Here is a 545,662-nt window from a genome sequence, read left to right as displayed (position 1 = left end):
TGGAAAATTATTTAACCTTTGCGAACTTCATTTTCACCCAATGTAAAGTGAAGATGACAGGATCTACCTGTTCATGTACTTGTGAAAATTAGGTAAAATAAAGCATGTAATTCACTTGTCATATGATATCAATGATTTCTATGTGCTCCTCAAAGTATAATTTTAATATTTAAATCATAGTCTATTCTTAAACATAGCATAATGAGTAGGCAGTATTGTTCACATTTGTATCCTTATCAAACACTTAACTGTGTTTTACAATACTATCAATTTATAAATAAAGACAATAGTAATATACTAATATTCACTTTGAAAATCCCTTGTACAATATGCAAAAATCCTAGGTTCAAATTATCATCATCTTCTTCCTCATCCTCACCATTTGCTGAGAACTCTACTAGTGCTTGGTATTATACTGGTCACTGAAATTCAGTGTTTCTATTACTCTTTACAATAATCATGAGTGTTAGTTTGCCCCTACCCCTTCTGCTTAAGGACAATTAGAGGCTTAGAAAAGTTCCAGAGAGGTTATGTCACACAGCTGGGACTTTAACTAATTATGTCCGAGTCCAAAGCCCATGCTGTTTCCAAATGCTGCAACACAATATTTAAAATAGAAACAAATCTCTTGGTGATGATCTCTTACCGTTAAGTGAAAGTTTAGCTTTATTTATCTTTATTTTTCTATTATTCAGTTAACCTATTTGATGAATTACTGACCCACAGAATGACACAGGTCTTAGAGTTGTTCTAGTTTACTATAATCAGTCTAGAGAAGAGTCTGGAGACCAGGGATGTTGGGAGTTTCTCCAGGATACAGTATAAGTTGTAAGCCTAGGATTTACTCCAGTCTTCTGAGGCCCCATGTTGGCAGGAAAGAGAGATGGGGAGTGACAGTAGTTCATAGGATTAGCCAACTTAAGAAAGTAACCTCAGGACATAGCATTCATGCATTTACTTTTACATCAATGCTCAGTGAACATTCTCTTTCTCTCCTCAGTCCCCTCAGTAAATTACTTCTCTTATGATGCTGTTTGGCTCTAGCATCTCAATACTAAGGTGAAAATCTACAGTGTGGAGTGTCTTCCTTTCTAACTTGCCATGGACTAAGTTCTCAGAAGTGATGCTCATGCAACCAAGCTGCTCCCCCTAGAGTGGCATTGTCCCCAGGGTAGCCTGGAGGAGCTGCTGCTAATGCATCAGTGACAGCAGGAGATCCTCCAAGTTACCACTGTCCTGGTCCAGGCACACCAGAGTCACCTCAGGGGGGAACAGGGTTTCCTCCTCTTGTAGTCATTCTCTTCCAAGAAATCAACAGCTTTCTCTGCACTGAGGGGAAAGGAGAGGAAAAGGAAACATAGTTGTCACAGCCTATTGTTCCAGAATGAGGTGAAGATGCCTCCTATGTTCTCAGTGTTCCTGGCTGGCAAAGCCCTGTTTTAATAACCCAGAATTTTTCATAGGCAAAGGTCACATGGCAGCTTTGAACCCTGAAACCTAGAAGAGGAGCAAATGGAATATAATGGCCACACTTTCACCCAAATTCTGGGTGAAAGCTTGATTCTGGGACTAATCAAGGTTCTAGGACTAATTAAGATTCTGATGGAAGTTCTGCCTCTGCCTCCCTCAGTTGGTAACAGCTCACCTAATATACAACAGTGTTGTCCTCCAACAACACCAGCTAATGGGAGCAGGCAGCTTCTTCTGAGTCCAGCCCTGGGAGATGCTGAGACAAGTCTTCTGTGGATGTACATCATTTTCTTGGTCACATCTGCTCCAAGACACCTTCAATTGCATTCCATCTGCCATTATATCCTCACCTTTCTGTTTCTAAGTATCCTTGTTTCACTGCATCAATGATGAAAAACTCCAAACATATAGTCCTGAGGCCCCTGTGATAGTTTTCCTACAAGACTGTGGTCACTGCGCAGGATGTACCCAGTGAGCAGAGAGCACAGGCTCTCAAACCTCATTAGGAGCTGAAAGGACCAGAGTTAGGAAGTAAAGGCAGGGCTGGTGCTCAAAGGACAGCTATTGCTCACTGTTGAGAATAAGGGTTATTGGCATAATCCTTATGTTTATATTTCCATTGTTTCTGGTAATATGGGCCCAGATTTCCAGTGTTTCCAGGATAGAAGAAAATTTCAAGATTTGAAAGTCAGCCAGGGTTTTTTAAAGAAATTATATGACAATTTCCCATGGGTTCCTAAAATTCCAATTTGCATGTTGCTAATGATTCCGAGTAGAAGTCCAGACTACAACTTTCTATATGTGACATGTACATTGAAGCCAGAGCATAAAGGGTAAGAGAACATTTCTGTCAAGAAAAAAAGCTGGATTATATTTAGACTTTCATCAGGCTTTTGGAAATGATGGTTTCCAAGGAAGGAGATGGGGAGGGGGAAAGCCACCTTCCTCTTAACTATTCTTCAAGCCTCTACCAACATTTTAATTTTTTTCATAGGATATATTTGTCTGAAGAATATTTTGGTTGTTCCTGCCTCCAAGCTCTTTGGAAAAGGGAAACATACGCTTCTTCCTCTTCAGGGGAAAAAAGGAACACTAGGTAGTTTGCGTGATATCTCTAACCTGGCCTGCCTCTCTATAAAAGAATCTGTAAAGTGGATCCCTTGATTACTTCTAGAGCAGAACAAGAAGGGAGAGATAAGAGCTCCATGGTGGAAAAGCTGTTGCCATGGCAACCACTGGCTTGGAAGGCTGCTTCTCTCCCTGGGTACCCCAGCTGGGCTGCTGCAGCAGGACTGACTTATTTTTGGTGGCCTCTGGTTTCCCATCAAAAGCCAAGAAAGAAGACTAAACTCCCAAAGTGCATTTGCAGGAAACACTGGGGTATATGGTAGCTATCTGGAAATCTGTTCTGCCTAAATTGTCCCTTACCTATCTTGATCAAATCAAGTCAAAGCAAATGTCATAGAAATTTTCATGCATGTTCACTGAATCCCATCTTCCCAGAAATGAACAAAATTATTTTTGTAACATTTGTCTATCTAAACATTGTTTTCAATCCAGGTCAAACCAAACCTTGTCCTCATTGTCATATTTTCAGTTAGAAGGTGGGGGATATAAAGAATAATAGGAGATGAATTATAGAAGCTGGAACAACTTGAGACTCTACAAAGTATAGAAATGTTTTAAATTTTCCTTGGTCTATGTTTTTCTTTTCTGGATGGTGTCTTCACAGTCCTCCAACAATCACTAGTTTTACACTTTTAATGATACTTGGAGTTTCAACTTATCTTTAAATTTTTCAGTATTCCTTGTGGTTTGAGGATTTAATTGGCAATTAGAGCAAATAAAGGGATAGTTTGTAAAACTGTATTTGTGATTATCTAAACATGGAAGAATAAATCAAACATCATTGTGTGGATTTATTCTCTGCAAAATATTATATTTACCATTCTGTCTGAGCCAGTTTTCAAAAAAAATTAGACTGCACTAATATTCAGAATCTAGATAAGAATTTTTTTGTTGTTTAAAATGTACCTGGTTAATATGATCTGATCATAGAACAGTTTTAATTTCTAGCATTATATCCCTGAGTAAGAAGGCTATGTAAGGACTAAGGACAGATAAATCCTACTGTCTATGATATTGTCAGAGAGGAACTAGGGGATGATGTGTTGAACAGGAAATGGGGTGGGCAAAAGCACTGTCAATAGACTGAACCCCAGTCTGAGTGTGATCTTGTTGTAATACCAAACTGTCTCTTCACAGAATATCCATTAAAATAAGCCAACAATCCCAATGGGGACCAAAAACACACCAGTTCTGATCCAGAGGGCTCATTAATATCAAAACTAGTAACATCCATCCATATAAGAATAACCATATTAATGTAGGTATTTTCCAACTTGGGGCTAGGAGGGGAAGCTGACAGTATAGGGCAATTATCATATCTAGATTTATTTTCTTTTTCATTCATGCATGGAAAAAATCTTTTTAAACAAATTTTCACTTTAGAATAAGTAAAGCTGAATAATGTGGGTGAGACAAGAAGAAGTGGAAAAAGCTATCTGTAAATCTCACAAATAAAGCAATTTTGTAAGATTCTGGATCCTTCAGTTTCTATTCATAGGGTTCTCATGCTTATCTCTGATGTGTGAACATTCCAGCTGTTAGAGTATCAGTGGTTCTAAGTGGTGTTTCTAACACCAAGATTCCTAAGCATCTTTATCTCAGGACCGTCCCAGCATGGAATGGTAAATGTTGCTTTGCAAGACAAAGGTTTTACATATAGTATAGAAGAACACTCCAAATCAAATTCCTTTGAAATGGGGACAAAGATCACATTTAAAAGTTCACATATCTCCTGATAACACCCTCACAGCTTACTACATGACATACAATTTTACAGTTGTGGGAGGGGAATCTACTATGAGAAGATGAAAGATGTGCAATGGAGAGAGAAATGTAATTTATATAATCCCCTTTTAGGAAACATGATCCTTTTGTCTGGACTTGAGACATCACTTCACCCATTAGCACTGTACTTGTCAATGTCATGAAGTCAGTTTGTAAGAGTCCTAAGATTCAAGAAACCACATTCATCTTCTTTCCACACATGTAACTCTAGGGATCTCAGAGAGATCAGAGCTGTTTGTACAGTTGTGGGGGTGATGCTACCCATAACAGTCCTCTTATTCAGCACTCGTCACTGCTTAGAAGCAAATACTTGCAAAGAATTATCAGGAACCAGAGGAGATACACTGGATTTTTTCCAACCTCTTAATATGACTGGACTGCTCAACTTTGGGTGGAAGTAGCTATCTGCATCTCCCTTACTTGGGGGGTCAGGCTAACCACAAGGCAGGGATGGAAAGGGCTAGTGCAGGCATAGAGGGGGAGCGTGTGTCAGACTTATTGAGAGGCACACCCTTATCTCAATGTAACACCTTACAGAGGTTCAGCCTCATCAAATGACTCCACCTGGGCCTCAGGTGCCATGACCAGTGGTGGACACTAGCTCAAGCTGGAGCAGATTATCTTCCCCAGGAGTCAGAGTGCTCTGAAGGCACATACCTCTGGGAAGCTAGGGTCTGCCAAGTGCATGGGGATGTGGTAAAAGTCAAAAGACAAGAATCAAAAAACCAGCTGTGCAGAGACGCAGGGTGCAAGATTTTGTTAATGTAAAGAGGAAGGGGAGAAGCTACCTTGGTCTAGTTTTAGTTCCTGGTTACATCCATATCTGAAGCTTTAACTGCTCTTCCTGTCTGTGCAACACCATGAGAAATATCCCTGGATATTAATCACAAACTCCCCAATTTCTACAACCCATTTGCTACAAGTAGTGCCTGAAATGTTTTAGCACCCTTCCCCATCTTTCACTCAGCTATCTCCAAGCCATTCTCCAGGTCCCAGCTTAACAGCACTTCCTGCAGGAAACCCTCCGGGACTACTCCTCAAACCTTGGCTCCACTTTTTATGGGTTTAAAAGGTAGCACTCCGCACCTCATCATAGTTAGGAAATGTGATTACTTTCCTGTTAGACTGTAAACACCAAAGCGTAAAAATCACTTTGATCCTACTGCTTAGCACACAGGTCAGGTACATGCTTAGTAACATTACTAAATGAATGAAAACCAAGAAACTGGTGAAGGTATGTAGGAGGAGTGAGAAGGATCAACACTGATAAACACCGCTCTGATAAAAATGAAGCTGCTTTGACCCTACCTTTCTGACCTCTTTCAAGTTTCTGGTTCCTCCTTCTTCCATCTCCACAACAGGCCCAAGCTGGCCATGAAAATCATCATGTTATACTTTGGGGCCAACACATTCAGGAACCCAGGCTGGAGGAAGCATGTTTCCAGGTAACTCGCTGTAACAGAGGAAAGTCTATACTAGTTTAGGAAAAAAGAATAATGACAGGTTTTGAGGTCTAGACAAATCTCAGTTCTGCTCTACATTTACTGGCTGTGAACCCTGGACAAGTTACCTGAGACCTGGTTTCCTTATCTGTAAAGTGAAAAAAATAATACCTGAAAGATGAGGATGAAAATGACTTTGAAACCACAGCACCTAAGGCAAGCATGCAACTAATGTTAGCCAGCTGGTCATGGTGAAGTCCACGCAGACCTCACACCTACACCCCACCCCCAGCTCCTACCAGCCACGGATGGGTTCAGAGCCCAGAGCCTACCCATCTGAGAGACGTGTTGGAGAATATCCAGTGTATGGGAGCCCTGAGAAGTGAAAGAGAAAAAAAGAAGCAAAAAGGAAGAAAGAGCATCTTAGGATCAGGTAGGTGGGTGGGCAGAGCAGGCTGGAGGCGTGATGGGGTAGCTCAAGATGTTTTTTGGGGAATCACTTGTTTTTTACTTAGTAGGTGCATTACTGTGAGCAAGGTGAGGAATAAACTATACATAGTTCCTGGAGAACTCAATTGGGATGCTTTTCATAAGAATATTTTATTAATACTTGAGAATTGAGAACATACAAATTAAATTCACCAGAAAGGCATATAAATTATAGCTAACCACCAGGAGCACATTATTAGAGATGTTACTAATATCAAAATGAATTTTGTTTGCATTTTACTTGCCCTCAAAACTGTTCAGAAACTCTAGATTTTCTGTTGCTCATGTAAGATAGTCTCCTCACATCTTTGAGCTCCAAAAACCAAACAAAAGAATTCTTTATAAAAAGTCAAATTAATAGTTAAACCAGCACAACTAGGAATCTGGCCTGGAGCCTCTGTAGAAGACTTATAGCACTGCTGGTCCTGCCTTTCAAACAGGTGGTACCAACACCCAGTAAAGCCCCAGGGAGGGATGGGGGAAGTGCTAGAGCTGAGAGGAATAAGGACAAGTTCATGGAGGAGATGTATCTCAGAGGGAGGCAGGACCTGACTAGGGCCCAGCCTTTCTTGGGGATGAGCTGGAGGGAGACACCACTGGCATCTTAGCAGGATGCTCCTCCGGTGCAGGGACTGAATGTGCTGAGCACACATTGTAGGCAGGTCATTTGGCACGTCCACCTCCACCACATACACACTGAAGGACAATAACATCTCCAGTCAATGTAACAACAACAAGCAAAACAAAACCCACACACATTTCAAAATGCCCCTGGAGCCTGGATGAAAATCACATCCACTGAGCACCCCTAAATAAGTAGAAAGAAGAGACAAGAACAGCAGGTAGAAAGTCAAAGAGAGACAAAGGGAAACACAAAATTTTATGAGGGCCCAGCAGAAAAAGGGCATCCTTCAGTGACTTTCCCTGCCAAATCAAGTCCCAACTCCTTAGAAAACAAAGCCCTTCAGAACTCGACCCCACCTATCCCAGCTGCCTCCACTCCAGCTTTCTCCCCAAAGACACTCACCTCCACCCTCCCTTCCCAGACAACTCCTGGTTTTCCTGACCAGAGATGCCATGTTTAGACTTCTGGGCCTCGGCATGTGCATTCTCCTCTCCCTGGAGTGCACTTCTCAGGGCAAACTCCCAGTCATACATCAACACCCAGGACGAAGGTTTGTGAAGCCAGACACACATAGCGCCACGCAGGTGCACAGCAATCAGACCTATGCCAGATAAGAGATGCTGTGGGCAGTACTGTCTTTCCATTACCTTCTAGGACCTTATTTCTTTTAGGCCTGACCTAATTTAATTCCTCTTATGGCTCTTAACCTGCTGAGTTCATTTGAATCTTCCCAACTGTGTACTGTGAAGCACTCTGTTCACGAAGAGAATGAAAATATTCAAGTATTTTTTAAAAAGAATTTTCACTAGTCTTTGTACCTAGCTAGCATATGAAGTAAAACATTCCCTATATTTCTAAAATTACGACCAAATTTAAATGTTTCTGAAACAAATTTGCTTGTAAGAGTAAAATATGCTAAAATTCCAAAATTATTAATAACACTAATTAAGGAAAACAGGGCCTAATGAAAAGAGCTCTGACAACTGAAACAGGATCTCACTCTACAATCTCCAATCTCTTTAGTTGTGTGATCTTAGGAACTGGCTTCATCTCAAAATACTTTCTCATTTGAGAAAGAGAGATAGCACTGCCCTCCCCTCTCTGCAGGGAGCTGTTCAGGCAACAGGAGACAAGGTATCTAGCACAGTACCTGACACGATGTGTTCATAAATAGTCTGCTTCCTTCCTTCAACACAAAAGACACACTCACATGAAGGTTTAGGTATAAGGGAGTCCACACCTCCACAAGTCTCCATCAGCACAAAATATCACAACAGTTAGTTGTAAAAAAAAAAAAAAAAAAAAAAACAACAACAACAACACCGTCACCCCCAACCCACGAACATTTCTGAGGGATCTGGAGCCAGACAAGGGAGCCTGCATGTGGTTGTGCAAGAACTCCATCAGGGCTGCATACACACTGACCACTAGAGCATTAACAGGAAAAGTACACAGTCATTGTGCTAAAACCTCAGGATACCTTTATGTTAGAGCTCATGCAGGTTAAAAGGAGGGAAAAGTCAAATTAGGCCCAACTCCAATAGACTCCTTAAATAAATCAAGACAGCGATGCTGACTTACCCTTCCTGAAAGGCGAACAGTACCATGCCTAAACCATTTAAAATACTTCAGGATTGAAGCATTCCACACCAGCACTGGTGCCACTACATAACTTAGGAAGCCTGCACAGGGGACCACCACGGGCACCACGGAAGGTGCTGAACCAATGCAATTCGCGGAAAACGCAGGCGAGGGGGCGGAAACCGGACGATGATTTCTGGGTTGTGCACACCCGCACCTGCGAACCGCTTTCCAGACCACGGCCGCCTCCTCAAGCATTTGAAGTATTTCGCGGCTTCACTATGGGGACGGCAAGGGAAAGCGGCGAGGCGAGCACCCTGGGGCTGGAGGCCGTTCCCGTCCGAGGTCCCGGGGTCCCCGGTGCCGGCGTCCCCGGTCCCGGCCTCCGCCCCCCGAGCCCCTCCCCCACTCCGCGCGCCCAGCGAGAGCCGCCCGGGAAGCGCCGCGAGTAACGCCCCAGCCCGAGCGGCCCGGCCCCGCACGAGACCCCCGGCGCACGGAAGGCGGGGCAGCCCGGCTGCGGTCCGGCCTGGCTCGGGGTCGGGATCGCGGGTCGGGGCCGACGTTGCGTCTGAGGCGGCCTAGACCGGGGGGAAGCGGGGCGAGCGCGGGGAGCACGCGGGGCGCGGACACTCACCACATCACGCCCGAGGGCCGCGCCCGCCGCCGCCGCCCAATACTTCGCGGCCGCCGCTCGGCCCACGCTGCGCCTCCCGGAGGGACCGCGCGGCCGCAGCCGCTGCAGCCGCTGCAGCCGCCGCCTCGGGAGAGCTGCGGAGCGGCGGAACCGCCTGACGCTCGGACCAACTGCCAGCAGCCGCTCGCCTGCCTGAGGAGCTGACGGAAATGTGGCGGAGGGAGGGGCCCGGCCTACGAGGGCTCGGAGAGGGCCCTGGCAGCGAGCGCGCCGATTGGTTCCTGTGGTCCGGGGGCGGGGCTGCGCACTTAGTATAGACATGTGTGTGAACTGATGTCCTCATAATTTGTATTCATTTTTTTTCAATTAGGAATAATTTTGCTGTGAACATTTGTATACCAGTTTTGGGGAGATCTATATTTTCATTTCTCACAGCTGTATGCCTGAGATTGTCATGGCTGCGTTATAAGGAAACTCTATGGTTAGCCTTTTTAGAAACTGCCTTTATCCAAAGTGCCTGCACCATTTACATATTTCCACTAGTAGACTATGAGGGTTCCAATTTATCTCTAAATTATAGCCTACACCTGTTATCATCTGTCTTTTGATGACAGTCATCCTCGTAGTTCTGAAGTGGCATCTCCTTGTGGTTTTGGATTCTGCTTCCCTGATACTGAGATTCTTTCATATGCTTTTTGGCCATTTGTATATCTTCTTTGGAGCAATGTGTATTAGCAATTATGTATTCTAGGTGAAAGACTTCAGAAATATGATTTCTAAAAAATATTCTCTCATTCTGTGGGGTGTCCATTACTTTCTTGAGAATATCATTTGAAGCAGAAAAATCATTTAATTTTGGTAAAGTTGATTTCTTTTTTCTGTTGTTGCTTATGTTTTAGTGTCATATCTAAAGCTATGTTGACTCCCAAGTTCCCATTTTGGGTCTTTTTACCTTCTAGCCTGGCACTCCCTCTTCCCTTCTCCAACCCCCTTGTCTTCTTGAATCAAAACTAACCATACTTTACTTTCATTGATCCATCCTAGCTCCAAAGTGGAAACACCTGATAAGGCTTTAAGTGTCAGCCTTTCCTACAGAATTTGCATGTTAATGGCAATTACTGGCCTAATGCTGAAAGGATAAACCTGAGCAGGTGGAACGAGCCTATCAGTCAGCAGGTGGGAGAGGATTTGGGCAAGGAAGGGGCAGGCCCAGGCTGCGGGGGGGGGGGGGGAGGACAGGGGGGAATAGCACTCCCACCTCCCTCTTTCATTCCCCTTCATTGACCTTGAGGTTCTGCATCTGTAATGGGATAATACAACCCAATCTGGCAAGGTGGTGATGACACTTTACTCATGTCATTTATGAGCAAGTTCTTGGTACTAAGTAGTTGTCGGTTAATTATGACTTTCCATCTTGCCCTGGCTGATAATTGAAATGGCCACATCCTTAGCATGAGGTTGAAACTCCTTTAAATCAGTCTTCTTAGCCTTCCTACTTGCTCTAGGATGTCCTGGTCCTGTCATGAGACAGAGAGCTTCATCTTCAAGATCTAAAGTTGTATGGAAAGAATATCCAGGTGTTGGTTGTGAGGTAAGAGCCTTGTCAAAGCCGGCCACGATGATGGAGGGGAAGTTCCCTGTGTGGGGTGCTGTGGCACAGGAAGGGCAACACTTTGGAGCTAGGCCCCTCTGAATAAGATCCCCTGTCCATTGCTTGCTGGCCCCTGAAGACCTTAATTAGCCCGTCTGAGACCCAGGATTCTCACTTGCAGAATGGGCTCAGAAAGAAACCCTGCTTCACAGGGTCTCTGTGAGGCTTAAAAGAAATGACAGTTCAGAAGGGTTTTGCATAGAATTTGTGCTCAATAAATGCATCCACTTCTCCTTGTCAAACATACAAGTGTGAAGCGCTATTGTTTTAAGAATTCTTCTCAATACTTTTGGCTTCTGGCCTTGGCAATTCAAGATGGCAGCCTGTGCCCCAGCTGGACTTGTTACTGTCATTGTGTTTTCCTTCCTGCCCATCAGAAGAAACTAGTGCAAACTTCCACATCCCTGACAGCTGGCAGGGAGGGGAGGGTCAGATGAGGACCATCTGCTCCTTGTTCTCCTGCAGAAGGGCACTGGCCAGCCATGTTCAGCCTCTCCCCGTCAGGTCCCTTGGGCTTAGATCTCACATCCTGATGCTTTCAGAGGGGGATGTGGCAGGAAAGGTGGATCCTGCACCACTGTCACTTGTGCCCAGCACTTATCAGGTTTCACGGGTGAAACTGGAGAGGAGCCTGGGCCCTGCTCTCATGCCTGAGCTCATGTCCTAAGCTCAGTGACTTTAGACAAATTGCCTAACCCCCTGGGTCTCAGTTCACTCATCTTTAAAACAGAAGTCACAGAGATGAAAGTAACTCCCACATACAACTTTTTTTTTATAAAGACTGAGTTATGCAGGCAAAGTGCTTCATCTGGTGCCCAGAACATGGTCAATAGTTAATAAATATTAGCTGTGTTCTTGTGTTACTCATATTATCACCCTTGATCCCCACAAGCTGCCCAGGGTTTACGCAAGCCATATATGATGTATTCCTTTTCAAGAAAAGTAAACCGAGGCTGCAAGATTCATGGTCAGGGAGCCCACAGGAATGAGTGGCCGAGCCTGGATCCCTGTAAGAGACTGCACGACAAAAGTGTCCACTCCACTACTTGATCGTGCCCAAACACTGTTCCACAGGCCTGCCTGCACAGGAAAATGCAGATGCCTGGGCTACTCCTTAGATCTACTGAGGAACCAGAGCCTGGAAATCTGTCTTTGTAAAGTGCCTCTCAAGGAATCCCAATGCCTAGCTGCTGTTGGGGTCGCCGTCTTCATCCCTGAGCACAATGCTCATGGGTCAGTGCAGGGCAGGGGGACAGGACAGGCGCTCCTGAAATAACAAACAGCTTCACAGCCAGCAGCCCAGGTGGACAGTGCTGCCTGCACAATAAGTAGGAGCTTACCGAGTTGTCGGGAAGGGAGATGGTCACTGTAATGCACACCAATTTTCTTCCAGGTCGATGACTTCTTTCTAGATTAAATAATTTCATTGCATCCTGTGGCTTTGTAGAGAAAGCTTATTTGCATTGAATGGAACATTCTTTGTCAAGATATTATATTTGCCCTGGACATGGCTAATTGAAAGGAGGTTGCCGAAACAAATATGGCCACTAGCAAAGGGCCCCTGGGGACACAGGTGATCCAAAAATGGCACTGTACCCGCCCTGCACAGCCATTCCTCCTGTAAAGGTAGAGGCGCGTCTCCCCAGAGGGAAACAGCATTCATCCGACACTTGCTCTGACTTTGATCTGACCTACTTACTGATAGGCCTGGACCCTTGGGCGCTTCTAGAAACACAGGGGCCCAAAGTCAGAGGGTGGCTCTGATTTTGAAGAGCTACACTTACCACAAAGTAACCCCATGTCCCAGGATGCTAAGGAAACACAATATGGCTCATTATTATCCTTCTTCCATCACCCAGGGTTAGGAGATGATTCTCCAAAGACACACCCTCGGGAAAGTTATCAGGTGTAAAGGGCCTGGCAGCTCAGGAAGGTGCCTATGTATGATGACCTGCTGTGGGGACAGCTCCAGGAGAGTCCCTGTTTCAAATATATTTGCAAACCTACCCTATTTTCCCTCATTCAGCAATGCGAGCATGTCTCCTCGGCCATGTGCTGGGCCTGACACCTTTAATATGCTCAAAACCTCGGTGAGGACTCCGCTCCCACATGACTGAGCATAGGCTATAAAATAATACAAGGAAGGCTGTTGTAGGCAAAGGATCAGGTAATGAAAGTCATAACCTGTCCCACTCCCATGGATCCTATCATCACTGTTCTTTATTCTGACCCTGATGCTCCTTAAGGATACACAGGATTTTAGCAGAGCTCCCCAGGGGAAAGCAGAATCAGTGCTCGGAAGATACAAGACAGTGTGGACCCACCTTGGCTGTGCTGAGCAGATTTTTCCTTTGAAGTGACTCCCACTGAGGCCTACTGCCCTCCTTGAATTGCCTCCTAAGGATTGAGGGACAACCCCACTGTCCTGTGAGCAGACCACTTGCTCCCAAAGATCTACATCACACACACACTAAAGACAACATAATTTAAATATACCTGCAGCATTACACTTACTGTTAAAGTGTTTTAATTAAATAGATACTTAGAGATGGTTGAAGGGAGAGAAAAAGGGTCAGAGGTAGACACAGATGGGGGCTGGGCACAGAATGATATACTTGTATATATGTCACAAGGGCAGGGTCACAGGGAGTGCCGATGGAGGTCCTGAGCTGGGCCCTGGGTCCACAGAAGACAAAAGAGAGGAGGTCGATGCCTCACAGGACCTGCAAGGAGAGAGTGGGAACGTGCTGGGGTCACTTGTGCGCATCCCCACCCTGTGTGTCTGGTGCAAAGAAGCGAGTCTATCCAAACAAAGACACACATGGCCTTTTGCTGTTCACGTTAACAATAAAATGTCAACACAGTTTTGAAATGTATCGCAAGTATCTTTGTCTGATTGAATCTAAAATGATGTTGAATTTGAAAAACATGAGATGACCCTCTATTACCAGTCATTTTTTCACTTACCATGTGCAATGATCGTATCCACTGAAAATGTTAGAAAACATGAACTTCAGAGCTGTGTCCTGTTCCTTCTGATCCCTTGTCCTTAAGGGACCTGCTTCTATTGCTCCTGCTGCCAGCTTCCTCCACAACCATGTCTTCTTCATCTCTGAAAGCAGAGCCCAGTCCTGTCTTCCCCAGGCAGTTTCTAAATCTAGGATCCCTTCCTGTACTTTCTGAGCACAAGCCCTGACCATATTCCAAGGATATCAGGCACTTCCCAGCATGGCTTCTCTCCTTTTGTGGATTCAGAACTTCTCCCAGACCAGGAAGCTCCTCAAACAGTTGTTAGTCTGCTCTCTGCTAAGGGCTTGACATACAGTAAATTCTCAATCAGCATTTGGACATTATTCACCTAAAGAAGTTATGCACTGTTTCTGATGTCATCCTAAAATTAGAATTAAATCCCAGCAAAGAATCAGGATGTCTTGAAGCAAAAGGGCTGGTTTGTTCTTTCCAAGATCTGCAAACCAGGAACACACAGTTTTTACCTGTAATGCACAGTATGAACCCGGGGGGTTGATGGGTTGAAGGACTGCTAAAAGCCAAACCACAGAATGCATAGGTGGTCGACTTGCAAGTGGCTTGGATGGCCTGTGCAGCCTGACTACAAATCCTTGCAGCTGAACTGCAAGTTTCCTATGACTGGCTGATGCTGGAGCATCTCCTTAGAGGTTTGTCCAGGAGGGGCCCTTAGCAGAATCAGAAGTCTGACAAGTGTTGTATGTGGTTTTCTAAGAACTTGGAAGTATGTAAGTGAAACCCGAACCATCACGAACTACAGAGTATCTCAAGCTTCCAAAACCTTGAAGTGGACAAGGGGTGCCGGGGATTGTGTACTGAGGCTTTTTCTCAAGGTGAACTTGGTTTTGCCTTCAGACTTGGGTGTGATCATTTCTGGCCATGTCCTACAAAGTGACACTGAGCCTGTGCTCCTAAGCATCAAGGTTGAGCCTCAGCCCAGGCAGGCATTCCCCTGGGTCCTCTGATCTCACCTTTGTCTGCTCCCAGGTGAATCAGGGACTTTTATCTTTCCCCCTTCAGAAAGACCTCAGAATCTCCTCCGTGTGAGGACCTATGTTGTGTGAATGGGGGCATCCATCTTCAGGTGGAGAAGATAGAGGTAGCTGAGAGTGGCCTCACTCAGTCACTTCAAAACACAGGATCCCCTGACTTTATTCTGATGGACATCATCGGTGCCCCCACCCCATATTTCTGGATTTGGGGGAAAAGCAAAGGTCCCTCCCCTGCAGAAGGTGAATGCATGGAGGCCAGTCCTGTGGACTGGAGAAGGCTGGGGCAGTGGGTCACTGCTGGGGGACCCTGAGGGATGGAAAGGCCTCTAAGCACCTCCCAGGATGCCTGGCCCGAGGCTCGGAACTTCCTGCAGTTTCCCTGGCACCTGATATGTTTTGCAAAGGATATTTCTGCTCATCTGAGCTCAAGTGGGTGCCGCTGTGGCAAATAAATTTCCCCTGCAGGGAACATATCTAAGAGCGTCCTTGTCCTTAATGCAATGTACTACCTTGATTTTAAGTTTTAGGTGTGTAAAATTTAAACGAATAAACAATGATGATCATTATCATCATCCATTACTGAACAAGACACAATAGGTCCCAAGAAATGTGTTATCACCTCTGAGAAGAATCAGAAATTGTAAATTCACAGACACCTCAGGAACAGTGGGCGTCCCAGCCCTGAAGGCGACGGGAGGCAGCAGAGCCGGACTGATACTTACAGTGCGTCCCTCTGCTCTGGCTCTGGCTCTGGCTCTGGCTCTGGTGCTGTCGCAGGCAGGAGAGCTGGAGCTGGCTCTCCACCCAGAGGGGTTTCCCCAGTGGGTTCTGGAGCTGGTGCTGTACCTCCAAGAAGGGAAACTCTCATCAATAGGACTGCTTTCCCACGTGTCTCCCAAAGCCAGGGGAGCCCTCACTGCTACTCAATCAAATCTCACTCCAGATTTCCACCCCCAGGGAGTCTTCCCAGACTCTGCTCTATGGGGTCCAGTGCTGTCCCCTCACCACCCACCCCATCACCCACCCTGCATCCTCCTCATCATCACTGTCTGCCTCTGGGAGTTCCAATTGCTCCAGCTGTGCCAGGAGAAGGTGGGCCTGACACTCCAGGTCTGAGCTAGGCATGCTGAGCTCTACATAAGCGACAACCATCTTCAGGCATGGGAATTCTGGAGGCTTGTGGAAATCGTCTGGGTACTGTAACATCCAGGTGCCCAGGATGGAGGCCATGGCCCTGGGGGTAGTCAGGGGGACACCAGAGTCAGAGCCTTGGCCTTTCCTACCACGTTGGGCTCCCAGGGTAGCCCTGCAGGGACCTGGGCCTTTTTGCCTTTGGCTCCTGCCCATCCAGAGGTCGGCTCTGCTCCATGTGCCATCTCAGCTGGCAGTGTGGGCAGAGGCGGGCTTGGACACAGAGGAGGGGCTGCTACAAGCCTTCTGAAGGGACAGCCCTGGCTCATTGGCGTGACCACCTGTCCACCACTTCAGGGACACCTGTCACACTGCTATGACCCTCTCCCTGCCCCTCCCCACTGGATGGCACGTCTGTGAGGACAGGCAGGCTGTGTGCTCTGGCCACTGCCCTCTAAGGGACACGGGAGCTGCTCTATGAGTGCCTGAGCCCGGAGGGAACAGACAGGCTGTGTCGGCCATCCAGGCTGCCCACGGGCCTCCTCACTCCTCAGACTTTAGCTCCTGCACCTGCTGGCTGCAGAATCCTCCAGGGACCCTGCCTGGGTCTCCTTCTGTCCCTGCCACTCAGCATCATCAGGATGAGCTGAGCTGTCCCCTGAGGCTCCCTGGGTCCCCTGAGCACCAGCTAAGTCCCCACCATTGAGGCTCCACTAGATGGTGGGCAGGATGCTCTCCACCCCTTGTGTTCTGTGTCTCCCAAAGGGCGTGTGGGCAGGGATGGGATGGATAGGGGATGCTTGTGGCTTTTCTCCACTTTTGACTCTGTCCTCTGACCTCCCAGATGCCCCTCACAGCACCACAGCTCTCTGGGTCTCGTCTCTTCTTTGCCAGGGGAAGCCCTAGGACTTCTGCTCTCAATCCAGACTCGCAGGATATGCGGGATCCAGGATTCTGCCCACCTCTGCCCAACCAGAGAGCCCAGAGCTTCACACACTATTTGGGGAAGGAGTCCTTCCCGCTTCAATCCAAGAGACTCACTGTTTCAGCTGGTTCAGGGGTCCCCCGTCCTCTTCCGTAACAGGGAGGATGCATCCATATCTAGAGGAGAGCAGGAAGGCATCACATGGACTGTCCCGAGCACACTAGCTGGATGTGCTGTCTAGTGTGACAGCGTGAGTCCCGGGAGAATGGAAGCCCTGGAGGGCAGGGCTGATGTCTGCTCGATGCATTAAATGATGGTTGTTCCTAGAAAAGCCCCTGTCCCTGGGGGCCCTTCCTATACATTTGAGGAATGAGTGAGTGAGCCCACCTGGCCCCATAGCGCACATCTGAGTGGGCCTGGGACCCCACTTATCCCTCCCAGGGATCCCTGCTCTCACTCTCCCAAGACAGGGACAGCTAATGGTATCACAGATCCCCTTTGAAATGGGAAAACAGTTGCGCCCAAAGCCGAAGTCCCAGTGACACAGGAGGCAGACGCTAGCCCTTGGGCAGGAGGACAATGACAAATACGCACAACCACAGCCCCGCCAGTTGCCCTTCCCATGAGCTAGGTCACCGGAGAGCACCTTCCATGAAGGTCTCCCTCTGTTCCTACCCTCCTAGGGCCTGATCCTCTCTTGACCCCAGTGTGCAGGGGGGACCCTGAGGCTCAGAGAGGAAGAGGAACAATGCCTCATGGCACTGCTGGTAGGTGGCCAGGTCCCCAATGTCCCATGAAGACACAGTGCTCACCTTCGGAACACATGGTCCAGCACCTAATGGGCGGTGGCAAATGTTCGATAATTGCCCAGAAATATGTTCACATAGGAGGGGTGGCTGCCCAGGATGGCAGGCACCAGCTTTGCCACCAGCTTCTCCAGCCTGTGTCACCGTAGGCTCCAAGCCCTGCAGGCCTCATCCCTGCTCCCTGATGGTCCAGCTCCCCCCTGGGGTGGAAAGAGGAGAGACATGAATGAGAGGCAGCACCGGGGACCCCCAGGCACTTGGGGCTGGAGATTAGACCGAATCCTCAAGCCTCAAGCTCTTGTGACTGAGGTGGAACAGGGGAGCCCTGAGCAGATCCATGGTTCTCGGCACCAGTACCAGGGATGAAGGGCGGTGATGAAATGCTTCAGTGTCTCGAATCCCTGTGTCGGCACCGCAGTGCCGGCCCCTCCCTGCCTGCACCACTTCATCCCCGTGACTGCTGTCACAACATCCCGTTCAAGGGATGAGAACACAGCGGCTGAGCCTGGGGTGGGAGGGCTCAGGGTCTTCAGGTGAATGTGGACACATGGGGATGGAGAAGAAACAGGACAACATGTAGAAAAATGCAGAAATACCCTTGACTTTACGTATACTGAAGTTCTGTCCGAGTCTCTTTCTGAGATTCGGACCCATATGTGGGCACTGACTTTGCGTCTGGCCAAGTCAGGGCCTGGGTTGTGACGGCAGATGGGGGAGACGGGGCATCAGATCCCTTTGCCAGCAGCTCTCTTAAGAGGCAGCCCAGGGGAGAAGAGGGGCAGCAGCAGGGCCCGGGGCTTCCTGGGTGTGGAGTCTCCTCGCTCGCACTCACCCTGAGCGCGTCCTGGGCTCTGCTGCTCTCGTGGGGCACCTGCGCCTCCTGGAGGGAGGTGGAGTGGGGATCTCCGTGGACCAGGTCCTGACCCGTCCCATGTGTGGAGTCCTGTAAATACAGTGCCCAGAGGCCAGGCAGGAGCCTCAGAGCCCTTTCTGCTTCTCTGACCCATTAGACATCTCCAGTCCTGACACACACCCACCACCGTCTGCACAGGCCTCCTTCAGGGGCAGAAAAGCTGACAAAGTGGGAGCCTTGTATTCCCAATGACACAGAGAAGATGCCCCTCAGGATTCCTCTTTCCCCTTATCAGCCCTGTCCTTGGGTGCGGCCATGACAGGACCCCCAGGTCACCAAGTGTTCAACAAGCCATTCCTGCCCAGAGGGGGCACCTCCTCTCAAGTCCCCCTATAGCGACATGGAGATTAGGGAAAGTGGGCCTGCCCAGGGAGGGCCCCTATGGAAGGCCAGTTCCAGACTGGCCTTCTCCAGGCCACCCAGCGTTACCTTCAGTGACCTCCTCAAAATAGGCCACAGGCGCCTGGGTGGAGGGTTCCACAGACGCCTGCAGCCACTGAAGAACCTCGCAGTCCTGGGTTTCCTGGCGGAGAAGCCCCGGGAGACCGGGAAACAAGAGGAGAACATCCTGCGTCTTCAACTGTCTCCAGCCAAGTGCGCTTGCTCTGGAGCCGTTGTTAGAATGTGGGTGCCTGGTAACCAGGTTCCATTTCGGTTGGGGTCTGTTAAGGATGTGATGTCACTTCGTGGGGTCCACTTCCTGGAACCCCCTCCTCAGACAACACCTCCACACACAGCCCTCTGGGCTGCTTGCCTGCTCACGCCCTTCTCCATGCAAACCCGCACCTTGCACAGTTAGAGCAGCCCCGCCGTCTCTATAGCTGCCGGGGGAGGTTCTGCAGGCAGCTTTGAGGAGACGCCCTGGCTTCCAGAATCCACTCCTCATCCTTACCTGTTCTCCATCCTGGGGAAATCCTGGTGTGTGTCCAGGCCAGTGTGTCTCCTCAGCTGCACAGTGGGAATGATTCTAGAAAGTACTTCTAGGGATGTCCTCAGGTGCAAGTGGAATAAGGCCTAAAAAATTGGAGAGTGATGTCACCTGTAGGTGTTGCCTGAGACCCAAGTTATCTTCCTCTGACTTCCTCCTCCATGTCTGTTCCTCTTCTGATCCCATCTCATAATCCTTATTTAATGTACTGTGGTGCACGTTTGTCTGTGTTTGTCTTTGTGTGTGTGTGTGTGTCTAAGCCAGTACTCATACTTTGTGTGACCCGCAGAACACTGCTCCAAAATGGGAGGGATGGGCAAGAGCACCCTGAATACTCAGGGTTTCTAATTCCCAAATCAAACCAAATGAGTGGTCTGAGGCTCTGGATATGAGTTCAGAGCTCACAACTGACGGCCATGCAGTTAGCAGGGCTGAAACTGGAGCAAAGACAGTCTGGTTCCACTCTCCACACTCATTGCCACAGTGCTGTGGGCAGGGAAACTGTCCACTTCTCTGGTCACACAGTCTGCCATCTTATCTTCGGTTGAACATGCACTAACCCAGGGACACACTGGCAGATGGTGGCTGTCATCACTAGACAGAATTGATAATCTCATTTGCTACTTCCTTTATGTCCCTGTCATTATATACTTCTCCCCAAGACTGAGGCTGGCTGTAAGGTTTTATCCAGGCCTAATCCTAGTAGAACCAAAGGTGAGGTCACCAGGAACAAGAGGCTCTTTACTCAGCTGGAGTATCTCAGCGTGCTTGTAACCCCCTGAGAAGCAGTCTGTAACAGTGACTTCATTATAAAGTGGTCTCAGTTTTGCAGTTTGTTTAGATGCCTTGTATTATTTATATCATGTAGTATTTATCCTTGTCTGTCTGACTGACTTCTGTTAGTATGGCTGTCTCTAGGTTTCCTAGACATACACCCAAATGTTCACAGCAGCACTATGTACAATAGCCAAGACAGAGAATGAACCTAAATATTCACTGACAGATGAATGGAGAAGGAAGACATCGTATATGCACACAATGAAATACTACTCAGCCATAAAAAAGAACGAAGTAATGTCATTTCCAGGAACATGGTTGGACATGGCGTTTATCATACTAAGTAAAGTAAGTCAGACAGAGAAAGACAAATACATCACTGGTATGTGGAATCTAAAAAAATGATACACATGGATTTATTTATAAAACAGAAACAGACTCACACGCATAGAAAACAAACTATGGTTACCAGGATGAAAGTGTTGTTGAGGGTTAAATTAGGAGTGTGGGATTAGCAGGTATGCACAACTATACACAAAACAGATAAACAACAAGGACCACTTTATAGTACAGGAAACTATATCCAGTAACTATTAACAAACTATAAGGACAAGAATATGAAAAACATTATATATACATGTATAACTGAATCACTGTGCTATACAGCAGGCACTAACACAACACTGTAAACCTGATACACTTCAATAAGCCATGGGGATGGAGAGGGTGCAAGGATCCCAGAGCACACACAGCTGCCCAGCCCTGATGGGGGTGGGGGCTGAAGAATGATAATGGGAGGCCTCCAGGCAGAAAGACTCCTGAAGGGAATGAATGGGGAATCCTATGATGGGATTGATGGCTCAGCTGGTCAGGACCATGCTGCCAAGTGACATGGAGAATGGACCAGAACAGGTGAGGAGGGAAGCTGGTGCCTCCTTGGGAGGCTGGTGCAGGGACACACAGGAGGGAGGGAGTGTGAATGAGGCTGGGCCCAGGCCCTGAGGTGGGGGAGAAGGGGAAGTATCAGAGGGGGCAGATCGAGGAGAGGTGATACTAAGGACCTGGTGATCAGTTACCCAGAAGTGGAGGGAGACAAAAGGGAGACAATCCCCAGATTTCTGGCAGAGGAAACTGGGTGGATGGTGCTGCCGTTCCCCATACACAACACACAGAAAAAGTGGGTTGAGGGAAGGATGATGGCTTTCCTTTTGGACATGATGCTAACATGTCTGTAGGGCTCTGACTCTGAGTCCAGCTGCCTCGTGTCACTGTTAACTTTTAGAAATGCAATTTCTCAGGCCCTACCCCAGACCTCCTAGATCAGGAACACTCTGGGTGGGTAGGGTGAGCAATCTGGGTGTTAACAAAATCTCCAGCCCTCCCAGGAAGGGTGTGCTGGTCAGTGTTTAACAACTAATACCTGGGGAGAGGGGAGGAGCCCTGATTTTAGTATCTGCCAATTCAGTGGTGGGAACCATCCCACCACAGTTGACTTCTAGCCATTCATCTGACTTCACACCGAGTTGAGAAGAGATACAGCAATTGTCACCCACAGGCAGCATGATCTAGCTCCAGGTGGTTGTGCTGTGAACCTGGGGCCCCAGGACCACTGCTGGGGGCCAACTGCATGAACATATCTACTAGGCAGTTAGATGTGTGGGTGTAAAGCCCAAGAGGGAGGACCTGGGGTGCAGAAAGTGTTTGGGAGACATCAGCAGAGATACTAACTCTGACCAGGTCAACACAGGGACACAAACATAAGGAGTGAGCCTTGCTTCCTGCCTTGAAAGAGTGTGCAGTCACTCAGACAGAAAGACAAAGAACTAACCATTGCAGAGAGAATGGCAGAAGTGCTGAGGGGGTGAGCCCCTCAACCTGGGAAGTTTCCTGGAGGCGGTGGCAGGACATGGGTTTTCAAACACAGGAAGGGAATTAGGCAGCTAGAGAAGAGGGAGGCCAGTGTCCCAGGCAGAAGGGAAGGCAGAGGGGAGGAAAGAACCATCAACGTCCAGGGGCTGCATGTGGGTGAGCACGGCTGATGGGAAGGTTATGCACTGTCATGACAGAGGGGGAGGCCAGGGAAATCAGGTCCAGGATGGAACTGGTCTCAAGAATGCAGAAATTAAACTTTATTTTCAAACCTATGAGCAATTGGTAAAGAATTGAAAGGAGTGGGGGCCTATGATCAAAACTGAAAGGTCATGCATCCTCCTTAATCATCATGCTCTATTTGCTATGACATAACTTCTGCTCTTCAAACCTATCAAGCTATTTGTCACCTCCAGGCCTCTTTGCACTTTTTTCTGCCTGAGAACTTCTTACACTAGCTCACCTCTGGGTTGACTTTGACAAAGTTCTGCCCAAGTGTCACCTCCTCCGAAGGGCCCTCTGGGGCCATGACATGAGTTAGAACATGGCCCCTCAGTTCTCTCCATCACAGGGCCTCCTCCAGTTCCTTGTGAGGAATGGCATGAACCACAAGCTACAAGGATCTTAGTGGTTTCTGTGACTGAGTTTAAAATGTGTGCATTTCGACTACAATGTCAAAAGGAAAAACCAACTTGATTTCCCACAAATGAAAAAAAATTTAATTGTATTTAATGTCATTGAACTTTGCTCTCAAGGCCCTATTCTAATGTTCTCCCAGCTCAGGATACTTGATCCAACTTAGTAGGTATTTTTCAGAACTGTTTAAATGTTCTCTGCCCAGTTTAGAGTTTGACATCAGTTTTAACAAAAACCCTCAGTTGCTCAAGGTGTCTTCATATTCCTCTTTCCTTGTCTTCCCTTCCAATGGGCCCCTTAGGCAAAGGGGAAGCTCACACACCAGAACACTTGGAAGGGGGACTGGAGAGGGGAGAGGCCTGATGTGCTGCTTCTGGATGCCAGCCTGTAACCTCTGACAGCCTCAGCTGCAGTGAGGAGGGGTAGGGCTTCCAAAATTAAACACAGAATTACCAATTGGTCCAGCAATTCCACTTGTACAGCTAAATTTCCAAAAGAATTGTAACCAGGGTCCATGTTCACAGTAGCATTATTCTCAACAGCCTAAAGGGGGCAAGCAGCACGTGTCCATCTGCCAATGAATGGGGGAATCATGTGTGGTGAAGTTATATAGTGGAATATTATTCTACCTTGAAAAGGAAGTCAGTTCTAAACTTAGGGTTAGCATCAGGTAATGTTGGTGGGAAGGTACAAGCTGGGTATTTAAATTTGCTCCTCTTAGGGAGTGATGGAAATGTTAGCTTTCTTGATTGTGGTGATGGTGTCATTGCTGTATACAACTGTCAAAATTCATCAAATTGTACATATGAAATAAGCATCATTTACTGTTCAGGAATCTACCACAATAAAGGTGTTAAAAAAAAAGAAAAAATTAACCTAATGGGAATGTAAAAAGGAAAAATAGGAATTAAGTTCTGATACCTCCTACAACATGGATGAATCTTGAAGAAGTTACACTAAGCAAATATGCCAGACTTTGGAAAGGAAAAATATTGCAAGATTCTGTTGCTTATGGATGTAACTGGTGTCCCAGTTTCTTGTCCTGTCCCAGAAAGAATTCAGAGGCAAGACACTGTGGTTAAAAAAGTCAAGTGAGAATTTATTAAAGGATGGAGAGTACACTCCCAGGGGGAGAGTGGACAGGCTAAGGTGAGGGGCTGCCCAGAGTTTCTTTGGCAAGTTGGTTACATAGGGTGTAAAAATAAATGGTTTGTGTATTATTTAGGAAGGGAAGGATCTGGGGTTATATTCCTTGATTTTTTAATCCCAACTCCACCTCCCCAAATGGAGGAGAGATTTTTGTCCTTATTTAGTCTGGATGGGAAGTGTCATGGTGTTAGCCAGTGGTGAGTTCTTCTAATCTGCAAGTCTAATTTTATTGAAATGAGGGCATAATGTGCAAAAGGTTACATTCGGACACTGGAAATTCCTGCCTTTTCCCACCTTTCTTTGTTGCTTATCACCCCTAAAGTTGTGACCACTTATCAGCCCAGAGGTTCCTGCTTTTCTTTCTCTGCCCAGGGACCGCTGGTGCTTATATGATGTATGGTTTCCTGCATTTGGCCTGTGGCCCTCCTTTCTGCCCAAATCTGCCATTAGTTCTGTGTCTTTCTCTGCTTTTATCCAGCTATCTGCCTGCTTTAACATCACTGCAGGACTTCTCACCAGCCTGCGCATTGGCATGGAAGGAGCAGGTGGCGAGAGCCCCCAGGACTCCCAGCTAGACCTGTGAGCACTGTGCTGGAGGGGGTGGCACAGCCCTTGCCATGTGCCCAGGGTGGGGATTAGGAGGGGCTTCTGGTGCTTTTAACACCCAAGTATTTTCCAGAGAAGTGTTTTTTCCCCACAGCCCTGTCCAGGGCATGAGTTTGGGGCCACACACGGGTTGGGATGGGAGGTGAGGGGCTGACCGCAGGTAGTGTTGCTCAAGATGGGCCGGTAGCCCCACCATCCACATTCCACAGTGGGACCAGGGCAGGCTTTGTGTGCATCTTAATAAACTGTATGGACAGCAGCCCCTTACCCATGTCCATAATTGCCCTGACCCACGGGCAAGCCACAACCAGGCAGGCCCTGTGTAGCTGGGGATCCCCCACCCGACTGATATGAGCCTGGTGCCCAGAACAGAGTTCCTGGATGTAGGCGGGCCTGGGTGATCTGCCCTTGTCTGGCCAGATGGGGAATCTTATGCCTGCAGATTTTAGCTGGAAAACCTCAGTGAGATAAGCTCCAAGCAGTGGCAGAGAGAAGCCTTGAACCCCCCTGACCTACCCCCATTTCTGTGGTCTCCTCACTCAGCCTCAAGGTCTTGCCCTCCCCCAGGGCTGTCCTCACCAAAAGGAGTTCAGCTCCATCTTTCCTGTTACCTTTTTGTTCCTGGGAATTTGCCTATTAAGTGTGACTCTCATGGATTTTGCAAATAAAGTAGGCTGTCAGGAACGAAGCTGTTGTCACAGGGCCCAGAATTAGAGAAATGGTTAAACTGCACCAAACTACCTCAAAGAAAGGGGTGGGACTTCCTGAGGACAAGACTGATGGGGACTGGGAGGGCTGTGGGTCTAGGAGTTCAGGTTGGGGATGGGGTCTGGGAGAAAATAGCATTTGCTCCCTTCATGTGTCTGTGTCACACTCTGGTAATTCTCACATTATTTCATACTATTTCTTACTTTTTCACTTGTTATGATAATTTGTTATCAGTGATCCCTGATGTTACCATTATAAAAAGATTGCAAGTTGCTGAATGCTCATATGATGGTTAGCCTTTTTTAGAAATAGAGTTTTTTTTTAATTAAGGCAAGTACTTTTTTTAGACATAAAACTGTGGCACACTTTATAGACTATGGTGTAAATATAACTTCTTATATGACTAGAAAACCAAAAAATTTGTGACTCACTTTACTGCAATATTTACTTTATTGCAGTGGTCCAAAACCAAGCCCACAGTGACTCTGAGGTGTGCCTGTAACAGTCTTGTTATTTAGCCCTCTAAGTCCTGTAGACTGACTTTGCCATTTTCAGATTGACATAGCTGTTGGTGGTCACTGAATCTGCATATACTATTTACATTCAAACTTGCTAATTTCCAACAACAAAACCAGCTGTTGGATGGTGATTAGGGCAGCACTGAATCAACCAATCTGGGAAGAAACCAGACTTCAAAGTCATCAAAAGTCCTTTTTGTCTTTTAAGTTCTCAATTTTGTGATGCAGTTTTTAGATTTCTTCTTTTTTCTTTTTTTTTTCTTAGTTCTTAGATTACTGGTACTGTTTTAGGCTTGTTATAAATTTAACAGCAATGTAAAACAGTATTTAAAATGCACATATTTGAATTGTACAACTTGATACAATTTAACAAATATACCTGTGTAACCATCACAATGCAGTGACTTGAAAATAATTATTTTTGTTTTCTTTTACCCAATTTTGTCAGGTGGGAGGGTAAGTCTGGCCAATGCTACCCAATCCAGAAAGGGTACAATTGTCCTGGTATCACTTAATATTTCTATCTGTTGGTTATACACAAAAATATGATTTTTATATAGTCAGTTTGCTAAATTCATTTATTTCTAATATCTCTTCCATAGAATTTTTTGACTTTTTGATGAATACAATGATATCACTTGAAAATGAGTTTTATTTCAATCTTAAAAGTTTTTACACCTTTTCTAAAAATTTTTTGGCCTTACTGATCTGACCAAGCTACAGTTTTCAGTCCAATGTTGAATAGCAGTGGCAGTAACAAGCCTTCTTGTCTCATTATTAGTATCAGGAAGAAACAGTCCAGTATTTATCTTAGTATGATTTTTATTTTGTTAGTTTTGTTTTTAATGAAGTTTCCTTTCATTCCTACTTTAGTTTTTTTTTTTCCAATCATGAAGGTGTGCGAAGTTTTTTCAAATGTTTTCTGCATCTACTGAGATACTAACAAGGCTTCACTTGTCTTTTTCTACTAATGTGTTAGCTACGTCAATTAACTTAAATGTTTACATATTTACTTTGAAATGACTTCAGACTTTAAGTCACAGGCGGTGTACAGAAAACTCACATTTCCCCAACTGTGCACTGCATTTCCTCCAGGTCCCTCACACACTTGATTGCACTCCTACTGCTACACTCAGTCACACACCTTCCTCTTTCTCTAAAGCATTTGAAAACAACCTGCAGACATGAGACTCTATTTCTGCTAAATATTGGAGTGTGTATTTTCCACAAACAAAAACACGTGCTTACTGAACCAAGTCAGGAAAGAGACACTATCGTTGAACCCACACACTCTGAATTAGGCCAAATGTTCTATTCTTCCTTTTTGTTTTCTTGTTAAGTATCTTCATTGTCCTTCAATCTGGAAGTCTTTTCCTTGCATGTTCTTGCCAATTTAAACATAGACTTTCCATTCTGTGGAAGATCCTTTCAAGTGAATTCATCTAATGTTTCCTCGTGAGCACACTCTGGCCATGTGTCCTTAGCAGGAATACAGCACGAGTGATGCTGGCTCTTCTCAGTGCATCTCATCAGGGGTACAACACACTGATGTGCTCTGCTACTGGTGAAGTGGACTTTGATCATCTGATTATGTTGTTGTCACCATTTTCACCTTTGTGCTGTAGTATTTTGTGGGGAAATATTTGGAGATTATGCCAACATCCTGTCCATCAAACCTCTACCCACATACTCTAGCCTGTGTCATCAATTACATACTGAATCAACAACCAGTATGATGGTTACCAGATAGTGTTTTTCTATTGCCATTGTTCCTCCTACATTTATTAGCTGGCATTGTATAAAGCTTTCATTTGTTTATGGATTCACATATTTATATCAGTACAAATTATTGGATTTCGGTTTTGTCTCTTGCATTATGACGCTGTTCATTTGTTTTGATGTTCAAATCGTCTCAGACTTGGCCATTGGAAGCTGCACAAGATGGTTCTTTTGTCCTTTTAACATGTCTCCATAATTCTTTGACATTTTATTATCTAATAGCTAAGATGATTCAGGATCATCTTGTATTTCTTCCCATCTCTGACTTTCAATAAGCCATCACTTCAGGGACCTGGTCTTTTATTGGTGGGAGGATAGTATTTAAAATTAACCCCCTGGCACCTGGTGTGCTCAACACTACTGGGGTGTCACTGTGTTTAGGCCCTCTCAGCACCCAGATCCAAAATACACCCACAAGCACTACTCGATTCATGTACTTAAAATCTGAATTACATTTCAATCCAACACCTTAGGTGGTTTTCTAGCTTTGCCCTTCTGTGTTTACAGATACTGTCTCCAACAGTGAGAAAGCTGGCTCTCACCACCTTCAGTACATTTATTTATCTGCCCAGTGTTACCAGGATCTCAGCCCTGCTGATCATGTCTTCCACCTGCCCTCAGCACTTTTGATACAAGGGGACACATCACCTCAACACCTTTCTCATCCCCCATGTCAGGGCTATTATGACTCCCATTCTAGCACAGGCAAGCAGGAGAGAAATGTACAAATTGCAAGGGAGAAGGCAGAATCTGAGAGGAAGGGGAATAGAAGGCCAAATCAAGTGATTTTAAATATTAAATTCATCCTTTGATTCCTCTAATAAATATCATTTATTCAAGATATGTTATCCACTGATAAGGCTGGAATTTTTTTTTTCATTTCAGGATTTTGCATCTAAATTCATAAGATAGTGGAATGTGCATTTACTTTCCTGAAATATCTTATAGGTTTTGGTATCAATGTTGTATTAGCCTCATAAAAGGAACAGGAAAACCTCCCTCATTCTTTCTCTGGAAGAGCTTATAAAAACTTGGTACTGTTTCTTTAAATATTTGGAATAACTGGAGTGAAATTATCTGTTCCTATGAGTTTTATTTCTGGGAGATATTTTAAATATGAATCAGGAATTGTTTGCAACTTTGATAAGGTATAGTCTACCCCTGGTATGACCCTGCGCTGTCACTGAGAGCATGCTGTGCTCACCAAGGGCCCATCCTGCTGGCAGTTCCTGAATTCTATTCATTTTTCCCTCAGTAATGGAAGGAAAAATAATTGTGTTTTTCAGCTTAGGTATTCAGATTCCTGCCCTGTGTCAGTCTTCTGAAAATCCTGAGAAACTGGCCATGGGTTTGAAGTCTCCCATGTTTCAAAAATTTTCACTCCAGCCTTGACTGCCAGAGTTCTTCTGGGCTCTGGTTTCTAGTCTCCCTGCACCCTACATCTCCCCTGCCCTGCCACCAATTCATAACCCTCTGCCTGAGCCAAACTCAATATTCAGGCTCCTCCCTGTAGCCAGAACTGGCAAGTGCACCCAGGTAAAACAGCTACATTTTCCCATTTACTTTCTGTCTTTCACGCCCCTCCTGAATTTTAGCATACTAGCCCTCTCTGTTTTTGTAACAACAGGTTGCATTTAAATATACTTTTTGTGAACTGCTTTTCTAGTTGTCCTTAGTGAGAGCAGTGGTCTGTGAAAGCTACTATAGCCTATTGAGTAGTAGAATCTATTCGTGCTTTTTAAAGCTCCGTACTTGACAATGTATATGTTTGTACGTGAATGTTTTGCTTTTAAAAATTCATTGTATCTCATGTGAGAAGTGTTAAGTATGTGGAGAAATAATGTTGGGTGCAATAAGTCACTCACAGCAGGATGACAGCTGGCCAAACTGGTAAGACACTGGCAGGGCAGAAACCACCTACGTTCTATACTCACCCACTTCCGCTACAGCTAGTAAGCTGCATTCAAGGCAATGTACCTTGCCCCTTCGATCCACCACTTCCAGACAAGCCACTCAAAATTAGTCTGCCCCAGAATTATTTTTAAAATCCTGCTGGCAGGCTCCTGTCCTATGTATGTCACCAAGACCAGGATCGCTCTCTCTACCTGGACATCAGAATGTCTTCTTGTTCGTGGGTCCCCTGCAAAAACCTTTCCTTATTTCGCATATGCCTGAGCAATAAATCTTTGAATTGTTTACAACCGCCAGCTCCAGGTCACATCTAATACCTTAAGTTGAATGGAACAGTACACCAGGCAATGGTCCAGATTGTATTATAACAAAGCAAAGTGCTAAAATGGAAACATTCTCCACATTTCCTAAATTGCTAGACACTGCAATTGAACATCTCTGATGTATGATAAACTTAGGTTTAACTTAAAGCTTCCACTCACTTAAAAGTATTTTTCTAGTAACTACTATCTTATATCCACTGAGATGCTACTGAAAATATTTCACACAAGTCCAATAAAATATCACCTCTTAGTAAATGTTTTCCTATAATTTCCTATAGCTTGTGCATTTCCTCTAGCCTGTGTGTAGTCTTCTCAGCAAATCCTTATAGAGGTTTCTACCCTACGTGATTTCTCTGATGTTTAGTAAGGTGTGGCTTTGGGCAAAAGGTGCCCTGTATTCCTTCAACACTAGGTTTTCTCCACTCAGTTGTCTCATATACAGTATGGTCCAAATTTCAGTAGAAAATGTTCCTATGTCCAGATGTGATTTTCTCCCCTATATAAGTTCTCTGTTCTGTATTGTAAGAACTGATTTTAGATCAAAGATGTTCTCAAAATTATTATATAAATAGATTTTCCTGTCCATTTTGGGTTCTATAAACACTGGACTTCACATGGAGTGATTTCCTTCATTTATTATGTTTATAGAGTTTCTCTTTAAATGTGTTCTCTGATGTGCAATGAGTTTTGACTTCACACAGAATGATTTTCCAAATTCATTACATTCATAGGATTTCTATCTTACGTGAGTTCTCTCATGAACCATTAGGGCTGAATTCTGATGAAAGTTTTGCCCACATTCATTACATCCAAAAGGTTTCTCTCCTGTGTGTCTCCTATGATGTTCGGTGAAACCTGAGATGTAGCAGAAACATTTTCCACATTATACATTTATAGGGCTTATCAGCTGTATGAGGTCTCAAATATTTAGTGAGAGTTGACTTTTCAGAGAAGGATTTCCCACATTTGTTATATTCATAAGGCTTTTCCCTTGTGTGAGCTCTCTGATGTTTAATGAGGTCTGATTTTCTGAGAAAGGTTTTCCCACATTCACAGCATTCATAGGGCTTCTTCCTTGTATGTGTTTTCTGATGTACAGTAAGGACTGATTTAAATGAGAATGATTTCCCACATTCACAGCATTCGTATGGTTTCTCTCCAGTGTGTGTTCTATGATTTTGGGTGAGAGCTCTTAATCTTTCTGAGATTGCTTCCTGAACCAGGAACAACAGCCACCTTAGGGAATGTGGCAAAGAAATGAATGCTTACACAAATTCCATTGACTCCCCTACATTTCCCAAACCCTTTGCAGCTAGGCAGGGTCATGTGACCAGTGCTAGCCAATAAAAGCGTGAGCAGAAATGGCATACAAAGCAGTGAAAAAAACATGTATCGTGATCCCACCTCTCTCTTCTGTGATCCATGGGATTGAGAAGACCACATATTTTTTTCAAATGATGGAGTTTACAAGATGGTGAAACCTCTTTCAGCCTGAGTCTCTGAGTGACTTTGTGAGGCACAGCATTCACTTCTTCAGGTCCCCACCTCAATCCCATCATGGACCCTTAATGAATAGATAGTTAGCATGAGAAATAATTTGGGCAATATGGTAGCATGGAGATTTTTGAGTTCTTAAGGGATTTCTTTTGAGAGATTTCCAGGTTATTTCCTTCATCCTCAGTATATCATACCCACCCTCCCTAACAGCCAAGGTCATGGTGAGGGAGTCACAGATCTCCCTGCAGGTGGCTATCTGAATCCTGCCCTTGTCTGGCCTGTTCTGGAGGGCAGACCTGATTCAATTTCTCCAGGATCGTGAGAGGCTGCCCAGGACCTGGCACATCATACGGCTCAGTGAAGGCTACTGAATAAATGACCCATCCATCTAGCTACACTGACAAAGGGAGGGAGACCAAGCAGCTGGCACACCTGGCAGCAAGGAGACTCCGATGCAGGGAAGGATTTTGTACACCCCAAGGCATTGGATTAAACACTAACTTCTGTCATCCTGAACCTGTTTACCGAGGAGCAGCCCTCTGGGCTCTGCCCATCCATCCACACATGTTCCAGCAGGGGGAGGAGCCCCAGTGGCCCCAGGATTATACTTCCCCCCTCTTACGGTCTACCATGTGTCCACACTCTCTCTCCTGGTGATCTCCAGGTCTTTTTGCTTCTAGATTTATTCTTCATCCAGACCTCTCCTCTGAGCTCCCGACACCTACGTCTGTCCAGCCAACAACACACTGGGTGTCTAGCAGATCTCAAAATTAACAAGGCCCAAACTCTGGACCTGCCCTCAAAACCTGCCCCCATAGCCTCTCTGTCTCAGTGATGACAGCAGCATTCTCCTGACACTCAAGCTAGAACCTCCAGTCATTCCCAACCCCTTCTTCTCAGCCCACATCCAGGAAATCCTGCCAGCAACGCCTTTGAAACTCATCCAGATTATGGACCCTTCCCAACACCTCATGGCTACCCACCTACAGGCATCAGTATCTCTTGCCTGGAGTCCCTGCAAGAGCCTCCTCCCTGGCCACCCTGCTCCCAACCCGGCTCCCAATTGTCTATACTCATCACGCTGGCAGGAACCTGCTAGAGTACAAATCGGATTGTGTCCTTCCCTTTTCCAGAGCCCCACAGTAGCTGCATCTCACTCAAGGTAAAAGCTGAGATCCTCACAACAGCCTTTGATCCAGCCCCCATCACTCAGGTGACCATGTCCTGCTGCTGCTCCTTGCTGAATCTGCTGCAGCCCCACTGGCCTCTCTGCTGTTCTTCAAACATGCTTGCCTCATTCCTGCCCCTGGGCCTTTGCACCTGCCATCACCTCTGCCTGGAATGCTTTTCCCTACAATAGGCCCATGCTCATCCTTCAACTTCTTCAAGTCTTCTTGTTCAAATGTCCCTGGCCACTCAACTTCAAATAGCAAATCCTACCCCCTCCCCAGCCCCCAGCACATCTTCTCCCCTTTCCTGGCTTTATTTTTCTCCAGAGCACTTATCATGTCAGGTATTAAGTTATTTACAGGCATACCTCAGAGATACTGCAGGTTCTGTTCCAGGCCACCACAATAAAGCAAATATTGAAATAAAGTAAGTCACATGAATTTTTTGATTTCCCAGTGCATATAAAAATTATGTTTACACTATACTGGAGTCTATTAGGTGTTCAATAGAATTATGTTTAAAAAACAATGGGGGGCAGTATATAGCTCAGTGGTCATGCATGTGCTTAGCATACACAAGGCCCTGGGTTCAATCCCCAGTACCTCCACTAAAAAATAAATCAATAAATAAGCCTAATTACCTACCCCCACCAAAACACCCCAAATTCACCAAGCCACATTCTGAAGATTTATTCACCATATGTGCAACACCTCAATTTAATAGTCATTGAATGAATGAAATTTAAAAAAATGTACATACCTAAATTAAAAAATGCTGTACTGCTAAAAAAATGTTAACCATCATCTGAGCCTTCAGCAAGTCATAATCTTTTTTCAATAGTCACAGATTACCATAAAACATAATAGTATCAAAAATGTTATAAATATTGTGAGAATTACCAAAATGTGACAGAAACCCAAAGTGGGCAATTGCTGCTGGAAAAATGGTGCCAACAGACTGGCTGGAGGCAGGGTTGCCACAAACCTTCTGTTTGGAAAAACATAACACCTGTGAGGCTCAATAAAGCAAAGCACAGTAAAAGTGAGGCTATGCCTGTACTAACTTTTTGTTAATTATCTGACTGCCTCAATCTACTGTATTTCCATAACCTAGAATTGGGCCGCGCATAGACAGGTTCTCAAAATACTGGTTAGATGAAAGAATTCCAGATATTTATTGAGCACCCATTTTGCACCAGGCACTGTCTTGGCCATTGCTGAATTCCCAGACAGTGCCTTATGGTGCTCATAGACTCACGGAGGAGCAAACATTGAAGGACTGGAGTGGGTGACATGACAAGTTAACACACAGGGGTGGCATCAAGGAGGCCCTGCCCTAGACTGAGGTGGAGGTCAGGGAGGGCTTCCTGGAAGAAGAGGCATGAGGATGAATTTAGCTCTCACTGGCTGAGAAGGGCATGGGGGGGCCTGCAGACTCAGGGACTGAGCAAAGAGGGGCTTCAGGAAGCTTCATTTCTGTTACCAGCACCTGCACCCCCTAAGGCTGTAAGGCCACCCACCTCTATCTCATCGAGGGTCTGGGGCGGCACCCAGAGGGGGCGAGGGTGCTTCCTCCTTGTGTGGGGCAGCGAGGGTGGAGCTGGGCAGCCATCCTACCGTCCTTCCTCCAGGAGATCTTGGGGAAGGGGATGCCCTGGCATTCTCAGGACAGCCTGGCAGGGTGCCCCTCAGTCACAGTCAGGGTGCAGGGCTCCCGTGAGGGGAACACTGGAGGGACTGAGTAAAAGCAGAGAGGAGATGAGGGGGCAGGAAGCTTTCGGCTGGAATGAGAACAGGACCCCACGGGATAAGGTGAGGTGGAGGAGGGATGTATTCCGGGACCCATCCAAGACAGCATTGCACCCCCACCCAGGGCTTGAGAGCCAGCCTGACGGGGGCAGGGGAGGGACCCCTCCCAGCCCAGGAGACCCTCACCCCTGACATTTAGGTTGTAGTGTTTCTCCGAGTGGCCTGCCTATTTCAGTGCCTTACAGGTGTAGCAGCCTGCATCCCACACCTCTGCTCTGTCCACCTGGCCAATAGCAGAACAACCCATCAGCGGGGGCTGCCCAGAGATGGGGTTACCCCTGGACATGTCACTTGACCTCACTGAGTCCCATCCTCCCACTTGGGACCTGGGGGCAATGACAGCACCTGCTGTGGCACTTATACTGGGAAGGTTCTGGAAGCCAGTGCCTTGGAGGCCTGACACAGCTTGGGCACAAATGGTGGCCCTGCCAGCCTCACCCCACTTCACATCCACAGCCAAGCCCTGTTCCAAGGAGGAGACAGAGGGAGCCCTGTCATCAGGAGTCAAATCCTGACCTGGGGGAGATGGAGCTAGGCTGTGGCTTTGAAGAATGAAAGGAAGAGGAAACCATACGGTGGTGCTCAGAGTTGGCAATGGTCATATCACAAGGTGTAGAGGGGTGGGAGAAGTAGGAACAGGGTGGAGTGGAGAGTTCTTCCCAACAGCTTGGAGAGGTACCTCCCCTTCCCCAGCTGACATGGATGAGCTGTTCTCTGGGGTAGGTGAGGACATCACAGGCCACACACCTCCAGCAAGGCCTTGTCTGCCGACCAGTGGACTCCCGGCTGAGGTTCCAGGGGGTGGCCGTCCTTCCGTCAGCTCAGCACAGGAGAGGGCACAGTGTGCCTCTGGAATTCCATGGCCACAGACTCGTGGCCATGATGGACATGTTCAGCTATTCTCCAAGGATGCTTGGGGGCACTGCAGGAGGGGGCAGGAGAGGGGCTGTGTCAGGCACGTGAGTGGGGCTGGCAGGACAGGGCCACGACCTGGGTCAGGTCCGCCCCTTCCAGCAGCCAGGAGCCAACGCCAGAGGATGGGACGTCATCACTAGGATGGGGGCCACCCCCTGAGCTGCAGCCCTCTTGTCGTCCCCTCAACGACCTTCAGAGGAGGCCCCCAAACCTGAATAGGATGGTGGATTATAACAACATCAGTGTCCCAAATACGACTGTGTACTTTAGTTGTATCTGATGTTACCACTGATGAAAGGGGACCTAGGATCTCTCTATTTCATTTCTTAACAACTGTATGTGAATTTACAATATCTTAAATTTTTTTAATTAATATATTTTTTTAAGTTTTTAAAAATCACATGTCAAAATCACCTTCTTCCCTGTGGCAAAATCAACCAGTACAGTGTCGGAGTTAAGAAGGCAGTGTCTGGAGTCAGTGCTCCTGGGTTGAAGCCCTGCAAGCTATCCTTGGTCACACTGTGAGGCCCTGGAGACCTTACTCAGCCTCTCTAGGCCTCAGTTTCCTCTTCTGTCAAATGGGGCCTAGCTTGTGGGGCCACATGAGATTAAACACAATGATGCAGGTGAGTGCCCAGCACAGAATATCTATTATCTTGACTCCAGCAAAGGGAAAGAACTAGATCCAGAAACTACCTCACCCCTCCTGCCCAAGGCTCTGCATTTGCCAGAATTCTCACGTTTTCCTCCACAGTTCCCCAGAAAATCCCCGACAAGGAAATTTTTCAATAATAGCAACTATAACTGGGTGTTTCATGAGCTCAGTGAATCCCATGACACCCTGTGAGGTGGGTGCTATCTTATCCCCATGTTATGGATGAGGAAATGGAGGCTCAGAGAAACAAAGCAACCCGCCCAAGGTCACGGAGCTAGAAAGTTGCGAGGCAGGATTTGAATTCAGGTCTGCGGCACTAGAGAGCCAGTGTTCCTAACCACCACCCCATACTGCCTTTCCCCAAACAGATGGTTACCCCCATTTGACCCAGGACAGTGAGATCGCCCAGCCCCCTGACTCTTGGCCTGGTGCTCCTCCTGCTACGTCCTGCTCCCTGATACAGAGCTTCTGGCAGAGCTGGGTGACGCACCTGCCTACCTGCCTACCTGCCCACCTGTCCATGATGAGGGGGTTCACACCCTAAGACAGGCTTCCGGGGATCCAACTGACCCCCACATGAAGGCAGCCACAGTCTCAGGCCAGACATACCACATCCAGCTGCACCCTCCCCCTTTGGATGTGGCTGGGGATGCCCTAGATCCATGTTCTTAAGTTGCTGGCCTGGACCTGGCATCCTCCAGGGCCTGACACTCACTGTGGACATTTAGGATGATGTCCCGGTGATCCTCGCCCACTGCACTCATGGCCATGCAGGAGTAGCTGCCTGAGTCTGAGGCCTGGCCACTGGCCAGCATGAGAACCCGACCCCAGGGAAGACCTGTGCCCCAGAAGGAAGCCCACATGAGGTCATGCACCTTCACAAGCTGGCCCTGCTGGACAGCACAACTGGGCAGCCTGCCTCAGACCCCCAGAGTCCCCCACAATGCAGGGGAGCTGGGAGCTGTACCCAGACCTCAGGACCTTTGCCACTGATGGCCAATTGCATTGGATCTCAGAATGAGTTCCCAGGAGCAGGGCTGTGGCTGGGGACCTTTTGAAACCAGGCTTGTCTCCGAGTGTAAGAGGCACAACAGATTTCAAAGACTTTGTACAAAAAGAAGAATGTGACATGTCTAGTTGATAATTTTCTTTAATGATCATGTGATGAAATCATGCTTTTTGGGTATATTGTGTTAACTAAAATGTATGATTAAAACTGGTTTTGCCTGTTTCTTTCTATGCATCTTAGCACAACTACCAGGAAATTTACAATTCCACGTTTGGCTCATGTTTGTGGCAAGCGTTGTGTTTCTGGAGACCATCTGACTCTAGACTCTGTTTAGCAGCTCCAGCCAGCCAACCCTCCTGGGCCATCACTGCTTCCCTCACATCTCGGCGCTCCTAGAACCTGACCTCTGCTCCCAGCACCTGCTTGGGCACCAGGGAGGTGAGCCAGGACCACCCAGCCCTACTGACCTGGAGGCTGGAGATTCCTGCAGTGGACACAGGGTTTCCATCCTTCAGCCACATCAGCATGGGGCTGCGGACTCTGGTGGCATTGCAGGTCAGCCGAACCGGGGTGTGGAGCAGCAGGGGGCATGGCAGGCTGGGCGGTAGCGTGATGCACAGAGCCACTGCAAAGCCAGGGTGAAACAGGGCACAGGCTGAGCTCCCCAGGGGTGAAGCAGGGAGGGCCCCTGGCTGGGCACCACCACAGGAGCACACAGCCACACCCAAGAGCATAGGGCACGCCACTCCACAGTTCTCGTTTCATCCTTCTAATTCCATAAGGCTTCCACAGATGGAAAACTAAGGCTCAGAGAGTGCAATTCACCTGCCCAAGGTTGACCAGATAGGAGCTGGCAGAAGCAGCACTTGATCTTGGGCCTCTGGTCAGCATGAGGTCATTACCATGGGAACGGTGCAGGGTAACAAGGGTTAGGGATCCCCGGGCAGGTTTTGCTTCCCACCTCAGAGGTATCAGCCAACAGGTGCCCAGTCTTGGGCAGAAAATGGCCAGAAGATTCAGTTGCATCTGGGAGGCCTGAGCCATGATGCTCAGGGCCCAGCCTCGTGTCCAGCTACCCTCTTCTCTTAGGATACAGACCCGATTTCTCCAGCTGCATCTGGACACCAGCACACCTGGTCCCTCCTCTCACGGTCTGTAAGCTCCAGGCGCCTGGCTTCCTTTCAGTTTCTCAAATACTCTACAGCCTCAGGGCTTGGCAGGCGGTCTCCATTTAGCTATCCAGCTCTCACAGATGCCACCCGGGACTCCCCAGGCCAGGTCAGTGCCCCAGTTCCAGGCACTCACCTTTCCTAGGTCTTATCACTGCAGTCATGAAACAGCACTTGGGTAAGTGTCCAGTTACTGTATCCTTGACTAGACTGACAGCTCCCAGGTCTGTCTGGTTCAGGGCTGCAGCCCCAGGGTCGGCCCAGGACACGTACGGGCACAACTCGTCTTCCTGGGCTTCACTCTACTGCACTTTGCAGATGTTGAGTTGTTTTTTTTTTTTTTTTACAAACTGAAGGTTTGTGGCAACCCTGCGCTGAGCAAGTCTGTTGGTGCCATTTTTCTAACAGCATTTGCTTACTTCTGATCTCCGTGTCACATTGTGGTAATTCTCACAATATTTCAGACTTTTTCATTATTGTTATATTTGTCATGGTGACCTGTGATCAGTGGTCTCTGCTCTTACTACCACAACTCACCAAAGGCTCAGATGATGGTTAGCATTTTTTAGCAATAAAATATTTTAAATTAAGGTATGTACTTTTTTTTTTTTAGACATAATGCTACAGCACACTTACTAGACTACAGTACAATGTAAGTATAACTTTCGTATGCACTGGGAAACCAAAAAAATTCATGTAACTTTCTTAATTGTACTATTTGCTTTATTGTGGTGGTCTGGAACTGAACAAGCAATGTCTCCAGGGTCCACCTGTGCTTAATAAATGTGGTTGGATGGAAGATGGATAGAGGGAGGAATGAATGTTTGAATAGATGGATGGTTGGGTAGGTGGACAACTGGATGGTTAGATGGGTGGCTGGATGGATAGGCAGGGGATTGGATGGATGGTTGGATCAATGGATGGGCAGGTAGGTGTTTCCATGCATAGATGGAAGAATGGATAGAAGGATGGGTGGATATATGATGGATGGAAGGAAGGAAAGATAAATGAAAGAAGGATGGATGAATGGATGATGGATGATGGGTGGAAGAAAGAAAGGATGGATGACAGATGGATGAATAGACTAATGGAAAAATCGATGGTAGACAACTTTTCAGACAAGGCTCCTTTTAGTTATAGGGCAGGTCACCATTGACCCGTAGGCCATACTGCAGTTCTGGGCTGCCTGCCACATTGGATACCACACAGCGGTAGCTCCCAGCATCAGAAAATAGGGCTTGCTCAATACGGAGAGCTCTTCCATCAGCTGACACCATCACTTCCTTCTGGGCAGAGACAGGCTGGCGGCCCTTGAACCAGGAGATATCTGGAGAAGAGAGGATTGATGCTAGGGACCCTGCCAGCCCTTCAGACTGTGCTGGTGTCATGGGCATCTGAGAGAGACTTCCAGGGTGGCCACATGGTGTGCCACTATTTCAAGCACTGGAGGAAGCCAGTGTTCTCCAGGAAGTGGGGCGGGGGCAAAATCGGCAGTGTTGTCTGAGATGGAACCCAAGGCAGAGGGGGATGCAGCCTGGGGTAGCCAGAAGCAAGGAGAGTCAAAGCCAACCCCACCCCCTCATTTCCTCCCCCTGCCAGGAGACCACTCTTGAGCACCAGCTTTAGAGGAGGACACAGTGCACCCAAGACAGCAGCCTCAGAAGTATGGACCAATTGTATCTTCACCTCCTTACATCCTGCCAGGACTCGTCCCAGAATAGGGTTCCCCCACGGGAGAGGGCAAGTACCTCCATGGCTCAATGCCCCAGACAAAGCAGGGTAGACGTGGTTCACTTGGGCGACAGGAAATGGATCCTCTTCTTGGGCTCATTCTGTCTGCTGAACACTCACCCCATCTCCCAGCCCTTTCCTCAACTGCTGGTCCAGAGCAGAGGCCCAGACAGATGGCAACTCAGACAGAGCTTCTGGTTCTCACCAGCCCCGGGGAAGCCCTAAGAAGCTGCAAAGTCAGTAGAAACCTGCAGGTTTGTTCCAGGCACCAGTGCAAAGTGGGGACTGGCACTTAATGGGCACTGGATAAACAGCTGGTGAGAAGGAAGAGAGGAACAAGGGGGTGGGCCCACTAGTTCCATCCTGTTTGGGGCACAGCCAGAGCGGTGCCTGGGGCACTGGTGGGCCTCTTTAGACAGGGAACTGGGGCTGGCTGGAGGCGGCTTGCAGCCCAGAGGAGGGGTCTTACCAGGAGAAGGCATGCCTGAATCCAGACACTCCAAGTTTATGGAGGCATTCCCAGCACTGCCTTGTTGACCGGGTCCAGCTCGATGTTGGGGAACACTGGGGAGACAAGGAAAGCCCTGGCTTGGTGGGTGCAGGCTCTGGGTGGCTCATCTCAGCCGTCCCCGATGCCCCTCCCTCACCTTCCCAAAGGGGCTGGACAAGTTTCCAAAATGGCTCAGGTCCACTGACCAGGAAACCTCGCTCCTGAACCAAGTGCAAGGCACTGGGAGGCAACCTGCTTGGCAGCCATACTACAGGGATGGCCCTGGTGCCCGACCCCCAGGAACTGACATCAGCACAGCAGGGAGGTGGATCCCAGGCAGCCATGAAGAGTGACAAGAACGGGGATCTGCTCAGACACACAAGGACGTAAATGAATACCCCATACGAACAAAGCAAGCAAAGGTAAGTATGAATGAGACCAAGGCTGTCTACTGAAAACCCATCCTGCAGGAAACAACCAGAAAGGGCCACAGAGTAAATGACTTTCTACTTCTAAAGTTAAGGACATGACATTGATTTTAGAACCCCAAACCCTCCCAAACCCCTGACGGCAGCCCTGCGAGCCCTCAGTCACCCACCATCCCAGACCCAGGCTCTGCCTTTGCCCGTGTCCTCACCCAACACCTTGAGCACCACGTCCCTCTTGGTCTCCCCAGCCAGGTTAGTGGCGACACAAGTGTAGATGCCTTTGTCCCTCAGGTCCACCTTCTCAATCCTGGCGGGGAGGAGGGCACAGAGGAGGAGGGCCAAGTGTGTGCCAAGAATGTGGGTCGGGCCAGGGGCCTGGAACCCAAGGGTTGTCAGAGCTACACTGGGACGTGGCGAGTGGCCAGGCTGCTGCTGACCCCAGGGCAGGAGAAGTGAGTCTTGGGCAAAGGCTTTGCTCTGGGGTGGAGCTCTGAGCCATGCATTCAGATTCCAGGGGATCCCTCTGACCTTGGGGTTACTCCCCTCCCCTTACTTTCTCCCTCTGACAGCTGAAACACCAGGGACCTCAACTAGGCTAAGGATTCCCTTCTTTCCTCAGACTCAGCACCCCAGTGAGCATTTCTGGGAGGAGTGGACTCTGTTCATCCTGCCCCCAGGCTGCCAGGGCCCTGGTCAGGCTCTATAGGGTCTCTAAAAAGCATCCCCTCCACCTATGCCAGGTTGGCCTGCCAGCTCTGGAGCCCTTGCACGTACCTGCAGGTTCCCCCCTGAGGCCACCAGGGCCACCCCATCCTCCCACCAGCAGAGGTTTGGGGTAGCCACTCCAGTCGTTGCACATCGGAGAGTCACAGGCTGCAGGAAAGGGGCTGTGATGTTCTCACCCCCATGATGACCACTTATGGGAGCTCTGGGCAGAGGAAGATGTAGGGAGGGCCTAGTGAGGGTCAGGAGGGGTGCAGTGGGCACCCAGAAACCTCCTCAATGCCTGGGGAGTGAGGGAGTGACCTTCCAGGACTGTCCTCTAGCCTCTCTCCACTCAGCTCTCCAGACACCTGGCCTTGGGGGAAGAGCACCAGACTGGGAGCCAGTAGAGCAAGTCTTTCCCTTTAAAATTCTCCTATCCATCATCCATCCATCATCCATCATCCATCATCCAACCATCATCTATCCATCATCTATCATCCAATTATCATCCATCCATCATCCATCCATCCATCATCCATCCAGACATCCGTATGGGAATTAAGTTTCTACTCTGTGCCCCACACTGTACTAGGCACAGGAACACATCAGAGAAAGCTCTGAACCACCCTCACAGCTCCCAAACTGGGCCACAGATATGAACAACCAAATAAGCAATCCCAATACAGTGGGTGGGGGCCTATGGCCATGAGAGGCTGGGCAGTGCAGATTATAACCATGGTAGAATTAAGGAGGGCTTCCTGGAGGAAGGGATGTTTTAGGACAGACCTGAAAGATAGGGAGGGGCTAAGCAGGCAAAGAGGAAGAGGCAGAGGGAACAGCATTTGCAGGCTTAAATAAAGGTAAGAAGCTAGTGTATGTGAAGAGTTGAATGAAGTTCAGTGTGCTCAGCATAGAGCAAGTGCCGGCGAACAGAGGGTGGAGGTGGGGGAAGCTGAGGAGGGGATTGAGGGTCTTTGGACCGGGTGGATGACAAGTGTGGTGAGCAGCTAAGACCACCCTCTCACTCCTATGTCTCTTTGGGAAGCTGGAAGCCCAGCCCAGAGAAGACTGGCTCCATGAACTTCCCACATCCCCCAGGCCTGACAAAGGCACAGAAGACCATGCCCTCTGCCTTCACCCCTCCAGCATCTCCAGCTACCACTGCCCCAGAACCCCAGGCCCCTCTCACCGTGCACAGACAACTCCACCTCGGCCGCAGCAGTGCCCACCTCGTTGGTAGCCTGGCAGGCAAAGAAGCCTGCGTGGTCCAGCTCCACATGGTCGATGTGCAGTGTGGTCCCTTGCGAGGCCACCTGCACACCAGCCAGCTCCTCGGCTGGGCAGCCATTCTGAAGCCACCTAAAGTGTGTGGGGAGGGAGACAGGTCAGCTTGAGACCAGGGAAGGCAGGGGCAACAAGACAAGCCAGGGGGCCTGGCAGCATCTCTCCTGCTCTCATGTCTCTGGCTCCGTGACCTCTTTCTTTGCTCCTGGGAAAAGGAGCATTTCCCATCCCCATCCACCCCACAAGTATGCCCTCTCTACTCACACCTAAGGCCCCCAGTTCTAGCCTCCATCGCCCAACACACACTGGATAGCAGGCACTGGGAACCTGAGGTCTGGCAGGGAAGTTCCAGGGGCTGTCCCATGAGGGTGGTCACTTGGCCCAAGCCTTCAGCCACCAGGAGCTGCAGGCAGGTGCCACCACTGGGTGTTTGGAGCTGGGAAAATTCCAGTCCCAGTGCCACCAGAGCAAGGCCAAGCCCCACATCACCCTCCAAGTCCCCCATAAATGGGCCCTCCTCCAGGAGGCCTTCCACGACTACCAAGGTCGGGTGAGTGGTCCCCAACCTCCCCACAGGCTTGGTCTGTTTATTCAGCTTCTGTCTTCCCACCAGACCAAGGCTCAGGAGTCCCACCTGCTTCTCCCCTGCCTTAGCTCAGAGCCAGTGGCTGGGAAGTGTCTGTGGAGTGGAAGAAGCAGGAGAAGGACCCGCCCACCTGCCCCCGGAACCCATGCCCACCACCCAGCTTTGGGCCTCAGGGAGTTCTCCATAAAGGTCCATCCCGCTGATCCAGAGCATCGTGTGGAAGGCAGAGCCATGTCCTTTATCCTGGGTGACCTGACCTAACATCCTGGGCAGGAGCAGGGACCCTTGAACCCGAGAGCCAACCCTGCCCCCTCCAAGCCCCAAGGGGCCCCCAGCCCAGGTCTCAGTGTCCTCATCTGTCTCATGCAACTCAGGGAGCACTGGTCACTTCTCCCCCACCTTCCATCCCCTCCACACACAGCCCAGGTAACTCGGGTGGGACAGGCCTGTGCTCACCTTGCACCACCACCGAGTCCTGCAGCACAGTCCCCCCAACCCGGCGGGGCTGCTGGCCATGCAGCTGTACAGACATCTGGGTGTGCCTCCCCCTCGGCTCTCTAGGCTCAGCACATCGCCGTCCTACTTCACCCACGTCCCGTTGCTTTCTGCCACGGGAAGCCCCTCATGGTGCCAGGAGAAGGTGGGGGTGGGCGGCCTCTGGTCACACACTCCAGCGCCAAGGACCTCCCGGCCACAGCCTTCACCACATGAGGCCCTCCGCCAGCACCCTCGATGGTGGGTGGGACTAGGAAAGAGGCACAGGGGCTGCTCAGGGACCAGAAGCCTGATGAAGCCCCTCTTTGACCTCCTCCCATGTGAAATGCCTCCTTCCTCCCTCCGCTAGCTGAAACCCCTGTTCAGATAACATCCCCTCCGGGGAGCCTCTCCCAGACCCCTGGCTGGAAGCCATCTCTCCCTCCTCTGCCCCTTGGTGGTATCCACCCCCCACCCCCAACTCACTGTTGCATCTTTTCTCCATGACTTCCTACCCCAGCGAGCTCTTTGTGAGCATAACAATGCTTGTCTCTGTGTGTCTCCAGCATGTGCACACAGTAGGTCTCGATATCCGCTGAACTGAAAGTGGTGGGTTCTCCTGAGCCCCAGACCAGAGCCTCTGCTCCTAAAGGCCCCTTTCTGACCTGAGGAAGCGGGCGGACCCTGGCCCAGGTGACCCAGCCCATGTGGGCTCCTAACTCAGCCAGCAGTGGTCCAGGGGGTAGCCAGAGGGAGGCTTCTCTCTCCCCCTTGGGGAGGGCCCCCAAGTTGCTGAGCCCACAGAGCCATCATGGGGAGATGAGGGAACAGGGTGGGCTTCTCAACTGTTTGGGTCACAAGCCCTGCTGAAAACGTAATGAAAACACACATATGCATTTTTCACTCCGTTTCCTGGAGGACTTCAGATCCCCGAAGAAGAATCCCTGAGCAGGCAGCTGGGCTCATCCTCAGAGGTTGCCCTTGACTCCCCACATCCCAACTGCCCTTTGGGGTCTCCAGGGCTCCAGCACCCAAGCCCTTTACATCTTGTATCTTGGGGACCAGACCTCCAGAGATGACTCTTCACAAGAGCCCACGATGACCCCACCAGCCTGCATTCTGCCCTCTCAGGCTTCACCTGCTTGGACCCATCCCTGCCCACACACAGCCCTTCCTCTGAGTTCTTCGCCTGTCCTGAGAGCCAAGCCCCTCAAGGCAGGCCAGCCCCGAGGGTAGCAGCACACGATTCACAGTCAGACCCTCTAGGTATGAACTAGGTCCCCTCACCTCCTAGCAGGGTGACCTGCCCCAGAGCCCACCAGGCTCACCCACAAGTGGGGAGACACGGGCCCTGGTCCCTGTAACCCGTGATTCTGTGTGAAGAGCTTTAGGAGGTCTGACCACAGGAAGTGATTAAGAGCAGTTGGTTATTAATGATCATGGGGGCTGTTTCATGAAGAGCCCTGAGGGGAGACCTGGATTCCTGACTTGCTCTGCCCAGGCCCCGAAACAGGCCCCCCAGTTCCTGGCCTGCTCCTCGCCTGTCTGATGTGAGACGAGCTGAGATGACCCTTTTCCCTGGGTAACTCCTCAATCGCCTTATCCTGGGCCCCTGGCCGCTCCCCTCACCCATCTTTGGAGACAGTTGGAGGCCGCTATGGTCCCGAGTCCTTCCTACCACCCCAGCTGACTGACCACTGCCCCTGGCAGCTCACTGTAAACCTCCAGCCTGGTGGCCTTCTCCATGTCCCCCAAAGGGTTGCTGACCTTGCAGGTGTAGATGCCCGTGTCTGAGCCCTGGGCCCTCTCCAGCTGCAGCTGCCGGCCACCCCTGGTGGAAACGACCCCAGCACCGGAAGGCAGGGGTTCCTCGTCCTTGAACCAGGTGATGTTGGGAGTAAGTATGCCTCGGGCCTCACAGAGGAACTGCATGGGTGGCCCTCCATGATGGCCATCTCACTTGTCTCGTTGGAACCCCAGATGGTGGGAGGTGCTGAGGACAATGGTGAGGGATGTGGTCACAAGGAGCCTGGCCCACACTGAGGCTGCTGGTGTCCCATTCCTCAAGGCTACATGCACATGCCCCTGGGCCACAAGCACCATACACATCACAGGCTTCTACTGCAGGGGTGGGGAAGGTGTGGGGGATGGCGCAGGGGGTGGGGTCTGGGGACAGATGGGAGAGGCCAGCTTGGGTGACAAGGGAAGCAAGCTCAGCCATTGCAAGAGGCGCATAAGCTAGGGGAGGGGCCTCAGGTCAGGCTCTGGACCCCACTTTGCCTCTAACTTGCTGTCTGACCAGCATAGGTCACTTCCCCTCTCCTGAGTTCAGTTTCCCCATCTGTCAAATGAGGGACTGAACTGGATCGGGGTTCCCACGAGTGGTACCCAAGACAATCCTCGGGGCACACAGGCCTGCATCTTGTAACAGAGCAGCTACACCCTCCCCAAATCTCCTTCCTGCCCGATTACAACAAAGGAAAGGTATTTAGTGTGTTTGGTGCCACTGTGTTCCTAAATGTTCTAGCACCTTCTACTCTGCCCTTTCTACCACATGCAGGCAGCTCACGTCTGAGCATTTCCAACATCCCTCTTTGGTCGCATTTGTTTCCCCAGCTTCCTCCCCTGAAGGCCAAATGGCCCTGGTTCCTACTTCCCTGTGAGATATTAAACATCCTTTTAAATGAATGTGTTTCAGTGTAACGAAAAGTGACTTGATTTAAAGAAACAATCAACCTGAGTGGAATCAGGAATAGCAAAACTTGTGAAGCTCGGATGGGATTTGGGAAACGGGCCAGATTCTCTCTGCCTTTCACCCCCTCCACCCACCTCTCCCCTACAAACCCCTGCTTTACTGGACTGGGGTCTCACTCCTCATAGTTCCCATTTCTCCCCTCACCACCCTCCATGCAGTGGTCAGCCCATGGCAGGGGCTGGGAGGAGGCCAGGCTCACAGTGGATTCTGAGCTGCAAATCCTTCACCTATTGGCTTGCTGGGCTGAAGGTCACACACTGGTACCGCCTTTCATCCCCCAGATGACTGCTGGTGATTCTGAGAATCTGGCCATCCTCCTGGAGCTGGACGTGAGGGTACCCTGGGAGAACAGGTCTGCAAAGATGGTGGAGAAGACTGCCATAAAAGCCAAGATGCTGGCAGGGGCAGGCTGCACGGAGGGGAGCCTGCAGCTTGGGAAAAGGAAGACTGAAAGATTCATAGCCACTGAAAGATGCCAACAGCCCATGCGCCCATCAACGGATAAACCGATAAACAAAATGGGGTCAATCCCTACAATGGAATATTATACAGTCATTAAAAGGGATGAAATACCAAAACCTGCTACAATGTGGATGAACTCTGGAAACTGTGCTAAGCCAGACACAAAAGGCCACATACTGTATGACCGCTTGAAATGTATGTGAAATAGGGAAATCTATAGAGACAGAAAGCAGATTTGTGGTTGCCAGGGGCTTGGGGAGGGGAAGAACAGAGGAGTGATGGCTAATGGGTACAGGGTCTCTATTTGAGGTGATGAAATGTTCTGGAACCAGACAGAAGTGATGGTTGTGTAGTACTATGGATGTGGTAAATACACTGAACTGTGCCCTTTGGGATGGTGTATATCATATTAATACCTTAAATACCTTAAAATAAAAAATACCTTTAAAAAGTTATAAAAATAAGAGGAAGATGGGCTGAGTGATGAGAAAACGCTGCCTGGCGAAAGCAGGGTCTCACCTGGGTGATCTCAGATGGGAGTGCCTCACGCTGCCCTCTGCCTGGGCCCTGGGTGGCTCGTGCACAAGCCCCCACCCTGCAGAGTTCCACCTCTCCAGAGACCCCTCCATCCAGTCCCAGCGTGGGCTCCACCCCGACGCTACCCACTGCTGGTGGGGGAAACAACTCACTGCCCGTCCTTGGCCCAAACCACCTGGGGCGTGGGGACCCCGTGGTCCAGCACTCCAGCTCCGCCCCTGCACCAGCCAGGCCCAGCACCTCCTGGGTGGCCCCAGCTCCAAGCACGGAAGGTGGGACGGTGGGAGAGAAGGGGTAGGGAGTGAAAATGCTCAAACCCTACAGGCCCTGCCTGCTGCAGGGCTTTTGCATGTACAGGTCCCCTGCCTGGTGAGCCTTTCCTCCGCCCACTCAGCCCTCCTGGGAAGCTCCCCCAAGCTCCTGGCTGGAGGGGCCCCTGCTCTGTGCATCCTCAGAGGCCTGCGCTACTCTTCCATAGCACAGAACACAACAGTAATTACTTAGCTAATGGTGTTACTGTCTCATGTCTGTCCCCATGCCTCTGTGACCACAGGCCCGGGTCTGCCATGGGCCCCTCTGTGCCTCCGGCTCCCAGTAGGCAGTCTCCCCTCTCCCCTGACCCACCTAGAAGGGTAGTGCCTTGGGAGCTGCAGGGGCTTAGACCTCATTCACTGAGCACAAGGAGATCGACGTCCTTCTGGGCGGTCCCGGCCTGGTTCTTGGCCCATCAGGAGTAGATGCCCGCATCGCCTTCCTGGATCCTGGGAAAGTGGAGTGCCTGGGCCCCATCCAGAAGGCGGTGGCTGCCCACCTCGGGGATCTGGGCAGAAGAGGTCATAGGGAGCTGATGAGCGGGGTCTGGCCATCCCCCAGCACCAGCAATGAGGAAACTGAGGCCCAGGGATCTGATTGGTTTCTGGAACCCAGGCCTTCTGATTCCCAAAATAATGTTGTGTCCTCTCCACCATGCAGCCCCCCGGGCTTCATCATGGGACCACAGTCCCCCATGGCCCTGAGCCCCAGTGCATCCCCAAAGACACCTATCACCTGTCAGTCTTCCTGCCACACACAGCACAAACAAGAACCGATCCAGAAGGCCTGAACCCTGTCCAAGTCCCACCCACAGCCCATCCACCCCAGGGAACAACCACCAGCTGCCCATCCTCGAGCTACACAATCTCAGGGACCAGAAACCCGTTTGCATCACACTCCAGCATCAGGGACTGCCCAGTGGTGAATTCATATGTTAGCCTGGCGCCTGTCCTCCAGGATGTTGGGGGGCACTTGGGAGCAGGAGAAGCAGAGAAACTGCACCTTCCTCAGGACAGCTGCAGCCACCAGGACCCTGTTGGGATGAGGCAACCCCAACTGCCGCCCTTCCCCAGATTCTGAGTCCCAGGATGCCTGCCCCAGCCCCTGATCTGCCCATCAGGAGCCTGTGGCCCCGGGAATGGCCTCAGCAGCCTAGACAGGGGAACTTGACCTGGTTGTGACCAGGAACTGTGCCCCTCTCTGTCTCTGACATTCCATTTTGTAAGATGTGGAAGTCCCCAGATCCAGCTGGTTCTACACCCAAACTGTTGTCATGGTCAACTGGGAGGGTTCCCCAGATTGGAATCTCAGAAAGTGGGGTCTAGGTAGATCTTTGAAACAAACTTCTCAGGCAAGTCATTACATGGCAAGCCACCCAATTAGGAACCATTAAAACTGCTTCTCACCCCTTCCATGAGCCCACGTTAAGGGGAAGTGGTCCGCTCCTTTGGGACACAGCACAGGGGATGGGCAGAATATGAGCCTCAGGTGGCTTCAGAGGCTTTAATGGGAGATGGGTTTCGGGACCCTCCACTGTCATCAGCACTCATTCTTTTTATTTGGTGGGGGGAGGTAATTAGGTTTCTTTCTTTATTTTAATGGAGGTACTGGGGATTGAACCCATAAGTGCTAAGCACATGCTCTACCACTAAGCTCTACCCTTCCCCACCCCATCAGTGCTCATTCTAAAATGAATTCATTACTAGACCATCAAAAGTCCATTTAAGGAGTTCCAGGTTCTCCTTCACTGTCTCCGTGGGGGTCTCTCTGGGGAAGGGGATGCCCATGCAACCTGCCACTCTCCCCACACCATCAGGCTCTCCCAGACAGGCACTGGGGGCAGGGACCCGCAGCTCTCCCTGCAGTGAGCCTTCAGGCCGAGGAGCCGGGAATGCCACACCTAGACATTCCAGGGTACCACTGGGAGGTGTGTACAGGCTGTCCCCTGGCTCTAGGGTCCCTGCTCACCATGGACCACCAGCTTGGCTCCCCTGGATGCAGAGCCTGCCTCACTGGTGGCCTGGCACTCATAGTCTCTGCCGTCGGTGGGAGAGACAGAGGCCAGGAACAGAGAGCCTTCATCCAGCACCGCCAGACCCGGCCGGCCACGCAGGGGCTCTGAGGACGGGCCCTTCCGCCACATGACCTGCGGCTTGGGTGTCCCTGGCGGGGCACAGAGTCATCAGCACAAACACCTTGTCTGCTTCCCTCTCCACTCGCACACTGCCCCCTTCCTTGTACAAATGTCACTGACCCTACGGTGGGGAGGGGGGTCCCAGGCACCTTCTTGCCCCCCAGGCTGGAGGAGCGGCTCTCAGAGCTTCAGGTGCCCACACACCAGCCACCTTCCCACCCAGCACTGCATGTCCACACAGCCTCCCAGAGCCCTGGGGGGTCACAGGCATGGGGCCAGGGACTTTCCTGGTTCCCTTCTCAGGGGCCCCATCTCATCTGGAATTGCCCCCACCAGCACTCCCAATCCCCTCACCAGCCCTGGGCCTTCTTTTTTTTATCCGTCACCACCAACTTTCTAACATACATAAGATGTACTTCTTCATTTTTTTTTTTGGTCTATTGTCTAGCTCCCCAACAAGGGCAGGGCTTTTGCTTTGCTCCCTGCTGCACGCCCAGCTGCAAGCCCAGCGCCTGGCATACAGTAGGTGCCACATGAATGTACAAACCTGCCATGCTCAGCACCCATACTGTCCCATCTAATCAACGCATAGACACGACGTCTGGCACCGCTGACGACAGATGCCCGGCCCCACCGTGAGCACCACAGTCCTCCTGGAGCCCCTTCTCCGACACTCCTCATGTTGGACTGTCCAGCATCTGGCTCTGCCACCAGACCGTCAGCTCATCTGGCCTAGCGCACAGTGGGTACACAACGAACAGCTGCCCCACTGGGCCTGAGCACACAGTAGGTTCTCAGATCGGTGCTGAAGAAATGACCCAGGCTTCCAAGCGGCACACATGCCCATGAGGCCTGGTGCCTAGTGGCCACAGTAGGGCTCGGGGTCCCGGAAGCCCCAGCTCTGCAGACTTGCTGAGTGACCTCAGGACAAGGGCCGCCCTTACCCACAGCTTCACCTTCTAGGCCCATACCTGCCTTCCTACCCCCACTGGCACCAAGCAGGAGGGGAGCCTGCAGCTCCTCCATCACCCCATCGACGTCCACTGCCACCATGAGTCAGCGGGACCCTCAATCACTGCCAGTACCAATGACCATTAACAACACCCCCCTTTATCTGCCGTCTCCCCTGGCAGCAAAGTGCTCTTTGTAAACACACACTCTCTCTTTGCCTCACTTGCTCTTTTATCTGTTCAGCCACAGAGGGGGAAAGGCGGTGGGGGGAAGGGGTGGGCCACCCCATTGTGGGCGGGGCAAGATTACAATGCAGCACATCCAAGGCATCCTGGGCATGGTCTCGTTCAGGAGGGCCCCTGCCCCACCCACCATGTGGACTGCTCCGCCCTAAGTGCTGGGGAAGCTGCATGGTGGCTGTGAGGGGAAGGGAGGCCTGTGGCCACCAGAGCTCTGGGATCTCTAGGCTTCTTAGTCCTCCGTATCTGTTTTCCCATAGACTCCTCTGCCATTTCCTCTGTGCCTGCCCAGGATGCCCGCCCAAGTGTTCCACTGCCAGGGACCTGCTCCCCACCACGGGGACACGCAGGTGGTGAACACACACACACACACCCCACAAACACACTCATGCCCCTCCCAGCTCCTCAGCTTCTCTAGAGGGCCCAGCCCATCCTCCCATCACCAAGGATCAGGACTGCTGGCCTACAGGGGCACTGAGTTTTGAATGCTGGGACTTTTATTTTTAAATCAATTTAAAACATCTATCCCCTAAAGGAGCTGTAACACAGAACTGCCCCAAAGCTCTGAGATGGGAAGACTCCAGGGGACTGAGGGCTATCCCTGGAAATCACTCACCTCACCACCCCACTCCCATTTTACAGGGGCCAAGAGAGGAGCAATGATTGCCCCCAATAACCAGCAAGTTGGTGGCCAGGCTCCTGACCTCTGTCCCGCCCCACAAGGAGGAGGTGTGTGGTGCCATGCCCTGCAGGTACCAGGGCTCCCACATCCAGGCCCTGGGCTCTGGTCTTTCTCCTTTTGCACTCACAGCCCTCCGAGCCCAAGGTCACACAGTTGGTGGTTGCCAGCGCCCAACACTGCCCCCCAGGCAGCCAGCAACTTGAAAGGGAAAAGGCCAGGGGCAGCCTGGGGTGTAGGCGCTGGCTGGGATGAGGCAGTGTTATCAGAGGACTTGGGTTATGCTGACCTGGCTGAAGTCTGGCCCAGAAGACAGGCCCCTGGCTGACCAGACATGACGTCAGAGTTGTAGGCAGCCATGGGGCAAGCAGGGCAGGAGGCCCAGGCCGGTGGTCTCACCTCCCACCTCCCATCTCCCAAGTGCCTTGCTTGCTGTTACCAGAGACTGGCACAAGGTGGCGCACTGGTCAAAGGCGGGACAACTGCCCCTCCAGGTGGGCAGCTCTGCATAAGGGAGCCCACCTGGCTCCTACCTCAGTGTCTTACTCCCACCTGCCTCTCCCTCAGTCTGCTCTAGGGACTTCCCTGGGCCCCGTGGCATGAGGAAGTGCAGCTGAGACTAGAACCAGCTCTCCTGACTCCTGCCAGTCTTTTCTGTAAGTGGCCACTTGCCCCTTAGACACCCAGACACCTGCCCTGCTAGAAAGCGCCACCCGTGCGGTGGTGGTGGTGGTGGGAGGGGGGCACAGCGCATCCTCTCACCAGTCATAGAAGAGCCCAACTCGGGTAGGCAGTGGGATCTGCCGGGAGGTTTTACAGAAAGGTAGAATCATCCGGTTAACCCACTTTCCTGAGCCCCTACTACGTGCCAGGCATGATGTCGGGACCTAAAACTCCTGTTGTCCACTGGGCCCTCACAGCAGTCCTGTGTGGAGAGATGGGTGTGACCCACTGTACAGCTGGGAAAACTGAGGCTCAGAAAACAGATGGGAACCGCCCCGAGGTACACAGCCTGGGAGGATCGAAGCAGGTTTCAGTGCTGGGCAGTAGACCGAGGGGTGGCTCTCTCAGCCCCACACTGTGCTGAAGCCTCAAAAGGCTGGTTTGCCCAGGACCATGTGAATCATCCTCTGTGAGAAAGTCTGGGGCTTGAGGACAGGCCGGGGCCACCAGGCATTGATCCTAGGACACTTGGGCCTTCCTCTGCCCCCTCTCCAGGCGCAGAGGGGCCCAGGGCTTAATGGGCACTCAGGGCTGAGGTCAAAGCACACCATCCTTTGTGAGTCACCTTCTGGCTGTGTGACCTCGGGCAAGCTGCTTAACCCCTCTGGGCTTAAATTGCCCCTAATGAAAAAAACACCAATGTTAATGCTAATACCCATCCTATAGGGTTATTGATGGGAAGTACCTGGTGTGGCCCTGGATGAGAGTGAGGAACCCTCACACCCATACACACTGCCCCTAGTGTGTGACCCAAGGTGCTGGAATGTGGGTGGATCTCCTGCCCCACCCAGCCTCCCCGGGGCCCAACCTCACCTCTGGCAGGACACGGAGGCTGCCATTCTCTGCTGCTACCATCTCCAGCAGCCTGCTGGTCTCATCAGCCTCCCAGTGTGGCGGCTCTGGCAGGAGGTGATATGGCCACTCTCACATCCCCGAGCCCCAAGCTTGAAGCTCCCCCCAGAAGCCCAGGGCCAGTGGACAGGGCATTCTCCTCTAGAACCCCAGCTGCGCCAGCTCACCTCCTGCATAGTGGCCCATGGAGCAGCCACCAGGGCCACGCACGACCCCCACGGGCTAGGGGGGCTGAGCTTGGGCATCGTCCTTCCATGCACTCCCCTCATGAGTTTCAAAGTCCTAAAGGTGAAAACGCTAGCACCACAGATCCAGAACTTCCTGTGCACCAGGCACTTTACACACATGCTCTCACTGACCCCGCACATACCACTGGACACATTTTGTAGGGTCAGAGAGTGTAAACGACTGGCCTGTGGTTGTCCAGCTGGAAAGTGGGAGAAGCTGGACATGGGCCCAGGCACCTGCAGCCCATACCAAGGACGGAGTCCGCCAGGGGCTGGCGAAAGCTGCCTGACACCAGACGGCCCCCCAGGGGTTGAGGGCTGGGGGCTGGGAGGAGGGAAGGTGTCCAGCAGCTCAGAAACCCAGTCTGCTATTGAGGGGAGGTGGAGAGGGGTATAGGAGACTCACCCAGCACCCTGAGCTCCAGCTCCCAGGCGTCCACCCCAGCACTGCCGGAGGCCTCACAGTGGTATGTCCTGGCATCAGAGGTTTGGATGGCTGGGAAGTGGATGGAGCCCTAGGGCCCCCCGTCCCACAGGTCCACCCCATCCTTGGTCCAAGTCAGCCACACAGTTCAGGTCTAGAGCATCTCCCTCCAGCACTTTCAGGACCTGCGGGCCCAGCTGCACCTGGGGGGGCACTGACTTTTCCACAGGAAGGGCTGTCAATGCAGAGGGCCGGGGTGGGGGTCCCAGAGCCCAGACCCATGGGGAAGGCCAGGTCTGCCACAGGGCTCCCTCGACCCCTGGATGTCACCAACAGGCAGAAATCATCCCGGGGGAAAATCCAAGGCTGACTATTCCTTGTTTTGTCAGAAAAAGACAGTGGGGGCCCCCCAGGTGAATTTCCCCAAGAGTGAGTAATTTCAGCCTTTTGCGTGAACACACGGGCTCTCATCAAAGAGTTGCTCCTCCGTGCTCAGCCCCAGCCCCACCCCCAGCCCGCTTATACCATTTGAGAACCACCAGCTGGGAACCACCCAGCTCAGTGTTGGATGGGGACACTGAGGCCCAGAGGGCAGCGGGACTGACTCAGCATGGGGGGTGGGGGTGGGGGGCAGCATGCAAAGAAGGGGAGGTTCAAATCCCAGCCCTGCCCCTCACCCAAGCCTCAGTTTCCCCTCCTCACAAAGCCACGCCTGGATAAAGGGAGATGTAGCAGTAGAGTCACCAGCACGGGGTCTGGCCCACAGTAGTGCCAAAAATGTTGCGGCTAGACTCACTCTTTCCCTTCCCTAGGGTGGAAGGAGGATGGGTTTTGTTTCTTCTGCATTTGTGTTTTCTGGTCACTTTCGCATTGTGCATTTCATTTGGTGCTTCCTATCGGGAGGGTGATGCCACGCCCATTTTGCAGATGAAGAAACTGAGGCTCAGAAAGGTTGTCGCTTGACCAACGTCACCCACTCGGTCAGCTGATAGGAGCCGGAGCAGCCCAAAGCCTGGGTCTGTGTGACCAGGAGTGCAGGTGGCTTCCCGTGGGGCCAGACTGAGGGAGTCTGGAAGTAGTCTCAGAGACAGGGACAAGTGTCCTGGGCCCTGGGAGGAAGCTGGCTCTTTACCTCCCCAGCTTCAGAGGAGGAGCCCAAAGACCACCCATGGAAACCTGGCCCCTAGACAGAGGTCGGCTCCCCCACCCCATGCCCCAAGCCTCACTGTCCAAGAGCACAAGGGTGTACACACCCTGCCCACCACTCTGCTACCAACGCTTGCTGAAAACGAAAACAGTTTCCACTGTACTGAGTGCCTGATTCCATTGATACCCTTCGGACAGCTATGGCATAGGCATTATTGCCCCCACTTTACAGAAGAGGAAACCAAAGCTCACAGATGCCAAGCAGCTGGCCTAAAGCCACACAGCCAGTTGGTGGCAGAGTCAGCATTCAGACCCAGCTCTGCTGACTCAGGCCCTGGTCATCACCAGCCGCCCTGCTTCCTTTTCTCCCATATGCTTATGCAAACCCACAGCAAAGCTGTGAGCCCCTCCATCTCTGAATCTTCTCTGTAAAATGGGGAGTGAGCTTAGATCAGGGGTCAGCTTTTTGTATAAAGGGCCAGATAGTAAAATATTTCAGGCTTTGCAGGCCAGATGGTCTGTCTCAGCTACTCAACCCTGCCATCACGGCAGCCACAGACAACACATAATTGAACACGTGTGGTAGCACTCCGATAGAACTCATATTTATGGACACTGAAACTTGAATTTCATGTAATTTTCACACATTACAAAATATTGTTTGTCTTTTCTTCCTGAAACATTTAAAAATGAAGACATCATTCTCCACTGAAAACAGCGGGTAGGCCAGAGGTGGCTAAGGGCGGGGCCAGCTGACCCCTGTCTTAGGTGATTCCTCGGGGCTGGTGGAGGATAAGCCCCCACCTCTGTGGCGGAGTGACCCCACTGGCTGCTTCTGTGCACGAGATCTGGACACATAGCTGAACGCCCACTCCTGGGCCCACCCTAAGCTGAGACCAGAACCCCCTTTGTGGGTACTCCTCTCGACCTCCAAGTCCCCACAGACACTAGGCCCTGCCCTCTGTTCTCAGGGGGCCTCTGAACAGTCTCTCCAGGCCCAACCAAGGGGTACAGGAGAGGGAGAGAAGAGGGGTGAGGAGGAGGAGAGACAGAGCTTGAGAAAGACAGGAAACAGGGTTGCCAGAGGAAACACTGGAGGGCCAGGAAGAGGTGACAGCCTGGCATGGAGATGGGGAGGGGCACTGAGAGGCCAAAAAGGAGCAGGGGTGCATGAAGGGTGCCACCAGCTCAGGCCCTACCTTGTACCCTGAGGGTGTAGTTCTGAATGGCAGATCCCGCAGGGTTCCTGGCTGTGCATTCATAGAGGCCACTGTCACTGACCTGGGCCTGGGCCAGACGCAGGGAGCCCGATGGGAGGAAGTGATGCCTGTGGGAATGAGGGGCACTGGTGAGACCCCAACCAACCCCACCTCTGCTGGAAAGGTCTCAAAACCCAACTTGAACCAGCCGCCTCCACCAGGAAGCCTGCTGGGAGTGTGGCAGTCTCCACCACCCAGCATTCACTCCTCCGCCTGCCCTGCCTCCACTTCCCCAGACCACCAGGCCAAGGCCAGGTCCATTCCAACTGGTGTAACAGATGAAGAGCACTGGACTAGGAGTCCACTGGGTTGGGTCTGACCTTGAATCCTTCTGAGCCAGGTAAAGCAAGTCACTTCACCTCTTGGAACCCCCATTTCCTCATCTGTAAAATGGACACACACAGAGGGCCTGTGACTGGGGCTGGTGAACAGATTCCACAGGGGCTCAGCCCAGGGCCTGGCACTTGGTGACCAGAAACTCCCCCTCCTCTAATGCACATGCCTGCGGCTCCTCCACCTTGCTCTGAGAGGGGGCAAGAGTTCTTGTTTGAAGACCCCTCCCACAGCTTCCATGGTGAAGCTGCAGCCCAGAGGCCTTCTACATTAATGTGCCAGGGCCGGGCAGACTCGGAATCCAGTGCTCTTAGGTGTCCTGTTGTCAGCGCTGTGTTGGGCCCTCAGGAAGAAGCAGTCCATCACTGCCCTCCTCAATCCAGCCCACCCTGTTGAAGTCACCTGAACATCCCACAGAGATCTGGGACCCCCAACCAGGCTCCTGCAGCTGGGCTGGACCCTAGGGAACCCTGCAGACAAGATGTCACCACCCCATATGTGCTGGCTCTGTGTAGCCCTGCCCCCCTTGAACTGGGAGGCAGTTGTGGCCACTCGCCCCAGCTGACCCTAAGCACAAGCAACCAGCATGGAGGTGGGGGAACCCGAGAGCCCCTCAGCCTGTGCTCATCCGGGTATAGCTGGGCTCCAGTCCTGCCCTGACCCCCTTCTCTGCTGAGTCTCAGGTTCCTCCTCCACAAACGGGGTTGACAGGAGCCCCCATCTCCCGAGCAGCTGCAAGCAAAGTGCTGGGCATGAGCTCCTCAGACAGGTCAACGTTGCCGGCCATTTACTCTCTGTGCAACCACAGGCAACTAGCTTTGCCCTGCTGGTCCTGTCTCCCCATCTGCCAAGAGGGGTCATAATCCCCCTGCTCAGCAACCCCCCCCTCCAGTTTGCCCTGAGCACCCAGCAGGCACCTGGAGCAAGTTCTCTGAGGACAGTTGTACATGATACACTGGGTACTGGTCTCTAGAGCCCAGGCACTGGGCTGAACCAACTGGGTCTGACCCTGTTCTGCCATGTGCTTGCTGTGTGAGTTTGGGCAAGTCACTTAACCTCTCTGTGCCTCAGTTTTCTCCTCTTCAGAAAAAGAGACTACTGTGGTACTTATCCTTCATAAGGTTGTCCAGCGAACCAAAAGACCTAATTCACAGCATGGTGCCTGGAACAGAGAGGTACTTAACAGAGGTCAGCTGTTACCATGGTGATGACACTGCATCCATAACAATATGCAGTGCAGTTTTGCATTAAAACACCTATGTAAGTGGCATCATGTGTATGTATGTGGGTCTAACCCATTCATTTTTCACTGTTGTATAGTAGTCTTTTGTGTATCATACTACCATTTATTAATTTGCTCCCTTTTTGGTGAACATTTAAACATTTAGAGTTTTTTCTTTCCTCCCTCCCTCCCTCTTTTCATTCATTTGTTCGTTCTTTCTATTACCACCAGAGCTCTCTGCACACTGATGTATGTGCCCCACACACACCGGAGCAGGACTCCTTGCCACAGGCTCACGCACCGTCAGCGCTCACAGGTAGAGACTCCATCGTTCCCCCTTGCAGGGCAGGGCTTTATCAGAACCTTCCAGCTGTATGTGAAACATGCAAACTCCCAGGCCCCACCAGAGACTCTGATTTGGGGGGAGACTGGAACTGGGGTTCTACCAAGGCCCCAGCTGGCTCTGGCACAGGTGGTCAAGGGACCACCCCATGGGAACACTACCCCAGGTCACAGGGAAGAGCCCCTGTCCTGAGAAGCAGCCCAGCGAGCAGATGGAAGCAGGGCTTTGACAGCAAGTAGCCTCTGCATGCCGCCATTTGGCCTCTTGCAGGCTGCTCTTAGGCCAAGGACTCCATCTCCCTAAACCTCAGTGTCCTCATCTGGGGTCACAGGAGATGGTACACATGCAGTGCCATGATGCGCACAAAGCCCACCGTGCCTGGGACATACTAAGTGCTCAATAAACAGCCCTGCTGTTAGTAAAATTCCTGCCCCACTCAACGTGTCTGTGTGCTCGCCCCCAAAGTCCCCAACCAGCTAGGCAGCCCTAAGTAGTTTCCTTAACCTGTCAAAGTGGAAGAAAAAGGGGGAAGATGTTTATTTGTCCCAGTGACAAGTAAACATTTCCCCTGCTTGGCTCCACTCTGCCAGCCTGGCTTTACTCATCCACAGTTTTTTTTTTTTTTAAGTTAAATAATGTTGACATCCACCAAATACGAGCCAAATCAGCTTGAGTCTGAAACATACACATTCAATCACACTCAGGGGAAGGGAAACAGTTCCTTCCTTCGGTGACTTTGCTTCAAACCTTGTCTAGCCCAGCAGGGACACGTGGGTCAGCTGAAAGATGTCTAGGCTGGGCACCAGAGTTGGGGATCTGAGATCCAGTTTGGCTATATGCTGTGCAACTCCAGGCAGGGCAGTCGGTGTCTCTGAACCCCAGTTTCTTCATATTTGAAAAGGCAGCTCTGGACACCTTGATCTCAGAGTTTGCTGTCTAGTTTTTCTAAGAACTTTAGAGACCACAGAACCCCTTGCTCCCTCCCTCACCTAGCCCTTAAAAGGATAGGAAGGGGAAGCTTCTGGGGGAAAAAAAATGAGAGAAACTTCCAAAAGTAGAAACAATTCTCAACAATAAAATTAGGCATCTTGTCTTTCTCGTGATGAGCCACACGTCATTTCCTAGAAAGGAAATGCTGCTCACTACACCCAAAGGAGGAAATGGAAAGGGAGACCCATCTTACAGATGGACAAGCTGAGGCCTGCAGAGCCCTCACCACACCGGCTTGTGACCACCTGTCACCTGTGGGCCCGAAGAAGACACATCCCCTTCTGTCTTATTTGCCTTTGCGTCCCCAGAACCTAGCCCAGACCTGGCACAGAGCAAATCCCACTCGGATGAGATGTCGGGAAAAAATAAAGCAGCCGCCATGGGCCCATGGGGCCAGTGGGACAGGACCTGGAGTCCTGGGTGTTCCAGGACAGCCCTTCTGTCTCCTATGCCCCACTCTCTCTCCACAGCCCAAGACTCCTCGAGGTTTGGGGGTTGCAGAAGTGGGAGGGGAGGCGAAGGGAGGGCAGGAGAGGTGTGAGGAAGTGGGGAAGGCACTCCTGCCATGTGAGTGTGGTGTCATTAGCAGCAGCCTCCAGCATCGTGAGAGCAGCCAGATGGTCTGTGTGGCACCCAAATGAAAAGACAGAGAAGTTTGAGGGAAATTTCCTGTTCATGACATCCACTGGGCTCGAGCCTTCACTGTAAGTTCATGCAGCCATGCAGATGGTGGGGGGTGCTGGGGGAGATTCGGGAGTGGTCCACTTACTCCTCTGGGTCCCCCGGGTCCCGTTAGCTCCAAGGGGGACATACCTTCCCAGAGAGGCCAAAAGCCGTCTGATAGAAAGTGCAAATCCTCAGGCTGTACCTTCGCTGCCACCCAGCTTGTGCTCACCTCTCAAGCTGCTCTGTGGCTCAGGGAAGCCACCCCTGTTGCCCCAGGTGGATCCCTGCTCTCAGTTTCATGCTCCTGGAGCCACTGGGACATTTGTCACATCTGTAATCACCTGTCACCGTCTGATGGTTCCATGAGGGGCGGAGCCTGGTGTGCCCAGGTTCCTGCCATGTCCCCAGCCCTTAGCACAGGCACTGCCCCCATAGAAGCCTTCCCTGATGAATCCAGGCAGGTTAAAGTTCCCCTGCTCTGAGTTCCATGGAGCCCAGTTCAGCTAAATGCTCCTTCATTCATTCATTCACTCATTCACTCATTCACTCATTTGACAAAGAGCCACGGGGTTCAAGGTGGCCCGGCTGCCGCTGGGGTGGAGGAAATGCTCCCTGTCCTCAGTCTGCTTAGAGTCTGGGTGGTGTGTCTGCACCCAGTCCCTCCTGCTGTGTCCCGTGCTCATCCTGTTTTCCCCATTTCTAAAGAGCACATCCAACCTCCCTGGGCGAGCAGAGCCTTCTGGGAGGAGGGTCAGTGGCTGTTGAATGAACAGCGCCCCCTGCAGCACCAAGCCCACCAGAAACTGATTCTCACCCACAGCACGTGGTCAGGACAGACGCCCACCACAGGTCAATGTGTGCTGGGTGTGTGTCTGCTGGGCTGGGGTGGGGTCTGAGCCTGAGGCAAGGATTCCTCCCCTCCCCGCCACCAGCACCAGTCAGCCTGGAGGGCATCTCCATCCACCAGTGGCCTCTCTGACCCTCACCTCCTTGCTGGGGCCTCACCCACATCATAGCCCCTTGTAAGGAAGACCCAAACAGGAGCCCCAAGCTGGAGAAATTTAGGGAAAGGGTCCTAGTACTAACCAAAGGGCCAAGCACAACGTATGGCAGGGAGGGAGGACGCACCACCTGGGAGCTCGTGTAACGTAAATCCAGGGATGCTAACAGCGATGGCTGTCAATGCTTGAGCGCTTCCTGTGTCCCACGGCACAGCTAAGCCCTTTCGCATATTCTCACTTGAAACTCCAAACAGCCAAACCTGCAAGGCAGGCAGGTCCTACTATCATCACCCTCTTCTGCAGATGAGAAAATTGAGACAGAGGGAGATGAAATCCTGTCGTCCATGGCCATCCCATGGTCAGGGCAGAACTGGGACTCTGCAGCCAAGCTCCCCACCACTTTGGTGACATCGATGTTCGGCTCAGAAATTTATCGCACTTGAATGTTCCCCAGAAAGAGAGCTACTGGCCATAGGCTGGAAAGACCTGACCTCAGAGCCACCAAGCCAGGAATCAGCATGAGCCGTGAGGACCCACAGAGGTAAAGACCCCATGCGGGGCCCCTGGGTGGTCCCTGCCATACTGCTGGCTCCCGGGGATGGGGCAGCTATTCTCCTGGATCATCATAACCCAGCTGCAGCCCCTACCCCTCCACTGGGCCAGGAGAAGGAGTGGGTGTGCTGACTGCCCTGCCCCACCCTCAGGATGCTCCATCCTCTCACTGTCCTCTCCCCTCCCCTGAATGGTTTGACCCCGTGTGGGACCCTGGCTGGCTGCCCTTGGGAGCCAGAGCTGAAGCCAGGAGCACTCGCAGCTGTCCCAGCTACATATCAGAACCACAAACAAACACTGTTGCCTAGAAACCACCTCGCCTCAGCATCCCTGGGCTGAATCATGGCACCAGAGCCACTAGGCACTCTCCGGCCATCATTGCCTGTCCAACCCTTTCATTTCTCAGATGGGAAGACTGAGGCCCAGAGAGGGGAAGGGCCTTGCTCAAGTTCATGCAGGGAGTTGAGGGTGAGGCTGGGATGGGACCCCAGGTCTTCTGCCACCTGATGTCACTCACACCTGGAGCTAGAACCTTCTCTCTCTCAGGCTGCTTTGGCACAGTCCTGAGCACATGAGATCCTCAGTAAATCCTGCTGACTCCAATTCTGAATTCACAACTCGGATGGTCCTTTTACAAACAACAGTCCCACAGGGTAAGAAGCACCCAGTGACCATTCCCACCCTTGGACACAACCGTTTCCTTTCAGGGCTATAACCCCAAGGAAATGACCCAGAAGATAAAGAGAAGTATTTGAGCAAAGATGTTCCAACAGCTCTATTTATTACCGTCAAACACTAGTAACGGAGCTTCTGCCCCAAACAGAGGAAGATCTTAGCAACCATGAGAGCTAAATGCCCTGGAATGTTCTTTTACCCTTGAAATGAAAATCTATGTCATGGGCCAGGATGAATCTAGAAAATGGGTAAATGGAGGAAAAAATCAGTGCTGAGGGCAGAATAGAAGATGCCCTAAGTTTAACTGTACAGAAGCACCTGCATGAGCACACTGGAAGGGGTGTGGACACAGGCAGATGGTTGAGAGTTTCATGGGGATTGAAGCTCCTACTGTTTTCTTTCCATTAGGACTTTCTGACTCAGGAGAGCAAGGCTCCCTGAGTTCAGCATATTCTCTACAATCTCCAGAGAGAGTGGGGTCCAGACTGACCCTGGCCCAGAAGCCTGATATCTGTGTGTCTACATGTTGTCATGTTTGCATCTCAGATGTGTCTGTGCGCATGTCCACGTGTTTGTGACTGTGTCTGTGCACCTGTCCACCTGTATTCATGTCGACATGGTCTGTGTGTGTATGTTAAGGCCCAGCCCCAGGAGTCGGAAGGTCAGGATCCCAGGTCCCCACACACCATGGCTTCTGTTTCCCCTTCAGTGCTCAGGGCATGATGTCGTTCACCCCAACCACCTCCAGGATGGCCAGCAGGAGAAGATGGCCACCCTTCATCCAAACAGAGATGGAAGAAGCCTCAGAGGCTCAGGATAATGTCAGCACAGGATCAAAAAAAACAGATTCCGGGCAACCAAGGAGTAGGTTCAGGCTTCCGTCCCCAAGGACAGAGGAGGGGTCCACTGCAGAAGAGGGTGCAGCTCAACCAGGCAGAAGGAGCACTGAATCCAGAGGGAGTGGAAGAGATGGAGGAGGAAGCCAGGGAGGAGGCACAGACAGACTGCAAGGCCATGCCACCAGCACCACCACTGCTCAATGTGTGTTTTCCATGGGTTTTTAAACTCTGTATTTTCTTGCTGAATGGCTGTGGGACTAAGAGGAGCTGTGTGTCTGGGAGAAAACTGAGCTTTGTTCTGTGTGGGGAAGTGGTCAGAGTGCCACAGGGAGGCCCAAAGAACCACAGGGACCCAGAACCTGCAAATGAAGTTCAAATACAATCAAAAGTTATTGAGCAACAAATGACTGGATAAAGACGTGGTCTGTATATACAATGGAATATTAGTCAGCTGTAAAAAAAGAGAATGAAATAATGCCATGTGCAGCAACATGGATGGACCTAGAGATGATCATATTAAGTGAAGTTAATCAGAGAAAGACAAATATCATATGATGTCACTTATATGTGGAATCTAAAGATACAAATTTTATTTACAAATGAGAAATAGACTCATGGACATAGAAAACAAACTACAGTTACCAAAGGGGAAGGGGAGGAGAGGGATAAATTAGGGGTTTGGGGTTAACAGACACACACTACTATATATAAAATAGATAAACAAGGACCAACTGTATAGAACAGGGAACTATATTCAATTTCTTGTAATAAGTTATAATGGAAAAGAATCTGAAAATATATGTATGTATATGCATAACTGAATCATTTTGCTGTACATCTGAAACTAACATTATAAATCAACTACAATTCAATAAGAAATACAATTTTTAAAATATTAAATTTTTTTAAAAGCTGATGAGGTTATTCACAATCACCAACAAGTGGAAACAACCCCAACGTCCACCAACTGGTGAATAAACAGACAAAGGTGGTCTATGTACACAATGGAATATTATTCAGCCACAAAAAGAATGAAGTCCTGACACCTGCTTCAACAAGCATGAACCACAAAAACATGGTAAATGAATGGATCCAGGCACAAAAAGCCACAGAGTATATGATTCCATTTATATGAAATGTCCAGAATAGATGAATCCAAAGAAAGCAGAGGAGTGTTTGCCAGGGGCTGGGCTGGGGTGGGGTAGAGGAATGGGGAGTGATTGCAAATGAGTATGGGTTCTTTTCTTTTCTTTTACTTTTTTTTTTTTTAGGGGAGGATGCTGGAAATGTTTTAGAATCGATTGTAGTGATGGCTGCACAACTGAATTTACCAAAAAACATAGAATTGTACAGCATGTGAATTCCATCTCACAAAAGCTCTTATATTTGAAAAAGTAGGTAAGAATTAAGTGAGATAGACATGATGATGATAATTTTTTAAAAGCTGGAAATGATTCTTTAGTTCATAGCAGCAGCAGGAAAATGATACCAGAAGGAGTGATTTTCCAGCATCGCACATCCATCGCTGTATCTCAAGGGCAGTATTTAAAGTGTCCACGTTACAGATTGAGAAACAGGCCAAGAGCAACTGGTGGCCACCTGAGACCACACGACTAACACAGAACCAGCTGGGATCCACACTCAGATCTGATGAACTCCGGGGTCTGAGCCCTTCACCCCAGCCCGCTCAACCCCAGGCATATTTCCCTCTCCTTTTAGATAAACTCCCAGAATCTCGTAAATCTCAAGAGAAAGCCATAAGCCAGCAAGAAGTGGAGAGGGCAAGGGAGAGAAACAGAACAAAACTCCAGGGTTGCAAAAGCAGCCCTCACAAATTTGTGGTTCCGGGCTGATCTATTAACTCATCACAACAAGGAGAGGTGAACAAATGGGAAGTGTGGTTCCCCATTTCAGTAACAAGTCAAAAATAAACACGTACATGCTGGTGGCTGCCTACCAAGGAACTAGGACCAGGCTTTCTGGGAAGAGATGCAAGTTCCCTAGCCCCCAACCAGGACATGGAACTGCAGAGACGCCAAAAGGCTTGGGGGCGGGGGCACCACAGCCCCAGGCCAGGTGCATTCAGGTGCGCAGCTTCAAGGACTGAGAGCACTCACTCACCAAACAGATGTTCTGAGAGGCACAGCCCCAAATGTGGGGATCAGGGGTGGGGGGGTTGGACCACAGGCTACTCTGAGAACTTCTCCATCCGGAACTTCTCAAAGATCTCGCCAGAACTACCACCTCTCCCCCTCCCCCTTCAAAGGTCAAAGGCCCCAAGAATTTTGAGGCCTCCTTGTCTGGAATCAACCCACCCCACACCCTTTTCTGGGGGTGGGGGATATGCCCTGGCTTTGTAGGACACCCAAGCCAGCCTTCTCCCTCTCTACCTACTCCCAGGATCCTTGAAAGCCCAGCCACCAGACACCTGATCTGTGGATCAGGTGAGGATTCAGGACCCTGTTCTGACCATAAAGTTACTCATTTCTAACTGAGTGACCATGAGCAGCTCACCCCCTCCCTCCACCTCGCTGAGTCTCAGTTCTGCTCGAATAACAAGGGCTGCTGCGCAGATAGAAGGAGGTCCTGTATGCAGCACCCTGCGGCCAACGTGTTAAGCACAACGCGTGTTATTTCAGAGGGCCTCACCCCTCTGAAGGGCATCCATGCTCCCTTAGTAGCTCTTGCATCCCCCTGGGAGTGTCCACAGGATCCCACACACCAGCTGGGTCACTGGTCACCTTGAGGCCAGTTTCCTCAAACCCCAAGCTCTGTCCATCCTCAGACCCAAGGCCATGTGATTTGGGTTACCTGTCGGTGACGGGCGACACAGGGCGGGAGTCCTTGGTCCAGGTGACCAATGGGGGTGGGGTACCCTGGGCCTCACAGTCCAGGGTCACCTCGTCACTGGCCTTGGCCCTGACCCTCAGAGGCCTGTCTGTGTCATGTGACCCATTCACACAGATCCTGGACCCGACTGTTGGAGGAAGCATCAGGGACTGTGAACAGAGTAGGGAACCAGGATGGGGCACAGAGGGGACCAGCATGGCTCCCACAAGTGGCTGAGGTGGTACTGCCTCCTGGGAGATACAGTAGGTTGGCGGGCTCTGTTATAACTGTTATAACGGGGGAGTGTAAGTTTTGGGGTGGGCTCAGATCGGATGGTTCTCCCAGTCTCCCCCTACCTGTCCACGACCATCCTCCCTCTTGGAAGCTTGTCTTGCTTTGATGACCCTGGACTGGTTCTCCTGCCCCAGAGTCTCCACTCCTCTAGCTTCTTTCTGTCTGGTTTCCCTTCCCCGGGGACATTCTGGCAGGTTCTGTCCTCCCTTCTCATCCTCAGTCATTTCAAATATTCTCAGGAATAAATGGGATCAATCACAAGATGATGCCCAATATATACACGTGTCTCCGTCCTGAGAGCGCAGCCACGCCCCCGGGCCACGGGAGCCAATCCGCGAGCGTGCTTCCCGGCCCCGCCCGGCGCCCTTCTCGGCCGCGCCCCTCCCTCCGCCCGCCCAACAGTCAGTTCTTCAGGCAGGCAGGTTGCAGTCGGTAGAGCGGCCGGCGGCTCTTCGGGTCTCCAGAGCGGTTCTCACCCTGCTCCCTCCGGCAGCGGCGGCGGTGTTGCGGTCCCTCCTGGAGGCCCGGCGTGGGCAGAGGGGCGGCAGCGGAGCTTCGTGCCCAGCTTGGCGCCGGCGACCTGAGAGCCAACCTGGCGGCGGCGGCGGCGGCGGCGGCGGCGGCGACGACAGCCAGCGCGGCCCCAAGATGGTCTACAGGCAGGTGTTCGCCGCGGGGCCGCGCTACAGCTACCCGCTACGTCGGCGAAGACTCCCACGGCGTGGTGTGGTGAGTGTCCTCGCCGCGCGTGCCGGCCGCGTCCTCCCGCGCAGCACCCCGCCCGTCCTCGGCGCAAGCAGCTGCGGCGTCGGCCCCGGACCGAGGCCCCAACCCCGAGCCCGGCCCGGACCTCTGCCAGGGGTGTTGCTCGCGCGTTTCGCGGGCCGGCCTTCGCTCGGCGCGGGGAGTAGGGGAGTGGCGATGCGGGGGCTGGGGTGTAGTGGCGCAGGAGGTGGGGTGGAGGCCAGGGCCCTGGCACCCAGGGACCCCCAGGACGGGAATGGGGCTCCCACTCCTGCGTGCCGGCCTCACAGCCTTTCTGAAGCCGTGAATTCCTTCAGATGCTCGCCGCAGTGGCCTTGGTCTGGAAAGCGGTTGGCAGTGGCCTGTGTGCACAATCCTGAAATCATGATCTTGTTTGCCCCTGTCACCTGAGTGTTCCGCGTACGGCTTCGGTTCAGCACCTTCCCTGGTGCCAGTGGGAATTGCCCATCACGTCCTTGGGCCCTTAGAAGAAATTAATGTTTAAATGTGTACTGAAAAAAAGGCCTTAGTTTCATGACATGTCAGTTGAAAGGTTTTTTTTTTTTAATCTGATGAGAATTTTTCCTAGCCTGGAGATGATTTAGATCAGGTAACTTTTTATCATGGTTGTCGATTTACGTGACTTACGTCTGTAGTAGGTTAAATGTCAAGTCCTCTTAGTGCAATTTTTTTTTCCTTTCTTAAGTAAGATCCAAGTACAAATACTGGAATATTAGAATCATGGATCCAGATGATAGTTTTTAATCTTCAGGTTGATGATATTTAATATAAATTTAAACTATATTGTGCTTTATTAGTATTTAGTAAATGTTGGTTAACATTGGTGGGTTTATAAATGATTTCTTGATTGAAATATTAATAATATTTGGATAACTGATATATTTACTTATTTGTTTAAAAATTTTTGAAGTGAGATATAGTCAGTTACAGTGAGTCATTTTCTAGTGTACATCATAATGTCTGTCATACATATATATACTTATACACATTTTTCATTTCATATTCTTTTTCATTAAAGGTTACTATAAGATATTGAATATAGTTCCCTATGCTATAGAGAAGAAATTTGAATTTTATCTTTTTTTAATTTTATCTTCCTGATTTCTTGATCGAAATAATATTTGACTCACTGATATTTTTTTTATGGTGTCTTCATGCTGGACTTTATTTATTCAGAAGATATTTAGTAGAATTTTACCATGTTCAAGTAAACATGTGGGACAGAAAAATGAATAATTAAAGGCATTAGCTTGAGAAAAGAGATGTTCAAGTGTCCAATTTCACATTTTTCATAAAATTATAGTTAACAACTATAGAAAAGATATTAATAATGTGTTCTGTGAGGAAGATGTCATTGTTTACAACTAAAAAAGCCTTCATAGGGGAGCTATCATTTTCCCTGGATCTCAGAATACTTACAGAACCCTAATGCAACATAACAAGAATGGATATTGAGGTAAAAATAGTATGAATAAAGGCAGGAAGCTGGGACTTTATGGATACAGACAAGAGGATTCAAAAGATAAACTGTTGAAGACTGTGCAGTTTAGTATCCATTGTTTAAATGTTCTTTTTTAACCTAATCACATGTGATAACCAAAATGTTAAACTGCTATTATCCAGAATACTAGTTACTTTAAAATTATATAATAAATTCACAAAGGATTGGTGCTCTTTTTTGGGGGAGTTATCTGAAAACAATGCTTATTTTTGTTGTTTTAGTAACTAGAGAATGAAAGTGACCACCATTTGAGTCGGGGTGGTTGGCAAGTAGAAAGCCCCTACTCTCATCACAAACACTGTGGTGAGCATGATGGTCAACTCCTCAGAATTACTGTCATCACTTTACCAAGTAATAGCAGCAACCTAGTTTTAATGACTGGCTCAGCCTCAAAAAGAACCTCATTGGTTAAAGGGATAGTCTTTCTCCATGACGATACATTCAGGAAGGGAATGTGAACAAATCACTGCAAAGGAAAATGGGAGACATGGCATGCTGAAGTGTTCTAGAGGAGTTCTGCTCACTGCCAGGGAATGTCCCAGGAAGCTACTTTTTCTCAACTGTTGGACCTTAGCAGGGAATTTTGTAGGGTCAGCTGCTATCAACCATCATGTTTTACTCAGATTGTAACCAACAACACTTTAGACTTGAGTCAACAATTTAGGCTTCAGTGGAGAGAGAACGAACTGGCCTTGACCACAAAAGTGAACTGCTAACTGAACCTACTTAAACTTGCCATACTTCAGGCTTCAAGCTATATGAGCAACTTATTTTTAGGGGGCAGAGTCCCCTCACTGATATAGCTAATCAGAGGTGAGCTTTCTGCTTCTTGTATTTGAAATTGTCCTTACTGGAATAGCCATTAAAATAAGAATGTCAATATTATTTATAATTCTAAACAAACAAGCAAACAAAAACTCTAGATATAAAAAGAATGAAAGGATAAGTGAATGTCAAAGTCCCAGTTAGCTCCAGGGAAGTTGAGATTAAAATGCAACTTATGCCTACCAGAAGCAGGTGGTTGAAGGCTTCATTTTTATCAATAAATTTTTTAACATTTTTTGTTGATTTGTAATCATTTTACAGTTTGTGTCAAATTCCAGTGTAGAGCACAATTTTTCAGTGATACATGAACGTATATATATTCATTGTCATATTTTTTTCTCTGTGAGCTCCCATAAGATATTATGTCTGTTTCCCTGTGCTATACAATATAATCTTGTTTATCTGTTCTACAATTTTGAAATCCCGTCTATCCCTTCCCACCCTCTGCCCCCTTCGCAAGTTTGTATTCTATGTCTAAGACTCTATTTCTGTTTTGTATTTATGCTTTGTTTTTGTTTTTGTTTTAGATTCCACATATGAGCGATCTCATGTGGCATTTTTTTTCTCTTTCTGGCTCACTTCACTTAGAATGACATTCTCCAGGAGCATCCATGTTGCTGCAGATGGCGTTATGTTGTCGGTTTCTATGGCTGAGTAGTATTCCATTGTATAAATATACCACTTCTTCTTTATCCAGTCATCTGTTGATGGACATTTAGGCTGTTTCCATGTCTTGGCTATTGTAAATAATGCTGCTATGAACATTCGGGTGCGGGTGTCATCCTGAAGTAGGGTTCCTTCTGGATATATGCCCAGGAGCGGGATTCCTGGGTCATATGGTAAGTCTATTCCTAGTCTTTTGAGGAATCTCCATACTGTTTTCCATAGTGGCTACACCAAACTGCATTCCCACCAGCAATGAAGGAGGGTTCCCCTTTCTCCACAGCCTCTCCAGCATTTGTCATTTGTGGATTTTTGAATGATGGCCATTCTGACTGGTGTGAGGTGATACCTCATTATAGTTTTGATTTGCATTACTCTGATAATTAGTGATATTGAGCATTTTTTCATGTGTCTATTGATCATTTTTATGTCTTCCTTGGAGAATTGCTTGTTTAGGTCTTCTGCCCATTTTTGCATTGGGTTGTTTGTTTCTTACTAAGTCGTATGAGCTGCTTATATATTCTGAAGATCAAGCCTTTGTCAGTTTCATTTGCAAAAATGTTTTTTCCCATTCCGTAGGTTGTCTTCTTGTCTTACTTATGGTTTCTTTTGCTGTGCAGAAGCTTGTAAGTTTCATTTGGTCCCATTTGTTTATTCTTGCTTTTATTTCTTCTAGGAGAAAATTTTTGAGATGTATGTCAGATAATGTTTTGCCTATATTTTCCTCTAGGAGGTTTATTGTATTTTGTATTATGTTTAAGTCTTTGATCCATCTTGAGTTGATTTTTGTGTATGGTGTAAGGGAGTGTTCTAGCTTCATTGTTTTACATGCTGCTGTCCAGTTTTCCCAGCACCATTTGCTGAAGAGACTGTCTTTATTCCATTGTATATTTTTGCCTCCTTTGTCGAAGATGAGTTGACCAAAAGTTTGTGGGTTCATTCCTGGGCTCTCTATTCTGTTCCATTGGTCTATATGTCTGTTTTTGTACCAATACCATGCTGTCTTGATGACTGTAGCTCTATAGTATTGTGTGAAGTCTGGGAGAGTTATTCCTCTAGCCTGTTTCTTTCTCTTCAGCAATGCTTTGTCAATTCTAGGTCTTTGATGGTTCCATATAAATTTTATTATGATTTGTTCTAGTTCTGTGAAATATGTCCTGGGTAATTTGATAGAGATTGCATTAAATCTGTAGATTGCCTTGGGCAGTGTGACCATTTTAACAATATTGATTCTTTCAATCCAAGAGCATACGATATCTTTCCATTTTTTAAAGTCTTTAATGTCCTTCATAATTGGTTTATAGTTTTCTGTGTATAATTCTTTCACCTCCTTGGTTAGATTTATTCCCAGATATTTTATTCCTTTGGGTGCTATTTTAAAGAGGATTGTTTCTTTACTGTCTTTTTCTGTTGATTCATCATTAGTGTAAAGAAATGCAACAGATTTTTGAACATTAATCTTGTAACCTGCTACCTTGCTGAATTCTTCGATCAGCTCTAGTAGTTTTTGTGTGGACTTTTTAGGGTTTTCTATATATAGTAACATGTCATTGGCATATAGTGACACTTTTACCTCTTCTTTTCCAATTTGGATCCCTTTTATTTCTCTCTCTTGCCTGATTGCTATGGCTAGGTCTTCCAAGACTATGTTGAATAGGAGTGGTGATAGTGGGCATCCTTGTCTTGACCCAGATTTTAGTGGGAAGCTTTTGAGTTTTTCACCATTGAGTACTATGCTGGCTGCAGGTTTGTAATATATAGCTTTTATTATGTTGAGATATGTTCCCTCCATACCCACTTTGGTGAGAGTTTTTATCATAAATGGGTGTTGAATTTTATCAAATGCTTTTTCTGCATCTATTGAGATGACCATGTGGTTTTTGTCCCTTCTCTTGTTGATGTGATGTATTACATTGATGATTTGTGTATGTTGAACCATTCTTATGTCCCTGGGATGAACCGCACTTGGTCATGATGTCTAATCTTTTTTATGTGTTGTTGGATTCTATTTGCTAATATTTTGGTGAGGATTTTGGCGTCTGTGTTCATCAGTGATATTGGCCTGTGATTCTCTTTTGTGGTAGTGTCTTTGCCTGGTTTTGGTATCAGGATGATGGTGGCTTCATAGGATGAGTTTGGGAGTATTCCCTCCTTTTCAATCATCTGGAAGACCTTGAGAAGGACTGGTATGAGTTCTTCTTTGTATGTTTGCTAGAATTCGCCGGTGAAGCCATCCGGTCCTGGAATTTTATTTGTAGGGAGGTTTTGTATTGCTAATTCGATTTCATTTCTAGTGATCAGTTTGTTCATCAGTTTCTTCTTGATTAAGTCTTGGTGGACAGTATGTTTCCAGAAACTTGTCCATCTCCTCTAGGTTATCCATTTTGGTTCCATATAGTTTTTTCATAATATTCTCCTATGATATTCTGTTTTTCTATTTTATTTGTTGTAATTTCTCCATTATCCTTTCTTATTTTGCTAATTTGTGCTCTCTCTTTTTTCATCTTTGTAAGTTTGGCCAGAGGTTTGTTGATTTTATTTACTTTTTTAAAGAACCAGCTTTTGGTTTGATTGATTTTTTTCTGTGGTCTTTTTAACCTGTATTTTATTTATTTCCTCCATAATCTTTATAATTTCCTTCCTTCTGCTGCCTTTTGGGGTTTTTTTTTTCTCTTCTTTTTCTAGTTCATTCAGCTGGTGGTTTGAATTGTTATTTGAGATTGTTCTTCTGTTCTGAGGAAGGACTGTATTGCTATAACCTTCCCTCTTACCACTGCCTTTGCTGTGTCCCATAAATTTTGTGTGGTTGTGCTTTCATTTTCATTTGTCTCAAGGTATTTTTTAATTTCAGCTTTGATTTCCTCATTGACTCATTGGTTTTTTTAATAACATACTGTTTAATCTCCATGCTTTCCTTTCTTTCTCCTTTGTTTCTCTGTTGTTGATTTCTAGTTTCATGGCATTGTGGTCAGTAAAGATGCTTGAGATAATTTCTATCTTCTTAAAATTGCTGAGGTTTCTTTTGTGCCCAAGTACATGATCAATCCTGGAAAATATTCCATGTGCACTTGAGAAGAATGTATATCCTATTTTTGGGGGGTGTAGTACTCTGAAAATATCCACCAAATCTAATTTTTCTATTGTATTATTTAATTTCTCTGTTGCCTTATTTATTTTCTGTGTGGAAGACCTATCTAGTGATGTTAATGTGGTGTTAAAATCTCCAACTATGATTGTATTCCCATCAGTGTCCCCCCTTATCTCTGTTAGTAATTGTTTTATGTACTTAGGCTCCTATATTGGGTGCATATATATTAACGAGTGTAATATCCTCATCTTGTATCACTCCTTTAATCATTATAAAATGTCCTTCTTTATCTTTCTTTGTGGCCTTTGTTTTAAAGTCTGTTTTGTCTGAAATCAGTACTGCAACACCTGCTTTTTTGGCTTTTCCATTTGCATGGAATATCCTTTTCCATCCTTTCACTCTCAATCTGTATGTGTCCTTCTCCCTAAAGTGGGTCTCTTGTATGCAGCATATTGAAGGTTCTTGCTTTAATATTCGGTCTGCGACTCTATGTCTTTTCATTGGAGCATTTAGTACATTTACATTTACAGTAATTAATGATAGATGTGTGTTTATTGACATTTTGAACTTATCTTTGCAGTTGATTTGATATTTCCTCTTTGTTCCTTTCTTCTTCCTTTTGTGGTTTGGTAATTTTCCTTTGTGTTATCATGGATTTTATTTAATTTTTGTGACTCCTTTGTAAGTTTTTGGCTTGCGGTTACCCTTTTTTGTAAGTCTATTAGCCCATTACTATAACTGTTTTTATTAAACTGATAGTAACATGATCTCAAACCCATCCTACCGAGAACAAAAAATTTAAAAAAGAAAGAAAAAAAATATTCTATATTTCCGTGCCTCCCTCTCCCACTCTTAATGATTTGTATGTCTTCTTTTATAATTTCGTGTTTATTTTATTTGTAATTCATGAGTTATCACCTTTCCAGTTGTGGGTTTCTCATTTCTGTAGCATACTGCTGCTTTTCTAATTGGACTAGACCTTTCAATATTTCTTTTAGCATGGGTTTAGTGTTGCTAAACTCATGTAGCTTTTTCTTGTCTGTGAAATTCTTTCTCTCTCCTTCTATCCTAAAGGATAGCCTTGCTAGATAAAGTTTCCTAGGCTGCATCTTTTTTTCATTCAGGATTTTGAATATATCTTGCCACACACTTCTGGCCTGTAGTGTTTGTGTAGAGAAATCAGCTGAGAGCCTTATGGGGGAGTTCCCTTGTAACTCACTCTTTGCTTTTCTCTTGCTGCCTTTAGAATCATTTCTTTATCCTTGACTCTGGCCATCTTGATTATGATATGTCTTGGTGTGGGTCTATTTGGGTTCTTCCTGTTTGGGACCCTCTGAGCCTCCTGTACTTGCATATCTGATTCCTTCTTTAAGTTTGAAAGTTTTCAGTCATGATTTCTTCAAAAACCTTTTCAATCCCCTTTGATCTTTCTTCCCCTTCTGGGACCCCTAGTATGCAAAGATTAGCACACTTTGTATTATCCCATAGGTCTATTATGCTATTTTCATTTGTTTTTATTTGTTTATCTTGTAGCTCTTGTGATTGAGTGCTTTCTATTGTCCTGTCTTCTAGGTCACTAATTCGTTTCTCTGCATTATCTATTTGGCTTTGCACAGCCTTTATATCATTCCTCATCTCAGCCAATGAGTTTAACAGTTCTACTTGGTTCTTCTTTATAGTTTCAGTTTCATTGTTGACATATTTAATATCTCTAAACAGTATCTCTTTTGGTTCCTTCAGTTATTTGATCACTCCTTTTTTGAAATCTTGATCTAGTAGGCTATCGATGTCTATTTCATTGATCATTCTTTCAGAGGATTTCTCTTGTTCTTTTAATTGGGAATGGTTTCTCTGCTTCTTCATCTTGCTCATACCTCTCTGTCACTGTAGTTTATGAAATATCAGTTATCTGTTGTGGTCCTTAAGGAGTTTATCTATCTAATGCCTATGCAGGAAAAAAACTTAGAAAAGAAGAAAAAAGAGTGAGAGAGAGAGAATTTTAAAAGAAGAGAGGAAAAAAAGGTTTGAAACCAATGTATAATGAACAATAGAAGAGTAAGTTGAAGCAGAATTTTTAAAAATAATAATAATAAAAATATTTTTAAAAATTTTTAAAGGGATTAAAACTGGGGTATATATAATTGTTTAAGAAGTAAAAATTAAAAGGGTAATAGAAAATAGAACAGGTAAAACAGATTTAAAAAGAAGGGGAGTCAGTGTTCTCTTGGAGGCTGTGTGCCTTTAATGTGAAGTCTTTCTGTCTTTGTCCTGTTTTGGAAGCTCAGCTTGCTGTTTCCAGAGGCCCTCCATTGGCACCCTCATCTGTGCTGCTCCCAGTGCCTGTTGGCAAGCAGATTGCGCCTCCTCCCAACACGGGGTCAGGTACAGCTCTCCTTTGCTGTGGGTTGGCGGGTCACTGCCCCTCCCCATGCCTCAGTCAGATGTTACAGACTGGCCAGGTAGGAGGGCAGGTAGCACCCCCTCCCAGCACTGTGGTCAGGGGCTGTGTTCCTGCTCAAAAGGTGGGGGCCACCCGCCTTCTCCCAGCGCCTGTCACTCCACTGCTAGGTGCCACTGTGCGCTCCGCCTCGGGTCGGCGTTCTGCAGGTGGGCTCGAGGAAGACCGAGGAACAGCCCTGTCCCTGCTCTAGGCCAAAACCCAGCTCTTTGTTTGTCTTGGCGGAGCAAGTTCTCTGAGGGACCAGGACGGAAGGATCCTATCTGCCTCAGGTGTAGACAAGTCTCCGTCTGGCCTTTGAGGCTGCTAAGCCCTTACGTGCAGATGCAGGTTTTGCCCCCACCCCCGCCTGGGTGCTGAGCACCAGAGAATATGGCAGCTGATCCTGAGCCCTGCCTCTCTTCCCCTGAAAACTTTCCACGGGTTTTCAGAGATGGGGGTATGCACTCTTCTCCCCCAGGGCACATCAGCCATGTTGTTTTATGGAGGGCCCAGGTTGTTCAGCCCTGTGCACCCACAGCCATGGCGGCAGCCCCCTGCAGCCCACCAGGGCTGCCTCTGTGCAGCCGTCCCAGTCCTCAGCCTGGCTCTGGCTGCCTGGCCCTGCCCCCAGATGCCGGGCCGCGTCTCGGGCTGGGTGTTGTGGGGACCCTCTGTGCCTGTTTAACTTAGTTCTGTCGGTCAAGGGCTGCTCTGTACAGATCCAAGCCTCGGAGGTTCCCCCTCTGTCCCACTGGCCTCTCGGTTGGAGAGGGGAGACCCAGCAATTGAGCACCAGTCCTCCTTTCCGCTCCCTCTTCATGGGACCCGTCCCGCTGTTTTGCCTTTTGTTCTTTCTTCCTTTTCTCCTACCAGATTTTTGTTGTGTCTATCTTTTGAAGAAGACAATGTTCTGTCAGAGTTCCACAGGTGCTCTGGTTGGCTGAGTGGGTCTGTGGATGTGAGTCTTGGTGTGTTTGTGGGAGAGGGTGAGCTACGAGCATCCTTCTACTCCGCCATCTTGGCCTCTGTCTGCTTGTTACAACTTGTGTGGTAAATTAATTCAACATATTGATCTATAGTTGAAATACATGTACACTTTGGTTTATCAGTCTCAACCCTTGAGCCTCTATATGGTAGAAATAACAGTACCAGTATGTATTTTATTGAACTAGCAAATGATCAACTACTGGAAATAATGGATTTTCTCTGAAATAAGCCAATGTTAAAAAAAAAATTCTTCAGTTCAAGACTTTTCGGATACCAATTTAAATAAGTTTAGGTTAACTGAAAAAGGCAGTTAGTGTGTTAAAAAAAATGCTATGGTGTTTTAGCTTGATGGTAGAGCACATGCTTAGCATGCATTAGGTCCTGGGTTCAATCCCAGTACCTCCATTGAAAAAGAAATGATAGGTAAACAAACAAACAAACCTAATTACACAACCCCCCAAAATACTATAGGCTGGTAGCATGCAGTGTTTTGTTTTGTTTTGTTTTTTCCAAGTAAAAATCTCTAGAGTTGTTGCTTCAGAATTCTTGTTGTGCGTCAATAATCATTAATGGTGCTTCTGATTTTCAGACTGGACATTTAGCTATGGACACGTTACTGTCCCTTAATTCCAAATGAGCAGGAGACTTGTTCAAAGAAGAACTCTGGCTCTTGGGTGGTCTGGATCATATTGTAAAGGTATGATATATATGCATAAAACAGTTTAATATATTATTTAAAGCCTAAAGAAAATTCACATACTTCAATGAATAATTGCATCAGTTTAAAAAGATCTCTTCTTTTTAGTAGCATCTTGAAAATCTTTTAAGGATAAAGCCATTAACAATTTGATATGGGGCTGTTATGGAAATGAAAAAAAAATAAATTACAGTCTCATATTTTAACATCTCACAGAATGAAACAGAATAAATAGTATTCAGAGAAGTTATAACATATTCATAGCATGTGTACGGATGGCTTTTATATATTAGTTAAGGGGGTAGCTGTTGAAGTGATGAGACATGCTAATGTATATCCATTTCTTTTCTCCTAATGAAAGATGTGTGGACCATTTAAGTAGAGATGAAAATGAACAGAAACTAGTGGCCTCATTACGGGGAGCAGAGAGATGCTTATGAGTTTAAGAAACTATAAGTATGAACAAATATTGGGGGAAATTAGTTAATCTTAAATATGACTCTGTGTGTGAGACTGTCATAGTTTTATATTAAACATCCCTAGAGTTTTACTTTTGCTAATCCAAGTTGAAATTGTAATGCATTCTTTGAGCAACCAATGTTAAAGAACATGTTAAATGAGCAGTGTAGTTTTTTAAGTTTGTTGTGCCATATGAAATCATGCATGTCATTTGTTCATATTGCCAAATGTTATAGTTCTTTCCTTAATGTGGAATTCTGCTTAAATATGTTAACTTGTTTGTAGAAGATAATAGTTAAATGCAGTCAGGGTTTTGTTTAATTTTTTAATTAATAAGAACTTCCTTGATGTAACTACTGTTTCAGTCACATTGTTTATGATCACAGCTTATAATAATATTTGGTTTTGAAGAATACTACTGAACTGTATTCCATAAGTATATTTGTGTTTTGACTTTTCTGAATGACTGAAGCAAGTTTAGAGTAGATTAGAATTTATGCTGGCAGTGAGTTTCAAGACACGTAGACTGTGTGTTGGCCAGATTGGATTAGCAAGGGATTTTTTATTGAACCATCTATGAGAAAATGATCTAGTGTAAATGAAAAGTTTCTGGCATAGATGAGATGGAAATTATTCCTTGGCTCTTCTAGAGTGCTTCAAGTACATTTGGTAAATATATAATTTTTAAAAATTCTAGATGAATCTACTCTAAGAACTTTAAATAATAGTTTGTTTATTAAATTAATAATTCTTCTTTTCTGACCTGTAAAGTGCTTGGTAATTCATTACCAGGAATGTATAGCACAGAATATATTAATTATGAACAAACAGTTATAACAGTGATGTTTTAATTTTGTAGTAAAGCAATAGCTGTATTATTTTCAATTAAGGACACATGGGTTGTTATTCCCTTAGAGACAAGGGCTGATAATCCTTCCTCATCTTTATGTCTTTTTGAGCACTGTGTGTTATGTGTGAATGAATGAATGAATGTTACAGATTGCCACAAAATTTCAAAATTTTTCCTTTTAGATAATGGTGCATAATCCAGAGAATCATAGCTACTCGATAGCATATAAAGATTCACAACTTACTGTTTCATCAGCTAAGTAAGTTTTTCTGAAATGTCATGCTTTTATTTTCCTTTCAAATTTATGTACAGTGTTGTGTTTTTAGTGTACAGTGTTGTGATTCAGTTATAGATAGATATCAATACAGAGATTGTTTTTCATCACAGATTATTACAAGCTAGTGAATATAGTTCCCTGTGCTATACAGTAGGACCTTGTTGTTTATTGATTTTGTTTATAGTAGTTTGTATCTGCTGATCCCAAACTCCTAATTTATGCCTCCCATTTCCCCTTCCCCCTTTGGTAACTATATGCTGCCAAAGACATAAGTTTCTATGTCTGTTAGTTTCTGTGAGTAATTATTGTTTTGTAATAGGCTCATGTCATCTTTTTAGGTTCCCCATATAAGTGGTATCATTGTATTTGTCTTTATTCTTCTGGTTTACTTCCCTTAATATGATAATCTCTAGGTCTAGCCATGTGGCTGCAAATAGCATTATTTCATCCTCCTCAGTGCATGTAAAGTTTCCAAGTCTGTCTCCAGCCCTGGTTCTAGCTCATTATAGCAGCTTCTTCCTAACAACTCCATCCCAGTTGTTGATATTGCTGCCCTGGTTCTCTGGCCTCTAGCCTGTCCAGTACAATCCCAGTACCACAGGGGTTAAACTTCCATGGACTCTGTTTTGTAAAAAGCATCCCAAACTCCAAACCTGTGTGATTCCTTATTGTCTTTGGATGTATGTCCAACATCTTTAGTATAGTATCAAATACCCACTTCAGCCTGACTCAAGTTTATCTGTTTTTTAGCCTCTTATTTTAAAGAATTTCAAATGGAGATAAAAGTAGACAGCAGCATCATAACGCCTGTTGTACATGTCATTCAGCTTGAATAACCAGCAGTCATGGCCAGTCATGTTTCCATGTATTATCCATCCATTCCCTTTCTATATTATTTTGAAACAAATTATAGATTTCAAATCATTTAATCCATAAATACTTGAGTATATATTCTTTAAAAGAGGACTCTTAAAATATAAGCACAATACCATTCTCATATCTTATAAATTATTAATTGCTTAATATTATCATATGTGCAGTCATTCAAATTTCCAATAGTCTCAAATTTCTAGTAGTCTCTAGTTACTAATAGATTTGCTTTTAATCTGTAGGTTTCCTTGTCATCTCTTTTTGTCTTATATTTGTAAATTATATCACACTTAGTACCCTTAAGGCATATTCTGGTTTTTCTGTAACCAAGTTTACCCTCCCTTTCCAAAGTGTATTTTTGCAAGTTAAAATCTATTTCTTAATGTGAAAATGTCTTTTGTATACTCATGACTCTTGACACATGCCTTCTAAAATGAGGTGGTTAGGAACCTTTGTGATTAGGACCTTCGTGTCAGATGTCTTAGGAGTGGCAGTAGAGGTCAGCATTGGATGTTTGTGAACGACCACTCATGTGGTGTTTTGAAAATTTCAGCAGAACCCTGATAAGTGCAGGGCTAGCATATTGAACAATTAAATATTCTCCTGATGTTCCCACCTCACCTCCCAGCAGATTTATTATCTCAGTGCTCCTTAAATCCTGTGCATTAACAGTAACAGCATGGTAATTCTGGTGAACATCCCCAAACTTCTAAAGAAGAAATTATTTCATATTAAACACAAGGAACCACTTCTTAACCAGAGAATATGTTTTAAGGAGCAGCCAAAGAGCAATGAGATAGAGTACAGTTTTCTTTAGGGGTTCTGTGTGGTGTATAATACATGAAGACTCAGCCAACAGAGTCAGCTTAATTCATCTCTCAGAGACATTTTTAAATTAATGGACATGGCAATTTAAAGAGAGGTTTCAGAAATGCTAGACCCACTTAAAGATGATATTTCCTTGTTGTTTTAGGTATCATCTTGAGAATCCTTGGATATAGATGGTACCCTCGTATGACTGCCAGGAGACATGTCAGTTCAATGACCCCATGTTAAAAAAATATGATACAGGAGGTTGGGTATAGCTCAGTGTAGAACACACACTTAGCATGCACAAGGTCCTGGGTTCAATCCCCAGTACCTCCATAAAAATATATGATTTGTTCTAATGTTTATGAAGTATTTAATATATATCTATATAAGGTCATTATGCAATATTAATATAAATAATATTCTTTACCTAAGCTGAGAGTGTACATTTGAAATGAAAAAAACATCTACTCTTCTGGTTTCCCATCATGGTGCAGGATCAAGGTGACAAGGAGAACCCCATGTGGGAACGTCGTGTCCATAAGCTCTGCCTCAGCCTCTGCCTGGGATAGGGTGGGGCCAGGCTGCCCTGGGCAGCCGGGGTGCTGGAGCCACTCACAGGCCAGACCCCTGTGTTCTCCAAAGCTAGAGACACGATCAGATCTTTGGCATCAGGAGAAATGAGAAGATTGTTGTCCTCTTCATGTCCAGGGGGCCAAGGTGGAAGAAATCCTAGAGAAAGGTCTGAAGGTGTGAGTATGAGTTAAGGAAAAATAACTTCTCAGATACGGGAAACTTTGGTTTTGGGATCCAAGAACACATCGATCTGGGGATCAAATATGACCCAAGCATTAGTATCTGTGGCCTGGACTTCTACGTGGTGCTGGGTAGGCCAGGTTTTAACATTGCAGACAAGAAGCATGAAACAGGCTGCATTGGGGCCAAACACGGAATCAGCAAAGAGGAGACCATGTGCTGGTTCCAGCCGAAGTATGATGGGATCATCCTTCCTGGCAAATACTTTCCAGTTTCCATCCAAAAAGCCAATAAAAAGTTATCAGCGAAATTAAAAAAAAAAAAGAAAGAAAAAAACATCTAAATGAAATTCAGAAGTGCCCAGTGTTAGCTTTTAAAGGTTTAACATTTTAAACATCTGCATTGAGTTTATAATTTTAACTTTGGTTAGAAAAATATTTTAGTATCAAGTTTTCCCAAAATAAAGCAAAATCTTAGCATGGTGTGATTACCAGACATGTTTGGTACACAACTGAATAGGTCATACATTATAAATTCTTTAATAGAAAAAAATTAATTTGACAGCATTTATGACAAATTTAAAACAGTAAGTTCCAAGTAGGTAGAAATTCTTAGTGTAACTGTGTGTGTAGCATAATAGTCTATATTTTTTTTCTCTTAAGAGCATTACAACATTGTGAAGAATTAAGCAATGTAAACGTGCTGAGAACAGTATATGCTTACCTGACAGCCTCTGCCTCACCAGAATATCACTACTCATGTGGGCAAAGCAGTAGAAGATGGCATGAGGGCCACCATTGGGGTTTTGCTCAAGTTTACTAATGATAATGGTAAGTCATGTTTTCTACATTTACTCTCACTGAAAGATTGTATTATATGTAAAAGTAAGTTAATCCCCTTGTTTCTTCTTTTCTTAATGTAGTCATTTTTAAATTGCCATCATGTAATTTACTCATGTATAGATTTAACTGCATTTAGCAGTTGATATTTTAAAAACCAGCCTGGTAGCTTGGCTCAGAAATACTATTGTCAATTAGTGTATCTCAATACAGGAATAGCTATACATTTTTATTTTTAATATTTGTGTTAATACATATTAGTTGTTAGTGTCATAAAAATGATAACAACTTTCATCCTCTTTCCATTCCCTATTTCAGAATGGGGCAGCACCACAACAGAAGGACAGGATGGCATGATGGCACAGCCATGAACTGTGTGCTCAGGGGCAAAGATTTGATATTTGAAGAGCTGATGAGTTCAAATGACTATTTCAGAAATGAGCGCTTGATCTATTAAGATGATAAAAACTTCATCTTAGTTTTAGATTAAAGAATCAGTTGCTCAATATATTGTGGGTTTTAATCGATTCATTTTTGAGCATACCTCTTAGAGCACACAAGAGTGCCATGAAGGGCCATGTGTAAAAATAAAGAGTATAAGAACTAAAAGTGGTGAAATCATTCTTTGGGAAGACCATTCTTTATAATTATAAAATGGTTATTAACCATTTTGAAGATGATAGCACACTGATTAGTTTTCTAGCTGTCAATAAAAGTTGTATATTGTATTCACTTGTTTTAATTCTCACCTGTGGTAACAGGCATATTTTACCTTTTGTAGGCTTTAGGACTACTGGTAAATCTAGTTGAGTATAATGCTGAGAATTGGCACTGTCTCATCAACATGGAAACATCATGTTCTTTTGATTCTTCCTTCTGTAGTGGAGAGGGAGATGGTAGTTTCAGGATGGCTGGACAAGTCCATGCAGTTCAGGCTGTAGTACAGGTAAGCAGCAACTTAAAAGCAAACTAACACCTTCAGGTTTTACATCTGTCCAGTTTCTTTATCAGTTGTTACCTTCTCTCCCTCCTTCCTTCCCTCCCCTCCTCTTTCTCTTCCTCTGACTCTCTCACCTGGTCAGTGAGAGGTACGCTGGGGAAGAATGTGTGCCATTACTTATTCTGCTGACTCTTTTCAACTGCTGCAATTACTCCTTAGACATTGTTAGCAAAAAGCAGAAACAAGGCCTCATTGTATATGAATCAAAAGTAGATTATTAACAACAAATTACAAATCAAGTTTTAGCTTTATCCCATCTGGTTCAAGTCCTCCAGCATTACTTGCTGGTCTGATCTGTGCCCAGGACTGTGTGTACCTAAATATTGGGGCATACCTTTCAAAGTATGTATGTCTTTGGAGTAATTTCCTGGCTTAGGAATTGTGTCACAGTATGTATATTTAAAATTGATGTCCCCAACTTGCCCCACCCCAGTCACATAATCCCTCTTCAGTGGATTTATACTCCCCTGTAAAACTGTATGTGGGTTTTTTCTTCTTGACAGTGCTGGGTGATACTATTGTTTACTTTTGCCAGTATAATACTTTCTGCCAGTTCCTAGCTACCTTTGTCATTTCCTTAAGTGACAGTTTGAACATGTTCAAATTTTTTTTTTCCATTTTTTCCAAAGCCTTTGCTAACCTGTTAATCCTTTTGGCCTTTCTGAAACTAGAAATGCTAGATCTGTGTCTTCAGGTAATAATCTGCAACAACTTGACGTTTTCATGAGTCATAACTAGGAGCCTGAATTTCCTCTTCAAACATTTGAATCTCAGGACTTCATTATTCTGTATACTTTTCCATGATATAAAGTATACATTGTAATAATTATTGGGCATACCAAATAACTTTTGCTTATGTGTGCTTTATCTATTGATAAATTAGAAGTCAAGACAAAAAATTCAGGTACTCATTCTATTAGCCATTGGTGTATAAACATAATCACGTGACATGTAGATTCTGGAAAACTCCCACTGTATAGTTATGAGAGAATGAAAGGAGTCAGTTAACTTTTCAGTGTACTTATGAATGTAATTTTGAGCTCACAGACTCCCTGAAAGGATATGGGGGGACCTCTAGGGAATCTGGAACCAATTTTAAGAAATACTGCTTCATAGAAAGCTGAAAGTTTAGTTTCCTGAGGGTGTTAAATTTTATATATCATACTTGTATATATTTAGCAAATTTTTGAGATCTCTTTGGCCTGTGGGTTTCAGGTGGCTGTCATTAGTAACTTGGGGTTTTCCCCAGTCGTATCAGTGAGTACGTGAAATGCTTTCTGTACATTTGGCACAGCAGCAGCTCATGGAAATAAAGTGAGTGAAGGCAGGAGTTTTAGTTGGTTCCCTTTTAGAGTTTTTGATGTTTTCTTCCATTGACAATTGTACTTCCATTGTTAAGTATTCTAGCTGAGATCCAGTTCTAGATCCTTCTCTGAGAACTAGCTTTTTACTTTTACCGGTTCTTGTTTATCTCTTTATCCCTTTAAATTCCTTTTAAAGAAGCCACATTGCTTTCCCCAAATATGATGTTTTACTCAGTGTACTTTCTTCCTTCCACTTAATTTATCCTGGATGCTAGGATTTAAAAAATTGTTTAATTCTTTTAACTTTTCACTTGTATTTTTTGCTTGAATTTCCTCTCAGTATTATCCAAATTAAGAAAAATGTTTTGATTCTCAGTCTTATAAACAGAATGCCTGCATCATTAGTAGATACACTTAATTTGCTTGATTGAATTTCAGCAGCTTTTATACTTTTTTTTTTGGCCTTCAGTTGGATGAAGACCAAGGACTTTAATTGATATTTACCCTTGTTTATCAGACAGCATGCTTCTTAGGATTAGTGATGTTTAAAAGCAAATTGAACCTTAAATTTGCATATATACATGCAGCTGGTTGGTGATGCCTCTCAGTGATCTTCAAATATCATTTTTATCAGCTATTCCTTGAGTGAGAGAGAGCAGCCCAGTTGGCAGAAAGTAAAACAGATGAGTTGATCAAATATGCTCCCACCACTCAGCATGATAAGAGTGGAGAGAGGCAAGAAACAAGTGGAGAAATATGGTGGGCATCAACTGAGAAGATGGATGGTACAGAAGAGAAACAGAAGGAGGAGAAAGATGATGAAGAACTTGACCTCGACAGGTGTGTTTATTTTGATGTATTCAAATTACCTATGTGTTCTTTTTCCTCCAAAACATTTTAATTCATATATTGTTACAATCTTGCTATTTTTATGTCCTCTCTAGTTCAGTGCAGACAAGCTTTGATATTTTAGTGCTTGTGGGAGTTCTTCACAGGCTTCCTAGCAGTGAGGAAGATATGTGTCCAATGCAGGCAAGGTCTGCTTTCCTTTCCTGGTCCTTTCTTTAGTTCTCTGTAAGGAGAAGCAGCTGAATAATATGACCCCTAAAGGTTTTTATAGTTCTGAAACTTGGGGATTCTTTTATTGGCCTCACTTTATAAACTGAGAGCTATTGTCATAAATTACAGTAATAGTTCTCAAAGACTTTTGCCCATATTTTTAACTGGGTTGTCATTTTTTGATTGAGTTGTAGAATTCTATATATTCAAGAGACTTGACTCTTACCGAGTACGTGATTTGCAGATAAATTCTGTGAGTTGTCTTCATTTTTTTGACGGTGTCTTTTGAAACACAAAAGCTTTAAGTTTGATGAAGTCCAACTTACCTATTTTTTATTTTGTCACTTGTGGTTTTGTTGTTGTGCCTAAGAAACCATTTCCTAACCCAAGGTCACAAAGATTTAGTTCTGTGTTTTCTCCTAAGGGATTTATGGTTTGGTTCTTATATTAAGGTCCTCTTCCATTTGTGTTATTTTTTGTTGACGTGTGTTTATATTCTATTTTCCTAGCGTCATTTATTGATGTTTAGCAGTTTTGAAGGAAAGATGACTAACAGAGATGTTGGTTTCTTGGATGATTTTGTGTGTCTCTGTGTGTGTGTGTGTGTTTTAATGTACTGTTACAGTTTTTGGTTTAAATATTTTCAGCTGTTCAGCATGCTGGCACATGGAGGATTGCATTGTGGCCTCATACACAGCACTACTTCTTGGCTGTCTCTGCCAAGAGAGTCCACTAATAGTTCAGTGTTGTTTTATGTGTCTTAAAAAGATTCCATTGTGACAGCTTCATATTATTACCTAATTAACTTATGATTTTTTCTTACCCCCTCACATTTGGTGAAATTTAGAAGATACATGTCAAAGTAAGAATATATTGGGTTTAATGAGGAAACTCCCAGGCTAATGGAGGAATGGATTTACTGTGCCATTGGTTGAAGTCAAAGAGAACGTCATCTACAACCTGTGCCCAACTGGCTTCAGGTGCAAAAATCCAGCCTCAGTGAGAGCATCAAAGACTCAATTTCTGTCTTTACACTCTGCTGTCCCCTGCATGTCATCTTGTCTTTTGCTAGCTGTCTTCACGGCCCTGTGCTGACTCTAGCTACGTGACTTGTCTACTTAACTAATGTCCAGTGGAAGAAGGTGGCCTCTTCTCGTATGTTTATTTGTAAGAGCAATGGTTTCTTTCCCCTAGGACCCCTGCACACCCACTGCAAAAAGTAGGCTTCCCCTCACCTTGGCCAAGATTGGCTCACTTGCTTTTGTTTGATCTACCCACTGGCCAGGGAAATGGGATTACTACGTGAGATTTAGATCATCATGATTTAACTGTGAGAAATATGTGAGTGTCTAGACATTTGGGCTGAATCAGCACAGAAGTGGACAGGTTCTGGCTATTGGGATGGTCTCCTTTAAAAAGGGGAACACATGAATATTTTTTAACAGACAAGCTCAGTAGAAGGGCCAGATTTTAAAATAAAAGGGAGGGTTCTTCCCACTTAACTGCCAGGGGCATTCAGGTTGCAAGAAACAGTGGAGGGAGGTCTATTGTATAGTGGGGTGGTTAGTTTTTCTTCTCTGAGGCTGGAGGACTAGAAGTAAAAACCATGATCTGAAGGGCATCTATAAACCTACTCACATTTCTTCATTTTTGCCATTGACTTTTCTGCATTGCCTTGCTTTCCCCCGTATCAATTTGTCTAGAGTCCTGTGTATTTTTCTGAATCTTTCTTGCCCATCTCTTCCATATTTATATTGTAGTCAAGTATATTGTACACTGTAGTCAAATGCACACTTGCCCACTTTGCTGTGGCCCTTGTTGGCACCAGCACTTTCAGGATCAAGGCCAGAGTTTTTATTATGACTTTGGAGGCCCTGCAAGATCTTTATTCCCCTTCCAGTATATAATCTTTTCAGCTCAGCCCTTTTTCTTATTTCCTTTAAATCCAGAGATTTTTAAGGGAAAATGAGAAACACATGCCAAGCAAATGGAAAGAAGAAGATGTTCATTCAGTAGCACCCCCCCCCAAAAAACCCTGATGGGCATGCTATTTAAAGATTTTTAGATATTGTGTTGTGCACACACCCAAATTTCAGTCATGGTCTTTCTTAAATAATGGTTCTTAAAATTAATTGAGTTATTATCAAATGTGATTTATTTTGGGCCGTCTTTCCTATGTTAATAAATTCCTATTCATCTATGTCTCTCTTGTCTCTAAAGAGATCATAAGGTCCTTAGGTTGTGCGAAGTGATGTGAATTCATAGAAAGTAAGATGTCTTGTTGCCTTGGGGATGATTATGACTAACCTCAAAAAGCTAGCTGATAGAACAAAATGTAAAGGAGATTGGTTTACCTGAGGCTTAAATGGGAAAGAAACAGAACAGCAGGTGATTCTGTACAGTAAGTGCTGCTCTGTGGTGAGGGCAGCCTGCCTGGAAGCCTGGCAGACAACAGTGTCATTTCCCATCAGCCCCCACACACCTGATGTCCTGCAGGGCTCAGTCTCCTCTCTGCCCTTCCTGTCCTTGCTCCTCTCATGACTCCCCGTCCTGAAGTCCTGCATGCCTCCGCCACCAGTAGCTTCCTTAAGAGCACATCTGATCCCATAACTCCTCTCACCAGTCTTTCTTGACTTACCACCATTTAGGGAATGGTGACTTTACGGCTGCAAGACCCCAAACTTAAAATTACATTCTCCAAATTTTAACTCTGCCAGACCCCTTTGGCACTTTCTAAATTTCCCAAATAGGCCACGCTGTTTCCCACCTTTTCTGTTTGTACCTGCTGCAGGCTGCTTAGAAATAAATGCTGTGACTCCCTCTCCCGCACAGCAGCCACTCACGATGTTGGGTCTGCGGCGTGGGGACAGAGGATGGGCTTGCCTTATTGAGAGGCTTTCACTCAGAACCCCGGATCTGGTCCCTTATCCTGTGTGATGGGCGTGCGCTTCTCCACTGAGCAGCCCGCACGGACCCCTCGGCCCCTCTCTCCCCACTGCTGTGGTCTCAGCCCCTTCCCTAGAAATTGGTCAAAGACATTCTTAGATCTGGCTTTCCTTTCCCTCTGCAGTGACTGTAGCTATTGCCCTTACAGCATATTCTCCACTTTTCAGTATATTTTAGAAACACAGACATTTAAAGATTGACAGATCTCTCAGTATTTTAGCTGCAAGGCTTGTTAACTCAGTAGGAGTAACTTGTGCTCTGCCTCCCATCTGGGGGCCTGTGGTGGTTTTGGTGGGAAGGGTCACTTAGAATGTGGGGGATTAATACCGTATACCTTAGCACATGGTTATGTTAGCAATGCATTTGTTAGATATTTTCTGAAATTCTATTCATATCATCATTTTGCTTATTTATAATTCCAAAAATTCCTTGACAGGAATAAAGAAGAGGAAGAGAGGGAGCTGGCTGCACATTTCCTAAGAGGGGCAACATGTACTCTTTCGTCTACTGCACCATCAACAAAAATCAAGTCAGAAACTTCCCTGTTCCTCCTCCTCTTCTGGCAATGCATTTTCTTTTGTGTTTTTAATTACAGGTGAGCATCCTTAGAAGACCTTTTCCTTTTATTCTTTATGAACTTTTAAGTCATTTTTAAAATATGTTGAAATAGAACAGGTTTTAGACAGGCCAAGTATTTTCCTTGTAACAGTAAGTTTATACATAGTCTGGCTGCTTCTTGCTAATTAATGAAAGGAAACATCTTAAGAAAAACTGGAATCTCTACATGAAGCAATCTAGATAAAAACAAAGTTGTTAAGAGAGAAATGGAAATAAATTTTAGAAATCTAATTGTTTATGAACCTTTTAAAGTCAGAAAAATGGATGATAGATTGAAAAAAGCTTTGAAGACGTGCTTGAAAACAGGGTCCACGAGGGGAAGCTGAGCTCTGAGAAGAATGACAGCTCCCTTGGTGGTGTGGCACCATCAGGGACCAAGCCATCCTCCAGGTTTTCCTCCTGTATAGCTGTGATCACAGCCCTCAGTGCTAAAAAGGCCACTTCCAACTCCTCTAAAGAACCAGTGACCAATTCCTGGGAGTCCTGTTACTCAAAGAAGTAAATGACAGCCCTAAAGCCACTGAAAAGTCTCCTGAATCCCAGAATCTCATTAAAGGGATGAAAAAAGCATCCCTTAAGCAGCCAGATAGTTTCTAGAGCATCTCCAGTGAGAACAGTAGTGAAGGATCGCCCTTCTCTCCCACAGGGTCAATGACAGCAATCCCCAAAGTCCACACCAAAACCATCAAGACATCTTCTGGGGAAATCAAGAGGACGGTGATGAGGGTGTTGCCTGGAGTCAATCTTGATGCTGGAAAAAAGCCTTCAGAGCAGACAGGGTCCATGGTGGTTTCTGTGATGTCACTTCTGTCGTCTCCAGCCTCAGCCACAGTCCTTTCCTTCCGGCCTCATGACACCTGTGCAGTCAGTGGTCATCACCAACGCTGTTGCCCCTGCTGAGCTGATGCCCAAAGAGGTCACGATCAAGCCTGTGGTGACCGCCTTCCTCCTGGTGTCAGCTGTGAAGATGGCTGGCTCACAAGTCATTGATGTGAAGCTCACCAACAACACAATGGTCAAAGACGTGGCCATATCTGCTGCCTCCATTCAGAGCACCAGCAGCATGATCATTGAACAGCAAATGCCATCCATCAGCAAGCCATTGTGGTGCCGGGCTCCAGCCTGGCCAATGCGAAACTTGTGCCAAAGACTCTGCACCTTGCCAACTTAAACTTCTGCCTCAGGGCTCCCAGACCACCTATGAGCTCTGCCAAGTGTGCACCACACCTCAGCAGCAAATAAAGCAGGCAATAATCAATGTCGTGGCCTCGCAGTCACCCTAAAAGGTGTCACGGGTCCAGGCGGTGTCCTCCCTGCAGAGTTCTGTGGTGGAAGCTTTCACCAAGATGCTGCACAGCATCAGCCCAGTACCAGCTTACAACCCCAAGCTCAGTCCTCCTGCCAACATGTACATCACATTATAAACCCGTGGGTACAAGTGCTTGGGGTACGGGGACTCCTTTGCCCTGAAAAGAGCCTGAGCCAACACTAAGACAGATGCAGTGTGTGCATTGAACTAACATGCAACCACTGTAGTAGGAACCTCATTATTGACAACAAGTGCAGCCTCTTGTCCCATGCCCATGGGCACAAGAAGAAGGGAGTGGTGATGCAAGGCTCCCACTTGATGGTGAAGCCAGTCCCAGGAGATCAAATGATCATTTCTTCATCAAGCAGTATCCTGTTTCATCTCCCACTCTCCTGAGCTCCGTGGGGCCGACGTACACACTGTAACATAAATTCAGTCTGGCATAACTGGAACAGTCACATCAGCCCCTTCGAGCACAGCCATCCTTCCAGCTATGCCTCGGGATGAAGACCCATCCAAGCTCTGTAGCATAGTCTGAAATGTTTGCAGTGTAATGAAGTTTTCCAGGATGAGACATGGCTGGCTTCCCACGTCCAGCAGGCTGCAGACATGAGTGGACAAAAGACTTGCACTGTCTGCCAGATGCTGCTTCCTAACCAGTGCAGCTCCACCTCCCACCAGAGAATCCATCAGCACAAATCTCCCTGCGCCTGCCCCGAGTGCAGGGCCATCTGCAGCTTGGTGCACTTCCAGACCCACGTCACCAAGAACTGTCTACACTACATGTGAGAGTTGGTTTTCGATGTTCATATTGCAATGTTGTCTCCTCTGACATGGCCACGCTGAAGTCTCACACTCAAGTTTCTCACTATGAAGTCTTCTACAAGTGTCCTGTCTCTCCAGTGGCATTTAAGTCTGCCCCAAGTGCACATTCTCATGTGTAGACACAGCACCCCGGCATCAGGATCAGAGAGCCAAGAATAATATATAAGTGTTCCATGTGCGACACTGTATTCACCCTGCAAACCCTGCTGTATGGCCACTTTGACCAGCACATTGAAAACCAGAAGGTGCCTGTTTTCAAGTGTCCAGACTGTTCTCTTTTATATGCACAGAAGCAACTCATGATGGACCATATCAAGTCTATGCGTGGAACACTGAAAAGCATGGAAGGGCCTCCAAACTTGGGTATAGACTTGCCTTTGAGCATTAAGCCTAGAACTCAAAATTCAGCAAATCAAAACAGACACCAGATCCATGAATGGGAAAGGGAAATTGCAAAAGAAATCCCCATCACCTGTGAAGAAGTCAATGGAAACAAAAAAAGTGGCCAGTCCTGGGTGAATGTGTTGGGGGTGTGACCACCTGTTCACACAGAGAGATGTTTACATTTCCCACGAGAGGAAGGAGCATGGGAAGCAAATGAAGAATCACCCGTCTCCAGAGTGAAAAATCTCTCAGCTCATCCCTCAGCCTCTGCCATCACAACTGAATCAAACACAAAGGCATCAGGAAAGTTTACACCTGCTTCCACTGCTGAGACTCCAGGAGTGCCTTCATGAAACGACTGATGCTGGAGAAACACATCCAACTCAAAACGGTATTAAGGATCCTGATTTGAAAGAAAAGACAGAAGCCACCAATGAGGAGGAAATGGAAATAAAAGAAGATGCCAAGGTTAAAAGCTCTAAGCAGAAGTTGGAAGAACCCATTCTAGAGTTCAGACCTCCCAGAGGTGGCATCACCCGACCCCTGAAGAAGCTGAAGACAAACACCCATTATGACAGTCATGCAGAGCTGCGTTTCTCCATGTGGTTCTTGATTTGTTAACTTAGTCCCAGCAAGGAACTTTACGACCATAGGATCTAATATTCTGATACTGGATCCCTGAGGGACTCAGAGGTGTCCTCTGAGACCTAAGGGACAATCAAGGGGGCCAAAGTGAGAACAGAAGCAAGAGCAGAAGGTGAGATGTGACCTGGGAGACACCTGGGATCAGGTGGGTCCTGGCTGAGGGGCGCTATGGGTAGGTCATAGGGGTGATGGCCCAGGCGGGTGAAGAAGGTGCATATTTATGATGATCTGTCAGGACAGCTCCAGGAGAGCCCCCATTTCAAATACATTTGCAAACCTGTCATACCATCCCTCCCAAATGTGCTCATTTAGCAATACGAGCGCATCTTCTTGGCCAAGTGCTGGGCTAGAGACCTGAAATATACTTGAAACCAAGGCATAGACTCTGCTCCCAGGTGGCTGAGTGTTCATTAAAACACAACACAGGGAAAGCTGTTGTATGTAGAGGCCCAGGTAATTGAAATAACCTGTCCTTCTCCGACAGTTCCTATAAACACTGTTCTTTATTCTGACCCTGATGCTCATTCAGGATACACAGGGTTTTAGCAGAGCGCCCCAGGGGAAAGCAGACTCAGTGCTGTGAGGATGGGAGACAGCGTGGACCCACCTTGGCTGTGCTGAGCAGGAGATCTTTCCTGGTGAGTGACTCCCACTGAGACCTACTGCCCCCTTTCAATTCTCTCCTAGGGATTCAGGGACAATCCCACTGTCCTGTGAGCAGATCACTTGCAGTCAATGATCCATATCACACACACACAAGACAACCTAATTTAATATATCTCTACAATATTACACAGATTGTCAAAGTGTTTTATTGAGATCGATATGTACAGATGGCTGGAGGAGAGAGGAAGGGACAGAGGTCGACACAGGAGGGGGCTGGACACAGAATGAGACATGTCTATGTATCCCAAGGGACAACTTCCACGCAGTGGCTCACCTTCTATGTGTGAATTGGTGTGTATCTACGTTAGATCCCAAACGAGATGGAAGAAGAAAAGCAAATCTCTATACCTTAAGCAAAGCCTCAGTTTCTAAAACATGTTCTGAGGGAGGCTAGACTGGTAAGGACCACTTTGGAATGGAGCAGCATGTTTCTCAGAAGCAGTGACACACCTCTCTCTGGTGGCTGTATGAGGAATGGCATGGGGGCTGCTGGCTCCATGGATGTCAGACAAACAGGCAACATTCACACACACACAACATCCATCTTGCTGTTAGGAGAACGCCAATTCCATAAGATCAAAGTCTTGTCTGTGCCTTCTAGTGCAAGTCCTCATCTTGATCGTGACATGACCGGTCACTTCCCAAGGGCAGGGTCTCAGGGAGTGTTGATGGAGCCCCTGAGCTGGGCCCCGTCCACAGCAGAGAACAGACAGGAGGTCGATGCCTCACAGGACCTGCAGGGAGAGAATGGGAACTTGCTGGAGTCACTTGTCCACATACCAGGCCTGTGTGTCTGGTGCAGAGAAGTGAGTCTATCCAAACAAAGACACACATGGCCCTTTGCTGTTCACATTAACAATAAAATGTCAATGCAGTTTTGAAATGTATCACACAGCATCTGTGTCTCATTTCATCGAAAATGATGTCAAAGTTGAAAAAAATGAGATGACCCTGTATTAGCTGTCACTTTTTCACTTTCCAGGTGTAATGATCGTCTCCACTGAAAATGTTAGAAAACTTGGCTTTCAGGGCTGTGTCATGTTCCTTCTGATCCCTTGCCCTTAAAGGACCTGCTTCCATTGCTCCTGCTGCCAGCTTCCTCCACAACCATGTCTTCTTCATCTCTGAAAGCGGAGCCCAGTCCTGTCCTCCCCAGGCAGCTTCTAGATCTAGGATCCCTCCCTGAACTTCCCGAGCATGAGCCCTGTCCACTTTCCTAGGATGGCAGGCACTTCTCAGCATGTCTTCTCTCCTTCTGTGGATTCAGAGCTTCTCCCAGACCAGGAAGCTCCTCAATCAGTTCTCAGTCTGCTCTCTGCTCAGTGCTTGACAGACAGTAAATACTCAATCAAGATTGGGACGTCCTTAATCTACAGAAGTTTTGCACTGTTTCTGATGCCACCCTAAAATTAGAATCAAATCCCAGAAAAGAATCAGGGTGTCTTGAAGCAAAAGGGCTAGTTTGTTGTTTGCCAGGTCTGCAAAGCAGAAACACACAGTTTTTACCTGCAATGGACAGTATGGACCCCGGGGCTTGATGGGTTGAAGAATTTCTCAAAGCCAAACCACAGAATGCATAGGTGGATGACTTGCAAGGGGATTGGACAGCCTGTGCAGCCTGACTACAGATCCTCACAGCTGAACCGCAAGTTTCCCATGACTGGCTGACATTGGAGCATCTCCTTCGAGGTCTTACCAGGTGGGGCCCGTAGCAGAATCAGAAGTCTGACAGGTGTTTTATGTGGTTTTCCACGAACTTGGAAGTATGTGAGTGAACCCCAGGTCCATCACGAACTACACAGTATCTCAAGCTTCCAAAACCTTGAAGTGGACAAGGGGTGTCGGGGATTGTGTAATGAAGGCGTTTTGTTGAGGTGAATTTGGTTTTGCCTTCACACTTGGGTGTGATGATTTCTGGCCAAGCCCTACAAACCGACACTGAGCCTGTGCTAGTAAGCATGAATATCAAGCCTCAGCCCAGGTGGCCCTTCCCCTGGGTCCTCTCATCTCTCCTTTGTCTGCTCCCAGTTGAATCAGGGGCTTCTGTCTTCCCCGCTCCAGGAACAGCTCAGAATCTCCTCCCTGTGAGGACTTATATTGTGTGCATGGGGGCATCCATCTTCAGGCAGAGAAGAGAGGTTGCTGACTGTGGCCTCACTCAGTCATCTCCGATCACGGGATCACTGGACTTTACTCTGATGGACATCGTTGGGGCCCCCCTACCACGTATTTCTGGTTCTGGGGGAAAGGCAGCGGTCCTTCACCTGCAGAAGCTGAATGCAAGAATGCCAGTCCTGGGAACTGGACATGGGCGGGGCAGTGGGTCACTGCTTGGGCAGCCTGAGGGACGGGAGGACCTGTGAGCACCTCCCAGGACACCTGGCCTGAGGCTCGGAGCTTCCTGCAGCTTCTCCAGCATCTATATGTTTTGGAAAGACTCTTTCTGTGCACCTGAGCTCAAGTGGGTGCTACTGTTGCAAATCAAAATACCCCTGCATGGAACATATCCAGGAGTGTGCCTTAACGCAATGTCCGACCTTATTTTTAATTTTTAAACGTGTAAAATTTAAACAAAAGACGATGATCATTCTCTTCATCCATTACTCAGCCAGACACAACAGGTACCAAGTAATATGTTACCACCTCTGAGAAGAATCAGGAATTGTAAATCACAGACACCTCAGGAACGGCGGGCATCCCGGCCCTGAAGGCGATGGCAGGCAGTAGAGCTGGATTGACACTGACAGTGTGTCCCTCTGCTCTGGCTATGGCTTTGGCGCTATCACAGGCGGGAGAGCTGGAGCTGGCTCTCCATCCAGAGGGGTTTCCCCAGTGGGTTCTGGAGCTGGTGCTGAAGCTACAAAAGGGAAACTCTCATCAATAGGACTGCTTTTCCACGTGTCTCCCAAAGCCAGGGGAGCCCTCACTGCTACTCAATCAAATCTCACTCCAGGATTCCACCCCCAGGGAGTCTTTCCAGCCTCTGCTCTGTGGGGTCCAGTGCCTTCCCCTCACCACCCACCCCATCACCCACCCTGCATCCTCCTCACCATCACTGTCTGCCTCTGGGAGTTCCAGTTGCTCCAGATGTACCAGGAGGAGGTGGGCCTGCTGCTCCAGGTCTGAGCCAGGCATGCTGAGCTCTATGTAAGCGACAACGGTCTTAAGGCCTGGAAATTCTGGAGGCTGGTAGAAATCATCTGGGTACTGGAGCAGCCAGGTGCCCAGGATGGAGGACATGGCCCTGGGGTCATCGGGGACACCAGAGTCAGAGGCTTGGCCTTTCCTACCATGTTGCGCTCCCAGGGTAGGCCTGCAGGGACCTGGGCCTTTTTGCCTTTGGCTCCTGCCCATCCAGAGGCCGGCTCTGCTCCATGTCCCATCTCACCTGGCAGTGTGGGCAGAGGCGGGCTTGGACACAGAGGAGGGGCTGCTACAAGCCTTCTGAAGGGACAGCCCTGGCTCAATGGCGTGACCACCTGTCCACCGCTTCAGGGACACCTGTCACACTGCTATGTCCCTCTCCCTGACCCTCCCCACTGGATGGCACGTCTGTGAGGACAGGCAGGCTGTGTGCTCTGGCCACTGCCCTCTAAGGGACACGGGAGCTGCTCTATGAGTGCCTGAGCCAGGAGGGAACAGACAGGCTGTGTCGGCCACCTAGGCTGCCCATGGGCCTCCTCACACTTCAGCCTTCACCTCCTGCACCTGCTGGCTGCAGAATCGTCCAGGGACCCTGCCTGGGTCTCCTTCTGCCCCTGCCACTCAGCATCATCAGGATGCGCTCAGCTGTCCCGAGGCTCCCTGGGTCCCCTGAGCACCAGCTAAGTCCCCACCATTGAGGCTCCACTAGATGGTGGGCAGGATGCTCTCCACCCCTTGTGTTCTGTGTCTCCCAAAGGGCGTGTGGGCAGGGATGGGACGGATAGGGGATGCTTGTGGGTTTTCTTCACTTTTGACTCTGTCCTCTGACCTCCCAGATGCCCCTCACAGCGCCACAGTCCCATCCACAGCTCTCTGGGTCTCGTTCCTCTTTTCCAGGGGAAGCCCTAGGACTTCTGCTCTCAAGCCACACACACAAGATATGTGGGATCCAGGATTCCCCCCACCTCTGCCCAACCAGAGAGCCCAGAGCTTCACACACTATTTGGGGAAGGAGTCCCTCCCCCTCCAATCCAAGAGACTCACTGTTTCAGCTGGTGCAGTGGTCCCCCATCCTCTTCAGTATAAGGGAGGATGCATCCGTATCTAGAGGAAACCAGGAAGGCGTCACATGGACTGTCCTGAGCACACTAGCTGGATGCGCTGTCTAGTGTGACAGTGTGAGTCCCGGGAGAATGGAAGCCTTGGAGGGCAGGGCTGATGTCTGCTCTATGCATTAAATGATGGTTGTTCCTAGAAAAGCCCCTGTCCCTGGGGGCCCTTCCTATACATTTGAGGAATGAGTGAGTGAGCCCACCTGTCCCCACAGTGCACATCTAAGTGGGCCTGGGACCCCACTTGTCCCTCCCAGGGATTCCTGCTCTCACTCTCCCAGGACAGGGACAGCTAATGGCATCACAAATCCCCTTTGAAATGGGAAAACAGTTCCACCCAAGACCAAAGTCCCAGTGACACAGGAGGCAGACGCTTCCTCTTTGGCAGGAGGACAAGGACAAATTTGCACAACCACAGCCCCACCAACTGCCCTTTCCATGAGCCAGGTCCCCAGAAAGCACTTTTCATGAATGGCCTCTCTCTGTTCCTACCCTCCTAGGGCCTGAACATCTCTTGACTCCAGTGTGCAGGGGAGCAAACTGAGGCTTAAATAGGTAGAGGAACAATGCCTCATGGCACTGCTGGTAGGTGGCCGAGTCACCAAAGTCCCATGAAGACACAGTGCTCACCTTCGGAAGAGATGGTCCAGCACCTGCTGGGCGGTGGCAGAAGTTCGATAACTGCCCAGAAACATGTTCACATAGGAGAGGTGTCCACTCAGGACAGCAGGCACCAGCTTTGCCACCAGTTTCTCCAGCCTGTGTCGCTGGAGGCTCCACAACCTGTAGGTCTCATCCCTACTCCCTGATGGTCCAGCTCCCCCCTGGGGTGGAAGGAAGAGAGACATGAGTCAGATGCAGCACTAGGGACCCCCCAGAGGCTCGGCACTGGAGACCAGACTGAATCCTTAAGCCTCAAGCTCTTGTGCCTGAGGTGGAACAGGGGAGCCCTGAGCAGATTCAAGGTTCTCGGCATCACCAGTACAGGGGGCGAAGGGCGATGATGAAATGCATTAGTGTCTCAGATCCCTGTGTCAGCACCGCAGTGCCGACCCCTCCCTGCATGCACCACTTCATCCCTGTGACTGCTGTCACAACATCCCATTGTAGGGATGAGAACACAGCGGCTGAGCCTTGGATGGGAGGGCTCAGGATCTTCAGGTCAATGTGGACACGTGGGGATGGAGGAGAAACAGGGCAATGTGTAGAGAAATGCAGAAAAACTCTGGACTTAACATGAACTGAAGTTTTATCAAAGCCTCTGAGATTCGGACTCATATGTGGTTATTGACTTGCATCTGGCCAAGGCAGGCCCTGGTCTGTGAGGGCAGATGGAGATGGGGAATCAGATTCCTTGGCCAGCAGGTATCTAGGAGGCAGCCTGTGGGAGGAGTGGGGCAGCTGTGAGGCCTGGGGCTTCCTGGGTCTGGAGTCTCCTCATTCACACTCACCCTCAGCCCATTCTGGGCTCTGCTGTTGTCATTGGGCACCTGTGCCTCCTGCAGGGAGGTGGAGCGGGGGACTCCATGGACCAGGTCCTCTCCCATCTCCTATGTGGAATCCTGCAAACACAGTGCCCAGTGGCCAAGGAGAGACTTCAGAGCCCTTTCTGTTTCTCTTGGTGGTTCTCCGACCCATAAGACATCTCCAGTCCTGACACACATACACTACTGACTGCACAGACCTCCTTCAGGAACAAAAAAGCTGACAAAGTGGGGGACTTGTATTCTCATTGACACAGAGAAGATGCCCCTCAGGAGTCCTCTTTCCCCCTTATCAGCCCTGTCCTTGGGTGTGGCCATGACAACACCACCAGGTTACTGAGTATTCAACAAGCCATTCCTGCCCAGCGGGGACACCTCCCCTCAAGTCCCCCTTTAGTGACATGGAGATGAGGGAATGTGGGCCTGCCCAGCGAGGGCCCCCAATGGAGGCTGGTCCCAGACTGGCCTTCTGCAGGCCACCCTGCGTTACCTTAGGTGACCTCCTCAAAATAGGCCAGAGGCATCTGGGTTGAGGGTTCCGCAGACGCCTACAGCCACTGAAGAACCTTGCAGTCCAGGGTTTCCTGGCAGAGAAGCCCCGGGAGACCAGGAAACAAGAGGAGAACATCCTGTGTCTTCAGCTGTCTCCAGCCAAGTGAGCTGGCTCTGGGGCCATCACTGGAATGTGGGTGCTTGGTAACCAGGTTCCATTTCTGTTGTGGTCTGTTGAGGATGTGATGTCACTTCCTGGGGTCACTTCCTGGACCCCACTCCTCAGAAAACACCTGCACACACAGCCCTCTGGGCTGCTGCCTGCTCACCCCCTTCTCCACACAAACCTGCATCTTCCACAGTTATAGCAGCCTTGCCCTCTCCACAGCTCCCAGGGTGGGTCTGTGTGCAGCTGTAAGGAGATTATCTGGCATCCAGACTCAACTCCTCATTCTTACCTGTTCTCCATCCTGGATAAGTCCTGGTGTCTGTCCAGGCCGGTGTGTCTCCCCAGCTGCACAGTGGGAATGAGTCTTGCAGGGACTTCTAGGGATGGCCTCGGGTGTAAGTGGAATAACGCCTAGAAAATTGGGAGTGATGTCACGTGTGGGCAATGCCTGCAACCCAGTTGATCTTCCTCTGACTTTCCTCCTCCATGTCTGTTCCTCTTCTGATCCCACCCCATCATCCTTATTCAACGTACAGTGGTTCACATGTGTCTATGTGTGTGTCTTTGTGTGCATGTGTATGTGCATGTGTGTGTGTGAGAAAGCCAATGCTCACAGTCTGTGTGGCCGGAAGAAAGCTACCCCCACACAGGAGAGATGGTCAAGAGTGTCCGGAGGTCTGAGGGTTTCTAATTTCCAGAGCAAACTCGAGAGGGCCTGAGGCCTGGCTAGGAGGTCAGAGCTGCCTCTATGTTCCTGTACTCTAACTCCTCTCCCCAAGTTCCAACCCCAGTATAACTGTCACCTTCCCCTGAAACAATAGGGTTTTTATCCATTGGGGTAAGTAGATCCTCATTCTCAGTCAAGATTCCTAGGTAATCAGTTCCTCCCAATGATTTCATGAGGAAAATGTAGCAGATTTATTCTAATCTCATATGTGTCTAATGTTCAATTGGCCCCGAACTGACTTCTGGAGCTCACTTCCCATCCCTCCCACATCCATGCAGCAGCTCCATCTCCCAGTGGGCTAAAACCAGAACCTGCGCTCTGTCTGTTCCCTCTTTCTTCCTCATCCCACATGGAGTCAGCTCCTCCCATGTCCCTGGGTTCCAAGTCCAGATGCATTCATATCCTCTCTGTATCTCCCTCCCCCTCCATGTCCAGGCCACCACTGACATTGTCCTGGATTCATGCTCTTTGCTTCCCTTTCTCACTCCCTCTGATTGAAGGGACAAATGTTTAAAAGACAAATGCTGTTCCTGTCACTCTGCTAACACACAGGAAATCTCTCAGAGGCACTTTGGGGAAAAGCACCAATTGTAGCCAGGTCCTCCAAAGCATCCTCAGGAGGTAGCGCCTTCATCCTTTGGGTTTACATGGTGGTAAATTGCTGTTATACCCAGACAGAGTAAATCAATCAAAATTTAATTTGCCACATAAAAGAAAAGGTTTACAAGCAAGAAAAACTCTGCCCATGAACAGAGTGATCTGATTCATTAGGGCTTATGCCGAGCTGGAGACCTGGGTCTGGGGAAGGAGTTATCTGCCAGATGAGCTAGGGCTCAAGGCAGATGCAGGTCCCCTGCTCCCTGCCTCCTGGGAAAGTGGTGGTTCAGCTCTGAGAGGCTGCAGGCCAGGCTATACCTGACGAAGGATGGGATGAGGTGGGAAGGGCTGAGCCTCTCACATTCATTTCACAGAGTGTCTGGGCTCTCCACTTTGTAGCTCGTAGCTCCATGGGAAGGGTGGCACTTGGGTATCCCACCACCGATGTGGAGCAGATGTGAGTCTGGGGTCCAGTGAGACCTGGGGCCGCACCTCATTTGTGGACAGCTGTGGCCCCATCCCTAATGAGGGCAGAAGACATATGACTGGCACAGAGTGTGGTGTGCAGAGTCAGGGTGGGTAAGCCTCCTGAGAGCTCTCTGGTGGCCAAGGGACAAGTGGCTTGACCTCAATTTTGACTCTCTATTGTGAATCAGTGGCCCTCTGGCTAACTGATGCCCACTGAAGACACAATGGTTGACATGTCTCTGGCTGCCCAGGGCCATCTTAGGCTCCTGCTCTGTAGAGACATGTCTGAAAACTAGTGAGACTGGCTTCAGCATTCTCCCACCAAGACCATTCTGGCAAGTTCCATCCTGGCCCCTTTACAAACTTCTCCTTCACATCTTGCTCCCCTCCCCTCTGTGTTTGTTTACATGCTTCTGCCTCCATGCTTTTACTTCTGCTGTTCTCTCAGTTTGGGATGTGCACTTTCTTTCTTTAGTCAGCTCATGGCCTCATCCCAGCCTGTGTGGAGCCCACTGCAGGGACCTACTGAACACATGGCAGTGGCGGGAAGATCTCTGGGCAGTTGTGGGAAGGACTGGAGGCCTCTGTGGTGCTCCACGTCCTGGGTGTAGAGCCTGGACAATGACTGATCAGGGTGTGGAGGCCTGAGTTCTGCTCTGGGAAAAGATAGCCTGAGGTTTGGTTCCCTTCTACTTGCCCTTCCTGGGGGAATTGGGAGCTCCCTCAGTGCAAAATGGCCAGAGTTGCAGGGCCCACGGGCCAGGGAGAGAAAGGAGAAGCCTCCTCAGGCCTTGTATTGGGGAAGCAGGGATCCCAGCATGCAACCTGGGAAGGGCCTGGGCCAGCTTTTGGGCTCCGGAGAGACTGATCAGGGCAGAGGTCTTCAAACTTTAGCCTCTCAGCAGCAGAACCCTTTCCTTGCACACAGCGGACTTGGAGCACTGAAGTTCAAGCCTGAGGGAAGTGGGGTGGGGCTAGAGCCCTGGAAGCCAGGACCTCCTCTGAAGGACTGTGTACCCAGGCTGGGGGACACACACACCTGGAGGACCACTGCTCTAGGAGGAAGTTGGGACACAGGCTGCCCCAGGAGGCCTGGGACTGAGATGACAGCTCAGGGTTCTTCCTGGTAATGGAACCCTCATTTTTGCTCACCTTTGGTAATTGGTAATGCCTCTTTGCAAATTCCAGCTTGTCTTTTCTGCTTTTCCGAAGAACATATGGAAAGGATGGACCTTGCTGGACTCCATGGGGCCAAGGGGAGCCCTGGATGTCAGCATGAGAGCCACAGGTGGGCTTGAGCTGGTGTTTGTTCCTGCCAACTACCATGTCAGGGGTATCTGGGTCCAGGGACCAGATCCCTGAGGTTCTAAAATTTTTTTGTGGAGGAAGCAATTTCTCACACAGGTAACATTTCTGATTATTGTAGTTTACCACCCTGCACACTCTGAATGGGCCCCAGTTTCCTGAGCATAGAATGGGGATAAAGAGGGGCCCTTGCCCTGCAGAAAGGAGGTGCTCCTGTCTAGGAGGATACATTGTGTGTGATTTCCTTCCTCCTCATTTTCCTGTGTTGTGTGGCTCCAACAAATGGAAGCCTCCTCACCTGTTCCCCAGTCCAAACTCATTCTGCTAGGCACATGACAGGCCAATAAATTGGGAGATGAGCTTTTGGGGCAAGAAATAGCGACTTTAATCAGAAGGCCAGCAGACAGGGAGGAATGGTCGACTAATGTCTTGGAGAACCATCCTGCTATAGTCAGAATACAGGTTCCTTTTAAGCAAACAAAACAAAACAAAAAAAAAACGAAAGGAAAAAAAAGGAGGGGGTGTTGTTGGTTTTTGCAAACTTCATGCTGCAGGCATTGTTTGTTCCTGCAGCCATCCATGTGGGCCAGTTCATGGTGTCCCTGCAAACTTCTAAGAAAACAAAGGTTATTTTGCAACTTGCCATCCCCACATAAGTGCACAAGTGCTAACATCCTTAAAGGTCAGAGCCCTGAGAATAGGCTCTCCTGTCTATTTTAGCCTAAAGGCAACATTGTTTCACAAAAGCTGCAGAGCCAGCAAGACTGAGCCTAGAAAGCAGGGCACAGTGGTTACAACAAAAAGAAAGATCCAACATAGAGTCAGATCCATTCTCTGTTCCATTGGCAATGAATTAGAAAGAGTACCTGGGGAGGCGGGTTGTGGCCAGGGGGTTGGAGCCTACAGTGGGTCCTGCCTTGGTGGCTGCTGCAAGGCAAGTGCAGGGAGGGAACCTTCAGTTTCACTTGCCCAACCCCCAAGGTGGAGAAAATTGAAGGCTAAATGAATAGAAGCCTTGAAAAATGGAATGAGGGCTGCAAAAGATTGCTGGCCTGGGAAATTGAAAAGTAACAACCCATGAGGCTAACCAGAGTAAAAGTAAAGTAAAAAGTACAGTCATATAAAAGAAGATGAAATCAAATAAACATGCTGAGAAGTAGTAAAAATGAGATGAAAGAGGCTGAGAAGAAGGGGTACAGAAGGCAAAGAAGAGATGGACAATTAATGTACAACGGAAGACCAAAGGCAGTGACTGAAGGAAAGCATGAAATAAGGAATAAATACGTGGTTTTTATTTTTATTTTTAAAGAAAAACCCACTGGGTTAAGAGAGGAAAACAGCAGTGGGATTCTCTGAGCTCACATTCTGGCAGATGCGGGTTCTTTGGAGCCACTGGGTAGAGCCCAGCTTGGAACTGAAGATACAGGGCATAGAGCTTGGCTCTTTTTAAGATACTAACCCCTCCCTGGGGGAGGTTGATGCCAGTACTGGGATTGGCTTCCTCCTTGTGTTCTCAGGAGCCCTGGTCTGATGTGCCAAAGCCTGCAGAGAAACCCCCAAGCTGGGTCTTACTCCCTCTTGCAAGTGGCAGCCTTCATGCAGGCCTGGGCTGAATTAGCTTAGAAATCCTGGGTACAGAGCTGCATGCTGAGGAGGGAGGGAGGAAGGCAGTCTTTCATGGTACAGTATCTCATCTGGTTTTGGAGCTTGCTTAAAGGAGTGTGTTTGATGGTATATTTTCAAGGTTTGGGGCTGGGCAATGGGGGTTCTACGTTAAGCAGACATCACCCCAGGGAATATGCAAGTCCAGTTATTGGCTGGGATGAGAAGTGAGATGACAGAGAAAGGAGAGGTCTGCTTTACGGGATGACAAAACTCTAAGTGATGATGACTGGTTTCCAAGCGGACCACCATGTTTTCTTTGTCTTGCCAGTTCATCTGCAGGTTTGGTGGCAAACTACAGGCTTGCAGCAGTGTTCCAGTTAAGATTCCTAATGGGCTCAGGTTATCTCTTTGCACATCCTTTCCCGAGTGCAAAATGGGTATACCGTCTTCTAGTAAGATGCAGGTGATGAGCACAGTGCCTACATATGGTAAATATTGAATAAATATAGCTAGAATTGGTATATCTGAAGATCTTTTTAGAAAAAATAATCACCTGTTTTGGCTAAACTCTTCAAATGAAGGATTTATTGACCCACTTTAATTTCTGTGACTACATCTTTGTGTAGTGAAGAGCAAACCAAGAGGATTGAATTCTGGGTCTACTGGCAACTCACCAGGTGCCTTGGGCAAGTTACTCCTCTGAGCCTGGGTGGATAAGCTGCATGTCTGGGGACAAGAAGGTTCTGATGCAGTCATCATCCACATCGGTGAGTGTTACTCCTCTGAGCCTGGGTGGATAAGCTGCATGTCTGGGGACAAGAAGGTTCTGATGCAGTCATCATCCACATCGGTGAGTGTGGTGGGCGGCAGGACTAAGGCTGAGCAGGGCCCCAGCAGTGCAGGGGCGCGTGTTTCCAAACTTGGTTGTTCCCTGGGCTGAGGGACTGGCAGGTAGTGCTCCTAAGAAGGGTGTGAGATGCTCAGCGGCTGAGGTCGACGATCACCAGCGGACACCGTGAACCCCCAAAAGCAGCCTGAGTCCTACCCTTCTTCAACTTCACATCCCTGGCCAATGGGGGGCCCTGCGGGGGAGATGTGCATGGGCAGCGCCTTGCTCCCAAGGGCTCCTGCTGCTCCCGGGGTTTCCAGTACCCTGGCAGGGCCTTGTAGCCTCAGTGGACACTTAGGGCTAGAGGCACATCTATACCCTGGCTCGGCCTCAGGCAGGGTAGTGCTAGCCTTTACTGTCAGCTCAGAGCAGCAGGAGTCAGGGAGCAGACAGGGCCCTGGTCTCACCAAGTTGTCAGGGCAGGATCAAAGGGGCCCAACGTGAACTGTGGGTGAATGTGGGTGGGTGGGTGTTGTCAGCGTGTGTCGCTGGGTACGTGCCTGGCACCATGTTGATGTCACTGTAAGAGAGCATTGTGGTGTGTGGGGCCATCCTAGCTTGTGTTGGTGCATGCATGACTGTCTCTCAGCCTGTTAGATTCGACAGAGTGTCTGCCTGTTTCCCTGGATATCTGTGTATGTCTCAGTATATGTGTGGGACTGTGTGGGTATCTGTGGTGATGGCAGCCCAACCCTGGACAGTCCCAGAGTTTCCCGTGGCCCAAGTGTTGCGAGCTGGCAGATGGTCTAGGGGGTGAGAGCCAGAGGAGGAGCCTGGGCAGTGGTGTGTTGGGGGTGTGTGTGCAAGATGAGCAGGATGAGACCAATGGAGGGAGAACCAGGAGAGGAAAGGAGAGGAGACAGAGGAGAGGAGGAAGGGGCCCGTGGATGGGGAGTGTGTGGGAGCTGGTAGCAGCATGGGGAAATCCCAGCAAGTTGGGTGGGTTTAGGGGACTGACAGTGGTTGTTTTTGGGGAGCTCCTTGGCAGTAGCCTTTATGGAAGTTGGGAAAGACCAGGGAGCCCATAGAAACTGGGCGTTGGGAGGTGTGAGAAGGCAGGAATGATGGGACAGGCCAGGCAAGGGGTGTGAGGGGGGTGAGGGACTAGGCCTGGGCTTGGCGCACTGCAATCCCCAGGCAGAGACCTGGCCAAGCCTGCTTCCCAGTGGTGGGTAGTGGTGTCAGTGGGCCTTGGGTCCTGAGGTCAGCATTGCAGCTCTGGGTATAGCATGGAAGGGGAACTCCCTCCTCCTGCCCAGCTTCCAGCTCAGGGGATCATTGTGCCCAGCCCTGGGACTGTGATGACCCTCAGGGCCCGTAGAGGAGGGAGGACTCAGAATTGTCCAGGCTGCAGAGCCAGGGCTTGGCGTGTCTGACTGCTCTCAGGTGCAAGTACACACAGTTGGCCAAGGCAAGAATGCAAAGTTCCATCTGGAGGCCACCCTGGAGGAGCTGTTCATGGTTTAAGAATGACTCCTTCTGAGCTCCTCAGCCAGCTGTGTCAGAAGGCATGGAGTTTAGGAACATTCTCCAATTCCCCCTTCCAGAGACCCCCTAATGTACTTGGAAGAAGTAAAAGCCAGGAGGGATGGAGAACAGGAGGCAGAGCCTAGGCAGCCAGACTGGCACTGAGCTGCCTGTCATCAGTCATCAAAAGCCCCTGCATAACGAAGCCCCCTGGCACAGGAAAGCCACTGCGGACCTGCTTGCTCTGCTCTAGGCCAGCAGGGCAGAAGGAAGCCATTAATCCATTTTTGGAATTGGGGCCGGGGCCATTGCCCTGCGGGGAAATTTTCTGGCTCCTGCGATGGCAGTCCTTGGCAATGTCAGGGCCTTTAGGTGCTGCCTGAGGTCATGGCAGCTTGACACAGTCCATTATGTGGGGCATGGTTGCTACATGAGGTGGCTTGTTTGTGAGACACTAGTGTGACCTGGTGGCAGCACGTGCCATGATCATGTGTGACTCATGTCAACTGTGTTGGGATACGGGGGCAGGTCTGTTTCTGTACTGGTGGAGCAAGGAGAGCCTTAAACTATCCTATCTGGCTGGAACTCCAGCCCAGAATTCCCATCACCTAGCAACCTGCAGTTCTGCCAGCACCATGACCTGAAGGTCAAGAGTCGGGGTGGGGTGGGGAGGGAGAGCCCTACTCTAGGCCTAGTCTTGACCCCTACTCTCCTCCAGGTGCCATCTTCCAGGAGAATGTGGCCAAGGATGAAAGGGCATTTCCAGCTGGTTGCACCAGACCTGAGCCTCAGCGATGACATCCTGCAGAGCTAGAAGATCACCTACTCCATCAAGGTCATTGAGGTCAGCAATCCTTTCCAGGCCCTGCAGGAAGGTGAGTGGCTGGCCACTGTGCCCAGAGCTAATAGGGATGTGGCCTGCGAGGTGTCAAAGCTCTGGAGACCAGTGGGGTTGTTCCCAGCTGGGCTGGGCAGGGGCCCCTATGCCCCTGGGAAGTCTTGGTACTCTGAATGGTGTGCACTCCCTCCCTGGCCCACCATAGCCATGGCACAGAGAGGGCTCTGCCCTGCGGGGCCATACTCTGGGACCTAGTCTGAGCTCCAGGCCCAAAGCTCTGAGACCTGAACTTGGCACTGGGCTGGGCTCCCGGGGCTTGTCACCATGGTGCCCATCTTTGGAGACCAGTGCCAGGTGCTGAGGGGCTCTGACTTGGCTCAGCCCCAGGATCCTGGCTGCCTTCCCTGTCATGGCTGCAGACATCAGGTGCTTCTCCCTGTCAGTCCTGGGTGGTTCCAGGGCCCCTGCCCTCACTTACCTATCCCTCCCACCTGGGCTCTTACTCAGGGGGTTGGCCCCCCAGGGCCTCTGTGCCCACACGTGTGGGATGAGATCCCTGCAGCTCCCAGGGCCATTACACTGGGATACACTGGCCTGAGGCCCTCTTCACCCCTCAGCCCTTTAAATGTTTAAAGACAGCCACTGTGCCCCACGGAGTTTTTCAGGCTTCACATCCTGCAGCCTGAATATATCTCACCTGCTTCTCTTTTGGGTTTGTCATTTTGTACTTGCCCCTCTAAAGGCACGGCATGCCTGATGTCTCTTGACAAGGGACTTAATTTGCTGACCTCAGCTTCCCTGCCTATAAAATGGGGACAGTGGTACCTCTCTTAATAGGTTGTCTCCAGTATGAAATGAGGTAATGACAGCGGAGAACTTAGCTGGTGCCTGGCACTAAAGAGGCGCTCAGGAAACAGGAGCCACAGTTACTGTCCTCAGGATGTCTGACCAGTGCAGGGGGAGAGGCACAGTCACTGCTGGTCCTGGATGCTCTGCTGACACTAATGAAGCCCTAGTTAGTACTCCCGCTATGGGTCTGGGTGAGGCTCAGGTCCTCGAGCCCAGGGCTTTTGCCCAAGAAAGGGTGATACATCAGAGAATCTCTCCCGGAGCCTGTGCAGGTGACTGATTCCAGTGAGTGACTTCACACCTGCTGCTGTAAAGTCCAGCCTGCTCAGAGCTTGTGAGCCTTCCAGCCTTCCAGAGGATTTCCTCTCCTACCCAGCCCTGAGCCAGCCCACAGGGTGTCTGTGTCTCTCTTACTCACCTCCAAAATGCTCAGCAGGCTGGGCCTGGGCCAGTCCCGCTGCTCAGCTCCCCAGTTTGCTCTGCGGCTCCACATGGGATCACTGGCCAGTACGCAGGGGACACGGGATCTTGTGTGGAGGGAATCACTGATGTACCACGAACGACTGCATTTCGGCCCCAGACTCTATCCTGTGTTCTGTTTCTACCCATGTACACTCTTTATATATGGACTTTACAGAATCACAGCACACGGGGGTCTCCTGGGGGCCTGGACCCCAGACTTTCCATTCCTCCTTCCTTCACTGTAGAAGCCTTGTGGGCAGTCACCTGGGTGGCCCTGGGAGCCAGCCCAGGAACCTCACTGAGGGGAGGAATGCGGTGTGCTTGGCAACTGTGGTCTAGTACAGGCTCCTGGGGATGGCCTGTTGAAAAGCAGAGGCATCTCAATCCCCAGTGTCTATGGACCCCTGTGCCCAAGGCTGTGTGAGCATGGTCTCGGACAGCCCTGGGGAGCATGGGGGATTATCCAGAGAGCAGAAGGAAGCAGGGGTTGCTTCAGAAATGTGAAGGAGCCTCAGAAGCTAAGCAGGGTCAGGCCTGGTTAGTACTTGGATGGGAGAAACATGTAGGATTGTTAGCCGAGCCAGCATTCTCCTTGTTCCTTGCCTGCCCTCCCACTATGCACGTGACCCTCCCCCTGTCTCAGGGCTTTATCCAGTTCTCACCGCCTCCCCCGCCATGTCCTCAGCCTCAGCCTGGATCCCTGTGGTCACTTACTGTTCCCTGCCTCTGCTCTCCCTTCCAGGCCTCTGTCCATGCAGCAGCCAGAGTTACCTAAAAGATTAATTCAGTCACCTCCCTTGCCTATTGAAACCCTTCAATGGCTCCTGGTAGTAGTAAAATCCACACCCCTTCTTAGAGCCTGCAAGCCCCCAAGTACCCCAACAAGAGCTGAGCTCACCACTTCACTGCCGTCACTCCTCCTGATGTCTCTGCTTCAGCCACCTTGACTTTCTTCCTGTATCTCCATCAGGTGAAGCTGACTCCAACCCCGGGACCTTTGCACATGCTATCCACCCCCATCTGGAAGGATCTTCACATGACAGGCTCCTCGTCAGTCTCAGCTATTCTTCAGATCTCACCTCCTCAGAGAGGCTCCCCTTGGCTCCAGGAAGGGCTCCTCTCATTCCCTGACAAAGCCTTCCTCTCCTTCTTTGCCAGCTTCCCCACCTGCAATTATGTTACTAGTTTATTTGTGAGGAGAATCACGTCTGTGAGGGCGGGGACTCATTCGTCTCATTCACTGCTCAGTTCCTAGAGCCAAGCCTGGTGAGCTGCTGTTCATGGGTGCCCATTAAAAGCCCCTGGATGGATAACAGGACAGATGGACACATGGAAGCTCTGTTCTCTGAGACCCCCCTCAAGCTTGGGGACTTGCCTTTATGCTCAGAGCCACTCGGAGTCCAATGGCATGTGGGGCTTGTTGCATTTATAGCAGCCCCATCCTGCCACCTTGTGCCGGCCTTTCCATCCTGATCAGCTTCTGGATTTGAAGGTCTCTGCTAGCAAGAAATGATAGAAGCTGATGGCACAGCCTCTCCCTGGCAGTGGCCACTTTCACTGGGGAGGCTATGGCCCAGCACAAAGGCTACAGTCACATTGGGGGGGGGGCGGTTCTCATGCTCTCGGGCTGGAGCGGGTAATAGACTTGGGGGACCCATTTCTGGATGGTGTTTCCCCACCTGAGCTGTTCTGTCAGGGGCTCAGGGACATTGGCCTGTCCATCCCCTCTGAGATGTGCCTGTGGGGGTGGGAGTGGGTGGTGAGGGAAGGGCGGTTCCCCAGGGGAAGTAGATGCTCACCCTGGACTCCGGGTTCTGGCCTTGGGGTCTGTGTGTGCTGATTGATGCCTGGGTATTGGGTGTGAGCAAGGACTTGGTTTCCATTCTTTATTTTTTAATTGAACTATAGTTGATGTACAATGTAGTGTTGGTTTACTTTGTACAGCACAGTGATGCAGTTACGCACATATAGACATTCTTTTTCATTCTAGGTAATTACAGGTTAGTGAGTAGAGCTCCCTGTGCTCTACATCAGGGCCTTGTTGTTTATCTGTTCTGTACAAAGTCATTTGTACCTGCTCATCCCACACTCCCAATTTATCCCTCCCCTCTGCTTTTCCCTTGGGTAGCTGTAAGTTTGTTTTCTGTGTCTGTGAGTCTTTTCCTGTTTCGTAAAGCCGTTCATTTGCATCTGGGTTTCCATTCTTGTCTCCCACCTGGGAATCCTCTGGTGGGCTTGGAAGCCCCCCATCCTGGCCTCAGTCTCCACATGTGTGAAATGGGGATGATGATTTGGGGAGGGGAAGCGGGAGGGAGAGAGAGGAACAACTGGAGATGTGGGTCCATTGAGACTGGCTTCTCAGCTTGGAGTCGTGGGCACTGCTGAACCACCCACCCCTGCACCACAGCAGGAGCTGGTGAGTGGAGCCCATTTGCAAGGATGTAGCTGCCAGCCCCTCCACTTTGGCCTCTGAGGAAGCAGGGATTAGAACCCTCCTGGTGAGCCAGGGCTGAAGGGGCTTTGAAGCTCTGCAGTTGTTAATGATGCAATCCTCATCAGAAGCATCCCAGGGAGCACAATTTGGGGTCTGGCTGTGTCAGGTTGCTTAGTTCCTGGAATTTCATTAAAGGGAGAACAGCGGGTGTGTGATGAGTATCAGCGCATGCTGAGCAGTGCTGGTGAGCGCCCCATGGGAGCTCCTAGATGGCAGGGTGCAGCTGGTCAGGGACTGCATGCCAGGTCTGCTCCAGCCTTGCCTTTGGGTCATTCTTCAGGAAGCCCTCCCTGGCTGCTCTGTTCCCTGAGGGGGCTCGGGTCTTCTCTTTGTGGCCATGCCATCCTGGTCATCTCCCCACATGTCTTAGGGGTCACCTGTGGGGTCTGGGAGCGCAGGCACTATTTGTTCTGCCTCTCACGTCTCCCAGCAATGTTGGGCCAGAGCAAGTGTTTGCTGAGTGGCTGTGTGACTGTACCTGTGGTATGTACATGTGTGGGCCTGCAAACACACAGGAGCACTTGCCTGTGTGTTCAGGTGAGCTCACAGACATGGCACCTGCAGATGGGCTGAGACTCTGTTGGTGGGTGAGTCCAAGGATCATCTGCTTAGAGAGCCGCATCCTGTCAGGACCCCACCAAGACGGTGACAGGGAGACTGAATCATGGTGCCTTAGTGTGTGGAGAGTTTCTGCCTGACGTGTCTGAGAGGAAGCTGTTGCCCCCATGTGTGCTTGTGGGACTGCTAAGTTGGACCACCTGAGAACACCAACCCCCAGCCTCACATCAGGGAATCCCGCCGAGGGTCTGAAATCTCCGTCTGTGTTAGTTATGTTAGTCATATGGGTGTCAGGAACACCTGTGCCAGCCTAAGCAAATAGGGATATTTATCAAGCCATATAATGGAAAAGGCCTCAGATTGTGTAACTTCAGGCATGGCTGGATCCAGAGGCCCAAATGGTACCCTCGGGACGTTGCCTCCTTTTCCTCACCCTGTCCCTGCCTTCCCAGGGGTGGGCCTCCCTCCCAGGCAGCCCTATCCGTTCAGAGCCCCCAGAGGCTCCCAAGGTCCCAGGATCGCTGCTCATGGGCCTGGCATGGAGACAGTCTCCTCCGGATCAGTCCTGGTGCCAGTGCAGTGGGATGTCCTGGGGCCGCCCCAGCTGCTGGGGTGAGAGTGAAAGGGGCAAAGCGGACATGGGTGGGGTCACCTGAAGAAGAGAAAGGAGGCTGGGTCCACACAACACCAGCATGCCCTCCACTTTCTCTTTGCTGCCCCCCAGAAGTGAGAGCGGCCGCTCAGCGTGGGGCTTCTCTGCCCATCCCCAAGGTACTCTGGGGATCGGGGTTGGGCTGGAAGCTGTGCGGCCACAGTTGGGGACCAGACCTTCCTACACAGTGGGCTCCAGGAAACTTCAGACCTCAAGGACTTGAAAGCTCTCTGGGGCAGGCAGGGTTAGGAGGGAAAAAACCAGGCTTTGAGCTCGGTGCTGTGCCCGTGGGGGCAGGGAGGAGACCCAATGCGGGCTGGGCGGTGTGGGAAGGCTTTCTTGGGGAGGGACACATGCTGGCCCAAAGGTCAGGTGCCTTTAAGTAAAGGAAGCGAGTGTTTCAGGCATGTAGGAAAGAGTGAGCAGAGCTGTGGGTGACACCTGTGGCAGTGAGGGAAGTGGTGGGGACCAGCCTGATGGGGTGGTGGGTGGGAAAAGGGGACGGTCCTGGGAACTCAGCCCCTCCCCCATGGGTGTCCTCAGGGGCCCCCGTGGATGTGGTGTGACCGGAACCTCGCTTCACACCCCTAAGTCCTGAAGGGAGGAGGACCTCATGGCCAGGAGGTGGGGTGCACTGCTCTGTGGCGTCCTGCAGGTCCTGGGGTGTCTGCGGTCCTTCCCCTCACTGTGTGTGATGTCAACGTCCTGTTTACAGGAGGGAGTGAGGCTGTGGGTCTTGGCCTTACACACCACACCCCCACTTTATATGTAGCCACAACCCATAACCTTGGCCCCAGACTCAGCCTTTTCCACCTGGGAGGGTCTTTCCTATCCCCACACCCTGTTCTGGGCAGGGCTCTCTGCTCCCTTCTTCTGGATGGCTCATTTGTGGTCACCCCTGAGAGCTCACCCAGGTTCTGAGGGAGGAGGAGAAGTTCCAGGTTGGCAGCGAGAGACCTGGCTTTGTCCCACACCCCAGGCCAGCTGTGCTCATCCTTCTGTCTGATGGGGACAGGGCCCCAGGCTACCATGGTCCCTGGGGGACTGGACTGACCATGGCAGAATTAGGAGTGCAGGAGGGAGCTGTCTTATCGACAAGGGCTCCCACATCCTCCTGGGCAGTTTTTGTCCTGCTCTGAATGATTAATTGAATACAAATCCTCCACACCATGAGGCAGGGCTTTCTCAGGCTCTGCCTAATCTCATTAGGAAGTCTCCTGACAGTCTCAGTAGGTGGCTGGCTGATCTGAGAGGTTTATCTCTGCCATGGGGTGGTCAGGCCCCCGGAGTCTGGACTTGGGATCAGGCCCCTACCCTGCTGCCCTCCAGACACAGGCTTAGGCAGAGATGAGGCTGCAGAGCTCTGCCAGCCACCAGCAGTCCTTACTCAATCAATTACATTTTTCTGGACTTAATTACTTTAAAATTATTAACTTCAGCTGGAGAAAGAAGGCAGTAGGGGTCAAGGAATAATGGGAGCCTCCTTACGGGCGTGAGGCTGGGCAGGGCTGATAGGATGGTTTCTAACCAGGCCAAGACTGCTCTCTGGGAAAGCTCTGGCAGGCCACCCATCCTGCCTGCCGGGTGTGGCAGGACAGACAAGTAGGCTAAGAGTATGATCCGTGCTACAGGAGAATGAAGCCAGCCCAGGGGCCCTGGGTGCAGATGGGGTGCCTAACCTAGCATGAGCTTGGGAGCAAGCACAGAGGGCATCCAGGAAGAAGTGACTCCTGAGCTGATTCTTGAGTGGGCAATGGTGGTTGGTCAGGTGAAGAAAGGGAGGCTGGCACTCCAGGTGTTAGAACAGCTTGAGCAAAAGCTCAGAGGTATGGAAGTGCAGGCTCTGTAACCTGCCCAGTGTTGCAGGGCATAGATGGAGGAGGAGGATGCTGGCAGCCTGGCAGGTCTGCAGGAATCTTGGCACCTGTTTTCTGTGTTTCTGGCCCCTGGGGCAGGCACTGGGAGCAGGCTGTAGACCCTAGAGGAGACATCTGGGCCCGGCGCTATATACTTCGGTCTAGGGGAAAGACTCATGGGGGTGGGAAAACTCAAAAGGACAGTCAGCTCCCTTCACTCCCTTCCCCCTGTGGGGCTCCGTGTTCTGGGATCAGGGGCTGAGGATGGGGACTTCTCCGTGAGGGTGGAGTGCACCCTGCTTGAAGGTTTCAAGATTTCTGCATGATGTGGCCCATCCCTATAGCCTAGCTCCTGCCTTCCATTCCCACCACTACCTGGTCCCCCATGGGGAGGGGCAGAGGAGGGATAGGCTGCCAGGCTATTCTCGGGGTACTGCCCGGCTCCCATTCTGGTGGGGGGACCAAAGCCCAAAGCTGCAATTTCCTGCTGGTGGGTGTGGTAGCCCTGCTACTGTCTTTGCAAGCTGGGCTGTTCTCAGAGTCACTTTATTACATGTGCTGTTAAGATGTTGATAAGTTAAGGATCCTTGCATTTCACAGCTGCTAAAGCCAGAGGCCCTCTGCCCAACCCAAACCAGAACCCAAGACCCAGGCGGATGTGCACTTTGGAACATGGTCTAAAGGAACAGGAAACTTGAACCAGGGAAGCAGGGAAAGCCAGTGCAAGCTGGACACTGCCCCACTTGGGGCTTATTCTCACTGGGCCATCCAAGAAGCCGTGTAGACTTCCTGCCTCTTGTCCTGTCCTCCTGGCGAAGGGGGTGTTTAACCACCAGCCCATCTCCAGATCAGAGTGGCCTGCAGACATTCCCTCCCCAGCTGTTTTAGGCTTGCACAGCTGCTTTAGCCAGATAGGCTCCCGTGGGTGCCTCGTGTGGTGCCAGCAGGGGGCCCTCTGGCAGGGCAGGTGATGTTGCTTTGGTACACCTGTGTGCAGCTTATCATCATAGCAACAAGTCTAAAGGTGGAGTGAGAGGATGTGAGATGGGCCACAAAATTTTCCTAGAGACTCATATTTTGCCAGACTTCTTAAAATGGCCTAATGGTGAAGTTTTAGGCATCAGGACAGAGACCTCCCTGATGTTTAGAAATCATATTTTGTAAACATACTTTGGTCCCCAAAGGGGCTGGTGTAGGAAAGACTGGTACCCTGATCTACTCCCCATGCCTGATGGCATCGCTAGACCTGGATGGCCTCAGAGGCAGTAGCTAGCTCTTGCTTGTCCCTGTTCCTCTCCCAACCTCTGGCCCAGCATGGGGCACATGAAGTTTCCTGGTCAATTCTGATTTGTGGAGGTAGGGTGGGGCAGTGGGGAGTCCCTGAATGGACCTTGACACTAGACAATAACCTAGCTGGCCTTGAATCCCTCCCATGCCTCTCGTTGGCTGTGTGATTCAGAGGAGTACTTCCACTTACATTTCGAAGCCTCAGTTTCCTCATCTATAAAAATGAGAACACTTACATCTACCTTGAAGAATTGTCTATAAAGTTCAAAGGAATGTTATATATATCGGGCATGCATATAGTAGGTGCCCATTTATTCACTGCCCGCATGTCCACCAAGGGGTGACTCTGTGCCACCCCTGTGCTGGACATGTGTGAGCACAGCAGACCCAGCCCCCATCCTCAGGGATCTCAGACAGGTGTCATTGCCCAGGCTGTGCCCCGGGGATCCCGATTTCACAGGCCAGGGCAGGGCCCAGGCACGGGTATTCTGTAAGAGCTTCCTGGGTGGCACTAATGTGCTGTGGGACCTGCTAGTCATCACCGGCCCTTAATGATGGAGAGGGATTCTGAGGCTGGGCCCAACCTCCCGGATGCCTTCCTGCCTCCCAGGAGGTAGACAATGGGGGTGCTTATCACCATAGATCTCCTTCACTACAGCTCTCCCTGGGCTTCTCCAGTCCAGACTGTGTTCAGAAATGTACACCTCTGCCCCACCAAGGACGTGTCCCTGGCTGGGCCATGAACTGTCATTTGGTCCATCCCCCTGTCTCAGGCCCCTTGGTTTTCCCTCCCCAGACACTGGGCTCTGGATTTCAGAGATAGGACAAGGAGAGGCAGGCATCACTAACTCTGGGACTGAGGTCTCCAGAAAGGACCTTCCCGTCTTGGCTGACTTGGGGACCAACTCCTTTCCCAGTTCGGGGGCCTCAACCACCAGATGCTCTGTATGCCCAGCAGCTCGGAGCTGAAGGTGGCTCACATTCTTTGTAAGGACTATTTCTCTGCAAGGAGTATTTCGTCTCATCTTATCAGTAACGTGAAGCAGTGAAGTGGTGGTATGTGTGCGTTCTAATTTATAATTTTACAGTAATTTAAAAAGCTCAAGATACTGGTTTTCTTTCCATTACTGAGATGATGCCAGGCAGTAAAGCCTCCTGTCTTCCTATAATTGGATTTAAGTTGTTTTAATCATACAACCCATATTCTCCCAGTAATGTACCCTCTCTGTGAGTTAATGGGCTTTGAAATCTCCCTTTGTTCCATCTGCTGTAGATACAGATTTTTTTTGGTAAAATGATTTATTTTATATATAGAAACACAGTAAATTAGCTATGAGGTAGCTTCAGATGAGTATTGTGAAGTTCTGTTATGTCAGAAGAAGGCAAATAAATGTCTACAGAAAACCCAGCCCAGATTCCTAGATGGAATTCTCAGCATCTGTGTCTCCAGAACAAGGTTTTAAGAGCACAAGTGATGCTCAGAGCTATCAGCGCTGCTCTGGCTGCAGCAGAGAGAACATATAAGTTTCTCTTCAGTCAGGCTGTTAGAAAAGGAATATTCATTCATTCATTCATTCATTCATGCATTAATTTCCTTATTGCCCACTGTGGGCTTGGCCCTGAACTAGAGGATACACAGCAAGGGAAGCTATGATCTTTATCCTTAAAGAGCTGATGCTTTCCAGAGAAACAAGCATTTCTGTATATGATGCTCAAATAAGAGCTTTTCAGTGCTTCTCTGGATCGGGGTGCTGGGCAAGGCCCACAGCTCCCAGGCCCCTCTTTTATCGACAGTCTCGGAATGCTGAGGAGGTGCACCTGTGTCTGACTCAGGCTGTCCCTGGCAGGGCAGCAGTATGGCTCTCTAAGGCTTCCTGGAGGGTGGCCTGGGTCAGGCCAAATGTGTTCTTCAGATCCAGGCCATCCCTCAGCCCTGCCCTCCACACTCTGTCCTGGGGGCCTGGTCCCGTATCAAGACCTCCCTTGGGTATCTACAAGAATCGAGTCTCAGCTCTGCCCACCTCTGAACGGGGCAGGGGTGCCGCCCCACTCAGGCCAGTGGAGTTGCTAGAAAGGACTCCTGTGTCCTGATGGCAATTGGCTAAGGATGTGTGTGTGTATGTGTGTGTGCGTGCGTGTGTCTATGTCTGCACTGGAGGCCGTGGGAGTCAGCCCCCTTGGTCCCCGTGGCCTGATGCTCAGGTGTTACTAGGATCAGCCGGAAGTACCGTGTGGTCTTTGTGCATCTCTGCCCTCTCTGTTCCTGATGCTGGCTGCGGTGGGCAGTGTGTGCAGTGGTGCCTCTGCCACAGTCTTGAGGAGATGTGCCCTCCCGCCAGAGAGCAGTGAGACCCTTCCCTTCTCCAGCTCTTTCTTTTTGTCCCTGCTCCTGGAGTCCATGGGCACTATGTTTGGAGCCCCGCCAGCTAAGGGTCTCTAACAGTGGTGTGGGGGAAAGACCAGAATCCCCTCAAGGGTCCAGGAGTAGGTGGGGTGCACAGGTTCGAGAGGGCCAGCTGCCCCTCGCCCACACCAGCCCCTCCACTGAAACAGCCCAGAGTGATTCTTCTCTACCAGGCTCCTTCAGCACAGAACCTCAGGCTCAGGAGCCCTTCCCACCCCACGCTAGGTCTTCTAGAATTAGCGCCCTTAAATCTAGACCCCTTCACCAGGCTCACAAACAGCAGGTTAGCATCCTAGGCTAGAAATTTCCATGGCAAAGCCTCAGGGTCCAACCTTCGACATCAGCTCCTCAGAATAAGAGCTGCAGACTCAGAACTCTCTAGCCTGGAGCCCCAGTTTGGAAGCCACCCAGCCCGGACCCACCAGGCTAAGGTCCCCTATTACAAAATCCCAGAACCATCCCTTTGAAGCCAGACCCAGCTCATAACCTCAGTCCCAGTGCCCCCTCTTCAGGCAGGCAGGAGTGGGAAGAGGGGCACTGCCCCACTGCTGGGGGTTCCACCTCCGCAGATGTAAATGCAGAACCCACAGGAGAGACCATGTGTTGTGGGATGCGACTGACGTTTTGTGACACGCGGCCTCTCGCAGCGTGTCTGGTGTTTACAGCTGGCGAGGAGTCCTGTAGTTCTGGAAACTGTAAGAAGGGAGATGCTCGGGCTGACAGAGGACTGGGGGCTGGGAACCCTGCAGGGGAGAACTGCTCACCATCACCGGCTGCAGAACTGCACCCTTTAAGCTCCTTCAGTGAAATATTACCCTGAGCAGGGGAAACGTGTTGGTGGGAGGGCGCAGCATGAGTGCCCACAGCCCAGGCTTTGGGAGGGGTTGCGGCTGACATGGACCATCAGACACAGGGTTCACTGGCCTTCTGGCTTGTTTATGAGGCAGTGGAGGCCTGGGGGACCTGCCAGCCTGAAGTACAGGGATCTCAGTGTCAGCAGTACGATTTCTCTCTCTCTCCCCAGAGCACTGTGCTCCATTTTCTTTTGTGTTTGAAGAGCTTATATTGAAAGATGGACCTCTGGGGTATTAGGCACAATCCTGGTAGGAGGTGATGTCTTAAGTGAGGCCTGAAGGAGAAGGAGGATTTTGCCAGGGAAGGGAAGAGAAGGGGAAGAGCATGAGCAAAAGCTGAGAGGCAAAAAGAGGGGTGCCCTGGGGTCAGTGAGGGCAGTGTGAGAGGGGGGAGTGGGAGTTTCCAGTGCCTGAGGAGCCTGAGGATGTGGGAGCCCTCAGAGAGTTTACAGGATTGACAGAGCTGGACTGGATCTGTCTGTTGTAGGGACTGGATGGGAGGGTCCCAGAGCTGAGGGGAGCTTGGGGTCTACCTATGGTCCTCAGTTACCAGGGGCCTGAACTAGATGGGGAGAGCTTGGCTTTTCCCTTCCACCATGGGCATCCTCCATGCATTCCTCCAGGGCCGCCTCCTCCAGGAAGCCTCCAGTCCTCACCTCAGCAGCTCTGCTTTTCTGCCCCTGCAAGCTCTGGCTGTCCTGAATGCTCCAGCTGTCAGGGAGTTCTCGGCCACTCTTTTGCACCCTCCCTCTTTCCCTCCTATCTTTCCTCCCTCCTTCCCTTCCTAATTTTTATTCTTATCAAAATTGTACATGCGGGGAGTGGAAAGACTTGGCAGCTTTCATGGGTTGGAAAACCTGCAGCTCCCCTTTCCTGCGATCTTCCCCCCAGTGGCAGTCCCTGCCCCCTCTTAGTGGATGTTGGCTCTTTACCTGCACACTTCCCCAGAGCACCTCGGAGTGCACCTCTTGACTTTCTAGGTGTAGAGGGCTCACTTTGGGGATGGGTACTGTCGGGCTTCTCCCCCTCTGCCCATACTTTCCCCCTTCCCCTTCTGCCAGCATCGTTAGGGCAGATCAGCACTGCCTGGGAAGATTTACCACATTAGCCCTTAGTGTTGAACCTCATACATTCTCCTTTTCCAGCATAGCAGACTTCTCTTTAATCAATATCACCCTACAGGAGGGTGTATGACTTGTGAAAAGTGACACAAGGTCACTCGGACGCCGAGTTCTTTGTGTTCTTATTCCACCAATGCATTTGGGCATAGACTCCCTAACTTGTCAGAATGTGCAGAAGCAATAGCCTGTTTGAACCAAATATCCACATTTTCTGGAAGTGGCTCTGAGGCTGCTGCCAAGGGTCAAGGCCTCACTCAGAGACTGGTGGGCCCTAGTTCAAGTCTGGGGATGGAAGGACCCAACTGGCCCCTCAGAGTGGGGTTCAGTTGATGGGTCCATGGAGCTAAAGATAAGCCACTTCTAGGGCAGGGTCCAGCTGGAATGTTAAGTGTCTGGAGACAGCAGGCATGAAGGATACGGTGGCAGGAGGTGAGGGCAGACCTGGTACCCAGTGAATGATTCCTATCTCTGGATTGATTCACACCAAGGTGGCAGTGAGGCATGAGGCTTGAGAATGGTGGTTCTTCCCCTCCCCGCTCTGATCAAAGCACACATCTGGAGGCCAGGCCAGCACCTCGGACAGCGCCAGGCGGTGCCATTGTCCTGACACTTCTGCGGGAGGATGATCTGGCTCCACAGTCTGGACTGCAGTGAGCGACCTGCCCTCTCTCTGGAACTTTTCTCCCAACTCTGGGACTTTTATTATTTATTACATGTTACGTGACCTCAGGACTCTGGATCTGTGTCGGGTGGGGGTTGTTTTCCAGCCTGGGAAATTGTCCATTCCCCTAACATCTAGACTAGAGTTTGACCAAATGACTGGCCACATGGCGTAGCCAAGTTGGCACATAATATTAACCACCACAGTTGGGGACAGCGTCATCCAGGGGCTTAGAAAATATAGGCTCCTCTAGCCTATATTTTCATCCAAGAAACTCAGCCCTGAGAGTACCCTACACCCTGACCATGAAAAGAAGGTGACTTTTTCTATCTTCTTCATTGCTTTGGCTGTTGGCTTCTGGAAGCCAGACTCACGGCAAGAGCATGACGGGGAGAATTGAGGGAATTGAGCCGAGACATAGGGAGTGTAACCATCTTGGAGACCCTGTGGTTTCTGAACCAGGTCACCACAACTTTATATTTGGGAGTTTTCAGATAGCTCCTCTGTTTCTGCCAGGGGTTTGGATGGCTCCTTGAAGCAGATAAGAGAGATCCAAATGTGATCAGGAACTATTTTAAATCAGTGAGAGAAGTATCTTTGGGAAAGAAACAATGGAGAGAGACCTCTGCATTGGCCTTGGCTCAGAGAGCCCTGGACCAGCCACCAGGGCCCATTAACACTCACAGTTCCTGAGGGAGCCACGGCCAGAGCAGGGGTCGGCTGGGGCCTGGGGCTTTAGCAGGAGGGGGCTCCAAACTGGACCAGCTTGGATAGGGGACTCTTCCATTCTAGTTTTGGAGAAGAGGCTGAAAGCTCAGTTTGCTTAAAGATTTGCCTAAGGTGTCTCGGTGGGATGATCCCTGAAGGCAACTTCTCTTCTCTGCATTTACATGTGAGGTGGAATCGGCATTTTCCATGGCTGGGAGACATCAGAGGATGGGGCATTTCTAGATATAGTGAGGTAAATGTTGGGGCATTGATCAGCATCTTAATGTCGGTGGAAGATTTGGGCTGGAACACGGGAGCATGCATTAGAAAGTCAAAACACTCATTTGTAACCTTGGCTTCCAACCATCTTGTTGCGAGGTCTTTGGAAAGAGGGCTGTGACAACTCTTGAGCCTCAGATTCCTCAGCTATAAATGGGGACAGTGTTGCTTACTTTATAGGGCTGTTGGGAAGATTGGAGACAAAGTATAGAAAGTGCTCAATGGGAGTCTCAGCTCTTCTGTCTCACAGGATCCAAGATACTGTGTGATCCTCCTTTCTGAAGGCCCTAGGGGAGGACCTCACTGGAGTTCCCAGTTCCCATTGTTTCTGGGAGCTGATACCTGGGACTAATGGAGACCCCACCCCTTCTCTCTGCACAAAGAGTCTGATTGAGGGGCTTCTCTGTGCAGAAGTGCTCCCAGCTGTGGTGGCACTTCCCTCTCTGTTTCCATTCCCACAGCCTTTGGGGTCTCTGCTGCAGATGTTAGATACTCTGTTACTTCCCAGGGCAAGAGGGAATGAAGGGTGGGGAGTGAGGTCTGAGAGTCAAGGTTATAAACTAACTATAAACAGCTCTTTCTTTTGAGTTTTACACAATCAAAAAGCCAGGATCAATCCTTAGCCATGTCACTTCCAGTTACTTTAAGAGAAATAAAAACAGGCTTATGTGGCACATCTCAAGGAAGGTATAGGTCTTGCTTCCTTGCTTGCTTCTCAGCACCCCCATACCCCTGACTAGTGACAGGCTTTTGAAGAGGGCTTCTTCCAGGAAATGGTGTATCAGTGAGGGTTCTCCTGATGATCAGAACAAATAGGCATGCATATTTCTTTCTCTATCTCCCCATCCACCCATCCATCCATATTGATTGAATGATAGATTTTAAGGAACTGACTCACATGACTGTGGGTGCTGCTATGTCCAAAATCTGCAGAGCAGGATAGCAGGTGAGGGACCCAAAGGAGAGTTAATGTTGCAGTCTTGGGTCTGAAGGTAATCTGGAGGTGGAATTTGTTCTTTATGGGACCTTGGTCTTTTCTCTTAAGATCTTCAACTGATTAGATGATGCCCACCCAATTATGGAGAATATTTGGCTTTACTCAAAGTCTACTGATTTAAATGTTAATCACATCTCAAAAATACCTTTGCAGTAACACCTAGACTAGTGTATTTGACACAACAACTGGCTACCATAGCCCAGCCACATTGACATATAAATTAACCATCACAGATGAGGGCAATGCCTTCCAGTGGCTTTAAAAAATGCTCCTGTAGACCATATTTAAATCTATGAGCAGGTAGGACCCTTTCTGAGACCTCAGAAGCAGAGCTGGGGATAGGAAGGGCCAGATTTCATAGGGAGCCAAATGTGGCAGCTGAGGATGGGACACATGGAGCATTTATTCAACTGCAGGAATGGGTGAGGAATCCTTTCTGCTAATATTTTCCTCCTCTTAATCAGGTCCCCACTTGTGCCCTCACTGTGTCTTCATGCATCTTACACATACAGCTTCTGGGCTCCCTAGGAAGTTCATATGATGTGACAAGAGGCAGAGAGCATTTTGAAGCTGGCTATTGAAGAGACAGGTTGGGTAGGTCATACAGAGAAGTGCAGTGGAGTGAGCTGGGGAGTGGGTCCTTGAGACCCTCTCAGTGCCTCCTCTGAGTGAGGTAAGAGCAGAGGTTCACCACCAGGGTCAGGGGCCCCAACAACCTGCCAAGGAAGAGTTGTGGAGAGCACCTGCCATTGCATCTTCTCCTGGCACAGCCGATAATTGCCCTGCATGAGCATCCAGTTGGAGGGGGATGAAATATAGGAGATAGGAAAGGGTAGTGTAATGAGGAGTAATGATCTGAAACTAAAAAGGGAAAGTTTGCTGGGTCTTTAAAAGGTCAGCATCTGTGAGGTCAGTTATCCTGGAGATAACTTGTAGAGGCAGGTCTAGGAGGGAGTGTTGAGAAAGGCACCAGCATGGGTGGGAACAGCTCAGGATGAGCCTCACCCCTGCTTCTGCCAGGATCCAGGTGCCCAGAAGAGAGTTCAAGTGCAGCTTCTCAAATAGATCCCTGTGGAACCAGGTGGGCTGCCAGTGTGTTGGAGAAAACTGGGGCTGTCACCAAAGTCCAGATGCCAGTCCTTCCCAAGCTGTATGATGTGGGTTAATGTGCTATTCCTTAGGCAGCTCAGTTCCCTCATCTGTGAAGCTGGGCAAGTAAGACCAAACTCATGGGTGATGTTAAGATGAACGGAGAAAACAAGTATCAATTACTCTGGTGCCTAGTAAGTGGCAGGTGTGCAAGAAATGTAGGCTTTCCTCCTGTCTGTCCCTCCTCCATTCACTGCCTACCTGCTGAGCCTAATTTCTCCAAGTGGGGAACTCACCTGCGCTGCCTCCTACCTGAGGACTACTCTCCTTTATGCTTAGAAAATCTCTTTAATAAATTCTTTTATTTCTCATTTTCATTATACAAATTTTTCATACATACAGAAAAGTAGTAGAATAGTGTAATGGACACCCACATCTCCATCACCTGGATTTCATAGTTGTTGACATTTTGCTATATGTCTGCTTCATAGAATATTTTTTTCTTGTGGAAATATTTTGAAGAAAGTTAGAGACATGACATTTCACTCCTCAATACTTAAGTATGTATCCCTAAAAACTTCAGGACATTTTTCTATGTAATCACAACACCATTATCATCTCTAGCAGAATAATAATTTCTTACCATAATCCAACAGTCCATATTCAAATGTCCCCAGTTGTCCCCAAAGTATCTCTTACAGCTGATATGTTCAAGTCAGGGTTCAGTCAAGACTACATCTTACCATTCATTGTTATTCCTCCCAAATTTCTTCTTATTTAGACTGGCGTTTGTCAGATTTTCATGTGTGCATACGAATCACCTGGAGTTCTTGCTAAAATACAGTTTCTGACCTGGGGGCTGGAGAGGGGCCTGAACTTCTACATTTCTAACAAACTCTTAAGTGATGCTGCTGCTGGAATCCATGGAATACACTCTGAGTAGCAAGTGTCTAGAACAATCCTGTTTCTTTCCCATGACATTGATTTGATTTGATGTAGACCATGGGCCAGTTGGCCTGTAGAAGTTGTCCCCAGCTAGTTGTAGCTGATTGCTTCCTCATGGTGTCATTTAACTTGTTCATCTGCTCCCTGTATTTCCTATAAATATTGCCTATTCTCTGTGGTGAGAATACATCATTGGAGGTGCAGCATTCTTCATGTTGCATCATAGCAAAAGGCACACATGGTGTGATTCATGGTTGGGCATAAAAGGTCCTTGACCACTTGGGATTGTAGGTGGGTGCCATTAGATGTGAGTGTACACATTTGGGGAGGTGAGAAAAGGATTCATTAATTGCATCAGATTCTCAAAGAGATGTTGGAAGTTTGCATTCATGTAAGACAACCCTTGGGAGTGCTTCCCAAAACCTTGAAGGAGATCAGAGCTGCCCATTTCCTCTTTTGTCCCCGTCTCCTCACCTACAGAAGTGCCCCTGCAGGGTGAAGATCATCACCTTTTGCTGCAGATGTGGCTCCCAAGCAGGTGTGTTTTCCCCTTTGGAGTGAGTCCCAGGGAAGAACTTGGTCCCAGGCACTGCTATTTGTGTCTGTGATCTGCCTGGAAGGACCCTAGCTGGGCGTGGTCCACACCAGATACCAGGGTGAGAAGAGAAGTGCAAGGTCAAAGATAGGAAGCTGTGCAGATTGAGAAGGGGCTTTCAACAGAGAAACAAGTGCTGGGCTAGGAGCCAGGGATGGTGGGAAGTGGAGTCAGGGTAGCCAGGGGTCCTGACCAAGAATGGCCAGGGGGCACCATGACCCCTGAGCCCCAGCACATGGTTTTTGGAGTTCAGGGGCAAGTGGCAGGTGAGGCTGACCATGTAGCCCAAGAGAGTCCTTTGTCTGAGCTTTAATGTAATAGACAAAAGTGCTATTACACTGGGATGGAAATAATAGAACCACATCCCATGGTTCTATTTTCATTATCTGTATTCCCTTCTAGTCCCTGGTCCATGGGCATATTTTTAACCACAGCACAAGTACAGTTTTGGTTACAGCTTTCTTCATTATACTGTAAACATTTTTCACTGTAGCTACAAGACTCCCATAATTATCATTTCAATGGCTGCATAAATTGGCCATTAAGTTGATGTTCTTTAATTTGCTAAAACATCCCCCTTTGCTCAGAGGCTTAGGTTGTTTAGATTGTTTTCAGTTTCTGGTTATTATAAATCATGTAATGTTGACCATCTTCTTCTTTTCTCAGGGAAAAAAGTGAGATTCTTGGATCAAAGAGTGTGGGCACTTGCATGGTACTTGCAATTGTAATGCCAAACCTTTTTCAAAAAGGATCATTTCCCATCACCGTGGGAGAAGATGGAATGGCTTATGACTCAGGAAGTGTTATGTGTGACAGTTACAAACCTCTGTTTTCCTGTGTTGCTATTTTCACAGACTTTCCATTTGACTAAAAGAGGGATGGAACATTTCTCTTCATGTATTTACTAAAGGTACCTCTTCATTTGTGGATTTCCTGTTCAAGCCCATTTTTCTATTGGCAACTTGAAGTTTTCAGAATGATTTTTGTGAACTCCTTATATTACAGAGTTATGAACACTCTGCCTGACACATTGCTACAAGTATTTTTCCTAGACTATTTTTATTTTAGTGATCTTGTTCCTTTTCTGCAAAGCTTTTGTACTGTTTTATTGTTGAATATGTTGGGTATTTTTAAAATTGTACTCATAAAGTACAAAACTTAAGAAGTTATTGCTTGCTCCAAAGAACAGATAAATATTTCCTGCTAAATTTTTCTTTCATTTCACTTCTCTGTTTGATTTTCTAATCTCTCCAGAGTTTATTTTTTGTGTGTGAGGTTAAGTGTGTTTCTGAATTAATTCCTTTTCCTTAAAAATGATCCATTATCATAGCATAATTTATCAATCAAGAATTTTTTTCTCCATGGTTTGGTCAACCCTACTTTGTACTAAAATTAAATTCTTAGTGCAACTAGGTCTGGATTTTTTTAATTCAAATTCATTTCTCTATTTGTGCCAGTTCTATAGTATTTTAAATTCTCATTGCTTTATATTTTCATATCTGGTTTTCTCTCATTTTTCCCTCTACAGAAATTGATTTAATCTTCTCATCTATTTATTTTTGAAATTATTTTAGAATAATTTTATTTAATTCCTCAAAGTAATCCTTTTGAGGTTTTGATTGGGATCAAATTAAATTTATAAATTAACTTTTGGGAAAATTGACATCTTAATAACGTAACGTCTTCTCATCTGGGAACTGTTATTTTATTTTATTATTGTTTTATTTGAATAACTCCCAGTAAAGTTTGGGAATTTTCTTTAGTCAGTCATGCATATCTCTAGTTAAATGTACTCCTAAGTAGTTGTTATGGTCTTCTATGCCTCTGTGAACGGGATCTCCTTTTTAACTTTATTTTATACATTTGCCTGGCTAGAATATAGTGATAGAATAAATAATTGAAAGAAACTATGCTTTTAATTTACTGTATAACCAGGATGGCAATGACGATTGCAGAATTCATAAAGAAAACCAGAGCATAACCTGTCATCTCACCCTCTGAACAAGCAAATGGTTCGCATTTTTCTGTGGCTTCCTCTAGAACTTATCCACAAACAGACGCAGTGGTGATCTATCTGGCATCACATGGCTTCTCTTATGTTACATCATAAGCATTTTTCCCCTTCTTGCTGCACAGTTTTGCTGATGATCTCTGTTACTGGCAAGCCGGCAGGGGTGGGTGGGTGGGGTTGGTTCTCAGACTTCCCAAGGAGCATATGGGGGTGAGGAAGACCACTGTGGCTGCTGTCCATGGTGTGGAAGGTGCTGTGATGGACAGAGTTGGTGAAGCAGGCAGAACAAGGGAGGCTGCTTTGTTCCCAGCAGGGTTTGCCAGTGCTAGACTGATCCCAGGTTTATAAACCTCCACAGATGGTTTATGAACAGCCACAGTGAACAGGAGGAGCAAGGAATCAGAAGCACCATCTGCAGGAGAGATGCAGAGATGAGTTTTGAATCAACTGATTGAAATTGCCCTCTACAGTCTGGATGAACAGGATACTTTGCAGATTTCTTTGGCTTTGGTTTCAGGTGGGCACAGTGTCCATCTCATGGGTGTGTCTTCCTCCCTCATCATTCCTCCTCTTAAACATTTATTGAGTGCCTAGAGAATGTGGTTAGGTGTGGGAGAGACAGACGAACAAGACAAGCTTAGATTTAAGCTACAGTATCACTGGGCGGAACCCCAACCTGCTGCTGCCGCTGCTAGAGAAAAGTGAAGAACCACGCCAACCAGTCTCACTTTAAACCTATGACATAAGAGGACACTTAGTCCTGCTAGCTCCTTCATATTGCATTTCTCCTGTCCATTCACTCCCCCATTTCCTTTCCCTCTCCTCTCTTTTCAGATGTCTAGCACCTCTCCTCTGTGCTGCCCACCTGCCACTAGCAGACTTGCTTTCTCTATATTTCATTGAGAAATAGAAGCCAATGGAAGAGAACTCTTCCTTGCTCACCAGCAGCGTGCCCACCAGTCGGTGCCCCAGGTGATGCTCTGGGTCCCACCTCATGTTTCTACACCTGACCTGAAGCACTCCTCCCATTGGACAGTATGCTTGGTCCCTCCTACTCACTCAAGGCCACTGTCCCAGCAGGTGTCCCTTCTCTGCTTTGTCGTTGCTTTTCCTTTTCTGCTGATCATTCCCACCTGTGTATGAATAGTCTGTGCTGTGTCCTCCTGCCTTAAAAAGCCCTTGGCTTGGCCTCTCTCCCTCTTCTTTACTGCCCCACTTCCCTGACCTTTTACTGCATCATTTGTACAATTTTTTTCTCTGTTACAAAAAGCACTTGATAAAACAGTAGCAGCAGCTACCTTTAATTAATTGATCAGTTACTTGGGGCTCGAGTCCTGCTCTGGACTTTTCCTTGTTATGTCTTGCTTCGAGGCAGGCACCTAATTTTCAGTTAGGCATGAATTCACGAACACCCTGGCCCACTCCTTCAGGAATACCTTGGAGCATTTGGTGACCCTGTGCAATCTGAGCTTCTTGTATGACACGCCTGCTTCTGTCAGGCTGTGTTGGGTCTCCCCTCCACTCTCCCCGGAGCTCCTTCCCCAGCAGGCCTCCTGCACCCAAGGCATACCCGCTACATCCATGCCTCCAGGCCTGTCTCGTGCATCTTTCTGCATTTCACCTTCTCATCATTGAGGGTCCTATTCTGTGGAACTTTCCAGTCCCCAGAATAGTCCCTGTTCTGCTCCTTAGTCCCCTGCTGCACCGGCAGGAGTCAGTGTCCTATGTCATGTGTCTGCCTCCCTCACCAGCCTGGGGCTCTCCCAAGAGCAGGGAGCATGACCTACGGAACACAGTCAAACTCAGCAGACACACATGACTGTGTCTGTGACCAAAGGGCCCTGATTTTTCCCCTCTGGTCCTCCATGTGGGCACTGATGGCTTCTCAGTGACCAGGAAGTGTAGGTAACACTGATGGAGCACTTGTGGGGTGCCGGGCCCTGAGCAGAGAGCTTGGTCGATTGTGTCATTTAGCGTAGGTACCGCTGTCATCCCTACTTCACAGATGTGGATAAAAGAGCTTATAAGTCAGGTGACTCTCTCTTGGTCATGCATCTGGTGCCTGGCAGAACAGTGATTTTATCCTGTGTCTACCTGATCCAATTCCAGGATCTTCACCATATGCCAGGCTGCTAGGAAGCATTCCCTCCCTGCCCTGTGTGGAGGCCAATCCTGCTGCACATTCCCACTCAGCTTCCTGTGGCCTCACTTGTGACAGGGAACCGGGGCCTTGTGGGGCCTTGGTGGTTTCTCCAAATCGGCAAAAATGCTGGGGTGGGAAAGATAACCTGGGCCAGGTATCTTTTCCCTGATGGCAGAGTCTTGGTGACTGCCTCAGTCTCCATCCCTTGCCCATCCAGAGATGGGGTGCACAGGCTGCTCCCCAAGGCATTTTCCCTAGGTCCTTAATGAGGCCCAAGCTCCCAGAGTCACTGCCCACTGGTTCAGACTCTCTGCCATGCTTGTTTCCTCATCTGTAAAATGGGGACATTAAATATCTATTCCTTGGTTTGTAGTGAAGATTAAGATTGAGGCTATATAGTAGTTAGTATCTACAAATCCTGAGCTTCCAATTTACCCCCACCCCTTTCTGCCCTAATAACTGTAAGTTTGTTTTCTATATCTGTGTGTCTGTGTCTGTTTTGTAAATAAGTTCATTTATGCCCTTTTAAAAAAATTAGATTCAACATATAAGTGATACCATTTAGTATTTTTCTTTCTCTTTCTGGTGTACTTCACTTAGTATGATGATCTCCAGGTCCATCCATGTTGCTGCAAATGGCATTATTGTATTCTTTTTTATGGCCAAGTAGTATTCCATTGTATATGTATACCACTAATTCTTTATCTAGTCCTTCAATTCTTCATTATCCTGTAATGGCCTATAATGAAAAAGTATAAAAAAGAAATATATATATATATATGAATCACTGTGCTGTACATGAGAAATTAACAGAACATTGTAAACTGACTATACTTCAATTAAAAATATATATAAAAAACTTTGAGCCTATATACATATACCTGTGCCTCTTTGTACGTCTACCTCTATCTGTATCTTAATATATGTCTAACCTGTACTTACAGCTACATCTATCTCTCTATCTCTCTATCTAATCTCTATGTGCACCAACACCTATACCCACACCTGGCTGTCTCAGAGCAGCACTGACCTGCTGTGAGTACTACACCCGTGTTAGCTGACTTGTGATTGTTATTACTGGAGCCAAGTGCTGGGGTGCAGAGTTGAGTCTCTCTGAGGGTCCAGAAGCATGCCTGCCCTCTGCTGCCTGCCCCACGCTGCCCACCCCACTCTCCTTGCCCTGCACGGCCCCCAGGCCTGGCTTGAAGATCATGAGGCACCCGTTTCTTGTTTTGCTGACCTATTCACCAGGGGCTCAGAGCCTGGGCATTTAAATAGCTTGTTTATTAGAAGCTGCTTCCTTGGTTTCTGTGTCTGACGTCTCCCTGGCTGCATCTCATTTGCAGGTCATTAAGAATGTCACATTTGGTTTAGACGAGCATGTCACCACAGGGCTTTTCCTTGAGCATCACATGCAGGGTGATCTTGAAGGCGCCATCCAGGACCTCCCCCACTGGCAGCCTGAGACCGAGTGGGAGATGGTGTCTGGCCCACTCGTCGTCCTGAAGGCAGCAGCGCCCTGGCTCTGGGGACGCAAGGCCCCAGCAGGCTACTGAGTCTGACGGTGCCTGGGGGTGGTGTTTGCAGGAACATCCTGGACCCTCAACTGGCCCGGGAGGGGCTGAGGCAAAGATCTCTGACCCCCAGGAGAGCCTGCTTCTTGTCTGTCCTGAAAGTGGCTCACCATAGAGGGAGAAGGGTTCACAGGTGGAGTGTGAGGCCAGTGGAGCCATGTGGGGTTGGGTGCAGTCAACAACCCCTCTATGATTGTCCCTGTTGTGTATCATGACACTGAGGCCTGAGAATGACAAGGCTGTCCCAGGCTACCCTGCAGGTTGGGTAGAGCCAGACTTGAGTGACCACAGGTCCACTTCATTTCTCTGGTCCTCAGTGCCCACTCAGCGCTTCCCTGCCATCTAACTCCACCCTCCTCTGCTGTGATTTTGCCCTTTGCTCAGACTCCAACCTGGGGTGTTGGCACCTGACAGCCAGTGGTGTCTAGCCTCCCGAATAGCATCCACCTCTTTGCAGGGAGCTCACTTGGCCTGCCACATTTTTCACCTGCAAGACCATGCTGTGGCATAGCCTGGAGGGCCCATGTTTGTCACTCAGGTGTGCTCCAGATGACCCAACTGTGTGTGCTTGACGGCCCTCTTAGCTCCTGCCCTGGGAGCTGGCAGAGGCAGGGCTGGTTCATCCCCACAGTGGATAGGATGGCCCCAGCTCAGCAGTGGTAGAATTGGGTGCTGTTACATGAGCCAGTGCTCTTGGTTTGTTCAGAGAGGAGTGTGTGTAGTCTCCCTGGCTGAGAGACTGGGCCTCCCCATTTCTGTGTGCTTCTGTGAAGCTGAACCTATTTGGAAAGTGGCTGAGCTGCTGGAGGGATCTCCATCTGTAATTGGGAATGTGGTGGTGATTAGAGAGGGGCAGGCTGTGTGTGTGCAGGTGTGTGTGAGGGCAGGTGTGCATCTGTGAGGGCAGGAGTGTGTGTGTGCGTGTGTGCATGTGTGAGTGTGTGTATTACGTGGGACAGCTACACAGGTATAGAGTGTTCTACGAAGACCCTGAGCCCAGGTCCCCTCTGCTAAAATTGGCCCAGCTCTGCTGAGCTAGGCAGGGAGCTCAACTCCGTGGGTACCTGACACCTGTGGTGAGCTGAGTGGGCCAAAAGACCCAGGCCTGGCCTTGAGAGTCTGAGTCTTCCCCTTCTCCTCTCCCCAGCCTTTGCAAACACCACAACGGAAGGGCCAGCAGAGGGCCTGGGCCAGCCCAGAGGTTTCTGAACACAACCTGGAGAACGTCTTCCTGGGGGAGGGAAGGCTTCCTGGAGGAGATGGTACCAAAACAAAGCCTTGGAAGATAAGCTGGAGGAGTTGGTCAGGCACACAGGAGATGGGGGAGTGCATTCTAGGCCAAGAAGGTGGCATGGACAGGCACACAGATGCCCTGGGAAGGGGGTGCTGGTGTCTTAAAGGAAGTGCAAGCAGCTCAGTATTGGGTGGGGAATGGGAGGAGGTGAGGGTGGGTGGGTAGGCAGGGGCTGGACTCTGACCCTGAGAGTCCTTCATGCCACTGCAGCCAAATGGGCTGCTGCTGAGTGGTTTTAGATGGGAGAGTGACATAAACAGACTTAATTTCTAGGAGGATCCCTCTGGCTGGGGGTAGAGAGCGGGCTGGAGGCCGGGTGGATATGAATCAGGGTGAGAGACGGTGGCTGATCTGGGGCCATGGCCTTGGGGGTTTCAGAGGTCCCAGAGGGGAGACTCCAAGGAGGGCTTGGGGACTGCTGAGATAAGGAGAGGAACGCAGGGGCCTAGGTACCTGTATGGGGGCATGCCTGGGGCTAGGAGCTCAACGCCCACCGCAGCTCCCCAGGAAGAGCCCTCTGTGCCCACCTGCAGGCACCCGCCCCAGCCCAACCTGAATGGTCTTGCTGCTGCTCATGGTGACTCTTTAATTATGCACAAACCTCCTTCAGCTACGGTGTTTTTCTCCTCTGCGGATGGGGATTCCAGAGCTTGCTGACGATTCCACTCTTCCATCTGCTCCCTGAGATGGGCCATGGGCCCCTGAGAGGGTGGGCCCAGGCAGCACCTAGACCCCATGGAAGGGCTGTGCTCTGAGGGCCCTCTGGCTCTGATGTCCCTGATGGGTGATGACAAGAAAGGCTCACATAAAATAACAATAAAGGCTTGGCTCCTGTCCGCAATTATCCCCATTTTACAGATGAGGCAGCCAAAGCCCAGGGAGGCCCAGTGACTTGCCCAAGTCACCTAAAGAGAGAGGAGGACCCCAAGCCTCCTGCCCCAGCCTCCAGAGGCTGGGATGGGGCTGTGAGGGCTCTGCTCGAACGTGTACTAAGTGCTAGGGTCTGTGTGGGCTTCTTAAACCCCCCTTCCCATTCCAACAGTTAAAGTCTGTGGCCCTGTCTTTTGATTTCTAAGTCAGTATAGGGATCTGACAAGAACCATTTCCCAAAGAGGAAGTGCCCCTGCCCCCAGTTGAGGTCCGAGTGCCCTGGGAGCTGAGAGGAAATGTGACCCCCCGACTGGCAGAGGCAGGGAGGGCCTCTTGGAGGAAGGGAGGTATTTTCAGCTGGTCTCGTCTAGGGGAGGATTTGGGTGTACATCAGAAAAGGGGTGCTTAAGGCTGAGGAGGGAGCAAGAGGGCAAGGCAAGGAGGAATAGGGGTGGGAGAAAACACCTGGAAATTTTCTGCACTGACAAAGGAGATCTTGGAGGATGTATGGGGAGCAGTGAATCGGGTTAGCTGGTGAAAAGGGTCAGGAAGGAGGGTCATCGATAATAATGGTGGAAAGGTAGGTAGGGGGCCAGGCAATGACCTTGAAAGCTGGGCCAGAGTCTGGACTTGGTTTCCTAGTGGGGGGTGGGGGGACATGATCAGAGCTTTTGTAAAATAAATGAAGAGGGCAGAGCCACTCAGCCCTGGATACAATGCAGGTAACTGTGAGTTAGAGAGGCCGGCCTTGCCCTTTGGTTTTCACAAGGATTCAACTGTTTAGTCTCTTTGCAACCAATCCCATTGCTGTTCTGAGTTTGCTGGCTACATGGAGGAGTTGTTGCATTTGGCCTTGACTCTGCTTCTGAAATGGAAGAGCAAGGAATCACTGAAGGAGCAGCAGGTAGAGGCGGGAGAAGGATGAAGAGGAGGAGGGGCAGGAGCAGATTGTTGGGGTAGAACTTTTGTCAGATTTGATTCTAAGTACTTTGTAGTTTTAATGCTATACTGAATCATAAGATTTAAAGAAATATCATCTTGTGAATGCTCACTGCTAGTATATAGAAATATAATTGACTTTTGTGTCTTTATATTTAAGGTGGATTTCTTGTAGACAGAGTACAGTTGGGTCATGTTTTTGGTTCACTCTGAAAACCTCTGTCTTTCAATGGGTGCATTTGGACTCCTGACAAAGTGATTATGGATACAACTGGATTAATATCTACAGTATTTATTACTGTTTTCTATTTGTTGCCCTTGTTCTTTTTTTATCTTATACTTTTTTCTGCCTTTTTTGGTTTTAATCAAACAGTTTATATGATTCCATTTTCTCTTCTTAGCATCAGCTATATTTTTAATTTAATTTTACTTTTTTAACTTTTTTCAGTGGTTGCCCAGGCATTTACAATATACATTTACAGCTAATCCAAGTCCACCTTTAATTAAGTCTGTACCACTCGATGGTAGTGAGTGCCTTTTAATAACAAAATAATACCAATTCCTTCCTTCCATTCCTTATATTATTGTCATTCAACTTATGTAAGCATGCATAAGTGTACACGTGAACACATACACAAGATATATGCCTACATAATTGAATGCATTGTTGATAATTATTTTTAATTCTTATTTTTTATTGAAGTGTAGTTGATTTTATGTTAATTTTATGTGTACAGCAAAGCGATTCATATATTTATATATATTTGTAGATTCCTTTCCATTACAGCTCATTACAAGAAATTGAATATACTCCCCTGTGCTATATAGTAGGTCTTTGTCATTTATCTATTTTATATGTAGTAATGTGTATCTGTTAATCCCAAACTGATATTATTATTTTTTTATTTTTTTGTTTGTATCTGGAAGATGACATCAGTTTTATTATGAAAGCAGTTGCTTTATTATAAATCCCATGTAACATGCTTGAATTCTATGTCTTTTCTCTTTAACACAGTTTAAAGTTTCTTGTGGTTTGGTCAGCATATACACTTTTCATTTGATATACAAGCCAATGTGGGGAATTAAAAAACAAAATCACAAACTAGTTCAGAGAGCTAAATTGAGTCCAGGGTTATGGCAAAGTCTCACCCCAAATTTCAATTTGTAATCTTAGCATGTATCTCATGCAGTCTGGGGCACATCAAACTAAATCTATGGGCGCCAGAAGCCTTGTTACAGTTGAAAGCATATTAACTAAAATATCTACGTTTTTAGTGTTCATGATAAATGCAGTTATGACCTTATTATACTTTTGACATTCTTTTAAGAAAGCACATTAAACTTTAATATAGAAATATTTAGGTTACACTTAAGTTGTGCTCAAGTAATAATAAAACATTTGTTGTTTTTGCCCTCATGCATCACCTCCTGAGGAACGGCCCATCTCCTGCACGCTTGGAGCGACCTTTGGCTACGTGGCTGGCCTTGTCATTTCGCCACTCTGGATGTACTGGAATAGAAAGGAACTTACATACAAGAACAATTAATTGGAGCAAAGGGAGAAGATATTTCTTTGTGCAGATTTCATAAAGACTGTGCAGAAATGTACATGGTCTAAGCCAGGCAGTTCCACTTAACAGCACTGTTTTTTTATGTCACTACAACATGATGTGATTGTAGCTTTTGAAACTATGAACCCCCTGAGAGATTCTATCATCTAATCGAAATAAAGTATTTATAATAGATTGTGGCTTCAGATGCTGTTTGCTGCTTCTTGGACTTTTAAGAAACATTCTTAATGAACTTTATAGAATTCTGAGGACAGGGTTTGTTTTTCTTTCAAGTTTTAAACTGCTTCATTATTCAAAAACGATCTGGGTATAGCTGTAACATTTCTTATGCTTTCTGAGAGAAGTGGACAGTTTCCTTGGCCACTGAAGATGTTTCTCACGTAATCAAACAACAGTTTATACATCTTGATCCTATTCTTTTTTTTTTTTTTAACTGTGTTTCTTTGGAGTTAAAATGGCTCCTACAGCTCATCAGAACAGTCTTCAATGCCTTCTGGGTTAAAGCTGAACATTCCACAGAGCAGCACGCACCTCTCTTTTGCTGGTTTCTGTCCTTGTTCCACATATGTAAGTATCTCTTTCATATCATTCAGTCTTGCTGAAGTTTTGGGGTCATCTCGGAGATCAATCTAGGTTCCTATTAATAAAAAGGGTGCATGTGGTGCGTATTCCTTTAAGTTCTGGTACCCACTCCTCTTTCACATTTTGAAATGAGGCTGGATTCACCACAGAGAAGCATATAAGGAAGACATCAGTCATTGGACAAGATAAAGGCCTCAGATGATCATAGTCTTCCTGTCTGACTGTGTCACAGAGTCCCAGGAGGTACTGCTTGCCCCCTATGGTGACGCTGACTGCATAGTGGTCAAGAAGTGGGAAGGTGCCATTGGCATAGCTCTTGAGTAGGCACTCAGTCTTGCTCACTGCCCCATCGCGGAGCACCACGGACTTGAGCATCAGCACACCGGCCCCGGTAGCCACGCTGCGGCCGGCAGGCCTCCGGGCATGGTCCCCCTAGAGTCAGCCCCAGCCCGCCTCAGGGGTCGGCCGCCGCCGCCGCCGCCGCCGCCGCCTCTCCGCGCAGCAGGGCCGCCCCTCCCATCCCGGCCCCATGCAGCGGCTCCCCCAGCCCGAGGGGCAGGGAAGGCGGGCGCGGGGCACTGCCGCCGCCTCGGTTACTACCCGGATCCCCGCCCGGGTCCTGGTCGCCTCGCCCGCAGGCTGCCTGCGCCGCTCGGCGCCCGCGCCCTTTCCCCAGCCGGGCCTCCCCAGGAGGATCCGCGGGATCATAAAACTGGTCGCCCCGGCGGAGACGGTAACTTTGGGGAGGGGGCGGCGGGGAGGGGCCGGGCCAGGCGGCTCTCCCCACCCTGCGCGCGCCCGGGCCCCCTACAGGCTTTGCCCCGGAGGACGGCAGGCCGAGGAACTTCCTGGTATTATCTTGAACAAACTGTTCTCTGTTAGATGAAATAAAAGAAAGAAAAATAAAAGTTTTTGTTATTTTTACCGTCACTTACTTCTTTGACGCTCTCCCTTACTTTATGTAGATCTCAGTTTCTCATGTTTTATCTCTAAAGAATTTCTTTGAACATTTCTTGCAAGGCAGGTCTACTGGTAACAAAGTCCTTCAGTAATTGTTTCTCTGAGAAAGGGTACAGAAGTCTAGTTTTTTTCCCCTCAATATTTTAAATACTTAACTATACTCTCTTATTGCTTTCATGGTTTCTGTGGAGAAGCCAAATGTAATTTTTATCTTTGTTCTTCTGTAGGTAAGTTGTTTTCTCGCTCTCTGGCTTCTTCTGTGCTTTTTTTCCTTATTTCTAATTTTATGAGTTTGAAAAGTGTATGCATAGTTATAGTGTTTTGTTTGATTTCCTTTTTGGCATTTATTCTACTTGGTGTTTTCTTAGATTCTTGGATCAACATGTAGCATGGTGTCTGACATTAGTATGCAGAAGTTCTCAGTGGCTATTATTTCAAATGTTCTTTTCTGTTTCTTTCCTTCCTTCCTTTCTTTTCTTCCTTTTTTTTTCTGTATTCTCATTACATGAATGTTGTACCTTTTGTAGTTATTCCACAGTTCTTGCTTATTCTGTTTTTCTTTTTATTCTTTGTTCTCTTTTTCATTTTCAAGGGTTCTATTTGATAGATCCTCTAGCTCAGAGATTCTTTCATAAGCCATGTCCAGTCTACTAATAAGCTCATCAAAAGCATCCTTCATTTCTGTTACCTTGCTTTTTAATTTGTAGCATTTCTTTTTACTTCTTTCTCAGCACTTCCATCTCTCTGTATACACTGCCCATCTATTCTGACAAGCTGTCTACCATATCCATTAGCACCTTTAGCATATTAATCTTAGCTTTTAATAATTCCTGGTCTGATGATGCCATATCCCTTCCATGTCTGGTTCTGATGCTTGCTCTGTCTCTCCCGATTGTTTTCTGCTTTTTGGTATACCTGGTTATTTTCCCCTCTATAGCTGAGCATGATGCACGTGGCAAAAGGAACTGCTATAAATAAGCACTTAGGAATGTGGTGAAGTTTGTTGGGGGAGGGAAGTATTTTATAGTCCTGGGATTTGGTCTTAATCTGTTAATGAGGTTGTGTTCTGTGGCCTGTCAGCTTAACAAGTGTTTCTCAACTGTTCTCCCTCTTTCTTGGGACAGGACTGGTAGAGTGGGCTGGAGCTGGTTATTTCCCTTGCCCGGGCTGGTTATGCTCTGATAATACCCCAGCTGGTCAGGCTCTGGGTACTAGTTTCCTCTGAGAACTTGCTGAGAAGGACAGAGTGTTGGGGTACATTTCAAAATGGTTCCTTTGCCCCTCTCCCTACCAGAAGCCCTAGTGTGTTTTTCTCTGATATTTACTCTGGGAATCTGGTTGAACTTCTGGAGGCAAATCTCACAGGATTGTGGGATCCTTCCTATGACTGGATCCCCTGTAGTTTTGAACTCTGAGTTGCCACACTGAGCCTCCAGCAGTTCCTCGACTGCAGTTCAGCTCTTGCTACCCACCACTGGTTCCTGCAGCTGTTCCCACTCCTGAGTCTTTGCTCCAGGAAGCCACAGCGACCTGTGCTCACCTGTCTCTCCAGGCTTGGGGGCAGCCCTTTTCCCTGTGAACTTCTTTCTCAGATAGATCCAAGAAGAACTGTTGATTTTTCAGTCTGTTATGCTTTTCACTGGGTTTGGGGAGGGGACAGAGGGATAAATTCCAACCTTCTTACACACAGAAAAGGAAAGTGGAAGTCTGCTTTTCCTTTTAATTCTTTTTTTTTTTGTTTTTTAAAAAATTGAAGTATCATCGGTTTTCAATGTGTCAATTTCTGATATACATTATAATGTTTTAGTCATACATATACATACATATACATACATGCATTTGTTTTCATATTCTTTTTCATTATAGATTACTATAAGATATTGAATACAGTTCCCTATACTACACAGAAGAAACCTGTTGTTAATTTATTTTATATACAGCAGTTAATATTTGCAAATGATGAACTCTCAGTTTATCCCCTCTCACCCTCTTCCCCCCACCCCCCTGGTAAGTGTAAGTTTGTTTACTATGTCTGTGAGTCTGTTTCTGTTTTATAGATAAGTTCATTAGTGTTTTCTTTTTTCTCTTTTTTGGATTCCACATATGAGTGATATAATATGATATTTTTATGTTTCCTTCTGTCTTACTTCACCCAGTATGACATTCTCTGGGTTAATCCATGTTGCTTCAAATGGCATTATTTTATTCTTTTTCATGGCTGAGTAGTATTCCATTGTATAAATATACCACTGATTCTTTCTCCAGCCATCTGTAGATGGACATTAAGATTTAAAACAAATTCTTAAATAGACTCTGAGATAATTAAATTCACTCTTTTATAAATATATAATACCCATTTCTGTTTCTTACAACAGTTTTAACTTAAAGTCTATTTTTTCCTGGTATTGGAATAGCCATCCCAGTTTTCTTTCAGTTACCATGTGCATGGAATAACTGTTTTCAGCCTTTCACTTCCAATCTACTTATATCTTTGGATTTAAAGTGAGTTTTTAACAGCATATAGTTGAATTGTTTCTAAATATCCATTCTTCCAGTTTCTGCCTTTGACTAGAGAGTTCAACTTACTTATATTTAAAGTGATTATCGATAAGGGTTGACTTATTCTACAATTTTGCTATTTGTTTTCTGTATGCCTAATAGCTTTTGTGTCCCCCGTTTCTTGTGTTGCTGCCTTTTTTGGTGTATGTTTGAGTTTTGGGTAGTAAGCCATGTGATTCCTCTTCCATTTCCTTTTGTGTATATTTCTTAGATGTAGTTACCATGAGGGTTACATTTAATCTCTTAAATCTATAGAAATGCAGTTTCAATTGATGCTAACTTAAGTTCAGTAGCAATTTAAGAGCACAGTTTTGCTCCTATACAGCTCCTTCCCCCTTTATATCATTGTCAAAAATCACCTCTTTACACATTGTATGCTGTTAACAGAGATTTATAATTTTAACAATGCTTTTGTTTTTTAAATCATTTAGGGAATGAAGAATGGAAATACAATACTAATGGTTTATGTATTTGCCCATGTAGTTACCATTACTGGAGAACATGGTTTCTTCATGCAGCTTTGAATCACTGTCTCCTGTCCTTTCATTTCAACTTGAAGGTCTCCTTTTAGCATTTCTTATAGGGAAGATCTAGTGGTAACAAAGTCACTTATCTTTTGCTTATCTAGTCCTGTCTTAATTTCACTTTCATTTTTTATTGTGGAGATACACACACACACACAAACACACATATACACATACATATGTATATACAAAATTTTATCATTTTAACCATATTTAAATGTAAAGTTTACTGGCATTAAGCACATTCACCTTCTTGTGTAATCACACAGTCACCCTCCATCTCCAGAACTTTTTTATCTTCCCAAACTGAAACTCTCCCCATTGAGCAATAACTCCTTGTTCCCCTTCTTCCCCTTCCCCTGGTAACAACCATTCTACTTTCTGCTTCTTTGAATTGAACTGTTCCACACACCTTACATAAGTAGAATCATACAGTATTTGTCCCTTGATGCTGATTTATTTAAATTTATCATAATCTCTCTCATTTTTTTAAAGGACAGTTTTGCTGAATATAGAATTCTTAGTTGACAGCGTTTCCCCTCCTAGCCCTGTAAACACGCCATCCCCACTGCTTTCTGGTCTCTTTGTTTCTGATGAGAAATGGGTTGTTCATCTTACTGAGTGTTATGGGTTGAATTGTCACCCCTGTCACTTCAAAAGTCATGTTAAAGTCCTAGCCCACAGTGTCCCAGAATGGTCCGTATTTGGAATTAGGATCATTGCACATGTAATTAGTTAAGATGAGATCATTAGGGTGGGCCTTAATTCAATATGACTACTGTTCTTATAAAAAGGAGAAATTTGAACACAGAGCTAGGCAGACACATGTAGAGGGAAGAGTGAAGAAGGGGCCCAGGGAAAAGACAGCCATGTGCAAGCTTAGGAGGGAGCCCTGAGACAGATCCTTCCCTCACAGCCTTGAGACGGGACCAACCTGCCAATACCTCGATTTCAGACTTCGTTCTCCATACCTGTGAGACAATGAATGTCTGTGGTTTAAGCAGCCCAGTGTGTGGGACTGTGATAATAGCACCTACAGTAAATCAATACATTGCTGATCCCTTGGACTTGGTTAGTTGCTTCCCTCTTACTGACTGTAGGAGTCTCTCTTTGCCTTCCAATGGTTTGATTATAATGGGTCACTTTGAGTTTATCCTACTTGGACTTCACTGAGCACCTTGGGACTGTAAATTCATGTATTTCATCAAATTTGGGAAGTCTTTGATCATTATTTCTTCAGATATTCTTTCTTCCCTCTTATCTGTCTTTCTTTCCTCCTTCTGGGATACTCATAATGAGTACGGTTGTGTCCCACAGATCACTGACTTGGTTAACATAGGCTGCTGTAACAAAATATCATAGTCTGGGTGACTTACACAACAAGATGTTTTCTCACGGTTCTGGAGCTTGGGAAAGTCAAAGGTCAAGTTTCCAGCAGATTTGCTTCCTGGTGAGGACCCTCTTCCTATAAGTTTCAGGCAGCTGCCTTCTCACTCTGTTCTCACATGGTGGAGAGACAGAGAAAGCTAGTTTCCTGATGTCTCTTCTTATAAAGACATTAATTCTGTTGGATCAGGGCTCCACATGTATAACCTAATTTAACCTTAACTGATCTCCTTACTCCAAACACAGCCACACTGGGGTGGGGTGAGGATTCAGCATATGAATTTGGTTGGGGGGACATAATTCAGTCTGTAGCAGTCACTTAGGAGGTTGTTATTCATTCATACAGTTTTGAGTTATTGTCTAGTGTCCTTTCATTTCACCTTGAAAGACTCCCTTTAGTGTTTCTTATAAGGAAGGTTTATTGGTAACAAACTCGCTAAACTTTTGTTTACCTAAGAATGTCTTAATTTTACTTTTATTTATTTTTTATTGTGGTGATGTACCATGTTGAAGAGGAAGTGGGGCAAGGGAAGGTAAAAATGTTACAGTGCCTTCCCAGTGTTTTCAAGTTGCCCTCTTCTTGATCAAGTGTTCTCTTGGTTGCTGTAAACGTTTGACTGTTTTGCAGAGTTGGTTCCGCTTGTGGCTATTACTCTTATTGTTTTGTTTCTGTAGAAAGGTGAGAATGTAGAGCGTCTATTCTGCCATTTTGTTCTGCCTTCATTTTTTGAAAGATATTTTCACTGGGTATAAAAATCTAGGTTAATAGTTTTTCTCTCTCAGTTCCTTAAAGATTTGCTCAATTGTCTTCTCTTTCCCATTCCCATTGTTTCTGATAGGAAATTTGCTGTCATCTTATCCTTGTTCCTTTGTACATAACATACCTTATTTCTCTGGATGTTTTAAGATTTTCTCTTTATCCTGGTTTTGAACATTTTGATTATGATGTGCCTTGTTATAGTTTTCTTCTTCATTTTTCTTGTGCTTGGGATTTCCTAAGATTCTTGTATCTGTGGGATTATAGTTTTTATGAAATTTGGAAAAATTTTCATGAATTATTACTTACCCCTCTTCTTTCCTCTTCTTCCCTCTTCTCTTTTCTGCTACTCTTGGACTCCAACTGCACATACGTTAGATTCCTTGAAGTTGTCCCTCAAATTAATAATATTCTTTTCTTTCTTTCCCTTTCTTTTTTCTTTCTCTCTTGTTTCTTTCCCTCCCTCCCTCCCTTTCTCCCTCCCTTCCTTCCTTCTTTCTCTCTCTCCTTCCTTCCTTCTTTCTTTCTTTCTTCCCTTCTTTCTTTCTTTCTTTCTTTCTTTCTTTCTTTCTTTCTTTCTTTCTTTCTTTCTTTCTTTCTTTCTTTCTTTCTCTCTCTCTCTCTCTCTCTCTCTCTCCTTCTCTTCTTCTATATTTCATTTTGGGTACTTCTTTTTGCCATGTCTTCAAGTTCACTAATCTTTTTTCTGCTCTATCTAACCCAACATTAATATAAATCATTTTATTTTTATCTCATAGATTGTAGGTTTTTGCTCTAGAAGTCTAATTTTCATCTTATTTTAATTGTTTTGTGTCTCTTCTTAACTTTTGAACATATGGCATGTAGAGTAATGACTGCTTTAATATACTTGTCTGCTAATTCTGACATCTGTGCCAGTTCTGGTTTGGCTGTGGTTGATTAATTTTGTCTTCATATGGTTTACATTTTTCTGCTTCTTTATATACATCATGCATTTTGTTGGATTACATGCATTGTGATGGGTATTTTATATTCCTGGAAATATCCTTGAGCTTTATTCTGGGGTGCAGGTAGGTTACTTGGAAACAGTTTTATCCTTCTGAGTCTTGCCTTTACCTTTTGTTAGGCAGGACCAAAGCCATTGCTGCTGAGGCAAAACCTTTGTGTGTAATCCACCCAGTGTCTTGTGAACCAGGTTTTCTAGTCTGATTGGAAATAGTCACTGTTCTTCACCCTCTATAAATGTCAAACGCTGTTCTCTCAAATCTTTTTGGATGGTTCTTTTCCTGGTTTGGGGAAAGATTTACTCTAGTAAATATTCAAGTGGGATCTTATGAAAATTATCAGATTTCTCTGCCTGTGCACACCTCTCTCCTTTCTGTTACTCTGTCCTATGAACTCTGGCTCCCTTTGGCTCCTTGAACTCTCAGATTCAAATGCTTACCTCAAGGCATCTGCTGGACTCTTCCTGTGTGCCTGACCCCAATTTCACCCTGAACATTGTCTTAGGACAGGACAATGAGGCAATCATAGGGCCCACCTTATTTTATTTTAGTCTTTTGGGGATCACTGTCCTTTGTTGCCTCATGTTCGGTGTCCCAAAAGCCATTTTTTTCCCATATTTTACCCCCTTTTTTTGTTTGTTTCAGAAGGCAGTAAATCCAGTTCCTATACTTACTACATCAGAATCAGAAATCTTAATGTTATCATTTTAAATATTGATAATTTTCTTTTATTTAATGATGGAGGGAATGGAAGGATAAAGCTATGAAGAATGGTGAAGAAGAGACAATTGTTGGAATGAGGTGGGAAGAAATGATTTAATTATTTAATCTGCTATTGATTGATACTCTTTGCCAGACTCCTGTGTGTATTGGGTGGAATAATTTATAGACCTTGCCTTCAGGAAAAATGCCCATGATCTGATGGTGTGGTGGAATAGTTTAGAGTTTTTTTTAATCAGGAGATACAGTTGCTGAGACAAAGCAGATGTTTCATGTTTCCAACTATGAAGAATTAAAGTCATTTAAAACATTTTCCATTGAATGCAATTATAAATGCTTTACCAGAAAGAACTACAAATCAGGGTAGATTTGTTCAGCCCTTAAGGGAAATGATGGTTCATTGTGTGAGGAGGTTGTAGGAAGGAGCATGAGATCTGGGGTCCGAAAACACACATATGAGCCCCCTGGGCCCTCTGCCCTCAGGGCGTATTTGTGCCTGCATGTGAGTAAAATGGGATGAAGGCAGGCATGTTGGCAGGTTTTCATGGGGTTCACATGTAGAGTACCCAGCATGGTGCCTAGCATCTAGCAGGTTATTAGCAAATGTGGTCCCCACTACTTTGTGCAGAATGAGCCTTGCATTGTCTTTGCACAGCCCGACTCTCTGATGGGCACTTCCTCATGATTCCAAAGTCCACACATGTGCCAGTTAGACTCTCCCCAGAAAGGAACTGAGGGGGCTTTGGTTTATGCACTGCATTCTGAGAGGTGCAGTTTCTGGCTCTTATTAGACCCCTTGTTCATTGGGAGTCACCCTCTGTTATAACCCTAAGAAAGACGAGTCTGAAGGCTTAGAGGAATAGCAGGAAGCAAAAAGGAGGTGCCGCTATCTCTAAGACATTGCTTCCAACCTGCCTCAAAAGTGTCTTCTGCTGGGGAATTGAGACTAAAGGACAGAGAAAGCAGCCCAACATGGGGCCTGAGGACAGGGCCGCCTGAGGCCAGGGAGGAAGAGAAGGACTGAGGACCAGGAGAGGCATGAGGACAGGGACAGGAGGACTCCTAACCAACAAGGGGTCAATGGAGACCAGGGTTCAGGTATCCCAGAGGAGCCAGGATTGGGAGTTCTCAGAACACTGCCATTCATCTGTGTGTGTGTGTGTGTGTGTGTGTGTGTGTGTGTGTGTGTGTGTGTAGGGGTTGACAGGCATATCTCAGAGCATTGGCTTGGTGACCTCAGTGAGCCCAGCACACCATCAACCTGGGGCCTCTCTGTGCTCCGTGTGAGTAACAGGTAGCATTATCTCAGATACAGCCTATCCTAAGGGGGCTGGCTGGTACCTGAGCTGACCCATGCCACAGCTTAGGGCTCAGGCTGGCTCATCCTGCTCCCTACCCACCCCACCCCCACTGCCCAGGTATTTTCAAATTAATCAAAGGAGCTGGCAACGAGGAGCAATGGAGGACTCCTAAAGTGCTAGGAAATTTCCATTCACTTTTCTTAACATTTTAAGAATGCCCGGGGTAGACATTGTTGAACCCATTTTATGTAAGGAGACCGAGGTTCACAGAGGTGAAGGGACTTGTCCAATGTCCTGGATACGTCTTAACTTGGATTTGAATTCGAATCTCTCTGCCTCCAAACCTCAATCTTTCTAACATACCCCACAGTTTCTCTTCCTTTTTCAGATTTAGTCATGTGGTCCTCACAGGCCTCTAAAACACAGCTGGAGTAGGTGTACTTAGAAAGCCAGCCAGGGAATGTCAGTGACATCCTGCAGAGTCCTGACACCTGCGCTTTCCTGAGCAGGTATGGGGAGCAACCGTTCCTTCTCTCCTTGCCAGAATAGGCTAGCCTTTGTGACCATAACAAACAGCCCTCAAATCTCGGTGATTCATTTCTTGTTCAGACCACATGTTCATCATGGGCTGGCCTTGGGGTGCTGCTGGCCAGTTGTCATCTTCCTCACTCCAGGAACCAGGCTGAGCAGCAACCACTTCCCATAATGCTGTTGGCAGTATCGGTAGAGAAGCAAGAACCAGCTCTGAAACTTTTGCCTGGACTGAATACATAACACAACTGCTTGCATTTCATTGGCCGGACAGCAACGGTCCACAGTGGATGCTCTGTGATGTCCCATGAAGGATGACTTTTGGAGTCCCCGTGGTGCTCCCTGTGCCTGAGCTGAGCTGGGGGTGCTCAGGGGAGAAGGGCCCTGCTCCCTGTCTCCAGGAGCTCACTGTCTAGTGGAGGCAGTCATAATCCCAAGGAAGTGAGAGTGAGAAGGACTGTGTGTGACATGGGTGCATGCAGGGCTGTGGGGTTCATGGGAGCGGTGATGTGTTCCGCCTAGGGAGAACTGCAGAGGGGGCAACATCTGAACCCTCAGCTCAAAGATGAGAAATCCCCAGCATTATGCAGGGAAGGAAGGGGCTTCTGCAGTCTGAGGGACAGGGTGTGCATGGAGACCAAGAGCATGGTGCTGACTGAAGCCAGTGGTCTGTGTGCTTAGAGCCCAGGGGTGTAAAGGAGTGTGGTGGAAAGGGGAAGAGGCTGGAGAGGTAGGGGGAGCAGGAGTGAGGCTTTCCTGGTTTGGCTGTCTCCTGCTGAGCTGTGGTTGTGGAGTTCTGGCCAGTGGGTATGCTGGACACTGGGTTCCCCTCCCCACATGCATCAACCCAGCCTGGGTTGCTCCAGGCTGCACAGTGGGTCTCAACCCTGCTCCCCTGCCAGCAGCCTCTGTTGTTCACCCTGGGGGGATGAATCAGCTCCATTTTTCAAGAACAAAAGCTCCTGGGTTGCCAGGGAGATGCAGGGGCTGCTGCTTGCACTTCCTGGTGCTGTGGTTCGGTGTCAGGAAGAGGTGGGCACAGAGCTTTGGGGTCCTGTCCTGAGCAGGGTGGGGCTGCATCGTGTAGCCGCTCCCCAAGTCCTCCTGGTTGAATGGGGCTCTCTGTGGGTCAGAGCTGAGCAGAGGCTCTAGAGTAGGACAGCCTTGTGTTTGAACATGGCTCAGCTGGTTGATGCGCATTTAAGGACCAGATGTGGTGGTTTGGGGGTTGTTGATGGCACACAGGAGTGTCACGTGTGTGTGTTCTCCATGGTAGGGTTTGGGGGAGCAGGAGGGGTGTGCTTCGGGAGCTTTCTGATGAGGTCATAGGTGCTGTGCATTGCGGGGTTGATGGCGGGTCCTGGGGTCACAGGTGTGCTGGGGAGGAAGTGGTGTGGGATGTTTGGAGATTATTGATAGTGTGGTGAGGGATGGGGATCAGTGAGGGTAGGGTGGGTACTGTTGGCCCCGGGGGTCATCAGTGACTGTCCCTGAGCTCTGAAGTGTCTGTTTCTTGTCTGAGCACCCAGTGGACAGCTTGGGCCTGAGCCAAGGTTTACCTGGACAGAGAGGCATTTCTGGGGGCTGGCTCTGGGGGCCAAGTGGAGAGGCTGAGCCAGGGCTGCAACGAAGCAGGGGCCTGGGAGGCTGGGCTGTTGCTCAGCCACTCTGCAGATCTGCAGGGTCATTACTTGCCATTGTCACCCGGGAAAGTAACAGAATGAAAATTAACTGTCGGAGAAGATTGATGTGTTTGATGTCTAACCAGGAGCAGCCTTTTATTGCTGCAAAATGTTGATTTCCTCTCTCTGCCAAAGGCAGGTAAGTCTTAGTGGCACTGAAGGAATACAGACCCCCGGTCAGAACCTTACAGAAAGCACGGCCTGTGGGGCCCACCTCTCCTCCCTCCAGCCTCCAAGGCTGCAGGGGCACGACCCCGTGTCTGATCTCACTCACAGGCGAGAGCAGGCCCTGGGCAGCCAGCCACATGGCAGGGCTGGTGGAGAGCCCTGGGGCTCTGAATTCAGACACAGCAGGGTTTAAATCCAGGCTTGGCCACTTAGACGTTCTGTGCCCTGGGCAAGCCTCAGTGTCCTCATCTGTAGAATAGGAGGATGTATGTAACCCAGTCTTAGACTCCGAAGCGCTCGGCACAGCGCCTGGCACAGGTTATTTGGGGGATGGCCTGGATCTCACTGAAATGATCAGAGACTGATGTGATCGCACACAAAGCACTTTCTCAGGAGGAGTATCAGTTGAGAGTGAGCATGAGATTGAGGGCAGGATGCAGGTCAAAAGAGAGGGAGCCATCCAGGAAGCAGAGAAGGAGGCCAGTGAGGACAGTTCTTTAAGCTGAGACTGTCCAAGGCCGAGTGTCAGGAGCTCACACTTAACAGGGGCTGGGCAGAGTGAGCCATTCAGCCTGAAGGCCATGCAGGAGGCATCAGCAACCCCAGTCGGTGCCCCTTGTGTGGCCAGGGAGCGTCTCCTTGCCCACGGTACTTTATTTGCTTAAATGTAGGCAGGAAGGCAATGGCTGGGCAATGCATCTCCCAGGCCTTGTTGGCAGATGGCAGTGTTCAGGGGGCTTCCTGGGGGTTAGGAAACAGCCATCCTTCCCTGGGAGCTTCTGGCTGGCAAAGGGTGCAGTTGATCGCAGGTCGAAGGGGCTTCCTTGTGTGTGAGGCCGAGGAGGAAGGGGCAGTAGTGATGTGGTGAGCAAGCGTGTGGGAGGTCTCTGTGTTGAGCATCTGTCTGCCCACATGCCTGCCTCTCTGTTGCTCTGAAGGAGGCAGGGGCTGGGCCTGCAGCTGCCTGGGCAGAGCGGCTCCTGTGTGGGACACAGCTCTCCTGTCTGGTTACAGACCCACCGCTTCATTCCCCACCCACCTTGACAGTCAGCGTGGGGCATCGGGCCAGGCTCTCCTGAGCGAGAAGATTGTGGAAGTCTCATTGTCCAGGCAGAGCAGCGAGCCCTCTGGGAGGTGGTCAGGGAATGGCCCTGGCAGGGGACAGCCCCTAGAGGGGTGTGGTGAGCTCAGGCTGGGTTTGAGCTGAGCAATGATGCATCCAAGGAGCCTGCATCCAAAGCTGCGTGGTGGTGGTGGGCGTAGCAAGGAGGTGCCACCCTGCCCTGGACTGGTCTCTAGCCTGTGAGGCAGAGTGCAGACTCCAGCCCTGGGGGATGGGGGTACAGGATTCCTAGGGGCCAACAAGATATAGGGAGGAAAGGCAGGCAGTTTCGGCAAGTTTCCATGCCAAGGAGATGCAGCTGAGACCCAGAGGGTAAAAGAAAATAACAAATGAAGAACAAATGAGCAAGAAGTTGCTATCCTGCAGAGTGGAGGAAATTAAAGTTTGAGGCACCCCAGGTTTGGCCTGCCAGTGGGATGGTGCTGCAGCTGCTGGGATGGGAGAGGAGGGTGCCCAGCTGGGATCATCTGTGGGCCACCCTGGCCTGGCATTAGGTAGAGAGACTGGTAAGAACCTTGCTGAAAATGAGGGGACTGGGCATCCTGAGGTCTCATGCTGCACACAGAAAAACTTGACCTGGGGGCGGGGCAAAAGCCTGGATTCTGTTCCCAGCTCTGCGATGAACTTGCTGGGGGCCCTGGACAAGTCCCTTCCTCCCTTTGGCTTTTAATTTGCTCCTTTGTAAAATGCAAACCATGTATTTTTTAAAAAAGGGCTTTCTAACTTTTTCAAGCAGTGGGACCCTTAGTTCAAATGAAATGTTCTAGGACCCCTTCTATCCTTAACTGAGTGAAGCAGGTGGAGTGGGTGGGGTGGGGGATCTGGGCAGTGCTCTGCCCACATGCGCCCTTATTGCAGGACACAATTAGGACCCAGTGGTTTAGCCTATTTCCAACACCCTGCTTACAAACACTTGCCCTAGGTTTCTAAAATTATGTAGACTTTAAACCAACTTTTACTGAGCACTTGATACATGCCAGGCACTATTCTAAGCACTTTACAAATATTAACTCATCTAATTCTCACAACAACCTTAGGAAGGAGGTGGGGAAACTGAGGCACAGAGAGGTGAAGTGACATCTCAAAGTCACACCGCTAGTGAGTGGCCCAGCCAGGATTACAGCCCAGGCAGCGGGGGCTCACATTTGAATTTTCCCACTGTTCCTTGCGGCCCGTAGATGATAGCAGAAAGAGGTGGCTTATTCTGCTAAGAGAAAGGCCACCCAGCAGGTAACTCGGGGACTGCGGCTGCACGCTGTGACCCCAGACAGATAGTCTCTGGAGAATAGGGGGCCTGGATCTGGATGAGCTGGGAGAGCCTGGGTCCTGGCTGCTGCGCTCTCCATTTCCCAGCTGGGACCGCTGAAGCCCCAGGGTGTCAAAGACGAGTTTATAATGGCAGCAACGCACACGTTGGCACCTAGGAAATTGAATGCGAGAGTTTCTCCGCCAGGCACACACTCTAACCACCAAATTTATTTAAGCAGATAAAATGCAGGGGGTGTAATGTCAGATTAATGGATAAATAACCGTTCTGGTTTTTGGCAGGATGGTGGGGAGCGGCAGTGAGAAGCCTCATTATGTGCTGCTCTGCCTTGAAGAACAAGGCTCGCGCTGCAACCCCAGCACACGGGCCCGCGAACAGAATGTTAAATTGTTGGAAATGGCTCCCCTTCACTCGCAGAACAAAGATGTTTTCTCCAGAATAAATTGACTCCCTCTCTGCACCCTGAGTCCTGGTTTCCACAAATGCAGCCTATGGTCCCGCTCAGCTCACCGCGGGAGGAGGGAGGCGTGGGCCTGTGAACGGGCGACTGGGAACGGGGCGCTTGGGGCGCTTCCTGCTGGGCTTATGGCACAAGCCCTGGGGGATTTCTGGCTCCTGGGCTCTCTTTCGCCAGGTCTCTGTGGCTTTGGGGGAAAGGAGCCAACCTGCAGTTGTGTGGACAGTGTAGGAATTTGGAGGAATGGGGTAGGAACTAGGGCTGGTAGAGAGGCAGCGTCTATTGTGGTTATGAGTGTGTTTGATGTCCCTGGGGTCTGCGTTTTACTCACCAGCTGTGCAGTCTTTAGGCGAGTTATTTAACCTCTCTGAGCTCAGTTGTTATCAGAGAAATGGGGATAATAGCCCCTCCTACATGAGATAACACACAATGAATGTAGGACCTTGGACAGCGCCAGCAAACTTCTGCGGGGTGGAGCCTCGGGTGCAGCTCTGTCAAGGCTCTGCCTTCTCTTTTTGCAAACTTGATGCCCAGGGAAGAGGGGTGGGGAGTGGGGACCCAGGAGGCTGCTAAGCTGCTGGGCCTTGACCCTGTGGATGAGTCAGGGCCCAGGCTGAAGGACCCAAGCTCCTCAAGGTGTCTAGCAGTACAAGGCCCTCTCTGGCTCCCCAAGATCTGCCCAATGCCTGGCAGACCCCTGCTTGGGTGGGACCAGAATCTCAGGGGAAATTTGGCTTTGACGTGGGGCAGAGTTAAAGACAGAGATTTTGAGCTGCTGCCCTGGCTGCCCTAGGCTCTGTAGGAACAGGGCTCAGAGAGGCTGCTCGGGGAAGAGGAACTGCTTTCTGCTCCAGAAGAGCCCTTTTCTCCCTCGCTTTCCTTCTTCTAGAGGCTACATGAGGCAGTGGAAAAGACATAGGCTTTGAGGTCAGACTCACTGCTCTCACCCCCCAGCTGTGTTACTCTGGGCACATTGTTTCCTCTCTGAGCCTCAGTTCTGTCACCCGCAGACACTGGAATAATACTTGCAGAGGTCTGGAAGACTGACGATGGAGTGCGAAGCTCCTGAAACAGTGCCTGGCACACAGCAGTAATGTTCTATAGCAAATATTTATAAAGCGCCTACTCTGTGCCTGGCCCTGGGCTGGTCTCCAGAGATGCAGTGGTGAGCAAGGCAGCTGTGTTGTGGCCTCTAGGGGCTGCACTGGGGAGCAGGGCTGACCTGATGCTGGTGGCTGCCTGGTTGCATGCATGTCCCTGCGTGCTACCTGTGTGCACTGGGCCTTCAAGGGTAAGTGACCTGGGAGTCTATTGCCTCTGACAGGATCTGGCCTTTAGGGCAGTGGGCTACCTCTATCTTGCTCTGCCTTCCCCTTACTCCTCACCTGCTCCATCTGAGCTTCTGTTTCATCCAGCCTAGAGGCTGGAAAAGGAAAGTTCAGAAAGTGCCCTGGCCTGGGCTGGGTCAGATGAAGCCTGTTTTGGGTCTTTGGGGCACAGGTCCCTGCTGGTTGATGGAGCAGCTCCCAGCAGGTGCCTTCGGGCACTCTTCAGGCTCTAGGGTCCCAAGTGGGCAGAGCAGACGAAGTCCCTGTCCTCGTGGAGGTTTCTGTCTTCTGAGAAGTGACAGTTACCATGCATTTTCCCAATGTCAGGTTCAGTGCAGACACTTTTCACATCTAATTCTCAGCATGGAATGGGTGGTCTGTGGCCAGCTTTGACCCTGACCCGCTTCCCAGGCTGGCAGGTCCTTTGTGGGCTCCCTCCCTCCTAAAGTCCTGCAAGGCCCGCCAAGGGAGCGCTCTGGCCTCAGCTAGGATGGATCTGAACTTGACTCGGTCCTGTTATGTGGTGAGTCATATAAGCTGTCTGAGCCAGTTTCCTCATCCAGAAAATTGGGATGTTGCTTGCATCACCTCCTGCGGTGTGAGGAGGGAGCCACTAAATACAGAGCTGTTGTGGGGCTTGTCTGACCTGGCTGGGTGTTTTGTTCACTGGGAAGTGGGCTTGGAGGTCCCAGGCTGTGTCCCAGGGTGGTAGCCACATCCTCTGCAGCCCCGGCCCCTCCCTGCCTTTCTTCTGGTTTTGGAAACCTGTTTGGGGTGGGCCAGGCTCCCTAGGGAGCGCTCCATCTCCCACCCGCTGGGTCTTTGTTTAGCTCCAAATTAAAGCCAAAGCAGAAAACACAAAACATTTCCTGCTTGGAGAGTGAAGGAACCCTCTGTCTTGTCAGCTCCAGAGGCACCAGTGAGCGTGGGCAGGTAATTGTGGAGTCTGGCTGCGGGGTCTCCTCTGGGAGGCTCGCTTTCCATCACTGTCTGTGTCTGTTATCATGGTCATCACATTCCCAGGCAGACACTGGGGAAGCGGGGCTAATGGGGGTTTTCAGTTTTCTGGAGATTAGCTCGCACCTCCACTCACTCGCTTATTCTACTGGCCCAGCTCCTTATAGCCCTCCTTGCCCTTACCTTGAGCCTTCTGTGATGTCAGCTGGTATTTGTGTAGTTCATTTCAGTGTGTCTATCTGTGTCCCCACTGAGACCATGAACTCCCGAAGCCCTGGCTGGAGTCCAGGCAGACGTGCACTACAGGAACCATTAAATAAACTCAAATGAGGAAGGCAGTGGGTCACTTTGGTGGAGTACAGGCATCAGAGGCAGACCTGGCTTCTAAATCTAGCTCTGTCACTTGCTGTGTGACCATGGGAAAATTACCTAACTTCTCTGAGCCTCACTTTCCTCATCTCTAAGGGTGATGGTGGTACTCGTTGGTTGTAAGGTTTCTATAAGGATTATCACAAAATAATACCCACAGTGTGTAGCTTAATGCCTGGCACATAGTCAGTGCTTCAAAATGTTGCCTCCGAAGTGGCAAGAAGCTATGTGGGCAGTGCCTGAATTTCCCTGGTGAAGACAGATGAGAGAACAAAGCCTAGGAAAGGAAGGGTGAATGTTGCCCAGGCCACTCCACATAGTTCCCGTGGGTGGGAGCAGACTCGTGACTCTCTTAGAAACAGGTGGGAACTGACTCACACTAACCAAACTCATGAGAGACTGAGTTTTGGCTGAATACATGCCAGGCCAGCATATTAATTCACGGGGAGAAACCACTGCCTGGGCTCTCACATGCTCCTCCAATGAGAAATCCCAGTCCGGGAGTTCAATTTCAGCCAGCTTCTCTGTGAGCTGAGTGATTGGGAGCTTCCCACATCCATCGCTACAGGGGTGACCTTACTGGGTGGGCTTAAGGAGACTTCTTGATCACTGTTTGGAGCCTGCTCTGGAAAGAGGTCAGGGCTTGACCTCTCGCTGGCCTCCTCTGCTCTCTGTGCTTCCTTACTGGCCTCTGATTTCCATTCTCTCCTTCGTCTTGCCTTTGCCTCCCTTTCTCTCTTCTCATCCCCTCCCCTATAGGTGCCCCCACCCACAGATGTACACCATTAGGGAAGCAGCTCCAGCTGGACTCCACGCTTGATGAAGTGAGTTTGAAAAAAATTTACTGTATTTTCTGATTTGAAACTTTCAGATTTCTTCCCTGATGTCAGTAGTGCCCCTGGTTTTCTTCTAAATGAGTATTTTGTGTTTATATACTTTTCTATATAATTATAGATTTATATGATTTCATATTCTTTAATGATTCAAAAACATTTCATCTACTGCACACAGATACTTTGCAGACACAGATGAGGAAGGATGGGCACTAGACCATCCTCAGCAAACATGGGCAGATGCAGATTTATGACAGAGAGGAGGGAAAAAGACTGCGGAGGTCCTGGAGTAGCCAGAACTGTCTTTATACTTTTGGGGTAAACTGCTGAGATGACAGCTTGCAAAGAGGTCAGCTTGGGCATCTGCCCTGGGCAGGGCTGGCCTCATCAAGGAAGTGAATCCACATTCTTACGTGTTCTCTTACGTCTTTGCGGGTGTAGCTGTGGGGTACCCGTGACAGACTCCCCTTGTCTGGTCTGGCACCTGTCAGCACTCCCCTGCAGGAGGCCACAACGGCACCGTTTCCTCATCGGAGTATCTCACTCTCTTTTTCTTTGAAATCGAACCATTACTCAGTCATGAAACTTAGCATTACTTTCTGTGCACAGACTTGTCCTTAGAGTGTGTCTTTTTGATTTCTACTCTCAGTTCTTTGTTCAGTTCCAGGAACTCTTCTGCTGGGCTTCTGAAGATAGAGATGATCTGCTGTTTCTCGTGTCTTCTTTGGGGATAAGAGCCCCTGCAATGGGCTTCTTCCAGCATTTCCTCCTATATACTTGTCATCTTCCCCACTCATTTACTCTGTATCCTGGATATGCGTGGTAGACTGTCCTGTTGTTCAAAATCTCCTCTATGGGAGGATTTATTGGCTGCTCTGATGATGTCATTCCTGGTCACGTGACTTGCTTGGCCCAATGAGATAGGGGTGGGCATGACATAAGCCTCTTCTGAAGGGAAGCTTTAGGGGCCATCACGTGATTCTGGCATGTTTGTTGTTCTCTCTGCCGTGAGAGAGGAGAGTCGCTCCCTCAGCCGGGATCAAGAGAGCTGCAGCCAACCTGCAATACACATGCAGTGTGAGGGGAAAATAACCTTTTGTTGATTTAAGCCTCTGAGATTTTGGGGTCACTTGTTCTGACAGCACATCAACTTAAACTGACTAATACAATACTAACACCAATGTTTCTCAAGTGTGTTTTTTGTTTCACTGGTACAATTTTTTTGGTAGTGCCAATTCTGTTTTTCACTGCTTCCAACAGTGGTTTTATTAGAATCACAGACATTAATTCTATTCTGAACCCTAGTTTTCAGTTGATGTAACATGTATATTTGTTTCTCTCTTCGAACACAACTGGTAGCATTTTTGGGAAAATCTTCTTGTGCTCTATGTATGAATCTATTTTAGGGTTGGCCATGACTCTGCTTTTTTTTTTTTTTTTACTTGGATTGAAGAGATTTTATTTTTTTTTTTAAAACTATTTACTCATCTTTACCTTTTTCTGTTGTTCCTTCCTGTTTTGCTGAGGAACCAGTAGACTCCTTGGGGTAGGAAGCTGCATTGTCAGGCTGGAGGGGGACACCCACCCCAGGACCTCGGTTGGCAGTTAAAGTGTGTGATTTGAGGCTGGGCCTGTTTTTCACTCACGGCTTTTGGTCTCCCAGTGATGCTCTTTCTCAGTGATTGCAGACGGTTTTAATTGGATCAGAGGGAGAAAGCCCTTGGCACTGCTCCCCCGCCCTTTGTTTTCCTGGAGATAATCCCTTTAGCTGCCTGGAGCCGGCTCTTATGCCACCTTCTCACCTGGCCTGCCTCTTCCCAGGGTCCCTCTGGTCCCCTCAGCCATGCCCCCTGGTGAGCGTCTGTGTCCTCTACACCTGGCCTGGTTGTCCCCTTCCAGGCCTTCCCCATAGCACCACTGTCCCTACTGAATTACAGCCCAGGGTGGAACTCAGCTCTCAGTTGATGTCTGGCCCGTTCCCTCCTTATCCTGGGTGTCCCACTGTTAATTCACCCAGCGATGGCCGCATCAGTCTGTTGACTCAAATTCAGCTTAAAGGTGGCTGAACCCAAATCTTTCTTTCACAAGCTTCTCACTGTGTCTTCACCTCTTTTTATGCCTTTGGCCTTCAAAACCTCCAGGCCTCGATCTGTGTCTGTTTGGCTGAATATGGTCCATTGCTCCTTATAACTGAGACCATTTTGGTGCCCAAACACTTCTGTTTGATATTGTAATGATCTCTTCAGAGAGATCAGTAGCAAACAATGTCCTCTGCCACATCATTCATAAAAATGTTGAACAGACAAGTCTTAGGACTGAGCCCTCAGGCACATCACTAGAGACCCTTTGCTGGTTGTTATGAACCATCCTACTTTGGATCTGGTTAGTTTCATCTCTGAATCCACCTAATGGTACTGGCATCTGGCCCACCTCAGTGGACTGTGGAATGCTTCGCTGAAATCCAACCCTACGTCAAAGGCTAAAGGTGTAGACTCTCCAGGTGAGGTCAGTGTTGGGCAAGAAACAGATCTAACATTCCCAAGGGTCATTGGGCAGAGGTGAATGAAGAGGAGCCAGCCAGGGATAAGGAAGCACTCAGGGACTGGCGGTTGCAGGGAGCTGCCCCATCTCTGGGCCTGAAGGGGTGGGGGCAGGGCAGTGTGTGACTGAGCCTGAGAGAAGGAGGCCACAGGGAGAGAGGGGCTGCCCAGGGGGAGCTATGTCCCAGATGGTGGAACACAGGTGCTGCAAATCCCGCTCCACCTCAGCCCTCTGATCGCCTGCTCATGCCTCCCAGCAGCTAAAGCTGAGTAGAAGCCAGGAACCAAGGAAGCCCAGGAGTGGAGTCCCCGGAGGCCAGGCTCACAGGGCACACAGCAGGTGGATCGGGAGGTGCGTGCAGAATAAGCAGCTCACCAGGTCAGGCGGTGCCCGTGTGCGCCTCCACAGCAGTGCAACTAAGCTCCATCTGGTGCAACACACAGTTACTTATAAACATCCCGGACAATCTCGTGAGTCACATGTTTGTTTGGGGGCTGATCCCCCGCAATGGAGAGAGGGCTTCTCTGCCTGTCATCACTTGTGGACTCTCTTGCCAACAAGGTGAATTTAATTGCAGTTGCGGAGATGTGTTGACATTTACATCATTTGGCAAATTAAATGCCTGTGGGAGCTAGCTGGACTGTTCTGAGCCCCTGCTTGGGCCAGACACGGTGGCCTCAGGCTGCCGAGACGGGGAAGAAGAGCAGGCAGAGCCCCCCGGAGTGGGAGGGGCTGGATGGGAGATCATGGAGTTGTCCCTCTGCCCAGGACTGTTCTGAGCAAGACATACAGACATGGTTCACATCCACACATCTGTGGGGCTGGGAGAACCATGTCTGCTTCTGGACAATTTCTGGAGCTGGACAGTTTCTGTTCCATGCCTACTTTCGAAGGAAAGGCAAGGGCGGGTTGTGATCTGAACGATCCTGGTTTCCTCTCTGGGAGCTTTAGTTACTGGCTGTCCTGTACATCCTAGGGGAGATGATAGAGTGGTTAGGGGTGTATAGAATGTAAGGAGCTGAAATGGAGTATGTGTTGGGTGGGCAGAGGAGGTGAGGGCCGTGGGACGCCCCTCAAGTTGTCTGCCAACCTGCCAACGCAGCCCAGCACAGGTGAGCAGACGTGGGCAGCCTCTCCAGCTGCCGTGTCCAGGGCCTCTGCCCAACAGGACCAAATTGAACTCCTATAGGCATGGTGCTGAGGATACCCCAGGACTCCTGGGGGCAATGCAGGACCCCTCTGAGGCCCAAGGCTGGCACTGGTGAAGAAAGCTGGTGACAGCAGGAGAAGGAGGGCCTCCTGAGCCAAGAGTGCTCAAGCCTATCCAGGTGTGCACACGGGTGCAAGGGAGCTCAGCCAAGGCACCCCAGGGTGCAGAGGCCAGGGCAGGTGTCCCTGAAGGAGCTGATGTGTTTGTGTGGGATTAACCTAAGCTGTGAAGCGAGTAGATAATTTGTACTAATCATTAATTTTAAAGTATAAATGCAGTATAATTATACGGCAGAGCTTTTGAAATAGGAAGGCAAGAGAAGACAGATTCTTACCATACAGCCTAACCCCACCAGCTTACATTTGGGCTTATTTCCTTCCAGGCCTTTCTCAGGTAATTGCAATTTCTCAGGGAGCAGAGGGCAGGGGTCACAGGGGGGTGACACTTATGTGAGTGGAGGGCCCACGGAGCAGGAGAGAAGCTGGCTACCAAGGACAGGCCTGGCCTTGGGCGTTGGGGGCCAGGCTCAAGCAGAACTTGTCCACAGTGGGTTCCCTCACGTGGCCCACCCTGGGAGCTGGTCCTTATCTGCATCCTTGAGGATCCCTCCTCCCCACCCCCCCATCAATGCAGATGGCTGTCGATGAGGCAATGAGCCACAGCTAAGCATGTACAACCAGCGTGGGTCCCTCTGCAGCCCAGGCATTCCTGGCTGGGGTGGTGCAGCAGGTGTGGGTCTGGCCAGTGGTTCCCTGGGCAGTTTTGTGGCCTAGGTGGGGCCTGTCGGACATCAGACAGGTGGTGGCCAGTCTCAGGTGCTGGGTGGCTCTGCCGGCAGCACAGCTGGGGCCTCATTGGGCCCTGTCTTCCCTTCCCAAGAAGCACACAGCCCAGAACATGGCTCTCAGCTGCAGCTGCATGTTAGAGTCACCTGGGAACTTGTCAAATCAGTGACCCCCGGGTCCTCCATGCTGGGGGTGCAACCTGGCTGTCAGGGTTTTTGCAAGCTCCCAAAGGTGATTCTAAAGAACAGCCATTGTGGTTCTCAGATTTCATGTGCATCAGAATCATCTGGAAATCTTGCTAAAAACACAAATTACAGGGCCCCACTTCAAAAGTTTTGTTTCATCAGATTTGGGTCGGGCTAAGAATTTACAAGCAGTTGAACTTTGACAAGTTTCCAGGAAATACTGAAGCTGTTGATCTGGGGACCATACTTTGAGAACTGCTGGCTTAGAGGAAGGTGACTGCTGGAAGTCCTGGTATTTCTGGGTGGTGAGGGTAGGTATCACCCCTCCTGGGTGGTGAGGGCAGGTGTTGGCTGCCATGGAGAGGTGGTGAGAGAAGATGTTTGTCAAAGATGGGGAGGGAAGAGGTTGGCTGTCACAGGTGGTGAGGGAAGTAAGCAGGAAATGTGTTTGCCGTGACACGCAGGGAGGTGGTGCAGGAAGGTGTTGGCTGACACAGGGAGCAGAGGAGGGTGCTGGCTGGTATCAGGTGAGGAAAGCTGTAGGTAGCTGTAGGTATAGGAGGCAAAGAGCAGTGCTGGCTGTGACAGGGGGTGAAGGAAGGTGTCAGCATTAGTGAATGATGGATGAGGAAAGCTGGTGGCTTTCTGTAGAGCTGGCGAGGGCGGCACTGCTGTTGTGGGTAGAGAGGGAAGGTATTGGGTCACCAGGTGGTGAGGAAGGTGCTGGTGTCACACATGTGACACGAGGGAACTGCTGTCAGTTACAGGTGGAGAGGAAGGTGCTGGCCTAGAAGGCAGTGGACCTCCGAGGCCTCCAGTAGGAAGGGTGCATTTGGAGGGAGAGTTGTGACAGTTGGGTGGGAGATGGCAGTGAGTGTGGGGCTCTGTGGTGCTTTGCACAATAGTCCGCTGCCCGTAAATAATGCATCGTCCACCAAAGGCTGGCCCCAGGAAGCATAACTTCCTGGCACACATGCAGGGGGCACATTTCAATGCAGAAACCACATGAAGAGCACGTCCTTAGCTCTGTCTTTTATCATCATTTTCCAATCGAGAATCACAGCAGCCTGGGTCCTGGGGCTCCAGCCTGGTGTCTTTGGGGGAAACAATTTTCCCAGGAGCAGGCGGCAAAGATGCCAGATTTGGAGCCCGGTCTTTGGAGATGGCAACACGCAGATGAACCATTCTTGGGGGAAAAGACAGAGCTGTCAGCCGGGCTGAGTCTGATGGCTCTTGTTTCTATAGCTACAGTAAATGTAATCACCAAAGAGTAACCCTTTGCGGATTCCCTCGTAACCTCAGATAGTTAATGACATTTACTGGGTCTAGCAATCTGGGACAAAATGCTCATTTTGAATTTAACATGAGTAATGCCATTTTCCGTCTTAGTCAAGTACTTTGTGTCATAAAAGAGTTATCTGCACAGAGCCCCCAGCCCTTTCAGTAAGCACATCACAAACACCATCACCACTTATTTTCAGGATGAAAGATGTGGTAAAGCCCAGAGAAGCAGTTATCCTTCACATTTACGATGCTTCTCGGAGACTCAGCAAACTCGATGTGAGATCATCACGGAGGTGATTCTGACCGCGCACGGATATCTCACACGTAGCTGGAGGCCCCCCAGCTCTGGAGATGGTGATGTTATCTCAGGCAGCACAAATTGTTTACATACATCCTTCCACCACCCAGCCACATGTCAGACGGTGTCACTTGGCTACCAGCACAGATGACGGATGCTGCGTGTCTTTGGTCCAGGAAAATGGAAGTCACTGACTGCAGCTTGTTAGTGGGGAGACGTGTTTCCTCTCTGTTCCTGGAGACATTAAGCATTTGCACACCAAATTGGAGTTGGTGCCAAAACACATGTGCGTTTGTTCATCCATTTTTTCATGCCGCATCAATAATCCTGTGTGTGCAGTGTGGTGGGGGCTCTGATGGAGGGGTCCCAGGAGTGCTGGGGCCAGAGCTAACATGAGATGAGGGAGACACCTGGAGTGCCTGGCAGAGGGCTGGGGTCCAGGCAGGTCCTTGGGGAAGGTGTCATTCAACCAGGGGCTGAGTGGATGTGAAGGAGCTGGGCTGCCGGGGGCTGATGGAAGACACTCCAGACTGAGCAGGCTAGTGGTGCTTTTCTTGGCCAAGTCTAAGGTCTCTGGCTGGAAGGAAGACCGACATCTCCCTGCCTGCCCTTGGGCTCATCACTACTTTAGAGGCCAGTGGGATGGAGGGAAGAGCCCCAGTGGGCCTGGGCTCTACACCCGACTCTGCCCCTCAGTAGCAGGGTCACTTCAGGTCAGGCCAGAGTCTCAGTGTCCCCAGGGATAAAGTACAGACACTCAGATCTACCTCCTGGAGCGGTAGTGACGATGACATGGAACAGCACACCGAGATGCAGGTGCCACTTCAGGTCTTGTTCAAGGTACCTCATTTAGGCAGTGGGAGCACCCATCAGGATGTGCACCGGGGAAGTTTGTGCTCTCAGAGCTTCCAGGACAGACCTTGGCCTAGCTGGACCTAGAGAAGCCTCAGCAGGTGCCTGGCCTTGAGCCGCCTCCCAGCTGCGGAGGTGTGTGGAAGACTTGAGTCCGTGCCAGGTGTCTGTGCTACCTTGATCCCTGGTGATACCTTGAGGGACCACGGCAGCTGCTGGGTGACTGAGGCCTGTTTCACTCTAGCTGCTGCCCCGTCCTGGCTCTGACTCTTGCAGGCAATGATTGGCAGACAAATTCCAAATTGCACCTTTGGGGAAGGTGCTCCTGGCTCCTGGATTGAGCAGATTTAGGTGACAGTGCCCACCCCTGACTCCAGACCTGCAGGCCAATCCATCTGGGGCCTGACATGCTGGGGAGCTGAGCAGAAGGATGCAAATCTAGGATTTTCTAAGGACAACTGGGTGGTGGCCCTGCAAGGCTTGGAGGTACCCGCTCCTGGCAAAGGTTAGGGGCCTGTGAGCTGCAGGTGTGGGGACTGGCTGCAGCCATGAAGCTGTGTAATTTGGTGTAATTTTGTCCTATTGTATATAAAAGTTTCTAAGGATTCTTGTTTTAATTCAAGTATAGTTGATTGACATTATGTTAGCTTCAGGCGTACAGCACAGTAACTCAATATTTTTATAGATTATATTCTATTTGAAGTTATTATAAAATATTGGCTATCTTCCCTATGCTGTACAGTATGTCCTTATGACTTATTTCATGCATAGTAGTTTGTGCCTCCTAATCCTTCACCCCTATATTGACCTCCCCTTCTCTCTCTTCATTGGCAACCACTCGTTTGTTCTCTATATCTGTAAAGTACACACGATTTTTAAACAATCCTTGGACAAGCCTGCTGAGTGTCCTGAGGGGGAGCTGAGAGGCAGCACATTTGCATAAGGAGCTGGATCTGTAGAGAAAGTCGGAGGCTCGGTGCCCCCGCGCTGCTCACTGAGAGCATTTCCCTTTGCCCACAAGACACCCCAATGCCAAGGGCTCCCCACACCACTCTTCTTCGGGAAGGCTGTGCACTGAGAACGTAACCGTGGAAACAAAGGGGCTGCTCAAGCAGCAGGAGGGAAAGCTTAATGCTGGAGGGATGCTGGAGAGGTCACCTCGTCCACCCCTGTGCCTCTGCCCTGCATGCCCTCAACAGAGAGAAATGCACCATATTTGCAGCTTGGTGGAGCTTTGTCTGCCGTGGAGGGAATCTTGGCCCTGGGAGAGAGTGTCCGTATTGGCTCCTGCCCTTGCATCTTCTTCATGTGGTATTCTTGTTGGACCTCTTCATCCATCCATTCAGGCCATCATTCATTCATCCATTTTTGCATTTATTCATTCATTCATTCATTCATCCATGCATCCTTTCGTGCAGTCATTCATTCATCCGTATGTTCATGCATTCATTCATCAAACACTGATGAGGCTCTCTGTGAGCCCCATCTGGTAACTGGGGATTGGAAGGATCTAGTATGGGAAGACAGACATACAAGCAAACATGCATAAGAGGACCTGGAGGCCTGGTGATTGGGTGGCAATTGGAGACTTTCTCAAGGAGCACATGCTTGGGTTGAGTCTGGAATTAAAGGCCGATTTATCACTGCAAAGCGGTGGTTGAGGTGAAGGAGTTCCAGGCAGAGGGGACCGCCTGGGCTAATGCCTTGGGTTCTGGAACAGCTTTCTCCTCTCCTTGTGGGGAGGAGGAGGAGGTGGGTGGAGAAATGTAGGTGAGTCGGGATCAGTGGGGGACAGATGGAGGTAGAGGGCAGTGGGAGGAGAGGCAGGGTGGTTGGCAAGATCCTCAACAAAGGTGTTAGCTATTGACCTTTTGGCCTGAGGGCTAAGCAGGGGGCACAGTCAGATCAGTGTTCAGTTACTTCTGTCTGATGTCAGAGACTGGAGAGGGTGGGAGGCATAGGGATGGGGGAGGATCTGACTCAAGGCCAGAGGAGGGGGCCTTAAAGGTCAGGCCTGCGGTGACCCCAGCTGGCCTGTAGTGGCCTAATGCTGGGCCCTCTCCTGCCTTCCAGTCCCATCCCCAGTGCACAGGTCCTACTGTCAGGCAGGGGCCCCCTGGGGACTCCCCTCCCCACCTCCTAAGGAATAGGGGAGGCCTTAGTAGGGGACCCTCTCTTCATCTGGTGACATCGTGGTAGTCAGAAGAGGAAGGTATTTGGGGACAGGAGGGTTTTCTGGGGGCCCTGTGTCAGGCCTTAGGCCCCTTGAGGTCTCGGCCCCTCCTGCAGAGCTGGGCAGGTGTCAGGGAGACCAGAGCCTTCCCCTGAGGAGGTGAGGGTGGGTGTGACTTCATTTCCTCGTTCCTGCAAACTGCCTCGGCCTGCGAGCTGATGGGATTGCTCTGCCTCCTTCAGTCCTGACAGCAGCTGGAGAGTGGGGACTGTCACACCCGGAGACAATCCGATTGAGATGCTGATTTATCCCAGGTTATAGGACCCGCAAAGAAGGTAAAGATTTCTTCCAAGTCTGCTAATTCCAAACAAAGCCCATGGGTGTTTTTGGGTGATTCCTGTAATATTGTTGTTTTAGCCCAGGCAGCATCCCCTCCCCTGCTGCCCTCCTCCCAGTTTGGTTCCGCAGATCTGCCTGAATATGGCCGCCTGTCTGAGGTGAGGCAACCTCCGGCCTCCTGGAGGGGGTGGGGGTGAAGGTGGGGGAAGGTGACTTTGGCAGAAGCCACCTCATTAGACAGCGCCTTTGCAGCTGAAGCTACTCCTTCTGTGCCGCCTCTATGCTTTGCTCATGGGTTTTGGGGAAGGAGTTTAATAAGCAAGGATGGGGATTCTGTTCATTCTTGGGGAAGTGGGAGACTGTGTGAGGGGTGGGAAGCCCCCTCTATTTGTGGTCCCTGGGTCCAAATATTCATTACTCAGGTTCTAGAAATGGGGTCCAAATTGAGGCCTGAGTCTCCTCAGACTCCTGTTCTGCTCAAAGGAGGAGGTCCAGCTCTGCCCAGCTCTGCCACCTGCTCCCTGGCCAAGCTAGCACTGACCTCACCTGGGCTCTGGGCCAATGCCTGTCCACTGCCCAGCCAAGCCGCGGCCTCTGGGGCAGGACTTGTTGATTGATCACCCATCTCTGCAGAGCTTGTGGTTGGCTGTCAGAGTGGTCAGAACCACATCCCAGACTTGCCCAGAGGGCCTTGTGACCAACAGACACAGCTACCAACTCATGCTCGGTGTTCAGAGGGCCTGGCATCGGGCCCACATTGGTCCTTTCAGACTCTGCCCGGCCCCCTCGAGGGGGGAGTTTGGCCCCATCCCAATTCTCCAGCTTATGGCTTGGTGCTCCTGGGGCCTCCTGGGGCCCAGCCTGTGTTGGTCTCTGCTCTGCCTGATGCCACTTATCCGTTCGCTCTCTGTCCCCTCCCCTTCTCCACCTCAGACTCCAGCTCCTGTGTCTCCCATCATGATCCTCCCACTTTGGAGAGACCCTCAGGGACCAGGCCTGACTGTCCAGGCCCCTTATGGATGGGCCTCTTTTCCTGGCCTGGTGCCCTTGGAGACAGTGTCCAGCCAACCCTTTGGATTTGGGGGCTGGTTGGAGTCTCTTTTTGGTAATTAGTTTGAGTTTATCTGTTCATCCCTCTGTCTGCTTGTCCATCTCTCTATTCTTACATCCTTCCACCCACTCATCCATCTGTCTATCTCTCCATCCATCCATCCATCCATCCATCCAGTCATCCACACAAGTATTTATTGATCCCCACAGGGTTCCAGGCACAGTGCCAGGCACCAGGGACTCTAAAGTAGTTGGGGCCTGTCTACATTGAAGAGGTGAGCCCTTTCCTTGTCTGTGCAGAGGGGCCATCAGTTACCCTCGGGGGCTGTTGAGAGGCCTTATTTAGTGACCCAAGGTTGTCACGGGCTTGATCAGAACTGCTGTCCCAGGGTTCTGAACAGGTGGGCTCATCACACTGGTTACTACTGGAGGCCGTGTGAGCTGGGCATGGAGTGTGGGGCACAGCTCTGGAGAGGTGGTCCCGGTGAGGACACCAAAGCCTGGAATAAGCTTTTGGGTGGTGTCAGGAGGACAAGTGGGTGCTCTGTGCAAGGTGCATGGGGTGGACAGGAGCTCTGGGCAGTGGTGACCCAGCACCCCTGGGAGGAGGGACAGGCCTGGGGGAGGCAGGGGCAGTGGGCTGGTGTGAAGGGCGCTGGGTGGCTGGTGCTGTGGGGGATGTCAGCTAGGGGGACCCTGGGCTCTGAGGCCTTGTGTGGCTGGGAGGACTCAGGTTCCTCCCAGGGTCACACTCCACCATCCTGTGAGCTGGGCCACAGGTGGCCACATTTGACGCACTGTAAGCCAGCAAGGGTCATGGTCAGGAGCGCCCCTCTTGTTCCTTCTGGGGGTGGCTGCAGCTCAGACAGGCCAGGGCTTCTCTCAGTTTCCAAACACACCATCCCTGTCACCAGACAGGCCCCAGGAGAGCAAGGGGACGTAGTCACATCAGGCCTTTAGGAAGCCCAGTTGGTCCAGGAAGCTTCCCTGGGGTCTTTGGCTTTGCCTGAGTGGCCCTGGTCAGAGAGGGTCAGGAAGCATCAGGGCCAGTGAGGAGAGGTGAGGGTAGAGCATCTTCTGACCCTCAGGCTGACCCTGAGCCAAAGCCAGAGAGACGAGGGGTGGGATGGTTCTAGCCAGTCCCGATCTCCAGTGGTGTGCCTTAAGCATCTGATACATGTTAGCTGTGAGTAATAGAGTAAAGCTGATGATAACAGGAGTCATGATAGTGTAATAATGACCCTCGGGAATAGTTGACCATCTGAGGGGAGGGATGGGTGCTGGGATGTGAGCACCTGGGTCGGTAGCATCTTGACCTCCCAGGACAGTCATCCATGTCCTGGGCCCCCTTGCCTGAGGGTTGTCTGTGCCAGCTCCACTGCTGGCAGGTGGATAACATCTCCTGCTCCCTCCCTGGGTGGAGTCAGTCCCGAGAGCCTGGGAGAGGAGCTTCCAGGTGTTGGGAGCTGAACACAAGCCCGTTGGTCAGCCAGGAACCCCTGGCTCTTTGCCAGGCCAGGTTCCTAGTGCCTAAGGTGCCTGCCGTTGCCTTGCGAAGAGAAAGGGAACAATGAAAATGCTGAATCCATGAGACAGGGGACTAATTACCTTGGGTAGCATCAAGCTTCCAATTTTGGGCACGGGTACTCCCTGTAATTTGGGGTGTTTAAATATTTATCTGAAACTGAGGGGAAAAAATCTTTTGGGCTGCAAGGCTATTCTGGTAGCAGTGCACTGCGAAATTCATTAAACCATAGTTAATTAGGGGATGAAAGATACATATATAGGTCATTAGTTCAACCCACATAATTTACATCTCTGAGGATATTCTAGTACTAGCTCAGCTCAGGCTCTCAGAAATGCTGTCTTGAAACACAGCCTCTCACTATGGCTGCCTCTGGGATGGTGGGACTAGGGAGGGGGCCATGGCTGCCCTCTGTCTGTCTGTCCGTCCAAGAGAGGGAGGAGGTGCCGTGGGCCTCGCTGCCCCTCCTGTTTCCCACCGGAGCAGGTGTTGGCCTGGCTGGCAGTGCCTCTGCTGCCAGGGATGATAAACGAAGCAGCGCAGCCACCTCACAAGCCACACTGCTTAGCATAATGGTGTGATGTCTGAGCAGATTATAAGCTGTATCGAATCTGGTTCTGAGATCGGGGACATTATTCCCAATTTAATCTGTGGCAGTCAGGAATCAGGGCTGCAGCGTCCAATCCCTGTGTCTCTTCAACAGACTAATAGTGTTTGTTCTGGGGCCTGCCTGGGCCTCTGAGGGGCTGGGGGCTCCCTTGGCCTTGCTGAGCCCCGAGCCCAGCCTTGGACATGCAGCTGATCCCTGCATGGAGGAGAAGAGTCTGCTCTTCCCTGAGACCCCTCCTACAAGTCTGAGGCTACGATGGGATTACTGACATTGCGGAGGGTTCCCATTTAGTCAGCCATCTCTGGTGGGGAGCTGGGAGAAGGTGGTGTTGGTAGAAAGTGAGGTTGGTTCAGAAAAATGTCCTGTCTTGGTGGCACCACCCAGTGCTCACCCTGATTATGTCTGCAAGTTGGGAATAGAGACATGGAGAGAAAGGGAGGAGCCGTGAGTATGTCTGTGCTCATGTGCAGAGGGATGGCCGTGAGGGAAGGTGTGGCCCCTGTTCCACCCTGGCATCTGCCCGCGTTGTGCCAGGGGCCATGAGTGAAAGGAGAGTGATGGTCATCAGACTTGAGGGTGGGAATCCCGCATCAGCTAGCCAATGGCTGTGTATTTTTGGTAGGTAACTCTCACCTACAAGCCTTGGATTCCACATCTGCAAACTGGTAGCAATATCCTTAATTCAGAGGCTACATTTGAGAATTAAGGGAGATAATGCATTCAAAGCTCTTTCTCCATAGCCTAGCATAGAGCAACTGCTCAACAGTGTTAGCTCTTTTCATCATTATTTTGTGTTACCTGACCTCTCTGAGCCTCAGGTCCGTCATCTGCTAAATGAGGTTAACGCTACCTGGCTCACAGGGTGGTGTGCAGAGCTGAGCACCCACCGATGCCTGGCACACAGGACCCAGCAGGCCTGGTGGCCTGGGGGCCATGTGGATGGAAGTGGAACGGTGGGTGAAGGCCAGCAGTGTTTGGTTCCCCAGCCTGTGGTGGGGCTCTGGAGTGACTGAACCCCTAAAGGGTCCACCTGAGGACACCTGACTCCATCTCAGCCTCCCCCAGTGGAGACCTGCCCCACTGAGCTGTGGTCTTTCAAGCCAGACCTCCTCTTCTTCCTTGGGGGTGGTGCCTGTTCCTGACAGCACTACATCTGTGCTGGGTCTTTTGCTACAGACCACAAGCTCCACCATAGCAGCGCTGGCACCAAGAGTGACAGGTGACATGCACTGTGCTTGTGCCCTGTGATGGGCACTGTTCCTGGGACTGACATCCTCACCTTCACCCTGGGAAGTGGGCACCCATAAGACCTCTGTTTTACAGTTGAGGTCCAAGGAGCTTGAGCCTGGCCCCAGGCCATGCCAGTGGTGGGGAGAGCATGTGCAGGACTGGGTGAAAGGCCGTGTCCAGCTGTCCATTGACTATCAGGGTCAGATCCCCACCCTGCCACTTATCACTGTGACTATGGGCAAGTCATCTGTGCCTGAGCTTGCTTATCTGTGACCTGGGGTGTCATCATTTGGAGAGGATGGGGTGAGTTCACCCAGGTAAAACACCCACATCAGGCTCACGGAGAGCTCTGGTTATTGGTGGGGGTAGGGGATGGGCAAGTTTGTTCCTGGCGAAGGCCTCTCAGAAGAGGGGGCCTGGAGCTGGTGCTGAGGTCTTGGGGCAGCATGGGCTGCCTCCATCACTGAGGAGCCTCCCAGGCACCAGCCCTGCTCTCTGTCAGCTGTCTTCCCCATACGTACCTGTGGAAGTGATCCAAGGAGGACTGAACCAGGGCCTGCAGTGGGAGGCTTCCCACGAGGCGTCCCTCCTCTGACAGGCGGGCAGGCAGCTCCAGGACTGCCCTTCTCCCCCCACCCCCCACTCCCTCCTGGAAGTGGAAGTGTGCTGGGCCTCTGCTTGGCTGACCAGCAGCCTGGCTCCCTGGGGCCCTCAGGGACCATGTTGGGGTGGGGAGGAAGTCTCCTGTCCCTTTATGCCCTTCTCGGTGTCATGTGGGTTCTTGCCTCAAACACTCCCTCTGTGACCCACAAACTAACTGCAATTCCCTGGCCCGCCACTGTATTCCTGGCTCCGGGGCCTTGCACACGCTCTTCCTTCTGCCTGGATTTCTGATTCTGTTCTTTACTTGGTGAATAGAGCTCAGCTTTCAGAGCTCAGATCTTGCTTTTAGAAACCCCCAGCCCCCGCCAGGCAGGGTCATTGCCTACATCAGACTCCAGCGTGTATCCAGAACCTGGCACAGGGCTTGGCACATAGTAGATGCTCAACAAAGATTTGTGCAATTGAATTAGTGCACACTGTTCACTGAGTCACTTCTCTGTTGGCTCCATGTGAGCCCCTGAGGCAGATTCCCTTCCTTGAGGGTGGGGGCTGCCTGATCCCCCTGTCCAGGGATCTAGCATGGGCATCAGCACATGAGAAGCACTTCCTGAAGATCTCTGCAACCCAGCAAGGGACCACCCCCCAGGCTCTGGCCAGACTGGGCCACGTGTCCTCAAGCTCCTGGAAGGACATCTGCCTGCTGGTGCTGGCTTCCCCAGGGCAGTGGCCAGGGGTTGGAACCAGCAAGACTTTGAGTAGGAACTTGCATTTAAACACTCACAACTAATTAATTATATTGTGGACTTGAGACTCATTCCCGTTACTCACTGATGAGAAAATTAAAGACCTACTGATACTGTGATAATCAATTGAAAAAAAACTGGAAATAACTATGCAAGCTCTCTCTGGGGTTAAGTTGGTGCTGTTAACTCCCCAATAGTTAGATTGTAATGAAGAGCCCTGAGGAAGGGGACTGAGGGCTAGCCAAGGCCTGGGGACCCTGGTTGTCCATCAAGGATCCCCCCTTGCAGGCTGGTGATGGTAGTTTTTCTGGTCCTGTTGCCTGGACTTCAGCATCAGACTGTCTCCTCACGTGGATCTGTAAGATATGGTATCCACTCAGGCTGCAGGAATTCAGGGACCCGAGGGGCCTGACTTCGCCTGGCAAGTGGTGTTTGGAGGTGCTCAGTGGAAGGAAGGACACCTTCCATGCCTTTCCACGTGGTGCGATGCTGCTTTGCACCTGGCCCTCCTGCCGCTCTGTGCTTTGGGCTCCCGGAGGCTGGTCTGGGGCTCTCATCTTCTTGCTTCTGAAGCATGAAGGCCTGGGGAGGGGCACAGGTGAGCCACAGCTTGGTGGCGGGCTTGATGCTGTGGCTGGGATGTCGGAACACTCTGGTTGCTGCCCTGATGTGTCCTGCCAGGTGGGGAACCCCGGGCCAGCATGACCCTGGAGCTGGAGGGAGCCACGATTACCTCCTTGACTTCTAGGCCCATGTGCAACCCCCTTAAAGGCCTCACTGATGACCTCAGAACCCCAAGAAATCTTTGGGAGCCATACCTTGCTACCTCAGGTGGTGCCTTTAGGTGTTCTTTACGCCCAGGCAAGAGACCTGAGGACACATTTGGGGTCTTCATCTCCAGAGGGCCCTTTTGCCTGTGTCCAGACTCACTGACCAGCTACAAAAAGAAAGAAACTGATTCACAAAGAATAATTGTGATCTGAGGACAAACCCCAGACCCAGAGTCCAAGGCAGAGTCAGGACTTGAACTTCCCAGATGAGCCAGGTAGTCCAGATGTCAGTGAGTAACAGCTCACATTTGTCCAGCCCTCACTCTGAGCTGGGCACTGTGTAAGCACCTTAACTGCACCAGCTCACTTCATCATTAATAGGGCAACCCTTCGAGATGGGTTCATGCTATCCTTGTTTTACAGACAAGAAAATTATGGCTCAGAGAATTAAAGGGACTTGTTCCAGGCCATATGGCTGGTGAGTAGGGGGTTGGCCAGGTCTGATTCCCAAAGCCCAGGTGTCACAGCTCTGCTCACAGCCTCACGGTCTTCATGGTAAAGCTGTGGGGAGCGAACACTGCAGGTAGACTCTTTTCTTGATGCATAAGAACTTACTGAAGCATTGTTAGTAACAGCAGACATTGCCAACAACTTAAATGTCCCTCCCTTAGCAGATTGGTTACATATATTAGGATACATACATTTAATGGAAAATTGTGGTTCTTCATGTATTAAGAGGCCATAGTTCCAACACACGGTACTCTTAGCTCACGAAAGCAAAGCGAGAACAGTGACATGAGTATTGCTCTGTGTAAAAGCAAGCTCAGCCGTGTGTATTTGAGTACACACACACAGACCTAAGGAAGCGCTGTGCTAGGGAGGGAGGCACAATGACTTGAGACAAGGATGGAGATATATTTTTCACTGCAGATTTCTAAATACCTCTTAAGTTTTGTGTCAAGTGCAAAGAAAGAAGTAAATAAAAAAGGAAATGTGAGTTTTCATCCTTTCCTACTTACTGCCCATGCTGACTTCTCTGAGCTTCTGCTTCCTCATCTAAGGAACAGGGATGGTCTTTTCTGAGCTGCAGAGTAAAACCCTGCAGAGTTCCTGGCACATGGCAAGTAGTCTCTATGATAATAACAAATCACACTAGGCCAGGGAGGAGGCTGGGCAAGGGAGCGAGGGAGGGGCACGCGGGGCGCGGACACTCACCACATCATGCCGGAGGAGTCCTCGCCCGTGAGGTTGCTGGAGCGCGGCCCCGCGGCGACCAGCTCGGGGCCCGCGCCTGCCGCCGCCGCAGCCGCCGCCGCCGCGCGCGCTGAGCTCAATGTTTCGCGGCCGCCGCTCGGCCCGCGCTGGGCCTCTCGGAGGGACCGCGCGGCCGCAGCCGCTGCAGCCGCCGCCTCGGGAGAGCTGCTGAGCGGCGGAACCGCCCGCCGCTCGGACCAACTGCCAGCAGCCGCTCGCCTGCCTGGCCAACGGAGGGCGGGTGGCGGAGGGAGCGGCCCGGCCTAGGAGGGCTCCGGGGCGGGGCCGGGCAGCGAGCGCGCCGATTGGCTCCTGTGGCCCAGGGGCGGGGCTGCGCCCTTAGGATAGACACGTGTGTGAACTGGTGTCCACATAATTTGTATTCATTTTTTTCTGTTAGGAATAATTTTGCTGTGAACATGTGTATACCAGTTTTGTGAGGATCTATATTTTCATTTCTCACAGCTATCTGCCTGAGATTGTCACGGCTGGGTTATAAGGAAACTCTATGGCCCTTTTAGAAACTGCCCGTTTCCCAAGTGGCTGCACGATTTTATATATTTCCACTAGTAGACTATGAGGGTTTCAGGTTATCTCTAAGTTATAGTCAACACCTGTTACCATCTTTCTTTTGATGACAGTCATTCTCATGGTTGTAAAGTGGCATCTCCTTGTGGTTTTGGATTGTGCTTCCCTGATATTGAGCTTCTCTCATATGCTTTTTAGCCATTTGTATTGTCTTCTTTGGAGCAACATGTATTAGCAATTATATATTCTAGATAAAAGACTTTTCAGAAATATGATTTGTAAAAAATATTCTCTCATTCTGTGCGGTGTCCATTACTTTCTTGAGAATGTCCTTTGAAGCAGAAAAATCATTTAATTTTGGTAAAGTTTATTTCTTTTTTCTGTTCTTGCTTGTGTTTTCGTGTCATAGCTAAAGCTATGTTGACTCCCAAGTTCACATTTTGGCTCTTTTTACCTTCTAGCCTGGTACTGCCTATTCCCCTCTCCAACCTGCTTGCCTTCCTGAATCAAAACTAACCATACCTTAATTGATCCATCCTAGCTCCAAAGTGGAAACACATGATAAGGGTTTAGGCATCAGCCTTTCCTACAGAATTTGTGTGTTAATGGCAATTACTGGCCTAATGCTGAAAGGATAAACCTGAGCAGGTGGAACTAACCTATCAGTCCACAGGTGGGAGAGGATTTGGGCAAGGAAGGGGCAGGCCCAGGCTTCGGGGAGAGGACAGGGGGGAATAGCACTCCCGCCTCCCACTTTCCCTTCCCCTTCATTGACCTTGAGGTTCTGCATCCGTAATGCGATAATACACCCCAATCTGGCAAGGTGGTGATGACACTTTACTCATGTCATTTATGAGCAACTTCTTGATACTAAGTAGTGGTCGGTTAATTGTGACTTTTCATCTTGGTGTGGCTGATAACTGAAGTGGGCACCCCCTTAGCATGAGATTGAACCCCCTTTTAACTCAGTCTTCTTAGCCTTTCCACATGCTCTAGGATGCCCTGGTTCTGTCATGAGAGAGCTTCATCTTCAAGATCTAAAGTTGTATGAAAAGTGTATCCAGGAGTTGGTTGTGAGGTAAGAGCCTTGTCAAAGCTGGCCACCATGATGGAGGGGAAGTGCCCTGTGTGGGTCGCTGTGGCACAGGAAGGGCAACAGTTTGGAGCTAGGCCCTTCTGAGTAAGATGCACTGTCCCCTGCTTGCTGGCACCTGAAGACCTTAATTAGCACTTCTAAGACCCAGGATTCTCTCTTGTAGAATGGGCTCAGAAAGAAACCCTGCTTCACTGTGAGGCATAAAAGAAATGACAGTTCAGAAAGGTTTTGCATAGAGTTTGTGTTCAATAAATGCATCCTCTTCTCCTTGTCAAACATACAAGTGTGAAGGGCTATTGTTTTAAGAATTCTTCTCAATACTTTTGGCTTCTGGCCTTGGCAATTCAAGACGGCAGCCTGTGCCCCAGCTGGACTTGTTACTGTCATTGTGTTTTCCTTCCTGCCCATCAGAAGAAACTAGTTCAAACTTCCACACCCCTGACAGCAGTCAGGGAGGGGAGGGTCAGATGAGGACCATCTGCTCCTTGTTCTCCTGCAGAAGGGCACTGGCCAGCCATGTTTAGTGTTCAAGTCTCCCCCTGTCAGGTCTTTCGGGCTTAGATCTCACATCCTGATGCTTTCAGAGGGGGCGGGGTAGAAAAGCTGGATCCCGCAGCAGTGTCACTTGAGCCCAGCACTTACCAGGTTTCACAGGTGAAACTGGAGAGGAGCCTGGGCCCTGCTCTCATGCCTGAGCTCATGTCCCAAGCTCAGTGACTTTAGACAAATTGCCTAAGCTCCCTGTGTCTCAGCTCACTCATCTTTAAAACAGAAGTCACAGAGATGAAAGTAACTCCCTCATACAATTTTTTTTTATGAAGACTGAGTTATGCAGGCAAAGTGCTTCATCTGGTGCCCAGAACATGGTCAATAGTTAATAAATGTTAGCTGTTTTCTTATGTTACTCATATCATCATCCTTGATCCATGCAAGCTGCCCAGGGCTTAAGCAGGCCATATGTGATGTATTCCTTTTCTAGAAAAGTAAACTGAGGCTGCAAGTTTCATGGCCAGGGAGCCCACAGGAACGAGTGGCCGAGCCTGGATCCCTGCAAGATACTGCATGACAACAGTGTCCACACCACTACTTGATCATGCCCAAACACTGTTTCACAGGCCTGCCTGCATGGGAAAATGCAGATGCCTGGGCTACTCCTCAGATCTACTGAGGAGCCAGAGCCTGGAAATCTGTCTTTGTAAAGTGCCTCTCAAGGAATCCCAATGCCTAGCTGCTGTTGGGGTCGCCATCTTCATCCCCGAGCACAATGCTCATGGGTCAGTGCAGGGCAGGGGGACAGGACAGGCACTCCTGAAATAACAAACAGCTTCACAGCCAGCAGCCCAGGTGGACAGTGCTGCCTGCACAATAAGTAGGAGCTTACCGAGTTGTCGGGGAGGGAGATGGTCACTTTAATGCACACCAATTTTCCTCCAGGTCAATGACTTCTTTCTAGATTAAATAATTTCATTGCATCCTGTGGCTTTGTAGAGAAAGTCTATTTGCATTGAATTGGAACATTCTTTGTCAAGATATTATATTTGCCCTGGACACGGCTAATTGCAAGGAGGTAGCCAAAACAAATGTGGCCCCTTGCAAGGGGCCCCTGGGGACACAGGTGATCCAAAAATGGCACTGTACCTGCCCTCCACAGGCATTGCTCCTGTAAAGGTGGAGGCGAATCTCCCCAGAGGGAAATGGCATTCACCCCACACTTGCTCTGACTTTGATCTGACCTACTTATAGAGAGGCCTGGACCCTTGGGCGCTTCTAGAAACACAAGGGCCCAAAGTCAGAGGGTGGCTCTGATTTTGAAGAGCTACACTTACCACAAAGTAACCTCGTGTACCAGAATGCTAAGGAAACACATTATGGCTCATTATTATCCTTCTTCCATCACCCACAGCTAGGAGATGATTCTCCAAAGACACACCCTCAGGAAAGTCATCAGGTGTAGAGGGTCTGGCAGCTGAGGAAGGTGCCTATGTATGATGACCTGCTGTGGGGACAGATTCAGGAGAGTCCCTGTTTCAAATACATTTTCAGACCTGCCCTATTTTCCCTCATTCAGCAAAGCGAGCATGTCTTCTTGGCGATCTGCTTGGCATGACACCTTTAATACGCTCAAAACCTCGGCGAGGACTCCGCTCCCACGTGGCTGAGCATAGGTTATAATATAGCACAGGAAAGGCTGTTGTAGGCAAAGGATCAGGTAATGAAAGTCATAACCTGTCCCACTCCCATGGATCCTATCATCACTGTTCTTTATTCTGACCCTGATGCTCCTTAAGGATACACAGGATTTTAGCAGAGCTCCCCAGGGGAAAGCAGAATCAGTGCTCTGAAGATACAAGACAGTGTGGACCCACCTTGGCTGTGCTGAGCAGAGTTTTCCTTTGAAGTGACTCCCATTGAGGCCTACTGCCCTCCTTGAATTTCCTCCTAAGGATTGAGGGACAACCCCACTGTCCTGTGAGCAGAACACTTGCTCCCAAAGATCTACATCACACACACACTAAAGACAACATAATTTAAATATACCTACAACATTACACTTACCGTTAAAGTGTTTTAATTAAGTAGATACTTAGAGATGGTTGAAGGGAGAGAAAAAGGGTCAGAGGTAGACACAGATGGGGGCTGGACACAGAATTATATACTTGTATATATGTCACAAGGGCAGGGTCACAGGGAGTGTTGATGGAGGTCCTGAGCTGGGCCCTGGGTCCACAGCAGACAAGAGAGAGGAGATTGATGCCTCACAGGACCTGCAGGGAGAGAGTGGGAATGTGCTGGGGTCACTTGTCCACATCCCCACCCTGTGTGTCTGGTGCAGAGAAGTGAGTCTATCCAAACAAAGACACACATGGCCCTTTGCTGTTCACATTAACAATAAAATGTCAACACAGTTTTGAAATGTATCGCAAGTATCTTTGTCTAATTGAATCTAAAATGATGTTGAATTTGAAAAAAATGAGATGACCCTCTATTACCAGTCATTTTTTCACTTATCATGTGTAATGATCGTATCCACTGAAAATGCTAGAAAACATGACTTTCAAAAATGAATCATGTTCCTTGTCATCCCTTGTCCTTAAAGGACTTGCTTCTATTGCTCCTGCTGCCAGCTTCCTCCACAGCCATGTCTTCTTCATCTCTGAAAGCGGAGCCCTGTCCTGTCTTCCCCAGGCAGCTTCTAAATCTAGGACCCCTCCCTGTACTTTCCAAGCACGAGCCCTGCCCACTTTCCTAGGATGGCAGGCACTTCCCAGCATGTCTTCTCTCCTTTTGTGGATTCAGAGCTTCTCCCAGACCAGGAAGCTCCTCAATCAGTTGTCAGCCTGCTCTATGCTCAGGGCTTGACATACAGTAAATAGTCAAACAAGATTTGGACATCATTCACCTAAAGAAGTTATGCACTGTTTCTGATGTCATCCTAAAATTAGAATTAAATCCCAGAAAAGAATCAGGATGTCTTGAAGTAAAAGGGCTGGTTTGTTGTTTACAAGGTCTGCAAACCAGGAACACACAGTTTTCACCTGTAATGGACAGTATGAACCCCGGGGGTTGATGGGTTGAAGGATTGCTCAAAGCCAAACCACAGAATGCATAGGTGGGCGACTTGCAAGGGGATTGGACGGCCTGTGCAGCCTGACTACTGATCCTCACAGCTGAACCGCAAGCTTTCCATGACTGACTGACACTGGAACATCTCCTTAGAGATTTGACCAGGTGGGGCCCTTAGCAGAATCAAAGACAGGTGTTGTATGTGGTTTTCTAACAACTTGGAAGTATGTGAGTGAACCCCGGACCATCACGAACTACACAGTATCTCAAGCTTCCAAAACCTTGAAGTGGACATGGGGGGTCGTGGATTGTGTACTGAAGGCTTTTTCTCAAGGTGAATTTGGTTTTGCCTTCAGACTTGGGTGTGATCATTTCTGGCCACGTCCTACAAAGCGACACTGAGCCTGTGCTCTTAAGCATCAAGGTTGAGCCTCAGCTCAGGCAGGCATTCCCCTGGGTCCACTGATCTCTCCTTTGTCTGCTCCCAGTCGAATAAGGACTTTTATATTTCCCCCTTCAGGTAGAGCTCAGAATCTCCTCCATGTGAGGACATATGTTGCATGCATGGGGGCATCTATTTCAGGCAGAGAAAACAGAGGTCACTGAGCGTGGTCTCACTGAGTCACCTCAAAACACTGGATCCCCAGAATTTATTCTGATGGACATCATCGGTGACACCACCCCATATTTCTGGATTTGGGGGAAAGGCAGAGGTCCCTCCCCTGCAGAAGCTGAATGCATGGAAGCCGTTCCTGTAGACTGGAGAAGGGCGGGGCGGTGGGTCACTGCTGGGGGACACTGAGGGACAGGAAGGCATCTAAGCACCTCCCAGGATGCCTGGCCTGGGGACCGAAACTTCCTGCAGTTTCCCTGGCACGTGATACATTTTGCAAAGCATGTTTCTGTTCATCTGACCTCAAGTGGGTGCCACTGTTGCAAATAAATATCCCCTGAAGGGAACATATCAAAGAGCGTCCTAATCTTTAACGCAATATCCTGCCTTGATTTAAAGTTTTAGGTGTGTGAAACATAAACGAAAAAACAATGATAAACAATGTCTTCATCCATTACTGAGCCAGACACAACAGATAACAAGGAATATGTTATCACCTCAGAGAATAATCAGGAATTCTATTCACACACATGTCAGGAACAGTGGGCGTTCAGTCACTGAAAGCAGGGGAGGCAGCCAAGCCAGACTGATACTTACAGCACGTTCCTCTGCTCTGGCTCTGGCTCTGGCTCCGGCGCTGTCGCAGGCAGGAGAGCTGGAGCTGGCTCTCCACCCAGAGGGGTTTCCCCAGCGGGTTCTGGAGCTGGTGCTGTAGATCCAAGAAGGGAAACTCTCATCAATAGGACTGCTTTCCCACGTGTCTCCCAAAGCCAGGAGAGCCCTCACTGCTACACAATCAAATCTCACTTCAGGATTCCACTCCCAGGGAGTCTTCCCAGACTCTGCTCTGTGGGGTCCAGTGCCTTCCCCACCCCACCCACCAGATCCCCCACCCTGCATCTTCCTAACCATCACTGTCTGCCTCTGGGAGTTCGAGTTGCTCCAGCTGTGCCAGGAGGAGGTGGGACTGACGCTCCAGGTCTGAGCCAGGGATGCTGAGCTCGATGTAAGCAACAACAGTCTTCAGGCAGGGGAATTCTGGAGGCTGGTGGAAATAGTCTGGGTAATGGAACATCCAGCTGCCCAGGATGGAGGCCATGGTCCTGGGGGTAGTCAGGGGGACACCAGAGTCAGAGCCATGGCCGTTCCTAACACGTTGGGCTCCCAGGTTAGCCCTGCAGGGACCTGGGCCTTTTTGCCTTTGGCTCCTGCCCATCCAGAGGCCGGCTCTGCTCCATGTCCCATCTCAGCTGGCAGTGTGGGCAGAGGCGGGCTTGGACACAGAGGAGGGGCTGCTACAAGCCTTCTGAAGGGACAGCCCTGGCTCAATGGCGTGACCACCTGTCCACGACTTCAGGGACACTTGTCACACTGCTATGTCCCTCTCCCTGCCCCTCCCCACTGGATGGCACGTCTGTGAGGACAGGCAGGCTGTGTGCTCTGGCCACTGCCCACTAAGGGACACGGGAACTGCTCTATGAGTGCCTGAGCCAGGAGGGAACAGACAGGCTGTGTCGGCCATCCAGGCTGCCCACGGGCCTCCACACTTCTCAGACTATACCTCCTGCACCTGCTGGCTGCAGAATCCTCCAGGGACCCTGCCTGGGTCTCCTCATGCCCCTGCCACTCAGCATCATCAGGATGGGCTCAGCTGTCCCCTGAGGCTCCCTGGGTCCCCTGAGCACCAGCTGAGTCCCCACCATTGAGGCTCCCCTAGATGGTGGGCAGGATGCTCTCCACCCCTCGTGTTCTGTGTCTCCCAAAGGGCGTGTGGGCATGGATGGGATGGATAGGGGATGCTTGTGGGTTTTCTCCACTTTTGACTCTGTCCTCTGACCTCCCAGATGCCCCTCACAGTGCCACAGTCCCATCCACAGCTCTCTGGGTCTCGTCTCTTCTATGCCAGGGGAAGCCCTAGGACTTCTGCTCTCAAGCCAGACTCGCAGGATATGCGGGATCCAGGATTCCGCCCACCTCTGCCCAACCAGAGAGCCCAGAGTTTCACACACTATTTGGGGAAGGAGTCCTTCCCGCTTCAATCCAAGAAACTCACTCTTTCAGCTGGTGCAGGGGTCCCTCATCATCTTCCGTAACAGGGAGGACGCATCCGTATCTAGAGGAGAGCAGGAAGGCGTCACATGCACTGTCCCGAGCACACTAGCTGGATGTGCTGTCTAGTGTGACAGTGTGACACCCGAGAGAATGGAAGCCCTGGAGGGCAGGGCTGATGTCTGCTCGATGCATTAAATGATGGTTGTTCCTAGAAAAGCCCCTGTCCCTGGGGGCCCTTCCTATACATTTGAGGAATGAGTGAGAGAGCCCACCTGGCCCCACGGCGCACATCTGAGTGGGCCTGGGACCCCACTTGTCCCTCCCAGGGATCCCTGCTCTCACTATCCCAGGACAGGGACAGCTAATGGCGTCACAGATCCCCTTTGAAATGGGAAAACAATTGCGCCCAAGGCCGAAGTCCCAGTGACACAGGAGGCAGACGCTAGCCCTTGGGCAGGAGGACAATGACAAATTTGCACAACCACAGCCCCATCAGCTGCCCTCTCCGTGAGCCAGGTCCCCGGAGAGCACCTTCCATGAAGGTCTCCGTCTGTTGCTACCCTCCTAGGGCCTGATCCACTCTTGACCCTAGTGTTCAGGGGGGACCCTGAGGCTCAGAGAGGTAGAGGAACAATGCCTCATGGCTCTGATGGTAGGTGGCCAGGTCCCCAATGTCCCATGAAGACACAGTGCTCACCTTCGGAACAGATGGTCCAGCACCTGCTGGGCAGTGGCAAAAGTTCGATAACTGCCCAGAAATGTGTTCATATAGGATGGCTGGCCACCCAGGACGGCAGGCACCAGTTTTGCCACCAGCTTCTCCAGCCTGTGTCGCCGGAGGCTCCAAGCCCTATAGGCCTCATCACTGCTCCCTGATGGTCCAGCTCACCCCTGGGGTGGAAAGAGGAGAGACATGAATCAGAGGCAGCACCGGGGACCCCCAGGCACTTCGGGCTGGAAATTAGACCGAATGCTCAAGCCTCAAGCTGTTGTGCCTGAGGTGGAACAGGGGAGCCCTGAGCAGATCCAAGGTTCTCGGCATCATCAGTACCAGGGGTGAAGGGCGATGATGAAATGCATCAGTGTCTCGGATCCCTGTGTCGGCACCGCAGTGCCGGCCCCTCCCTGCCTGCACCACTTCATCCCCGTGACTGCTGTCACAACACCCCGTTCAAGGGATGAGAACACAGCAGCTGAGCCTGGGCTGGGAGGGCTCAGGGTCTTCAGGTGAATGTGGACACTTGGGGATGGAGAAGAAACAGGACAACGTGTAGAAAAATGCAGAAATACCCTTGACTTTACGTATACTGAAGTTCTGTCCGAGTCTCTTTCTGAGATTCGGACTCATACGTGGGCACTGACTTTGCGTCTGGCCAAGGCAGGTCCTGGGTTGTGACGGCAGATGGGGGAGACGGGGCATCAGATCCCTTTGCCAGCAGCTCTCTTAAGAGGCAGCCCAGGGGAGAAGTGGGGCAGCAGCGGGGCCCGGGGCTTCCTGGGTGTGGAGTCTCCTTGCTCACACTCACCCTGAGCGCGTCCTGGGCTCTGCTGCTGTCGTGGGGCACCTGCGCCTCCTGCAGGGAGGTGGAGCGGGGATCTCCGTGGACCAGGTCCTGTCCCGTCCCGTGTGTGGAGTCCTGTAAATACAGTGCCCAGAGGCCAGGCAGGAGCCTCAGAGCCCTGTCTGCTTCTCCGACCCATAAGACATCTGCAGTCGTGACACACATCCACCACTGTCTGCACAGACCTCCTTCAGGGGCAGAAAAGCTGACAGAGTGGGAGCCTTGTATTCCCACTGACACAGAGAAGATGCCCCCCAGGGGTCCTCTATTCCCCTTATCAGCCCTGTCCTTGGGTGCGGCCATGACAGGACCCCCAGGTCACCAAGTGTTCAACAAGCCATTCCTGCCCAGAGGGGACACCTCCTCTCAAGTCCCCCTTCAGCGACATGGAGATGAGGGAAAGCGGGCCTGCCCAGGGAGGGCCCCCAATGGAGGCCGGTCCCAGACTGGCCTTCTCCAGGCCACCCAGCGTTACCTTAGGTGACCTCCTCAAAATAGGCCACAGGCGCCTGGGTGGAGGGTTCCACAGACGCCTGCAGCCACCGAAGAACCTCGCAGTCCAGGGTTTCCTGGCGGAGAAGCCCCGGGAGACCGGGAAACAAGAGGAGAACATCCTGTGTCTTCAACTGTCTCCAGCCAAGTGCACTGGCTCTGGAGCCGTCGTTAGAATGTGGGTGCCTGGTAACCAGGTTCCATTTCGGTTGGGGTCTGTTAAGGATGTGATGTCACTTCCTGGGGTCCACTTCCTGGAACCCCCTCCTCAGACAACACCTCCACACACAGCCCTCTGGGCTGCTGCCTGCTCACGCCCTTCTCCACGCGAACCCGCACCTTGCACAGTTAGAGCAGCCCCGCCGTCTCTATAGCTGCCGGGGAGGGTCTGCATGCAGCTTTGAGGAGACGCCCTGGCTTCCAGAATCCACTCCTCATCCTTACCTGTTCTCCATCCTGGGGAAGTCCTGGTGTGTGTCCAGGCCAGTGTGTCTCCCTAGCTGCACAGTGGGAATGATTCTAGAAAGTACTTCTAGGGATGTCCTCAGGTGCAAGTGGAATAAGGCCTAAAAATTTGGAGAGTCATGTCACCTGTAGGTGTTGCCTGCGACCCAACTTATCTTCCTCTGACTTCCTCCTCCGTGTCTGTTCCTCTTATGATGGGACGCGATAATTCTTATTCAATGTCATTGTACACGGGTGTCAATGTGAGTGTCTTTGTGTGTGTGTGTGTGTGTGTGTGTGTGTGTATGTGTGTGTAAACCAGTGCTCACACTCTGTGTCGCCAGCAGGAAACTGTCCCCACACAGGAGAAATGGGCAATAGCATCCTGAGGTCTGATGGTTTCGGTTTTCAAAGCAAACCGAGTGAGAAAGTCTGAGGCCCTTGCTGGAAGTTTAGAGCTCATGAGTCAAGGTCACGCAGGTAGCAGGGCTGGAACTGGGATTAGAGACAGCCTGTGTCCACTGTGCACACTCAGTAGCACAGTCCTGGGAGCAGGAAAACTGTCCACTTGTCTGATTACACAGTCTGGCAGGCTGAACTTCTCCAGCTGGATATGCAGTGACCCAGGGACAGATGGGCAGATGGTGGCTCACATCAGTAGAGTGACGTGACCATCTCATAGGCTGCTTCCACGCATTCAGGGAGCTTCCGTCCAGGTAGGAGGAAGGCCAGCGAGTAAACTGAATGACAAGGAAGGATGTGATCAGGAAGTAATAATTGTTCTGATGGACTACAATGGGGACGTGAGAGAGAGCAAGGCCACGGGCAGCATGGCATGGAGGAAATGGCAGTAGGGGCCTCATGACCCGGGGGCCCAAGATTCTCAACTCGGCATCAGAGATAGCAAGGTCAGGGCGAGAGGGGGTGCCCACCCACAGGGAGCTGGCCTCTACCTCTAGCTCCGTGTGGCGGTCTGGCCTAGCTGCTTACCAAGGTCACGTCCTCCTGTTCGTGGGCACAGATGCGGCTGGACTCCATTTCCCGGCCTCCCTCGCAGTCGGGCATGCTCAGCTGTTGAGGTCTGACGGTGGCATGTGAACTTCAGCACAGCCCATGAAAATCTCCCACACGTTCTCCTTCACGTCCTTGAGACCTGAGAAGCCATATGTCGAAATGATAGATTCAGTGGATAAAATGAACCTGGATCCCTGAACTCTGGCTAGGAGAAGAGCTACCCACCAAGGAAGATAAACCCCTTTTGGACATTACGCAAGTGAAGAAAAGCCCGGGATTGTATTAAGCCACTGAGATAGTGGGGGTTCCATGTTCAGGCAGCTCACACGAGACTGATTCACGGAAGTCACTGTGTCATTGTCACGGCTGCTCATTTGGCCCGTTCTCAGCCTTATCATATTACCACTTACCTTTGTACTTTCAGGGCACTTTTCCTTCCTATAGGTCCCACTCCCTCAACTGGGATGGCAACAGGGCAGTCAGAGTTTTGCCCTTGTAAGGTGAGTGCTCTCTCTGGTCTCTGCTCCTTAGAGTGGATTCTGCCTTCACTGCTGTAGCATGTCAATGGGTGCTCTTAGGGCCCTTGAAGCCATTTGTACTTTTAGGTGCTTTCTCTTTCAGCTCGCTTAGACGACTTGCTTTCTAGACTAGCACGAATACAGTCCTTATCTCAGTCCTTCCCCGAATTGTGATCATGTCTGAACTAGCGGGGCCCGGCTGAGTAGGACAGAACTGCCCAGACGCTGCTGTAGCTGCTTATTTCCATGTCCGACTGTACGCTTTTTCAGGAGAAGGAGTATTTCTTGGGCACCAGGCACAGTATCAGGCACACAGGAGGCGTTCAACGAATGCTCGCTGAAGGAACGAGTAGGGTCACTCCATGTGCTCAAACACACCGGGATGCTATGGAAAGAATCCGCAGCTTTTTCTTTCCCCCTCCCCTTTTTGGTATTTTATTTAAAAAGGTTGATTTATATAGACAGGTATTTGGGCAATTAATTAATCTTTCTTTATCATTTTGTCAATTTCCCGTGGAGAGCACAATGTTTCAGTGATGCGTGAACATACATATAATCTTTGGAACAATGTCTTTGGCTGTGAGCTACCACAAGATCTCGTATGTATTTCCCTGTGCTATGCAGTATAATGTTGTTCATCTATTCTGCATCTGCCTGTCAGTATCTGCACATTTCCAACTCCCAGTCTGTCCAGTCCCACGCCCCTGTCCCTTGGCAACCACAAGTTTGTTTTCTATTTCTATGAGTGTGTCTGTTTTGTATTTATGTTCTTTTCTGTTTTTCCTTTTTTTCTTTCTTCCAAACCATCTTTAAAGCAACAGCCTAGGGATGGCTGCTTCCAAGATGTCGAAGGCGTGGCCTGGGCCTTGCTCGGAATTGGGGCAGAGGGGGTTGCGGGGTGGTGTGGGGAGGGGCGTGGAGGGGCGGTATGGGCTGTGCGGGGAGGGCCAGAACAGGAGGGGAGAAGACTGCGGAGCAGGGGCAGGGGAAGGGCTGGGCCAGGAGCAGAGAGCCCGGTTGGGGCTGTCTAGGCTGGGCAGAGTGAGCTGGAGTGTGGGGCGGCCTCGGCCTGGCGGGGAGAGATGGGGCGGGGAGAGCCGTGGCGGGGAGAGCCGTGGCGGGGGTCGTTCTCGGCCGCGCCGGGAAAGCCGGGGTTGGGGCAGGGCGCGATCTCGGCTGCGGGTGGACAGTCTCCTCCGGAGGCGGGGTCTGCCGCGCCGGGCGAGCAGGGGCATGGGGCGAGGGGCGATCTCGGCTGCGGTCCGACAGTCTGGTCCGGAGGTGGCCTCTGCCGCGCGGGGAGAGCCGGGGCGGGGGTCGGTCTCCGCTGCGCAGATCATGGCGGGTGGGGCCTGCGGGCGGGATCCTGTGGGCAGAGCTGAGCTGCCTGCCGAGACTGTTGAGAGGCGCGGGACTCCCGGATGCTTGGCCTGAGGTGGCGGCTGGGGGCTCGGTGCCTGCCTGGAGGCCGCAGGGAGAAGGCGGGCCTGGGGCTGGGGCTGGGGCTGGGGCTGGCGTCCCTCCAGCTCCGAGAAGGGACCCGCGCCCGAGCACTACCAGCTAGTCTTCACCTGCAATGTATGTGGGACTGGGTCCTCCAAGCATATCTCCAAGCTTGCCTATCACCAGGGTGTGGTCATTGTGACCTGTCCTGCCTGCCAGACCCACCACACCATCCCCGACAACCTGGGGTGCTTCTCGGACCTGGATGGGAAGAGGAATATTAAAGAAATCCTGGCAGCCAGAAGGGAGAAGGTATGACAAGTGGCTGGCAAGGGGGTCCAGGAGCTTGTTTTAGAGGCTGCGGGGTCCCCCAAGCCACCAGTGCCGTGGCAGGTGCTGAGGACCAGGATCCCACCCAACCTGGCAAGAAGGAGGCCAGCTGACTCAACTTCTGCCTTCAAGAAGGATACTCTGGCCCTGGGCCGCTCTGGACGTGCCTATTTTTTTGTTGTTGTTTTTGTTATCAGTAGCTATCAGTTGCAGATGTGGGGCGTGGGGGTCTCCTGCTCTCCCTGGTTCTGGAGTCAAAACGACTCCCGAGAACCCTCTGTGGGCTGCAGCTGGGGCCTTCTGCAGCTACAGGCCATGTCCCAGTGGGAAGGGGCTGGACATGGAGTCTGAGTCCTTCCTGGCTGCGGCTGTGTGGCCTTGGGCAGGTCACTGTGCCCCTGTGAGCCTCTGTCTTCCTGTCTCCAGATGAGAATGCGCAGAGCGCCACCTTGTCAGGAGGACAGGCAGAAAGACAAGACTCAGGACAGACATGGGGTGGCTCAGTCCTGTCCCAAATGTCAAGGCGCCCATCTTGCTGGCTCTCAGGGATTCCAGGAAAGGACGGCCAGTTAGCCAGTGTACTTCCTGGGTGCAGGATCAGCACCCCCACACCCCTCTGCAGATCTTGTCCCTCTGGCCAGACACAAGGAGCCCCCACAGATCCTTCTGTGGCACCTGCTGTCCCCTGGACAGCACTGGTGGACAAGTGCCAACCTCAGCCCTGACTTTTGGCCACTGGCCAAGCGGTCAGGAAACCAGGCCACTCGCCGTCTCCACTGACAGGCCAGGCAGCCGTGGTGACAAAGGGAGTGGGTGCGAGGGGTGCTGTCTGACGGTTGGTGGGCCGCGTGCCGCGTGCCCTGCATTTGTCTCCCAGCCTTGTTTGACTGTTTCTCAGGAAGTTCCTGTGTTTATGAGAGCGTGTTTATTTCCAGAAGCCTTCTGGGCAGTGTGAGCGTCAGCATTAAACAGCAGCCACCATCTTACAGGATCCCGGCAGGATGCGCGCTCCCAGTTGCCGACCCCGACGGCCCTGGCCTCAGCATGGTTCTCCAGGCACTGGCAGTCTGTGCTCTGACTCGGTTACCCCCGTCCTTCCCGTGGCGAACAAGCCTGCATTATTCCAGCCCAGAGCCCCCCGTTCCATTTGTGAAGTCCAACCTGAAGGCTGAGCCAGCAGCCCCACCACGGCCTGCTCTCCCACAGAGGCCCCAGGCGACCCACTGGCCTTGAAATGCCTGAGCTGCAGGGCTGGGTAGTGGTGTGGCTGCCTAGCTGAGCCCAGACGCTTAGGACCAGAATTTGGGGAGGTCCTGGGAGCTGGCTGGACTCTGAGAGTGCAGAGCTGGGCCTCGGGGGGCCACTGAGACCAATCCCACCCTCCACGGATGCGAAAACGGAGGCCTGTGGTTTGGACATGTATGCTAGCCGTTTTTTATTGTCTGTTTTCTGACACTTTGACACCTGGGTCCCACTGAGCCTGGAGGGGCTGCCCCTCCCAGGGCTAGTCAGTTCCTAGAGACAGTAGAAGATGCCAGTGAGCACACCCAGGGCGGGGACAGACAAGTAGGGGCAGCCCCTCCACCCAGAGATGCTTGAGTCCTCCCACCTGCTAGTCCTGCCTCCCTGTTGATCCCCATGGAAACCACAGGAGAGGCTCTTGCCCACTTTTCCCCTCCCCTGCCTCCTGACCCGCGAGGGCCCTGCTGATGCCCCTCCAAGGGCAGTGCCCCATCTGCACGGATGCTTCTCAGACCAGCCAGGGCCCGGCGGTCCAAGTGAGCCTACTTTGTGCGAGGCCAGGCTGCCACTGACTTCAAGACTTCAGAATGACATCTCAGATGCGAAGGGACACATCACAGGAATGTCCATCTAGTTTTCCTTCTAAGCCATGACTCAGGAGTAAAAGCAAAATATCATTGTGTTCAGATCCAAGAGACTCAGAGAGTTTGCCGCTGTCAGGCTGTCACTGAGAGTGAGAACGGGTGGATTGAAAAAAGAAGCGAATGAATCCCAGAAGGATCGAGTGGAGAGTGAGACACGGGGTGGGGGGAATGGGTGAGTGCAGGTCTGTCTGACAGTCATGACTGTGTAAATCAAGCATCAGGGGTTACTAAGAACAATTATCATGACTAATGAGAAGGCAAAACCCTCTGTGGTTCAGTGTTGTGTCCTGGCCATCACCAGCCACCCTACCAGGGTGCAGGAAGCCTGAGCTGAGGTAGAAAGGGCAGAAAAAAATCTATAAACTAGTCATTCGTACCCATCTGTGTAAGAAGAACTGCACACCATGAGCAAGTGGGATTGATTCCTGGAATGCAGGATGGCTTCACCTTAGAAAAATGCATGACTGTACTCCATTCCATTAACAGTGTGAGGAGAAAACACAGGACCATCTCAACGAATGCCGAGAAAGAAATGGGTGAGTTCACCACCATCTTCTGAATTTCCTGGAAACATGAGAAATTTCAAGAGTCATATTGAAATTCAAGGGTCACAAGGTTATTTTTTTTTCAATTACCCTAGCCCAACTGGATAATAACAATTTTTAGAAGTATCACAGCATTATATACTGCGTTATAGCACAATATCACTTCACTCCGTTCCTCATGTAATGCGTCAGGTCTTTTAGAGCCTCATCAGAGAAATAGCTAAATTTAGTAGGGATGCTCATTGCAAGAAAAACATGCTTCTTTTATGCCATCGATTTAACATGGATTGTTGCAGAGAAACCGCCCCCCCCCCCCTGCATTATGACAGTCATGCAGAGCGGTATTTCTCCATGTGGTGACTGATTCATAAATTCAGTCCCATCGTGAAACTTCAGGTCCGTAGGATCTAATATTCTGACTTTGGATCCCTGAGGGAGTCAGAGGTGTCCCCTGAGACCTAGAGTGCAGAGCCACACAGTAGGAGAGTCAAGGGGGCCAAAATGAGAACAGAAGTGAGAGCAGATGCTGAGATGTGATGTGGGAGAGCCCTGGGATCATGTGGGTCCTGGCTGAGGGGCTCTGTGGGAAGGTCTTCAGGAGTAAAGGGCCTGGCAGGGGAGGAAGGTGCCTAGGTTTGATGACTTCCTGTCAGGAAAGCTCCAGGAGAGTCCCCATTTCAAATACATTCCCCTAACCTGTCCTATCTTCCCTCCCAACTCTATTCACTCAGCAGTACACGTCCATCTTCTTGGCCAAGTGCTGGGCGAGAGACCTGTAATATGCTCAAGTCCAAGGTGTAGACTCTGCTCCCAGGTTGCTGAGCGTTCCTTATAATACAATCCAGGGAAAGCCGTTGTAGGTAGAGGAGCAGGTAATTGAAATCAAAACCTGTCCCTCTCCCACAGTTCTTATCATCACTGTTCTTTCTTCTGACACTTTAGGATACACGGGATTGTAGCAAAGCGCCCCAGGCGAAAGCAGACTCAGTGCTCTGGGGATAGAAGTCGATGAGGACCCACCTTGGCTGTGCTGAGCAGGAGACCTTCCCCGGTGAGTGACTCCCACTGAGACCTACTGCCCCGCTTCAATTGTCTCCTAGGGATTCAGGGACAACCCCACTGTCCTGTGAGCAGACCGCTTTCTACCCAAATCTACATCACACGCACACAAGGCAACATGAATTAAAATATCTCTTGTACATTGCACTGATTGTCAAAGTCTTTTATTTAAATAGATATTTACAAACGCAGACGGTTGGAGGGAGAGAGGAAGGGACAGAGGTGGACACAGATGGGGGCTGGACACAGAAGAACACACGTCTGTGTATCCCAAGTGACAACTTCCACTCAGTGGCTCAATTGCTGTTTGTGAATGAAGGTGTATTGAGATTAGACCTGAAACGAGATTGAAGGAAAAAACCAAACCTCTATAGCTTAAAGGAATCCTCACTTTCTAAAACATGTTCTGAGGAGGGCTAAATTGGGAAGGACCACTTTGGAATGGAACAGTGTTTCTCAGAAGCAGTGACATCCCTCCCTCTGGTGGCCGTATGGGGAATGGCATGTGAACCGCTGGCTCCATGGATGTCGGACAAACAGGCAACATTCACACAAACACAAAATCAGTCTCACTGCTGGGAAAAAACAAATCCTCTAAGATCAAAATTTGGGGTTGCCTTCTAAGTCCTTGTCTTGATCATGACATGGGCGGCCACTTACCAAGGGTGGGGTCTCAGGGAGTGTTGGCGGAGGCCCTGAGCTGGGCCCTGGGCCCACAGCAGACAAGAGAGAGGAGGCCGCTGCCTCACAGGACCTGCAGGGAGAGGGTGGGAATGTGCTGGGGCCACTTGGCCACATCCCCGCCCTGTGTGTCTGGTGCAGAGAAGTGAGTCTATCCAAACAGAGACATGTAGGGCACTTTGATGTTTCTATTAACAATAAAACACAGACACAACAAGCCGCAAGGAATATGTTATCACCTCTAAGGATAATCCGGAATTCTAAATCACAGACACCTCAAGGACAGTGGGCGTCCCGGCCCTGAAGGCGACGGGTGGCAGCCGAGCTGGACTGATACTTACAGCGCGTCCCTCTGCTCTGGATCTGGCTCTGGCTCTGGCTCTGGCTCTGGCGCTGTCGCAGGCGGGAGAGCTGGAGCTGGCTCTCCACCCAGAGGGGTTTCCCCAGCGGGTCCTGGAGCTGGTGCTGTAGCTCCAAGAAGGGAAACTCTCATCAATAGGACTGCTTTCCCACGGGTCTCCCAAAGCCAGGGGAGCCCTCACTGCTACTCAGTCAAATCTCACTCCAGGATTCCACCCCCAGGGAGTCTTCCCAGACTCTGCTCTGTGGGGTCCAGTGCCTTCCCCTCCCCACCCACCAGATCCCCCACCCTGCATCCTCCTCACCATCACTGTCTGCCTCTGGGAGTTCCAGTTGCTCCAGCTGTGCCAGGAGGAGGTGGGCCTGCCGCTCCAGGTCTGAGCCAGGCATGCTGAGCTCGACGTAAGCAACAACGGTCTTCAAGCATGGGAATTCTGGAGGCTGGTGGAAATCGTCTGGGTACTGGAACATCCAGGTGCCCAGGATGGAGGCCATGGCCCTGGGGGTAGTCAGGGGGACACCAGAGTCAGAGCCTTGGCCGTTCCTACCACGTTGGGCTCCCAGGTTAGCCCTGCAGGGACCTGGGCCTTTTTGCCTTTGGCTCCTGCCCATCCAGAGGCCGGCTCTGCTCCATGTCCCATCTCAGCTGGCAGTGTGGGCAGAGGCGGGCTTGGACACAGAGGAGGGGCTGCTACAAGCCTTCTGAAGGGACAGCCCTGGCTCAATGGCGTGACCACCTGTCCACCGCTTCAGGGACACCTGTCACACTGCTATGTCCCTCTCCCTGCCCCTCCCCACTGGATGGCACGTCTGTGAGGACAGGCAGGCTGTGTGCTCTGGCCACTGCCCTCTAAGGGACACAGGAACTGCTCTATGAGTGCCTGAGCCAGGAGGGAACAGACAGGCTGTGTCGGCCATCCAGGCTGCCCACGGGCCTCCTCACTCCTCAGACTTTAGCTCCTGCACCTGCTGGCTGCAGAATCCTCCAGGGACCCTGCCTGGGTCTCCTCATGCCCCTGCCACTCAGCATCATCAGGATGGGCTCAGCTGTCCCCTGAGGCTCCCTGGGTCCCCTGAGCACCAGCTGAGTCCCCACCATTGAGGCTCCCCTAGATGGTGGGCAGGATGCTCTCCACCCCTCGTGTTCTGTGTCTCCCAAAGGGCGTGTGGGCAGGGATGGGATGGATAGGGGATGCTTGTGGGTTTTCTTCACTTTTGACTCTGTCCTCTGACCTCCCAGGTGCCCCTCACAGCGCCACAGTCCCATCCACAGCTCTCTGGGTCTCGTCTCTTCTTTGCCAGGGGAAGCCCTAGGACTTCTGCTCTCAAGCCAGACTCGCAGGATATGCGGGATCCAGGATTCCGCCCACCTCTGCCCAACCAGAGAGCCCAGAGCTTCACACACTATTTGGGGAAGGAATCCTTCCCGCTTCAATCCAAGAGACTCACTCTTTCAGCTGGTGCAGGGGTCCCCCGTCCTCTTCTGTAACAGGGAGGACGCATCCGTATCTAGAGGAGAGCAGGAAGGCGTCACATGCACTGTCCCGAGCACACTAGCTGGATGTGCTGTCTAGTGTGACAGTGTGACACCCGAGAGAATGGAAGCCCTGGAGGGCAGGGCTGATGTCTGCTCGATGCATTAAATGATGGTTGTTCCTAGAAAAGCCCCTGTCCCTGGGGGCCCTTCCTATACATTTGAGGAATGAGTGAGTGAGCCCACCTGGCCCCACGGCGCACATCTGAGTGGGCCTGGGACCCCACTTGTCCCTCCCAGGGATCCCTGCTCTCACTCTCCCAGGACAGGGACAGCTAATGGCATCACAGATCCCCTTTGAAATGGGAAAACAGTTGCGCCCAAGGCCGAAGTCCCAGTGACACAGGAGGCAGACGCTAGCCCTTGGGCAGGAGGACAATGACAAATTCGCACAACCACAGCCCCGCCAGCTGCCCTTTCCGTGAGCCAGGTCCCTGGAGAGCACCTTCCATGAAGGTCTCCCTCTGTTCCTACCCTCCTAGGGCCTGATCCTCTCTTGACCCCAGTGTTCAGGGGGGACCCTGAGGCTCAGAGAGGTAGAGGAACAATGCCTCATGGCACTGCTGGTAGGTGGCCAGGTCCCCAATGTCCCATGAAGACACAGTGCTCACCTTCGGAACAGATGGTCCAGCACCTGCTGGGCGGTGGCAAAAGTTCGATAACTGCCCAGAAATGTGTTCACATAGGATGGCTGGCCGCCCAGGACGGCAGGCACCAGCTTTGCCACCAGCTTCTCCAGCCTGTGTCGCCGGAGGCTCCAAGCCCTGTAGGCCTCATCCCTGCTCCCTGATGGTCCAGCTCCCCCCTGGGGTGGAAAGAGGAGAGACATGAATCAGAGGCAGCACCGGGGACCCCCAGGCACTTCGGGCTGGAAATTAGACCGAATGCTCAAGCCTCAAGCTGTTGTGCCTGAGGTGGAACAGGGGAGCCCTGAGCAGATCCAAGGTTCTCGGCATCATCAGTACCAGGGGTGAAGGGCGATGATGAAATGCATCAGTGTCTCGGATCCCTGTGTCGGCACCGCAGTGCCGGCCCCTCCCTGCCTGCACCACTTCATCCCCGTGACTGCTGTCACAACACCCCGTTCAAGGGATGAGAACACAGCAGCTGAGCCTGGGCTGGGAGGGCTCAGGGTCTTCAGGTGAATGTGGACACTTGGGGATGGAGAAGAAACAGGACAACGTGTAGAAAAATGCAGAAATACCCTTGACTTTACGTATACTGAAGTTCTGTCCGAGTCTCTTTCTGAGATTCGGACTCATACGTGGGCACTGACTTTGCGTCTGGCCAAGGCAGGTCCTGGGTTGTGACGGCAGATGGGGGAGACGGGGCATCAGATCCCTTTGCCAGCAGCTCTCTTAAGAGGCAGCCCAGGGGAGAAGTGGGGCAGCAGCGGGGCCCGGGGCTTCCTGGGTGTGGAGTCTCCTCGCTCACACTCACCCTGAGCGCGTCCTGGGCTCTGCTGCTGTCGTGGGGCACCTGCGCCTCCTGCAGGGAGGTGGAGCGGGGATCTCCGTGGACCAGGTCCTGTCCCGTCCCGTGTGTGGAGTCCTGTAAATACAGTGCCCAGAGGCCAGGCAGGAGCCTCAGAGCCCTGTCTGCTTCTCCGACCCATAAGACATCTGCAGTCGTGACACACATCCACCACTGTCTGCACAGACCTCCTTCAGGGGCAGAAAAGCTGACAGAGTGGGAGCCTTGTATTCCCACTGACACAGAGAAGATGCCCCCCAGGGGTCCTCTTTCCCCCTTATCAGCCCTGTCCTTGGGTGCGGCCATGACAGGACCCCCAGGTCACCAAGTGTTCAACAAGCCATTCCTGCCCAGAGGGGACACCTCCTCTCAAGTCCCCCTTCAGCGACATGGAGATGAGGGAAAGCGGGCCTGCCCAGGGAGGGCCCCCAATGGAGGCCGGTCCCAGACTGGCCTTCTCCAGGCCACCCAGCGTTACCTTAGGTGACCTCCTCAAAATAGGCCACAGGCGCCTGGGTGGAGGGTTCCACAGACGCCTGCAGCCACCGAAGAACCTCGCAGTCCAGGGTTTCCTGGCGGAGAAGCCCCGGGAGACCGGGAAACAAGAGGAGAACATCCTGTGTCTTCAACTGTCTCCAGCCAAGTGCACTGGCTCTGGAGCCGTCCTTAGAATGTGGGTGCCTGGTAACCAGGTTCCATTTCGGTTGGGGTCTGTTAAGGATGTGATGTCACTTCCTGGGGTCCACTTCCTGGAACCCCCTCCTCAGACAACACCTCCACACACAGCCCTCTGGGCTGCTGCCTGCTCACGCCCTTCTCCACGCGAACCCGCACCTTGCACAGTTAGAGCAGCCCCGCCGTCTCTATAGCTGCCGGGGAGGGTCTGCATGCAGCTTTGAGGAGACGCCCTGGCTTCCAGAATCCACTCCTCATCCTTACCTGTTCTCCATCCTGGGGAAGTCCTGGTGTGTGTCCAGGCCAGTGTGTCTCCCTAGCTGCACAGTGGGAATGATTCTAGAAAGTACTTCTAGGGATGTCCTCAGGTGCAAGTGGAATAAGGCCTAAAAAATTGGAGAGTCATGTCACCTGTAGGTGTTGCCTGCGACCCAACTTATCTTCCTCTGACTTCCTCCTCCGTGTCTGTTCCTCTTATGATGGGACGCGATAATTCTTATTCAATGTCATTGTACACGGGTGTCAATGTGAGTGTCTTTGTGTGTGTGTGTGTGTGTGTGTGTGTGTATGTGTGTGTAAACCAGTGCTCACACTCTGTGTCGCCAGTAGGAAACAGTCCCCACACAGGAGAAATGGGCAATAGCATCCTGAGGTCTGAGGGTTTCGGTTCTCTAAGGCAAACCGAGTGAGAAAGCCTGAGGCCCTTGCTGGAAGGTTAGAGCTCATGAGTCAAGGTCACGCAGGTAGCAGGGCTGGAACTGGGATTAGAGACAGCCTGTGTCCACTGTGCACACTCAGTAGCACAGTCCTGGGAGCAGGAAAACTGTCCACTTGTCTGATTACACAGTCTGGCAGGCTGAACTTCTCCAGCTGGATATGCAGTGACCCAGGGACAGATGGGCAGATGGTGGCTCACATCAGTAGAGTGACGTGACCATCTCATAGGCTGCTTCCACGCATTCAGGGAGCTTCCGTCCAGGTAGGAGGAAGGCCAGCGAGTAAACTGAATGACAAGGAAGGATGTGATCAGGAAGTAATAATTGTTCTGATGGACTACAATGGGGACGTGAGAGAGAGCAAGGCCACGGGCAGCATGGCATGGAGGAAATGGCAGTAGGGGCCTCATGACCCGGGGGCCCAAGATTCTCAACTCGGCATCAGAGATAGCAAGGTCAGGGCGAGAGGGGGTGCCCACCCACAGGGAGCTGGCCTCTACCTCTAGCTCCGTGTGGTGGTCTGGCCTAGCTGCTTACCAAGGTCACTTCCTCCTGTTCGTGGGCACAGATGCGGCTGGACTCCATTTCCCGGCCTCCCTCGCAGTCGGGCATGCTCAGCTGTTGAGGTCTGACGGTGGCATGTGAACTTCAGCACAGCCCATGAAAATCTCCCACACGTTCTCCTTCACGTCCTTGAGACCTGAGAAGCCATATGTCGAAATGATAGATTCAGTGGATAAAATGAACCTGGATCCCTGAACTCTGGCTAGGAGAAGAGCTACCCACCAAGGAAGATAAACCCCTTTTGGACATTACGCAAGTGAAGAAAAGCCCGGGATTGTATTAAGCCACTGAGATAGTGGGGGTTCCATGTTCAGGCAGCTCACACGAGACTGATTCACGGAAGTCACTGTGTCATTGTCACGGCTGCTCATTTGGCCCGTTCTCAGCCTTATCATATTACCACTTACCTTTGTACTTTCAGGGCACTTTTCCTTCCTATAGGTCCCACTCCCTCAACTGGGATGGCAACAGGGCAGTCAGAGTTTTGCCCTTGTAAGGTGAGTGCTCTCTCTGGTCTCTGCTCCTTAGAGTGGATTCTGCCTTCACTGCTGTAGCATGTCAATGGGTGCTCTTAGGGCCCTTGAAGCCATTTGTACTTTTAGGTGCTTTCTCTTTCAGCTCGCTTAGACGACTTGCTTTCTAGACTAGCACGAATACAGTCCTTATCTCAGTCCTTCCCCGAATTGTGATCATGTCTGAACTAGCGGGGCCCGGCTGAGTAGGACAGAACTGCCCAGACGCTGCTGTAGCTGCTTATTTCCATGTCCGACTGTACGCTTTTTCAGGAGAAGGAGTATTTCTTGGGCACCAGGCACAGTATCAGGCACACAGGAGGCGTTCAACGAATGCTCGCTGAAGGAACGAGTAGGGTCACTCCATGTGCTCAAACACACCGGGATGCTATGGAAAGAATCCGCAGCTTTTTCTTTCCCCCTCCCCTTTTTGGTATTTTATTTAAAAAGGTTGATTTATATAGACAGGTATTTGGGCAATTAATTAATCTTTCTTTATCATTTGGTCAATTTTCCGTGGAGAGCACAATGTTTCAGTGATACATGAACATACATATATTCTTTGGAAAATGTCTTTGGCTGTGAGCTACCACAAGATCTCGTATGTATTTCCCTGTGCTATACAGTATAATCTTGTTCATCTATTCTGCATCTGCCTGTCAGTATCTGCACATTTCCAACTCCCAGGTTGTCCCGTCCCACGCCCCTCCCCCTTGGCAGCCACAAGTTTGTTTTCTATTTCTATGAGTGTGTCTGTTTTGTATTTATGCTGTTTTCTGTTTTTCCTTTTTTTTTTTTTTTTCCATCCAAACCATCTTTAAAGCGACAGCCTAGGGAAGCCTGCTCCCAAGATGTCGAAGGCGTGGCCTGGGCCGCGCGCGGAATTGGGGCGGGGCGGGGAGGGGCGGTATGAGCTGTGCCTGGAGGGCCAGAACAGGAGGGGAGAAATCTGCAGTGGAGGGGCAGGGGAAGGGGTGGGCCAGGAGCGGGGAGCCCGGTTGGGGCGGTCTAGGCTGGGCTGGGTGAGCCAGGGCGGCGGGCGGAGGCGGCTGCTGCGCAGGGAGCCTGGGGCTGGGTTCGTTCTCGGCCATGCCAGGCGAGCCTGGGCTTGGGGCGGGGGGCGATCTCGGCTGCAGCCGGACAGCTGGTGTGGGGGGCGGCCTTGGCCGCGCGGGGAGAGCCGGGACGCGGGGAGAGCCGGGGCCGGGGTCGTTCTCGGCCGCGCCGGGAGAGCCTGGGCATGGGGCGGGGGGCGATCACGGCTGCGGTCCGACAGTCTGGTCCGGAGGTGGCCTCTGCCGCGCGGGGAGAGCCGGGGCGGGGGTCGGTCTCCGCTGCGCAGATCATGGCGCGTGGGGCCTGCGGGCGGGCGGGATCCTGTGGACAGCGCTGAGACGCCTGCCGAGACTGTTGAGAGGCGCGGGACTCCCGGATGCTTGGCCTGAGGTGGCGGCTGGGGGCTCGGTGCCTGCCTGGAGGCCGCAGGGTGAAGGCGGGCCTGGGGCTGGGGCTGGGGCTGGCGTCCCTCCAGCTCTGAGAAGGGACCCGCGCCCGCGCACTACCAGCTAGGCATCACCTGCAATGTCTCTGGGACTAGGTCCTCCAAGCGTATCTCCAAGCTTGCCTATCACCAGGGTGTGGTCATTGTGACCTGTCCTGGCTGCCAGACACACCACACCATCCCCGACAACCTAGGGTGGTTCTCGGACCTGGATGGGAAGAGGAATATTAAAGAAATGCTGGCAGCCAGAAGGGAGAAGGTATGCCAAGTGGCTGGCAAGGGGGTCCAGGAGCTTGTTTTAGAGGCTGCGGGGTCCCCCAAACCCACCAGTGCTGTGGCAGGGGCTGAGGACCAGGATCCCACCCTACCTGGCAAGAAGGAAGCCAGCTGACCCACCTTCTGCCTTCAAGAAGGATACTCTGGCCCTGGGCCGCTCTGGACGTGACTGTTTTTGTTGTTGTTGTTGTTGTTGTTGTTGTTGTTGTTGTTGTTGTTGTTATCAATAGCTATCAGTTGCAGATGTGGGGCCTGGGAGTCTCCTGCTCTCCCTGGCTCTGGAGTCAAAATGACTCCCGAGAACCCTCTGTGGGCTGCAGCTGGGGCCTTCTGCAGCTGCAGGCCATGTCCCAGTGGGAAGGGGCTGGACATGGGAGTCTGAGCCCCTCCTGGCTGCGGCTGTGTGGCCTTGGGCAGGTCACTTTGCCCCTGTGAGCCTCTGTCTTCCTGTCTCCAGATGAAAATGCTCAGAGCGCCACCTTGTCAGGAGGACAGGCAGAAAGACAAGACTCAGAAGAGACATGGGGTGGCTCAGTCCTGTCCCAAATGTCAAGGCGCCCATCTTGCTGGCTCTCAGGGATTCCAGGAAAGGACGGCCAGTTAGCCAGTGAACTTTCTGGGTGCAGGATCAGCACCCCCACACCCCTCTGCAGATCTTGTCTCTCTGGCCAGACACAAGGAGGCCCCGCAGATCCTTCTGTGGCACCTGCTGTCCCCTGGACAGCACTGGTGAACAAGTGCCAACCTCAGCCCTGACTTTTGGCCACTGGCCAAGCGGTCAGGAAACCAGGCCACTCGCTGTCTCCACTGACAGGCCAGGTAGCCGTGGTGACAAAGGGAGTGGGTGCGAGGGGTGCTGTCTGATGGGCGGTGGGCCGCGTGCCCTGCATTTGCCTCCCAGCCTTGTTTGGCTGTCTTCTCAGGATGTTCCTGTGTTTATGAGGGCATGTTTATTTGCAGAAGCCTTCTGGGCAGTGTGAGCTTCAGCATTAAACAGCAGCCACCATCTTACAGGGTCCCGGCAGGATGCGCGCTCCCAGTTGCCGACCCCGTCGGCCCTGGGCCTCCGCATGGTTCTCCAGGCACTGGCAGTCTGTGCTCTGACTCGGTTACCCCCGTCCTTCCCGTGGCGAACAAGCCTGCATTATTCCAGCCCAGAGCCCCCTGTTCCATTTGTGAAGTCCAACCTGGAGGCTGAGCCAGCAGCCCCACCACGGCCTGCTCTTCCTCAGAGGCCCCAGGCGACCGACTGGCCTTGAAATGCCTGAGCTGCAGGGCTGGGTAGTGGCGTGGCTGCCTAGTTGACCCCAGGCGCTAAGGACCAGGATTTGGGGAGGTCCTGGGAGCTGGCTGGACTCTGAGAGTGCAGGGCTGGGCCTTGGGGGGCCACTGAGACCAATCCCGCCCTCCACGGATGCGAAAATGGAGGCCTGTGGTTTGGACATGTATGCTAGCCGTTTTTTATTGTCTGGTTTCTGACACTTTGACATCTGGGTCCCACTGAGCCTGGAGGGGCTGCCCCTCCCAGGGCTAGTCAGTTCCTAGAGACAGTAGAAGATGCCAGTGAGCACACCCAGGGCGGGGACAGACAAGTAGGGGCAGCCCCTCCACCCAGAGATGCTTGAGTCCTCCCACCTGCTAGTCCTGCCTCCCTGTTGCTCCCCATGGAAACCACAGGAGAGGCTCACGCCCACTTTTCCCCTCCCCTGCCACCTGACCCGCGAGGGCCCTGCTGATGCCCCTCCAAGGGCAGTGCCCCATCTGCACGGATGCTTCTCAGCCCAGCCAGGGCCCAGTGGTCCAAGTGAGCCTACTTTGTGCGAGGCCAGGCTGCCACTGACTTCAAGTCTTCAGAATGACATCTCAGATGTGAATGGACACATCACAGGAATGTCCATCTAGTTTTCCTTCTAAGCCATGACTCAGGAGTAAAAGCAAAATAACACTGTGTTCAGATCCAAGAGACTCAGAGAGTTTGCCGCTCGCTGTCAGGCTGTCACTGAGAGTGAGGACGGGTGGGTTGAAGGAAGAAGTGAATGAATCCCAGAAGGAACGAGTGGAGAGTGAGACACGAGGGTGGGAAATGGGTGAGTGCAGGTCTGTCTGACAGTCATGACTGTGTAAATGAAGCATCAGGGGTTAGTAAGAACAATTATCATGACTAATGAGAAGGCAAAAACCTCTGTGGTTCAGTGTTGTGTCCTGGCCATCACCGGCCACCCTGCCAGGGCTCAGGAAGCCTGAGCTGAGGTAGAAAGGGCAGAAAAAGTCTATACACTAGTCATTCCTATCCATCTGTGTAAGAAGAATTGCACACCATGAGCAAGTGGGAATGATTCCTGGAATGCAGGATGGCTTCACCCTAGCAAAATGCATGACAGTGTGAGGAGAAAAAACAGGATCATCTCAATGAATGCTGAGAAAGGAATGGATGAATTCACCAGCATCTTCTGAATTTCATGGAAACATGAGAAATTTAAAGGGTCATATTCACACAATGTTTTTTTTTTTCCAGTAACTCTAGCCCAACTGGATAATAACAATTTTTAGAAGTATCACAGCATTCTATACCGTGTTACAGCACAATATCACTTCACTCTGTTCCTCATGCTATGGGTCAGGTCTTTTAGAGCCTCATCAGAGAAATGGCTCAATTTAGTAGGGATGCTCATTGCAAGAAAAACATGCTTCTATTATGCCATCGATTTAACATGGATTGTTCAAGAGAAACCCCCCCCCATTATGACAGTCATGCAGAGCGGTATTTCTCCATGTGGTGACTGATTCATAAATTCAGTCCCATCGTGAACCTTCAGGTCCGTAGGATCTAATATTCTGACTTTGGATCCCTGAGGGAGTCCAAAGTGTCCCCTGAGACCTAGGGAGCAGAGCCACACAGTAGGAGAGTCAAGGGGACCAAAATGAGAACAGAAGTGAGAGCAGATGGCGAGATGTGACGTGGGAGAGCCCTGGGATGAGTCTTTAGAGTCCACATATGAGCGATCTCATATGGTATTTTTCTTTCTCTTTCTGGCTTATTTCACTTAGAATGACATTCTCTAGGAGCATCCATGTTGCTGCAAATGGCGTTATGTTGTTGGTTTTTATGGCTGAGTAGTATTCCATTGTATAAATATACCACCTCTTCTTTATCCAGTCACCTGTTGATGGACATTTAGGCTATTTCCATGTTTTGGCTATTGTAAATAGTGCTGCTATGAACATTGGAGTGCAGGTGTCATCCTGAAGTAGATTTCCTTCTGGATACAAGCCCAGGAGTGGGATTCCTGGGTCATATGGTAAGTCTATTCCTAGTCTTTTGAGGAATCTCCACACTGTTTTCCATAGTGGCTGCACCAAACTGCATTCCCACCAGCAGTGTAGGAGGGTTCCGCTTTCTCCACAGCCTCTCCATCATTTGTCATTTTTGGATTTTTGAATGACGGCCATTCTGAGGGGTGTGAGGTGAAATTTCTCTGATAATTAGTGATATTGAGCATCTTTTCATGTGCTTTTTGATCATTTGTATGTCTTCCTTGGAGAATTGCTTGTTTAGGTCTTCTGCCCATTTTTGGATTGGGTTGTTTATTTTTTCCTTATTGAGTCGTATGAGCTGCTTATATATTTTGGAGATCAAGCCCTTGTTGGTTTCACTTGCAAAAATTTTCTCCCATTCCGTCTTCTCATTCATTTATACATACATATATACAATATATATGAGAGTGTTTATGACAGAATATACATTGTGTATACATATATGTGTATATATATATACATACATACACTGTAGTTATGGTATATCCTACATTTATGTGGGTTCTTTTAATTTCTTTCAGTGGTGTTTTATAGTTTTCATATTAACCACTAGATTTATTCCTGAACCCTTAGTATTTTTGATGAAACTGGGAATGGTTTTTCACATTTAATTTTTTGTTGTTGATGCTGATACATGAAAATAAAATTGGTATTTGTATAATGATCATTTTCCAATGAGCTTGCTTGCATAAATTCATTTATGGATTCTAAGAGTTTACCTGAAGATTCATTCAGCTATTAGAACAAAAATAAATGTTTCTGTTTCTTATTCCTTTATTTCTTTTCCTTGCCTGATTGCACTGTCCCCATTAGTGGAATTCTGAATAAAAGTGATGATGTTCAAACATTTGCTTATGTGATTATGAGAAAGATTGGTCTTTAATGTTTTTCTTTTAATGCCCTTGTCATGTTTATTCCAACTTCCTAATATACGGTAGGAACCATTCCCTCTTTTTCTACTCTCCAAATATTCCGTGTGTCACTAATTATTTTGTCTTTAAATATCTGGAACAAACTATGAATTAAATACTATTATTTACCCATTTTAAAAATGAGGAAAATAAGACAATGTTAAAAATGCTCCAGATTACAAAGTATCTTGGGCATTTATCCAAAATACACATCCTGGCAATGAGAACCCTCACCTACTGCTGCTAGGATTTTTAAACCAGTTCAGCAGGGCTCTTAGAGGGTTCACATAATTCATGACTAAGCAATTTTAAGAACTGGCAATTCCTCCATTATACCAGAGAAATTCTCATAACTTTTTACAAGGAAACATGTTAATTAATTTTACTCAACTTTTCAACAGTGAAGATTTGAGAGCAACTATTGTGTTAATTATCAGAGGTATCAGAAACAAAATGTGGAATATGCACAAGATGGATTCGTAGGCCGATGTCAAGATTTACATAAAGCAACATAGATATATCTCAAATGCATAATATTACTTAAAATGTCAGAAACGGAATGAGATTTGTAATAAGAAAATAAATGTAAATTAAGATCTTACATATAGAACTTTAAAGAATGGAAATAATTCCTAATCAATGGTTTGAAAATATATTTTAAAGAATGGAAATAATTCCTAATAAATGGTTTGAAAAAACTGTAAGAATACACAGTGAATATTCAAGAGAATGGAAATGATGAATAAAGTTGAAAATAATAAAATAAAATAAAATAACACAAGAGAAAGCACAGCTTTATGTGCACTGATATAGATTTTCACACCTTTAATTTAGAGGTAAGAATAGCTTATTTCTCTACTTTAAAAATAAAACAAATTACTATGGAAGAAAGCTGCCTTGACAGATAAGGAAATACATTATTATGGTATTACACCAAAATAATATGAAAAAAAGATAAGTCAATGAAAAAGAATAAAGCATACAGAAATAAACAAAAAGTGATATGCAAACTTGCTATATAATAGAAAAGAAAATTAAAATATGTGAGGAAAATCCACATTATTAAAAAATGGATGTCAATAACTAGTCTTTCATTCAGGAAAATAAATAAAATTCTATGATCAACATTTTCAAAAATTATAGTAAGTACTATTATTATTCATATTTTATGAATAAATAAAATAACTATAGGGGATATATATATTTATTATATATTTATTTATTTATTATATATTTATACATATCTTTCAATGGATTGTCAAACTTAAAATGGTTTCCATCATATATGTCATGAAACCATTTTAAGTTTGACAATCCATTTTAACTTTGATTTTCATTGATATATACCATGTAAACCATTTTAAGTTTGGCTCTTCCATTAAAATTTCACAAAGAAAATATAAACAAATGACATTGTGTACTCTAAAACATGTATAACATCACAAACCTCAAAGAAATGTAAGACAACCTACTGAGAAACTGAGAAACAAAATTCAGCAGTACCACATTCAAAGTTTTTGTCCCTAATTAATTTTATCGATATTAATTAGATATATAGACAAAGAACATGAAAAAGAAGGCCAATAAAATTCAAATAGTTCATAACTATGTAATGAGATACTAATCTAACTAATTTATTCAAAGAAATATAAATTCAAAAAATAAAATTTTATTTTTCTCCTATTATCAATCTAATAAAATATACAATAATATAAAATTTTGTTAGTGTATTGGAAAGAAAATGCCCTCTAAATCTATATGGATTAATAAACGTCAATTCTTTGGAATAAAATTTGCCTTATCAATAAAAATTAAATATAATGTATCCTTAAGATTTTCATTTTTAAAAATTTATCATATAGATACCATTTGTAAATTGATAAAAAAGCATTTGTAAAATTGCAATGTTGCTTACATTAGGAAAATTGTTTATAGATTAGTTCCATGATTAATTAAGCCCTAAAAGGAATAGTGTATGTCCCTTGAAATAGTACCTCATGCTCATGCTTATCACACATATGCCAACATATATGAATGGAAAAACCTAGTTACAGAAATAATACTGTATATTGTATACAGAAAAGGATATGAAAAGATACCTTTTTTTTATAGGGAGTAGAATGAGTAAGTTAGGATGAGTGGGTTGGGATACCTTTGAGCCATATCAATATATTGTAAATATTACTTTGCCATTTCTAATTTAACATGACAAAAATAAGAACTCTTGTATCTACTCAAAGACTGGGCGTGATAGAAAGAAGAAGAAAGAAAAATCCACACAAAATGGCTGAATACGCATCCCTTTCCTTTGCAGCAAGCACATTATCTGGCTTGATGTTGGTGTCAATGCTTAGAGACTGTTCCCTGAGCACACTGGATGGTGTGGTGTTCCAACAGAGAGTTGTCTGCTGTTTTGTGAGCAGAAGTTGTTAATGCCTGCAAACTGATGCTATTCTCCAGTCTCGGGTTATAAAGAGAAAGCAGATGTTCATGTGCAACTAACCCAAACACATTGAGAAAGGCTACAGACATTTTCCCATTTCAATTACCATAATTTAATGTCTAGAATACATGCCCAAAAGCTTTTCATGGCAGAGGATCAGCAAATCCCCTGTAATGCAAACCAAGTCCCCAAAGTCTTCTGTATGCATTGCTCATTTTCGGAGACAAATCATTACACTGAATATGAGTTCAATGTTCTGAAGTGCTTTTGTTCATATATTCTCAAAGACTACAAAGTTTTATTATCCAGTAATTTTCATTATAGATTCTTTATAAGAGTTGTTTACTTTTTAACATTTTCATACTGCAATTTTTTGCAATTGCTAATATTGAGCTGAATTTTCTAGACCATTTCTCAAGCAATTACAATCATGTCTCATTACCTTATGCTTCTCTTTCCAGGAAGTTGTAATTCAATGGCAGAGATGGAGAGGTGGGATCAAGATGGTAGAATAGGAAGATCCTGAGCTCCACCGTCTCCCATGGACACACCAAAGCTACAATTGCATATAGAACAACTCTCTCCAAGAATGACCTGAAGACTAGCAGCACAGCTCCTCCACAGTAAAGGATATGAAGCAAAAAACACATCAGAAAGGGTTGGAGGGGCAGAGATGCAATCTAGTCAGGACTCATACCCTCAGCACGGCAACCCACCAGTGAGACGGGATATTACAAACTCAGGGGTCATCCCAAAGAAGTCAGAGGTTCGAGCCCCACATTATGCTCCCTAGCCTTGAGGGCCAGCACTGGGAAGATGAGCCACTATAACTGGCTTTGAAAGCCACTGGGGTTTATGACAGGGAGAGCTGGAGGGCTGTAGGAAACCAAGACTCTGCTTTTAATGGGCTTGTACACAAGCTTACTTATTTTGAGTCACAATGCAGAAGCCGCAGATTGAAAAGCATCTGGTGTTCCAGCTCGCATGCCCACTGGCTCATGTCTGGTTCTAGCTTTAGTCCTTCAACCAAGTTTGTAGCCCCAGATGCACCCAGGGAATAATCCAGGCTTCATCCGGATCCAGCTTTAGATCACCTAAAAAAGGCGGTGGTCTCAGTGTGCTCTGGCAAAAGGCCTGGCCCACACACATTCCAACCTCGACCCTTCCAGACAAAGCCACTGGGCACAGCAGTTTACACGGGGAAGCTCCTACACCAGGCGACACCTACCAGGCTGAGAGAAGTAAAAGTTTTCCTAATTCATAGAAACAAACACAGAAAGTCAAACAAAATGAGAAGACAGGCGAGTTTGTTTCAAACAAAAGAACAAGGTAAAATCCAAGAAAAACATTAATAATACAAAGATAAGTATTTTATCTGATAAAGTTCAAAGTTCAGAGTTCAAGCAATGGTCATAAAGATGGTCAATGAACTAGGGAGAAAATGGAAGAACAATGAGAACTTCAACAAAGAGTTAGAAAGCATAAGACAAACACAGTCAGAGCTAAACAATACAATAACTGAAATAAACATACACTAGAAAAAAACCAACAGTAGATTAGATGACACAGAGGAACAGATCAATTAACTAAGACTGAGTAGGAGAAGTCACTCAAGCTGAACAGAAAAAAAAGAATAAATAATTTAAACAGCGATATAGTTTAAGAGACCTCTGAAACAGCATCAAGCACACAAACATTTGCTTTATACGGGTCCCAGGAGGAGAAGACAGAGAGAAAGATGCAGATAAATTACTTGAAGAAACAATAACTGAAAACTTCCCTAACCAGGGAAACAGAACAAAAATCTGCGCCTAGGAAGCATAGAGAATCCCAAACAAGATGAACCCAAGGATCCATACCTAGACACTTTATAATTAAAATGGAAAAAAAAAAGATAAAGAAAGAATATTAAAGACAGCGAGAAAAAAGCAACTAGTTACATATAAGAGAACTCCCATAAAGACATCAACTGACTTTCAGCAGAAACTCTGGAGGCCAGAAGGGAGTGACACAATATTTTCAAAGTGATGAAAGGAAAAAACCTACAACCAAGAATACTCTATTAGGCACGGCTGTCATTCCAAATCAAAGTAAAGATAAAAAAGTTTACAGACAAACAAAATCTAAAAGAGTTCAGCATCATTAAATCAACTTTACAAGAAATGCTAAAGTGACTTCTCTAAATGGAAGAGTAATGACAACAACTAGAAAGAAAAAACATACGAAAGGAAAAATATCATTGGTAAAGGCAAACATAAAAGTAAAGGTAGTAGATCAACCAATTATAAATCACTACGGAAGTCTAAAAGACAAAAGTGGTAAAAAATAAATCTATATCCACAATAAGGAGTTAAGGGATACACAAAGGAAAAGGTATGAAGAACAATGCTACAACATTAAATGTCAGGGGGAGTAAAAGTGCAGTTATTAGAATGTGTTCAGACTTAAGACCATCAGCTTAAAATAATCATATATAAAAGTATATATAGTGACATAAGAAACACATGGACCTAGAGATTGTCATTTTAAGTGAAGTTAAGCCAGAAAGAGAAAGAAAAATACCATATGATATCAGTCATGTGTGGAATCTAGGAAAAAAAAAAAGGACACAAATAAGCTTATTTACAAAACAGAGACAGACTCACAGACATAGAAACCAACTATGGTTGCCAGGGGTTATATGGGGTGGGAAGGGATAAATTGGGAGTTCGAGATTGTAGATACAAACTACTATATATAAAATAGGTAAACAACAAGGTCCTGCTGTATAGCACAGGGAACTATATTCCATATCTTGTAATGGCCTATAATCAAAAAAGACTATAACTAGAAATATATACATATATATGTATAAATGAGTCACCATGCTATACATCAGAACTTGACCACATTATAAATTGACTATACTTCATTTAAGAAAAAGAAACAAATGGTAATAAATCTATAATAGCTACACACACAAAAAAGAGAGAATCAAACATAACACTAAAAAGAGTCAACAAATCACAAGGGAAGAGAGCAAAATAAGAAGAAAGGAACAAAAAAGAAAAAAAAAATAACCAAAAAACAATTAAGAAAATGGCAATAAGTATACCTGTCAATAATTACTTTAACTATAATAATCTCTGAGGGGCTATGTTAGCCATAGAGGTCCTCATGGGGTCAGCTGAGGTGAGGCTGCCATTGTGTTTGCATCACTGTCCAACTTCTCTCTCTGCCCTCCATTGCTTCCTTCCTCTTCCTTCAACAGATGTGGAGCCCAAGGACATTCCTTCATAAACACCCTGCACACTAAATTCTGAATCAGAATTTGCTTCCTGAAGAGTTCAACACACACACACACACAGCATATACAGACACAGTTGAGATCCTCTTTAAATCTTCCTTAATCCTATATACATCCTATCCAGAGGTAAGTTCACGCCTCAAGTAGATCTGTGTCCATATATAATATTTCATATGTATATTTTACTAAATATATATCTGTAAATAAGGTAAATTATACATTATCATAAATAATGTAAATTATATTATTTTTACTATTTGCCCATTCTAAATTTTCTAAGAACAGCATCAATATATATCACCACTTATTTTTTTCACTGACTTTTTTCAGATTCAATTATTTTGATAGGAATGGCTTAGCTCATTTATTTTACCTGCTGTAAGGTATCCCATCATATAAATATATCTAACCATCCTGCTGATGGTCAAATAAGCTGTTTTTTGTTGTTCACTATCAGGTATATTTTTCCTTATGCATATGTACAAGAGTTTCTCTGCAGTACATATAACTAGGAATGGAAATTCTTGTTGAAACAGATAAGAATCTTTGTTACTAGAAGAATTCCAAATTTCTAAAAATAAAATTTCACAAATGTTCTAATTCTAAAACACATTCTCCAAATAATTTCTTGCCCATTCATGAAATAGGCAATTGGATGGAAAAACCATCTGTCATTAAACTAGATACCAGTTGCACAGTGGGTGGAAGATGGATTTGTGATGTTAGCCCTATTAAAGTCAGTGTTTTCCTCCCACTCCCTGAGGTAGGACGTTCGAAAGCCACCTTTGGAAGGCTTTAATTGTTCTATAATCAAATTTCTAATACTCACTGCTTATCACTGAACCTTTTTTTTCTCCATTAACCTCATAACTATCATGCTGTAATAAGTTTGAGGTTCTGGCCTTTTTTTTTACAAGCATCATTAGCTTTTGTGTTAGAAAAAGCCTTCAGGCTAATTTGGCTCTCCTAAGATCTTAGAATTCAAGATATTTTTGCACTTGCTGTCTTCAATTAAAACAAAGGAGCAAACAAATCTTTCCAAAGGTACTTTTTTTCAACGTTTAATTGTGAAAGCATGTAAAAACTGGATTTTGCGTCTCCTCCCTGTTCCTAAGACACTAAGCTGTACCCAATCTTCATACTTTAACTTTTCGGTGAGAACCTTTATCTGGGAGTCAAATATGCCAGGAAAAAAGTACTTATGGTGTCTTTGCAGACTCTTTATCACACCATTTCATGAACAGCTTTTATGGAAATAAACCTCCTCTAACAAAGCAGCTCTTCTTCCCACTATAGTTAATAATTATGAAAAATCTAGTTTCTCTGCCTCACGGTTGCCCAAACTGAAGGATTAGCTTGTTCCTTAATGCAGGTTCCTATAAGCAAGCACATATACAACTGGATGTCACTGAACTTCCCCTGAAAAGAATGTGAAATGGTGGAATAAGAAAGAGATGAGTTTGAATCCTGCCTTCTCCACTCAGTGCGTGTGTGCATTCAGATATGTTAACCGAACTTCTCAAATTTTCAGTTGCTTTATCTGCAAAATGACAGTATTTTAACCTCTCAGGCTATTTGTGAGGATTAACTAGAAAAACTTATGTGAACATTTCTAAAGGAGTATCTGGCATACAGTAGGCACTTAATAATTGCTAGCTTTCTTTCTTGTTTTGTTTTTCTTGCATTTCTGAAATCATTTCTCATGTACCTTTGATTAAATGGAAAACTCTTATTTGATTCAAAAATATTTAAAATTAATAAAAATGTTTAAAATAGTAAAATCTGAGACAATTTAAAGGACCCAAACATTTACCTGTAAACAAAAATAACTGCATTTAAATTCTTCCGCATCAAATTAGTTCATGTATGTTTTTTACTTACATACTTTGTAGACTTGATATTTATGTTAATATTCTTGGTTTTGTCTTATGTCCTGCCCAATTCTATTTATACTCCATGTTGATAATGATATTTCAAATATGCTTACTTTTTTTACACTTCAGTTTGTCTCATATCAGGTCAAATATTTCTCTCATAAATCCAGTAAGATTTCTAGTTTCCAATATTTTAAAGATTCACCAGGTAACTTTATTATGCCTTCCGTGACTTATCTTGAAAAATAGCCTCTTTTAAAAGAAAAAACTGTTATCATTGTATTTAAAAAAGATTAGTGCCTACAGCTTGTCACTTCAAAATGGGACAATGCGTTTATGAATATATAATTTACTTCCATTTTGATAAAGTTTTTATACTAGTTATATTTCATTTTTAGATTACTCCCTCCCTTTAGAAAAAACAAAAAATTCAAACAGGTAGCAATATATTTATCCATGTTGTTGTAATTAAATGTTTTTGAGAATGCTGCACAAGAAATATGCAAACTTTTATAAAAGTGCATGAGGAAAAAAATGAGAAGAAATCTACACTTTGGCATCTAAATGAACTTTGAAAATGAGGAGGGGAGCTAAAAATATATCACATTTGTAGATAAATGCTTCAAGAGAAAGGATGTTTATATAATATTGAATATGACATGGACCATACTACCATTGCAGAGCATATGCTCTTTGGAAGTAAGAGAACATAAACCCACTATATATATAAAAGTAGCAAATTTTGGAATCACATGAGAAAAATGCTCAGCTTCTAAACTTTAACGGATCTATAATCAACTTGCAAATTGAGAATTAACACCTGTTCTGGATCATTATCACTAGTAAAGTGCCAAGTGGAGACTTGTTTATATGTGGGAAATGCTATTATTTTTCAAGGTCAGCTGCTAATATGTGTCATTCACATAAATGTTTCTATTAGCAACCTCATATCAATTTGGAAAAAAAGAAAAAGTAGAGTATGACTTATTTGCCATTTTTTTCTACTAGTATACATTAGGAGAGTTATTTATTCAGTCACTGACCAAAAAAATTCCTCAGCTGTGACTAGGATAATGCTACCTAGGAAAAAATGACAGATGAACAAATGATGCCTAAGTCTTTAGTCATGTTCAGGAGAACTATATAGGGTGCTGACCATGAGAATAGCAAGGGTGTGGAAAGAATTGTCTCAGTACTTTTCAGGAGGGATAAGAGCAAATAAATGACTCCTCTATGCATCAGAAACATACTTCCAAGTGCATTCCCAAAATATAACATCAAAGAAAAAAGGTCTATAATCAATTTACTCCTAAATAATTTACTCTTAAATAGCAATGTGTTGCCCATACCTGCCAATGACAAGTTTGAGACATATGAAGGGATAAAAGAGAAAAATAAAAAATGGGTCAAAAAGGAAGGAAGGAGGAAAAGGAAGAGGTAGGTATGTGGGGAGGCAGTGATGCATCTCTGCCTCTTCGTATTGTAAGTACCCAGAAGACCACAGTTTAAACAGATATATATTGATAATTTCAGATGGCAGTTAAGCAGAGAAAAGTGAGAAGTAATTCTCAGTCAGAAATAGTTTAATTCTATCAGTTAAAGAATCTCACACATTTTAAGAGTTCTTTCAGTGAGGGAATTCTTAGTTTCAACTACACCTTAACCTTGTTAGAAATTCTATTCATTTACAAGTAGTCACAGTCGATATCTTAAAAGTTATTTAGTCCAACTGGGAGCCACAACCTGAGCAAAATATACTTATTAGAGAAAGTGTAATGATCTTTTGATATAGAAAACACTCTGATTGCAGATGTAGAAATATTGTCTTTTACTGATGATCAGAAAGTAAAGAACCGTGGATAAACATTTACTGTATTAACATTTCAGTATCCATCTTGTGCAAGGCAACATAACAGACAACTTGAGTGATTTAGACACATGAACTATGATCACTGATGTCAAAGAGGTAAAGCGTCATAAAAGAAATGATACCTATACCTGAGCAATGACAGCTCGGAGTTTAAAGTTTTAAGAAACGAAAGATACAGAAAAATAAGTGGCTGTGTGAATTCAGAGAAGACAGGGAGTTTATGGGAAGTCCCAAACAAAAGGGAAATTGTAGCTGCTGGAAATGATGGGTGAGCAAGCTTTCAAAAGATTATTTCCCTAGGAACACTAAGGCAAAAGGAGCAAAAGGAGGAAGACGGGGCACATAGCCAGCAGAGAACAACTGAAGACTGAAAGAAGGGGTTGGTTATTATGAGTGATCTCACTGCCCCACACTTTCCCTCTAGGGGACTCCGAATCTCCTTTCCTGGCTAGTACCTTCTCTCCACCTGGATTCTGCTCTTCCTCTTCTTCGAGACACAATCCTGGTGTCACTACCAGCCTGAATCTTAAGGTCAAATCCCTTTTTTTCCAAAACAGTCTCTCAGAAGTAAGGAACTGGGATAAAGTAATAATATCTCCTCAATCCATATTGTTTGAATACAGAAGAATATTTAAGGAGTTGCTGAAAAACACCTTCGTTTGTTATCAGTTCTCTAAGGCTTATGAAAAACAGGAAGGTTCAAAAAAAATCATAGTTAAAACAGTCACATACTTTGATTGTCTTTAGCAAAGTTAACCAACTTAGAAGCAGCAGTGAGAAAACAGATGTTGGATTGAGAAGATAAACTGGAATGAGAGAAAGAATGAGAGAGAGAAGAGATGCCTGGCACAGCTGAGTCACTACTTTTATTCTGTAATTCTAATGCACCCTGTTTGCTTTCTTCTGTCTTCATGTGTTTATTTACTTGCTTTCTGACCAGCTTTCTTATTACATAGTCAGCTCAGTGATGGTCAGTACTTGCTTTTTATTACCACTTATCATCAGAACACAGCATAGTGCCAGAAACATAGGATTTCATCCATTACTTTTTAAGAGAATTACTTCTAATGAGGGCTGGTAATGGTTATAATGTTTGACCTTAAGATCCAGGCTGGTAGTAACACCAGAAAGTCTAGAGAAAGAAAAGAAGTTACCATTTCTCAATAATCTACTACATGTCTCTACTGTATATTTTTACCTTATGAAATCTTCACAAAACCATGTTAAAGATAAAACATGTTTTATCCATTTCTCCCTTTCCCAGTGAACAAACTGAACTTAGCAAGAAAAATGTGTTACCAAATTGCAACATGAATAAAAAGAAGAGCCATGGTTCTAGGACTTCATACTCACATTACACTGGCTAAAAATTCTAAATGAAGTCCATCATATTGATGATTTCCAGACATTAGTGGGGAGGCAATTTGCAGGGTTGATAAAGGCAATTCCATCAGATCAAGAAAAGGTAGAAAGATGTGAAGTTAATATTATTATAATACTTATGTATTAGGCTGGACCACATGAAATTATCATTTTTGTTTTTGTCAAAACTAGTTGATAATATGCTTGCAGATTTTATTCCTTTAATTTGTTAGACTGACAGCATTTAAAGACTGTTGGAAAGGTTTCTGCGATATATCTAAATGACTTCTGTCAATAGCCATCCTTTATCTTTACCACACTGCTAACTGTAGCTAATGACAAGAAAAAGAAACAGAAAAAAAATTCCTAAACTTTGACAGCACATTTCAGTCAACGACGTGCTTCTATCTGCCCATATGTGGGTATTAAATTTTCATTTACTTATAATCATGGGTTCCTTTTCACCCACAGCTACAGAGTTTCGATGAAACAGTCTCATTAAATTACAACACATTTTGGTTTCATTTCTTAGATTGGTTTGAAGTGAACCCAAAAAAGATGATGTATTAGAAATCAAGCATTAGCACTGTCATATTAGATATATCTCTATAAGAATTTTGTTTTTAATTTAGGGGGAAAATTTTTAGATTTACAGAAAAATTGCAAAAATAGTACAAAATTCACGTATGCACCTCATTCAACCTTCTCCATTATTTGTCTCTTGTGTTACTGTGGTACAAACCAGGTTTTGTCAAAATAAACCAACACTGGTAATGCCTACTAACTAAACTCCAGATTTATTTAGATGGTCTTTCCATTAATGTCTTCTTTCTGTTACAAAGTCCAATCCAGGGTACCACATTGCATTTATAAATCTTGTCTCCTCCTTATTTTCTGGTCTGTGACAGTTTCTTAGTGTTTGTTTATCAAAACCCTGACATTCTTAAGAAGTACTATCCAGGTACCCTGCATAATCTCCTCCATTCTAGATTTGTCTAATATTTATCACATGATTAAATTAGAGCTATGATTATTTTGGAAAGAGTCTCAAAGTAATGAAGTGCCCTTCTCATCACATCATATCAGGGTGTACAGGATGTACACTTGACATCACTGGTTAAGGTAAGTGTTTACCAGGTTTCTCCCTTGTAAAGTTACTATTTTTCCATTTCTAAACTTGATTATTTAGGAGCACAGTTTATGTTAATGCACCTTAAAACCTGTCACATTACACATTTGTTTCTAGCAATCCTGCCCTGTGCTTGGCCTGGAAAAAATATTCAGATACCTTAACTTCAGTATCCCATGTGTGTTCATATATATAAACACAGATTTCATTTCATACATACACACACACACACACACACACACACATTCACACACTTGTGTGTGTGCACTGAAATTTGGGGAAAATAGCTATAAGATAATTGACATAATACAGGCACAGTCATTTTGATTAATTCTTTAGACCTCCAGAGAAAGAAACTATATAGCCTTTGTGGAGTGTGTGCTTCTCTTAAAAAATAATTTGAGTCTACCACAGAATCCAAGAATACTGCACTGAAGTAAAAATATAGAAACTAAGTTAAAAATGTAAGTTTCACTTCATATTTCAGCTGTGCAATGTAAAAAACAGAGAAAGAAAGAAAGGAAAGGAAGAAAGAAAGAAAGAGAAAAGTATGGCCTGCTGTGAGAAACACTGAAGAATTGAGAAATTCTTTTCTGGAATCCCCTTCCCCATTCTGAGTCCAGTGAGGTCATTTCCTCTGTACATCAACACCCTATCTATGCACACTCGACCCCAGTACTCTTCACGTTCTTCTCTTTTATTTCACTAAGTAAACTGAGCTCCTAGAGGATAGGGTTTTGTTTGTCTCTCTTTGCCTAGCGCCTGACATATGGCAAATATTTAATTGTATTCATGTTCATTGAATAAATAAGTACCCTATAAAATCCCTATTAGAAAAAAATTGACTCTACACCAAAGTAGTGTTTATGTGTATATTCAATGTCTTTCTATAAATTCACTTTACAATTCTGCCTTCCTAAAACATAGCTAATAAGCTTGCCATTGCAACACATCTGATTCTAATACATTCACTGCCGAGAATCTATTTTTTGACCTCTCTGGCAGTGAGGACTGTCTACTCTTCTTCATGTCCCACTGACTTCCTCTCAACTTGAAGCCTAGATGGCAGCTCCCAGCCTGCACCTATCTTAGTTATGCTTCATTGTCTGAAAATTGATGTGCAGCAGCCACATTGGGCTCAATGAATCTACCTTTAGTTTGCTTTACTCCTCTGCAGGAATCTCGTTACCCCTCTGTCTCTGTGAAGGCAGTAACTGCAGGAAGCTTTTGTTGCAGATCAAAGTTCATTCAAGCCTGTTAGCTTGTCTATGCTTGTTCCCATCTTGAAGAGACATTGTTTTTTCTTCATTTTCTACCCAGCGAGAATGCTATTAAATACTGAATCTTTTCCACAGGAGTCTGTCATATTTTTCTCAAGTTGTCCTACATTAGAATACTATTAACAATAAATATCTTTCTTGTGAAATAAAATTCAAAACTAAATATCTCATATATAGTAGATCATTTAGCTTTTAGGGGGAATGTAGAGCTTAAATTTCATGTAGTCTATCTCTCAACTAATGGCTGACTATAATTATCCAGATAAAATAGCTTCCTACTACTTAGGTTCTCAAAAATGAAAACTGTCTCCAGATTCCAAACCTCGACTTAAGTCTAAAAGGTGCTATGCTTCTTTTACAAGAGGAAAATTCAATAAAAATTTAATATGTTAAAATATTACAAAGTTCTATACAGTTATAGCTAAACAATACTGCATCATACTAGACTGAGAAACTCACAATGTAAAAATGGGGTGATATGGAAAAAAGTCAAATGCCAATAATATGATATGACATGAGCCAAATGTTGCAGATTTCATCGGGTTGTTGTAACAATATATAATTCGTTGTGACCATATTTTTTTCCCTAAAACACATAAACCAAACAGATCTATTGTAAGCCAAAATGATAAAGTCACCAAAAGATTGTTGGCTTCAAGAACAGGGATGTAGTTGACCTATTAAGGGGCCAGACCAGGGCCAAAATTGCTGTCAGTATCTTAGGAATCCAGGCAGTCAAAATTCACACAGTAAATGAAAGGCTGACATCCCACAGTTTCCTTGCTTCTGTCACCTACATTCCAATTGATCTGCATGAACTGTGTCAGAGGTCCCCTCTGTTCCAATTGACAGTGTCCAAGAGGAGAGGCTACTTAGCAAAAATATGGCTAATTATGACAAACCATTGTGTGTGCAAGAAATTAAGGGCATTGTTTTGACTTGGGCAGATCCTCAAAGAAGTGATTTTTACAATATTGAAATTATAATGGATCTTGATGCCGCTGACTAGATGGAACTTGGGCCCCTTACAAATTTCCTCTGTCCAAGACAATTTTGCAATCAGCCCTCCTCCCCTAACCCAGAAGCGCCTTATCCCCATTCCACAAAAAAAGTATGGCTCTGTTGTCTATTGGAGTCAGTCAAACCAGGAGTCTGTGGCCATTGGCTTTCATAGCTCCACAGAAATGTCAACTACAACAATGGATTTTGCTTCAGCAGTTCTCTGCTGCTAAGCCTCTGTGTCTCACACAACCTTAGTTCTCATCAAGTTGGGTGGTCCCACTATTATTAATGTTAGCACTAGCCAAGAAGAGATACGACAGCCCTTGGCCCTAGTACCATTGCAAGGATTATGCTCTGAATAGGACCAAGACATCTCCACTGGCCCCTCTCTGCACAGCTCTCTCTTATTCATTTGGCTACAAATATTTTGTGAAATGAAAAAGAGAATTTTCCCTCCATACTTGGCTTTCTCTCTTAGGAAAAGGGTACAGCACTTGGTTTAAAGACAGACATTGTCATATTTACATATTCAGTCTTACATTTTTCTCTCTTCAGTGAGCTATTATCTTCCAAAACTACTGTTGTCTTACAACATGAGAGATGGAATGCTGCATAATTCCATAAGCTGATGGATCCACTCTGCTTTATATATTTTTGATCTGTCTATCTCTTTCTCTGCTTTCTGTGATTATTCTAAATATTGAATGAGACAGTGAATATGAAAATGCTTCTAATCTGCGGGGAGCCGCTCGTGACGGAGGGCTGCCGAGCACAAAACTTGGGCGTAAAACCCCAAAGTGCAGGGCGCCAGGCTCTGAGATTGAGGCTGCCGAGCACAAAGGTTGGGCCTAAACTCCCACAGTGCGGGGCGCCCGGCTCAAAGGTCAATTGAGTTAGAACAATCTCTGTCCCGCCACCTCTTTTACTAAAGAATGCACCAGGTGCGCTAATGCCTGAGGAAACATCTTTGAGCTATTAAGTCACAAAAGACCTTCGGAGGGAGAGATACAATTGGCACACAAATCAGTGATCCTTTTAGAGAACAATCACCTGAGTTGAATGTATCACCTGAGTTGAATGTATACGAGTCACGAGGTTAGGCTTTATTGCCTACGTGCAGGAATGTATGAGCTAATGGGTTAAAATCATATAAAAGAACCACCTGAAATAAACTCGTCGTCCACTCTTGACCTAGCGTCTTGCGGGCTAGAGTGAGACCCTCTCAGCCCCACCTTTTAGTCTTGTCTTGCTGTCTCTTTGTTACGTCTTTCCTTTTCTCAGTCCTGCAGCACAGGTTTCTGGACCTGATCGATTGTCGGCTGGCTCCGACACTAATCCATCAAGATTTACATAATCATAAATATTTATTATAAGAAATTCCTGTGAAGATCGTATTTTACCTTGTTCGTATCTAACCACTCAAATTTTCTTTCTAATTATTAGACTAAAATGTGTATTCTCCCTACTTGGTTGAGAAGCTCTTGATAAAGCTTCCTTTGGAAAAGTGTGTGCTAATTCTCAGATAGGGAAAGTTCTAGGGAATAGGATCTTCAACATTCCTAGACGCTCAAGAAAATACTTACATTTGTTTTATACTTCTTCCTCCCAGATCTTTCCATCTTTCCAGGCCAGTGTCCGGGTCTCTGAATTAATTACTAACACAAAGGCCAGAATAAATTTCTCATTATCCATTTCTCTGGGAATGGGAAACCCCTTAGTCATTCAAAACCATCAGAAATGCAGACTTCAGTAAAAAATCTGGAAAAGGACACAAAAGAGAAAACACAAAATTTGATCGTTTTCAAATGTATTCAATTTCATTAGTAACAAACGAAATCTTTATTATAAAGTTAGCAAAACAAAACATGCTGGCAAGTGTGTGTGAGATTATCATCTATTCTTTGTTGGAATGTACATTTATTCAATCTTTCCATGAAGCATTTTTAAAATGTGTGTCAAAGGCCTCTAAAATTTTCATTTTTTTGAACCAATACTTACAATTGAGTAACTTTCTCCTAGGGAAAACAATCCAAAACCCAAATAGAAATGAATGATGGTGCATTATTTGCATAGCAAAAATTAAGAAATCAAATTCAATCTTCAACAAGAAGAATAATTCAAGCATTCATATTTAAACCATATAATAAAATATTGCCCAAACATTAGAACTATGTTTAAAAAAGCATTTCAATGAGATATGCCTTTTTCTCTACCCCTGTCAATAAATTTACTTTTCTCTATGGGGAGAAATGCAAAGATATTTGGATTTCATGTGAATTCTCACCAGAGGGTGATCTCAGCTGAGGAGGATTTTAATAATCAAGTGGATAGATAACACATATTGTGGTTACCAGTCATCTTTCCACAGCTACTCCTTTCATCATCCAATGAGCTCATAAACAAAGTGGCAGGGGCTCAGCAACATGGACTTCCAATTACCAAGTCTGACCTGACTGTGCCTACTGCTGAGTGCTAATCTGTCAGCAGGAGAGACTAACCCTGAGTCCCTGACATGGCACCATTACCTAAGTAATCAGCCAGCTCTCTGGTGGAAGACTGATTAAATTGGCCCCTGCTATCATAGAAGAGGCAGCATTTTCTTCCTACTGAAATAGACACCTACCCTGTATTTGGATGTGCCTTCTCTGCAGACAGTGTTTCTGTCAAAATTACCATTTGTGGACTTACCAAATACCATATTCACTGTCATCATATTCCACAAAATATTATTTCTGATGAAAGGACTCCCTTCACACCAAAAGAAATGTGGCAGAGAGCCTATGCTCATGGAATTCACTGATCTTACTGTATTCCCCACCATTCTGACTTGATGGAATGATGGAATGCCCTTGTTAAGACTCAGTTAAAATTAAAGCTGTTTTGGGGTCCACCTATACTTGTTCCTCAAGTACAACATTTAATCACAAGAATTTCTCTCCTCTCATTAGCTGAGGACAAACCTGACATGAATATTTGAGAGAATGTGCAACATAGTAAAGGTATACCTTCTAAGGACTGTTAAATTTATTAATTTCCCTCATTAATTAGGTTACTTACACCAGACATACTTTCTGTGCTGTACTTCTCAGAATAGCATTTAGAAATAAATTAGCCTCTGGTAGAAATCCCCTGTGGGCTTTACTTGTTTGAGCTTTTAATTAAATCACTGAAAGCAAACAATAATCCCTACCATATTATATGAGACTGTTCATTCCACAAAACAATAAATCTAGCTCCTGTTTTTAATTGACAATCACCTACTCAACAAGAAGGTTTTTGGCTCTTTTTTTTCCTCACAAAAAAATAGGAAAGGGAACTTTCCTTGACAAAAATTCCATTATAAAAATGAGAATATAAAAGATGAATCTTTTCCTAGAAAATGTGAAGTTTTTCCTTCACCTAAAACCAGTTCTCAAGGCTCAAGTTTTATATCCCCAAATGACTTGATTTTTTTCTTTCTCATTATTTGTGCTTTCCATTTGAATAATAAAATTTAATAACTCAAGGAAAAAGATCTCTGAAAAAGTGAAATAGAATTGAAATTGGAATATCCATGCAAAATACAATACACTTGGTTGAGCTGACTTTTTAGAAATGTGACTAAAAATATCACACAGAATACCACACATGACCAAAGTATCAGATCTTCAACCTGACAAGTAAAATTCTCTCAGCATGGAAATCATGTATTGTTTGAACATATCAGCCTTTTATTATGTTGCACTTTCTCTCACATATTCATGTCAGGTTTGCCCTCAGCTAATGAGAGGATACACGTTCCTGTGACTAAATGTTGTTCTTGAGAAACAAGTGTAGATGGACCTATTAACAATAATAAGACACACTAAAGACAGCCTACCTTTTCCCCCAGGCTAGTCCCCACGGGGGTACTGACAACATTACATAGCTCTTCCTATTTAGGCCATTTCTCACTGACAGTGTTTCAGAGGGCTGTTGGAAATTTATTTTAAAAATAAAGCACTATTAATTTCAAATAAATACATCTACAGAACGGGCTATTTAAAGTGGGTAGTTAGTTATTTACTCAACATTATCTATACCAGACTTACACCAGGCAGTGTCAATACTATACAAGCACACACTCAATGTAAACTGGTGCAGCCACTATGGAAAAAAGTATGACGTTTCCTTAAAAGACTAAAAATAGAGTTGCCATACGATCCACCAACCCCACTTCTGGGCATATATCCAGAGGAAACTCTAATTCCAAAAGATACAAGCATCCCAATGCTCATAGCAGCACTATATCCAACAGCCAAGACATGGAAGCAACCTAAATGTCCATGAACAGATAGGATAAAGAAATATGGTGTATATATATGCAATGGAATACTACTCAGTCATAAAAGGAATGAAACAATGCCATTTGCAGCAACATGGATGGACTAGAGATTGTCATACAAAGCGAAGGAAATTGGAAAGAGAAAGAAAAACACCATATGGTATCACTTACATGTGGAATCTAAAAAAATTATACAAATGAACTCATTTACAAGGCAGAAACAGTCTCACAGACAGAAAATGAATACATGGTAACCAAAGGTGAAAGGGGGTGGGGGAGGAATAAATTAAGGATTTGGAATTAGCAGACACAAACCACTATATATAAAATAGATGAAAAACAAGGTCCTACTGCACAGCACATATATTCAATATTCTGTAATAAACCATAATGGAAAAGAACATGAAAAGAATGTATATAACTGAATCACTTTGCTGTATACCAGAAACTAACACAACACAGTAAATCAACTATACTTCAATAAAAATTTTTTTAAATAAAAAATAAAAAATAACAAACACATCCTCTATAACAAAGTGGCAGACAAGTACTATAAATAAAGGCTTGATAAAAAACAAAAAATACAGAAATCCAAGTAAATAACACAAGACTAAACTGTGTGAAAAAAATACAAAATATACAATACTCATTTAATGAGACAAATAAAGGCATTTTAATAATATAAGTATATTCAAAATAATTAACTGTTATTTCCTAAGCAAAATAAAATATTCTTAAAAAACACAACACGTTAAAAAACTAGGATATTGAGAAACACAAAATAGTTCTAGGAGCTTTTAATTTGCTTTTCTCAATAAAGACATTTTTTAATATCTCAAAAAACATACATTAAACACAAATATGTGTGTATGTGAGTGTATGTGTGCATCTCTATACATATATACACATATTCAAACTTTACTCAAAATTTTAATTGCTCACCTTTTAAAATGTATTAATTTTTTCCACAAATATTTTTGTCACCTACTATGTGTCAGTGATTTTTATGCTCTAGAAATGCATTATGGAAGAAGACAGATGAGTTCACTGTCCTTATGAAGCTTGAATTCCAATTAAAGTAAAAGGATTTTAGGAAATAAACAAGTTAATAAATGAGATTATGATAATGTGCTATTGTGGAACTAAATGGGAGAGATAATAAAACCATGGAATCCCATGTCAATTAGGCAAGTATGATCTATTCAAAAAAGTTGCTGAGGCAATTTATCATCTATTTAGACAAAAGTTTAATGTCTGCCTCACATTATGTACAAGCTCTGTATGAAGTGCTAAGTATGAAAACAAATTAGGAAAGTTTTAGAAGGCATACAAGAAAATATTATTTTCATTTGTAAGATGGAAAAGATAAAAACAGTAAGATATAAAATGTTTTGTGTATATATGTGTATATATATATATATATATATAGAGAGAGAGAGATCCAATAGTTTCTTCCATTCAATCTTACAAACATGGATTATGAGGCACCCTGTTGGCTACATTCAAATGAGAATGGGAGAGCAGGATGGCTTTATTTCCAAGTGCACAGAATATAATTACTCAAAAGAAAACTGGGATTTTATAGGAATGTGCTATGGATCACAAGTGCCAAAAATATCCAATGTTCATGGTGCCTTTTTCTTTGCACTGCCTTACATTCCTTTCTTCCTATACTTAATGGTTTTCACAATGCTCCCATCTAAAATAATGGAGCGAATTTTCAACCTCAGATCACTCGCTGCTTTTCAAAATGAGATAAGTCTCAGTGTTACTGTAGTGAACTCTATGTCTAGAAGCTGTCAATATTTCTCTTCTATTTTTAATCCAATTTAGTTTTTGTTTTTCTCCATTCTATGGGCTGAGTGTTAAGTGCTTGATAACCACCAATTCATCTCAGATACAGTAGAAAGAAAGGAAATTGAGAGAGAAAATGAATTAAAGTATAAATATAAATGAAAAAATAAGAGAAGAAAGTAGATGTGCTCTGCAGTGCTAAGCTTTGTCACATGCTAAAAAGCTTAATTTATAGCTGTTTAAAATAATTTTATTCCTTCACCACCTGTTGTATTATAGTCTTGCCTTTGGCCACACCTCTCATTCATCATGTATTCATATATTCACATTAGAGTGGAGAATAATTTATTTGATAAATTATTAGTGATATGCCTATGATCAGGTGATTGGTTTTGCTGCAAACCAGGAAAGCTTGCCTGGAATAGTAGCCTCAGTTGAAGTCACCACTTTATTAAGCTTATAAAAATCAAATGTAATTCTATCAGATCCCCTGGTTTCCTACACATAGTCATTCAGATTTAAGTGGAAATATAGTTGTAATCATGTTTTGTGCATTTTTAAGACACTAGATAGAATACTATTGTCTTCTTTTAGAAACTAAACCCTTCATAAAGCTAGCCTCTTTTTTGGGCTTTTATCTTTACTGCTCCCCTGGAAAAGCTCCCATCTCATGTGGTTCACTCCTCTATTTCATTCAGGACTCTGTTTAAATGTTCCTTCCTTAGAGAGCCTTCCTTGGTCACCCTTTCAAAAATGGCATTTCCTATTACTGTTTATTCCTTCCCTTGCTCTTTTTACTTCAAATTACTCAGTACTACCAGAGATCATGTTGTATATTTATGTTTTTCACTTTGTCTCTCCTATTAGAATATAACCTCAATAAAGATAAAAAAAGTTTCACAAATTCACAACTGAATTCAATTTGCCAAGATCATGGCCTAGTTTCCATGTTTCCAAAATACAGCCCCTAGAACCAGCAGTATTAGCATCAAAATGGGAACTTATTAAAAATGTACATTACTGGGCCCCACCCCAGACCTACTAATTAAAGACTAGTGGTAGGCTTGGAAGTCTGTGCTCTAAGAAACTCCCCAGGTGATCCTAACATACTCTCAAATTTCAGACAAGTACCCTGAAAACTACTGTCATAGCAATGGCCAGTGTTCAATGAATATCTTATCCTTAATGACAATTTCACAAGTCAGGAATTCATTGAAAGAATCTTCCCAGTTGCTGAAGTTACCTATTTCAATGCTATGATCAGTAAATGTGAAAGTATTCCCAGGATGAGTTTCAAGTCCTATTGGATTTCCAAGGTATAAATGAAGGTTAAAACCTCACTTGTCATTTGACTTCCACAGGCTCCTCTATTGACCATGAGACCACAGTGACACACTGACTACCCTGAGGTTAATATTAGCCCAGATTCAAATCCAGCCGCTCTTCAAAGAATTGGCTTTTCTCCTTGCTCAGGACACACATACATACAAAAATGGTCACAGGTATCTGTGGGGAAGATTAGAATAAAGGCAGTATACACTTGTGTTATATAGGAGAATTCTTCCTTGGGAGTACTCAGTCACTTGTTTTTTAGTGATGCCTGAGTTTGTAGAACTGACTCAAAGGTAGAAATAGGTTAAAGGATTACAACTCTACTGTGGCAAGTCAGTTAATTCCCAAAATTTTATATATTTTTTTAATTTAATTTTTATGTAATATATTTTATCTTATATATATATATATACACATATATACATATATATGTGTGTGTGTGTGTGTATATATATATATGTTAGATATATTGACTTGGCACTGCACAGGCACTACAGGTCATTGACTTGTGTAGGATGCTCCTAAGTTTTATTCCTAGGAATCTCCTGATTATTAACCACAACCATAACTTTCTTATTTCTATAATTCTTCAATTTTCAAATAATACAAATTGATTCACTGACTCTGGCTAAATTTAGCCACTTTTTGATTAGAATGATATTTGGTTAATCACAGAATTGGGTGGAAAAACAGGAAAATAAATTCAGAAAGTAACTGGAATATATGTTCTAAATAGTTTTGTTTTCTTTTAAATAACTTTTTTGTTTTAACTTTAAGATTCAAAGTACCTGAAAGTATCAGACTGGCTTAGCTTAGTGCATGTTTTGGGAAAAGGAACGCAAGCCTATTGGTGCTACTGAATTATAATAGCACCACCAAGAGTGCAAAAGTGCAAGAGTGAAAAACAGGTAGTTCCCCAGAAAAAAACAAACAAACGAAACAAAATTCCACTACAGTTGGGAAAATTAGAGCAAACTGATGCTTGGTGGCTAAACCCAGCAAACATCCCCTAATTCTCTCTCTCTTTCTCTCTCTTTTTTTTTTTTTTAGTGTAGACCAGTGGACACTAAACCAAATACTGAACATAATAAATACCGTTGAAAAAAATAAGTCTAAAAACATCTTTTTGTTCTGCTGCTGCTGCTGGACAGAAAGCTTTTGTATTATTTCGAAAGAAAAGGGAAACAATACTGTCTTGAACATGAACAGCTTGGTTTTTTCTTTCAAAGTTCTTCAAAATGCATTAATCTTCACCAATACTCTGAGACAGAAGAAAGTATTATTATCCTTATTTTTAAAATGAGAAAAGCTAGACAGAAAGAGATGAAGTAGCTTGCCAGAGGCTAAAGAAGGTGCATCAGGTCCAGGCTAGGATTTGTGAATTTGAGCAACTCTCCCTGGTGCCCTTTCCCTCAGTAAGAGCAGGGGCAGAGGTGGAGTGGAGGAGGAGGGTTGCAAATAATACAGTTTTTTGGATACAAATCATTGCCAGCTTGTTATCAAAATTCTGATTTTGCTCCTTAAATGAAATGGCAGTAGACGTGGCAAAAAGTGTCTCTGCCAAATACACCTCAGAATTGTAACATTATTCTTTGGCCTAATTTCCACTGGTGACTTTACTGAAAAGCCCTGCGGTCATTTCTGCTGTCACAGCACTGCAGTGCCCTCTTCTGTACAGACTTCCGGGAACATACACCCTCTGTGAAGAAAATTCAGTTCTCCTTCTGTATATATAGCACCTCCTTTTTCACACACTCCAGCTGTTCTCCATGAGATATGTCACCAGAATACTCTTCACTGGAGAACCCAGAGACTGCTGAAAATTCCTCATCCCAGTACATAAATCTCTAATGATGTTTGAGAGATTTTACTTCAACAATAGTCTAATCCATGGAGCTAATCAAATATGTTATTGAATGGACATGGTAGCATCATCCTCTGCTCATCAGCACAGCGTTATACATCACACACAGGAACCATGTCTGTAAAAATTCCCAATTAAAATGAGAATAAAAATGAGTAACAAAAAATCCCTTGCTGACCTCCAACTCAGCTGTAATTTCTATGATATTTCCTTTCAGTCTCTCCTTCTCAGTTTCCAAGTTTTTTATTTGACTAAACAAAAATAAAGGCTCTGCCAATCATTTTGTTAGACACGGATATTTAAACCCAAAATACTGGTATATTGTTACTGCAGTATAGGCTTTCTTTAACAATTTAAATATAAGTTGTATTATAATCTTCCAAATGCAGTATAAAGGGATTTCAAAATAATAAATAATATTAAAGAGAACAAATACAATAGCATCCAGATTAATTTCTCATATCATCCTTGTCTTTCAAAATAAATTTGAATCTTTGAAACAGACTACATTTTGATGGATAAGAAGGTGTTTCTGGTTTTATTAATTGATCAATATTCCTTCAGACTGCCTTATACAATCATTCTCATTCTCCTCTATTTTTCAGAGGACTTACTCTGTGTTCAGAAATGTACTAAGTGCTTTATGTGCAGAGCATAGACTCCAGTATTTTTCCCTCTGTTTGAATCTCATTTCCATGATTTACCAGCTATGTGAAATTAGGCAAGGTACTCAGTCTCTCTAAGCTGCAGTTTCCTGCTCTGTAAACTGGTGACAGTATGTACGACAATTTCATAGGATCTGTGGGGAGATTAGTTGAGATAAGGCATTAAAACTCTTACCAAATATCTGGCATATTGTAGGTGCCCACTGCATGTTAAATAATGCTATTAAACCTTATGATAATTCTACTAGGATTGCACTTTTCATTTCTAAGGTGAAGAGTTTGAGAGCTCAAAGGATTTTCTTAAAGTTGCATATATGCTCAGTCTGTGCCCCACACACATAATCTTATCTGATTATAATACATAGTTTACTTTCCCTTGGAATTTTTGGCTCTTTGATCTCATTTACTTGTACCTGAATCAGGCTTTGGATTTCTTACCCATATTCTGATATTCCCGATTGATAAATTTCTTTTTTCAGCTCTGACCTCAAAGCTCCTGTACAATATGGGTCCATTTTCATCCTTGTGCTTTACCCATGATGACCTGGACTGTCTTGGTACCTGTCTCTCCTCTACCAGCACTACACTGAGCCCTGTGGGAAGAGATAAGGCCTGCTTTTTGACAGTCATCAGTTCCTTTCATCAGAGGAGGCTAAAGGATATTAACTATGGATCTATCTATTCTGGTGGTTCTCAAACTTTAGCTTGTACTGGAACCTGTTGAAAGACTTGATAAAACACACATTGCTGCCTTCCACACCCAGAAGATTTGTTATCTGTAGGACAGGACCCAAGATCTTGCATTTCTAAGTTCATAGATGATGCTGATGCAGCTGGTCTGGGGGCCACATTTTGAAAACTAGTGGTTTGTTTTTTTTTCTGTTAAAGCCCAAACAGAACAAGCTTGTCAGAAACATCGGTTTTCTTACCAAATTAAGAAATAGTCTGATTATTCATTAGACTTTCTGTCTAACTATAGTTTTCAGTGAGTGCCAATTATGATTAGCATTTGTAAGTATCAAGTACTTATTAATATTTATACTCCATAGCAAGTTACACAGCTATCAATCTGAATGTTGCCAGTATAGTTAGTAGAGTAATTTAAATTTGAAAATGCGAAGTGTCTTGTATTGGAAAGTGTCTTTCTACTGAGTTCAGGACATTCCACACATAGAATTTGCTTCCTCTAATGTGGATAAAAATTTAGTTTTATTTACAATATTTGAAAAGATAAAAGTAACAAGATGATTATATCATTCTCTCAAAAATATTAAAACACAAACTGACATGGTTATATTTTGAAGATTTATTTAATAGAACTTCACTAGTGATTTTAGAATATATTAGTTTGAATCTCACCTCTTTTAATAGATATTGCTAATAATTCTGTTAGGAATAGGCCTATCTGGGTTATTTGGGTGTAAGGTCAATTGATTTTTTAAGAATATTTGGTAAATTATATGCTTTAGGAGTCAAGCATTTATGTTTATCAGGATTTATTATATACACATAATTTGAATACTGTCCATTTATAAAGTAGTACACTATAACAGAGTATTTTATCAGTAACACAATGCATATATTTTAAACTTCTTTGTGTGCTTTTTCAGATCCTGTGCTTTATATTGAATAGCCATAACAACTATCCTGGCAAAAAGAAAACAAAAACATTAAAAAAATTGTTAATACAGACTCATAAATATTAAAATATTAGATAAAATAGCTTTAATTATTCATTATTTTAAATTTTTTTCTGAATACTTAAATTTCTCATTTCAGTATCTACCTAAATTCAGACCTAAGAGATATTAGGGGGCAAAAGTTTTGCTACAATTGAAAGAGTAGGAAACTAACAAACAAAATGACTGCCCTGAAGCTAAAGCCGTTTGCTGATTTACTCTGACTTAAAATTCTTGCAACTTGTTTTTCTCTTCTCTCTGCTTCACTGGCTCAACTGCTTTTGTGCTAAACAGCCCCCAACCTTTCCATTACACTCTTTACCCAGAATAATTTATCCTTTAACCCAGAAGCTATATCCAGGAAGGTGGTCACAGGCTGATAGTCTCAGAAGAATAAACAGACCGCCTGGAATTTCTCTGTGATGCCAGGTAGATTCATCAAGATTAAAAAGAACACAGCGCCCCGGAAAACACCATGATTGCTGCCACCTTTCTGGTCCATCTGGTTTTTCTTTAAAACCTCAGGACACCAGCTCCAACATGGATTCACAGTCTCTAAGGCATTACCCTGCCATGACTCCCCTTTGCCTGTCAAAGCCATTAAACTGTCCTTTTCTAATTCTCCCAGAACTCGGTCTACAAGTCTCAATTTGGCTATTGGCATTCAGAGGCTGGTCAGCAATACAATCTTCCATAAACACCACATAAACACACACGATCCCCGATACTGAGTAGCGGGTGTTAAATTTGAGTTCATTTCCTACAAATTTTTTTTTTGCATAATTCTGTGAAAGGTGTGCTTCCAACACTGCCCCACCAAATTACATGTTTTGAACTTCCTTTTTCTCACCTTCTATATTTGATTCTTAAAGGCAAACTTATTTCCTCAATAATTTGTTTGCAGTATTGCACCGTTAAATTAGGGAAATGACATGGGACTTAAATTTTAATTAAAGCAAACATGTGAGTCAAATGTTATATAGCTTATTAAAGTAATACTTATGAACTGATTGTGGGATATAGCAGTCAATTACTGCAGCTCACATTGTGAAAAGAATCAGTCTAAGCTTTCGACATATCATGATAGTGAATTGTATTCACTCATTCAATCATTCACTCTCTTGTTCACTCAGTAAAAAAAAAAAAATTACTGTCTTCTATGAAACTGTCTTCTACGAAGCCAACAGACAGTGGAATGTGTTCTATTAAAGTCAAAATGAGCTATTATAACCTGAAAAGTACTTCATACTTATTATAAGACTATTTAACTCTTTGTCATTTCTGTATCTCAAAAGGTCTGCTCTTTACCAGACTTTAAGGTTTGTTTTTTCATTCACTTATTCTTTCATCCAACCTGAACTTCTGCTGAACACCAACTATAAGTAAGGCACTATTTTGGGTGAGATAAGAATAATGTATTTGCCAAGAAATGACATGTACATAGTTACTCTAAAACACAATAAATTGAAAAGCCATATAAGAAAGAATTCGATCAAAAGTGACTTGAATTCACAGGAAGTGACTGCCTTCTGCTGGAATGTTTAGCACTTAGGTGCTACCTAAATCCAGTTGTTTTTAAGGCAGGAACTCCATGGTTTCCTTGGGTCTTTGAAGACATTACTCCACTTGGGTCTTTAAGACATTACACCATTTTAAAGTCCTCAACTGATTCAGAGATAGTCACTGCTTTAGAGAAATTAGCTGTAATCACCAGCATTCCCAGCATTGAAGCAGGATTACCTCTGCAGACAAGGAAGTAGGTCACAGGGATAAAAATTTACAAGTTTCCAATTCTCATTCTGGTGATATTTCCACTAGTACCTGCAGCTCTTTCCTTAAGAGCATTTTCTGCATAGAAGATTTATGTGGGTTGCTCAAGGAAATTAACATCAATTGGAGATCGTATTTCTGTAACCCTGAGTCCCTGAGAACTGCCTTTAAAATCTCTGCAGTCATGTAGGATGCAGCTTAACAGCAATCTACATAATATTACGTTTATTAGCTTTGGTTAGATTTCGGTCATCAATGGATGAGCTTTCAGGTATTTCTAAGGTGAACTGATGACAGTAGGTTTTGTTTAGCTATATAATTTCTATCTAATTTCAAAGGCAAATGGGACAGTGTTTTAGATTGCATAATTTATTCCAGAATATTCACTGATTATTTTTTCAGCAATATCCATTTTTTAAAATATAAAACTAAATGATAGGGAGCTCAGTAAATTTACCTTTGTACCAGTATTTCAAATTTCCTTTATTTTGGAGAAAATAAGATATATTATTTAATGTAGTATTAAAATTAATTGGACATTCTCTTCCCCATGCCATTTCCCCCTAGGGATTACTCTTGAAAGACTTCATATCAACATTAAACATGAAGGCTTAATTTAACATGCTGATAAACATGATTTACCCACAGAATTTAAACAACTACATATTCTAATATAGAGACATGTCTAATGATTCTTTTATTAAATTTATCATGTCTTTAAGTTTAAATCTCAGAGAGTAGCAGACATACTTAAAAAATGCATTCACATTTTATATGCAATGCAAGCAATAAAGCTAGTTCAACTTCACTTTTTAAGGAATCAAAATATTTATGCTTCTGATAAATTTTGATCACTCAGTGGAGGCATGCCTTATACTTACCTCAAATTTCCTGAGTAAACATTTAATTACTGAATATGATACCACATTAACTGAAGTAATTTCTCTAATGTGTTTAATACATCAGTTTGTCAATGAGCTATATACATAAATCATACATTTTACATTGTTTTAATATGAACCAAATACCAAATTCTTGAGTCCTTACTGAATGATGTCTTACTATAATTCATTCATTTTATTCACTTATCAAATTTCTATTTGCAAACCTTCTAAAAACATTTATATATACATTGTAATCTTAGATTAATAAAATACTACTTTCCCCCATGTTTGACAAATAATAATGGGAGCCCATCAAAACTAGTGCATAATATCAAATAAATAAAATAAACTACCTTCAGTCTTAAGTAAATTTAATTTGGGGAAAAATTTTTAAAGTATGTTGAATAATAATATCTTATTTTAATACAATGTTACACAAAATAGTATGGAATAAATAAGCTGTTGTTTACTTAAAAAATGAACATTTTCAAAAATAAAATGGAAGGGCATATTACTGGAGAAAATGTGATTCTAGGAAGCAAAAGAAAGTGCTGACAAATATGTAAGATTTTATATATATGTATCATACTATAAATATTTTAAAACTTGCCTTTTAAAAAAATCAACTATATTTTAGTGGTTTTTACAATTTAGTATCTACAAATATATCTCACATATTTTGCCATTCCTCTCTTACTAGACTTTTAGGCTAATTCTAAATTTTATAAATCACAAAAATTTTGCCGTGAAGAAACTCATGTATGCGAATTGTACTAGTTTATGTTGTTGTATTAGGGTAGATACAGAGTCACACTGTATATTTTAATAGTAAATGAAAAATTGACCTTCACGTTGGTTTTAATAAACTCCCCACACATGGAAACTTTTTGGTGGTCAGCATGCAGTAGGGTATAAAGAAGCAGAAATACAATATTGTATTCTTGAAACTTATATAATCAATGTTATAAATCATTGCTACCTCAATTAAAAATTAAATAAATGGATAAGATGTATTAGAGAGCACATTTCTTTAAAGGTTTTTTGATAAATTTATATATAAAACAAGGACACTTAGCATCAGATTATGAAATATTCTGTGATCACATATTACATTTTATTAAAATCAGACATAATTATATCACTGATTGGTAATATTAAGACTCATCACGTATCTATGTATATGGTGGTATAAAGTACATTTTCCCATTGTGATAGACAAACTGGTAAGTTATGTTATCTCTCCTCTCATCCATTAATTTGAATTCAGCTATATGTAAATTATTAACTGTTGTATCTTCTATTAAATAAAACACATACCTAATATTAAATAAATAAATAAATAAATTATCCACACAATCCCTATCCTGCATTATCATCAACATTGCAATTTTTGCCAATCTAACAGGTGAAATATTAGGACCTCTGGACTTCTTCCAGGAATAGTGAACCAGATAATTTGAACAAACCCACTTAATGAAGACAACATAAATACTTTAATAATTTATGGACATATAATTTATATGTAGGGTAAATAAATGTTAAATATATTTATTAATTTATTATATTTATTTTTATTTTCATCCTTACATATTCTTAAACACATGAAACATTTCACAATATAATGTGGAACAGAATCCAAAGATTTATACCCAAAATTAGGGTGGCTTTTATAGAAATTTAGGGTACACATTTTAAATAGAAATTCAACAATTTTTGTGTTTTGTCCTTGTAGCCCATAACCATGGTAAACCCACTTACTAATTCTATTAATTTTTTAAATATATTATTTGGTATTATACCTGAACAATCTCTCTCTTTCTCTGACTCATTAATCCACTGGCTAGAATGTTTGGTAAAATGTTAAAAAGTAGTGAGAAAGGAAAGAAAGAAATGAAAGAAAGAAAAAGGGAAACAGGGAGGAAGGAAGGGAAAGAAACACTTCCTTTCTTCCATCCTTCCTTCCTTCCTACCTTCTTTGTGTACAGCATCTTTTTAATAGAATTTGGGTGAGTAACAAGACCTTACCTATTTCCTCGATTTCCAATCTGACTTATAGGAGTTGTAACTCTTGGACCAGAAAAAAATTAAGATGTAGGGAAACTGGGAGCATGAATAAACAAGAGCTGATATAAAGTTACCCTGAAACTGAGGTTAGAGGCTACACTTGTGTGTATTAAAGAGTAGATCTTTTGAGAATACTATTGGTCAGGACAGAAATCAATGGTTCAACAGTTTTTATAGGCCCCTAATCCATCAGGAATGCGTATCATACTGTTAATATTCATGAAAAAACTATTAGTCAGAGTAGACAAAATTTCCATTGAAGAGTGACTTTCCTATTTCCCAGCAAAGACAGAAGAACTTGTTGGGCCTGGATACACATGCAGTAGAAATCTCAGAGGACAGAGGCATAGGCTGGAGCAAATGGTGCTGTCTGGGTATGATTACTCCAGAAAAATCTATAATGTGGTAGGTGTTATAACTTCTAACAGCTGTAATATAAAAGAGTTTTATGATATCTAGCTGTTTGGCCAGTTTTAAATTTAAAGTTTTGGCACCAAACAGACATAGCCATAAATTTTTCACAGGTCTGAGTACATAATAAAGGAAAATATTTCTAATAAAAATATTAAAGCCCAATTTTTCTTTCACCAAGTATCACATCTGTTCCTTTCAGCTCCCATTTCCAACAGTCTAATTCATTCTCTTAACAACTGCAGCTTGAATAAATAATACTGATCTCCATATCACAAGTTTAAGTTCTATCCAATTAATTCCTCACACTGCCTCCAGAATATTCTTCACAAAATAATGCCTTTGTTCAGTTTAGTTAAAAAAAAAAAAACAGCAACTTCAAAATAGGCCATTAATAACTCAAGGTAAACTTGTATTCAAAAACTTCTATAGTCAGACACCTATATACCATTTTATTCTCAATTTCTTACCTTCACACTCACACTATCTCCAGTCTAGTTTAACTGGTCTCCCACTGCCATAAATACATTTTAAGGCTTTATCTCCACAGTGTTACTTAAATTCTTCCCAACTGTATATAGCTCCCATTTTGATCAACCTATTTAAATTTTATCCTGTTTTCAAAATCCATTTAAGAGTCATCACTTAACTGAATTCTTTGTGGAATATCTAATCCAAAGAAATTCCTTTCTTTTCTGTTCCCCAAGAACATAGCTTTAAATTGCCTGCATCTGCCTTTGCTTTCCATTAGTCATATATTCAGTGTCTTATATGTGACTTTATAATGTTAGTTAAACTTTTCGTATGTATATCTCTTCTACATTTGTAATTTACCTCCTGCACATAAATAATGCATTTATTGAATTCTCAGTACAGTTGGTTTACTGATTTATGTTAATCAATGTAATTTTACATACCTGTCAAGACATGGATTATTGATATTATTTTATATTTTACTCCAGTAAACTTCTCAGTGCAAAACTGGAAAACCATGCCTGGATTTGGTTTGGGGTATTTTACATTACATCTTAAAAGTGCTGATTATCTGAAGTTAATATATTAATATAATGTGATTTTAATTAGGAACCGCAGCAGTTTTTTTCTTTTTCTGAATTTGTTAAAGCAATCTTTTGAGTTTTCAAGGATGAATAAATGTTCAAGAAGAAAAGATAATCAAATATAAGTGAATTGCCTTATCATATCCCAGAAAATAAAAGCTACTTTAATCACATCATATAGATTGTTATGGGACTTAAAAGTTAAGTGGAACAAAATAGGGAATAATAAAAATATAAATCCCAGTTTATATGTGAGATTTTAGTAAAAAATGAAGATGGCACTTTAATCAATGAAGAAAATTTTTGACTACCGAATGAACGATGTTGGCACCTACCTGAAAGAAACTGAATTTGCACCCTTATCTTAAAATAAAGATGCAAAAGATAAAGCTGGTTAAAATCTAAATGTAAAAAATAAAACAAATTTCCAGAAGAAATCTTAGAAAGCTACTTGCACTATTAGAAAAGAGAGAAGATATTAAGTAAAAGTAGAGCTCAGAAGTTTTAAATAACAAATAAATATATTTAAGTATACAAATGCATTTTAATAAAGCATATGATAATTGATATCATAAATTAAATTAAACTGATACAGCAATGTCTATTAAAATATAAAATGTTTTCAGCAATTCCATTTTTAATAATCTGTTCCATAGAAAGGATAGTACATAACTATATAAATATTTAATACAGTATTATTTATATTGGCCCTAAATACTCAAAACAACATTAATACCTACTAACAGGTAAATGGTTGAATTCATACTCGTATTTAGAAATATCCGGAAGTCATTAAGAAGAATTAGTTAGAGCATATCAGGTGACTTAAAGGGATCCTCATGGTGTATTTATGAGGAGAAAGACCAGGATATTAACTGTGTATAATTTGATAGTTTGTGTAAAAGCAAACGCAAAATGTATATATTTATTTGCATATAAGCATATTCTATATTTCATATTGTATATAATTATATGACTATATAGCAAACTTGGGAAAATAAATATTGCTTTGGTAATATGAAATACCTCAGTATTTAATTGTTAGAGAAACAAGGGGTGAAAAACTAAGCAGAAGGGAAACAGGAATGAAGACAGCTTATAAAAGTACAACCATGTATGATATAATTACAATCATGCTTTCTTATTTAATTACATATGTGGACTATATAAATTATGCATTTGGAATATAATATAAATATATATGTCCCATAAAAATTATATATGTGGAATATAATATATACGTGTGAGTATATATAATGTGTATGTAGTGTGCATGTGTCTGTATGTGTACATATGCATATACACATATATAATGCATATGTATGTATGTGTGTGTACATAGTGTGTGTGATTATGTGTGTATGTGTATATATACATATATATGGAGAGAGGGAATTTTCATAAAATTAGATGCACTTGGAAGAGTATAAAGTGATATCACACTTGAAAGGCAATCTTCCATATCTGTCCATAATATATACCTACCATATTTATCAACATTAAATCTTTAAAATGAACAATTAAGTTCCAGAAATGTATCCCTTGGGTTTCTTGCTAACACTCTTGGAAGTACTTCCTATAAACACCTTATATACATAAATATATAAAATAATTAAATAAAAAAACCCGATTGATTTAAATATAAATATGTGGGTACACTGTAATAGCAAAAAAAAGCACAAGCAAAAGAAAAATATAAAAATAGAGGATAAATATATACCAATAATTTCAAAGTATACTTTAAAAATACATTTGTACAACTGGAAAGAATATAGTCATTAAAAAGGATTAGATACTTATTAAAAAAATTAACAAAAATATAAGCAATCAAATTGATTAGACAAACAAGAAATAAACCAAGAATTATATCACTGCAGTAACTACAGAAAAGATAAAGAAGTAAAAATTAAGCAGTTAAAATTAAACAAAAATAAAAGGTATTTTTTGAAACCCAACTTGTACATATTTCGAGAAGAAAAGATAATATTCAGTTTTGAGGTTTAGTCAAATAGGCACTGTCTGAAACTAAATTTTACAGTCTTTATCAAAATTCTGATAGCACTCAGATTCCTTGAAAACTGAACTGGACAGTATTTTTCAGTCTCCACTGTTCTTTGATACTTGCAAGTGTGTGTGTGTGTGATGGAAAACTTTACGGCTGAAAAACAAAAAATACTATTTTAGCAATGCCACTGATTCTTTGAGCATATAATGCAAAATATTTCAACATGCACATGTTTAGTAAGAAATAAATTTTCTTATAAACCAAGTAATTTCTTATCATTTGCTGTAAAACACTCTCTAAAAAATATGGCTTTTTTATTTTATCTACCAAAGCTAACAGCTTCAGTCCAATGGTAGAATCTCAAATACATGCAGCTATTCAGGGAGTTTTAGACATAGTCTGGGAAAACAATCATGCTTGTTTAATACATGCATTTTTTTCATTTATTGACTCTACTTTCAATAATTTCATCATTTGTATTAACATGAATTGTTCTTCACAATTCTAACACTTTCAACACTTTCAATAAGTATGTATAAATAAAATATTACACTGGTTTTAATGGGGTTAATTAAAAATCAATAGCTTTTGAATAAAAGAAAGACTTCTAAAATACTACATTTATTAACAAAATATTTTTGAACTTTATCTGCATACTTCATCTGGATTTTGACTTCATTTTCCTTGTATTCAACTATCCAAATGTCCCAGACTATCAAATTTGCAATGAAGTTCCATTTCTCCTGGAAGCCTGTCCTGATCAGTTTCACTGAACTCTCATCTCCTCTGTCCTTCTCCAATATTATGATTATTAAACAATTAAGCACTTACCATTATTATATAGTATCTTAAACTTAGGGTTTACATTTGGGGGGATTACATTTTTAGATGCCAAAGTCATTGCTTCATAATTGTGTATCTCAGCTCCCTAGCAGAATTTTGGGCATGCCATTTATAAATACTTAGTTAATGAGTATGTGATTAAAAAGCAAGAGGCTAGAATTATACTTAAAAGGAAAATACTGGATGAATCCTCACTGAATTAAGAAATTACATAAAGAAGTACACTCTCTGCTATGGACTGAACTGTGTCTTCCTAAAATTCAAATGTTGAAGTTTTAACCCTCAATGTGATTAAATAACCCCAGTGTGACATAAAGATGGGTCCTTTGGGAGATGATTCGATTTAGATGAGATTTTGAAGGTGGGACCTTTGTGATGGAATTAGTACCACAAATTTTACTTAGCACATGTTAAACCAGTCTAAGCTAGTGTGGTAAAACAACTCCTCAAATAAACAACACAAATAGATTAATTTACTTCATATTGATATAGTTATTTAGAATATGGTATTGTCCACATTTACCAGAAAATAAACCATGAAGCTACAATTAGATCAACTACATGATCAATTCTGAATAAAAATATAAATACCTATTGTCAGCCGAGGTGGGCTGACGAGAGATTCAAGGAGGTGAGCTGCTCAACTGGAAAAATGCGTGAGGAGCTGACATGGAGCAAAACAGCACTTTATTGCAGTACAAGCGGGTGGCGTGTGCGGTGGGTAGCGGCAGCGGCGGCGGCAGCGGTGACGACACTCAGCACTTTTTTCTAGTTTAACAAGATGGCACCTCCCATGTGGCAGACTTGTCCTGCTTTTATTTATTTTGCCCTCATATGCGCAGCGTTCATTTCTTTGTTCATACTGCTTACATAATTGGTGCATGCATACATTTACGCTACTGGCGCATGTGTAGTGTTTATGCTACTGGAACATGGATACATTTACCTCTAACCAGGTGCAAGCTCTTGTGAACTTTGCCCTGGGCCCCAGGGCCTATTCACTTAAAGCTGGGCCCCACGGTTGCCGACATTCCACCCCCTAGGTCATGGGGACCCTGGCCCATAAAGCGGAACCTTGTGTCCGAAGACCACAATACAGAGAACAACATCCTACTATTAAATAAGCAGCTACAATGGCCAGGACAGTTAGGTCCCATTTCCAAGAGGAGCTTAAGGATAATCACCAATTTTTATGCAATCCATCCTACCAATTGGAGGTATTTACACTGCAAATGACGTGGGCACATAACCCTTTGGGGAGCCACCCCACTGTGTGGTTTAGAGCCTCATGTTTGAACCTCTGCTCAATACAGAAGGGACTTAGACTTACTAATTTTACATAAACAAGTATTGTCATAGAGCAGGTTTCCCTGCCCTCCAAATACTGCCATGGAGCAAGTTCCCCTGCCTTCCAAACATTACCACGGGGCAGGTTCCCTTGCCTTCCAAGTGCTGTCACAGAGCAGGTTCCCCTGCAATAACTTCTCTAGTGGGTTCACACCCCAAATATTGCCACAAAGGTCTCCCTGCAATAACTTTTTAGTGCGCTCATACCAGAAGGCTTCAGTGACAGGGTGCAGTACTACTGCAACCCAAATGGGCGGACTGCCTTTGCAAGAATCATCTGTGTATCAAGCAGTTCGTGGGGTGTGGCCCTTTCCCTTTGCAAAAGGGACTAGGCACAGAGTCCAACCCCTCATGTGGGAGCATCTGTACAGCAGACGCAACATATTTCACAGGCCCTTACACCTGCTGCAACTCTGCAACCAAGGGGCTAGCAGTGTACTGGGCTCTCTGTTTCAAATAAGCACCCCACTTCATCAGAGATGGGGTCTGGACAGTTCCCGATCAGGGTTGTTTTGCCCATGTCTATCCATCTTGCAATGGGGTATGTGGTCTGTATCTAGACCTCTTGCCTCCCCATCAGGGGTTCAGTGGCTATCAAGGATGCATCAGCTGCTAACAATAATTTCTCAACAATATTCAGCCCCCTTGTATAGCTGAGACCAAAACCTTATGGGCACCTTCCGATGCCCATGTTTTTGTCATAAGCCCCAACCATATCCACCATCATCGACATTGACTGTTAACCAGAAAGGGAGGTCTGGATCTATAGCGTGCAGTGCTTGCGCTTGGGCTGCTGCCCTCTTAGTTTCTACAAATGCATGTTCGGCCTCATCTGTCCAATCCCAGACTTCTCCCTTCTTAATCAGTTTATACAGGGGTTTAGATATTTGGGCCAAATGAGGGATAAACACTTGCCAGTATCCCAGAAGACCCAAGTAAGTCAGTAACTGTTTAACTGTTGGGGGCGTGAATATGCCTGAATCTTGTCTATTACCGCTTCAGGCAGCACTTTTATTTTACTTGACCTGATAATGCCCAAGAATTTGACAGAATATCTCAGTCCTTGTACTTTGTCCTTGTTCATGGCCCACCCCCAGCCCGCCAGGGCTTCTTGCAGCGCTGTGGCACTGGTTTCCAAATCTGAAAGAGAATCAGAGGTTACCATTATGTTATCTATATAATGGAACAAACGAACGGTATTCGGTTTGCTCCATGTAGCCAGGTCCTGGGCCACCAGGCCATGGCACAGTGTGGGACTGTGCAGGTATCCCTGCGGTAATACAACAAACGTCTGTTGTTTACCTTCCCAGGTAAACACTTTGTTCAGTTCTCAATAGTCCGCTGTCATCCTCCAGGAGCCACACTTCCGCACTGGCCACACTGGAGAGTTATATGGGCTGTGCGTTGCCCAAATAATACCAACTTCCTCAAGCTTCAAGTTAGTCTGTCTTATTTCATCATGGCTTCTGGGAAACCGATAATGTCTGACAGTCACCACTCGAGTGGCCTGCGACAGAATCAGAGGTACATGATGCGGATGCCCTTGTATAACTGTTTTCACCATGTGAACTCTCAGGTGAAATTCCCCTTGAGTCGTCTATATCTGCAATCCTTGCAAAATGTCTATTCCCAGATTATACTCAGCTACTGGGGATATATGCACTTCATATACAGCAGGCGGCAAGTGGCCAATACCCAAAGTCAGAGTCACTCATTTACTCGCATTTGCTTGATTTTATATCCCTCTGTATCAACCCATGGTCCCCCAAAACGATCTGGATTGCCGTACAATAATGTAATTTTGGCTCCTGTATCTACTAATGCCAATAACTGCTGTTTGTCCATGGGGGACCAATGGATGGTCAGTTCAAAATGTGGCCTCCACTCACCCGGGTTCCCCATGTCCCAGACACTTCAGCCTTCCCCCTAGTCCGGGAGGAAATCAGCAAGGGCCATGGGTTCCTCCGTCTCCACTAGTAAACGCAGCAGAACAGGAGGGGCCAGGCTTACCGCTTGTGAAGAGGCGGTGGAACTGGAGCCATGCAGGCATATTTCTGCCGTGCCAAGTCTTTGCTCAAGTTCCTCTTTCTTGCACTGCAACTGCTGCACTTGGCATCTGCAATTCATCTGAGCTTCCCCGTCAGAGGAAGGGGGAACAGAAGGGGCACTTACTTCATCCTGCTCACAGAGCTAAGTGTCAGCCGAAGGGGGCTGAAGAGGGATTTGAGGAGGTGAGCTGCTCAACTGGAAAAATGCGTGAGGAGCCGACATGGAGAAAAACAGCACTTTATTGCAGTATAAGCAGGTGGTGCACGTGGCAGGTGGCGGTGGCGGCACTCAGCACTTTTTTCTGGTTTAACAAGATGACGCCGTCCGCGTGGCGCACTTGTCCTGCTTTTATCTATTTTGCTCAGTGTTCATTTCATTGTTCATACTGCTTACGTAACTGGCACAAGCATACATTTACCTCTGACCAGGTACAAGCTATTGTGAACTTTGGTCTGGGCCCCACAGCCTATTCACTCAAGGCTGGGCCCTGTGGCCTACTCACTTAAGGCTGCCGACACATATCTATATGTCACTTCTTATATACCAACCAAAATATCTTGGACCAAATAAATATGTGTTATAATTAAAACTTAAAAAGAACTGAAAAAAAAAACAAGAAAATTATTTTAAGAATCTTGGGGAAGATAGTCTTTTTAAGCATAACATAACATCCAGAAGTCATATAGGAAAAAGTTACTGTTTAATATAAAAATTATAACAATTAAGATGAGAATAAGTAATATATTTGCAGTAACTCTGACTGACCATTAAGACACTGTCTAAATTATGGTAGTCCCTTAATACACATTGCTGAATGAATAGTCTTTCATGAGAAAAGTTCTTATCAATCAATAATACAAAGGTGTACAACTCCATAGAAAAATACGCAAAGAATATCCCAGCAAAATGAGAGATATCCATTAAGTACATAAAAATCAACCTTTCTCCTAATTATAGAAATGTATATTTGATCATCAAGAATATATAATTTTCCTTGTTAGAACAGAAAAGATTTTAAAACTGATATTCAGTGTTCTTGAGGATGTGGAAAATAAAGTATTCTAACATCGTGGATATACACTTGAGAAAAAGTTTGGAAAGCAATTTTCAATACATGTTTCAAAATGTAAAATATATGTTCTTTAATGACAGAGCAAAATCATTTCTATCAATTTACCCTCGTGATATACTAATACATCTGAGCAAAACATAAGAACAATAAATCTGAATAAAATGTAAATATCTACCAATGGGAGAATTTAGAATCTAATTATAGTATGCCTATTTGTAAAAAAGAAGTTGATGTATTGACTGTTTTTAAAGATACACTGAATGTAAAAGCAAAATGGAAAAATCTTTTTTTTCAATAGCATAGTGACTCTGAAGACACATACGAAACACTGGGAAAAAAATTTTACATCCTTTTTGTATGGCTGCAATATTTGCTGTCCAAATAATATTTTAAAAGTAAGAGAAAATAAACAATAAAACTTAAAGTTGGTACTTTGAAAAGATCTACAAAATTGATAGATCTTTACCTAGATGAATAAAAGAACAAGAAAGAAAATTCAAGCTATTAAAAATAAGAATGAAAAAAGGAGACACTACTAGAAATAAAAATGATTGTAAAGGAACACTATGAGCAATTATATGCCAACAAATCAGATAACAGTGATGAAATGGACAAATCCTAAAAAGACACAAACTACAGAATTGACAAGAATAAACAGAAAATGTATTACAAATAAAGAGGTTGAATTAGTATTAAAAAAATACAAACAAGGACAGCTCAGGCCAAGATATCTTCACTGGAGTTTTTATTAACCATTTAAACACCTATACTTCATAAATCCTTCCAAAAGTAGAAGAGAAGGAACATGTCCAATGTCATTCTATTAAGGCCAATATTAATCTCAGACCAAAACCAGACAAAGACATCAAAAGCAGATTACAGCCTAGTATCTCTTAAGAATTACAGACACAAAATCCTCAACAGAACATTAGCAAACTGAATTAAACACTATGTAAAAATGAATAATTATACTAAATGAGATTTATCCCAAGAATGCAACTTTTACTTGGGCTGAAGATTAGCACCTCTCAAAAAGGACTAATAGAAGACAAATTTCACCATCTAGAACAAGTTGGGTCTGTATCTGACATTGTAAGAAAGAATCAGTTTTTACAAAATGCAATAGAATACATGCAGTGTCAAGTAGCTGTCACAAAAACATCTCTCATAACCCATTAAAAGAATGAAAAACTGCTTCAGGAATCTCTAAGAAATGTTTGAGAGAATTTGTCTTATCATTAGAGAAGTCTAAAACTGCTTTTAAAATAAGCCAAAGAATGGAAAGGGAAAGTGAGTAAACTTATTATACAGGAAAAAATATTAGAAAACGCTAAAGAAAGTTAAATGAAGCCCCTGGGTAGACACTTATAGACGATGAGAAATGAGGCTGCACTTGTTGAAGAAGACAAAATAGACGGCGGGAGCTTGGAATTAGGTGTCATAAAATGTACTGGAATACGGAGATCACTTAGAAAGTGAATAAAATGTCTTAAAGAAACTGATGGAATTGAGTTAAATATTTATGTGAAAACTCTTGAAGAAAAAATCAAATGCACACTAAATTAACTAAATATGAAATAATAGATGCACTTAAAGGTTATATAAGTCACCAAGCTGAGAAACTTCAATCTAATTGGGGTGAGGAGGACCCAAAAAAACCCATATACATTTAGAAAAGGAGAAGCAATAGCTTCAGTAGAAACCTCAAGTTAATCAAGGAAAAGAAATGAAATTTTTGCCAAACATCCAATTTAGAGAGAATTTGTTCTGCAGTGAGACAGGAAAAAAATCTATCCAAAGCACATGACACAATCTGTCATGCAGGTGAAAAACTGGTCTATAAAATACAAGCAAAAATTCTTTCAGGAATTTTAAAAATATATATTTTAGTTTTATTGCTATTAAGCAATTATACAATGGCTCAAATGGAAATGAATAGTACTGTAATACTCAGATAATGTTTTATAATGGTAGATTATTTAAATGTAACTCATAAATTAGTTGCTTGCATATTATTCTAAGTAGTATAATTACAGTATTTTATTATTGCTAATAAGTTCACTACAGTAACTCAGAAATACAACAAGGATTTTATTTTGTCTTTTTTTCCAAAATAAGTTTGACTTTTTTTTTTACTTTTTTTACTCATGTAAGTAGTTATATATATATAGTGTTTCACACTGAGGCTTGATGGGGTCACAACCTTTAGGATAATGTTTTATACATGTACATTATAAAAATTTGAATTTTATTAGTTGTTTCCATCCTATTTGAGTTTTACATAGTAAAACAGGGTAGCATTTTTGTTATTGCAATTTAGTAATATGTATCTATCAATAAAGGTATTGATCCAGAAATAACAGTATTTTCTCACTTCTAAAATACATTTGATTTTTTTTTCTATCCAGCTTGATTGCTGTAGTTATGATTATACAACTACCATAATGGAAGTTTAATAGAATTATAAATCTTAAGTGAATTATTTATAAATGTTATTTATTTAAAACTTAATTTCATGGGTAAATTGTCTCCTTTTCCATTTTTAGAATATGTAAGGATAATATTTTTGTCATTGCTATTTAAAAAGGCCCCATAACAGCAACTGTAATGAGAGTTTTATATGAGTAGTCTCACAATTGGAGACATTTAAAACCTAGAGTTCACTTCTGGTAAGAAATTTATTCTAGTTTTAACTGTAATATGTTAACTTTAATAAATCTTAGCTTAAACATAATGGATCAACAAATGACTATGTCTAGCTAGGTTACTAAAGAGGTTCAAAATAAATATGCTGGTTGACTAAATATTCAGGCTTATTTAGCTAGGTAGCTAAGATTCTCATAGGTACATGATGTGTGCTACTTGTAAATGAGGTTACATAGACTTTTTGAGATAAGGGTTCTCAATCTGCAAAAAAGAGTATTGAGATAGGAGATAAAATTATGTACACAGACTCAAGATTTAAAAATATCTTGGTTCTTTTTCTGCTACCAACATCCTTTTAATCTGGTATATTTTGACATCAATCGGGGAAAGCAGCCATTTTGACATATGTCCAGAGCACTCTGTTCTTATTAACAAGGCATATTCTACAGAAACTTTTTACCAGAGTCTAACCAACCGGGATTTTACCATAGCCTAAATGACATGAGGGAAGGGAAATTCTCATCTTCAGTCCCTATGACCTTCCTGTTTCATCTAAGTGGGAAAAACACTGCAAAGCATTTGGTAAGGTCACAGCCCAGAAGCAAAAGATCGCTGAAAGGCTGAGACCTAATCATAGAAATATAGAAAGATTTCCTTTCCTCCATTATATCATAATGAGAATCCAACTGGAAAAAAAAAAAAAACTCAGATCTTATTTAAGAGGAAGTTTCTAAAGAAACTCAAATAGAATAGGAGGAAAAAAATCAAGGACATCAGAAAAAGTGTTATCTTTGACACCAACAGCTACAACAAATGGTTATGCAGGCTAACCCCAGCTAAATAAACAAAATTTCACCCTAAAAACCTACTTACCTCAGTTCCTTTTATCTTGTATCATGTCTGGGTTTCAAGAAAATATTACAAAGCATACTAAATGCCACAAGCACAGTTTGAAGAGAGAGAGAGGAAGAATCAGATATGGCAGTAATGTTAGAAGTATTGCACTGGGAATTTAGACATCTATAATGAATATGCTAGAGGCACTAATGCAACAATAGGTACACATGCAAGAACAGATGGGTAGTATAAACAGAGAGATAGATACTTTTAAAAAGAACTAAAAAGAAATGCTAGAAATAAACACTATCACCTAAATGAATTCCTTTGATAAACAGTCTATGTCATCATAGACTGTTGAGGGATGAAGAAAGAATCATTGAGCCTGAAAAAATGTCAATAGAAACTTCCAAAACAAATTCAAAGAGAACAAAGAATGAAAAAAAAAGAAACAGAAAAAAATATACATAATGGGAATAACAGAGGAAATTAATGAAAGAAAGGAAAAGAAGAAATATTTGAAATAATAATGATTGTGAATTTCCCAAAATTAATGATAAATACCAAATCACAGATTCAGGAAGTTCAAAGACAAACAAATACAAAAACAAACAAACAAACAAACAAACAATCAAAAAAGACACTACACTTAGACATATATCCAAACTGCTTAAAATCAAAGACAAAGAGAAAATCTTGAAAGAAGCCAGAATGAAAAACAAAAACAAAAGCACTTACCTAGAGAGCATAAGAATTACATGGGACTTATCTTCAGAAACCACGTATGCAAGAAGATAGTGGAGTGATATGTATATATAAGTAATAAAAGAAAAGAACTACTATAATGGTTTCCTAGGACTGCTGTAACAAAGTACCACAAACCTAGTGGTTAGAAGGACAAATTTATTTTCTGACTGTTCTGCAATCTAGAACTTCAAAATCAAACCTTCAGCAGGACCATGCTCCCTTTTAAACTCTGGATGGAACCCTTTCTTGCCTCTTTTTGCCTTCCTGTGTGGCCCTCAATCTTTAGCATTCCTTGGCTTGCAGCTGAATCATTCATCACAGGGCCATTTTCATATTGTCTTCCCTCAGTGTGTATCTGTCCAAATTTCCCCTTCTTGTAAGGACACTAAGGCATATTGATCTTGTCTTGATTTGGTTACCATGATTTAGTTGAGAAAAACATTTTTAATAGAAGTATAGAAATAAATGTCCCAAAAATCCAACCATCCTAACGTCAATATATTTAATTATTATGCAAATCTCCTGAATACAGAATTTCAGAGATGCAATCGTTATGCTCTTAATCATTTATATTGTATGTTTACTTCACATTCTCTCATAAATATTACTGTATTTCTACTTTGTTTTACTGATGATGGTGTTTTGAACTTTAAAAAATATGTATGGTTAAAAAAACATGATACATAAAATATTATGAAATGAAAAATAAGACTTCATCTCAGATATCTTTCTTTATAGTCAAATACTCAATTTTGAAGTATTGTTCCAGAATTGTATATATAAACAAGCATATAGTATATAATATATATATTATATATGTATATTATGTGTAAGTGTTACATATGTATGAGAATATATTTTTATATTTTTATGTAGTTGTGAACATACATCTTTCTTTTTCTTACCTAATATATCTCAAATAACTTTCCATATCAGTACTGATATGAGTGCCTTCTAGTCTACCTCTCATCCATAAGAGCTTCATATTATAAATATTCAAGTGTTTCTTTTTTTAACCTTTGTAGGTATGTCTTCTCTGGACAATGATACAAAAAGACATGTTTGCAGAGAGAGAAGCAGATTTATATTTTTGTGTATTTACTCTAGTAAACATTTATTGTCCTATCTTAATGTCAGCTTATTATAACACTTCTTTTTAGCCACTGACTTTTAATTTCAAAAAGTTGATTAGTAAAGTCATAGAAGGGAAAGAAAAGAATCGTGCATTTCTGAGCCCAGCTTCTTCACTGTACTTCAATCTAAATGCTTACAAAGTACAGATATGCCATACAAGCGAATCCTCCTTTCCCTTCATTCTTTTTGTTGGTGGTGTTATTAGTTTGGTTTTTATTTTTAGTAAGCCCCTGTTGTCCAGTGATAAAGAAGGAAAGATTGTTGGCATTTGCAAAATATCTGCTGTGCATAAGCACAGCCATGATGTCCTGGGCTAGATAGCTTTAGATCCCTGTATCAATTTATTTGAAATAATCACTCTTTTTGACAAAACAGTAATTTTAACATAATGTAGATAAAACAGCCTTGTATTTAATATCATGTTTGAGTTTACATTTACTAGAACAGCATTTTTTAGATGAAGAAATTCCCTGAGAACTCTGCTTTAAATCACTTGGGAAAAAAAAAAACAGAATTTTTTTTAAGTCATTGAAGAAATGGCTGGATTCACAATGAGAACACCTCCCTACATGGCTGCTGACTGTTACGGCCTAATTGAAGTTTGGATATCACTTATGAAACTTATCCAAACTTATGAAGTAAATACTATCGTCTTCTCCTTTCACAGGCATCTTGTCCTGACACCTTCCTCTGCCATCCCATACCGCAGTGCATCTCCTTTCCTTTAATCCAACCTAAATTCTCTTATCTTCATAATCTGCTTTTCTTCTCTTCACTCCAAATGACCCTCCTGAGCCAAAACAGTAAAGGAGCTCATGAATTATCAACTGCACCCCTTTCAGATGAATGGTTGACTATGTTCTTTGTAAATATTCACATTATAGCATTTACATCAATCAAACATTAGCTTCAAGTCTTCTATATTATAATTATTCTTCTCTCACTATCCCAGATCCAGTGGATATATGAATCGGCAAAGAGGAGGACCTTGCAGTGCTCATTGTCCACTAAGCTACTTGTTCAACAGAAATGTATCATGAGGCTTGTAGGCAGTTTTAAACATTCTAGTAGTCACACTAAAATATAAAAAGTAAAACTAAGTTTAATAATGCACTTGATTTAACTAAATATATTCAAAACATCATTATCAAAATTATTAATGATATATTGTGCATTCTTTTATTGTACTAAGTCTTTTAAATCCAGTGTATATTTCAAACATATGTCACATCTCAACTCAGATTAGTCGCATGTTAAGTGTTCAATGGCTACACAGTCTGCTGCACTGGCTAATAGCTATCATATTGGGCAGTGTGTGGGGGGGGGTCGGGTAGAGGGATAAATTGGGAATTCAGGATTTGCAGATACTAACTACTACATATAAAGTAGATAAATATCAAGATCCTACTGTACAGCACAGAGAACTATATTCAATACCTTGTAATGGTCTGTAATGAAAAAGAATATGAAATGGAATATATGTGTGTGTGTGTTTGTGTAACTGAATCATTATGCTGTACACCAGAAATTAACACAACATTGTAAACTGAATATACTTCAATAAAAAAATTAATAAATGGGGAGTGCAGGTCTAGAGGGTGACTCAGGGGGAAATAGAGTTAGTCAGGAAATCCATTAACAGCCTCCAGGTCTCCAGAGGAACCGGGCAAGCATTTGTGTTGCCACAGGAGCTGCAAAAAATACTCTCAGGAGATTCTGACTGTGCCAGAGTCTGTGTCACTCCATCACCAGGTCTTAAATGATGTGATCTGGGATCCATGTCTCTGTTTGGCAATTCTGTTGCCAGGTTTTTTTTTTTTTAAATCATCAGAATTTGCCTTCTAAGAGTCTAGTTTCTATTATTCCCTAAATATCTCCAATGTGACCCCAAAATATGCTTTTCTCTGTAGTTACATTAAAAATCCCAGAGACACATTTTATTAATCCTCAGATATTTATTGACACTTTCACTGGGATTTTTAAACTGATAGCCCTCTCTTTATAAAACTCTAGAATGTGCCTCTGCAAATCTAGTATTATTTTTTCTCTCTATACGAAATTTCTGGAAAAAAAAAGTATGTTTCAAGGAAAGGGCCTCTTCATTAAGAGAGAGATTACTGCATAACAAATAAAAATGTTGAATGACTGGGTTTAAGTTCTCCAAATATGATCAAACCTAACAACTACAGTACTTCCATAGCATAGGCATTTTCAATCCTCTGTAAGCACCTCCAGTTATCAGTAATCACAACAGGTAAAACAAGGTAAGTTTTAGTACTTCAAGTACATTTCAATCTCAACACTTCATTTATCCCACAAATTAGTTTACTATATATCCATCATCAGTAACAAATTTTATATACCGTTTTTAAAAAGGTAATTTCTTTTATTGCTTTTTCACATTTAGAACACTCTTTTTTTCCTCCTTTGCTTCTTCATATTCAAGTAAATATATAGATCTTATCATGCCATTAAAATGGTGCAAACTGTACAAAACCTACCATCATCACAGGGACAGTTTGATACATTTCATTATGCCAAACACTATGAGTGCCTTGTGCCCTTAACATTCATAGATTTTCTATTACAATCTGCATAAGAAAAACAGAAGTCTGTTCCACCAAACAAAAGCAAATCAGTAATGTTCAATGGTTTTAGAGTGGCTTAGCTGGAAAGTAATTTAACTGAAATCATCAGCCTATTGAGAAATAAGAATGACCCTTCATAAGCTGCTTCTCCCTGAATATAAGTATCATCTGAAATGTAAATATAAATCAATCTAATAAAAACAGTCTGAGATGGAGATTCAAAGTTTTCTTCTGCACTCAGTAGTCAATCTTTCTTGAATGACATGTAGAATTTCATGAATAAATATCTTTCTAAATTTTGTATCACTCAGGGTAAAAAGACTCCTAAAAACCTTTTAAAGAAGCTAACTAATACAGAAGGTAAGTATGTTGGTGAAATCAGTCCAAATAGTACAATTTATCTTTTAAACAAGTTTCTTTAAATGACCTTACTCATATTAAACCAAACTATGATCCAGTCTAGTGATTCTCAACCATTGCTATCCTAAATCACATCAGTTACTCAATAATGTATGTGATGGAAATAAATTCTTTCTTTTCCCCTGAGGAAGGCATTATTAATCAATATTAACATTATTTTCTTATTTAGGTAAAGTAACAATATACATACATGATTTGATACTTTCTTCCTATACTCCACTGGATTATTCTATACATTTCACTTTAGAGAAAAATAACCTAGAACAGCACAAGGTCATAAAAATATAATAAAACATCAAATAGTGATCGTAGTGCTTACAGAAGAGATTATTATGATCAACATAAGTTTCTGTTATTTCTATGGCTAAAACACTCTCTGCACTTGCCATAATCTCTTCCTTTTAAACTACCAACTATATTAACTACCAACATATGTGAAGATCTGGTGATTAGCCAACTACATTGGTATGAATTAGGTCTAAAGTGTAACAAATTCACCCAAGTTAAGATGCTATATAGACCAAGTTTTTTTAATCATTTGCTTGCTTTTTTAAAAAAATTCATTTGCTCTATTTTTTAGACTAGTTTATCTAAAGTAGTATCATCCAAAAATGGCTAGCAGAACCAGAGCAGAAATCCTGGCCTACCTTCTAACTCTGTACTAATATTATTAAACTGCATGGTGAAAACACATTGACAAATTCATGCACACACACACACACACACACATAAAGGACATTTTTTAGACTTCTTAACTATAAGCAACACACATATTTTGGAGATTAAGAAAAAAAATGAAAGCAAATTTCCTCATTCATTCTTGAGTTGCCTTAATCTTACTGTAGTTCTAGTTTATTGGTGCAGAAATGTGTTCTCTTTCTGGTCAGTTATACATCAGAGATTTTCAAAAATATTTAGTCCATTAACCATGTTAGGAGTTCTAAAAGCAACTTGAAATATCTTTTCCCTCCTTTTAAAATTGCTACTCAGAAACAGAATAAACCCACATCTACTTATTTGGAAGGAATCCTATTTCTCTGAGAGTCTTCCAACGTAACGTTGTCTTGCTAACATCAAGTTTGATAAGTAGATTATAAATTCATATCAGAGACAAAAATACAAGATGTGAAGGCAGTTGAACAGATTTGATAAGCACAAGTGCTCTCAGGTAAAACTGCTTAGATTCAAAATTTGACTTTGCCATTAAATAGCTGTGACTTTCGACAAATTATTCAGATATCTGCATCTTAGTTTCCTTTGTGTGTGTGTGTGTGTGTGTGTGTATATATATATACCTTTGAGAATTGTTGGAAGGAAAAAAATGAGTTAATATATTAAAAAAATTTCTGGCACAGAAAAACTTAATAAATATTAAATCCTATTACAAAATGATACACTTTCTTAAAGGAGCTTAACTTTTTCTTTCTTAAGAAGTAGGTCTTCCATACAAGAAAATAAAAAACTGCAGAGGAGTGTTTATATAAAGAACTATAGCCACAATAAAACTATTTCTTCTTTACAAACTCTTGAACTAGTGCCCCAGTGGGACGGAAAGACAGACTTTTATGGTGCTCTGGTTTTAGACAAAACTAATAGTAGAATAGTTTAAAGTAATATTAGGGAGGCCATAAAAAGAAATAGTTTATCCAGACACAGCATGTGGGGATACAAGCAATTAAAAAGAAGATTCAAACAGAGAATACACCATTTCCCTTTTAAAGTAAAGTTGCAATACGCTGACCTAGTTAGCTTCTTAAATAGGTAGCACAAAGACCATTTCCACAGTAGATCATTTTTAGGTATTCAAATATGCACAAGACATGAGAATGAAGCAGTGCCACACTTTCTATTGGAATTGGATTGCATTTGAAACAGCAACCCACCATTCAAAAGGCTGAGCCCAAAAAAGCATGTCTGAAATGCTTTCTTTCCCTTTGTTTTGTGCCTCACTTACAGAAATCAGAGAGAGGGAGGAATTCTGATTCAATTTTCGTAATGGATGAAGAAACAGAATATTGTATGTGAAAAGATGAATTTAAGGTTTTGGAGGTAAAGAGTGGTAACAACAGAATTGAAATCCAAAATCCCTCAAAGTTTGTTATTTGGTATGTTAATGCTGCCCACACACGAGTCACACATAATCTATGCAACCTAAACAGATCAGATACTTAATAAAGCCTATTACTGATTTCAGTAAACAAAAGACCATGTTATTACTAAAAGGTAACAGCATTTTACAAAAAGAGAAAATAACGAATTTATAACATCAAGAAGTCAATAAGACAACTGCCAACACTGGAAAATTTATGACTAATTCCATGTCCTTGTGCATAAAGGTACAATAATCATATTTCATTTACAAAGTCCAAGGTGACATAGCACTTAAGTACATGAGTAAAATGCTTTCCAACTTTTCTTAAAATCTTCTGACATAGTCAGACACAGAGAATTAATGGATTAGATTTCTTTAAGTAAAATTAAAAGCTGATAATTCAGAGTACTTATAGATGCAATCCTTCTATGTATGAAACAGTCTACAAATTAGTACACATTGCAGGCTTTAAGGTATGAATTCAATTATAATAAATTAAAAAAGAACTAATATTGCTAATGATATGTTTCACAATGATACGTTTAAGAATCAGAAAACATATGAAGACATATTTTTATTATTATTCCGTAGGAATTTTTGATATTTCATGTTCCTGTATATTCACAATACCAATGTCAAAATATTTAAAAAATCGTACATGAAAATATCAAAATGTATTTTAAACACATTTTTGTATTTTATTTATTAAATATTTTGTATTTTAAATATATTTTGTATTTTATTTATTTGTATTTTTTTACAAAGAGATATAAACCCACTGTAGAAACTTAAACAATATAGAAATACTATAGTAGAAGGCAAAATTTTTTCTAATTATGTCAAATGAAATCATTATCACCAAACATTGGACACTTTTTTATGTAACATTCTGCTTGTATTCATACACACATGCATATACTTTAATGCAATTAAATTAATAATATTAAATTATTTTGATGGATATGATCAAATTACTCTGCAAAAAATAATATAGTTTTATTCCAACAAGTAGTTTCATCAGCTTGCCAATTTAATAGTCAAGAAAAAGCCCTTTTCATTTTAATGCATTTATTAAGGTTAATGTTATACTTTGCATTTTGTCTTTAGTGTGGAAAAAAGAAGGCCATAACACTTGAATTTAATGTACTTAATATTTTTAAGTCAAAGTTTAAGAAAAGCCAAACATCTTTTTATTCCTTAGTTATAAATTAATCCTTGTCTATAACTTTCCATCAAATTTTATTACTCTGTTGCTAACTAACTATATTGACTTAATTTTTAAGCCACCAACTATTGGCTGTTTTTAAGAGTTAAGGCTTTAGAGCATATCTCCCCTTGGCATTACTCTGATTTTATCAGCTACTGGTACATTAGCTATGTAATTTGAACAATGGGCCTCACTTTTCTATGACTTAGTTTTCTCATTTTGTAAACCAGGCTATTAACAATTACAGTCTCCTAGATTTGTTGCTGGGATTATATAACATAGGAAAGGCACTTATCACCATGCTTAAACACAGTAGGGGTTAACAAAATGTAGTTAAAGTTGTAATCATAATACATTGATATGATGATAAAGGTAATACAAAGTAACTATTTGTGTTCATACTACCTATGCAATGTCTGTTCTTTATTCCTAATAAGACACTCTAACACCAAAAGTTCTAAAGAAACATCTAAAGGAAGGGTTAGAGTTCTACAGTCACCTTCCTCAATACTCTTGATTTTATATCTAATCACACTATAAGGGGTTGGTTTTGACATCAAAGGTGGGCCACAAATCAAATTTGAGAAAATATTTTCTTGAGCTTAAACACTATAGTTTTCTCATTTAGTGAGTAATCATGGTGATTTCAGCTAAACCCACGGTTGTCTACTTGCTAGCTATGTGAGGTTATTAACTAAATTTCAGTTTTTTCATCTGAAAAAATAGAGATTACATTGCATAAAATTTTTAAGGCAGAACAAAAAATTAATTTGGGAATGACATCAGCATCATGACAGAAAAAGCCATCCATTATTTTTGTCCCTCTCTTCAATAAGAAAAATTAGGTATCCATTCATGTTTTTGTGGGAGACATGGGATCCAGCATCACATGACAAGGGACTAGGGAGAAGTAGCCCACCTGTGCACTGGGTAATAAGGAGATTAGACATGAGTACCAGCTGTTAACAGAAACTACAAGAGCATGTGAACCAGATCTAGCTCCTCTTGGCTATGGTCTGGGAATGTATGCAGAACAAAGACTTAAATATAAGACCTGAAACTGTGAAATCCTAAGAAGAAACAGAGGGGAAAAGCTCCTTGACCTAGGTCTTGGCAATTTTTTTTAATAATATCTAAAGCACAAGAAAAAAGGGCAAAAAAAAAAATCAAACTATAAAACTTCTGTACAGCAAAAGAAATGATCAACAAAATGAAAAGTCAGCCTATAGAATGGGAGACAATATTTGCAAATCATGTATGTGATAAAGGGTGGTCAAAAATCCAGAAACAGTAATATTAAAACCACTAAATCAATAAATAGTATTTAGAAAGCATTTGTGCATGTAAGAACAGTTTGCAAACTGGGATCTTCCAAATTTAATGACTGATGTGAAGCTCAGGGCCATGAACTTATGGGATGGCTTATAAAGTGAAAATAAAGAAGCTGTTAACCTTTACAATGATTAGTTATTACATGGAATTTCCAGATGGTAGGGGATTAGTTAAAAGTGATTATCTTGTACCATTTCAAGAAAGATGACTTAAGTTGTTTTATGATTGTCAGAGGCATTTACAAGAAATTACCTATGTTAAGTTTTGCTCACATTCATAAAATAAGCTAGATTTAGTTTTGCTTACATGGCTTCAATAGTGTTGTCTGCTTAGGAAATTCTCAAGTCCAGTCTCCATTTTGAATTTTAACAGGGTGCGTATTCAAACTATATGGGGAAAAAAAAAAACTCATACAACTCAATAACAACAACAAACAAAACAAAAAACAATCAATCTGATTGAAAATAGACAAAGGAAATAAATAGACATTTTTAGACATTTTTCAAAAAAAACATAGAAACTGCCAAGGTACAAGAAATGATGATTAACATCACTAATCATCAAGGAAATGTGAATCAAAACCTCAATGAGGTATCACCTCATGCATGTTAGAATGGCTGTCCTCAAAAAATCACTAGATAACAAGTGTTGGTGAGAATGTGGAGCAAAGGGAATCCTCGTGCACTGTTGTTTGGAATGTAATTTGGTGCAGCCACTAATGGGAAACAATATGGAGGGTCCTCAAAAAGTTAAAAGTAGAACTAGCATATTATCCAGCAATCCCACCTCTGGGTATATATACAAAGGAAATGAAATCTGCACTATGTGTTTATTACATTATTCACAACAGCTCAGATATGGAAACAACCTAAGAAGCAACCTAAGAGTTGGATAAAAGGATAAAGAAGTTGTAAGACAGATAAATATATATATATATATATACATATATATATATATATATATGTATGTATGTACACACACACACACACACAATGGGATATTTTTACAGCCACAAGAAAGAAAAAAATCATTCCATTTGCAATAACATGAATGGTTCCTGAGGATATTATGCTAAGTGAAATAAGTCAGACAGAGAAAGACAAATATTGACATCACTTACATGTGGAATCTAAAAAAGCTGAACTCCTACAAACAGAATAGAACAGGAGTTACCAGAGTCTGGGGGTGGTCAAAGAGCACAAGAGATGTTGGTCAAATAGCACAAACTTTCAACGAGAAGATGAGTAAGTTTTGGGAATCTAATGCACAGCATTGTGATTAGAGATAACAATACTGTATTATATAGTTGAAAGTTGCTAACAGAGTAAATCTTATATGTTCACATCACAAAAAAAAAAAAAGAAATGGTAATCATGTAACATAACAGAGGTGTTAACTAACACTAAGATGGTAATCATATTACAATATATGTGTATCAAACCAATATATTTCACACATTAAAAGTACATGTCTATGTGCTATATTTATTATATCTCAATAAATTTGGGAAGAATAATTTAAAAGCTAATCCCAATTTTAATGATAGTTTTAAAATATGGTGTTTCTGTTCTCTCCTTTTAAAATTAGACTCAGTTCACATATACAAAAAAATTTCACCACCTATAGAGTCAACATTTTATAATTTTTAAGATTTTTTTGTAACTATTCTGCCTATAAATTATCTCAGGGAAATTTTTAAGTATCTATAAGAAAAATATACTAATGAAAGCAAAATGTCATACTTTTCTTAAGCCTTTTAATAATTTGAGAAGGATCAAAAACATATTCCTTATTTCTTCCCTTCTCTGTTACGCTGGCATTTGAAAACCTTTATTCACTTAAAATCTTATTAACTCATTCTGCTGCAAAAATGGTCATAATTGCCCTAATTGTTCTTGGCAGAAGAAAAAACAAAGAGTCTATTCAGTGTTCAATTAGGAATACATATAGAGATGCAACTTTATCCATGTTGACATTTGCACAAGCTCTGCATATTTAAAAAGTGATCACACTCTGCTAAAATAAACACTGCTGCTGTAAACACAATATAATATGTTTTAATGATCACATTAATATTGACATGTGATCATCCTAGGTCAAGATAAAACAGTAAAATAGCCATTTAAATTAAATTACTCAAAGTATTGATTTTATTGTTATTTCTACAGTGTGACACGATGCTTTAATTTTAGGTCCAGATTTGACAAGGCACTTTAATTCTATCTGATTTAAAGAGTCTGAGGGTGCTCTGTGTGGGTGTTTAAAGTCTAAAAATATTTTTAAAATTAAATTTCTTTCTGAATTTCATCAACCTGATTTTTTTAAACCAGAAAGAAATGTTCCCAAAATAGGTTTCTAAAATCTCTTTTGCTTTCTTTTCCCACCAACTTCTCTATTCATTCTGACTTTCAAAAAGATGTTGTATATATTATATCCACTTAGAAGTGAATATATACATGGATAAGAGCTTCATAACTTTTTTCATTAATTTGTGTAAAAAAAAAATCTACTACCAGAGATGTGTGATGCTGTATATAATCTTAGCTATTTCAAGAATTTTAAAAGATCATTTATTAAAGGAGTTTAAACATGCCAATTTAAAATACATAATTCCTTATAATTTATTTAAAAATTTTTAAAAAAAAGTATTCACGATTCATCTCCTGAGCAAATTGGTATGAATCAAACTAAGAACTCAAGTTTAAACAAAATAGGATTTGTTTCCTTGAGAAGCACTACTTTTTTCATACTCTCTTCTTGACAACATAAATATTGTCAAAACTTTTGGATTTAGGAGGGCTTTATTGTCTTATTAAAATCTCTCTTAAAATACTAAACTATCTTTATAAATGAAAACATAATTTTCTTATTTTTTATTAGTAGTACTGATGTTGAAATCTGGGAAATGTCAAGGAAAAAAGACAAAACAAAACCTGCCCCCAGCCTCAAAATATATAATCTATTTAGAGACATAGTAACATACACATTTAATTATGAACAAAAGGTAATGTAAATTAGTGTTTATTTTGGAGAATTTTTTTATCTCCCTCTTTCTCAGTTCTACAGGAATATTGAAGAATCGTCAAAGATTAAGGAAAAGTGAGAGGTGACATGTGGCATTTCAACTGACAAGAAATAAATTTTGATTCTAACTAATATCAATCAATCTGGAGGTAAAATTACATAATATCAAGGTAAATTCCAACTCTGCTGGGGACATGCTTCTTTTTATGAGGACTGCTTGTTTGGTTCAGCTTTTAAGTACAAATTCATTGTAAACAAAATCCTCTCGGATTCTAATTGGAACATCTGTGCATAAAAGAGAGTTCTCTTGCTGCTTCCAACCTAGAAAGGACTCCGCCGGAGAGATTTCTATGAGGTACTGGAATTCCATATAATTGGAAGCAGGCCAAGCTGAAAGGGTACAGAACTTATACATTCGCAATTCAATTTTTCACTGAGATGATTTGAAATCACAGTATGTTTCCTAGGCAACCAGTACTGACCAGACACAAAACGATGGTAGCCACGTCAGAATTGGCTATGGTTATGATCCCAAGAGGAGGAAGAGGAGAATAATAGAACTAAATGCTTGGGAACCAGACAGCTATGTAATAATCTTGTTATTAATTCAGAAAAAAAATTGCCGAACTTTTCAAGTCTGAAATGCAGGAAAAGTTAAGTTACATGGATTTTTCAAGTCTGTATAAGGCAGCAAAGCTGTGACTAGTTTTCTGAGGTTTACTTCCCAGGGAAGGGCCTGTAGATACTAGCTACTATTCATTTTTCTACTTTGTCTTAGAAAAGTTTTGTAAGAAATGTATTAGGAAATTAGAAGGCTATGTCCCTCTTCCCTCTCATGTGGCTATACATTCATTAATTGGTCCATTCATGTATAACAGTTGCTACTTTGAAAAAATAAAACAGTGTTTCTGCTCTCACAGAATTTCTATTTTTGCAAGGGGTTAACAGACAAGATAATTTCAGCTAGGAGCAAATGCCATGGTAAGAATAAAGCAAGGAACTTTTTGTTAGGGATCTGACAGTGAAAAGAATGCCTTCTGCCTGTGCAGTGAAGTGTGCAGTAGAAACTGGCAGAGCAAGTGCAAATTTTTGAATACACTTTATAAAAATACATGACTCCGAGAAAAGTATATCTAGGACTCAGCATTTTTTAATAGTGGTACTTACATATATTTTAATAACCTGTTAAAGTCAGAAATGCATGCTTTTTATGGTTTTAATTGCAAAGTAAATTTTCTAATGTTATAAAATCCTGAATAGCTGTTGGGTAGAAATCCTCATAATAGTGAGGTGGTTTTCAGACAATACACAAAATGGCTATTAATGAGTTCTGTGTGAAATGCATTGCCTGATTACTTGCTTGCTTGAGGCAACTTGACATGGATATGAAATTATTGACTGAACAGGGCTTTAATCCTGGCCTTGGCCTTAACTAGATGCATGTGAAGTAGCTACCCTGGACCTTAGTTAATTATTGGTGAAAAGAGGATTTTGTAAGAGGAAACCCACAGTACTCAATCATGAATTCGCAACTGGTTAAATGAGAAGAAAAAACTGGAAACCAGTTGTGGTTTCCAGCTTCTGTCCAGGGTGAGAATGTAAAGGAGTACCAGTGTGATGTAATAGGAATATTGGTATTTCCCAATCTTTCATCCTGATTTGCTGATAAGACTGTGGAAATAAAAAGTAGTCTCACTCAGCAAGAGCATGAGGATTTCTAAGCAATTGAGTCAGTAAGGTGCTTTCCAGTGCCACATATTCTAAAATTTTATTTTATTCTATTTATAGCTTTTACACAAAGATCTTTTCTGGTTTTGGAAAAAGGAACATCAATTAATAATACTTTTCTAAGCTGATTCTCAAGTCCTGCTTCATTTTGGTTTCAGTATCTTTATAATCCAAAATCTGTCTAAATATTATAGCATCCAATTGAAACTTTACAGATGTTGAGTCAATAAAAACATGTATGACTCTGTAAGAATGTGGTTTTACAAAATGGCATCTTTTATGCGTTACTTAGTGCAAACAAAGTGTGAATGGGAAGAAATGGTTGGTCTGCTCAGACTTGAATAAACTTTGTGCTGTGAAGAAGGTGGTAGGAGGCCATTGGGTCAATGGTCTGATGCAGGTCATGGTCAGTAAACTCTGGTTATTACCATATTCAACTCTTTCATTGCCTCTTCCCTTACTCATCTTAATTTTTAATGCATCTTTATGAATTCCCTATCTTCCAAGTATGGGATTTTTCTCTTCATTTCCCCTGATATCTAAAGAAATATTTTACTGCCAATAATTTTGATTCTCATCAATTTGTTAATTAATTAAAACTTACTTCTCCTTGTTGGTGTAGAGAAAAGGGAACCCTCCTACACTGCTGGTGGGAACATAGTCTGGTGTAGCCACTATGGAAAACACTACAGAGATTCCTCAAAAAACTAAACATAGACTTACCATATGATCCAGCAATCCCACTTCTGGGTATATATCTGGAGGAAACTCTAATTCAAAAAGATACATGCACCCCAACGTTCATAGCAGCACTATATACAATAGCCAAGATATGGAAGCAACCTAAATGTCCATCAACAGATGACTGGATAAAGAAGTTGTTATACAATGTAATATAACTCAGAAAAATCCCACACTTGGAAGATAGGGAATTCATAAAGATGCCATTTGCAGCAACATGGATGGACCTAGAGATCATCATTCAAAGTGAAATACGCCAGAAAGAAAAAGAAAAATACCATATGATATCACTCATATCTGGAATCTCAAAAAAAGACAAAAAAAAAGGACACCATGAACTCATGTACAAAACAGAAACAGACTTGCAGACATAACAATCTTATGGTTACCAGGGAAAGAGGGTGGGAAGGGATAAATTTGGGAGTTTGAGATTTGCAAATATTAGCCACTATATATAAAAATAGATTAGGAAACCATAAGTAAAACAAAAAGACAACCTACGGAATGGAGAAAATATTTGCAAAAGATGAGACTGACAAGGGCTTAATTTCCAGAATATAAACAGCTCATACAACTTAAATTAAAAAAAAAAAAACAAAAAAAAACACCCAATCCAAAAATGGGCATAAGACCTAAACAAGCAGTTCTCCAGTGAAGACATACAAATGGCCAAAAGGCACATGAAAAAATGCTCAATATCACTAGTTATCAGAGAAATGCAAATCAAAACTACAATGAGGTATCACGTCACACCAGTCAGAATTCTGGCTGTCATTCAAAAGTCCACAAACAATAAATGCTGGAGAGGGTGTGGAGAAAAGGGAACCCTCCTACACTGTTGCTAGCAATGTAGTTTGGCGCAGCCATCATGGAAAAGAGTATGCAGATTCCTCAAAAGACTAAAAATAGACTTACCATATGACCCAGCAATCCCACTCCTGGGCATATATCCATCGGGAACCTTAAGTTAAAAAGATACACGCATGTCAGTGTTCATAGCAGCACTATTTACAATAGCCAAGACACGGAAACAACCTAAATGTCCATTGACAGATGACTGGATAAAGAAGATGTGGTATATTTATACAATGGAATGTTAATCAGCCATAAAAACCAACAACATAACGCCATTTGCAGCAACATGGATGCTCCTAGAGAATGTCATTCTAAGTGAAGTAGCCAGAAAGAGAAAGAAAAATACCATATGATATCACTTACATGTGGAACCTAAAAAAAAAAAAAAAAAAGACAAACAAACTTATTTACAAAACAGAAACAGATTCATAAACATAGAAAACGAACTTACAGTTACCAGAGGGGAAAGGGAGTGGGAAGAGATAAACTGAGAGTTTGAGATTTGCAGATTTTATATATATATAAAATAAACAAGAAATTTATACTGTATAGCACAGGGAACTATATTCATTATCTTAAAGTAACTTTTGGTGAAAAGAATATGAAAATGAGTATATGCATGTTCCTATATGACTGAAGCATTGTGCTGTACACCAGAAATTGACACAACATTGTAAACTGACGGTACTTCAATAAAAATATTTTTTAAAAAAATATTAAAAAACAAGTCTCTTCTGTATATCACAGGGAACTATATTTCCATATATTGTAATAACCATTAACGAAAAAGAATATAAAAATGAATATACATATGTGTATGCATGACTGGGACATTGTGCTGTACACCAAAAATTGACACATTGTAACTTACTCTGCTTCAATTAAAAAAAAAACTTACTGTCATTCTAAGTGAAGTAAGCTATAAAGAGAAAGAAAAATACCATATGAGATCACTCTTACGTGGAATCTTAAAAAAAAACAAAAAACAAATACAAAACAGAAACAGACTCATAGACATAGAATACAAACCTGGGATTGCCAAGGGGGTGGGGGTGGGAAGGGACAGACTGGGATTTCAAAATGTAGATAGATAAACAAGATTATACTGTATAGCACAAAGAAATAAATGCAAGATCTTATGGTAGCTCACAGAGAAAAAAAATGTGACAATGAATATACATATGTTCATGTATAACTGAAAAATTGTGCTCTACACTGGAATTTGACACAACATTGTAAAATGATTATAACAATAATAAATGTTAAAAAAAAGAAACTTACTTCTCCCTATTATAAAGGTAAAATTGGATGGCTTTATGTCTTAGAATCTGTTCTTTTGAGTTTAACATATGCATGATATACTTAAGACATATCAAGGCATTAATTAAATACTGTTTCATAAACATGGCATGTATTTTAAACTATATTTTTAAATGCACAAGGTAATTATGTATCAGATACTGATTTTCTCTTCACTTTGAAACACACTCAGCTGGAGTTGCTTGATTTATCAGAATTTCCTGGGTAAGATGTATTGTAGTTGGAATATTAAGTGTGTAGTTTATTATTTCATTTTTTGATTGTCTTAGCAGTCTTAGTTTTTTGAAATTTCAAATTAGATGAGACTGCAAAATGGTGAGGTTTACCAAAGAGAGCCAGGTATTAAAATGATTAAAACAAGACTAATTGATCACTCAGTTTTTTTACATGTCATAATAAACAATTTCAATTTAATGATATTGGTCCATGACTGCAATTAAGAAGTCATTATTATCTTGTCCCGAATGCCCTAAAATTCAAGACCTTTACAACTCTTAGACAAACCCTAATCCTCACCTAAGTCTAGGAAGATTGCTTTCCACAGGACCACTTTGTGTGCCAGATTTTAGTAAAACCAAGGAAGCTAACGCAGATGCTGGGAGGTAAGGCTACTGCAGCCACAGCTTCGGCAACATCAAGAATTAATTCAACACACAGCACTCTAGTGCATGAGGACACCCATTACTCAAAATATATGCTACGTCACTAAGAAAAGCAACACATTTTCTATCTCTGAGGGTAGTCATAATTTTCTTACACAGATGATATCACATTTACAAGGACATGTTCAAAGATTATTTAATGTAATAGATATCCCAGCTAAGGTTTTTCAGAAATATAGAGGTTTTTACTGGTTTGTGATGGTTCCTGTTTGTTTTTTAAACCCTGAAGAGACCTCAACTTTACTTAAGCAAAACAATTCTACTTTTCAGTGTAACAAAAATTTTAAAAAGACTATTTTAGTGCCCCTAAACTAGCTTTTTTCCTTTCAAAACATAAACATATATTTTAAAGTAAAGTTAACAGTAATTGTCAGGATTCACAATGGGTATCTATTACATGCCTGTTTTGTACTCAGTTACATTTAAGTGTATTATATAACATAATAACAATTATGCTAAATTCAGTGAGCACTTTCCCGAGGCATTTTTTACATTAAACGTTTACATTATTTTCTTCCTTATTAGTTGCAACCACAACTAACACTCTACAATAACTACAGGCTGCCTCTTAAGAAAATTGGGAACTCTCAATTATTTTTACATCTTAAAAGCCAGAAATTGCCTCTTTTCTTATAAGTGAATATTATTTGCAGTGTATAAACTTGTAGAAGCTATTTTTGCTTCCTGCTTTAGATTCGACGAATAGCTATCATTTTCTCGAATTATTCTGAACTTTCAGTCACAAAACTACCTGATTAGCAACCTAAGTAGAGTTCATTTTAAGGCAGAAAAAGCAGCAGTATCTAGATGAGAAATTCGTTTGTTTGCTGCTTGCTGCTCAGCTGATTGAAAGCTTAGAATGGAAAAAACTGCTTTATTGATGACAATAGGTTTGGACAGTGACTTTTGAAATCAATGAAATCTGCCTTTACCTGGGGGGTTTTAGATCCAACATAGATCCCGCCCCAGCCCCTCCTGTCCTGCATTAGGCTCATGGAAAAAAATTACCCACACCTCTTTAATTTTAGTGATAAGGGTAATCAAAACTCAGAATTAACAAACTTAGAAAGGCTGAGTTGAAAGCTGTATTCTCCTCTTGATCATGATCATATCTTGTAACAACGGGATCATACATATTTTCTACTTCTGCTGCCCCTTACACTTAAAGAGACCTTCGAGTCATGATCAGGGAGATTCCTGTTTTTTTTTTTTTTTTTTTTTTGCAAACAGATAAAGAAAAAAAAGAAACCTCTTGAACTGGACAGAAAGATATGAGAAGATACGTGGGAATATCCAGGTGAATGGCAACTATACAAGTGTTTGGTGTTTGTGGCTTATATGTGCACTCGCATTTCTAGATATTTAAGTAAGTACAGAAATAATAAATAACTCTTGTTAATTATAAAAGGAAATTATAAGTTTATCTTTAACTGATCTTTAAATACTTGGCAAACTCCCTTAAATAAGAATCAAAAAACAATCAGCCAGGAATGGTTTATTCATATTGTCTAAATGCAAGACACTGAAATACACAAAATAAGAAACAAAAATCAATTCAAAATGTACGTGCAGAAAGGGAAGTAGCTGCTCGTATGTAAGAAAGATGGTTTGAAAATAAAGAATCCAAAAAACTCTATTTTCCCACCTCCACCCTCTCTCTTCTCATTCTCACTCTCTATCTCAAATCACAAATTGAGATTTCCTGTTTTTTTTTTTAACTGAAAAAGGAGAATAAGCTTTTATCTGTCAAGTGTCCACTATGTTTTGGATGGAGACTTGTCACTTTATTGCATTCTCAAAACAAACTTGCAAGGTATTAATTCTAAAGAGCAATGTAAATACCACCATAGTAAGCAATTTACAAGCATTATCTAATGGAATCTGCATAAAGATACTCATGAAATAAACATTAGCATCCCCATTTTGCATTTTGATAAAGAATGATTATAGATGATAGATTAAATATGTTTCCCAAGGACATCCAAAAAAAGCATCTGTTACAAAACCCATTGATCATTGTGCAATCTGCATATTAACTCTATAAAGGAATTTGTATTTTTAAAGACTGCTTTTTATTTTATATTGTCTTCACTTTAGCTTTCAAACTCAGAGAACTAACCAGAATATTTAACAAGATATGATACATGCCCCAAATGCTGCCAATCTGACAGGCTGTGACAGAACTCAGTGTCATAAAATCAAGGAAAATTGAGGAGGCTTATTACGGGAAGATAGACAATCACGTCCACAACAAGTCACAGAAAAAACTGGTTTCACATGAGTGGATTGGAAAGCATATTCCATTCAGTTTCAGTCAAAAGAAAACCTCCAAACTGACTCAAGGTGTCATCTAATCCTATAATTATACAAATAGGATTTATTTATCCAAGAAGTTCCTTATCATGTTTTGGATCTCATAAGTAATTCAACAAATCTAACACATACATAAATTGGCATCCTGGAAATCTCTGTGGATTAGGAAATTTAGAGATATTAAATAAAGAATTCCATATTAATTGGATAGTCTCTATCTCAAACTCACCATCATTTTATTTCCTATATATTAATTCACATGATTACAAACACATATACAGTTATTGACCAGTGACCTTTGCATTATTTTTCTATTATTTTTTTCTCTCTAGTAACTCATACTCACGTTTTCTCTAATGTCCTAGTATATTACTTTGCTTGGGCAGCTATAACTAAATACTACAAAATGGGTAGCTGAAGCAACATAAATTTATTTCCTCACAGTTCTAGAGGCCAGAATTCTAAAATCAAGGTGTCAGCAGGGTTGGTTTCTTCTGGAGTCTCTCTCACTGGCTTGTAGATAGCTATCTTCTCCCTGTGTCTTCATATAGTCTTCCTTTCTATCTGTGTCCTAATCTCCTCTTATTATAAGGACACCAGTCCTACTGGAATTAGGCCCCACCCCTATCACCTGATTTTACCTTGAGGACTTCTATAAAGACCCTGTCTCCAAACACAATCACATTTTGAGATACCATGGGTTAGAACTTCAACATAAGAATTTGGGAAGGGAAACAATTCAGCCCATAAGGTCTAGCATATTTATTTATTTTCTTACTGTTGCTGAAGAGTATTTTACATCAAATTTCAAATGGAGTGATGATAACAAAGCTATTTACATTGCTTTCCTCAGTATACTGACAGAGCACATATTGTTTCTGCTAAGGTTCTAAATGAATTTAGAGAGGTAGTATAATTTGCTTCATCCTCCTTAAATTACTTGGTTCTAGTATAGAAGGGTCAGATGTATTCTTATTATAAACATGTACTTTATCTATAAATTTTAATGCAATTAATTATGAAGAAAAGATGAGTTTCCTCAGTGTATTTGGAATAAAATTTTATTTTAAAAAATTATATACTTCAATGTAAGTCTATAACTATAGATAACTACACTTCAATAAAAAATTGCAAAAAAAAATTACTCAAGTAAGTCCTTGTAATTTTAAGACTAAGAGAAAGTTACCAAAATAGGAGTTTACATGAGGAGAAATGTTTTCTAAAGCAGGTGCTAAAACAGGAAACTTAAATTAAGTTTGTGAAGTGGAAAATATACATTTACTAATGTCTGAGTTGTGGAAAAACACAACCCTGAGTGCAAAATGGCTAATTATGTTCTCAAGCAGAGTCCAGGACAAGCAAGCACCAATTTTTCATGTGCAATCATCTATCCAAACGTGCAATACTTAATCATGTGCGAGCATTTGGTAGGGGCCATTTCTGTTCTCTCTCTTTCTCATGTTAATACGGCTCTTTGTCTAATCCACAGGAAATGCTGTGTATATTTTCTGTCAGTCTCTGTTGCAACAGCAAAGTTAAAGCTGCGAATGAACAAAGGAACTACAGCTCATAGTAGATATTTTACCTAAGAAAAATTCGCTAATGCATCCCATTTGAACATTCTTTTCACACTAGGGGAACTTTAGTTTCAGTCAACAGATGTGAGTTAAAATATCACTTTTTCAGGGGTGAAGGGCACTTCAGGGGAGATGATTTGAACAGCACCAAGCTGAATTAACAAGATGTATATCTGGACCACTGTAGTTAATAACAGGTTGTTTCTTTAATGTGACTCTGTAGGGTGGCAGCATCTTCAGGGAAGAGGACAGAAATGAAGAAGCTGAAGTGACCTTTGGGTTTTGTCCTGTATGTTTTTGCCTTAATACAAATTTCTATATCAAAAATGTTTTTTATAAGTGACTTATGTAGTAACAATTAAACATGAGTAATCAAAACGATATCACTACCTATATGCAGTGTTGCTATGAGGATTTGTTAAAATACAAAGCAGAGTACTTGGCACCTAGGAGACAAATTGTCACTAAAATTACTACCACTGATTGTGCTTTCCAATTTTATGTAACAATTCCTTTATTGCAATTAAAGTTCAATCAGTTAGTTATAGTCTATTATTTTTTTTACTTTGTGCTGACTTCTGTGTAAACAAAGCAAACTGAGTGTATGAATTTATCTCTCTGTTCTGTCAAAATCACACTAAATAGCAGAGAATAAACTCACAAGGACAAGAGGCTGTCTTTGTATTCTTTTACCTTGATTTTTAGTAAATGTTAGGAGGGGGTGGCAATATGTTTAACCAGAAATCCAGAAGGATTTAATGTGTCTTCTAAAGGTATATCAAACCCCACCAACTAGCATATATTAAAGGTAGAAAAAGGAAAAAGTAAGAACATATACCACAATCTTCTAAACATTTGCCTTGTGACTACAAATTTAGCAATAAATTTTCCAAGGGCCAAAGTACAAAAAGGGAAGGTTGGTCATCCAGGAAATCTACAAGGTCCCAGAAGATAAAGGCTAATTAATTGTCAAGGAGAAATACAACTATTATGGATACCACAGAAACTCATGAAGAAGCTACTGAGTAATATAAATAAATAATATCATGAAAAGTACCCTGAAAATAAACATATTAATTAATTTCATAGAAAGCAATTTCAATATAGAACTTGTGGTATCTTTAGAGTTCATTAGCGATAGCCCTGCAGACAGTGGTAAGATGTGCTCTTTGGTGCCAAATTGGCTTTAAAATGTTACAAGTCTTGTCTTCTGAGTGATTTTCTAAGGTTTTGGCTCATTTAATTCACAGATGAATGCTCATACATTTTCCTCAGAGCACAAGACCATCTCAGGTATCTTAATTCATAGCAACTTTCAGATTCAGTGTGACATAGTCCTGGAGCTAACCATCTTCCCACAAAGCCCCAGGACCCTGTCATTGTGTCTGGATCACTAAAACAGAGTCCATCTTCACATAGAGAGCGGCCCTTGGTGACCACTTGCCATTGGACTGCAATCAAAACTTTTCTGATCAACTTGAGGAGTTTTTATTATATTGAACTACCAAAGGGAAGGTACCAGGGCTTTAACTATTTACTCCCTTGCAGCTTGTCACCATATGCAAATGTATCCATTTTATTCCTAATGACCAGATCTACATGACTAGGAATTTGTATAGAAGCATTCTTTTCAAGAGGGAGCCTGCATAAAAAATGTCTTGAGTCATTATAATTTCTCCAAAACCTAGACTATCTTGCAGACATAAGTCTTGTTTTGGCCTGGGAATTCCTTCTATTTACCTTGAAATGAGCTGCTAAGCCTTTAATCTCCAGTGAGGAAGATCCTTTTCTGGAAGTACAAGTTGAGACATCCTACATCCACAAACACACCACAGGGACTTCACCAGGTAAATAAATACATAATACAACATAGACCCACTAGTTTAAGTGGAAAAAAATCCTGTTGCCCTCAAAATATTCTTTATTTATTTGTGAAAAGACATCAAAACAGTAGGGAGTCTTAACAGAAATATATTACTACATAATTGTATTTCATCTAGGTTTCTCTTATGTTTCCAGTCACATTGGATAATACGTCCTATGGAAGAGCTTCAGAATGCATTTTAAAGATTACTTTTATGTGTTTTATGTTTTTGTGGCTATCATTAGTATAATTTTTATTATATTTTGTTAATTTTACAAAATGATAGTAATCCTTTTTTTCTATAAAAAGATAGTTATTTACCTTTTCTAAATTTTCTTTCTTCTAAAAATTTCAGTTACCTCTCTTGGACATTCAGGGTACATCATTATATAATCATATTCATTAATTTCTAAATATTTATTTACTGCTCAAGAAGTCATCTTTAGGTAAAAGCTGTTTTATAACCCTGAACAAATGAATAATCAGGGATGTAGTTTTACTTAGAAGTATGAGTTTCAAAGTTGGAAGGCCCAATAGACAGCTGATAAGGATGTTAAGAATAGATTCCCACATGTTTCTTAGCTATAGATCTTAGATATTGTAAGGAGCTTGCCTCCTTATCTCTTACGTTCCTAGATCTAAAAGTTACTGTCATAACATATTATTTGAAGTTAGTCCTTTAAATACAGAGATGAGTCACACTGTTATTTCAAAAAAGCCTTTGGGAAGCTTGGAAAACTTCTTAGGACTCAGAGAAACTAGCATTTTTAACATGCTCTTGAGTTACTCCTTCCAAAGCATAATAACGATATTTTATCTTCCATGTCAGCAACCTCCAATCTTGTGACATTTGTAAACATTTTATATGAGATTGTAAAGCTACTAAAGTTATCAGACAAAACCATTTTGATTTCTCTTTTATATACTGATAAATTATATGTGATGGCTTCTTTCCTGATTCCCTTAATACAATACACATTAAATAGTTGAAAAAGTACCACATACTAAAAGATCAATTTAAAGCCATTTCATTTCTAAAATGATTCTGCTTACAATGTATGCTTCTGTCTATTAAAATTCGTAATGTGACTACAGGAGACCCCCTTATCTGAGGGGGATGCTTTCCAAGACCCTCCAGTGGATGCCTGAAACCATAGACTGTACTGAACCCTGTATATACTGTTTTATTCCTTTATATACACACCAATAATAAAGCTTAATTTACAAATTTGGCCCAGCAAGGAATTAACAACAATAACTAATAATAAAATAGAACAGTTATAACAATATATTATAAAAAATTTTATGTGAATGTGGTCTCTGTCTCTCTCACTGTCTCTCAAATTATCTTGGACAAATGTAATGCCTTTTCTACCTTAAGTACTCAGGACGCACTGTGGCCGTAACTTTTTCGGTTTGACAGTTATGACCATGAAGCTAGCACAAATTTCTTTTTCCTTTCTCACAATTTCATAGATAGAAGATTTGTTCTTACCGTTGATGAGAGCAACTTCAGCGTAAGCTTTTTTTTTTTCCTTTCCTTAAGTCGAGAACGTACATCTTGTCATTTAAACGAAGCACTTCACAGCCTCTCTTTGACGTATCCAAATTGCTGGCATCTCTACTCTCACGCTTGGGACCCTTGTAAGAGTCACTCGAATGTGAGCACAGCGTCAGCAACAGTCTGTGACTAAAGGAAGGGCGGGATATGCTGGGCAGAGCAGCCCGCTTCTGGAGCAGGACGAAGTCGCGCGAGACTGCAGGGCATTTCACGGCGCGACTCAGAATGGCGCGCATTTGAAAAGGTAGGAACGAACAGCTTATTTCCGGAATTTTCCATCTAATATTTTCAGACCACGGTTGACCACAGGTAACTGAAACCAAGGGGAGTGAAACCGCGGATGAGGAGAGGTAATGTGTAACTCCTTCCCTGTGAAACCTTTGTCCCCTACCTTACCTCAGCTTTAACTGTAGTACGTACGAAGTGTTGGTGTGAGCAGTCAGCGTATTATACCTGCTCTGACTTTAGAGCCCTTTCTTTACTGTGCTCAATTTGAATCTCTTTTGTGTCTTTAGAAAACCGTCTGTCAGTAAATTATAGTTCGGTGGCCATAGCTGACTCATGAAGAAAAGAAAAATGTAATTTGTTAAAAACTGTAGTTAGTTAACAAGGTTTTAAAACGGAAACATGATTTTTAATGCTAAAAGTAAGTATTCATTAAAAATAACTAATGGAAGAGTTTCATTAATTTCAGTTTGTGTGTGTGCGTGTGTTTCTGTGTGTCTGTGTGAGCTTGGTTGGAAAAATCAAAGACAGGTGTGTACAAATTGTTCTACTCATTTTTGAATGAGTAAGAATAAGAATAAGAAATTGCAATGATGATATTTAATATTTTACTAACTCATTAAAGAGAGATGTTCGAGGAATAGTTAAAAAGCTCTTTGAGTCTAATGATTTAATACCTTCCTGAATGTTTAGCTGAATTTATATTCACACTTTATACTAGGTAAACAATTATGCATGTATAAATACATGTTAGTCTCCGAACTCCAATTTAAATTTATATCTACCTAGAATCTGTCAAAAATAGGAAAATACTTTTTCCACATTTCTAACTATTGGATATAAAAAATTTACTGGTGTAAAAAATTATTCGATACTCAATTTCATATAAATCTTCCTGCTCAGAAATAAGACTGTCAAAATTCTCACTAGCAAGGAATGATTGCATGGTACCAGAATTCCTTGACAGATGACATGCAGGGTCCAGATCCTTTACAAGTACCCAGATCCTTTCTAAGTAGCTTCCCCGATAGGGGTGTTTAGTGAAGGATTGGCCATGATGTGTGGAGATGAATTAGAAGAATTAGGCATACTATTATGGGATGCACTGTAACAGATATTGGGCTGAGAATCCAACATCCTGAGTTCTGAGCCCACCTCTGTCACTAAGTATGACTCTTAAGTCAAAATGTAACTGTCTCTTTTTTCTATTTTTTAACATGTAAAATGCGAATATAACTTTTCTTAATTAAAATGTTTGTGAAGTATAATTGCTATATAAATGTAAGGCATTATAAATAATTACAGATTCTCTTAACCTGGGCCAATAATTATGAACTGGGGTCAGAATTCAAAGCCAGTATAATTATCTGGTTTAACAGCTTTGTCTGTACTATTTAGACTTTCATGTAATTTTTGGATGGTTATTTTACCTCTTAACCAATCCATTCCCTTATAATTTAATAATCATTGGATTGATTTTGCTCCTTTTTTTTTTATCATTTTGTAACTAGTTTGTTTTCCCTGGTAAAGAACCTGGCACTAGTTCCAGCTTCCTGGGAACAGCCTCTCCCAGAATCCTAGGCTGAGTGGTCCGTCATGCCTCCTGCCCGTGGGGGATGCACACTGATGTAGAAAAGCTGCCTCAGCTGTGGGGCCCTCAGGCCACTGAGACCACTGCGGCTGGGCAGGGGGTGTGGGTGAGGGGAGAAGAAAGGCCTTTTGTGTATCCTCCCTCCCAGAGCCCAGTTTACCCCTTTTCCTAGGTCGGAGGGGAGGCGTAATACTTCCCAGCCTGTGCCCCAGCTCAGGCAGCCTGACAAGGTCAGCACCATTTTCTCTTTCTCTCCTGACTTTGTGAGGTTTATTCATTTTTCTCCTTCTTACTTCAACTAAAGAACCCTATCCCAAGGGGAGAAAAAAAAGCTTCCCACTCTTTCTTCTCATTATTATGTATATCATCATTATTATGGCTTTAATAATTATTTATAAACATGCAGTATTTTGTGAAAGGTAGAATTGATTTCTGTTACTGTGGTTGTCTTTTTCTTGTCTTATTTTTTTAATCTACTTTGAAGACTCTACGGACCTTTTACCTATGTGTCATGTATTATAGAGATGACAGTTTCACATGGAAGGCCATACTGTTGCCCTGGCCTTTGGTCTAATGATGTCAGTTTCATACAGTTGTGATACACTTAGTGACAGTCACAGTGGAAAGGAAAAATGCAGAATGAGGTGTGAATGGAAAAAACATAGAGTGGCAGACTCTGATGCAGAATAAATAGCAAAATCCTGAGGAAAATATGAAGATTGTCTATGAGTAGGACACCAAATGATGTTTGCTATTGCCTGTGTTTTGACTCTGTAGCATCTAAAATGGCATTAATTTAATCATCTTGTATTTGCAAATCCACTGTTGTCTAAGTGATTACAGGTTTTGAAAAGCTAAATGCAGCAGGTTTAAGTAAAATTATGACCGATTTCATCTCACTCTTCATTCCACCAAAATACCAATTCTTCAATGAAAAGAAACAAAATCGGTGGTATGTATTAATTTGACTAAGAGTCAGATAAAGGGATTCTAGCCACTAGGAATGAAAGTCATGGTAGTAAAATACTAAGTTGTTTAAATCTATAAGAAATGTTATAAATTTGATTAAACTGTGTTGCTTGTAAAATATAATTAGAAATACTTAGAAAGAAGTATCTATTTTTTAGAAATGATCTCAAAAATGAGTTAAAAATGCTTGTAATGAGTTCTGGTTTCCAATCTTACCTATAAAAAAGCTTGGAAGTAGCCACTCTGTCCTAACAACAAGTAAAAAGCTAAACAGACTGAAAAGTCAACAACTTTACCTGGATCTATAAGAGAGGGGAGGGCCCAGGTCAAAAATATTAGCCCCAAGATTGGATAGACAGGCAGGCAAATCTAGGAAGTCATGGCTTACCAAAGCAGATCTTCAGAGCTGAATCCTCTATGGGAACCAGCATGGGGGGAAGGAAAAAAAAAATCTTAATTGAAATTAACTGATGGCTGGAGGCTCAGTGCTGCCATTCTAAATGTTAAAAACTCCAAGGGGAATGCAGTTATAAGGGGACCCTCACAATATTGTGAGATTTACCTTCAAGAGCTCCACCAGATCCTCACAGTAAATATCCAAGAAAATTCCCTTCCTGCGTCTCTCAAGAGGAAGAGGGAAAAACAATTTTTGAAATACCTCAGAGCACTCTGTTCTTCTTAACGAGGCCTGATAGTAACAATAATTACTAACATTTATTGTTTCTAACATGCCAGGTGCTGCTAAGTGCTTTTCATGTATTATTTTTTTTTAGAGATGAGGAAAATGAGGCTTAAAAAAATAGAACAGAAATCAATAAAATTGAAAACAGAAAAGTAATACAGAAAACCAGTGAAACCGAAGGCTGATTGTTTGAAAAGATCAGTGAAATTGATAAGCCTGTAGCTATGCCAACTAAGAAAAAATGAGCACAAATTAATAATATCAGAAATAAAAGAAGATTAAAAGTAGTTGCTTGTCATGTATGTGAACAATCTCCACATTTGTCTTCCTCAAACGTATCATTTCTCTAATTCTTGCCAAGTAGATATGATCTTGTATTTTGAAATGTCAGGGGACTTCTTCTATGTCATTTGACATTTATTGCTCACTATTTTGATATATAGCATATTATGAATTTATCTTCTTTACCACACTGTATGTATATTATTATAGCCTATGCAGGACTTAACATTACATCTGCTGTGCATAATATGTTCTAAATATCTACATGAAATCTAACACATTTATTTGTATTTACTTTTAATTTATTTATGGATAAATATGATGACTTGTGTTTGAGTGTTTGACAAACCTGTTGTGACTCCTCACAAAATTTCAATATTTTTGTCAGAATGTCATGAACACCATAGAGCTGTAATAATGTCCCTTTATTATCCTTTTAACTTCCATAGAAAGGATATGTCTTAAGAAGATAATGTCCCTTCTTTTATCTCCTAGAAGCCCAGTAAATGCTTAGTTTGTTGCTAATCATAACAAAGTCATAATTATAACCCGTACCAAGTTAGCTGAGGCAGGATTTCCTATCAAAACGTTGAAAAGCACAGAATTAAAAAAAAAAAAAAAGAAAGAAAACTGACAAGTTAAATGGGGACACCTGGGAAATTGGCCTAAATATTGGAAATTTGACTATGATTGTATTCTGTACCTTTCAGTTCTGATATATATGATATCATACAGGTACATCTAAGATTGATAAGCTATATCAGGGCCAGATGAGGTGGTCTATGGTTATATTTAGGATGACTTATGTCTGGAACTTAACAGAAACTGTTATGATTAGAGAAGTTTATATATGTATTCCTCCCTTACCCCAACATTATCATCCACCACTGTGGCTTCTGATGAAACTTAGGGTGTTTCACATTTCTTGTACAGTCTTGCTGATCCGTCTGGCTCTGAATCATCTGAACTGACCAGTTTCTATTTACTTTAATAAATCCTTCTTCATAGCACCATGAAGTTTGTGTGTGGTAGTTCCTTAAACCTGTACTTTCAACTAATATTTGTTAACAATGTGAGGAGTAGATTTATTTTCTGAATAAATGTATTTGAAATGTCAGTTCCTCTAAAAATGGCATAATGTGCGAGTGTAAGTAGTTCCCTGGCAATCAATTACTATATATCCTCACGTAGAACAGACAGGCACTTGAAGATGCCAGAGGCAAGAGAAAACAGGAATGCTTTCTGTTTGCAGGAATGTCAGTCTAGCACTTAATCAGCAAAGCTTTCTGACCCTGGTAAAAAGAATAGGACAATATTGTAACTCAGAGATTAATTTTGGACTAAGGATTAAAATTTGAGAAAACTGAAGTTTCTGATCATTCTATCACCTTTGCTTACTTGCCAATAGAATCTTCAAAATTTGCTTTGTCTTGGTTCCCTAGAGATAATCAAACTCATAGAAGGACTGATTGCCGAGCCTCGGTTGATTCTGAGAAATAACACTGTTGCAATCTGTGATGAGACCATATGCTAAAGATTAGTTTTTCCACCCACAGCGCAAACATAGTCATTTTATTTTATTTTATATTTAAGTAAGATAGGAAATGAAAAGTATTCCGAGAGAAAGGAGCCTCTTGACAAAGCCTGAATAAAGAGGAGCACTGTGGACAAAGTACCTTTTTCCACTTACAGTTTCTCTTCAAGTATGCTTTAAGTTAGCATAGCTACTAGAAAAATGTAATTGTTGTAAAACAAAGATCTGACTTCTAGGAGATGGCATTGTGTTATAGAAAGGACACCCAGGGATTTCCCTGGGTCTAGATACCGAAAAATTGTTGTCAATTTTGATTCTGAGGGAGGAACATAAAATGATGAGTGTGAATATGAGGTATGTAAGAGACAGGATGCTCTAAGTTGTGATGCTGTACTGTGAAGAAAGAGAAACAAGGATAGGAACATAAGATGAATAAGGCTGTATGGTAGCCCTGTGTATTCAATAGATACTCTTTATTTAGTTGGCCTAAGAGTTGTATTGTATAATCAACATGGCCAGTGTTTAGGTGGTGATGCCTATACCCTAAAGTGATGTCCATACCATTAAAAACAAGATGAATGCACTGGTAAGCACTTACTAAATATCTATTGAATGAATCTGTCAGTGAATGGGGCCATTAGTCACATTTGGAATATCTCTTATTTGCAGAAAAAAAAAATGACTTCAGCTGACACAAAAGGGGAAAGATTTGTGATGCTAAATTTACTCATGCTTCTATAGTTTTTATCTCCTATATATTCACTACAATACACTGAGACGTGGGTCCGTCATTTGCAAGGTCTTTGTGGCATCACTGGTCTTAGGAAAGTCTCCAAACATATTTAGATTTAATTTCCTTCATGTACTATTTAACAAAGAAGTGCATATGAGTATCTCTAAGAAATTTTCCTTCTCTGACATTCTATAATTCTTCTCAGATGTTAGCAAATGATTTAGGTCTCGGCCCTGCTTGACTTTGACTTCTTTCAGGATATTGCTAAGTCCTAACCGAACTTTGCCATGCCACCTATGTATCACAGAAATTGGCCCCTATCAATTAAAATCACAGATGAATACCCATTTGCTCCTACTCCATTCACTTCTGAATTTATATTTAAAAGAAACCAACTTTTGATACTGGGGACAAAGTAACCAGCCTGGTCTTTAATATTGACTAAGGCTGTCAAATACAGTTGTACAGTATTTGCCCTGCACAAAAGTGCTTGGCCTGGAGGGCTTAGGGAATAAAATGTCAACCACCTTCTGTTTGCTAATCCGTGTAACATGTTCTGAAGTCATTTTACCAAAAGAGCACCTTTTTCTAATTTGTACAAAGTTGAGATTGATTTTATTTATTCATACTTCCATGACTGACATGATTTAATGACTAATAAACTACTCTCTACATTAAGTGAAACTTTTATTAAACTCTACTTCTATTAAAGCCACTCTTGTTTGGTAGTTGGTCTGTCCCTGAAAAGACTCCTAAGGTGCACCATCAGAAAAATAAATATTTCTATTGATATAATTCCCTTAACTACAGGTATCTTCCATAAAATGATTTAATTTTATATGTCTTTTATAGTTTTCTATATTTATGTTTGTATGCGTGTGTGTTTTCAGTATTTGTGTATACATATGTATAGCAAAATATAATAGGAGTTTCTCCAATCATGGTTGATAGAACAGTGGCGAGGATAGTACTTAGGGGGAGTCAGATCTGTTTTCTTATTCCACCTGATCAATCACAAATTTCATCATTAGATAAGTGAAGACCATCAAGATTCCTGTGTACTTCCCATAGACTTCATCGTGGTTTTAAGAAAATAAATATTTACTAAGTGTTTAACAACTCATTTGCAAGATAAAGTGAATAAGGTCTATATAGCATGAACTGCTCATAAGGAACTTTCAATACACAGTAAATAGAATCATATAGAAGTAAAAGAAATAGCTGTAAAATTCATCAATTTTGCTGCAGTTTAGTTTCACATTTTATAGAAAATGAAACTTGGCTGAAAGTGGTCACTTAATGTGTCTGAGCTCACACTGACGTTGGTTAGGCAGAGAAAATGCATTTTAACTGCACTGGACTTCCTCTCAGGCTTGTCCTAAGTCAGTCTGGTATAGTAGATAAGATCAGGAACTCTGGATTCCAGATGCTTTGTTCTGAATCTTGGCTTCACCATATAATTACCACTGAGCAGTTAACTTCTCTATGTCTCTGTTTCATTTTCTGTAAATTGGGGAAAATAATAACTTGTTCCTTTTGTATAAATTCAGTGAGTTAAATTTTCTGAAGTGCTTAGACCGAAACCTGTTATATAATAAGAAGTCATATTTTATGACAATGATAATATTTCTTTTGGTGGCTTTCAAACAGTGGGATATTCCTTTACAGGGCAGTTGCACACTCCAATAATTCTACACATACTTTAGTCAATTGCTTCAAAATAAGCAAATCAACAGGAACCAAAAATAGTTATGAACTGTGTTAACCTAATGAATCCCAAAGTTAATAAATGAATTAAAACAGTATCTTTTGTGTATATGAATTATATACTATTAACAGAGTATTTCTAATGGTATTTATCTGAATCTGGCCAGAACAAAAAGGCTTCCTTAAGTTTTTAGCCTTTGGCACCACCACTGCTGTTTAATTCCATGACTGGGCCAACCATTGTGCGAAAAGTTGAAAGGAAAAAAAAAGAGAGAAAATGGAAAACTCACCCCTGTAAAAGTTGCTTTTTCATATTTTTCCCTCTCCAAAATTCTTTTGCTCATTAGCTTTTTCCCCCCCTACTTTTCAGAGCCTTCAGATAGTTGCTTTATATATTTTGTCCAGAGATTTTAGTGTAATCAACAGGAGAAATGGGTTGCAATGTGCTTATGCCATCTAGTATAAAGCCAAGACATCTTATGGGGGAAACTTCTGATATTTGAACAGCAGCTGTTTTTAATAGCTCAATGGCATGGCTTGGGGAAAGAAATACAAAATAATAACAGTAAAGATAACTAGCATATTGGGAGCTTACTATGTATCAAGTACGTTTTCTCTTTTTTTATGTTTTGTTTTCCTTGCAATCTATGAAAAAAAAGATGTTGTGCCTACTTCACCACAAAAGAATCTGAGATTCAGGGAAGTTAAGCAATTTATCAAGGACACATTAGAAAGTATTGATAGAGATGTGATTGAAACACAGGCCTGTAACCTACAGATCCTGTTTAGCCTCCACACTGTCTAGTCACCTTCTTGTTCTGCTATTCAGACTCTTCTCAGGCAGCCTCAGAAAGAAGCTGTAGATTGAGGAAAACCTATATTTCAATTTCAGACAAATTGTTTAGTTTTCTAAGCTCTACTCCTCCATCTATAAAGTGGAGATAAACTCATTGTTTTTTTAAATGACAAGCAGAGAGTGAACATGTAAAGTACCTGCCTCAATTCATGGAAAATGACCAACACATAATAAGCTCTAGCTATTGTTATTTTTATTTTTAAAAAATGTGAATATATGTTCGAGTATATAGAGATGAGTCATATGCAACTATTGTTGCTGATGGTGTGTAAGTTAATTTTTAAAACTTTGTTGTTTAGTCAATATTTCCTCTGAGAAAAGATAAAAATTGGCATTAGAAATCAGAGCTACCATCTTTAAAATATATAGCATTTTAATGTTAATATATAATTATTAAATACATTATAATATTGCATCACTATTTTTGGTGTAAAAATGATTTAGGAATGGTGTTTTAGAAACTGAAGAGGACATAAGATACAAGATAAGGACTGTGATTTTAATTATGCTAATAAGTGATGCAATATTGGTAATCATTTGCAACTTGTTGATACTACCAAGCATTTCTCTCACTGGGAATTTTCTGTGTTTGCTGTGAATGTAAATACCTATTCAGAAATTTACTGGATTTTAAAATTTTATCAGGGTGGCCAGGACAAAAACAGGCTCCTCTTATTAGAAAAAGGAAAAGGAAAAGAAGAAAGCATTCTAGCTAATTTCAAATATCAGAGACAAAACTTTAGGTAGAGCTAAGCTAAGTCTGAGCTGCAAGGGAATTGCATCCTGACCTTTACAAGCATCTGGAAAGGTCAAGTGATCTGGAAGCTGCATCAGTCTCCGTGGCAGAAATTTCTTGAGGCTTTTCTAGACTTGCCTTTAGCCACTCTAAGTAATGATGCTTATATGAGAAATATTTTGGTCAGTAAAACTACCACAGTCAAGTGAGTACAGTTATCTTTTTAAAGATTTCTTTGCTAGCCTAAACAACCTATTTTTTCCCTCAAAATAATTTTATTTTATTTTGAGAAATATCTTTTGCTGAAACATAATGGAGAGAAGTCAGCAAATGGCCCAAGTTGACTAATTCAAAAAGAAAGAAAATGCCTGGGGAGTTGCTGATATGAGAGAAAACAGCACGTGTTAACTTGAATCAGAATAGCAATTTATTTGCTTATTCAGTTTCCTTTCAAATTGTTTATTAAGTACCCACAATCTGCCTGAAGGCATGGGTAGACCCTGCGAGTATAATGATTGAGCCAGGGAGACCTGGACCCCCCTCTCATAGCGAATACGGTTAAGTGAGGTAGACAATAACATAATTATCAAAAGGAATATAATATTTTAACTTTACAAGAAAAGTTAGAGTGTTTCATAGGAGCATTAGTAGTGAAAATTTTTAGTCTGAGAGATGAGACAAAACTTTCCTGAAAAAGTAATGACTGGGCTAAAATCAAACTAAAAAGAGGATTTAATTATATGAAGAGGGCCAGATTGGGCAAAGGAAGGAGCATACCAGATATTTCAGTGTTATTCTATTCTGAAACAGATGGCACATTCAAAAGAATTTAACTGAAACTAATTTAAGGCAAGGGTTAAAAGAATCAATAGGGTAATGATAAAGCACATAGTCCTTGCCATCTTCTGTCCTGACATGGCAGGGTGAAGGTACCATCCAAAACCCATGTTTCTGGAGCCATGGGAGAAGCCCCAGACAGAAGCTATCAGTGATTGAATGGGATCAGAAAAACTGTGGCTTGTGAAGGGGTGAGGTTCTCCTTACACCCCTGCAATATCCTGCTAGTGAGAAAGGGTGGGGGCAAAGGAGGGATAACCAGAATATTTATTTGTCAAATAGAATAGCATGCGCCAAGGGAACCAAGAATAAAAGAATAAATGAATAAACTCCATTTGACCTTGGGGTGCATAAAACATGCTAAGTGCCTACTCTTTCTTGCTGTCCAGGGTAATTAAAAGTGTAAAAGGAGAAATATGAAACATGTGGCTTAAAGAAGTGCATAGCTCAAAAAATTTTTTTCACTAGGTATTTCTGTATTTTTAGACTCAATATAGATATCGAAGAAGCTTTACAAAGGGAATGAGAGAAAAGACTGAAAATTTGGGGGAAAGCTGATATTTGAGACTCAAAGATTTTTATAATGATTTTTCAGTGTTCATCCTATTAAAGCAAAAATATTATTCTAACTGTTAAAGTTATTCATGACACATGTTAAAGGTGGTAAGGCAAACTTTACTCAGGAGGACCGTTAGAATAAGTTTAGGGAACCACTGCAGTGGAATTTTGCAGTGAGGAAGAGAGATTGTGCTCCACTTCAGATACAACAAGAAAAAGTGAGAATTTGTATTCAAGGACTAGGATGGAGACCAGTAGTTAGAAAATTGCTTAGCAGAAACTGCAGTGGTATGTAACGGTGGGACTGGGGACAGAGGTGGGGGCCTGCTGGCTCACAAGATTTTTCCTAAAAGCAGGCTAGGGTAATCATACGTTACCTAGGGGATGGTGAAGGCTGATACCCAATCAGTATCTGAGGAGGATTAGTTATCGATGATGTTAGTTATCGATAAATTGACTTAGCAGGAGTTTTGCTAAAACTGGACAACTCAGAGACAAACAGCTTAAAATATAGGGCCTAGTTGAGGAGAGAGTTCAGAGGAGTCTGAGTAGAGTTTGATCAAGAGGAGACTCTTTGTCACAACCACTGGCTATTTTCTTATAATACATAGCAGTACAAGACTTAAAACAATTAAAATATGTTGTGGGCTATGCTTGCTTCTGAGAGTGGCCAAAGAGGTGAGGTTGACTAGGAGACTTACTATCAATCGAGGAAGTAGAAAAGTCCAGACAAAGCTTTATTTAGTAGTGGCGAAAAAAGTAACTAGACCAAATCTTAGGGGCAAATAGGAAGTCATGAAGAGGACGTGTAAGGAACGAACTCAAAATACAGTAGAATCAAATTTCTCCCAAAAGGTTGTGGATGTGTTGATTTTTCTCACCCTGAAAAAGTAATTCATTCTCCAGTCAGAAGATTCACTGCACACAAGTATGTCTCATGTCCATGCTTTATGACTAGCAGCAATTTTACTGACCTCCGTGTCCAGGAATGCAGACCGGAAATAACATTGTCTGCAGTCACTGCACTGTCATATTTATGGTATAAATGGCAAAAACTTGTTCATGATTCATTATTTGTGACTGCATCACTCCTTTTCTCACTGACATTGAGCAGAAAGAAAACAGTGATTGATGAGTAAGTAAGAATATTGAAGGAGAAAGATAAAATGTCATAAGGTCACTTCAGAAGTAACTCAGTAGCTAGCAAAGGTTTTTTTTTTTAAAACAATCTTTTATCATGATAAGGGATTGTATTTATTATGAGTTATTTCTCTTAAAATTGTAGATATAGGACACAGTAAAAATAATTGTATATAGATGAATGAAATGCTATTTTTATAAGCACACAGTATCTTGATATCTCTTAGGAGGCTAGGCTCCCACTGAAAGGATTTTCATTTTTAAGTAGAGTAGTAATATGCTCATCCTCTGGTTTAACTTAAAAAGCTACACTGAATGGAGACGTTAAAAAGCAATGACCTCTGGATATGATGGAACAGGAAACATATGTAAGAAATGAAGTAGATGTATGAAATGTAGATAAAAGTTACCCTTTACAGAGAAATCCAAGTACCATTGCTTTATAACTCTGATGGACTATATATAGTAGCAAACACAATGTAACCCATAAAAAATGAACATTTCAAAAAGCCCTGTGGTTTAAAATTATAAAAGAACATACCATAAGTTAAAGAGAGAAAAAACAGAGGAAGATCTGAGAAATTGCAACTGATTTGCTCTCAGGATTATTAGAAGATTGCTTGTTATATGTAGAAAACTACTAAGATTTAATATAAGTAGGGAAAAACTTGTTCTAGAATAATAACAATCATAAATAATTTCAGGTTTTTAAAAAAAATGTTAGTTAACCACAAAGTTTAAGTTTGTTTTTTTTTTGAAATAATAAGAAACTGACTCAGATAATCTGCACAGTAGATATGGAATCCTTTGTAAATAAGTGAATAATTTAGAAGACAATCTGGTGATGTCCTCTGATTAGAGAATGCTGAAGCAAATTTATTATTGTGTTTTACAAAGAGAGACAAACAAAGCTAGTTTCAAGGCTCAGACTGACACTAGTCCACATTTAATTCAGAACTGGAGTAGAGAGAAAGGATTTTTCTTGGCCTGGTTTATTTACAGTGTGTGATCATGCTGTATGCACCTTGTGGGTTTTCTGTTTGTTTGTTTGTATTTTAGGAAATACATGGAGATTGGTCTGGGAAGTTTGTTGGCCTGATCCTATTAACCACTGTCACTAGCTTGAGGAATCAGTCCATCTCTACCACTTCACATGCTTCATTTGCTTTGCAGAACACTCTAAACATGAAGAAGAGGGCTGTTGATTTTGGCATCCTTCTGAAATACAAAGGCTCTTGGCCAACTACAGAGCATCTTCCTCCAGAAGTTGTATTATGCTCTTTAACATTCCAGCTGCAATGTTGCAGAAATCATACACCCTGTAAACCCCAGTTAGCCAGGTGTCCTCCCAACTACTGCTAATAAAGGAATCTTGCCAATATAGTAATGAAATCTCATGATGCTGCAGCACTGCTTGTCTTTATCCAGCAGCTCCAGGCCTGCAGAGAAATGGGCTTTCTCGGGCTTAATTAGGCCAACATTTGGCAAGAAGTGCCTCAATATGTAGAGACCTCTCCTCCAGAAATGAGCAATCAAATTCTCACTCCTTATTCTTTCTGAAACAATCCATCAGAATAACGTTCCAGTGAGGCTTCTTATCCTTTTACGCTTCCATTTTTATCCACAGTTTTCAAAAATCACCTTGAGAATTTGAAGAAGCAGATTTATTGCATTTTGGAATGAAAAATATATTCTTGGGCTTTAGTGAGTGAGGCAGTGATACTGTAAATAGGTTCATCAGAGAGTTGGCAAGAATTATAATCCAACATATAGTTATGGTCCAAGCCTGGCACTTGCTCCAGCATCTCTTTTTTGTCTTATTTGGTGAATAAACTAAAAAAATTTAAAAAGCCTATGCTTCTATGTTACTCAGTGTTCTTTAGATGAATAGAACCAATAGGATGTGTGCATACAGAAAGCGATACAAGGAATTGGCTCACATAATCATGGAGGCTGGCTACTTCAAAATCGGCAGTAGACACTGATGAGCTTGAGACCCAGAAGAGCATAAGGTGCAACTCCAGGCCAAAGCCCAGAAACCTGAAGACCCAGGTTGCTGATAATGCAGATGAAGTCTGAAGTTAGTCAGCTGGAGAATTCCTTCCTGCTCAGAAAAATCAGTCTTTTTTATTTACTTACTTATTTCTATTCAGACTTTTGACTAATTAGGTGAGGAGAACAATCTGCTTTACCCAAAGTTTATTGATTTAATGTTTATCTCATCAAAAAACACCTTCCAGGTTGATACAATAAAATTAGCTATCATAAGTCTATTGATTCTTAAAATGGCACCCATATACATCTCCTTAAATCATACTTAATTGCCAAATAAAAATAATAACAATGTCACACCTCCACCTAACATAATACAACTATTACATGTACAACTGAAAACATAATAACCCTTCACTAGAGAAGAATGCAAAGTCCTGGGTTGTTATATATTCTTCTTGATATCTGTAATTTAAATACTCTCATGTAAAGATACAAATACTTGAATACTATGATATAAATTCAATGCATCTTATTGTATATGATAAAGGGATATGAGAGGGAAGAAAACAAATGTATACATTCTCCACACAAAATGTACTTAAAACAAAATAAAAAGGAAATACTCATGACAGTTACAGTGCTCATTTGCATAACTAGTCAGAAAGAAGGTCATGGGTGGTATTCATAACTACTTCCTTCCACTAACCATTCTGAATTCCCTTTGCCTTCAGGAAATAACTCAAGCTGGTTGTGGCTCTTTACCTGGTAGAGTGACCCAAGCCTTTATTCCTGAGAGGTGTAAGCCATTAATAGTTCTGCCTGAGTTGGACTGTTGTAATTTTCCATTGACTTTAACCACAGGGAATGGTAATACTAAGACATGACCTATGAGAGCTCTTGTATCCCATATATAGTCTTCCTTACCTCTGTTGTACAGCACCAGTCCAATTTTCCTTTGGCAGTCAGGATCAGTCATTCCAGCTAGCACATCTTGTCTCCTCAATAATCAGTCCCATATTTGTCACCTAATAAATACTCACTAATTGTTATTATTGGACTAAACTGCTTTCACTCACATCCTCTATTTGACTAAAATCTAGATGTTAGCACAAGGGAGCTCTGATATCCATGTTTTAACTTACCTTTCAATCTTTTAATTAATTTCAGTAATTTGTAGGCTCCTTTCCTTCCTTCCAAAATTTCTGTTTAAAATTATGACTGTTACTACATTCTCTTTCCCTTAACAATTAATACCAGGACTGTAGGAACCACTCTCCAAGATAATTTTCAATGATCTCACTCCAAGCATTTAAGCCCTTGTGTATTTTCCTTTCACACTGAATTTGGGCCTCAAATTACATAGAATGTTCTATAAGTAATGCTGTATAGCTCTGGTGTCTCAGTTTTAAGAGATCTGTACTTCCACTTTGGCCTATTGGAACATGCTTTCTTTAAACTGAACCCTCAGACTGTGTAAGGAATCACAAGCCATCATGTGGAAAGGCACCCATGAAGGTATACTGAGCCTCAGCGGACCTCCCAGCTGCTGACCACCACCAGTGTCAGCTATGTGTGTAGCATTTCTTCACCTTCCAGCCTTCCCAGAACTTTGAATGATACTGTGATAAGCTGGAATTCTTCCAACCAACTGACAGAATTGTGAGAAGAAATTATTGTATTAGACCACTGAGTTTTAGGATGGTTTGTTATACAGCATGAATAATCAAAATAGTGAACAATGCAGTGATAATAATGGTCTTCATAACAACCTTTCAAAATCAGAACGGCAGAGACAAAAAGCAGCCGTACAATATGATTACCCATTTGAGATGTCATCAGGTGACAATTTAGCCTCTGCTTCATCTCCAAGTATGTCAGTAAATCACCACTTGTTAAAACAGTTGTTTCAACTTTTAGATAAGGCTATTTGAGTATACTCATTTTCATTTGGAAAAAACTCTTTCCTGTACTTACCACTTAGTCTGTCTCTGTCTCTACAGTCAACTATCATAAACCTTTCTAACCTCCTTCACTAAACACGTTAAATCTTCTGTATCTTGTGACTTGGAAAGCAGATCCTCTCTACCTCAAGTTTTTGACCTCAGAATACACTTTAGTCTACATACCTCTTGAAACAGCAATTCTCTTGGAGTAGCCTATTGTGTGCTGAATAGAATAGGATTATCATCTCTTACTTAGACATATTAAGTGCATTTGTATGATACTTTATAGTCTTCAAAATGTCCCCACATATTAACTCACATGATTCCATTGTCGGGTTCCTAAAGTAGGGTTGAGGAGTTCTTCAATCCTTGTAGTGAGAGATAAACTTAGCCCAAGGAATATTAAGAAACACTGCCAGACTATCAAAAATTTCTGAGTCCCAGGCTAGAGTTTTGTTTTGTTTTGAGTTGTTTTGACTTTTTTCTATCTCTGTTCCATCAAGTGTAAAGACATAATGGTGAAGAGATACTCTTCCTCAGCTGTACCCTCACCAAGAAATCATTGTATTTCATATAAGTGACAGGTAAAAGATTGACTAAAGTCGTTATACTACAAGATTTGTTCAGCCTTGTTGAAGGTGAACTAATTCTATGTATATCTCAAAACTTTTAATCATCTATCTCTTCAGGCAGTAGAGCATCTGACTAAAATCATGGATCAACAGCTGTTCAAAATAAATTCTTTCTCAAAATGAAAAATCACTCAAGTTGTCTTCATGGGTTGTCTTCTGTTGGTCCCAATTCAGCAAATATAATACAAAGTTCAAGGTGTATTCCTTTTCTAGCTCCATTAGATCATTTGCCATGATAACATATTTTAGGGGAACCAAATTATTTCGTATTAATTATGATAATTGGGGAGGTAAAGAAGACATCTTCCACTTCCATACCTAAATATTTCTTGGGCATATGTATAAATATTAAAATTATAAAAACTGAGCAAGAAACACCTATAAGTGTAGATGTACATGGAGATGCATGTGCAAGTGTGTATATCTGTGTGTGTGTGGGTGAGTAAGTGGGTTTAATCCAAGATAGCAATTTATATAAGATTAAGTAAGATATTCAAATACCTACTTAATTTTATGAATTAATCTATCTTTTCAAATTTTAGTTCTTTCTTTTTTAAAGCAGTATTTCATAGAGCAAAACCGTGGATGTTAATATTGGTAGATAAATATTCTTATTATTTCTTGTAAGGATGGAAAATAATATTTTTAGGAGAATTTTAAGGAGAGATTTGATAGAATCTTATTATATTTTAGAAAATTTGTCAAGATAAATACGAAAACTTATTTTTTCTTATGTAGAGAAATCTGTATAGTGCTCTCTTGAACCGTCATTCTGTACAATTGAGTACCTTTATTTGCATTTGGAGAACATAATTTACTTTTTTATGATCATTATTTTTCACATACTTTTACAAATTTCTTCATTTTTCTATCACTTCACATTACTTTGAGAGAGTCTCTTTCAAATCGTTTTCCGGAATTTCATATAATTTCTTTAATTGAACATATGGCCAGTTTTACATCTGTTAGTATTTAAATCTAGGAAATCACTGCTTTCAGCCTAACTAATGATTCCAAGCCAGCTCCCAATGGTACTGTTGTTAGTTTCAGCTCTCCTCAGTCTTAAATCAATTTCTTTTTTTAAAAAAATGACAAGATTTAACACAATATTCAAATGATAACACAAAATCATCTGTGGTGAAGAGTTTTGTCTCCTTGCCAAATTGAACTTATGTTATATGGGAAAATATGTGTTTATTAATTAATATATAATGCCCTCCTTTATTTAAGAAAAACTTAATGGTGTTACTGTTTATTTATGGAAGTAGAGGTTTTATAAATTCAGGGGCCATTTACAACAATTTTGGGACTCTTACTATGTTCCAAGACACTTTCAAACAGTGCTGGACATTATTTTTGATTTATCAGATAAATATACTGAGTTCTTAGATGTTAAGTATGATGTCTTAGATCATACAATAAGTAACAGTTTGGAGTCATGCCAATGTCTGTTGCCAAAATCTGCTTTTGTTTTTCTATATCTTCCATTCTAAATACCAGTCAGAAAATCTGAGTTCTACCCACTCCCACCCCCATTTTTTTTTTTTTGCTGTGAAGTAGCTGTCAACTCTTAACTGATTACATGATCAAAAGTTAACATGCTTAGCCTCAGTGTCCTGAAATGCAAATGCAGTGTTGTAGATGAGAAAATATGGATTTTCTGGAAGTAACTTAGAGGATATAGCTTTTAGTCATGGTTCTCAACCATCCACTTCTGTTCCAACTACATTTATCAGTATTATTTTTAGGGCCTAACAAATTATTATATTTGAAAAAAACTACTTCCATTTTTTTAAAAAGTCTATCGGTGAGCCATTTTTGCATTCACTAATCATGTCCAACGTTAAGGCTAAGCTAATTGTTAACTCAGTGAAACATTTCTGATCATCCCTGTTAGATGCAGACACTCCCTGTTCTGAACTATCTGAGACTTAACTCTCAAAGTATTTGTCATGATCCTGTGAGCAATTTAGAACATTTTGATTGAGATGTAGATACTCCTTAAAAATATAATATTTTACCTATTTTTATCAGCCATAGGACTGACAATCCATAAATATTACTTGAGTGAACAAATGAATGAACAAATGGTCACAAAAGTCTCTCACAGCTCTGAAACTTCAAATATATTAATCTAGCTCTCAAACTAGTAATTATTGTTCATCAGAACAAAATATACTAGGCTTGCAAGTAAATACATAGTTTTTAAAATATCTAATTACAAATTTCTTAGTATTCAGATTTAAACTATGTAATTCAGAAAGTCATAACCTTAAGAAAGTTGGAAAAATTATGTCAAAACTTTATTTTTTAGCTTTAACCCATGCTTCTATTCAATGAAAAGTAATGCTAAAGAATAGGAAATTAAGCAATCAATTTAAATGGTCTCATCAAAAACCACATTGAGTTATATACATGGCATATATCACAAAATTTTCTTCAGATTGATTAAATTTTATCAAGGCTCATTTGTTGTGTTTTTCTATGAATATGTATTTATATTTATTTCTCCATCTATATCTAGGTATATGTGTATGTGTTGTATGTGTGAATATATATACATGTATACGTTTATTCATGTGTGTAAACTTGTATCTGTGAGTGCACAAATTATTTATAGCCTACAGAGCTATTTTTTATAAGGCTTGAGAGAAGTCACATGGCCAAATTTATCTTGTTTCTATGATTTTATATCTAGGTTTCCCTGCATGAGTAGATATTCCTTGTTATACCTTCATCCTCAGAAACTGTACAGCTGATGGCCATCAGTGATGCCATGTAGAGGTCATTATCTGTTCTAGATAGTATTTCACCTGATTTACACAAACCAGTTCAAAAAGGTCCTCAGTGAAGTTCTCAGGGGTCTACCCAAAAGTGCGAAGGAAGTTGTTTCAAAGTCTTACAAAGTCCAGATGTGTGTGTGACATGTGGGTGGGCTTCAGCTGGTGGTGTTTGATTCATTGTTTCAGGGTCACACCTTCATGTTTCATCCTCATTCCTTTCATCATTACCTGTTGCCACCATTTCCCTTGACTTCACCCACCACTGTGTTTCTTTGTACTCTCTTTGTTGAGGCCTACCAACCTTCTCTAGAAAAGTAATCCATTTCTAGGTCCTTTTTACGACTCACACATTATATAACCATAGACTTCTTATGTGTCACCTTTTTTTCCTTTTCTACCAAATGTTATCTAACTTGATAGAAGGGAGAGTTCTGCATTGTAGGTGTCAACAGTATATGAAAGGTGGTCCCATAAATACATATGGATAAGTGAATCATGAATGGCTTCCTGTCAAATAGCACTATTAAAGTATCTGAAATTCAGAACACCTCACAACGAGAATATAAATATTTTTCTGGAGACTATTTCTCTATATTAGAAATCTGTACATGTATTCATTCAACTAATTTTTATTGAACTCTTATGATGTACCAGCTACTGTGTTAAATCCTGAACAAAAATGCATTTGGGTACCTTGGGTGGGGGAGTTATAAATGGGAAATCGATATATTAATAAAATAATCACAGAATGTTAAATTGCTACTATTATAATTATTTTTGAGAGAAATATGTATTAAAAGAGCAGATAATGTAGAGTTTAACTGAGTGAAAGATGGCAGAGAAAGTTTCCGTAAGGAAGTACAGATTAAGCTGGAATCTACTCACATAATAAAATTTGTTCCATTTGTATGCAATGTCTAGGCGTTGTCTAGGCTAAGGGGAAGAAGGAAATTCCCTGACACTCTTTGGCAAGAGTGAGCATGAATATATTACAGGGATGCTAGAGAGCCAGTGCAGTGAGAGAAGAAAGCAAGATACAATGTAATGATGCAGCAGAAGGGGAGATGCTGGCCATGAAGGGGCTGTAGATTATTTCAAGGACTTACATCTTGAATCTAAGAAGATAGAGTAGCCTTCAAACATTTAACCCAGAGTGGGCATGGAGGAGATTTGCATTTCACAAGATAACTTCAGTTGCATGTGTGAATTAGAAAAGTGCAAGGTTATTGAGAAAAAGAAATTGGAAGTCAAGGAGACCAACTGAAGATGTTTGGGAAGATAGCATGATTAAAGGTCTTGTTCAAGGATATATCAGTGTGGGATTTCCCCCCTTTTATTTATCATTAACTTCTAGAAATAAAATCTGAAGGGAAACTGGCTAATTAAAATTCTAGGCAAGTCAGAGATCAGTTAATTGAGTTTTTACTGTACTTGGACCATTAATTTTCAATACTTTTAATGAAATAGGATGGAATCTCTTTGGAATTTAAATGTGTCTATTGTATTTCAAACTGTAATCATCTTCAATTTCTTCTACAAATCACTATCTGTAAAACTTCTGTAAATGTTATTCTAAAAATAATCAAAAATTTGTGTATCATTTGTTATTTTTCCCAGTGGAAACATTAGCCCCATTTCTTGTAAATAAGGAAATAGAATGAAGGGAATAAAAAAACAGAGAGCCAAAGCCCTCCTCTCAGTGAATGGTAAAAGCAATAGTATATTTTGTGATTTTCTGCAAGGCAATACTTAGTCATGGAATCTGAATTAAAACTACGATAATGAATACATTTACAAATATTTTCATTTAGTTACACAATTTGAAAATACTACCTCTTTGACTCCCTCTTGCTCCCTCTCTCTCTCTCTCTCTCTCTGTGTGTATATATACACACACACACACACACATATATATACACACATACCTGTACACAAATATACTCACATCCTGTTGATTCTTACTGGTTCTGTGTTTTCTGTTGTTGTTGTTGTTGTTTGGTAAACCTCAACTAATACAAAGACCATAAAAGATCACATGTGACACATTTATTTTTTCAGTGTTTTGCCCGATTAGCATCCTCTTTTGCTCTTAAATGTATTTTAGTTTGGCTGATAAATTGTATGAAAAACCATGGCATATAAAAAATGTATCAATGAGATGGACCAGTTCAGACTGGACACTGTATTTGGAGTGGGAGAGTAGGGACGGTAGCTATAAGGGAGATGAATGGATTTTGCTTAAGCCTTTGAATGAATGCCTATGTTTTCCATGAAAATAAGATATAGAATAGCATAATAAAGATTAGAATTAACTGGGACATATTGATGTGAGTGTGGAACTTCCAGTGGAGATGTCCATCTGGTAGTAGGTAAATGGGAGAAATCGAATGTGAGATAAATTTGGTGATCATGAGACTATAACTGATAATTAAATTCAAATGGAATTAAGTGAGTTCATCTATAGAGAGCATATAGATCGAGCAGAATAAGGAGTAAAGGACAATGCTTATGGAAAACACCAACATTTAAATATAAATGGAGTCAAAGAAATATTAAAGTGCTTGTCAAGTTTCCAGAAACACATCTCATTATTATCTCATTATTCTACATCATACACCTGTCCGCTGAGTTTCTCTGTATTTCTCCCATTCAAACTCCCACAAAAAAAATCTGATATGTAACCAGTGTAAGGAGTTCCTTTATGGCAGAGGTTTTTAATCACACCACTTCATAACTACAGAAAAATCTAGGTGCTTACCCTAGATCCAAGGAGATATACAAGTGAAGCAGAGTGTGGCAGAGTGATAAGATTCAAACTATGATGAACTACAGTTCAAAAAAGGTTCACACTTGAACAATCCGATCACTAGAAAGGAAATAGAAATAGCAATTAAAAACCTCCCTACAAATAAAAGTCCAGGACCAGACGGCTTCACTGGGGAATTCTACCAAACATACAAAGAAGAACTCATACCAGTCCTTCTCAAACTCTTCCAGACGATTGAAAAGGAGGGAATACTCCCAAACTCATTCTATGAAGCCACAATCACCCTGATACCAAAACCAGGCAAAGACACTACAAAAAGAATTATAGGCCAATATCACTGATGAACATAGACGCCAAAATCCTCACCAAAATTTTAGCAAATAGAATCCAACAACACACAAAAAAGATTATACATCATGACCAAGTGGGGTTCATCCCAGGGACACAAGGCTGGTTCAACATATGCAAATCAATCAATGAAATACATCACATCAACAAGAGAAAGGACAAAAACCACATGATCATCTCAATCGATGCAGAAAAAGCATTTGATAAAATTCAACACCCATTTATGATAAAAACTCTCGCCAAAGTGGGTATAGAGGGAACATATCTCAACATAATAAAAGCTATATATGACAAACCTACAGCCAGCATAGTACTCAACGGTGAAAAACTCAAAAGCTTCCCACTAAAATCTGGGACAAGACAAGGATGCCCACTATCACCACTCCTATTCAACATAGTCCTGGAAGTCCTAGCCACAGCAATCAGTCAAGAGAAAGAAATAAAAGGGATCCAAATTGGAAAAGAAGAGGTAAAAATGTCATTATATGCTGACAACATGTTACTATATATAGAAAACCCTAAAAGGTCCACACAAAAGCTACTAGAGCTGATCGAAGAATTCAGCAAGGTAGCAGGTTACAAAATTAATGTTCAAAAATCAGTTGCATTTCTTTACACTAACGATAAATCAACAGAAAAAGAAAGTAAAGAAACAATCCCCTTTAAAATAGCACCCAAAGTAATAAAATATCTGGGAATAAATCTAACCAAGGAGGTGAAAGAATTATATACAGAAAACTATAAACCATTGATGAAGGAAATTAAAGAAGACTTTAAAAAATGGAAAGATATTCCATGCTCTTGGATTAGAAGAATCAATATTGTTAAAATGGTCACACTGCCCAAGGCAATCTACAGATTTAATGCAATCCCTATCCAATTACCCAGGACATATTTCACAGAACTAGAACAAATGATAATAAAATTTATATGGAACCATCAAAGACCTAGAATTGCCAAAACATTACTGAAGAGAAAGAAAGAGGCTGGAGGAATAACTCTCCCAGACTTCAGACAATACTATAGAGCTACAGTCATCAAGACAGCATGGTATTGGTACCAAAACAGACATATGGACCAATGGAACAGAATAGAGAGCCCAGAAATGAACCCACAAACCTTTGGTCAACTAATCTTCGACAAAGGAGGCAAGAATATACAATGGAATAAAGACAGTCTCTTCAGCAAATGGTGTTGGGAAAACTGGACAGCAGCATGTAAAACAATGAAGCTAGAACACACCCTTACACCATACACAAAAATCAACTCAAAATGGATTAAAGACTTAAACATAAGACAAGATACAATAAACCTCCTAGAGGAAAACATAGGCAAAACGTTATCTGACATACATTTCAAAAATTTTCTCCTAGAAGAAATAAAAGCAAGAATAAACAAATGGGACCTAATGAAACTTACAAGCTTCTGCACAGCAAAGGAAACCAGAAATAAAACAAGAAGAAAACCTATGGAATGGGAGAAAATTTTTGCAAGTGAAACCGACAAAGGCTTGATCTCCAAAATATATAAGCAGCTCATACGACTCAATAAGAAAAAAATAAACAACGCAATACAAAAATGGGCAGAAGACCTAAACAAGCAATTCTCCAAGGAAGACATACAAATGATCAAAAAGCACATGAAAAAATGCTCAATATCACTAATTATCAGAGAAATGCAAATCAAAACTACAATGAGGTATCACCTCACACCAGTCAGAATGGCCGTCATTCAAAAATCCACAAATGACAAATGCTGGAGAGGCTGTGGAGAAAGGGGAACCCTCCTACAATGCCGGTGGGAACGCAGTTTGGTGCAGCCACTATGGAAAACATTGTGGAGATTCCTCAAAAGACTAGGAATAGACTTACCATATGACCCAGGAATCCCACTCCTGGGCTTGTATCCAGAAGGAAATCTACTTCAGGATGACACCTGCACCCCAATGTTCATAGCAGCACTATTTACAATAGCCAAAACATGTAAACAGCCTAAATGTCCATCAACAGGTGACTGGATGAAGAAGAGGTGATATATTTATACAATGGAATACTACTCAGCCATAAAAACCAACAACATAACGCCATTTGCAGCAACATGGATGCTCCTAGAGAATGTCATTCTAAGTGAAGTAGCCAGAAAGAGAAAGAAAAATACCATATGAGATCACTCATATGTGGAATCTAAAAAACAAACAAACAAACAAAAACAAAGCATAAATACAGAACAGAAATAGACTCATGGACAGAGAATACAGACTTGTGGTTACCAGGGGGGTAGAGGATGGGAAGGGATAGCCTGGGATTTCAAAATTGTAGAATAGATAAACAAGATTAGACTGTATAGCACAGGGAAATATACACAAAATGTTATGATTAAATCACAGAGAAAAAAATGTGAAGAAAAATGTTCAAAACTATAGTTAAAAAAAAAAAGCTATTATAAGAGTGCTTTAGGTCTGACTCTTGCCTCAGGAGAGGGCATCTGTGGTAAATGTTTCCGTGAGATACATGCACTTGAATGAAGGGACTTGAGTGAGAGGAGGGGATGGAGTTCATTTGAGATTTAAGCCTCAGACAAGTTTAGTCCAAATTCAATGGGTCTATATTAACAAGTTATTGAGTTGCTGTGGTGTTTTCATCATCTTGAGTGATTCAGTCTTTATCTTTAATGTGTTGTCTATTTCAGGGTAACTGTGTCAATCATTTAGGTTCATATTTTATCTCTTTGGAATAAGGATTATACATTCCACTTGTGGCTTAGACATCCACCTTTCATAGATAAGTTATTATATTTCCTCCCTAGTTTCCCTTATTTTTTTACATTTCACAGCTTTTCTTATATGTAGCCAAGAGAATCCAACTAAGGTTTCATTTTTTTTTAATCTTAATGAGGTCAGTGCTACAAATTCATTATTATCTGTTCTTCTCACATTTGGGTCTAATTTATCACTCCTGTAAATCCATAATCATACTCTCTTGATAATAAAGATAGTAAAGTTGCAACAAGATATGTCATTATTATAGCAGAGGTATCACACAGAAACTTCTCTACCCTTTTTTAAATAATCTTCACAAGCAAGATAATTCCAACAGTGTTTTTTTAACCTCTGTTGACATGATTAACTAGAAAGAATAATTCAGGGATAGAGATGTGAGAGAAAGTTTTAAAAATCATATCCAATAGACCATTTTCTATTAATTTCATATATGTATTATTTCAATTTATCTACATATTGGTGGCAAAAATATTTCCATCATTTGCAAGACATTTTACTAACATACACAAAGATGAATTTGAGATGCAATAGCAAGGGAGACATGTAAGAAATAGTTAAAATAATTGTTCTCATTCAGTTTTTGCAAATCTGATTCAAAAAACAAAGATTTATTAAAATTGGCCATTAATGCATGGGAAAGGGATGCAATTGACAAGATTGAAACTGAAATTTATTTTTAGAATAGCTTCATTTTCTCAATTTCCAGTTAGTTCCCATAACCAGATCAGGGCAAATAAGACAGAAAATGAGAATGAAGATCTTTGGAACTAGAACACCCATATGTGTTCTGTTATTTGATCCTTACTGTATTAGTTATGGTTCTCCAGAGAAATAGACCCAATGCAATATAGAGTTGAGAGAGAGAGAGAGAGAGAGAGAGAGAGAGAGAGAGAGAAATGAGAAATTGGCTCATGTAATTATAGAGGCTGAGAATTCTCACGACCTGCCATCTACAAGTTGGAGATCCAGAAAAGCCACTGGTGTGTAATTCTAGTCCTAGTCCAAAAACCTGAGAACCAAGGGAGCTAGTAGTATAAATTCCAATCCAAGAGCAGGAGAAGACTGATGACTCAGCTCAAGTAGGGAAGCAAGAAGAAAAATGTGTAAATTCCTTCTTCCTCAGCTTTTGGTTCTGATCAGTCTCTTAATAGATTGGATGGTGCCATTCACATTGGGGAAGACAGTCTACTCAGGCCGGTGATTATAAAGTGCTAATCTCATCCAGAAACATACTCACAGATACACCCTAGAAATAATGTTTTATGGGCTATCTCGGAAAACTTTAGCTCATTCAAATTAACACATAAAATTAACCATTTCATCTACTTTTATTTATGAGACAATTCAAGCCAGAAAGGGAAAAGGATATCGTAAAGTATATCAGATAGGCATATTTTTAGCTGCTGGTAACAGAACATCATTTAAAACACAAGCTTAAGCAAGTAGATTATTTTTTGCTCACATAATGAGAAATGTAGGGCAAGTCAGCTGTTGGATTGATTCAAGGGCTCTAAGTTGTCAGAACTGATGACTTACTGCTCCTGTCAATACAAGAAGCAGGACTGTGAAGGTAGGATAGCATCTGTGTCAAGAAAGCAAAGGCTTTCTAGGAACACAGAAGCATACTTCCACTTACCATCCTTACCATCCCACTTACCACTTACCTTACCAGAGTATCCACAAGTATTTGAAATCTAGCTCAGGGAAACAAATTTGGAACAGCTATTCAGTAGTTTATGCAATAACTCAAGCATATGGATTTTTTTATCTAGAAGAATAAAAAATTATTTCTATACAATGATGCAATGATCATGATAGAAAAGATAGTATCTCTAGGTTAGTGTTTTTCTCTAAAAATCAGTACTAGAAAAAATTAACATGGGCAAACAGCATCAGAAGGTTGGTACAAAACATAAAGGGTGAAGAAATAAATTTCACATGATAGGTTTTCTTAAATTCAGTGACACTGTACATTAAATTAACTCTTCTTTTATGGAAGTAAGACAATTTACTATTTACTCTTTTGAGCAAAATTCAAATGACATAAATAACTTGCATAGAAATTCCAGTACATGGATATATAATATTTCCTTAAGTTTTTGTTGAAGATCAACTTATAAAAAACTATAAAGATTTTCCTGCGGAGTGCTACCATCCTTAAGCACACAGTATCGTAATCACTAGTCCTGTTACCTGGCAGAAAAAGGGCAGCTACAGCTTCAGTCTATTGATCATCCCCTCTGCTGGAGGAATGCGTATCATCTTCATTAATAACCATGTGTTGATGCTTGTATTAATATTAATACATTAGAAGAATAAAACCAAAAGAGACTAACCTCACTAGATTAGTGAGACAAGAATCTTTACAATAGTTTAACCCAGGTGGATCTGGTTATAAAGGCTAAGGTGTTTTGTTTTGTTTTGTTTCAGTCTACCTTCACTTAGAGAAAAGGAGATATGACACCAATAAGGCCACTTCAGAGACTTTGACATACTTTGTTACATCTCTATGATAAATCACACAGGATGCTTTTGTTATTTAACACACTTGTAATACTTGAAATGTAGAGGGAAAAAGTTGAAAAATACTGGATTAAAACTGTTAACAATTTCCAAATAAAGGATGCTAAAAAGTAAGATGACGGTAAATAAAAGAATCAGTACTAAAAGGCAGACCAAAATATTGAACTCTGCAATCTGACACTCATAACCCTCAAAATTTACCTTTCAAGTGCTCTCTATCCATTATTATGAATTACTTGCAATCCACTTACTGCCTACACCATTTGGCATCTACTAAACTACTTTTTTTCTACTGAGAAACATCTGTCCATCCTATTCTCTTAAGCACACATTAAATATTGGTTTTCAGATCCTTCAGATTGTCTTTGTAGTCCTTTTATTCCTGTATTGTGCACTTATTTTGCTATTTGTTACACTCCTTTCCCACCTGCTAGAACTTTCATTTGCTTGACCAATACATACTACTTAGTATAGGTTCTCAGATGTTTAAATCTTTGGAAACTTCCTTCAGTCTTAAGAAGTACAAAGCGCTATGAATGTCTACTCTTCCACAATAAATATTATCACTTAAAAAATAAATGGCCGTCACAGTTTGAAAGAAAGCCTTTAAGTTGTCACTCCATATCTCTTAGCTGACATATTGTATAATTAGGAGTTCCTAAGTGCAATTCTTCAAAGAAAAGCTGGAAACAGAGTTCATATATTTGTCAGTGAGTAATACATACTATATCCAGCTCCCCTGGGGTTAAAAATTAGTCTGTTCTTCCCCCCAAAATGCAATAGGCACTAGATGACAAGTCATTTGTTGAAACAAATATGATCTCTGTATGATTCATCCCTTCAAGGAGGCATGACCTGTCTGCTGTGGGACATTTAAAAAAGACTTTGTTTTACCAAGGGGAAATACATAATGTTATCCACATCGTTACCTGAATTCTCTAATGGATTTGAGTGAAAAGCGAAACAAACAAAAAATTCAACCAGTTTTTCAGTCAGATGAGAAAATGGTGTTCGTGAAACCTAAGTTACATATATTATTTTCCCAAGGAGTAAGTTATTTATGATTCACAATTACGGACTCAATCTAGAAGAAGAAATTTAATGAGGATTTTTTCTTGTATACACTTTCTCTTCCAATTCAACCATGGGTTAATAGTTTCTCTTCACTACCTCAGATGCATACTCTTAGATATTGTTAGCTGTCATCATCTCTACACACTGGTGGGATGTGACAGGTATTGTAAGTAAGATAGTAAATAAGTAACAGAATAATTCAAATCAGTTTTGGCCTTATCCACATGATGTTATGCCAGAGTACCCCTAAAATAACAGCTCTAAGAAGCCCAGATGAACCCTTTACGTAAATGTCAGAACCCCACCTTCCCAGTCAAAGCAAGACCAACCCATTTTCTTCAAACCTTCACTCCTTCAAGATTTCTTTGCAAACAGACGCTCCTATCTGCCATCTAATTCCTTTATTTTGTTTTACTGATTTTTGCCTTCCCAACTCTTAAAATTTCTCCCTGTTCTTTACAAAGAACTCTTTAAAAAGCTCAAAGGTATAATTTGTTCATTTGCATCATAATTTTAACAACAGAGGTTATATACTCAGATTGGTGTGCAAATTAATATATATACACATGTGTATATCCTTATTGTGCTAATGTTGCTAAAACATAGTCAATATGCTTGGATAGTCATATTCTTGCTCTATGAAGTAAGAGAAAAAGAACTTGAGAAATTTTAAAGAAAAATTGTTTTTATTCTTATATACATATAAAATACATAATATATATGATAGAATATGGTCTCTAATGTACATAACAATATTATATATTTCCTAATATAAATAACAACTACATGTGTATATACATACATAGCACAGCATTATTTACTTAGAGAAACTGTAATAATACACATAGTTTAAAAAGTTTTAAGTTTGGCATCAGACTACAGATAATTACATGTCAAAACTGAAACACATACTACTTTTTACTAATTGGATTATATCTTTCTATGGGAATCTGTAATTTAACATGCACTTTCCTTTCTTCCACTTTGGAGTTGTGAAAGAAAGACTGTGCCACTCAAGTTAAAGAGGCAAGGAAGAATTTATTCAAGACTGTTACAATAGGGATTAAGACAACTGCAAAAGGGCAAAGAGATTGAACTCAATTCCACAGAAATAAAAGACAGGAGAGTTTTTAAGTGCTAGGATGAGTTAGCAGAAAACTACTAGAGGACAGTAATGGGAAGGTTAGTCAATGTGATTAGGCCATTTGTGCTTGCTAATTAGGACTTTCAGAAGTTAGGCCACTGCCCTCCCACAGAGACTGGGAGATACAGACCTCATCTTTCTTGATGATTGTATTTCAGAAGGATGGCTCCTAGGTCACTGAGAAAGATGTTCCTGCGTTGTAAAACTGGCAAGAAACTGCAAGAAGATTTACATCTCAAAGGGGCAGAGAAAGAATTTACAATGATAAGTTTTTGGAAAGTAAATACTCTAAAGAAGGGAGATTAGGGGCCAATAGTCAGGAAGAAATCTGTCTAAAATTAATAAAGCTAATATATAGAGTATAAAAGTGTCAGAGGGAATACTATATTTCACAAATTTATTCATTTTTAAAATTAACCTGGACATAAATTCATGTGTGGCATTACCAAAATATAGACCAGAATGAGAGTCAAAGTGAAGCTGAAGTCATTTTAGACTCCTCTTTTATACAGTTGATATTCAGAAACCACTGTTTTTCTCTTGCCCTTATCCTGTCCTTCTGAATTAGATAGTTTATGTATACAGAGCAGTCTGGAGCTCAGTTTGACTCCAAAATACCACCATAGAAGCTATACAAATTTTAGAGAAGTGAAGGAGAAAATGACCTGACTACATATAAAATGCCTTTTATTAGGATAATGCCATTACCAAAGAAGTCAATATCCTTGAAACAGTTTTACTGTTGTCATGTGGAGTAAGACCTTGGGGAATTTAGAGGAAAAGGATCCTAATTTGATCCTAATTATCTCTGTTTTAATTAGAGCTTTTCAACATTCACTTAGTGAAATTTACCAAGGTATCATAAGAGAAGCATTGTATCTCTCAGTTTTGTAACTGGAAAAGATCTCAGAGAGAGTATCAGGTCCAACTAGTTCATTTTAAAGTAATAAGATAAAACAGCTTGCCCATTGGGTATATCTCTTACTTCTCATACACACACACACACACACACACACACTCTAGTACTCAAAGTGATGGAATATTTCTAAATTTCCATATTTGGAAATTTCGTTATAATGTTACATCCCATCAAGATGAGTTTACATATAATTCTTATGATTAATAATTACATACTACTTACAGCTAACATACTGTAATTTGCATGAGACAAAAATTAATAAATAAATACTTGTTAAAATGTTCTCTACATTCTTTTCATTAAAGGTTAATTGATGTTTTAAATTATTCCTCAGTTACCACAACTTATATGTAAAGAATAGAATCCCTCATTGATTTCATTCTCATTCAGGTAAAATGTGCTTTGTGACCTGGCCAATGAGAAATAGAACTCTCAAACTGCTCATTATCAAATAGCCTTATTATGAATCCATTTATTTCTGTACTAATCTTTTTTAAAATTAGCCCTGATTTACAATGTTAGGAAACAAGAAAATCTCTAAGTACTTTTAAAGAGATAATCCATCTTTTAAAGAACCGTTTGATATTTACTAAATCTTTTACATTCTGTATATTCAATTGAACCATATTTTCATGATTAGAACAAGTGCCTAAATATTTGTGTACCCTCAAAATTTGAATTTTGAAATCCTAACCCACAATGTGATGACATTAGGAGATAAGACCTTTGGGAGGTAATTCAGTAATGAGGACACAGCCTCGTGAAGCAATTAGTATCCTTATAAGAAAAGGCAGATTGTTTTCTAGCTGTCCTATCCATTATTGAAAATGGGATACTGAAGTCTCCTGCTATGTATGGTTATTGATTTCTCCCTTCAGCTCTGTCGATATTTGCTTTATATTTTGCAGCCCAATGGACCTAACAGATACATACAGACTTTTCCACCCAAGGGCAGAATACACATTCTCCTCTAGTACAAATGAGACACTCTAGGATACATCACATTTTAGGTCACAAGACAGGTCTTAACCAATTTAAGAAGATCAAAATAATTACAGGTACCTTCTCTGACCATAATAGAATGAAACTAGAATTGATATGATCATAGTTAACAATATTGTTTAACAATACTGTATTATGTACTTGAAATTTTCTAAGAAAGTAGACTTTATGTTCTTATAACAAAAAAGAGGAAAGAAAAATAGAAACTATGTGAAGTGAACAATGTGTTATTTGGTTTGATTATTTTAATTATTTCACAGTGTGTATATATATGTACTCTACATATATATAGTATACTTTAAATATATACAATTTATATTTGTCAGTTAGACCACAATAAGCCAGAAAAACAATTGAGTTCATTGACATCTTAAAAAATAAATAAATAAAAGACAAAAAGACAAAAGAGCTTGCTCAGTTACTCTACTCTGCTCTGCCATGTGAGATAACATGGTCCTTTGCAAACCAGGACATGGGTTCTCATCGGACATTGGATTTCACAGCACCTTGATCTTAGACTTTCCAGCCTCCAGAACTTTAAGAAATCAATGTTTGTAGTTTTTTTGTTTTGTTTTGTTTATATATATGTATTTTTTTTTATTGAAGTATAGTCAGTTTGCAATGTTGTGTCAATTTTTGGTGTATAGCACAATGCTTCAGTCATACATGAACATACATATGTTCGTTTTCATATTCTTTTTAAACACGTTACTAAAAGATATCAAATATAGTTCCCTGCATAAATTGTTGTTTAAGCTATCCAGTCTGCGATAATTTATTATAGCAGCCCAAAATGATTTAAAGGATGCCTAAAACTCAGTTATGAAATACCTATAATAAACCATTTAAAAATTATCAGATAACTCACATGAGAGTAAAATAATGGTTACCTTATATATTAGATTGTTTTTCCCATAATTGAATATCTGTTCAAAGCAAATATTATATGATATTATATGTTTAAACAGTTTAATAATTAAGAGCATTGATAACAATCAGATCCTTCTATATTATGCCATAATACACTAAGCGTAACTCCTCTCATTAATACTCTTTTTTAAACAATTAAAATATTCTCTATATTTCCTTTTTTTAAGTCTTAGGTTAGTTTTAAAAAATACTTCTCACTGAACATAATACAAATGTGAACATTATACTTACTCTAAAATATAGCAAAATCAAATGTTTTAATTATATACTCAGATAATAATTTTAGATTAGTCCTACTAATTTGAAAATATGAAGAGTTGTATGCTCATAATTTATGCCTCTTTCATAAATTTTATTCATACAATTCCAGACCATTTAAAATTGCTTCTAGGAGCTGAAGAGAACTAAAATTTACAATTTATAAAAACAGTAGTGCTCTGAATTTTATATTGGCTTAAAAATAATTTCTCAATGTTCTGTACATCAATAAATTTTCCTAAAGGAATGCTTACTTTTTGCAAATTATTTAATTACCAACATACATAAATGAGGTCTAAAATGAAATGTGATCCTGTCATAACATGCTGGTTAAAGCAGAAATTGATGCAACTGAAAGTCATTTGCAAAGCAAATTTTTTTAAAGTCAAGAGCTTTCAATTACTTTGATAACATAAATACACTTATAGAAACATATATGAGAAAAACTGAAAAGAGGATAACATCTATATTTACAAAGAAGTTTTTTATAATATTATTTCTTTGTTATACTTAAAAAATAATCCAAATATCCAATTATAAGGGGTTGACAAAGTGTACTTTATCAAGGCAGTAGACTATTTTCAACCCAAAAAAAGTTTGTAGTTTTATTATAATGTAGGAAATTATTTATACAAGAATTAAAGAAAAAATTTTGTATATGCAATTGTATAATTGTATAGTTGGATATACAAAAATTATCAGGTATGTAACAGCCGTATGCAATGAAATCAAACTAGAATTAACATATCAAAAATAGTAACAAGAGTTGATTTTGAGAGGGGAGATTATAATGAGTAGACATCTAAGAAAACATCCAGATGGCCAACATGCACATGAAAAGATGCTCAACATTGCTAAGTGTTAGAGAAATGGAAATCAAAACTACAATGAAGCATCACCTCACACCAGCCACAATGGACATCATTAAAAAGTCTACAAATAATAAATGCTGAAGAGAGGGTGGAGAAAAGGGAACCCTCCTACACTGTTGGTGGTAATATAAATTGGTGCAGCTACTATGGAGGACAGTAGGGAGGTTCCTTTGAAAACTAAAAATAGGCTGTGGAGAATAAGGAACCCTCCTACACTGCTGGTGGGAATGCAGTTTGGTGCAGCCACTGTGGAAAACAGTATGGAGATTCCTCAAAAGACTAGGAATAGACTTACCATATGACCCCGGAATCCCACTCCTAGGCATATATCCAGAAGGAACCCTACTTCAGGATGACACCTGCACCCCAATATTCATAACAGCACTATTTACAATAGCCAAACTTGGAGACAGCCTAAGTGGCCATCAATGGATGACTGGATAAAGATGTAGTATATTTATACAATGGAATAGTATTCAGCCATAAAACCAACAACATAACGCCTTTTGCAGCAACATGGATGTTCCTGGAGAATGTCATTCTAAGTGAAGTAAGCCAGAAAGAGAAAGAAAAATACCATATGAGATTGCTCATATGTGGAATCTAAAAAAAAAAAAAAAACAAAGCATAAATACAAAACAGAAATAGACTCACAGACATAGAATACAAACTTGTGGTTGCCAAGGGGGCGGAAGGTGGGAAGGGATAGATGGGATTTCAAAATGGTAGAATAGATAAATGAGATTATACTGTATAGCACAGTGAAATATACACAAGATCTTATGGTAGCTTACAGGAAAAAAATGTGACAATGAATATATATATGTTCATGTATAACTGAAAAATTGTGCTCTACACTGGAACTTGACACAGCATTGTAAAATGATTATAAATGGATAAAAAATGTTAAAAAAATAAAAAAAAATAAACTTACTACATGATCCAGCAATCCCACTCCTGGGCATATATTCAGAGAAAACTGTAATTCTAAAAGACACATGCACCCCAATGTTCATAGCAGCACTATTTACAATAGCCAAGACATGGAAGTAACCTAAATGTCCATCAACAGATGACTGGATAAAGAAGTTGTGGTATATTTATACAACAGAATACTACTCAGCCATAAAAAAGAGTGAAAAAATGCCATTTGCAGCAACTTGGATGGACCTAGAGATTATCATATTAAGTGAAGTAAATCAGAGAGAGAAAGACAAATATCATATGCTATCACTTATATATGGAGTCTAAAAAATGATACAAATGAACTTATTTACAGAACAGAAATAGACTCACAGACATAGAAAATAAACTTATGGTTACCAATGGGGAAAGTGAGGGGGAGAGGGATAAATTAGAAGTTTGGGATCAACATATACTCACTACTGTATATAAAATAGATCAACAACAAGGACCTACTGTATAGCACAAGGAACTATATTCAATATCTTGGAAAAGAATCTGAAAAAGAATATATATGTATATGTATAACTGAATCACCTTACCATGCACCTAAAACTAATACAACATTATAAATTAATTATTCTTCAATTAAAAACGGTTAAAAATTTTAAAAAGAAAGCAAATAAGCCTTGTTGCTGATATGGAGAAAATTTTAGTAGTCTGGATAGGATATCAAATCAGCCACAACAATTGCTTAAGCCAAAACCTAATCGAGAACAAGGAAGTGAGTTATCACTTCAATTCTGTGAAGGCCGAGAGAGATAAGGAAACTGCAAAACAAAAGTTTGAAGCTAATTGAGGTTGGTTTGTGAGGTTTAAGGAGAGAAGCCATCTCCATAACATAAAAGTGCAAGGTAAAGCTGCAAATGCCAATATAGAAGCTGTAGGAAGTTATCCAGATAATTTAGCTAAGACAATTCATGAAGGTGGCTACACTAATCAACAGATTTTGACCATAGATAAACAGCCTTCTATTAGAAGAAGATGCTATCTAGGACTTTCATAGCTAGAAAGGAGAAGTCAATGCCTAGCTTTAAAGGACAAGCTGACTTTCTTGTTAAGGGCTAATGCAGCTGGTGTCTTTAAGTTGACATGAGTGCTCAATTGCCAACCTGAAAATCCTAAGGCCCTTACAAATTATGCTAAATAAAATCTGTCTTTGCTCTATAAATTGAACAACAAAGCCTGAATGACAATATATCTGTTGACCACATGGTTTACTGAATATTTTAAGCCCACTGTTCAGACCTACTGCTCAGGGAAAAAAGGTTCCCTTCAAAATATTACTACTCATTAACATTGCCCCCAGTCACCAAAGAGCTCTGATGGGAATGTACAATGAGATTAGTGTTTTTCATGCTTCTTCCACACCTCCTAACGCAGCATCCATTCTGCATTTCATAGATCAAGGTGTGATTTCAACATTTAAGAATTACTATTGAAGAAATACATCTTCTAAGGCTATAGCTGCTATGGATAGTGATTCCTCTGATGGATCTGGGCAAGGTAAATTGAAAACCTTCTGTAAAGGATTCACCATTCTAGATGCCATTAAGAACATTATTGATTGTTCATGATTTGTGGGGAAAGGTCAAAATATCAACATTAATAGGAGTTTGGAAAAAGTTGATTCCAACCCTCATGGATGACTTTGAGGGGTTCAAGACTTCAGTGGAGAAAGTAACTGCAGATGTGTTAGAAATAGCAAGAGAGCTAGAAGTGGAGCCTGAAGATGTGACTGAATTGCTGCAGATGTGACTGAATTGCTGCAATCTCATAAAATTTTAATAAATGAGCAATTGCTTCTTATAAATGAGTTTAAAAAAATGGTTTCTTGAGGTGGAATCTACTACTGATGAAGATGCTATGATAATTGTTCAAATGACAACAAAAGATTAGTAATATACATAAACTTTATTGATATAGCAGGAGCTGGGTTTGAGACAACTGATACCATGTTTGAAAGATGTCTACTCTGAATAAAATGCTGTTAAACAGTATTGCAGGCTACCAAGAAATTGTTCATAAAAAAAAAGAGTTAATAAATGTGGCAAACTTCAGTGTTATTTTAAGAAATTTCCACAGCCATCTCAACCTTCAGCAACCACCACCCTGAACAGTCAGCAGCCATCAGTATCAAGGCAAGATCCTTCACCAGGAAGAAAGAGTACACCTCACAGAAGGCTAAGATGATGGTTAGCTTTTTAGCAATAAAGTGTTTTTTAATTAAAATCTGTACTTTTTTAAAGATGTAATGCTATTGTACACTTAATAGCCTATGGGATAGTGTAAACATAGCTTTTGTACGCACTAGGGATCTAAAGAATGTGTGTGGAATTTGACACAACATTGTAAAATGATTATAAATCAATAAAAAATGTTTAAAAAAAAAGAATGTGTGTTATTTGCTTTACTGTAATATTAGATTTATTGTTGTGATCTGGAATTGTACTTGCAGTATCTCTGAGATATGACTTTATCTATTTATTTGTTTTATGTATGACATGGTATCAAACAACCATGAAACAACCACCACTAGAATATTTAGAAAAACTTACACTGATTTACAAGGTTCACCCTTCTTCTATTTTCCTGACTTACCACCCCTTGCAGTTTTTAGTTCTATGCTTTTACTTTTATACAGTTTTATCATATGTATGTATAGTCTTAAGCAGTGAATGTTTTTTCTTATTTTTTTAACCTCATAAAAACTATCCAATCTATATATAATTTTGTGTGACCTATGTATTTCACTGAAAATTATATGGAAAATATTATGTTATATGGCAATATCATTCATTTTGACTGTTGCATAATATTCTGAAACATAAGTTTACCCCAGTATATTCATCCATTCTTCTGCCAGTTGTTTTTAGGTTGTCCTTACTTTTTTGATATTAAGACCCATGCTTCTCTAAGTATTCATGTATTCTATACATTGTTCTATCAACTACTGTTAAATTATTTTAATGATTTTTCTTGGCTTCAAATAACTCACTATATAAATCCACAAATACTTTAATTAAAATATAGTCTTATTCTGAGCTGAGAGGGTTCATGGCAGGTGACCCCAGAATGTGCCACTTTGTCATCTGGATTATTTCTAGCTGAAGTCAGTCAGGGCCCAGCAAACTCAAAATGAGCTTTTCACCTCCCTCTTAACTTCCTAAAATTATTTAGATAGGGCACCTGTACCAGGAAGAGAGCTATTAACAGAGACAACTTTTTATATCAGAAAGGCTTATCTGCATGGCCTGGCAAACATTTCTTTACCAAACCATTGTTTTTTTCATTCCTGTGAATTTTCTTCCTTCTATTTGGAGTCCCTGGTCCCTACTCTCTTCTCAGCTGAGGATGTATATAAGCCTCAATACCTGACTGCTTGGGAGTCTTATGAATTTGTGGGGCTCTTGTAGTACAAAATTAAATTTTTTTTCTCTCGTTAATCTGTTTAAGTAATTAGACCAGGCAAAGAACCTAGAAGGGAAGTAGGGAAACTTTTTCTGCACTACAGAGCATTTGTAACAGGTATAGGTTTAATTATGATAAGTGTCTATATACATCATATAATTCTTATGTGAGCTTCTTATTTAGAACATATAACTAGAGATTATCTAATCTGACAATCTCTATCTTTTAATATGTGTTCTTAGTCTATTTTAATTCAGTGTACTTATTCATATGGTTGGGTTTAAGTTTATCAACTTTATGGGTTTATTTCTACTATATCGTCTTTATTTCTACTGGAATGTCACTGCTTCTAGGACTTTATAGCACACATAACTAAGAGGTGTATGTATGTATATTAACCTACATATATGCACATATCTTTGTATGTTTATCTGTCCTTCCATCTGCATGTAAATTAAAACTAAACATGAATCCATACTGATATCTCCAATTCTGATCCAGGACCACAGGGCTGATTCTAGCCACATTTCTGTCACCTCCCTTCACCCCCAGTTACTTATAACTTCTACTTTGACACTGAGAAACCTGTCTCTCATAAAGTATGATTTATTTACTTAATTCAGTCCTTTTATTCATGTAAAGTGGTTTCAAAATTGAGAACACTTATTAATGTCACAAACAAATTTACCAACATAAGCTCAATATTAATAAATAGTCCCTTTTGTCCTCAGTCTTAGAATATCAAGTCAAAGTATTGTTTTCCAGTCACTTAGATCAGCTACTTTGACATTTCCTTCAGAAAGGCTATTCCGTATGTTTGTAGTATAATTAGATTTATTTGTTACAGTCTGCAGTCCATCCTGTGATCGCCTGGCATTTTAATGGGTTGGTTTTTGTTATTGTTGTCATTAAATTTGCACACAGTACACAGTGAGATTCACTTTTCATGTTGTTCAATTTTATAGATTTTGACAAATGTATAAAGTATCTACTAACACAATACTATATGGAACAATTTTGTCACTTTTTGTGACTCCTTTATAGTCAACATCTCCTGTCTTTCCCAATCTTTGGCATCCACTGATCTGTTTCTATTATTTTTCCTTTTCCAGAATGGAAAATTGATGACATGTAGTCTTAAGTCTAACTTCTTTATCTAAGCAAAATGCATTCAAGATTAATCCATGTAGTTGAGTAAATTAATATTTTATTTTAAGTTTTTTTTGTTGCTGCTGTTGTCATTGCCACTTGAGTTTTTATTTATTTGATTTTTTTTAAGTTGCTGAAGAGTTGTTCACTCAGGTATTGATGTATTGATGAGCTATCTGTGTAATGATGAACCACAGTTTGCTTATTCTTTCACCTGTTGAAGGACATCTTGGTTGCTTCCAGATTTGGGTGACTGTAAATCGAGCTATCATGAACATCCATATAAAGATTTTTATATAAACCTTTTTCCCATTTATTTCACTAAATACCTAGTAGTGAAATTACTGCAATGTATGGTATATGTGTTTAAATTTGTAAGAAACTATCATACTATTTCTAAAAGACTGTATACCATTTGCCATCCTCAGTGAGAGTTTCCTCTGCTCCCCATTTTTGCCAGAATTTGGTATTTTCCATCTTTTAAAAATTTTCGGCATTCTAATAATTGTGCAGTGATTTGATTTTTATTTGTCTAAAGACTAATGATGTTGAACATCTTATATGTCATCCCTACATCTCCTTTGATGCAGTGTCTGTACCGGTGTTATGTCTACTTTTATTGGGTTATTTGTTTTCTTATAGTTGAGTTTTATTTGCAAATATTTTCTCCAAGTTTGCAGCCTATGGTTTCATTGAATAGTATCTTTTGCAGAGAAAAAGTATTTAACCTTGATAAAGTCCAATTTGTTATTATTTTTTCTTTACAAATTCTGCTTTTGATGTTTTATCTAAAAACCTTTTGTCTGGGTCAGTGTCATGCAGACTTCCCATTATATATCTATCCCCAAAGACATTTGATAGTTTGACCTTTTATATTAAGCCTGATCCATTTTATGCTAAAACTTGTGTATGTGGAGTATGTTTCAAAATTCTCATTTTGCACAGGGACATTCAAACGTTTCTGTACCCTTTCTTGAAAAAACTATCTTTTCTCTAATAAACTAAAAAGAAAATGGCCCCTGTGTATCTTCATCACAAATCCGTTCATATATTTGTGTGGATCCATTTCTTGGATTGCTATTTTGTTCCATTGATCTTTGTGGGCTTCTCTTACCTTTCACTTAGTGTGGTACCTGAGTGTGTGAAAGGTTTTTCTGTGTTTTGTCTCCATTCTTAGCTTTTAGGAGTCCCTGCAAGCTTATGTTAATCATGGAAGGGTTTCTTTCCATGCTCTGTGCCTCTCTCAGAGCTATAGCCTTCTGCATGGTACTTGATTACGATGGAATCAGGTGAGCCCTCAGTGTACCTGGGAGAGCCTGGGTCTTAGGTAGGCCTTGTGAGCTCAGACCTTGGGCTTGGGGCATTCTCTGTATTCCTACCATTCTCCTTGTTTGTCAGCCAAATACTTCATTTTATCTGTGAGTGGGTTCTGGGCTGGAAAGGGTTTCTTGTACCTCCTTAAATAATGGCAGACCTCTAGTCTGTATTAAAACAAATCCTGGGCCCAGCAAAGGATTGTTTTCCTCCTTTTTGAAAGACAGAGAGTTTTAACTTATACTCCCATTGCAAGGCATTGGGAGGTGGGGTGGAAGGGTCAGAAACCTGTGGGCTGGTAGCAGAGGTGGTTCCTGGCCTTCCTCTGAGCCAGATGGATTTTGCCTACCCCTTTTCTTGAATTATGCTTCCCAAATTCTTACTACAGTACTTAGCAATAGTCACTATGAAATTTGTAGAAATCTGTCATTTCAGTATTTCTCATATCTTTCAAGCACGAGTTTCATTTCCAAGAGAATGGAATGTTTTCCCTTCCTCCCACTGCAAAAAAACCCTCACCTCATGGAAGAATTTGATAGATGGTCAATCAATTAAGTGGAATTGTCACCTGTTGGTTTAAACTGTGTCTTATTTATATCACATTTTCTTTTTTTCTTTGATATTTTGGGTAATTATTTAGTGATAGGTTAACTGATACTTTTATTTTCCCTGCCATTTTAGATACTTGGTAGAAAGGATAAATTAAAATCCTATTATACAGAATGAAAGACAAGCTGAGCAAAGAATTTGACTTATTTTGCAAATTATAAACTTTGAAATGCATAGCATAAATAACTGTTTTAATTTTATTTTATATTTCTTATTTGATCCTAAATGCAAATGTGATCAGCAAGGAGTTTTCCTACATAGTGAATTTTATTCCAATAAATTATTTTAAAATCTTCAGTAATTTATAAAAGCATTTATAATTAAACATAAAAAATTGTTTTAAAAACATATTTTTCACTTGTTTAAAATAGATTTCTTAATGTTTTTCAACCAGTGCTGACAGTTTTAGAGCACTTAGTATTTCGTTAGAAGTATTCTAAGCACAGATGAGAAAAAAAATAAGTAAGACTGGAATATTAGCCTCTGTGATTATTATACAAACCCTGAAAATTATTCAGGTATAGATGTTGTGATATAGAAATTAAGTGAGTTTCCCAGATCCCAAGATAGGGATTTAAAGATTCAGATTGCTACAATATCATTACTGTTCTCCTTCCACTTTCAAACCCTGCTGTTTGAAACCCTAAGTGTTACTTTCTTCTTTGTCATTTAAAATGACAATAGTCCAATTTCCCAAAAGTACACAATCCTTCTCCAACAATTATTTTTCCTGTTCTAATTCAAACACACACACACACACACACACTCATACAATTTCAACTTCTTATATTCCAAGGGAAGATAAAGTCAATAAATGTTAGATAGGCCTAATACACATTGTCCTAATCACTTCCCTATAGACCAAAGAGAGAAGAGGGAACCTGAGTAGGAATGTGTAAGAAAAACTCCTTTCCCAAAATGGCATGGAAGAAGATCAGATGCTGAAGGATGTCCAATCCTAGTATCCTCGGGAATAAGCCTATTTTATTATTTAAAGAACATATTGTGAATTCTGCTTTCATTTAAGATGTAGAAGGCCACAAGAAATATATTTACCCTACAAGTAAAACTTGAAAATGTACAAAAATAATAAAATTTTTTGTGTCCATTAGAGAACCAAGGTTTCAACTCAACTGGGTTAACTGAATTCGAAATGGTGACAAGCTTCTCCGAGAGGAGATGAAAACCAGTACACTATCTCACATTTGGCTGTGAAGAGGTGGCTACCACAGAAGCAGGTAAGAAGAATTCAGCTAAAATGTCAGTAAACCATAAAGGCTGAGATTGGACTAAAATGTCAGTTTAGAAGAGAAACTATAACCTTTCAAACACAAGGGAAGTTCACAGTCACTTGCAAACTCTTTCTTATAAATGTTCTCTGGGTGTTCATAAGAGAGACTTGTGGGGGGTTGAGGGGACAGGAGACTAGAGAGAATCCCTTGGTGGCATGGGTTTATGAGAGGTTAATGATTGTTACTAGAGACCAGAAAAAAATACTACCCATCTCTAGGGACTGTTTTTTTTTTTTATCAGAAAAAAACCTTCAACTGCTGGGGAAAGAGAAGGAAATATTGTGGTCCTCAGGGTCCCCCAAAAAAGCCACTGCTTCTGGAGGGGGGCAGGTAGAAGTGAACCTTTTGGCCTCTAAGCAAGGGGTAGAAAAACCTTTTAGACTTAAGAGGTCTGCTACCATTTGGAGAAAAGTGGGGAACTTTCTCTCACTCAAGACCGCCACAGACATAATGTAGAGTTCAGTTTCTAAGGAGACTGACAAAAATGCTGAGAATAGAACATCTCAGCACCAACGTTCAGTGCACAGAATTTGCATTATTTTATTTTATTTTTATCTTGCCTGGAGTTCCTTCATCTTAGATCTGTATTGGTTAAATGATTGATTGATTGTCTTTCTGGAGCTCAAATTACACAAACGTTATGCTGCTTCATATTGTTTCCTAACGCTTAGATGCTCTGTTCTGTTTCTTTTACACTTTTTTTCTCTTTGGTATCTCAGTGTAATTTCTACTTACCTATCTTCAGGTTAACTTTTCCTAATGATTTATCATTCTTCATCTCTCAGTGTGTTTTTTTCCTAGAATTTTTATATGACCCTCATTAGTGCTTTCCATCTTTCTGTTCGAATGCTTCATCTAATGCACATTGTCCAACTTTTACTATAAAACTGTAATATGTTGGTAATGGTTATTTTACAGTTCCTGCATTCTAGCTCCAATATTTATGTTATCTCTGAGTCTAATATTATTATTATTATTATTATTATTATTATTATTATTATTATTATTAATCTCTTGCTTTCGAGTTTTTTCATAACTTTCTATTGAATGCCAGTGATCATATATAAAAGAAGAGTGGAGAATGAAATAGGTAAAGCTGGCATCTAGAAATGGACACATGTCTTCTGTCACACCATTAATGTAGATGAGTTAATTCAATCTAGTCAATTTAGGTTTTGTTGTTGCTGGAGTCACTCCTAATGCATCAAAGCCTTCATGTTTCTCCAGCAGTGGATTGATGTCACATGTTACAGTGTGAGACACAGGTTACTTAAGACTAGAGTCAGAGGCAGGGATTCTTGAACAGATGATTTATTGAGGGGTGCTCTCAGAAGAGGGAAGTGAGTAGTGAGTCAAGTTATCTGGGTCCAGGGGGAGAGGATGGAGCTCAGTGGTAGCATGCATACATTGCATGCAAGAGATCTCAGGTTCAATCCCCAGGACTTCTATTAAAAAAAAAAAGATACCTGAGTCCTAGTCTAGAAATGATTATTAACAAACTCTGTTACTTTGAACAAGTCATTTCTCCTAACCATGATTTATCTCTAAAAGGCAGATACAGAAGACAACACATAATTTTAAGATTCAATTTGGCTCAGAGACATATTCTTCAAGTTCAGAATACATAGTATGTGCCTTTCATTTATTGCTAACAGCAAAACGATATTCTGAAATGTAGCCTATTCTCCACGCAAATTAACAATGATTTGAAATACTGTAATGAGAAATTAAAAAAAGTGCTTCAGTGGTGGATTAATTTACACCTGTATTTTTAAACCTTACTGCAGGAGGAAAAAAATATATATATATATATAAAACATATATAAAATAGCTCTGAGGAAAAAAAAAAGAAGAGAAACTAAAATTGCAAGTCAGTAGATATTTGGGTGAGGGAAAGGAGTGATTAAGGAGATCAGGTTAGATACAAGTGTGGTCATTTTTAAATGTCTTCCTTTCTTTTGAGTATGGTGTTTTATTGTTTTATTTTAACTGACAAATAAGAGAAGCATAAATTTGGGGATTTATAAAACTCTTATTTACATTTCAGAGAAGGGAGGACTCATAGTTTCTCACTTAATCTTCTGATATTACAAATGAGGACATTAAGGAGAAAAATGTTGGGGATGAAATGGGTAGGGGAATGAAAGAAAACTTTAAAAAACAAAATCAATATCATCAAAGCCCAGGGGCTTTGATCAGAATTGGAAGTGCTCTCTGGACTGCTGAAGCTAAACATGTCTATTATCTGATTTTCTAGAAAAAGTGTTAGGATTTTACTTTTAATCACCCTGGATTTCCTCAGCAATAACGAAATTCACTCTGGATAACCTCCACTACCTCTTTGTTTAATTCATATTTTTACCTTTCCCCAAATTCTTGAGTAGAATCTATATATAGGCATTCCCTCAGAATCCACAGGTAAGATTGTACATTATTTTGTACAAGGGGCTTGAGCATACATGGATTTTGCTATCCGCAGGGGTTCCTAGAAGCAATATACCAAAGCATGACTCTAAATGTTTTATTTTGATTATCTATTGAGGATGTATATGGGGAACACCCATGTAAAGCCTTTGGTGAAACACAGAGAGAAAATATCTGATTCAACAGAAACCTTACGTGGGCAGAGGCAAATATTGTGAGTTTTAAAAAGTCACAAAATCCAAGAAGATAATATTGGTCTATAAGACAAAGTTGGGGACAAAATTCCTATCACCAGACATAGTCTTTCCATTTTCGCTTAAAAAGTCCTTGTCATATAGTATAGGATGTGAATTCTATGGTTATGAAACAAAAGACACAAAGAGGAAGATGTAATGAAATAGTACAACGGATGAATAGTTTCCATAATTCTTCCTTTTTCCTGAGTCCTTCATGAGGTCATGTAAGACATCAATAAAATAGCCAAAGATACTTCAAGTTAGACGTGGGTGTGCCTGTGTTTTATGCTATTCCGGGACTCTAAAGGCTCACAGTGCTGGAAGAGGGAGGTGAAGGCATCAGTAAACAAGCGGATTTAGACTTATTCAAGTACAGACCTACTTAGAATAATATAATAAATGCACATTGTGGTTTAAGTGAAACCTCATCAGATTTTAACCATAACCATAACTATAATTATGGACATGTTGATATTTCTATGTCAATAATTCTTTAGACAAACAATATTTTTGTTATGTACATACTGCATTAGTAAGTTCATCTCTCTAAAATATGTATGAATATTCAAAAGAGCAAGAGAACTATTAATTATATGCAATCTTAATATGGCAAATATATGACAAGAAAATAACATATATTTTTCCCACCCTTCATGTTGTATTTATTCTTGGATATGAGGTCTAGCTTTCAATTCTTTCCCTGAAATTGTCCTATTCCTTGTTAACTTGTGCCTTGAATTATTTTAAAATAATACACAGTGGGAAAGTCATTACTAATTTGTGATTTAAAGCATAAAGTGCAAAAAAAAACCTGTAAACTTTACAGACTCATACTTTATAGTGTTATAGACTACTGGAGATTATCTGGTTAAACTTCTTATTTCACAAGGGAGACCTGCAGATTTGCCAGGCTTGAACTTTTTGCCAGGGCTAAAGACATTTGACAGTAATAGATAAGGTGGGTAATTGATGTCCCGTATTCTCAGTCCTATTGAAAGTTGCTATTCAACATGTAGTCCTCTGACCTGAAGCTTTGACATCAACTGGAAGTTGGAGAGGGATGCAGAATCTCAGTCACCACTCCAGATTTATTGAATCAGAATGTATACACTAGTAAAATCCCTGGTGATTCATTACATTTAGTAAATCACTGGTGATTCACATTAAAGTATATAAGAAGTACTTCTCACTGGGAAAAGCTTGGGATGGAAGGAGATTTCTCGCAATGACCTCAGCTCACTTCCATTTTCAGCTTTGCTTCTTGGGTTATAAAACAGTGTTCACCAAAGTGGGGTGTTTAGAGTAGGAAGTTTTCCTTGGTGTGTGAAGAACATAGTGGAACTTGTATTTATACATAATTTTAAAGATTCTATTAAATTGGTCACTCTGTCCTTGTTCCCCAAGATCCATTTTCTACCCTTTTATGTCCTGCTGTAGTCTGTGCTCTAAGGGCATAATCACCTGGGTTCATTGCCCTTTGGATTTTGATTGGGGTTAGCCAATGTGGGAGAGACCAGATGGAGATCAGAAGATGAGTGCAAAATTAAGGTATTTCTCTCCCAGCTCCTATTTTCTTTGCTTGAACACCAGGATCATGGAAGTGTCTGCTTTTCTCTGCAGTTAAAGATGCTATTGGATAGATTATTTTCCAAGGTTTCTGCTCTCTCCTTGGCATTAGGAGCCCTAGTTCATTCCCTGATCCCTTCAGAGAATGGAGTGATACCATTTTCTGGTGCTGCTTACTTACATCAATAATATTTGTTGATTCCCTGAATCTCACCCTCAACTCTGTAAATAATCTCCTCATTGTTTTCAAAGTTTTGAAATATATCCATATTTTCTTGTTTATTTGTATATCTTGTAATTAATCCAGTTCATATATATGTATCTCATGTCATATATATCTCCTATATTATCTCTCTCACACACAAACGCATACACACACACACTAGTGGGAGAGGGAGCATGGTCAAATATATTTGAAGATCATTGCTAATAACATTCAAATTCTATAGTTAATATAGTAAAACAAACAAACAAGCAAACAAACAAAAAACTTCACCCTTATAGAGAAGCTATTGTTCTGTAAAAGTTACTGAGGTCACATACAGATAGGTCTAGTGGGTTAAAACCCTACCTGTATTTTTCCTAGATAAATTCTGCAGCATTTGCTTATCCTTGTGATCTGCACCACTGATTGGCTGGTCCTTTTAATGTAACATCAAATAAAGAGAAAAATGATTAAAACATGCATAAATAGGACACATTATGTATTAACTTGACTGATTCCTTAATTTTTAGATATACCTATACCTACTAACTGGCACAATTTCAGCTTCCTTTTTCCACTTGGCATTAAGAAAGTTAGCAGCCAGACTTATCCATTCCCCTCGCTGCCAGGCAGTCGATTGCTGTATCTTCTCTGAAGAAACAGTAGTCAAAAAGAAAGACCTACTAAAGCCAGACCACTCCACCCTTTACTGAAGCACAGGAAATCATTCTACATACAAACAGTGGCTGTGTTGTCAGGTTTTAAATGTTTTATTTTAAAAAAATAAAATGATAGTTAAATCACAAGAAAGAGGACAGAACAAACAAAAAATTGTGAAGGCAGCATAAAGAATTTATGATGAAGACAATACTGGGAACAGAAGAAAACGCTAAAAACCAAAATCAATGTCATCAAATAGCTTCAGTAAGATATTGCAACCATGAAATGAAAATAATCTTCAGTCTGAGAGAATACAATTACGCCTTTAAAGTTAAAATGCAACTGCAGAAATAAAAACCTTGATAAAATGTAAAATGGAGGAGATCTATCAGAAAGAACACAGAGAGAAAGAGATAGAATGGGAGATAACAAGAAAAAAACTTAGAGGAGTATCTAGGAAACCCAATAATCAAATAATAAAATTGCCAGGAATAGAGAACAGAGGAAATGAAGACAAAGAATTTTTTAATGAAACAGTTCAGGTACACAACACAAAATTAAAGCATGTGAATTTTTCATACTCAAAGGGTGCACCTAGTATCCAGTAAAATGTATGAAAAGAACTATGCCAACAGTCATTATTGTGAAGTTGCAGAACGTTTGTGCCTAAGGGGAGATCCTAAATACTTCCTGAGATGAAGGATAAAAACAGTGTATTATAAAGAGAAGATAAGGCTTTAAAATATCAATTTTCTAAAACAGACAGAATTGAAACTTGAGGACCATGAAGCAATGCCTGAAAATTTAATGGAAAAGACTTCCTCTGCAGAACTCCATATCTGGCCAATCAAAACTGAGGACTGTCAAAGACATTCTATCACATGAAAGCTCTCATAAATTTCACCATGCATGCACTCATCCCTTAGAAACTACTGCAAGAATGTGCCTTACCAAAACAAGAGAATAAATCAAGAAAGAGGAAGTCAAGGGAATCAGGAAACGGGGAATCCAACAGAAAAAAAATGCTTAAAAGATTTTGCAAGATAATGGTAAAGACAGATTACAGAATAGCAACTGTGTAGCAGGCTAGAGAAAAATCATTAAGAAATAAGGTCCAGGAGAGCTATTGCAAAGGGGTGGGGGATAAAGTAATTTATAGATCATCTCATTCATTTAAATGTACTAGAGAAAATATATATTTTGAAACAAAAAAATATTATCAAACCAAAAAATGAGTAATTAAACCTAAGAAGTTGTGTGTATATAGCACTATAGAACTGTCTGTAATATTTCAATAAGATGTAATCATTGAAAATAGGTCTGAAATATTATAATAAAAGTAATGAGTATAAAAGAACATAATTCTGACTTTCCATGGTGATAAGTGTCATTATCTAATAACTACTCTTAACAGATAAATGATTTACATATAAGCAAGTTACCGAGAAATATATAAATGAGTACCATAAAGTAAAACAATTAAAAACATTGAAAATTGTTGCTTCTGGGAGACATGATGGCTAATAACTCACAAGTTTTTCCTCTGAATACCACTCAGATACATTCAGTTTACTGGAACCAATACTGACTGCAAAACAAAACATATGTAAATTCCACTTTCACAATCCCAGTTTTCAAGATCCCTACGAAGTTATTCAGAATCCAGATAATACTGAGGCTATTAGTCATTCTTGTACTCTTAGAGCAACAATTTTTAAATTAATAGCCAACAGTGAGCAAGCAGTACACTAGGCACCGAACATATAAATGCTATGATCTTTCCCTAAGGAAGCTTGAATGTAAACACAGAAACAGACTCTTTTCATCTTTTCTGCACCTCACTTCAATTTCTACTCTTGCCATGCCATTTCTACTCTGCTGTGATTCAGGAATCTTCCCAGGAAGGTGTTCAACTCCCTTAATAATTACACTAAGTTTTAAGAGTATGATTTTTAAAAAAGAAATTATTAAAATGCTCTCTGAAACAGTAACATAATCATGAAATCTTTATGTTTCACTTGCTTCAGTCAGTCAACAAATCATTCTATAAATTATTTTTTATTGGGCACACCATAGTGTGTTCCAGGTATCTGGGACATTATTATCATCTCTGTAGTTAAAAAGTCCCTATGCATCTTTTCTGCCATGAATGCTTCCTAAAGTTATCTGGGACGACTTGATATGTTCTCCTGTTTAGATCTGTGAATATTATTGCTATTTTCCCTCTTCTCATCTCATTGACATACTTCTCCTCAAGCCTGAAAAGATGTAACATGATTATTATATGAATGACATGGGTATATGTCAGAATATACTTTCTTTTCCTAATTTTTATCTAAAGACTCTATTGTGGACTGTAACTTCTCAGATAGTATCTATTTAATTGATTCAGACAGTTATACTATTTAAATGATTTCATCAGGTATTACAGTTTTTAAAAAATACTGTGTGTTTCTAACTGATATTAGACTGACGGTATGTATGTGACAGGCTGTGTTTCCATGTTTGTATTCAGAGCCTGGTCTAGACCACCTACAGAGGAATCCTTAATAAAGGTCTGTTGTTGACAGTTCTGTCTCATTTATCCTTCTGAAAATTTTTATTTTTATATCAGCACAACCTACATCATTTGCTATTTTTAGTTGAGATAAATATTTACCTTGGTTATTTCTTAAAGTAGGCAAACTAACAGTGTTGGGTAACAGAGGGTAAAGCTAGGTAAAATACTGTTAGTATAGTTTTAAGTATTTTAGGCAAAACCATTTAAATGATTTCATCAGGTATTATAGTTTTAAAAAAAACACTGGCTCTAACTACTACTACTGTGTGATATTATTGCAGTGATTACTAGAAAAATATTGTAACAAAAATAGTGACAAAATAATTATTACTTAAATCCAGTAAAAAATCAGTTTATACGTCTTTTGTTGTTCTGTCATCTTTTTTATTCTGTCATTTGACTCATGACTCACATTTATTTAAATGTGAAGAACACACAAAATACAAAAAGGTGATCAAATGGAATCTAGATGATTAATACATGTGAGTCCTTTATCAGACTAAGTTGACTGGATTATAAAACTTCATGGGTAGACAACTGCATGACATATGAAAAGAGATGACATCAGGATAGAAAAATATTAAAGATAATTCTGAATATTTTGACCTTTACACAGCTGTATAAAATAAATGCAGTCCTGAACATTTTCTTTGTTATAAAATGGAATATATATCATCCAAGGAGTCTGTCATTTCATGCTTTTGTATTTCTATAAAAAAAAACTGGAATAGAATCAGATGTAAATACAAAGAGAAGTTATTTTTTTCTTTTAAAAATCCATAATTCTCATGGAATAAAAAATATTATCTTGGAAGTGTTAAAATTGAGAGCCATTAAGAATATGTTTTAAGCTTTGTTATAAATGAACATTTTGCTTAAACATGATAATTGTGCACAGACATGCTCTAATTTTAAATGAAAAAATAAAATAATTCTTCTTGGCATTTAATATATATCCATCATTTTCCAGAGGAGGGAACTGAGGTTGAGAAAGGATGAGTGATTTTCTAGAAGTCACACAGTAAATTAGTAGGGCAAGATAGAACTAATCCAAATTTGCTGTTTCTTAGCTCAGGCTAATTTCTTCTATTGTGCTTGAGTTTCAAATATTTTGAGCATTTAAGTGGATTCATTTTTAGAGCTAAAAGAATATGGAGACCATTCTTCATAATAATATTATATTTTTAGTATTTTTACATTTAAACTGTCACTATATGCAGTATCATTTATAGTATTATTTCATACTTATGGATTAAAAGAGGTAAGTCTTGGATTTGATACATTTTGTGAAAGAAAAAGACATATGAACATAAGGTGCATTATAATACTATAATCTTATAACATCACAATTTTTTTTACTTTAAAAGCTAAGAATGTGGAATACAGGAGAAAGGATAGTCAGGGAGTCTCAGGAACAGCTTCATCTAAGAGAATGGAGAGCATTTCAGCAAAAACACCGAGCACGAGAGAGCAAAATGTAACTGGGGTCTACATGTATAGACTGTGAAGCCTTAGGAGATTCAGCTGATGAGGCAAGTAGGATCAGATTTTAAACAGCATTCAGTGATTTCTGTCTGAAGGCAAAAGGGAGCAACTGAAAAACTGAGGAGAGAACAAGACCATAGCTGGATATAAGAACCACTACATTCATGGCACAGTAAGACTAGATTGAAGGAGATGAGATAAGAGAAGTAAGGAGTATGATGAAAAAATTAATGAAAATTTCAAACAAGATATAATGAATGTCTAAACTGCTAAAGTAGATATTAGATACTTAGGACTTAATAGCACAGATATTTAAAGTTTTGATCATGTATTGACTTTTAAGGTAAATAAAATAAAGAAAATGTACCAATCAATTAGTGTTTGCAAGTGACATGGAATTTATTTGACTATTATACATATAGACTAGTTACTCCCTGGATATAGACCAAGTCCCAGGAAGAATATAGCGTTATAAGAAGGATTTAAAATATAAAATCCTTCAGAATGTTAATTCTTATAGATGCATAACAAAAGATGAATTCACAGAGAGATTAAGGGTAGGTGGCCAGACCTAAAGACCTCCTCCACCAAAAATAAAAAGAAAGCATCAGAGAATTGGTGGCCAGAGGTGTGTAATGTACATGGAAAGAGAAAATTATCTCAGAAACTAAGGGTGAAAAAATGTTTGAAAAAGGAGAAAATGGTCAGCAGTGACATATTTTGCCATGAAAGCAAAAAAACTGAAGTCTTAAAGATGAAATTATATTCTTTCTTTGATATAAGTTCAAATATTATTTTCTCTGACTTGGGTAGATATTGGGTGGTTGAACATACAGATGAAGTTAAATGCAAACATGTCTAACATAAGAGTGTTAATAACTGACAGATTCCTTTGTTTTTGTGAAATTAGAAGCAAAGTCATATGAAAGAGTTAGAGACAAAGTAGGATATTTGAGAAGAATAAAAAGAGTAAGGAATAAATGCCCTAGGGAATGTGATGAAGGAGTAAAGACATGTTATAGCACCACGGAGAATGATAGAGCGAGATTCAGTAATACTAAGACTGTTTTCACATGGTCCATCCAAGTCTGTTGTGATTCTAGGGATGCCCACATGTAGGTGGGCAGATAAATGTTTCCAATAATATACTTAATTTAATGTTCTCAGACTCAAACCAATTAATAAGCATTTTAGAAATGGAAACATTATTCATCCACACAGGTCCATCTCAAATTAATAACCCAAAGATTAAGTTCAACCTCCTGGCACCAAGCTTAATTGAATATTCTACTGAGGATCTCATTTCCAGTCAGATAATTTATACCTAATTCTCTCAGTCAACTACCAAGGATTTTTTAAAAGTATCAAATACATGCATAGCACTGTTCTTTAGGGTAGTATAGGAGGATTTTAAGAAATTATCCTTATTTTTGAGACTCTGACTCTAAGGCAGTATATAATGCAAGAACAAGTGACAAGGTATACATATTTGCCAAAATTCATAACTGAACTACCAATTTTAAATTGAAGTATAAGTAAAATCAAGTCTAAATGTTTAAGCATTTATTAAGCTGTGGAGGATGAGCTGAAGTCTTTGACTGGAAGTATCTTATAGTATAGTTTAGAAGAAAAAGTAGATACTCCCTAATTATTTTTTAAAATAAAAGGTAACACTTGTCAAATGACAAATGACAGAAATAAAATATTTATGATATAATCTGGATAATGTTAGAATAGGTAATAGTTGCTGAAATATTTAACTGGGTTTAATCTTTCATGAGAAGAAGGTACATAAGTAATTGGATAAAAGAAGCATGGATTTTGGGAAAAAATAAAAGAAAAGAAAGAGGGGTAACAGGCACGTGAATACATCTCTCTTTTAGAAGAACTCAGTAAATGAGACAGGTTAACACTACAAACTACATTGGATTAACTGGATGGATTCCCAGGTATAACTAAACCAAGACTGTACTTGCAATGACCCTGGCTAACAGTGAGACACTGCATTCTTTATCAGTGAAGATGCAAGGTATAGTGATTGTGAAGTCAAAGTGTTAGGAAGCATTAAAAATAGTGATGAATGACACAACTCTAAGCAAGTGGATGGAGGATTTATTTATGTAGTTTGGTATAGCTGTTATGGAAAACAATAAGAAGATTCCTCAAAAAACTAAAAATAGATTTACCATATGAATCCATCAATCCCACTCCTAGGCATATATCCAGAAGGAACTTTAATTTGAAAAGATACACGCACCCCGATGTTCATAGCAGCACTGTTTACAATACCCAAGACATGGAGACAACCTAAATGTCCACTGACAGATGACTGGATAAAGAAGTTGTGGTATATTTATATGATGTAATACTACTCAGCCATAAAAAAGAATGAAATAATGCCATTTGCAACAACGTGGATAGGCCTGGAGATTGTCATTCTAAGTGAAGTAAGCCAGAAAGAAAAAGAAAAATACCATATGATATCACTTATATGTGAAATCTAAAAGAAAAGACAATGAGCTTATTTACAAAACAGACTCACAGACATAGAAAATAAACCTATGGTTACCAGAGAGGGAAGGCAGTGGGCAGGGATAAATTGGGAGTTTGAGATTTACAGATACACACTATTATATATAAAATAGATAAACAATAATTTTATACTGTATAGCACAAGGAACTATATTCAATATCTTGTAGTAACCTATTATGAAAATGAATATATGTATATGTATGACTGAACTATTATGCTGTACACTAGAAATTGACACAACATTGTAAACTGACTATACTTCAATTTAAAAAATAAATAAAGTATATGAGGGAAAAAGCACTATTTGGAGTATTCCTCCTAGTTGAAGGGATTTCAGGGAAGACCAAATGAGTGAAGGAATCAACGTCTAGAACTGAAACAAAAGTGGTAAACTATTTATGCAATAGTAATGACACTGACCATATCCAGGCATGTGGTATCTTTTGGAGGAATTAAAATAAAATACTTTAAGTAAGAGCGCAATGCACATTAGTGGCTTTGCAAGTCAGCAAAAGGAGATTTGATTTAAACAGTTAAGATTAGGAAGCCACTAAAATGTTTTGGATTAAGGGGATGTTAAAAGCAATATTGTCAGAGAATCTACCAGATTAGAGTAGATGGAAATTTTAAGGTTATTAACTCAAACATATAGGAAGATTAAAGTATTCAGACAAATTGGATAGAGATAAAATTGCAAAGAGAAGAAACAACTGTGAAGAAGATACTGTAACAGAGATAGTACCTCCCTCCCCTGTTTTTATGTTTTGGTAACAGGATTATGCCAAACCAATGCAAAATCTCAAATTTTGATAGATTGCTAACATATATTTCTAGTTGTCTTTTAGGGCTTTATAATAAAATTAGGAATAAAACATAAAATCTCTGATGCTTTTAGTCTTAATATGCTAAAATAGATTTATCTCAGAAAATCTATATAAAGCATTTATTTTTAAATGTTTTACTAGAATAATCTAGAAAGTCAGGGCTGTAATCTATGATGAAACCAAACTGTGTTCTCAATTTGTCTAAATTCAGACACACAATGATACCAATATGATCTCATAATACCATATCGGTCTTCAAAAATGTCTTGCACCCAACAAAAGCCACACACTACAAGATAACTATCACAAGAAATGATTATGGAAAGAAAGTTGTATCTAAACTCATTATTCATTTTTTTCTCCTCAGAATGTTCAAAAATAAACCCCTATAAACCTGAATTAATCAATTATTTTCCCTATCAAAAAATGCAATTCTTATTTCAAAGTCCGTTAAAGACAAATTTCATCTTCGGGTGTTTCTTGAGCTAAATGTATTTCAAAATGAGAGAGGCAAATAGTAGGTGTTCTGACAAGTTTAGGCAAATTTAAAGAATCTCTTCTGAGTATAACGTTTAACTAAAGCTGTCAAATGGCCAGGGTGGATTTCATGATAGAGGGAAAGATGGAGCTGGTAGTCAAAAGATTTGTTTTTCAAACCTGCATTTACTGCCTTATGACTTTCAGTTAAACTCACTGGATCCTGCTTTCCTGTCAGTGAAATGTTGATACAAATGAAATAATATACTAAATTAATGACACTGAAGCTGACAATGAAGACAAACTTTTCCATCTGAAAAGTTAAACTTTTTAGCAAATATACAAGTTACCTGTGTTGGAGACCATGACTTGCTCTTGTCTTGTGATATATATATATATACATACATATGTATGTATATATGTGACATTAATTTATGTCTTTTGGTGATGTATATACCTGTGTGTATATACATATACATATATATATATATGTATGTATATGTTGGTGACATGTATATACTTGTATATATATACATTAAACATGAGTTCATGAAATTAGTAAATTAAAAAACATCAGTTACAGAACCTGCAGTGCATTAGTATCTGCCTGCAGTGTTATGTCTGCTTAGTGACTATGTTACAATGGTAAATGCATTTAGAAACATGTTATCCTTGCTTTATAGAGAACAGATTTAGTAATGTACACCTGATACCAAAGATGTTATAGTTTATGGGTTTTACGTTCTGAGTAAGATTTTTTTCTCCATCTCCAGAACTTTTAATGTAGTTCAGGCCATTATCATTTCCCTGTCTGCCTTCTCACTCACATTCAGAACAGTTTAATTTTTCTCAAATTCATCATACTGCAAAGTACTAAATGATTTATAACAGTAGAGCTAAGAGCAGGTGTTACTGCCCTCCAGGGGTAATTTTGAATATCTGTAGAGTCATTCATGTCTTCTGAAAGAAATACGCCTGAGAATTTACATGTAGCAATGCGTATTATTTTAATATAGATTTCTTTCCTTCTTTATACTGATTTTTGAGTTTCAGTTATACATTGTATTGACATTTTATTACCAGTTTTCTGGAGGTATAAATAAGTACAATAAAATTCAGCAACATTGAGTATATAATTTGATAAATTATACAAATGTTCAGGTATATAACCTCTGACAAAATCATTTATAAGCATAGCTGTCACCTCAAAGAGTTTCCTCATGCACCTTGTTTTCAGTCTCTTCCCCACCCCTGGTTTCTGACAACCACTGATCTGCTGCCTGCCACTTTGGTTTTACCAAAATGTTTGGCATTTAGTGACCCACAATTTGTTTTGGATGGACAAAGTACAGTGTGTATGTAGGCAAGTGGTGAGAGCAAAGATCATATCAGGAAGAATCTTAAGTAACATGTTTAAAGTTTTTACTTACCTTGAAAACAATAAGGAGCTATCAGTGGATCTTTAATAAGCAAGATTCTTGACACAACCTGCATTTCCAAATCTTTCAGGGCAGTGGGAGAATTGATTGGAGAAATGTGAGACTGAGGTAGACCAGACAGATAGCTGTTGCTACAGTTCAAATGAAGAAAAATGAGACTTGAACTAAGTAATAGGAAGAACAGAGTAGTGGGTACAGGGCTGAGAGGTTTAGCAGGCTGTTCTACATTTTCCTAGAAATCGGAGAATGATGGAATGACAAAGGTGGAAACACATGGATAAATAAACGATTATATCCAGGTTTCTGGCTTCAAAAACTGGATAGGTTTTAAAGCTATTAACCCAAAAAGTAAACAGAGAAGTAGAACTGAGGTATAGAGAGAGGGTAGTGAAGTTAAGCTTTGACCATATTTAGTGTGTAGTATCTGTGAAATATTCAGGTGAAGATGTCTAATTGTTTCCAAGACCAAGAAAAATGTTTAGATTGAAGTCATGTATTTGGAATTCATAAGTGTGTATTGAAAGCAATGTGATTTGCAGTATATTCTGCTAGCAAAATTTGAACAAAATGTTTTTCCTCTCCTCTATTTTTTCTTGAAGTTAGAAATATCCTCCTTTTGTAGTATCTGTGCCATCTGTATCCTCTTGTCATCTTCTTGCACTTATCTTGTCAAAGCTTTGATTATTTCCAACAAATACAACCACAATAACTTCCTCACACCTACCTGAAATTCCCCACCTAACACAACTTAAGTATTGCTGTAACCAGTCTTTACCCTTTCTTTTCTGTTTTCCTAAAACACTCTTCTTCTAACCATTGTTTGTAAAATTTGTATCCACCTTACACAATCTGAATCTCAAGATCATCTTCATTTGATCCCTTTCTGTTTCTATTCCCACACACGACCACATGCAATTTCTTTCTTTTAAGCCCTTATGGCATTTTTTGTAAAATATTCCTTATTTTGTACTGCTTACTCACTTATAATTAGTTATGCATATTTGATTAATCCTCTTTATTACACTGTAAAATCTTTAAGCATATGGTTTGGGCTTTAACCATTATATTTTCAGTGGAGCATACAAATGCTGCTTTTTTGGTCTTTTTTTGCTTTTATATACATATATATTTAATTGAAGTATAGTCAGTTTAAAATGTGTAAATTTCTGGTATACAGCATAGTGAGTCAGTTATATATATATATATATATATATATATATATATATGTGTGTGTGTGTGTGTGTGTGTGTGTGTGTGTGTGTGTGTATATTCCCTTTCATATTTTTCACTATCGGCTATTACAAGATATTAAATATAGGAAACTGTCATACTAAGTGAAGTAAGCTAGAAAGAGAAAGAAAAATACCGTATTATATCACTTATATGTGGAATCTAAAAAAAATGACACAAATGGACTTATGTACAAAACAGAAACAGACTCACAGACATAGAAAACAAACTTATGGTTACCAGTGGGGGGCAGCTGTGTGGAGAGATATATTGGGGGTTCAAGATTTGCAGATACTAATTACTACATAGAAGGTAAACACAAATGCTCATTTATATTTAGAAGGCACTCAGAAATATTCATGTATAAACACTGACAAAAATGTTTTATCCATTTACATATAGATCAAATGTAACTGGTCCTAATAGGGCTCCCTAATTGAGGATGTCAATTATTTTTTAAAATCCTTATTGACATCTAAAATGCTTTGAAATGAGAACTACTTGAATAGTTATCAAGAGGCAAGTGGGGATTCTAAATTCTGAATATTGGTTTAAAAATATCAACAGGAAATTGAATACCTAGGCCCATAAAAATTTAACTTTTTAGTTCTTTATGGATTTTTATATGTTCAAATTACATAATAGAAACCAAGATTCTTAGTTTTGTCTTTTGGTGATTATTAAGCTAATTCCTATTCCCTAATTCAGTTATTATAGTAACTTGAACTATGGGTAACTTTGTATATAGTAACTTGAACTATAAATAACTTGAACAATGCAAACAGTTTTCTTGTGACTAAAAAGTCAAAGTTAAATGAAGGATAACTATCCTTTAAAAAGTTCTGATCAAAACTGTAATTAACAACCATGGATAATGGAAAATAACTGTTTTCAAATGCTATTGAGACAGTCCAGAATGGTTCTTGAATTTTTAATTATGTTATGCTAGAATTTGTTTTGGTCGTGAAAGATGACTATTCTTGGCAGTTCATAATAATCAAAAATGTGAAAACAAAGATTATTGGAGAAATAAAATAACCATCTGTCCTAAACCAGTTAGGTACTGTCTTGCCTAGAAATCTGAAGATAGGCCAGAAGATCTCTTTTCATATTCTGGGATACCATTAAGTGTTGGGTATCTAAGCCAGCTATGCAGACAACAACAACAGCTTTTAAAAATATTCATTGCAAGTATAGTTCATGGAGTTAAGAATGTCAGGTAAAAGGTAAAGCTAGACCAGTTACATAGGATGCCAGAGACAAAATGAAAGAATAAAATAGAAGAAATGACAGAAATGCCTAAATGTGTCCCTAACAGATACTGACAAAGCTCTAACATAAAAAATACGTCTTTTTTCTTTTTTATGAAAACTTTTAAATATTTTTATTTTTAGTCATATGTAAAGGCAGTAACTGTACCCACTTTTGTTTAATTAATAGGAAAAGTACATCATTTCTTTACATTTCAAGATTGCAGATTTAGATATTATCTTTATCCAAATGACTTCTTTCTCTGTCTGAAAAATGGTCTGAAATTATTGCTGAATGCAGATTGGAAGAACAGCTGTGAATCTTACAGCAAAGGATAAAGATGTGTGCCAGTAAAACATTACTCACTTCATAGGTTGACATAACCTAACTTCTTGATGCTCATATTAAATTTAGGAACAAAGAAAAAGTACTTTTACACATAAAGATAATAGGCTTTTCATGTCGGGTTTTTTTCCCATAAAAAATGTTGGGGAGAAACATTGCTTAACTTCTGTGGGTATATAATTAGCCCTAAATTTTCTATATCTAAAATTGTTTTGGCTCTTTTCTGAAAGGTTTTAAATAACTAAAAACAGTATGACTAAAAAGTTCAAATTTCCATGGTATCAAGTAATGTTTATAGGAGTTTGAATTAATTAATACACAATATTAATTATGTTTTCAGATCTTTTATTACTGATTCTCCAGTTTCCTTACAATGTATATTGTTCAATTTATGTATCTTTCTTTTTCAATAGGACACTGTCTCATTTTACTAAATATCTGTGCTTCAAAAATATGTTTTTATTGATTTAATCAGCACAGGCAGGGTTATTATCTATGGGCTCCAAATGAAAGCCAGACATTCTACTCATGCCTTTAGTTACTACCAGATCATGTTCTCTGGATAAGCCAATTCCAGTATCTACCAAATAAGAATCATAAGAATTAAACTACATTTATTTATAAGGTTATGGCATATATTATTTAGGTAATATAAACAATGTGTTTTTTCATGACATACAAAGAACAAGCTAGCATCATTAAAAAATATGTGATATAAAAGGGAAAAGAGGCACTGAAATAGAATTTATCAAAGAGATTTTCTGCAGATTTTCTTTTATATTATTCAGTAGTATTTGTGGAAAGATCTTAATTTGGTTTGAAAATGTCAGGAGATTTAGGCTCTAACCAAACAATGTGTTTTATTACCCCCATGACCATTTCTCCCAATAAGAACAGCACTTCTGAGGTTTTCTTAATACACTCAGAGTTAAGCTAAAAATAGGCACCTATTTTTAATATATTCATTCATGTTATATATTTTAATAAATTCAGCTTGGCTTGGCAGGTAGAATATAGGAGCAAACCAATAGATGTGGGTTCAATTTCTGGTTCTATATTTTGTGTTTTCTCTTTGGAATAATTTCAGATTAAAAGAAATTGGCAAAGATAATGAAGAGAATTTTCATATACCCTTCACTCCATATCCTCTTATATTAACATCTTACATAACTATAGTATACTTACAAAATTAAGAAATTAACATTTGTAGGGGGGATATAGTTCAGTGGTAATGTGCATGCCTAGCAAGCAGGAGGTCCTGATTCAATCCCCAGTACCTCCATCAAAATAAATAAGTAAACAAATAAACAAACAAACCTAATTATCTCCCCCCAAAACACAAATAGAAAAATTGAAAGAAAAAATAAATTAACATTTGTACATCATAAAGTATTGTACTGACTTTATACAGATTTCTACAATTTTTCCACTAATTTCTCCTCTATTGCCTTTTTTTTTTCTGTTTCAATGTCCAATACAGGATGCCATGAATTGTATTTAGTATCCCAGTCTCTTTGGTCCTATGTTTTAAATAAACATATTCTAACAGAATTCAGTGATATTGTGTAAGTGATAGGCCTTTAGAATAAGTCTACTAAAATACATGTAATCTCTCTTCAGAGAAGCACAGATGCACACATAATAGAATATTGCTCAAAAATTTTCAAAGAGGTTAATGAAACTCTAAAGACTATTGATGGATAATCTGTAAGGATCTGCACAAAATGATGCATGATGTTCTTTAAAACTCTAGAATACACTGATTATAAAACAATTTTCTCCTAGAATTGGTAAGAGCTTTGTCCAATTTCATATAAGATAATACTGAGTCACAAATAAGTTTTACCCAAGTGAATTTGTGACTAGATAATTAACATAATTTCTGTGAAACTTGATTTATCCATTTTAAAAGGGGGCTAATAATCCACACATCAAAGAAATGTTGCAAAGTTTGGTTGAGCCAGCGTATGTAAAGTGCTTCAGAGAGACACTGCCACATGAGAACACTCAGGAAACTGGGCATTGCCACTGTTGCCTTTGTAACAGCACACCAAATCCCAGTTTTGTAATCTTAAAAATAATTTACTTAATATTTGATTTGCTTTCTCATCTACAAACTAGGATTTGTTTTTATAAACTTGAAACCTTATACTAGAAATATCTCTTTCAAAATTCAACTTACAGTTGTTGGAGAACTAAACAGTGATCTTGTGTTCTAGAACAGCATCCTACCTGGCCCTGGAATCGATTCCATGAACAGTCATTGTTGTGTGGTCTCCCATTTAAGCCCCATGATTAGGGTTCTCCAGTTATGGATAAGTGTATCCCGTTGTTGCTCATATCTAATTTTTATTTATTTATTTATTTATTTATTTATTTATTTATTTTAAAATATATTTTTATTGAAGTATAGTCAGTTTACAATGTGTCAGTTTCTGGTGTACAGCATGATGCTTGTGTCATGTAAGAACATATATATATTCATTTTCATATTATTTTTTGCAATAAATTACTATAAGATATTGAATATAGTTCCCTGTGCTATACAGTATAAATCTGTTGTTTTCATATCTAGTTTTTAAATGGTAGTTGCTTACAGTGTGTTAAAATCACCCCCCTAATAAATTCTATCTTTAGAGTCTTATATCTTCCTTCTGGAATAAATAGTATAAAACAAATCTATTTCTTTTGCTACATACAAACAATGGTAATTAAAAAAATATTGCTGTCATTTTCATGACAATAATTTTAAATAATTCTAATAGCATCATTATAATTACTTTTTAGCAGGGTGTGTCATTTACTTATCAAAGTCACAAGCAGCATGTGGTTTGGGAATATAATACTAATCAGAGATAAAAAAATTATTTACAGTTTTATTTATTTCTACAGTGACATATGCTACTTCAAAAACAATAATGAGAATATAAGTGATGGTCAATTTTATGTATCTACTAGACTGGGTCATTGGGTGCCCAGACATTTGGTTAAACACTATTCTGGAGGCGTGCTTGAGGATGTTCAAGAACTAGATTAACATTTGAATTGGAAGACTGAGTAAAGTGGATAGCCCTCTCTAATGTGGGTGGACCTCATCCAATCAGTTGAAGGTGTGAGTAGGACAAAAAGATGACCCACTTATAAGTAAGAAGGAACTCCTCCAGCTTGACCTCTTGGACTGGTACACCAATTTTTTTTCTTGAAAATATCAGCTCTTTCTGGGTTTTGAGCTTGCTGACATTTGTACTAGAACTATATACGATTGGCTCTCCTGGGTCTCCTGCTTGCCACCTCACCCTGTATATCTTGAGTCTTGCCATCTTCCAGAATCACATGAGCCAATTTTTTATGATAAATCTCTTTGTGTGTATTTATATATCCTATTGGTTCTGGTTCTAGAGATTGTGATCAATACATTATCTCAATCATTATTATCTGTACATCTCCTGGATGATTAAAGGTGGTGTCAGTTGTCTTATTTATTCTAACTCTACATTAGGAGTAAACATGTAGAACTATGCATTTTATTAGTGGATGTAACCACCAGTTTAGGCAACTATGTTATGAAAGTCTTAAATAACCAGGCAATCTATAATATATCTCATTCTAAAAATAAACATGAAGTATTTGTGTATTAACTATGGAGGAATGCTGAATATGCCTAAACAAATCTATATACATAGAACCACACAGAGATATAAAACTTTATATAATGAGGTATCACCTCACACCCGTCAGAATGGCCATCATTCAAAAGTCCATGAACAATAAATGCTCAAGACAGTGGAGAAAAGGGAACCCTCCTACACTGCTGGTGGAATGTAGTTTGGTACAGCCATTATGGAAAACAGTGTGGAGAGTCCTCAAAAAACTAAAAATAGACTTACCATATGATCCAGCAATCCCACTCCTGGGTATATATCTGGAAGAAACTCTAATTGAAAAGATACATGCAACCCAATTTTCATAGCAGTACCATATACAGTAGCCAAGACATGGAAGCAACCTAAATGTCCACCAACAGATGACTGGATAAAAAAGCTATGATATATTTATGCAATGGAATACTACTCAGCCACAAGCAAGAATAAAATAATGCCATTTGCAGCAATATGGATGGACCTAGATAACGTCATTCTAAGTGAAGTAAGCCAGAAAGAGAAAGAAAAATACCATAAAATATCACTCATATGTGGAATCTTAAAAGAAAGAAAGAAAGAAAGAAAGAAAAAGGCCACTATGAACTCATCTACAAAAGAGAAACAGTTTCGCAAACATAGTAAACAATCTTATAGTTACTGGGGAAAGGGGGTGAGAACAGATAAATTTGGGAGTTTGAGATTTGCAAATGTTAGCCACTATATGCAAAATAGATTAAAAAATTCTTCTGTATAGCACAAGGAACTCTCTTCAATATCTTGCAATAACCCTTAATGAAAAAGAATAGGACAATGAATATATGTATGTATATGCATGACTGGGACATTGTGCTGTACACGAGAAATTGACACATTATAACTGACTATACTTGAATTAAAAAAGAATAAAATTATGTAAATGTAATGAGAGAGACAAAAATGTACCAAGCTTAAAATAATTATTAAGTTCTAGGATATAAAAACTATCAAACTGTATTTCCCATACAGAAATATTTCTGGTACAAAGAGTCATGCACTGATTTGAGATCAATTTCTGCTTTAAAAAATAATGTTTTTATCACCTTACACCAGTCAGAATGGCCATCATTCAAAAGTCCACAAATGACAAATGCTGGAGAGGCTGTGGAGAAAATGGAACCCTACTTCTCTGCTGGTGGGAATGCAGTTTGGTGCAGCCACTGTGGAAAACAGTATGGAGATTCCTCAAAAGACTAGGAATAGACTTACCATATGACCCAGGAATCCGGCTCCTGAGCATATATCCAGAAGGAACGAAGGAACCCTACTTCAGGATAACACCTGTATCCCAATGTTCATAGCAGCATTATTTACAATAGCCAAGACATGAAAACAGCCTAAATGTCCTTCAACAGATGACTGGATAAAGAGGTGGTATATTTATACAATGGAATACTACTCAGCCATAAAAACCGACAACATAATGCCATTTGCAGCAACATGGATGTTCCTGGAGAATGTCATTCTAAGTGAAGTAAGCCAGAAAGAGAAAGAAAAATACCATACAAGATCACTCATATGTGGAATCTAAACAAAAACAAAAACAAAAACAAAAACAAAAACAAAAACATAAATACAAAGCAGAAACAGACTCATACACATAGAGTACAAACTTGATGTTGCCAGGGCAATGGGTGGAGGGATAGACTGGGATTTCAAAATTTGTAGATACTGACAGGCATATGTAGAATAGATAAACAAGATTATATGGTATAGCACAGGGAAATATATACAAGATCTTGTGGTAGCTCACAGTGAAAAAAAAAGTGACAATGAATATATGTATGTTCATGTATAACTGAAAAATTGTACTCTACACTGAAATTTGACACAACATTGTAAAATGACTATAACTCAATAAAAAAAGTTTAAAAAACTGAAAAAAATAGTATTTTCATTATTGACACAACTGCTAAGTTTTTTTTACATCTTAGAACAATCTTCATCTATTTCATATTATATTTATATAATGAAAAGCATTTTTAAATGAATACTGAAACATTTTGCTAGCTCTGAATCTATTGGGAGAATAGTGGACATTTGCCAGTGCATACTTAACTCTTAGCAAAAGATAAGAAACTTGGCCAAATGTTTTACTTTAATTCTCTTCCATAGCAGTGAACACAATTTTGTCTACGTAAGTAAGGGTTTCCGAATATATTGTACTATTTTCTCTAAGCTGTTTTCATCCAATTTTTTTCCTGTCTATAAATAAACTAGACATAAATGTCTCCTATTTCTAAAGGCACTAATTATTTTAATAGATATGACTAACCACATACCAGCTTGATCATTGTTATCAAGAGAGGAGAATTTATCCCAGATGAATGGAACTCCTTGAGAGCAAGGGCCGTGCTTTTGTTTTTTTCCAGTGTTTGTTAGTTATGCCCACTTTTTGAAATACATTTACAACAACATCATCGTAAGTAACATCAGCAGTGACATAAAACTTCCAACTGTAGCTGAATTCTTACCTTATTTGGCTTCTTTTGAACACATCCTTTTTCTTAAAATTCTATTAACCTCTACTCTCTCCTAATTTCCCCCCTCTTTTATTAAATAACACCATTTTAAGCTCTTCTTCTATAGGAAACTCAGAGATTCCCCTCTCCCCAGATCTCTTAATGCTTTTCAATTGGTTTTATAGATGAAACATTATTTGTGAATATATTAAATTTACAAATCTATTCATCAAATTATCAGTATATTTTGCATATCTATTTTGTTATTGAATTTCCAAATTTTATCCAAGGATATTAAAAGTATAAGAAATGATAAAAAATACACCTAAAATACATGAATTAGTGGTATGGTCATAATTATAAGATGCTTAAATGCTGTGTGATATTTTCACTGTGTGTCTTCTGAATTCACGTCTGTGGTTGCTCATATACTGCGCGTCTTTACTTAGGGATATTTGATCTGCTGGTTTGTATTTACGCCTGGGATGTCAAATATTTGTCAATCATTGTGTGATATCAACAACAATAAGTAACAGTTTTCTTCAAGCACAAACTAAACAGTGCTACCACTAATATAATTGTAGATGCAAGCACCAGATGTTTGAACTAACCTATGTAGTCACTGCATAGGAAATGAACATATTTCATCAAGCTTTTAAAATCTTGAAAATCTCGTAAGAACCCTGTAAAAGATTAATTGTAAAAGATGTGGATCAAGTTCTGCTGTTACCTGGATAAGACTGTTGCTGGCTTCCAAAGAAAAGCCCACAGGGTAGCAGTTCCTGGGTGAATTTACCATTGTTCAACCCCAGGCCACGCAATTTAAAGGCTAAGAATCCTGATTTGTCATCACCCCAGAGAAGATCTACCTTTACTGAAGGGCAGACTTTCTAACTTGTCTCACAGAGACTAAAATGCAAAGACTAGAATATCAATAAGTTAGTTTACACTGAGAGTTATAAGTTCCAAAGGAGGGGTGGACGCTATAGTTTTCTAGTAGGTGAATTATCTCCTTGTAGATAACATAGATGGCAAACGAACATTCAACAGGCAGGTTGCTTAGTGAGCCAACATCAAGAACGGAAGGGTTAGTTTTCATTTTAATGTGTAACACCACCAGCTAAGGATAGTTCGTTACATTTAGCTCCACAACAGAGATACACCTGGGTGACACAAGTGAAATATTTGGACCAAAGTGTATCTTCCCTGGGTAATAATTAGTTAGGAGCTTCTTGGTGTCCCACTCTCCCTTGTCTGTAATTCCAGTTGTCCACCAATCTACCACCTCTTTTTTTCTCTAGGAAGACTTTGGAAAAAAAACTCAAGGGTAAATTATTTGCATTGTTCTGATTAGATTATTTATATGTTGGTTTAATTGTTTAGCTCCAAGATAATGATATGACTTACTTTAAGATTCTTGGGAAGCACATTGTTTTTCTAGCTTTTTTTGAATAAATGCAAACCTACATCATCCCTTCTTACTTGAATCTCAAAAGAGTATAACTTCAGAACATGTCTTTTTTTCTGAGTTTCTTATCTTATATTTTCCAATTCAAGATCATGTCTGTGTGGCTTTTTAAACCAGTTATTCAAATTTAAGTACAGAAAATCAGATTGCTTTTTTTCAAAAAAAAATTTTTTTCTTATTCCCTTAAATATTACCATGCATCTCTTTTCTTATTTAATGGAAAGGTATATTAAGATTTCTGTCAATTACCTTATTAGTGGCATGTGGTTTTTTTTTATAGATTTTCTCTTTAATGTCACCCATTCTACACTGTATCTATGGAAATACTGAGAAATTAAGGAGCTTGCCCAAGGAAGCACAGTCTTGTAAATTGTACAGTAACACTTAATGCCCATTCTTTCTGACTCCAAAGATCTTAATTATACTTTCATGTCACAGTTCTTCCTGACTTCATCATTACCTTGCCATTTACCCAGCTGGCTTCATTAAAGTAATTCTCAACTGCCTGTTTTCTCTCATCACCCCTGTCTTTTAAGTCTATTTCTTCTTAACCATTGACTTGCCTATTCCATTTACCATTGCCTTATTACACTTTTTATCATCTTCTACTTAGACCCTAATATTATTATTCTATCGTCATTTTCTGTAGTCTGAAGATAAGCTGGCTTCCATTATGTTGTTACATTTAGTCATCTCAAATTTAAATCTGATCTTGTCATATTCTTGCTTAAGCTTTCAAAGGGCTTCATGTTGCCCCGTGGGTTAGGTATTTAAGCTGTAATATATTTCCCTTAGATCTCTCACATCTGTATCAGTGTTACTGTTCTCCTTTTACCCAAGCATTCTACCTCCTGCTTCCACCTTCTCTTTAACACCTTCAGACTTTGTGCATCCACTTCTCCCTTACCACAACCTTTGTTTTCTTTTGCAAAAAAAAAATTATTAATACTCAAAAACACATTTAATGAGGGCCTACAATTTGTCATGCATTGTCCTAAGATGAATTATTAAATTTTATTTGTAAATAGTTCTGTGAGTTTGTGTGATTATTATTCTCAGTTTACAGATTAAGAATTTGTGACTCAGAGAGAATAACTTGCCTAAAGTCTCAAAGCTGGAAATTTTTACAACATAGTGTTTAACCCAGGCCTAAGACTTCATGCTTTCAGTCACTACAGAAAGTAAAATGTACTCATCACTTTAATATAGACAGCTTATAAGAATTCAGTGTTATAAACAGCGAGGTCCTACTGTATAGCACAGGGAACTATATTCAATAGCTTATAGCCTATAATGAAAAGGAATATGAAAAGGAATATATATATATGTTTGTGTATGTGTGTGTGTATAACTGAATCACTATGCTGTACACTAGAAACTAACAACACTTTAAATCAGCTATACTTCAGTTTTTTAAAAAAAGAATTCAATATTGAATTTTTACATTGCAATTAAAAATTCAGACAAAATGGAAGCACATTAAAAATGAAAAAGAGTGAATATGTGAATTATTTTTAAAAATAGTATAAATAGTAAAAGTAAACAACTCAATTCAACATAGAATTTATGAAATGAACTTAACTTATACTATATGGTTCCATTGAAGAAAAATCTATATTGGAAAGAAAATAATGCTTAGTATGATTAATAATTGCCTTATTATGCCAAATAAGTTTTGGGATCATAAAAGACTTATCACTGCTTCTTGTCGTGGTAAGTCTTTCACTCATAGATGTTATTAAAAAAATAAAACATGAAAATGCATTGTTAAGATAAATGACCATTTAGAAATCATAAAGGCATAGAAAGTAAATTTAAAAAAATAATTTTCTATGTTTCTTAGTGAAATCCCATACTGGTATTTATGAATAAATAAATTCTTAAACTTTTTTTCTAAAACATAGTGGTATATATTTTAATACATTATGGAACACTTGCAGATTAGTGCTGTCCACTGGCCCTAGACCTTGGAGAAATTTAGGGCTGAAATTCAGAATCCATTTGCCATTCACCAAGTCACACAGGTTGCTTGCTATATCCCTTTATGGTTTCAGTGTGCGTTAGAGACCAAATCCCCTTCGTCACAATTTATTTTTAAATACCCACTGTGAGCCTTGGTTTTTCTTTTAACAAAGTAGATGGAAAAAACAATGAAGGAGCTGAATATTAGACACTTCTGACATTTGGCAGCTGCATTCACTTGCTGTTTCAGGAGGTATTCTCAGGTGTTCATGGAGGTCAGCTCAGGTCCACCAGGAGGCATGTAGCCAATGGTGGTCTCCTTGTTGCTGGGACTTTTGACCTGCTATGACCATATTCTTTCCACTTGTTTCTTTGTATATCATTGCAGTCCCTTATGTATTTCTCTCTGTTTTTGATTCCTCTTTGTTTTTGTCTTGCTCTCTGAATAGCTCCCTGCCTTGCTACTTGGGTTTTTGGGTTTTTTTCATATAAGATTTTAGATTGAACATCTGATCCAGTCTGCTGTCTAACTTGTCTCCGTTACCTGCTTGATCTGTGTCCCTTTTCCTTATTCTTACTGCCCACACATTTACATAATTAACTCCTTCCCTCCCTGCAATTTGAAAATGTGAATTTGAAATTCTGCTACTCCTGCCTTGACAAATCAATATGAAATTTGGACATAAAAGGTATATCAGATTAGCCTATAAAATCAACATGTAGATGAAATCAGAGGTACAGAGTTGACTGAAAGAGATGGAGAAGCTCCCATTTATCTGGTTGCTAATAGAACATGGATGGGGGTTAATTAGAAACACTTTATCGGTGCTCTTCTACCAGTTTTCAATCTTTCTGTCTACAAAGCTGTGTTTATAAATGACAGTCTTAGCCTTTGATTCTGTCATAATGCCTTGAAAAAAGTTCTAACATAGGTGACATATTTCATTGCAGTGATACTCTCGGACTAGGGCAGTCACAACTGTAACCCACCTGGCTGCTTTTGCCCCTAAATTGTCATTGGTGATGGATTTTCTATACTAGTCAATAATAAGGTACTAGTGAGGCCTTCATGTCTGTTGGGAAGGAGTTTTTCCTACACCTACTTCAGATACTGGTTCACTTAACTTTCCCTTCTAAAGAATCTTGAAGAAGGTAAAGCAGTTGCATTTATTGTTTGTTTGTTTCTGAAATTTATATTCCCAATGCTGTAAAAAGTTGGAAGTAGGGATTGGTGGAAATATTGGATTTAGGAACTGATGCTTTGTCCTGGTTTATCTGCTTTCCTAGGAACAACACCTCACTACTTAGGCTTGAAAAGTCCTTGCTCTTAAGCATTGTCTTCTTTCACAAGTTAATCCCTACTTACTTTCCATCACTCTCTCCTGTGATAGCCTTCCTTCTTTGTTACACACACTCCCTTTCCTAAGTTCTGCTTACTCTCTCCATTGAAATAGTCAGCCTCTTGAATCTGCTACTACCTTCAGCTTTAATGGCAAGAAGGTTGGTGTCTCCATCCAGTATGTTGGCTCTTTTGGAGGTAGGAAGATGAGCTTTGTAGAACAGAGAAGTGGGGGACAAGACCTGATGTGGTGGGAAGGTCGAGGTCTCTTCCTTGGGTGGTGGTTGAATTTATTTCATAGTAACTACCGTTTTAAAACAGACATCATTCTCTGAGGATTAATTATCTCTTCCAAGGTGGTAAAGCCCTCCTGTTAACATAATGCCGACCCCATTGCTGACAAAAGAGTAACAATGACTTCATTTCATAAAAAGAACATTTCTCCATTTCCTTCTCTGCACTACACTACAAAACCTCCTCCATTGTAACAAATTGTACTGTGCCCAAATTTCCTCTAATAACTAAATTTCTCTTTCACTAGAGTATAAGACAGAAGAGGAAACGGTAGGGACTGAATTGTGACTAACAGAGCTGTAGCATGAGGCCTCTTTACATGGTTCAGGCCTCCCACAGCGTAGCAAATAGGTCCTGAGAGGAAGTCTTCCAAGAGAGAGTGTTCACACAACAAATGCTCTATGAAAACCAAATGGGAGGGGAATGGCCTTTATTGACCTAGCTTCAAAAGGTACACAGCACCACTTCCACCTTTGAGCTGATAAGGCCAGTCCAGATGCATGTGATGAGAAATAAGGTCCACATCTTGATGGGGACAGAGCAAGGTCACCCTGCAGAAGAGAGTATGGGATGGGAGATACAGTCCCGTTATTTTTGGAAATGCAGTCTGGAACACAAGTCATACCTGCTGGGATCTGTCCAGATTCCTGACCCACAGAACCAATGAGCATAATGACAGTGATTGTTTTACATAAGTTTGGGGATAGTTTACCAGGCAGCAATAGATAACCAGAACACTAGCCTATGAGACAATGGCTGCTGAAGCATGTACTGCTGCTTCAGGCAACACTCAACGGCTGACCAATATAGCCCACCTGAATGGCTCACAGCTGGGAGTCGATAAAATGAGATCCATTTGGAAAATGAAATGCGGACTTTATTTGAATGCCACAGAGGCCACTATCATGGGGGAAAACATGTGGGTCCAAGTGATTCAGAGCTACCTTCATCCAGATTTCCCCCATTGATCTTGTTTTTGTGCTATTCTCTGTGATTTCTACTTACTTGAGTACCTTCTGAAGGAAGATAAATCAGGTAAGACACCTGGACACCATGATCCTGATCTTTGCCCTTGTTTACACTCTTGATTAATTTTTTCAAGGGTAAATAGTGGGAGATAGTTTTTTATTATATATTCATGGCATTTGTAGAAAGGCTTATGACATTACTTCCTACTTGCTTTTTCCCCTCATCAGTATGAGGAGAGCAAAAATTTTTAAAGCATGTATTCAAAAGTACATGTCAACTGTAATTTCTTTACAGCCTAGCCCAGCACCCCTTGCTACCCAAACAATTGAACGCACTCTAAAACTCACTAAGAAGCCACTAATTATAACTTGATGTCACATGTAGCCATTCTATAGCAAAAGGAAATATATGTATGGGTGTTTATGTGTATACACACACATACATACACATACATATGTAAAAGTGATTATATATGCTATATACATAAATATAGATAATACATATGTGCATCAATATATTAGCATAAACACATATATATAATTTCTCCTTGAACTTTTTTTTCTTATTATAAATTTAAATTTCTGGTTTATTCCTATGAACTTGTAAGCTTTACTATTTAGGGTCTATCTTTGAGAGATTGAGCCATTCACTGTGTACTTTTTTTTTTAACATTTTTTATTGATTTATAGTCATTTTACAATGTGTCAAATTCTGGTGTAAAGCACAATTTTTCAGTTATACATGAACATATATATATATTCACTGTGTACTTATTAAATCAAGATTCTAGTCACAAAATACTCTGGAACTGTGAGGGATTAAATAAGACAAGTTTCAGCTCAAATGGTGTAGAGAGGCAACTTTAAATTCTCATTATGATTTTTGAATATCTCAGTGTACCTCCTTCTACTGTGGATGCATATTATCCAAATAGTTGCAAAGAATGTAGAGAAAGATGGGAAAAGCTCCTTTCAACTTGGCAGTTTGCATTGTTTTTCCTTCTGGCAAATCAAGACTATAGATCCATATAGAAAACATGGAACCTTTACTAATTTTTGCCATCACTCAAAATATCTATAACATTATGTCACATACTTCTGTCTATAAATGTATATATATGGATGGTGTGTGTATACAAAATTATGTATAAGAGATTATGATATAATAAACTATTATAGATTTCAGAACAAATATATGCTTATTTGAAATTAAAATTGTGTATAATAAATTTTAAAATAAACATATAATTACATATACTGTTTTTAAAATTACCTACTATGTTTTTATGCACATCTTTTTCCATTTATTGTCTTAATATTTCTTAAAGTAGAATATTTGAGTGAAGTTGATGCATACTTTAAAGTCTTTTGATACATACAGTGGACACTACCATCCAATTTTTACTCTCATCAGTAGTATACAAAACAGGAAATTGAAATATACCTTAAAATATTTTTGACTCATTTCTAAATAACTTTAGTTTTATTGTTTAAAAGTATTTCATGCACAAAAGGGGATTTTTAAATGATTTAAGTAAAGTGCCATACATTTTGGTTGATATTTAAATAACAATGTTGCTAACTCACTTACTTGCAAGTAAATAATTCATTTGGTGGATGACAATTAGAAAATTGTTTCTTTTAAATTGGTTGTGCTACATTCTTCTCAGCATATACTTGGACCAGTCTCTCCCTGGCTGTTAAGTGATTATGGGCTCAGGACCAACACCTTATTTTAAACTTTACCTTAATCAATAATAACTGTTAAGTAAATCTACTGCCAGAAATGTCATGGAGTCTGGCATTTCATAGCAAAAAAAAATGGACTAAAAACTTGGAATTATACCTTGTTAGAATTTATTCATGCCCCCAGTCTTTTTGTTCCCATGGATGTCTGAGAATTATAGATTCTGCTTTTATTAAATATTTAACCTTCAGAATGTATTTGCTACAGTTAGAGTAGCTATTTCTCCCACTTGCCAGTGTTTGAAAGCATTGTTCCCACCCCTAACCAAAAGATAAATTATTTCAAAAAGCTTTCAGATTCAGTTTGGACCAACAAAATAATTCAATATGAGCTGATATAAAAAATAAAATAGTTTCAATTTTGTTCTTACTGCTGGCCTTTTCCTGTGCTTCTTGATTTAGTGGTCATCATAAAAGTTTAAAGTGAGTTAACTGTTTTATGTCATACAGTGCAGGCTATATCTTCACTTTAAGAGACCTCTGTAAAAGTAGAAAGAACTCTGAGATGGCCTTTAAAACGGGTCAAGTTGGAAAGTTCACGTTCTTCCTGGTGTCTTTGTGTTCTACTGGTTGCCAGGTGCCAGAACATCTGCTCGGGAAGTTGTTGATGTCACACAGCAGCAGGGGAAGAACACTTGATTTCCTATAATTGATTTTATTCTTTATGATGTGGATGTCTGCCTCTGCTTTTGAAGGAGCACTTAATGGAGTTATATAGATTTTTTTTTTTGATGTAGACGGTCATGCCTACATTTTTAGGCACTCTGTATGCCATGGATGGAATTGTTCGGGTAAATAGGAGGCTAAGAGGGGGAGACCTTGTATCCCCAGTGCCTGAAGAGAACCAGTCAGAAACCAAACAATTAGTGGTTACTTATGCATGTCAGAAGCTTTAGCGAACATACAGTCAGTTATTAAATGGGTTTTGCCGCCAGGTGAATGTACTTCTTTGGAGGCAGCATGGAATTGCAATCAAGCTGATCAAATGCCATTTTTTGCTGAGGAGTGAAATAGGGACTTGGTGGAGAACAGTATCTACAAGCTAAACTAAAATGATCGTCATCTTGACATGAATAAATTACTTTTTATTTCCTTAAGAAAAAAAAATCAACTCAGTATGGATTAACTTCTTGAGTTTTGTCAGGAGTTTGAAAATAAATCCAATAAAACATCCTATGTTACCTTTAAATTTGTTTTTTAATATTAAAAAGCATAAGCAGTTTAACTGGGTCCTGACGCTTGGCAGCAAGCCACTCACATTAATTCTCTTCTCCTTTGTCTCCTACACACTACCCTGTCCTAATAATAAGCATCATTTTAATGAATTGCTGAGTTTTATTGACTGACCTGAGAACTTGGTCAATTCTAACTGGATTGAAATAATTAATTTAGGAAGTATACATTGCAGTTTAGTCCAAATCAGTTACAAAACATTAATAAGGACAGTAATAATGTCCCTGCCCATAATTATTAGAATCCATTGAGTCTCAATTGCCTAATAAGACTCCATTAGTAAAAACTAGAAGAATATACCACTTAAATCCTGAGGAAATTAAGAACTATGCAGTGATATTTCAGTAACAGCCAAAATTTTACCTAATGAAGCACAAAGGAAAAAGAAACCCCAGCTCCCATATGTAATGCCATGTTATAGGGCCATAGAATTTTTCTGATTCAAAAGAAGAATGTGAATTTGTATTTGACTTGCTTAAATAGTTTACGTTAATAAAATTAGAAAACCCTACTGGGGATTATAATAATCCCCCTCTCTGAGGTATTTCTGAGGGGCAATTTTGCTGTTTCAGTTTTAAGAAATTTTTTATAAGGAAGAATCTCTTAGCTAATGACAAAATAAACAGATTTTAGGCAGAATTAACTTGGAGATAATGAACAGATGCCCAAGCAGCAGATTTTTAACTTAACCCTTTTAACTGATGGCAAAAATCACAGAAAGGTATCCATTATTTTCTTCACAACTGCAAAGGAGAAACACAAGATTTTATGGCTGAATATTTTGGCCTCCACCTCTGAAATTCATCTCATGTCAGGGGTACTACATCAAGCAAGAAGACCAGCAAATCCAAGAATAATTTATTTCATAAAGAATAAAATATGGGATACTTTAGAAATATGACTAGTAGTTAAACAAAAGAATATTACAGAATTCTGAATCATGGAAACAGAAAATGTTTTTTCATTAACTTGAAAACAATTTTTAATCAATAACCAAAACAATGCAAAACAAAATAAAAAAGCAACTAAAAACTATTGTGTTATAATCAAGTCTCAGTAGTTTATAATGAAAGAAACTTCAATTTCTACCATAGGCTTACTAATAAAGACCTTTTATATGAAATGTAGCTATATTTTTATCAAAATATATCATAACTGTTATGGTGAATATAAAAAAGTATTAAAAGAGTAATTATAATAAACAGAGGATTCAGATTATCCCAGAAGTATTTTGTCCTAGTAGAAAGAATACAGTATTGATAGTATTATTTTATATATATACATTTTACTTTTAATTATAAATGATAGACATCATATGACAGAAACATTGGAAATACTGCAAAGGATAAAATTGAAACCCATAATCTTTTCTTTTACATGGGTAGAATCAGAAGTGGTATTCAAGATATTAATAATTAGTGAGTTAATATAATTCAAGTATATAAAATTATACATGATTTGTATAATGAAGAGTTGAGCATTGCCCAGAGAGAGTTTTAGCCTTTGCCCTCACCTTCTCCATGTTAATCTCTTGGCCCCTTGAATGTTGTGCATGTTAGGTGTGTCTTGGTTTACTTGAGAACTTTGGGTCATACTGGATAGTCTTAAAAATGTGCCTTCAGGTAGGGCTTCGGTTCAAGTAATAAGAATCAACTTGGATACTTAAATCAGCCATAAGGACAATCAGTCAGTCTATCAATCATGCCTAGATAATGGAACCTTAATGAAAAAAAAAACTATGGACACTGAAGCTTGGGTGGGCTTCTCTGGTTGTCAGTAATCTGAGCATATTGTCACACATCAGTGCTGGAAGAGCAAAGTGCTCTGATTCAAGGAGAGAGGACAACAGAAGGTCTATGTTTGAAACCTCCTAGATCTGACCTATGTTTACATTAATGTATATCCTTTCCTTGTAATAAACTTTAGCAGGGAGCATAACACCTTTCAATGACTTCTGTGAGTCTGTCTAGTGAATTATCAAACCTGATGGTGGTTTTAGAAGCCACCTGAATTTATAGTGGGCATCAGAAGTCAGGGCAATTTTGAGGGCTCTCCTTTTTAACTTTGCTGTTGGCTTAAACTCCTTGATGTCTACATATATCACATGTCTTACTAGTTTTAGGACATTTACATACATTTGTATACATTCAGTAGTTACATACATTTAATGTAAACTATCCATGAAATCAGTCTGATAACTTCCTAATTATTGTTAATTTCTACCAATTGTTTATGTGATATCACTACTCCAATAATCCCCTGTTTATGCCAAGCTCTACTGTATGGAACTATATTAAACTTTTCAAAAGATGTTTTCTCCATTAAATGTATAGTCATTGCATGACTTTCATTTACAAAATATAAATAATTACCTTAATATAAACAATAGTATTTATTATACTCTGTCCTTTCTCATTATGTTTCCTTTTTTGTTCCTCTGACTAGATAATTTAAATGACATAAAATCTTTGAGTTTACTGATTATTTCTTTTGCTTGATGAGTCTGTTGATGCTATCTATTAGATTTTTCTGTTTAATCATTGTATTCTTCAGCTCCAGAATTTCAGTTTGGTTCTTTTTTGCAACTTCTATCTCTTTGTTGAAATTCTTATTTTGTTTGTGTATTGTTACCCTGATTTTGTTGATTTTGTTTTAGTTAATCTGTATTCTGTTAGCTCATTGAGTTTCAAGATGATTATTTTGGATTATTCATGAAGCAGTTCATGGATCCTCATTTCTTTTTTCAATAAAAATTGTATATTTTTAAATTGTACAGCATGATGATTTGATAGACATATACATAGTGAAATGATCACTACAATCAAGCTAATTAACTACCATCTCCTCCCAGAGTTACCATTTTTTATGTTGAAAGTACATGGAATCTACTCTCTTAGCATATTTCCAGTATTCAATACAGTATTGCTAACTATAGTGATCATGGTGTACAGTAGATCCCTAGACTTATCACCTACGTATCTGAAATTTTGTATCCTTTTATTACCATCTCCCCACTTCTCCCACCCCCACCGTTTTCCCTCTGCGTCTATGATTTCAACCCTTTTAGATTACACATACAAGTGAAATCATGCAGTGTTTGTCTTGCTGCATCTGACTTATTATTTCACTTACCGTAACGTCTCACAGGTTCATCCATATTATCACAAACAACAAGATTTTCTTTTATTTTAAGGCTGATTAATATTCAATCATATGTAGGTATACGTATAGATATACTGATTCCATTTCTTGGCTATTGTAGATCCCCACTTCTTTAGGATCCATTACTGGAGATTTATTTTGTTCTTTGGATAGTGTTAGATTTGCCTGATTCTTCACAATCCTTATACTCTATGTTGCGTCTGTGCATTTGAAGAAGCAGTCACCTCTTCCAGTCTTTACAGAATGCCTTCGGCAAGGGAGGCTCTTCACCAGTCCAGTCCAGATTCTGCATGGGCTAGCTGATGGGGTCTGTCACTGAGTCGACTGCCCAAGTCCACAGGAAAGCCCTCTACCGGGGTCGTGGGCTGCTTGTTGAGATCAACCCACTGGTAGTTGAAAGCTCTTACGTTTCCTTTTTTCATTCTTAATTATCTCCAAGTGATCTAGCTGTGTCTATCCCCTCAGTGTTTGGAGGGAGGCACAGCAAAAGCAGACCTCTCAGGTAGCACCTTAAAAAGCTGAGGAAGTTGAAAGTTCACCTCATTTTCTCTTTCCCCCAGAGAAGCACTCGTGAGCCAAAGAGCTGCACTAGCTTGGGGTAGTACTGATGCAGTTAAAGTGAAACTGTTCTTCTGAACTCTTTTCAAAGAATGTTTACTGATTTCTGTACTCCACTGAGGTGCTGTAACCTATCACCTGGAATCTGAGCTGTCATCAAGGTGTTTTTGTCTGTGGATGGGTATTAAAATAGTGTTTCTGAGGGGAGGGGAGGGGAGGGCTGGAACCTCTCATGCCATCTTGCTGACATCACTCAATTTCAGCAGAACTAACAGCAATTGCATGAAGACTTTCTGAGCCCTTACAAAATTGTCTGCAATTTTATAATTTCAACATGGTCCATCTTCAACATCAACATATTACATCATGAAAATTTACTGGGCTGTCTAAAATGAAGGCCCAGTATTATCTGCTCCTCAACATCTGGTGAAACCCAGAGGGCCTTGAAAGACCAAACTACACTTTTCCCACTCTCCTTTCACGATAAATCTCTGTAGCAAAATAGCACATTTCCCACTTACTTCTTTCTGAGTAGCAGTTTCAATTCCTTGTCAGCCTGAAAAATTATTCATACTAGCCAAGCACATCCCTGTGAGTGAACTGAGAGTCACCTCACTCTATTAGTACTACAAAACTTGCGTCCCAGAGCTCTGGTTGTTCTCTCTGTTCATGATTACAACCCCTGTCAGATCCTGGATGGTGTGTGATGCCCTTATCCCCTGGGATATATGTTGCTAATTAATATTAATTAAGTTAATCAATCTCATCTATCTAATATTAAATATGGTACTTTTGATCATCCCCATAATCCTCTTGTGGGAATCTCTTTCTCTCCAACAGAGTGGATAGGAGGTGATTAAAACAATACTTCCCACTTAAATTTTAAATAATCCCTCTGGGTGTCAGTTTCTCATCAGTACAATGTGTATGATAGTGATAATTATTATATTAGTTAAGTTAAATATATGCTTAGAATTGTCTGCAACGTAGATTGAACACTACAGAAGATTTTCTTCCATTTTTAAGAATTAAGTTATGTTCCAATGATTAACATGTGGGAATTCAGTTGGTTTTAATAAATTGTTCTGTTAAATGGCAATAAAATTCAACTTTTATGATAAAGAGTGGTATCCACACCTGGGTGTTTCCCAGCCCCAGATAACACAAAATCTTTTTCTATTCACACCCCTTTACTGTTGCTTATAATCCCTCTTTGCAAGAGCCCCTGTACCTAGCCAGTGTTTGATTTGTTTCTCTTTACTGCCTATAGCTTCATTCCCATCTCCCTCACTCTGTGGAGGCAAGTCCCAAGTCCCTAGAGTAGTTTGTATTAAGGTTAATGAGGGTAACTGTGAAGGAAAGCTGTCTAATGGCTCAGAGCCATAGTCTGTGGGGCATGCAGAAGGGGACTGAGGACTTGTTCTCTAAGGTACTGCCATTACCATCATGGAAATCACCCCCTTTATTTATATCTGGCCTTACTTTGACCATGAAGATAAATAAAAACAGTATTCAAAAGCGATGGTAACCTGGCTGATTCACAGGTATGGCACAGGGTGAGGAAGAGCTGATAGCTGTCCTTGAAAACCAGAACTCTTGAAACAGTACCAGTCAAAACCAGCAATAGACATAGTGGAAGTAAGATCCTATAGGCCCCCAGCGTGCAGGTTCAGAGATTCTAAGAAAATTTCCAGAGTAGCTGGGGTAGGGGATCGAGTGAAGGGACACTCAGAACATTTAAGAATTTGACCCAAAAATGTGAAAAAATTTCATGTCTTCACAATCAATAAAACCATCAAGGTATATATAAATTAAATATCAATCTTGGCTGCAATCATATTTTCATTTATTAATTTTCACCTATTACAATATAGATAATTTCACCCTTGTGGTTTAATGAATAAAAGTTAAAAAGTAGAGTGATGCAAAACAGTAAATTTTTACTGGTGTATAAAAATATCTTGTTGGACCTTAATATATTTTATTTGCTAATAAAAAAGCTATCTCCAAAACTATGTTTCAGAAAAGGGATCTCCAGGGTTAAGCTAGGTCAGATTTGGGTAGGACAGATGCCAGCAAATACAGCTTCTTCTGAAATATTTTTCAGTAAAAGGAAGATCACCCTCTGAGTCATCTCAAATTAAATCTTTGTCACAGGCCTGTGTATGTGTTTTAAAGGGAAGCCTATCATCAAAGGCCCAATCATTAGTGACTTTTGACATAATATCAGGATAACAATGCAAGCATTCAAGCACTCAAGACCTAGAATCAATACCACCTATACGTGGTTAAGAAAATAATGAATCCTAGAGGATCCATCACAGATAGTTCAGTTACCCCGTCGAGGGTTACTGTCTACTGTCAGCTCTCCTCCCTGCTATCCAGTGATCACACACACAGCGTCTGTTCTCTTTCTCCCACTGCCGTAGCATTTCTGGGTATGACGTCATTGAAATATCACCAATGCCCTAAATGAGTACAGACGTTTCAGAAGGAATGGATGCATGGTTGTAATACTCCAAATGAGACTAGTAAACATAGGAATTGTGAGCCTATACCTCGAAAAGAGAAAACTGAATGAGGTAGGTAGTTTTCATTGTAGAAATGGATGCAAAGAAATATAAGTTATTGGGAAATCTGGAAGGTGCTCAATCAATGGGAAGATTTTCTCCTACCTCTTGGGTTGGTAATATAGATCTGGGGAGGCCCGCTGTGAACAGACATCCTTACCTTGTAGTCTTAAAATAAATGTATAGGGAATTATAAGAAACATATAAATTTTACAAGATAGTCAAAACACGGCTCTAATGGTTTCCTGAGTGGAAAAGTACAGATGAGTTGCCTTTTCATTTCAAAGAAATTCTGACCTAAGGCTGAAGGAACTTGCTTGCTATCAAAATTAAATATTTTATTGTAACTTTAGAGATAAGGCTCACATCTTTTGAACTTGGTTTAAGTCACACCTGGGGCATTAGCACCTAGGATAGTGAGACTTTTAGTTTTAACTTTTTGTTAATTAAGCAAAATCACAGAATTTTGTCATATTTTTTGTTTGTTTTTAACTGCAAGGTTTAACACTGGAGATATGTGGGCCAAAATAATAATAATGGCCTAATAGCAATAATAATAAATTGTAAATGCATTTTGCCCTAATCTATTATACTGTATCCATTGCTACCAGCTACTTCAAATTTGACATAGATGGGGAGTCCCAGAACATTTCATTTTATCAGCAAAACCATTCTTGCTGTCCTTGAAAGGAAGTGTTAATAATGCCGCTTCTGAAAATTATCCGGTTATTACTGGTCATCTTTCAGATTTCACTACATGTAACATCAGAAATCTGTTCACTGCACATGCATTTCAAAGGCTATTAAACAAGAATGTAGCAGAAGCTAAAAGCCCCAAAGGAGGTCAAATTCATTCTGTCTTATTTTAGTGGAACTATTATTAAAAATAGTTTATTGAAAAATAAATCCCAGAAGAAGCTTGAACCACACTGAATGTCTAGAACAACAGGTATAAATTGGGACTGTTCTGGCATCTTGGATGTATGGTCATCTTAATTGTAGATTATTGATTTATGGAGGGAACTCACTTTCCTTTTTGAAATTGCTATGGCTGTATAGAGTTAAGTGGTTAATTTTTAACTATTTGGTGAAGCTGCTAAATTATTGGGAAAAAACTGAGAAAATTTCTTCCTGAAAAAGAGAGCTACAAGCTAACAATTCCTAGGGCTTTGATATGGCCGCCTCAGCATAGTAAAAAGTCCTTATTCATGATGAGAAAATGAGATGGCATGTAGTTATTTTAATGGTAGTATGAGTTTTATTACTTATATAATGGCAATGATAAAAAGATGGCTATGATAGCTGTGAGTTGATTTCAAAGTCTATAATAAAACTAAGTTGGAGAATAATTTTTTTGCCAATAAATCAAAGTTAAAATAAGAAGTTAAAGAATAAAAATGACCAACACTCATGAGACTATAAGGGTAAATGTATGAACATAAAAGTTACTAGTTTTTAGCATTAGCCATAAAATAAAGAAAAAGAATGATACTAATATTTCAGTCAAAATTGTTCCAGACAACTTGATAATATCCCACCTGTATTTAATTGATTTAATTATATAATTAAATTATAGAATTAATCTACACATTATATTCCAGTGAAAATAAGCCAATTTTCTAAAAAAAAATAGTAAATTGGGACAGAATGAAGATAAAAATAGGAAAAATAAGATAGAGTCAAAAGTGGCATCAGAAGGCAGATTGTATAAATTTTTAAACATTGCTAGGTAGGTTTTATAAATTAACTTCTTGAGTGTCCCCACAGTTGATATAAAGAGAAAAATCAGGAATATTTGTGTCTTCACTTTATTCACAAGCTAATAAGCTATATTCTCAGGAAAAATGGGCCTCTTTTTTGATGGTGGTGCCAGTAGAAAAGAATCTTGGAAAGCTACAGACCACCTACCAAGATTGAAGATTTCCTCTTCTCTACCTTCCAAAAAGTACCCCAGGCCTACTGTGAGTGCAAAGAAGTTTGAAATCAATGATGCCAGGAGTTAAAGTAGAACAGACTCTATGGGTGTTTATCTTATCCAGGTTATATTCCTGAGGTTGTTAGGAGAGAACTAGCTAACTAGGATATATTCACTCAGAGTAATATGTGAGCATAATTCACTCAGGTTTATCATCCATGATAAAAATCCAGCACTACCAGGTCTGTTTCTTAAGTAAATATATCAGAACGTTTTGATACAGATAATACACGACTCTGTAAAGACTGATGCACAGGAGACAACTGCTTCACGTTCAAACTCTTCCAAGTAGGACCTGGTAGAATGCATATCCAAATCATCTTTTAAGAACAGATTAATTACATTATAAATTACGTAGAATACACCAAAATTCATTGAGATTTTATGTATGTAAATTAAGACCATATGTATGCATACATGCACATACATTTATTTATATTCACATAGTTGTACAGTTCAACATAAATGTGAAGTTTAGAGTTTGTTATAGCACAAAGCATAGAGTAAGTTATAGAGTATATATGTGTAAGTGAAAACATATATATTCAGATATTCACGTAGAGAGTGTGTTCCCTTACAAGAGACTGGCAGTGTTAAGAATCATATCCAGTATAGGAAGAAGTAAGCACATAATACACCCTTAATCAAAGACATCCGGATTATCCTTAGTCAAACACACAGAGAATGTAGTACACATGTTCTAATCCATGCATATCTTATTGCTGATGTGCATGGACTAGAACAGGTCAACATGGACAGTTGGCTTTCAGTTTGCTAAAGGGAAAACTAACCTAACAGCTCTTTCAGGCTTCTATTAAAATGAGAGGGGTGTCACTGAGTATAGCTGATGAACTCTTCATTAAGACTCGAAGCTTTCCATGTGTTACAGTTAAAGCTGAACTTTTAAGTAATACATCTTTACTTTCCATGGGCAAAATATTTACAGATATATGGACGGAATTTTTTGAATGATATAGATACATCTACAATCTTAGATTTGGTTAATTTATTTATTAGTTCTCCTGAAAAAAGGAAAGATCTTTTTAGACAGTATTTCTTATTCTGTTTATTGAATCCATCAAAAGTAATTGGATTTTTCCCGCAAGGGGCTCTGAACATGCTTTAAATTTTTGAAAATTCGTATTGGAGATTCAGGTGCCTTTTGTTACTACTTAAGTACCCACTGATGTGACATGCCATTTCTAGAGGAACTATTTATATTTCATCAATGAATTTAATTATATATTGTCCTTCAGATAAATTTCTATACCTTTTATGTTTTGGTTTTAGTTTCTATTTGACATTTTGTTTATAATTTTAGCTGCAATTTGCAATCCAGGTGCAGAATAAATCTCAAGTTCTTAAACTGTCTCAAGAAGGATTTTACTGTTCTATATATTTAAAATTCATTCTAAATTTTAATGTATGGTTTCCACAAATATTATAATGAGAAATATGTATATATATTTAAAATTTTAGTTGAGATCCTATGGCATAAGTAATATAACTTTCACATTAACATAATTATGAAGGAAAATTGAAATAAGTTTTGCATCGCAACATCATTGGAAGAATTTATCAAAACTTTGCCAAAAGTGGGGAACCATTTCCGTGAGCTCTACAGAGCTAAACAGTAAGAAAGAACCTCATAGAAAGAGCCAAATAGGGAGAAAATAAGAGGAGATTTCAGCTCATCTTCATTATCTATCCCTGGTTTAGTGACACAAACTAATTCAATTAAAACATTTATCAAATAACATCTCTCCATTGTGTCACACTGTCTTATGAAGTAATCAAAACTTTGCCCAGTTACTCTCACCACTGCCAACTATATGAAAGGGTTAACTTGAGTATTTGAAGACTAGAGATCATAACGGCATACTGAATTGTTCTCTTCTCAACCATGAAGACTGAATCAGTGTCAAGTATTAAATCAAGTGGCTACTTATCCATGTTTTTATTCCTAGTATACTCATTTGATTACCATGGGAGAGAAAATCCCCAGAATTAGGCACTTGGGACTGGAGAAGGATGAATACACACTCCTTGGGAATACTGCAAAGAATTATAATCATCTAGAGAAGGGGTAAGCAAGCCAAGGTCTCTGGGCCAAATATGGCCCTTGTCAAACAAGCAAAAAATCTCAGATACCTTTGGTATTATGAAATCATGGGAGAAGAACAACAGAGAGATGATGAAGTGCCACAAACAAGTGGGGATTTACAAAAGTAAACACGTAATAGCAGGAAGTTGAAGAGAAGTGCATTTTTGTGCATATCTGATCTATTCAGTTCATGCCCTGTGATTAATCTTTCTTGTCTACCTGCCTTCTTGCCATCCACACATTTGATTGAGAGCTTATCAATAGGAAAGTACAGGTGAACTAGGTCAAGGCTTAGGTCCTGCCTTCACGGAGTTCACAGTACATCAGAGGAAAGTGACATATCGACAGGTTCTTACAATATAGAATAGTGGGCACCATAAAACTGTTATGTATAAAGTGCTTCCTTGAGCTATTTATAGACCTCTTAGTATAATCTTGGAATTATCTTGGTAGAATTTTTGTATTTCTTTTAAATGGACTGACTCCATGTCCCTATGTTTGTCCTCTCTACGGGTTCCTAAATGTACAAATAAATATACAGAAGACCACAGCAAAATTCTACTAACCATATATTATTACCTATATTTAATAAAAATTTTGCTATAACTCTTGGGTAGATCCATTTGTTTACTTAAGTGGTCAATTCATTGTTATTACTTTTACACACCATTTGTTCTGAGAGAGATTATTTTCTTCAGATATTTGTCTAAGAAAATCTCTTTTTCCTGAAGCCCTAAGAGTTAAGAAATATATCTTTAATTCATCTTGAATTAATTAAAATTATTATGTGCTTTTTAAATAACAAATAGCCTTTGTGGTGATCTTTCTTTTACTACTTCACCCAGAAAAGGGCATTTTTAATTATTTCTTATATTTATTTATACCTACAATTTTCTATCCAAAATTACATATTCCCTGCCTCCTTGCTTATGCTATCATTTTTATATGCAAACTGCATACACAGCTGCACAGAATAATTTGTGGCTGTGTTTTTCCCTAGAACTTACTCTGAGCTTCTTGAAAGAAGAAAGCTAACTCACGGTTGTCTAGATGCCCCATTCAATCATGGATTTACAATTTTGTTTAAGTAAATGATCAAATTGTCAAATACTATGAAATTTTAAGGAATTAATGTCACTAGGTACCTTATCCTTTGCCATTATTCAATATATTTGGGACTTTTCATTTTATTTGTAATGACTATCCTTTAGTTTACAAAATTGTACCATATACACATAGTAGTCCCATAATATTTTTTAACATTTTTTATTGATTTATAATCATTTTACAATGTTGTGTCAAATTTCAGTGTTCAGCACAATTTTTCAGTCATTCATGGACATATACACACTCATTGTCACATTTTTTCTCTGTGATTTATCATAACATTTTGTGTATATTTCCCAATATTTTTAATATTTACTATATCCAGAAGAATTACAGCACAGCCGTAACTTTTATTGGTATATGCTATTCTCTTTGAAAATTGTCATTTGCTTTGAAGTTAAATAATTTTACTCTGGGTAATTATTATAAGTTTTCATTTATGAGAGAGATTCTAGTCTTTCTAAATCCCTAGAACATTTTGAGCATCCTTTTGGATTTGAATTCCTTTATTTTTTTCATTGTGTACTCTTTACTATTTAGATAGTAGCCCCTTTTCAGTGGGATAATACTAAAATACTTACAGCAAAAAAAAAAAGTACACAGAAATGAAAAAAAGTGAACAGAATATCCACAAATCAAAAATACAAAATTTTGCAAATATGGAAAAGTTATAGTTAATAGTGAATGAAATTTAAATATAATTTACTTGACAATGATTATTTTAAACTGTTAATACTGGCAAGAATATGGTGAAACAAATATTTGTGCTGAAACAATGCAGACTGATACAACCCTTTGTGGGAAATGCTATGATAATATAACTCAGAAGTCTTAAATGTTCTTATACTTGTTGACCTAGTAAACCAATGATCCATGTTTTCTAAGGAATATATAATTTTTTTGAAAATAGCTTATTGCATATGGGAATAAATTATATGATTATTTCATAAAAAACTGATAGACTAAATTATTTTTAAAAATAGGAAATACCAAAAAAACTCAAGAATTTCTAACTTTGTCTCTGTGACCGTAATTCTTCCCCAAAATGCTTACACAGTATTTTTAATAAAAGGTGATTCCATCTCTAGCATTCTCTGTTAACTTCCTGGTAACTGAAGGCATTTAAGTATATGATTACTGAATAGACTTGTACCAAATCCCCTAGATTAACTAATTTTTTGTCATTAATAGTTATATTTACAAAAAACAATTACAAATAAGTATTTTGAATGTTGAATTATTTAAAATTATATATATATATTCACCATTAATATGAAATACAAATGTCTCTAAAATAAGCTTAATAATAATATACCAATAGGTATAATGGTTATGCTTTGGGTGTGGAATTATAAGTGATTTCTTTCTTCTTTTGCTTTTTTTAATATCTGAATGAAAAAAATTTAATGTAAATACCAGTAGGACCAGGAAACCTGTCTGAGATATAAGCATAAAAAAGCCCTGATTCATAGCTAGTGGTGATTTCATCTAATTGCAGTGAGCTTCTCAGCGGTGGCCTCCTTTTCTGGCTGGTGTCATTTCTAAGAAAGGAGGGCTCTTCCTAATGTTTCTCTGTGCAGAAAGTGTTAAGTAACTAATGTGAGCATGCTTCTGGAATATCTTTTACCTGCTTTGAAATTGCTGATGCTCCTATTGTGCTTTTGAGTGTTGAGCATTCATTCATGGTTCTAATAAAACTGTTTTAACTTCACTATTTATAAAACAATTATAATATTATTTATTCACTTGTTCTTGGAAGAAGAAAGAAAAGCTTCTTGCTCTACTCCTTGAGAAGGTTGCACACATTTTGCAGTGCCATTCAAATTACTTGAGAATAAAACACCCTGAGATAAAACTGGCAGTTGGGTTTTCTGCTAATTCAATAATGATGCCTTTATAGTCATTGCTCCTTTTTTTTCCTTTGTTATACATATTTAGCACTTCAACCTAAATCTGGTGCAGAATCACAGTTCCCTTTTGTAAGAATGTTTTATTCAATATTTCATATTTTATTCAATATTTATATCATATTCATTTATTTTAATGTCTAAAAAGATCATGTTAATATTCATGGAGTGAGTGACTGATGACTGAGCAGGTGAAGTGCAGACTGGGTACTACACAACAGGTACTTTACGGTGTAGTGGGTACACTTCAGATGATCCTTTGTAGTGATTTGAAGGAAACCATATGGGATGGTGTTTGTGGTGAAGCTCAACTCTCTGGCAGGCCTCCAGAGTTCTCACAGGTGTTTTCTGCCCAAAGTTATTCACTCTATGGACAATATTAACAGAATTTTGCATGAAAAATCTCGGTATACCAACATCTGTAAGGGATGCATAAAATTAAATCTCTAAATAAAATTTCAGAAGTAGAATATTTGTTGGGTCCAATTGTTAGGGCTGTGAACTTTTGGCTCTTGCTTGATTCTGCCTTCCTTAGAAAATCATTGGTTATAAAATCCATTTCACAGAAGCACTGTGCAAAAGTGAAAGAAAATGAAATTTTAATAGTGAGAAGTAAAAAGTCAAATAGTTTGTGCCTTTATTTTTTAATCTACATTCATTTCTTCAATTCTGTCTGACTGTTGGTCTCCCTTAAGAATCTGAAGCCAAGTTAAGGGCTTTCTTACAGAATTTCAGTGTCTCGCACTCCCTTACTTCCACATTCCTAGTGTTAATTTCTAACATGGACACAAGAATACAGGAATTAACTGTCTTGGCCTTCCTTGTTGCAAGAATAAGCCTGTGTCAGAGTGATTATTCCACTTCCTCCTTGGAGCTTTATAAATATAACAACCTCAGTTGGGAGTGGTAGTTACTGTTGCATCCTTAGTCCCAAATGTCATTCGAAGTTACACATTTTGTGGTGGCTCCATTCATGCCATGAATCTGGGAAAGACCTGAAACAAATATGTGAGCAAAAAAACAAAAACATAAAATAAAGCAAAATAAAAAGAAAACAAACAAACAAAAAACCCCAGGATATTAGTATTACAATACCCCCAAACAGATAAAATTTTTACATAAACTGAAGACTTGAACTGCTTCAGAGGGAATCACTGCCACTATTTCTACAGGGTTAGTCTGTCACATCATCAAAGTACACAACAAAAGGTGAGCCTGTTCCTCCTCTTACAAAACACTGAGGAAAGGTCAAGAGGGGGCTTAGATGAAAAGACAGGTTTTATAAATGTGTGTAGCCACACAGGGTATTCACTAAAGATTGAATGAGTTGGAGGTAGTTGGAGACTTTAGTAGTGTTAATAGTTAACACTTGTTAAATGAAGTGGAGAATCATTTGGTTATAAATATAGCAGAAAAAAGATTATGGATCTCATGCTTAAACACAGTTATTTTATCTGGTTTGCATAAGGCATTACTTTATTCATTTTTCCAGGTAAGTCGGATTGAAATGTTTTAGAATTACTTGTAAGAAATTCTTTGATATCCTTTAGAATGCTGACATTTGTGAGGATCAGAGAATGATATGATTCCTCTGTTTCATCAGTACATTTTTAGTGATTCCTCAGACTCCAGATTCATGAGCTATCCTAGTAGAGATTTTTCACTATTTTTTCTTTTATAGCCAAAGAAACTGGGGCACTGGGAATTTAACATACCTTTGGGTAATAAACTGAAGAAGAATGATATCCAATTTTCTTCCAAGGTCAGAGTTCTTTTCAGTGCACTGTGCGATTACACCACAGCCATTTTCGACTTCATAGGAAAGTTGTTTCTCAGCCTTTTAAGGGAGTAAATTTAGAAGATATAAAAGCTGTAAATCTGTTTTAGGAAGTAAACCTTCTGAACCTCTCTGTGTTATACGATATCCAGATCGATAATGTATGTCTATCCATGCCTTTCCATCGGCTTTCAAGTACAGCTTGGAATCATTAGCACAGGATGATCTGGCCCGTGGCCTCCATGATCTGACTTCATTCACTGCTGTATCTTACTCTCCTTACCCAGTGTCTCCTCTCAAACTGAACTCTGGAAACTTTAATCTTCACACTCCTCCATTTCTTCAGTCAACTCCACACCTCTGTTCTTCCCCCACAACTAAATTCTACTCTTCTGTGAAGCATTGTCAGATATCCCAGCCAGAACTCCTTCTGTCCTTTGAATTTCCATAAGAATTTAGTTTATGGAGGTGTCTCACATCTCTTCTATTTCACTTGATGTGATGAATATCTGTGCAAACATTACTTTCTCTGCTACTGCATATTAATATATAATGATAGGGCCTGTGTCTTTGACTAGTAACTTTCAATATTCAATTAGAATTTAATAAAAAAAAAGCTGTTGAATGAATACAAGATACTCTGAAAGAAAAATATTCTGTAATATTATATAATTGGATCTAAAATTTTAAACTATTTTGTGACAGGAGCACAATGAAACAAGTTACAGGTAAAAGAATTAGTGCTTACAGCTCATCTAGTCAAGTAGTAGTAAAAACCTAGCACCCTACTACTAAGAATGGTAGAATATTTATTTTAAAAGTGGGCCCATAAATTCTGGATATCTAAAATTAACCTATTTACTTTTTAAATGTTTTATTTTTTCTTGCTCACTCTTGAACAATAACTTAGCTGAATATATGATACTGTATTGATATCTACTTTCACTCATACTTGCAAATTAGTTAGAATATAAAATGATATTGGATATTGTTTGGTCTCTAATTTCACTTTCAAGGAGTTGGTTTTTAGGATGGAAATTCTAGTTTTCCACTTTTGATATTGACTAAATATTTTTTGAGCCATAAACTTTAGCTAATACTTTTGGGTATGGATTTATTTTTATTTTGTTGCTCAGACTTTTTCACCTTTCTTGACTTGAGAGATATTCTTTTCTCTTAACCACTTTTATCTTTTCCATCTTTTTATTTTTCTAGACTTCCTTATAAAATAGTTTACAAAATCTATTTTGCAGTGTATATACTCTTCATCTGGATGTAGTAGTCTCTTAATGTTTTTATTGTTAAATGTTTTGAATAATATTACTACAATTTCTGCACTGTTAATTTCCCAATCCATTTGTTCTTTTTAAGAATCCATTTTCCTTTTCTTATAAATGATTTTAATTCCTTCTATCATTTGTATAAATATTATAGACATATCATTTTATATTCTACCCACATTTAAGTTATTTTAATAGATTTCTAATCCTACTTTTATTTTATTTGCTGAATCCCAGAGATGGTATACTGATTCTTTCTAAGTTATTTTAATAGATTTCTAATCCTACTTTTATTTTATTTGCTGAATCCCAGAGATGGTATACTGATTCTTTCTATGTTTTAAAATGCTTTGTTATGAACTCATCTTTGATTGGGATTATTTCCTTTATTTTCCCCAGTGAGAATCCCTTGTGTTTTGGGTTGTAAGAGTACCCCTTCAGAATCCTCTTATGTGTGTTTGATTCATTCAGAAACCCAGCATAAATCAAATACTACGATAATTTTGTGACTGAGATTCAGGAAGAATGCAGAGGACCTAAACTTAGAAGGAAAAACTATGCTTTTTAAAACTAGCCTAGAAGTTATCAATAGTGCTTATTATGCAAATTTGGGATATGGTGACAGCATCAGTGATAGCAGAATGAAATAAGGATGGCACTAAATAGTCAAAATACTGTTTATTTAAATCAGATATTGAACCTCATTAACAAGATGCATATATGTGCATATGTATAAATGGAATTTGCAAAATTTGAGAGGTTAGAGGGAATTGATTGTTCCATTATAGTGTATGTATGACAAATTATGATCTCTTGAACTTTCTACTCTTTAAAAAATTGGAAACACAAGGATATCTTTAATGCTTTTGAAGTATGTGGAAGAGTGACATGCAAATACTAATTATTTAATACATGGTTGTATTTTTTGAATAATAAGGATTAAGGGAAAAAAACATTTATGAGGGAAAAGGTAGGCTATGACTTTAATTTTCCAGGAAAAAGACTCACTAAGCTAGTGGTAGTGGGGATAAATCCTCAGTTTTATGCTCAGAAGACTTTACAGAGGCAGAAAAGAGGATCATATGAAATTTGTTTATAACATTAAAGAAAAGAAAGAGCTTAAAATATTGATTTGTTTTTGTTGTTTGTTTGCCAGCTTGTGACAAGATCAGATATTAAAGGCATTTGTGGGAAGAAAATTAGAGCTCAATTAGAACTTTATAAGTTTAAAGTTTCTCCAGAAACTTTATGTACAGGGGGAACTGTAACTTGCTAGAAATGTGTATCAGGGAATTGTCACCATACAGGCAGATGTTAAATTTCTATGACTGGATCGTATTTTCAGGATACCATATGGGTGGGAAAGTAGGAAATGGATAGATAGAGGCTTAGCAACTGTATGCATATTTGCACAAGTTAAAGAATAGTTCAACTAAGAAGAAACTGCCAAAAATAGGAGAGCTAGAAAAAAGTTATATACTAAAAATCAAGATAGAAGAGTTTTAAATTATAGGGACCTAGTTGTAAATGATGACTCATTTAGATAGATCAAATAGAAAAAAGAAAGATTTAACACAAGCCATTTGATTTGACAGATAAAAAGATGTTGCTGATATTAACAAGAAGAGTTTCTTCTTGGGTAGAGAGATTTGTGCTTACTAAAGTGGCCTGAAGCACTGAAAGTTCCAAAATTTCTACATATAAGAGGCTTTATGGATGCAATCCATCTGGAGCAATTGGTAGGCTTAGGACTGCATCATACAGCACTTTGCATAAGACTGGAGAAACATCAGAGTCTTTATTAAGTAATAGTGTTGGAGTTGTGTGCTTCAAGATATTATTGAGAGGGTGATAAAGTAACCCTTCTCAATTTTAAGTTGTGGAAACAGAGGCATTACCTACAATTAAGAAGTTATGATTAAGGTAAAAGGAAAGGTTAATGAGGACATACATTAGGAAATAACAAAGTAAAACCATTTGCAGGCTAAAGGGAAGGAGGCAGAACGTCAAGCCATGAGAGTCTAAGACCTACAATAAACAAGGTTACATTAACTCCACAAAATGTGCAAATGAACTACAGGGAGCCATTTTAGAAAATTATTTAACATAATAAAAGACCATCCAAGACAGAACCACCATATAATCTAAAATAAATCTTCCCCTTCATACATACTACACACATGTGCATGTGCAGACATCCAAACTTCGTTGGGGTAGAGGTGGAGGGCCACAGTACTGGAACTTCTAGGTGAATGTCAGTGATGGTCCCCTGATCACATGAAATGGCCACCTCGATCTCTTTGCCACCTGACTCCTTGCCTGTCATTGTGCATTGGATCTGAATGAAGGTTTTCTCAAAGCTAGACGCAGACTCTCTAGACAGAAACTCAAACTTGTAGTGTTAAGAGTGGAGCACAGCACGCCCCCGCAGCAACCACTGTGCCATTGATTTGTACAACTCCAGGGTTTTCATACTTAATAAACTCTAATATTTTGGTACTGGATACCATTAATGTGCATGCATTTTCAGCTACTCCCACCAGCGACTGTAGGTTTTACAAATATGTAAATTTGTTTAAAAAATGGGTTGAACCATTTAAGATGAGGCATCCGTCTTTGGATGCAGGCAGCTCATGGTGATGTACTGAGGGTATCACCTATACATACTACCCCCCACCACACAATCTATACACACAAACACACATTTACATACCAAAACTGGGAAAAATTCATGTTCAAATTAAAGAAGAGAGAGGAGATAATTTAGAAAACAATTTTCCAGAAGAGTTGGGTAGAAAATAAGATCTACAGTGTAGACTGAGAACTAAATGTTAGAGAGGGTAAGGGTAGCCCTTCTTCTGAGAGTTGAAAAATCGAGTATGTCTTGTAAGAATTAAGGCCAGATGTGATTCGTGAACCTCAGAGATGCCATATAAAATAGTTTGTAATTCTCAGAAGAGGCAGACATAGTGTCATCAACTAAGAGGGAGGGGTACGATGGGTGGAGAAAAGTGAAAGGAGTGGAAAAGACTTGTGGCACAAAGAATGCCAGAGAATCTGAAAACGGCAAGTAAAAATAATGTTCCTATGAGGTAAGCTGCTATCAGGTTATACTGGTGCCGATAGGCATGGTAGTAAGAGTTTTCTCTAACAAAATATAGTGGTATAAGGTTAAAAGTTAAACCGAATGGTCACAAGAGGCTAAAGTTCAGGATTTTTATGTGCAGACAGAGTTATTTTAAGTGGACCAAACACCAATTTCACCTGATAAAATGTGCCCAGGGTTAATGCGATTTTCACCTGTTTCATGAAACATTGATCATTTTTCTGATGTCCAATGGTGTTTTTGTGGAGTGCTCTGAATTGTTACCTTCTCAACACACAGCAGAGAGAATAACCAGAGACTGGCTTTATGTCTAATTATATTAATTTTTAAAATGTCAAACATGTCAATTCATCCAGATGACAGATACTTTTCTAAAAGCTTCATTTAATTCTAAATCTGCATTATAAAATGTGTACATGATTCAAAATACTTAAGACTAATTCTGCAGCTTCAGATGACTTAATAATGTAATATGAAGTTGGAATAATAAACTGCTTTGAGAGTAGAAGAGCATCTGATTTTAACATTTTGTCACTATCGCTTTTATACAAAGATTTCACAGAGGAAGAAAAATGAAAGTCTCATATGCAATAGAAAACAGCAATGTGTTGCCTGTTTCCAGAGTTCTCCAAGAATGTGCTAGAAAAATGCTTTAGAGCAACAATACCCTATAAATTAATACAGAGAAGTAAAATATTAATATATGCTTCAAATAGACTTAGGATACACATGAGAAAATCAGAAAAAAAAATTCCCTAAGAAATTAAAGGAAAACATGTAATTTTCAAAAAAAATTTTAAATACATTCCTGTTTATTTGCACCTAGTTTTGTGATTCCCTAAAGCTTGACACACTTCATGCTCCTCACAACCCAACAATTCCCCCTCAGAGTCTTCTGCATCCATTCCTCTTTATCTTTGCATGTGATCCTGCCTTTGCTTGCTTACCCTCTGCCTTTCCACAAATTTCTTTGCGAGGGTACACCTTAGGCATCATGGATGGCAAAAGTCACCTCTTCCAAGAAGGTTTCCTCTACCGCATACACGTCTGAACACTTTCCACAGGGGAGCATATTTTACAAATCCATGCCCCACTTTAATCAAGTCCCTTGAGGATGGCAACTGAGTCTTTTTCTTTCTGGATTCCCCTCCTGTAATATATAAAATGTCACATTTTCAGTGATCAATAAAGAATTTATTACATGAATAATTTATAAAAGGATTTCTCCATTAAGTTTTTTGAAGCGATATTAAGGTGTCTTCTATGGCTATTTCTAAAAACAAGTATTTAAATATATAGATTATCTTATGCTGCAGTTACCCACATCCAGGTACACTGACATAGTCGCTGTTCTGTGAACACACAGAGTGTACACCACCAGTTGAGATTTCTATCTGGAATGTTTTCCTCAGGTTGCCTCTTAGCTACTTCGCCCACTTCCCCCATGTGTTGCTTAAATTTACCTTTTCAGTGAGGTCTGCTATGACTTCTGTGTTCATAATTTCAGCCACCATCCTCCCCCATCTCAGTACCGTTGCTCTCCTTAAACTTGCTCACCGTTTTTGTTTTTGTTTTTCTTTCCCCACAGCATGTGTCACCCACTAGTACACTATACTTGATTCACTTATGTTATTGTTTGTGGCTACTGAATTCTGTTTCCTCACTAGAAGTAAGCTCCATAAGGGTTGACAATTTTTTCACTTAATTTAGCAGATAGATCTTGTGAACAAAGACCAGAAGAGCATTGCTGGTTGCCCAGTTTTACAAAGTCAAGTCGTAACCCACTGCTGTTGCCCACCTACAGTGCACTCCTTGGATAGTTAGATACATGTCTCAAGAAGAATTTCAATGACTCCAAATTCCTCTACCTTCCCATACATAGAAAAGGCCTAAAATCACTAACTCTTGAGATATCTGTTCTTTGTGATTAGCAATGATCTACCAGACTGTATGCTTGACTGCATGTATTTCCTAATAAAAAAAAATCATATATAAACTGACCTCTTCCCTACCTCAGAGTTTACTAAGTGTCAGTCTCCCAAGTTATAGTCTTCAGTAAATCCCTGAATAAAACTTGACTCACAACTCCTGCATTGTGCATCTTTCTTTATGTAGACAATCTAAATTGAGGATGGCAACTGCCTCTTTTAGAATAGTGTTTGACATATAACACACTCGATAAGTATTTATTATTTAACTATATGAAAGAACCACCACTGCCACTTTAACCTCATTAGATTTTATTTTGTTCAAATTATTTTATTTTCTTCTTTAACTTTTAGATAATCTGCACAGAAGGTTAATGAAGAAGATGATATTCAAGATAGAATCTCACTAAGGCAACTGACACAAGGAGAGAAACTTTGATTTAGGTGTTTCTTTGCTCTCTCAATTCTTCTGTTTATGGTTATGTTTACCCCTGCACAGAAAATATTTGCTTGGAGATATTCTAGTATTTCCCTTCTACACTACATTCTACTTAAGAATCTACAACCACAGCTTTGAAAGTAAATGCAAATTACACTACCTCACCAACATGTTTGAGTATGACAAAAATAAGTCTTTGATAGCTTACTGTACTCTATGTGTGTGTGTGTATATTTATATATATGTGTATATATATATATTTAAGAACAAGACCTTTATTATCATAAATACTAGGAACTTTGTGAGACACTGAGTAAATAACTGTACTAAAAATAACTGTTAGATTTTTGTCAGTGAAGCTGAAATATATGAAAGCCCAGGATATTTTAGGAAATGTTAACCACCTTGTTTACCATTCAAGTCTTTCAAAAGAGCTAGTCTGAAGTCATTTCAAAGAGGACAAGGTATCAACTCAGAGAAACCCACTGATGGTTAGCATAGAAGTAAGTCATTTTTACTGCCAACTTGTGGAACTTAACATTCTCATTTTTGTGATTGTGGAAATCACATGTAATGACTCTCATTCAAATTTAGCTGGTTTCAAATTACTACTTTCTATTCATCTCTGTCACTTTACTTTTCATTTTGAAAGCCTGGAAGACATAAATTGAATTTTGCAGCTGGTGAGGAAATGTTTGTAAATCATAGGAAGAAGCCTAGTCAAAATTTAAATCAATATACCTGTATCTCAAAGGTAATAAAACTATTACATGATATACATTTCATATCACATAGGAGCCAAATTAAACTTGTAGTTAAAATATGAGTCTCTTTGCACAGTCCTCCTTTTTCCAGTGATTGGAGAAGGGACAATTTGTTTCCTTTGAAAAATAATTTTTTGGAACGTTTCATAATTGTTTTATGATATATTTACGTGTGTCAATAATAAACCCTAATTTGAATTAAAGTTATAACAGACTTTTTTTCAAACTAAAACTAAAAGTGTTTAAAAAGTGATAGTTCTGTTCAGTTCAGTCAACTTTGAGAAAGAATTCATATAAAGCAAAACTTGACCTTTGTGGTAAGAGTTCGTATGTGGGAGCATTACCTCATTAGAGACAAATCTTCTAGTTATTCTAGATTATATACACAATGGATTGAGCTAATACGATCCATTATTCTGACGCGATGAAAACCAGAGGTTGATAAGGTAAACTTTACCACAGATCTGCAGCCTCAAAGACAGTTTGCAAATAAGAATGATCATGTGTAAGACCTTGGCTGTTACATCAGTCTTTTTAAATATCTTGTTTGAATCCTATTCCAGAAAGTACAATAAAGCAATTTCTGAGGGGAAAAAAAAGTCAACTATTTTCAACTCCCTTCTCCCTCAATTTATGTACCAGCTGGAAACCCAAAAATGATGTTTCTGAGAACTGGTTGTCATCTGGAGTCAGACTAATATTGATTGGTTCATACTCCCTTTCTTGTAATTTATCAGCGCTTTACTCTTAAACAAATCACTTTGGCTATCAGTTTATTTATATTACTACGGGAAATGCAACAATACCTAATTTTTAAGGTTGTTCTGAGTCTTAATGAGGTAATGTTTACAAAGCACTTGGTACAATCAGGCTTTCAGTAAGTAAATCAACATGTTAGTCGTGACTTTGATTATGATGACGCCTACAACAGAACTCTCCTGCCTCTCCCTCACCCACTATCACAAAGATCGTCCCAAGACCCAGAATGTTATTTTTTAAAAAAGGTTATGACGAACTCAACCCTTCTGAAAAGCTTTATTGAAGAAAAATCAGCCAGGGTGAGGTTGGCTCAGCTTTCACTCTAGGGAAAGTCACTAGTATAGCCTGATTATTGCTCCCCTGCTTATATTCCTCATGCTGTTTTGCCAAGCTACTGTCATGGCCCCTTTATAGTATGTTTCTTGATTTCAGTGCATGGTTACTGTTTTGAAGATGGTGCTATCATACCAGGTGTCCCTGAAGAGTTGTATTAGTATATACATTTTTAGATTTCTCATTGAGGTTGTTTCCGCTTCAGATATGCACCATAAACCTTGTGTTTTTCTGTGAAAGTTGCCTACTTTGGCAAAGCATGATTTAATTTTTCTTTCAAATGCCATACTAATACTATGCCATATTTCATCTTTTTGACATTCTAATATAGCATCCAAGATTTTTCTGCTGTCTCTCACTCTCCAATCTAGATTATATCACTAACAATCTGTGAATAGATTTAATATAGCACTTAATTTACAGAATTGCAAATTCTTCTTTGTCTGCCCTTCTCACTGTACTTAAATCCTCTGGGAAGAGAGGCAGTGTATCTTCTTAACTGCTGCTTCTAACATTTCTAGCACAGCAAAATTTCTATTGAATAAGAAATAGATGTATGCACAGAATAACGAAGGATTTTCTATCAGCTTGTTTTTTCCAACACAGTTTCCAGAATCATTTCATAGTTAGGTATTGTTAATTACCTGAATATTTGATCTAAGTATAAATATTTTTAAATACTTAGTCCTACTTCAAACTATGGTAATTTTATTATCTTACTGTATTGGTCAACCTCAAGGGTTGTTCTCTATTTACATTATATCAGGTTAAATATGTTTTCTAGGCTTTCAAGTTTGTCCATAATCATTGTCTACCTTCATTATGCAAATGTAGTTCTCTAATTTTTGACATTTTCTCTAGTCCTGTCCTTATAGGGACTTTAAAGGCATACACTTATATTTTTTCCTTTGGGAAAACAGATTGCCAATACCCTCTCTTGTCAACCCTTTTAACATAGTGTATGACAATCTGTTACGCAATTAATGATATATCTTTATTTTGTTTATAATTTCAAGTGTTTTAATTTTGTCATCTCCACCAGAGGATATTGATTAATTTCCATAATACCATTGATAAAATTTGATTTCTGTTATATTTTCAGCTTTATTCTTATAGATGAACAAATTTAAAAATATCTACTACCCACCATCTATGTCTATTACAGTTTAACAGGAAACTATAATTATAGACTCAAAATTCTTGAATAATGCTACATAGACTTTTAATTATTTGGAAAAGTAGTTTTTGTTACAATTTCAAGGATAGAGACACTTTGCATGAATTATCTCATTGTGTACCATGTGTGGCATAAGTATATACTTTTTTAGTTTTAGAAAAAGTAAAACAGATCTAGAATTAAACTCTTATTCTATATTGAAAGAACTCCACATTAGACACGTAGAAGCCTCTGTTCCAAAAACACTACCATTATGACTACTCAAATATATTTTGGAACCATATTTCTCTAATTACTACAGTAAATAAATTATTTTAAATGATTTTGTAACTTTAAGGGTATTCTGTTTTTTAGAGAAGCCTCAAAATGTCCCCCTCCCGAAATCCCTGCTCCTTGGTATACCTGCTCTTAATCAGCTTAATCCTACACTATATCGGTATTAGTCTATATGAACAATAGAATACAGCAGAAGTGACAACATGTCCCCTCCACAATCAATTATTAAAAAATTATACAGATTCCATCTTAATCTCTTTCTCTCTCATTTTCTTTCTGTCTAGGGAAAACCGTAAGTATTAGTTTCCTAATGCTGCTGTTAAAAACTATCAGAAATAGAGTGGCTTAAAACAATACAGTTATTTAAAGTTCTAGAGGTTAAAATTCCAATATTAGTCTTATAAAATTAAGGATTGATTCCTTCTGAAGGCTCCAAGGGGGAATCTATTTCTTGCCTTTTCTAGCTTCAGAAGCTTCCCAGATTCCTTAGTTACAGGTGTACCACTCTTTGCTACTGTGGTCACATTGCCTTCTTTCTCTGGCTGTAACTCAATTGTTTCCTTCTTATTATGACCGTATGATTACACTGTTTCGCCTGGATTATCCAGGACAATTTTCCCATCTCAAGATTCTTCTCTTAATCACTGGGAAAATCCCTTTTGCTTTGAAAAGTAACAAATGTATAGGTTGGATATCTTTGGGAGACTATTATTCTGTCTATCACATGATGCGATGATCAGCTTTACGGAGGGGCCTATGTGACAAGGAACTGAAGCTTGCATCCAATGACCACATGTGTGTTCGAAATCAAATACTCCAGCCCCAGTCAGGTTTTCAGAGACCACAGCATCTACCTAAAGTTAAAATGATCCTCATGAGACACCTTGAATGAGAGGCAGCTAAGATACTTCTGAATTCTTAACCCTCAGAAGCTATTAGATAATAATGGTTGGTTGTCTCAAGCTATTAAATTTGTGGTAATTTGTTGTATCAATAGATAATAAACCCCTAAAATGCTGAGGGACAGTTGTTCTTTGGTTAAAATCATCAACTTTAGATATTTTTCTGGGGTAAAAAATCTTTAGGTTAATTTTCAATGTGATATTTCATCAGAATTCACCGTTTCATTCAGTGTTTTCTGAACATTTTATGTAATTAAATTAGGATGCCAAATTATTGAATTCATTTATGAGTGTGTCCTTATATTATTCCAACCAAAACCAAAACTTCAGTAAAATTCATATTAGCAAAAAAGTAAAATAAAAAAATATTAGTTTAAATTCTATCCACAAACAATTATACTTGATGCCAAATCATTTTTGTTTTTCTGATGACAAAAATATGAAACTTTCTTGTTATATTTTAAAACATATATCAATATATTAAGAACAAAATTAAAGTCTATAATTTAATAAGCAGGAATAATCTTCGATGCACATTACCCTCCTCAGTGTGGGTGAGCATTATCCAAACCTTTGAGGTCCCAAGTAGAATAAAATGCTGGGTAAGAAAGAATTCTTTTTCTCTGCCAGAAAGTCTTCAAGTTGGGAGATTGGTTTTCTCCTGCCTATTTTTTTGAGCATTTTTTATTGATTTATAGTCATTTTACAATGTTGTGTCAAATTCCAGTATAGAGCACAATTTTTCAGTTATACATGAACATATATATTCATTGTCACATTTTTTAATCTCTCAGCTACCATAAGATCTTGTGTATATTTCCCTGTGCTACACCGTATAATCTTGTTTATCTATTTTACAATTTTGAAATCCTGTCTATCCCTTCCCACCCTCCGCCCCCTTGGCAACCACAAGTCTATATTCTCTGTCCATGAGTCTATTTCTGTCCTGTATTTATGCTTTGTTTTTGTTTGTTTGTTTGTTTTTGTTTTTGTTTTTTAGATTCCACATATGAGCGATCTCATATGGTATTTTTCTTTCTCTTTCTGGCTTACTTCACTTAGAATGACATTCTCTAGGAGCATCCATGTTGCTGCAAATGGCATTATGTTGTCGGTTTTAATGGCTGAGTAGTATTCCATTGTATAAATATACCACACCTTCTTTATCCAGTCACCTGTTGATGGACATTTAGGCTGTTTCCATGTCTTGGCTATTGTAAATAGTGCTGCTATGAACATTGGGGTGCAGGTGTCTTTTAGAATTACAGTTTTCTCTGAATATATGCCCAGGAGCGGGATTGCTGGATCATGTAGTAAGTTTATTTTCAGTTTTTTTTAAACATTTTTTATTGATTTATAATCATTTTACAATGTTGTGTCAAATTCCAGTGTACAGCACAATTTTTCAGTTATGCATGAACATATATATATACTCATTGTCACATTTTTTCCTGTGAGCTACCGTAAGATCTTGTGTATATTTCCCTGTGCTATACAGTATAATCATGTTTATCTATTCTACAATTTTAAAATCCCATCTATCCCTTCCCACCCTCCGCCCCCTTGGCAACAACAAGTTTGTATTCTATGTCTATGAGTCGATTTCTGTTTTGTATTTATGCTTTGTTGTTTTGTTTTTGGGTTTTTTTTTTAGATTCCACATATGAGCAATCTCATATGGTATTTTTCTTTCTCTTTCTGGCTTACTTCATTTAGAATGACATTCTCCAGGAACATCCATGTTGCTGCAAATGGCATTATGTTGTTGGTTTTTATGGCTGAATAGTATTCCATTGTATAAATATACTACATCTTCTTTATCCAGTCACCTGTTGATGGACATTTAGGCTGTCTCCATGTCTTGGCTATTGTAAATAATGCTGCTATGAACATTGGGGTGCAGGTGTCATCCTGAAGTAGGGTTCCTTCTGGATATAAGCCCAGGAGTGGGATTCCTGGGTCATACGGTAAGTCTATTCCTAGTCTTTTGAGGAATCTCCACACTGTTTTCCACAGTGGCTGCACCAAACTGCATTCCCACCAGCAGTGTAGGAGGGTTCCCCTTTCTGCACAGCCTCTCCAGCATTTGTCATTTATGGATTTTTGAAAGACGGCCATTCTGACTGGTGTGAGGTGATACATCATTGTAGTTTTGATTTGCATTTCTCTGATAATTAGTGATATTGAGCATTTTTTCATGTGCCTATTGATCATGTGTATGTCTTCCTTGGAGAATTGCTTGCTTAGGTCTTTTGCCCATTTTTGGATTGGGTGTTTGGTTGTTTCTTATTAAGTTGTATGAGCTGCTTATATATTCTGAAGATCAAGCCTTTGTCAATTTCATTTGCACAAATTTTCTCCCATTCTGTAGGTTGTCTTTTTGTTTTACTTATGGTTTCCTTTGCTGTGCACAAGCTTGTAAGTTTCATTAGGTCCCATTTGTTTATTCTTGCTTTTATTTCTATTGCTTGAGTAGACTGTTCTAGGAGAAAATTTTTGAGATGTATGTCACATAATGTTTTGCCTATATTTTCCTCTAGGAGGTTTATTGTATCTTGTCTTATGTTTAAGGCTTTGATCCATTTTGAGTTGATTTTTGTGTATGGTGTAAGGGAGTGTTCTAGCTTCATTGCTTTACAGGCTGCTGTCCAGTTTTCCCAACACCATTTGCTGAAGAGACTGTCTTTATTCCATTGTATATTCTTGCCTCCTTTGTCAAAGATTAGTTGACCAAAAGTCTGTGGGTTCATTTCTGGGCTCTCTATTCTGTTCCATTGGTCTATATGTCTGTTTTTGTACCAATACCATGCTGTCTTGATGACTGTAGCTCTATAGTATTGTGTGAAGTCTGGGAGAGTTATTCCTCCAGCCTCTTTCTTTCTCTTCAGTAATGCTTTGGCAATTCTAGGTCTTTGATGGTTCCATATAAATTTTATTATGATTTGTTCTAGTTCTGTGAAATATGTCCTGGGTAATTTGATAGGAATTGCATTAAATCTGTAGATTGCCTTGGGCAATGTGACCATTTTAACAATATTGATTCTTCCAATCCAACAGCATGGGATGTCTTTCTGTTTTTTAAAGTCTTCTTTAATTTCTTTCATCAGTGTTTTATAGTTTTCTGTGTATAATTCTTTCACCTCCTTGGTTAGATTTATTCCTAGGTATTTTATTACTTTGGGTGCTATTTTAAAGGGGATTGTTTCTTTACTTTCTTTTTCTGTTGATTCATCATTAGTGTAAAGAAATGAAACTGATTTTTGAACATTAATCTTGTAACCTGCTACCTTCTGAATTCTTCGATCAGCTCTAGTAGTTTTTGTGTGGACCTTTTAGGGTTTTCTATATGTAGTAACGTGTCGTTGTCATATAGTGATACTTTTACCTCTTCTTTTCCAGTTTGGATCCCTTTTATTTTTCTCTCTTGCCTGATTGCTGTGGCTAGGACTTCCAAGACTATGTTGAATAGGAGTGGTGATAGTGGGCATCCTTGTCTTGTCCCAGATTTTAGTGGGAAGCTTTTGAGTTTTTCACCATTGAGTACTATACTGGGTGTAGGTTTGTCATATATAGCTTTTATGATGTTGAGATATGTTCCCTCTATACCCACTTTGGTGAGAGTTTTTATCATAAATAGGTGTTGAATTTTATCAAATGCTTTTTCTGCATCTGTTGAGATGATCATGTGCTTTTTGTCCTTTCTCTTGTTGATGTGATGTATTACATTGATTGATTTGCGTATGTTGAACCACTCTTGTGTCCCTGGGATGAACCCCACTTGGTCATGATGTCTAATCTTTTTTATGTGCTGTTGGATTCTATTTGCTAATATTTTGGTGAGAATTTTGGCATCTATGTTCATCAGTGATATTGGCCTGTAATTCTCTTTTGTGGTAGTGTCTTTGCCTGGTTTTGGTATCAGGGTGATGGTCACTTCATAGAATGAGTTTGGGAGTATTCTCTCCTTTTCGATCTTCTGGAAGAGTTTCAAAAGGACTAGTATGAGTTCTTCTTTGTATGTTTGGTAGAATTCCCTGGTGAAGCCATCCGGTCCTGGTCTTTTATTTGTAGAGAGGATTTTAATTGCTATTTCCATTTCCTTTCTAGTGATTGGATTGTTCAAGTGGTCAGTTTCTTCTTGATTCAGTCTTGGTGGACTGTATGTTTCCAGAGACTTGTCCATCTCCTCTAGGTTATCCAGTTTGGTTCCATATAGTTTTTCATAATATTCTCATATGATATTCTGCATTTCTACTTTATTTGTTGTAATTTCTCCATTTTCCTTTCTTATTTTGCTAATTTGTGCTCTCTCTTTTTTCTTTGAGAGTTTCACCAGGTTTATTGATTTTATTTACTTTTTCAAAAAACCAGCTTTTGGTTTAATTGATTTTTTCTATGGTTTTTTTAATCTCTATTTTATTTATTTCCTCCCTGATCTTTATAATTTCCTTCCTTCTGCTGACTTTTAGGGTTTTTTGTTCTTCTTTTTCTAGTTCTTTTAGTTACTGTGTTAAATTGTTTATTTGAGATTGTTCATCTTTTTTGAGGAAGGTCTGTATCGCTGTAAACTTCCTTCTTAGCACTGTCTTTGCTGTGTCCCATAAATTTTGTGTGGTTGTGCTTTCATTTTAATTTGTCTCAAGGTATTTTTTAATTTCAGCTTTGATTTCCTCATTGACCCATTGTTTTTTTAATAGCCTATTGTTTAATCTCCATGCTTTCCTTTTTTTGCCCTCTGTTTCTCTGTTGTTGATTTCTAGTTTCATGGCATTGTGGTCAGGAAAGAAGCTTGAGATAACTTCTCTCTTCTTAAAGTTGCTGAGGTTTCTTTTGTGCCCAAGTATATGTTCAATCCTAGAAAATGTTCCATGTGCACTTGAAAAGAATGTATATCCTATTTGGGGGGGGGTGTAATGCTCTGAAAATATCCACCAAATCTAATTTTTCTATTGTATTATTTAGTTTTTCTGTTGCCTTATTTATTTTCTGTCTGGAAGATCTGTCTAGTGATGTTAATGCAGTGCTAAAATCTCCAACTATGATTGTATTCCCATCAATATCCCCCTTTATCTCTGTTAGTAATTGTTTTATGTATTTAGGTGCTCCTATATTGGGTGCATATATATTAACGAGTGTAATATCCTCATCTTCTATCACTCCTTTAATCATTATAAAATGTCCTTCTTTATCTTTCTTTATGGCCTTTGTTTTAAAGTCTATTGTGTCTGAAATTAGTACTGCAACACCTGCTTTTTTGGCTTTTCCATTTGCATGGAATATCCTTTTCCATCCTTTCACTCTTAGTCTATATGTGTCCTTCTCCCTAAAGTCTCTTGTATGCAGCATATTGAAGGTTCTTGCTTTATTATCCAGTCTACCACTCTGTGTCTTTTGACTGGAGCATTTAGTCCATTAACATTTACAGTAATTAATGATAGATGTGTGTTCATTGCCATTTTGAACTTATCTTTGCAGTTGATTTGATATTTCCCCTTTGTTCCTTTCCTCTTCCTTTTGTGGTTTGGTAATTTTTCTTTGTATTATCATGGATTTTATTTAGTTTTTGTGACTCCCTTGTAAGTTTTTGGCTTGTGGTTACCCTTTTCTGTAAGTCTGTTAGCCCATTACTGTATCTCAAACCCATCCTACCGAAAACAAAAAATTTTTTAAAAGGAAGAAAAAAATACTCTATATTTTCTTCCTTCCCTCTCCCACTCTTAATGATTTAGATGTCTTCTTTTACAATTTTGTGTTTATTTTATTTGTAATTCATCAGTTATCACCTTTCCAGTTATAAGTTTCTCATTTCTGTAGCATCCTGCTGCTTTTCTATTTAGAGTAGACCTTTCAGTATTTCTTTTAGCATGAGTTTAGTGTTGCTAAACTCTTGTAGCTTTTTCTTGTCTGTGAAATTCTTTATCTCTCCTTCTATCCTAAAGGATAGCCTTGCTGGATAAAGTATCCTAGGCTGCATCTATTTTTCATTTAGGACTTTGAATATATCTTGCCACTCCCTTTTGGCCTGTAGTGTTTGTGTAGAGAAATCAGCTGAGAGCCTTATGGGGGTTCCCTTGTAAATCACTCTTTGCTTTTCTCTTGCTATCTTTAGGATCATTTCTTTATCCTTGACTCTGGCCATCTTGATTATGATATGTCTTGGTGTGGGTCTGTTTGGGTTTTTCCTGTTTGGGACCCTTTGAACTTCCTGTACTTGGATATCTGATTCCTTCTTTAAGTTTGGGAAGTTTTCAGTCGTGATTTCTTCAAATACCTTTTCAACCCCCTTTGTTCTTTCTTCCCTTTCTGGGACCCCTATTAGGCGTAGATTGGCATGCTTTATATTATCCCATAGGTCCCTTATGTTATTTTATTTGTTTATCTTGCAGTTGTTCTGATTGGGTGCTTTCTGTTGTCCTGTCTTCTAGGTCACTTATTCGTTTGCTGCTTTATCTAGTCTACTTTGCACAGCCTCTATATCAGTTCTCATCTCAGCCAGTGTGTTTACAGATTCTACTTGGCTCTTCTTTATAGCTTCAATTTCATTTTTGACACATTTTATATCTCTAAACACTATCTCTTTTAGTTCCTTCGATACTTTGATCACTCTTTTTTCTGAAATCTTGATCTAGTAGGCTATCAATGTCTATTTCATTGATTGTTATTTCAGGGGATTTCTCTTGTCCTTTTAATTGGGAATGGTTTCTCTGCTTCTTCATCTTGCTCATATCTCTCTAGCACTGTGGCTTATGGAGTATCAGTTATCAATTGTGGTCCTTAAAGGAGTTTATTTATTTTTCTATCTAATGCCTATGTAGGAATAAAACTTAAAAAAAAAAAAAGGAGAGAGAGAGAAAGAGAATTTTAAAAGAAGGGAGAAAAAATGCTTGAAAACAGTATGTAATTATAGAAGGGCAATTTGAATCAGACTAGCATTAGAGTTGAGATGTCTTTTTAAAAAACCCTTAAAAAAAAGGAAAAAAGATCAAAAAACGGTATTCGAAATCTATGTATAATCAATAACAGGAGATCAAAACCAAAAGAAATGAAAATGAAATCAGGTGGATTTTTTAAAAAATAATAATGTAACTACTTTTAAAGAAAAATTTTAAAGGAATTGAAACTAGAAGCATATACAATTGTTTAGAAAGTAAAAGTTAAAAAGGTAATAAAAAATAGAACAGATAAAAAAGATATGATAGAGAATTTTGAAAAAGGGGAGGAAAAAAGGTTTGAAAACAGTGTATAATGAATAATTGAAGAGCAAGTTGAAGCACAATAGCAATCGGGTTGAGATGTCTCTTAAAAACCTTTAAAAAAGGAGAAAAGAGGGGAAAAAAATTGAAACCTATGTATAATCAATAACAGGAGATCAAAACCAAGAGAGATAAAAATGACATGATGTGGTTTTTTTTTAATGATAATATTTTAACAGAAAAATTTAAAAGGGATTAAAACTAGGAGGATATATAATTGTTTAAAAAGTAAAAATTAAAAAGGTAATAGAAAATACAACAGGTAAAACAGATTTTTAAAAAAGGGGTGTGTGAGAAGGTGTTCTCCTGGAGACTGTGTGCTGTTAATGAGAAGTCTTTCTGTCTTCACCCTGTTTCACGATCTCAGCCTGCTGTTTCCAGAGGCCCTCTGTTGGTGCCCTCCTCTGTGCTGCTCCCAGTGCCTTTCGGCAAGAAGATCGCGCCCCCTCCCAGCACAGCATTCCTGCTGGAAAGGTGGGGGGCCACCCGCCGTCTCCTGACGCTGGTCGCTCCGCGACTTCAGCCGCTGCGTGCTCTGCCCTGGGTCGGCGCTCCACAGGCGGGCCCTGGGAAGACCACGGAACAGCCCCTCCCCTGCTCCAGGCTAAAAGTCAGCTCCTTGTTTGTCCTGGCAGCGTGAACTTTGCGAGGCACCAGGGTGGAAGGATCCTATCTGACTCGGGCTGCAAACAAATCACTGTCTGGCCTTTGAGGCTGCCGAGCCCCAAGGCACAGATTCAGGTTTCACCCTGGCCCCTACCTGGGTGCCAAGTGCTGGCGGATATGGCGGCCCTGCCTGAGTCCCGCCTCTCCTCTCCTCGCTGAAAACCTTCCATGGGTTTTCAGAGATGGGGGTATGTACCCTTCCCCCAGGGTGCATACAGCTGTGCTGTTTTATGGCGGACCCAGGTCGTTCTGCCCTGGGCACCCACTCATCCACATTGCGCAGCCCCCTGTAGTCCTCCGGGGCTGCCTCAGTGCAGCCGACCCCGTCTTCCGCCTGGCTTGGGCAGCCTGTCCCGGCCTCCAGCTGCTGGCTCGGGTCTCGGGCTGGGTGTCGCAGGGACCCTCTGTGTCCGATTAACTTAATTTTGCAGGTCAAGGGCTGCTCTGTACAGATCCAAGCCTCGGAGGCTCCCCCTCTGGCCTCACGCACGGTTGGAGAGGGGGAGACCCAGCGAATGAGCGCTAGTCCTCCTTTGCTGCTCCCTCCCTGAGGGACCAGTCCCGCACTGTTTTGCCTTTTGTCTTTCTTTTTTTTTTCCCTTTCTCTTACCAGATTTTTGGCGTCTTTGTCTTTCGAAGAGGACAATGTTCTTTCGGAGTTCCGCAGGTGCTCTGGTTGGCTGAGTGGGTCTGTGAATGTGAGTCTTGGTGTATCTGTGGGAGAGGGTGAGCCATGAGTGTCCTACTACTCCGCCATCTTGGCCTCGTCTCTTCTCCTGCCTTTGGACTCAGACTAGAAATTTCATCACTGACTGTCCCACGGCTCCAGTTTACTGACTGCAGATCTTGGACTACTCAACCTACTCAAGGAATCACATGAGCCAGTTCCTTATAGAACTTATAGAACATCTCTGTATGTGTATGTGTATTTGTATATGTTTATCTCCTATTAGTTCTGTTTTTCTGGAGAACCCAGATTAATAAAACACTGACATGAGACTGGTATTTAAATATAGGCAAAACTTCTACCAGTGGTACAAAATTTTGATAACTATTGCTTTACTTTTTAATAAGTACATTAAGTAAACCTGAAATTGAAAATAAGTCAAATTAATCTGAAAGAACAGCTGTCTGATCTAAATTAAAAATCTAAATAGTGAAATAGGAAAATTCAGTACTTTTTCATTAAACATGAAGTTTCATTTGTTGAGCTCATTTCAGGCAAAAAAAAATTTTTTATTGCAAAAATTAAAGACAATAATTGCCCAATAAGATAAACAAAATAGTAGTTGAATCTGCCCATTTCATATTTCATATGAACATAACACAATTTTTCACATTTCCTATTGGTACTTCCAGGTAGCAATTAGCAGCTTCTTGTGTCTTACAGGTTCCAGCAAAGATAATGGCACACTTGATTGGTATCCCAATTGGCTGACAGGAGCAGCAGTATCAAATAGCTACTCCTACTTACTCATACCTTCAGTTATCACTTTCTATTGAAAGAAAAGTGTTGTTACCTTGGAGCTATATGTACATAGATTAGAAATTTAAAGTGGAGGTCAAATAAATGTACCTCAGCTTATTTAAGTAATACTATTAATAACAATAAGTAAAATTAGTAATACATTAATAATATCTACTTAAACTTCTTTAATAACAGTAGCACCTTTTATATAAGATCATATGATATATTTCACAAATTAAGGAATTCGGGTAATAGACATTAACCAGGACTTAGCACAAACAGAATTTATGATCATCTTACATATAAAGGAATACAATTTAAAGAACTTCCAGGACAAAATGGGAAACTGTATTAACAAGATACAGGGATGGTACCTGTAAAATGCAACTGCAGATACACATCAGGTACTGGAGTTAGGGACTAGAAGGATTCTGGGGCATCTAACCTGTTGCATACTTCTTGTTTTAGCTATGCTCTGTACATCTGCAGCAGTTTTTCTTCTCTTTAAAGACAGTCTTTTTTTACCTATTTTCAAACTGCATCACAGTAATTGGACACTTCATTGTTTCAAAGACTGAGTATCTAAGTTTCAGCCATGCAGGTAGACTCATTGGCTGTCTTTTAGTGCATATTTCATATTCCTGGGAGAGAATATCTGATAATTAAAATCACAGGTCGGTGTGTGTGCTCACCCCTGTTTAGCTACCAATGCCCAGGTCAGGAGTTTGGGACCACACTCTGCATGTGTGACCAGTGACTGAGAATCAAGCTGCATTCTCAAAAGAAAAAGGGATATTTTGTGGACTGGATACACACTGTAAATAGTACTATCTATAAATGCAAGGAAATTGAAGGGAATTTAAAATTACATTGTATTTATTAAATAGATCTCTCAGAACTTTAAATACTGTTTTTCAGAACTAAGTGTACCATTAAAAATGTCTATGAATTTCATAGGCATGAGTATAATTGAACCTAAAATAGTGAAATGTGATCCTTTACTAATATAGAAATAATCGCTATAGTCCATATGGGCTCAGAAAAAAATTTTTGCAAAACCAATTTGGCTGCTTTCTTTGATATAATTAATAAAATGACATTAAGAGTGGTATTATAGACAGCATATATAGTTAGGATTTGATCATGTCTTCTAAAATAGTTTTGTAGCGAACATAGACAGAACGTGTAAACAAAAAACGAACTTTAACAAATATTTTTTGTTTGCTTTTTGTTTTTTGTTATTTAGCTGACTGATGGAGATCTCTGTTCATCTGTAAAATTGGTGAGTTTTCTTTTACATCAGTCATTCATGAGTTATAATTATAACTTGTATTTTACAATTAAAATTGTGAAGAAAATAAATCTTATATTTAGGATTAATCCTGAAAGGACTATGTGGCTTTAAAAAAAAAATAGTGGTGTCTTGAAAATGGCCAATAATGAATGTAAATTTATTTGCTATGCCACAATGACAGGGCAACTATGCAGTTTTTTGTTCATTAAAAAATCCATTCATGCTGATATTCTTTCACTTATTGAAAAGATAGCCAAGACAGAAACTGAAACAAAGAGAAGCACTGACTTTTCCTGCTTAATTCAACACTTTAACTTATCATCTCCTTTCAGCTTCTTTATTTCTTTTCCATAAATTTTTTTTATGGAAGTTACCTTGTCTTTAATTAAAACGGCACAGACAATATTAAACAGTCAAAGAAAACTTTATTCAAGATTATTGCAATAGGGGAGGAAGTCCAATACTAAGTCTGAACTTAACTCCACCTCAGTGGTAGTGGTACAATTTTAAGGCTGGAGTGAGCAAGTGGAAAAGTACTGGAGAATGTGTGGCCATTTGGATTTGATCATTAGCTTTATCTTTATGACAGGAAGTGGTTTTACAACTTGGAATAAGGAGCACCCATCAAAGTTAGGCTGCTACCCTCCAACAGGAACTAGGAGATGGGTGTATTGTCTCCTTTGATAATTGTATTTCAAAGAGATGGCCCCCAGGTCCTTAAGAAAGACATTCCCAGATTGTAAAACTAGCAAGAGACTGGTTTCATTCATCTCAAAGAAAAAGAGAAAAAATGTACAATTATGGGTTTTCTAGAATAAAAGCTCTAAGAAATGGGAAATTAAGAGCCTACAGTCAAGAAGATTCTAAATGTAGTCTAAAATGGCTAAAATGAAGTCAAGTTATGGAGAACATTACAGTCTTCTGGGTCATAGGATTGAAGAAGGGTACACTAAGGACTTCATCTTCATGTTCAACTTTTAATTTAAATGTAGCTAAAAGTGGAAAAAATGTTAAATTTGTTAAAGCTTTGAGATGTTGATTATATTATTCATTTATGATCATTTTAGTATTAACTATTATATGTTTACAGTATTACAAATATTTAATATTATAATTCCTCCCCAGCTATAAAAAAGAATGAAATTCTGCCATTTGCAGCAATGTGGATAGACCTAGAGAATAGTGTGCTTAACGAAATAAGTCAGAGGAAAGACAAATACTGTATGACATCACTTATATGTGGAATCTAAAAATAATACAAACAAATGTACATGCAAAACAGAAACAGATTCATAAATATAGGAAACAAACTAGTGGTTACTAGGGGGAAGAGGGAGGGAAGAGGGGCAAACTAGGGGTATGGAATTAAGAGGCACAAACTAATAGTAATTACATTATAGGCATTATTTTATAATAACTTTTAATGGAGTATAATCTGTAAAAATACTGAATCACAATGCTGTATACTTGAAACTAATATATTGTGAATCAACTATACTTCAATTAAAAAAAAATGCCATGTTCAAATTGTAAAACAAAAATTTATAATTTTCATTGTAAACTTAATAAAATGGGCTCATCCTATTCTGATAGATATTTTGTAAATATTTCATAGTTATAAACAATCTATATAAATTTATATTGTATTTAATTTTGTCACATAGTATCTGGGGAAATTCATTTGGCTATTTGACATTCAGAAATAATACTATTAAAGGCAATTATCATGTCTTACGTACTTTCTATGGGAAGCTTCTACAATAAGAACTTAACCAGCATTGTCTCATTTAATCACTGTAATAAATATTATCACAGACTTACAAATGAGAGATAAATTAAGGCTTGTCCAAGGATACAAAGGTAATACAAAGAATTATCTCACTCATCATCAGTGCTTTTGACTACACAGTACCCTGTCTCCAGACTCCACCTTCTCCCCTTTCTAACAACTGACTTCTCCATTAAGCATCTTAAACATATATTTTAGCCCAGTCCATGACAAACACGTTTGAATTCTAGGCAATTAAATTATTAAATCATGCTTCTTAATCCTGAAAGCATTATCTGTCTCAAAGAATAGGCTAATGTTTATCTTCATAACTTTTAAAAAGAATTAAATTCTAATTTTTGCTTAGCCACCTAAAGATAACTCATTGCATACTATAAAAAAAATTGAGTAGAAATTGAAAATGACACTTAAATTTCACTACTTCATTAAAGAAGTAGACCTTATGCTATTTTATGTACAAGAAAATCATAAATCTTAAATTTAAAACATCCTACATTTAGATCATTTCAGAAAGACATGCAGGATGGTGAGGCAATTAGCATATGATCTAGACAATCTAACCTTTTTATGTTAATGCTATGGACATACTCCAGGTAAGACTCACAGCTGCAGTCAGCATTCCCTTCTTTTACTGGTGTAGCATCAGCAATCAAGTTTAAAACTGTGTAAGAGCCGAGCATTCTTTCCATGAATGAAAACAAAAGGCTTGGCTCTCAAATTTGCTGAATGGCAAATATTTGTTCTCTTGTTTGCTGATATAGATGAGAGAAAAGGTGTGTAGGTTAAAACACTGAGCAACTTCTTAGGGATTGTTAGGTATTATGAAATGCTTGAGAGCTGTTTGATGAACCATTATTCAGCAACATAACTATTTTAGAGTTACTAATGACTGAATGAGGACAGTAGGCAGTTTATGCTGGCATGCAGCAATCAGCAATGTGGTATTTATGTCTGAACAAATGTATTATGTACCCTCCAAGATGAAAAAGCAGATGGGAGCAGACTATGCAAGTGCTGGATAATGTATTTCATAAAAACAAGAAAAATATGATTTGTGAAGTGGATGTAAAAATATATTTGACCAGCAGTTGGAAATTTGGATTCGACACTTGGCTCAGCTGCCTACTACCAGTTCTTGAATCTTCAGTGTCCTCATTCAGAATGCTGACTCACGAGGTGACTAGGAACAGTTCAGTGGTCCTGAGTCTTAGTACCTGTTCCGCCATTTACTTTTAAGTCTCAATAACTTTATCTTTTAAATAGTAAAACAATGGTCATTTTCTTGTAGAATAGCTTTGAGAATTAAATGAGATAATGTAGTGAAAGTACCCCACACAGTGCTCTGCTCTTGATAAATATTAGTCGTTACCATTTGTTTAGTTTTTTCTGCATGTGTGATGGAGGTACTGTGGATTGAACCCAGGACCTCATGCATGCTAAGTGTGTGCTCTACTGTTGAGCTATTACCCTCCCCCGAGCTGTTACTATTTTCAATAGAGATGACAATCTTTCACCCAGGATCTAATAATATTTTGCATTCGGTCAAAGATAAAAATGGATTTTAATTTGGTTTATAATGTTAGGCAAATGTTGCGATGTAAATTTAAAAAACCATCATCTTGTTCAACTTCCATTTAGTTAAAGCCCCAGTATAGCTCAGTTTATTCAACTTTCCATGCTGTGGATCATGTATTCTCCTTAGGCAGTCTATTGCAATTTATGTCTGAATGTTATAAAATGTATATACCAAATTAGAACTTAAAAATACACTTGAATATAATGATTTTACTGTAATGAGCCCAGTTTTAGAAATAAAATTCTCTGTTGGCATACTCTGGTCAATTTAGCTCTTCTAATTAAATGATATTTTCTCCCTCACTGTTTATGAGGGGTTACTTCTGTAGTGTTCAGCAGCAGCAACTTTAACTAGGAGATGTAACTGGAATATTTAACTATCTTTTGATGCCCACCTTGAGTTCAAATAGCTAATATACCTCATATGGGGACCCAGATTGTTTATGCTGAGAACTAATTACTTGCACTAATAGTTACACATAAAATATTGATAAGGGGAATAAAAAAAGAAGAAAATGAAATGAAAAAAGTGAAAGACTATTTTCTTGTAAATATGATAATATTTAGAGTAACGTCCCTTGCTGACAAATGGAATACTTATGGAAAAGAAATTGAGACTTGATTCTAAGCCATTGAGAGGTTTTCTTAGACAAGTGACATAATCTGAGAGTTTTACTTGTTATAAGTAGAACCCCTCTGCATTTTGCCATGGATGGGGAAAGACGCAATAATACCTCATATTCTAAATATTTCTGTAAGAGCCAACATACTCTATGTAAAAAAAAGAAAGAAAGAAAGAAAGAAAAAAGCATTATCTGGCACTTGCTGTTGCCGAAAGTCAGTGAATTATCCTTTTCCTTACCTCCAGGCTATCTTAATAAAGATCTAGAGTTAATTAATTAATTTAAGGGTTAAGAAATAAAACCATTTGCCAGGAATTAGCAGAGTTATTTAAACATCTGTGTCATGAAAAAGACATTTTATTTCATTCCACTAATGAGTTGACTTAAGAGCATTTAATGTATCTGTGTTCTTTAAGATTAATGAAATTAAGGAAATATGTTAAAGAATTCTTATTTCAGCATTATAAACATTTATTTTACATACAGTAGGGCAATCATTTTGCCATATTCTTAGATCTGCCCGTTTTCCTTCTCTCTTGCATAATTAAGTGTTGTTTTTAACATATGATCCTACAAACACAAGCATTTGTCCCTGGGCTGAGAATATTATGGGGAGAAAGACCAAAACAGTGTATAAGCATTTGTAATATATTTGTGCCAATTTTAGGGATGGTTACAATTTGTAGCACGTTGACAAGGGTTTTACAAATTAATAACATTTTGGATTCCCTCTATATTCTAAGTTGATAAGCTTTTAATTTGCATATTGTAGCATTTGTACTATGTGGTACATAATTCTATGGGTCTTTTTTTTTTGTACATACAGGTTTCTGTGTGAATATAAGTCTTCACTATTTTTGGTAAATATGTAGACATGGGATTGCTGGGTCATATGGCAAGTATATATTTACACTACAAGAAAATGTCAAAATGTTTTCCAAAGTGACTACCATTTTTCTTTCCCTCCAGAAATGTATGTAAATCAGGTACTTATAACTGCACAAGCATTTGGTATTGTCAGAACAGGTATGTGATAGTATCTCATTGTTTTAATTTACAATTCTCTAATGACTACTGATGTTGTACATATTTTTGCATGCTATTTACTATTATTTGGGGAAGTGTCAAGATATTTTGCTGATTTCTTTATTGGACTCTTTCTTATTGAGTAGTAAATTTTTGGATTTGTTATATGTGAAATTTGCAAACAATTATTCTCAGTTTATGTTTTTTTTTCTTAACAGTATGTCACATAATAAAAGCTTTTAATTTTTTAGAAATTCAATTTCATTTTTAATAGATAACTGAAAACTTTAATGAGCACTTTAGCACAAATATTTCTCCTATATTTACTTCTAAAAGTTGTATAGTCACATTTTATACTTAGGTCTATGATCCATTGAGTTAATTTTTATGTAATTTGTAAGAGATGAGTGAGTTTTGTCATGTAAGTGTATTTACATTCAACTCTTCCAGCATGATTCGTTAAAATGGTTATCTGTTCTCCACTTACTTGGCTTCACTCTTAATTAAAACTCAGTTGACAATGTCTGTGTGTCTTTTTCCAAGCTCTGTGTTCTACTCTATTGTGCTGTGTCTACACTTTCACCAATACCATATTATTTTTGTTACTGTAGCTTTAGAGGTTTTCTGTTTTCTTCTATTATGTTGATTTCTGCTCTTCAACATTTTAACCATTATATTTGCTTTTGACGTAATTTGCCCATGTTTTTTCCAGTTTCTTAAGGTACAAAACCAATTAGAAAATAAAGTAGAAAATATATTACTTTCCCAGTAAAAATAACATATAACTATAAATTCTGTATTTAAAAAAATATTGGTTTTAAAAAAGATACGTTCCAGACTGTAACAGAGAAATCAAAATAGTTTTATTGTTGTATATATACAAAATAGAATTTCACAGATGGATAAACTTATTGAGTTGTGGCTACATATATCAACAGGAAGTTGTTTTTAAAGACATTATGTTAAGTAAAGCAAATTAAGACACGGGGGTTAGGAGGAAAACTAGCAGTCAGGAAGCTTATGGCTAGAGGTTTGGAAGATTATCAGTGCTAATAGAGGGCTGTTGGTAAAAATGCAGAAGCTGCAACAGCAGTGTTTGAGTTAGATATCCATGAATTTGCAGCCTCTTTCTACCTTTGGTTGGTAGTCATGAAATCAGTAGATTAGACATGGAAGAACAATGTCAGAGAAAAATAATAGATGGGTAATGAAAAGTTGTGAGGGGCTTTTATTTTTTCATGAATGAAAACAGAGATATAGAACTCCTTATTTGTATAATAATGTAACATTCACTGTTATAAGATTGTCACTTTTTTCAAAATGTTAGCATGTTACACTTTTTCATTTTAGTTTCAAAGATTCCCTGTGACACATTTCAAGCTGGTACTGTTATATAATTTTTATATGTCATGTGATCTGTTTCCTAGTTTGGTATTTACAGAGCTGTGACTAAAATCCAGGTCCAATTAACTTCTGGTGTTGTGAATTTATTTCACTTAGGCATGAAATTCAAAATTTCTCAACCTAAATCTGTCAAAATCTGACAAAATTACATATCAACATTTCCCTTTTAAATATGCAGCATAATGTATTTGGATTTTTAATTAGCAATGTGTTGTCTGAAAAACAAACAAAAGTTTTATCCAAGAAATTTTTAAAAATCCTCTTTCTCTACCATTTGGCATTACTCCTAAAAGATTAAAATTTCACTGTTAACAATCACATTTTATCAAAGTATAATAATTTATTCCTCTAATTCCCACCATATGTTGGTTGTTGCTATTCCCTATTTCTTCCCCTTCTTTCTATAGGAGCTGAATGGCAAACTCTAAATTCAAATGTCCAGATAATGATATGTGTTGTCACTCAGCATTCTCTTGTTATGAGATAGACTTGTTATGAGATAATCTTGCTTCCTGGTACTGCAAGTTTTAGATGAAATGACCTCATTATTATAGAACATACTAATTCATCAGTTTTTAATTAATCACTTATTGTCTCACACACTCTTTTCTTCAATAACTGAGGTCAGTGTTTTTTGTAAAACACATGCATATCTTTTTCAACAAGTAAAATAGAAAAAATACAAAAACACAGCAAAAATAGTTATTAAAAATCTCTGTACATGGCAGAATCTTTTTCTAGGAGTATCTGTGTGCATAAGCAGACAGATCAATAGACAGACACATGGATGGACGGATAGATGGATGGATGGGTGAGATTGAGCTCTCCCTAAACTTACCTTTCCTGAAGATCTCATTCACTCCTCTAAATTCAAAGGCATTCACTTTATACAGACCCAAAATGTATATATGTCACTAAAATAATCATATTTTTCCTGTATTTGACCACTTCAACTACCAGTACGACCAACAGTTCTAAGTTCCCACTAGTATTTCTTCTGGACCATTTCAGTAGCTCTCTGGGCTCCCTCCTTCATCTCTTTCTCTCTTTGATGTTTCTCCACAGTGGTGAGAATTACCCATTAAACGTAGAAATTAGGCCTTTTTATCCCCATTCAAAACCCTAGAATAGCCTCCTGTCACATCTACAATAAAACACAGCTCTTTGCAAGGCCTGTTAGAGTCCTATATGATCTGTCCCTGAACTGTCTTTCTGAGAGCATCCTCAGACACTTCCCCTCCAGCCCACTCATATCCAGTCACACTGAACTCGCTGTACATTGACCTAGGACGACCTTAGGTCATTTCTCCTCGGGGCCTTGGCACTAGCTCTTTCCTCCACCAAGAGTCTAAGCATGTATGACTCCTATATTTTAGATCTCTGCTAAAATATGACTGCAGAGAGGAATTACCTAGCCATCCTAAAGCAGCCAGCTCTATTTTCTATCCCATACCCTAGTTCATTTCTCTTCATGACATTTATATTTACTGAAATTTATTTTGTATGACTATTTGCATAATTTTATTGAAAATATCCCCTGTGGAATGCAAACCCTGAGACTAGAGAATGTTTTCGTCTAAGTTGCAGTTTTATCTGCAACAACAGAGTGGCAGAAGGCATACAAGAAATATTTGTTGAATGCATGAATTCAAAGGTAGATTAATAAAATGAGAACTTGATGTGCATGTAATTTTAAAAATAAAAATATTGAATATAGTTTTAATTTAACTAAAATATAAATAAATTGAAATTAAAAGTATTGTTAAAATAGAGCTATAATTCTTTATCAAAGGAGATGCTAGTCTCAAGATCCCTCTATGGTTTAAAAACTGTGATGGTTTTTTAATTGATTATTTAAGTCTCTATTCTATCAAGTGATATGTACTATTTCAAAATAAAATATGATGGCATCACTACATGAACTTTAATATTCAAATTCCCCTTCTTCCTATTTACTTTAGGTCATATAACTTTTACAAAATTAATTTTTAAAAAATTATTCTCTCCTCTGTATGCATAATGGTTACAGAAATTTAAACTGTGTGTATATGTGAATGGATTTATCTTTTAAATCATGGTTTTCTCTTTCTGAGTTGTTTATTTTCATCTTTTATCATCTACTTTATATCTGAATATACTTTCTTTTCCATTTGAAATATACTCTTCTTTTGGAACTTCATATTTTGTAAAGGAAATTTTTTGTCAATATTCCATAAAAATCACCTTCTTTCAATTTTGTCATTTTTTTCAAATTTCATTTACTATGACTTAGTCAAACCTATCCATTATATTAGTGCTGTTTTTATTATTTTGATTGTTTCGGTTTTTTACTTAGCTTTTATTTCTTTATTATTTTAGTTTGTATTTTATCCTTTATCTCTGCAAACATATTTTTCTTTATTCTACTGTGTATGTATTTTTGAGATTTTTTTTTCTTACTTTCTTTTATTCTTTGTTTTTTTTTTTTTTAAGAATTTTATGCCTGTAATTCCACTGCCTCTGTGGTGAATGCTTTATCTGTTACCATTCTGTGTTTCCATTAGTAATGCCTCTTATGATACATGATATTTCATAGCTGTGTGTTTACATTTCTCTTTTTTCAAAAACAAATCCTATGCCTCATGTTTCACTTGGATCCTTAGCTTTGAGTTAGGCCTACGTGTCTGAAGAAAAGTGAAGATGTGAGTGAGAGTAGCAGTTGAGGGGCTACAAATTGAGGCAGCCGGTTGTCTCAACCTAGTGTCATTGTTTTGAGCAACCTCTCACCAAATCTTTTTTTGTTGTTTTTCTTTACTAGCTTTTACTACATTTGAAGAATTGATGAAGAGAACTGCAGCAAAACCCTTTAGGTCACAACCTATTTGTGCTTAAATCTTCTGCTCACTGCTTTCCCTGCCTCTTTTTTGCCTTCACATCTGGCAAGCTCCAAAACTAGCGACTAGTTTGTGTACACTAGAAGTTGCTGTTCACACGATTCCTGTGCAATCCACTATCTGAGTCCTTGACGTCAAACTAAATCTCTACAGTACATTTCCCATTATCACCTCCCCCTCTACATCCTCACTTAACCAAACTCCTTTGAAGTACCAATCTCTGATACCATCATTATATTCAGATGATCTGGGGTTTATCTTTCACGGCTGCAATATCTCATTTGGAAAAGATACATCCTATTTAAAATATGTGGCATAGTCCTTTTCTCTACATAAAAGTCACAGTTTTTGGTCCATTAAGCTATACAGTATTTGGATTTGATTGTGTGGTAATCAATTAGTCCGTATTTCAATGTGGGTGAGAACCACACTGTTAATGCTCAGTATATTCATAAAGATCAAAATATTATTGGCATTTAGTATATTCGAGGACTTGAAAAATATTGTTGAATGAATGACAATAGTTGAAAAAAATGAAACGAAATATTAGAAACAATAACGTAGACTGGTAATCTGCCTTAAAACTCTTAACATTCCAGAGAAAGCTTTGCATCTAGTAAATATATAATATATTGTTATCAATTTAAGTTTATGGTTGATATTTACAATTCTTCTCTAAGCAATATTATCTCAAAAGACCCAAATTTAAGTTAACACAGTTTTAGTTTTCTGCATGAACCTGAAAGTTATTTCCTAAAATAAGTATATGATGGTCTACTGGAGAGTGTACCTTTTCAATGAGGACAAATCATCCTACTGAATAACATTAGCGTAGAAATATCCCATTGCCTTCTTTCTCCATTTTCTCTTTTTCTCTCTAGATTCACCACATGACTCATTACAGAATATATTTTTAGGATGTAAATAAACATATAGCTTACTTTAAGAAGATTTGTTATACAATTTTTCCTACCTCCTCTTACCTTTGAGCATTAATAATTTTATAGTAAGAATTTGTGAATATAGAAAATCATTCCTTCTTAAAACTATTAATAGGCCATGTGAAAAAGAGTATATATAGTATAACTTTTGTATTTACAAAAGAACAGATATAGCTATTACAATTTTAAGAAAAAGTGGCATTTGAGGATATTTTGCCAATATAAGCAATGAATTTTAAAATCCACTCTCACTAGAAAGAGGGTAACATTGGTGAATATTCTCTATGAGACTAATTTCTTTGGATTGTAAATATATCCCCAAACTAAAAAAGTAAAACACGTTTCTCCATTATTTCAGAAGATCATTTTTAAGTCCTTCCAGGGAACAAAAAGGAACTTAAATGCATTATATTTGGTAGTAAATTGTGACCTAAATCACTACCAAAAATTAAGTGAATTATTACATTGCCAAGCAATCATTACTGGGGAGGAGGGTATAGCTCAGTGGTAGAGTGCTTGCCTGGCATGCACGAGGTCCTGGGTTCAATCCCTAGGACTGCCAGTAAAATAAATAAATAAATAATAACCTAATTACCTCTCCCCCTCCAAAAAAAAGAATGTTGGAATGAAAGATACTTAAAAAAAAATTACTAGTAACTACTCAAAGAAGTCAAGTCTCTTGATTTTACATATAAACACTTTCTATGAACATCAACTTCATTGATGATGAACTTTTCAGGGAACGAATCTATATGCTGATGAAGGTAAAACTAATGAGAATTCAGAGAAAGTAAGTCTTTGGTTTCACTGTATGACTGACTATTTGGTAAAGGCTGCTGTTTATTCAAGATTCAAGATTATTTTCAAATCAGAATAGGTTCATTATCACAATGTTAGAATGATAACTAGAATTAGGAAGAAAAATTAAAATTACAATCTTGAAACAAAATGATAGACTTTAATAAAATTTCCACTGCCAAATGATATTTTAAAAAGTAGGTAAGTTGATTAGATCACCTTGCAAATTAGAGAATTGCTGTAAATAAGTAAAATAGATTTAAATTTAAAAAATTTTTATGTTGTAGTATTAGAAAGTAAAACAAACTGTATAGTACAACAATTGTATAAACTATTAGAAGAATTACTGACTGCCAATATGAGAGAAAATTAATCTTAGAATATAATACATCACACACTGACAATGATTTAGACAAAAAACATTGAATAAAAGCATACAAGTACGAAAAAGAGTCAGGACAATTAAAGTAGTTTTCCTATTTTATTATTATTATCAATTCCTATTATTTATTTTTCATAGTACGGTTATGCATAAATAAAATATATATTGGTATAAAATTAAAAGGCATCTCAGTCTTTCTGTTGTAAAAATATCTACCAGCATAGTATTGTGCATCCAGATTTGTAAAAACTCTTTTTCCTTCTCCATCATGTAGAAGATAGTAACCTCTAGAGATAAAGAGTAGACTGACTGAACATTCTGAATTCTATAAATGGTGTCCTATGAGATTTAGATCCACCCTGCAAAAGAAACAGAAGTTCATAGACCACAAAAATCTTAGCCCTTTAATCAACTAATAAATTTAAGTGTAATCTAGGAGTAATTGAAGAGGACTCGTGAAAGCTTAACCTTTGTATTAATTATTTTCCTAAAATAAGAGAAAGAAGAGGTGAGGAGGCAAGGTGGGAGAGAGGAAGTATGGGGAGAGGGAGAAGAAGTGTTGAAGGAGGAGGAGGAGGAAGAGACGGAAGATAGCAGGTGCTTTGCTTTTATGCAGTAGCTGTCTGTCCAAGATAATCTTGTTTGGCAATACAGAGCAACTGATGAATGATGGAGACTGTAGAAGGGAAGGAGACATTCACACGATCCAGTCTCTGGTGGGCTTGTGGCAGAATGTAACTTTACTCAACTCACCAGTAAACCTGTAAACTTTTCCAGTATTTTTTAAAGTCTGAGTGCTACCTGGATTAGAATTATTGAGATTCTTTTTGCACAGTGTAGATTTGTACATGTTACGTATAATTGCCAGTTGATAATCATGCATAAGTAAATCAGATAAAGAATAGGATTAAATGTGTATCTGCAAAAGTGACATAGAATATGTATGGCGTGGTTATATCGGGTTTAAGAGATGAGGCATAATTGTTAAAATTTAGCATATTTACATAAAATTTAAATTGTATTGATATTTATCAAATGACATTTCATATATGTTTATTTCTTATAAACACTGATAATGATAAACAAAGATAAACTTATGATTAAAATATAATATTGGGTAAAGGAAATGGACAGGAAATATGATTCTGCCTATGTGGATGGAAAAATATTTAAAAACCAGTTATTTAACGGTAAATTCATCTTATTAAAAAACTGCTGTTTTTGAGAAGAATTTTATCCTAGTAAATAAGCTTCATATTACTATCACATTGTATTCATAAAATTAAAACAAAACATATCTTAATATTACAAATTCTATATTCTTTTAATCATGTGGCAGTTGAAACAAATACTTAAATTTCTCTTCTCACTTTAAGTAAATGTACAGTCAGCCCCCTTTCAGCTCTTCCTGCCCCACTTATATCCCCAAATAATTATTGTGAGGAGAGGGGAGCTCCACTGAACTTTTCCTTTAAAATGAACTGCTGCAGCTCCCTGAAATACTTAATGATTGTTCCAGAAAGTAATCAGAATATAAGAGAATAGTTCCCATTATATTAAATATTCAGATGTCAGCTAGACCCAAAGCTCTGCACCTATCCTTTCTTAACTGGAGGGTACTCTGAGGTCCAAGGCATATCATTCATTGGACTCCAAGAAACAAGGAACATCACTAGCCTGAACCCAATAACTCTGTGTCCTTGCTCAGGAAATCAAGGTAGTTCTGTGAGAACTGATAGTTATATTTTCTAAGAGACTCCAGCTTATTCAACTTCTGTTCAAGTATATAATTGCTAAGTAGCATTCAATCTCTTTAAGTCTATTGAATTTTTCACATTGTACCAGAATTATCTCCTGATTTCCTTTTTTATTTTTTTAATCACGCAGTTGAGATTATTTGTTTTCTTAATTCCCTGGAGTGAAGATCTTTCAGACATTATTCTTCTGTAGATCTACATTGTGGGTTGTCTTGGTAGGTGGAATTCAATTTTATTTTTAATGATACCTGATTCTTGGAAACACTTTTGTATGAATAAACTCTTCTATCTTATCAGAAAAAAATAACTGCAATCATGAGCCATTATATGGCAGTTTCATAAAATATAATAAGCATGTTTTTTATTAATTTTAGTAATTCTTTCACCTTAAATATACTCACATATGCAAACACCAGCATTCATGAACAAAACAAAGCAAAATATGGTCGTTAATAAGAAGTTAGTCCTAAAGAATGATACAGTGGCACAGAAATACATTTTTATCTAATTCTTTATAAAATCAAATATAATAAATAATAATACATCATATATAATAAATATAGTAATATGCAATTTTCCAAAATTTTGAAAACTTTGATTCTTCTTCAGTCAGGAAGTTTTAACTAATTAATTGATTAATTAGCATAATTATATCAGCATTTCTCCTTTCTGCTCATTGAAATGAGCACAGAACTGAACAAGTAGTTGGTATGTAATAAAACTTTACTTAATTACCAATAAAAATGTGCAAGTGCACAAAAACAGTAAGTTAAATTCACATTTTACATTATAAAAATATCAAATGATATAAAATAAAAATTTATATCTGGATTTTATTTGGGGGGCTGTTCAACTTTTCATACTAAGCAGATTATTACCAACTTACACTTTAGTGATCTGTTAGCTTTACAGTCAGATGCTAGCAACTTTAAATCAAGATGGACCAAACTGACAACTGCGGTATAGCATGCTATGTTTTAGATTTATAGAGTTTGAGAAAACTTGTTTTAGGGAGTCTTATGAAGAAAGTTATGAACAACTTAGAGTGCAAATACATGTTTATATATTTTGTTCTTCTATATAGTTTATTATAAATATATAGAGATCAATACATATATATATGCACAAATATAGGTAGCTAGATAGATAGATAAACAGACAGACAGGTATATTTACACACACACACTGCCAAGGTATTTGATGATAAACCTCCTGTCACATGCGTCTCTGTCTCTTGAAAAATACTCCGGGTTTGTTGCTTCTTTTGCCTGAGTACTTCCTCCAATACTGTTTTCAGTATAGGCCTTTGGGTGACCAACCTGCTTGGGTTTTGTATGCCTGAGAGTATTTGACTCTGCCCTTGCATTTCAGTAAGAATTTGATCAGATACAAAACTGAGTTGAAAGTTCCTTTTATCCACATTTTAAAAATGTTCCTTCATTGTCCTCTTATACTCACTGTTGTTAGTGAAAAATTTGAATCCAGCTGACTATTCTTTTCTTCTGGCTGATCAGATCTTTCTTTAATGGAAACTTACAGGATTTTTTTTCCTTCTTTTTAGTAACCTTAAATTTCACTATAATGGGCTATTAGTCAGCTTTTCCTTCTCTCTCTTATTTTGCATTCCATGGGGCCATTTATCTTTTATACTGGAATATTTATTGCCATTATTTCTCTAAATATTTCCTCCTCCCTACTTTTATAATTATCTTTTCTCTGTGATCCCTGTTATCTGAAGGTTGGCACCTCTGCTTTTATCTTCCTGTGTCTTAACTTTCATATTTACCTTGCTTTGTCCTTCCCTTCTCCTGGATTGCCCAGCTCACTAATTTGTTCTGTAAAAGTATCCACACTATTATTAATTATTCCACTTTATCTTTCATTGCAGCTCTTAGGTTTTTAAAATCTCCAGTATTTTACTTAACTGTACTGTTATTTTTCTTCTTTGTTTTTGTTTCTCAATGTTCATGTATCTCAATTATGTTTCTAATAATAGGAGCTATTTATCATTCCTTATTTCCACAGTTTATCACCACTCTAAGTAATGCTTCAGATTAGCGCTGCACTTTAACACTTTCCCCAATCAGCGGCAGCTTATTAGGGTGGTACAGAATGCCTTAGAGTCTAGAGCCTAAATTGTGATCTACTAGTCTTGAGGATTTGGAGACAGAGGTGAAAAAGAGTGATTGCTTAAACAGTGAGTGGGATTGCAATATTCCAAGATCCTCCACTAGCTAATGAAATTGCCCTGATTTTACCACAAGCATCACTGGCCCAAGCCTTTACTAACACTAACACTCCTTTTTTACCCTTTTTCCTTTTTTCCAGCTTCATTGATACATAATTGACACGTAATGTTTTGTAAGTTTAAGTTGTACAAGGTAATGATTTGATATATGTATATATTGTGAAAAGATAACCACAATAAGTTTAGTTAACACATCCACCATGTCACATAGTTTCTGTGTGCATGTGTATGTCTATCTGTCTGTGTGTCTATGTGATAAGAACTTTTAAGATCTACTCTCTAAATTGAAGGGGCATTTCCATAGCCTCAGTGGAAGAAGGGGTATGAACAGAAATCAAGCTATTTTTTCTGATTTATTCTCCGTATAAACAGGCTCCTGCTTCATGGACCTCTATTCATTTTTTTACATTTAGAGTATTTCTCATAGTTCCCAGTTTCTGCTTCCCTCTCCCCTTCCAGGTGTCTTGATCCTTCCCTCCGTAGTTTTACATTTGATGTTGGGGAAAAGAACCAGAAGCTGAAGTGAATTCCCCATCTTGGTACAAACTAGCTGCCTTGACAGTTTATTAACTCATTAAAAAATTAAATAATAGTATTGTCAGTAAGCATTACTTAGAAATTCTTTGTAGCAGGTACTACTGTTTACCTACCTAGCATTTTTTTGAATTTACTTTTTCTTTTATAACAGAATCATATTACATATGATATATATCATATGTTACATATGATATTATATATATATATGTATTTGGCAGTTATCCTTATCTACACAACCACGTGCATCATTAAGCCAACAATTCATCCCCTAGCTATTATTGCTTTAAGAATAGTTTGGACCTATTCTGTTCAATTGTTGCCGATAGACGCAACCGGTGTTCCAGGTTCTTGTCCCGTCCCAGAAAGAATTCAGAGACAAGACTTACAGGTTAAAAAATGTAAAGTGAGGATTTATTAAAGGATGGATAGTACACTCTCAGGGGAGAGTGGGCAGACTCAGGTGAGCGGCTGCCCTGAGTTTCTTTGGCAAGTTAGTTACATAGGGTGTAAAAATGAATGGGCAGAATATTCATTGGGGAGTGAAGGGTTTGGGGTCGTATTCCCTGATTATCATCCCAACTCCACCTTCCCAAAGGGAGGAGGGGTTTTTGTCCTTATTTAGTCTGGATCAGAAGTGTCATGGCATCGGTGCATGATGGGTACTTCTGATCTGCAAGGCTAATTTTATTGAAATGAGGGCATAATGAGCAAAAGGTTACATTCGGACACTAGAAATTCCTGCCTTTTCTCACCTTTCTTTGTTTTGCTCCAGGCCACTTGTCATCCCAAAAGGCATGATCCCTTATCAGCCCCAAGGTTCCTGCTTTTCTTTCTCTACCCAAGGATCCCTGCTGCTTACACGATGTGTGGTTTCCTGCATTTGGCCTGTGCTCCTCCTTTCTGCCCAATTCCTGCCAATTGGTCTGTGTCCCCCTTTCTCTGCTTATATCTAGCTATCTGCCTGCTCTAACACAATCACACATGATAGGAAGTTTCTTGGGAAAGGGGTTGTCTGAATGTGTTGATCCACATTTTATTTAGTTGTTACTGTGTGTGGATTTAATACCTACAACTGCTGCAGCGTTTCTGTTATCCTCCTGAAGATGAAGCTCACACATAAGCAGATAGAGTAAAAGGAATTTTAGGAAAATGGATCTGAGTTCAGAAGTACTGCATCTAGGACTATACTACTTCTGAATTTTATTATAGAAAAATAACACATTTCTTATTGTTTAAGTCAGTTTGGAGTTTGGAATTTTTGTTACTTGACAGTAAGGGCATTCTCATTGATGTGTTTAAATCAATTTATCATAAGAGTTTTAAAATTGTGCAGTGTATAATTAATTAAGCTCCTTGATGCTTGAGTATTTACTTTAATGATATATAAAAGCAGTTGACTATGAGGCTGAGATTGTTGAAATTGGGGCGTTTCCCAGCCACGTAAAGCAAATAAAGTTTACTGAAAAAAAAAACACTTCAAGCTAAAGATTTTATGTTGTTGATATGTATTGCAAAACTTAGTTTTCTACTTTTTAAAATCTATACTTAATACACATTTGTGGAACTCAGCCAAATTAATGTGTTTATAGCTGTATAATTCTAGGAAAGTTACCTACTGAATTCTAAACAACTCTCTGTAGGAAAACAACACTTTGCTTACTATTTGTTAATATAGTTTTCCAATCAGTCCTAAACTACTAAAAATGTACTATTTTAGACAAGATGTGTGGCTATGTGAATGGCACATATTTTACTTCAATTTAATTTTATTTAAAGAGCTCTGTTTAAAGTCTAATACTTACATTGTTTTCTGAAAGCTGACTAACAGGGAAAATTCATCTGGCGTCATCTTCTATTGTGTGCTGAGCTTGGCTAAATGGGGTGAGCCAATGTGTGGTGAGCTTTGTTTTTTTCAATCTTAATATGAGCACCAAGGATTTCCACTGTTTCTGTGAGAAAGAAGCAAATTAATGATTGTACACAGGGCCAATTTATTTCCCACTTCTATAATGCATAATAATAAAAGTCATCAAAGATTTATAAATATCAGAATAATTTTAATAAGATAGAAAGTTTCAATATTTATCATTTTTCTACAAACTTGACATTTTTAAGAATTCAGGGACTAAGGACTGTATGGTTGCAAGTTTATATTTTTATTCTGATACAACTTCAGTTCCAGAACATATTATTTTAGTTTATGTCCTTGTGTCTTCTTGTCTCCTTGCAGTCTACTTGCAAGGATGCTTTTCTTCTGTTGTTAAATATATTTGAAAAGCAGATGTAAAAAATCACTAACTGTAGGATTCAAATTGTGTTTATATTCATAGTAAAATAATTGCCTAAACTTAGTTTAATACTATTATTTCCCCGACATATTTCCTATGTGTATCAGTCACCAGGATACTGAATTCCTTGAAAAATAATTGAATATATTTTACTCAAAATTAAAAACACCTATGCCAGATGATAGAAATCCTTTTTCTTACTTGTCATATCATGATAAAACAAGTTTGACAAGCATCTACTTGTCAAAGACATATAATCAAATACTAAGTTTTTTAATAAAATAAATGCTAGCTAAAATTTTAATTCACTGTAATTTATGTATGGAAAATTTATACAATTTTAAAACATGAGGTTTTCTTAAAAACTGCTTTGTTGTATTTCAATTCATATGGATAAAATCTTCCTGTAGAACCATACTTTCATCGCCTTCCTTTCCCATATTAAAATCACATTCTTGTGAAACTTCTATTGCTTATGATAGAATGGAAAAAATAGGTGAATATCTAAAAATGTTTGAGTCTTATCCTCCAATATTTTTAGATTGAAGTAGCCTCAGGTAAAATCAACTAGGATAAAGCAGTAAGGGCACTTCAAATCCATGTTACTTTATATTACAGTACCCTGTATTACATTACTTTGGTTCTAGAACCCTGATGTACATAATTTTCCACTGAGATCAAGCTATGAAGAGCCTTACTTAAGATCTGGTGCAACACTCTCTAAAATGATCTGAATTTGTGTGCTTACATTTACAAGCATGGCATGTAAAAAAACCAAATCTCTAAAAAGAAAATTCCTGGCAAGATAGTTAATGCAAAGAATGTTAAAGATGAAAAAGGTAAGGAATATGTAGGTACAAAAAAATTTGGTCCTAAGGATTCAGAAGAGTCAAAGGTATTGTCTCTGAAATACAAAAGGTATAAAAGTCACCTAGATGAAATTCCATAGCATTACCAAGGCATCACTGGGATGTGACTGTTAGATTTATGATGCACTTAAGATCTTATCAATACTTATGTTCTTAAACATCAACTATGTTCTGATCATTTAAATTTGTATTCCAAATACCAAGACACCCCCAAAGCACACTGAGTTTTAAACTTGTATATCCAATTGATATTGAATATTTCCAGATGTCCTCATAGAAAGTTTAGATACAGTATGATCAAAACTTAAATCTACTAAGCCTGCTCTTTCTGCAGCATTCATTAACTTATAGAATGATACCATTATCCATTCAAGCACACAAGAAATGATTTTTTCACTCTGTTCTTTATCTGCACATTTAATTAGTAACCAAGTCTGTAGACCCTCTAACCTAAACATCTCTTATTAATATAACTTTATTAAAACATCTTTCATATCATTTAATTCATCATTTCAAGTGTACAATTAGAGCAAAAAAGTATATTTACCAAATTGTATATTCATCACTTTAAACCAGTTTTAAAACATTTTCGTCACCCAATAATATCTTCCATGTCTATTGACATTTACCTTCTGTCCCCTCGCCCTCTTTCAGGCAACTGCTAATCTACCTTCTATCTTTAGAGATACTGGTTATTTCATATAAATAAAATCACACAGTATATGTGAGGCCTTTTGTTTTTAGCTTCCTTCACTCAGAGTAATTCATTTATCCAATAATTTTTAAGCAATTTTATGTATAGTTAATTAATTAGGTAGAAGGAATGATATGATTGGCAAAAAAGGTAAGGCTTCCCACACATAGAGTTTGAAGTCTTGTTGAGGGAAACATATGCTAGTAAATAAATAAATAAATAAATAAATAAATAAATAAATAAATAAATAAATAATATGTGATTACACTGAGAAAAGTACTAAGAATAATTGTATTGTTTCATGATAGACTGAAAGAAGAAAATTTAAACAACCCAGGAATAACAGGAAAGTCTTCCCAGAGGAAGAATATATTAACAGAGATCTGAATAGGTTAAGAGTTTAAAAGATCATCTAGATTAGTTAGTTGGGATGAGAAAAAAAAGGAATAGAAGGAACGGAATGAGGATAGGGAAATACTAATTAGGAGGCTACTTCAGTAGCACTGCTTAAAAAAATAATAGGAATTATTAGTGGTGGTAAATATAGAGAAAAGCAGATGAATGCTTGAAATCTATTTGGGAAGTAGAATGGATACCAAGAAGAAAACACAGAGGAACCAAATAAACAAAATAAAAAATGAAAGAGGAGAAATAACAACTGATACCACAGAAATACAAAAGACTGGACCAGAATATTATGAAAAATGTGGTGGGCTTTATGTTTCTAGAAACTTCTCCATTTCTTCTAGGTTGTCCAGTTGGTTGGCATATAATTGTTCATAGATTTTGCAGATGATATGATACTCTGTACGGAGAACCTGCAAGTCTCCTCACAAAAACTACAAGAACTGATAAATGAATTTAGCAATGTAGCAGAATAGAAGATTAACACACAGACATCTGTTGCATTTCTTTATACTAACAATGAAATATCAGAAAGAAAAAGTAAAATAAATAAATAAATAAATAAACAAATAGGACCTAATCAAACTTATAAGCTTTTGTACAGTAAAGGAAACTATAAACAAAATGAAAGGACCACATGTGGACTGGGAGAAAATATTTGCAAATCATTCAACCAGAAAGGACTTAATTTTCAACATATATAAACAGCTCATACAACTCAATAACTGACTTAAGGAAAAATCATAACAACACTTTGAAATTATGAATATGTGCACCATATATGACACCCGAGCACAAGAGAGAGGGTAGAGATAAATGCAATAAAATAGTTACACATTTCTTACATTTTATGTACAATGATGTAATGTTCACTCTAAACACTGGCATTTTGGCAATGCATATTATAATTTCTAATGTAATCAATAAAAAGAAATGCAAATTATCAGCATAAACTCAACCATCTCAATAGCTACATTAAATGTAAATAGTCTAAATATGTCCATCTAAAGGAAGGCATTATCAGACTGGATTAAAAAAATGTTATACTTACAATAAGAGACTCAATTTCAATTTTAATTCAAACACACAGATGAAAAGTAAAATGATATAAAAATATATATCATCCAAAAAGTAGACATACAAAGTCTGAAGGGGCTAAAATAATACCACCCAAAATAGACTGAAAGACAAGTCTTACAACAGAAAAACTGGTACACAAAAAGAAATGGGCTCAGTTCCTCAGGAAGAAGTCATATGTGTGTGTGTGTATGTATATTATATGTATTTTATATATATATATTTATATATATATTATATATATATATAATATAATATATATATAAATATATATATATATATATATATATATATATAAAATAATGAGACCTCAAAATTCATGAACTAAAACTGAGAAAACTAAAGGCAACAACATGCAAATCCATTATCTGTGTTGGACATATTATACACCTTACACTAATTGATAAAAATGTGTAAAAAAAAGGTGAATAATGATATAAAAAATAGGAACACATTATCTTGAACTAGTTGCTATTTGTGGAACATTATACACAATAATAACAAAATGCTTATTCTTTCAAATTGATAAGAAATGTTCACCATTATTGTCATATGGGGATCATAAAAAGTCTCCATGAATAACTCAGTTATTACAGAGTATATTCTGTAAGATTACTCAATTATAAATCAGAAAAACCATATTAAAGTATAAATCAACAAAATCAAGATGGCAAAAAGTTTCTAAATATGTATAAATTAAACAACACAGTTCTAAAACAATGTATTGGTCAAAGGAGAAATAAAAAAAGAAATTAGAAAATATTTGAACTGATTGGTAATTAAAATATAACAAATCAAACTGGGAGATGCAGTTCAAGCAACAGTTAGAAAGAAATTCCTTCCTTTAAGTGCATTTGTTTCTTCTTTCAAGAGAAGAAAGGTTTGAATTTACTGACCTAAGATTCTACTTTATGAAGCCAAAGGAGAGCAAATTAACCACTAAATAAATAGAAGAAGAGAAACAATGACAATAGAAATAGAGCTAAATGAAAAAGGAAACAAATAATAGAAGGGATTAAAGATAAAAGTTGGTTGTTTGAAAAGATGAAAAAAAAAATGGCTAACTCCTAACAAGACTGACCAAGAAATGCAATTTGTCATGTAAAATATAAAAATTTGGCTGTGTAAATGCTGAACATATGAAAATTAAAGACTATTACAAAGATACTGTGGATAATACACCATGAAATATTTCATAAATTATGTATTAACTTAAAAATCAATAAGGAGCAATTTTTCATGTACTGAAGTGTCTTCATTATCACCATTTAAAAATGACTGCATAGATTTCATTATACAGCTCAATCACAACTATTTTTTTTAATTTTATAGAAAAACATAGTCCCCCAATTCCTTGTTGTTATAGTACATAATGATATATGTACCTTTTTTCTTGTTAATGTATACAGTCTTAATTTTCCTCTGAAAAAAATTACTTAAAAATAATGCACTGAATTAAGGACTCAGATGCATATTGCCAAAGTGCCAGTGAAAGAAAACTATAACCATTTAAAGTTGTGTTGGCACTGTATGAACATGCTCATTGCCCTTAAGTAATATTAACTTTGTCTTTTACTATTTAAAAAAATCTAGCCAACTTGATAAAATTGATAGCTTTTTAAATTTAATTTTGCTATTCTTTTATTAGAAAGAGGTTAGAAACAAACAATATATGATCGTAATAGAAACACCACAAAATGCAGCTAAATAATTTATTTTTTTAATAAAATCATACTTTCTATAATTAGCATTTTGGTGTAAGGATTTCCAGATACTTTGCCACAGAAGCAGCAGCTTTTTGTACTATTTAAACTGCTTGAGATTCACCTTTTCCCCATTCTCCTTCCACCCTGCTAGCACCCTGCAACCAGACCAAAGTAAACAGCTAAATCAAGCTGTGAGAAGCCTATTCTCTCTCCCAACAATTAAAAACTAGTACTCAGCAATGAAATTTGGAACTGGGAGGCAACTTTTCCATTATGTGCATCAAGAAGCAAAGAAAATGAGTTTATAAAGAAAGAATGATAAGGCAAATGTGAAAGAGATACAGAGGCTAGTCATCCAGTTGTCAAGGAAGAATGATGGAGTCAACTTGATTGTAAGGTCTGTGTAGCCACCAAAAACTAGCTTAGATTTAGTCAAGTGTTTCCTGGGAGCCCATATTAATCAGTCTTCATAGTCAGCCTTAGAGTTGTGATGGCTTAGCAAAAGCCTGGAGCTTGGTGACAATAGCTATATGACCATTCACCATTTCTACAGTGTAACAATTCACCTGTACATAGTAATTGGTTATGTAATTAGCCTTGCCAATTCTCCCTAGAGAGGGATTGTTATAGTATTATATCTGTCTCAAATTATCTAGTTTCACTAAATTTCCCATCAGTATTAGTTAAAAGAGACTTTTATAAAGAACAAATTTGATCGATATTTTAATATTCAACCACATTTTAAAATGTGTAGGCTACAAAAATAAGTGCTTTTGTGTTAAGCACAAATGGAAAAATAATTAAAGTTATCTTGTTTGGATCATGATGTGTACATAAGAAATAATACGATTTGGTACAGAATTACTGAAGATGTTTATTTTTATCAAGGAGCTTTTACTTGAGTTATTCATAATTTTCTGTAGTGCATGTATACAGATGTGTGTGCTTTTCATATCACAAAATAATACATGGAACTAAGTAGTTTAGATCAACCTGTTTTATAACAGTTAATATTCCTGTAAGTTATATTAAATATAATTATGTAAATATAAAATATGTTCAGAATTATTATTGCCAAGTTTTTCCTTGATGAACTGTTGTTCAAGTAATTTAGAAGGGAAATGTGTACTTTCATATTTACAATATTTTACTTTTTTCATGTTGAGGTTTTAAAAGAAAACATTATATATGAGAATGATATTGAAAGTCAAAACATTTATCAGTTTTGGTGTGGTAAATCTGAACTGAAGGATCTTAAAATCATAGTTCAAAGCAGTTTTTCCATCCTGCTACATATACTCACCCAATTCTACAGCTTATAATCTGCCCGTGAGGGAGAATGTATTTGTAGTGCATACAACACTTACCTAATTTTATCCAATGGGACATGTTGCTTCTTTCATATCAGGACCCACATAAAAAGGCAGAAAGGGATGAATCTTATAGACATGTTTGTAAGTAGGCAGATCCTCAGTTTGGCCCAGGGGTTCTTATTTCTTGGAGTTGGGCTTGTTAAGGCATCCAATTTCAGCTATCCTAAAGAAAATATAAAATGGCAGGGCATCTGAGAATAGCAATACCGTAGCACCTTATTAAACAAGAGAGAACAAATCAATGCATTTTAGATTAGTACTGTTCCAGCAATGAATTAATTTATATATGAGAAAACTGTGCAAGAAATGAAAAGAATTGAAGGTGTTTCTCATATAAGAAGCATCATGGAAAAAAGAGACAGTGGCAGAGGGAATCCTCAAACAAAAATCAAAACCATTTCCTCTTTAATAACAGCTTATTTAAATCCAAGGAAAACCCATGTCAAACAGTAACACAGATGGAGCTGTTGTTAATTGTAATCAAAGATAAACCATGGCTTTTGTAGTATAATTATTAGAATCAACGTATATCATTAAAGAATTCACTAACAATATTACCTTCTAAAGAATACGTCTTATCAAATTAACCTAATTACTATGATAAGATGGAAACCTAGTAAACCTATGGAATGAACAAAAATAATAGTTTTAGCATTCATCTGAATCAAATTTGTGTGTTGAGCCACACACGTGCGTCTTGTTATGTGTGCATAAACTAAGACCCAAAGTTTGTGTCAGTAAGTTAGTGCCAGAATCAGATTGGAACCCAGTGATCCAGTGCTCAGCGTTCCTTTCAGTATACTACATGATATCACATTCTGCTCCTGTGTCAAAATTGTGTTACTGCTTCAGTGCACTCAGAGCTTGGACAGTCTGAAAGAGTTAATGCCTTTTCCAAAGTTGTCTCTTTCAAATTACCCAGCTAATATGAGAAACTGGATCCTCATAAATAAAATATTTTACGTACTTAGGTGGTATTATAAGGAATTTATTCCTTGTTAGAGATGTGCAAAGATCTTGAGCCTTCCTGTCACCAATTCATTTGAAGACAATATGAGTATTTTTGGAGAAATCTCATTTAATTAGAAGTTCGATGAAGGTTGAAGTCAGTCTGAGGGACTCAGATGTTAAAATATGTACTTTTATTTCACATGCACGACTTAGTCACAACATGCCACTCTGATAACAGAATCTGAATGTGGGATCTGAGTAACAGTGTTATATTTTAGAATTATTTATTCAGCTTTTGCCACACTTCAGGAAAGAAAAAAAAAACATCTATTTATACTTATATTGGAGGAAAAAAGCTAAAATTAATGGGCTGTGTTGTGTCCCTTTTAATGTTTAATTCTTCAGGAGATCTCCTTTCTTTATCACCGTTTTGAAGTGAGTTATGGTTTTATATTTATATAAAATTTTTATTTCAAGCCTTACGATTAAGTTTATTAAAACTCTCACAGTGAATGTCAACAAATAGTAAGAGTCTGTGTTAAACAAATAAACACAAACTACTCTTTAAATCACTCATTTAGTTCTCAGATTGGCCTTCATAAACTTTATGTTGGCGATGACAGTAGGTTTTGGTGTAAAAGTTGTCATCTTGGTAACCATATAATCTCCGGTGGGCTGTTTTTGTCTGTAGCATAGGTTACAATTGTTTAAAATGATTATTATTTTCACTGCTTTATGTCACAAAGAACACAAGCATAAAACTGATTTTAAAAACAAATTACCAGGACATTTCTTTATTGGATAGATAAAGACTGAATTCCTAATTCTCATTTTATACATTTATTATTTATTAATGAATTAATTATTCATTCAGATAATAATTTTATCAGACTTCTAGTATCAACAAAAAAAGAAAAATAAACAAAAGGAAAGACAAAAATAGAGTACAGGACATAGAGATAGAGGAACCTATTTAGGTTTCTTGAGAATGTATGTATTATGCTAAACATGTTTTTTTAAAAGCCCACAATAATGAAAAATTCCATGGGAGTATCTCAGTGCCAGAGAAGCAGAGTCAGAGGAAAAAACTAAGAAGATATTAATTTATTCCATGGAAATATAAATAGAAAGAGTGATGGAGGCAGGAAGAAAGGGAACTAAACCTGGACCTATTGACTGGAGACTTCTTTAAAGTTTAAAATTACATCAAAACACTTTTGTTTACAGTTTCTCCAGTCGAGTGTCTTTTCCTCTTTTCCTTTTTTGAGCAGTAAAGCAGCTTTCACTCTGCCCCTTTGTCCCCACTGTGAATTCTTTCACGGCCTGAAGACAAGAACCCACTCTTCAAGTTCTCCGCCTGCTAGGGGGCTTCCCCATCTGCTAACAAAAAGGACTTCCATTTCCAACTCCTACATAGAAGTAAGTTAGAGTTGCCACACCTGCTTGTTTAGAAAAATCTAAACAAAGGGAAAATCAATAACTTTTCTTGTACTCAGCAGATAACTGATGCTGCAGGGCAAATCACCACTCTGAAATCTAGAGCAGAAGCCACAGGGGCCATAAACTGGTTGGAATACTTACATGGTAGATTTGACCAGTTCCTTAAAGCTGTATGTGGACTAGCATGAGAGTGAGAAATTCATGGAAGTAACAGTCATGGGGAGGGGTTTCTTTGGGTTTAACCTACAGGAGCCCCACCAACTTCTCATGGTGAAAATCCAAGAAAGAACCTATGTTTCTGGAAGGGAAGAAGAGTAATCATTGTGAAATTTGCCCATGGAATTCTCAATAACAATGGCCTACTTTCTGAGGAAAGCATGTTTCCAGACTATATACTACATGATTCCAATTATAAGATATTCTAGAAGGACAAAAATATAACATTGATAATAAAATCAGTGGTTGCCAGATATTGGAGAGTAATAGAAGAACTGAAGAAATGAAGTACAGGGGAATTTCTATGGTGATGAAACTATTCTGTATGATACTGTGACTGTGGATTCATGACACTGTGCATTTGCCAAAACTCATAAAACTTTATAGTGCTGAGTGAATCTCAGTATATGCAAACTGAAATAAGTCATTTAGAAAGTTAGAGAACCTCAGGATGGAATTTAGAAGAGAATGTAACTGTATTACAAACATATGAAATAATCTCACTGAAGGAGAGTGGAGGGAAAATGTAGATCTAAGTAACTAAAAACAAGCAGTTTGTAAGACTATAGGCCAGAGATACTGTACTAAATAATGTACTCTCATTGGTGATGTTATTTCCAGGGGAGTACAAGATAACAATTCTGATACCGTTATGCATATTTATGGGGACTGAACAATTAAGTAAATGATGGAAAATTGTGGGAGCCAGACTTCTTACTGTTAGTGTGGTAGTTTAGACATAAAGAAGGCCAGGAGGATAGAATTGTCTATATAGCAATGGGTTAGAAGTTAGAGACACCAGTGCGAAATCATACTCAGCTGTATATGGATACAGATGACTACATGTGTAAATATTTATAAATATGTGTGTATAATATATGTGTATATTAACGTATGCACATATATTTCCTTGTTATGTCTGCTGAGAGGGACTAAAATCAAGAACGCCCTAGTGAAAAGGATCCCACCAAATGTTAGCTCTTAGTTTCTACTACCATTCAGAAATAAAAGCATTCAGGGATTCTTGTATAAGTGGCTGATTCTAGGACTGGAGAAGGAAATATCCAAAATGAGTATGAAACATCATGTGATGCTTGAAAGTAAGAAAATTCTCAGAAAAACAAACAAAACCTCATAAGGAAATATCCAAAATGAGTATGAAACATCTTGTGATGCTTGAAAGTAAGAAAATTCTCAGAAAAACAAACAAAACCTCATAATGATGTCAAAGAAACCAAGAACAAACAGAAAGAGTGCATGTGCTTGAAAGTAAGAAAATTCTCAGAAAAACAAACAAAACCTCATAAGGAAATATCCAAAATGAGTATGAAACATCTTGTGATGCTTGAAAGTAAGAAAATTCTCAGAAAAACAAACAAAACCTCATAATGATGTCAAAGAAACCAAGAACAAACAGAAAGAGTGCATGATGGCCAAAGATGGAACAACAAAATTAAGTAATGTTGGATTACAACCCAAAGTATAAAATAAATATCATAAATTAATACTAATAGTAACACATGAATGAACAAAGAATTGGATAGAAAAGACAAATCTCCCACATAGAACAACTCCAAATAATTTATGTAGATGCTCCTCCCTCCATGAAGTGGAACATAACTCCCCAGTCTCTAAGTGGAAGCTGTACGTGGTGACTTTCTTCCGAAGAGTACTTAGAGGAAAGCAGAGAGGGAATATGACAATGGAGAAACCTGAATAAACACAACCGTAGCCAGGTGATCAAGGTCAACACCAACAGTGGAAAGTCATGTATTACCTATGAAGTGATGAAAATGGCACTTCCTCGTTACGGTCTCCCCCTCAGAACTCTATACTCCTAGTCTAACCTAGAGAAAAACATCAGAGAAATCCATACTGGTAGACATTTTATAAAATAGCTGATCAGCACTCGTCAAAACTATCAAGATCATCAAAATCAAGGAAAGTCCAAAAAACTGTCATGGTCAAGAGATGGCATAACAAATAAATATGTGGTAACCAGCTGAGAAACTGGAATAAAGGACTTTAGGGAAAAACTAAGGAAATCTGAGTAGAGTGTAGATTTAGTTAATAGTAATATTTCATTATTGGTTCATTAATTGTGACATATATACCATACTAAGATGTTAATAATAGGGCAAATGTAGTATATGCTATATGAGAACTTTCTGTTCTGTTCTCTCAGCTTTTCAGTAAACCTAAAACTGTTCTAAGATAAAGTTTACTGAAAGAAACTAAACAGAAAGTAGGGATGATCCCTAAAATGCAGACATTTGGAATAATAAAGACGAGCCAAACAGCTCATGTGGGGTTTCCCCGGTTGTTCATTTTCATCCCAGATATTAATGTCAGTTTTTCTCATATAGAGGCAGGCTTTGTTATGTCCACAGTGACATAGCAATGTGGATTTACTCTCCTAATACTCTCCTAATGTATCTCTTCTCACAAATCATTACCAGGCTTTTTCGGGAGGTCAATTTGTTATTTCAAACATAATCAACATTACTAAAGGAAATAATGTATGTTTCTCAAAGGAAGATAAACCCCTTACGTGATCTATTCCCTATCTATTTTTCTCATTTTATACTCCCTCCATTTTAACCACATTCTAGTAGTGTTGAATTCTTTATCTGAAACATGCCATGGGTATTCGTTTTGTGAGTCATTTCCATTTGCTGTTGTTTTGTTCTGAATGTTTTTCCCATAGATTTTGCTTGTCTGGCACTTTCTCATAAGCCAAGTCTCAGCTCTCATTGTTATTTCTACAGAAAAGGTGTTTTTTTTTTTTTTTATCTGATTAACTACTCAAAATAGCAACTTCCTTTAGTCACTCACTGAATTCTATCATTGATTAATTTTGTAACCTTTTGCCACTATCTGTAATTATTTCATTTGGTCCTTTGTGTATGCGTATGTTTTGTCTACCACTAAAATGTTAGCACCATGAATATAGAGACTGTGTTATCTAGTTCATCAAGGAGCTCAATAAATATTTGTCATATGTATAAAGAGATTTCATTGTCCCATGGGATAAGGACATAACTGTAAACTTCAATCTTATCTTCAGTCAGAATATAATTGAAAAAATACATGCAAACCACGAAGGGGATCTGGCCTACTGTCCGTTTAGAAATTATCTGACCTGAATGACATTGTGAGACAGCTGAGATAGCTAATATTATTCCCATTTGAATATCTCCCTTATTTGAATCTCAGGATAACAGGAAAGATGGGAAGACCTTGTTTTCTCAAGGGCAAAACCAGGTAGAAACACTCCAACAAGTTTAAGCATGATAAATACTTTGTCTTCTCAGGAAGAATATCTGTAAATTTATCTGTAACTTTCAGGCTTAGGTGATCTCATCCATTTCGGTGAAAGCTCTACCATCCCTCCCTGACATCAGGGCTTGTAACCAAGCAGTGCCCTATGGGGCTTTCCTGGAACAGGCCCCTCTCCCATATCCTCTGCTGTAGCTCCTCTCTGAAGTACCCAGATAGTATCTCATGCATGTTTCCTGAGCTTTTCAGATGCTAAAAACTACCGCCAAATGGAAGAAATTACCTACTTGATGATCGTGAGCACATAGCCCCCAGACCTTCTGGCATCTAAGGATTGATAATGTGAACAGCTGTGTTGTCTCAACATCATCCAGTCAGAGAACTGAGTGTGAGCTGATCACAAACCCTGGGATGCCCCTCCCTCACTTTGCCTATAAAATGTTTTGCTGCAACCTTTTGAGGAGTTGGGGGCCTTGGGGGCACAAGTCACACATTCTCCTTGCTCAGCCCTGCAATAAACCTTTCTCTGCCCTGAACTCTGACATTTTAGTGTTATTTGGCCTCACAGTACATCAGGCACATGAACCTGCTTTGGGTAACAGGCTCCCACCCTACCTATCTCACCATTCTGGGGAGCCCATAGATCTTCAACAGGCTTCTCAAGTCTATTTACACACTTCCTCCACATGCCCAGTCTAGGGATATTTCGAAAGCAGACCTCCACACATTCAACAAGTGGTACCGACAAGTGCTAAAGAACAAATGGAGAATTTGTTTCTCCTATTCTGTTTGTGTGTAGGTCTGAGAGAACAGAAATTCTGATTACTTCTGAGACAACATCTGCAAATTCTCATAGGAGATGCCTATCTGCTCAAGAAAAGGTAAACACTACCATTTTGGAATAACTGGCAAATGAGTTTTATAAAGCAGGACTGCTCAAGGTTTCTGTGTTTATATTCTGTGTGTGTGTGTTTAATAGTTGATGTATGTGTGAAATATAATTTTCTGTTAATTAAACCTTTACCATTGCTTTTGTGGCCAGAATCATTACTCTCAATGTAAGATATTCACAGGAGCGATATGTAGCGGGAGCTGCTGATAGAAGATTTGTTTTTTCCCTCCCTAACGGCATTTTGTTCAACTACCTAAGTGGAGGAAATCAGAAGGGGTTACAAAGATGATGTCACTACTGATATCAACATAGTTCTGAGTCAAAGGAATTTTCCTCATCCCCGGGGATCGGTTTTAGCTAATGTAGACCAAATCAATAAAACATGCTTATTTTTCTGGTATTACCTGTGGATGTAGGCTTGCTTGAGAAACAAAAGTTGAAAGTTAACTTGTGAAAGATAGCCCATGATTTTATCAATTTGAAACACAGGAAAGAAAGAAAGAAAGAAAGAAAGCTTTTACTTCACATTTATATCCTAATTCAAGCCATTTCTTTTCTCCCCGTTTACATATACATTTCTCAAAACAATTTGCTACACATGCTTTCTGCATTTTCCATTTTCCTCCCATTTTTCTTTAATTGACTCTAATCAGGATTTTTCTTTTAGACTCTTCTCTGAAACAGCATTGACAAAACAACCACGTGATTTCAAATTGCCAAATCCAACGTTGAATTATCCAGCTATTGCCAAATTAATCCTGCATAACAAATAATCTCAAACTCTCAGTAGCTTCTAAAAAATAAAAGATTATTTCCAGCCTCAAATGCTGCAGATTGACTAAGTAGTACTAATCTAGGGGTTTAACAGGAGTACGGATGGATTGGTGGCTCTGTTTTGGGTTTCCTCATTTGTTTCAATTAGGTTCAAGTTTGCCACTGTATTTCTCTCATCTTCCCTGACCCACCTGTTATCCAGAGCGTATTTTTTTATGGTGAATGGTGAGATGATTTTGTCAGGGTAAGTAGCGAAAATAAGAGAGATCAAGCTGCATTGTTCAAACCTTTATGGCAGTTTGAATCTATTTCCTTAAGTTTCCCAAAACTGTTAGTTGTAGCACCATCATTTCATAGCAATTGGTTTTTCATGTCCTGACATGCCCTTATGGTGGTGGCCATTCCCTCCCATTCATCTTCAGAGCTTGGTCTTCACAGTTCAATATAGATAATTTTATTAACTATTTTACCTTGCAAGTCATAGGATGCCAAATCCCAAATTTTTAATAGTAACTAGACTTTTTACTTTCACGTAGGCCAGTGACCAAGACTAGATTTCAAATCTATTTACCTGAAACCCACTCTGATATAGTTTGCAAATTCATGGTTTTTGAGGTAAAGAATAGTCAACTGTAATTAATTTAAACAAATAAGGAATACGTTTCAGAACATGAGATTACTCAAAAAATTGGGAGGGGGGCGGATTTCTGAGGCAAGTTTCATAATAGTTTATAAGGAGATACTAGGGATGAAAAGGTCAGAACCACAATTAAAATCAGGCTTAAGATCCAAGGAACAGGAGGTTTCCCAAGCATACAGCGAGTTTCAGATTCAGAACAGGCAAAAAATGTGAACTGTTCACTATTCAGTTGTTTTTCGTCTCTCATTCTGCCTAATCAGTTAGATATCCACGTTATAGAACTGACATTAGCATCACTTTTTGTTTGTTTATATGAAGCAAAGCTGAATGAGTTGTTATAATGAAGTAAAAATTTACATTTTAAGGCAAGATAAGAAAAGTGTAAACATAAAAATTTCCTCTGCCCATTTGCACCTCCTCAGTCCCCTCTGGTGTGCTTTGTGCATCTGCGTATGCATTAACCAGACCTCCCCAGTGGCAGAAATACCTGCTCAACCATAAAGATCAATTTCTCTTCTTCTGGCCCCAGCCATGTAACTCCTTAGAAGATAGCATCCGGTTCTCAATCCTGTAAAGGGTCACAATAACCCACCACTTGCCTTGTACATGCAGACGCCTTTGATGAACCTTATGTACAATTCCAATATATTGTTTCCCTTAAAGATACCAATTGGGACAAAACAGCCTGACCAATGACCTAGGGAGATACCAGGCCACACCTAATGGAAGTTCTTAGCTTAAATACTTACTTATGACCCTAGTAGTTTGCTAGCTGCATTACTTGTATTCTGCCTGTTTTACATGATGGTTATTTCTTGCATTACCAAATGTGTGACTGAGCCTCAGATAAAAGTAATCATGATTAGGCAATTTGAAATGATTGATCAAATCAAACTCTAGGTATGGGAAGAAGCAACAAGAGGGAACAATTTCCTGGGCCATAATAGGCTAGTAAGACAGGCAGTCCAGAGGCTTTTGGTTACTGTTAACAAGGCCTACTCCAGTAACAGCACGTACTGTGGCCTATCAATGAAATCCTCGCCTGACTTGGGAATGAGCATTCCTAGGGCTGTGGGACAAACTAGGGAAGGGGATTGTAAAATAAATAATGATGTCCATCATCCAGTTCTGCAGGCATCAAGCCATTAGCCACTGCAGTCACCGACCTACAGCACATCTTGGAAGGGGTTCAGGGTGAAGATTAGGATGAGGCTCTTTGTGCTCTGGGAAAACTGACAGAACTGGTCCTCAGGCAGTTAGATATTTTCAGGAGAAAATTTTATGAACCCAGTTTCTTGCATCTTCCCATACTTAGAAAAGCACTACAACCATTAAGATTTCTGATGACTAGCAGCAACCGTCTGCTGAGATGTGTGCTTCATCCCATGTATCTCCTTTGCCAAAATCACGTGTGTAACGTACATACTGGCCTCTCCCTCCTCACCTCTTCAGAACAGTTCTCAGAGCTCTCTGAGAGACTGTCTCCCAGGTTATAATCCTCAATTTGGCTCAAATAAAATTTCCCATTTCTCTCAGATTGTCTATTAATATTTTTCTTGACAGTTATCTAAAATTTTAAATTTTCTCAGAAGTTAGTGCAAAATCAGGAATCTTGAAACATCAAAATTCCAGTCATTGTATTGGCAAGTCTAATTTTTTGGTGTTTAGAGGCATCTCACAGCCTACACAAACAATAAGAAATCTTCTGAAACTTACACCTTAATTCAGTAACTTTCCCATCCATTTTACTCATTTTCAGCTGCATTTCTCCCTTAAGATGTAAATACCCACCTTGCTAAACAGAGTTTACAAGATTTTTAATCAGTTAGTAAATTAACATGATTCTTTCCTAAACACTGCTGTGTCTTTGTTTTCATAATGATATACATTGCTCAATGTTTCCCTTTGATTCAAAAAATACATGTCTGACTTGAAATATCTGTCTTAGACTTCATAAATGGCACTGAAATTTTGCAGTGAGAATAGCACTGTGTTTCTGGGTCAAAGTTAAATACTACTAACATTTCTTTTATTTATGGAGAAAAGAAAAGACAGCACTGCTAATATGCTTTAATCATTTACGTGAGTTGCTTAACAAAGATTTGAAAGGCCTTCAGGCTCAAACAGCATTTGCTGCTGAGCATTCAATTGCAATTGCAGGCTTCCTGGCTGAGCTGAAAACAGGCCACATCTAAATTTTCATTTCAATTTCCTAAGCTTGACAACTAAGAGTTACACTGTTAGTAATTCTGTAGCTGGGCAAGGGAGATGGATACTCTAGAAATACTAATAATTTGGTTTGAAAGTCTAGTTGAAATTTACTTAAAGATATTTGAAAAAGCATATTTCACCTAGAAATATCATGCCTGATGTAACCAAAGCATTGAGTATTTTCTTCTTAGATGGTGTGTATGTGGAAAAGTAAGCATTTAAATCGAGTATCCTGACTGTTCATATTACATAAGCATTTCTGTTCTATTTGGACCATAAAAACTTTTTTTTTTTTTTTTTTAGTTTTAAATATAATCATAGGGGAGAGAGTATAGCTCAAGTTGTAGAGTGCATGCTCAACATGCCCTAGGTCCTGGGTTCAAAGCCCAGTACCTCCATTAAAATATAATTAAATAAATAGACCTAATTAACACCCCCAAAAAAAACTAAAAAAATTTTTTTAAATATGTAATTGTAATTCCCTCTGTTTCCTACTTATTTGAGTAACATTTTTACCAAAAGAATACATAAACCTTAATAAATTGACCCACTACACTATGTAACCTATTAACACACAGAACAAAACTAATGACATTGAGTAGAAGCTAAGGTATAAAACTGCTTTCATATATTCTGCTTTTATTTTAGGTTATTTTTACAAACTTGGCAAAAAAATCAATATAGATATTTTAAGGAATGATATTGTATGTCAATTTAATACTTAGAGATATAAATACTTTCTCCTTTAAAATAATTATCCATGAAGTCAACCATTCTAGCTCAGTCAGAGTTTATGTCTTTTTTACATATTCAGATGGAATTGTGTGTACATAAAACACATAGTGACAATAATATATACTAACACTTTCATTCAATGTTATGTATACGTTAACTTTTTTTTTATTTTTGAACATCCTCATAATTACTGTTTAATGGCTACTTAATTATCGATGTTAAATTACAATTTAAGCTATTTCTCTAAAATTTCTTTCAGTTTATCGAAGTAGCTTATTATTAGCTGAGAGCATTGTGTTGAATAATTTCCTTACGATAATTTCTTAGTTGTGGAATTATTGTGTATAGAAACATTTTCTTCACCCTATATGTGTAACATTACTACACTTCACATATGTTTTACCACTTTACCTCAGCAGAGTGTATATTCACCACTGGATTTTATCATTTAAAAATGATACTAGTTAAGAAGTTATTTCTTAAGTGGAATTTTCGATATCTCTCTCATATCTAGTCCCACTTTTTCTAACTTCTCCGCTTTCCTTTTTTATGTGATAATTTTCTAAGTGGATAGGACCATAACTGATAGTATACAGGGTAATTGCATATTAAAGTTAAGATATCATCTTCTCTTCCACCTCTTAAAGTTGTTCTTCTTGTATTTCATCATGGATCTCTCTGTTCTAGTTTCACATGGTTGTGAGTGTGTGTGGACTCAAAATGCCACTGGAAGACAAGCCATCCTATCTTTTTTCTGCTGCAAACCCAAGCATTCCATTCCAAATATTTAAATTAGAGTAGAGAAGTAAAGAATAGAAAACTTGTCTTAGGACATGATTCTATGTCATGTGTTTCAATTCTACCTTTTACCATTAATTTAACGAACGAGTTTTTGAACACACCAATGAATGAATAGATAAAGGAAATGCATGTGTTAAGTAATATATTAATTTGGTTCAACTAGTACAATATAAAGATCTGACTGAAGCTCTTGAGCTGTTCACAACTGTTCATGTCCATGTTCTTGGAAAGACTAATGTCCGTTTACACTTGGCTTGACCATGTGACTTGCTTTGGACAATGGGACAACAATACATGTGACACAAGGAGAACCTTGAAAAGTGCTTATGCTTTGGCTTTTGTTTTACTTCGTTGTTCTTGTGAAAACTATGGCCACCATCATGGGTGGGATGTAAGCCCAGGCTAGCTTGCTAGTCATAACCCCAGCTGATAACTGGCACTAACTCCAGATTAGACAAATCAGCCCCTATCTGACTGATGGTGAATGTGTGAACTCAAGCCACTTCAACAGAAAAACCATCTAACTGATTCAAGCCTAGACCTAAAACATACACAATTGCGAGCTTATAAATTATTTCAGCCATTGAGTAATGGGATGGTTTGTTACACAGCAAAAGCTAAGAGTAACATCCAACTGTAAATTGTTTTTTACCATAATACTACAGTATTAGTACAGTGTTAGGTTTACCAGCAGTTATAAAATATTTATTCAGTAATGGCCAGTGGTACTAGATTTCAGCCTTATATTTATTTTTTGTAGTCTTCCTTTTAAGGGAGTCCTAGAAAAAAAGTCCCAGAATCACTGCAAGCAATAAGGCACTTTTGTATGAGAAATATATTTGCTGAGGTTTCATGGGTTCTGTTGCCTCTAGTGGGCCCATATGTTAGCTAACAAAAAAGAACAAAAAATTATTAGAGTTAGTGAGCACTCTACACATTATATATAATATTAGTAGGATATTATTCTTTGCATGTGTTTCTGTGATTGAGATAAATTAGGGAACCTTATAGTATTTAATGGACCTGAAGCTTGAATTTGCTAGTTTATGTTTATGTAGGTTCTGTATGTCAGAAAGCAGCAATGATCAGTATTTGATATAAAATATATCAATTTTTCTCCTAAACTGTTTGCCATTTTTTCCCATAATTTTAATTAAATTTTAAAGGTAATCTTAATAGTTTTTTGTAATTAATTCTAGAAATTAAATAATTTATAGAAGCATCTCTTAGATATTCACAACTACATAAAGTAGTCTTGCACAGATCACTCTCAGAGTCTGTAACTCTCTAACACAATAAAAGAAAATAAGGCCAAGTAAAAATTACTCCTGTGAAGGGATATTTCCTTAGGGAATTGTTGCAACTGTGATTTTTGAATAGTTGAATATAGCATTCAATCTTAACTAGAAACGAATGTAGCATTTGGAGATAAATTCTCAACTTGACATGCTAAATGAATTCTAAAGTTTTGAAGCTGATTTCCAGTCTGCCAACAACCTGTATTGAGTGCCTGCTGTGCATGGAGCACCACACTGGATTTGGTGAATGAAAGCATCTATCATACAATTTCATGATACAGGGTGTTGGATTATAACTGTTTCCCGTGGTGATTTTACACTTCTTTCATTTCTCCTAATCACCCCATATGTTTCATGTTCTATCTTATCCTCCAAGGCTTCCTTTTCTATTTATAAATACCCCAAGGTGAAATAAAACATTTCTTCCAATGAATGGTAGCTCAATCATAGATATATCCAGCCCATTCTTCTGTGTCCTGTTGTAGCAATGTGTTACATCAGTTAATATGGGATAAGATAGACTGTGCTATGAAGATGAGAGCAGTCCTGAAGATACCAGAATAGTTGAAATTCTTTAAAATACATAGTAAGGAAGTGAAATCACACTGATTATAAAGAGTACTGCATGCCACATAGAAAATAATTTCCCCATCATCTTATGGACATTTATGAATTTTCCTGTTAGCCACAAACATAGTATGACAAAATTACTTTTAGACATCTTCTCCTGAACCCCCATCTCTTATAGTAGTCCCACCTCCATTACACAGAGACTCGAAAAAGTTTGTCTCTTGGTCCAGGGTCCACAATTCTATTACTACTGGTTGCCATAAAGAAAGTAAGTGCAAAGTACCCTCGTGATTTAAGATGTGAATGGCAGAAGTGAAAAGGGGGAAGGAAGATGTAAAGAGCAGGAAGACTCGACATAACACAGAAGTACTAAAACCCTTTTTTTTTCAGTGTAAGGCTATGATAAATTAAGAGATACTGTCATTGGAGAATTGCTTGCTTAGGTCTCTGTCCATTCTTGGATTGTGTTGTTTGGTTTTTTGTTATTAAGTTGTATGAGCTGTTTATACGTTTTGGAAATTAAACCTTTGTCAGTCTCATCATTTGTAAATATTTTCTCCCATTACATAGATTGTTGTTTTGTTTTACTTATGGTTTCTTTTGCTGTGCAAAAGCTTATAAGTTTTTTAGGTCACATTTATTTATTTTTGCTTTTATTTCTTTTGCCTGGGTTGACTGCCAAGGAGAACACTGCTAAGATTTATGTCAGAGAATGTTTTGCCTATGTTTTCTTCTAAGAGATTTATCATGTCTTGTATTATATTTAAGTCTTTATACCATTTTGAGTTTATTTTGGTGTATGCTGTGAGGGAGTATTCTAACTTCATTGACTTACATGCAGCTGTCCAGCATTCCCAAGGCTGTCTTTTCTCCACTGTATATTCTTGCATCCTTTGTTGAAGATTAATTGACCAAAAGTTTATGGGTTTATTTCTGGGCTCTCTACTCTGTTCCATTGATCCATATGCCTGCTTTTATGCCAATACTATGCTGTTTTGGTTACTGTAGCTCTGTAGTACTGTCTGAAGTCTGGGAAGGTTATTCCTCCAGCTTCATTCTTTTTCTTCAGTATTGCTTTGGCAATTCTGGGTCTTTTGTGATTCCATGTAAATTTTAGGATTATTTGTTCTAGTTCTGTGAAAAATGTCCTTGGTGATTTGATAGGGATCGCATTAAATCTATAGATTACCTTGGGCATTATGGCCATTTTAATGATATTCATTCTTCCAATCCAAGAGCATTGGATATCTTTCCATTTCTTTCAGTCATCTTTAATTTCCTTAATCAATGTTTTGTAGTCCTCCATGTGTGAGTCTTTCACCTCCTTGGTCAGATTTATTCCTAAGTATTTTCTCTAGTGAAGACATACAAATGGCCATTAGGCACATGAAAAAATGCTCAATATTGCTAATTATCAGAAAAATGCAAATCAAAACTACAGTGAGGTATATAAAAGTTAAAAATATGAATCTGTTCTTACAAAAAAACCATATGTAGAAAATTCTTTTTCTTCACAGACATTTTAAGAAAGCTCTGCACATAGAAATCCAGAATAGCCACAAATGCTGCCACATGTAATTTTAAATTTTCTAAGAGAATAATCATTGCCCAAGACAATGAAAAAAGTTTACTTTGATCTTTTCATCCATATATGTCTGTCTCTGAATTTCAGAAACAGAATAGATAATCCTACTTTCCCAATCCTTACAACATCTTGAGACAAAAGAACAGAATTGCTAATTAACTGACAAATAATAATTCCTTTAGGCTGGTGAGTTCTCTCCTGCCCCTACCACCCCCTCTTCCCTGTCTCTGCTCCCAACAAGGAAATGGGAAAGAAGTATGAATAGAAAAAAGAAAGGAATTAATAAAGATGATAAGAACAGAAGAAGAGGAGAGAAGAGTGTGTGTTGTGTGTGAGTAGAGATGGAGAGAGACAAAGGGAAAATCAGCACATGTTTTGAATGGGGTGGCCCTGAGGTAGAAGTTGAAATGAATCTTGGCCTCCTTGATTCCCTCAGTCTTCAAAGTCTCAGCAGTTCCAGAATGATGGCTGACCTTTTATAATTAGGATATTCCAGAAAAGACATTAGAGTAAGGTTTTTATGACTTTAGACTGTGAGTAAAAGAAATGCTCCTGTCAGTTTTCTATCCAGCACTCTTTCTAACCTCTTATTCAATAACTCGTTACCTTAGTCATTAATCTCTCATATGTAACATGGCTATTTGCCTGGAGGAAAATACAAGGGTACTACATCATTGAATTTCTATCATCTATTATGGATGTAATATTTTCAAATAATTCCAGAAGGCTAGTTAAACATGACCTCCTTCAACTGAACCAGCAGTGAGTATTCATCATGACATTTCCTTTTCCATATGGAGTTTCCACAGCATCTCTTTAATAGCTTCCATTCTTTTCTCTACTCCTTTAATTCAATTTTCTCATATTTTAATGAAACAAATCAGCAGAGGTTGATGAAGGAACGATGCTAATATAAAGGAAATGAGATGCTAATAATGCTTAAACCCTTTTTATACTGAATTAAATTAAAACATATGCAGAAAATTGCATAAAATCTAAAGTACAGCTAAAGAGATTATTATATAGTGAGCATCCCTATACCTACTTTCAAGGTCAAGAAATAAAATATTCTGAGTACCCTGAAAATCTCATCTCAGTCACAGACTGCTCCTTTTTTTCTAAAGGCAATCACTGTCATCAGTTCAAAGGTAATCACCCCTTTACATTCTTTGTAATCTTACTACTTAAGAATACATATATAAATGGAATATTTTTGGTTTTGTTTATTTTTGAGCATTATGTGAATGGAATTACAAATTATGTATTCTTTAGGTCTGGTTTATCTTGTTCAATATTACACTTAAGAGATTAATCCACATTATTGTTTGTAGCTCTAGTTCCATTTTCTTGTGATTGTTGTAAAATATTTCAGTATATGACTATACTACAGTTATATAGAGAGACAATGACCCAGAAATTCTACTCCTTCATATGTAATGAACAAATATGCATACATACATCACCAAAGGTGTGTACTGAAATGTCCATAGCAGTAACTTTTGTGATAGTAAACAACAGCAAACAAAATCTTAAATGTGCATCAAGGTAGAATGAATAAATAAGTAGTAGTATTTGGTGGAATAATTTTACAGCAAGGAGAATGAATTAAAATTACCATATTTTTGATGTGCTGACAATGTATAATTCTTTATCTAAAAGCTGCTTCCATGGATTTGATTGTAACAAAGACTACAGTAATAATAATAATATTATTATTATTATGACAATAGCTAAAACTTAACATGATCCAGATGCTGTTACAGAAACTTTTCTGTGTTAACTCTTTTACTCCTCACTCTAATCCTAATTGATGGACATGATTATTTCTGTTTTACAATCAGAGAAACTGAGTCACACAGCTTAAATAATTTGCCCAAGCTAATTAACCTAGAAAGTTGCAAAGTAAGATTTGAATCCAGACAGTGTGTATCTGGACTCCATATATTTTAGCATCACATTATACTGCTGTATGTACACTTTGGACTCATTAGGACAGATTGGAAATCAGATGCTTCTAGGGATTAAGGTTTGGATAGAGTGGTTAATATTTTCCTCGATTCGCAGATAAAGAAACTGAAAAACAGCTACTTAAATGATTTTAAGTGTTCATACAGAGAATAAAGAATGGAATCAGGTATGCAACTTGGGTTTTCAAACTAGGTCTGCAACTCCATCTCTGAACCATATTATAAAGCTAGAGAAATTATTTCAAACTAAGAAAAATTAGGTGAAATTGGAAGATTACCTCTAAGATCTGATCTTGAGGACATCGCTGCATCCTGGACCTGACCTTGCTCCCATGTTCTCCCCAGCACCTCCTCACCTGCCCAACTCCACCCAAAAGGCTGGGACTCCTAAAGCTATTTGGATCACAAGAGCAAGTGTAATAAAAGAGAAACCTGTGTGTTTCTCTTCCTATCTCTCACCATCCCAGATTGAATTTTTGTGCTGCATCCTTGTGATTTAAATTATAAAGGGGTTTCCTATAATCTTGAGAAAGATTACCTGATTTACAATGAAGGCTATGGAAGCAGGGACACTGCCCCTTTGCCCTTGTCCATGAGTTGGTAGATGTCAGCTGGATCAGACCCGTGCATCCTGACCACTCTCTTATTGCTGTCTCTCAGGGGGTGGTGGTGAGACTGAACTTCATCTACTGTGCCGAGGTGAAAAATATTTGCTCATTACAGCAGTAGGGGGAGTCCCGTGGGTGCAGTATATGTCTTCATGCATTTTCCTTGAGTATAGCAGAACATTATTCAGAATGGATGTTCTTGGTGCATGTAGCATGACTGACAGTTTTATACTTATCTCTTTATGGGTCCACAAAGTCATATAAATAAATAAATTTTATTAACTGTCAGGAATCCCTTGGTAACCATTGGGTGTAGTCCTATGGATCTTTGCAAATTCCTGCACAACTACATAAGAAAACTATTTATTTTGGAATCATTCAGGAAGAGGAAAAGGTAACCTTAATTTGCTTTTTAAAAAATGACTTGTTTGTTCTTTTTCTCTCTCTTCCTCTTTTCCTCCTTCTCTTCCTTTCGTTCTGTACTTTAGCACTATTGAAACATAATGTATGAAGCTAAAATACTTCCTTTGAATATGAGGCAAAGAAGTGAAGATACTTTTATCTACAAAAAATAATTATAATGAAAATGCTTAAGAAGTAGAAGTACAGACAAATTTTAACCAATAAAGTTCTTAAATTAAAATAGAAACAGAAAATAGAAAAGGCTAACTTTGTAGGCTTAAACATTTTATGGTTTTTACACAACTTACAGGTTTCTGGAACAGGGCTTATTAACATTTTTATTGTTTGTCATATTTTAAAATAATATTGTTATGTACCATTGGATAAAATTAATAGTGCATTAAAATGGTTCCACCTTAAATCAGGGACAGCTTGCTGTAACGAGAATTTTCAATTCTCTAATGACTTTTTTTCTCTGCTATGAAAAGAAAAAGCTTCTATATGAAAATGATGTACGAGGGCAAAAGGAAATTTATGATCTAAACTTGCTGCAAATCATTTGTATTGATCTGTTTTGTTTCCATTCTGCTGAAGCTAATAGAAATCATTTGTCACCTGACTTGTCCCAGCTGATTTGAAAAAAAAAAAAACACTGTACCATTTATCAGACCAGCTGAAGGTCTGGTACAAGTGTGCTTATGTCTGCAACTGCCAAGATACATTTAACTTCTAGGGAAGTAGTAAATATAAGCCTATATTGCTCATAGGCTTAAACACATAAATTTAATATTGATATGAACATATATATAATACATTCTAATAAAACAGTAAATAAGGAACATGTATTGGCCAGTGGAATATTCTACTTACAATATTTTAATAGTTTTATGTTACGAGAGCTAAAAATATAATATAACTATGTGACATCAACTATGGTAACATTACACACATAGAAATAAAAGTTGAAGCTCCATTAGAGTAATGCATTTAAAGAAATAGCTTCTTTTCCTTTTCCTGACCCATAAATTCTTCTGAGTTTAACTCTTCCCTTTGAAGAACATTTTGGTGAATTAAACCTTAACCTTTAATCCTTACAATTTTGTAAATAAAATTTATTTCAAATTTACTGACTTGAAAAGAAAACTTAAGATGAGTATCTGTTTTTATCCAAGAAATCGATAAAAGTTGGCCTTGAGAAGCCAATACATTTGTACAATTTTCAAATTCTCATAGGATGTGTCATCACTCCACCTCAGCCCATATACTTCAGCTCAAGGTGAAAGGAGATTTGGTCTCACAAATCTTTTGTAATACTCTTTCAAGCTCTTAAATAGCAGAAGTCATTGTATGAAACATTATTTAAATTTTGTCATTATGCTATTTCATGATACAAAATTATCTTGTAGTTGGGCTAATTTACCCAAGTTAAACTTACATACAAAGCAGCACCATAGACCCCAGGCAAAGAGTGACCAAGTTCCAGAGTTGCACTGGCCCTTTAATACACATAATGCACATCCCTATTTATTTATTTTTATTTATTTTATTTCCCCATTCCTTCCCTATTAATTGAGTAGTAAAATTTGTTTGAGCCCAGAGTTACAGAATGTATGTCCTGAAATAAATGATGCTAAGGGTATGGTTCTTCACTTACTCATTCTTTACTCATCCAATAACTATTCATCAAATACTTTTAGGAACCAGACACTCTGACAGGTTTGGGGATGCAGTGGTATAGAAAAAGGAGACACTGTCTACCTTATTTAAGAATTTATATTTGAGCAGGGTAAAGATATAATTTACTCTGAAGTTTTTATTTGTTTGTTTGTTTGTTTGTTTACTTTTCTTATGACAAGTTCATAGCATAAGCAATTTGATAAGAAATAAAAACAATAAGCTGGTTCAGGCTAAGCTTGAAATTTGGCCCTTTTAGTCATCTAATTATTTAATAGCACATTTGGGTCAAAATCTTTGTACAGGTTGATTATGTTTTTATGAGCATCTAGAAGATTGTGAGTGAGGACAAGTGTTTTAAGTTTTTCACCTTTATCTTGTTACCTGTTCGATTCATATTTGTTGAACGTATAAATGAATGAATTAATGAATACTGCCATTTTCCACCTCATGATTTGGCATTCTCTTTGCATTTTAAAATTACAGGGGGAAAAAATCAATGATACTTATGAAATTGTCCAATTGTGCTAAATAAAATTTTAAAATTCATATTCATTATTTCTTGACATCTTCTTACCACTATAGTACAATCTGTAGACCTCAGATTAAAACTACCTGCGTCTTAGTCTGATCTCATTCATTCATTCATTCATTTACTCCTTCAACATTGACCAGTTACTAGTAGTTGAGTACACTGATGCGGATACAGAGAAAAATTTTAGAAGGCTCTGCCCTGAGGAACTTAGTGTACTGGAGAACACAGTCATGGGAAGGAAAAAGTATGTAATACAACATAATGTGTGATCTGATAAAGTTATAAACAAAATTTAAACTAAATTCTTTGAGTATAGAAAGAAGGAAGCAAACTGTAAAACTCCAGAAAAAACTTTACAGAGGAGAAAAGAGAGAAACTGTCAGAAACAAACAAACAAACAAAACAGAAGAATATGAGATACTCAGGTCAAAGTGAAAATAATCAAGTGTGGGTAAGGAGGTACTTTGTGGTTAGATGGTGAAGGACATTGTTTAAGTTCCATACTAAGAAATCTTACATTGTTGCTGAGGGAAATAGGATCACTAGAGGTTTTGAAGAAGAGGGGAAAATTTTTTTTAGTTAAAAAATGAGTCATATGCTTAAATAATCAACAAATATTTTAGAAAATAAAGAAAAAAACACAAAAACAAAAAAATAAGTATACCTAATCTATTATCAATCTATAACCTGGAGATACTCTGTGCTAACATTTAGGGTATATACGTTATTGCAGAATATGTTTCTAACATTCAGTTCTAATACCACTTTTTTGATGTTGCAGTGAGGACTCATATACATGCTCTTTGTAATCTATGTGTGCAAGTAATGATGCATTTCAATATTCAATGATAGAAAGAAATGTCTTAATACCAGTTAATGTTAAATTTGAAGAGTGGATTTTATATGTAAACTATTTAATGATTAGGAGATATAATCCCAATGAAGGTGATAAACATATAATAAAGTCATAGAATATGTCAGTGTAATTAAATCATGTAGACAGATCAATGATATATAACTAAGAATCAATAAATGTACCCAAATATAAAGACATGATTTTGAATGTGGAATAGGGAGCAGATTATTCAAAAAATGTTGCTGTGACAACAGGGTATCCATCAGGAAAAAGGTAAAGTTTATACTTACTCCACTCCTTACATAAAAATAGCATCCAGATGGATCAGAGACATAAACAACAAAACAGAAAAGAAGCTCTATTGTTGGGTTCTGTGAGAATACACAGGAGAATTTTTTTCTGTATCTAATGACCTGAGGTTGAAAAAGCTTTCCAAGTGTGACACAAAACTGAGACATCAGAAAATAATGATTATTAATTTGCCTACATCTTTAAAATTTTTTACATACAAATTCAATTAAATGCACTGAACAAAAAATGAACAAATCTCTTGAAAATTCTTGTAACATGATACACAAATATATAATTAATATTCTTATTATAATACATTCCTTCAAATGATTTATATGCTTTTATATACCTAAACTAAATTTTTAATAATTATTTTATTTGAACATACTTAAAGGTAGCAACCAAGAAGCAGATTTCTAAGGATGACATATACAAAAACCGATTTACTCAAAGTGATTTGTTTTATAATTCTATTTCTTGGGAATAATCGGGTTATATGATGCCATTCGGTGCAAAAGGACCTAACAAATCTTTTTCAAGAATTTGTATCTGAAAACATGTTTTTTTTAGGCTTCCTGAAAAACAGCAAAGTGTTATTTTGGAAATGTTAATTGTTTAATGGATATTGAAAAAGCAGTCAATTTAATTTTCTGATTTGCCTGACAATTGCTAAAATATCCAGACTTATTTAATCCCACATTTAGAATACTTCTAAATTTCCCCAAATCCTAAAGGAAATACAATGCTTACAGGTGATATTAGGGTCTAGAAGTCTCTACAAATAGCTTTGTCTTTTCAGTAGCTTCTCCTTATGCTTCTGGTATTAATTATTTACATTTCTGTAGTGTGGTCACAGCCATATCATTCAAACCCAGAAACAAACCAAGAAACTATTTAAGTTTGGGGACAATTTTATGATGTCATGGTGGTCAGGGTTTGGCTAATTTTTTTTGTTCATGATTTGCTTGTTTTTTGATGTATAATACTAGAAACTTCATTTAAAACCACTGAGAGAATTTATAATTTACTTTACATTAAAAACTTTCTCACTTTTTCCTTAAAAGCAAATTGATATTTTTAATTGTTTACTAAAGTTACCATTCTTAAAACCAATAATATTCATTTATTTATTATAGTTATTTACTGAGGAATTTTCTTTCTATCTCTAGCACTGGCTATAATTTTTCCACTTTTTATATCTACATGTAGCATAACAGTTTTTTCCCTTTTGTTTTTGGGTGACAGTTGTGCTACAGTTTTACTTTACATAAAGTGAGATATTCTCCTTGTCCTGAAAATGTTTTCTTTCAACTTTTTTTTTTTTTTTTGCAAAGTAAGAACATAATAAATAGATTTTTTTCTAAAAAGAAGAATAAGACAACATTATAAGACAACATCTGCAGGAGGTAAAATAGCTAAGTAGATTAGACTCAGCATCCCTACCTGCCAGGTCACAGGATCTTACCTCTATTCCTTTCTCTATGAGACTAATAGCCTTTTCTTGCTGTTTCTCTCTATGAAACTCTAAGAGCCTTTCTTGTATTTTCAAGCTTATAAGAAGTTCTTATCGAAGGGCAACATACCTATAAAAGTATACACATCATAGATATATGGCTCAATAAATTATCACAAATGTAACCCCTTGAATCATCAGCACTTGGATCAAGAAACAGAATGTTACCAGTGTTCTAGACATTTCCCGTAACTCCCCTTCCTGGCATCACATTCCCCAAGAGAACTACTATCCTATCCTCCTCAGTATAAGTTAGTTTTGTCTGTTTTTTCTTTATATAAAAATAATCATATATACATACATTTTTGTCAGACTTCTGCTCCATGAATGTGATATTCATCCATATTGTTGTGTATTGTTGTAGATGGTTCATTAAATTTTCTGAGTAGTAACTCATTGTGTGACTTCCACATAGTAAGTGTATTTGTTCTCCTATTGATATTTAATGTTCACCTCTCCTACCTACTGCTTTAATGCTGTTTGCTGCCCACCAAGTGGCACTGCTTTTCAGATGCCTTAGGGTAGTTCCTCTCAAAGCTTTGCTGCCTAGAATTCCTTACCTTTTGCCTGCTGATCTCCCAGCATCACTCCTGATATACTTTCTTATCCTGGTGTTTCTTTCTGGCAGCTGGATCACAGAACAACAGTTGAGCCTTCTAGAAACACCAGTCTTTTGTATTTAGCGTATTTCTCTCTTTCTTAAACCTCAAGTGTTCAGAAATAGGGGATGCTGAAGCTATGTTGAGGTGGGTTCAAAAGCAATTTACTTACTGTATCAGGAAAAGGTACTCCTTTGCAATAGTCAGGTCCCTCTCTTCAGTACAGGCTCTCTTTCTAGATCATGCATCTTTTCTAGATCATATAAAACTATGTGTAGCATATTCTAGCTCCAGCCTACCCCAAAATACCTGATTACTCTTTATTTGTACTGGGACAGGATGAAAAAAAAGAAGTATTTAACGATGCAAACATTTTCAGAGATACTGTAAAACAGATGTTTCCTCACTGGAACTGGCTGAAGGATGAAGTGACTCTGTTTCCTAGAAGCTATGAAGGAGAAAGATTCTGCCTTTGGGATTTTTAAGAAGTTAAAAGATTAAGTACTAGATTCAGTTAAGAAATTAAAAGATAAAGTACTAGAAATTTGCACCAGGACAGATGGGGCATACACTGTCTCCAAAGCCTTAGAGGTCCCTTCACACTTTTTTCTATTTACATAGAACTATTTTAATCATTCTTCAAAAGTTGTAGTGCTCCCAATTTTGTACAAATTCTGTAAAGAGGGTCATTATTTCATTTTGAAATCCATTGATCCATCTAATCATTTTGATGACTCTAAATAAATTGTACATTTTTGTAGTCACATTCTGACTCATTTATTCTTTGTCCATTGTATGATTTAGTTTAGGATGGAAACTCAGTTGTAAAAAACAAATTCTGTTTATACAGAAACGAACAGAACTGGCATAAAAGGAAGTGTTCTCAAGGAAGATATAATAGGGAAAAGTTTACTCTATGTATATTTGTGACATTATATTTGTTTCAGCTAAGAAAACATTAAGGATTTTTTTTCCACCCAGCAGGTCTGTGCAAAGCTTTGCTTAAAATGTCTATTGTTTTCTTTCTTGTACAGAGTCCTCATAATAGATCAATTTTGATTATGTTTGAAAAAATATTAAATACACTGTCACTTTCTATGAGTATAGTTTCCCCCACCTAGAAACTTGTGATCAACATGTCTCCAGTGCTTAGTGGACAACACATTGCCTTCTATGACATTGCTTATGTCAATTGGCAGGTAACTGATTATTGATGGATAATAATAAAGGCATAACTATCTTTTAAGTCACAACTTCTTTTTGGCTGTATGAAATCATTTCAATATTACATGTCCCTGAAAGAATATCAGGGACATTAGAGTGATGATCTGTCAGTTCTTTGGTCCTAAGAGTAGTACACATGTTATGAATGCCAGTGTCTTTTACCTTAGTCTTTCCTTTTGATGCACTTTCAAAGCACTCATTTAATAACATTGAAGTTTCATCAGATCAGATTACAAGGATATTTTGAGAAGCCATTTCAAAGTGTTAATTTCAGTTCTTATACTATCTAAAGTTATTAGTGGATCTCTGAATTTCTAGTATCAGTAATGATATTTGTCTGCATGTAGTCTATGTTTTATTTCCAAAGCACTTGCCTTAACCTTTCTGCTACTTTGGGTGGTACTACACTTTAAAGGGGGAAAACTGTGCATTTCAAACAGTGATTATAAATTTACTGGGTTTTATTTTGTAGGGGTGACTGAGAAGCACAGAAAGATTTCCTAGAAAGTAAATTGTAATTATTTTATCAACAGCTCTGATTTTGACATCATATGTAGCACTTATATTCAACTACACATTAACAGTATTTTTGTAGCCAATGTGGACAATTTATAAGTCTACTCTCTGACACAATATAACTGAATTCATTAATCATTTACTCATTTTCCTTAGTGAAAGAAAGTCTGTGAAACAATTTATTGTTAACCACCTGTGGAACAACATTCATCACAACATCTGTGATAAAGCTGTATTTGAAAGGAATTTCTTGTCCTCAGTTTAAAGTTCAGCTTTGAATATATCATGCAAGGCACTTTGGAAGATGCTAGTTTCAGGTTATGATGATATAAGTATCAGAAACTTGTAAAAGGGAATTAAATACTTCTTTTGGGATAGCCATTATTTTAAGTGTTTCATATGGATTATGAAATCTAACTTTCTTAAAAATCTATAACATTGGTTCAAATGAGGAAATAGTTAAAAACATTGCCCAGGATCACACAGCTAGCTAAGAGGCAGGGCCTTGTATGAACCTGAGCAGTTCTTAGATGACAGCATACTTTTAAAAAAAGTATAGTATATCACACTACTCAGAGTGTCATCCATGGACTATATCTGTGAACTTGTTAGAAATGCACTGAGTGCCGGGTTTTCATGGTTCATGTCAATATTACGAGGGCAAGAGTCCTTGGATATGGCTTCCTTCCTAATATGCAGAAAGTCTTCTCTAGGAGAAAGCCCTCACTGCTGTGCTAATTCTTTTGCTTTTTTCTCTTTGTCCTTCCTGGACAATGTATTTAAAGTCTGATAGCTTGGCATCGATCTTGAACTCAAAAGGCAACAGACAGAAGGAAAAAAGTCAAAACATTAAGTATTATGGGAAGCGAGCATTGAAGAAGCCTAGGATACTGATGCCATTGAGGCAGAATTCCTGTCCTGTGCCATCAACCTACAGCAGTCTTATAAGAAAAATAAACCCCTATTTCATTTATTTACCATTATGAAGTTTACATTGCTTTCAGCCAAATTCATTTATCAGTTTTAATAGCCAACATGGTTTTGGCCTGTATGTAGTTTATACTGTAGTTCAGGAGATTAACGAGTAAGTTTAAATTTGAACATATAAGATGAATGAATTGATTAGTTGCACAATAGGGAATATATCTGTCCGTATCAGAATATTACCACTAAGTGTCAGAAAAATCAAAAGTGCTTCTAAGGAAAGATGCAACTCTGGCTAGACTTTGTACAGAGGGTGCACTTTGGGTAGATTATGGAGAGAACAGCTGGCTTTCAATGATTTGAGAACACAATTAGTACAGGCAGGCATGTGGGAATGGGCTTTTTTTTTTCTTTTATGGGTAAAACTGAGCCTAGTATTACACTATAGACCTATGTGAAATAAAATTTGTAGGCAATGGGAGGTGAGATGGAATGACATAATGGATAGCTCTGAAATCCAGCCATAGGAATTTAAGACCATAATCCTATTGGACATTTTAGCACTGCTGTAAATTAAATGAACTAATCTGATATAATGTTGATTCAAATTTTGGTGTTAGAGTACTTTTCCACAATAAAATTTTATTGAGTGAAACTTTACCACCAATAGTATAATAAACATACTTGGATAAAACATCATTATTGATTCAAGTAAGCTTGATAGTTGTTTACAATGATATCCATTTTACCAAAAATAACTAGCATTGTCTTTTTGTCACTTAGGACCGTTTGTTAAATGCCTGCTCCATTCACTACCTCATCCTAGGAAGGTAAAAAATAGGAAAGAAAGAAAAAGTTACTTACAGTATGAAATACACACACAGGATAAAACATGTAATGATAGATATAACTGTTTTTAGTAATATACATAATATAAGTGTTCTAACTCTTCAAGAAAGATAGAGAAATAAGAGAAAAGTAACTGTCTAGTGATCCTGATACATATTTAAAGAAATTGAGAAGAATTATATTGGTTTATTTGAATAAATAGAAATTGTACCAGCAATTATTGATTCTATTAACAATATTTTTTGACACATACTATGTCTCAGGAAATCTCAGTACTAAAGCATAAAAATTAAATAAAAAAATGCAGACCTTGCTTTCAAAGAATGTACATTACATTAGAGTCAATCAGAACACAAGCAAATATCCAGAGGTGATAAAAAATGTGAATAATATTTAAAAAGCAACATGTGATACAGAGTAATGCTATAGCAGTGTGTCATTTTTTAAAAGGGTATTGTTTGAATAATGATATGAAAGAAAGAGGAAAGTGAGCCATTTACACATTTTGAGAAAAACATGATTGAGGAAAAGTAAAAAACCAAGAATGGTTAAAGCAAAAAAGGAAAAATTATAAGGCATGAGGTCAGGGAGTTAGCCAGAAGTGAAACTTGTACAGTCATTAAAGCAATGACAAGGACTTGGATGGAGCAAAGTGCAGATAAGTTAGACGGTTTTGAGTAGAAATAAATGGCATGAGTTGATCTGTGTTTAAGATGATAATGGTGGCATGTAGTGGGGCAAGAATGGAATTTGGAGACCAGTTATGTGCACTAATACAAATGAGCAATGATGATAGGCTTGAACTGAGATGATAGTGTTGTGAAAAGTAGTCAGATTTTGGATATCTTTCTCAGGAAAAGCTGATAGGAATGTTGATGAATTTTGTGTCGATGGAGAAGAAAAAATGTATCAAAATATATGATTAATTATTAACTGTATCAAATAATGCTATTAATTCAAGTAAGATAAGACTGAGAATTGACAATTGTATATGGTGAGATGGAAATGAAAATAACTTTGGTAAGGTGGTTCATTACTGTGTGGATGCCACCACTACGTTACCAGGCAGTGCTTCCCCTCCCAGGTTTCCCTCATCCCAGCCTCCATCAGTGAGAGTCTTATCATGTGAAGATACTGCATCCTAAGTGTCATCACCCCCCTACTTACAACCCATCATGCTGCCCATGTTGTCATGTGCTGTTGAGTGATTCACTCCCAAAATCTCATCTGAGGAGCAGCTCTCAAGAGTTACACTGATACCAACTGTCAAAGCCTGAGTTCTACCTCAAAAACTAAAGATTAAAACAAAGGATTTACTTTGGGAAAGTGACACTAGAGAACAAGAGTGAGTGATCAGTGAGACTGAAGCAAAGTGAGGAGAAGGTGCATCCATTACAAGGATGCACTGTATATCTGCTCAATGTTTGACAACAAGCCTCCCTCCTTTCCCCACCAGGAGCAGGGCCTTAGAATTACCTATTTTTGAAGCAGTGAGTGGAACACTAGTTGATGGCTTTCTTGTGAAGCATTAACTCTCTCACACTTCTAGGTTATGCTTATATGACTACAGTGCATCCCACATTGTTTTTGGGTTAATGTGGTCAAAATCTGGCTGGAGGTAAGGCCAAGATGATTTGAGTGGTTGGTGCTGAGGAAATGATACTTTAGATAAGATATGAAGACGTTAAAGAGTTAACTTTCAGGAGTGCAATGGTGAGCCCATATTTGTGTGAGTGTGTGTGTATTGGGATTCATGAGTAGGGAGTTAGAACGCAAGATAGATGGAAACAACATATGTGAAGACCATGAAATAGAAGGAAATATTTACTATTTGAGGACTTGAAGGAAAGCCAGAATGGTTAAGATGTATAGAGAAAAGGAAAAATAAAACCAGAAGAGACTAAAAATACAGGAAGAAGACATATCCCACAGTGTCCTAGGCCATCTTAATGATCTGGTCTTTGTCTCAAGAACAATGAAAATGCAACAGTAGATTTTATAAAGGAAGATTATATAATTAGATTTGCTTTTGGAAGATAGCTCTAGCTACAGTGTGGAATTATATTAAAGAGGGTTAAGATCAAAAGCAGTAAAACACATAAGGAGACTTGTTTAGTAATCTTACTGACACTTTGTAGCTCAGAACTAAAGGAGAATAAGTGAATTCAAGAGATATTTTAGAGTTAAAACAAGAGAACTTCATCATAGATGGGGTGTATGTGGAAAAACAGAGAAATATTCAAGATATCTCCTGAAAAGATGTTAGTGCCATTCACTGAGATGTGGACCAGCAGAGGCAGACTCAGTCCAGTTGGGATGTATAGCTCGTTAGTTTAGCTTTCAACACGTTGAATTTGTTGCACCTGTGGCGTTTGACTAGTAATGTCAAAACATGTCGTTCCATGTGAGAAACTGGAGATGACCTAGTGTTCGATAATTGCTTTATAAATCATTTTCTGAGCTTTATATTGTTAATGAACTGCCAAGGGTGCTATTTAAAAAAAAAGAAAAGACTGTTAAACTTTTAAAATTTAACCAACTAAAATGCACCTGCAGTCGCCACTGTTTGCAGAATGGTGCTCCTCCAATTCCTTTCCCACCCTCTAATGGGGGTGAGTTTTGGCTTTATTACCATTTACAGCTCCACTCTTCCTCAGAGAACTGATGGGGTGACATTCCAGGAGAGGCCTGAAAGGGCCACACTTCTAACCTCACCCTCCAACCACATTACAGAGCCCCTGACAGGATCAAGCTGAGGCTACACCTCTTCATCAAAAGGACATCTTTTGTTTAACTCTTTGCCTCATCCTAACCTGCTTTCCTTACTTCTTTACAGAGCACTTGAGTAGAGTCCCCATGTCAGATTCTGATTCTAGGGAATCCAACCTAAGATACTTTTAAGCATTTTTTTTCCCCAAAAGGATTTAAGCAAATTGAAAACCCCTTTAAAATTAAAAAAAAAAAAGTTCTTCCCGATAGATTGGCTCAACTCTAGACAAGAACAAATTGACCTTCCATTTGGATTAAAATCCTATTCTTCCTGACAAATGTCCATGTTGTATCTCATATAAATGTTGTTTAAAGCTTCATAATCACTGAAAAACAACAAACTGACAGACACTTATCAGAGAAAACAACTATGAAATAACCACCACTCTTTATGTTCAAAATTTTTAATTGACTTTATTTGGGCACATGCCAGTTATCAACCCTGCTTTAACAGAAAGTTACAAAATCTGTTCTCCGGAATAGTAAAGAATGCATCACTTATTTAAAACAGTTACGTTATGTGAAAAATAACTTTTATGATTAAATAACTCTAAGAAATACAGAGTTAACAAATATAATCAGATTTTTGTGTGTGTGGCAGAAATTCTCAAAGATATTAACATCCTAATATAAATTATGCAAAGTTAGAGGATCAGATAGCCTGCCAAGACTCCCAACATTATTTAAGTAGGAAACACCTTTATCACAGAACACCTTAGTGATTTAGTTCCCCAAAGTAACTTTGGGAAACCATTCTAGAACTGCCTAATTAGAACTCTCTGGTGTTCTATTTACTAACATCACCAGAAATTTATATACCAAGTCTAACCCCACACTGCTCCCAGTGCCCTCAGGGTTTATAATTAAATGTCATTTTTTTCAGTGTTTATCAGTGTTGATAAAAGTTATATCATTTGGAAAGTGCTTTTATTTCTACTGCAAACTCTGTTGTAAATGTGATCCATCACATTACTCACATCTTATATCAAGACCCACACAGCAATTTCTTCTCAAAACTGATGTTAGAAAAATGTTTATGTTTATAAGATGAACTCCTTTTTGGCTTTGCTGTGAGAAAATTCACTGCAAGTGCAATGTTAAATTGTAGTTAGAAGCTCATAGTGTTTCATACTAACATTGGAGTACTTCATAATTTTTGCCCATTTTAAATATTAACTTGTCCTGTTTCACACTGTATTTAACAAAGCTACCTTTTTACTTTAAAAACAAACAAAAAATAGTCTTCATTAATTTTAAGTGTTAATAAAAGACTATAAACTTTAAGTAAATATTTCTTTAATATATAAGTTGAACAATCAAATGGTACCAGAGAGATCATCTAGATGGTTTATTGGATTCTGAAGAATATTATACAAACAAAACTATTTTTATTTTTCAGTCTGATAAATATGAAAAGCATGTTTATTGAGACCCAACTGTTCTTTAGCTTCCTTACCTTTGAGGAGAAACAAATCTAAGATGAACTTCCATTAGAAAAATGGTTATTATGATGCAAAATATGGTTTGCTATGACTGCGGGAACATGATTCATTGTGTTTTGCTATTTGAATTCACAGGGGAATGTTGAATATTTCTGAATATAAATATGGAAAACTTCCACAACATCTGCTGCTAATTTCTGCCAGCAGAGAAGTGATAATGATGATGAATATTTTTGTTGATGATGCGGATACATTGGTCTAACTAAATTAACTTGCAGACTATGGGCATCTAATTGAAAACAACATGATTTGTAATATCACCTGGTTGGCTTTATGTTTAGTTACATTTTAAATTGTCCCAACATGTTTACTTTTTATGATCTGCACTTTTTAAAGTTAATAAAACACTACAAATGAGAAATATGTTACAGTGTGTCATACTAACAGCCACATTCATTTATTCATTCACTACCATATATGTAAAAGCAAAATTTGCCTGATAGCTGCAAATTTAGGGCATGAAACCACCACTAAAGATGAGAAAAAAATTAAAGTCGTCAACTAAATCACATTAAAATGCTGTTCTATAATTCACTATTTTACTATTGACAAATGAACATATCGCGACAATCTTAAAGGGGCTAAAATTAAAAGCCTTCATTTAAAAATTGAGCATATATATATATATATGTTTTATTTGTAGAAGTTCTGTGACACAATAAACACAGAAGCTTAGTGTGTCTAGACTGATAATTGAACCTTTAATCTTTGGAATTTACTGTAACAAATCACTGTAACATTTTGTGCTTAGTTTTGTACCAGCAAAGTGGAGAAAAGAAGAACTACTTTTTCGTGTACCTTTTTATTTGAGAAAACTGGCAAGAATTTTACAATTTTTAAGCTGGAATAAGTTGGGCAGTGGTGTGTTTGCTTAATAGGACTTTACAGATCCTCAGGACTGGAATATTAATTCATTTTAAGGGTTCATTATGTACTTGCTTGGTAAAAAGCTTTGATTCAAAGTCCTTGTGATTTATTATTTAACCAACATGCAGTTCTTATTAAATCTCCATTAACTGCATATTTGGGTTTATTTTACAGTTTGGCTAACAAATTGAGACAGACACTATTATCCACAACAAATGTTTTATGTCTAATTTTCCAAAATTAATATAAATGAAAAGGTATTCATGGCAGAGTGATAGATGGAAAATGGTAAACTTTGAAAGGCAATGATTCTGCTTTTTAGCAAACTTTTTTCAAAGACTCCGTTAAACCTCAGAGTGAATTTCCTCAGCTAATTATTGAAGTTGGAGCAGTAACAAATTTTCTCTTCTTCCTGATTTATCTTGAACATGAAACCTGCATAATTCTTTTTACTATTCACCAGTAGAAAAGTAAAGTAAAAAGTAAAAATGTCAAAGTTATGTACATCAGAAGAGAGTCTTTCTGTCAATGATCTTTTAAAAAATACCTATTCAGTCTGTGATGTGCTGCCTTGAAAGTCCCTAGATGATGATAGAAAGGTACTTCTGAGTCATCTCACATTAATTTCCAGCATGTACCCTTGGTGTTAATTGAGAGGGTCTTTAGATACTTCCAAGTACAAATTGCTAGATCACACCTTGATGAGTGTTCTGATGACACATTTCACTCCATCCGGACTCCTTTTCTTCAATGGTACGTGTTCAGTACTTTTTTTCCTGACATCTTCTGGAATTCGGGAATTTCTCAAGCCAATATATGTTGATTAGCTTCACTAATTTTTCACTATTTTCTACTGATCATCCTCCTTTAGTCTCTTTAGTACCTATGTGTTCAGTCTAGACTCTGTTATTTTGAATTTTTTTATAGATTTTTAAATAGTCTATCATCCCTTAATTTTATATGCTCTAGGTGTCCATTTAAGGCCCCTCAAAAGATCATCTCTTATATTTTCTTCCAGCTTAGTCAGATTGGGTTCAAATCATAGAACAAGAGTTTCTATGCTGTGAAATCTTGTTTAATTTATTTAACCTCTATGAGACTAAAAATTCTCCTCTTTAATAGAGGTTCTGGTTAGTATTTTAAAATTTTTTTCTATTCCTTGCCCATACATTTGCAAATAGCTTCTACACTAAAACTTCCCCCAATATTCCTAATTTCATTGTGCCATCGGTTTTGTTTTGAGACCCTGATCACCCTTTCCTAAGTAATTTAGAGCACCAATTCTCAAAGTTTGGTCTGTAGGCCTGTGCCTTTGGACAATTCACTAATGTCTATAAATATATAGGTGCCAAAAGAGAGTATTTGAAAACTTCTGCAATTATCATGATACGCAAATGTGTCATTATTCTTCTAATATTGTTCATTGTATTGATAGTTAAGAAATTATGAAAAAATAAACTAAAACTGGTTCTCCTAAAAATAATTGGAAAAGCATGAACATAATGAGTCTACAGTTAATTTGAAGGGAACAGTTAATTCTTCAATATCTTGTGTTTCAGTGGGCTTGCTCACCCACCTGGGACAGGCATATGGAGCACCAGTGAAGTAAAAACATTTGAAAAATAAACTGGTGCAACATTATAAGCATGGGATGAGCACATGTAGTGAATGCACACTTTTAGTATTATTGATAGACGTAGAAAGCCAGGATGTGATCATTCGTGCATCACTTTTAAAGAAATGAAGGAAACAGAAAGTAGAGAGCCCTGAATAGAAATCCGAGCTCACTAAAATAAGTATTCATTATATAACTTTAGCTTTGAAAATTTTTCTCTTTCCTTTAAGTCAATCTGGTGAGAATTGTAGAAGTTTTAATTTTTCCCTTATAACTAATGATGGTGAACATTTTCTGACTCATTGGCTATTTATTTTGTTAAGTGTCTCTCCAAGACTTTGTCCATTTTTAATAGGTTATCTTACTGTTTTGTAACGTATCTTGAAGCATTTAAGATACACTTTTTTCGTGTAATACCAATATTACAAAGAACCTCTCCCAGATTTTGGCTTGCTTTTTAACTCTGTTAATCATGTCTTTGGATGAAAGGTTTTTGATTTGGATTAAGACCACCTTATCAATTTTTCCTTTATAGTTGCTACATTTGAGTCCTATGTAAATGATCATTGTCTACTCTGAAGACACTAATAGATTTTCTTCTATTTTCACCAGGAAGCTTTATTATCTTATATTTCACACATTGTACACAATCCCTCTTGCAATAGTTTTTGTGTGAGGTTTGAGGCATATGATTAATTTAACTTGGATAGTATTGATATTTATCCTGTCATTAACATGTTTGCATTACAAACCTTTTTGCTTTAAGCATTAATTCAATTTGTCTTGTTTGATGCCTCTCTTTTATTGTTTCCACTCTATTATTTTGTGATTCTTGATGGTGTGCATACTGTTTTACAGTGATAATTATAATTCACATGTCAGCTCAATCCATAGTGGAGTAAAAACAGCAGTAAGATGTGCTACATGATTTAAGTTTCAGTTTCTTAGTGGTTGTCTTCTCAGGGTGGTCGTTACCTACTTAGCAGCTATTGGAGACACTCTCCTGATTCTGCTGTTCCAATTTCCACACTAATTGCTTAACCTCTGGGTTAATGACATTTTTACTTATTGCTTAGTACAAATCCAGGAGAGAGAAAGGTCAATCAGTTTGTTTTTCCAAATGGGCTCTCTGCCACTTCTTATATGAATTGGACTAGACTTCCAGATTACTTAAGTGCTAAGACGTTTATCCTCAATACATTTAATTCTTAATGCATTTTATCCTTAATGCATTTGTGCCATTATACCATTTTTTGAATAGCTGATCCTGTTTCCTGTCTTTTTTGAGGGGGGAAATGACACTTTCATGTTTTCCTGTGCTGCTTTAAGTGCATTTGTTCTCTTTTACATTTATTTTGTCATTTCATGTAATTTTAGGTAGAAGTTTCCATGGCACAGTTGCTTGGTCCCTACCTAACTCTTATCTTTTGTGATTATTCATTCTTGCAATTTTGTAGTCCTTATCTGAATACATACACATACACACATACGTGTATATACATATACATACACAACACACATATATACTTACTTATTTGAATATATAAGTACTTTACATGTACACACACACATATATTGTGTATATGTTTATGCATGTGTATATATACATTTATGCACATACATAGGTTTATGCACAGAGGCATAGACATGAGTATAAATATATATATGCTTAAATTTACATTTTAGAAAGTCATATATAGCAGGTTAATACATTTTGTGTTAAATTTTCAAATATTTTTTCCCAAATAAACTACTTAATGTTATAATTTCTAAGTATTTTAAAATAGTAATATCTGACTGAGTGCATATTTGACATTCTATTACTAATTGGATGAGCAAATTCTTAAATCAACACAAAATGAAACTGATTTAAAGTCAGAAAAAGGTGAACAGTGGCACGTTGGCTAATGTATAATATACCCATTCTGCGATTCTTTAATGTTTCTAATGATTGATATGAGTGTAATATTGAGACCAATGTTAGGTTAGATGTAATTAATTCATAATATATATATATAATGTATATATTATACAACCATAGGTGTAAATTGCCTCTGTTGCCTTTGCTGATTATTTTTTAAAATTGTGTGGAAAAACTAGCTGTTATTAGGGCAACAGAAGCTAATTCATTAGTGTTAGATATAATCATTCCACGCCCTCTCAACAGATCATTAGTATCATTCACCTCACGAGCTCTTTTTAGGACAGTTCCCACCAGTAACAGTAACAATTTCCAAAAATCTCTTTTCAAATATCATAAGTCAAAGTAATGATGTGCACATGTTAAAATATTCACCATTTGTATATCTAGTGATGTGAAACTAGGAGTCAGCAGATACATTATTTTTAATTTATCGAACTTGTTATTGGTGCAACTGCTAGGAAAGCACCTTATTGAATATTGACTATGCAGGCAGTTTTATTAAAATCTCTAATTTAAGTGTCTATTAACCAATAGAATCTTTCCTACTTCTCTGTTCTTATTTACATTCATCAAATTTCCTATAATATGATGAATTTTCAAGCTGACTCTATAGGACATAATACAACCATTACAATATCTCAGTGTATAATGTTTACTCTCAGTTTATGATGACTTAATATTTGATTGAAATACAAGTAGTCTTGAAAGTAGTACTCTAATGTGATAAATACAATATGGTGATAAAAAAAAGCAATTGTGTTGTAAACTTAATATATAGTACTCTGATCATCTTTTTAATGATATAATGGACAATATGAATGAGACATATATCTGATACAAAGGTATAAATTAAATTTCATTTGCGAATTAAATGAATTCCAGAGAACCTAGTGTATTTAATTAGCAAATCAAATTATATAAATTACATAATAACATAATTATGAAGGTCTGTAATTGAGAAGGGAAAGCAAAGAGATCATATGTATTGAATTAAGGTACCAACCTAAATGATCATTGGAATTATGTTCCAATATTTTTACACAATAAAATAGAAATATTGAACTGATTTAAAAATATTTATATGGCAGAAACTGGCTAGAAACTATTGAACTCATTTCTTGTTGCATGACATGTCTCACCTCACTTGCCTTACTGATTAGTTCTTTCCAGTGGAAAGAGGACAAAGGTGATGTCTCATTTCCTAGCCATGGTAGTTAAAAGCCTAAAAAGCCCCTATTTCTTTCTCCCTCTCTCTTCTCCCTTCTGCTAGCCAACCAGGTGCAAATGATCCACAGAAGCTTCTAACACAGAGAGTCCGTGTCACTGAATGGCTCAGTATAGCTGAGCTCCCCAGCCACTGCTAAGATGTTTAGAGGTTTAGGCTCATTGTTGTCAGCAAATGATCTACCTTTAATGCAATTTGTGTTTACCTTATATATTAAGCATCAATCCTTTTGAAAGATCCCTAATTAAATCTTACTCAGTCTCTGTCCTTGGATGGAAAAATTTACAAGATTTATGTCTTACTAGCCTTTGATAAATCTTACTATCACTGGCTTCTTGAAATACTTATCTCTTGAATTCCAGGTTAACAAACATTTTAGGTTCTCCACCTACATCATAGGCTGCTTCTTTTCTGAGTTCTCTGCCGTTATCTCATCCTCCTTTAAGTATTAAAGTACCTAAAGGAGAAGTCTTTAGCCATTCTCATGGTCTTTATTTCTGCCCAGGATCATTTCTTTCAGGCCAGTGGCTTTAATCTACATCTCAGATCTCTAATTATCTTCTTGATCTCTATCTTCTATGCCCACTTCTTAAAATTGTCAGTTGGTCTGTAAGACATTACAAATTTAACATACCCAAAATGGAATTCTTCATTTCTCACTTAAAAGAAAGTTTCTCTCCCTAGCCTTCTTCACTTCAGTTTATGGCATTAGTCATCCAATTATTTAGTACAAAACCAAAGGAGTTATCTTTGAGTTCTGTCTTTTTTTCATTTCCTGCTTCTAATCCATTTGGATCTTCCTCCAAATGTATCCTCTCTCTTCTCACCCTCTCCACAACTGCCTGAGATAACATCATCTCTTATCCAGGTTTAAGAATTCTAAGCAAGAAAGTTACATCATCTCATTTATAATTTCAAAAGGCAATCTTTTAACTAGTCTATCTTTTTTGCTCTTCATTCTCTTAGACCATAGCAAGAGTGACCTTGTATAAGCAGAAAACAAATCATGTAACTCCTCTGCTTAAAAACCCCCAGGTGATTCTCACTATGTTTTTATAAAATCTAATTTCATACTATGGCATCTGTCTTCATCTGATAACACTAACATGCAGACTGGTACACAGCTGTGAAAGACTGCCTTAACCATTAGGTGAAGAATTAAGTTTTAACATGCTTTCGAAAGTCTAGAATAGTGTCTTATAGTTTATCAACTAGATGGAATTTAACAAAAATTTTTGCGTTAAATTATACCAACTAATAGTTAAAGAGCCAACTAATAGTTCTGTTTTCTGGATTTGTATAGTCTGTAAATTTGACAAATCTTTCTGCATTCACTCTGATAGAAGTTTCTACTTCTGTACTAGTTCTTATTTCATCATGCTTTGTAGTAGATTTATCCTTTCTTCCTGGAATATAGCAATTATCTTTTATCTAAGTTCCCTACTTCCACTCTTACCTTATAATCCTTTCTCTGAACAGAAGCCAGAGTGACCTTTTAAAATTATAAATTAGATCATGTCTCTTCCTTGCTTAGAACTGTTGAAAGCTTTCCATTGCCCTTGAGGAAAAGCTAAGCAAAACAAATAAAACATCCTTACTGTGGCCTAAAGACACAACTTGATTTGATTTCTGGTTACTTCACTGACCTTCTTTCATTTCTCTTTCTTTGGCTTTTTTTTCCATAAGCTCCATCCACACTGTCCTCACTGTCCATGGGTTGTGCCAGGCTCTTTTGTGGACTATACTTTATGAGGCTGTTCTTACTGCTTGGAAAACAATTCCTCATGTCTCCACACAGCTACCTTCTTCTCATTTCTGTTCAGGTAGGACCTTTCAGGGGAGCTTTTCCTCAGAACCCCACAAAAAGACACTATATCCAATCAGTCTTCATCACATTACCCATATAACTTGTCAGAATCAGAATTCGATGTGTCCACACTTATTTGCTTGCTCATTTTATTCATTTGGATTAAATCCCCTGGAAATTAAGCTCTCATTCATTGTGGTGCCTCCTAGCTCCTGGAAGAAGGCCTCACACAGTCAGTCAAGACACATATGTTGGCTGGTTGCTTGGTTACATGCTTAACTTTGGCCTGGATTAAACTCTCCATAGAGGCAAAGAATGAGTTTGACTCATTTTATTCTAACATGGCATTTGAAGAGTTATCTAATAGAACATATATTTAGTAAATATATTTGTTACACTGTATGCAGGTCAATAGTCAAAAAAAAGAAAAAATCAGCACCAAGGACCAGTTCAGAATTCACTAATTCACACTCTTCAGATGCTGAATCAACTGCAAAATCTTATTATTTTTAATCAGGCTATACAATTTTCCAAGTTGATACTATGAATTATTTTCAAAGTTCTCATTCAGAGAGTCGTTTTGTCTACAGAAAAATATGTCTCAACCCAGGCAGCATATTAAAATCATCTGTAGAACTCTAAAATGTGCTAATTTTCAGATCCCACTGCAGACTGATAGCATCCCACTATTTGGAGTTGGGATATGGGCAGTCGTAGTTCGGAAAAAACCCCTCTAAGTAACTTAAATATAAGCAGAATTATAAACCACTGGCTGTAGACAGTTGTGATATTTTCTTTTATCATAAATTCAATATGTATTAATGATTACGTTTTCTCAAAATGTTCAATAATAATGTTTGAATATTATCTTCTTTTATTAACTCTGAGTCTGCATATTTACTCAACTATGTGTTTATTTTTTTCTGCTCTCTCCCAGCGGAATTCTTATACTGATGCAAAATGGATTTTCCCCAGTCTTTATTATAATACTTTTAAGGATAGAAAGTCCTATTGTTAGGAATACTACATTGTATCAAAATAATAAGTTTAATATCTTTTTTTGATTATCTACATTTATAGAATTACAAGGACTATCTGCAATTGATTTACTGAGACTATCTTTCAAATCTCTGAGAAGAAAAAAATATATTTAGCTTGCTTACTTACTTACTCAGATGGTTCAACAAGATGGGCTTTGTGGATGCCCCACATAGAAATAACTGAAATAGTGGAAAAATAAAGATGTATTAAAATACATATTTACTTTGAGGTAGACCTAATCCATGGTTGTTTATCAGATGCAACTGTGTAGCTTACTTAAAAATAAAATGTGTAGATTTACCGAAGACCTACTGAGTCAGCACATCAAGAAATGGGCCTATGTATTTTTAATATATTTAACCTTTTATTGTGGAAAATTTTGAATATACTTAAAAGTAGAAAAACTTTTCCAATGCATTTTCCAATGCATCCTGATATATTCATCACCTGTCCCTACAACCACCAAACATGGTCAGTCCTGCCTCATCTACAACCTCATTCATTCTTCCCTTCTTGAAATATTTTGAAGTAATCCCAGACATCATGTTTCCTCCACAGAGATATTGGTATGTATCTCTAAAAGATAAAGACTTTTTAACATCACCAAAATGCCATTATCACCTTAAAAAATTAATGAGTATCATCAAATTTATTATAAATGTGAAAAATTTGCAGTCACCCCCCTTTTTTAAAGTTTGATTAAATCAGAGTTAAACTAAGGGAGGTGTACCACCTTACAAGTTTCTTTCATCCGTAAGCTTCTCTCCACATTCTTCTGTCAACTTATTTGTTTATGAAGCTAGACTGATTGTACTATAATTTCCACCATCTGAATTTTGCTGATTTTTATGGTGTCGGATAATATGTTTTTCATATATGGAGAAACTGAGGTATTATATTCTCTTGCCAGGAGGAGTAAAATGACTGGCTGTTATTTCTCATTTTATAATGTTAATGTGTGTTGACAGTTGATTCTCTAGGCAAATCTATTTAGGAAAGTGATTCTTATGTATCACTCTAGTTAATCGGTATTATAAGGAAGATAGTAAAATGTCTTTTAAGGCATGAAGATGTCATACCAGAAAAAGGAAGAAGTTAGTCGAATATGTTTCATGTCTGGTATACCTGGTAATAAAAAAAAAAGAAAGAAAGATTAATTGTGTGTGGGAAGGTGTAGGGGGAGGAGTTTTGTTTCATTTTTAGTACTTGAAATTTTATTTCACTCCAAATGACTTAACATTTGAATTACTGTACTCATGGACTTTCACTAAGATAAAAGATAAGTCAGTATTATCCAAACTTGTCTGATCATTAGAATGATATATATGGAAGGATAAATTGGGAGTTTGGGATCTTCAGATACTAACTACTATATGTAAAATATATAAACAACAAGGTCCTACTGTATAGCACAAGGAACTATATTAAATGTCTAGTATTAATAGTGTATAATGAAAAAGAATATGAAAAGGAATATATATATATATACATATATATATATAACTGAATCACTATGCTATACACCAGAAATTAATATTGTAAACCAACTATACTTCAATTAAAAATATTATTTTAGAAGAAATATATACATGCCTTGATGAAAAAATTAAAATTCCTGGGATTCCTATTGTAATACTTAATCATAATCTCTTGGGAGAGGGCCTTGAAATCAACATTTGAAACAATTATCCCTGAGGAAAAATTAGAGAGCAATGAGGTATACTTTAAAAAAAAAATGTCCATCATTCATTAACCAATCAAAGAAAATTGCTTTGCTTACTTTGGGTTTTACAATTACCACTTCCATTTCTACATTATTACAGAGTAATTTTTAAACTCTGCATAGTAGGAGATAATTATTGAAACCATTTTCATAATGAGAAAGCTGTTTTCAAGAAGTGAGTTAACTCCTTCAATGAAACTACTCAGACTCGAATCCAGTTCCTGTGAATATAAATTCAATAACTTTTAAACTTCAGCAAGATTCTCTACATTTATTTTGCCCTAGGTAATAATCCCAGTCTTCTTGAAATCAAATCCTATAATGCGGATTATTTTATAATTGTGTCTATCACTGATACAAATGTTAAAGTAATTGCTAACAGGGTGATATTCATGATGGAGAAATGCTTACTATCAAGCATTCCGCTCATAATAGATGTTGTTTCAGTTATATGACAGACATGTACTGATGGGGTTCAAGGCAGGGCATTCCAAAAGGTGCCACTAATTTCAAGCTGAAGAAAATCAAGTCTCCACAGACTCTAGAAGAACTTTTACCTCCCCCTTAACTGCCTACAAGTATTTAGTTAGGGAGCCTGTACCAGGAAAAGAGCGCTTTTACCAAAAATAACTCTTTTTATATCAAAAAACACTTCTCCCTAGGCTTGGCAAACATTTCTTTACCAAACATCTGCTCTTCCCATCTTCCTGAGAATTATCTTCCTCGCCTTTGGTGTCTCAGATCCCTACCCTCTTCTCCTTAGCTCAGGATGGCATATAAGCCTAATTCCTCACTATGGGAGAGTCTCATATTTCTATGGGCTTTCATAAATATAAATTAAATTTGTTTTTCTTCTATTAATCTGCCTATGTCAATTCAATTACTAGGGCAGCCAAAGAACCTAGAAGGGAAGAGAGAAAATGTTTTCCTTCTCTATACAGTATCAGTCTTCAAGCAGCTGATGCTACATTTATAACCACATAATCTTACCCTGGGCTTTAGATGCCAGATGTGAAGGATTCATTTTACATTTTTCAAGGAAAATTAATATATTAGATGTGATTCCTTGAAATGATAGTCAATGAAATATATGTGAGATAACATTATCCATTTTAAGGAGTCGACTTAACTTTAGGAGAAAGTGGTGGTGCCTAATTTCAGCAAATAGGAGCAGTTTATTTTTTGGATGTGCATAACCATGGTGTGATTGTTTTGACATAAAGAGCTTACTTTGACAGCATCTGGATTCACAGCTGCAGATGGCACTCTTAATCAAAAGAAGAGGCTGGAACTTAGGAGAAAACAGTCTACAGTTTCGTCCTCATGAAATTAAATCTTGAAGGTCTCACTAATTACCAATGCCCTTTTTAGCCCCTGTCTTTAAAAAGTAGAATCAACTTTAGTGATATTCCAAAACTGCAAACCAAATTAATGGAAATAGATAATTAGATTTCAAATTAGATTTCATGTAATTCTGGCTTGCCCTTTAAATTTCTAGGTAGTGTGTTTGATGAAACTGCATGAATATATGTTCCAAAAGCTTTTTATTAATATTTAATACTAATTATTATGACAATGTCAAAATACTTATGGAAATATAACCAAGTGAGTTTCATATCTAGAATGAGAGTGATTGAAGTCGTCTCAAGGCAATTTGGAATGTGTAAGTTGTCATCAAAGCAATAATATAAAAAGTGTTGAAGTTTAGGGCAATTGTATTCCTTCTTTTTAAAAGTTTTACTTCTATGTCTTCTTTCTCTGCATTTTATTTTTGCTTCCAATCTGTACTATAGTTATATTTGTTGTCAAGACTCAAAAGAAACCACATGTTCAATTTTTAAATGAGACTATGAAAATTCTCTTAGGAAAATGGCCTGTGATAAATAAATTTATCCTACTATTTTTATGTACACTTTTGAAAATGGATGTTATGATAAATAATCAGGTTGTTTTTCAGTACCATCTAGAAGTTATTTGTCAATGTTTAGTGAGGATTTGAAAAATATTGCCATGCCATTTACTAAATAGTCCACCCTTTCTCCCCTTTCTGGTTATACTATGTTAAATTATATCAAGGGTCAGCAAAATCCATCCTGCCAACATGTTTTGGTAAATAATGTTTTACTGGAACACACTCATGCTGATTTGTTTATATATTGTGCATGGCTGCTTTTGTGCAGCAAAGTAGAATTAAGTTAGCTATGACAAGGAATGTATGTAAAGACTAAATTATTTATTATCTGGCCCTTTGCTGATCCTTGAAGAATATGTATGGAGAGAGAGAAAAGGAAGGAAGTAGAAAGAGATGGAAGGATAGATAAATAGATATGATATTGAGCTGAGAAGCACACATGCACACACACATTTATGGGGATTGTTTTTCATCATCTATTGTGTTTTGTTTATCTAGAATTTATTTTGAAATTTATAGGGCAAGTCTTATTTATTTTTAGTTTCTCTTTAACACTATCGTATTATAGTATAGTATAGCATAGTATTAATTTATATACTTTCTAAATGTTCCTTTCCTCTTTGTGAGTTTCTCACTAGTTCCTCCATTAGTGCTAATTTTGCTTCACCAGATAACACAAAGCAAAATCAAAGGCTAAAGAAGGCACTGGCTCTAGCATGACATAGAAACATTTGCAGAACTAGTTTGTCCATTCCCCAAACTAGAGACCAGATGGTTAAAGTGAAGGGGAAGACAGAGAGGAAAAAAATCCTTCTTTAGGAAAGAAAGGAGAACCCTGGACACAGATAGGAGTGTCTCACCTTCTAGCTCTTCTAATATGTAAATATCCACAAAAAAAATCACTAACCTATTCTTTGAGTTCAACTCAATGACTATCCTCGACCCTTGAGTATAGGAAAGCCCACTGAACAGGGTACGTGGAACCTGAGCATCTTGCATGAAATGTTGGCATTGAGGGAATATTTCTTTCCTGATCAAGCTAGTCTTGAATAGAACCTGAAGAGTATTTCCCAGGATGCTGGGTTAGCACTGGGCATATTGACAGCATAGCAAGTATTTTATTTTATCATTATTTAACGTAAAATACAATTTTAAAACTTTATTAAGTGTATTTTTACACTAGACTTAATTTAACTAATTATAATTAAAGTATGCATTTAGTTATAATAAAGTTATAATTTTTAAGTAATGATTTTAAACATTCCCAGCCCATATTTGATGAAGACTTCAATAAAACCTTCAAATATTTCAAATTTAAAACTTGAAATATAAGCTTTCTCCAGAAAAGTATATTGGGTGCTTATAAATCAATTTCTCTCAAGATACTCAAAATTCAATGTGCCTGAGAATTATCCATGGAGCTTGTTAACATCTTCAGAGATTCTTAGTCGATAGTTTGTGATTTTAGGGGGACAGTAAATAACATTTTCTTTCCAAGTTGAAACGTGTAGGAGTCAAACAGATAGGGATGAAAATATCTTTAACTGATAGTAGTATTGAGAATGCAGCTTTTGGTTTGCAGCTAAGTGGGTTTACTGTTACTCTACTCCTGAACTGGACGGCCATCCCCAGTCAGTCGCCTACAGTGTGGACAATCCCAAGGCTCTTCTGCAGAGGGAGCATCTCACCAGAATTCATACATCCTATAAACAGGCTGGCTCCAAATGAAAAGCCGGTGAGCTATTCAGGAGCGGCTCCTTCTCCCAAACCAATGAATCAAACACATCTCCCTCCTCCCAAAAGGAATAAATAAGGTGTGAGGAGAGATACATATTTATCTTAAATATTTACATGTTTAAGGATTAGCATATAGAAAGAGAGAACACCTCCATAGCCACTGTGTTTTTAGTGGATTTGCTACTGCCTCTGAAATTTGAATTAGAAATAGTTCCTGATAGAAAAAGCCTGGTCAAATGGTTTGTATATTACATTTTCTTGTGAAAATGTTGAATTATATTCCTGTGATTATGAAAGTCTTGACCTTGACTGTTACTATTGTGCTATTGCTGAGTGCCTTTTTGTTAAAACTGGGTGAGACTATCATGGTTTGTTTTTAATTTGGATGTTTTGTTTGTTTGGTTGTTTGCTTATGAACTTTCATTTCCTTTGAGCTGAAATCAATATTAGGCATAAGCGGTTTTAATAAGAAAAGAAAATTAGCAGGCGGAAAACCAGTGGGAAAAAATCCTTCTTTTTTAGAAAGGAACTTATTATTATCAAATTATTATCAGAACTTCAAAATTACATTATGGATTTGTTTGGGTTCTCCTACATGCAGACACTGAGGCAAGGATTCTAGTGCAACTAGTTTATTAAAGAAATGAGAAAAAGAAGGAAAGGGAAGACAGTCCATAATGGATAGCAGCTTCTACTGTGGGCTACTGGGACTTTCTTACTGGAGAGAAACTACAGGAGGCAGTATAGGGCGCAGGCTTTGCTTTACCCCACCCAAGAGTCAGGTGCATCTGGTGAAACTTCCCTCAGCCACACAGAAAGCTTCTCCTGAGAGCCATTCATTCCCTGGCACATCTGGCCTGCCACAGGGGCAACCCAGCTGGCTCCAACAGGAGGAGAAAGCCCCGAGGCAACGGAATGCAGATGCTGGAAGTTGAAAATGAAGCTGATTTTCCCTGACCTGGTAAGATACCAGGGCTTAAAAAGAAAGCTTTCTGTTTCACCACAGGGTGTTTGCTCTATAGTTTGTGAAAACATGCCTTATCAGATCAAGAAAATGCCTTTCTATTCCTAGTTTTGTGTTACTACAAGTGGATGTTGAATTTTATCAACTACTTTATTTGCATCTACTGAAAAAAATTATATGATTTTTCTTTAATCTTTTGGTGCGGCAAATTATAACTGACTATTGAATGTTAAACAAAACACATATTCCCTGAACAAACTGAACATTTATGTTGATTCATTTATTGTTTGTTCAATATCTTATGAAATTTAAGATTGTGGCTTCCATATCCTTTAGAAGAGAAACCCGTAACTTTTGGTTCTGTTAATACTCTTGATCTGTTTGGCATAAAGTGTATGCTGGATTCATAATACAAGTTGATTACTCTTCCCAAATTTTCAGTTCTCTGGAAAACTTTCTGTAAAATTGATTGTAATTTTTCTCTTAAATAATTTGTGTAATTACTCAGTAATGCATTTGGAAAAAATTTGAAATGATGAGTTCAACATCTAAAATAATACATGATCTTAAGAGTTTTTTCCTTTTTGTGTCATATTTGGTAGGTTGTATTTTTTTCTAGGAAATCATCCATTAATCTAAATTTTCCAAATTTATTGGCATGTGTTTATAGTTTTATGTTGTTTTTTGTAATATCTGCAGGATCTATTTTAATGCCTCTATTTACTCTTGACATTGGCACTCACTATTTGGGACTTTTCTCACAATTGATACCTCAGTCTCACTAGAAACATCAATTTGATTAGATTTTGTGAAGATAATTTGTCTTTTTTTATTCTCTTTATTGTATGCTTCTATTTTATTAGTATCTGATCTAAGTCATTTTCATTCTTTGAATTTTCTTTGGAGTTTATTTGATCTTTTGTTCCTAATCTTTAATATGGATGGTAATTCTTTAATGTATATGAAATTTTCTTTTCTTACATATGAATTTTATCTATAGTATTTCCTCTGGTAATGATTTGGCTGCTTCCCACACATTTTTTTAAATTTTTAAAATATGACATTAAGAAATGTTTCAAATATATATGTGAAGTAGAGAAAATAGTAAAATTACATCCCCCATGTACACAAAATACAGCATAAATCCCTATCAATGATTGATAGTTTTATGTCTATCCTCTTCCCTCCATCAGTTAATACTTTAGGGAAATTTAATTTTATATCATAAACTTTCTTCAGTTAACATTATGGTATTTATCACTGAAAGACAGGACACTTTTCAAACTATATATATGTGTGTATGTGTGTGTATATATATATAAGCCCTATTTTTCAATTGTTATAGACTGCACATTTGTGTCCCCCCTAAATACATATGCTGAAGCCCTAAGCCCTAATAGGATGGTATTTAGAGGTAGGACCTTGTGGGGTGATGAGATTTAGTTAAGATTATGAGGGTGTAACTTCTGTGATGGAATCAGTGTCCTCATAGGCAGAGAAAGAGCCACCTGAGCCTGCTCTCTCCATCATGTGAGGGTGTAGCAAGAAGATAGCCATCTGCAAACCAGAAACAGGGCTCTCATCAGAACCCAAGCTTGCTGGTGCCCTGATCTCAGACTTCTCAGCCTCCAAAACTGTTAAAAATAAGTTTCTGTGGTTTAAGCTCCCCAGACTGTGGTAACGGTAAAATAAAATTGGGTTACACATTACAAATATGTGTCAAGTTGGCTTCTCCTATTTTTCCCAAGAGTCTTCTATACCCATCTTTGTCACACGTGTGACATATTGATCTTTGGAAAGTTCCTTTCCAAGTGTTATTTTTCTTATTTCTACACTAAAGATGAGAGTGGTATCTATTTTATATACAGTTATGAGGATAAAAATAATGTATTTAAAATATTAAATAAGAGAATGCATTGAAAAAAACTAGCATTGTACTTGCTACAAAGAATTTACCAAATAATATTGCTGAGCTTTTATGTTAAAATTCCTTTTGTTAAAATTTTTCTTCTGTGTACAAGAGGAGTTCAAAAGAACATTTTAAATTATTTCTCTATAATTATATTTAAATTAAATTTAAATTATATTCTCTATAAAGTTGTCAGGTAAACCCCATCTAGAACAAAATAAAACCATGTTATGTGCTATTAGGCCAGAAGTTACATTGTCATTCCTGACATGTATACTGAATGGAAATTACTGAAGAGATTTTTTTAATGCTTACTGTAAGCTCTCTCCTACTTTTCAGATGGTGCCTAATGCTTTTACTCACAGAATAAAATAAGCAGTCAGGGCCCCAAATAATTCATCTCCACAAGAGTTACAAAGGCTATTGAATATTCCTATTTGTCTTTCTAAGGAAACTTGGTCTATAAATTTTATACTATTTTTTTCTGCTAGTGGTTTATCTGTATGTTTTACTTATAAACATTATTTGTATTTTGAGTACATGCTATTTTAAAATGAATAGCATATTATGTAAAGAAAAACAAGATAAAAGTCAAGTAAACAAAACAAATGGTAAAACTTTATGAGAATTTAAGCATCTCTGGAAGAAAAGAAATACTTCAGAATAATTAGATGGCTTATTTTTGAGTGATCAAAATATAATCTATTTGAAATTTTTGCATTTGAAATTTTCTGAGTTTATCAAAGTTTATCAGGAGGGTATACTATCGATGGCATTCTATTTCATTTTCTGTTGGTCTCTATCAAAAAATTTAATTATGGTTTTGTTTTTTTTGTTTTGTTTTGTTTTTACACATATTTTTTTTATTTTTTTAACATTTTTATTGATTTATAATCATTTTACAATGTTGTGTCAAATTCCAGTGTAGAGCACAATTTTTCACCTATACATGAACACACATATATTCATTGTCACACTTTCTTCTCTGTGAGCTGATTGTGGTTTTTTAAACAATATGTCCCTGATGGTTGTGCAGTTGAAGCTCCCTGCCCTATTTTCACATTAAAGTAACTCAGAAGCAATATGCAAAGTGGAGAAAATGAACAAATGCTGAATAATTTCTCTTTTCTGCGTATCAATGTATTTTTTCAGGGCATTCCTCTGCAACCCATGATGATCCAGTCAACTTTCTCCAGTCTGATTTATTGCTCTTTTATTATCATACCCTTTTTCTACAAACAAATATTGAGTAGAGGAAAAGGTGTACTAGGGGAAAAAGTCACTTGAATTTAGGGGATTTTTAGTTATCTTAGTTTTAGATTGTCAACAATAATTGTCTCTTTTTCTATGAACCAATGGTTAAAAAGACTGCACCCGATATCAGCATTGGGGGAAGGAAGTTCCACACAATCAACAATTTAACTTACTCTATTCTGACACTGTTCTGACCTGGAGATAGTGTCAGAGTCCTGTTTAAGGGCTCAGTCCTACAAAATTATCCCTCACCTCCCACTTCAGAGGCCAGTGGCAGGTCAAGATTGCCACCTGTGTTTCTGACTGACTAGCTATGTATTGGAGATTCCAAAGATCTTCTCCCCTTTGGATTCAATTAATTTGCTAGAGTGGCTCACAGAACTCAGAGAAACATTTTACTTACTAGATTACTGGTTTATTATAAAAAGGTATAACTCAGGAAGAGCCAGATGGAAGAGATGGTTGGGGCAAGTTATAGGGAGAGGGTGTCACATCACTTTCCCAGCTCCCCACCTGTTCACCAGCCCGGAAGCTCTCCAACCCGTCCTTTTGTGTTTTCATAAAGGCTTTATTACATAGGCATGATTAATCAAATCCTTGGCCACTGACTATTGAATTCAGTCCAGCCTCTCTTCCCTCCCCACAGGTTCAGAGGTGGGGCTAAAAATTCCATCCCTCTAATCTCAGGTTGGCTTCACTGGCAACCAGCCCCTATTCTTAGGTGCTTTCCAAAAGTTACCTCGTTAACTTAAGGGACACCAGTATCACTCTCATTTGTTAGAAAATTCCAAGTGCTTAGGAGCTGTGTGCCAGGAAGGAAGGTGAAAACCACATATTTATTTCTTGTTATAAATCACAATATTACGAGCTCTCTGTTTGTATACCTATCTACTCTCACAGTCACATCTAGTTCAAAACAATGACTTAATACATTCATCATTCATTTTTTGGGTTAGTCATAGAAAGTGGTAGAGAATAATACAAATTCTATCTTACTGCTATGTCACCATGGCTTGTCGCAGTACTTATTATTCATAATAACAAAAACATGGCTGAATAAGTGCAAAGGGACAGATTAGAAAATCCGCACATCAAATATAAAATGATGCTCTACTCTGCTAGGGTTGCTAAGTAGAATTTCTCTTTCACTTATTGTCATACTACTCTACAAAGGACTTTCTCAGTCTTGGCACTATGGACAGTTTGAGCCAGATGATTATTTGTTGGGGTTGAGCGGGAAGCTTTCCTGTGCATTGTAGAATGTTTAGAAGCATTCTTGGCCTCTACTCACAAGATGCCAGTAGGACTTTTACAGTTGTGGCAATGAAAAATATTTCCAAATACTGCCAGAGTTCTCCTGGGATACAAAATCACCCAGATTGAGAACCATGTGGTTGCTCTAAAACCAAGCCACAAATGGCCCAGTTAGGGCTTGAGTTTCTGTGGTGTACCAGTAACACCTAGAAGCTGCTCATACTAAGTTTCATCATTGCATGTCTGAGGTGCCATCAGTTAGCATTCTTTCATCATATTCTCAGTCTTTTGGTGCCCTTAATAAGTTTGTTCTCAGGAAGGTGATCAAATATAGTGAAAGAAAAAAGGTGAAAATGTCAGATGATCACTTTAAGAGCTGTGGACTGACTCATTATGTCAATGCTTCTCAAACTCTCATGGTGAAGGACTTTTTGCTTTTTATTTCATCTAATCTATTGTGTGATGACAGTCATAAAACATACTAAACAAGCATATGATGGATGTGCTTGCTCGTAGCAAGAAGGTCAAATTCCTATTAAAAATAACTTGGTCCAAGTCAATTTAGAAAAGATGTTTTTAACTTTGGGTAAAGATATTTTATTACTTGTTTGTTTTGTAATATTATGTGACAAGGAGAATAGAAGCAGTGATTGACCTATGAGAAAAGATAAGCAAGAGTTCCCTCACCCCAGTTTCATTGACAACAACAAATACATATTTAAAGTGTAAAGGTGGTGATTTGATATACATATGCTTTATGAAATATTTACTAAAATCAAGTTTAATTAACACATCCCTCACCTCACATAGTTGTCTTTTGTATGTGTGTGCAGTGAAAACATTTAAATCTACTCTCTTAACCAATTTCAAGTGTGTAACACATATTATTAACTGTAGTTGCTACACTGTACATTTGATCCTCAGGAGGTATTCCTCTTATAAGTGGAAGTCTGTACTCTTTGATTAACAATTCCCCATATTCCTATTTCCCCCACCCGCTAGTTGCTGGCAACTCTCATTGCACTCTCTGTTTCTATGAGTCCAACTTTAAAAAAAAAAAGTCACATAGAAGTGTGATGCCATGAGTGATTGTGTGGGGTTGGGAGAAAGCTCACACACTTGAGCATTTCAGGGCACCACTCTTGGGAAAACAAACAGGAGACTCCCAGCACCCAAACTGGCTTTTCAGGATTGAGTGAAGGCATATATATAATCTTAAGAATTTTCCCCCAGGAGGGCACAAGACATATAGAATGGGTGCACCCATAGAGAAGGTCTGAGAAGGTCTCAGAATCCCTAGGCAGACTGACAGGTGAAGGAACCTCTCTCTCAAAGCAAGTCTGTAAGGAAAGGAAGAGGGCTTCTTCAGATGCAAAGACAACAATGCAAGAGTTCAAGGAACATGAAAACGTCAAGGAAACATGACACTCATGGAATACAATAATTTTCCAGTAATTAACCCCAGTGAAACAGAACTTATATACAACTCCTTGACAAAGAATTCAAAATAATTGTTTTAAGGAAGCTCAAAGAGCTACAAGAGAACACACATAAACACCTAAATGAAATCGGGAAATAAATACATGAACAAAATGAAAAGTTCTGTAGAGGGGGTTCCACCCAGAGGGGATTTCACTGGGATACATTATAATAAAACTGTCAAAAATCAAAGACAAATTTGAAAGCAGCAAGAGAAAAGAAACCCATTTCACAGAAGGAGAAGCGCAGAAGGCTTATAGAAGATCCCTCAGCAGAAACCTTGCAGGCCAGGATAGAGTGGGATGATAAATTCAAAATGCTGAAAGAAAAAAAGAAATACTGTAAGGAAAAAAAAATACTGTCACCAAGAATACTTTACTCAGCAAAGCGATCTTTCAGAAATGAAGGAGACAAAGATTTTTCTGAAACAAAAGCTGAGGGAGTTCATCACCACTAGACCCTTCTTATAAGAAATGCTGGAAGAAATTCTTCAAGCTGACACAGAAGGATGCTAATTAGTGACAGGAAAACACATGAAAGGATGAAGCTTGCTGGTAAAGGTAAGCATATAGCCAAATTTAGAATATTCTAGTACCATGACATATTATCTCTATACATTTCTGTCATTTTTATGCACACGTTATGGATGAGGAAATTGAGAGTCAAGAAATTTAAGAAACTTTGCCAGAATCATAAAACTATTAATTTGTAAAGTCAGGGTGCCAAGTCAGGTAGGTCTGAAACCAAATTTTTAATAACTTGTATACAACCTCTGTGAGGATGGGTTATTTTGTGTATTTTGCAACCAAGCATTTCCAAGTACCTAAAACCAAGCTTAAGCTTAGTGCCTAACAGGTAAGGAAGGAAAGAAGGGTGGAGGTAGAGAAGAAGGGAAGGAAGGAAGGCACTGTACCACATGGTTTTAGTGGCATTTTTACATCATCCTCAGTGTTGTGTAGCAGAAGTGGTCTTTCACATAACTGAATATCCTAAACATTGAAGTCCTTGAATGATCATTTCATGCCTTGGGTCTCGGTTACCGGTCACTCCTATTTTCCCCTCAACTGTGTCCCACAGAGTGTTATCCTTGAAGTAACCCCATGCAAAAAGAGTCTTTGGGGGACTAGTGAGAGATTATTGTGATGTTTCTACAGTCAATAGTGAGGTATTTTTAGTGGACATGTTCCAGTTCTGTCCTCTGTGCAAACAAATCATATTTAGATGCTTAAAAGAGCTTGTTTTTATTTGCGATTGCCAGATGTTTTCTATTTCAGTGATAAGAGCCTTTTTCCATGCACATTACAAATCACATTGATTCTGAGCCATAATAGAGATGAAAGTGAATATGTAACACAAATAAAATATACTTCATTTCTATATCACATATTCTTTTTATTCTGATTATACATTTGGCACACATCCACTGTGAAAAATTTAGAAAATAAGAACAGTAAAAACAACTGTTCTTATAATTCTAAAATATTTTAATTTGGCATTTCTTGCTAATGCCAAGTAAATCATATACAGTAAACATAAGGAGTAAGTCCTTATTATTCCAACAGATATTAATCTATGAGCACTTAGATGACTAATGTCATGATTGTTCTGAACCCTCTTGGGCTACCACAAAATTCGGGATTTTGCCTGTTGGTGTCTATATATAAAACTGTTAAAATTTTATGTCAACTTGAAAGAAGATCAGTAGAAAGAATATTTATTTGGGGGCATAAATACTTTTTATTGATGTATAGGCAGTTTACAATGTTGTGTCAATTTCTGGTGTATGGCATAATGTTTCAGTCACACAGATACATATGTATATTCCTCTTTATATTCTTTTTCATTATAGGTTGCTACAAGATATTAAATACAATTTCCTGTGCTATACAATAGAATCACTGTTTATCCATTATATATAGTAGTTAGTATCTGCAAATCTCAAACACTCAGTTTATCCCTTCCCACCTCTCTTCCCTCTAGTAACCATAAGTTTGTTTTCTATGCCTGAGTCTGTTTCTGTTTTATAAATTAGTTCATTTGTGTCATTTTTTTAGATCCCTCATATAAATGATATATGGTATTTTTCTTTCTCTTTCTGGCTTACTTCGCTTAGTATAATGATCTCCAGGTCCAACCAAGTTGCTGTAAATGGCATTATTTTATTCTTTTTTATGACTAAGTAATATTCCATTGTATAAATATACAACTTCTATATCCAAACATCTGTTGATGGACAGTTAGGTTGCTTCCATGTCTTGACTAAATAGTGCTGCTATAAACATTTAAGTGCACGTATCTTTTCCAGTTAGAACTTCCTCAGGATATATGGGGGCATAAACTTTTGAAGAGTGACTTTACAAGCCTTGAATAAAAGTTAATAGGAATTAGGGTCAAATTCCACCCTGATGATTCCCCAGATGGCCCTGGCCATGGTTCCCACTATAATGTAGACATAATTCTCTAAAATTAGTGTGAGAGTACACCATAGCATAGTTGTGAGAATTAGAGTGATTTCTACAAAAAGTTCTGAGGGAAATACGTTGCACTTCTAGGATGGAAACTAAGAACTCAAACACAATTCATTATAAGAAATTTTACCTCAGTTGGCATAAGTGCTCTATGCTTCAGTAGATGTTGAGTGGCTGAATATGCACAGAAACGACAACCAGACCCTGTATAACGACAGAGCTCTGACCTACATTCTCTGCAGCAAGCAGCCTGGGAAGCCCAGCCAGAAGTTTTACAGCCAACAGCCCAGGAAGCCAAGCCGCGAGCCCTGCGGCAATTGGCCTAGAATTGTCAGGACTTGGTCAATGACTACCAGCCTTTCCACTTCCAAACTGGAGCTCACCTGAGAAAACCAAGTATGTTCTCCAGACTAGCCACCTAAAAGACCCCCCTTCTAGTTAGCCTACATCCAGCTTCCTCATGCCAATAAACTTCATTCAGAGCACACCTGGAAACCTTTCCATTTTCTTCACTGTAAAACTTGCCCTTTCTCTTGCACCCTTTTGAGTTTCAGCCAAATGCAGATAATGATAGTTTATTTTTTCATTTGGGTGTTTCTTAAATTTATTTTGAGAACATTGAAAAATTGACACAAAAACAGTAAAACTCCATCAGTTAGTTTATTGCAGTCCTGGTATCAATCACTTACGAATCATATATTCCCTAAAGAATAAAAAGCAAACCAGGAAAAGATTCTCATAATATATCGCAGAAAGAAAACCAATGGCTATTTGTGATATGGTTCCAATTGAATTGATACAATGTTTAATCCATAACACTTGAACATCTGTTACTACATTTTAGATTTATTTAGCAAGCCAGTAATTCCTATATCAAAATTTAGTTTCATTTTTAAGAAAATCTCCAGGAAGAGATTGACCTCCAATGCTAGGAAGACGAACTTGAAAAAATTGTCATCTGGGGCTTTATGTTAGAAATGCTTCATTCTAAAAAGAAGTACAACTTGAATGGTGGTTACACAAATGTTTAACTATTGAGGTAAATATATTTTAAAAAGAAAAAAAGAATAAACTGCACATATCTTGCTGTGGAAGCATATTTAAAGCAAATTTTTCCTGATTAGGAAATTAAATATAGTATTATGCAAAAGAGGCTTTTATCTGATTTTTATGCAATGTTAGATAAAACTGATATAAACTTGAGGCCACAGCTTTAATACAATTTTTAACATCTATTTTAATTACGGTGTATTTGGTGTGTTCCTCTCTGGGTTCACCCTGTTTGGGTGAGCTTCCTGGACTTGGGTGACTGTTTCCTTTCCCGGGTTGGGGAAGTTTTCAGCTATTATATTTTCAAATGTACTCTCAGCCCTCTTTTCTCTTACTTCTCCTTCTCAGACTCCTATAATGTAAATAATAGTATGCCTGTTGTTGTCTCAGAGGTCTCTTAAATTGTCCATATTTTTTTTATTCTTTTTTTTCTATTCAATGACAGTAATTTCCCCTACTCTGTCTTCCAGCACACTGATCCATTCTTCTGACTCATTTATTCTAGTACTGATTCCTTCTAGTGTATTTTTCATTTCAGCTATTGTAGTCTTCATCTCTGTTTAGTTGTTCCTTATATTTTCTAACTCTTTATTAAAAACTTCTAACTTCTTGCTCTGGGCGCCGATTCTCCTCCTGAGTTGTGTCATCATCTTTATGATCGTTACTCTGAACTCTTTCCAGGGTAGATTGCCTGTCTCCTTTGAGTTCCTCTGGGGTTCTATCTCGTTCCTTCCTCTGCTGCCTCATTTTGTCTAAGTTGCTGTTTGTATTTTTATGTATGAGGTAGGTGAGTTACGTTTCTCGACCTTGAAGAAGTGAGCTTCTGTAGGAGAAGGCCTATCCATCCCAGCAGCACGCTCCCCTCTCATCACCTATGTGCTCTAGGGATTTCCCTTCAGAGGACAGCACGGGTCCTTCAGTGGTGGTGGGCTGACTGTGTGGGCCGTCTGGTAGGCTTTGCTGGCCCGCAGTCTGGGTGGTTGCTGGCCCTGCCTCATGTGGATGCTGCTGGCTGCTGCTAGCGGAGCCTGGTCATGACAGCTGCCTGCAGAACCCCAGGGGGCTCTCAAGCCAGTGCCGACTCACTGGTGGGCAGTCAGCATCTGGAAGACTCCTGGGCGCTGGCCCCTCACTGACGGGAACCCAGGTCCTGGGTTAGTGCCAGACTACGGACAGGCAGAGCCGGGTCCTGGAGTCTAGCTGCAGGACGAAGGGACGAAGGGATCCCAGAGCTGGTGTCAGATTGCTTTCGTGGGGAGGGTGCTGTCCTGAAGCTCGTCCTGCCTGTTGGTGGGCAGGGCTAGGGCTCAGCTGGTCCCAGCTTAGGGTTCCGCCTGCAGTGGGATCGCGGTTTTCCTGGGTCCGGCGTCTGCCCTCCGGCGCGTGGGACGGCTTGGGGGGGAGGGGCGGCTCCCCGCCCTCCGGTGGGAGCGCCGTGACTCGGAGCCTGACTGGAGGCAGGCCGTCTGCTGCCAGGTGGGGCCCGCCTGTACTCGGTTGCTTGTTTGGCCTGAGGCGCCCAGCACTGGCGCCTACGGACTCTCGGGTGGAGGCGGGTCTTGGCGCTGCTGAGCTAATAGCTCTCGTCCCTCCAGCGAGGCTTCCACGGTGAACGAGCTCCGAAATGTGGCTGCCACCAGCGCCTCCGTCCTGGGTGAGCCGCAGCCGCCCGCGCCTCTCAGGGAGCCTCGCCAAGTCCAGCAGGTAGGCCTGGCCCCGCTTCTATCGAATAACTGCTTTCGCCCTGGGTCCCAGGTGCGTGTGAGGGTTTGTGTGCGCCGAAATTGAGCCCCGCTGGCCTTCAACGCCGAACGCTCTGAGGGCTCGTCTTCCTGGTGCGCGACCCCCAGGCTGGGGACTCGATGTGGTGCTCAGACTCTCCTCCTGTGGGAGAACTTCTGCACTATAATTATCCTCCGGTTCGTGGGTCAAACTCTCGCTCTTGTGGGAGAACCTTTGCACTGTAATTATTCTCCGGTTTGTGGGTCGACCCCATTCCTCACCGCTGCCCCGCTCCCCGTCACAGTATGAGACTTGACTATATTCCGAGTCTGCCCCTGCTACCCGTCTCCTTCTTTGTGTCTTTACTTACAGAAGATATATTCTGGTAGGTTTTGGTGTTTTTCATCAGTGGTGGTTCTGCAGATAGTTGTGATTTTGGTGTGATTTTCAGTTGTTGAGTTTTCCTTGTAGAAGGCAGCTATCAGCTCGCAGTGGCCTTACCTGTGAGGGGAAATGTAGGTTCCAGAACTACAGTAATTTGAGTTTAATGATGTAGATTTTAAAAAATATTTGTTGGTGTCTTGAGTGTACATTGTAAAGTTTTTTTGGAAAATGTTATTCCAAAAATAATTTACCTCCAAATTATGACTGTATTTACTTGTCATATAAAGACAGTAACATTTAGAAGTAACTAGTTGTTTGCTTTCTGAAGTTCAGAAGCAGTGAAGTTTACATATATGTGGTATATATATAATATATCCTTTAAAGGTATTAATTTGTGTTCTTGCTATAAAATTCATAAGAATTGTCCATCAGACATTGATTTGGTTGATTGCATGATTTTTTTCCATTGTGCATATTCATTGTTCTTCAAAATGAAATTTATTTTATACTAATGAGTAGTATAGCTTTTTAATATTTGTGAAATAACTATTTATGTGTGTATAAAATATAAAAATTCCAAAATTAGGGAAAAATTTTAAACTATAGAATTGTTTAAATTATAAGATTTTCTATTATAATAATTTTGAAAAATATTTAATAAATATCTAGTTTAAATTTAAATGTATAATACATTTAGTTGAATATTTAACAACATCAGGTTTGGTGTTATAAGGTCATTCTCAGGTTTGGTGTTATAAGGTCATAAATAATGAAAGTCTCTTTTAAAATTACCCAGTTTACTTACTATTTAATAAATTTCTTAACATTTTATGAAGGGAGATGAATTTTTATGCCATTTCAAATATGAGCTTTGAGTTTTAAGATTATTACTGAATTATAGAGTTGGTACTTTAGAGTTACATAAATTTTGGAATAACTACATTGCAGTGGTACTCCCCGGATTTATTAAATCACAATTTTTGCTGTTACGTAATTTGGCCAGGTATATGGGCCATCTGTTGTATTGACTACGAGCTGTATAATCTGCTTCGACCATCCTTCTGTTGCACATAGTTTACCTCATTTAATTACTACATGCTTCCAGATTTTGTAATTTGCAATATGTTCTCTCAATGAAATTTTGTTCGTATTGCATTCCTTACTCATTGAGTAGCAACTAACATTTCTTGTTGATTAACAGTCTGGTTTGCTTATCATCAGTTGTGGAATGATAGCACTGAATTATTTCTTTTAGTTGTTTTTGCAAACTTTATTATGTGTTTGTCATTAATAGATTTATATATTTTATTAACATTCTTCAATGTTTGTTTTTAAAATTTGAACATCCTACGGATATTAGGTAGCTGTCACTTATTTTCTTGTTAATTTTCTGGGATATTTTAAAATTGAAAATATTGGAGAATGTAGAGTTCTCTCTTCTCTCATTGTCAAAATATCATCCTGATATTTGACAATTATGACAATGTATACCTGATCTTTCATCTCTTGTAGGTTATCTGCAAGTATATCATGGTCATTATCAGAGAAATCTTTTAGATAATCCCTCTGATACATATTTATTCCTATTTTCTGGTTTTCCACAAAGAGTTGAGATTATATCTTCTTGCTCTTCTCACTTGAATAGATTTATGTTATATGGAAAGTGAACGTCATAATTTCTGTTATATGGTATCAACACATTATTTTCTAAAAGTTCTCTAAGTTAAAGCATTTCACATTTCATGCACTTGAATGAATTTTAAAAAACAATTAAACCATTTTCTTGTTTGGTTGTCCATTATGTATTATAAAGTGTTCTTTATCTCTTTTAATTTTTTCTGAAACCATTACAATATCTGTATTGCTTTGCATGTTCAGAATCAGTTCTCAGTCATCGTAGAATTCCTCTAATTTATTGTATTAAATTGCTTAAATTTGAATATTTGTTTAAACTGTTTGAGACTGGACACTGGGCATTTAACATTTCCCCCTATGGCAAACCAAACTATTGATTTTTTTCCATCATTTTTTGTTTGCTTTTATATAATTAATTGACATAATTCCACCATGTCAGGAGTTAATTTGATATCATGTTTTAAATTTGGATCATGTTTACTTTCAATTTTTAAACATCAAGACACTTTTGCTGTAGAACACTTCCATTAAGTACTGTAAAACTGGAATAACGTAATAATTTAACAAAAGAGCTAGTTGAAGGCATTTGGGAGTGACTTCACTGGCAGAAAAGACTAGAGGTTTCAAGATCACAGAGAAACAGAAAGCATACCCACATTAGGGTGAGCCAGATATATTCTGCTGCTTTTCCCACCCAGGCATGTGCTAATTTCTAAGCCACAATTGGCAAGAATTATACATTTGTAATTTGTATGTTTTTCTCTATGTATGTTTTTCTTCAACAGAAAAAATAACATATTAATCATGTCACTCACTCATCTGAGTAGAGTATGTGATGAAACTAATTGTATTTAATTTTTTTATTCTTTTGGCCTCTCAGCGTGATAAGTAGCTGGTTTTCAAAACTCAGCAGAATTTGTGCACAGTTTTCATTCATTTCACATAAAGCCTTATTTTAGTAGATTTAAAAAAATGAAGTACCTGATTCTAAAAGTCTTTGTACCTCTTTTCATTAATTGACAAGCCCAGCATCATGTTTAAGATTGTAGAATTTAGAGTTAGAGAGACTGGGGCTTAAATTACAGCTATTTCATTTACCAGCTCTGAAAAATGGCCAGATTATTTGACCTAATCCTTTTGTGTTTCAGGTTTCTCACTTATAAATAGAAAAAAATATACTATCTACATAGTTGATAGTTATATTAACATGACAGTGCATAGAGAGCAAGGAGAGAATTTGCTCTAAACTGTTATTTTTACTATTAATATCTTTATTAGAAAGCATCTTAAAGTAACAACAAAGAGATGGTTCTCAGTTCTGACAAGAAATTAGAAAATGTGTTTTTTAATGTGGAAAGTTATTTATTTACTCATTTTACTGTAATTATGAGGAAAAATTAGCAAATACATATTGCTTCTTAGTTACAAAGAACAATCACAATGCTAATTCACATAGTTTTCAAAATTAATTCAGAAGACACAAAACAGACATTTTTCAGATACCACTTTACTAGTTTTAAGAAATCATTGTTAATAAAAATAAAACTACTTATATTTTAAAAGGAACATTTTTTTGGCCAACAATTAAACCGTTTAAATGGAAAGTAGATATGATAGAACATGAATCCTACAAAGCTGTACAGAAAAGATTTTACAGTATACATATCCACCTGTAATGAATAATTAGACTTGGCTTTTATTCATCTTTTACAGGTTAGGAAGATTTGGTCAAATTACCCAACTTAACTTCCACTATTATAGAATAAGATTAGTAATAAAATCCTGTGTCTGATCAATATGAAGTGTTCAATAAATATCAACACTTTATAATGTTACAGAAATTATTTTTTCTTCTTACTCAGTTATTTTTGGCACTATAAAGTCTGGTAAAAGCAATAAAAAGATTAAAATACTATAGTCTTTTAAGTATTAAGTGGATATTTATTAAAAAATAATGCATATGTTTTTCAACATTTCAAATAATCTTTCATATGAGAATATATATTTTAGATTTAGAAACAATTTGTACCTAGAAAGGAATTAGAGACCTTCCAATCTAAGTCTCTTATTTTACAGATAACATAACTGAGATGTATAGACATTAAGTGTGTTTTTTCCAGCATCAGATGTCTATTCCTGACAAGTCTAAAGTTAACTCTCACATTACCTTCTTTCTGTTCAGCAGTTTGGCTTCATAGCTGCCCATCTCTTTTAATTTATTCTCACCATTAGAAAAGGAATTGAGGTAGATCTTTGTGATCAGTAGTGTCTTAATATTGACTAAGTAAAATTCAGTTATGCTGTAACTCACTACCATCATTCCAGTTTTAAATGTTTTTTTTAATTTTATTTTTAGGTTTCTGTTGACAATGTCCAGTGTTTCTATTATGTTAATTTTTGTTGTATCCATTTAGGATTTATTTAAACTGGAATATAATTTTCTGAAATATTTTAATGATTTTAATTCCAGCAGTGCTAACATAGAGCCAAAATGTTTTCGAATAGAATTGAAATATTACTTTCTTTGGGAAAATATCATGAAGGGTCTCTGATTTAAAATGACTAATTGAAAACATGTATGAATTTCCTCTTCTTCCTATAAAATGACCATAAAGGAATACGTTCATTGGTAAAACTGACACCAAATGAATGTTCACTAAATTTTGGAATGTAAAAGATGAGAAAATGTATGAACAAGTAGAATGTACCAAAAGAGGGAAAACTCAGTAAGTAAGCCATTTGCATCACTAAACCTCCAAAGTACTCTGCAGTGAGTAGTACAAAAGATACCCAAAGATAGTAGCAAGAGGTGGAGATGAAGGTAGGATATTAGTTGAAATTCTATCTAAGGAACCGTTAGATCCCTCTGATCTCCTTTTCCAGTTTTCATGTTGTATAGACTGATAATCACCCCTTCACCCAGCAAGAGGCAAAGAGGCTTCACATTTGGACACTGGGACCAAAAAAAAGGGACGGGGGAGTTGAGGATAACTCAGCTTCCTAAATGTTGTCATTGAGACTTGGAAATTCTTCCCAAGTTCCACCCTTCTCCTATTCCTGGGTAAGAAAACCTCATCTGAAAATTTATTTAGATTGAGCAGGCAGCTACATTTGGCAGGTGAAATATATGCTTTCTTAATGGACTGATACTGTATTAGCATTTACATTATTTTGTTATTGCTTACATGATTCAGGAAATAAACTAAAAAGCTCATGAAATTAGTTAATTTGGCTAATAACCTTATATTCAGTTTTCTGTGCTCTTCAGATTGGTGATTGAATCTAACTCCTGGTTTAATTTGAGCATATTTGGAGTCTGGCTTAGAAGTGGCTATGAATTCTGATTATATACATCTTTTTAAAGAATTTGTCCATGTGGAGGTGTCCGAAATGAGCTCCACAGAGACTGAAATGCTCTTGCACACTTGCTGTCCTAGCAAAACATCCAACAGTTGATCACTCATAAAAGGAACAAGAAAACCTCATGTTCTTAGAAGCTGAAATGACCATCCCTGGGAATTTAATATCTAACTAAGCACTATTCCTCACTCAGCTGTTCTGATTTGGATTGATCCTAATAATCCAGATGATAATGGTTTATTCTCCAGCTCAGGATGAAAAATGTTCAGTTCTGAGAACTGAGGCCATCATTGTTCATATGCTTTTCGTCCAGGAAGTTCTTGTCCAGGAAGGCAAGGATAAGGCTGCAAACCTTCACTGTAATGCATTGTTTTAAGAAAATGATGGAACTAATTGATCTAACCAAACTGCTCATCTGAGCAATTAGATACAACTCAAACAATTTGCTTACCAAGAATTACTTCAAGACCTATGTCTTGCTGTGTCCAACAATTTTAAACTGTTAAATTACAAATATTACCCAATCTCGATAAGCAGTCCCCTTAAAAGACAATGTGGGCTCAGATTCCCAAGCCATATAAAAACCAATCCGTAATTCCCCCCGTAAGCTTCTCCCAAAGTAAGTGTTCTCCTTTACTGCAGCATGCTTAATAAACTTTGCATAGTCAACAGATGGGTGCACTGGTCTTTTAGGAGAATTGGCTTTCCACAGGGATTTCTTTCACCAAATCACCAGGCTGATTATAAAGTCAAAGTTCAAACATATCTGAAATTCAAGCCAGTAGTTTAGTTTCTCCCAATTAATATTTTTTAACCTGTTGAGAGCTATGGTATAGAGATTGTGGAAGTCATCTTTGATTATAGGGAAAGTTGATTTGATCTCTTTACACTGAGTCTGTTTCAGTTCCTTATCTTGAGTGTTCTTGAAGATTCTTTTCTTCAAAAAAGCTTGAACACTCCCTGGCATGTTGTTGCACTCCATAATATTTGTTGATTTAATGAAAATATCAAATGATTAATGGCTTTTAGTTTTCCCTTTACTTCTTTCACCTGTGGATTTAATTCAGGTTTTTCTAGAGGTAAACATTCTGTCAAGATAAACTACATTTTACATGTTATATTTTATCCACTATGTCTAGATGTTTATAGTGGAAGTGTTTCTGTTTTGGCCTTACTGGTCTTCTTATCAAACATTAGCTCATTCAATGCATCCAGTCAAAATCTGGGAAAGAATCAAGTGAGAGGGGAGAACGGTCTAAAAAAATAATTTAAACTTGATAGAATTGCTTACATTTCTGAATGGTACTAAATTTTAGTCTTGGTTTTGCTAAATTTAGATCTACTTGTTCCCAAGCAGATGGTGATGCTTGTAAAGAAGATAAAAATCAGCTGTTGAGAAATGAAGGTGTTACATTTCTTTTACACATCCCAGTTGTGGTGTTAGTACGCTACTGACCCATCTCTAACAGGTCTTATTCAGACACCTTTTCAGATTTATTTTTGTGCATTGGAAATATTGTTATCAGATAAATGCTAAGTATTCATTTTGTATGTTCTGTGATTAGGGATTTTTTTTTTCTTTCAGAGTCAGAATAACATTTCTCTTCTTAGTGTGGCACATAGAGGAAAATTGGTGTTCCTCAGTCAGGATTGATTTCCTGTTTTTCTTACCTTCTTCTTTCTTCCCTCTTAGAGAAGAGTTTTCTCCTATAAAAATATATCAGTTTAATGTTTTAATAGAAGTACAGTGTTGTCAGGAAAATGACTTATTTATCTTATAAAGGTTTCCCTTTGAAAAATCTAAACAAATTAATTATACTAGCTTAGGAGGATCTTGCACTTAAGAATCCATTGCCTTGCCATTAGTTAGCCCACCTGAGCCTTGATCACTGAAAGTACAAGAAAGATGGATTCAGGACTTTAGAGAAGGGAAGATGGAGGAATAGATAAGGGGAGGGATTTTAAGAACAGTTTATTAGTGTACATCCAAGTTGACCTGAAAAATAAAAACTTTTTAATTTTCTTTGTGCTCTGAATATATTTATGATAATCTATAATTCACTGCCCCTACACATCCTTTGAGAGATAGGATTTATACTTCAATTCAAAATTTGGGAACCTGCTGTATGTCTAATGTGATACTGATTTTCATTCTCACCTTTTTTTGTTATACATATTCTTTCAAAAACTGACTTCATGATTTGCTTATCATCTGAGTTCAATGGTGGAAGTTCTACTTTTGCTAGAATATATGTGGCAAATTGTTTTATGTGATCTTGTAAAGTTTAAATGATAGTAGCACAGAGAAATAACTAGGGAATGTTGAACATACAGGATAGGATAATCAAATGATTTATACAAATGATGAAAGAGGAAAGAAGAAAATGTGAAAAGAGGATATGAATAAACATCATAATAAAGACCAAATCAATATCCATTGTATTGTAGTTTAATATGGAGTTAGTTTCAAACTGATATAAATTTCTTATACCTCATAATGTCTTATTATTTATTGTCTTTTTTTCCGGAGTGCTTGGTATTATGAGAATTATAATTGAAAACTGTAAGCCAGTGATTATCTTTGAAAAATTATTACAACTAATCTCATTGATAGTCCAACTATGCCAATATCTTTACATTTTCTTATAATCTTCATAGAAGATGTAAGTGCTTAGTTAACCATATTGCATAGGCAGTTAAATTAATTTACAAATCTAACTCCTGATTTTTAGCAGTAAAACCAATGCACAATATATTCAGTCAAGTTTACTGTACAGCACTAGTTTAACAAAAAATGCTATTATTTATCCAGTAGCCAAAATGAGAGCTAACAAAAAGGTTGCTCGCTTTCTCTAGTAATATAAATTATCTGTAGTACAAATATAGCAATAAAAAGAAGAATCTTGAGGTCTGTTACAACAAACCACTATTTCTTTATTACTATAACAAGATGTTAAACAGTTACAACTCCAGGTTATACTTTGGCTGAAGGAAGATGAGAACCAACCAACACAAGTGACTTTCTGCCTTATGCTGAGTAAAGCTTTTAGAAGTTTCTTCAGAGTAGTTTCAAATGCTGAGTAGAAAAAAAGTTTCACTTATTGAATCTCTCTCCATGTCTATTTTCTTGACAAGGTAGCAAGGCCAAGGTGTGTTTTGAGGAACTGCACAATCTCCCCATAACCTCCATAAACTACCTATGACTAAGTTGCTTGAAATGAAGTATCTGGATAGACTTCACCTAAGCATCTTCAGAAAAGAAATTCTTGCCACCCTTTCTCTCGATTATTAGATATCTTCCACTAATTCACATCCTAATGTCCAAAATTACTTTGCATTTATTGAGTAACATATGTACAACTTGTTTCTTGCCTTTCATAATATACGACCTGAATGTGCAGTGTCATATCTTCCGGCACCACTGATGTATGTAACATTCATTGGATTCCAGTCTTCATCTAAGTTATGATTTCTTTTATTCTTTTACTATGCAAAATACCTTGAGATCAAATATATCCCATATCTCTGGACACATTCCTGTAACAATTGATGTTTTAAATGAAAAAAAATTAAAAATAAATTCCTTTACTTGGAAATAATATTGGGCAGATGATTATCAACTCATATGTCTTAACCACTTACCAAAATGGTTTTTACAGGGTTCGAGACCTTTAAGAAAATGAATGCTATTGAAAAGAAATTGGCATGTTAAAAGGCCTAATGTTAAAAGTTATTAATATAAACCATGATACTTTATTAATATCCTACAAGGAGGATAAATAATCATTAATTTCCGGCTGTTATTTCAATATAATAGTGTACAGATTCAAATTTTTATTTATAAACGCAGTTATCTAAAACTCACCAGTTAGATGATAGAAAATAAAAATATTTTATACTAATCAACATTACTACTACAAAAATTATTTTTGAAAAACTTATTCATCACTGACATATTCTAATTGAATCCAACTTTTTATTTAAATTTAATTATGAAAATTTCTCTCTAAATTTATTTTCTATACAATTAAGAAAAAAATAGAAAAAAAGATCCATAATTTGGAAAAATAAGAATGATTAACTATTTAAGATGTCATTTTCAGTAATAATTGTGGATAAAAACATAATAAAATGTCCCTCCCTCTGGAAAATAAATTAAAATATACATGATAAAATTTTAAAAGAAAATGAATTTAAAAAGAAAAAGAATCTGGAGAGTGACAGAGTTGCCAGAAAGAGAGAGGCATTCCACTGAAAGATGATAACATGTAGTCCAGGAGAGAACTCTGCAACAGCCCTGGTCAATTACCATAGTGTTTTGATTACAATATCTTCGTAATAGAGTTTGAAATCAGGCAATGTGATGCCTCCTGCTTTGTTTTTTCTCAAGATTGCTTTGGCTATTTGAGGTCTTTTGTTGTTCCATATAGATTTTAGAATTGTTTTTTTCTATTTCTATGAAGAATGTCATTGGAATTTTGGTAGGAAATGCATTACATCCGTAGATGGCTTGGGTAGTTTGGACATTTTGACAATATTATATTAATTATTTTGTTGCTCAAGAAGTCTGGCCCTCAGGCTTTTAAAGGTAAAGCCTTTTCAGGGAAAGACTTGGAGATGATGTTTTTGCCTGTTCCTTCTGCGTTGAGTCCTAGTTGGATAGCTGCTTAAATATTGCTTTTTTGTTTGGTATAGTCCTGTGGGATTCAACTCACAAACTGAAGCCCTGTTGGCTGTCAGAGCCAGATGATCTGGGGATCAGCCCCTCATGTAGCAACCATAAAATCTGGGTTACAGAGCATGTAAAGTTCCTTCAAGGGCGATACTCACAATTTAGAGTGGGTTGGAGGGAGAAGTCAGTGGAGTTTTCTGCAGGCTTCCATAATCTCTCGGGAGCCTAAGAGCCAGCCCCGGATTGTGCATTAAGCTAGAAACTCTGCCCTTACGCAGTGGCTTTGAAAGTATGTAGATCAACCATTTCAAGAAAACACTGGGGGATGGGTATTTTTATCTGTTACCTCTGCACTGAGTTCTGAGGGAAATAGCTGCATCAAGTGTGTGCCTACTAGGAACCACCTTTTTTTCTTCTATAGTTTTCTGGGTCTCCTGGATATAAGCAGCATTGGCCTTCAGAGGCTAGTGTTTTGAGGGTCCATCCCTCAGATGAGAATCTTAAAAGCTTAGTCATAAAGATTTAAAACAGAGAGCCCAAAAGTAAACACATATAAATGGTCAATTTTGTGGAAAAGTAGCTAAGAATATATACTAGAAAGAAAGAATAATCTTTAAAAAATAACGTTGGGAGGAATAAGTTAAGAGTTTGGGATTAACAGATACACACTGCTATATATAAAAATAGATAAAACAACAGGGATCTACTGAATAGTACAGGGAACTATATTCAACATCTTGTAATAGCCTACAATGGAGAAGAATCTGAAAAAGAATAAATATATATATATATAACTGAATCACTTTGCTGTACACTTGAAACTAACACAACCCTATAAATCAACTATACTCAATAAAAAATAAATAAGTAAAAATAATGTTGGGAAGACTGGATAGTCACATACACAAGAATGAAACTGAGCCTTTATCTTACACCATACACAAAAATCAATTCAGAATGGATTAAGACTTGAACATAATATCTGAAACTGTAGAACTTCTAGAAAAAAACATAGGAGGTTAAGTTCCTTGACATCAGTCTCTGCAATAATAATTTTTAGATTTGACACCAAAAGTAAAGGCTACAAAAGCAGAAATTAAACAGTGGGAATACATCAAACTAAGAAGTTTCTGCACTGCAAAGGAAACTTCAAAAAATGAAAAAGCAGTTTGTAAAATAGGAGAAAATATTTGCAAACCACATATTCAATAAGGGGTTAATAGCCAAAATATACAAGAACATGTACAAGTCAATACCAAAAAAGCAAACAGTCCAATTAAAAAATAGGCAAAGAACCTGAATAGACATCTCTCAAAAGACATACAAATTAACATCACTTATCATCAGGGAAATACAAATGAAAACCACAATGAGATATCACCTTACACCTGCTAGGATGGTTATTATCAAAAACACAGGAGATAATGTATGCTGATGTTGATACGGAAAAAAAAAAACTCTTGTATACTGTTGGTAGGAATGTAAATTGATGCATCCACTATGGAAAACAGTTCGGATTTTCCTCAGAAAATTAAAGATTAGTCTACCATAATGATCCCGCAATCCCAGTTCTGGTTACATAACCAAGGGCAATGATATTGTATCCTCAAGGAAATACCTTTACCTTCATGTTCATAGCAGCATTATTCACAATAGCCAAAGTTGGAAAAACAAAACCTGTGTCCATCAGTGGATGAATGGATAAAGAAACTGTTATATTAGTAGACTAGAAATGTTATCAAGAATTTGGAAAGGAGAAAGCAGATGGTAGTAATGGAGTAAAGGAAATAAAAATCTAAGATAGCAGCCACAGTCCATGGCTTCCCAAGGAGTCACCAGAGAAACTCTAAATATGGCAATAAGTATACAAAGATCAAGGATGAACATATGTAAATTGTTGCAGACACAATCCTCTCCCTTTTCTCCACAGAAGCAGCAGCTGCCAGTTGTGACCTCTGTACTTAGGTGAAGTCTGAGTAACTCCTTAGATGATATTGCACTCGACTTGAAAAGTTTAAAGTAGAATACTAATTCCTGTGAAAGGAAACAGAGAAAAACCTAAGAGACCAAGGGACTTAAGGAGGTGTTGAAAGGGAGAAAGGAGGGAGAATAAATCTCTGCCTTAAAGTGAGATAAGTTAAAGTGTTCCTCCAAGACTTTCTATCAGAGGAGATTGGGGGATTTTACCTGCCTGCTTATGTCACATCCACATTGGATATGCTGGACCAAAGGGATAAATCAGGTCTCAGGAAGGATGGAGCCAGTGGCCATGAGATTTCATCATGCTACTCAGAGGGGCATGCAATTTAAAACTTTAAATTATTTCTTTCTAGAATTTTCCATTTAACATTTTCTAACTGGGAGTAACCTTGGGTAACTGAAGACATGGAAAGTAGTACTGCAAATACAGGGGGACTACTGTACTCTTTAATAGAAAGTAAGAAACCATGTGACAAATAGAGCAACCTAGAGACTCAGCTTTATAAAATTACAGAACCAAAATATAAAAATAAAATACTAAAAATTTTTGGTAGATTTTTTTCTGATGTTTATATTTCAAGTTATAGATGTATAAACACAACAAATACAAAGTTTAAATTGTTGTTACCATTTGACAAATATAATGAAAATCATATCTGGGCATAAAATTTCTGTTGTTTTAAAATCCTAATATTCAAGTCAAATGCATGTGATAGTCCGGTTTTCATCACTGTGATTTTTTTTGTGTGTTTTTGTGAATTTGAATCACCTGTAAAAGCTGTGTATAGGTGAAATTTACATTTTTAAACTGAAATCATATGGGGAAATATTTATAGCAGACCCTGTGCACAGCCCCTGTTCTGACCGTTTTGATCTGCTCCTGAGGGCATCTAGCGCCAGTCTCTCTGGACCAGGGGGGCTTTTTCCAGAACTGTGGTGCACTAGTAAATGTCAGTCTGTTATCACGGTGAATTGACACCCCCTGGTAGCAGCCCTGAGTGAATGATTCCTAAGAATTGGTGCTTTCCTTTGATATGATAATTCTGTGATGTGTGTTTAATAACATTTTTCAAAGTTTTCAAACGGAATAAACTTCAGTTGCCTGTGGTGATGGTGAGCTTGGTATTCATCCTTACTGGCTGCTTTTTCTTGCAGGTACCACTTCCCTCCCCTGTACAGGCACCTCCTATATAAACTAGGACTATTCAGATCTCTACCTCGGGGTCTTTTGTAAGAATTCAAATTTAAACAGTCTATTTTCAGAAGACTTGAAAAAGATACAGTAATGCACACATCGTGTGTTTTAATGAACATCTATTGTAAACGATCACTTATAATAGTGAAATAACTTTATAAATAGCATTAAATTCCCTTACTAGGATTTTAATGCAAGACCAAATAGATGTATATATAATTTCAAAGCTTTAGAGATGACACTTAGAAGCAGATGATAATGTTTTAAGAATTAGACAGTATGTTGTGAATGTATTTCTATAAATCCATCCAGAAAAAGGCCTTTGGATTTTAATTTGGACTCTTTCAAAATTTTTAAAATTTATTTTTGATGGCAATGAGTTAGTAATTGATTTTTAAATAGTTCATTCAAATAGATTCCAAATTTTTGCTTAAGAAATATCTTGTTAGTTTGAATCTTTTTGTTTTTACTAGCAAGCTATTAATTATAATCAACTTTTCCTTACAGATAGAACATAAATAATACATTTTTAAAAATGGGTTGTATCTTAGTCACTTTTATCTAAACTGTAATATGCAATTGAGTTCAAAACCTTAAGTTTTCATAACAGAACTAATAAAATGCCCTGGTGAATAATTTTCTGTCTGAATAATGATATATTTAGTTATGATTCTGATCAGATAAATGTATACTAAGTCATGAATGACTTGGTTTGTGTTTGTTTTGGTTATAAACAGAACACAACACAATTAAATATAAGTTTCCTAAAGTATTTAACAGTAAATTTTTGACATGTATAACATGTTCCTAATATTATAACTCTTAAAAGTCATCAATATTTAAAGTATTACAATTTCTGTCATTAAGACTGATTGCACACCTGTAAACTGCCTTTCCTTATAATTAAAGGATTCAGTTTATTCATTAGCATGTTATATGGTTATATAGCATGTTTAAATTTGAAGGGAAAAAAAGACTCATTTATCAGAAAAAATAAAACAAAACATGAACATCTTAAACCCAAACATCTAAAGTTGCTAGTATAGGACTGTCTTTTCTTCAAGATTGTCATATGGCTGTGTTTAGATATTTGTCTCTTTATTATTTTTTTCTGATACTTAGGGAGCTATTTTAATGACAAAATTCAGGTTTTTTTTAATTTAAGAAAGAATCTGTATTTTTACTTTTGTATGTTGTTACCTATTTAATTTTTTCTAGTTTTCATGGAAATATATATAAAACTTTAAAGACAAATTTAAAAGATTATTTTACATGGGAAAAAGGTAGTCTTGAAATGTGAATTTCCTGTTTGTGTAGGTCTATCAGCCTATAAACCAGTGAACTATCAGCCATGTTTATATGGTTCTAAAATATTTATCTTTTTATTTTTGCAAAAGAAAGAGCACAACCACAAAATTAATTCAAGAAGAAAAATGTTTTAGTTATCCAAAAATTCACTTAAGAATTGAATATCAAATTTGTATACTATTCTAGCAGTGTTTGTGTAGTTTCTTATTTATATCACTTTGCTTACTGAGAAGATAAGGGGTTGAAATAATAATATACTTTTTCTAATCATATTTATCTTAACAATAGTTATACATCATCATAGAAATATACATTCAAATTCAACGGAAGGGTATTTTAGAATTAAAAATAGTCCTACTTGGCTTAATTTCCAAAATATACAAACAGCTCATATAGCTAAATATTAAAAAAAAATCAAAAAATGAAAAGAAGACCCATATAGACATTCCCCACAGAAATACAGATGGCCAGTAGGCACATGAAAAGATGATCAGCATTGCTAATTATTACAAAAATGCAAATCAAAACTACAATGACATATCACCTCATACCAGTCAGAATGGCCATCATCAAAATGTCTGCAAATGATAAAAGCTGGAGAGAATGCGGAGAAAAGGGAACCCTCCTACACTGTTGGAAGGAATGTTAAATTGGTGCAACCACTATGGAGGACAGTATGGAGTTTCCTTAAAATACTTTAAAATAAAGTTACCATATAATCCAGCAGTTCCACTTCAGGGCATATATCCATAAAAGACAAAAACTCTAATATGGAAAGGTGCATGCACCCCAATATTCATAGCAGCACTATTTACAGTAGCCAAGACATGGACGCAACATAAATATCCATGAATAAATGAACTGATAAAGAAGATGTGGTGTATATATACAATGGAATACTACTCTGCCATAAAAATAAACTAATGCCAATTGCAGCAAAAACATGGATAGACTTAGAGATTATCATACTAAGTGAAATAAGTCAGACAGAGAAAGACATATAATATGACTTATATGTGGAATTTAAAAAAAAAATCAATACAAATGAACTTATTTACAACTCCAAAGCAGACTCACAGACAGAAAACAAACTTACTGTTACTGAAGGGGATAGGGTTGGGGAGAAGTGAATCTGGAATTTGGGGTTAACAGATACAAACTACTGTATATAGAATAAACAACAAGGTCCTACTATATAGCACAGGGAACTATATTCAATATCTTGTAGTAACTTTTAATGGAAAAAAAATCTGGAAAAGAATATACATATATGTATAACTGAATCACTTTGCTGTACACCAGAAACTAACACAACATTGTAAATCAACTATACTTCAATTATAAAAAAAGCTTTACTTACTCCTTCTCCTACACCACACTAAAAGTTCAATTTTTAGTTTCTTTTTATTTTTGTCTATTAAAACATAAATATGTATTTTCAAATGTTTTTTAATATATATACACACATATATATATAATATACATACACATACATATATATGTGTGTGTATATATATATGCTCAACTTTAGGTAATGCTTTAAATGTATATTTCCCCATCTCATTTGATAAATAATTTGACCGGAATTAAAAATTCTAAATTCAAAATAATCCTCCCTCAGAATTTCAAAGGCTGTGCTTGGTTATCTTTTAGCTTTTAATGTCGCTACTGAGATGTCTGATTCAAATTTTGTTATTCATTGATCTTAGATAATCAAGAAAGTGGGACAGTGTTTACTTCTAGGGAGATGTAACATTTTACTGAATGCAGACATCCCATTGTCTTCAGTACCTGATTTCCTTTAGAATAGAATTGTAGATGTGTTTGGGAAAGAGTATACAGATCTTTCATTGTATCTGCAGTGACTTATTTCACAAAGAAAAATATTTGGAACAAAAGTAGGAACCAGTTAAGATCTGTTAAGTATAGTTTGTGTTATTCTCTGGACTCATGTGTGTGCAACAAACACATACATATATGTTTGTGCATGTATATGTCACATCCTTGATGACACGAAAATGCATTTGTAGATTTATTTTTTGAAACACAATGATATCACTTTGCAGATTTTTCTTTTAGTCTACATACAATTAGGGACAGACATAAAATAAATATTTTCAGAAGATGATGCGAATCAATGCACGAATGTGTCGATGAGATAAGGGAAGTTAAATAAAGTGGAGGAAATGATAGGAATGGCACAAGTCTAACATGCAGAAGAGTTTTTATACATCAATTTTACTAGAATTAATTTAATGAGTAATGAATTTTATACTTAAATTCAAAGTCTTAACACTAACATTCACTTGTTATATGTTAAAAAAAAAAAAAAAACCAGTCCATACTGTGAATACATTAGGTAGAATAAAGTTTCACAAATTTTGTGTCTCCTGGAATTTTTTCTTTTAACACCATAGATAAGTGGCAGAGAAATTGTTTTTAAAAGCGTAATTATGAATAGACTGAAAAAGCTTCTTGATGCACTTAAGACATTCTAATTTATTCTTCTTGAACACATGATGCAAAGATTCATCTTTTCTTCACATAAAACACCACAACAAGGAGATGTGCCACCATACTCATTTGATGTTTGGGGAAAATGTTCAGTTTAGCAAATGGTCAAGTTTCTTAGTGATTATTTTTCCATTGAAAAAATACATTTTTGTGTGCTGTTTTGCAATTATAATGATCTACTTGGGTTCTGCATATGCTCTACTTCTTGATGAACCCACACAGTCTTCTTGCTGCTTTTTTGTCATTCAGAGTTTATTGTTTTAGATTTCTGAGGTTTTCTATTTTGGTAGTGTAAGAGTTCTGAAGCTGAAATGGTATCTCTGTCATCTGTTTTCACTTTTTAACATGCTTTTACATAAGATATTGAAAAAATGCAGAAAATAAAAAAATAGATAAGTCTTAAATATTACTAGCACTTACAAGTTATCAGCCTTAATATTTTGGAATGTATGTTTCCAGTTTTATCAGTGTATTTCATTTATCAGTGTAATTAATTTTTAAGATAAACAAGACCTATATGATCCCATATGTCTTTTAAAAATAAATTGCAAAAGTAGAGATGAAGCCAAAGTTCCCTAGATATCACAACTCATATGGATTTCTCCAAGTACAGGGAGGACTATCAGAAGATAAGCAGCAAAAGAAGATTAAGTGCCCCCGTAGATCATTTCCAGACATGGAGGCTCTCTATTTTCTGTTGGATTTGTTTATTTGTGATGCTATACACCAGTGAATCATTATTTAAATTACAGCTTTCTTATACATTTGATGATTTTAAAAACTATCTGCCTTTGTTCTTTTATTCAGACTTTTATTTTGTCTCTTATTACATGTAAACTTTAGAATTAGTTCTTCAGCATCAGAAAGTTACCTTTTAGGATTTTGATTGCAATCATGCTGAAGATATAAAGGAACTTGGGAAGAACTGACATTTTTTTCTAATACAAAGTCTTATATCCATTGACAACATGGGATATACTGTCATTTATGTAAGATTCCTTTCATCAATCAACAGATGTATGGCTGTTTTTCTTTTTTCTGTTTAAAAAAGATTTCTGTTCCCCTGATACTTATTCTGTATCACCACTTGCCAGTATTGATGTAGTAGCAGCTGTCACTTCAAGAAGCCTAAGTCTGGTGTTTCCTGTGTGTGAGATTAATAAGTGTTAAGCTTATATGCAAAATGTTGGTCCTGAATGAACATGGTGACATTTTAAAAATAATTAAGTGTGTAGCTATTACATCATCACTTATCTCCTTCAATATTTAGTTTTGACAGATGTCATAAGTTGTGTATTTCAACTCTCCAGAATTGTTACAGAGGTAAACATATTATCATAGATTTGTACAGCCCTAAAGGAGTATTCTAATAGTAATTTAATAATAATATTGGTGGAAAATACTGTGTTTGCCATTATGATGTTTGTTTTTTGTGGGAATTGTTGCATTTAATACTAACAAAGATCCTATAATTTATAGAGTTTGGAACATGGATATAGAGTGAAATTTAGTAATTTGCAATAGATTCTATTACTAAAGTTGTACCCAAAGCCTACGACATAAGCTCCTTAGAAATGCAGGATCCCAGGCCCCATCCCAAGCTTGAATTTACATTGTAGCAAGATTTAACAATGTAATTCATTTACATATTGAATTTTGAGAGGTGTCCAACGTGTCACAGAGTTAGTATGTTCTGTGGTTGGAGTTTGTGTCTGGACATTCTGAGTCTTGTTCCTACCCTCTTCACCACTTTCCTATCCTACTTAACCAATTTCTGTTGTAGACAATCCCAACAAATTATCATGTATTTTTTGTATAACCTTCTAAAATTAGAGAAGTGCATGAGAAAATACATCTCATTTTGACCAGCTACAATTATTGTTATTTTATAGAAAGGAAATCAACCTTTCTCTGACTTCCAACTCAATATTTTGTATTGCTTTATGCTACGGAGAAAATAAATCTAACCTCTTCTCTTAGGAAGGGAAAAATTTCCCCTCTTTCCTTTCTCAGCTTAACTGATTGAGTAATTAAAATGATACAAGACTGATTAACAGGAGAAAAAAATTAATTATATACATGGTAAACATACCATGTTTAAACATGAGAGATTTCGAAGATAGTCAGGCAAAATTGAGGTGTATATGTCCTTCTGGATTAAGGAGAAGGGGGAGAGGGTTTGAGACTTCAAGAGGAAGGAAGGCAATTCACAGGACAATAAAAAAAAAGAGCAAATATTTTGTAAACAAGTATTTACTGAGCTATGCAGAAACAACAGAGCACAGAGAGGAATTTTAACAAATAGACTTTGCTAGATTCCTCTGTGTCTACCACACCACTTTCATATCTATACTATAGGTATCTCTGGTGATGATTCTCTTCCCTGGAATAAGCCTTCTCTCTGAATTCTTTTGGGCAGTTGAGGGAGAGGAGAAAGGAACAGCTTCCTGAGTCTTCTGTTTCTTCCTCATGCCAAAGAGACACATTTTGGGGTGGCAAATTTTCCTTCCTGACCTCTTGATGTGCCTGCCCTGTAAATAGTTCAAGACAAGTTTCACGTTACCGGTTTTTTTCCTAAAATGCATAGCCAATTGATTTAATCTATTCCTAATTTTTTTTATGTATTTTTTTGTCATCACATCCTCCCTTATGGTGTATTCTACTTTTCATTGAGTAACCTTGAAATGCCTATAATTCATTAATTCATTCATGAAAATTTATTGAGAATCTATTATGTGTCTCTGCTACATGCCAGAGAAAGAATTAGGAGCAGCAAGATATGCTTGTCCCTGTCTTTATGGATTTTGGGGATTGAACTAATAAATGATATTGAAACCTTAGCAACACACAAACTATTATTTCCCTTGTTCTGGCTGTTATAGTTCTATTATTGAAGACAGACTATATAATTTTTTTTGGTTGTTATATGACAGCAGGCCAGATATTATCACTTAGTTTTGAAAGTGCTTTTTGAAAGTATTTTCAGGATTTATTAGTCTAGAAAAATGAATACACATAATCTGCATATGCAATAATAATAGTGTATTTTAAATAAAATTTTACTTTTTTCAAAACAATACTATATACATAATTTCATTTAAGCTCGCAGAACACCCTGAAGAATGACATAAAGAGGACATGGACTCCATTTGAAGATCAAGAAATTCAAGTTCAGAAAATATAAATGATCTGAACAAGCTCAGAGTGGGTTATTACTGGTGCATCTTCAGAGTTCCAGTTTGAGGCTGTTTCTCACTCATGTTTGCTGCCATGACTTTGAGAGAATATGACCAATTGTCATGATTTATTTTCTTTTTAGTCCCCTTTTTTCTAAAATTCTTTTTTTTTTGCTTTTAATCATTTTTATAATAACATTTATATTAGTAAACATCACTCTATCATTGCATTAGTAGACACACATATGTGAATACAGCTAAATGACATTATTATTGGGTGAAAATAAAATCACAACTCATTTATCCTACTGAGAAAGATATGACAATGATGTGCTTTGTCAGTCTTATTAACAGGAACTTAGATTCCTTGATATGACATTAGAAATTCTAAAAATCTCCACAGGTCCAATTTTGGCTATTTTCATTAAAATGCTATTGTGACTTTTACAAGACTTTACTAGGTACATTTTCATGAGTAGGCTTTCATATAATCTTTTCACAATTCTTAACACTTAGCTATCATTTTAGCAAACAACCAAATGATTTATTCAATGACAAGGTGAAAAGTGGTTTAATGCCATTGAATCCAACATAGAACTGATGAATAGACAACTGTACTTAAGAAAATGATGTGGAGTTTTTTACAATAAGGTGTTTACTATTCGTTAGTTTTCTTGTTTTTAATCATTAAGGCTGATTCATTTGCAACACATACATTTTGTCATAGTATTATTGGTAGCATCATTAAGGACACAATAAATGCATGCTTTTGATGAAACCGAAAAACAAATTTTGTGAAATGTATTTGATTCGAAGAAATTAAAACAGCAACTACAAGCACATTAATCAACTACACAAGAACTTAAAATGAAAGTATAAAGAGAATGAATAACAGCTAGAGTATTTACTATTTTCTGCTTCTAACATGTAATTAATAAGCAGTGACATAAAGGTATAATTTGCTTAAAGAATTTTACAAAGAAACCTATCATGATTTTTTTTTACACAAGAACCAAAGCATATATGTTAAAATATCTCTCTAATTTGGTTTCTTTTTCATGGTTGTAAGTTTATTTTAGAATTAATATATGCCATTATTTATAATAGCCAAAAGATGGAAAGAAACCAAATGTCCATCAGCAGATGGATAAAAAAATAGTCTATACATACAGTCAATATTATTGAGCCTTAAAAAGGATTGAAATTCTGATACATACCACAACATATTTATATAAACCATAAAAATATTCTATTATGTGAAACAATCCAGACACAAAAGGACAAACATTGCATGATTCCACTTATACAGGGAACATAGAAAAGGCAAATTCAAGAGACAGAAAATACCATAGAGATTACCAGGGGCTGGGAGGATGGGACAATTGGGAGTTACGATTTAATGAGTGCAGAGTTTCTATTAGGGATGATGAAAAAGGTCTGGAAATGGATAGTGGTGATGGTTACACAACATTGTGAATGTATTTTATACCACTGAAGTTTACACTTAAAAATAGTTAAAATGATAAATTTTGTTATATATATTTTACCAAAATAAAAAGTATACTGCTAAGAAACAGTATACTGCTAAGTGTAAATCTAATAGAGATGTTCAAGACCTTTATGAAGAAAATTATAAGACCACCTGAAGATCATGAAAGAATAGCTAAATACATGGGAAAATGTACCATATTCATGTGATTAGGGATCTCAGTGGTAGAGATGTCATTTTTTTCCTTATATTAATCTATACATTTTATGTGAATCCAATAAAAATTCAAGCAACATTAAAAAAAGAATTAATACATACTAGATGATTAAAAATTCATGTTTTGAGCATAGGTAATCTTTGGAAAATGTTGACAAATATTTTTATCAGTGATTGAATTAGCATTTTTTTGCATTCTCTTTCTATTGTATTTTATATATATATACTTTAGTACACATGTATGGATTATTGAAAGGGTTCAACTCAATGGAATTACAATATGTAAATGGCTTTATTTTATCAATAATCACTGCCTTTTAACCAGAATAGTGCTAAGTAATGTAGAATGTTTATCTCAAGTGGATAATCTAGAAGAAAATAAATTGAAGGAGAGGGGAAAGCTCAGAACATCAAAAAAAGAAAAAAATTCTGTCTGCAAAGTTGCCAATACATAGTAAGTACTAAGTAAATTTGAGTTTCTCTTCTCATAAATTTGATTAAAACAATTATCAGGCTGATAAACTGTTTCTTAGTATTGATAAACGTTATACAAAATAGTGTTTATTATAATTACAGGCTTTGGAATCCCAATTAAACTACTTCCTAGGTATGTGACATTATTTTGTGTAAGGCTATCTTTGTTACACCTCAGTTTTCTTATCTTAAATGGTTATAATTAGAATACCTGTCAAAACGTGTTGTGAAGATTAAACACAATCATTAATATTTTCCACTATGACATCATCATTACGGCAGGGGAGGAAGGTGCCTAGGTATGATGACCTCCTGTCAGGAAAGCTCCAGGAGAGTCCCCATTTCAAACACATTCCCCTAGCCTGTCCTATCTTCCCTCCCAACTCTATACATTCAGCAATACACGTCCATCTTCTTGGCCAAGTGCTGGGCAAGAGACCTGTAATATGCTCAAGTCCAAGGTGTAGACTCTGCTCCCAGGTGGCTGAGCGTTCCTTATAATACAATCCAGGGAAAGCCATTGTAGGTAGAGGAGTAGGTAATTAAAATCAAAACCTGTCCCTCTCCCACAGTTCTTATCATCACTGTTCTTCCTTCTGACACTTTAGGATACACGGGATTGTAGCAAAGCTCCCCAGGGGAAAGCAGATTCAGTGCTCTGGGGATAGAAGTCGATGAGGACCCACCTTGGCTGTGCTGAGCAGGAGAACTTCCCTGGTGAGTGACTCCCACTGAGACCTACTGCCCCGCTTCCACTGTCTCCTAGGGATTCAGGGACAACCCCACTGTCCTGTGAGCAGACCGCTTTCTACCCAAGTCTACATCACACGCACACAAGGCAACATGAATTAAAATATCTCTTGTACATTGCACTGACTGTCAAAGTCTTTTATTTAAATAGATATTTACAAACGCAGACGGTTGGAGGGAGAGAGGAAGGGACAGAGGTGGACACAGATGGGGGCTGGACACAGAAGAACACACGTCTGTGTATCCCAAGTGACGACTTCCACTCAGTGGCTCAATTTCTGTTTGTGAATTAAAGTGTATTGAGATTAGGGCTGAAACGAGATTGAAGAAAGAAAACAAACCACTATAGCTTAAAGAAATCCTCACTTTCTAAAACATGTTCTGAGGAGGGCTAAATTGGGAAGGAGCACTTTGGAATGGAACAGTGTTTCTCAGAAGCAGTGACATCCCTCCCTCTGGTGGCCGTACGGGGAATGGCATGTGAGCCGCTGGCTCCATGGATGTCGGACAAACAGGCAACATTCACACAAACACAAAATCAGTCTCACTGCTGGAAGAAAACAAATCCTCTAAGGTCAAAATTTGGGGTTGCCTTCTAAGTCCTTGTCTTGATCATGCCATGAGCGGCCACTTACCAAGGGTGGGGTCTCAGGGAGTGTTGATGGAGGCCCTGAGCTGGGCCCTGGGCCCACAGCGGACAAGAGGGAGGAGGCCGCTGCCTCACAGGACCTGCAGGGAGAGGGTGGGAACGTGCTGGGGCCACTTGTCCACATCCCCGCCCTGTGTGTCTGGTGCAGAGAAGTGAGTCTATCCAAACAGAGACATGTAGGGCACGTTGATGTTTCTATTAACCATAAAACACCGACACAACAGGCCGCAAGGAATATGTTATCACCTCTAAGAATAATCCGGAATTGTAAATCACAGACACCTCAGGAACAGTGGGCGTCCCGGCCCTGAAGGCGACGGGAGGCAGCAGAGCCGGACTGATACTTACAGTGCGTCCCTCTGCTCTGGCTCTGGCTCTGGCTCTGGCTCTGGCGCCGGCGCTGGCGCTGGCGCTGGCGCTGTTGCAGGCAGGAGAGCTGGAGCTGGCTCTCCACCCAGAGGGGTTTCCCCAGCGGGTTCTGGGGCTGGTGCTGTAGCTCCAAGAAGGGAAACTCTCATCAATAGGACTGCTTTCCCACGTGTCTCCCAAAGCCAGGGGAGCCCTCACTGCTACTCAATCAAATCTCACTCCAGGATTCCACCCCCAGGGAGTCTTCCCAGGCTCTGCTCTGTGGGGTCCAGTGCCGTCCCCTCCCCACCCACCAGATCCCCCACCCTGCATCCTCCTCACCATCACTGTCTGCCTCTGGGAGTTCCAGTTGCTCCAGCTGTGCCAGGAGGAGGTGGGCCTGCTGCTCCAGGTCTGAGCCAGGCATGCTGAGCTCTACATAAGCGACAACCATCTTCAGGCATGGGAATTCTGGAGGCTGGTGGAAATCGCCTGGGTACTGGAACATCCAGGTGCCCAGGATGGAGGCCATGGCCCTGGGGGTAGTCAGGGGGGCACCAGAGTCAGAGGCTTGGCCTTTCCTACCACGTTGGGCTCCCAGGGCAGCCCTGCAGGGACCTGGGCCTTTTTGCCTTTGGCTCCTGCCCATCCAGAGGCCGGCTCTGCTCCATGTGCCATCTCAGCTGGCAGTGTGGGCAGAGGCGGGCTTGGACACAGAGGAGGGGCTGCTACAAGCCTTCTGAAGGGACAGCCCTGGCTCAATGGCGTGACCACCTGTCCACCGCTTCAGGGACACCTGTCACCCTGCTATGTCCCTCTGCCTGCCCCTCCCCACTGGATGGCACGTCTGTGAGGACAGGCAGGCTGTGTGCTCTGGCCACTGCCCTCTAAGGGACACGGGAGCTGCTCTATGAGTGCCTGAGCCCGGAGGGAACAGACAGGCTGTGTCGGCCATCCAGGCTGCCCTCGGGCCTCCTCACTCCTCAGACTTTAGCTCCTGCACCTGCTGGCTGCAGAATCCTCCAGGGACCCTGCCTGGGTCTCCTTCTGCCCCTGCCACTCAGCATCATCAGGATGGGCTCAGCTGTCCCCTGAGGCTCCCTGGGTCCCCTGAGCACCAGCTGAGTCCCCACCATTGAGGCTCCACTAGATGGTGGGCAGGATGCTCTCCACCCCTCGTGTTCTGTGTCTCCCAAATGGCGTGTGGGCAGGGATGGGATGGATAGGGGATGCTTGTGGGTTTTCTTCACTTTTGACTCTGTCCTCTGACCTCCCAGATGCCCCTCACAGCGCCACAGTCCCGTCCACAGCTCTCTGGGTCTCGTCTCTTCTTTGCCAGGGGAAGTCCTAGGACTTCTGCTCTCAAGCCAGACTCGCAGGATATGCAGGATCCAGGATTCCGCCCACCTCTGCCCAACCAGAGAGCCCAGAGCTTCACACACTATTTGGGGAAGGAGTCCTTCCCGCTTCAATCCAAGAGACTCACTGTTTCAGCTGGTGCAGGGGTCCCCCGTCCTCTTCCATAACAGGGAGGACGCATCCGTATCTAGAGGAGAGCAGGAAGGCGTCACATGGACTGTCCCGAGCACACTAGCTGGATGTGCTGTCTAGTGTGACAGTGTGACACCCGAGAGAATGGAAGCCCTGGAGGGCAGGGCTGATGTGTGCTCGATGCATTAAATGATGGTTGTTCCTAGAAAAGCCTGTGTCCCTGGGGGCCCTTCCTATACATTTGAGGAATGAGTGAGTGAGCCCACCTGGCCCCAAGGCGCACATCTGAGTGGGCCTGGGACCCCACTTGTCCCTCCCAGGGATCCCTGTTCTCACTCTCCCAGGACAGGGACAGCTAATGGCGTCACCGATCCCCTTTGAAATGGGAAAACAGTTCCACCCGAGGCCAAAGTCCCAGTGACACAGGAGGCAGACGCTAGCTCTTGGGCAGGAGGACAATGACAAATTCGCACAACCACAGCCCCGCCAGCTGCCCTTTCCATGAGCCAGGTCCCCGGAGAGCACCTTCCATGAAGGTCTCCCTCTGTTCCTACCCTCCTAGGGCCCGATCCTCTCTTGACCCCAGCGTGCAGGGGGGACCCTGAGGCTCAGAGAGGTAGAGGAACAATGCCTCATGGCTCTGATGGTAGGTGGCCAGGTCCCCAATGTCCCATGAAGACACAGTGCTCACCTTCGGAACAGATGGTCCAGCACCTGCTGGGCGGTGACAAAACTTCGATAATTGCCCAGAAATGTATTCAAATAGGAGGGGTGCCCGCCCAGAACGGCAGGCACCAGCTTTGCCACCAGCTTCTCCAGCCTGTGTCGCTGGAGGCTCCAAGCCCTGTAGGCCTCATCCCCGCTCCCTGATGGTCCAGCTCCCCCCTGGGGTGGAAAGAGGAGAGACATGAATCAGAGGCAGCACCGGGGACCCCCAGGCACTTGGGGCTGGAGATTAGACCGAATCCTCAAGCCTCAAGCACTTGTGCCTGAGGTGGAACGGGGGAGCCCTGAGCAGATCCAAGGTTCTCGGCATCACCAGTACCGGGGGCGAAGGGCAGTGATGAAATGCATCAGTGTCTCAGATCCCTGTGTTGGCACCGCAGTGCCGGCCCCTCCCTGCATGTACCACATTATCCCCGTGACTGCTGTCACGGCATCCCATTCTAGGGATGAGAACACAGCGGCTGAGCCTGGGGTGGGAGGGCTCAGGATCTTCAGGTTAATGTGGACACGTGGGGATGGAGAAGAAACAGGACAACGTGTAGAAAAATGCAGAAATACCCTTGACTTCACATAGACTGAAGTTCTGTCTGAGTCTCTTTCTGAGAGTCGGACTCATATGTGGGCACTGACTTTGCGTCTGGCCAAGGCAGGGCCTGGGTTGTGACGGCAGATGGGGGAGACGGGGGATCAGATCCCTTTGCCAGCAGCTCTCTTAAGAGGCAGCCCAGGGGAGAAGCGGGGCAGCAGCGGGGCCCGGGGCTTCCTGGGTGTGGAGTCTCCTAGCTCACACTCACCCTGAGCGCGTCCTGGGCTCTGCTGCTCTCGTGGGGCACCTGCGCCTCCTGCAGGGAGGTGGAGCGGGGATCTCCGTGGACCAGGTCCTGTCCCGTCCCGTGTGTGGAGTCCTGTAAATACAGTGCCCAGAGGCCAGGCAGGAGCCTCAGAGCCCTGGCTGGTTCTCCGACCCACTAGACATCTCCAGTCCTGACACACATCCACCACTGTCTGCACAGACCTCCTTCAGGGGCAGAAAAGCTGACAAAGTGGGAGCCTTTTATTCCCATTGACACAGAGAAGATGCCCCTCAGGAGTCCTCTTTCCCCCTTATCAGCCCTGTCCTTGGGTGCGGCCATGACAGGACCCCCAGGTCACCAAGTGTTCAACAAGCCATTCCTGCCCAGAGGGGACACCTCCTCTCAAGTCCCCCTTCAGCGACATGGAGATGAGGGAAAGCGGGCCTGCCCAGGGAGGGCCCCCAATGGAGGCCGGTCCCAGACTGGCCTTCTCCAGGCCACCCAGCGTTACCTTAGGTGACCTCCTCAAAATAGGCCACAGGCGCCTGGGTGGAGGGTTCCACAGACGCCTACAGCCACCGAAGAACCTCGCAGTCCAGGGTTTCCTGGCGGAGAAGCCCCGGGAGACCGGGAAACAAGAGGAGAACATCCTGTGTCTTCAACTGTCTCCAGCCAAGTGCGCTGGCTCTGGAGCTGTTGTCCGAATGTGGGTGCCTGGTAACCAGGTTCCATTTCGGTTGGGGTCTGTTAAGGATGTGATGTCACTTCCTGGGGTCCACTTCCTGGAACCCCCTCCTCAGACGACACCTCCACATGAGCCCTCTGGGCTGCTTGCCTGCTCACGCCCTTCTCCACGCAAACCCGCACCTTGCACAGTTAGAGCAGCCCCGCCGTCTCTATAGCTGCCGGGGGAGGTTCTGCAGGCAGCTTTGAGGAGACGCCCTGGCTTCCAGAATCCACTCCTCATCCTTACCTGTTCTCCATCCTGGGGAAGTCCTGGTGTGTGTCCAGGCCGGTGTGTCTCCCCACCTGCACAGTGGGAATGATTCTAGCAGGTTCTTCTAGCGATGTCCTCATGCATAAGCAGAATAAGACCTGAAAAGTAGGGGAGTGTTGTCATGTGTGGGTGATGTCTCCTTCCCCTTTTTTCGTTTTCTTTCTTCCTCCTCTATGTTCCTCTTCTGATCCCACCCCATCATCCTTTTTCAATGTCATTGAGCACAGGTCTCTTTGTGTCTGTCTTTGTGTGTATATGTTTGTGTGTGTGTCTAATCCAGCACTCACACTGTGTGACCATCAGAAAACTGCCCCCACAAAAGAGTGATGGGCAAGAGCATCCTGAGGTCAAGGGTTTCTAATTTCCAAAGCAACCCCAATGAGTGTGGCTGAAGCCCTGAGTATGGTGTCACAGCTCACATCTCAAGGCCATGCAGGTAGCAGGGCTTGTACTAGGATCAAAGACAGTGTGTCTCCACAGTCCACACTCAGTACCACAGTGCTGGGGTCAGGGAGACTGTCCACTTCTCTGGTCACACAGTCTGGCAGGCTTAACTTCTATAGCTGGATATGCAGTGACCCTGGGATAGATGGGCCGATGGTGGCTGACATCACTAGAGTAACGTGACTATCTCGTTGGCTGCTTCCTTTATGTTCCTGTCTTTAAGTGCTTCTCCTCATGACTGAGGCTAGCTGTCAGGTTTAACCAGGCCCAATTCCAGTAGAAACAGAGGTGAGGTCACCAGGAACAAGAGGATTTTTAGTCAGCTGGAGTAACTCAGCTTGCTTGTAACCCCCTGAGAAGCACTTTTTCCCACTGACTTCATTATAAAGTGGTATCTGTTTTGCAGTTTGTTTAGATGCCTTGTATTATTTATATCACATTGTATTTATCCTTGTCTATCTGACTGACTTCCATTAGTATGACTGTCTATAGGTTTCCCAGACATACACCCCAATGTTCACAGCAGAACTATGTACAACAGCCAGGACACAGAAGCAACCTAAATGTCCACTGACAGATGAGTGGATAAGGAAGATGTCGTATATGCACACAATGAAATACTACTCAGCCATAAAAAAGAATGAAGTAATGTCATTTCCAGTAATACAGTTGGAAATGTCATTTATCATACTAAGTGAAGTAAGTCAGAGAAAGACAAATACATCACTTGCATGTGGAATCTAAAAAAAATGATACTTTTGAAATTATTTGTAAAACAGAAACAGACTCACAGACATAGAAAACAAGCTATGGTTACCAGGATGAAAGTGTTGGTGAGGAGGGTTAAAGTAGGAGTGTGGGATTAGCAGGTACACATGACTATACACAAAATAGATAAACAACAAGGGCCACTTTATAATGCAGGGAACTATATCCAGTAAGTATTAATAACCTATAATGACAAGCATATGAAGAATATAATGTATAACTGAATCCCTATGCTATACAGCAGGAACTAACACAACACTGTAAACCTGATACACTTCAATAAGCCATGGGGATGGAGAGGGCACAGGGATCCCAGAAGACACACAGCTGCCCAGCCCTGATGGTGGTGGGGGCTGAAGGATGATGATGGGAGACCTCCAGGCAGAAGGACTCCTGAAGGGAATGAATGGGGAATCCTATGGTGGGATTGATGGATCAGCTTGTAAGGACCACGCTGCCAGGTGACACAGAGAATGGACCAAAACAGGTGAGGTGGGTAGCTTTGTGCCTACCTGGGAGGCTGGCGCAGGAACAGACAGGAGAGAGCAAGTGTGAATGAGGCTGGGCCCAGGCTCTGTGTTTGGGGAGATGGGGAAAGGGTCAGAGGGGGCTGATGGAGAAGAGGTGACAGGATCTGGTGATAAGCAGCCCAGAAGCAGAGGGAGACGATCCCTGGGTTCCTGGCTGAGGAGCCTGGGCGGATGGTGCTGCCGTTCCCCGCACACAACACAGAGAGAGAGCAGGTTGAGGGAAGGGTGATGGCTTTCCATTTGGACATGATGCTAAAAGTGTCTGTAGAACAAGATTACACTGTATAGCACAGGGAAATATACACAAAATGTTATGATAAATCACAGAGAAAAAAATGTGAAAAAAAAAGTGTCTGTAGGCCTCTGACTCTGAGTCCACCTGCCTCGCATCACTGGGAACTTAGAGAAATGCAATTTTTCAGGCCTTACCCCAGACCTCCTAGATCAGGAACCCTGTGGGTGGGTGGGGCCAGCAATCTGGGTCTTAATAAACCCTCCATCCCTCCCAGGAAGAGTGTGCTGGTCAGTGTTAACAACTCATTCCTGGGGAGGGGAGGAGTCCTGGCTTTAGTATCTGCCCATTCAGTGGTGGGAACCATCCCACCATGGCTGAGTTCTAGCCACTCATCTGACTTCACACAGAGTTGAGAAGAGACAAAGCAATTGTCACCCTCTGGCAGCATGGTAGTTCCAGGTGGTTGTGATGTGAACCTGGGGCCCCAGAACCACTGCTGGAGGCCAACTGCATGAACTTGTCTACTAGGCAGGCAGATGTGTGGGCGTAAAGCTCGAGAGGGAGGACCTGGGGTGCAGAAAGTGTTTGGGAGACATCAGTGGAGATACGAACTCTGACCAGGTCAACACAGGGATGCAAACATCAGTAATGAGCCTTGCTTCCTGCCCCAAAGGAGTGTGCAGTCACTTAGAACCAACCATTGCGGAGAAAATGGCAGAGGTGCAGAGGGGGTGAGCCCCTCAACCTGGGAAGTTTTCTGGAGGAGGTGGCAGGAGCTGAGATTTCAAACACAGGGAGGACATTAGGTAGGTAGAGAAGATGGAGGCCAGTGTCCCAGGCAGAAGGGAAGGCAGAGGGGAGAAAAGAACTAACAACGTCCAGGGGCTGCATGTGGCGGAGCACACTGATGGGAGGGGTTAGCAATGTCATGACAGTAGGGGAGGCCAGGGAATTCAGGTTCAGGTGGGAACTGGGCTCAGAGTGAAGGAATTAAACTTTATTTTCAAACCTGTGAGGAATTGGTAAAGAATTGGAAGGAGTGGTGCCTATGATCAAAACTGAAAGGTCATGCTACCTCCTGAATCATCATGCTCTATTTGCTATGAAATTTCTTCTGCTTCTCAAACACATCAAGCTATTTGTCACTTCCAGCCTCTTTGTGTGCACTTTCTGCCTAGGACCCTCATGCTTGCTCACCTCTGGGTTGACTTCGACAAGGTACTGCCCAAGTGTCACCTCCTCTGAAGGGCCCTCTGGGGCCATGATGTGAGTTAGAACAGTCCCCCTCAGTTCTCTCCATCATAGGGCCTCCTCCAGTTCCTTGTGAGAGATGGTACAACCACTAACTACAAGGATCTTAGTGGTTTCTGTGGCTGAGTTTAAAATGTGTGCATTTCAACTACAATGTCAAAAGGAGAACTCAACTTGATTTCCCGCAAATGAAAAAAAATTTTTAATGTATTTAATGGCATTGAACTTTGCTCTCAAGGCCCTATTCTAATGTTCTCCCAGCTCAGGATACTTGGTCCAATTTAGTAGGCATTTTTCAGAAACATTTAAACATTCTCTGTCCAGTTTAGGGTTTGACTTCAGTTTTAACAAAAACCCTCAGTTACTCAGGGTGTCTTCATATTCCTCTTCCCTTGTCTTCCTTTCCAGTGGGCCCCTGGGCAGAGGGAAAGCTTGCACACCACAACCCTTGGAAGGGGGACTGCAGAGGGGAGAGGCCTGATGCAATGTTTCCAGATGCCAGCCTGTAACCTCTGACAGCCTCAGCTGCAGTGAGGAGGGGCAGGGCTTCCAAAATTAAACACAGAATGACCAATTGATCCAGCAATTCCACTTATAGAACTAAATTTCCAAAAGAATCGTAACCAGGGTCCATGTTCACAAAAGCATTATTCTCAACAGCCTATAGGGGGCAAACAGCACGTGCCCATCTGCAAATGAATGGGGGATCAAGTGTGGTGAATTCATAGAGGAATATTATCCCACCTTGAAAACGAATTCAGTTCTAAACTTAGGGTTAGCTGGGGTTAACTGGGGTTAATGTGGGTGCGAAGGTATAACCTGGGTATTTGAAATTTGCTCCTCTTGGGGAGTGATGGAAATGTTAGCTACCTTGATTGTGGTGGTGGTGTCATTGCTGTATACAACTATCAAAATTCATCAAATTATACATCTGAAATAAGTGTCATTTACTGTTCAGGAGTCTACCACAATAAAGTTGTTTTAAAAAGATCAATGTAATGAAAATGCAAAAAGGAAAAATAGGAATTAAGTTCTGATACCTCCTACAACATGGATGAATCTTGAAGACGTTATGCTAAGCAAAGTATGCCAGGCTTTGGAAAGGAAAAATATTGCAAGATTCTGTTGCTGGTGGATGTAACTGGTGTTCCAGGTGCTTGTCCTGTCCCAGAAAGAATTCAGAGACAAGACACAGGGGTTAAAAAAGTCAAGTGAGAATTTATTAAAGAATGGATAGTACACTCCCGGGGGAGAGTGGGCAGCCTCAGGTGAGGGGCTGCCCTGAGTTTCTTTGGCAAGTTGTTTATATAGGGTGTAAAAATAAATGGGTTGTATATTAGGGAGGGAAGGATCTGGGGTATATTCCCTGATTTTTATCCCAACTCCACCTTCCCAAAGGGATGAGGGATTTTTGTCCTTATTTAGCCTGGGTGGGAAGTGTCATGGTGTTGGCTCATGATGGGTACTTCTAATCTGGAAGGCTAATTTTATTGAAATAAGGGCATAATGAGCAAAAGGTTACATTCAGATACTGGAAATTCCTGCCTTTCCTCACCTTTCTTTGTTGCTTATCACCCCCAAAGTTGTGACCACTTATCAGCCCAGAGGTTCCTGCTTTTCTTTGTCTGCCCAGGGACCCCTGGTGCTTATATGATGTATGGTTTCCTGCATTTGGCCTGTGGCCCTTCTTTCTGCCCAAATCTGCCATTAGTTCTGTGTCTTTCTCTGCTCTTATCTAGCTATGTGCTTGCTCTAACATCACTGCAGGACTTCTCACCAGCCTGAGCATTGGTAGGGAAGGAGCAGGTGATGAGAGCCTCCAGTCTCCCAGCCAGGGCTGTGAGCCCTGTGCTAGAGAAGGTGGCACAGTCCTTGCCATATGCCCAGGGTAGGGGTTGGGAGGGGCTTCTGGTGCTTTTTACACCCAAGTATTCTCCAGAGTAGTGTTTTTCCGCACAGCCCTGTTCAGGGCATGAGTTTGGGGCCACACATGGGTTGGGATGGGAGGTGAGGGGCTGACAGCTGGTACTGGTGCTCAAGATGGGCCGGTCAACCCACCATCTACATTCTACAGTGGGGCCAGAGCAGGCTCTGGGTGCATCTTAATAAACTGTAACAGGCAGCAGCTCCTAACCTGTGTCCATCGTTGCCGTGACCCACGGGCGAGCCACACCCAGGCAGGCCCTGTGTAGCTGGGAATCCCCCACCCCACTGATATGGGCCTGGTGCCCAGAGCGGGGTTCCTGGATGCGGGCGGGCCTGGGTGAGCTGCCCTTGTCCGTCCAGATGGGGGATCTTGTGCCTGTAGATTTTAGCTGGAAAACCTCAATGAGGTGAGCTCCAAGCAGTGGCAGAGAGAAGCCTTGAGCCTCCCTGACCCACCCCCACTTCTATGGCCTCCTCACCCAGTCTCAAGGCCTTGCCCTCCCCCAGGGTTGTCCTCACTGAAAGAGTTCAGCTCCATCTTTCCTGTTACCTTTTTTGTTCCTGGAAACTTTGCCTATTAAGTGTGAATCTCATGGATTTTGCAAATAAAGTAGGCTGTCAGGAACGAAGCTGTTGTCACAGGGCCCAGAATTAGAGAAATGGTTAAACTGCACCAAACCACCTCAAAGAAAGGGGTGGGACTTCCTGAAGACAAGACTGATGGGGAGTGGGAGGGCTGTGGGTCTAGGGGTTCAGGTTGGGGGATGGGGTCTGGGAGAAAACGGCATGCTCCCTTCATGTCTCTGTGTCACACTCTGCTAATTCTCACAATATTTCATACTTTGCATTACTGTTTCACTTGTTATGATAATTCGTGATCAGTGATCCTTGATGTTACCATTACAAAAAGACTGCAAGTTGCTGAAGGCTCATATATGATAGTTAGCATTTTTTAGAAATAGAGTATTTTTTTTTATTAAGGCAAGTACACTTTTTTTTTTCTGATGTAACACTATGGCACACTTTATAGACTATGGTGTAAATATAACTGTTACACGACTGGAAAACCAAAAAACTTGTGACTCACTTTACTGTGATATTTACTTTATTGCAGTGGTCCAAAACCAAGCCCACAGTGACTCTGAGGTGCTCCTGTAACAGTCTTGTTATTTAGCCCTCTAAGTCCTGTAGACTGACTGTCATTTTCAGATTGACATAGCTGTTGGTGGTCACTTAATCTGCATATACATTTTACATTCAGACTTGCTGATTTCAAAAAACAAAACCAGCTGTTGGATGGTGATTAGGGCAGCACTAACTCAACCAATCTTGGGAGAAATCAGTCATCAAAAGTCCTTTTTGTCTTTTCTCAATTTTGTGATGCAGTGTTTAGATTTCTAGAACTGCTTTAGGCCTGTTATAAATGTAACAGCAATGTGACACAGTATTTGAAATGCACATATTTGAATTGTACAACGTGATACAATTTAACAGATATAAATGTGTAACCATCACAATATAGTGAACCTACCCATCACCTCCAAGGATCTCTGCCCTTTATTGCCCGACATCCAGTGACTTGAAAATAATTATTTTTGTTTCATTTTACCCAATTTTGTCAGGCAGGAGGGTAAGTCTGGCCCATGCTACCCGATCCAAAAAGGATACAATTGTCCTGGTATCAGTTTTTCTATTTGTTGGTTATACACAAAAATATGATTTTTATATGGTCAATTTGCTAAATTCACTTATTTCTAGTAACTCCACAGTTTTTTTTTTAACTTTTTGATGAATACAATGGTATCACCAGGAAATGAGTTTTACTTCCACCTTAACAGTTTTTACACCTTTTTTTTTTGATCTTTTTGGCCTTAACTGACCTGACCAAGATAGAGCTTTCAGTCCAATGTTGAATACAAATGGTGGTAACATGCCTTCTTTTCTCATTATTAGTATCAGGAAGAAACAGTTCAGTATTTATCTGCTTAGTATGGTTTTTATTTGCTAGTTTTGTTTTTAATGAAATTTCCTTTCATTCCTAGTTTAGTTTTTTTTTTTTTAATCATGAAGGTGTGTAAAGTGTTTCCAAATGTTTTCTGTGTCTATTGAGATTCTAACGTGGCTTCACTTGTCTTTTTCTACTAATGTGTTAGGCTACATCAATTAACTTAAATGTTCACACATTTACTTTGAAATGACTTCAGACTTTAAGTCACAGGCAGTGTACAAAAAACTCAGATTTCCCCAACTGTGCACTGCATTTCCTCCAGGTCCCTCACACACTTGCTTGCACTCCTACCTCTACACTCACTCACACACATTCCTCTTTCTCTAAAGTATTTGAAAACAACCTGCAGACATGAGACTCTATTTCCCCTAAATACTGGTGTAATTCCCCCAAACAAAAACACTCACCTACTAAACCAAGTCAGGAAATAGACGCTATCATTCAACCCACACACTCTGAATTATGCCAAATGTTCTATTTTTCCTTTTTGTTTTCTTGTCAAGTATCTTCAGCCTCCTTCAATCTGGAAGCCTTTTCTTTTATGTCCTTGCCACTTTAAACACAGGCTTTCCATTCTGTGAAAGAACCTTTCAAGTGGCTTCATCTAATGTTTCCTCATGACACACTGGCCACGCGTCCTCAGCAGGAACACAGCACGAGTGACGCTGGGTCTTCTCAGGGCATCTCGTCAGGGGGTACAACACGCTGACGTGCTCTGCTGCTGAAGTGAACTTTGATCATCTGATTTTGCTGGTGTCTGCCAGGTTTATGATAAAATCACAATTTTCACCTTTGTAGTTGTTTAGTATTTTGTGGGGAAATATTTGGAGATTATGCCAACATCCTGTCCATCAAACCTCTACCCACAAACTCTAGCCTGCATTGTCAACAACGTACTGAATCAACCACCAGTATGACGGTTACATTGTGTTTTTCTATTGCCGTTGTTCCTCCTACATTTATTAGCTGGCGTTGTATAAAGCTTTCCTTTGTTTATGGACTCAAATATTTGTATCAGTACAAATTAATGGATTCCTGTTTTGTCTCTTGCATTATGATGCTGTTCATTTGTTTTGTTCAAATTGTCTCAAACTTGGCCAGTGGAAGCTGTAAAAGATGGTTCTTTTGTTCTTTTAACATGTCTCCATAATTCTTTGACATTTTATTGTCTAATGGCTAAGATGATTCAGGATCATCTTGTATTTCTCCCCATCTCTGACTTTCAATAAGCCATCACTTCAGAGACCTGGTCTTTTATTGGTGGGAGGATAGTATTTAAAATTAACCCCCTGGCACCTGGTGTGCTCAACGCTGCTGGGGTGTCACTGTGTTTAGGCCCTCTCAGCACCCAGATCCAAAACACACCCACAAGCACTACTCGATTTGTGTGCTTAAAATCTGAATTACATTCCAACACTTTAGGTGGTTTTCTAGCTTTCCTCTTCTGTGTTTACAGATACCGTCTCCAACAGTGAGAAACCTGGCTCTCACCACCCTCAGTACATTTACTTATCTGCCCAGTGTTACCAGCATCTCAGCCCTGCTGATCATGTCTTCCATCTGCCCTCAGCACTTTTGATGCAAGGAGGCAAATCACCTCAACACCTTTCTCATCCCCTATGTCAAGGCACTTCTGACTCCCACTCTAGGACAGGCAAGCAGGAGAGAAATGTACAAACTGCAAGGGAGAAGGCAGAATCTGAGAGGAAGGGGAATAGAAGGCCAAATCAAGTGATTTTAAATATTAAATTCATCTTTTGATTCCTCTAATAAATATCATTTAGTCAAGATATGTTATCCACTGATATGGCTGGAATTTTTTTTTCATTTCAGGATTTTGCATCTAAATTCATAAGATAGTGGAATGTACATTTACTTTCCTGAAATATCTTATAGGTATCAATGTTGTACTAGCCTCATAAAATGAACAGGAAAACCTCCCTCATTCTTTCTCTGGAAGAGCTTATAAAAGCTTGGTACTATTTCTTTAAATATTTGGAATAACTGGAGTGAAGTCATCTGTTCCTATGAGTTTTCTTTCTGGGAGATATTTTAAATATGAGTCAGGAATTGTTTGCAGTTTTGGTAAGGTATGGTCTACCTCTGGTATGACCCTGCACTGTCACTGAGCACATGCTGTGCTCACCAAGGGCCCATCCTGCTGGCAGTTCCTGAATTCTATTCATTTTTCCCTCAGTAATGGAAGGAAAAATAATTGTGCTTTTCAGCTTAGGTTTTCAGATTCCTGCCCTGTGTCAGTCTTCTGAAAATCCTGAGAAACTGGCCATGGGTTTGAAGTCTCCCATGTTTCAAAAATTTTCACTCCAGCCTTGACTGCCAGAGTTCTGCTGGGCTCTGGTTTCTGGTCCCTGCACCCTACATCTCCCCTGCCCTGCCACCGAGTCATAACCCTCTGCCTGAGCCAAGCTCAATATTCAGGCTCCTCCCTGTAGCCAGAACTGGCAAGTGCTCCCAGGTAAAACAGCTACATTTTCCCATTTACTTTCTGTCCTTCACTCCCCTCCTGAATTTTAGCATACCAGCCCTCTCTGCTTTTGCAACAACAGGTTGCATTTAAATATACTTTTTGTGAACTGCCTTTCTAGTTGTCCTTAGTGAGAGCACTGCTCTGCTGAAAGCTACTATAGCCTATTGAGTAGTAGAATCTATTTGTGCTTTTTAAAGCTCCGTACTTGACAATGTATATGTTTGTACATGAAAGTTTTGCTTTTAAAAATTCATTGTATCTCATGTGAGAAGTGTTAAGTATGTGGAGAAATAACGTTGGGTGCAATAAGTCACTCACAGCAGGATGACAGCTGGCCAAACTGGTAAGACACTGGCAGGGCAGAAACCACCTACGTTCTATACTCACCCACTTCCGCTACAGCTAGTAAGCTGCATTCAAGGCAACGTACCTTGCCCCTTCGATCCACCACTTCCAGACAAGCCACTCAAAATTAGACTGCCCCAGAATTATTTTAAAAATCCTGCTGGTAGTCTCCTGTCCTATATAGGTCACCAGACCAGGATCACTCTCTCTCTGCCTGGAGATTGGAATGTCTTCTTGTTGGTGGGTCCCCTGCAAAAACCTTTCCTTATTTCGCATATGCCTGAGCAACAAATCTTTGAATTGTTTACAACCGCCAGCTCCAGGTCACATCTAATACCTTAAGTTGAATGGAACAGTACACCAGGCAATGGTCCAGATTGTATTATAACAAAGCAAAGTGCTAAAATGGAAACATTCTCCACATTTCCTAAATTGCCAGACATTGCAATTGAACATCTCTGATGTATGATAAACTTAGGTTTAACTTAAAGCTTCCACTCACTTAAAAGTATTTTTCTAGTAACTACTATCTGATATCCACTGAGATGCTACTTAAAATATTTCACACAAGTCCAATAAAATATCACCTCTTAGTAAATGTTTTCCTATAATTTCCTATAGCTTGTGCATTTCCTCTAGCCTGTGTGTAGTCTTCTCAGCAAATCCTTATAGATGTTTCTACCCTATGTGATTTCTCTGATGTTTAGTAAGGTATGGCTTTGGGCAAAAGGTGCCCTGTATCCCTTCAACAATAGGTTTTCTCCTCTCAGTTTTCTCATATACAGTATGGTCCAAATTTCAGTAGAAAATGTTCCTATGTCCAGATGTGGTTTCCTCCCCTATATAAGTTCTCTGATCTGTATTGTAAGAACTGATTTTAGATCCAAGGTGTTGTCAAAATCATTATATAAATAGATTTTCCTCTCCATTTTGTGTTCTATGTTCTATAAACATTGGACTTCACAGGAGTGATTTCCTTCATTTATTATGTTTATAGCGTTTCTCTTTAAATGTGTTCTCTGATGTGCAATGAGTTTGGACTTCACACAGAATGATTTTCCACATTCATTACATTCATAGGATTTCTATCTTATGTGAGTTCTCTCATGAACAATTAGGGCTGACTTCTGATGAAAGTTTTTCCCACATTCATTGCATCCAAAAGGTTTCTCTTCTGTGTGTCTCCTATGATGTTCTGTGAAACCTGAGATGTAGCAGAAACATTTTCCACATTATACATTTATAGGGCTTATCAGCTGTATGAGTTCTCAAATATTTAGTGACAGTTGACTTATCAGAGAAGGATTTCCCACATTCGTTATATTCATAAGGCCTTTCCCTTGTGTGAGTTCTCTGATGTTTAATGAGGTCTGATTTTCTGAGAAAGGCTTTCCCACATTCACAGCATTCATAGGGCTTCTCCCTTGTATGTGTTTTCTGATGTACAGTAAGGACTGATTTAAATGAGAACGATTTCCCACATTCACAGCATTCATATGGTTTCTCTCCAGTGTGTGTTCTATGATTTTGAGTGAGAGTTCTTAGTCTTTCTGAGATTGCTTCCTGAACCAGGAACAACAGCCACCTTAGGGAATGTGGCAAAGAAATGAATGCTTACACAAATTCCATTGGCTCCCCTAAATTTCCGAAACCCTTTGCAGCTAGGCAGGGTCATGTGACCAGTGCTAGCCAATAAAAGAGTGAGCAGAAATGACATATAAAGCAGTGAAAAAAACATGTGTCATGATCCCACCTCTCTCTTCTCTGATCCATGGGATTGAGAAGACCACATATTTTTTTCAAATGATGGAGTTTAAAAGATGGTGAAACCTCTTTCAGCCTGAGTCTCTGAGTGACTTTGTGGGGCACAGCATTCACTTCTTCAGGTCTCCACCTCAATCCCATCATGGACCCTTAGTGAATAGATAGTTTGCATGAGAAATAATTTGGGTAATATGGTAGCATGGAGATTTTTGAGTTCTTAAGGGATTTCTTTTGAGAGATTTCCAGGTTATTTCCTCCATCCTCAGTATGTCATAGCCCACCCTCCCTAACAGCCAAGGTCATGGTGAGGCAGTCACAGATCTCCCTGCAGGTGGCCATCTGAATCCTGCCCTTGCCTGGCCTGGCCTGGAGGGCAGACCTGCCTCAATTTCCCCAGGATCATCAGAGGCTGTCCAGGACCTGGCACATCATAGGGTTCAGTGAAGGCTACTGAATAAATGACCCATCCATCTAGCTACACTGACCAAGGGAGGGAGACCAAGCAGCTGGCACACCTGGCAGCAAGGAGACTCCGATGCAGGGAAGGATTTTGTACACCCCAAGGCATTGGATTAAACACTAACTTCTGTCATCCTGCACCGGTTTACACAGGAGCAGCCCTCTGGGCTCTGGCCATCCATCCACACATGTCCCAGCAGGGGGAGGAGCCCCAGTGGCCCCAGGATGATAATTCCTCCCTCTTACAGTCTACCATGTGTCCACACTCTCTCTCCTGGTTATCTCCAGATCTTTCTGCATCTAGATTTGTTCTTCATCCAGACCTCTCCTCTGAGCTCCAGACACCTACGTCTGCCCAGCCAACAACACACTGGGTGCCTAGCAGATCTCAAAATTAACAAGGCTCAAACTCTGGACCTGCCCCCAAAACCTGCCCCCATAGCCTCTCTGTCTCAGTGATGACAGCAGCACTCTCCTGACACTCAAGCTAGAACCTCCAGTCATTCCCAACTCCTTCTTCTCAGCCCACATCCAGGAAATCCTGCCAGCAACACCTTTGAAACTCATCCAGATTATGGACCCTTCCCAACACCTCATGGCTACCCACCTAGAGGCATCAGTATCTCTTGCCTGGAGTCCCTGCAAGAGCCTCCTCCCTGGACACCCTGCTCCCACCCTGGCTCCCAATGGTCTATACTCATCATGCTGGCAGGAACCTGCTTGAGTACAAATCAGATTGTGTCCTTCCCTTTTCCAGAGCCCCACAGTAGCCGCATCTCACTCAAGGTAAAAGCTGAGATCCTCACAACAGCCTTTGATCCAGCCCACATCACTCAAGTGACCATGTCCTGCTGCTGCCCCTTGGTCAATCTGCTGCAGCCCCACTGTCCTCTCTGCTGTTCTTCAAACATGCATGCCTCGTTCCTGCTCCAGGGCCTTTGCATCTGCCATCACTTCTGCCTGGAATGCTTTTCCCTACAATAGGCCCATGTTCATCCTTCAAATTCTTCAAGTCTGCTTGTTCAAATGTCCCTGGCCACTCAACTTAAAATAGCAAATCCTACTCCCTCCCCAGCCCCCAGCCCCCAGCACATCTTCTTCCCTTTCCTGGCTTTATTTTTCTCCAGAGCACTTATCATGTCAGGTATTAAGTTATTTACAGGCATACCACAGAGATACTGCAGGTTCTGTTCCAGGCCACCACAATAAAGCAAATATTGAAATAAAGCAAGTCACATGAATTTTTTGATTTCCCAGTGCATATAAAAATTATGTTTACACTATACTGGAGTCTATTAGGTGTTCAATAGAATTATGTTTAAAAAACAATGGGGGGCAGTATATAGCTCAGTGGTCGTGCATGTGCTTAGCATACACAAGGCCCTGGGTTCAATCCCCAGTACCTCCAATAAAAAATAAATCAATAAATAAGCCTAATTACCTACCCCCACCAAAACACCCCAAATTCACCAAGCCACATTCTGAAGATTTATTCACCATATGTGCAACACCTCAATTTAATAGTCATTGAATGAATGAAATTTAAAAAAATGTACATACCTAAATTAAAAAATGCTGTACTGCTAAAAAAATGTTAACCATCATCTGAGCCTTCAGCAAGTCATAATCTTTTTTCAATAGTCACAGATTACCATAAAACATAATAATATCAAAAATGTTATAAATATTGTGAGAATTATCAAAATGTGACAGAAACCCAAAGTGGGCAATTGCTGCTGGAAAAATGGTGCCAACAGACTGGCTGGAGGCAGGGTTGCCACAAACCTTCTGTTTGGAAAAACATAACACCTGTGAGGCTCAATAAAGCAAAGCACAGTAAAAGTGAGGCTATGCCTGTACTAACTTTTTGTTAATTATCTGACTGCCTCAATCTACTGTATTTCCATAACCTAGAATTGGGCCGCGCATAGACAGGTTCTCAAAATACTGGTTAGATGAAAGAATTCCAGATATTTATTGAGCACCCATTTTGCACCAGGCACTGTCTTGGCCATTGCTGAATTCCCAGACAGTGCCTCATGGGGCTCACAGACTCACGGAGGAGCAAACATTGAAGGACTAGGGTGGGTGACATGACAAGTTAACACACAGGGGTGGCGTCAAGGAGGCCCTGCCCTAGACTGAGGTGGAGGTCAGGGAGGGCTTCCTGGAAGAAGAGGCATGAGGGTTAATTTAGCTCTCACTGGCTGAGAAGGGCATGGGGGGCCTGCAGACTCAGGGACTCAGCAAAGAGGGGCTTCAGGAAGCTTCATTTCTGTTACCAGCACATGCACCCCCTAAGGCTGTAAGGCCACCCACCTCTATCTCAGCGAGGGTCTGGCGTGGCACCCAGAGAGGGCGAGGGTGCTTCCTCTTGTGTGGGGCAGCGAGGGTGGAGCTGGGCAGCCATCCTACCGTCCTTCCTCCAGGAGATCTTGGGGAAGGGGATGCCCTGACATTCTCAGGACAGCCTGGCAGGGTGCCCCTCAGTCACAGTCAGGGTGCAGGGCTCCCATGCGGGGAACACTGGAGGGACTGAGTAAAAGCAGAGAGGAGATGAGGGGGCAGGAAGCTTTCGGCTGGAATGAGAACAGGACCCCACGGGATAAGGTGAGGTGGAGGAGGGATGTATTCCGGGACCCATCCAAGACAGCATTCCACCCCCACCCAGGGCTTGAGAGCCAGCCTGACAGGGGCAGGGGAGGGACCCCCTCCCAGCCCAGGAGACCCTCACCCCTGACATTTAGGTTGTAGTGTTTCTCTGAGAAGCCCGCCTGGTTCAGTGCCTTACAGGTGTAGCAGCCTGCATCCCACACCTCTGCTCTGTCCACCTGGCCAATAGCAGAACAACCCATCAGCGGGGGCTGCACAGAGATGGGGTTACCCCTGGACATGTCACTTGACCTCACTGAGTCCCATCCTCCCACTTGGGACCTGGGGGCAACAACAGCGCCTGCTGTGGCACTTATACTGGGAAGGTTCTGGAAGCCAGTGCCTTGGAGGCCTGACACAGCTTGGGCACAAATGGTGGCCCTGCCAGCCTCACCCCACTTCACATCCACAGCCAAGCCCTGTTCCAAGGAGGAGGCAGAGGGAGCCCTGTCATAGGAGTCAAATCCTGACCTGGGGGAGATGGAGCTAGGCTGTGGCTTTGAAGAATGAAGGGAAGAGGAAACCATACGGCGGTGCTCAGAGTTCAGAATGGTCATATCACAAGGTGTAGAGGGGTGGGAGAAGGAGGAGCAGGGTGGAGTGAAGCGTTCTTCCCAACAGCTTGGAGAGGTACCTCCCCTTCCCCAGCTGACATGGATGAGCTGCTCTCTGGGCAGGTGAGGACCTCACAGGCCACACACCTCCAGCAAGGCCTGCGGACCGGTGGACGCCCAGCTGAGGCTCCAGTGGGTGGCCGTCCTTCCATCAGCTCAGCACAGGAGAGGGCACAGTGTGCCTCTGGAATTCCATGGCCACTGACTCGTGGCCATGACGGACACGGTCAGCTATTCTCCAAGGATGCTTGGGGGCACTGCAGGAGGGGGCAGGAGAGGGGCTGTGTCAGGCACGTGAGTGGGGCTGGCAGTACATGGCCATGACCTGGGTCAGGTCCACCCCTTCCAGCAGCCAGGAGCCAACGCCAGAGGATGGGACGTCATCACTAGGGTGGGGGCCACCCCCTGAGCTGCAGCCCTCTTGTCATCCCCTCAACGACCTTCAGAGGAGGCCCCCAAACCTGAATAGGATGGTGGATTATAACATCAGTGTCCCAAATATGACTGTGTACTTTAGTTGTATCTGATGTTACCACTGATGAAAGGGGACCTAGGATCTCTCTATTTCATTTCTTATAACTGTATGTGAATTTAAAATATCTTAAATTTTTTTAATTAATATATTTTTTTAAAGTTTTTAAAAATCACATGCCAGAACCACCTTCTTCCCTGTGGCATAATCAACCAGTACAGTGTCGGAGTTAAGAAGGCAGGGTCCGGAGTCAGTGCTCCTGGGTTGAAGCCCTGCAAGCTATCCTTGGTCACACTGTGAGGCCCTGGAGACCTTACTCAACCTCTCTGGGCCTCAGTTTTCTCTTCTGTCAAATGGGGCCTAGCTTGTGGGGCCACATGAGATTAAACATAATGATGCAGCTGAGTTCCCAGCACAGAATATCTATTATCTTGACTCCAGCAAAGGGAAAGAACTAGATCCAGATACTACCTCACCCCTCCTGCCCAAGGCTCTGCATTTGCCAGAATTCTCACGTTTCCCTCCACAGATCCCCACAAAATCCCCGACAAGGAAATTTTTCAATAATAGCGACTTTAACTGGGTGTTTCATGAGCTTAGTGAATCCCATGACACCCTCTGAGGTGGGTGCTATCTTATCCCCATTTTATGGATGAGGAAATGGAGGCTCAGAGAAACAAAGCAGCCTGCCCAAGGTCACGGAGCTAGAAAGTGGCAAGGCAGGATTTGAATTCAGGTCTGCGGCACTAGAGAGCCAGTGTTCCTAACCACCACCCCATACTGCCTTTCCCCAAACAGATGGTTACCCCCATTTGACCCAGGACAGTGAGATCATCCGGCCCCATGACTCTCAGCCTGGTGCTCCTCCTGCTATGTCCTGCTCCCTGATACAGAGCTTCTGGCAGAGCTGGGTGACGCACCTGCCTACCTGCCTACCTGCCCACCTGTCCATGATGAGGGGGTTCACACTCTAAGACAGGCCTCTGGGGGTCCAACTGACCCCCACATGAAGGCAGCCACAGTCTCAGGCCAGACATACCACATCCAGCTGCACCTTCCCCCTTTGGATGTGGCTGGGGATGCCCTAGATCCATGTTCTTAAGCTGCCGGCCTGGACCTGGCATCCTCCAGGGCCTGACACTCACTGTGGACATTTAGGATGATGTCCCGGTGATCCTCGCCCACTGCACTCATGGCCATGCAGGAGTAGCTGCCTGAGTCTGAGGCCTGGGCACTGGCCAGCATGAGGAACCAGCCCCCAGGGAAGACCTGTGCCCCACAAGGAAGCCCACATGAGGTCATGCACCTTCACAAGCTGGCCCTGCTGGACAGCACACCTGGGCAGCCTGCCTCAGACCCCCAGAGTCCCCCACAATGCAGGGGAGCTGGGAGCTGTACCCAGACCTCAGGACCTTTGCCACTGATGGTCAATTGCATTGGATCTCAGAATGAGTTCCCAGGAGCAGGGCTGTGGCTGGGAACCTTTTGAAACCAGGCTTGTCTCCGAGTGTAAGAGGCACAACAGATTTCAAAGACTTTGTACAAAAGAAGAATGTGTCATGTCTAGTTGATAATTTTCTTTAATGATCATGTGATGAAATCATGCTTTTTGGGTATATTGTGTTAACTAAAATGTGTGATTAAAATTGGTTTTGCCTGTTTCTTTTTATGCATCTTAGCACAAATACCAGGAAATTTACAATTCTACGTTTGGCTCATGTTTGTGGCACGCGTTGTGTTTCTGGAGACCATCTGACTCTAGGCTTTGTTTAGCAGCTCCAGCCAGCCAACCCTTCTGGGCCATCACTGCTTCCCTCACATCTCGGCGCTCCCAGACCCTGACCTCTGCTCCCAGCACCTGCTTGGGCACCAGGGAGGTGAGCCAGGACCACCCAGCCCTACTGACCTGGAGGCTGGAGATTCCTGCAGTGGACACAGGGTTTCCATCCTTCAGCCACATCAGCATGGGGCTGGGGACTCTGGTGGCATTGCAGGTCAGCTGAACCGGGGTGTGGAGCAGCATGGCGCATGGTAGGCTGGGCAGCAGTGTGATGCACAGAGCCACTGCAAAGCCAGGGTGACACAGGGCACAGGCTGAGCCCCCCAGGGGTGAAGCAGGGAGGGCCCCTGGCTGGGCACCACCGCAGGAGCACACAGCCACACCCAAGAGCATAGGGCACACCACTCCACAGTTCTCATTTCATCCTTCTAACTCCATAATGCTTCCACAAATGGAAAACTAAGGCTCAGAGAGTGCAATTCACCTGCCCAAGGTTGCCCAGCTAGGAACTGACAGAAGCAGCACTTGATCTTTGGCCTCTGGTCAGCATGAGATCATTACCATGGGCATGGTGCAGGGTAACAAGGGTTAGGGATCCTCGGGCAGGTTTTGCTTCCCACCTCAGAGGTATCAGCCAACAGGTGCCCAGTCTTGGGCAGAAAATGGCCAGAAGATTCAGTTGCACCTGGGAGGCCTGAGCCATGATGCTCAGGGCCCAGCCTCATGTCCAGCTACCCTCTTCTCTTAGGATACAGACCCGATCTCTCCAGCTCCATCTGGACACCAGCACACCTGGCCCCTCCTCTCAAGGTTCTGTAAGCTCCAGGCGCCTGGCTTCCTTTCAGTTTCTCAAATTCTCTACAGCCTCAGGGCTTGGCAGATGGTCTCCATTTAGCTATCCAGCTCTCACAGATGCCTCCCGGGACTCCCCAGGCCAGGTCAGTGCCCCAGTTCCAGGCACTCACCTTTCCTAGGTCTTCTCACCGCAGTCATGAAACAGCACTTGGGTAAGTGTCCAGTTACTATTTCCTTGACTAGACTGACAGCTCCCAGGTCTGTCTGGTTCAGGGCTGCAGCTCCAGGGTCTGCCCAGGACACATACGGGCACACCTCGTCTTCCTGGGCTGCACTCTACTGCACTTTGCAGATGTTGAGTTTTTTTTACAAACTGAAGGTTTGTGGCAACCCCGCGCTGAGCAAGATTGTTGGTGCCATTTTTCTAACAGCATTTGCTTACTTCTGATCTCCGTGTCACATTGTGGTAATTCTCACAATATTTCAAACTTTTCCTTTATTTTTGTATTTGTCGTGGTGATCTGTGATCAGTGGTCTCTGCTCTTACTACTACAACTCACCAAAGGCTCAGATGATGGTTAGAATTTTTTAGCAATAAAATATTTTAAATTAACATATGTACATTGTTTCTTTAGACATAATGCTACAGCACACTTACTAGACAACAGTACAATGTAAGTATAACTTTTGTATGCACTGGGAAACCAAAAAATTCATGTGACTTGCTTAATTGTGCTATTTGCTTCATTGTGGTGATCTGGAACTGAACAAGCAATGTCTCCAGGGTCCACCTGTGCTCAATAAATGTGGTTGGATAGAAGATGGATAGATGGAGGAATGAATGTTTAAATAGATGAATAGTTGGGTAGATGGACAACTGGATGGTTAGACAGGTGGCTGGATGGATAGGCAGGGGATTGGATGGATGGTTGGATCAATGGATGGGTAGGTAGGTGTTTCCATGCATAGATGGAAGAATGGATGGGAGAATGGATGGATGGATATATGATGGATGGAAGGAAGGAAAGATGAATGAAAGAAGGATGGATGAATGGATGATAGATGATGGGTGGAAGAAAGAAAGGATGGATGACAGATGGATGAATAGACTAATGGAAAAATGAATGAAAGACAACTTTTCAGACAAGGCTTCTTTTAGTTATAGGGAAGGTCACCATTGACCCATAGGCCATACTGCAGTTCTGGGCTGCCTGCCACATTGGATACCACACAGCAGTAGCTCCCAGTATCAGAAAATCAGGCTTGCTCAATACAGAGAGCTCTTCCATCAGCTGACAGAGTCACTCCCTTCCAGGCAGAGACAGGCCGGTGGCCCTTGAACCAAGAGATATCTGGAGAAGAGAGGAGAGATGCTAGGGGCCCTGCCAGCCCTTTAGACCTTGCCAGTGTCATGGGCATCTGAGAGAGGCTTCCAGGGTGGCCACATGGTGTGCCACTATTTCAGGCACTGGAGGAAGTGGGGCGGAGGCAGAACAGGGCAGTGCTGTCTGAGATGGAACCCAAGGCAGAGAGGGATGCAGCCTGAGGCAGCCAGGAGCAAGGAGAGTCAAAGCCAGCCTCACCCCCTCACTTCCTCCCCCTGCCAGGAGCCCACTCTTGAGAGCCAGCTTTAGAGGAGGACACGGTGCACCCAAGACAGCAGCCTCTGAAGTATGGACCAATGGTATCTTCACCTCCTTACATCCTGCCAGGACTCATCCCAGAATAGGGTTCCCCCACGGGAGAGGGCAAATACCTCCAGGGCTCAATGCCCCAGACAAGGCAGGGTAGACTTGGTTCACTTGGGGGACAGGAAAATGGATACTTTTCCTGGGCTCATTCTGTCTGCCGAACACTCACCCCAGCTCCCAGCCCTTTTCTCAACTGCTGGTCCAGAGCAGAGGCCCAGACAGAGGGCAACTCAGACAGAGTATTTGACTTTCAGTATTTCAGACCCTGCTTGTTCGTTTGTATGTGGTGCAGCCCTGGGATGTTGAACTAAATGAGGAGGGGGTTTGGTAAGATTTTTGGAGAGAATCTGGTGACCGGAGGGGAGAAGATCCATTTGGGGATGGATTCACTACACTTGCATCTGAGTAGTTTGATGGACACAAGGGCCATGTTTGGGGAGAGAATAAAGAACAAATTACAGAAATTAGAGCAAGGAAGTGACAGAACCCAGAGTCCAGACTAAGCAGTTTGACCCCAGAGCCTGCACTCTTAACCACCACCCCCTCGGACCTCTGAAGTGCCTGGGTTTTTGGGGAAAGGGAGATCTTAGAGGTCATTTGGTTCTACACCATCAACTTTCAGATAAGGAAGTGGAGGGGCCCACAGGGGTTGAGTGTCAGCTCCCAGCCATGAACTGATCTTCTGGTATAGCCAATGCTAAACGTTAAAACAAAAATCCAAGTACTGCTTTAAAATTTCCTGGGATTATAATTCTAATTTTATAGGAGGAGGGCCCTCAGAATAGCATTGATTCTCTCTTATGATTTCTAAAGAAGAGGCATCCTAATAGTTGAAAGGAACTGAATATTTGAAGACTTCCTTCAGGCTGCTTCTGCTTGGAGTCTTAGGATAGAAAGTAATTCTGTGAAAGCTATATTTTAATAGCAACAGCAGCAGTTCTCTGGAAGGAAGGGATACATATAAAGCAATTCTTTCCTCAGCCTTTTTCCCTTCTTCATTTCTTTACCTCTTCAGGACAAATCCAATGTGAGGCTTTCAAAAGCAACACGGGATAAGACCCAGGGAGAAGCTTAAATAAATCTAATTAAGCATTATTGTCTCCTAACTTCAAAGGGAAGCCAAGGTTGAGGGACATTTGTGAAGATTCAGCAGGCTTTCAGTTATCTCGTGACAGTTTGCTTGAATGTGTAGCAATTCTAAGTGTTAGGAGCATCTAACAAAGCCAGAAGAAGCCTTTAGGGAAAACTCGGTACTACCAGACTCTCAGAGATGTTAGTAGTCATCAAATCAGGTTGATAGATTATCTGGTAACTCTGTGTGAAGGGTTTGATATTCAAAACAGTGATCTGATTATGTCTTCATTTGTTTGAACCAATCCATTACTGTCTCATAACTGTTCATTTCCATTAGATTGACAGGTTGAGAGGTTTGGGGGCAAAGACCAGATACAGAACAGAAGACGAAAGGCTTCTGCAGAGAACATGCATTTGAATTTTACTGCAGCTGTTTGCTATTTAATCTTCCTTTCAGTCAGAATCAGCTCCTATCTACCTCCCTATGGAGGCTCTAACCATTAACCTCAGTGGCCTCAAGTCCTTTGTGTGTGCACAAACTAAGACCTAGGAAGGTAAAACGGTTCACCTTGGCCACATGTCCAGGTGGCTGCGAAGCCAGAGCATGGGCTCCGGTATGTAATACTTGTCCATGGTGTCAAGGTTCTTAGTTCCCAATCCAGTTCATATATAATGACTTCACAAAGGGAAAAAAAGAAAAGATAAAATGAGATGATCAAATGTGCCTGAGAAGAGGAATGAAATTTACTGATATTTTATTTCCATCCAGGCACTGATCTTTAGCCTGAAAATTCTGCAACTTCTTTAAACTTTAGGAGGCTGACTGGATGCTATCAGACTTAATTACTGACTGAAATGTATTTTGAAATCCTTAGATGAAAGGTGTTGCATAAATTTAAAGTATTCTTATTTCAGAGTAGCTGCGTGGAGCCGGGTACGTGTTTGGATGGGATGCATCTCACTTGGGTAGCCAGCACTCAGGTTATTTGGGGAGATTAGGTCTTCCTGTTGCAATAACAGGAGCAGAGAGGGGGTGGCACTGGCACTAAGTCTTCCTAGAGCAAGCCCTAGGGTGAGCCCCACCCAAACCTCCCCTCCTGCTAATTGTAAGTCAGTTTTGCTTTTTTGCCTTCTGTTAAAAGTCATTGTGTTTTAAGGTTATAACAACTGGCCACAGCACTTTATAGTAACCAAATGTCCTTACAGGTTATCCCTTTTGAGAGTCTTAAAGTCTAGGTAGGCAGGTAGGTACCACCAGCCTCTGTGTGTGTATAAGTATAGGCCATTCCTAGAAACACTGCCAGAAAATGAAATTCCTTACCAGAACAAGGCTGCTTCCCTAACCAAGCCTCAGCCTTGAGCAGAGGTAATGATGTCGTCCCTGCTGGGGCATGCCGGGGCATCATTGCTGAGCGGGAGGTTGGCAGCTCTGGGAGGATTACTGAGAGGGATTCAGGTTATCTCGGTTCAAAGTGCCAGGAAGTTAGGTCTCTCCCTTTGGTTTTTATCATCATACGTTATGAGGTTTTATGGAAAAATTGTCTCATTCTTCTGGGCCTCAGGTCCATGTCTTACCTCATCTAGGTGACTCTGCCCTGGAGCAGTGGGAGACAGGCACCAGGGACAGCTTCCCAGGTCTGCTGTGTATGGTTGTACAAGCTATGTACTACAGAATTTTAGGGATACCATTCAACTCAAAGACTTTATAAATGTTCACATTTATTATGATATTGTTCCAACAGATTGAAGGAAAGTGTTCAGGAAGAGGGTTTTTTTTTTACTTTTAATTGACATATAGTCAATTTACAATGTTGTATCAACTTGTGGTGTACAGCATAATGTTTGGTCATACATACACATACATATAATCATTTTCATATTGTTTTTCATTATATGTTACTTCAAAATATTGAATATAGTTCCCTGTGCTATACAGTATAAACTTGTTCATTTTATATGTAAGCTCAAACTCCCAATTTATCTCTTTCCACCCCCTTTCCCCTCTGGTAACCTTAAGTTTGTTTTCTATGTCTGTGATCTGTTCCTGTTTTGTAAATAAGTTCATTTCTATCTTTTTTTATTTTTAGATTCCACATGTAAATGATATCATATGGTATTTTTCTTTCTCTTTCTGACTTACTTCACTTAGAATGACATTCTCCAGGTCCATCCATGCTGCTGCAAATGGCATTATTTTATTATTTTTTATGGCTGAGTAGTATTCTATTGTATAAATAGGCTACATTTTCTTTAGTCATCTGTCGGTGGACATTTAGTTTGTAGGAAAGTTGTTTTTCTGATTTATACAAAAGTTCGAGGCAAGTAGGGCCCTGAATCAGAACAAATTTATAGAAAAAGATGAGAATTAAGCCAAAAAGAAGGGTTATTAGAATTCTTTACTTCACAATCAATTCATTTAGGAGGCAATGAATCAGAATACAATTCAATTTATATTCAAGGACAAAAAGACAATCAGTAAATTCTGCATATAATAGGTGTCCCATCAGATAACATGAGAACACAGAAATTTCAGGTGCTATGCCTAATTTTCAAGAAAATTTAGAATTAATTAGAAAACAAGTCTATACAGCTTCAAGTATCAAGAACTTTAAGAAAAGAGGAATTTTCCCCCCACCTGTATTTCACAGGTGACTGAGAGACCTAGTTCAAAAGTTTCTAGATCATTAGAAGAAATTGCCCAAGGATATTTCCATTTTTTTCCCAGTTCTATAATCTCTTTAAGAGTGACTACTCTCTAATCAATATTTCCTCAAATTATATCAACAGTGAAAAATGAATCTAGTCATAGAAGAGTAATGATTTAAAATATTTTAGCTTGGGTGGGGTTTGATTGAACTGAAGCTTGACTAATAGAAATCTGAAGTCAAAATTGAGTGCAAAATTATAAATCAGTACACCAAGGAGGGCCCAACATTACCAAGAATGAGAGTATCAAAACAGATAAACTAAGGTAATTTGCATTTGAACACAGCAATAAATAACTGCAGCAGAAGAGCAGCCATCATGCATTTTCTCCAAAATTCTATAAAATCCCTATTTTTCAGTTATATTTCCAATTGATTCCTTATATCACATGGATGAGATTGCAGGTATTTCTCAAAGAACTGCAATAGCTCTCATTTTTTAAAATCACATTAACCAAAAATTAATCTCTGGCTTCAACTGTTCAATGAAACCTCTCCATAATGTCCCTCAAGCCAAATCTACTCTTTTTTCCTTTTCAGTCTTGACATTGTCTGACCACCTTTTCATCTTGGATGCTCTTGATTTCAAAGTTTCTGTGCTTGCTCCACCACCCTCATACTTCTTTTATTTCTCCTTTTGTTCACGCTTTCCTGGACTCTTCTCATTCTCTGCCTTATATTCTATCTACATGCATGTATTTTTTGCATGTACTTCTCAAGCATCTTTATCTGTGTTGACATTTCTCCAGGTTTCTTTTTTGAACTTTTTCCCCATCCCCACGTTGCTGGTCATGTCACTGTATTGGTTTGCTTGGCTGGCCAACAATCAATTTACTGTCCATCCTGTATTTTTTCCCTCAGGTATTTCCAAATCCACCATTGGCATCTTTTCATTCTATGGTCGCAGAGCTTCCAGCTTGCTGCCTTTAGCAACCTCCTTGCCAGTTTCCTTGTCTTTAGTCTATCTTCACCTGAAATCAGCATTCACACACAAAAAATATCATTTTCTTCATTTTACATGACCTCTTTTGTAGTAATTTCCAGTAACACGTCACATCAAATTTAAGTCTCTTCTCAAGAGATTCTGGTCTTTCCATTGCCCTCTTCCTTCTAATCTCATTGCCCTCTGCTCTCTGTAAGGAATTATATATCCTGATTCACCCAGGAGAGTCCTGATTTATGCCTGTTGTTCCTGAGCACTTATTAATTGTGCCCTCTTACTCTCAAAAGTGTCCTGTTTGGATATTAAATTATAGGGTTATCCTGTCTATATGGGACCTTGGCCATGACTGCGCCTGCTGCACAAATCTCCTTTGCAATACTCTGTATTTGAGTTGTTCTCATGCTTGTAAGTAATGACACACCACGCCTTGTGAATTTTTTTCTCATGTTCTCCTTATCATGACTCTCATGTCTAGCAAACTATGTTCAAGTTCCATGTGGTAAAACCTTCCATTCTCTCTCCTAATCACCAGATTCTCTCCAGAAACTCTAATATATTTCATCTCCATTCATCAAGGCTGCACCCCACACATCAGTGAGAGCCTGGAAGTTCTACTTTCTCTTCTTAATAATGTGGCCACGTAGAACCAGAGTCCTTTTTTTTTTGTCACCACCTAATGGTATAAATATTCAGGAGCCATCTTTGATCCATGTCTTAATTTGTAATGTTACCTGGTATATTTCTGTGTAAAATAATGTAGATCTGAGCTCTTTTATTTCATTTCCTCAGAAAAAGAGTCCTGCACCATCTCCAGTTAAAGAGTATCCCAGCTATAAAGAATTTTTTTAAAAATTGCACTTTTGCCATTTAGAATAAATAAAGGATGTTAAAGTTCTTCCTTATACAGGTGGTCCCTGACTTACTGTAGTTTAACTTTACAGTGGTGTGAATATGATTTGCATTCAGTAGAAGCCATACTTTGAATTTTGATTTTTTTCTGGACTAGTGATATGCAGTAGATACTCTCTTGTGACACTGGATGGGGCAGTGAGCCGTGGCTCCCAGTCAGCTGCATGATCACAACAGTAAACAACCTATACACTTACAACCGCTCTGTACCCATAGAACCATTCCGTTTTTTACTTTCAGTTCAGCACTCAATAAATTACATGAGATATCTAACACTTTATTATAAAATAGACTTTGTATTAGATGATTTTGCCCAACTAGAGGCTAATTATTGTAAGTGTTCTGAGCGCATTTAAGGTAGGCTAGGCTAAGCTGTGATGTTCAGTTAATTAGATGTATTAAATGCATTTTTGACTTAACAATATTTTCAGTTTAGATGATTTTATCAGAATGTAACTGCTTCATAAGTCAAGAAAGATACATACAAAACTTAGAGATTCTAACACCTTTAGTTTTTGTACTTCGGTTGAAAGTCAAACATGACCTGGAATTGTTTTTGCCTCCCTCTGGGGTTCTTAACTTTAAAAAATATTGAGGTTGCCAAGTATTCAGTTAGGATCATGCAGATTTATCATTATCTATGAAGTGTTCCAATGGAATTTGGGACAAATGTTAGTCAGCATTAGGGAGGGACAAATGACTGAAAGCTACAATTTCTGTCTCTTGTTCCTAAAGGAATTCTGTTGGGCCTTATCAGAGTAGCTGGAAGAGAACAGCTGGGGATTGAGCACAGTGAACTCTTTCCCCCATATCCTTCAATAAGCAGTAGTTGGGGAAAAGGAATGTAAACATTCTTGTGGTAAAAAGAGTTCAAAAAGAAGCCCTAAATCCTTAAAATTTATAAACCAGTAAACCAAAACATAAAACTGCACAACTATTTGCATGGCTGATAAGAAGGAAAAGAATTTCAGATATCTTTTTGAAGAAAGGAATAATAAAACAGTAGATAAAAAACTAAAACCATATTAAGTACTATACAATAGAAAAGATATAGAAGGCACCGAATGAAAGTAAACATAAGCTCTTGCTGACAGAGAGTGACTTTAAGAGCGATAATTCAAGTTGTTGACTTCCTTTACTTCCAGATCCCTTGTCTAAAACTTCTGCATTTTCCCCTGTTTTTCTTTAAATCTTATCTTGGACCGTTCACCTTTCCCTGTTCATCAGGGCATTTCAGAAAGCTTCATTTTTCTGAGTTACTTACTCCTTACATGCTGCAGCTATGGCTACATGTTTTTCAGTTGTTAGCACTGGCACTGAACTCTCAGCATCCCACCTCTGGGTTTGTTTGATTGTTTTCTAATAAAGTTATCCTTCACTTTACTAAGGTGATACTACTGATTAACCATCAATGTTAGGTACTTCTTGCTGTTTTCTGGGAGTGATGATGGATTTATGTTACCCGCTCATATTTTTCCAGTGTGGTTCCCTGGGCATTAGTTTAAGTGATTTTCCAGGGCTGGGGGTGCAGTCTAGGGTCATGGAATAGAATGGCTGTTCTTAAATTTTGCTGCATATAAAATCACATAAGGAACTTTTAAAAAATCTTGTTATCCTGGTCATATCACTTCCCAATTAAATCCAAATTTCTGGGTGAGGAAACCTGGGATCAGGTTTATGGTTCTTGTTTCAGCTATGTTCATGAGGGGTATGAGACTATAGTTTTGTTTTCCTGTAATGTCTTTCTTTTTAAAAACCTCTTTATTAGATATGATTAATATATAATAAGTTTTGACGTATGTATATACTGGTGAAACCATCACCACAATTAAGATAAAGAAAACATCCATATGTTTTCCTCGTGCCCCTTTGTAAACTCTCCCTTCTGCCGTTCTCTGACATTCCCAGGCAACCACCAATCTGCCTTTTGTTATTGCAGATTAGTCTGCATTTTCTATAATTCTGTGGAAATGGAATCATTCAATATATACTTTGGTATATATTGGCCTGGCTTCTTTTACCAGAGAGAGGTTGAATATATCAGTGGTTCCTTTTTTATTGCTAAGTAGTATTCCACTGTGTGGAAAAACCAAAATTTGCTTATCAGCTCATTTGTTGATGGACATCTGAGTAGGAGCTATTACAAATAAAGCTACTATGAACATTCATGTACCAGTTTTTGTATAGGTGTAGGCTTTCATTTTTCTTGTATAAATATCTATGATTGGATCATATGATAAGTAGAAGTTTAAGTTAAGAATCTAAAAAATTTTTTTCTAAAGTGGCTGTATCATTTTACAACATCAACAGCACCAGAAATGAGATATATTTAACATAACGTACCTACTAATATTAGGCACTGAGAAGGACAGACCACTTCTGTAATATTCTGGCAAAAATGAAAAATCTTAATCTAATAATCATTTTAAAAATGCTCCCAATTGAGGAACATTCTACAAATCAACTGACCAGTACTCTTAAAAAATGTTAAGGTCATGAAAGACAAGGGAAGGATGGGAACCATCACAAAATGGGGAGACTGAGGAGATAGGACAGCTAAATGAAATGTGGGATCCCGGATTGTGATGCTAGAGCAAAAAAAAAAGGACATTCCTGCAAAACCGGTAAAATCTGAATCACCTTGTAGTCTGGTTAAGAGTTTCGTACCAACGTTCATTTCTTAGTTTTGATAAGTATACTACAGTTTTGTAAGATGCTAACATTAGGGGAGGCAGTTCTACTTTTGCAACTTCTATGTAAGTTTAAATTTATTTTAAAATAAAAAGGTGTTTTAAAAGCTATGGACGCCTGAGTCCCATTACAGACCAATTATTTTGGGATTTCTGGGGTTAGGACTTAGACTTTTTAGAGATCTTCAATGTGCCTCAGTCTTTAGATTGAGAACCACTGATTTGGGTTACCAAAACTGTACTGGAAGGTTTGAAAACTCCTGGTAATCAACATCCTTTTAACTAAGCAGTATGTACTTATACATTTTTTAAGTCTTCAGAAACAGTTCCTTTACAAGATAAAGAAAGAATAAAATCATCAAATGTTTGTTAAGCATCTTCTGTGTTCTAACTGTGGGGGATGGAAGGATGACTAAAGTTCCATTTCTGTCACTGAGAAAGTTTATAGTTTAATAGGAGAGAGAGACAGGTGAACAAAGACATTTACAACCTATTAGATGTGAACCATATACAGGCAAGTGGGACAGGACGGATGGAGTATGCGATTCCTTCTGGGTGGAAAGTGAGTTTTAGAAATGCCTCAACCCTTAAATTAGAAGTTCCATTGGAAAGATGGTGAACTCCTCTTACTAAGAGCTTCTGGTCTGCCTGGAGAAAAGATAATGCAAAGCAAGATAACTTCACAGCAGTGGAAAAACAATCACAGCCAAGTACCTTGTGCATTGCATAAGGGGTAGAGAAGCTTTTAATTGACCTTTATATTGTCAGGAGCCCAGCAGTTCATTTTTTATAGTTAATAGAATGGAGCTTTTTTTGGAAAATTTGTTTGAATGGGTGGTGTCAAAATGCTAATTAAGCCATGTCTTAGAACCAAATTCATTAGTTGAGTTATTCATAGAAATGGCTCAGTCTCAGTGAAAGTGTCAAACCCATTAAAAAAAGTTTAAATTCCATTTAGATCATCCAGGTGAAAATAACCAAAATATCTGTGGACTCCCCTCACTCCCTGCCTCTGCCAAATCTAACCAAAACCGAAACTATTTGTCTTACACTAAATAATTCAATCTTGTATTTTCAAATGCCTTACATTTCAGCCAGGATTTTTCAAGGGTAATGTAATTGCAGAAGTTTTCTTTTGCAGGGTGGGCAGTTACCATACAGGGAGAGAGAGGGATTATTTCGTTATAACAGATGGATTGAAATGCGACAGTTTTAGACATGTCCTCAAATTCTTTGACATTTTTCCCATGGGGAGGTGGGATCTATGTCCTCTCCTATGGAATCTGGGCTATCTGTAGTAACTACCTTGGAAGCAACAGATTGCAATGGAAGCAATGCTGGGTTACTTTTGAAGCTTGTTTTAAAAAGAGCCATGCAGTTCCTCCAGTTTCTCTTGGGATGCTCACTCCCGGGAGGTAGCTGTCTGGAAGTCTAGCCCTGAGACTGCCTTGTGGGAGGGGCTGTGTGCTGGCACTCTGGTCAGCCCCGGCTCAGTGCCCAGCAGCAGTCAGCTTCAACTGCTGGCCTGGTAAGGAAGATATCTCAGATGGCCATCTGATAGAGCCTTCAGTTGACTCGGGCCCCAGCCCACGTCTCACTGCCATCTCCTAAGAGACCTCAATTGAGAACTGCCCAGCCAAGCCCTTTCTACACCCCTGATCCACAAAATACTGCCCCAAGTAAAACAGTTATTTTAGGCACTAAGTTTTGTAATAATTTGTGATGTGGAAAGTGTAACTAAGAGTATCAGAAAATTTATATGAACTCATCTCTGATTTCTTCATTCATTTCTATGTTTCTGGAATAATTTGTAGTTAGGATCACACACAGTTCACAAAAATTGATTTACTGTGTTGTCCAATTTTTGTCTAATTTTAATTGTGTACTCTAGATTTTGCATGCATTATCAAAAGGTAGTCACTGATGAATTGTATTCTTAGTGGAGAGAATTCCTGGTTTACTCTTAGCAGGACAGCTGCTTCCAGGGAGGAGACTGGTTTCAAGGGGCAGGAGACCTAGGCCCCAATTTTTCCTGCTCCAGCCACCTGTTTCAGCTGAACTAAAATAGCCTGCATGCAGAGATTTTGGAAGTAGTCATTAGGAAAGAAAATAAACTATACTCATTTTTGAAAACTCAGTTTTATGGAAAGGAAAAAAAAATGAAGACCCAATTTAGGGTCTAGTTATGAAAGCAATTTGCAAATGATTTAGGATTTATTAGTGGAGAATTTTATATCCGAATGGTAAAGCATTTGCTGATTGCAGCAGAAATATGAAGCTGTGTTGAGAAAGGAGCTTGGTGAGGGCTGATTTCATGAAGCTGTATTGTTGAAAGTGATATAGTCTAAGTCCCTATGTATATGGCATATAAACCTGTTCTCAGGGCATATGTCCTCCCAGCAAGGCACGGGATATAGTGCTGCATAGAAAATCAGCTGAATTCACTGTTGTATGAGAATGTCTCTATAACCAAGTTATTATAACTACTATCCCCTGTGAATTTAGAAATTGTACTAATTTTCTAAACTTACAAACTCCTATCTTTATTATTTGTCCTTTTTTTCTTTACCCTAATTAAACTAATTAGAAGAAGTATGTTAAAAATGGGAGAATCTGGGAAAAGAGAAGAGGGAAGCTCAACTGTTTACCTGAGAAAGAGAAAAAATAATGTGTGAGATGTAATTATCAATTAAACTTTTAGTGTATATATCTTAAATGTTTTGAGGAGAATATAGTTTCTTTTTTTGAGTATTGTGTACTTTTATTTTAATATGAGTTAAGTTTATATTATTTATATAAGTAAGTTTATATAATTTAATTTTTTAATTTTCTTGAAGTATAGTTGACTTACAGTGTTTCAGGTGTGCTGCAAGGTGATTCAGTTTATATATGTATGTATGTGTATATATATATATACATATATATATATAAAATATATATTAATTTATTCTCTTTCAGATTCTTTTCCATTATAGGTTATTAAAAGATATTGAATATAGTTCCCTGTGCTATGCAATAGGCCCTTGTTGGTCATCTATTTTATATATGTTAATCCCAAACTTCTAATATATCCCTCCCTACATTTCCCCTTTGGTAATTATAAGTTTGTTTTCTCTGTCTTTGAGTCTGTTTCTGTTTTGTAAATAAATTCATTTGTACCATTTAAAAAATTTTTAATTATTTATTTATTGTGGAAAAGACATTTATTATAGAGCTATAAATTAGCGGTGGCAGGTGGGGTGGGCTGGGAGGAGCCAAGTGGTCACGTTTTGGGAGTCTGCTCTTTCTCTCTGTCCTCCTGGGCCTGGATCAAGGTGCTCTTCACTCAGACCACTTTTGACTGCAGGTAGAAGGAGCCACCCACAGATTTATCATTCACCTTGAACAGGTGTTCCTAGTTCTTCTGAATCTCCTCAGGGCTCAGCTTGGAGATGCTGAGAATCTGCTGTGCCTCTTGGATAGGTTGGAGGCGGTGGAAGGCTGGTGTCCTGTGTGACCCCACGTGTCAGCTGCTGCCCAGGTAGCTGCAAAATCCTGCTGCAGGGTCCAGGGGAAGGCCCTACCTACCACTTGCATGCCCATCACAATGATCTGGGCCAGGTACTTGACCATGGAGGCCACTCTGCCTCAGGGGCCAGGCTCTGGCTTCCTGGCCTCACAGCTCTGGCTGGAGGGCTGCCGGCAGGTCAGAGGTCAAGGGAGGCTGCCCATTTTGCTTTTAGATTTTACATATAAGTGATATAATGATATTTGTCTTTCTCTGTCTGACTTACTTTAGTATGATAATCTCTAGGTCCAACCTTGTTGCTGCAAATAGCATTATTTCATTCCTTTTTATGGCTGAGTAATATTCCATTATATAAATCTATATATATCTCTATATATCTATATATATACACACACACACACAACATCTTCTTTATCCAGTTATTTGTGATGGGCATTTAGGTTCTTTCCATGTTTTAGCTATTATAAATAGTGCTGCTGTGAACATTGGAGTGCATGTATCTTTTGGAATTGGAGCTTTCTCCAGGTATATGCCCAGGAGTGGAATTGCTGGATCATACAGTAACTCTATTTTAAGTTTTTCAAGGAACCTCCATATTGTCCTCCATAGTGGCTGCACCAATGTACATTCACACCAACAGTGTAGGAGGGTTCCCTTTTCTCCCACACTCTCTCTAGCATTTATTATCTGTAGACTTTTTGATGGTCATTTGGATAGATATGAGGTGATATTTCATTGTAGTTTTGATTTGCATTTCTCTAGTAATTAATGATGTTGAGCACTTTTTATGTGCTTGTTAGCCATCTGTATGTCTTCTTTGGAAAAATGTCTATTTAGATCTTCTACCCATTTTTGGATTAGGTTATTTTTTTATATCAAGCTGCATGGACTATTTGTATATTTTGGAAATTAATCTCTTGAATAGTCAAAACAATCTTGAGAAAGAAGAATGGAGATGAAGGAATCATGCTCCCTGGCTTCAGACTATAATATAAAGCTACAGTAATCAAAACAGCATGGTACTGACATGAAAACAGACACATAGATCAATGGAATGGGGTAGATAGACCAGAAATAAACCCACAAACTTATGGTCAATTAATCTATGACAAAGGAGGCAAGAACATACAATGGAGAAAAGACAATCTTCAATAAGAGGTGCTGGGAAAATCGGACAGCTACAAAAAATAAGAAAAAAATGAAATTAGAACATTCTCTGACACCGTATACAAAAACTCAAAACACATTAAAGACCTAAATGTAAGACTGGGTACTATAAAACTCCTAGAGAACAGTCCAGGCAGAACATTCTTTGATATAAATCACAGCAATATTTTTCTGGATCCATCTCCTAGAGTAATAGAAATAAAAACAAAAATAAACAAATGGGACCTAATTAAACTTAAAAGGTTTTGCCCAGCAAAGAAAACCATAAACTAAACAAAAAGACAATCTATGGAATGGGAGAAAATATTTGCAAACAATGTAGCTTCTTTATATTACCAGGTATAATAATCTTTTTTGGGGGGTAATGTTTCAATTGTTTTGTCTTTTGAATCAGAATTATTAAATGTATGTAAATGTATGTAAATTTATTGAAAGAACTGGACCTGAGAGGGTATAAATCAAGAAAACTTTTTTTTCCTATCTTATAGATCTCCCTTCCCAAGAACTAGAGAGCTTTTGTAGTTGCTTTTAGGTGTTAGAACAGTCTTTTTTTTTCCCGGCTATCAAAAAATTAAATTAAAAAAAATAAGCTGGCACCCAATTTAGAGGGGTATTCCTTTTCCCTAACTGAGGCCTCACCCAGGCATGGCTACTGCTTTCCCATGTGTCAGAGGAAAGGGAGCAAACACCTGGACGAAGCCCCACCCTGTCCCGACTGTTGTGCACTCATCCAGCTGTCAACCCTCTTTAGGGCAGACGCCCAACACTTGCTTTTTGCCAGATGCAGTGATGGGTTCTTTTGGGGGGGGCACTCTGGAATGCCCACACTGCAGTTCCCTCACAGGTGAGGCTTCCCCTGGTTCAGTTTCTGGAACCTTCCTTCTCTCCTGCTCTAGAGGTGTACCCCTGTGGTCTCCTCCAGCCTATGGGCTGCCCTCTCCACTGGGATTCTTTCAAGGCAGCTAGAGCCTGGCTGCCTTCTGCAACTTTCTTGTAACCTGAAGGAAAACTCTGAAAGTCCAGGTTACCCCTACTGCTACCTTCTCTCCTCCCTCTCTGTTCTAGTTTCCTCCAGCCAGCCTCCCATCCTCAGACTTCTTTAAGGAGAGGCAGCCACCAGTGTCTCTCTTCTTGTATAGCCCCAAATGCCTGGAGACACTTGTCTACACGTCAGGGTTCCCCAGTCTTCTCGAAAGGGCAAGAAGCCAAGATTCTGCAGCTCAGCAAATATCGAGCTGAGGGTGAGGTACAAGGCACATCTGAGAGAAGACAATTACAGTCTCTAAAAGAGTTTCCCTCAGGGCCCTTTTCTCCTGGTTTGAAGTGTGTGTATGTGCTTGTCTCTGTGTGTGTATGTGTGTATAGGAGAGGGAACATCCCAGGAGGAGGTGAGAGAGAACACTAAGCACTCTCCATTCCAACCAATGCCTTTTGAGAAAAATCTCCTCTATTGCTTCTTCAGCTCCACCAGGCTGGTGTTGGCTGATGGACTTGGTAGTTGAAGAAACCAATTTGACCATCTCTCCATGAGTCCTTTGGGAATATGTCTAGATCTTTTTAAAATGGGGAAGGGGATAATAGTTAACTTTGGTCCTTAGATTCAAAGCTTTTAGATTTGAAGGCAAGCTTCTGAAACAGTAGGAAAAGCTTCATTTCATATCTTGCTATATTTGACCTTAGATATAATTAAATAGCAGTAGGTAGCAAGTGAATAGCACAGTTGGAGGGCAGTTGCTACATTTTTATTTTGGAGTTATTTTTACAGAATTCATACTATAATAATCCATACTCTACCTCCTTTCATATGACCCTCTCCCTGTTTAATTCTGTGAGACTCTCATTTCAGTTAATCACCACAAGTATACTATACAGCCCCTCCCCTTCATTGACTTATACTTTCTGTTTTTCTTAAATTCTTTCCTTCCTCCCTCCCTTTTCCCTTTTCTTCTTCCCTCTTCTCCCTTCTACCCTGATGTGTCCCAACTCTTTTTTTCTCCATTCTCTCTTTTCTTGATATTTTCTTCCAATAGCAACTGAGCTAGTTTTTTCTATGAAACATAAATCATAAGTAGTTGTAAAAAGAAAAAGCAAATGAGATAATATGGAGCTAAGAACAAACTGGTTATAAAAACATATTCCATAAAGGCCAACAGAGTATATAGTACAAAAGCACCATGAATCTGAGACTAATTGGCGTCCCAGCAGCCACGAAGGAAAAGAACACTGCTTGATCACTTATACAACCTACAGAGTCCACGACATAAAAAGAGACTAATCGGACAGAAAAAAATCTTAACTATTGCTTAGGACAGACAGGAATTTCTCATGAGGGTGTAAATTTATAAACAAAAAACTCAACAAACTACCTCTCAGTAGACACAAGAGTGAATTTTGTGGGGCTCTTTCATCAAGCAACCCTCTGTTTGCAGATAGCATCTTGCCAAAGCTCTGTTTGGTAACAATTTGATGAGTCCTGGTCACTGCTCTGCCTCTTTTTATCTGCTACAGAGATGAGAGTGACTTACAAAGCTCAGGAGGGGAAGTGAAGGCAAACAGCATAGGCAGCCTCGTTTGACCAGAGGCCAACACCTAGATTCCCATCTTCATAGAATGTCAGCTGAAAGTCAGGCTTCACCCAGAGAGGAAGTGAATACTGTCTAGAAAATTGAGTTTCAGAGAAGATAAATTGCATTTGCATGTTTTCCTGTGCAATCTTTAATCAGCACCAGCACACCAGGGCAGTAAACAATTCCCTGAGTCTAGCTGGCCTTCCTGGGGCATGGAAAGGCCAGGTCCGGCCTAGACCATACCACTTGCTAACTGCTAATTCTGGACCTGGAAATAGTAGGAATATAAAACTGCTGACGCCCGACATTTGAATCCAAAGAATTTAACTTTAATAACACCGAGAAGACCAAGAAAAAAAGTGTGTTTTCTATGGTAACTGTTAGGCAACAAAATGTTTTAGGTGTTTTGTTTGTTTGGTAAATCTCTTTAGGGTGTGCCAGAGCCCCAAATTTCTAAGAGCAGCATCTTAATCTGACATTTCATTGGTGGTCTCTCTTCTTGGTGTTCTTGAACTGTTTCTTAGTTTTGGTTGGAATGAAGATTTTGACTTTGGGCAGAGCTTTGCAAAACATATGTGGCAAGGACCAGGGTATTTCCTCCCTCCTCCTATCCATCGTGGATTCATATTTTTATAAAAACCAATGTATGACCAGAAAAATGATCATGTGTTTGGAGATTGTGGCAATGTCAAATTGTTAAAAACATTTCTAAATACTTACTCTCAGTTTTTGTGTTTGCCCCTTTGAGGACTGGTGACAGATTGTAGATGGACTTAGCATCTGGGCTCTTCTTGCAGGGAGCCCAGTTCCAAGGTATCTGATGCCCTTCAAAGTTGAATTCTAGTTGGTGTGTGATCAAGCAGAGATGCTCTTTGCCTTAATATCTTCCAACAGTTTTAACTCACTTTCCTGTCCATTTAGAAGGTATTATGCTGACCTAGCAGATAAGAAGGTGCAGGGCAGCCACCAGGGCCAGTGCAGGCTGAAGAATGAGCAGGGCTCAGTGCAAAATGAAAATATGGGGCTTGTTATTCAGAAATTATTAAGAGTTCCAAGACAGCAATGGCAGAGAATTAAGTCAAGTTTGCAGGGCCCTTCTGATGGTAGGGCTCTGTTCAACTGCAAAGGTCACACGTCTGTGATGCTGTCTGACTGGGATCCTCAAATTGCTCCTACTAAACTTAATACCTTAGCAAGACTCCATGTGCCTGCACTGACAGATGCTCTAGGAGGCATCCCTGTGAAGCTCATTCTGGTGTCCACTCAGGTCCATGTGGCCTCTGTTCAAAGATGCTGTTGCTGCTGACAGAGGTGTCCCTTGACATGTGTGCTTGACCTAAAAAAAAAAAAAAAACCATGAACAACAGTCCTTTTCACATTGCATTCGGTGAAGCCAGGTGCGTGTTAGAGACTATTGTTAATGTAATTCCAGCTTCTTAGCCCTTTAGAGGACATTTACTTAAAACTGGCTCTCAGCTTTCTCTGATTTCTGAATGCCAGGGCAACAAGGGGAAATAAAAATAATCACGTTGGCGAGTGCCAGAATTATTCTTAGGGAACAAACTGTGTTTTTTCCCTTTCTCTATAAACAGGGTTATGTGGACCAATCGAGTGTGATCAAAAGATGCCCTTGGTTCTTTTGGAAGGTTTGTTCTGGAAGGTGAGGACAAGAAGAAAAGGAAGGCCCTTTAGATAGACTGATGTTTACAATTCAGTATTAAATTGTTTTAATAACTGTAAGGCAGACATCCTCTTTCTGTCTTCTTAAACCTTTAATAAAGTCTGCAACACACATAAATGCTTTGTGTGATCATTTTTTCTTTTCTCTCACTCTCTCTGTTTTTTTCTTTTTTTCTTTTTGGTAAATCAAATAAAGAGGTTATTCCATTTAGGGTCTGCGAGGTGCAAAATAGAAACAGCACCTGCAGGACAGGATGATATCAGCAAAATTTAGGGGATAAGAACTTAGGCTCTGGGACCAAAGTGCCCAGGCTTGGATCTTAGCACCAACAGTTACCAGCTCTGTTAATCTTGGGAAGTTATTACCTTCTCTGGGCTTCAGTTTCCTCTGATAATAGTAATAGTCCCCACTAAGGTTGTTGTGAATATGACACAGGTTATCATCTTTACAGCTCAGAGAACAGTGCCTGGTTCAGTCAGTGTGTTAGCTATTATTATCAATGCATAAGCTACATTAATTTAATGAGCACTCATTGAACATCACCCCCCTTTTAAAAAAAAACTCCTGAGATATTGTGTCCATGTTTGATCCCTGCCATTCATCCAGTCATCCCTCACCCTCCCTCCTTCATTTTATCATGACTCCTTCAGCTCTAGAAAAATCTCCTGTTTGGGTCTCCACAGCAAGGGTCCATTGCTTAACTTTACTTTCCTACACAGTTTTTCTTTAATATATCTTTACAACATTTTTCTTAGCTGTTTGGCATCCACCTCCCCCTTTCCCAGTAACTGCATGCTTGTTTAAGAGCTCTGACGGTATTCACCTGCTCTTGACGTCTTGTCCAGGGAGGCTGGCTCACCACCACACTCACGCTCACCCCTGCTGGAGAGAGGACATTATCAGTGGCCTGTTGTGCTAAACAGTAAAAAACCCGTGTGGAGCCTGCCTCAGGGTCCAGAGGTTATTACCGATGCAGCAAGGAACACGCTTCCTCTCAATAAAGAATTTAAGAGCGGTTAACAGAATTGATGTTCAATTGTCCCAACATAGTTTTTGAATTCTGCTCCTGAACTATTCAAAAAGCTAAATAACTATAATGGTACCAGGGCTAATGACAAGAAGCTATTTATTGGGCACATACATGCCAGGCTTTGTTCTAAGTATTTGTATGTACTCACTCATTAATTATTACAGAAATCTTGTGAAATAGGCTTTTTTTTTCCTGTTTTTACAGATGACTGAACTGATCCTTGAAAATGGGTTCCATGTTTGTGAAATAAAAGCATTGATCTCTGTGGTCCCTTTCAACTTTGAGGGTAAGAATGATCTGTCCAGGGAAGGCAGTAATGTTCTACTATAAACCAGTGGTCCTCAAACTTTGGTTAGTATCACAATTGCCTGGATGGCTTGTTAAAAACCAGACTGCCTGGCCCTACCGCCAGAGTTTCTATTTCAGTGGGTCTGAGTCGTGTCTGAAAATCTGTAGTTCTTTTAAGTTCCCAGGTGATGCTGATGGTGCACTGGACTGTGCCCAATAACATGAGGTCATGATGTCATTCAGGACTGGGGGGGAATGATGGCAGAATTCTAGGGCTGTGGGGTCACCTCCCATAAGATCACCTCCCATATAAATAAGTAAGCTGCAATGCCAGTTATAAATACATATATATTTGTACATATATATATTTCTCTTTACCCCACTGGAATAAGAAAAACATCTTTTACTTCTTTTAAAATCTGGGGGAGTACATTGATTTGTGTCATGTCAATCTGCTTTTTTAAAATAATAGACTATTTTTCAGAGCAATTTTACGTTCACAGCAAAATTGAGTGGGAAGTACAGAGTTCCCATAAAACTGCTGCCCCAACGTGCACACTCTCCCCCATCATCAACGTCCCCCACCAGAATGGTGTGTTTGTAACTGTCGGCCTTGACGCGTCATTATCACCCACACTGCCCATAGTTTACATTAGGGTTCACTCCTGGTATTGTGCATTCTATAGGTTTTGACAAATGTGTAATGACATGTATCTAAAATCCTGCTTTTTTAAAAAAATTATTCTTAGCTATTACTAAGTAAAAAATTTTCACATTTTCCTTTGCTTTTATAGAATATGTTGTAATTTTGTTCAGAGGTAAAATAATATTCATTTTACTGAAAGAGTCCATCTGTTCCTTGCCTCCCACCTCTACCCCCGCCCTCCCAACCACACACACATTCACATACTTTTTTTTTATTTTTGAAAGTTAAGGAAGGCATGATAAAAAGATCCTATTGGCTACTTTAAATTTTTTTCAAAGTTAGGAAATTCCCAGTAAAAGAAACTCTGCTTCAGATTTCAATGGCAAACCAGCCATGGGATTACGTGGATTAATATAAAAAGCTTTCTCAAAAAGAAAAAGAAAACCCACTCGTTTTCTTCTGAGTGACTGTGTCTGTGATTTCAACGACCCCAACAGGGCCAGTATGACACAGCCACCACACAAATGGATGGTAACAGCTGTACTGTAACACAGGGAAGACAGAGATTGCACGTCAGAGCGTGGTTCCGAAGTGCTCATCTTTATGTGAGTCCCTTTATTGTAGGTTGTAGGGCTGTCCTTTCAACAAAGTTTCCCTTCAGTATATTAGCAATATTTAAAGGGCCCTGTGTTATGGTGGAAGAACTATATAGGTTTTCGATTAAGTCAGGTTTGAGTTTGAATCTGAAACTCATATATTTTCTTACATATTTTTAATATGATTACAGAACCTGAATATTATGTCATGAATCAGTTGTATTATTATTTTTGTTACTTGTCACATCTAATTTGATCAATGATACTCTGCTATCTTTTCAATTTTCAAAAAGACAAAGGATGAAACAAAGTTTAGAAATAAGGAACTAGCGAAATAATGAGAAAGAATAACACATATGTTGCCCAAATAAAAAAGAAATTCTCTTTAAAAAAAATCATAGAAACCTTCCTCAGGATCCAAAGATAAATATTACATGTTTGTTCTCTTTGGATAAAGAGTTTTACAAATTTAGTTTTATTTTAATTCTTTTTGATTCTGGCCTCACTTTACCTCACACTGGCTCTAAGTATCCAGGTCAATGTGAGCACTGATGGGCATATCCTTTCTAAGAATATTTACCATGTCACTGATAAGGTGTGAGTGAAGAGGGGGAGAAATCCAAAATAGACAGAAGATGAAATGGTGTTCGAGATCTCCACTCTTAACCAAATCTGTGACAAATGGGAGGTTGTCCTTTGTACAAAATATCTTTGCTGTTGCCTGTGAGATGTCAAACATCGATTCTTCTGAGATCACGAACATAAAATCAACCTGAATTAAAAAAAATTTTCTTAGGTGTAAACCAATTCAGCAGCCTGACTCACAGGATATGTCAGAATGTTGGGGTATATCCAGGGCTCAGGAAGCCTTGGGAGAGTTGTGGATTCTGGAGACAAAATGTTATAGTTGTGGTATTTAGCCATAGTTGGGATAGTCCTACCTATTCATGACATTAGAGACCTGAATCACCTGCTTTGTCAGTGCCACAAAGGCCTTGGAATTTATATTTGTGGTTTGAGGCTTGAGAAGACCTGAAAACGGCTCCTACTTTTTTTCCCCAGCATGAAACCCAATTATACTTCAAGGGCTTTATACCAGGAAATATAATTATTTCTTTTTCAAAGTTGATTCAAATCATTACCACAGCTGTCGGCCCTGAAGTGAAAAAAAAAAAATCACACAAGGTATTATTACTTTTTTTAAAAAAGGAAAATAAAATGTAATGAATACTATTTACTCCCTAATTTCATGTCTTTGAAGAAAAATTTTATGGAAAAGGTATGATTCTCATCAAATTAAAGTGGTTTTATCATGGATTTGATTAGTCAATTAAAAAAAAGAGGAAACAATATTCCACTTAACGCATATATGCTTATCATTGGTAAAACACAGTTCCATGTACATGGCCAACAGGTAGTCAGTTAAGTCATTCATGGTGGTCAAATGTGGGTGATACAGGGGACATCTATTGGACTCAAGGATGTGATTGACAAGGGAGCAGTGATGGTTCTAACACTGGGTGCTGGAAAAGCTCAAGGCCCACCAGTCCCCATGCAATTTACGCCACAAACATTTTTTGATACTCTCTGGGCCAGGCTTCCCACTTTACTGGGCATATAACACCATTGAGGTCAACCTCGACTCCCAAGGGGCTCACAGCCCAGTGGGTAGAGTCAGAAATCAGCACTCTGAGCGAGGCTACTGTGGGAGCCTTGAGTAGGAGATTCTTATGTCCTTCGGGTGGTGGCGAGAGGTTTTGCTTTTGTTTTTGCTTTTTAATAGAGAGGATACTGAGGCTTTAAGAACTCATATAATCAAGAAGTGACAAAGCTGCGATTTGGAGCCCTTGTCCTTTGTGCATGCTGTGTTAACTCCTCTGAGGGTGGGAAGGGCTTGCTGAGGCATTAGATGGAAGCAGTGGGACAGAGATAGCTTGGAAGATTTTTAAGAGATAAGATGGGGGAACTAATTGAATGCTGAGTGACTTAAGAATAAGTCTGGATGACTCTTGGGGTGGAAGTCTGGTTTGGGCAAGGAGGAGGATAGTGACAGCAGTTCCCAAGAAAGGGAAACAGTGGGTAAGAGAAAGAGCAGGGATGGTAGTGGTCTCAGTTTTAAATCTGCTGTGTTCCTACTGCTTATGAGTCTATATGATATTTAACGCTTACAGGAGAGGAGTTGTGAAGTGGCAAATGGGTTATGGAAGTCTTCGGCATATGGTTGGTGGTTAAAACTGTGTGAAGATGGCATTCCCAGGGAGAATGTGTAGGGTAAAGAAAAGTAGTTTGAGGCGAGGAACCTGAGAAACACAGGAAGAGGAATGGCAGACAAAAATGAGTTGGAGCAGAAATGATCCCCAAAGGAGACTGAGAACTAACAGTAAAGTGGTTGAGAAATCAGGGACATTGGTTTCAAGAATGGTGATGGTTGGTAAATACAGGCTCATAGTTGCCTGTTGTATGCCCAGCGCTGTTCTAGTCACCACACAATTAGCTTCTTTGATCCTCACAACGACTCCATGAGGTCAGTGCCATTATTATTCCCATTTGATGGCTCTAACTTGGCCAGGTCATGCATTAGAAGATAGGGAAGCTGGCAGTCTGCCTCCACAGCCCATGCATTATATTGCCTTATACCGAGGGTTTGGCCTGTTCACTTTCCAGAGAAGCTACAAAATGTGATGATTTCCTTATCTTACTTTTGGCTTTTTATACTTATTTTTCCTTTTCCAGGTTAACCTTGAAATTCTTTTAAACCCAGTTTCTCCTGTGTAAACTCCTGGGGGAATGATTTGCTAATGTGCCTTGGGGACTGCTCTGCTCTCATTATGCTCCTGGTATAAACTCAAAGAAAAGTGTTTCACATGGTATTTGGTTCTTAACAAATGCTTGTTGACTGAAAACATGAAGGGGCCTCACCTGGACACCTACCTGTGCTATGTTCAACACATTTCTTCAGTATCCATACCATACCATACGATACCATACCATCCTAGACCATACTGTGGTGGCCAGTCCCCAAGATGTGCTAAAGATCCTTGTCTCCTGGTATTCATGTTCTTCTATAATCCCCTACCCTAAGTGTGAGCTGGACTTAGTGTCTTGCTTTTAATGAATAAACTAAGGCAGAAGTGAGGTTGTATGACTCGGAGATTAGGCCATGAAAGGTAGTGTAGCATCATATATTTTTCTCTGAGGGAAGCCATGTTATGAGCTTGTCCTGTAGAGAGGTATACACAGCAAGGAAATGAAGCCTCCTACTAACAGCCACATGATGAACTTGGACGTGGATCCTCCAGCCACAGTCAAGTTTTTAGAGATTGCAGCCCCAAATGGCACTTGATATAGGGGGCCGATGGTCTAGGTTTTCCAGGGATGTTCCTGGGTTTAGCACTGGTATTCTGTATCCAGGGAAACTCCTCTGTTATAGGCAAACTGGAATGGTTGGCCACCCTAGCTTCATTGCGACCTCCTGAGACCTCCCAAGCCAAAGCCATTGAACTAAGCTGCTCTCAGATTTCTGAATTTCCAGAAACTGTGTGAGACATTAAATATTTCTTAGAGTGATTTGGGGGTCATCTGTAACCAGTAATGGATAAGTAATACCCATACCATGTCATACTGCACCAAGAAACCACATTCTGTCCTGACCAGAAGGCTGCTGGAAAATGCAAAGGAAGAGGCTCTAATTTTCTATACCTCTGCTTAGGAGATTTCTCTAGATCCTACTCCCCTATATGAGAGAGAATATTTTGTTTTTCCTGGCACCTTGATTTTTATTTCAATTGCTATGGAGAAATGCTAACAGAATGCCTTCTCGCTGGAGTAGTAGGAATGCCCTACGTGAAAATTAATGGAATTACTGCCTGTGAACAACCCCAAACAACAAAGAAATGCTTAAATCAGGTAAAATATAAAATGCTGATGCTTCTTCTTCTACCTTTGACTCCTGCTTCACTGAGTCCAAGAGAGAACAGTCTGGAGTAAAGGGTTCAAGTTTGAGTTAGCTTTAGGTGTCAATAAGATGTTATATTTATGACATTTACAAGTATGTTTATAGCTGAGAAACAAAAAAAATTTCTCAGTTTTTGCTTAATAAGTAAATTTAGGGTTCCACACTGTAGTAATAACTTTTACTTCTCAATACATGCTGGTGGGTTTTTTGTTTGTTTGTTTTTTGTGGGCTTTTTTTGTTTGTTTAGTTTTGTTTTCTGCTAGGTCTAAAATGTTATGGATTATACATTGTTTTATGTGGGTCTTGGGCTTCCGGTCTATAAAATGATTTGGTGATCCTAAACTTTAAAGTTTTGTCTAAATATTCTGAAGCCATAGCTTTAGCATTAGTGATACCTATGTATTGCGTTACTGTAAAGTACTAATAAATACCAAATATGATCAAACTCAGATCAAACACATTTTTATTTAATATAAAACAATATGGGCATCTACTTTTCTAATGCTTCAAAAGTAAACTCTCTTGTATGAAGTTTTATTCCACTGTGACACCTTGAGTCCTTAAAAATGGCTATGGTGCTCTTAGTGGCTGAGCTGTTGGAGAAAGAGCCTGGGGAGTAAAGAGCAAGCTGAGTCCTTCTGGTAGTTGAGGGAACTCAGGTGCTTGGAGAGTCTGGGGATTGGGTTTCATGAAGGTACTTTGCACTGGATCTTGGGCAAAAGAGAGAAGGATCATGAGGGTACTTTGAATGGAAGATACCAAGTGGATAAGAGTAGAATATAGGCCTCCAAATGCTAATATTACAAATCAGAAAATAAACCAAGATAGGTAGAACAAGGCAATGAGTTTTATCTTATCTAGAATCAAATATTTAAGGTGATTAAATTCTTTATTTTTAAAGCTGTTAAATGAAAATGAGTGATATTTAACATAAGATGTAACAAAACAAGCATTATGCAGATAAAGAGTTAAATACTTTCTTGTCTATAAAGCTGGAAAACTTTCTGATAAAAAAACGTTCTTTCTCCTTCTGGTATTCTTTGTTCCCCACCCCTTCTCAAGCAAAGGAAGTTAGTTCTGGTCATCTACAAATGCTGCTGCATTTCTTCTGTCACTTATTTTAGTGAAAAACTCATTTTCTTAATTTTTCCCTATCGTTTTTATGCAGTGATTAGTAATTATCTGACTTATTTTGTTTTTATCTCTCAGAGCCTCTTGTTTTGGTTTTGGTTTTTTTCAGATCTCTCCAGATGGTTCTTCTGTTGTCTATGATTCTTTGCTCTTGTCTTAAAAAGAATTCACATCCTATTCCCTGAAACTTCCAGTTTCCGTGCACTTAATCACTCTCTGTGAAACCTGCCCATTTTAACCTCCCTCACCTCTGACCTGCAGCACCCAGATGATTCCTGTGAGACAAAGCACAGGCACTGACTTAGGAGTTACAGGAAGCACTGTTCTTTCTTTTTCCCCCTAGTTGAAAATGCTAAAATAGTGTAAAAACGCACTATGTTATCTCTTGATTATTGAGAGGGTGGTCCCCTTGCTTTTAGATTTTCCTCCTCTTTGGTGACTTTCTAACCATTTACATCAATTGTCACCCCTGTGCCAAGTCTGGATAGAGACTAGACACACAGGTGAACTTGGTCCTACTCGTTGGTGTCTCCAATGAAAAATTTGGAATGGAGGGACATGAAAATTCTAGGCAACCTTTGACTGTGTCCTATGTTGGAGGAAATGTTATCCATTTTCCACAATGGGTGCTATTTTAAAATCACTATTTTGAAATGTAGTTTGATGGCCACATTTAGATCTGGATGTGTTTGATATTCTACAAGTCTTTAACACTTCAAAGAAAATCATGAGGCTGAACTGTTAAAAGGAAATGGTGATAAAATCATTTGTCACACTCCCCTGCTCAGTCTCCTCTACTCTGGGGAGAAATGACATCACATCTTAGACTGATACACGTAAAAGCACAGTCAGCAGGAAACTAACCCGCTCTTCCACACTTACTCATTCAATAACTATTCATGAGAGTCAGCTTTTGTCAAGTACTGTGTTAAAGGCTGAGGATGAGTGTGCTGGAGAGGTATGCAAGACATTACAAGGTCTTGGAGGGGAGATGTTCAACTCAGCATGGGGCATGGAGGGGAGTGTTGCTGTCAGAAAAGCCTTAGGGAATTATATTTTGCTCATTCTCGAAGGGTGAGTAGAAGCTAAGCAGGTAGGTGGTGTTGGCAGAGGTGAGGGGAAGGTAAAAAGAGATAGGAATGGAGACAGCCCGAGCAAAGTGTGATGGCACAAAATTGAACACGGTATGAGAAACTACAGATATTTCAAGCTTTCTGAACTATGAAGTGTGGGAATGAATGGTGACAAGTTAAAGGTGTGAGATCAAGGGGCAAGAAATGAGGGCTTAGTGGTGGGCAGGGGGCTGTGTTCCATGTCAAGGAACTTGGACTTCGTTTTGAGGAGTGAGAGCTCCATCAAAAAGATAGACATTTTAGACATAACTCTAGGGCTAGTGGAAAATAGAAACAATGTAAATGAGGTGAAAGAGGAGGTTGCCACGGAGTTTAAATGGAGACAAGAGCCTTAGTTATAATAGTAGTTGGAGTAATAAAAAGGGTAGATTTTAAAAGTACTTTGAGACAAAGTCATTAGAATTTTGTCATTTCACTGATTACCTACGAAGATTCAGGGGGATGGCAAAGTGAAAAATGACACCCGGGTTTCTAAATATTTGTTTGAACAGCAGTATCATAAACTAAATAGATAATATAGGATAGGAACAAATTTAAGGGGAAAATGGGTGATTTCAGCTTTCGGTATGTTGAAGATTTGTTGTTTATTCTGGTGGTGTTATCCAGCCTTCAGTTTAGCACATGAATCTCAGTCTTGCTAGATTAAGAAACTACATGCATTTCAAGCTTTCTGAACTATGAAGCATGAGATTGAACGAGAGAAGCGAACCAAGGATTTGAACTTGAAAGCCATAAGTAAGCACATGGTTGTTAAACTACGTGAAACCTCAGAGGGAGGTGGGGAGAGATGAAGAGATGAAACCACAGATGGAGAACAATGCAGTAAAAGCTCTGGGCCCAGACAACACTGAATGTTTGTGCAGACAAACCAGGCAAAAGGAAGACTCATAAAAATATAAGGAAAATCAGAAAGCTGTGATGGCATACAGTCCAAGGGAGCAGAGCTTTGAAAAGCAGGTATAAAGACCAAGTTGTGTTCCACAGGTAAAGACTGGAAAATCACCCTCGGATGTGGGAACTTAGAAACTGTGATCTTAGGAGGAACAATGAGAACAGTTTCAGTCCAGTAATGGAACAGATGTTAGCAAATGGGAGTGTGGGCTGTGCTTCTGAGAAATTTGGAGAAGGGGTAAAAAGTTTGAACGGTTTGCCAGGAGATAGAATGGGACCAAAAGAGATTTTTTAAAAAAGGTCTATGGAAGAGTCTTGTACGTGTTTAAAGAATATTGAAAGAGGAAGAAGCCAGGAACTAACCCAAGCCTTCAGTGCCTCTGCAATACTGCCTGACCCTCCAGTGCTTCACTCAGAGCAGATATACAGAAACCAGGGCCTTGATCAAGCAGAATCTAGTTGATCCAGTTTTGCCAACCACAGATAGTCACTAACAAAATATGCTGTCTTTCTGGTTAGCACGTTGCTTGGGGGTGAGTTGGGTAATTAAATGAATTAGTTGAAGAGGTGTGATCTAACTCCTTCATGTCTATAGAATGCTTCTGGGGTCTTAGGAAACAAAAAATTTGATGGAGATTTAGGAAGGAGGATGGGGAAAGGCATTAATTGAAAAACCACAAGCAATGTTTATCATGAATAAATGGATTAAAAAGACTGAATATCTTGTTTAAATAAAAGTTTTGGGATTTGGTAAATTAATCTTGTCCCTAATTAACATGGATAATTGAGGGCGACTTGCTTCTACTCTGTTCTCCCTTTTTTTAAAATAAAAGTTCAACCTTATGACTCCCTCTAGGAGTTTACTTTCTTTCCTTTCCTTTACATAAAAGAAAGGGAGTTTATCCTTTAAAAAAAAGTGATTCTAGACACATCTAGATGTCAAGCCCAAGCCTCTAAATGCAAAGGACATTGGGTAATGCATGGCCCACATTTAGACAGAGCCTCAACAGGACTCAGAGGAAAAAATGAGGCCATTTTCTTCTTTGTGAACAAGTCTAATAATATTCATCACTTTTTGTTACGCTGTCTAGGCAGGCCTGTAGGCTTTTAAGGATATTCTTCCTGTGATATTCTTATGCAGAAATATCACACTTTACTGGTGATCAATGTATTCCTGAAACTTGGTAAATAAAATCTTCTTCAAAGGAAGGAAAAGAGCTATTTGAAGAAATCCTATGGCAAATCTTTTCTTAAACATAAAGGGTATTTTTAAACGGATCTATTGAGGAGGCAGGCATTTTTGTGAATCAGGCTTTGTCTATGGGGGTGGAAAGACATCTACAGTAGACAAAGTCCTACCATATACAAAAATCAGAGAACTTTAATCAGAAATCACCTCTGAGTTTACTTCGATGAGTCAAGCTCTGATTAGCAGCAATAGGTCCTGAAGATCAGGGCGGGGACCTTCCTCATTCAAGTGTAATTCCACTGAGCCACTGGAGGATGAAGAATGCAGGATGTCCCTTGGGATGTCTGTAAGGTGAACTGAACTGGGGCAAATGTAGCCTGGAGCACAGATGAGCCTCAGCCTGGATGTAGACGATAAATAGCGGTAGCACACGGAACCATCTGAAGCACAATCTTGGAACAACTCTTGTGTCAAGGTTCAAGGTGATCCTGTAACACTAAGGAGAGACAGGTTCTGCAAACATCAGGTATACCTGAAAGGAGAACTGATATAGTTCTTTGATTTTATTACCTCTAAATGTCCCTTTGATGTGTGCATTAGTGAAGTGGGTTATCATATACTTTAACAGCTTTATTGCTAAATTTTATGAGCACAATTATATTTCATTTGTCTGTGTTATCACCTCTGTACCAGCTCTTTTTCTATCTTTCTTTCTTTCTTTCTTTCTTTCTTTCTTTCTTTCTTTCTTTCTTTCTTTCTTTCTTTCTTTCTTTCTTTCTTTCTTCCTTTCTTTCTCTCTCTCTCTCTCTTTCTTTCTTTTCTTTCTTTCTTCCTTCCTTCCTTCCTTCCTTCCTTCCTTCCTTCCTTTCTTTCTTTCTTTCTTTCTTTCTTTCTTTCTTTCTTTCTTTCTTTCTTTCTTTCTTTCTTTCTTTCTTTCTTTCTTTCTTTCTTTCTTTCTTTCTTTCTTTCTTTCTTTCTTTCTTTCTTTCCAGCTTTTTTAGCTGCCCTTCCTTTGCTAATCCTTCTCATTAGTGTTAATACCACCTTCTGTCAGCACCCTCTCCTTTGGACATGATTTATCTTACCTTTCCCTCTTGCAATGAAATACAAGACACTTTGAGAGCAATACCACACATCTTACTCATATGTTCAGAAGCAGACATTTAGTGATAACCTGTTCTAGGCACTCACCTTGATTTTCCTGTTTTTAAAGAATAACACTATTTTGCCATGTCTTACCATGAATGAAGACGTTCACATTTACTCATCTGTTTACTTTTCACAACTACCCCAAGAGGAAGTACTGTGCATTTTGTTTTACAGAGTAGAAAACTCATGCTCTAGGAGGCCATACGAGTCTGTTGGGGGGGAACCAAGAACCAGTATGTTAAATGAATATTCCCTTAGGGAGCCATATAGGCTATTCCCTCAAGTAGACTTAATGAATTTCCATAGTTAGTTTGCAGTAAGTAGGAGGAGGTGGGTTGGAAAGCGAGTGACTTAAGGAAGAAGAAAAAAAGCAGTGGCAACAGCAGTTGTGGCCACATCAACCAGCTGCCCGGGCAAGTACCTGGTAACTGCAAGACACTGCAGAACCCAGCCCCCAGTGGCTTCCCGGCTTTTATCCAAAGCTCTTTTTAAAGAGTCTAAGATTGTGCAGGATGAATATAGCTTTTGGCAGATTTAGGGCTCTTGACTGACTGAATTATGAGGCTTGCACATGTGCACAAACCTGCACATATCCCAGCACATGTCCATTATATGTAACTCAAGTTAGTGAGAATAAAAATTAAAGATGATGTTGGTTAATTTGGGTCCATTTTAAAATTGACTAATGATTATCTTACATGTACCTAATCCTCTTCTTCCGAACAACTTAAAAATATATCACTGTTCCAGTGGAATATATCTAGGGAAATAATCCAGGGAAAATATTGGTCAAATCATGCATATCATGCATGAATTAATGTTGAATGCAACCAGGATACGAAGAGCAGAGTAAAAGGAAATCTAAGATGTATTTCCCTGCCTGTGGAGAATTCCATTGGAGAAGGGTGGGAGGTGTCTGTGCAATTAATGAAACAAAGTCTCCAGAAATTATTATCTCCTTAAATTCCTTCACCTTTTAACTGTTGATTTGGGCCTCAGTCAAGTTGGTTATGAAATACCTCGCCTAGGAGTATATAGCACATGGCAGCTGAGTGTCCAATAGTCAACACTGTTGCATATTTGAGATGTGGTGAGGGGCATGGGAGCTCCAGTGACTACATCTCCAGGTGTGACATCTCTTCCACTATAATTCTACTGCCGATCTGGAACATAGTTTCAGTTCAGGCAAAACAGCGAGTTTCATGTCTGGGCACCTCCTTTGGGAAACACCATTCTCGCGGCTGCTGTTTTTGTTCAGGACCCATTGTCAACCACGGTGTTCCAGGCAGGATGCTGATGCTTTTATCTCCCTACCTTATCAAAGCTGCAATGAGAGCGCCAATGAATTTGTGAAATCACAAAGTACCCTGCAAGGGTGAGGGATTCTGAAAACAAGCAATCAGGGAATAAATACATCAAGACAAAATTAATAGCTTCGCCTTAAAGCATCACAACAGTAGCAGCCAATATAGAGAAATTTCATTGAAATGAAAGATTTCAGGCTTTTATTGTCATTCTTTTTCTTGACTTCAGAAGAGGAAAATCTGTATTGAGCTTCTAGTGTTTAGAAGTCTGTAAGTGTATAGGAGTCATCATTGTTTAACCTGAACACAAGAACTCTGTTACGTTTGCCATAGGACTAGATCAGATGTGCTCAAAGACTTTCAGGAACTCACAGGAAAGAATGAAATACCACTACACATCCTTCTGTATACAGAGCAACTGGGATTCTCAGCATTACCAGTGGGAAAATAAAATGGTGTACCACTTTGTAAAACTGAAAGTTTCTAATAAAGAGACATGTACCCTATGACTAGTCCATTCCACTTTCTGCTCATTGGCCAAGCCCAAGTCAATGGGGTAAGACTGTATAATAGGCTCCTTGGGAGGAGCAGAAAGTAGTCTGAATATAATCTACTTTGGTGATCTTAGTGAGGTTACTTCTCTAAATTTCAACCTCCTCAAACTGTGAAACAAGCCCAATGATCCCTGCCACTAACAGTAGTTCTCAGAAAACAGATGTAAATTAAATGCTCTGAACAAATCTAGCTCTTTTTTCCCCTTCCTCTGTGATGTCTACAGATGTGCACCAATTTACATTACTGTGAATTTCAGAGAGTTTAGAAATTATAGGATTAAATTAATCTTCATAAGTCATAATTTCTTAACAACTATTTGTTGGCCACGTCTTACTATGTGTCCTGAGGGTCATTAATCTGAAAGGAATATAGACACTGTCATTTTTCTTTAAAATTTTACTAACCTATGGAGGAAACTAATATTAACAGTTTGAATGCAAAGTATAATAATGTTTCTATTATGCTTCATATATGGGAATATGGGAGCAAAAATAGTATTATCAGTCCCATTCTATAGTTAAATAAATTAGTACAATCATTTTTTAAACTTCATTTAATTCATTAGCAAATTTTAAGGCTTTTTCTGATTATTAAGTAAGCAGTAGTATACAGAAATTATAGAAAACTGAAAAGATAGAAGAGGATTTAGACAGAAAATAATCATTCATAATCTCATTCCAAGAATATCCATAGTTAACATTTTGTTATACTTCCAAAGTCTTTTTTTCTTTGTGTGTGTGTTGTGTGTGTTTCTAACATTGCACAACTGGAATCATAATGCATAGTTTTTTTTTATACTTGATTTCTTAATAGCATGTTTTAGTTTCCTGACCATTAAAACATCATTTTCAAGAATATTTAATATCTTTCTATCATATATTCTATCATACATATGAAGCTTTTATCATTGGATATTTCATAAATTACTCAGCCTTCCTCTCTTGATGATTATTAATGTTGTTCTGTTGTTTCTTGTTCTGTTTTGTTTTGCAGTCAGTGCAACCCTGGATTAAACATCTTTACATATATATTCTTGTTTGAGTTTGGAATTACATATTAAGTCCAGGATTCTACAAGAATAATTAGGTCAAAGAATGTTTTTTCTTAAAGTACTTGATGCATATTACTATTTTTGTTTTCCAGAAATTTTTGATAAACACTTTAACAACCATTTTTAATTTTTTACCATATGCATAATACTTGTGGGGTTAGGTTTGGAGTAGGTAAGGATGACAAGTTGGGTTGGAAGATGAGATGTAAATATTAAAAAGACTTAAAAGAAAGTAAGACTATAAACAAATCACAAGGAGCATTGTGGAAAGAACTGACTGGGGGTTAAATCTAAGAGCAGCCAAGGTCAAGTCACTAAATGGGAACTGTAGCATTTTAAAATCCTAACTCAAAGGAGTGATGCAAGGTTTTGTGTCCTAACTGGCTTGGAGGGCAGGGAACTGAGGTCAGCGGGATTGGGCATGGGTGGGTCTCCTCCAAGGTCACAGAGCTAGTTAGTGACCGAATGAATCTGGTCTTCTGATCCCAAGGTCAGTGCACTTTGCATCACAACACACCACCTCTCAAGACAAGGTATACACACGCACGTTAAAGCATCAGATTACCACACCAGGCATGGTGTAATTAAGTGATGAAATGCATAACATAGACACGTGCCTCCTGAGTTAGTGGTTCTCTACCCAGGGACTCTGAGTTGGGTCAGGTACATTTCAAAACAGTTACTGAAAATGTGCTCTGTCTTTGTCCCCGTGACCTCCCGTGTATTGACTCATGGTTTTCTGCTAAACTTACCTGTGATTCAAATCTTCCATCTGGGGATTCTAGCAGACTTTTATATTGTCACAGCTGCAGTTTTCTTCCCCTGTCCTTCAACAAGTGTTTTGCATGGGCTCCTCACGTTTAGTGGAAGGCTTGGCATTTATTAATTTTAAAGACTGATTGAGCCTTACTTACACCAGCACTATTCTAGCTCTTGGAGGTCAAGCTATGCACAAGGAAGGCACCACTGCTTCACACTTGAGCGAAGGAAGACAGGCAAAAACTGAGACAGTCCATGGACACAGTAACTTCCAAGAGTAATGCATATTTTAAGGAAAGTGAAATAGGGCGATGTGATGGTGGTGAGGCATGGGCTTTCTTTAGGTTCACGGACAGGAAAGGCTGTTTGAGACGATGTTTTTTAGTTAAGACTAGACAGCAAGGGGGAGCCAACCTTGTGAAGACTCAGGGAGAGTATTCTGTACAGAAGGGATGCCAATGCAAAGGTTCCAAATAGGTGATAAGCTTGACACGTTGAAGAAGCAAGAAGGCATGTGTGGCTATAAGGTAGTGAGTGAGGGCGAGAAAGAGAAAAGGTGATCTTAGAAACACAGACGGGTCGGGTCCTGTGGGGTCTGGAAACCTGCCTGTCACTCATGGTTCCGAGCGCCTCTACATCCCCACCTCTGATTAGTCACCTTATGTCCCAGCCCCATCCCCTCCCTTTTCTGATTGGAACTCCCCTTTTTAGGCCTTTATCTTATCTCTCTAAGATACAAGTGGTCTTCTCACACTTTGCCTTAACTTCAGATTTTTCTTACCTTCATTCACTCCCACACAAACGTAGGAGGGATCTTTCTAAATGCAGTCTGACTTGGCCACTCTAGCTTTCAAGTAACAGGCGGAAAAGCCCTCTCCAAGCAAATAACCCCCTCCCTATCTGGCCCCGCCTCCTTTCTTACCACGCCCCTCACCTCTCTTCATGTCCCTTCCATTTCATCCCCTCTTCTCGGGTCCAGTGGTTCTCGACCCATCCGCAGTTATCCCCCGCAAACCAGCCGTGCTTGTTCTCGCCCTTGTAGCAGCGTCTGCCTGTGCCAAGCACACGCGATCTGGCTTTCCTCCTTTCTCCTCCCTTTCAGAGCCCCTGCTGCCGCGAGGGATGGAGCTAGCCATCCTCCCTGGTGCCTTGGCAGTTTGCACTTGAAATCACTGTACCTGCTACTGCACATGTGTCTACGTGTCTGTCTCTCTCACTAGCACAGGAGTTCCCTGGCAATAGGGTCTGAGTTTGATTTGCATCTCTGTTCCTGGAATTAGGATGAGGGCAGTGCTAGAAACAGAGGAGGCTCTCTGTGAATGTGGGAGGATGGTGCACTGCCTGTGGGGGTCCTGACTGGTGATGCATTTGGGCAGGAGGGGCCTTGAGGTACTTTCTGGGTCCTCCTCTGGTGTTGCTGGGGCAACTTCATGGTCTCAGAAAATCTATTCAAAAAACATCCTTGTATTGGTCTCCGTATATACGGAAGTTACTAAAAATCTCCTTAGTGCTCTGTCTAGACATAGTAGAGGCTAAATAAATATTTAGTAAATTAATGAATGAATAATTTCCATTTCAAAACAGCCCTGGCAAGGAGAAAACCCTGTTGAAGAATGAAACATCACTTTTGTTCTCCAGTGAAAAGGAGGAATATATTTCTTCAAGTTTTTTCTTCTTCTTTTTCTTTTTTTGGATCTTTTGGTTTGTTTGTTTGTTTCGGTAGGGGGAGGTAACTAGTATTTTTTAGTTTGTTTTTTTAATGAAGGTACTGGGGATT

General features: G+C 40.6%; 3 protein-coding genes, 6 long non-coding RNA genes and 6 pseudogenes across 12 annotated transcripts; 6 read left to right on the top strand and 9 right to left on the bottom strand.

Annotated features, from left to right (window-relative positions):
* Positions 1-13,318: 13,318 nt before the first annotated feature.
* LOC140699666 (uncharacterized) lies at positions 13,319-14,676 on the bottom strand. The gene is made up of 2 exons (XR_012077913.1): positions 13,776-14,676; positions 13,319-13,531 (listed from the first exon to the last, which is right to left on the bottom strand). It is a non-coding gene; the product is annotated as an uncharacterized lncRNA (long non-coding RNA).
* Positions 14,677-15,558: 882 nt separating this feature from the next.
* On the bottom strand, positions 15,559-17,855 carry LOC140699665 (uncharacterized). The gene is made up of 4 exons (XR_012077911.1): positions 17,696-17,855; positions 17,000-17,059; positions 15,852-16,061; positions 15,559-15,667 (listed from the first exon to the last, which is right to left on the bottom strand). It is a non-coding gene; the product is annotated as an uncharacterized lncRNA (long non-coding RNA).
* A 48,216-nt stretch (positions 17,856-66,071) lies between these two features.
* LOC140699540 (wings apart-like protein homolog) lies at positions 66,072-82,455 on the top strand (annotated as a pseudogene).
* On the top strand, positions 80,892-81,502 carry LOC140699506 (large ribosomal subunit protein uL5-like; annotated as a pseudogene).
* Positions 82,456-84,961: 2,506 nt separating the features above from the next.
* LOC140699152 (zinc finger protein 532-like) lies at positions 84,962-104,580 on the top strand (annotated as a pseudogene).
* A 2,196-nt stretch (positions 104,581-106,776) lies between these two features.
* On the top strand, positions 106,777-109,680 carry LOC140699664 (uncharacterized). Its single transcript, XR_012077910.1, has 3 exons — positions 106,777-106,859; positions 106,932-107,088; positions 109,333-109,680. It is a non-coding gene; the product is annotated as an uncharacterized lncRNA (long non-coding RNA).
* A 25,434-nt stretch (positions 109,681-135,114) lies between these two features.
* Positions 135,115-136,554, bottom strand: LOC140699539 (rho-related GTP-binding protein RhoQ pseudogene; annotated as a pseudogene).
* Positions 136,555-169,340: 32,786 nt separating this feature from the next.
* On the bottom strand, positions 169,341-171,285 carry LOC140699144 (uncharacterized). Of its 3 annotated transcripts, XR_012077147.1 has the most exons (4): positions 171,165-171,277; positions 170,969-171,080; positions 169,998-170,116; positions 169,341-169,761 (listed from the first exon to the last, which is right to left on the bottom strand). It is a non-coding gene; the product is annotated as an uncharacterized lncRNA (long non-coding RNA). The 3 variants fall into 3 exon arrangements; XR_012077148.1 differs by lacking the exon at positions 170,969-171,080 and having other exon boundaries at positions 171,165-171,285; XR_012077146.1 differs by lacking the exon at positions 171,165-171,277 and having other exon boundaries at positions 170,969-171,140.
* Positions 171,286-177,597: 6,312 nt separating this feature from the next.
* Positions 177,598-181,313, bottom strand: LOC140699538 (ral guanine nucleotide dissociation stimulator-like). Its single transcript, XM_072972207.1, has 6 exons — positions 181,094-181,313; positions 180,583-180,693; positions 179,754-179,947; positions 179,058-179,117; positions 177,914-178,107; positions 177,598-177,713 (listed from the first exon to the last, which is right to left on the bottom strand). Exons 3-6 carry the CDS (start codon positions 179,822-179,824, stop codon positions 177,598-177,600), a joined length of 441 nt encoding a protein of 146 aa, XP_072828308.1. The 5' UTR covers positions 179,825-179,947; positions 180,583-180,693; positions 181,094-181,313.
* Positions 181,314-187,091: 5,778 nt separating this feature from the next.
* On the bottom strand, positions 187,092-193,038 carry LOC140699143 (ral guanine nucleotide dissociation stimulator-like). Of its 2 annotated transcripts, none has more exons than XM_072970902.1 (8): positions 192,876-193,038; positions 192,365-192,475; positions 191,536-191,729; positions 190,840-190,899; positions 189,696-189,889; positions 189,372-189,495; positions 189,010-189,103; positions 187,092-187,309 (listed from the first exon to the last, which is right to left on the bottom strand). In XM_072970902.1, the coding sequence occupies exons 1-8, from the start codon at positions 193,011-193,013 to the stop codon at positions 187,109-187,111; spliced, it is 1,116 nt and encodes a 371-aa protein (XP_072827003.1). In that variant the 5' UTR covers positions 193,014-193,038; the 3' UTR covers positions 187,092-187,108. The 2 variants fall into 2 exon arrangements, with proteins under 2 accessions (XP_072827003.1, XP_072827004.1); XM_072970903.1 differs by lacking the exon at positions 187,092-187,309 and adding an exon at positions 188,498-188,685.
* A 76,128-nt stretch (positions 193,039-269,166) lies between these two features.
* Positions 269,167-528,310, top strand: LOC140699149 (uncharacterized). The gene is made up of 6 exons (XR_012077150.1): positions 269,167-269,251; positions 311,279-311,404; positions 380,600-380,635; positions 385,604-385,660; positions 485,596-485,704; positions 528,120-528,310. It is a non-coding gene; the product is annotated as an uncharacterized lncRNA (long non-coding RNA).
* Positions 411,148-423,321, top strand: LOC140699151 (uncharacterized). The gene is made up of 3 exons (XR_012077156.1): positions 411,148-411,286; positions 411,698-411,779; positions 423,269-423,321. It is a non-coding gene; the product is annotated as an uncharacterized lncRNA (long non-coding RNA).
* Positions 486,545-490,489, bottom strand: LOC107035170 (ral guanine nucleotide dissociation stimulator-like). Its single transcript, XM_072972199.1, has 7 exons — positions 490,257-490,489; positions 489,746-489,856; positions 488,917-489,110; positions 488,221-488,280; positions 487,077-487,270; positions 486,735-486,876; positions 486,545-486,581 (listed from the first exon to the last, which is right to left on the bottom strand). Exons 1-7 carry the CDS (start codon positions 490,392-490,394, stop codon positions 486,545-486,547), a joined length of 876 nt encoding a protein of 291 aa, XP_072828300.1. The 5' UTR covers positions 490,395-490,489.
* Positions 501,682-506,139, bottom strand: LOC140699504 (uncharacterized; annotated as a pseudogene).
* LOC140699663 (mitochondrial import inner membrane translocase subunit TIM16 pseudogene) lies at positions 522,548-523,230 on the bottom strand (annotated as a pseudogene).
* Positions 528,311-545,662: the final 17,352 nt, after the last annotated feature.

Source organism: Vicugna pacos, chromosome 11, assembly GCF_048564905.1.
Source record: "Vicugna pacos chromosome 11, VicPac4, whole genome shotgun sequence".
NCBI lineage: Eukaryota > Metazoa > Chordata > Mammalia > Artiodactyla > Camelidae > Vicugna > Vicugna pacos.
This window is presented reverse-complemented; position numbering and strand designations above follow the sequence as displayed.

Coding starts and splice junctions, on each gene's coding strand:
- LOC107035170 (XM_072972199.1), bottom strand. CDS start 490,394: ATGTTCTCCTCTTGTTTCCCGGTCTCCCGGGGCTTCTCCGCCAGGAAA. Junction 487,271..488,220: donor CCCCTGCACCAGCTGAAACA/GTGAGTCTCTTG, acceptor GACTACCCCCAG/GGCCATGGCCTCCATCCTGG. Junction 486,582..486,734: donor CCAGAGCAGAGGGACGCACT/GTAAGTATCAGT, acceptor TATGGTTAATAG/AAACATCAACGTGCCCTACA.
- LOC140699143 (XM_072970902.1), bottom strand. CDS start 193,013: ATGTTCTCCTCTTGTTTCCCGGTCTCCCGGGGCTTCTCCGCCAGGAAA. Junction 192,476..192,875: donor TTTTGAGGAGGTCACCTAAG/GTAACGCTGGGT, acceptor CTGTATTTACAG/GACTCCACACACGGGACGGG. Junction 190,900..191,535: donor CTGGACCATCTGTTCCGAAG/GTGAGCACTGTG, acceptor GCTCTCCTCTAG/ATACGGATGCGTCCTCCCTG.
- LOC140699538 (XM_072972207.1), bottom strand. CDS start 179,824: ATGAACACATTTCTGGGCAGTTATCGAACTTTTGCCACTGCCCAGCAG. Junction 179,118..179,753: donor CTGGACCATCTGTTCCGAAG/GTGAGCACTGTG, acceptor GCTCTCCTCTAG/ATACGGATGCGTCCTCCCTG. Junction 177,714..177,913: donor CCCAGAGGCAGACAGTGATG/GTTAGGAAGATG, acceptor TTGGATCTACAG/CACCAGCTCCAGAACCCGCT.